At 42.0% G+C, this 576716-nt stretch overlaps 2 protein-coding genes and 1 long non-coding RNA gene across 6 annotated transcripts; all 3 read left to right on the top strand.

The window, feature by feature from the left end:
• The first annotated feature begins 46100 nt into the window (after nucleotides 1-46100).
• Nucleotides 46101-65064, top strand: LOC140906224 (uncharacterized). Its single transcript, XR_012157047.1, has 4 exons — nucleotides 46101-46189; nucleotides 54785-54949; nucleotides 59302-59436; nucleotides 64897-65064. It is a non-coding gene; the product is annotated as an uncharacterized lncRNA (long non-coding RNA).
• Nucleotides 65065-136953: 71889 nt separating this feature from the next.
• PDE3A (phosphodiesterase 3A) lies at nucleotides 136954-504196 on the top strand. 4 transcript variants are annotated; one of them, XM_073318613.1, is made up of 16 exons: nucleotides 136954-139064; nucleotides 376505-376555; nucleotides 445931-446191; nucleotides 449893-450047; nucleotides 453709-453824; nucleotides 460474-460687; nucleotides 465738-465823; nucleotides 468090-468259; nucleotides 469578-469715; nucleotides 481828-481939; nucleotides 484145-484258; nucleotides 486445-486644; nucleotides 487090-487293; nucleotides 490436-490591; nucleotides 496187-496427; nucleotides 501807-504196. In XM_073318613.1, the coding sequence occupies exons 1-16, from the start codon at nucleotides 138078-138080 to the stop codon at nucleotides 502049-502051; spliced, it is 3450 nt and encodes a 1149-aa protein (XP_073174714.1). In that variant the 5' UTR covers nucleotides 136954-138077; the 3' UTR covers nucleotides 502052-504196. The 4 variants fall into 4 exon arrangements, with proteins under 4 accessions (XP_073174714.1, XP_073174723.1, XP_073174740.1 ...); XM_073318622.1 differs by lacking the exon at nucleotides 136954-139064 and adding an exon at nucleotides 235355-235530; XM_073318639.1 differs by lacking the exon at nucleotides 136954-139064 and adding an exon at nucleotides 339770-339805.
• A 19288-nt stretch (nucleotides 504197-523484) lies between these two features.
• On the top strand, nucleotides 523485-570508 carry SLCO1C1 (solute carrier organic anion transporter family member 1C1). The gene is made up of 15 exons (XM_073329749.1): nucleotides 523485-523574; nucleotides 531691-531841; nucleotides 535780-535921; nucleotides 537484-537616; nucleotides 538311-538432; nucleotides 544686-544832; nucleotides 546007-546105; nucleotides 547517-547762; nucleotides 551145-551309; nucleotides 560840-561035; nucleotides 562463-562628; nucleotides 563182-563366; nucleotides 568642-568706; nucleotides 568840-568957; nucleotides 570227-570508. Exons 2-15 carry the CDS (start codon nucleotides 531713-531715, stop codon nucleotides 570447-570449), a joined length of 2136 nt encoding a protein of 711 aa, XP_073185850.1. The 5' UTR covers nucleotides 523485-523574; nucleotides 531691-531712; the 3' UTR covers nucleotides 570450-570508.
• The last annotated feature ends 6208 nt before the right edge of the window (nucleotides 570509-576716 follow it).

Genomic DNA, 576716 nt, shown 5'->3' with positions numbered 1-576716 from the left:
GACAGTTTGGACATGCCATACTTTCTCATTCCCCAGCATTCTGCACTATGAAGTAGCTTTGAACATATGAAGCTCTTAGAAAACTTGAGTTTGGTTTTGGTGTTTCTTTTGATGATTTCCAGACTGTATTTAAGCTCCTAAAGATGTTCCTGGCTTGATTGATTGATTATGTTCCAGATGTCCTGGCTTGTTCCACCATCCTGGCTGATGGTGCTGCCCAAGTATGTGAATGTTTCTACATTGGTGAGAACATAATCCTCTATCTGTACTGGTGATGGTTAGGCAGTATTAAAAGTCATGATATCTGTCTTATTGCAGTTGATTTTCAGTCCAATTTGCTGTCTGAATGTGTTGAGTTGAGTTGTTTTTTCTTGTATAGGGTGTTGGGTATATAATAGGAGAACAACATCATCTGCAAAGTCCAGGTCTTCAGGGGATGAGAAGAGAGTCCATTTAATGCCTCTCGGCATGTCTTCTGTTGTACACTGCATTACCCAGTCGATGACAATGTTGAAGAGGATTGCTGACATGACACACCCCTGATGTACTCCTGTTTTGACTTCAAAAACGAGCTCACTGTGATCAACGCTGCATGTGAAGTTGAAATAGAAGCTTTTGATGACGTTGATTATACGGAAAGGAATTCCATATGCCTCCAGAATGCGCCATAGGCTGGTCCTGTGAATGTTATCAAAAGCCTTCTCAAAGTCTATGAAATTTGTGTAGAGTTGCTGTTGCCATTCTAAGCACTGTTCTAGTATGTTTCGTAGAGTGAAGCTCTGATCTGTGCATCCACGTCCTTTCTGAAAACCAGCTGCTCTTTTCTGAGAATGCTATCAACTGCCTCTGATATACGCTGGACTATGATTTTACACAATACTTTGCTTGGCACAGATAAAAGTGTGATACCATGCTAGTTATTACAATCACTGAGAGTTCCTTTCTTTGGGGGTATCTTCACTATAACCCCATTGGTCCACTCATCTGGCACTTTTTCCCTTTCCCAGACTGATGTAAATAAAGGGGCAAGGATAGATGCTGCTAATTTAGGATTCACCTTGAACAATTCTGCATTCAAGTTATCCTTGCCAGGAGCTTTCCCATTTTTTAAGGATTTGATGGCTTGAATGATCTCTTCCTTAGTTGGGGTGTCTGTGTTGATATCAAGATCTTTTGCCTCCTAGATGTTTGCTTCCTCTTTAGGTGGCTCCCTGTTCAGTACTGGTAGAACTACTAAAAACTTTCAAACTGATAGAAACTTTTAAGTGCATCCACTGTAATACTTGCATGTGTGTACAGACTTATATACACAAATACAACCTGTACCAACATTAATTTATAACACTGGAACCACAGAGAACGTAGTATTTCCCTTTGTAAATCCTGTGCATCAAATATTAGAAATGAGTAACTATTGATAAATGTTGACTTTATTAGTGTGTACACACACACACACTGATTACATTGGGCCAAATCTCTTCCCCCAGTAAAACCCATTGAAAAAGTATAGAGCCCAAAAATACACAAACCCAAGGCAATGGGGAAAAAAAGTGATTGTGTAATTATAATTTTTATCACAATGAATATTCACCGGGGGGGGGGGGGGGCTGAATTAAGGCTGTCTGGTCAATGTTCATTTTGGCATTTCCTAACCTTTGAATGCCTGACTTTCCAACCTTCATAACGTTCCTTCAATGTAGTTTTTTTGGATGCCATTTATATTATGGGGAAAGTTGAGTGCTAGTTGAGCACTCTCACACGAGGATTCCAAGCTAATTGGTGAGTGAGCAAGCTGCTCTTTTTATGTTCAGCATTCCCACCTCCTGCCTCACATCTTTGCTGTGCTGCTTAAATGGCTGATCAACAAAAGGCTTCTGCCTCTCTGTGGATGTCTTGCCCACCAAGCTTAGCTACAGACAATGATTTATGGTATCAGCGTGTTGTCAGAAGTGGAGGGTTGGATTTAAGGTATTTTGACAAAAATATAAAGACTAAATTAGGTTAGAGCCTCATACTTACTCAGGGGGCCAGGTTGGAAGCTCCATTGGGTTGGACTCTCCAGTCAGATGAGCAAAATACAAACCCTCTTTCAGGTAGTAATCAATCCACCACTAGTTGGAAACGCCCATTGAGTGCTTTTTCATTTTTAACCTATCAAATTATGGTCATTTGGGGCCATAATTTCTTTATGGAGGGTTAATTGTAGTTGTTTCAGACTAGCAAAGCAGCAAAATATACACAGGAATGTGTACATATATGATATAGCCAGCCCATGTCATGGTGATTTTCTGAGGTTGATTTAAAGTGAGTTGAGATCTTTGGCTATAGATGCTGTGTACATGCAAAAAGTGTATGTGCACACATTTGCTTTGTATGCCTTTCTCTTAGTGTTGTATTTTTAATCCTGATTCCATATCTGGCAGTACATATTTTAAAACCTTCCAGGGATGATTTTTTTTCTTTCTTTTGCAGTTCAACAGGTGCCAAAATGAAATATGTCTCAATCAGATTATAAGTTTATCCATGGAGATACTGGGGAAAAATGTTCATAAATGCCTAAAGCCTATTTTGAACTGTGTAATTCTCATTGACAGTCAATGGGATTTGGGCTGTGTAAATCATGTTTAAAAACAGGGCTTAGGTTCCTAAGTCACTTAGGTGCTTTTGAAGATTTGATTCCTTATATGTTTGTATTAAACCTGTATAATCCAATGAGACCTGTGTCTTGTCTAGAGTCTTCAGATGCTTCTGCAATACATATAATAATAATAATTAATAATCCATCACTATATCTAAAGTTTTCCATGGGCATCAGGCCTAAATTATTTTTAGTGCCCCTGGCTTATTTAAAATTTGTGATCATTGTTCTTCATCCTCCATTTAGAAGCATATTCCTGGACAGTTGCCAGAAATCACAGGAGCTGAAAGCAAACCGCTATGCACTACCAATTGCTGTAGCAGTTATACCCCATGCACTCTAGTCCTATGACATTCCTGCAGTTGAGAGAAACCCATTCCTGTGCTTGCCTTGCTGCTTTAACCGCTTAAAGTAAAAATTTTGAAGTAACCACCCCTCAATAGATCATTGCCAAAAATTACAGTAATAACCACTTTCTTAATGGTCAAAGCATGACGCCAAAAACAACAAACCAGTTCGCTGTGGTAAATTTTGAAAGCATTGATATAAACCATAAAAACATATCAATTATTTTCTTAAGATGTTTTTTTTTGTAAGTTGCAGGCAGAATGGTGGCCTATTACAGCTATAAATGAGAGAGAGTATCCTTAGCACTAACTGAATTTGAACCATAGGACTCACTGAGACTGCATTGGGTCAAATCCTATAGCCCTTACTTAGTGCTGGAGCAAATCTCCCCCAGTAAAACCCACAGAAATAGGACGGAGAGCCCAGAAAACGCCATTAAATTAATATTCTGATGTTTTCTGTGAATGGTCCAATTGGGATGAAATGTTTGTTGGGCTATGAAGGAGGCAGTGGGGCATCCTTCCTTGCCTGTGAGCTCCATGAGTCCACAGGGAAAGGAGGCTGCCGCAGTGCAGAAAGTCAGAGACTCTGCATTGACAGCTATCTAACTTCTCAATATGGCTCCTGTTAGTTCCTCTCTGCTTGCACATATCTCCACTCTCTTATGTGGGTGCAGATGTGAATGTCTGCCAGGCTCAAAGGGGAGCCTGCTGCGGAATTCTGCTGCTGCTCTGGCTCCCCTCTTACTCCATCAGATGCCCTTGAAGGTCTGTGGAGCCAGGGCAGAACTTCTGCAGCACTGGTGGGAAGGGAAGAGTGGATAATGACATGGGGCAAATGCTCCACCATTTATGTGCCCTCGCTCACTTTGCCCCCAATGTGTTCCTTTGGTCCTGCGTTTCATTCACGTTACTGAAGGAAGCACTTGGGCCCAAGTTCATGCTCATATGAAACTCAAGAGTAAAGACTAAAGAATGCACAATCTGGCCCACTAAAATGTGGCACATTGGAAAAAGTCAGACGCACCAATGGCATTAATCCCAGGATCCCCTGGGAGAATAACATGAGGGGTAAAGGAGTCCAGGAGAGCTGGCTGTATTTTAAAGAATACTTATTGAGGTTACAGGGACAAACCATCCTGATGTGTAGAAAGAATAGTAAATATGGCAGGCGACCAGCTTGGCTTAACAGTAAAATCCTTGTTGATCTTAAACACAAAAAAGAAGCTTACAAGAAGTGGAAGATTGGACAAATGACCAGGGAAGAGCATAAAAATATTGCTCAGGCATGCAGGAGTGAAATCAGGAAGGCCAAATCACACCTGGAGTTGCGGCTAGCAAGAGATGTTAAGAGTAACAAGAAGGGTTTCTTCAGGTATGTTAGCAACAAGAAGAAAGTCAAGGAAAGTGTGGGCCCCTTACTGAATGAGGGAGGCAACCTAATGACAGAGGATGTGGAAAAAGCTAATGTACTATGTGCTTTTTTTGCCTCTGTCTTCACGAACAAGGTCAGCTCCCAGACTACTGCACTGGGCAGCACAGCATGGGGAGGAGGTGACCAGCCCTCTGTGGAGAAAGAAGCGGTTTGGGACTATTTAGAAAAGCTGGTCAAGCACAAGTCCATGGGACCGGATGCGCTGCATCCGAGTGCTAAAGGAGTTGGTGGCTGTGATTGCAGAGCCACTGGCCATTATCTTTGAAAACTCATGGTGATCAGGGGAGGTTCTGGATGACTGGAAAAAGGCTAATGTAGTGCCCATCTTTAAAAAAGGGAAGAAGGAGGATCCTGGGAACTACAAGCCAGTCAGCCTCACCTCAGTCCCTGGAAAAATCATGGAGCAGGTCCTCAAAGAATCAATTCAGAAGCACTTAGAGGAAAGTGATCAGGAAAAGTCAGCATGGATTCAGCAAGGGCAAGTCATGCCTGACTAATCTAATTGCCTTCTATGACGAGATAACTGGCTCTGTGGATGAGGGGAAAGTGGTGGACGTGTTGTTTCTTGACTTTAGCAAAGCTTTTGACACTGTCTCCCACTGTATTCTTGCCAGCAAGTTAAAGAGGTAGGGGCTGGATGAATGGACTATAAGGTGGATAGAAAGTTGTCTAGATTGTCGGGCTCAACGGGTAGTGATCAATGGCTCCATGTCTAGTTGGCAGACGGTATCAAGTGGAGTGTCCCAAGGGTCAGTCCTCAAGCCGGTTTTGTTCAATATCTTCATAAATGATCTGGAGGATGGTGTGGATTGCACTCTCAGCAAGTTTGCAGATGACACTAAAGTGGGAGGAGAGGTAGATACGCTGGAGGGTAGGGATAGGATACAGAGGGCCCTAGACAAATTAGAGGACTGGGCCAAAAGAAATCTGATGAGGTTCAACAAGGACAAGTGCAGAGTCCTGCACTTAGGATGGAAGAATCCCATGCACTGCTACAGACTAGGGACCGAATGGCTCGGCAGCAGTTCTGCAGAAAAGGACCTAGGGGTTACAGTGGATGAGAAGCTGGATATGAGTCAACAGAGTGCCCTTGTTGCCAAGAAGGCCAATGGCATTTTGGGATGCATATGTAGGGGCATTGCCAGCAGATCGAGGGATATGATCATTCCCCTCTATTCGACATTGGTGAGGCCTCATCTGGAGTACTGTGTCCAGTTTTGGGCCCCACACTACAAGAAGGATGTGGAAAAATTGGAAAGAAGGCAACAAAAATGATTAGGGGACTGGACTGGACATGACTTATGAGGAGAGGCTGAGGGAACTGGGATTGTTTAGTCTGCGGAAGGGAAGAATGAGGGGGGATTTGATAGCAGCTTTCAACTACCTGAAAGGGGGTTCCAAAGAGGATGGATCTAGCCTGTTCTCAGTGGTAGCAGATGACAGAACAAGGAGTAATGGTCTCAAGTTGCAGTGGGGGAGGTTTAGGTTGGATATTAGGAAAAACTTTTTCACTAGCAGGGTGGTGAAACACTGGAATGCGTTACCTAAGGAGGTGGTGGAATCTCCTTCCTTAGATATTTTTAAGGTCAGGCTTGACAAAGCCCTGGCTGGGATGGTTTAGTTGGGGATTGGTCCTGCTTTGAGCAGGGGGTTGGACTAGATGACCTCCTGAGGTCCCTTCCAACCCTGATATTCTATGATTCTATGAATCTGTCTATTTAGGAGGTGATTCATATTTAGATAGTCTCTCACTTTTTGTGTTTGTATGGTGCCTAAACACAATGGGCGACTTGATCGTGGTTGGGGTCCCAAAGTGCTATTTTTATCAGAATGGTACAATTACTTCACACTGGTATAAATGACTACACGAGATATAGGGCAATGATGAATCAGGCCTCCAGCATAGGCAGAATCTCCCATTGAAGTCAGCAGTAGTTTTTTAGCTGTGTGGGGATTGTAGGAAAAGGTAAGTGTTTCTCATCCCATCATACCAGAGCTTATAATGTTGCTTAGCTCAATATTAACATGACTGACTGTTTCAGTTAGTTCTTCATCAGAGTGACTAACTGCGGTAGAATATATTCTGTCATACATAAAGAAAAATCTGAGTTATCGAAGCATATGCTTAATATATTGAATTAATTTGATTACCATCAGTCAGCTCTCCTTATGCTCCACTTATTCCCCATTTGGCTGTATAAAAAAAATTAAACATTTTAAATCCTTTCTAACAAGGTTTGACTTTTTTTAATTCCAATGGAATGATTTCTGAACTATCTTATTAACAAGCTAACATTGTAAGTTTGCAACTGGAGATTTTTTTTTCTCTTTTGTTTCCAGAGTAGTGAGATGAGCTAATTTTTCAAGACCCAACAGAAAAGTTACTTTTAAACATATGGTTCTGGGGATGGAAAACAACTTGTAAAACACCATAAATTGTGGGGTAAAACATTTCCTCAGTTACACCCTCTATCCTACTGACTTCACCCACAGGCTTCATTGCAGGGTTTGCCAGGGTGTGCAAAGGAGTGCAGCTTGGTCCTAGACTTGTTTACCCTGCTGCTTCAGAACTCCTTTAGAAATGAATCCTTACATTCTTGCTTTCCAGAGAACAGTGATGGGCTTGTTCACAACAGCTTTACTACCTTTCACTTATGTTTCTTTTTTCTCAATTGCTTCAAGGAGGGGGGGAAAATCATATGAATCAACATTTTGTTCAGATGGATAGTATATGCTGGTTTAACCCTCAGTACTCCAGGGCTGTTTATCTTGGCATCCTTCCAGACACACCATCTGATATGCATAGGACGCACTTTGTCTACATTTTAGTTATGAAAAACTTGTAATTCCAGATTTTATTCCTATATCATCTGTTTGCTCCCTAGTCCTAGAAGACTATATTTATCTAATCTACATTTCAAAACTAAGCTGCCTAAGTCTTCCTGCCACTGGAAATATTCAGACTTAATGTGCACAGAAAAAAAGTGTGTGTTTGTTTATCACTTGAACTCATTTAACAGGAAAGGCTGTTTACCAATGATTTCCACCTCCATCCTTTAATGAATATCTATTATAACAACAGAAGGAATGACTCTATTGAAATGGGTCAGAACTCCAAGGTTGAGATACAGACCTGAACCTCCCCACCCCTTGAGATATTCAGATCTCATATTTTTGTTCAGACTCCTCACAAATTTTTTTTTTGCTAAGGGTTATAGGACCACGTAAATATAAGCTTGAAATGAGTTTCACTGCTATCTTGAAATCTTGTTGATAAATAGCAGCTGGAGGACACACACAGTTGTACTACTCAAGCAGAAACTTTTAAATATTCCAATATTTTAAATGAATAGTTATTCCTGTACAAATGGATGGTTGCTTCCTTAGCTTTGTGGCACTGTACAACATGGTTTATGGACATTTTAAAGTATCAGCAATGGCCTATGTTATGCAGGAAGTCAGACTAGATAAGGGGATCTCAAACTGGGCGGTTGGGACCCACAGGGGGTCATGAGATTATTACATGAGGGGCCATGAGCTGTCAGCCTCCACCCCTGACTCCGCTTTGCCTCCAGCATTTATAATGATATTAAATACAGAAGTGTTTTTAATTTATAAGGGGGGTCACATAGCAAGCTTGCTATATGAAAGGAGTTGGTCAGAAATTTTCCAACAGAATGCGTCTAGTAGGAAAATGCTATTTTGTTGAAAGATAAATGTTTCACGGAAACATGGATTTGGACAAAATTTCATTCTGGTAAATTCCAGAGCAGAACCTTCCAAAGCATTCTGTTTCAACCTTTATGTAACAGAATGTTTAAATTTTATCTTTGAAAGCAACCTTGTTTCAATTATTTTAAATATTTTATAATACAAAATTTTTTTTAAGAATCAGAATGAAATGTTGAAATTTTAATGAAACCACACCTTTTGATCAATCCATGAGGATTTTTTTATTTTAATTCATGAGAACTTTCAAATTATTTTGTTTTTTTTCTTCCATTTTGATATAGGAAAAACGTTCAGAATCATGACATTTCCCATCTAACTCTAATAATTGAATTTCCCACCCAAAACCAGTTCCCACCCAACTCTAATAATTGCATAGTTTTCTAGGTGCATTATAATGTGGGTTGTACATCTTCCTCTGCAGTATTTGTTGGCTAATGCTAGAGTCAGGATACAGGAGTATTGTCCACTTGCCTTTGATCTGGTTCTTAATAGCTATATCCCTAAATCTATCTTAGATTTTCGCTAGTACCTATCACACTGGTACCTAAATGATCCAATTAATTGTTTACAGTATGAAGTAAACAACTAATTGTGAATCTGTAAAGCTTCACAATTTTAATATCTATTTAAAATTAGATTGTAACAGGCTGATAGCTTTAAACACCCTACTGTGTTAGTAGGTGGTGGTCCTGCTGGTTAAGGGTTAAAAGTGCTCCGCTAACTCACTGAGGCAGGCCATTTGTCCTCTCACCTGGATATAAGGACAATGGGAGTGGTTCTTTGGGACACAGGATATTTAGGGTGTGGACTAAGCAGTCTTGAAGGAGGAAGCCTAGGAATACCTAAGCCGTGGAGAAGATTTTTAGCTAATCTTTTTTTATTCTATTTTTATCTTTGGTAATAAAATCAAACTCCAGGAAGCCTGGTGCACTTGGACTTTAAAAAATATTTGGACTTTGACTCCAATCCAAAGACCATTGAAGCCAATAGAAAGATTTCAATGGCTTATGGATCAGAATGCTTGGGTTTGTACAGCAGGTTAGAAAGGGCTTACAAATTTAAACAAACAACAAAACAGGATATATTTATGAAAAAGATGACAGACTCAAAATAAATATAATTGGAAATGCACTGATAGATATTGAGCTGCAGTTTGCCAGCCAGATGCTGAAAGACTGATTTTTTTAAAAAAAAAATATTTATTTATTTATTTACAAAATTTAGAAAAAAAAAAATGTAACAGCACATTTACTGCACTAACAGCAGTGAATTAAAAAGTGCCAGGCTGCATAGTGTTTTATGCAAGAGGAATCCATTAAGAAATACACAGCTTCCTCTTGTGCTAAAACATTTGCTTTGGTTCAAGCCTTTAGATTACAGAACATCTAGTTTTATGTTCCTAAAGCCTAGGGATGTCTGGTATAGTTGGATGTCGGAGAAAATGATGCCAGCAGAGAATAGATGTCATGAAGAGGCAGTTGGAGAGTTTTCACTTTTAGTTTAACTTTTAAAGATTGTTGAAGAAGCGTGTGTGTGTGTGTGTATATACGTAAGCGTGCTAGAGTCTGAATCTGAAAGGAAGCTTTCTGTGTGGGAGAGCTGACTCTCTCCAGTTTCCCTTTGGGAAGGAACTCTGGCAATTTTTGCCTAGTTTTGTAATGTATATTTCCTTGTTTTACTTAATGTTTTTTTTTAGTGTAATATGTCACAGCAAGACACTTCCATGGTATAATCCTTTTTGCTCCTACTGCCAGGAAGCAAAAGCATGATGACAAGCTTCAAAGGCACCATGGGCCTAAGGAGCTGTTGTTTTTGCCTCAGCTGAGGCTTCTGAGGGCAGGATTGAAGACTACTTTCTATTGCTGTCAAATTCAGGGTGTGGTCACAACAGAACCATTGTCCTATTGCAGCGTTTCTCAAACTGGGGTCCGCAAGCCTAAGCTTCCTGCATGCCGGGGAACAGCTGTTCCCCAGCCTGCTGGAGGCACTGGGAGGGGAGCGGAGGAGTCGGGGACAGGGTGGCACTTAGGGGAGGGGGCAAAAAGAGGTGGGGAAGAGGAGGGGTAGGGGTGGAGTGGGCGCGGGAAGAGGTGGGCGGGGTGGGGCCTTATGGGAAGGGCCTGGGGCTGAGTGACGGGGCTTGGAGGTCTGTGAAAATTTTTAAATCAAAATGGGGGTCCTTGGATTGTTAAAGTTTTGAGAACCGCTGTCATATTGGAAGTTGTGTGGGGGACTGACAGGACGCCATTAGTATTTATTTTGCTGCGGTAGCACCCAGGAGTGGTGTTTTACGGACACTTTGAAAGAAACAGTTCCTACTCTGAAGAGCCTTCTAATAGTCAAAGACAAGACCAAGGGTGTGTGCAGCCTTCAAGCAGAGTGGTCAGGAAGATGACAAGGGCACATACATAAAGTTAGTGTTGCTGTGGTGGAGCCCAAAAATATTATAAAAACAGAAAAAGAGGTAGAGAGCCTATGGGCCTAGCTAGCCCTGCTACACCTGCAGTCAATGCCAGGCCTGGAGGGGGAAGAAAAGGGGAGAGCCTGGCTCAGTTCAGGGCTGACTGGCTGCAGGAGCTAGTTCTGCCTTTCTATAGGAAGGGAGATTCATTGCAAACCTGACAGGCAGGACAGCCAATGGGAAAGAAGCACTGTGTCCCTGACCAAAGGAGACACTGCTGGGGAGCCCCCGGCAGAGAGTGAACTTTACTATTTGACTGTAAGGGCATTGTGGGGGTAGGCCCCTCCAACCTTACATCTGCCCTGAGGGACCTGAGGCCATGGCAGGATACTGCAAAAGGTCCACAAAAGGGCGCTACTCCAGGCGAGCCACTATAGACCATTTGGACAATCAGGGCTGTGCCCCAAACTGAAGGGATTTAGGTAAGACGTAGTTCAGGGCTGGGACTGAGTAGACTCTGCCAAGAGGACCCTGATGGTGTTGCTTCATGCAGGGCCTTGGGCTGGGAGCCGGTGGACAGTGAGGCCCGAGTCCCACTATTGCACCCTCTTAAGGGCTGAGATCCAGATGCAAGTGGAGGCCAGAAGATTCCTGGCCTAAGGTCAAATGTTTCTGCCACCCGGTCAGGGAAGTTAGGGTCCACACATCAGGTGCAGAAACCACTAGGCTGCCCGGTCCTTCAAGCATCCTATTAGAGCCCCCTTTTGTTTTTATTTGTATAGACTATGCCCAGATGTTCTTCCTCCAAGTGACTGGGTTGATGCCAACATGGTTATAATATTGGTCACAATTTGATCTATTTGGGGGGGCCTGTAGGCAATATAATAATACAATTAATAACTTCAAATTATGGTCCATAATTTATGGTGAAAGGGAGAAGTGCCTACTGGTCGACCTCTAACTAAGACGGCTGGTTAAATTTGAAAGGGGGATGTGTGTCTTGCTAATCGTGAGAACTTACTGTAGCTTTGATCCTACTGCTGACTGAAGGGGAAGGGAAGACAGAGGCAGGGATTTGGGAAGAAGCTCTACCTCTGATCCTGGATTTTCTACTGTGAGTTGATAATTGGGCTTTTCAACTATAAAACAAAGAAACAAACGGGTGGTGTAAAGGGAACTGTTAAGCATCAGTGCAGCAGATACTTTAATGGTCTGAGGTAAGGTTGGAGACCCTTCCCTCCAAAGACCGCGCTGGGAAAAGACTCCACAGTTCCCATTCTCCTCTTGAAAAATCACTACTTTACTTCCTAGTGACATTTATGGGGGTTTCTGAAGTGACCTGTAATCTGCCTTCCCACCACTGACAAAGGAATAATAAGTGTTAAAGAATATTGGTTTCCTTTTCTGTTTGAATGTTAGCTGCTTATCTATTTATTTCAATTTTTACTTTAGGTGTTGTCAGCTTCACTTACGCAAGAGCATAAAACTATATCTGCAAGCAGATTTATGCTAACAAATACATAAATCTTAAAGACACGTGATCATTTTCCCAAAACGAAATTTTTCATTTGTCATTAATACGATCACCATGCACACATATACACGTATGCATGTGTCTGTCTGTATAGGTAGATACATTTGTTTAGAGTTGTTGAGGAGAAGGGGATAAAGACAAAGATCTTTGAAACCATCTTATACAATTATAGAAACCAGCTTTTAAAATTAATGTTTTTTTAATGATCAGGAAAAAAGGAGAAGTTAAGACCATAGAAGTATGGGTGAGTGTTGAAAAATATAAAACCCTGATCTTAGAATTCAAATAGGATTTAGAATAAGAAGATTAAGGGGAAAACTAAAAACCAAAAGATGTCACAAGTAGATTGAAAGAAAGCATTAATGAGTAATACAGCAGAGATTAGTCCCTTGAAATACTAAAACTATCTCTTGTAGTGGGACAACTTCTTAAAAAAGAGCAGTGCTGCTGGAGACATCAGTCTGATAAAAGAGAGAGCAGAAATGTACTAAAGTGAGAGCCTGGTGCAGTCATCAGCCAGAACCATTTAATTATGATCACCATTCGGTCTACTTGGTGTTACCAAACAGGAGACAGAATATTAATGTTGTTGGTAAGAAGCTAAACTAAACTGTAAGTGAAGTGGCTGGAGGAGTATGAAATAACACACAAAGTAGTCCTGGTAATCTGCAGTATCAATTTTATGAGCCTGGTAGGTATAAAGGAAACCAAAATTCAACATAGAAAGTTACATACTGAAACCATGGAGAATAAGGAATGGTTGTTAATTTCTTCCAGCACAGTTTCAAGGTGCCTCTGATATCAAATGAACCACTAGCTAGTCTTTGATTATAACAGAAGCAGTAAGGTCCAATATATTGTAATCTAGACTGTTTTCTCTCATCCTTCAGAAAATCACATATAATTCAGTACTAGAGGGAAAAAAACAGAGGAATAGGTAAGACAAAGAACCTAGCACGGCTTAGAAAGAACGAGGAAGGCATTCAAAACAGACTTAGAAAAAGCTTCCACTGACAAAGCTTTGCTGTTACATTTTGTTTCTCATTTCCCATTCAATGTTGTTGTAAATCATTTAACTTAATTATCCTTGTGAACCTTAAACTAACAAAACTCAGCCTTTATTTTTACCATTTAGCAATTTTCCCATCATTTGACACCTTAGTCCGTCATACATGTCATCCTAAATGATTTTATTAATATAACCTTTATTTTTTTTAATCAAATAGGAAAGGTATGGGGAACACTTTCTTCTTCTGTTGGCATATTCTTATCTTTTCCAAACATGGGCTTTTAGGGGAATTTTGCTCGCAGGTTAGCAATTATGCTACTAAATCATTTTTTATTTACCTCGAGAGAGCCTTGTCAGCAATTTTGCCTCTTGCACTTTGAGATGCTTAGTCAGTTATGGCCTAGGGGCTTCACTTTTCCTTAACAGGCCTTCTGTGGGAGCGTTTCTCCATTCAGGAATGGCTTGCTGCATGTTTTCTTTACTTTTTGCAGTTTTCTTTAATAGAGTTAGCAATTTTTAACTGCCTATTTGGTGGTCTGTGGTATGGTGATTGATGTGATATGTTTAATACTCATTCCCAAGTAAATTACACCAACTCACTGCAACTAAACTGGATTCTGTTGTCTGAAATGACATAGTTTAGGATATCATGCCTGCTGAAACGCTTCATTGCTTTGTCTGTGATGGTCACTGTGGTCATGTTTTACAGTTCATCTAGTTCCTAGAAGTCTGAATAGCAGTCTACAGTAACTGGGTACTTTGTGTGGTTTGTGGTGAAAAGGTCCGTTCCTATTTTGCTCCAATGTTTGTTAGGGATGCTGTGTATTTTCACGGTCTCTCTTTACTGCTTGGCCTGTGTTTCTCCCTGATTATACCAAATGCTCAGCAGGTCTTAAATATCTTTACTCATGTTCAGGCAGAGGCAACATCTCTGGCTTTTCGGATACAGGCTTCGATTCCAGAATAGCTCTGTTATATTCTTGAGAATATTTTTCTGTTATCAATGATCTGAGTATTATGATTCAACTGCCTTTATATATGATGCTATCTCATATGCTCACCTCGTCTCAAGAGGCTACTCGCCTGGTGTCTGGCCATTCTGACAGAAATGATGGAAACAAGCACTTGAATATAAGAATGGCCATACTGAATCAGACGAATGGTCCATCTAGCCCAATATCCTGTCTTCCACACTGGCCAGTGGTTTACAATCTGGTAAAGCAGACAAAACTTGGTAATTTTAGCCGAATTTCACTTTGAATGTTTCAGTTCTTTGAAATGAGAAAAATCCTGGATTGTGACAATGTGAACCCATTTGGTCTGATGCAGCTCTAGCCCTATTTTAACCATTAGAGCAACACTGCTTGGCCAAAGCAAAAACCAAACAAATTGACTAAAAAAACCTCTCTGCCATAAGGTGAAGTTTTGCTTTGTTTTGGGTGGGATTGTTTTGTTTCTGTTTTTTAATTAACATACCTTTTTTTAGGCCAACATTAAGCCTGATCCTGCACCTACTGACTGCTGTTAGGAGCTGATTGTGCCTCATGTATTGGTAATTTCAGCAGAATATATGGCTAAAGGTCTGTTGTAAGAAACATCTTCAAAGTATTCTACAAGATCTGTATTGTGTTTGTAGAAATATAAATACATAAAAGATAAAGCATGCATACAATTAAGTAACCAGTGCCACCTAAAAGCCAAACAACCATTGCCAAGGAAATCTCCCGTAAGCCCAGCAATTTCAAAGCACAATAAATGATGACTAAGTATACACAATAGATTTAGAATTTGTCTACTCTTATCCCTTTACGTGGCACTGACAACCAGACATCCAGGAAAGCTAAGTACTGCGCACTTGCATGGAAGTAGCCGATGACTTTACAAGATGAGGAAACGTGTTTGAGGGGTTGATTGATTCTGTGACTATTTGGGAATGGGGTGAGCTATGTGAATTAACTGGATCCCAGGATGGAAAGGAAAAGGGTAAAATGCATGAGTGGTTTTTATTCGGTTTGGTGTTTTGGGATGAAGTGATAAGAGCCATCTTTGTGTACTTGCTCGCATCCCGCACTGAGTGCAGCTCAGCTACACCTGAGTACGGGAACCCATGACACAGTCTAGGTTCTGGAACTAGGTGCTTCCTGGCTGATGAAGACAGAAAAGGTAATACTCAGCCTATGTTTAATGGAGACTGGCAATGCCTCCCTTTTAAGGAGTGCAATGTCCCAGCTTCCCTTTTACTATTATTATTTTATTATTATTTATATTACCAAAGTAGCTGGGATCTCTAATTATGGACCAGGGTCCCATTGTACTAGGTACTGTACAAACAGCAAAAAAGGCAGTTCCTGCCTCAGGAAAGCAATGATATAGTCATTGCGCAAGAAACTATCACTTTATGTTGGCACTCTGGTCAACTATCATCCTGTTCATAATCTTTTGTGGTTAAAGTTATTGGAAAAAGTGTGGGTGGAGCTCTCATGGTATCTAGTTGTTTCATGTTTTTTTGAGCCTTGTCAATCTGCATGCCACACAGACACTGAGCTGATTGTGTTTGATTTATGATCCCTTGGTAGTGCAGGAACTCTCATGACCATGACAGTATTAGTACAACTGTCATCTGCCTTTGATACTATTGACTTCAAGCTGGTGGTGACTTACTTCTCAGCCTTAGAGGGAGTGGGCAGGGTTGTCCTCAAGTGCCTTCATTCTTCTCAGAGTGATCTCCGAGGGTCATGTTTGACAGGTTTTTGCTTCTACCTTAAGGATGCTCTTGGTTCTGCAGGGCTTCAGCTTGTCCTAGGTATATAAGACGGAGAGGCATGTTAGTGAGGAGGAATGGCTTGTGGTGTCTTCCTGAGGCTGGTCACTCTCTCAGCTTTCTGTTTCTCTCTTTTCTGACTCAGATGATACTCAGCAGCTTAGCTCAGCACCTTATCCAGCATCCAGCTGGGGAAAGCAAATGGAAGCACAGGGGAAGTTTTATATCTGCCCATCTAACTGATGGTGTGTGTCTGCCCTTTACTTCTATTCACAACTTGGGAAGCCAAGCCAGGCTCCTAACTATTTTCAGGTGATATGGTTCCAGCACTGGCCAGGATGGCTTTCTGTTGTTTGCATTTGGCCATAAAGCTGTGGCCTTTTCTTTTGGCAGCAGATCCCCATGTGTGATTAATGTCTTCTGTCATCTCAGGATTAGACTATGTCAATACCTTTCTACTTGGAGCTACATCTTTAAATACATTTGGAAGCTGATTTTCACTATTTAACTGAGGATGTTGCCACAGGGTCCACTTGAAAACCCATATTTAGCCAAAGATATTGGTTTTGACCCATAAGACCATATATAGCCTGGGAACTGCCTGATTCAGAGATCGAAACTTCCTGTGTCATGCTGCTGCAGTTTGAGATCAGCGAAGGCACTCAGTTTGGAACAACTTAAATTTAAAAGGGCCTGTGAGGATCTGTTGACTTTGGAAATCAATCCCCCACTTAAGTTGTCTGGATTTGTTGGCTTCTGGTGGCTTCTAGCAGTGCAGTGGAGTTTACTGCTGGGTTGGTCTTGATGTTATGATTTGTGGTTTTAATGGAATGCTATGGGTGCCTACAGCTTGGGATAGCCCCTTTTTTATGGTCTTATAAATCCACAGAAATGAAATTTAAAAGTAATAAACGAAGATGCACAACTGAAACTGAGCTTTTTAAAATGCTTCTTGGAGCACAGACAATGCTCAAAGGAGCATTTTAAAACTGAAACCAAGCTAAAAACTGAGCCACAAGATAACACTCACTCTGTGCAGAGTGTCCAATATGGATTAGGGTGGCTAAGTGTCTGGTTTTCGACCGGACTTTCTGATCAAAAAGGGGACCTGACAGTGTCTGGTCAGCTCTACTGACCAAGCACCCGAAGTCCATCACTGTGGGTGGGGGAGGCACCAGGGCCACTTCCTGTCTGCATCGGGTGGCTGCAGCTTCCAGCTTTGCCAAAGCAGGTGAGTCTCTCCCTACCCTGGCAACTAACATCTCTAGACTTTTGATTAAGTTCAGATCTCTGTCTGATCCAAAGTTTGCAGCTGATCTCCGCCTATATAATAGGCTGAAACAAAATATGAACCTTAATATGAACCACCCAAGACTTTGGCTGTTTGGATCTGGATCTTAACTTTGCAGCTTTGGCACATCTCAAAATACAAATAAAGGACCCAATCCTGCAACAGGATCCACTCAGTCAGACCCAGGCAAAAGTCAGTGCCGCTCTTGATTGTCAGGGCAGCTCTGATTGCAGAACTAGGGCCAAAGTGTTGGGTTTAGTTGGGTTTTTTGTGTGTGGGGTTTTTGTTTTTTTTTATAAAGTCTTACTGGTGTGCGTTTCCCACTACCTCTGTGTGTTTTAGAACTTAGTTGGGTTCCTTCTTTCTTTGCAGCTGGGATGCAGGTATTTCATGAGGACCTCTATTCTGGTTTTTCACTTAATTTCACAATGTTCTGAGGCTACCCTGCATACTTTGTGCAGCTTCCAACTAGTGTCATGACATCAGCAATCTTAAAAATCTGCCCAGTCCAACTCTTTGTTAAACTTTCCTAAAACAAAATATTAAATACTATTGTTATCAGGAACGTAATTTGTTTCCTTTAAAGTTTTGGAGCTTTGTTAAATAAGTTTTTAAAACAAGGAGGAAAAGGAGAATTCCATACCTTGGTTACACATTTTTATGAATCATCTTTAACAATTCAAGGAAACATTTGGAGGAGGGGGGAAGGAGAAGAAAGGAAGAGATAAAATGAACTAATATTAAACTCACTGAGTCTGAGTCTTCTCTCACAATGGGCCATAATCTAGCCGAGATTGTGATCTGAGTTCTATTTAGAAGAGATGGGGAGTTGGGTGCCTCCTCAGAACTGCCCCTTGTAGGTTGGGGTCTATGTACTGGAAGGGTTTAGGTCGAGGGATGGACCTGGGACTGGTCTGATGGGAGGAAATGCACCTCATGTCCCCCTTTGGATCTGTGAAGGCTATCTCAACAGTCAATATAGCTTCAGGTTGCTGGAGCCACTCAAGCCAGAAATGAGGCTCTGGTAGCTCATGACTCTATACCAGGAAGGTGGACAGGGAGGGGCTGCTGAGGGCTAGAGCTGCCTGAGAACTGTAGCTAAAATGAACTATTTTGAGAACAGGATAACTAGCTTTTCACCAGTGTGTTCTGAGATTTCTGAGCTTGTGACATCCTCCACCACTAACCCATTAGAATTACTCATAATTTAAAAGAAATATTCTCTTAACGTTTAGCAAAAGATATGAATAATGTCCCGAATTCTGCTCTCAATTACTTCAGTGGACTTACTCCAGATTTTCACTGGTGTAACTGAAAACAAAATTTTACAGTGACTAGTTTAAAAAACAACAACAACCACCAACAAATACTTACTGGGGCCAGACTTTAGCTGAGGGAACGGATGCAAGTGTGCATGGTCCTGTGTTTTGGAAGGGTCTGTGCTTTCATCCCCCAGAACCAGAGAATGTTTCCCACATCCCACAGATCTTGGGAGACAGGCCAGTCCTTGCTTACAGACAGCCCCCAGACCTGAAGCAAATACTCACCAGCAACCACACAACAGAACCACTAACCCAGGAACCTATCCTTGCAACAAAGCCCGTTGCCAACTGTGTCCACATATCTATTCAGGGGACACCATCATAGGGCCTAATCGCATCAACCACACTATCAGAGGCTCGTTCACCTGCACATCTACCAATGTGATATATGTCATCATGTGCCAGCAGTGCCCCTCTGCCATGTACATTGGCCAAACTGGACAGTCTCTACGTAAAAGAATAAATGGACACAAATCAGACGTCAAGAATTATAACATTCAAAAGCCAGTTGGAGAACACTTCAATCTCTTTGGTCACTCAGTTACAGACCTAAAAGTTGCAATTCTTCAACAAAAAAACTTCTGTCATAAATATAAAGGGAAGGGTAAACCCCTTTGAAATCCCTCCTGGCCAGGGGAAAGCTCCTCTCACCTGTAAAGGGTTAAGAAGCTAAAGGTAACCTCGCTGGCACCTGACCAAAATGACCAATGAGGAGACAAGATACTTTCAAAAGCTGGGAGGAGGGAGAGAAACAAAGGGTCTGTGTCTGTCTGTATGCTGGTCTTTACCGGGGATAGACAAGGAATGGAGTCTTAGAACTTTTAGTAAGTAATCTAGCTAGGTATGTGTTAGATTATGATTTCTTTAAATGGCTGAGAAAAGAATTGTGCTGAATAGAATAACTATTTCTGTCTGTGTATCTTTTTTGTAACTTAAGGTTTTGCCTAGAGGGGTTCTCTATGTTTTTGAAGCTAATTACCCTGTAAGATATCTACCATCCTGATTTTACAGGGGGGATTTCTTTATTTCTATTTACTTCTATTTTTTATTAAAAGTCTTCTTGTAAAAAACTGAATGCTTTTTCATTGTTCTCAGATCCAAGGGTTTGGGTCTGTGGTCACCTATGCAAATTGGTGAGGCTTTTTATCCAACATTTCCCAGGAAAGGGGGGGTGCAAGTGTTGGGAGGATTGTTCATTGTTCTTAAGATCCAAGGGTCTGGGTCTGTAGTCACCTAGGCAAATTGGTGAGGCTTTTTACCAAACCTTGTCCAGGAAGTGGGGTGCAAGGTTTTGGGAAGTATTTTGGGGGGAAGGATGCATCCAAACAGCTCTTCCCCAGTAACCAGTATTAGTTTGGTGGTGGTAGCGGCCAGTCCAAGGACAACGGGTGGAATATTTTGTACCTTGGGGAAGTTTTGACCTAAGCTGGTAAAGATAAGCTTAGGAGGTTTTTCATGCAGGTCCCCACATCTGTACCCTAGAGTTCAGAGTGGGGGAGGAACCTTGACAACTTCAAAAACAGACTCCAAGGAGAGACTGCTGAATTGGAATTAATTTGCAAACTGGATACAATTAACTTAGGCTTGAATAGAGGCTGGGAGCGGATGGGTCATTACCCAAAGTAAAACTATTTCCCCATGTTTATTCCCCACTGTTCCTTAGATGTTCTTGTCAACTGCTGGAAATTGCCCATCTTGATTATCACTACAAAAGATTCCCGCCCCCCCCCCGCCCTTTCCTGCTGGTAATAGCTCACCTTAAGTGATCAGTCTCCTTACAGTGTGTATGGTAACACCCATTGTTTCATGTTTTCTACGTATGTAAATCTCCCCACTGTATTTTCCACTGAATGCATCCGATGAAGTGAGCTTATGCTCAAATAAATTTGTTAGTCTCTAAGGTGCCACAAGTCCTCCTTTTCTTTTTGCGAATATAGACTAACAAGGTTGCCAATCTGAAACTTTACACTATGTAAATCGATGGAGTTAATCCACTGAATTCACTGGAGATAAACCAGTATAAGTGAGAGGAGAATTGGACTCTCGCACTGCATCATAAATTCCCAGAAGTGCCACTTCTGACACAGCCAACAAAGGCTGATTTGCCTAACGATGAACAGTTTTTCTGGGCCACCAGACCTTTTGGGCAGAAACACAGGGGACAGAGTACATGTAGGCAGGAAGCAGGTGATGTTTAACACTTCCTGTGCAAAGCAGTTGTCTCTCTTTGATACTCTAATGCAGCGTTTCCCAAACTTTTTTGGCCAGGAACACCTGGTATATATTGTTTTGTAGTCATTTGGTTTTCAAATAAAAAATTGCGTTATTTATGCTAAAATATATTTTACTTTATAAAACAAAGCAAAAATACAAATTTAAAATATCTTGAATTAACAATTTCTAACTGGAAAGCGCTTATAAAGTAGTACAAAAATCAAGTGCAAGACCCCTTTTTTTAAATTACGATTCTTTCACGGAACATCTATTCACATCGTGCTGAACACCAGTGTTCCACAGAACACAGTTTGGGAAACGCTGCTCTAATGGGTTTCTGTTGTGTGCAGTCACTGCTGTTCAGAATCTATCAGCGAGAGCACAGATGGGTGGGCTTCTTATTTCTGATTGTACTACGGAGGGTTGTTGACAAACTGGAAAACGGTGGTGAGAGCAGCATTTTAATTTAAGAATTCTGGGATTGTTTTAAAGATCGGAGATAAAAGAGATGGGTGGGATAGAGACTGATGGAAAGTGTCAGAGGAGAAGTGGGTCTAGAGTCTGTTTCACCCCCTGTGAGGAGCTGCCTAAGGGGAGAAGCACAAAGGTCACTTTACACCACCTTGGCACCTCTCCTGGATTCTGGCCTGCTCCGAGGGTCAGGGTGGCCCATAGCATAAGTTATCACAGTCCCTATGCCAGCTCTACACTGCCTCTGCATGGGAAGTATTCCCAAAGGACCTGTTAAACTGGCTTTATTGCCTGTTAAAGTGGCCTTTATGGCAGCTGAGTTGGACTCAAGACCACAGTGCTGGGGGGAGGGTGATTGGCATGCTCTCTTTTCTTATCTATTTTAACCATCAGCAATGGGAAGTGAAGGTATGGTATAATCACCAGTAACATCCCTACCCTTACAGGCACACGCACACACAAATAGTGAGGATGTACAGTCCAAAGCAGCTCTCTTCAGAAAGAACCAAAAAAAGCTGATCTCCATTTATACTTAATATCCTCTCTGTAATCAATACTAGCCTCTTTCATGCTTGTTTTCCATGACTTTCTGCCAATTTCAATGTCTTTCAGGCTTCTTATGTACATCCTGCAGGGTCCTCACACGCAGTGTAGAACCAACAAAGGACTGTTAAATAAAATATACATACAGTAGATGACTCAGGTTGCTCTGGATATATGCTTTTAAATTATTTTTTTTCAGTTTCAAAGTTTAAATATTACTCTCCTGCTCTAAGCTATGAATAACAATAATGTAAAATACAGAAGCAAATCTGTCTGTACACAGTTGTCTACAGACCTGAGAATAAGCACGCTTCTTCTGAGTAGGTCTTTCTCTAAGGCCTGTGGGCTAAAGTTTTGCTGGTGGAAGTAGGTGTAGCTCTGTGGATTTCAATGGAGGGGTTTTGCCTTTTCGGTCCAACAGAGAATATGGCCCTGAGAGTATTTTAGATTTTCCAGATTTAAATCTGGGAATACAGAGGTCAAGTTTTTCTAAACAACTCCTGCTTCTGAGCTAAAGAAGGAAGCAATTCTTTCTTGTGTTTTGTTATTATTGTCACATGACAGCTACTAAAATAGGCATAATCACTCTTGGGAGGGCATCACATGTTCTCCCCACAAATTTTGTCCCTCAAGTACTGTACTGTTGCCCATCAGTGTCCAGCATTTGCTCATAATAATCTATAGCAGCAGCAATTGCTCACAATAACCCATGAACTGCGTAGGAATTGTGTTGTATCCCTTTAAATAGTGGTTGAGCCCTTTAGTAACGCTTTCTGTGTTTGGAATTGTACCAGAGTAGCAGTGTGGGTATGTAGCTAGACCTTGCCTGTTGTGTATAGTTCTTTGGACTCAACTGCGAGCATGGTTCATATTAGGTTTGTTGTAAATGGGTTAAAAAAAATCCACATAATTATTTCCAAAGCAACAGATTGTGATGTAATGAACACAGGCTTATGACATCAAGTTGCAGGGAATTCTGGTTTGTGAGGGAGAAGGCTTGCAATGAAAGGAAAATATAACCCACTGTAAAAAATGAAAGCAGAAAATTTCTGGCAATGTAAATTGTTGTCATGTGTTCTTCCAAGTCTACGTAAGCGTGAAAGTCCTTATTTAAGAACAAGGTTAGTGCATTTAATGGTATTCCAACTCTCAAGTGGCATGACCATGGTAAAATATTTGTTTTAAGTTAGTTGCTTAATATACTGTACAACCTACATAATTGTACAAAATATACTATGTGAGATAGTATTCCCATGAAATGGATGCTAATGAAAACACTTCTGAGTATTTCCAAAATCTCTGGTCCTGAGGAATACAAATATGAGGAGTATGTGTAACTTAGTTCTTATCAGCTTATAAAGATACATAAAACATAAAAGTGCAGATCTTTTATTGACTAATTCATTAACATTGGTCCTCATTACTAATTAACCCAACAAGTAATATTGAAGACAATTGCAAAAGTCATTTAGAGGTTCCACTTATCCTACTTGGCATTTAAAATATATGATGTGCAAATGTTTGGTTGTTTATTCTCAGGTCTTTTATTATTATTATGTTACTTTCCATTCATACTACCGCTGATTAAGGTAATGTGTAAATAAACCTGAGAAGACATGGAGTCTGTGTTAGGCTTTATAATCCACTATTAATTTATATTAATCAGTCAGCAACTGGTCTTTCATCCTTACTTTCATTTTTCTACATTTCTCCAAAGATCACAGACATCGCTTTTTCTTGGTTGCTTGTGTGAAAAGAGTAATGATCTCAGTCCAGTTCCAGGGGACAGGTGGCCACAGCACAAAACTCAGTGTCACAAGTGGGCACGCTTCTTGACAGTCTCAGCAGATGCCAAGCACTTGAATGAGCATGGAGAATAAAGGCAGTCCCTCCAGGGTCAAGTATGAAGGCACAGTGGTAGGGCAATTTTGAGAAGCTTGCATGTTCACTTCCTGTGCAATACTTATTCTAGAGCTATCAATCCAACGCCTTTTAGTAAGCATTAAATGTACTCCTCCTCCAGCATCCTACCCAATACGTACATATCACCACAAACATTCCCATCTCTTCTAGCATTTGCTTAGTGAATGAACTGGAAGGTGCACATAGTATTTAGATGCTGCTGGGTGTTACGACTATCTTTGTTGCTGCTGCTCTGAGACCACAGCAGAAAAGGTAGCTGTTAATGCTTACAGGCTTTTTCCTGCAAAAATGTCCAGATCAATATGTGGTATTGTGACATTCCCCAGGGTACAATTTGCACTGTTGAACAGCTCTGTCCCCTTAACTGTCTAGCCTGGGGTGCCTTTTATACTGCTTTATGGTCAGAACATCCAAACCTGGCCTGCTCACACAGCCTTCCACTTGAACTGCTTCTTGTACTGTCCCACACATTACTGAACAATGCAAGCTCATAGAAAGTCCATCCTTTCATCAAAGAAAATGATGTACACCAGCCTTGCTGTCCCAGATGGTGTGGCCCACGCACTTTAATCCAAACACACTAGTTAAAATAATAAAATAAGATACGTTTAACTACAGAAAGATAGATTTTTAAGTGATTACAAGTGACAATGAATAAAAGTCAGGATTGGTTATAAAAGAAAAGGTATTAGCTTGTGTATTACTCTAACTTGACAAGCTGAATGAACTTAAAAGCAAAGGTTTTGTCTCACCATACGCTGTTGTAAATTTCACAGTCTGCATCTCCTTTCACCCTGGGAATTACTCCCCCACTTAGTTCGGTCTTCGAGAGTTGTTGATGTCATGAGCAGACAGACGAGAGGTGAAGTAGAGACCACTGTGTCTCTCTTTTATACCACCCTCCCCTCTTTGAGGGTTACCCCCCCCCCGCCCCCCGAGGGTGCAGACAAATAGTCTCCTGTGTACGTGAGATTTGAACTACATTTCTGAGAGAAAATGTAAATTTCTTATTTACACATTCTCTCTCTCCTGTTGGTGAATAGCAGCTTAAGCAGGTAATAGCTTTTTAACACCTCCTGGCATGCCAGTGTGTCTTTTTCTCTGAGAAAATGTTTTGTGGGTATTACTCAGAATTACAACGTATTTCAGTAACAGTCAGAATAGGATCTTACAGCTTCACACAGTGTGTTGTTAAGATCTGTGTAACAGAACAAAGATATTCAGGAGATTGAGTTTTCAAATAATACCTCACAAGGCATACTTTGTACAAAATTTATCATAGTCTTGTAAAAGTGGTGACCATAATAGTGTAGACTGTCACACACATGTGTATATAAGACAAGATCATGCTATTAAAGCAACATGGTACGATTCATCATCGGAAAGCCAAGTGGGACGCAAACATTTCCTGTCATCAGATTTGGGGACTGTTTCAGAGACCTACTAGAACACCAGTAGAATGATTCTCGGTGATTCTGTCCACTTCATTCTAATGTGCTCTCCTTAAGCATTTGAAGAATATTGTGTCAGCTTCTCAGCTGGTGTTCCATCAACATTATTTCATCGACTTCAGCATAGTTCCATTGCTACTGGTTTAGAGCAACTGAGGATCTGGCCTACTGTTTATATTTGCCCAACACGGGATTTAGCAAAGGATTTTTCTCTTCATCTGCAGCAAAAAGTGTGGCACTGGTAATGACTTTGGAGCTAAGGTCTCTGAAAGATCATCTTTAGCCCATGCCCCAATTAATCCACTCCTACAATACTTTTCATATATTTTAATACAAGGTGTTTTATGGTACTTCCACAAAATCCTTGGGAATGGGATAATAGCCTTCCCCACTCCCCAACAGCCAAACCCTGCCTCAGGATTTAAGAGGTCTATTTAAAAAAAAAATCCAACTTGGGATTTCTGCAGTCCCTACCCACATTTAATGGACATATAATGTATGTTTTCTTAGCTACGTGCACTGCTGCTTATTGGCATGTTGTCCATTTATAAGTCGAGAGAACATTTACTGAGGAACAAAGGTGACTAGTGAATTGTAGGTTGTATTCACACTGCAAGTGTCATTCTTTTGGAATAAGATCCCTCTGCTGTGACAGCGTGAACCAATTCATTTTCACATAGCTGTTGGCACTTGATTGCACCCACTGATACTTTAAATGCATTACAAATTAAATAAGAGGCATGCAGCAAAAGACACAGAATATTAAAATTACATGCAGGCAAACATCTGAGGGCATATATTTGGGAATAATTTCCTCATTAAAATTGGCAGTCAGGCAGTTTACTGGGCTAATTGGATAAACAAAAGAATATTGAAGCTTTCAGGCATTTTATATACAAGGTCAACTCATGATATTCTTTGGATTGCAAAATAAAGTCCCTGATCCTGGATGCACTTACACACTGGAGTTACTTTAGAGATGAGTTAAATGGGACTACTCGTGCAAAATTCTGAGTAGTCCCAGACGAGTAAGAACATAAGAACGGCCATACTGGATCAGACCAAAGGTCCATCTAACCCAGTATCCTGTCTTCTGACAGTGTACAATGCCAGGTGCCCCACAGGAAATTAACAGAACAGGTAATTATCAAGTGATCCATTCCCAGCTTCTGGCAAACAGAGGCTAGGGACATCATCTCTGCCCATCCTGGCTAACAGCCATTGATGGACCTATCCTCCATGAACTTATCTAGTTCTTTTTTTGAACCCTGTTATAGATTTGGCCTTCACAGCATCCTCTGGCAAGGAGTTCCACAGGTTGACTGTGCGTTGTGTAAAAAAAGCTTCCTTTTTTTTTGTTTTAAACCTGCTCCCTATTTCATTTGGTGACCCCTAGTTCTTGTGTTATGGGAAGGAGTAAACAACACTTCATTATCTATTTTCTCCACACCAGTCATGACTTTATAGATCTCTCTCATATTCCCCCCTTAGTCATCTCTTTTCCAAGCTGAAAAATCCCAGTCTTATTAATCTCTCCTCTTATGGCAGCTGTTCCATACATCTAATAATTTTTGTTGCCCTTTTCTGAATCCTTTCCAATTCTAATGTATCTTTTTTGAGATGGGGCAACCACATCTGCACGCAGTATTCAAGATGTGGGCGTACCATGGATTTATATAGAGGCAATATGATATTTTCTGTCTTATCTATCCCTTTCTTAATGATTCCCAACATTGTTTGCTTTTTTGACTGCCTCTGCACATTGAGTGGGTGATTTCAGAGAACTATCCACAATGACTCCAAGATCTCTTTCTTGAGTGGTAACAGCTAACTGAGACCCCATCATTTTATATGTATAGTTGGGATTATGTTTTCCAGTGTGCATTACTTTGCATTTGTTTGGTAAAAGTATTCACGTGCTGAAAGTTAGTCATAGTTGTAAGCATTTTCAGGATTGGGACCTAAAGGCTCAACCTTGCAAACTTCATTCATGTGCATAGCCATATTAACTTCAAAGAAACCATACAGGTGAATATGAGTAAGATTTATAGGCTCAGGATCTTAGGCAAAATCTGATCATAGTTACAGCCATAAAATTCTAAAGTGAGACGTCAGCTGATATATATTCTGCAGTTTTCTATGAATTATACATTTTAGTCTGCATTGAGCATCTATAAATGTATTATCTCTTATTAAAATCAAACACCAAAGCTCTATTATATTTGAAAGAAATTTGTGGTGGTGGGATGAAATTGAGACACCAGATTAATGTAAGATCATGGAATGAAAATGAAAAAGATGTCAGGGATGCTAACTTGAAATTCTCTCTGTTCAAATATTTTCACTAACTATTTTAGGCAGCTAGGAAAGGGCTCAATGCAAAGCCCTCAATGGGAGTCTTTCCACTGACTTCAGTGGGCTTTGAATCTGGGCCAAATAGCATAAGTGAGACCAAAGAGCTAAAACTCTTGTCACTGAGGTTCATAACGCACAGGTGAATATCCTTCCCTACTATGTCTGGGTCTATCCTCTATATGCTTATCTGTAGGAATAAGTTGTTATACAAAATAAATTCCATAATGTGGAAATTCCATTAATTCCAGAGACACCTCAGGCCAACAAGATACATTGAAAGGCAGAGACTGATGAATTAAAATAGAACTGAGGATGGGGAAATGAATTACATTCTTGCCGTAGATAGAAAAAATTGCTACATATAATTGAGGAATGATTTCTCACACTGAAAGGAGATTGGTGTTACATTTACAAGATTATATTTGAAAATCATTTGCAGATTGTATTCATTCTCACTCTGGCTTATAACATTAATAAAAATGGACTGAATACATTAGGGGCTTGATTCTGACCTTGATTACACCCATTTAAATCCAGAATGATGCTAATGAAGTCCCTGAAATCAGATTGAGTCTTCTATGGTCTGATGTAGATTGGTTTAAGTTCTTGCCATAGAAGGTTTTATTTTGGGCTTTGTTTATTTTTTGTTTTGGTTTGGGTTTTTGCCTTAATTATGATTTAAAAAAATATTTTGAATTATATTAACTTGAGAAATGTTGTATGACAAAGTTCCTCCTCTGCCTTGCCTTGCCTTGCCCTGCGCTTATTGGTGGATTTTCTTGCCTCAGAGATTCATGGCAGCCCTCAGTTTGGCCACTTTTGCTAGTGGCTCAAACCTGCCATTCGCTCAGCTAACCTCATCACTGGCCAGCATGGGAAAAGGGAAAAAAGAAAGAGAACAGTCCCCACAGTCTCTGCTGATCCACCATGTGGGTCGGGGAACAGCCCAGAGACCTTCCCCTCTGGTGTAACCCACAGTCCAGGTCAACTCCTCCTGTGTCTGATCAGGAGTTGGGAGGTTTCGGGGGAACCCGGGCCCGTCCTCTATTCTGGGTTCCAGCCCAGGGCTCTGTGGATTGCAGCTGTCTAGAGTGCCTCCTGGAACAGCTGTGCGACAGCTACAATTCCCTGGGCTACTTCCCCATGGCCTCCTCCCAACACCTTCTTTATCCTCACCACAGGACCTTCCTCCTGGTGTCGGATAATGCTTGTACACCTCAGTCCTCCAGTAGTATGCCTTCTCACTCTCAGCTCCTAGTGCCTCTTGCTCGCAGCTCCTCACGCACACGGCACAAACTGAAGTGAGCTCCTTTTTAAACTCAGGTGCCCTGATTAGCCAGCCTGCCCTAATTGATTCCAGCAGCTTCTTAATTGGCTCCAGGTGTCTTAATTAGCCTGTCTGCCTGAATTTGTTCCAGCAAGTTCCTTCTTGCTCTGGAACTGCCCGTTACCTTACCCAGGGAAAATGGACCTGCTTAATCTGGGACTAATATATCCGCCTTCTAACACTCTCCTGTAGCTATCTGGCCGGACCCTGTCACAGTTGTTACTATTTGAATGTAAATGGTAAACAAATCCTGGGTCACCTCCTTAGCTGATGTAAATTAGCATAACTTCAACTTCAGTAGAGCTACACTGCTTTCCAACCGCTGAAGAGCTGGCTCATTAACTTCATAGTAATCCTTTGCATTTATATAGTTCCCTAAATTTTAGGATTTCAAAACATTCACTATTTTATTATTGTTGTTAGCTTTCACTTGAACAACTTTTATCCAACATGCAGAATGCATGTTACAGATATCATTTAGTTAACCCTCACAACACGGCTATGAAGTAGTCAAGTTTTATTATCCCTATCTTGCTGATTGGGAAAATGGGGCCCTTGTCTTGCCTGAGGTCATATAGTGATACAGTGTAATTAGGGTGACCAGATGTCCAGATTTTATAGGGATAGTCCTGATATTTGGGGCTTTTTCTTATATAGGTGCCTATTATCCCCCACCCCTTGTCCTGATTTTTCACACTTGCTATCTGGTCACTCTAAGGCTACGTCTTCACTACCCGCTGAATCGGCAGGTAGTGATCGATCTATTGGGGATCAATTTATCAAGTCTTCTCTAGATGCGATAAATCGATCCCCGAATAGATGCCTGTACTCCACCTTGGCAGGAGGAGTAAGTGGAGTTGACGGGGGAGTTGCCACGGTCAACTCGCCGCCATGAGGATGGCCAGGTAAGTCAACCCCCCTTCCCCCCCCACCCCGTGTAGCCCAGGCCCAAGTGTAATAGTGGATGTTGGGAATCTAGAGAGCCAGTTCTGCCCTAACATCTATAGGTGTCACTCCCGTTGACTTCCCTTAGCGTTGGAAATCTATGAACAAGAACAGCATTGGGTCCCATGGATTTTAACTACCATACTTCATGCCCTGCTTTAATCACAAGATTAAAACTGGATTGAAAATTTACAAAGACAGAATAAGAGGCAGCATGGATCTTGTCCCCGGTTTTAAATCATGATCTAGTTCCTGCTTCCCCAAGTGGGAAGTAATTGGCATGAACCAGTCTTTGGTTGATGCAGTTTACTTTATCTTGTGACACTGGCAGACCAGCTTTTGCCAAGGCTGTAGGCATCAGCTATTCACTGATAAATTCATTGCTGGAAGCCAGACCAACTCACCTATATATTATTATTGCTCGAGATAGGTGTTAGACATCTAAGAACGTGTTCTATGTTTAGACTCTGTCAAATGCTTGTAAGTTTCTTCATGCATTAATCTTAGTTGTCATGTCTATATCCCATGCTACAAAGGTGTAAATTATGTTTGATTTGTAACTGTAAAAGTACCTGCTCTGAACTTGTGAACCTCGGCAGGAAGAGTGGTTTTCCTACCCATCAAGAAGGACCATCAAAACTAAATGGGCCATTGTAGGAGAAAAACTTTGTTGATTGCCCCGTTCACCCATGAAGAAGTTATGTTCAGGAGCGCTTGTCCCATTGGTTTGAACTTGGGGGAAGGGCATATAAAGATGCTCACAGGGAGAAATAGTGATCTCTTTGCTGTTTGGACTCTCACAAGGGCTAGAGTTAAGAAACAAAAGTAGAGATACCCCAGAGTCAACCTGGGTTAGCTCTAAAAGATATTCAGTAGACCATCTACTACATCTGTCATATTTTGAAATGATGGACTGTAACCCATTTGTGTATATATGTTGCAGGCATTAACCTGTAAATAATTCTCTCATTTCTTTGTTAGATACTTTACTATACGATTGGCCACCAGCATTGTCTTTGGTGTGAGATCTAAAGTACAAACTGATCTGGGGTAAATGATTGGTCTCTTGGGACAGGGAGCAACCTGAACATTTTGTGATCTTTGGTGTGACCATTTATCACCAAGGCCAGCTTGTCTGGGTGGCAAGATAGCCTGGAGAGTCTAAGGGGACTGTCTCTGACTCCATGGTAAGACTCTTATAGTGCTTCAGGAGTTCACATTTGTTACTGGGTTAGTAAAATCTCATTATAGAATATTCTGCCAGTTTGGGGTGTCTGCCATGCTTTTGACCGTCTGCTGTGAGGTTGGCATTCATGGTAGTGAACCACCCCAGACAGCGTGACAACCCTATCTGTGCTGTCCCAGCTGTGACAGCTATCGTGCTCCACCTAAGCCTTGTCATCCACTCCCTGCCTCCTAAAGGGAGAGGAATAGTTGACCTTCGGTGGCTTCTTTCTCTCCTTCCCCAGACTCTGGCATTGCATATGGTCCATACTGGGGAGTAATAGGGCTCCTTATGACTCCATAATCCCTTCACAAGCCTACAGCTGGATTCACAACTGAGCCCTAAACTATTAATTTCCTTTTCCTGGCTTAATCCAGAAACATAAGGGAGCTTTTGAGAGTTAAGTTGCAAACTCAGACAAACACATCCCTCAAAGTTTATGAGCTGTCTTTGGCCAAGTGTAACGGGGCAGGCTCCCCTCCTGTCTTGTGATCCCACACAAGCTGTCTTGTATGCCTCTTGGTTGTTAACACCTCTGAGTAATTTATTAATATTACCACCACTGTCAAAATCCCGAGCAGTAGCTCTAGTTACAGCATTCCTCAGGCATCAGTCCTTTCTTGAAGGAAAGATCTCATCCCCCTGAGATCCCTTTTCCCTCAGCTCTGCTAGCCTTTCTGCCCCTCCTGCTGCACTTTCTTCCTGTGCTTTTTAACTACACTCCCAACTGATGGGACAATTAGCTCCTTAGCTCCCCAGATTAGATAACTAAGCACTCCATTCCTCAATCAAGTCTTCTCTGGGGAAGTGACCAGAGTGCTGGGACAGCTGTTAGCGCTCAACCACATGAAGAGTCTGCTCTTCAGCTCAAATCTGAATGACCCCATTAAACTTCTGCTAGACAGCAAAGAATGATCCTAAATGTAGCTTTGTGTGTTTGAAAAGCAAAGTCCTTCTAGCTTGAATCTAACTCATTTCTCGATGATATTTGTGTAATGCCATCTAGGAATTAACTAGAGACATGGAAAAACTTCCACAAGAAGAGAGATTAAAAGATTAGGGGCAGATTTACAAAGATAATAAGGCACCTCAGGATGCAGATAGGTGCCTAGTCAGATTTACAAAGATGTCTAAGCAGGTAGGCACCAAACTGACCCTACATCTATGTAGTTTAGAACAGAGACAATCAACTGGGGACATTGCAGATTTTTGATAAAATAATGAACAGTATAGAGTAAGTAGTTCAGTCAAAAATCTTGGTTACCCTTTCATTAATTGCTAGAACCAGGCTAATGCAAAACTAGAACTGACAGAAGTTTAAAGGAGACCATTTTAAAATGGGTAAAGAGGAGTATTTTATTTATTTATTTATTTATTTATTGCAGAACACACGAGACTAGTGAAAGTCACTGCCAGTAGACACAACTGAGGACAAGAGATTAGCAGGATTAAAACAAAAAGAAGTAAACGTTTGTAAGGACAATGAGCATCCACAGTTACATTAGATAGGAGAAACTTTTAGAAGGGATATATATAAATCCTCATGCTTCAGGGAACAAGGTGTGAGGATTAACCTTCACATACGGAGAGGTTATTCCAACATTCTCCATTATATTTCTTACACCTTCCACAAAAGCATCCGGTAATGGCTGATGTCAGAGACAGCATGCTGGGATAGATGAACCACTGATCTAGTCTGGCTTGGTAATTGCTAAAGTCATTACTGACAACTTGGTAATATAGATGATATTTCTTCTGAGTTGGGATTGTTGTATTATTTTTGGTGGAATATATGGGCCCAAAGAGCCAAAGGTGTTAACATGAGCCTGTCACTGTTCAACATTTAAGCAGTTTTAAATAAGGTTCAGGATTTGGGAAACAGAGACTTCAGCCTGCTTAGTATCATGGCAAAACCGCACTATTAAAATATTTTGAACCTTTTATGAAAGAGGAAAAGAAAAAAGAAGAACAGTTAAAGCATTTGAAATGTTTTGTGTTAAGTAAGGTGTTCATTTTAACAGCATTCCTTGTTCCCGTTCTCTTTTGCCGGAGAGAGTTTTGAAAAGGAAAGCCCCCCTTTGATAGTAAGTGATAGTAAGTGTCTCTTTTGGAGAAAAGTGGAAAAGTTAGTTGAGATGGGCTGCAGTTATTGAAGTCCAATCCCATTTCCTAAGAAGACAAAACAAGACACACACAAAGGGGAGAAAAAAGAATAGCAAAGGTAGAAATTTCAGTTTCTGTCTCTTATGTTGACGCTCACTTGCAACTTCACTGTTCGAAAACCTAGGCATGGTCTTGTTAGCCATTCCTAGTCTTGGCAACTTTTACCAGCATCAGGCTATTGAGGGCATTGCTTGTAGCAGCTTCTTTGGTCACAGGTTTACAGCTGTGTGGCAAAGTCTTCTGTGACTAAGTCAAAAAGAGAGAAATAGGGAAGAGATGAAATAAGGTAGGGAAGGAAAGGACACATGGGGCGGCAGGGGGAGAGATAAAGTCTCATATCCCAGTTTACATTCAGGATCGTGCTGGTGGAGGTGGCAATTGTCATCTGGGTTCCTTTCTTTGGCTGAGTCTGATCAGGACATCTTTAGGAATAAGGATGATGAAGACCCAGTGGTGTCATGGTACATCTTGAGGTCCCAGGAGATGGTGGAGAGTGGCAGCCATGGTGATGAAACTTTTGTCTTCTTTTCTGTCTCCAAGCCAGCAGTTGTCAGACAGCTTCTTGATTTCTCCCCAAAATGGAGTGATGGGTGGAATAGTGATGGGTGAAAAATCATTATTTTTTTCACAAATTAGGCCTAATTTTGACACACCAATTTTGGTCCTTTGATTTCTGGACCTGCACTTTTCTTGTTCACCAGGCATGATCTTAACACAGTCCTTGAATTACATTAGTAAGCTTTTTTGTTTGGACTAATTCAGTCTTTCTGTCTTTCCTTTGCATCTTTTTCACCAGCATTTATTGATATAGTTCATTTTTACATTTTATGAACTTCTACTCCGCACAATTGAGCTTACAATTAGGGTAAATTTATATGCACTGTTACTATAACGGGATGTGTCAAAAGGCTGTTGACTGTTTGCCATTTAGCAGTTTTCAGTGGTGTTGTAGTCATATTGATCCCAGGATATGAGAGAGACAAGACAGGTGATATCTTTTATTGGGCTAACATCTGTTGGTGGAAGGGGCAAGCTTTTGAGCTACACAGAGCTCCTCCTCAGATTTGGAGAAGGTAATCAGAGTGTCTGAGTTAAATACAAGGTGGAACAGATTGTTAAGAATAAGGAGTTCACATGTACTATAGGAGACCACTTAAAATGAAGTGGGTAATTAAGCATTAGCAGGCAGTAGAGTGCATTACAAATTGCTGTAATGAGTTATAAAACTAGTGTGTCTGCTAAGTCCAGGGTCTTTAGTGTCCTGCAGAGTTATGAATTTAAGTTTCCAGGCTTGTCTTTTGCAGGAACTGGGCAGGTTTCCTCTGAGTACAAGAACTGAGAAGTCAGATGTGGAGTGATTGCTTTGTGAAAAGTGTTTGCCCACAGATGAGAGCATGTTTTTGTTGTTTATCATTTTGCTCTGAGTTCGCTTGAGAGCATAGCGATTGGTTTCAACCACACAATTGTTGGGACATGTGATTCATGGTGAAGTACATACGCCACATGTTGTGATAGTCATATGTAGGATCGGCCATTTAGCAGAAATTTTGGGGTTTTCCATTGCACGGCTAATTAACCACAATGGAAGCAAATACACGATTTTTCCACTAACAGTGGTACAGTCTCTCTCTCTCTCTCTCTTTTTTTTTTTTTAATCACAGGCATAAACTGAAGAATTTTAGTGAGTGTTTTAACTAAACCCCCAGAATCTTGAAAAAGTTTGAAAGCCATAGATTTGAATATCTGAACCTCTTGCAGCTGCTCTAATTTAAGGGTCTGGAAAAAAAAAGATATGATCTGTCAAGATCTGTGCTTCTAACCCTGGGGGATACAAATCAATCTGTATTTCATCATCATACTCACCTAAGAGAACATCACCATAGAGTTATAGTTCTGTTTCTGCATTATTATGTCATAATAGCTGACAATCCTGTATTCTGTCCTATGGTGTGGTAAACTAAAACAAATATTTTAACTATGGCCCCAGTTTAACAAAGCACTTAAGCACAAGCTTAAAGTTAAGCATGTGTTTAAGTGTTTTGCTAAATCTGTGCCTTTATGAGGAGAATCGTGGAATAGATTATAAGGCCAGAAGGGACTGTTAACTCACTAGTCTGATCTCTTTTATAACACAGGTCATAAAATTTCCTCCAGTTACCCCAATATTGAGCATGTACCACAGGACTGCATGAAAATTTCACAGTTTTATATAGTAATGAGTATATTGTTGTTTGTCACCTGAATATGAGCAAACATTTAGTGACAAAATAACAGTATTTGGTTCTTCTCTAGCATGTTACATCTAAGGATTTCAAAATGATGGACAAACAAATTATTTCTCATGGTACACCTGTGACATTCAAGCTGTATTAGCACAAATACAAAAAGTTGTATTTTTCAGCACTACTGCTCAATCATTGGTGGCAAGTGAATTTTGAATTGAATATACAAATGTAAATTCACAATTCACCATTTGTTCCATGATTGTTATTTACATAAATAATCCAGGCAAAGAAAGAAAAATGCTGTTGTATGACTTAGTTAACTAACTGCCAGGCATGATCTGCCTATCATTAATTAATATTTGGTAAAGCATAATTTGGAATAAAGAATAAATTCGAGGCACTTGTGATCTGTGTGAGAAAAACATCATGAACAAAAATTTGTCAAATAAATTGTTTGTTACAAATGATTTACTTGGCTCTACTGAGCAGAGATCAACAAAGCCAGAGAGCAGCTATTTTGTGTCTCTTCTATGTTGGTGAAGGAAAAATGCTGGAAAGTTAACTTGTACGTACCATTTCCAAATTCCTTGTAAACATTGATGCAGAAAATGTACCATAAGCGATTCAACAAATGTGCCCTAATTTATTGTAATGAAGTTACAGAGAATTCCCATTCCTCTGACAATAACACGATCACATCAATGTTTGCACAGCTACAGAATATTTATGGGAAAACAAGAAAGTTGAAACTGCACATTGTAAACTCAGTGGCTGTAAATTTGGATCTTGCTACAGTAATATGCTGAGCTCATGCCATTTCAACACTAAACTATTTATTAGCTCTGTCGTTGTTTGAGTTACACATGTGTTTTGAAGCCTGAGATATTTATTTAGCTTTATTTAGTCTAATAATGTGCTTGCTACAATAATGTGAAACCAGGCAACATAAAAGGATGTGGTATTCACAATGAAAAGAAAGTGTCTGTCATCATTTTTGCTTTTCAAATTTGGAAAGTCAGAAATCCTACCCATTCCTAGTTTTGCAAAATGAAAAGTTGATTCATTGAAATCTGTTCAAGAATGTAGTTAAAAATACAAATTTCTCTAACAGTGGAACATAGCTTTATTAGTCACTCTCTTGGACCAACTCTAATTAACATGTCAAAGTAAATATGGAAGTAATTTCTTTCTTGTATTTTTAATACAAGCTGTCCTGGAGTCCATACTGTACCAGTGTCCCATCAACCTGCTTGCTAGAGTTGACCTATTTTGGATGAGAGAAAGAACTGAGGTCCTGACTACTTCCGGTCATTAAACATGCCAACACACTTTTTGCATAGAAAGGGATGCTGATCCTGGTGCACTGACAAAATTCCAGCTTGGGTAATTACATTTTGCCTCCCTAATTTCCAGCTGTATTTTCAATTAGGTACACTAATCTTCTTCTCTTCCAGCCTGATGCTTGTGTGTCGTATTTATAGGAGTTGTTGAACAGTTGCTGTGCTGAATCCCAGAAGTGGCTGTATTTTATTCAAAGGTGAAGTAATTTGTGTATATATATAACCATCGTATTTTTTACTGGAAGATATCAAAGTACTTTACACATATTAAAAAAGCCTCAACATCCCTTTTGAGATAAGTAAAGATCCTTTACATAGGGTCCTTTTTCTTCATCTCTGGGAACCTACCTCCAAAGGAATACTGAGGCTTATTTAATGCATACAGAAGATTGCACATCTATCAGAAAATCTCAGAGTATTATTATTGTTTGTTTGTGCGGTACGGAAATTGTAGGGCATATCTCTATAAAATTAGGCATTTTGGCTGACCTACAGAAAGTGTAACTAGGTTATGTAGAATTGAAGCTATGTGCTCTGTACAAGTCTGTGCTCATTATTACAGCCTGACCTAGCTTTGACTGTGCATAGCCAATTAAAGGAAGAGTTAAATCAAGTGAAAGAGGTTATATCTGTACATGCAGAAACTACCCAATTCACTAGCATGTGTAATGTTACATACATACAAAAAAGCTATATTTAAGGAACAGTATTAAGGTTGCAAAGGTAAGCATTCAAAAGTTAGGAAATGCCAGAATTAAGGTTGCCTGTGCAATGTTAACTTGGCCCCTTTGTGCAAATGCACCGTGATACGGTCTTTAATTACATGATCACATACTATTTTTTCCCAGAGGACCCATGCCTCAGTCAGTACAAAGGATGGACAGCACTCACTTAATGAGCACCTATTCAGTAATTTCGTTTTATCCACATTGTTGAATGTGTGGCCCTAGGCCATGTTTACTGCAGATTATTCAAGTCCTGCTTTGAAGACAGAATCATCTGTTTCCTCATGTGCTTTTCTAAGGCCTGGTGCTCACCACTAGCGTATCCAAGAGCTTCACAAACATTCATGAATCTAGCCTCACAACTCTTCTGTGAGGCAGGGAAGCTTCCACTTATTTAGGGTGCCATATTTGAGATGCCTAGGACCTGATATTTCAGAGCACTTAGCATTCTATAGCACTTCATATATTCAAAGCACAGCTCCCATTGACTGCACTTGCAGCTGTGAGCGCTCAGCACTTTTTCAGAGCAGACCCTACAGTCTCAAGTTGGCCACCCAGAAAATGAGGAACACACAATTAGTGGCCACCTGTGAAAAGTTTTGATTAAGTATCTTGCCCAGCCTCACATAGGAAACGTGTGTCAGATGCAGGGAGAGAAACCAGTTCCCTAGAGCAGTATACAACTGTCGTAACCATAAGAGACCATCTTTTCTCTTTCTGCAGTCCCCTGCCTTATCCACTACTAGAGGTGGTGGGGAAGTGGAATTTCAGTTCTATATTTTCACCCAAAAAATGTGTGTGTTCAGGAAATGTTTTTGTCCTGAATCACAGAGCTGAAATTCCACAATATTTTGTTTTTGAAACACCAATATATTCTTGCTGTGGAAACATTTCAGTATTTCTGAACTAAAATAGGCTTCCCGGGATCCCTGGGTGCTTGCCTGGTGGACTACAGCAGAGCCAGGAACCTGGACACCCTGGGATCAGTGAATCCACAGCAGCCTGTCTGGCAGGCTACTGCATAGCTGGAAAGCCTGAAAGTCTTGAAATCCTGGACTCCCCAGCAGCCCACCTGGTGAGCTGCTAAGAACCAGGGGAGCTGGAGAGTTGGGAACTTTCCTACAGAAAATCAACATTTTCTTGTCAAATTTAAATTTTCCCACGGAAAATTTCGGTTTTGTGGAAAGTGAATTTTTCATTGGTATATTTGTGAAAATATATTTTTGAAAATCCTGACCCAGGTGACCTGGATTCCAGACTGCCAGTAACTCGTTCTGTGACCTTGAGCCAGTCATTTAACCTTCTTGTGCCTCAGTTCCCTCATTTGTAAAATGGTGATGATAATGCTACTGGTTGCCCACTTTTGTAAAAGCACTTACAAATCTAGATGAAAAGCAATGGTAATAATGGTAGATATTATTAATTATTATGTAGCAAACCTGGATTCTATAAAGATATACTGTTATAAATAACTTTGAGATCTTTGGATGAAAGGCACTATGTACAGTTAGTGCAAAATGTCACTATTAACACAGTAAACATGTCTTACTCTTTCTCTTGTGATACAATGGACATTTTCATAGCTATAGTTTTGCTGATATTCAACAGGTGTTGGAACATCATTTGGGCCTTGATATTTTTCACCGTTCCTTCCTGATATCTTTTGTTTATGAACCAAAAAGAAAAAATGAACCTAATGTCACTGAGAAGAATTGCATTTATCGTATAAATTGGTGGAACTTTAGATGACCATAGAACAACATTTTGAAATTACTTCCTTGTAGATGGTGACAGATTTCATGGCTTAACAATGAATACAACTTGTACAGCTCACTTTCTAATGTTGCAATCACCTCCACAATAATAGACTGATTATTCTTTTCTTTTCCATTTAAAGGTCCTTAGCCTAAATCTGAGGGATGCTGAACACCCACCTCTTCCAAGGAAGTCACTGGAAGCTGCAAGTGCTCAATACCTCTCAAAATATGTATGTAGAGCACAAGGCACTGTGCTATAGTTGTGGTTCTGTTGTAAGTTACAGTAGTGAGTATGCTGCATTGCCATAAGTGTGTTTTTTAAATTAAGACAGTCTGAGCTATCTTTTCCACTGAATGCATCCGATGAAGTGAGCTGTAGCTCACGAAAGCTTATGCTCAAATAAATTTGTTAGTCTGTAAGGTGCCACAAGTACTCCTTTTCTTTTTGTGAATACAGACTAACATGGCTGCTACTCTGAAACCTGAGCTATCTTTATGACTCTTGATCCCATGCATTCTGCCTATTTGTTTCTGTATCTGCCAGCTGCTGGCCAAACACTAGAGCAAAATAGCAGTGGGTGAAGACCTCAGGAGGAGGCTTAACTCACTGGTTCAAATTCAGAGCTGATGCAAGCAAGTGTAATCCCACTGCATTGGGCCCACCATATGTGGGTTGGACTAGATGATCTCCTGAGGTCTCTTCCAACCCTAATCTTCTGTGATTCTGTGATCTTCTATGATTCTATATCTTTGCATTATAGCTGGGTGACCATCTGTAAAATGGGTGAATAGTGCTTCCTTATCTTAGCACGGTGTTGCAGGGATAAATACATGATCGATATTGAGGTGCTCAGACACGATGGTATTGGGGCTGTATAAGTACCAAAGATAGAATTTCCCAAAATTCATGGACATTCAGATCCAAGGTTTTGATCTGATCCATTATGGAAACACAGCCTGAAGCAAAGTTTAGCTTTGGATCTGAACTTCTCTGATAGTCAGGAGCTCTGGGATCCAGAAATTTGGTTCAAGCTCATCCCTACTTTTGACAAACTTGGTCTGAGTTTTGGGGTTAGAAGAAAAGATGAAATCAGGTGAGTTGTGTGTGGTTTCAGGTTTCACTACAAACGTTTCTCACAGCTCTTGCTATGGCCTGCATACATTACTACAGTTGAGATGTGTTTCCACAGTACCTGTGGAAACCACAAGATGAACAAATTGTTCTCACAACTCTTAAGTTTCTTTCTGGATAACACCGACATAAATGAAGATACAAGGAAAATATAGTATAAAAATTGTCCCTTTTTATTTTGTGTATAACTGGAGATAATATTGTTTTGGAGTTTATCATAAATTTTCCATTAGCATTGTCTGTCCAGCCTATCCACACATTCTAAAGATCCTTGTACCACACACTGAGGCTATATAGGGCTGAAAGGGCAAACTGTGCTCCGTTTTTTCTCAACCACCTCGGCCTGAAACAGAGCCCTAGTACATCCACCTTGAGCATACTTCAGCTAACTCCTTGTTTATAGTTTAATATTAGTTAGTTAGATAGATAGTAGATAAGTAGTGAGAGGATTAACTTTGTTCATTTTCCTCCCACCAGGGAGTCTGGCTTTCTTACTGATGGGATATCCCAGTCAGCGACTGCTGCTTTAAGTGTGTCCTCTAACTTGGAGAGTAACACATTTCGTAGAAGTGCAACTTCTGCCTGGGACTTAAATTCAGGGCAAAGAAGAACTAGGAGATAAAATTGAGACTCCTGCTAATGGAGCGATCCCTTTGACCTGCTTCAGAGTCAGGTCAGGAGGCCTCCACCCCGGACATCAGTTTCTAGGCAGATCTAGTGCCCCTTTGAACATGATGCAGATCTCCCTTAAGAAGGGGAAGATTCTTGAGTCGTCTGTGAAGGCTCCTAACAAAAGGAGCGCTGACTCCCATCATAAGGAGGTTGCTCCCAAAAGACGTTGGTCCGTGGTATCAGAAGCCTCGACCTCTCGTCTAGGTACTGTAGAGGTGAAAGACTCCTCTTCTGGCACTGGTGGGGCTGGGAAGTCCCAGAGCTCCAAAGAGAAACATGGCTCCAACAGAGCCCCACTACCATCTACAAGGAACAAGGAGGGCAAAGATAAGCACTCCTCCAGACGGGTACCATCAAACATGGCTCCGCCATCGGTACTTCCCCAGTCAGGACTTGCATTACCATGCAAACTGAAATGTCAGAAACCATTGGTGCCGACTTCAGTATGCTTTAAATCTATGGTGCCATTTGCATCAATTGCCCAGCATACTCTGCCATTGGTACTGATCCTCCACTCAGTCCCACAGAAATTCAGGTACTCAAAGGACATGTCAGTGGGAGATGAATCAGAATCTTCACTGCTCATGCTTACTGAATGCCTCTTGGTACTGTGATCCTGGTTTCTGGATGACCATCGCTCTCTGGTATGACCAGACTCTCCTCCCTTTTCTGCTGGTGCCCCATGCCCATTGGAGGATTCCAAAGAGAAGGAGGAAGATTTCCCTTATGTCTCATGCGTCTCCGTGCAGGGTTCTCTTACCCATTCATACAGGAACCCATTCTTTGACATAATTAGGGAAGACCCTTGTCCTCAACACCAAGACTGGTGGGACCAACTCTGGATGCTACCCCCCTTCCATATTGGCCCCCTTCAGTGGCCATACTGCAATACCTGGGTTCTGTACTGACAGCAATTTGCCAGACCACCGACTCCAACACATTGGGAGGCTAGAGATGGTCAATCTTCTCCCCAGCTTGGGTCCTCAGGACAAGGAGAAGTTTGAGGTACAGGAAGCTAGGGCAGATAAAGAAGTCACCCCTCAAACTCCTATCTCTTCATTGCCTCCAAATGAGGCGCTCCGCCAGGGACCAGAGCAGCAAGGACCAGCTGCTGGCCTGCACTGTGACTAACTTTGCTGATAGGCAACCAATTGAGCCCAGCTGCATTGCCTTGGAACTGACAGAATGGCCACAGCCCCCGATTGGCTGCTGGTTTAGCAGCCCTTCTTATAGGACTGGCCCCCTACAGCAGATCAATGGCTGCTCAGTGTATGCTGTGCCCACAGCTGTGTTTGCCCTTGTTCCAGTCCCTGCTCCTGCTGTCCTCTGGCTTCAATCCCCGACTCTGCCTGTGGCTTATGACGCCACTTGACCCTCCAGTTCTGGAATTCAGCTTCTGTCTCTCTGGTATAGACCCTGGGGCTAGTTTCTTGGACTCTGCCCAGCCTGGACCCAGTTCTAAGCAGTAGGCTGAACTCTCACATCCACCATGAGGCCTGACCACCCATGTCCCAGTCAGCTACTTGGTCATGCCTCCACCACCAGCCATGGCCAATTATTTCTGGCAATTTCAAGACTGTTTAAAGTAGCTAGCAGACACTTCAAACAACACTGAAAGATTACAGGGTCACACTAAGATCTCTGGATTTATATACTCCTATGAATTAAAGAAGATTTAGTAGATCATGAACTATCCAGAGACCTCATCTGACTCAATTCTCTGGGTTTCCAGATCCACTGAACCACCTAGGAAGAAACATAAGTTCCAGAAAAAGAGGGCTCCCCATCCTCCTTCCACAAGTAGCCAGGCATCATCACAACAACAGTTTTGACAGTTGATTGAGGGTTTGAATCCTGCCCTGCCTCTAGTTCAGAAACTGCAAATCTTTGCCTACCCTCTCCCCTTTTGGAGGTCACCTTCCTATTTCCAACATGGTTGGAGCTGAATCACTACAGACAAGTGGTGTTAGTCATAACATCGGGCTACACTAGGGGACGGCAACCTTTCAGAAGGGGTGTGCTGAGTCTTCATTTATTCACTTTCATTTAAGGTTTCGCGTGCCAGTAATACATTAACGTTTTTTAGAAGGTCTCTCTCTATAAGTCTGTATATTATATAACTAAACTATTGTGGTATGTAAAGGAGACAAGGTTTTCAAAATGTTTAAGAAGCTTCATTTAAATTTAAATTAAAATGCTGATCTCACGCCGCTGCTGGCCCACTGCCAGCCTGAGGTTCCGTTCACCTAGGTCAGCAGCAGGTTGAGCGGGGCCTGCGGCCGGGACCCCGGCTGGCAAGAGGCTGGCAGCCAGAACCCCAGACCGGCAGCGGGCTGAGTGGGGCCAGTGACCGGGACCAGCAGTGGGCTGAGTGGCTCAGCCCACTGCCAGTCTGGGGTTCTGTCCGTTGGCTCCTGCCAGCTAGGGTCCCGGCTGCCAGCCCCACTCAGCCCGCTGCCAGTCTGGGATCCCAGCCCTGCCCACACAGAGTGAGTACTTACCTTCTCCCTGGTTCAAGCCCATTCTCTTCCCACCCAAAAGGAGATAGAACATTCTATCAGATCACAAGCAATGTCTACGTCATTACTCAAAAACATTTCAGGAACTGCGAGATATAGGACCACTACATGGGCTTCAAGGTGTACATTTTCTAAACGCTATGCCTTGATATATGCCTCGGTTTCAGATGCGCCATTTGGAAATGTGGTCCTGTCTTCAGTTCTGGACTCAGTTCTGCAGTTCCCTCCTTCCTGTGGGGCTGCTACTGGGTAGTCACCTGAAGCGGAGCACCCATATGGACATACATCTTGAAGAACCACAGTTACTGCACAGGATGAGTAACCTCTTCTTGTGTTGGACATAAATGGGCATGAACCTAGAGCTGGTACCTCAGGATTTACTCTAATTTTTAAGCAGCAAAATGTATGGTCTAACACAGAACCAGGATTTGGCATAAGATGTCAGAAGTCTTGTCAGACTGCTGATCTCCAAGGACTCTTGCCATTTGCTTTTGCTAGTTTTTTAGATTTTGATACCTTTGAAACTGAATTATAGCCCTACTTTTGCCTCAAACCCAAGTCCTATTTTAAATGTAATCTGGATCCTGATCCAAACACCACCACTTTGGCTCATCTGTAATTTTCAACAGAGACCACTCTGGCTCCCCTATCTAACAAATACTTTTTTCTTGCACTGAACCATTTCTTCCTTTAACTGTGGAGAGAAAAATGGCAACACTTTGAAAAATTGAGATAAGGCAGGAAAAGCGATGGCTCCACTTTTCCATCTCAAGTTGCTTCTGCCTTCATACTCCATATGAAAACTCCTCTGACAAAGACAGAATTCCACCCCTTTTGGGCAGAAAGTAGCTACGGTAAAGGCTAGCCGATATAGTCTAGCCATACCCACAATTTCTTTTATGGAATAAGTTCAAACAGTACTACCAGTTAGTGTCCTGTTACCCTACATAATTAAGTAGTGAGCCTTCCTCTAACTGAGCCTATAAGAGCTGCACTTAACTCAATCTTAGCTGGAGACAGATATTTTCACATTACGTGTTACTAAAATGCAAATGGACATAGTTCATATTTTATGCATTTTGAAACCTTTTAGTGCTGTAATGACTTCACATACAGAGAATGAACATGGGTGTAGTTCTAAGTGTATCTGGAGTTGAACAGGTTCAGCTTAACTAGTACATTCTTCAGTTTTCATTTTGCTCACTTTAGAAAACTCATTTCACTGCTTTCAGTCCTCAACAATAGACCATGCCTCTTGCAAAATCACTTGCTCAGAGTGCTGGATGAACTGCACTTGCTGTAACTTGCTGCTCAATTGATCTGAACTCGTTCAGTTGAATCACAAGGCTGCAGATTGCATGATACTGTTGCATCAGCCTGTCTATGTGGTTGTGGGGAGGAGCAAGGGAGTTCATTCCTGTTGCAGCATCATGATAATACAACAAGACTATTATTTCTTGCTTGATAAATACAAAAAGATGGCAGCTCCAATTCTGATTTCCCCACTGCATCTGCCATATGATTGGTTTCCCAGGTTAAAATTTGTTACAGCAGCCCCAGCACCACAGCCAGTAGCTATTTAGCTCATTAGTGTATATATGTACAAAATAACAGCAAAATCCGTTAATGTGTGTCAAGGTTCCTCCCCCATTCTGAACTCTAGGGTACAGATGTGGGGACCTGCATGAAAAACCTCCTAAGCTTATCTTTACCAGCTTAGGTCAAAACTTCCCCAAGGTACAAAATATTCCACCCGTTGTCCTTGGACTGGCCGCTACCACCACCAAACTAATACTGGTTACTGGGGAAGAGCTGTTTGGATGCATCCTTCCCCCCAAAATACTTCCCAAAACCTTGCACCCCACTTCCTGGGCAAGGTTTGGTAAAAAGCCTCACCAATTTGCCTAGGTGACTACAGACCCAGACCCTTGGATCGTAAGAACAATGAACAATCCTCCCAACACTTGCACCCCTCCTTTCCTGGGAAATGTTGGATAAAAAGCCTCACCAATTTGCATAGGTGACCACAGACCCAAACCCTTGGATCTAAGAACAATGAAAAAGCATTCAGTTTCTTACAAGAAGACTTTTAATAAAATAGAAGTAAATAGAAATGAAGAAATCCCCCCTGTAAAATCAGGATGGTAGATATCTTACAGGGTAATTAGCTTCAAAAACATAGAGAACCCCTCTAGGCAAAACCTTAAGTTACAAAAAAGATACACAGACAGAAATAGTTATTCTATTCAGCACAATTCTTTTCTCAGCCATTTAAAGAAATCATAATCTAACACATACCTAGCTAGATTACTTACTAAAAGTTCTAAGACTCCATTCCTGGTCTATCCCCGGTAAAGACCAGCATATAGACAGACACACAGACCCTTTGTTTCTCTCCCTCCTCCCAGCTTTTGAAAGTATCTTGTCTCCTCATTGGTCATTTTGGTCAGGTGCCAGTGAGGTTACCTTTAGCTTCTTAACCCTTTACAGGTGAGAGGAGCTTTCCCCTGGCCAGGAAGGATTTCAAAGGGGTTTACTCTTCCCTTTATATTTATGACAATGTGCAATAACATTTTGAGCATTAGAATGGTGACTGTTGACTCTTTCATTGACGATTAACGTTTACTGTCACTTTGCAGACATACTAACCAAAAGATGTGAGTGCCAGCACAAGCCGTTGATTGTAATATAGAGCCTGCTGGATTGCTAGCTCTTCACACACTGAGAGCCAGGTTAGTTCTCTGTCACACTTTTCCCAGATACCAGGAAATGGCACCATCATGGCTTTCAGGAGCTGTGAATTGTCCTTTGCCAAATGACTGTTAGTTTGGTTTACCTTTCAAGATAAATCCACTCTTAATCTGTATGTGGTAAATACTAGCAATTTAATATTAAATCTGTAATATATTGTGATATTGAAATATTATTTCAAACTAAGGTGATGGTTCAGCTAAGAGCCAAAATTTCCCTTCAGTTAAACCTGAGCAATGCCTTGAAATCAGTGGAAGTGACTGAAGGAAGAATTAATGTTATATTCTTACACAAGAGGATTGTTATGAATTTCAAGTCCTTCAAAATATTCATGCCATCATCTGCCAGGTAAATAACGATGGTGGGGATGGGGAGGGTCATGATTGAGTCTTAATGAAAAAATGATGGACCAGATCCTGGAGTTCTCACAAAATGCACAGAGTGGAAGACTGGGGAGGGGTTATAAATTTACTTATTTGCAATGCCCCATCCCAGTTCACTCATTCATGCTGTCCACCATGCAGCTTGAAAGCTTATCTAAGATACCTGTTGTGTCCTTTGTTCTTTATCCAACGAATGTGCTATGCATCACATACTGGGCAGGCCTAGCCCTAGCTACAGCTACACACTGCTGCTCTCTCAGGGTTTTGGCAGCTTCTGAAACACAGAAGACCGTGAAGGCCACAACTATTTAAAGGGATACTACCCAATTCCTATACCCTACAATACCTTGGACTGTAACCACCAGATGGCTAGCTCAGGATTCAAAAGAGCAATTCCATCCAGATCATAGATCCTTTTTTGGTAACTGAATTCTCCTTCCTCACTGTGCTTACAGTAAAGGGGGTTTGTAGCATATGTGATCATATGCCATGTCAGGATCACGCTTGTACTGAGATGAATCTGCCTGGCAGTTTAGTAGATATTTGTGCCCACAGTCTGCTAGCATTGTAGTGCAAAATGGGCACAATACATCCAGGAATCAGGCTTTGTGCATTAGAAACTGAGACCACCATTTAGGGCCTGATCCAACATTCACAATCCGATAGCTTTTCCACTGACATCATTGGGCTTTGGATCAGCCCTGTAGTGATGATTCAACCAATTTCAGAATATCCGTAATCCAGTTAGTTAATTAAAATAAACTTGGTGCTATGACTGAGTAGGTTTCTTCATGGTTGTATTAGAGAAAACAGCAAGTTATAATATTTAATTATAATCTTATCATGTCAATTATTTATGTGCTAGATCCTACAACCTTTACTCATGACTGTGCTGTTGACTACAGTGACTGCATATCTTTTACATTCTGCCGACTGTGTTTTATATTTTAACACCAGTGAGCATTGCTGGTCATTGCCACATCACATCTCTTGCTGAAGACTAATTGTCTACTACGACACATTATAGGTGTGATTAATTCATAACTGAGACTTCTTCTTTGTTATATACTATAAATAGATTTCATGTGGTTCCTGATTAGTTGCCTTGTCAAAGAAGCCATGGCTTTGAAACATGTAGATCTCCCTGGGTTTTTTTCAGACTCAGACTTAAAAGAAATCCTTGTAACAATAAATAGGGCACATGAGTTACTTGTTTTTGTATATGCTGCTTTAGAGTGATTGTGCTTTGAGGCTCCTCCTTTGCCAGTTGGTTCCCTGGAAAACCTGCTGTAACACACTCCATTTCAACAAATATGTTTGATAAGATTTCATAACTTAAAATTTAGGCAAGAGTAGACTAGTCACTCATACTGTTCATCATTCTATTTCAGTAGCAAGATCTACAAACTACTGAAATATTGGATTGCACAGGAGTGTACTGCTGACTGCAAAATTACCTTCCTGACCCCCTCCAAAGTATGGTAGCACCAGGTACAGCACAGTACAATAGAGTACGTACAATAGAGAATTGTGAGTATGACCAATTCAGTTTCCAAGGAATGGTTACAAGATCTGCTCTTATTTGCTTTGAAATAAGGAATGCTTCAAGGTGATCTTATATAAGTTTTTTCTAAATTCTCATTCCTGTGCCCCTTTATGCACATTATTTCCATTGAAGTCAGTGGGAGTTCTGCCTTTGGTGGGAACTGCAGGATCAGGATCAGGGAATGGATAAAAGAGAGATTCCTAAAGGACTAAATTCATCTTTGGTGTTACTTCATTGGCTCTAGTGCATACTGATAATGAGGGATCATAATCTAAAAATTAGGAGGTATGAGACAAATAGAACAGAGCTACTTCCCAAAAGGTCATGCATACGATGAAGTGAGCTGTAGCTCACGAAAGCTTATGCTCAAATAAATTTGTTGGCCTCTAAGGTGCCGCAAGTCCTCCTTTTCTTTTTACTTCCCAAAAGGTACATACATTACTAGGAATGTTGATAGAAGCCTACAATATAAATGAGTTCTCAAGAATTACCTAGATTTGTTTCCAGAGAAGGGGAGAGGATTGAAGAGTTATGTGACAAAACAGGCAGGTGGGCATAAAATTGGGGGAAATAAATAACTTAAATAAAGCAAGTAAGTTCCACTGGCCATTTCCTGTTCATAACATTTCTTAGGTTGTATCTTACTACCACTGTTGCAACTACTTTTAGTTCCAGTATCGAATAAATCAAAGCTGAAATGGCTGGACTCTCCCATGACCGTTTCTGTTTCTCTAATGCAGAGATTTTCATTTCCTGACTTATCTTAATTAGCAGCGCTTGGAGCGGAAGCACTGTGAGCCCTTCCTACTCTCTGCCAGAAACTTCCTTAAAAGGAAAGGAAAGTATTTTCAGGCTCACCTGAGGAAGTGGCTGATGGTGGTGGATTCCAAAGGGAGCGAATGCTTACCCTGTGCATAACATGCAAGCTAAGTTTGAAAGACTAATTAAAAATTAGTTTTGTACTCAAATTATTGTAGGAGGGGCTGGTAGCACTGCTTTTATTTAAGTTGCCTGATGCTTCCCAATTATAAGAACCTGCTTTCAGTTGTTTATAACTTTGCCAAATTTAACCATTTTCCATGCCGGGTATCTTCCTCAGACTGAATTTTACTGGAAATTTTCAGCTATTTCCAAGATCAAGGCTAGAAGACAAGATGTTGTTTTGCCCATGTTAAAAAATTATGGCAACCTTTTCTTTGAATAGCTCTAATGCCCCCATACTTGGGAGCAGGGACTTGAAATTTGATACAGAGTGACCTTTATGTCAGGGATGTGCCTTTTGCCATTCCCTTTAAAATTGGCCAAGTTATAAGCTTTTGAAAAAGAGCAGTTTGCATATGCAAAGCAGAGACTTCAGCAGCTAAATTCCCTTGAGATTCCATCCACACTGGGCACGTGCCAACTGAAGGCTGAGGAGGTCTTTCTCTACAATTGCCACTCTAGGTTGCTCCAGGATGAGCAAGGTCTGGACACATGAACTGAGAGCAGGGGGCCTCTTTTTCTTTCAGTGACCCCTCTCTTGGGCTCAGGCACAATAGAGGAGGACGCTGCCTGATTTGAAAGCAGAGGCAATAAGAGCCCAGGAGAGAAGTATATTGGGATGAGGAGACTGATGAGTGGTGGCGGGAAAGAGAAATAAGAAATTGGGAAACTGGGACTGGCTAGGCAAGGAAACCAGTACTTGGAGCTGGGAAAGGAAATGGGGTCTGGGGATGAGTAGGTGGTGGGGAGACTGGGACAAGCAGCTAGGCCATAAAGGGACACACATTGAAAGAAAAGCTCAGGGAGGGAGATTGGGAATGAACCCAGTGGAGATGGGGAATGAAGTCTGGGTTTCTGACCAGGGTGGATGAGGTAGTCACATTAGATGAAGAGACTTGAGGGAGTGAGAGTAGAACTTGCTTGGCAAAGAAACTGGCATGGAGGAGAAGCCTGAAGAGTAGACACTGGGACTAGTTGGGTGAGGAGAATGGTATGGGATAAGGAGTGCTGGGAAGTGAAGAGACTGGACTAAGACAAGGACAGGTTGTAGCGGCATGGCAGAAGGGGTTATGGTCGGGGTCAATATTCAGAAGAGTCTGGCCCCACTACAGCACAGTCACCTCCAGAGTCTGGAATGGAACCCAGAATTCCTGAGGCTCACCATTCTTCTGCTGTCAGTAAAATTCTGCACTGCAACCTGTCCTGTTCCTCTCTAGAGCTGATCCACAGAAGAGGATGATAGCTTACTTTTAAGTGGCAGAGGTCTGTATGGCTGATCTAAGGGTTCCAACCTTGCTGATGCCATATAAAGGAATTTATTTTTTTCAGTTTGCTTTTTTAAAAACCTAAGACTGTGTATACACAAATCTATGTTGAACATCATTAAGGTTGTAAAGTCAAGTCAAAGTCAGGGTATGCCAGCATTAAGGTTGCCTCTTCAACCTTAATTCAGTCACCTTCTGCGTATGCATTATATAATCTCTAAATACCTGATCATATACTATTTTTCCATGATCCCTGCTTCATTCAATGCACAGGATGGACAGTGCTCACTGAATGAACAGCTATTCAGTATTTTATTGTCACCTTATTGTTAAGTGTGTGGCCTTTTACTGCACTATTCAAATCCTGATCTGCAGACAGAACTATGAATTTCCTCATAGAATTTTTTATGGTGCTCATCTCTAGAGTATCCAAGTGTTTCAAAAATATTCATGAACTTATTTCCCTCTCTTTCTCTTTGCACCTAAATCTTCCTAATGAAGGTTTCATGGAAACTGAAACATCTCCACAAAACTTTTCGGCTTCAACAAATCCCATACTTGCTGAAATTTCATTTTGACAAAAATGTTCTGACCAGCTCCTCGGATGACCAGCAACACACTACACCACCATAGGATGAGGGTAAATTTGTCCAAGGAAACCAGGAAAAATCTTCAATGAAATCTGAGAGTGAGATTTACTTTCTTGGGTTGCACTGGTCCTGGTTTTAGGCTCTTGGTGCTTCACTGAGAAGAGAACAGATAAGCACTGAATGGAAGTGTAGTAATGAAGGACACCTGTGAACAAAGATTCTCAGAGAGGTCCGTAACCATCCCAAAAGTTGGTCTTTCTGGCCCAGACTTGGCTAGCTGTGCTTTGCCCAGGTGGTTTCAGTTGAAAGGATTCTTGTGGATCCTCAAGCAAATTTTCAAGGAGCCCTTCCCCTGGAGTTAATACTCAGGCGCTAATTGGCTTCCCTTGTGCCCGCAGGTGTAAATGTGGCCTCATTTATTTACTTCTTGAAGAATAAATTATTGAATTGACTGTTGGGAGTTGAACTCATGTTTCCAGGATGGGAGGCTTCACACCTGTAGGTTGGGCCAATAATCCATCCCCTCTAGCTAAATAAAGACAATAATAGAACTTTCCTACTCCTTAGAGAGTATAATTTCAGTTACAACACTTTAACATGAATATAGGTTCTGTTAAAGGTTTACACATACATCTCTTCACTATTGGCATACCCTGCTGCTGTTGGTCCAGGGTTGGGAGTAGCAACATTCAGAGGAAATATCTTATTTATCATGAAAACAAGGAGTTATAACCCTTTCAGTTTGGGGAGACATCATTTTCTTCCTCTTAGTCTTCAGTAGTATTTTTATGTGAACATGGTGCCAAAGGGTGCTTCTGAAAGCTCTATCACCTCACAAAGGCAAACGCTACATGGGAAGGTGGGCATTAAAATGACAAAAAGTGGCCAGTGGGACATATGGAAAACAAAATAGCATTATGATATAAATCTAAAGGATTTACACAACAGGTGCTCTTCTCGTGACATGGTATTCACACATCATCTCTCCATGCTCATTACAGGCTCAGGTTTTATATGAGAGCTCTTCCTGCTCATCTTTCCTCTCAGGCTTTCCCATCCCTCTCTGAAATATTTGTTTTTTTACCACAATCTCACGTGGCTTGGCTACGTGCCATTTAGGACTACATTATCATAATGGGCCCAGTCACATTCTCACATAGCTAGATTACTTGGCAGCTTGGGCAGTGAGGACAGAAACCTGATGTGCATCTGTTGTCAACCCCCTTTTAGAATCCATTAAGTACATACTCGTAACGGTGTACTTGGCAAAGAGAAATTTCTGATTGCCATGTGAGTGGGCTTTAAATGATTCTTTAAATACCAGACATCATAAAAGAGCAGGGACCTCAAAGAACTTGAAATAGCATCACAACTGGATTTTATTTAATTTAAATTTTATTTATTTATTTATTTATTTTATGTACAAAGCTATAAAATGGCATAGAATAACACAACCTAGAAAAACACAAAGTCAAGCTAAAAAATATCCCAGAAACATCCGCAAGACCAACTCCTAAGTTTCTTATTCAATTTTGGCTCAGTTGTTATTCAGGCAAACTATTGAAGCCAATGAGGCCCTCAGGTTGTGGTCTTTACAGTGTAATTCGTCTCCTCTTCAAGACCCTCAGTGTATGTCTTCGCTACCGGCTGGATCGGCAGGCAGCGATCGATCCAGCGGGGATCGATTTATTGCATCAAGTCTAGACATGATAAATCGACCCCCGAGCGCTCTCCCATCCACTCCTGTACTCCAGCGCCGCGAGAGGCACAGGCAGAGTCGACGGGGGAGCGGCAGCAGTTGACTCACCTCGGTAAGTCGATCTAAGTATGTCGACTTCAGCTACGTTATTCACATAGCTGAAGTTGCGTAACTTATATCGACCCCCCCCGCAGTGTAGACCAGGGCTTATTGAGTTGATTTGGACTTATAGGGCTATTATTCCACCCTTACATTGAGTAGTATCTTACTCTGTAAGTAGCCCTATTAATGTATTCAGTTTTGCCCACCAAAAGACTGAAGGGTCCAGCCTTTTATATGCAACCCAGAATCCTGGTGTAAAATTACTTCTTAGAATACTCCACCACCATTTTTTTAAAGGTTTGTTTTAATAGCACAGAGGTTTACACAAAATAATGGAAAGTATGAGCATCAGTCTCAGTACACAAAAGATATTTGTAGATGGTGTTGGTTCCCAAGCAAAAGGCGACAAGTTAGGTATCACATGATCTGTCCTGTCTTTTTATTGTACCAAAAATAATTCATATAATCTTTACACACTAATATATCCAGAAGAAGGGACCATGTGGCCCCAAAGTTTGTGTATTCTAAATTATTCTTGTTCCAATAAAAAGTATTACATTATCTACCTTGTCTACTTAAACATGTTCAAAGTGATGAATTAATCTTTATTTTTAGTTCATTTTTAAAGTGTTATTAACTCATGTCTCATTTAACTTGTGCAAATATTTTCTGAGTTATAAACATGTGTGCTTTATATGCCAAATTGAAGTATGAGCCCTTTTCTCTGCTAGCTGGCCTGGACCACTCTGCGCTAAACCTGGTGCTTGGGCTTAATGCAGGGCACAGGATTTAGCCAATATGGGCACGCTTAATTGTCCTGGTGCTTACCCCAGTGACAGACAGACAGTTATATGAGAGAACATATAGAATTCCCTTCTTTTTTTTAACTGGTTGTTCTTCAATTAAGGGCAAGTTTTTTTCAAAAGAGTTGCCGTAAAGATTCCAGTGGTAAATTTTGCATCCATGTTTGAATTGTGGTAAAAATATGATGATGATTATTGATAATAGCACCCAAAATGGCTAAGTGCAGTGTAAGCATATTGGAAGCTCCTGCTCTGAAATATTTGCAAACTAAAAAGAGTGCAAATGGCTGAAGGATGTGGGGAAATGGATACTGTAAGTAAAGTGACCAGGGTGATGATTGGCTCCGCTATCTTGTTATTTCTGTGTTGTGTGTATATAAAAATTACAGAATATTTCTGTTATATGACAGAAAAACTTAGTTTGGGTTTTTTGGAGGATGGGAATGGGGCGGGGGGGAAAGGGTATTGGTGTAAGGGTGGGGCATTTGTAAAGCAAGGGGAAACTGTGGGAAAGGTAGAAATGGGAGACAAGGAGAAAGAGAAACATAATGTGCAGAGAGAGTTGGCAACTAAAGGGTTGTTGTGGTAGGAGAGAGGTGGAATGCATGAGAAGAACAACCAATGGCAATACAGAAAATGTGGGAGTGATTCAAAGTTCTTGTTTCTGAGCTGAGTGGATATTTCTGTCAGGAGTTGTGAAGGTTCCTCATAATTGCTGCTGGTGTTCCATGTGATTTAGAGAGTGGAAGAGAGGGCTGTTGTGAACATGTTTCAGGTAGATCCCTCAGAGTCCAGTGGAGGGTGGAAAGGGCTAGAAGGTCCTAATTTACGCCTGTCTGGCCTAACCTGCTGTTGCAACTGGCTGTTGTTTGGAAAAGCCTGGCAAATCAGATCATTAGAAGTACACTTACTCAGTTTTGCTCCCACAGTTCATTTGGTGGATGCAAATTTTACTGCAGCAAATTGAACCTATAGAAAGGGAACCCGAGCTAAAAAATATAGGCAGCTATGTGTTGAAATTAGAACTGAAGATCAATGTTCACCACTGGGGTTAAGACTGATGAATAGACATAAACAAAATGGCTGATCTGATCTTGTTTGTATTATCCCCGCAAGCAAGCTCACCTTGGTCTATGATGCTGACTATAGGAACCATTTTGTTGAGATATCTGCAATAAAGGACATGCATGTTATACATTTTTTTCAGATGAAGAAACTGAAGCGTAGAAAGGTTAAAGAGATTTGCCTGTTGTCACATGACAGGTCAATGGCCAAGCCCAGAACAGAATCCAGAATTCCCGTGTCCACTCCCCTGCTCTAAGCACTAGATACGCTGCCTCCTGAAGCTCCATCTGAAAATTGCAGCATTATGGTACAATCTTTATTACTGTTTGTTGTGTATGGGTTTGGTTTGGTTTTATATATTAGAGTCAGAGCATTTTGTAATTAGCATATCAAAGAAATAATAATAATAATAAGAAAAAAGACGTTAATAAGAAAAAATACTAGCTAGCCATAGCGAACCACAGTGCAATTACTGCCTTACCATCAGGAAAGCTGTTCTACTCTAGTCATGTACTTATTGTGGACTGAAAAGGAGTACTTGTGGCACATTAGAGACTAACCAATTTATTTGAGCATAAGCTTTTGTGAGCTACAGCTCACTTCATCGGATGCATACTGTGGAAAATACAGAAGATGTTTTTATACACACAGACCATGAAAAAATGGGTGCTTATCACTACAAAAGGTTTTCTCTTCCCCCACCCCACTCTAGCTTATCTAAAGTGATCACTCTCCTTACAATGTGTATGATAATCAAGGTGGGCCATTTCCAGCACAAATCCAGGTTATCATACACATTGTAAGGAGAGTGATCACTTTAAATAAGCTATTACCAGCAGGAGAGTGGGGTGGGGGGAGAGAAAGAAAACCTTTTTAAGTGATAAACACCCATTTTTTCATGGTCTGTGTATATAAAAATATCCTCACTGCATTTTCCACTTTTATGCATCCGATGAAGAGAGCAGTAGCTCACGAAAGCTTATGCTCAAATAAATTGGTTAGTCTCTAAGGTGCCACAAGTACTCCTTTTCTTTTTGTGAATACAGACTAACACGGTTGCTACTCTGAAACTTATTGTGGACTGTAACTATGCTGGTTCTGGTAGGACCCAACTGAGAGAGCCAATTCAGGACAAATTGCTTAAAGCAGGGCAGTTAGAGGTTTCTATGCACATCAAGGCAAACCAAACCAACCAACCAGAGAAGACTTTGGTTTTACCCCACTGGTTAACCACAAGTCACACAAGCAATTCCCTTAGACACTCCAGTTTCCCAATATCACCACCAGTGCCACTCGTTATGGGGACAGATGGTTATGAAAAGCAGTACTCCAGTAAAAGAAAAAAGGTTCTCTCGATCCCAAAGGACCAAGCCCCAGACCCAGGTCAATATACAAGTTAGATCTTACCCACAAATCACGCTGTTGCCAATCCTTTCGAATCTAAAATCTAAAGGTTTATTCATAAAAGGAAAAAGATATAGATGAGAGCTAGAATTGGTTCAATGGAATCAATTACATACAGTAATGGCAAAGTTCTTGGTTCAGGCTTGCAGCAGTGATAGAATAAACTGCAGGTTCAAATCAAGTCTCTGGAGTACATCTGCAGCTGGGATGGGTCATTCAGTGTAGCAAAGTCCCTCCAGAGGTCAGAAGCAGGATTGAAGACAAGATGGAGGAGCTGCAGCAGCTTTTTATATTCTCATGCCATGTGGTCTGTCTTTCTTTATTCCAAAGACAAGCTGTCCATCACATGGTCTGGAAAAACCTCAGAGTTCTGTCCATAGGCATGTCCCTGCATACCTTGCTGAGTCACAAGGTGTCTCTGCCTTCTCTCAATGGGTCAGTTGTATAGCTGATGGTCCTTAAAGGGCCATCAAGCAGGCTAGGCAGAGCTGACACGAACTTGTCTGGGGTGTCACTGAGAAGCATAGCATAAGTTTGAAATACAGACCGTATAGAGCCAATATTCATAACTTTATCTACAAAAATGGTACACACATATAGACAGCATAATCATAACCAGCAAACCATAACCTTGTCTTAGACACCTTATTTGACCCCTTTATACAAGATTTGGTGGCACTACAGGACTTTGGTTGCAACATGATCTATACGGTCCCAGCTTATGTCAATAACGTCACAAAGACTAAATAAATAAATGTCTCTAAATTACTAGTAGTCATGAGGGCAGCAAGATACAGGCAGAGTTGAAGTTTGTGGTGTGACTAGGATTGAATATTTCCAAAACTTCCTTTTCATTCCTTTTCAAAGGAACTTTAACTTTGGATTCCTCGTGTTTCCAAACTGTAGCTTCATTTTAAACTGTAATCGTTTAAAGAGACAAGGCGGTCTTTTATTGGGCCAACTTCTGTTAGTGAAAGAAACAAGCTTTTGAGCTACACAAAGCTCTTCTTCAGCTCTGGGAAAGTGAGTCACAGCTAAATACCAGGTAGAACAGATTGTTTCCTGTTGGTAGTTAACACATATTGTAAGAGACCATTCAAGGTGAAGTTGCCTGTGAACAACTCTGCAGTCATAGAACAAGAAAAGGGGGTTAGTGGGTTGAGTCAAGAAAAAGATATTACCTCACCCACCTTCTCTCTAATATCGTGGGACAAACACAAACATTGCAAACATTTTATTTTAAAACATTTCCTACAAAATTTATTTTTGTTTTTTTCACCTGGTAATTTCCTTACATTTTGAAAAATGTTTAAGAAATGCCCGGTGATAGTAGCCCAGATGACCCCGCAAGCTGAGTAGGGATGGACTCCATTCTTTACAGTAGTTCTGCTGTCCACCCCCACATAGCTTTCTCCCTCCCCTTCCTGATACCAGGGAAATGTCCTCTTTATGGCTTTCCCTCTTCCATTCCTCCCAGATTGGACACACTGGAACCCTAAATCCTGTTCCCTTAATCAGGGCCATTGAGAATTTAGTGGGCATCTGGCCAGGAACACATTACAAAATGCTATTGGGGGGTCCTCACACTTTGTGAAATCTGTAGTGGATGGATGCCACTATTATGTGTTTAAAAAAAAAGAGTACTTGTGGCACCTTAGAGACTAACAAATATATTTGAGCATAAGCTTTCGTGAGCTACAGCTCACTTCATCGGATGCATGCAGTGGAAAATACAGTGGGGAGATTTATATACGCAGATTGTTCTCTCTGTGTATAAATCTCCTCACTGTATTTTTACTGAATGCATCCGATGAAGTGAGCTGTAGCTCACGAAAGCTTATGCTCAAATATATTTGTTAGCCTCTAAGGTGCCACAAGTACTCCTTTTCTTTTTGCTGATACAGACTAACATGGCTGCTACTCTGAAAACTATTATGTGTGCATCTACCTTGATGTGTATTTGTAATGTATGCATCAGCCACAAAGACATTATGTAAATGAAAAGCACACTTAATACCTAGGTAGCGCTACACCCAGCTTCCCCCTCAAAATCAGTATAAAAACACCACTCTTCAGGAAAACTAACAGAATAAACAAATTTGGCCAAGCCATTCTGGAGCTGGGATGAGACAAGAATAGATGGAAAATCTTCAGAAAGTGAAAGAGCACTAATTTTTTTTTAATTCCCTATCTCCCAAATGTCCTATCAGATTTGCCTCCAAACTTTTCAGAAAATTTCTAACCTTGGCTAAGCTCTGACATGAAATGTCAAATGGAATTCATTGTTGTGGGCAAAGTTAGGGCACGAATGATGCTGGGAAGCTACTTTCACTGTTAACTAGTCTGTCCCTAATGCTCTCCTTTTTTTTTTTTTTTTTTTTTAATGGTTATACCATACATGTCGATGGAGAAGGACCTCTTCATGTGAAATGCAGAGTTAGTGTTAAAATTCAGGCCCAGTTTTGCCTACACGTATGCCTAGGCCATCTTACTGAAGTCATCAGAGTTATATCAGGTATGAATTTGACCCACTGAATTCAAATTCATAAGATTAAGCGAGGGCCACTTTTGTCTCTAGGCCTGTTTCTTTTGGTGGCTGCCAAAAGGAAAATCTCTTTTCATATTTCTGATCTGCAGCTGGGTAAGTATTTCTAATCATTCTTGTGTTCCACTGTATGCTCTGAGAAGGGTCTCCATTCTGAATACAGTGCAGCTAAGGCACTTGTGCCGCAAAAAGGGGATGTGTTGGAAAGAAAGAATATGTAAACAAGAAGACACATGCTTGCATACAAAATTCAAATACTTCCATTTAGAATCTACAATTGTAGCCACCAAATCTAAAGACTTAATCATATACTACCACATAGCGTTTCATGCCAGAGTTTAAAACGATTCCTCTTCAGATTACAAAAAGCTGCAATAAATGGGGGGGAAACAGCCCTCTAAGATATCGTAACATAATACAGAGAGACAAACTAATGAATTCTGCCAAAACCACTTTTTGTTATGTAGAAATGAATTTAATTGCTTTAAATTTACATAACAGATTTATGAAGGAAACTAAACTTACTAAAACATTTTTTTAAAACTAGAACAATGAGATCTTGGGAAAACCCAGCTGGAAGGATGTTTTCATTTATTTTTTATGTAAAACTTTCCAATCTCTCTTGCTGCTGCTGTTCTTTATGACTTTTAATGCTTGTAGAAGGTGCCGGATTGACAGCTGTGGAAGTTACCGTCTTCTTTTTATAACAGCACAACTATAGTTGGGAGATTAGAAGCTTTCCCATGCTGTCCTGCTAGTGTGTATCTACTTTGCCGGAGAAGGACGCTGTCTGGAAATAAATGATCACTCTAGCTCCATGACTGCCTGTGCTGCAAAAATGTATGGTGTGTATTTACCTCACAGGAGTGTTGTTAGGTTTAATGAAGTAATCTTTATAAAATACTTTGAATTGGGTGAGCGGGGTCCAGAGTTAAGGCCATTATTTGAATTCATGAACACAGCCAAAGTAAAAACTACTCTAGTTTTGAATGTTGTCTAGTGCAAAAATGAGTGCTCATAGATCCAAAAGGTCTATAGAGCATGAATTTTGAGAAGTACATTGGGAAAATATTCTGCATATTCTCTGTGTGTTGTAACTTTCTGTGTTGTTTTTCCCGAGGAAAGAAAAGTAATGTCAAAAAGTAGGACATTTTGGCTATCCAACCTTAGGGGAGACAGAAAGCAGAATGCTTTGCTAAAAAGTAGGGCAATCCTTCCAAAAGTAGGACAACTGGCTACCTACGAGTACCTTTGCAGGATCATCTTTGGATCATGCATAGTATATTCTGCTGACTTTATGCATACATTTAGCACCCATGACTTCAAAATGGGACTTCTTGAAGGAACAGTTGAGCAGGATTTGCTCCATAAGGTAATGCTGTTGTGAATCATATCCTATGAAACCCATGCAGACTCTGAACACATTTTCATTATGAAAAGAACACAGAAATCAGATAGAAACCATTTAGTTCAGTTATAGAAAAATACTGTGACCAGTCCTTTATAAAAACCTGTGTCACCGATTAGAAGCCTGAATTAAATTGATATTAGATGTGATTACACAGACCTATTCTAGCAGCTACACTTAATCTCTTAATAAGTACATAGGTACCTATGGGTTTTATCTCTTTTAGTATAACTATTAAGGACCAGATGGTGTCTGTCATTATGTGGGGGGTACAAAGGGGGACTAGAACAAGGAAATTTGATAATCCTGAACCTTTGTATGGGGAGCAAGACAAAATCCCAATTTCTGGCCTGTACTGAATGTCTAAGAGGGACTCGTTTGATGCATAGACATTATGCTGGGCCTCTACAAAGGGTTGAATTTTACCTAATGAGCACAAAGGCTTTTCCAGGCTATTGCTGCCTTAGCTAGGCAATGCCCACCCCTTCCACTGATCTGCAGTATTTATCCTACACAAAGTGGGTAATCCGATTCTGTAAGGTCAAGTGGTTAAATTGTTAGCCTGGTCCATGGGAGACTCACGTTCAATTGCCTGTTCCACCACAGGCTTCCTGTGTGACTCTGTGTCTCCATTCCCCGTCTATAAAATGGGCATAATAGCACTTCCCTACCATGCAGAAGTGTTGTGAGGCAAGCTATGAAGATTGTGAGGTAATCAGATGCTGCAGTGATGGGGGCCACAGATAAATGTAATACACTACACTCTGACCTGTGCTGTCCATGCCTCGGACACATGGCCTCCAGGAGCTCTAGCTAGGGTGGTGCCTCTTTACACACCCTTCTGGACTGCACAATCCAGCTCAAACTATATTGTACATTGCTTTTAACAAAAAAGAAAAAGACACTGCTATTACCCACATTGTTTTGAAACAAAACATAACAAGCTTCTTCTAAAAACAAAATAAGCAGGGCTATCAATTAATTGCAGTTAACTCACGCGATTAACTCAAAAAAAGTAATCGTGATTAAAAAAATTATTCATGATTAATCACACTGTTAAACAGAATACCAATTGCAATTTATTAAATATTTTGGATTTTTTTACATTTTCAAAAATATTGATTTCAATTACAACACGAAATACAAAGTGTACAGTGCTCACTTTGTATTACTTTTATTACAAATATTTTGTGCTGTAAAAATGATAAAAGAAATAGTATTTTATATTTTTAGTTCACCTCATGCAAGTACTGTAGTGCAATCTCTTTATCATGAAAGCGCAACTTACAAATATAGATTATTTTTTTGATATGTAACTGCAGTCAAAAACAAGACAATGTAAAATGTTAAACCCTACAAATCCACTCAGTCCTACTTCTTTGCAGCCAATCGCTAAAAGAAACAAGTTTCAGAGTAGCAGCCATGTTAGTCTGTATTCGCAAAAAGAAAAGGAGTACCTGTGGCACCTTAGAGACTAACAAATTTATTTGAGCATAAGCTTTCGTGAGCTACAACTCACTTCATCGGATGCATTCAGTGGAAAATACAGTGGGGAGATTTATATACATAGAGAACATGGAACAAAGGGTGTTACCATACACACTGTAATGAGCGTGATCACTTAAGGTGAGCTATTACCAGCAGGGGAAGGAAACCTTTTGTAGTGATAATCAAGGTGGGCCATTTCCAGCAGTTGACAAGAACGCCTGAGGAACAGTGGAGCGTGGGAAATAAACATGGGAAATAGTTTTACTTTGTGTAATGACCCATCCACTCCCAGTCTCTATTCAAGCCTAAGTTAATTGTATCCAGTTTGCATATTAATTCCAATTCAGCAGTCCTGGCCCGGCCCGCCCCGCTCTCCTTCTCCTACAGTGTGTATGGTAACACCTATTGTTTCATGTTCTCTGTGTATATAAATCTCCCCACTGTATTTTCCACTGAATGCATCCGATGAAGTGAGCTGTAGCTCACGAAAGCTTATGCTCAAATAAATTTGTTAGTCTCTAAGGTGGTGCCACAAGTACTCCTTTTCTTCTTTTTTTTTTTTTTTTTTTTTTTTTTTTTTTTAAAGAAACAAGTTTGTTTACATTTACAGGAGATAATGCTGCCCACTTCTTATTTACAAAGTCACCTGAAAGTGAGAACAGACATTCGGTGGGACTTTTGTAGCCAGCATTGCAAGGTATTGACATGCCAGATATGCTAAACGTTCGTATTCCCCTTCATGATTTCGCCACCATTCCAGAGGACATGCTTCTGTGCTGATGATGCTAGTTAAAAAATAATGCGTTAATTATATTTGTGACTGAACTCCTTGGGGGGAAAATAGTATGTCTCCTGTTCTGTGTTTTACCCGCATTCAGCCATATATTTCATTTTATAGTAGTTTTGGATGATGACCCAGCATGTTATTCGTTTTAAGAACGCTTTCATTGCAGATTTGACAAAACAAAAAGAAGGTACCAATGTGAGATTTCTAAAGATAGTTACAGCACTCAACCCAAGATTTAAGAATCTAAGTGCCTTCCAAAATACGAGAGGGATGGGTTGCAGGGCCGTCCTTAGGCATACGCAGCTGTGTAGGGCACCTGAAAATTTGGGGCACCCCTGAGTCTTAGTGTCCACCATCCCGCTTCTTCCTATCCCTGTTCTCACCCCTCCTGCAGGCACCCACCACAACTGGCAGCTGAAGCCTGGTGAGTCTTCCTCCAGAGGGGATCTAATACTTAAAAGTGAACAAGCCTTCCAGTCTGCCAGACCTATTAGCACAACACTGAAGGTGTTAAAAAGCCATAAAAGTGGTAATGAAGCCATTTAACAGGTATTTGCCAACCCCAAGGTATAAACTGTCAGTTTTTGAATTTACTGAAAAAAAAAACAGTTGTGCATTACTGTAATATGTACTCAGAACATGTTAGGCTACAGGACCTTAGTTTAAAATTTGCTTTAAAAAATATTTCATTAGTGTGTTGCTGAAGATGATAAAATCACATCTCTAAAAAATCCTTGCATAGATTTTTAGATTCACAATCTGATTATTCATCGTTAACCTTAAATGCTTGGATCTTCAAGCATATCATTTTTTAAATAAATCCTTCAAAAGCGCACTCTTATCTAAAATACATATGCAAGCCTGGGCTGCCCTCGGGCATAGGGGCACCAGTTTAATAATACCGAATATGGCCCTGTCAAGGTTCCTTCCCCACTCTCAACTCTAGGCTACAGATGTGAGGACCTGCATGAAAGACCCCCTAAGCTTATTCTTACCAGCTTAGGTTAAAAACTTCCCCAAGGTACAAACTTTCCCTTGTCCTTGAACCCTATACTGCCACCACCAAGCGTGTTAAACAAAGAACAGGGAAAGAGCCCACTTGGAGAAGTCTTCCCCCAAAATATCCCCCCAAGCCCTACACCCCCTTTCCTGGGGAAGGCTTGACAAAAATCCTCACCAATTTGTACAGGTGAACACAGACCCAAACCCTTGGATCTTAAGAACAATGAAAAATCAATCAGGTTCTTAAAAGAAGAATTTTAATTAAAGAAAAGGTAAGAGAATCACCTCTGTAAAATCAGGATGGTAAATACCTTACAGGGTAATCAGATTCAAAACATAGAGAATCCCTCTAGGCAAATCCTTAACCTACAAAAAGACACAAAAACAGGAATATACATTCCATCCAGCACAGCTTATTTTACCAGCCATTAAACAAAAGGAAATCTAATGCATTTCTAGCTAATTTACTTTACAGAAGTTCTGAGTCTGCATTCCTGATCTGTTCCTGGCAAAAGCATCACACAGACAGACAGACCCTTTGTGTCCCCCAGCTCCCGATTTGAAAGTATCTTGTCTCCTCATTGGTCATTTTGGTCAGGTGCCAGCGAGATTATCTTAGCTTCTTAACCCTTTACAGGTGAAAGGATTTTGCCTCTGGCCAGGAGCGATTTTATAGTTCTGTATACAGAAAGGTGGCTACCCTTCCCTTTATTTTTATGACAGGCCCCATAAATCCTAAGGATGGCCCTGATGGGCTGTGGAGTATGCTTTCAGAAGTCTTAAAAGAGCAACACTCCAATGAAGAGACTACAGAACCTGAACCACCAAAAAAGAAAATCAACCTTCTCCTGGTAGCATCTGACTCATGATGATGAAAATGAACATGCGTTGGTCTGCACTCCTTTGGATTGTTATTGAGCAGAACCCATCATCAGCATAGACGCATGTCCTTGGGAATGGTGGTTGAAGCATGAAAGGAGATATTAATCTTTAGTGCATCTAGCACATAAATATCTTGCGATGCCGGCCACAACACTGCCAAACGAATCTGTGTTCTCACTTTCAGGTGACATTGTAAAGAAGAGGGCAGCATTATCTCCTGCAAAGGTAAACAAACTTGTTTGTCTGCACGATTGGCTGAACAAGAAGTAGGACAGAGTGGACTTATAGGCTCAAAAGTTTTACATTGTTTTATTTTTGAATGCAGTTATTTTTGTACATAACTCTATATTTGTAAGTTCAACTTTCATGATAAAGAGATTGCACTACAGCACTGGTGTTAAGTGAATTGAAAAATACCATTTCTGTTAGTTTACAGTGCAAATATCTATAATAAAAATAAATATAAAGTGAGCACTGTACAATTTTTGTATTCTGTGTTGTATTCAAATCAATATCTTTGAAAATGTGGAAAATATCCAAAAATATTTATATAAATGGTGTTCTATTATTGTTTAATGGTGTGATTAATCGCGATTAATTTTTTTAGTCGCTTGACAGCCCTAAAAATAACCTTTCTATATTCTGTACAACTTTAACTCAATTCTTTACCTTGTCAGCTGAGCTACACTCATGCCAAGCTATCATATCAGCCCTTAATATTTATTTTTCTCTTCTCAGCCCACTAAGACTAGAAGCCAAGCTAGAAATTTAGCACGATATGGAGACTGTTTCCTGGCACATCTTCTTGACCATCTCAGCCGAATCAATTAAAAAATAATTTACGCAGACATTCTGTGACTTTGGGAGCTGTGCTGAAATATGAATCGAATGTGCAGAAGTATGTCGGAGAATGTAGGTGAGAGTACATTAGCATGCAAAAATTTAATGCAACCCCAGTGAACCATTCCCTTCTTTCCAAAGCAAATGCCCATATTGTCAAGCAGGTGTTTGCTTTGCCTACCTATCTAATCCAACGATTTTATTTTGTATGTCTGTTGTACTAAAATGATGTCCTGTTGGGAGAGTGGAGGAACCAGAGCTCCTTTACAAGTCTATACTTATATATGAAGCAAGGGAAATTTCCCTTGCACTCTTTCCCATACTAACAATATTATTTCAGGAAGGGAAACTGTGTTTTCACTCTATTTGAATCTAAGTCAAAATTATTTAAACTACCAAATCAGTGCAGACAGCTAGTGATTGGAGGAAGAGTTCCTTATTTTTAGGATGAGGAAGTTGATAGGTCTGAACGATGACTTGTATTTGGGAAGATGTATCATTGAAAATAAATATCCAGGCGCAAAAAGAAGCCCAACATGGTGAGGAAGAGGCTTAGCTTCTTTTTGGAAGAGCCTTGACTGATCCAGAAAAATCCCAGAATCAGACCTAGCATGACCATAGGTTAAGGGTTTGATGGGGGAAAACAAGCCATGATCAGCTGAGTGAGGCAAATGTTGGCTACAGTGGATACAAGACCTTTATTTTTAATACGGGGGAGAAAAGGCTAAGTGGAAGTTCTCCATTTACAATGGAAACTTGAACAAGATGGCTCAAAAACTACAATGTGTTGTTATGCAGACATCTTCAAAAGTCATTAAATGACAAACCTCACAACACTCCTGAGAGAGATAAGTAGAACCATCTATATTTCACAGGTAGGAAGGTGGAACAGAAAGGTTGTGACTTGCCAAGACCACAGAAAGAAAAGGAGTACTTGTGGCACCTTAGAGACTAACCTATTTATTTGAGCATAAGCTTTCGTGAGCTACAGCTCACTTCATCGGATGCATACTGTGGGAAGTGTAGAAGATCTTTTTATATACACACAAAGCATGAAAAAATACCTCCTCCCACCCCACTCTCCTGCTGGTAACAGCTTATCTAAAGTGATCACTCTCCTTACAATGTGTATGATAATCAAGTTGGGCCATTTCCAGCACAAATCCAGGTTTTCTCACCCCACCCCCCGACACACACACACAAACCCACTCTCCTGCACCACAGCGTGAATCAGAACCTGGATTAGAACTCAGGACTTCCTGGTAACTGGTCCTGTGCTCAAGCCATTACCTCATTTCCTTGTCTATAATAAATATGGTGGTGGTTATGTTTAAATTTTCTTTTAATGTTTCAGCTCTAATCGCTGCTAATAATTGAAAACACTTCATCTCACAACAGCTGTCTCAAGAGTTTCCATGATAACCATGTGACTGTGTAATGAGAATATGAGTTAATTTTGTCAAGGTGAAGTTGGTACTTTTGAGGGATAAGGAAATAAGAATTCAATTACTTTCCATTAAGTGGGTTGGTTGCTATAATTGCTTGTTAGTCTAACAGGTTTCCCCATTTTGATGTCTACTATTTTGTTAACCTGAACAGAAAATAAGCCTAAACCTAATATATGCCCAGGTGGGACTCAATAAAATATTTTGAGCCATAAAATCATCATGTCATATACTAATCAATAATATAGATTTTTTTTAAAAAAAAGAGTTGTTAATTTAACAGAAGTTTAACTATTCTTCATAAACAATTTTTAAAAATAGAATTTCTCTGTACCTTTTGACAGGTTTCAGAGTAACAGCCATGTTAGTCTGTATTCGCAAAAAAGACAAGGAGTACTTGTGGCACCTTAGAGACTAACCAATTTATTTGAGCATGAGCTTTCGTGAGCTACAGCTCACTTCATCGGATGCATACCGTGGAAACTGCAGCAGACTTTATATACACACAGAGAATATGAAACAATACCTCCTCCCACCCCACTGTCCTGCTGGTAATAGCTTATCTAAAGTGATCATCAGGTTGGGCCATTTCCAGCACAAATCCAGGTTTTCTCACCCTCCACCCCCCCACACAAATTCACTCTCCTGCTGGTGATAGCCCATCCAAAGTGACAAGTCTTTACACAATGTGCATGATAATCAAGTTGGGCCATTTCCTGCACAAATCCAGGTTCTCTCACCCCCTCACCCCCCTCCCAAAAACCATTGAGAATGGTCACTTTGGATGAGCTATTACCAGCAGGATAGTGAGTTTGTGTGTGTGGTTTTTGGAAGGGAGGTGAGGGGGTGAGAGAACCTGGATTTGTGCTGGAAATGGCCCAACCTGATGATCACTTTAGATAAGCTATTACCAGCAGGACAGTGGGGTGGGAGGAGGTATTGTTTCATATTCTCTGTGTGTATATAAAGTCTGCTGCAGTTTCCACGGTATGCATCCGATGAAGTGAGCTGTAGTTCACGAAAGCTCATGCTCAAATAAATTGGTTAGTCTCTAAGGTGCCACAAGTACTCCTTTTCTTCTGTACCTTTTGAAAACTTTTACGTTTCTCTTCATTCCAACAGTGAGCTCATTTGCTGTGTCCTAATCTACGTAGTTAGACTGGCAAGATGGTCAGTCCATGTATATATTATTCATTTATATTTAAGACACCATCTTTGTTTAGCACCAGGGCTTGCCTAGGTGTAACTGAAGATAGAATTTAGCCTGAAGTGTTTAATCTACTTTGTAGTTAGCTGCAATGATAAGAAAAACGTATAAAACACCACACATTTTTCTTTAATGAATTCCTCTCGTGCTGACGCTATATCTGTCTAGTTATATTGGATTACTTAGGCACCAATTCTGCAAATGGATCCACACAGACAGATCCCTGTACCCACAGAAAAACCCATTGACTTTGTTGTGTGTGCAAGTTCATTGCTGAAGTGTTGGAGGCTGGTGTGTAAGGATCTGACAGCTTGCAGTTGCTGTAACATCAGGGTTGATATCTGGTGGCTTCCATTATAGCCCTATTAATTTGTTTATTTGTTTTACATACTTTGAACTTTTCAGAACGTTGATCTTTTGGGCTGAAATTTTCTGTCTTCTCTGCCCAAAGGGTGAGTGTTTTTGAAAAGTGCAAATAAAATCCTCCCAGCTATGTTTGAGTTCGGCAAGAATGAAGGGGGTGGGGGAAGGAAAGAAAAAAAAATCTGTTTTAAAAAAAAATTAGGGCTGCCAATTAATCGCAGCTAACTCACGTGATTAACTCAAAAAAATTAATTGCAATTTAAAAAATTAATTTTGATTAATCGCACTGTTAAACAATAGAATACCAATTGAAATGTATTAAATATTTTTGGATGTTTTTGTACATTTTCAATTGTATTTATTTCTATTACAGCACAGAATACAAAGTGTACAGTGCTCACTTTGTTGTTTTTATTACAAATATTTGCACTGTAAAAATGATAAAAGAAATAGTATATTTCAATTCGCCTCATACTTTATTTTTACAGTGCAAATATTTGCAATCAAAAATAAATATAAAGTGAGCACTGTACACTTTGTATTCTGTGTTGTAATTGAAATCGATACATTTGAAAATGTAGAAAACATCCAAAAATATTTAAATAAATGGTATTCTATTATTGTTAAAAAGTGCGATCAATCGTGATTCATTTTTTTAATTGCTTGACAGCCCTAAAAAAATTATTTGAAGACCACTAGTTTGTTTAGAAAGGACTGTAACAACATGTGCTGAGCTTTTAAACTCCGCACCGCCATAATTGCATTTGTTTGGTTTGAGCAAAAACAAACCAAACCAACCTCAACCACACCCAAGAACCCTGTTTCATTTAGTGAAGATAAAAGGTTTGAAATTTGTGTACAGAACATGTGTAAGAGAGAATTTCTATAAGTCTGCAGCTGCCTACTTAACTAAGCCCCTATATGTATAGTTAAGTACACAGGAAATTGGTTTAAAGGAAATTGGCTTCAATTTAAGCCAGAAGGTTTTGTAAAGCATGCAGTCTGATGGCTTCCAAATTTCCTGGTGTGTTTAATCTAAACAAGAGTTAGATATTAACTTTAAAAAAAAAAAACCACTATAAAACGTTTGCTGATACAATGTTAACGTCGCAAGATCAAGCACTCAAAAGTCAAGAAATACCAAACATTAAATTTGATCTAGCAACATTAATTCAGGCAGATTGAACATATGTAGTGTTGTTATGCTGAAAGGTGCTAATGGCTGCCAGCAGGGGAGTCTTATTGGATTCAGAGACAATAACAGACCTCATTAAAGCCAATGGGTGTGCCCAGCACTTCCAGGGTATGTCTACATTGCAAGAAAAGACCCACAGCAGTGAATCTCAAAGCCTGGCTCAGCTGACTCGGGCTCATGCTGTGGGGCTCAAAATAGCAGTGTAGATGTTCAGGCTCAGGCTGGAGGCCCCCCCACACACACACACAAACACAAACACACTGGGTTTCAGAGCCCAGGCTCCACCCTGAGCCTCAATGTCTGTGCTGCTATTTTTAGCCCAGTATCTCAAGCCCATGTCAGTTGATCTGGGCTGTAATACTCACTGCTGTGGGTCTTTTTTTGCAGCGTAAACATACCCTTGCAGGCTTAACAGAAGGAGCAGCCAAGCCCCCTTGTTTGTATTGAAAGCAACTGCGTACTGTGGGGCTACCACTACCAAGGCATTGACTAGGTCACCTGGCAGGTCAGAGCTAAACCTGAGGCACAAAGGGCTTAGGCTATCAGTTGCAGGCTATGTGGGTTAGAGACAGAAAGCCAGGAGGAGGAGTAAGTAGGGCTCTGAAAGGAAGCAAAGAGACAGGGCTTCTGGGCCACAATTGGGGATTGCTGGGCAGGGTAACTGCCTGCTGCTCTTTGTTTCTACTGTGTTCATGGAAACAGGACTTTGTGTACATATTTTGTCAATAAACAAGATTACACCGAGAATAAGCTTGATTCAGATGACTGATTTCTCATCCCAGCAGAAACAATCCTGCAAGGCCCTGAATTTTGGCTAACCTCTCAGACCAAAAGTATTTTCTATTTCTCTAATTACCATTTTTTCCACAGTATTTAAAATTAGTTAAAATACAGGATCTCTGGCATGGCCCAGTTAACAACGCCAGGGCACCTTTTATTTCTGGAATTTTTTGACTAGTGAGTTCTTGATCTTGCAACTTTGATATTGTATTTATGCTGCAATTTTTTTATTGCATTTAATAATACACATTTCTGAAGATAATTAAAAAGCATACTGTAAATATGGACACAAGACTTTGTAAAAATAGAAATGAACCTTAAGTGCTCCTGTTTCAAGAAACCTTCACAAAATATTGGGAGGTGGTGGGTAGAGGGACAGGGTGGAAGTGACAGTTTTATGTCAACTGTCTTCCAGAAGGACAAAGACAAAGTGGGCAGCCGGAGCCTCTCCAATTTAAAGGGAGACATTTCTCAGCTATCGCAAGGAGAAATCTTGAAATATTTTAGGGAGTGTGATTAAGATCAACTCTGTATTAGCATTCCCACCACTCCCATAGGGATAGAAGATGAGAACTGCTCAAGGAAAATGATATGATCAAATCCCTCCACAATGGAGAGGGATGAGGGGTCCAAAAGTGACAGAATCCTGGACAAAGTTTGTATAAAAATAATGAAACATTTTTCCTGCTCTAATGCTCTGGCTGCTGAGATATTAGAGCAATTTGATTTGCTTAGGAGAACTCCAACCTGTCCACATAGCATATCATAGTCTATAGCATTTCTGATTACACGGTTGTGCTGTCATCAGAAATACCCTCCCACAAAATCTATTTAAAAATAGGGGATTTTCTTGTGCTTCTTTTATATTTTTATTTATCATTTCTTAAAAATAAAATGTTTCTGCAATCTTCCATTTTCTGGTATAGACTTAATGTAGGAAAACACCTCATAGGTCACATAGGCCATCCCCACAGCACGGACAAGATTATTTACTGCATTATTTTCAACTTCTACGACCAGGCTGCATTTCAATTGCCCAATTTATGGACCTCCAACCGTTCTCATACAGATGCTCTTTCACAGCTTAGGTGTAACTGTTAAGTAATTTATCCCGATATTCAGCCTAGATGTTCTGTTACTTAAATTCATCCCATTTCTCCTCGTTATATCTCTGTGTACAAAGGTAAGCAGTGGTCTTCACTCCTTGGTCCTTTCAACCATCTAATATGAGTGCATTTATCATATTTTGCTTAGCTGTCATTTGCTTCAGCTGTAGATATTTAGGAGGGTATAAGTTGGAGATGTCAATTCTGCATCCCCATGCCATTATACCTCTTTTACACCAGTGTAAAAGCTTTGAAATTTCCTGTGATTCAGATGAAAAATGCAAAAGTAAAACTTTTTTTTTATAATATCATAAATTAAAATAAATAGGGAGCATTCTTCCTTCCCCCCCCCACCCCAAAAATCTCTATATATATTGTGATAGACCCAGGCCAGCTGGGTACAGCAGAGTAGCCTTATTGGGATCCAGGAAGTGGGTGGGCTTTTCCCACTGCTAAAGGATCCCCCCCAGCCTAAGGGGGGGTCCACAGGACGTGGAAAACCAATTTATTATGGGGGACAACTAATGAACAACAGGGACAGGAGTGCAGTCAAAGGGTTAAATGAAGGGAACCTGATGGGGACATTGAGCAGAGAACCCTGGACAGCGCCCACACTCCTCAAAGGTGTCAAGGGAGTCAGTGGACGCTGCCCAGAGGAACTCTGCCCGGAGGTGTGAATGGACAGAGGATCGGAAATAGGCCCCACAGTCGCAGGAGTCTCCATCGGCCAACCTCCTCACCCTGGTTTTATAGATGGCCTCTTTAGCCAGGGCCAGGAGGAGGTTGAGCAGGAGATCCCGCGACTTACTGGGGCCATGGACAGAGAATGCATAGATAAGGAGGTGAGGGGAAAAGTGCAACCAAAACCTTAACAAAATATTCGTGAGGAACCGGAATAGGGGCTGCACCCTGGCACACTCCAGATAGACATGCGCCAGGGTTTCCCTCACACCACAAAAGGGGCAGGTGTCCGGGATTGGGGTGAACCGTGCCAAGAACATGCCCGTGCTCACAGCCCCATGAAGGAGCCGCCAACTGATATCCCTGGTGGGCCTCGGGCCTAAGGTGGAATATAGGCTGGCCCACCGGGGCTCCTCACCCTCTAGAGGTGGCAGGAGGTCCCGCCACTTTGTGTCAGGGCGGCGGGTGAGGACATGAAAGGTGTGGAGCACGAGCATGTAGAGATGTTGTTTTGGCGTGGTCTGGAACTGGACCGGCTGCAGCCGGCTCACGGTGAAGGGGCGGGGGGGTCGGTCGGGTCCACGGCGCAGGGGCCCGATGAAAAGGCCCGGAGGACCTGGGGTGGAGGGTGGGCGGGGCGCGCCCTCTCGCAGGACCCGGTTGAGGTAAAATCCAAGCAGCGGGCGGCAAAGCGGCCCTTACCTCCTGAAGTACGCGCAAGGCAGTACAAGGTGTGGAGAGCCCCATGAGCTGAGCGAGCATCAGGGGATCCAGCCAGTCTCCCCGGTCGTAGTCTAGGAGGTCTCCGACTCTGGTGACTTCTGCCAGGACTAACCTCTGGCGCACCGAGGGGGACTCCGCCACCTGCACACGGAGCTGGGGGTTGTGTAGCAGGGGCTCCGCGAGGAGATCTTCCGCCACACTGGCCGCCACGGACCTGGTCCCTGCGAACAGTTTCCAGGTCCGGAGGAGGTCCTGGTAGAAGACCGGGAGCCCAGAGAGTCTTGCAGAAGACCCCTCGGATGGAGATAAAGGAGCTGCCGGTCATATCTGAGCCCTCGGAGACGGCGCAGGAAGGTGTGCGCCAATATGCTCCATGCCGGACTACCTGCACCATAAAGGAGCCTCTGCAGGGCCTGGAGGCGGAAGACATGGACCTGAGTGCGGAGACACTTCAGGCCCTGCCCTCCCTCCTCCAGGGGTAGATGGAGAACCCCTGCAGAGACCCAGTGCAGTCCTGACCAGAAGAACTCCAGAATCAACTTCCGGAGGTTGGCCAGGAAATCCAGGGCCGGAACCAGGGTGTTGAGCCGGTACCAGAGCATGGACAGGACTAGTTGATTGACACCAGTGCCCGCCCTCGAAGGGACAGACACCAGAGTAGTCCTGTCCATTTCCGGAGCCGCTCTATCACCCTGCCCTCTAAACCATGCCAGTTCTCCAGCGGAGACAAATGCGTGGCAGAAAGATAAACGCCGAGATAGAGCAGCGGACCCGTGCTCCACCGGATCGCTTAAAGCGTAGGTGAGAGGGAGCTCGCCTGCCGCCAGTCCCCTACCACCAAGCCAGAGCTCTTGACCCAGTTGACCCGGGCGGAGGAGGCTGCCGAATACACAGCCTGGCAAGCCTCCACCCACGCCAAGTCACTCGGGTCCTGGACCACGAGGAGTACATCGTCGGTGTATGCCGACAGGACCAGCCGCAGCTCCGGCTCCCATAGCGCCAAACCTGTCAACCTCCTGCGGAGGAAACAGAGGAAGGGCTCGATCGCCAGAGCGTACAGCTGGCCCGAGAGGGGCACCCCTGCCGTACTCCTTGCCCGAAGCTGACCGGTTCGGTCAGGGTCCAGTTGAGCCTGATCAGACATTCTGCGGAGGTGTACAGCACCTGGAGAAAACCCACAAACTGGGGTCCGAAGCCAAACGGTCGCAGAGTGCTAAGGAGATACCCGTGATCCACCCTGTCGAATGCCTTCTCCTGATCCAGGGACAGGAGGGCGAACGACAGACCGTCCCTACACCCGAGTTTCAAGAGGTCCCGGACCAGATACAGATTGTCTAAGATGGTGCGGCCCGGGACAGTGTAGGTCTGGTCTGGGTGGATCACGTCCGCCAGCACGGACCCTAGCCACAGCGAGATGGCTTTCGCTACGACCTTGTAGTCCGTGCTGAGGAGCGAGACGCGATGCCAGTTTCGTAAATCGCAGAGGTCCCCCTCCTTTGGCAATAAGGCGAGCACAGCTCGCCTGCACGAAAGAGGGAGGACCCCGCTCTGCAAAGACTCGGCCCAGACGGTGACTAGGTCTGGGCCGAGGACGTCCCAGAACACGCGGTAGAACTCCACGGTCAGCCCGTCCATGCCCGGAGATTTATTGATGGGCATGCGGCAGAGGGCTTCCGAGAACTCGGCCAGAGTGAGAGGCAGTTCTAGCTGGTCTCGGTCGCCCGCGCTGACGGTCAGGAGTTCGTCCCAGAGCACTCTGCAAACATTAGGATCGGTCGGATCCGGGGAGAAAAGGCCTGCGTAGAAGGCCCTGGCCCTCCCGCACATCTCCGCCGGATCCATGAGGGGGGTGCCGTCCTCTGCGAGGATGCAGGTGACATGCTTCTTGGCCCCCCTCTTTTTCTCCAGGGCGTAGAAGAAGCGGGAGCCGCAATCCATCTCCCGAAGGAAGCGGATGCGGGATCGAACAAAAGCACCCCGGGCCTGATGGTCCTTGAGGGCCCGGAGCTCCTCCCACTTCTCCCGGCACGCCCCGCAGAGGGATGGATCCTCGGGGTTGGTGGCCAGACGCCTCTCCAGCTCTAAGACCTCCCGTTCCAACTGCCCTATCGCCGCATCCCTCCGTCGGCTGGCGCCCCGGGTGTAGTCACGGCAGAAGAGCTGGGCGTGCACCTTCCCGAGGTCCCACCACCACCGCGCCGAGGGAAAGGCACGCCACTGCCCTCGCCAGGCCAACCAGAACTCCCGGAAGGATGCCACGAAGCCCATGTCCTCCAACAAGCTGTTATTAAAATGCCAATAGGCCGGCCCTGGCCTCTCTGCACAGAGAGAGACCGTCACGGTGGCCAAGTGATGATCGGAGAATGGGGCCGGCCGGATGCTGGAGGAGTGGGCCTGTGAAAGATGGAAACGTGATAAATAGATGCGGTCCAACCGGGAGTGGCGCGACCGACGGGCCTCCACCTGGACAAAAGTGAACGTCGAGACGTCGTCCGGGTGGTGGTCGCGCCAGACGTCCACCAGGGAGTGATGGTCGACTATCTCCCGGAGGACATCCGCAGCAGCCGGGCACTGCTCGGGTCCCAAGCTGTCCCACTCCACAAGGGTCGTATTAAAGTCCCCGCCCAGGACCAGGCACTCGTGAGGATCCAAAGTGCTGAGGAAGGCGGACGCCTGCTGAAAGAACCGCAGCCACTCCGGGCCTGATGTCGGGGCATAAACGTTGACAAGATTGACCACGAGCCCCTCCAAATGGACCCGGAGGTGCAGCAGGCGGCCCGGCACAGCCTCGGCGACCCCCAGCACCTCGGGCCGTAGGTCGAGGGAGAACAGGGTCGCCACTCCAGCCGTACGAACTGTGAGATGGCTAAAGTAGACCCTGTCCCCCCATTCTAGCCTCCAGCTAGCTTCGGCGGCCGGATCCGTATGGGTCTTCTGCAGGAAAATCAGAGTACCCCCCTCCCGAAGGAAGGAGAGCACCTGGCACCTGCGGAGACCCATCCAACAGCCCCGGGTGTTTAACGTGATGATGGTAAGAGGTGCCATGAGGAGGGCTGGGCGGGATCCTCGCCGGCAGGGATGCTCGCGGTTCCCAGTGGGCTGCGCAACAATCCGTGACCTACCCCGTAGGTAATTAGGGAGTCACGGAAGAGGCGGACCCGCTGGTAAGTCGTGGCAGCCTGCTTCCCGGTCCTTTTACCCTCCCCCATAAGGGCCCTCGCGGCCCAGAGGATGAGATGGAAATCCCCCCATCGCTGCAGGGCGAGCTGCACCTTATTACGGGAGCCCCGGACGTCCTCAAGGAACTCCCGCAGCTCCTCCTGCAGCATATGGGGGGCCAGGGCCACTAGCCCCCGGCTGCCCTCTGGAGGGACTACTGACACAGCCCCGTGGCCCTCCGAAACGGGCAGGCAAGGGGCAGACCCCCGATGTGGCACCGGATAGGGGCTATCCTCTAGGAGTGAGGAGATGACGGCCCCAGGGGCGGCAATGATAGCATGGGAAGTGGGGGGGACAGGGGCGGGGTTGACATCAGGGGCAGGGCAGGGATCTAGGGTAAGGACAAGGCAGGGGTTGGGTGCAGAGCCAGGGAGAGGGGCAAAGATGGGATCCTGGGCCCCAGGAGCCAAGCCGTTGGAAAATGGCCCCTCTCGATCAGGCTTTGGGAGATGGGGGTGGGGCAGGGGGCCCTCTATGATGCTGGGCTCTGGCACCATGGCCGGCATAGTAGTCACAGCACCGTCAGTGGGGTCCCCGCCCGGGAAGGAGGTCAGTCACCCCATGCCCTCGAGGGGCAACCCGTGGGGCTCGGGTCCCAGTCACAGCGCACCAGCAGTCGCCTCGGTGGACTTGGCGGCTAACAGCGGGGTGCCACCCATGGCCGGGCAGATGGAGGAGCCCTGGGAACCCTCGGAGGTGGGAGCAAAGGTAGCGGTTAGGGGAAGGGGACATGGGACAGGCGGGGCCGGGGTGAGGTCGCTCAGATCGAGGCCCGCTAGCAGAGGGTCGTACTCCCCCTGGGTAACTGGGGTCAGACCCAGGGCCTCGATCTCCTCATAAATGGAGGGGAGCTCTCCTTCCGCCACCCCGGAGGTCTCCCCGCTAGTGCCCGAAGCGACACTTGCCCCGAGGCTCACGGGGGCTCTGGATGGTAACGGGGCAGGTGGGGCTACATCGGGGTCCTTGGAGGGAAGGGACTCCAAGGGAGGGACGGTACTGCCCTCCCGTGCTGCCACGTTTTCCCCAGCCGGCACCAGGGGACGGTATGCACCCGCGGGCAAGGCAGAGGGCTCGGCATTGGCGCCCCCCTTCTGGTCTTCCGGGGGGCTTCTGCATCGGTGGAAAGGAGTGGAGCTCGAGCCTTCCGTTTGCCCCGCTTCCCCTGGACTAGGGCCCAGCCTCCGTGGCATCATTGCGGGGGCCGGGTAACAGGGGTCGGGTCAGGGGGCAAGACCGATGGTTCAGGAACCGTGGGAGGCAGCGGTGGGGCGGAATAAGGGAGAGAAGAGTCCCCCTGGGGCAGGCCCTCTCCCACGCTTGGCGATATCCCTGCCGCACCCTCCTCTAGGGGCCCCGCCAAATTGTAGGCAGCAGAGGCACGGCTCTCCCGCTCGTCTGGGTGTGCTGGGGGGAGCGACCCTTGGGCCTGAGCGGGAACAGTGATGGACTGAGTGGGAGGAGGGGCGGCTTCGGGCACCGGGCAGCCAGGGGCGCCGGCGATGACAGGGCCAGCGCCCTGCCGCGGCTCGGGGGTCCCGGATGCCTCTCCTTGCCGGGCCAAGGGGCAGTCCCTCCAGACGTGCCCCATTGCCCGGCAGAGGTAGCACCGGGCCTCCCCCGTGGAATAATGCACCCGGTAGTGGGCCCCCTGGTAGGGGATCAAAAAGGACCCCTCAAGCACCTCTCTGTCACGCGCCGCTGGCAGCAGTTGCAGCTGCATTTGCCGGCGGAATGAGAGGATGTGACGGAGGGCAGGGTCCTTGCAGCCCAAGGAGAGAGTGCTCAAAACAGAGATGGGCTTCCCCAGGGTAGAGAGGGCAGGTAACAGGGCGGCATTGGGAAGGAAGGGAGGGACGGAAGTCAGGACCAGGCGGACGCCCAGGTCATCCAGCGGCTCAAGGGGGACAAACACGCCCCCCACCGCCAGGCCCTTCTCCACCGCCTCCTGGGCGGCGGCCTCCGATGCCAGGAAGAAGACCACTTTCCCATACATTTTTGGAGGCTGCCACAATGGCCATGGGCCCCACCGCCCTCGCCAATGCCCGCACGTAGGTCTCCTCGTGGGGCGAGGCGGGCACCAGGAGGCAACGGACGCTGTGCTTCCTGGTCATGGTGGGAAAGGGGTCCCGGCCAGTATAGCTGGTAGCAGAGGTGACGGGTGGGAAAGATGACGTAACGGTAGGCGGGGGAGCTGCCGCCACCTGGGCGTACGCCTTGGGGGCAGGGGGAGGGACACCCGCAGAGCTGGTGGAAGGAGCAGCGGGGTGGGAGGCCGCGGCCGGTGGCGGGGCCATGGCAGTGAGGGCAGTCCCTGCCATGGAGGGTCTGGACTTTTTGGCGGGGCCCTTCCCCTTCTTCCTACCCTGGCCCTTCCCGCCGGCTGGGGGTGCTCCCCCAGAATCTAAGGGGAGGGAGACGTGGCAGCAATGGAGGTCACCCCGGTGCCCGCCGCTGCCGGCGCCCCAGTGGGGGTGGTGACAGGTGGTTTGGCAGCGGCGGCTGAGGTGGAGGCCGGGGGGGTGATGGAGGGGCAGGCGGGGGAGGGGTATCTAGGGCTGCTGGAGGGGCCCCACCCATCGTATCCCCCGCCATAATGATCAGGGAGGGAGGGAAGGACACCAGAAAGAGGAGGGGAAAGGGGAGGCAGGTCAACCACTCCTCCCCGCTAGGCTGCAGGCAGGGGAGGAGGGCGCCAAAGGGGATGGGCTGGACAGGGGGGCTTTCGAGTGCTTGTGGGGGACAGTCACCGACACAAAGTAGAAAACCGGCTCCTCTATCTGTACTAGGGGAGGGGGGGTCATAACAACATTCGGGGAGTGCAGTGAGATTGGGGCAAACTCAAACAGGGGAAGGGCAGAAGCGCATGGGAGGGGGGCATGGGCGCACTGAATAAGGGGCCAATCAGGGCAGGGCTATCACATGGGGAGGGGGGAGAACCAGGCTGGAGGCAGGACACGGAACCTAGGGGCTGACTTCAGAGGCAAGGGCGGGGCAAACAAGCAAGGGCTGCAGACGGAGAAGGGCGGGGCAGGCAAACAAACTGAAGCCAGCGAGGTGCTGGGGTAAAGGGGAGGGCAAAAAGGCTGCAAGGGGCAAAATGGGGCAGGGAGCCAGGGACAAAGCTGGGGGTTGTTGAAGGGGGTCAGTCCAGAATGGGGCAAGGGGGGGGCACGTGCGCCCACGGGTGCTTGCAAAAGAGTCAGTGCGGCCTGGCTGCTGCTGCAGGCCCCAAAGGTGGTGAAAGGGGGCAGCAGGCCAAGCGAGCAGTGGAGTCCCAGAAGCAGGAGCTTGAGGCAGATGGTAAGTGTCCACTAGGGGTGGTGGAGGGGGCAGCTCCGGTGGTGGTGGTTGGGGGGGGGGGACTGATGGATTAGGGGGCAGGCTCCATGCCACACCCCCTGTGTCCCCACAAACAGTCAGGACCCCCACCACAAGAGCACAGTCCAAAAGTTACTCAGCTTTCAAGCCCCCTCCACAGTGGTCTACAGAGTCCGTGTGCGCTCCCCCAGCAGCAGATGGCCTCGTCCCCTCCCCCTTCGGGGTCCGGCAGCTCTCAGGCAGCAGCAAAGGCAGCAGCAGCAGCTCCAGGCAGCAGCCCGGTGGCCAGGCAGGCAGAGAGGACCCCTCACAGGTGGTGTTGATGGTGTCCACAGCAGCGGTAGCGGCAACGGCTGGGGTAGGGGTACCTCATTCCCCCCCTTTGGGGAGCGGCCCAGCAGCCCCCCCCAAGGGGCTGCAGTTGGAAGAGTAGCAGCAGCACCCAAAGGTGGGTGGGTGGGTGGGGGAGTCCAGCAGCTAGCCAGCAACCAGGTACTGGAGAAGGGGGGTGGGTGGATAGCGTCTGGCCCGGCCAGGGGAGCAGCTGGAGCAGGGGCAGTGGCGGCAGCAGCAAGGGCCCACAGTCCAGCAACAGGAGCAGCAGTCTCCCTCCTCCCTCCAGGCCAGTCGGGTTCAGCAAAGGAGCCAAAGGCGAGTCTACTGGCCACTGGATGAACAGTTTTCTGTTCCCTGACTGACCAGAGCAGGGGCTGCTCCAGGCTAATGAGAACACCTGACTCCAGTTAACCTGCAAAGAGTCAGGTGAGGCCATTAAGCTAATGTGACCACCTGACTCTAATTAAGGCCCCTCTGATACTATAAAAGGGCTCACTCCAGTCAGGCAGAGGGGAGTTAGAGGAGAAGTGCAGCGGAAGGGCTGGTTAATGAAGGCACCCTCAAGTCATTGGTAAGGGATCCCTAAGGGAAGTAGCCCAGGGAATGTAACAACTCTGGCAGTGAAAGATTGGCTGCCAACAGCTACTACCATTAGGGTCACTGGGCCGCCTGGAGTAGAGGGCGGGCCTGGGTTTCAGCCCCCCTAACCTGCTACTACAGAAACACCTCCTGGGAGGGGAAAACAGGCCCCTGTCAGGACAGGAGGCTAAACTGTTTTGGTATAAGGCCGTAGGAGCAACAGAGACTGTGGGAATTCTCTTACCAACCTCCTTGCTGGCTTATGATGAAAAGGGCTCGGTAGACTGTATCCCTGGCCCTAGAGAGAGAAGCGCTACGTGAAGGGTTGCAGTGAGCCTCTGAAGCTAGCATAAACCTCCTGGAAGCATGGGACCCATGGGGACAAGGTTGGAGCTCTGCCACAACTGGTGTCAGGAGTGGGATTTGTGATTGTTCACAGCGTGGTGTAACAAAGAGGTTAAAACAAAAGTGCACTATGTTTTTGGCTCTTGGTTTTTGTTTGTACCACAATGGAAGAGGTGGTCAGAGCACTGGTGCAAGCCACGGCGGCCTAGCAGGAGGCAACCTGGGCTCAGGCGATGGCGCATGAGGCTACAGCAGGAATCCAACCAATTATTAATGAGCCAGGTGACCCAAGATCGAGCCCTCCTGCGCAAGATAATGGACCAGCTGAAGATCCTCACCACTCAGTCCTGGGGGTCAGATGGGACCCGAACCCTGAGGGCCACCGGTTGTCTGCCAAAGATGACAGCAGAGGATGATGTAGAGGCATATCTCCTCTCATCTGAAAGGTCTGCTCAGCGTGAGGCCTGGTCCCAGGAGCAGTGGGCCAGCATTCTTGCCCCTTTTTTGTGCGGAGAGGCCCAGAAGGCTGACTTTCATCTGCCCACCGAGGGCGCCGCTGACTATTCCTGCCTGAGAGCAGAGATCCTAGCATGATCTGGGGTGACAGCAGCGGTACGGGCCCAGAGGTTCCAGGAGTGGAAATACAGGGAGAATAAACCTCCAAGGTCCCAACTATTCGACCTCATACACTTCAGTCGGAAGTGGCTACGGCCTGAGGCATGCAGCCCGGATGAGATTTTGGAAACTGTGGTAATGGACCATTACATGCGGGGACTGCCACCAGATCTCTGCAAATGGGTATGCCAGAATGATCCGTCCACCTACGACGAAATGATCACATTTGTGGAAAGACAGGTGACAGCCAGGGAATTGACTCAAGTCCCCAAGGAAGGCCCCTCATGAAGCAAACACTCGACCCTGACCCTGGAGGGTCGGGCGTCCAAATCCCCAGGGAGTCCTAGGTGGAAGAAGAGGGGGATTGAAAACCAGCCGGGAACCAAGATGGAAGGAAAAGGCCTGAGTGGGGGGGACCCTGGGACTAAACCTCCTAACCCACATGATAGGGGAGTAACTAGAAGTAATTATAAGTGTTACGGGTGCGGGGAATGAGGCACATAGCAACCCAGTGCCCCAATGTCATAGAGCCCATGCAGTGTAACCCTGGGGGATGGGGCAGACCTGTGCAGCCTACTCAATATTGTAGGGGTTGCAGTCACCCCACATAAATATACAAGGCAGGTAAAGTTGAATGGGGTAGAAACCATGGCACTCATAGACTCGGGGAGTGCTAGCACCCTAATTTCGGGTAAATTAGTGAAGCACAGCCAGTTAATGCAGGCTAAGCATACGGGGGGTAACCTGTGTCCATGGGACTGTTAGTTACTACCCCATCATACCAGTGAAAATTGAAATTCAGGGAAATGTCACCGGGGTGAAAGCAGGGGTCCCAAACCTCCCATACCCCGTGCTCATAGGTAGAGATTTCTGTGGGTTTGGAAACTTGCTCCCACTGGAGGAATTGGAGGGAGAGGAGCTCCCTGAACTTCAGGAGGCTTCCGCGGCAGAATGTCACCTCCCATTTTTCACGGAAATGTCCCAGGAGCTTTCCCCTGTCCCGGGGAAAGGCAGGAAGACCAAGAGAGAAAGAAGTGTTATACCAATAAAATAAAAGCCAGCAGGATCTTATTAAAGGGGAAAAGGCAAAATGCCACATTTATTGTGAATACAGAAAGAATCGTAGTAAGCAGTTAGTTATAGCTATAACATTCCTTCATATTTATTCACACATTCATTTATACACACACAGGTTCTGCATTTGTTATCATAGTTACCAGCCTTAGAGTTGCTCATGCCAAGCCACTGGCCAGGTGGCCTGGACATGAGGAGGGAGCAGGCCTTGTCAGATGCTCAACTGATGCTCCTGGAAGTTGGTTTGCAGAATCAGACCCCAAAGTTCTCACTTTCTAGAGTCCATTTTTATAGGAATTTCTTCCTATGCCAGTCTATGGGAATTGCTTCATCATGCTGTTGCTGAATCAATCAGCAGATGGCACATTCCTGATGGCTCCATGCTGCCAAATGTTATCTTGTTCTTTGGTTCTCCCATTCTTGAGGCTGTTGGGTGGATTTCAGTCTGCCCTCCAGGGGTCCTCTGGTTATTTCCACTTGACGCCTTCTTCAGCTGATGGACACTGGATTCTTAGGCTGGCACCTCCCTGATCATTCAGTTATTATCCACACCAGGCATCCATCTACATACGTCCTCTATCTCTATGTTAATCACAATTGTTAACAAAGCGAGATGAATACAACAAAAGGGCGGGGAGTCTCTGGGTGCTGTTTCTGTTGTTACAGAGTATTGCTTTGAGTCTCTCTCTGTGTGAGTAGTTGTTACAAAGAATTGCTTTGAGAACAGACTCTGTCTTAGAATGTACTAACACAATTAGCAGCTTGCAAGTTTCACACACAGAGGGAGAGAAACAGTACCTAAAACCAAGAGACCTCTTAATTAGTAATACCCTGGAATTTAAACTATGGGGAATCAAACTCATTTGTGATTTTCATACAGAACTTCTTTAATATGATCCAACAGAAGGGCGGCCACGGCCTTGGGTACCTGAATCCTGATACAAGGACAAAGGGCTGCCCGTGTAGGCAAACGTACATGGGCAACCAAAGGGGAGGGCCCTGAAACAGAGGAGGGGTCAGAGACCCCTTCCAACCCCAACCTCACAGAGCCAGCCGAGAGGCAGAGACAGATCCCTCAGAGTTCAGGCTGATAAGCCCCGGGAGAGAGACTTTTGGACGGGACCAGGTGGGAGACACAAGGCACGAGAACGCCAGGAAGGAGGTGGCTGAGATAGATGGGGTACCTATAGAGGGAAAGGCTCCGGGGGCCAGGGCCTTATTTTGTGATCAAGAGGAATCTTCTATACCGGGTCGTGCAAACACAGGAGCAAGAGGTACACCAGCTCCTAATACCCCGGAAACACCAGAAGGCAATATTAAGCCTTGCTCACAGTCTCCTTTTTGGAGGGCACCTGGGAGTGGAGAAAACCCAGGCTCGAATCTTACACAGTTTCTTCTGGCCGGGAGTACATGAAGACATCCGGCGGTACTGTGCCTCTTGCCCAGAATGGCAACTGCACAGCCCTCGTCCACATCTAAAAGCTCCTCTGGTACCCCTGCCGATCGTCAAAGTTCTGTTCAAGTGGATCGCCATGGATCTTGTGGGGCGGCTAGAGAAAATGATCCGAGGCCACCAGTATGTGCTTGTCATCCTAGACTGTGCAACCAGGTACCCAGAAGCTGTTCCCTTACAAAACACAGCTTCCAAGAGCATTGGCAAAGAATTAGTGGCAATCTTTGCCCAGGTAGTGCTACCAAAAGAAATCCTCACAGACCAGGGAACACCATTCATGTCCAAGTTGATGAAGGACCTGTGTTCCCTGCTCTATGTCCAGACCCTGCGGACCTCGGTTTACCATCCACAAACTGATGGTCTGGCGGAAAGATTTAACCGGACCCTCAAGGCCATGAAAAGAAAGGTGGAAAGATTGGGACAATCTACTACCGTACTTCATGTTTGCCATCCGTGAGGTCCCCCAAGCTTCCACTGGATTCTCCCACTTTGAGCTGTTGTATGGACACAACCCCCGAGGCATCCTGGACATAGCCAAGGAAATTTGGGAGGAGGAACCCAGGGAGGGGAAGAACGTAATCGATCATGTGCTGTGGATGAGGGAGCGGATAGCCTGCGTCACTCCCATAGTGAGGGAGCACCTAGAGAAGGCCCAGAGAACCTACTACAACCGTCAAGTCAAGGTTTGTCACTTTCAGCCATGGGTACCAGTACTATTACTTGGTCACCGGGTTGAAACTAAGCTGTTGGCCCATTGGCAAGGGCCCTACGAAATAGTCGAACCCATAGGGGAATTAAATTACAAGGTGTGACAACCGGGATGTCGAAAACTAGAGCAGATATACCACATCAACCTTCTGAAACCCTGGCATGTGCGAGAGGCATGCACAGTGGCTCAAGAAGAGCTGCACCCAGGGAACAAAAATCCAGAACAGGTGAGGGTGTCTCCTGATCTAATGACAGCCCAGAAGGAAGAGGTAACTCAGATGATTGCCCAATATCAGGATGTATTCTCGACAAAGCCGGGTTGCACAACCGGGACATATCACCACATCATCACGAACCCTGGAGCCAGAGTAACTATGAGGCCCTACCGGGTGCCAGCAGCCAAAAGGGAGGAAAAAAAAGTGGAAGTCAGGAAAATGCTGGAGATGGGGATCATCGAAGAATCCCACAGTCAGTGGTCCAGCCCAATAGCGTTGGTGCCCAAACCTGCTGGCATCAAGAGGTTCTGCAATGACTTCCGCATAGATGAACTAGTGGACCGTCTGGGGAACGCCTGGTACTTGACAACCCTACACTTGACAAAGGGGTACTGGCAGATTCCCCTAGCCAAAGATAGTGTTTTCTACACCATAGGGTCTCTTCCAATATACGGTCCTCCCTTTTGGACTATATGGAGCCCCAGCTACCTTTCAGCGTCTCATGGACAAGTTATTACGCCCCCATGCCAGTTATGCTGCGGCCTACTTGGATGACATGGTGATTCATACCCCAGACTGGAAAAAGTGGGGGCAGTCCTTGATACCTTCATGCAAGCTGGTCTTACGTCAAACCCTGTTAAGTGTGCCGTACGGTTCACAGAGGCCAAATATCTTGGCTACGTAGTAGGAAAAGGTCTGGTGAATAAGTTACAGGCCATCCAAAATTGGCCACAGCCAAGTCGTAAGAAGCAGGTCTGAGCATTCCTAGGGGTGGTGGGGTATTACCGGCATTTCATCCCCCATTTTGCCACAAGGGCAAGTCCCCAACGGACTTAGTGAAGGTCCATGGTCCTGATCCAGTCAAATGGTCCGATGCAGCAGAGAGGGCATTCGCGGACCTATGGACTGCCGTCTGCAGTGACCCTGTATTTGATAGCCGCGGATTTCACCATTCTACAGACAGATGCATCTGAGGTGGGGTTAGGGACTGTCCTGTGGCAGATGATTGGGGAAGAGGAACACCCAATTCTCTACCTCAGTAGGAAACTCCTTCCGCGGGAACAAAAATATGCAGTGGTAGAGAGAGAGTGCCTCGCTGTAAAATGGGCCATGAAACGTTGCGTTATTACCTGCTGGGTCGCATATTTATCCTTGTGACCGACCATGCCCCTGTTCAATGATGCAACGGAACACGGAAAAGAACACAAGGGTAACCAGGTGGTTCTTATCCCTCCAACCTTTCCAGTTCTGCATACAGCACAGAGCAGGGAGTCGCAATGGCAACACTGATGGCTTATCACGTGTACACTGTCTGGTGTCCCAAGCTGCCCAACCCCTTGGTGTTGAGCAGGGGGGAGGGATATGTGTTAGACCCAGGCCTATTGGGTACAGCAGAGTAGCAGAAGGCAGATATACTGGCCACTGGATTAACAGTTTTCTGTTCCCTGACTGACCAGAGCAGGGGCTGCTCCAGGCTAATAAGAACACCTGACTCCAATTAACCTGCAAAGAGTCAGGTGAGGCCATTAGGTGGTCACATTAGCTTGACTGTAATAAAGGCCCCTCTGATACTATAAAAGGGTTCGCTCCAGTCAGGCAGAGGGGAGCCAGAGGAGAGGAAGTTGCTGGTTAATGAGAAGGGCTGGTTAATGAAGGCACCCTCAAGTCATTGGTAAGGGATCCCTAAGCTAAGGGTGAAGAAGGGAGAAGCAGGAGACCTGTGGGGAAGTGGCCCAGGGAAATGTAGCAACTCTGGCAGTGAAAGATTGGCTGCCAACAGCTACTACCATTAGGGTCCCTAGGCCAGAGTAGAGGGTGGGCCTGGGACTCTGGGAATTCTCTCACCAACCTCCTTGCTGGCTTATGATGAAAAGGGCTCAGTAGACTGTATCCCTGGCCCTAGAGAGAGAAGCGCTATGTGGAGGAGTGCAGTGAGCTTCTGAAGCTAGCATAAACCGTCTGGAAATGTGGAACCCACGGGGGACAAGGTCGGAGCTCTGCCACAATATTTATGCACATATTATGTAAATAATATACCCTTTATATATTAATTCCCTTTTAGCATTGCTAATAGGATTACTAATTATTTCTCACTAGTGTGGTTGTAGCTTAAATATGTTGTAAAATGAGTTTACGCTAGTGTGTACCTGGTGTAATGCAGTGGAGTATCAGAATCTTGAGGTTTAGTAGAGTTTTTTGCGGGGGGAAAGAGATGGGGTCTATTAATTGCAGAACTCTGTGACTGGCTATCTGATGAATTTTTGAATTAGAAATTATTAAAGTGTTTGGAGGGGAGGGGATAAACAATGTGAGTTGCTAAGAGCTGAAAATAGGTGCCAGGTTGGTACAAATACATTAATATTTAGGCCCAAAGTGTTCAGTCCTTAATCAGACAAAACCTCTCATTGAAGCCATTGTGAGTTTTGCTTGATTAAAAACCACAGAATTTGTGGGTTTTTTTTAATCTTTCTACATTAGTGGATCCCTCCAGATGCTTATTAATTGTTGTTCTTCTCTGAATTTCCTCATTTATGTGGTCATTTCTGGTACTGAAAACTCAGAAGTGACTGCAGTATTTTAGTTGCAGTCTTACCAGTACCAGCTGACCTGGCATATTTTCTGTTTTAACTAACTGAGCGACCTGTCCTTTCAGGAAGAAGACAAATATGTTGATGACTGTGAATGATAGCCAGTCTTCTACGCCTGTTGGGGAAGTTACTGAAGCCCTGAGAATCTATGCAATAATTTCCCCCGTGACCTTTGAGCCATCCTTCAGAAGGTCCTTTCGTCAATTAGGGCTGCACACGAGAGGCTTCCCCTGCTAGCCCACCCACACTACTCTTTACATCTGTTGAGAGAATACAGAAGATCATATAGTACGAGTCAATATGCATCTTTCACTTGCTTCCTCCTCACTTTGCCTTTGCAGTGCTTTGGTGGCCCCTTGCAAGTGGCAAACAGCAATGGTTTCCAAACTTTTTCGTTGCGTGGCCCACTTTGCAAGAGGGAGATAGTCTCACAGATCTGCTTCCTTTCCCAATCCCCTGGCCCCCAGTGTTTGTTTCCTGAAATGTTTCATTCTTGGAGTTCCTGTCCCTATGTGTATTACATGCACCTGAAACTGAAGATTTGTAGCAAGTAGTTTCCGGTGATCAACACCTACACATTTAATCTCTTCGTGCTCTGATCTGAAGGTATGACGGACGGTGCAGAACTACACCTTTCCAGTTCCTTCTCCCCTGAGTCAGAATCCTCTGAGTCTAAAGATAGCTCTGTGTTTATTCTTCAGGACCTGTAAACATATCATAAATAGTTTATTATTCTTAGTGTTCATCTAGTTTGTGTCGTTTAGGTCTCTCTGCCTCGAGGAGTCTCTCCCTGTGCACCAGGACGATGCCTAGAATCTCAGAATTTAAGAACTGCATTTTCTGCCCCCACTCCTTTTCTGTGAGTGATGAGCACCTGTGTGGCCTTGACAGCCTTGAGGAAGCTCTCATTTCTGTTAAGTGCAACACTTGTCACTCTTCTCTCCCTGAATCTGCGCGGGACAAGAGCGCTGACTAAAGGCACTGGTGTTGCTTGTAAACCAAGTGCCAGCTCTGGCCGAAGGCGTTAGCTAAGAACTGACAAACTCATAGCTAGAAACCAAGCCAGTTCCCCATGTGTTAGTTTTGTTCAAAGGTATTACTCTTATAAGAATATGTTTAGTCTCTATGGAATGTAAGTTGCTGCATGCATTAATCTCACTGGCAATATCTGTATTCCATGCTACATGGCAAATTATGTTTGTTTTATAATTGTAAAAATGCCTGCTCTGAACTTGTGAACTCAGACAGGAAGAGTGGTCCCCCCCACCCACCAAGAAGGATGATCAAGACTTAATGAATCATCTAGGATAATAAGCTTTGTTGATTGCCCCATCCACCCATGAAGAAGTTACATGCAGGAACCCTCGTTCCATCTGTCTGAGCTCTGGGGGAAGGTCATATTAAAATGCTCACAAGAAGAAATAGTTATCTCTTTTCTGTTTGAACTCTCACAGGACGGGAGAAACTAAACCTAGGCAGAGATCCACATGGTTACCCCTGTGTCTGCCTAGAAACACATTTTGAATTGACAGATTACAATATCTCTGTCATATTTATGAACTACAGATGGCAACTCATTTGTATGTATACGCTTGCTTGTTTTAACCTGTAAATAACTCTCTCATTTCTTTTTCCTAGTTAATAAACCTTTAGATAGTTTATTACAGGATTGGGTACAGGCATTGTCTTTGGTGTAAGAGCTAGGGCACCGATTGGTTTCTTGGGACTGAAAGCAACCTGAATATTTTGTGATTTTTGATGTAAGTGACCATTTATGACAAAATCCAGCTTTTCTGGATGGCAAGATGGACTGGAGAGCCCAAGGGGACTGTCTATGGTTAGACTAATACAGTGATCCAGAAGTTCATGTTTGTTACTGAGTTGGTAAAATCTAATTATAGAACACACCAACAGTTTGAGGTATCTGCCCGGTTTTTGACAGTCTGCCCTGAGGCACTCACAGTTGAGAGACAGCGTGACAAATGCATATCATGAAGAAGGCTGTGAGATCTCAGTCGGGCCCAGCCTGAGGAGATCCCATTGTACAGAGACCTCAGACAGTGGGTAGTGCCCCTCCAAGCACTAGCTCAGGAGCCAAAGGGTGGAGCTGTTATGCCCAAAGGATTATTACCAAGGGCTTGTCCCTAGGGGAAGGGGCACTCTCACAAACACGAGGACAGATCTTCTTCCAAATCTGCTCCAAGGCTATGTCTACGCTACAGACCTTACAGCAGCACAGCTGTACCACTGCAGCTGTAAGGTCTCCTGTGTAGCCATTCGGTGCTGGTGGGAGACAGCTCTCCCACTGGCATAATTAAACCACCCCCAACAAGTGGCAGTAGCAGCCTCTCCCGCCGTCATAGCGCTTTCCACACTGGCACTTTTGTCAGTGAAACGTATGTCAGTCCGGGGGGGGGGGTTCCCACCCCTGACTGACAAAAGTGCTAGTGTAGACATAGTCCTAGATGAAAAGATTCCTCTACAACTCCATCCAAGTTGGGTGTGTCCTCACATCCATATCATAAGGATTTAGGTCTGCTCACACCTCCTGAACATGAAGGTACGGTTCAAAGGACTAAGGATCTGTTGGCACAAACTTCAGTTCCAACACATAAGAACTAGGATTGGCATGCACCGACACCATCTTGAAGTTCCAGGCTATACTCTGCTCTGGTACCAGCTCACTCCTGCAAAGAACCACCATTTCCCATAACCAGTGCCAGATCCATCAGTCCCAACCACCAGAACACCCCCAGACTCTGAGGTGGAACAAAACCTCCCCAGAGGACATCTTTACCTTAACCAAAATCGCCTTTTCTTTTTGGTCTGACCCTACTCAGAGAAATACTGACATTGGAGGAAGAAACTACTTTGAGAAGACAGGAAAGCTTGCCTATCCCATCCAACCAGAGCATTCATCCAGTGGTACCAATGGCTCTGCCAGTTGAACTGGACCCCACCTTCTCTTTGGCTGAGTCAGAGACTCACCACAAAACATTATCTCCACATAGGGAGGCTACCCAGACAGAGACTCTCAAAAATCTGGGATTCCTCCTGCACCCAGATATGACTGTCCAGGGAACTGGTGGTACCCAGTGCCATAGAGTCCTCCATGACTGGTCAACCCTTCATAATGGCATTATTTGGGGTCCATGGCATACCTATGCTAGAAACCTGGATCCGTGCATAAATCCCACCTACCCTCTCCTAGCCAACACCAGCCCGCTCCATCGGGGTTTGAGAAATCTTAGAAATGTAAGGCTGGAAGGGACCTGGAGAAGTCATCAAGTCTAGCACCCTGTGCTGTGCCAGAACCAGGAAGAAGACATTAAAGTCAGATCTGCTGGGACTGACTGTTCCAATGGGTGTATCCTGCTCCTTGTCAGATGAGGCAGTTGCCTGATCTTTGCCCACCTACCTGATGACCACAGGCAGTATCAAGAGCTCCTGTACGCCATATCCAACTTGAGGTGGTCCAGGGTACTCAGTGTAGGCTCCTGGACATACTTTGGCCTTCTCGTCCTAGCCATGTAGCCGTTCCAGTGTACAAGGCCATTATGTAACCAATCTGGGTAGTTTGATATATTCATGCTTCCTGGCCCCCCACTCTAAAAAAGGGTTGAGAGATTTTATTGAGTACTAGCAAGGAGAGCAGAGTTCCTGTTTACACACACAGCACCCAACTCCCTCTTAGTGAAGCAGCTACTGAGATTTAGACTACAGCATCCCCAGGCAACACCCATGGACAATGGTGCTAAACACCTTAACCTCGTAGGGAAGAAGGTATTTTCTTTCACCAACGTTCAGTTTCAAATTGCTAGCTACCAGACCATGTTAGCAAAGTATGATTTCACCAACTACTCCAAATTTTTGAAGTTTAAGAACAAATTCCCTCTGAGGACAGGGCCCAATTCCAAGCCCTCATTGTTGTGAGCAGGCTACAATCTCTCTTCAGGCTGCAGTGGATGCTGCTGATACTGTTTCCAGAGGGATAGCTACAGCAATGGTCATGAGATGCAAGCCTTGGCTCCACCCCTTGGGGTTTCCTGTGGAGGTACAAAGGCTAACTTGTGCAATGAAAAAACTGACAGACTCCAGAACATCTCTTGATTCCCTGGGTATGTATACTCGAGCTCCAAAGAAGAAATACCACAAACAGGTCCAAAACTGCCCACTCAATTGTTCTACCACCAGCACCCTTAGAACCTACTGAACAAATGCCAGAGGTACAAAGATCTAAGTACGTACCTTCCTCCAACTCTACTGCTGCTGCTCAAACCCACCCACCACCTATGGGTTCTTTGTTGAGATGTTAGAGAATTATGTTCCTCTATTGATGCCATCCTACCCCACCCTCCAAACTTTTGGTAGTCCCCTTAACCCTTTCACTAACAACTAGAGGGCAATAACAGTGGACAAGTGGGTGCCACATGATCAAGTTTGTCTGACGGCCCCCGTAACAGACTCTCTTCCTGGCCCCTTTTCAGGGACCACTCCCACAAGAAAATCATATGTCAGGAAGTCAACTCTCTTCTTCAGTGAAGGGCTATAGAGCAAGTGCTACCTCAATATCATGGGAAAGGATTTTACTCATATTTCTTAGTTCCCAAGAAAAACAGGACGGAGTCCAATTCTCAATCTATACCAACTGAATGTCTTTATTCACAAATCAAAATTCCACATGGTCGCATTAGAATCAAATTTTCCCTCTTGCGAACTGTGTGCCCTCCTCAGCTCTTGGAATGCAAAACACTTACTTTCATGTAGACATTCATCCACCCCACAAAAGTTTCCTCAGATTCATGGTAGGACAGAAGAATGACCAGTTTAGAGTACTCCCATTTGGACTGGCTCCATCGGTGAGGGTCTTCCAAAAGGTCTTCTCAGTAGTGGTGGCCCAGATAAGAGAAAATGTCTATATTGTCTTTCTGTATCTGGACAACTGGCTCCTAACTGGCATATCCTAATTGCATAGAAAGAATAGTAAATATGGCAGGCGACCAGCTTGGCTTAACGGTGAAATCCTTGCTGATCTTAAACACAAAAAAGAAGCTTACAAGAAGTGGAAGATTGGACAAATGACCAGGGAAGAGCATAAAAATATTGCTCAGGCATGCAGGAGTGAAATCAGGAAGGCCAAATCACACCTGGAGTTGCAGCCAACAAGAGATGTTAAGAGTAACAAGAAGGGTTTCTTCAGGTATGTTAGCAACAAGAAGAAAGTCAAGGAAAGTGTGGGCCCCTTACTGAATGAGGGAGGCAACCTAGTGACAGAGGATGTGGAAAAAGCTAATGTACTATGTGCTTTTTTTGCCTCTGTCTTCACGAACAAGGTCAGCTCCCAGACTACTGCACTGGGCAGCACAGCATGGGGAGGAGGTGATCTGCCCTCTGTGGAGAAAGAAGCGGTTCGGGACTATTTAGAACGCTGGACGAGCACAAGTCCATGGGGCCAGATGCGCTGCATCCGAGAGTGCTAAAGGAGTTGGCGGATGTGATTGCAGAGCCATTGGCCAATATCTTTGAAAACTCATGGCGATCGGGGGAAGTCCCGGAGAACTGGAAAAAGGCTAATGTAGTGCCCATCTTTAAAAAAGGGAAGGAGGAGGATCCTGGGAACTACAGGCCAGTCAGCCTCACTTCAGTCCCTGGAAAAATCATGGAGCAGGTCCTCAAGGAATCAATTCTGAAGCACTTAAAGGAGAGGAAAGTGATCAGGAACAGTCAGCATTGATTCACCAAGGGCAAGTCCATGCCTGACTAATCTAATTGCCTTCTATGATGAGATAACTGGCTCTGTGGATGAGGGGAAAGATGTGGATGTGTTTGTTCCTTGACTTTAGCAAAGCTTTTGACACGATCTCCCACAGTATTCTTGCCAGCAAGTTAAAGAAATATGGGCTGGATGAATGGACTATAAGGTAGATAGAAAGTTGGCTAGATTGTCGGTCTCAACAGGTAGTGATCAATGGCTCCATGTCTAGTTGGCAGGAGGTATCAAGTGGAGTGCCCCCAGGGTCAGTCCTCGGGCCGGTTTTGTTCAATATCTTCATAAATGATCTGGAGGATGGTGTGGATTGCACTCTCAGCAAGTTTGCAGATGACACTAAACTGGGAGGAGAGGTAGATATGCTGGCGGGTAGGGATAGGATACAGAGGGCCCTAGACAAATTAGAGAATTGGGCCACAAGAAATCTGATGAGGTTCAACGAGGACAAGTGCAGAGTCCTGCACTTAGGATGGAAGAATCCCATGCACTGCTACAGACTAGGGACCAAATGGCTTGGCAGCAGTTCTGCAGAAAAGGACCTAGAGGTTACAGTGGATGAGAAGCTGGATATGAGTCAACAGTGTGCCCTTGTTGCCAAGAAGGCCAATGGCTTTTTGGGATGTATAAGTAGAGGCATTGCCAGCAGATCGAGGGACGTGATCATTCCCCTCTGTTCGACATTGGTGAGGCCTCATCTGGAGTACTGTGCCCAGTGTTGGGCCCCACACTATAAGAAGGATGTGGAAAAATTGGAAAGAGTCCAGCGGAGGGCAACAAAAATGATTAGGGGACTGGACTGGACATGACTTATGAGGAGAGGCTGAGGGAACTGGGATTGTTTAGTCTGTGGAAGAGAAGAATGAGGGGGGATTTGATAGCTGCTTTCAACTACCTGAAAGGGGGTTCCAAAGAGGATGGATCTAGCCTGTTCTCAGTGGTAGCAGATGACAGAACAAGGAGTAATGGTCTCAAGTTGCAGTGGGGGAGGTTTAGGTTGGATATTAGGAAAAACTTTCACTAGGAGGGTGGTGAAACACTGGAATGTGTTATCTAGGGAGGTGGTGGAATCTCCTTCCTTAGAAGTTTTAAGGTCAGGCTTGACAAAGCCCTAGCTGGGATGATTTAGTTGGGGATTGGCCCTGCTTTGAGCAGGGGTTTGGACTAGATGACCTCCTGAGATCCCTTCCAGCCCTGATATTCTATGATCCTATGATATCCAGAGAGGAGGTCTACTTGGCGACCCTATTCCTGCTCCATCCACAAGCTTCCTTGGGGAATCTGTGGCCTTATGTACTTATGAAACACCATTTGCCAGGCTCCACCTCCATTACCTACCAGCCTGGCTCCAGTCCATTTACTTATCAGACGGGGACAACATGAAGCCTAGGGTAACGATTCCCACCAAGGTGACAGCATCTCTTGCCTAGTGGATGAACCCAGAACAAGGTCGTCTGGGGGGTCCCTTTCATTACACCCACACCCAACACAACCATTAGCATGGACACACCCCTCACAGCATGGGGAGCCCACATGGGCAGTCATACTGCACAATGCTCCTGAACCTTTCAAGAAGCCAGGCTGCCTATCAGTCTACTAGAATTGAAAGCAGACTGTCTATCTTGCAATGACTTTCTTCTACTTATTCAGTCTTGCCATATCCAGATAATATCAGACAATAGGTTGGCTGTAGTTTACCTACACAGGGTAGAGCAAAATCTCTTTCTCTGTGTGTAGAGGCAGACAACTTATGGAACTGGTGCTCAGGAATGACATAGCACTTTCAGGGACATATGTACCAGGTGCATAGAGTTTTCTGGTGGACATCTCAGCAGGTATTTCTCCAGACTGTGAATGGGAGATACACAATTCTGTGCTGAGGGAGATTTTCGCTCATTGGGGATGCCATCTTGGGACCTGTTTGCCTACTAGACAAACAAGAAACTCTCACTATATTGCTCCAAAACAGCTCTGGGCTGGGACTCCCAGGGTGATGCCCTTCTACTGTCCGGGACAGACCATCTCAGATGTGCCTTTCCTCCCATTCCACTACTACCACAGGCCCTGAAAAAGCTTTGCCACCACAAAGCTCAAGTCATTCTCATTGCATCCAACTGGCCCAGGTAATTCTGGTTCCCAGACCTTCAGCAAATGTCAATCCATCCTACTGTCAGCATCTGACCCTTCCTGGATCTATTAACTCAGGTGAACAGGAAGGCCAGACACCCAATATAGACTCCTTCCACCTCACAGCCTGGTATTTGGATGGACATCAGACCTAGAGCATTCATGTTCAGACACCATTCAATCCCTTCTCAGTCAAAGCAAAAAGGATCCCACCAGAGAACACTATCTGGTTAAATGGAGATGTTTCTCCACAGAACCATTTGCCTTCAGTGTCTGTAGGTATTCAGTCTATTCTAAACTATATCTTTAACCTTAAGAAGTTGGGCCTTTCTATTAGCTAGCAGCAATCAGCACCTTCTGTCATCCAGTTGAAGTCTATACTATCTTTTTCTCAGCCAATAACAGTCAGATTCCTGAAAGACCTCATTAGAGCCTTCCTGCCGATAATGAAATCAATACCACAATGGACCTTAATCTTGTACTTTCCATGCTTACTAGACCTCCCTTTGAAATACTGGCCACCTGTTCCATGTCTTGTCTCTCCAAGAAGGTTGTCTTCCTAGTTGCCATAACTATAAAGGTGAGCTAACTGGAAGCTCTTATGGCAGATCCATGCGCCATATTTCCTCGGGAGGTTACCCTTCACTTCCATTTGAAATCCCTGAGGTTATTTCTGAATTTCATATGAACCAATTTATTCACTTACCGTTATTTCCTAACTCTCATGCGTTAGAGGAAGAGAGGAGACATCTTTACCATCTTGCATCTGATGAAGTGAGCTGTAGCTCATGAAAGCTTATGCTCAAATAAATTGGTTAGTCTCTAAGGTGCCACAAGTACTCCTTTTCTTTTTGCGAATACAGACTAACACGGCTGCTACTCTGAAACCTTTACCATCTGAATCTTTACACTTCTATCTGAATACTTCTTACCAATCACCCACATGTGGAATACAAACAGGGATCAGCACTCGAAGAAGAAATGGATGTTACTTACTTGTAATTGGCAGGTTTTTTGAAATGTGTGGTCCCTATCTATATTCCACTATTCGCCCTCCTTCCTCTCTGTTGTGGATCATGACTGGATTCGTGGTATGAACAGGAACTGGAGAGGTGTCGGTTTGTACCGCATCTTACACCCTCGGATCAGAACACAAGAAGATCAACTGCACAGACGCAGACCAACAGATTCCACTTGCTATAAATCTAGTCTCTGGTGCATAGAGCACATGCATACCCAGGTGTGGAATACAGATAGGAATCACACATCTTGAAGAACCTCCAGTTATAGATAAGCAACCTCCATTTCTGTAGATCACAAGGAAAAGCGTTGTAGGTAGCTGAATGAGAACTACTACCATAAAGGTTGGTACCAGGGGGTCACATTCTTCCCCACGGGCTGGCGGGGGTCCAGTCTAGATGGAATGAAGGTGGGCCCAGTATTTAAAAGGGTGGTCATGGTACAGGAAAAGTTGAAACCCACTGTCAGTCTACAATTCATACTCCATCGATCTCCCCTTGAATTTGCCTTGTTCCTTTTCCTTTTCTCTCCCAATCCCCTCACCTCCACATGACCCCTTTTAAAGATTTTACTTGCAAATAAATGCTTGGCACTTATATACAGGGACGCAAGCAAATATCCAAAGGGGATTTTGCCTAAGTACATGAATACTCCTATTCAAAATTCTGTAGCTAGATAAATGGATATATGACAACACTGCTGAATAAATAGTGGCTGGGACTGCCAAAAACCCAACATTAGAAAGCATAAACAAAGCAATACTGAAAGCAGATGGATTCATTTTAAGTCTTATCCTTTTTCAGTTAAGAGATGCTAATGAGGCAGCTTCACTCTGTACCATGACCCTGTCACATTGTGTGCTAACACCAGTGAGCAGCAGTAAGTGACAAGGGGTCTGAGTGCCAGCACACAGCTGCTTTTCCGCAGGAGTAAGTAATTATTACGGTAACTACAAACAGCATGAATTCTCCTGCTGCACATTAATAGAATTAAGTAGCAACAGGATATTTTGTAGCTGGCACCAGTGTCGTACAAAACTAGCAATTTTTGGTTTGTAAGTAATTTAGGTTGAGGTGTGAAACTTCCCCATTTCTGACAGTAAATGCAGTTTGTTTTTTATAGTGAATTTACTCTGGGTGGGATTTTAGAAACAGGAATGCACCTCCTCTCAAACTATGGCAACAGCCACTGTCAGATGCCAGACATGCAGTACATCCAATCCAGCGTCCTGTCTCTGACAGTAGCCATTGCCAGAAGTTTCAGAGAAAGGTGCAAGAAACACTGCGATAGGCAGTTATGGGATAACCTGCTCCCAGGGAAAGGTGTTTTTGTTTGTTTGTTTCTTAACCCCCATGAATTTGACTTATGCAGCTTTCAAAGTAAAAACAGCTTTTCATCTTGAAATGCTGTGTATCCAGCAAAAGGTTCAAGGCAAGAACAAGAAAACTTTGGTTTTAAAAATATGTGGCATAGGGATTGTAGAGTTGTACATTACCAAACTGGTAAACATGACAGCTAAATAATAACTAGAGATAGACTTGAACTAAAATCCCAGACTGGAATATCCGCTGACTTTGGAAAGTTCTGATTCAAATACATATCCGAACTTTGTGACTGGTCTGTATCTCTGTATGGCCTGAACTAAAACCTGAGATGGAACATCCCTGAACATTGGAACACCTGGATCCAGGTACTAATTGAACACATTTCTAGTAATAAAATGTAAGAAAAACAAGGCTTACATCACGACAACCATTTATTCTTAAGCTTTTGTACCCGTGGTTCCATGGGGAGCTTTGTCTGTAGAAAGAAAAGGAGTACTTGTGGCACCTTAGAGACTAACAAATTTATTTGAGCATAAGCTTCCAATGAAGTGAGCTGTAGCTCACAAAAGCTTATGCTCAAATAAATTTGTTAGTCTCTGAGGTGCCACAAGTACTCCTTTTTTCTTTTTGCGAATACAGACTAACACGGCTGCTACTCTGAAATTTGTCTGTAGAGTTCATCCAATCTGCAAAATTACCCATGTAACAGGTCATTGTTTTGCATTTTGTCTCTTCACAAACTCAGTGATTCCTTCTTTCCCTTTTCTCCCAGGTATGAGAATAATTGCCCCCATCCCCATCTCTAGCTGGTACACGACAAACTCAGGAGCTTTTTTGTGTATGCAGCACCTGTAGGGCCAGATTTTATCCTCCGTTCATGTATGTAACCCCATTTACTTCAATAAGGATGTATGTTTAGAATGGAGGTAGAATTTGGCTCCCAGTATGTTGGAATGAATGACACATGTGTCATTCATTGTTAGTTGTAATGTGGTCATTATTGTAGCTTAGCTCTTGGCACGGTCTCCTATAAACAAGCGTCTGTCTCCACGCAAAAATGTGTTGCATTGTACCCTGTAAGTACAATATATACAGAAGTGATGTACTTAAGCTGTGCTTTTACCTGTCAAAATTCCTTCAGATAAAGCTGTGTAAAAATAAATAAAAAAATCAGTTTTCATCCAATCCCTCTTCACAACCATTGTAAAAATGACTTGTGACCGTAGTCCTATGCTGAAATGATCTCATGTAGCCTGGGTACAATTAAAGTATGTGGAACCAAGGCAGGCAATACGATTGTCTGAATGCATTATTATTTTTTATTTTATTTTATTTTATTTTTTTACCATTAATTGATGGAGCTGGACAAATAATGGATTTTTCGGTTTGATGGCTGAACCAAAAAAATCTGATTCTCTTCCCTTTCTCCCCCCCCCCCCCCCCCCAACCCCCATTTTGGGTCAACCTGAAATGACAATTTATTGGCTGTTCTCACAGAAAGGAAAAAAAAAGTTTCTGGGCATACAAAACATTTCAACTTCTACAGATTTTTCTGCCCATTTTTTTTTTTCATCCAAAGCTACTTGCCAAATTCAACCTGAATTCCGAAAATGTTTCAGCTGACCCAAAACTGCTTCCGCAAATCAACTATTCACTGCGTGGGGGCGAAATTGCACAGCTCTACTAGTTGGTACATTTTTCTCACCTGCTGAAAATAAATGTTATAACTGTACGAGAGAACCTGGCAATGGACAGAACAATGGAAGGCCAGATTCTCTCTTTAAGAGGACACCGAGCTTGTGAGTTCTCAGACCACGGGGAAATCAAACCTATAAAACAAACGTGTTTGAACACAAAGCATACAGAGCTGACTTCCTTCTTCCCCCAAAGGGTGTGGTGTACTCTTGGAAGTGCCCTTGTAATTTTCACGCGGTGCATCTCCCCTTTAATATACCCAGCTCGCTTACAAGGGCATCACAGACTATACACATACACATTTAAAAAAAATGTTTCCTTATAATTAATCTTTTAAGTATCCATTGTTTACTGTTCAATGGGATGAATAATGAGTGGGATGCATCTAATGGTTTTCCAGACCCTTTTCCTGTTCTTGGCTCATATAATTCCATAATAAGAGCATACTAACCTATGTTGCTGCTCTTTGTTCTCATTTCATGGAATGTCTTTTCCATAGCCTCAGTGGTCTGAAGGCCTGGATCTGTGTCTAATGAATATGTTCCTCTAGAACCAAGGATGCTCCTCTTGTGTCATATCAATTTCCTTGTCCTACTGAGGCAACGTGTGGGTATGTTGGCATTTCAAATTCCCTTTGCTCATCATTTTCTATTCCCCCATCAATACTAGCATATTTCCTACCTAAATAGAATATGATGTTGACTGTGTAATTTGTTAATCTAACTCATTCATATAAAAAGATTGAGAAAGATCCTTATACCACTCTCATTACCATGACAGCTGAGAAGCCCTCTTGGCTCCCACTGTGATTAGTAGAATTAATGTAGTTCACAAAAGCTCATGCTCTAATAAATTTGTTAGTCTCTAAGGTGCCACAAGTCCTCCTTTTTTTTTTTTTTTTTTTTGCGAATACGGACTAACACAGCTGCTACTCTGAAACCAGTAGAATTAAGGTGGTTTAATAGGTTTCTATCAGTAAAAGGACTGTAATAATAGCATAAACCAAATAACTATTGAATTTTGTGGTGACAGTCCTACCATCCAAATTTAAAGGAGTGTCAGTGTTTCTTTCTAACCTTTCAAACCTTGACTAACAAATGCAATTACACATTCAATTCCTTGTTGTTCTTGTGCAAGGACTGTGCATAATCCTTGAATTACTGGCATCCGTACATCATTTGAATGGTAAATTACAGCTGGGTTATGCTAACACCGGAGTGTGTGAGAGAATTATTAACTGATTAGAAGCTTGTTGGCACTTGTTGTTGGTTCCAGTGGTTAGCTTAGCTTTCATCCCTTTTTGATAGTTTATGTAATAGTTGTGCTATTTTAACAAAATTGGTAGAGCTGGTAGAAATATTTCTGTCCTCTCCTTCCCCCCAAATTTTTTTTGACAGAAAATTGGATTTTCAACTGAATGGAAGTATTTCATTCATAAATGAATGAATCTGGAGGATGGTGTGGATTGCACTCTCAGCAAATTTGCGGATGATACTAAACTGGGAGGAGTGGTAGATACGCTGGAGGGGAGGGATAGGATACAGAAGGACCTAGACCAATTGGAAGATTGGGCCAAAAGGAATCTGATGAGGTTCAATAAGGATAAGTGCAGGGTCCTGCACTTAGGACGGAAGAACCGAATGCACAGCTACAGACTAGGGACCGAATGGCTAGGCAGCAGTTCTGCAGAAAAGGACCTAGGGGTGACAGTGGACGAGAAGCTGGATATGAGTCAGCAGTGTGCCCTTGTTGCCAAGAAGGCCAATGGCATTTTGGGATGTATAAGTAGGGGCATAGCGAGCAGATCGAGGGACGTGATCGTTCCCCTCTATTCGACATTGGTGAGGCCTCATCTGGAGTACTGTGTGCAGTTTTGGGCCCCACACTTCAAGAAGGATGTGGATAAATTGGAGAGAGTCCAGCGAAGGGCAACAAAAATGATTAGGGGTCTGGAACACATGAGTTATGAGGAGAGGCTGAGGGAGCTGGGATTGTTTAGCCTGCAGAAGAGAAGAATGAGGGGGGATTTGATAGCTGCTTTCAACTACCTGAAAGGGGGTTCCAAAGAGGATGGCTCTAGACTGTTCTCAATGGTAGCAGATGACAGAACGAGGAGTAATGGTCTCAAGTTGCAGTGGGGGAGGTTTAGATTGGATATTAGGAAAAACTTTTTCACTAAGAGGGTGGTGAAACACTGGAATGCGTTACCTAGGGAGGTGGTAGAATCTCCTTCCTTAGAGGTTTTTAAGGTCAGGCTTGACAAAGCCCTGGCTGGGATGATTTAACTGGGAATTGGTCCTGCTTTGAGCAGGGGGTTGGACTAGATGACCTTCTGGGGTCCCTTCCAACCCTGATATTCTATGATTCTATGATTCTATGATTTATGGGAAAATGTCAATTTTTGTCAAACCCCCAAAAATTCTATGAAAAAATGTAAACACATAAATAATTTCATTTTTAAAAGCTGTTTATTAAGGCAAAGTTACAATAAAATGTCAATGTACCACATTATAATTTACTTATTTGTTATTCAGGGTCAGGTTAATAGTCAAAGACCCTGGCTAGATTCTGGCTTGCTGGCTGGGAAGCACTCCTCCCCCGAGTACATAAAAAAAGGGTGACCAATTTATAAATATTTATCCTCTTTATGGCACTTATCTTGTAGATACACTTGGTGTGAAAGCTTTTCCATTACAAGGACCATCCATATTTTACTGTACCACAATCCCATTGGAGAGGAAGTTATATTTTTCCAATAATGGGCAATACAAAGTCTTTCTGCTAACAATAAAACAGAGTGTGTTCATTTTTGTTAAAATTTTTCATGAGGGAAAAATAATTTCCTACCAGCTGTAAACATCAGTTGTGTTTTACCAAAATGATTTGTAACTACTGTTGTGATCAGCTTGGAGATATTTAGATCTTTAACCAACAATAACAACAATAATTATAAGCATTAGCATATAATCTAATTTTAGACATCTTGTGCCCAATTTCTATAATAGTTTTTTTCCCCTCGAAGTGCTATTGGTAATGACTCCATTACTACTGACTTTAGCAAAAGACAGGTTTCAGAGTAACAGCCGTGTTAGTCTGTACTCACAAAAAGAAAAGGAGTACTTGTGGCACCTTAGAGACTAACCAATTTATTTGAGCATAAGCTTTCGTGAGCTACAGCATCCGATGAAGTGAGCTGTAGCTCACGAAAACTTATGCTCAAATAAATTGGTTAGTCTCTAAGGTGCCACAAGTACTCCTTTTCTATTAGCAAAAGAGTCAAGCATAACCATTTTGTTTAGATTCTTTCATATAAAGAAAAGGTAATGGTGTAACTCAGAGCAGAATTTGGCATCACCTCTCTGAATCACTGTTATATGAGGATAAAATATCTGTCTACGTCTGAGACCAGAACTATATTTCTCTAAAATAATATTAATAAAATGCACTTCATCCTTTTCAAAGATTTTTGGCATCATGGGAGGTGGACATGGATTCTACTTCATATCTTGATTATCCCATGCCGTATCATAAATATCGTCATATGCCTGTTGCTTGTACATGTTGTCTGACTGATAAATGCCTGTTAAAATTAGAGTCCTATATTTAAGCAATTGGCTAAAGTTTTCAGTAGTATTTTATCAACTGCACTGAGAAAGAAAACTGGCCAGTGATTGCCATGTTTCGTGATGCTCTTTATTTTGAATACCAATGAAATGACTGTTTTGCTCACTATTGGAGAGAGTATTCCAGTCTTAAAAGTGTGTCACCATTGTTGGAGTTAGGGGACCATATTCAGGCCTAGTATAAATGGATGACATTTCCATTTACTTCAGTAGGAATTTCACATGCCTAATTTGAGCTACCATCTCCCTAAAATTCAATAGAACTTTCCTGGATTGCCATAGTTCCTTAAAGACTTCTCAGTTCTAAGCTTCCCAAACTTTCTCAACAAATGCCATTTTCTAGGTGTGTTTTAGGACTAATATTTAGGGGATTGTGATAGGGTGTATAAACCCTATACCATGACAAAGAGTTTAAAGAACTGCTGCGGGCAAAGCTGGCCCTGCCCCTCCAGCCCCGTCAGTCATGTTGGGGTGGAAAAAGTTTTGGGCAGCTCTGACAGAAGACAGTAGCTCTACAGCTTCCAAGAGGAACTCCTGCCGAACTTCAGAGAAACTACGCTCAAGAAGTTCATGCACCAATTTCCCATGCCTACTAGCAAACCCTGGAATACTGTCTGGGCCGGAAAGATTCACCCGGGGGCTCTGCTGAGCTGTTAAAAGTTCTGTGCTGCAACACTTCACCCTTCCCAGGGGTAACGAATCAGGGACTATACTGAAAAGACTTGGAGAGTGGTAAGCCAGTAATCCCCATCTCCTTCACATACAGACAGACTGTTGGGCTTAATTTAGTATTGACAAGACTGCTGTTTATGTGGGCAGGGTTGCCCTGTGGATTTAGCAGCACTCAGGCTGCAGTAGGCACCCCTCAGTGACCCAAGGAGTGTGATAAGGTTAAGATGTTATAAGGCTGTCCTTACTGGAAGCTGCTGATTACATCTCTTCATGTATAAATGATATATCAAGCCCATGTATCATAAAAAATGTATCCATTTCTGAAGGCTACAGTGACATATATTGATAAACTGCCAAGCTGGATATCAGTTGTTAGGCAGGCAATAGCCAGCTTTTATTCTTCCAGGGTCTCAATATAGTTTTTTAACCAGTAGTTGTTTTTTCTTTCTTACGGCACTTACTTGGTTTAATTATCCATTCTTCATTGACTTAATGTCTTAGTTTAGCCCCTTTAGTTTTTCTCATATTTTGTTCATTGATTTTTAATAAAAATCAGTATTGCAAGAGACTATTACAGGAAACACAGATACAAATAATCTTTGTAGACTAATGGAAAAACCTGGGTGACACAGCAATGACCACTACAAAAAACAAAGTAAATTATAAAGTGTAATCTATCTATCTATCTATATATATATATATATATATGTATGTTTTGTGAACAGTGTATTTTTCATGTAATTCAATTCTATTTTTCATATTTTCTTCCTACTTCCTAATATTAATTTCAAAAGTCCTAATTCAGCAAAGCACTTAAACATGCATAACTTAAAGCACATGAGCAATCCCATCCTTATTCAGCAAAAGCATTTAGCACATGCTTCAGACACATATTAATGAAGGGCTTGGTTATTCAACATATACCTGTTTACCAGACATAAGCCTGAATCAAACCCTAGGTCCGAAGAGCTGTGAAGTTTTGGTATGGTGTATCTGAATCTGAACATTGCTGCTTGAGCCTCTCTCTGCTGGCTATATTATACATGTACTTCTGCTATTCTTTAACATTGTCATAACTCTGCTCTTTACTTTGCATCTTCTTGTTTTCACATCAGTTCTTGGCCACTCTCTGAGAAGGAATAGCCAAAAACATCCTGTGAAGTTACCAAGGGAACAGCTCTTTCCCAGGGTTGTTATGGTTAAACTAGCCCCTCCCTATAAACAAATATAAAATCAACAGTTGGACTCTTGATCACGGTTGGGAACCCTCCTCACCCCCATATCCAACTGAAGTATTGAGGGGAAGCATAATTAATTAGCATTTCCTCCTTTGGATACCAAAAAGATGAAATTACTCTTGAGAAACTCCTGCAAATTGAGTTCTGTCTGTAAAAGCTCAGACTATCAAAGAAACAACTGAAGAAATTAAAGCTTAATAGAAAGGAGCAGAACTTGATAATGTCCCCACAGAATTTTATTTAATTTAGAAGGAAACTCTAGTGCCCAATTTGTTAGGCATTTTGAAGACATGATTGAAGTATAAATCTAATCATATCTTCAAAACGGACTTTGGGAACCTTTAATTAAACACTTCATGCTGATCAAAAAGTAAAACATATAACAGCTGACTGTGGAATGACAGGCCAACACTACTGATAACGTATGATTGTAAGATATTATATAGGCAAAAGTATTTGGCCAGATTGGAGTCAGTAATTCATTTAGGGTGACAGGATAAGATGTGTAAAAAATCAGGACGGGGTGGGGAGTAATAGGTGCCTATATAAGAAAAAGCCCCCAAAACCAGGACTGTCCCTTTAAAATCGGGACATCTGGTAACCCTAAATTCATTCATTCTAGCCAAGTTTGATTTCTAAAGCAGAGCTAGTGTACTAATAATGTAAGTCTTCAATGCAATTCAGTCCATTTGGTTAAAAATATAGTCTGGCCACTACTTTTTCACACAGTGCCTAATCCAGCACTCTCTGACCTCAGTGGAAAGACTCTTATTAATTGTAATGGGAAATGGATTGGGCCGTTCGATCCCAATTCTTCAAACACCTCCACACATGCTTAATTTTACTCACATGTGTAGTCCTGTTCAGTTCAATGTGCCTATCCACGTTGTGTAAAGTTACTGACTTATGTGAGTGTTGCCAGGATCAGGGGCTTAATGTTGAAAATATTTGACAGGCTGAAATGGGTATAGATTATTTTTGTTTTGAACTGGTTTGTTTTTTGGTCAATAGCTGAACTGGTTTATTTGTGTACAAATACCCAACAGCTATATCATGTTTCCCCATATCTCATTTTATTTTGGAAACCAATATTCAAAATAATCAGACTGGTTAATGTCAAAGATATTATAAATGGGCAGACACAATTTTACGTTATGTGTTGTGTGACATACATACATTTTTCCTTTGATATGGACTCCCGTGTGTAAATTATTTTGGGACTTGGATTACTGGTTAAATTGGAAAAAAAAATCTGTAACACTCCTTTAAAACTTATTTGCATTCTTCGTCATGTAGCAGAGTGATGATAACAAAATTTAAGGATATTACCGTATATTACCAAGCAACTGGTGCTACAGTTGGTATCAATTTGATAAAGTTAAGGATATTTGGTTACAGCATTTTATAAAATTATATAATATACCGTTCAGGTATAAATTTATACCAAATATATTTGCCCTTAATCCACCAACTCTTTCTCTGCATCAAGAGATTTTTAGAACCTTGACCTTTTTATTAACTTATTTTTGGGGGGGAATTTTTATATGTCGATTCAGTATTGTATAAAAATTCCATCCCATTATGAACACTCTCAATAAGGTAAGTGTAGTGAGCAGTCTGATTGATTAAAAAGTGTATGGAATCATCTGGTAGGCTACATTCCAGACAGTGCTTAATTTTTGCTAGGGCTTACCAGGGCCGAGCCCCGGCACCTCTAGGCTTGGCAAAACATAGCCCCAGCACTTTGGGCTTGCTGCATCAGTTATGAATGTTAAAAAAAAATTGCTTGTGTCCTGGCACGTCTTTCATTATAAATTAAGCACTGGTACCAGAGACTATACAAAAGATGTTCTGGAGAGCAGGAGATAATGACCTCTAGCTTCAGCCACAGTTGTATCACCTGAGAGTGGGAGATTCTTGCAAAGCCATCCCTCTCTAATTGGATGAGCAGGGTACAGCAGTACCCAGTCTTTCTTTTGTGATATCATTATGTTCTCTTAAGGAAACTTGAAAATCTTTTGTGCTGTTTTATGTGGAGGCGAATTCTTTTTCTCTCGTAAGCTGATTTTTGTGCTTTGGGTAAGAGAATTAGTAAGAGATTTGGGTAAGAGGCCAGGCAGCTCCAAATAATTAATGGAGATATATTGTTAATCGCTCAGGAGGTCTTGTCTGGTGATATACCCTCAACAGGGGCAAGTCTCAGTCACATTTAGCCACCATGGCCTACACTGAGTACTACCTTATTTTACGAATGGGCTCATTGCCTTTCTCTGTATCTTCAGCTCACATCTCTAGAGAGGCCATCTGGTTTTGAAGTAGTTTCAGCGTTGCCTCTGCCAATGTCTGAGCTGGCTCTCTGTTTGTAACTCCTTTTGCATCCCTTGCCTCTGATCTTGAAAGCCATCCACCCTGATACTCCATTGATGTGGAAAATTTAGCTTACATAATTCTTGTTAAATTCAGAGTAAATTCTTGTATTATTCTGGTAACCATGTCAGAGATTTTTTTCCCCCCTGCTTTCTTGACTGTCTTCCAGGACCTACCGTGCTTTTCTGGAGCTCTGTGTTTTCACCTTCAATTTTGTAGAGATCTTTTATTTTTGTTTTTGTTTTTTTTTTTAACTGGAAAGGGATTTCTGGGATATTTTCACAGCTTAGTATGTAACTGATCTGCAGGAAAATCCACTGTTTCAGTGCCAAAATTAAGTGGTTTTGACGTGTCAGCTGGAAGCCCACAGCGGTGCGCTCTCGCCCACATGCTCTGTCATTAGACCACCTATAAGAATGTTTGAGAGAGATTTGCTGTGACCTCACCTCTAGATGATGATGTCCTGGTACGTCAGCATTGTGTTTTGAGGCACCAGGCCAGAGAAAAGAACAAAACCATTTAAATTGCGGCACTGTGCCTTTATTAAAAAAAAAAAAAAGGCAGGAGAGGAGGAGGGAACAGAATATAGAGAACCTTGACAAGTTCCTGGCACAGTCTGCTGCTGCAGCTGGGGTCAATTCTGAGCTTCTGTTTGCAGGAAGGTGGAATAAGAGTGAAGAGGAAGATGGCAGAATCCTCTCCCGGCTGCTACTGAGGCTAGCCATTGAGAGATTTTTTGATTGCTAGAAAGGACTCTCTAGGATGAACCTTTTAGATGAACCTTTTGTGGTCAGCCAGAAACGTCTCTGTGTTTTCATTTTTTCATCTCAAACAAAATAAATTCTGTTTTAATACCTCTATTCTCCCAACCTGCAGTCTATTAAGAATGTAATGAACTGTTAACTAATTTCCTGTGGAAGAAAAAACTCACTTAACTGGATAGAAAAAGACTCTTTGAAAGGATTTGCAGGAATGGGTGAAATTTTCTGGTTTTCAAAAATACTATTGAGTGCTTGTTCTGAGACTGGGGATAAAATGTTCAAAATTTTGTCATTTAAAGTCAATGTGGCTCCTAAGTGTCTGAAGTACTTTTAAATTTTTACCCAAAGTCCTTTTGGTTTAAGGCTTTTCTAAAGTATGTAATGGCAGATTGGCTATCCCCAGGTGCAAACCTGGCAGCCTCTTTTAATTTAAGCGTATTCATTGTGTGGAAAAAATGGCCTGTTATAACTTTTACATGCTCTGCTCTATTGGCACGCCATCAGATGTCTATGAACAAAATAACACAGACCAAATCTGTTTCTGTTTGGCATAACACTCATTTCAGGACAGATAAAATATTCATCTAACTGAAGGACCTGGGGATTCATTGAAACTGAACAACTCCAATGGGTCACTGATAAGATTCAATCTCACTGTTTTCTAGTTTTTGTGATATGTGCAGCTTCAGAACTGCATAAGGCACATCAAGCCACTCTTGGTTCGTGACCTGCTGTCTGATCCTATCTGTTTCCCAATAGATATGTATAAAAGAACAAGCTGTGTCAGTGTTTTATGCAGGCTCCAAATCTGGCGTTAACAATATTTGCTCAGGCACTGAGAAGGTCTGGGAATTTGATCTTGGCAAATATTTTGAACCAGAAAAATAGAACAGTATATGGGCACATAAAAGATCTGGCACAAATTCGTCTGTTATCCCAACTGTCGTTCCTGAGCATTCTCAGGGCTGTTTAGACTCCTGTTAGACTTAATCAGGCCAGTATATCTGAATCTACATGCCATGTATATCTGAATCTAATGTGCTGGACCATGGCTCAACAAAACATATTAAATAATTAGGAAAATGTTTTTCTGATATCTTTTGCAGACTGATTTAGCTGAATGTCTTTTATTTATTAAAAAAAAAAGAGAGAGAGAGAGAGAAAGTTGTTGCTTTAAGAGGTGAAATAATGATGCTCTTTAAAAATAATGTGGAGGTCACTTACTGATTTATTCTTCAGTCCTGCAAAAATATTCCACACAAGCTGGTCCTTCTAGCAGATGGATCCCTTTGCAGTTTTCCCCATATGTAAAGTAGGAAATAAATGTGATGATAATGTGGTATCATTTGGTGCAAGCTGACCTTTAATGGGCAACTATTGTAACATTTTATCAAGTGGCTTTAAAGTTAATATCCACAGCTGTAGAAGCCCTGTCTGAACTGGCTAACTGTAGTCTTCATTTTAAGTGCTCTTTCACTCTTGAAACTTAACAGGTAAAAATTGAAATACCAATCTGTTCCTGAAAGGCTGTTTAGATCTGTGCCAGTTGCTATTCTGAAATTTGCCTGGTTTCAGATTTCAACAAAAGTTGAAACAACCTAAATTAAATTGAGAGCTTAGTTTAAAAACCCCTGAGTCAATTTATGGTTGTCCATTAAACCTATGCATGCCTCATGCTTGCAACGTGAAAGCACAAGGTCTGAAAGGCATTTAACTTTGGCTTTAGGCCTGCTTGAGACCCACAGCTCAATGGAGAGGGGAGATTATGAGCCCCATGCAAAGGTTTGTTCAACCTCCTGAAAACCAAAACCGTTGATTTTTTTTCACTCATCTCTTCTGCTTCTATGGCACCTTTGAATGTGTATATTTGCTAGTGGTAGCAACATACCATTGAAAATGTTGCTTTTCCTGCTACTCGGTACCCTGTTTTAATAGAAAGCTCATCTATAATTATTCTTATTTGTACTGTGGTATCACCTAAAGCCCCCTTTCAAATATGGATCTCATTGCCATAGGCATTGTAAAAAGGCACAATGTAAGAAGACACTGTCACAACGCTGCCGTGAAGTGATTACAATCTAAAGAGAAAAAACGTGGAAATGATGAGAAGAAAGGAACAAAACGTAATGGCCAAGTTCTTTGAATGCTGGTTCTTATATGTACGCATGGGCTCCATGTACCTGAGACTGGAGATTTCTAGCAAGTATTGTCTGTGGTGCTGGCAGAACAGGTGCCAGCTCATGCCAAAGCCCTGAGGCCTCACTGAAGACTGACAAATGCATAGCTGGAAACCTCTGTTGTTAAAATAGCTACTAGATTTATAAAAATGTGTTTAGTGTTTAGACTTTTTGAAATGGTTGTAAATTGCTTCACTCACTAATCTCATTTATAATATCTGTATCCCATGCTATAAGGTAATATTTAAGTGTTTGCTTTATAACAGGGCTCTGAAACCTTCGGCACGAGGCCCATCAGGATAATCCGCTTGTGGGCCACGAGACATTTTGTTTACCTTGACTGTCCGCAGGCACGACTCCCTCCGCAGCTCCCTCAGTGGCTGCAGTTCACTGTTCCCGGCCAATGGGAGCCACAGGAAGCGGTGGCCCACTCACTGTTGTAGTGCCTGAGGAGTTCACACTTGATATTTGACATATAAATATAGAACACACAACCGGTTCAGGGTTTGTGCCCTGCTTCTTAACAGTCTGCTCTGAGGTTGGCACTCATGGTCGTGAGCCAATCCAGATAGCTTGACAGCATCCATTGGTCTGCAAATGCCCAGTTGTTCTCCTTGTACTGAGGGTATAAAGGACAGTGTGGACCGAGGCCACTCCAGTTCCTTCTTACTGCCACGTGACCTGTGTCAGAATTCACTGAGTCTAAACAGTCTTCATCTATCTTCTAATCTGTAAAACTATGTACATTATATATAGATTTAGTATTTTAGTGTTCTTAATGTTTTTAGACTTTTAGTGTTGATAGTTAGTTTAACTGCCTTAGGGAGTTTCTTGCCATGGAAAAAGACTATGTCCAGAGTCCCAGGGTTCAAGAATTGTATTTCTTACCCCTGCTCTTTCTCCATTAGTGCCAGATACCAGCACTGCCTTGGGGAGGCTCAGATTGCCACCCAGTGCAGTATTTGTCACTTCTTCCCTCCCCTTGAACCTGCAATGGATGAGAGCTCCACCTGTGGAAACATTTCATAGGGAGGACTACAGGACCCCAGTTAGGCCCAGCCCAGGGACACCCCCCCTCCTGCACTGTACAGGGGCCTTAGATGGTGAGCAGCACCCCTCTGATCACAAACTCTGGACCAGAGACCAAAACTATTAAGTCTAAGAAACCCTCTCAAGAATAGGGACATGAACATATGCATGACAGATCCCTGGTCAAATCTGCCTCTCAGAAAAAAGTTGGTCAAAGTCAGGTGAGTCCTTGTGTGGACCCTAAAGAATTAGGTCCACATAAATCTTCCAGTCACAAAGCAAAGATGTGGAGGATGACAGATCTGTTAGTACTGGCCCCCGCTCCAACTCTTAGGCAGAAATACTGGCATCCATCAGTTCCAACTTCAGTACCCAGAAAGATAATGGAGCAAATAATCAAACATCAATTTGTAAGCACCTACAAGATAATAAAGTGATAAGTAACAGACAACATGAATTTGGCAAGAACAAATCATGTCAAACTAACCTAATAATGTTCTTTGACTGGGTAACAAGCCTTGTAGATAAGATAGATGTGGGATAGTAGATGTGATGATATCTCAACTTTAGTTAGGCTTTTGTTACTGTCTCAGATGACTGTCTCATAAGCAAACCATGGAAATATAGCCTAGACAAACCTACTATAAAGCAGGTGAGCAACTGGTTGGCAAACTGTACTCAGAGGGTAGTTATCAAGGGTTCATAGTCAAGTCTCACAAGGATCTGTTCTGGGTCTGGTTCTGTTCAATATCTTCATGAATAGTTTGGATAATGGTATAAAGACTATGCTTATAAAGTTTGCAGATGGTACCAACCTGGAAAGAGTTGAAAGTGCTTTGGAGGACAGGATGAGAGTTCAAAATAAACTTGACAAACTGGAGAAATGGTCTGAAATAACTGGGATAAAATTAATTAAGGAGAAATGCTGACTACAATACTTAGTAAGGAATAATTGACTGCACAAATGCAAAATGGGAAATGACTGACAAGGAAGGAGTACTGCAGAAAAGGATCTGGGGGTCATAGTGGAACACAAACGAAATATGAATCAATAATGTAATACTGTTGCAAAAAAAGGGAACATCCTTCTGGGATGTATTAGCAGGAGTGATGTAAGCAAGACATGAGAACTAATTTTTCCACTTAACTCAGCACTGATAAGGCCTCAACTGGAGCACTGTATCCAGTTCTGGGCACCACACTTCGGGAAACATATGGACAAATTGGAGAAAGTCCAGAGGAGAGCAACAAAAATGATTAAAGGTCTAGAAACCATGACCTATGAGGAAAGATTGAAAAAATTGTGTTTGTTTTGTCTGTAGAAGAGAAGACTGAGGGTGAAACGATAACAGTCCAAGTATGTAAAATGTTGTTCTAAAGAGGAGGGTGATAAATTGTTCTCCTTAATCACTGAGAACAGGACAAGAAGCAATGGGCTTAAATTGAAGCAAGGGAGATTTAGGTTAGACATTAGGAAAATCTTCCTAACTGTAAGGGTAGTTAAGCAATGGAACAAATTACTTAGGGAGGTTGTGGAATCTCTGTCACTAGAGGTTCTTAAGAGCAGGTTAGACAAACCCCTCTCAGGGATGGTCTAGATAATACTCAGCCCTGCCTCAGTGCAAGCAGCTAGATTAGATGATTAATTGCGGTCCCTTCCAGTCCTACATTTCTAGGATTTTTAATGACTGCAAGTGATCTGGACCTTGGTTTTAGGTTTCATCCAGCCTCTAACACAGAGGTGGGTGAACTATGGCCCACGGGCCACATCCGGCCTGTGGGACCGTCCTGCCCAGCCCCTGAGCTCCTGGCTCGGGAGGCTAGCCCCCAGCCCCTCTCCTACTGTTCCCCCTCCCCCGCAGCCGCAGCTCACTGTGCTGCCAGGTAAGCGGGCAGGAAGCAGGGGGGGTTGGATAGAGGGCAAGGGTTTGGATAGGGGTCGGGGTGCTCATAGGGTGGGGAACAGGGGGGTTGAATGGAGGCAGGGGTCCCAGGGTGGCAGTCAGGAAGGAGACAGGGGGTTGGATGGGGCAGGCAGGGGTTCTGGGGGCGGTCAGGGAGAAGGGGTAGTTGGATGGGGCAGGGGTTCTGGGGCGGGCAGTCAGGAATGAGAGGAGGGGTTGGATGGGGCAGCAGGGGGCAGTCAGGGGTGGGGGATCTGGGGGACAGGGAAGGGTGGATGGGGTAGGGGTCCTGGGGGGGCCCCTCAGGGAATAGGGGGGTCGGATGGGGGATGTGGGCCAGGCCTGGCTTTTTTGGGAGGCACAGCCTCCCCTAACCAGCCCTCCATACAATTTCGGAAACCCGATGTGGCACTCAGGCCAAAAAGTTTGCTCACCCCTGCTCTAACACCGTGCTGAGGCATTGGTTCAGTACCAACGCAGAGGGAAGAGGGTCATCTACTGCATCACCAGTACCAATCTATTTCCAGCTAATCCATATGCTTATTGAAAAGTAAAATCAACAGATATATTGAAACACTTTACCAAGAACCAACTGTCTCCTTTATTAGTTAAGATGGCAATCAAATCTTTGATAGTAGAAGGATCCCTTACTTGCATTCCATTTTGCACTGTATTTATGAAGTAGGAATTCTTCTTCACTTAGCCCTGGTCTACACTAGGACTTTAGGTCGAATTTAGCAGCGTTAAATCGATGTAAACCTGCACCCGTCCACACAATGAAGCCCTTTATTTCGACTTAAAGGGCTCTTAAAATCGATTTCCTTACTCCACCCCTGACAAGTGGATTAGCGCTTAAATCGACGTTGCCGGCTCGAATTTGGGGTACTGTGGACACAATTCGATGGTATTGGCCTCCGGGAGCTATCCCAGAGTGCTCCATTATGACCGCTCTGGACAGCACTCTCAACTCAGATGCACTGGCCAGGTAGACAGGAAAAGAACCGCGAACTTTTGAATCTCATTTCCTGTTTGGCCAGCGTGGCAAGCTGCAGGTGACCATGATGGAGTCCCAGAATCGCAAAAGAGCTCCAGCATGGACCGAACGGGAGGTACGGGATCTGATCGCTGTTTGGGGAGAGGAATCCGTGCTATCAGAACTCCGTTCCAGTTTTCGAAATGCCAAAACCTTTGTGGAAAATCTCCCAGGGCATGAAGGACAGAGGCCATAACAGGGACCCGAAGCAGTGCCGCGTGAAACTGAAGGAGCTGAGGCAAGCCTACCAGAAAACCAGAGAGGCGAACAGCCGCTCTGGGTCAGAGCCCCAAACATGCCACTTCTATGATGAGCTGCATGCCATTTTAGGGGGTTCAGCCACCACTACCCCAGCCGTGTTGTTTGACTCCTTCAATGGAGATGGAGGCAGTACGGAAGTAGGTTTTGGGGACGAAGAAGATGATAATGAGGAGGAGGTTGTAGATAGCTCACATCAAGCAAGCGGAGAAACCGGTTTTCCTGACAGCCAGGAACTGTTTCTCACCCTAGACCTGGAGCCAGTACCCCCCGAACCCACCCAAGGCTGCCTCCTGGACCCAGCAGGCGGAGAAGGGACCTCTGGTGAGTGTACCTTTTAAAATACTATACATGGTTTAAAAGCAAGCATGTGAAAGGATTACTTTCCCCTGGCATTTGCGGTTCTCCTAGATGTAGTCCTAAAGCCTTTGCAAAAGGTTTCTGGGGAGGGCAGCCTTATTGCGTCCTTCATGATAGGACACTTCACCACTCCAGGCCAGTAACACGTACTCGTGAATCATTGTAGAACAAAGTATTGCAGTGTATGTTTGCTGGCATTCAAACAACATCCGTTCTTTATCTCTCTGTGTTATCCTCAGGAGAGTGAGATATAATTCATGGTCACCTGGTTGAAATAGAGTGCTTTTCTTCAGGGGACACTCAGAGGAGCCCATTCCTGCTGGGCTGTTTGCCTGTGGCTAAACAGAAATGTTCCCCACTGTTAGCCACAGGGAGCGGGGAAGATTGAGGGGGTAGTCACACGGTGGGAGGAGGCAAAATGCGACCTTGTAACGAAAGCACATATGCTATGTATGTAATGTTAACAGCAAGGTTTACCCTGAAAGAGTGTAGCCACTGTTTTATAAAATGTGTCTTTTTAAATACCGCTGTCCCTTTTTTTTTCTCCACCAGCTGCATGTGTTTCAATGATCACAGGATCTTCTCCTTCCCAGAGGCTAGTGAAGCTTAGAAAGAAAAAAAAACGCACTCGCGATGAAATGTTCTCCGAGCTCATGCTGTCCTCCCACACTGACAGAGCACAGACGAATGCGTGGAGGCAAATAATGTCAGAGTGCAGGAAAGCACAAAATGACCGGGAGGAGAGGTGGCGGGCTGAAGAGAGTAAGTGGCGGGCTGAAGACAGGGCTGAAGCTCAAATGTGGCGGCAGCGTGATGAGAGGAGGCAGGATTCAATGCTGAGGCTGCTGCAGGACCAAACCAGTATGCTCCAGTGTATGGTTGAGCTGCAGCAAAGGCAGCTGGAGCACAGACTGCCACTGCAGCCCCTCTGTAACCAACCGCCCTCCTCCCCAAGTTCCATAGCCTCCACACCCAGATGCCCAAGAACATGGTGGGGGGGCCTCCGGCCAACCAGCCACTCCACCACAGAGGATTGCCCCCCCCAAAAAAAGAAGGCTGTCATTCAATAAATTTTAAAGTTGTAAACTTTTAAAGTGCTGTGCTTAAAGTGCTGTGTGGCATTTTCCTTCCCTCCTCCACCACCCCTCCTGGGCTACCTTGGTAGTCATCCCCCTATTTGTGTGATGAATGAATAAAGAATGCATGAATGTGAAGCAACAATGACTTTATTGCCTCTGCAAGCAGTGATTGAAGGGAGGAGGGGCGGGTGGTTAGCTTACAGGGAAGTAGAGTGAACCAAGGGGCGGGGGGTTTCATCAAGGAGAAACAAACAGAACTTTCACACCGTAGCCTGGCCAGTCATGAAACTGGTTTTCAAAGCTTCTCTGATGCGTACCGCGCCCTCCTGTGCTCTTCTAACCGCCCTGGTGTCTGGCTGCGCGTAACCAGCAGCCAGGCGATTTGCCTCAACCTCCCACCCTGCCATAAACGTCTCCCCCTTACTCTCACAGATATTGTGGAGCACACAGCAAGCAGTAATAACAGTGGGAATATTGGTTTCGCTGAGGTCTAAGCGAGTCAGTAAACTGCGCCAGCGCGCCTTTAAACGTCCAAATGCACATTCTACCACCATTCTGCACTTGCTCAGCCTGTAGTTCAACAGCTCCTGACTACTGTCCAGGCTGCCTATGTACGGCTTCATGAGCCATGGCATTAAGGGGTAGGCTGGGTCCCCAAGGATACATATAGGCATTTCAACATCCCCAACAGTTATTTTCTGGTCTGGAAATAAAGTCCCTTCCTGCAGCTTTTGAAACAGACCAGAGTTCCTGAAGATGCGAGCATCATGCACCTTTCCCGGCCATCCCACGTTGATGTTGGTGAAACGTCCCTTGTGATCCACCAGAGCTTGCAGCACTATCGAAAAGTACCCCTTGCGGTTTATGTACTCGGCGGCTTGGTGCTCCGGTGCCAAGATAGGGATATGGGTTCCGTCTATAGCCCCACCACAGTTAGGGAATCCCATTGCAGCAAAGCCATCCACTATGACCTGCACATTTCCCAGGGTCACTACCCTTCATATCAGCAGATCTTTGATTGCGTGGGCTACTTGCATCACAGCAGCCCCCACAGTAGATTTGCCCACTCCAAATTGATTCCCAACTGACCGGTAGCTGTCTGGCGTTGCAAGCTTCCACAGGGCTATCGCCACTCGCTTCTCAACTGTGAGGGCTGCTCTCATCTTGGTATTCATGCGCCTCAGGGCAGGGGAAAGCAAGTCACAAAGTTCCATGAAAGTGCCCTTACGCATGCGAAAGTTTCGCAGCCACTGGGAATCGTCCCAGACCTGCAACACTATGCGGTCCCACCAGTCTGTGCTTGTTTGCCGAGCCCAGAATCGGCGTTCCACAGCATGAACCTGCCCCATTAGCACCATGATGCATGCATTGGCAGGGCCCATGCTTTCAGAGAAATCTGTGTCCATGTCCTGATCACTCACGTGACCACGCTGACGTCGCCACCTCGCCCGGTATCGCTTTGCCAGGTTCTGGTGCTGCATATGCTGCTGGATAATGCGTGTGGTGTTTAATGTGCTCCTAGTTGCCAAAGTGAGCTGAGCGGCCTCCATGCTTGCCTTGGTATGGCGTCCGCACAGAAAAAAGGCCCGGAACGATTGTCTGCCATTGCTCTGACGGAGGGAGGGGCGACTGACGACACGGCTTACAGGGTTAGCTTCAGGGAGCTAAAATCAACAAAGGGGGTGTCTTTACATCAAGGAGTATTTCAGGCAGGACTTCACAGAGTGTTCCAATAAGAAATGGTGCACCTAAGTTATCATTCTTATTGGAACAAGGAGGTTCGCCTGGCCTCTGATTGATACATGGCTAGATTTACCTCGCTGCACCTTCTCTGTGAGTGACTGCAGTGTGACCTAGAGGAATGAGTCCCCTAGACAGGGGAGGAGGCAAATGAGTACAAAACAAATCTGGTCTATTTCTTGTTTTGACCCACTCCATCTATCTTTTACATCTTTGGCTGGCAGCAGACGGTGCAGAAGGACTGCATGCCATCCACATCTCATGGCTGCTCGGCAGAAGATGGTACAGTACGACTGCTAGCCATCCTCATCTCTTGCCTGCCTGGCAGAAGATGGTACAGTACGACTGCTAGCAGTCCGTATCGCCTGCCCGCTCACCATAAGACGGTTCAATAGGACTGACTGCAGGACTAAAGAGAATGACCTGGTCAAGTCACTCCAAATTTAGTCCCTGCGCCCATGTCTGCCCAGGCGCTCCCAGCCGACGTGGCCAGGAGCACCTCGGACACGACGAGGACGACTACAAGTCGTATTGCACCGTCTGCTGCCAGAAGGCAATGGGTTGCTGCTACTGTTTAGCAATGCCGTACCGCATCTGCCAGCACCCAGGAGACATAGGTTGACGGTTACCTGAGCGGGCTCCATGCTTGCCGTGGTATGGCGTCTGCACAGGTAACTCAGGAAAAAAGGCGCGAAATGATTGTCTGCCCTTGCTTTCATGGAGGGAGGGAGGGAACGGGGGCCTGACGATACGTACCCAGAACCACCCGCGACAATGTTTTAGCCCCATCAGAGTGCTCCATTGTGACTGCTCTGGACAGCATTCTCAGATGCCCGATTGTTTGCCGTTGCTCTGATGCCGGGAGGGGCGACTGAGGACACGGCTTACAGGGTTGGCTTCAGGGAGCTAAAATCAACAAAGGGGGTGGCTTTACATCAAGGAGTATTTCAGGCAGGACTTCACGGAGGGTTCCAATAAGAAATGGTGCACCTAAGTTATCGTTCTTATTGGAACAAGAAGGTTAGCCTGGCCTCTGATTGATACATGGCTAGATTTACCTCTCTGCACCTTCTCTGTGAGTGACTGCATTGTGACCTAGAAGAATGAGTCCCCTAGACAGGGGAGGGGGGGAAGCAAATGAGTACAAAACAAATCTGGTCTATTTCTTGTTTTGATCCACTCCATCTATCTTTTACATCTTTGGCTGGCAGCAGACGGTGCAGAAGGACTGCATGCCATCCACATCTCATGGCTGCTCAGCAGAAGATGGTGCAATAGGACTGCTAGCAGTCCGTATCGCCTGCCCGCTCACCATAAGACGGTTCAATAGGACTGACTGCAGGACTAAAGAGAATGACCTGGTCAAGTCACTCCAAATTTAGTCCCTGCGCCCATGTCTGCCCAGGCGCTCCTGATCGACCTCACAGAGGCGACCAGGAGCACCTCGGACATGACGATGATTGCTACCAGTCGTACTGTACCGTCTGCTACCACAAGGCAAGGGGTTGCTGCTACTGTGTAGCAATGCCGTACCGCGTCTGCCAGCACCCAGGAGACATAGGGTGACGGTTACCTGAGCGGGCTCCATGCTTGCCGTGGTATGGCGTCTGCACAGGTAACTCAGGAAAAAAGGCGCAAAACGATTGTCTGCCCTTGCTTTCAGGGAGGGAGGCAGGGAACGGGGGCCTGACGATATGTACCCAGAACCACCCGCGACAATGTTTTAGCCCCATCAGGCATTGGGATCTCAACCCAGAATTCCAATGGGCAGCGGAGACTGCGGGAACTGTGGGATAGCCACCCACAGTGCAACGCTCCGGAAGTCGACTCTAGCCTCGGTACTGTGGAAGCGCTCCGCCGAGTTAATGCACTTAATGCACTTAGAGCATTTTCTGTGGGGACACACACACTCGAATATATAAAACCGATTTCTAAAAAACCGACTTCTATAAATTCGACCTTATTCCGTAGTGTAGACATACCCTTATTTTAAATTCTGCTTCTCCTGTTGCATTGTTCACTCACTATTCCCTCCTTTTTTGTGCCACGCTTTCCTAAGTTCTCCTCTCTTCATTTCTCTCTTGTTGCCTCCTGTGGTTTGAATTCCCTAACACATCTGCTTCTTTCCATCTTCTCTTGCTCTCCACTCCACTTCTGGCTACTTTCAGAAGCTATTCCAGTCCTCCAAAAGATGGGTACGGTTTTCCCAAAATGCCAGTTCAGTCGTAAGGAGACTGGATGGCCTGGCATCAGTCTCAATACCTACTTTAACACTGAGCCTCATAAAGCCAAAAATGGACTGAAATTCAGAGGTGCACTGTGCAGGAGTGGCTAGAACTGCTGCTCACACTGTACCAAATCCAAAGAAATTTAAAACAGTTAACAAGGGAAAAAAACATTATTCAGAGTCTTATTTTAAAGGTACATGTAAGTAGGGGAAAGATCTGGCTATTGTGAGGACTGGGAACTTTTCTGGCTTATATATCACCCCGGTGAAATGGGCTAACGAAAGGATCTGAGTCCTTGCTCCCACTTCCTTTAGCCAGAGGGCTGCCTGACCTCGAGGGCTCACCTTCCACTCCACTGTGTGGCAGAGTCCTCGTAACCCCAATAAGACTGGGCCCAGGGATTCCTGGGGGGCTTGACCCCCAACCTTGTCGTGGTCACTTAGAACAGGGGCTGGGGTGTCCCTGCTCCCGGGTGGTTTCTCTGCACCACATAGGTGCTGACTCCATGGGTGCTTCGGGACTGAAACACCCATGGGGAAAAAATAGGCTCCTATGAGCACATCCCCCTCCCCTCAGCATCTCCTGCCCACCGGTGGGCCCTGCCAATCAGAGGTTCCCCCTTCCTCCCCATGCCTTCCGCCTGCCGCAATCAGCTGTTTTGCGGTGTGCAGGAGGCTGGGGGGAGGAAGGAGGAGTGAGCGGAATGGGGTGGGAAGAGGTGGGGCGCAGATGGAGGGAGGGGCAGGAATAGGCGGGGCAGGGTGGTGGCCTTGGAGGAAGGGGGGGGTCTAGGGCAGAGCTAGGGGTCAAGCACACCCCGGCACAATGGAAAGTCAGTGCCTGTGATACACTGGATGCTTCTCTTACCCCTCTGGCTCTGGTTGCTGCAGTTCTCTTCCTAGCACAGGTCTGCTCCCTGGGCTGCTTCTGTGGTTTTTGTTGCTGCATTCCCTGCTTTTGGCATGTATCTCCTCCCTGGACTGCTTCTCTGGTTCTCTCTGGTGGGTGCAGCCCCGCTCCCCAGCTCAGCTCGGGCCCCTGATCTCTCCTTTGCTCGGCCCCACTCTGTTCCAGGCAATTCCAGTTCACAGGGAAGCTGAGATCCTCCTGACTCCCTCATTAGCCTGCTCGTCCTGTAAATCAGGCTGACCTGGAGCATTGGCCTCTCCCCATTGCTCCTGGGAATGATCATTCTCAGGTCCTGATTTCCCATCGACCCTTCTCTTGTCTTTTGGTACTGGGAGTTAGCCAACCAAAAAAAAAAACAAAAACCCTACTGAGTTTTAGTAAGGGGCCAACAGTCCCCTTACATATAGATGGGCTAATTAGTGGAATTTTACACAAGCTAGAACTAAATAACATGTTATGTGAAGTTAAAGTTGGCAAAACATTTGTGAATCTCAGGAAACCTAGCTCAAGTGCTGAGTTTCTGAGAAACTGGGTTTCAACCCACCTAGTTCTGGGTTTTATTATACAGGGTTGGCACAACTCTAGTCAGCATCATAGGCCCAATTCTGAATGTGCCAATATTGCCACTGAAGTCATTGGGAGTTTTATGCATGGATAATTTGAAAGACAGAACCCCAATTTGTGTCTGTTTAACTCTCAGTTTAGTTACAGCTATTAATATGCAAATATCTGGGGTATCTGCAAAAAAGGAGGTATAGCAGAGCTCCTTCTGGCTCAGTCATCAGAGAAGCTTCCTTTCTGATACTGTTCCTGTTTGTGAACCACCAGAGTGTGCGTTAGTCTCACAACCTGTGCGCTGCCACAGTATGAGGACTTAAGCTGATTGACTCATCTTTTCAGAGTTCCTGGCTGTCAGCTAGTAGATGAAACGTGTAGCCATCTTTTAATTAGCTGATGTGTGTTCAAATCTCTTTAAAATCTTTTTGAGTCTGAAGTTCTATAGCTCTGTGTTCTTCAGAGGGAGAGCTGCCGGTGAAGGTAAAATTAACCACCTGAAAGAGAGAGAGAGAGAGAGAGTGTGTGTGTGTAAAACAAGGTAAATGGATCTACACAGTGAGAACACTTTAATGCCTTTTTAAAATCTTCCATAGCGGCTATGAGAATAATAACAAATTAGAGAAACGTGAGAGAGGATCTGAAAATAATTTACACACCTTAACCAAGGTCAGATTGTCCCCTCCAGTTATTTCAGAAGGAAGGGATTAAAACAGTCCTAAAAAGTTTTGACCCAAACTACCTCAGAGGGAGAGGGATTGAACTTATGTGGCATCCTCCTCCAGAACCTCACGCCCTTAACATGATGGAAGAAGCCCTTTCCATGCACTTGGGGTTTTGTAGGGGGTGAAGAGTTAGGTGAGGATGGCCTCTTTCTTTAGTGTCATCAGATCCTTCCAAACCCATAGCATGTCTTCCCACTAGTGCTCCTCTGAACATAACCAGCCTTCCCAGAATGGGGGAGTTTGGACTTAGCTTTTGGTGGGGAGGCATTAGTGACTGATCTGGTCAGAGGACTGGAGCTGCAAAAAAGAGGTCTTAGAATCCCCATATTGGGCTGTGTCATAAATATAAAGGGAAGGGTAAACCCCTTTGAAATCCCTCCTGGCCAGGGGAAAGCTCCTCTCACCTGTAAAGGGTTAAGAAGCTAAAGGTAACCTCGCTGGCACCTGACCAAAATGACCAATGAGGAGACAAGATACTTTCAAAAGCTGGGAGGAGGGAGAGAAACAAAGGGTCTGGGTCTGTCTGTATGGTGGTCTTGCCAGGGACAGAACAGGAATGGAGTCTTAGAACTTTTAGTAAGTAATCTAGCTAGGTATGTGTTAGATTATGATTTCTTTAAATGGCTGAGAAAAGAATTGTGCTGAATAGAATAACTATTTCTGTCTGTGTATCTTTTTTGTAACTTAAGGTTTTGCCTAGAGGGGTTCTCTATGTTTTTGAATCTAATTACCCTGTAAGATATCTACCATCCTGATTTTACAGGGGGGATTTCTTTATTTCTATTTACTTCTATTTTTTATTAAAAGTCTTCTTGTAAAAAACTGAATGCTTTTTCATTGTTCTCAGATCCAAGGGTTTGGGTCTGTGGTCACCTATGCAAATTGGTGAGGCTTTTTATCCAACATTTCCCAGGAAAGGGGGGGTGCAAGTGTTGGGAGGATTGTTCATTGTTCTTAAGATCCAAGGGTCTGGGTCTGTAGTCACCTAGGCAAATTGGTGAGGCTTTTTACCAAACCTTGTCCAGGAAGTGGGGTGCAAGGTTTTGGGAAGTATTTTGGGGGGAAGGACGCGCCCAAACAGCTCTTTCCCAGTAACCAGTATTAGTTTGGTGGCGGTAGCGGCCAGTCCAAGGTTAACGGGTGTAATATTTTGTACCTTGGGGAAGTTTTGACCTAAGCTGGTAAAGATAAGCTTAGGAGGTTTTTCATGCAGGTCCCCACATCTGTACCCTAGAGTTCAGAGTCGGGGAGGAACCTTGACAGGCTGTGAGAGGATTCCTCTGCTGCAGGCTCTGTGGAAGTCAGCTGTAAGGCTGTCCTCTAAGGGCTCCCTCACAAGCCTAGTGTAGGTGGCGTGCTAGGAGTGAAGAGGTGTGTTGTGGAGCGGGGCTGCAGCCGGGGGACATTCAAGGCACCACTTCAGCCTGTAAAGCAGCCCCAGGAGACAGCTGTAATTTAGGCCCCATAACTAAATTATGGTAGGGGCCTCTCTCCATCCCCCAGAGTAGATAAAGATCAGGAGGACACACAGATGGCTTAAAGCTGCCTTAGTGCCCCCCTCATCCCACACTTCCCACTGCTATTTGAGTTTGGTGTGACACTGAACCTCACGCCTAATATTTGTCAAATGATTTCACATCCTGACATGGAAAGCACTATAGGAGTATAAAGTATAATGTAGTTTTAGTGGCGCAAATCCTGAAGGTGTTACACAGTGTAAATACTTAAATACTACAGGATTAAGCCCAATTGTTACAATAAAGATAAGTAAATATTATTGAACTTGTACTGTAATCACTAGACAAAGGAAAAGGAAACAGAGTTTTCTTCTATGTAGGAGCCTGAGCTTTTCAAATCTGGAATGAAACAATTTGAAGAAAAGAAAAAAATCTACAAAATCACACATTCAGTTAAAATAATCTAATTCCTCCCCCTCTTTATGAGTGGTTTTACTCCTACCCCCAGGCAGGTATGCTAACTTGCGTTCTACATGTTGCTGGACACACATCTAACGGCTTTCAGTGTGAATGGAGGAGGGGCCAAAAACCTGCAGCACACCCCAAGTAAATCCGGAAGTGAAGACATACCTTTTGTCACCACTGCATGAGGTATGCACGCGCACGTGTGCACACACACACACGCACAAGCTCATTCTGAACACTTACTATTTTAATCTTAAAATGCCTTTCTGTGCAATAAAGGTAAAAGGAAGCACTGTTTTCAGTCACACATCTTTCTCCCTCAGTCCTTTCTGAACTCATACGCTACAGTCTGCTGACATGTTGACAGTTCTGCATGAATTAATGAAAGAGGGATCAGAAGTGGCTGACATGGTTTGTTTGTTTATTTTTACTATTATTAAACTGACTTGTGTATCCAAGTTACTGCTGTGAGAAAAAAGTAAGTAAAGGGAGAGCTGGCAAAAATCTTTAAAATATATCAATAAAATATAGAAAATCCCTTGATTTTTAAGAGCAAGGCTGTTGTCTTGTGGCAGCAAATTCTTGCTCTAAATCATAAATGCAGCTGTCTTACTGGCATTGCATTATATATAGAGAGGAAATGAAAAGTGATGTTTCCAACACTGAAGAAAATAAGCCCAAGCTTTGATCACTTCATAAACAGAACACTATCTTTATTTAGTTCTGTTTGCTTAAAAGGAAACATGTTAATCCTATTTTTTAAAAAATCTTCTGGATGGTGTTCTTACAATATTTTTGTACATGTAAATCAGTTTTAAATGTTATTTTTGTAAAAATGTATAATGCATAAGAAAAGTCTGACCAACCAAACTTAGAAGCTCCACCCATTTCTTCCCCCAAAGCAATGATTTGCAGAATCTAGGCATCAAGGCAATACGTTATATAAAATCCAGTGTAGTTGTAGCTGTGTCAGTCCCAGGATATTAGAGAGACAAGGTGGGTGAGGTAATATCTTTTATTAGACCTGCTTCTGTTGGGGCTGAGAGAGAGAGACAAGCTTTTGAGCCACACAGAGTTCTTCTGTGATTCTCTCTCTCACTAACAGAAGCTGGTCCAATAAAAGATATTACCTCACCCACCTTGTCTCTCTAATATAAAATTCAGTCTTTATTGATTTGTACACATGCCTTTTTGATCTCACATTTCCCTTAATATGCTTTAGCTTTCCCCATGCATTCTTTATTTGACCATGTACTTGGTTGGCCTGTGGTAGTAACCACAGACAAACTGCACAACTGCTGCAGGCTTCCAACAACAGGGGCCTGGCACGTACTGGACAAGGATTGCATTGCATATGCCAGCTCAAACAGGGACATTTCCTCTTTCTGTTTTCCTGCTCCCAGAAGCCAACCAATCAAAGATGAAATTTCTCCATTCTTGGCACATCTATTTTAGAAAATCAGTCATAATAATTATGCTTCCATTCCAACCTCACTGCAGGTGCTGGAAAATGAGCTGTAGTCTCTCCAAGAACACAGGACTGTAGTGGATATATTCACCTGGGTATCTTAAAAAATGTTTAACACATGTTTTATAATATATATCAATTTATACTGACAAAGTACCTTATCTGTAAAATGGTAATACTACTTGTGCACCTCAGAGGGGTGAGGCTAAGGACAAAGATTGCAAATGTGGGAAACTAAAATTATACACCTAAATCCTTACTGAGGCAGACCTCAATGAGAGCTTTGGCTATTCAGTATGTCTGAAAATCAAGCCACTAATTTAGTTGCATTCATACAAAATCAGTGTAGTCCATGTTAAATGGGTTAAAAACTGGCTAACCGATGGATCTCAACAAGTAATTATAAATGGAGAATGGTCATCCAATGAGGTTCTGTTTATTAGGGTTAGTCAAAACTCAGAATTTCCATTATGCAGAAAACGCCAAAACGTTTAAAAATAAAAACCTAAAAAGATTACCATTCAGAAAGAAAATATAAATTTCAAAATTTCCCAAAAAAGGGAAATTCAGGAAAAAAAATAATTGCAAAAAACCTAAATGTTTCATTTTGAAAATGATCCCAGACCTTCCAGGCTGCCTGATTTGTGGTACAGCTGAGTCTCCAGTCTGCCCAATTCCCAAGGCCTCATTGACTCCTGGGGCAGCTGACTCCCAGAGCTACCCTGGTTAACTGGCTCCCTGGACTCTGCAGTTCCCACTGCAACCAGTTTCCCCACTTCCTAGAGCAACTGACTCCCTGGGCTGCCAGCTCCTAGGGCAACTTGCTTTCTGGGCCCCCAACTCCCTGAGGCAGCCAGATCACTGGGCTGCCCAACTCTGGGTTTTGCACAGGAGCATTTTAAATACTTTCCCAGAGAATTTTTGTAACCATACCATTAAAAACAGGAAATCAATCAACAAGTTGTATATTAATGGTAGTTGAACATTAATGGTAATAAATTATATGTTACACTCACATAAGTCTGCTATGTAAACGGAATTAAATTTTGTACGGCACCATCACTAAGATTACAGCCTCTGCTCCATTCTTAGCTCTCTAGGTCATGCCTGACTAATGCAGCTCATAAATTACAAAATATCACAATACATTGGCACACCAAAATGTGTTAAGAATGGAGTGGATGCATCTGTGTCATCTGTTCTGTTTGTATAATCTATCTAAAGTGCCCATAACCATAACTGAATTGTATTTTATTTCTGTGATCTTAAATCAAATTTTATTCATTTCCTATATGGAATAATCTTTAATTTTTAACTGATGGATCTGTTTATAAAATTATTTTGAATAATCAAAATGCTTCTGTCCATAATTCTGGTGAACAAAGGCTGATTCTACCACCAAATCTGTGAACAGACCATGAATGCCCATTCTTTTGATGGCCCAGCTGTCTACAATCCGAATCCAAACTGGAGCAATGCTTAACAGACTCCACGGAGAGTGCTGATAATATCTCATGGCTCATCCTGAGTAACAGGATGGTTCCTAGCAATACAGGTAATGAAGGGGTAGATGGGTTTCTAAACACAAAGTCAAAGTCCTCTTTCCCCAACTTTGAACTGCTTCCTTTCTGCACCCTGACTGTTTTACACCCACCCCAAAATGTCAATCCTAATCCACACTTTACCATTCCTCAACTATCCCTAGTTTCTCAGCCACTCACTTTACCTTTCCCCCCTGATCCTCCGTCACCAGCCAACCACCTTTGTCCCCCTACCGCTAACATGACAACCCCAGAGAAATCATCTTATGAACATTCTACACCTTCCTTGGATAATTAGTGACCTCAATCAGCATAAATGCCCCTTCTCTGCACAGGGCTTCTGAGATTACAGTCACCCAGGCTTGTGAAGGCTGCTCCCATTTCCTGTACTTTTCAAGGATGCCTAAATGTGCAGATGTGACCCACCAGTGAATATATATTGCAGGTTCCCCTTTTGCTGATTCACAGAGATATGAGCTGCTACAGTCCTCAACAACAGAGCCTTGGCTCAAGCAGTAGCAGGTCTTGCTGTCATACTGGAAATGTCACACTAGCATGTACAAAGCTTCCTGTGCCACCTCCCACATGGATGCTGTATGAAACTAGGAAGCGAATAGGGAGTGAATTACAGTAGACAGCATGAACAGGTAGGGAATTAAAGTTAAAAATTCCTGTGTCCATGGAGCCACATGAATGGCTGTATGAGCCAAATTCAAATGGGATGTATTGCAGCTGACTTTAATGGAATCTCACCCGCTTGCACCAGGTCTGAATTTGGCTGCATATGGGCTTGATTCTGCAAGAAGCTGAGCATTCCTGTGAGTTGCTGGATACCCAAAACTCCCATTACAGTCATTAATAATTGCAGGAGGTCAGCACCTCATAGATAGGAGTGAGCCCGACAATTTTGATATGACCTCTGTGAATATTATAATAAAATGTGTTACTACTACAGGAATATTAATATATTATATAACATCTACTTTGGATCAAATTTACATTTGAAAACATATCTAGAGTGGAAGCTGTCAATGTAACATGCTTGTTTTTTGAAAAGTTATAATGCTATTCAAATCTGTGAAATATTTGATATTAAAATAAATGTGTCTAGAATCGGTGTCAAGGAAAATTAGACTATCAATAAGACCAACTTAGATACATGTATATATTCTCTGCGTATAAGAGCCTGATTAAAAACATCAGGAAGTGTAAGACTTACAAAACTTAGAGTAAAATTTTCAAAATCACCACAGTCTCATTTACAAAAGTGACTTTCAGTGAGATTTAGGCTAAGGGCTGGATTTTCAAAGGTATTAGCTGCCCAAAAATGCAGTCATTGGTGAGTTTGTAATGTTGATTTTGTGCATCATGGACCAAGTGAAGAGTTATTGCAGTAGGATGAATCAGTCATTTGCAGATTCAGTGAGCAGTTTGTTCACTTGTAGCACAGCTTTATTTGGAGACATTTGGTAATGTATGTTGGCCTTCTCAGTGCTGGAACCATGCTACTTCAAGCTGTTTCCTTCAGCCTGCATTCACACTCCTCGTTAACCACCATGTATTTTATTGGAATTACTAGAAACAGGTACCTTGAAATGTACATTTCATTCCCAAGGGGGTCCTGGCGGTAGACTGCAAATGTTTATAAATAACTGTACCCAGCAAGCTAATTATAAAACCCAATGTACATATGCAAATATTTAAAAATAATCACCGTTGTCTGATAACATTTCTTTCAAGAGTGATCTTCATAACACATGATAAGATGAAACTGGCATAGAATACCATACCACATGTTAGTAAACATCACATGGTTTTTCAGGGTCATCTCTCAGTGCTGTCACGCAACAGGTTTATGTTAAAGAAGCAGTTTGAGCCTTAGCTTTGAATTTCCTGCATTGATGGGTTTGTGACCTTCCAATTGTTTACATGAACTATTTTATTTTAAGTGTTATAAAACTGTTTGCAGAGGGACTGGATCAGTAACATAAGTATCTGACAAAGGTAGGGTAGTTAAAATTGATTCTTTGAGTGGAGTTGAATTCCACATGAACTCTGGCCCCATTCGGTAGATGTGTGTATAACTTTACTCACATGAGTAGAGCATTGACTTAAAGTTATGCATGTGCATGTTTACAGGATTGGGCCTTTAGTGATCTGTTAATTTCAGGTTTCAGAGTAGCAGCCGTGTTGGTCTGTATTCGCAAAAAGAAAAGGAGTACTTGTGGCACCTCAGAGACAACAAATTTATTTGAGCATAAGCTTTCGTGAGCTACAGCTCACTTTTCTTTTTGTTAATTTCAGTGGTTTTGAACACTGGGTATATTAAATATTCATAAAAATACAACCTAGGTGCATAAGTGGTCATCCCTAGCCCAGATATATGATAAAACAATTGTCAAATTTATTTTGAAATACCTCAGTTTTTTTATTTGAACAAAAAATATCAAAGTAATTTAAAAGTATGTATTTATTACCAAAAAATTACACCTCTGGAGTGATTTGAACATTTTTCTCCAAAAATAATTGAATAATACACACTAACCACAACTTTAAGGATTCATACTTTTCAAAGATCTATAGTACAAGTGTCCATGCTTTGTTATTCTTTCTGAACTAGTGTGTGTAATGTGTATTTCTGGCGTAATTAGCCAATGCTAATTTTGCATTAGTAAATCAGATTTTCTGGGTCAGTCTTTCAAATATTAATAATTTAGGTTGGCAGGTAAAAACAGAATGCCATGATTTTTAAGTATTGTATTTACCTGAGTATCCAGTGTTGTTTCTACACTGAAAACACAAAAAATCAAATATTAACAACAATAAATTTCTAAGGATTTAAAAATTCACCCTACTTGTAATAATGTTTGCTACAGAGACAGTCCCTATCTGCCAAATTCAGCTAATTGATTTCAATGGAGTTGCATTTTATACCAGGGCTGAATTTGGCCCTATGTGGGTAGCTTCTTCTTGAAGTGTTTATAACATCTCCTGTTTTATGCTTCTTAATTCTTCACAGCTCTCCTTGCACCATGACTAGGAATTCCTTTGCAAGTCAAGAGGAAAAGTAGAACAAGTCCCGTCTCTGGAGGAATATATTTCTTAGATGCCATAAACAGGAGCTGATAATCATTTTCCATACAACTGGTAACCCAGAATATGGTAGCCTGACATAAAGGCTGACCTCCCAGTGAAAAGCCATCCAATTGTGACCTCTCTATTGCATTAGAACTAGCTGCCCTTTAATAGATAGTGTTAAATAATCACATTCTATAAAAGATTGCATTTTAATCGTTTTACAATTATACATTAATTACAAAGGTTTTATAGCTGCCCCATAGTTAAAATTACATAAAGATTTGCATTTAAACTAGGGAATAATCCGATGTGTTTTATGTGAATATAGTAACCCTGATCCTGCAAGCTGCTCCTTCTGGGTGGGCCTCCATTAACTTTGTTGGGGATCTGCCTGAGCACAGGGATCCCTAAACATTTTGATCATTACAGGACCACACCCATATCATGGCTTCCCCAAATTTACCAAACTTAGTCTTGGGTTACAGAATGACTTTTCTAAGAATTTACAAATCAATCTGTTACTTAATTTATTAAATATAAGCATTTTGAAATGGTGAGTGTATACTTTCTTGAAATTCCTCTAGAAAATATATTTTGGATTTTTGGAGATTGGAAAACTAACTCACTTGGAGATTTTAGCAAAAACTGATGCACAGTCTATTTTAAGGTTTATTAACATGTAGCTTTTTTAAATTAATATACGAATTATAATGTTTTCTATCTACTTCACAATGAAAGTCAATGGATATTTTCATTACTGAATTAATTTGATGGACGTATTTGTCATCAAATGGCTGCATCACAAGCCAGGATTTAATTTTTTTTTTAAATTATGTACCTAGCCCTCATGTTTGTGAAGAAAACCTTGAAAATGTGAACCAAATGAAACTTATGCAGTGGGGATACCCTGAGTCTGCAGACAGCCTGAAATAATGTTATTTACTGGTAATGAATGAAATGGTGCAATAATAATGTCAATACTGGTAATTATTTCACTGCTGAAAATGTTAGAAACACTGAATTAATGTGACAGCTGCATTTGATGCGGTGCTCATTGTGAAATATCAATAAAGTCAATGAGACTACTCCCGTGCTTAAGTGCTTTGCTGGATCATGACCTTAATGTCCAATGACTTATATGACAAATGTTTCATCTAAACTTTGACAATTAAATTATATTTCATGTGTTATTCATAGTGAAATGTCACGAAAGTCAATGGGACACTTGTGCTTAAAGTTACACATGTGCTTAACCAAACCCCTGAATGACATAGGTATGCTGACCTAAGTCCCCATGTAGATAGTATTAGGTGAATGGAAAAATTCTCCTGTTGACCTAGCTATTGCCTCTCATGGAGATGGATTACTGATACTATTGGGAGAATCCCCTCCCGCTGGTGTAGCTAGCGTCTACCCTGAAGTGCTACAGCCATAAACAGGGGCATTGTAAGAGTTATTCATATATGTTTGTAAAACACTTTGAGGTTCTCACATGGACAGTGCTATAGAAATCCTGAGCAGTATCATCCTTAATACTCTATAAATAGACTGCTGTCAGAAGGTAAGCAAATGTTATCTTAATTAACAAATTCCTGCAGATCCAGTTGTTATAAAATCACAGTCACATTTTGTTTCCCAGCTCACAACAAATATTTGACCAAAGTCATAAGAAGGTGAAAAAATTTTAATTAAAAAGAAAGCAAAGTACAAAAATGCACAAGTAATCATCTCAGACATAGTTCCTAAGTGTCATGGGTGTTCTTGCTATAATTGGAGTAAAGAGTGGTAAAACAGAAGAATTCTCTGTTGTCCCTCTGTCCCATTCTAATCTCCAAAACCATTTGGCTTGGAATTTTTTCAGCTTGCCTGATGTCTCTGCTGTAGAGTCTTCTCCCATCTCAGACTGATCGTAGCAATCAGCAACAAGCAATTTCTCCACAATCTGAATCCTTACTTTTACTGTATTACTATGATGATGGAAACTTCTGTCACTTATTATGTTAAAAGAGACAGGAGGAATTCCTTTGGGACATGTGGACATTTTATTTACTCACCTGGTTCCCCAGAGGTGGGAAATATAAACCACCACCAGTAGAGGAATGAGCCTGGGCTATGTAGCTGTGGGTTTTAACTTGGTGGCATGTTTAAGCTTTGAGTTGTGGAATCTTGACAACTATTCTGTTGAGAATTAGCTAAAGGACTCCACTACTTTGGTGGTTGGTCAAAAACTCCATTGTGTTGGTGGGTCTAGTTCTCACTGGGGTGTTGTGGCCAAGAATGCACACAATACTGCTCTTACTACAAAATTCACTATTTAATTACGTAAATCTTAGGCTGTCTACACCTAAACCACTTGCGGCATAACTCAGCGCTGCAGCTGTGCTGCTGTAGTGCTTCAGTGCAGACATTTACTTCAGCAAAGAGAGGGGTTTTCCCATTGCTGTAGTTAATCCACCTCCCTGAGAAGTGGTAGCTAAATTGATGGAAAAATTTGACAGAAGATTTTTTCCATCAACCTAGCACTGTCTACACTGGCAGTTAGGTCGGCTTAAATACATTACTCAAGAGGTATGGATTTTTGACACCCCCCACCCCAAGCGATGTAGCTGGGCTAACTTTTTAGTGTAGACCTGGCCTTAGTCATTGTCTTTACTGGGGGAAAATGTGTATTATCTAGTGGACAAATTTTCTCCTTATTTAACTAGTAAGGGGAAAGGAACTCTGATGTGGAGAATCATTGCAGACATGTCTCTAGTAGTGGAAGATAGCATCATTCCACAGCTTCTTTATATGTAAGCTTTTGATCTGTCAGCTCTAGAACGAATATTTTTTTCAGCTGAAAATCCTTTACACTTAGCTTTGCTTGACCACTATCTGTGCTTTGTTTCATATCCTCCTCTTATGTTACCCATGAGACTTCCTGTACCAGTTTTTTCATAAACTGAGAACTCTGAATTTCCTACATGGAAGATTACTCTCTAGTTCTTATTTGAAATAGGTTGATATGTTACTTTAACCATCACCTTCTCCCATGTGTTAACTTGTTAAATCAATGGCTGATGTTGCTCCTGCACATTTGTAACTTGAAATACCAGTTCTCCATTTGGTTGACCAATTAATATCAGTTTATTTGCTAACTGGATCATTTATTGTCTTTTTCAGGTTCCTAAAGTGTTTTACCTTTGTTTATATCTAGATATTATACTGCTAATAAAACCTTTTCAAGATTGCTTTATTTATCTTGGCAGATTCCTCTAGCAATGGTTCCCTAGTTAATAATATCCAAGGGAGCAGCTTTTCCTGAGACTGTTGCAGAGCATCTTCTCCCATCTCAGGGGTTTTTAAACTGTAACCCAGGACCACAGTCCTCCCTTACGTTTTCTGTTTAATACATTATAATAGCATTTCCCTGTTCATCCTATTTTAAAAGGAACAAATAATAGTTTTGATCTATCATTTGAATCACAAGAGGAAAAAGGAGAGTTCTTCAGAATTCAACTACTCACTCGAGATTTTTTTTTTTTTTGCTATGATAACCTCAGCTACAGTCGATGATTTCCTCTTCCTTTGGTCACTATTGATGCGTGTTGATGCTGAGGAGCTAATTCTGGAAGGTGCTGAGCTTCTTCAATTCTCACTTACTTTAATGGGATCTGAGGATGCTCAGCACCACGCAGGATTGGGTTCTAGCTTCCTGGAATTTCTCCATCCATTATCAGGAATTCTGGTCTTTCAGCAGCTTCTTCCAGCACATGTCATAACAGTCACAACTCTATCTACCAATGGAACCAGGAGAACATTAATTCCTGGCTAAAGACTGCTCTGGTTGGCCTCTTGTGTAAGCCAGTGAGATGAAGTGCACTAATAGAAATGCCGACATGATAAGTAGTCCAAAGGAATCGTATGCATCTTATTCCTCTAAGATTTTAATCTGATTTACATACAGCCTGATTCTTGATGTGCTGAGTATCCCTGCATCTCATTGATTTCACTGGGAGCTGCAGGTGCTCAGAGTCTCTGGAAATCACACTAATATTGACTTTCACTCAAAAGCCCTTTACAAACCGAATAGAAAAACACACCTTAAATGTATCCTTCTGTGGAGAAATGAGTAGTAAACATCCAGTTTACTATGGAACAATGGAGAGGAAATACTTTTGACCAAAGACAGCCTACTATTAAAACAAGTGTCACAATGTGCAGACAAGCCCACAATTCTCAATGTCTCATCTAAAAGACACCCCGCACCAAGAGTAAAATGCATGCAATTCAATTTATCTATGGTATCTTGGATGGCTGATGGTTTGAGCTTACTACTCTGATTCTGAGCTGTGGTTCTAGGAAGTCTAGGTATTTTCACACCCAAAGCTTAGAGTATTATTAATAGCTCTCTCTGTCATCAAGAAGGCCCTGAAGTGGAAATTAACCTACCAAGACAAAGTAATCAGAGGCTACATTAGGTTTCTGCACACTCTTCATAACAGAAGCTGACAGGGTTAGTTTTGCAGTGGTCTAGTTTTGCTTCACATAATACTGCAAAAAAGTCATCTTTGATTATATAGTTTCCTTCTTCAGTGATGCCCATTTAACTGTTAGGGCTTCATGCAGGTTCAGGGTCCCACCGTTGCAGAGCTCAGTGTGGTCAAGGATTTAGTGTGTTTAAAACTGCCCTAAAACAAAATGAACCAGAAACCATGCTACTGGAAACAAAACCATTGCAATAGGACGTGTTATTAAAAAGCACCAGGAGTATTATCCATAGAGGTATTTAGGTGCCTAAGTCACTTTGTTAGACACCACTGCAATCTATAAAACTCCTGCTCAGCTGCTAACTCTATAGGCATCTAAATCCATTCTGCACCTCAATTTTTTCCTCTGGGCACACGCTCACTGCAGCTTCATTCTAGGTGTATGGGTGCCTATCCTGCCTGAACATGTGTACTACCGCCTTGTAATAGACATCTGGATGCCTATTTCTGGCTTAAAACCCAGAGCAATTCACAAAATGGGAAAGATAGGTGTTTGGCTGTCTAAATTGCATGCTGGATGGGGGGGGGCAATCTGGGGATTATGCTCAGAGGCCACCCACTGGACTCCTCAGGGAGGTTCACAAAAAACAGTGGGGAGTGGGTGGGAAAGGGACCTCCCTTATAATCTTTAGGCAAAGGGATAGACTATTCATCCAGGATGTGGGAGACACACACACACACACAGTTCAAGTCCTGCCTTCACCAGAGAAGGAGAAGGGAATTGAAGTGGGATCTCAGGAGTGTAATCTAACCACTAAGCTACGTAATACTCTGAGATGATCTCCTCAAGCTCTGTTGAAGTTGTTCCAGTTTAATTAAACAACAGAATATTTAAATATTATTTGGGCCACCCCAAGAATTAGAATGATTCTGTAGCCTAGGGGTTAGGGCAGTGACTTTAGAGATAGCAGAGCCTGATTCAAATCCCTTTCTTCCCCCTCGAGAGAATGGGGGTCTCCCACAGCCTGGGTGAGCATACTAGGCCAAAGGGAGGGCTCCCTCATTCCACCTGGGACTGTTTTGCTTTGGCCCGCACATGCAACTTAGGCAGCTGAGCACCCATCTTCCCCCAGTTCGTAGGTAGCCTGGATTGAGGTACATAACTTTCAGAGAGGGGCAGGGTTTACCAGCTCCCTGCCTAGCCTACTGGCGTTGGTGGATTGCAATCTTAGGTGTCTATCTCTCCCCGTTCATTGTATAGGTGTTCTTAAGGTACTTAACTCAGCTTGGTAGATCACAGTGTTATTCCTGTGATTTTCGAGGCACCTAAATGTTAGGCACCACAATGCTCAGCGTTGCAACACCTAAGGCCCTTCGTGGATTCCAGTGCAATTCCCTTAAATATTAAACCTACGTTTGTCCAACTAGAGAGTACCATTACTTTTCAAATAACCTGAATTATCTGTGTATCGGGGAAAGTAGTATTAAGGATATATGCTTTCGCCAATGTATGCAACAGATGTTTAAATAGGGTATACAACAAAAATTAGCTGTAGAGAAGTTTGAAAATAAATTTACTACAGGTTTTTTTTAATAATTCTATTTACTGTCAACCTTTCTGATATTAAGAGGCCTATCGCTTTTAAATGAGTAGAGATGAAAGGCATATAGGCCCCTATGGGTGGATGTTCATGCCTGGTGTGGAGCCCAGTGGTATTTTCAGCAGGGCTTTACATAGATGTAAGACTCCCTGCTCCCCTGACAGCCCTTGTCAACAATACATTGCAAACCTTGTCAGCTATTCAGAGTTTGGACTCCTAACCATAAAATAAACAAACAAAAGCAACAAAACCCCCATGAGATTCCTTATAACCAACCTAACCCTCAAAACCAAACTTTACTGAAAATATTCAGGTTTCTTTCTGACCAAACTTCAAACACACAAAACACAAAAATGACAAATCCAGATTACATATTATATAGCCTGGAAAACTATTATTTAAAACCAACCTCAATTCATATGTCATGTTTCTGGTCATAGAAAACACATTACACTGGAGCTACCATTTCAACCCATTAAACTCAGGCATTATGGTGATAGACATGGTATTAAAAACCCAGATATATCCTCAAATAAATACATCACTGTGAATCTGTTTTACATCTTAAATCATTATTTGCTGGGGGAGGAGTAGGGAAATTCTTTTCTCTTATCTGTTCATTTCCTGGCTCTAAATGTTTCCCTGCTGAACGTTTCTCTGCGGTTTGTTTTATTGTGTGCAGTGTACTAAATATATTATTACTATATGCAATGTACCTGGTCCTGTGGCTTTGAGAGCTAGGGCCCTGATCTTGCAAAGATTTAAACCTGTGTGTAACTTTACTCATCAGGCCAATTAAGTATGCTCCCAATTAAGTCTTTGTAGGATCTGGGCCTGACTGTTTCAGCCCCCTCAGAACTGCAGCAAATGCTCTCCCAGAGGGGCACATTCTATTGGCATGGTTCCACTAGTTTAATTGAAGGTGCAGTCAGTTTGGAAAGAGGATTTAGGCTATTGGACCCACAGTGAAGGAAACTGCATTGCGGTAAGACAAAGATGGGACCAGCCTCTCAAAGCCTGACTGGATCTCATGTTCTGGGTCGGCTCAGATAAAAGGGGATGCGAGTGGCACAACCCGGCTCTTGGGGCTGAACTTCCCCAAGGCAGTTAGCTCTGGTGGGCCAGGCTGGGCTTGTCTCTACAAACTGAAGTAAAAATTAATCTCGCTAAACGATTGTGACTTTTTTACTGCCGTGTAATTGCCTCCTCTCTGTCACTCAGATTTATGCCTTTATTGCTCACAGCCGGTGGCAGCCAATTCTCTACTGGTTGGCACGTCCAGCGCCTCAGCTTCTGCAAAGCCGCCAGGCGGGTTGGTGCGACGCGCTCCCGCCCCGGCGCGGCAGCGAGGAGGCAGCAGCCCGCGCGGCTCGTCTGACCCCGCGTTCCCGGGGCTGAGGAGCAAGGGGCTCGCTCCGCGCGGCGGCGGCTGCCGCGTCCGCGCTCTGCTCGCTGCGTGGCCCTGGGCTGGGGTGCTGCCCGCAGCAGCGCCTCCTCCGGGAGGAGGGGGAGCAGAGGGAGCGGAGCAGCGTTTGCCGGGCAGTTGTACAAGCTGAACTGCAAACCCGGCAGCCGCCTCCTGCTTGTTTATTCTCTCTCTCCCCCCCTTCTTCTCCTCCTCGCTTCTTTAATGAGGGGGACTCGCCTCACTTGAAGTTGGGGGGCAAAAATCGGAGAGCGCCCCAAGAGCCTTTAAACAGGGGCAAAGCTGTTCCGAGCAGCTTCCCTCCTGCGGAGCTGCGTCTCTTCCCGGCAGAACTTCACAACTTCTTCATCTCCCCACCGCTTGCCTTTTATTTTTGTGTCTCTCTTCCCCCCGCCCCTTCCCCTCCCAAGATCTGCAATGAACAGGACTCTTCCTCCCCCCAGCCATGGGGAATGGCGAGCCACGGCTTCTGGCAGAGCCGGGGAGGATCGCCCGAGGAGAAGGGAAGAGTGTATGTGAGCGCGCGAGAGAGCAGCAGGAAGAAGAAGCAAGCGGGCAGAAAGTCCCTGCTGCCGCTGCCCGCACGCAGCTCCATCCCGCTCCCCCCCCCCCGCACCTCCTTCCAGAGCAGCAGGAGTGCGGGGGAGCAATGATGGCCTAGGAATGAACCAGCGCTGCTGACTTTGTCCAGCGGCTTCTTTCTGTTCTTCCACCCCTTCCGACAACCCCGTGGATTTTTTTTTTTTAAACCTGCAGCGATCTCGGAGGGAGAGCCTATAAAGAGGGCGACAGGCTCTTTGAACAGGGGACAGGAGAGGGAGGCTGATCTCCCTGCAAAATGCGAGGCTTTAACTTTGCCGACTCTTCCTAGCCTTGCCCCTCTTGCGCTTCTCCGTTTGCACCCAGTGATAGATACTAAATTTTCGCAACCTCTGGAGGAACTTGCGAGGAATTTTTCTCGCTCTCTCCCTGCTGGGGAAGGGAGGGGGTTGCCTCGTTTTGTATGTGGGGGGAAGAGGGGAGGCTGAAACTATGGCTCTGACCAGCGACTCTGCCCGTGTCCGGGGCAAATCCAGCCGGAGCATTGGCGAGGAGAAAAGCCCAGCAGCAGGAGTAGGATCCGATTGCAATGGGTATTGTTGTTCTGATGGGAAACAGCAGCAGCCGGGGCAAAAGGAAGACTCAACCTGCCAGCTCTGCTGGGGAGACCTGGTGCTGCAGAAAATCTGGAGCTCCCGGAAACTTTCCTCGGCTCTCTGCGCCGGGTCCCTGTCCTTCTTGCTGGCTCTGGTGGTCAGGTTGGTCCGGGGGGAGATCGGCTGCAATCTGGAGGAGAAGGAAGTAGTGGCGGCGGCGGAGGAAGCAGCAGCCGCAACAGCTGGAGGAGGAGAAGCGAGTGGTTTGCCGTTGCCCCCAGCAGGGCTCCCCAGCAGCAGCTTCCAGCTGACTCCTTGGCTGCATCCCATCGCTTTGCTCTTCAGCCTCATGTGTGTCTTCTTCTGGATGGGCTTGTACTTACTGCGCTCCGGGGTCCGCCTGCACACAGCCGCCTTGCTCCTGGCCGCCTGCTGCGGGGGGGAAGCGATTGTCCAGATTGGGTTTGCGGTAGGGGAGGATCACTTGCTTTCCTTCACCGCCACGGGGGTGGTGCTGAGCTGCCTGGCCACTGTGACATGGCTGGTGCTGAAGCTGAGGCAGGGCGTCCTCATGATCGCCTTGACTAGCGCGGTCAGGACCACGTCCCTCGTCTCCTTAGAGAGGATCAAGGTAGCCTGGAGACCCTACCTGGCTTACTTGTTCGGGCTACTGGGTATCCTGCTGGCCAGGTTCGCGGATCAGCTCTTGCCCCATTGCGGGGCGGCGCAGCCTAGAGAGGTCTCTGGTGCCCAGCTGGCCAAGGAAGAGGTCCCGGTGTTTAAGAGGAGGAGGAGGTCCAGCTCCATGATCTCTCCCGAGATGTCCAGCTGCAGCAACAAGTCTCATCGGAGGACCTCCCTGCCCTGCATACCTAGGGAGCAGGTAAGGAGCGCGACAGATCTTCACAATCCCAGGGGGAATCCAGGAGTCCGGGGACTGAGGAGGAAGGAAAACCAAGCAGTCAGGGTACAGCAAACTTGCGGGGGATTTTTATTTATTGGTTGGTTGAGCAGACACTAGAAAAGGAGTCGTAAGACATAGAGTGAAGCATTGCGAGTTGCTACAAACTTTTTGCTCGGTCCTCTGGATGTATATCAGGGCGGCTGAATGTTTCCCACAAATTAGGGAAGTGGAAACTGTACGTGAAATTCGAAGAGTTCCGTAGCCCCTACCCAAATTCCAATTTTCTTCCTCCTTATTTTTATGCTTGAAATATCACTTTAATCTGCCTTAGTAACACTTTAGTTTTCAGCACTCTGGTCGGCTTTATTTATTTCTGCTCAGTAGAAGGGAGATAGAATTAGAGGAGTCTTTAGAGCAAGGGAAGGCTTGTTTCAAAGTTTCACTATATTAATGTAAAATCTTGAGGTTTTTACGCTGAAGTTTTATTTTTTATTTTTAACTTGGCCAACAGTATAGCTAGCTGTTGCTGGGCTGGCTCTAAATACTGCGGTGGGGTGTGTGTGTGTCTTGTTGTTTGTTTAAAGTATAGGTTAGCCCAAACTGGAGAGGCATCTAGCATCAATTATAAACAGTGATTTCTGAACTTTTTTTGGTTTGTTGAAAGAGGGCATTAATCGTATTAAACTTTCACTGGTCCGTAAAAGGAGTTCATCTTTTTGAAATTAGCATATTTTTAGTTTTGTTTGGTATAGCAAAAAGCCTCTTGCCTAATGTATTGAGTGTGTTTTTTAAGAAGGGGCCTGCAGTAGTTAAGTTGTCATCTTAGCTTTTCGCTTCTTGGCTACTACGCTGAGCGATCAAGAAGTTTTATATCCCAGTTCTTCTGTCCTTTGACACTAGATGTGTAGTTTTTTATTTAGTTTAACTTTATTTTGTAAAAACTGGTATTTGAATAAGAATGGATGTGTGTTTTTGTCTAGAAAAGTTTTTCTCCATAAGCTTCGAAAAGGGAAAAAAATACATCTAAGGATGTGAACAGAATTAATATGAACATCTTTATAGCATAAACAATAAGGGATTCCAGATAGACCCATTAAAACTTAATTTTGCACTTGAAATTGTTTTGAGTTTTTGAGACTTAACCTTACACAGCAGAAGACTATTTTTTGGTGGACTGAGTGTAATTGAGCATATTTGGAGTAAGTATGACACTTGCCCAGTGGTAAAAAGGGAAACCTAGGTGGAAATAAGTGGCAAATGATGTTATATTTCCTTTTCTGTTAGTATTAAAAATGACTTGGTGAACTGTGGCCAGCTAAAGCTTATTCCGTTATACCAAAGGCTTTCTTTCAGGTCCCTTGCTGGATAAGCAGTTAGGTATTTTCTAAGTAATGGCATCTAACCATATGGTGTGGGTGGCTAGTTTGTTTCTAGAAATGGTTTGATTACATCTTTGTGGCAGTTCATAGCATTTGCTGGAAGAATCCCTGACAGCCTATATCCTTGAGGCATATTTTACAACAAATGTACTTATTTATTTGATCTAAACAAAAATGTTAAATAAATATTTACCACAGTCTCCAACAGTGTGGAAAAAATAGAAAACTGACTCAGTTTTGACTCTGTTTTATTATGAATTACGCGAGAGCAATTAGGGTGTAAGAACCATTTGTAAATACAATAACTTTATTTTTCTCTCTTAGATGTTTACTTCATTTGATAACTTTTCCAGAGGCTTCTTGCACTAATCATGTGTAACATCTAAAATATTTTTTCACTTGCTGTGGCACTTTAAATAAATGCAGCTTTCTAGCAGACAAGTTTAAATGTAATCACTTTGATATGGTCTATTAAGCCCTACTATAGTTATCTTCTTTTGCTTATGAATAGAACACAAATCATCTTTATTATATACAGTATTATTAAATCCACTATAGCAAACAGATTACTTTCTCTGTTTGTCTTAATGTTTTCACTTCGGAGCACAGGTTTAATTATGTCTTGTTTTCACCCCAATAGACTGTACAGTGGAGACAACTGACAACTATATAGTTTACTATTTTCAGGGATTTAGCCACATTTCTACTTTAATATTACTCAATAGAAGGATCATGGATTGCTTATGCCATTGCTTATACAAAAATGGATGATTATCTCCAAGTTTGTTTTTAGAAGCAAATTGTCACTTTGAGTGTGTGTTTAATTTCTCTTCACACTCTCTTTTCCTACAGCAACCCTTTTAAAATAACAAAGATAGTAACAAGAAATACTGTGAGGCTCTCAGAAAGCGTCCCTTTTGGCTGACGGCAAAACAGAGTTTGTTTTTTATAAGGAAAATTGGCTCCTGGTAACTTTGAAGAAGCCGTAGGTAAATGTTTCTCCTTAGGACAGCTTTTAAATATAACATGTTTAAAATAAAATACTTTAAAAACAACTGCTCAATAACCCCAAAACAAAGTTATAAAAAAACCCCCAACTTTGAATAGAATGTTGCAAGTCAGAGAGAGTTTTTTGTATGCTGTTTTAGAGATGTGAAAGCTCACATCAGGAAATAGACTCACAATATTGCTTTAATGGGCTGAAAAACCTGCTTGAATTGTGTAGCAGATAATGTAAGAAGCAAAGATCTTGTGAACTTCTTACAGAGCTATTGCCCATTATCTCTTGTATGATATGTTTACATTGCTGAGTAATCTTATTAAGCTTTCATTTGGCCAGAGTAATACTGTTTCAATTCTAATTGTGTGTAGTAATGTGGGTTCTTTCTAAAGCTTATGGACAGTGCGGGGACGGGTGTGTGTGTGGGGGGGAGGGGGGGAATGGAGATTTGCTGCTTGTTGTGGGTTTTTTTTTTAAACCCCCCGCCCCAAGAGCTACAGTGGTGGTCATGATGATGTGGTAAGTAATGATGTCTTAAACAGTCATAAACTGACTTTTTGCCACTGAAATATAAATCCAGGACATTTTAATCTATTTGGCCTTGCACTATCAAAGTCAAGTGTTTGGAATTGTTAGGTAAATTTCAGTTATACAATATTGGTGTTAGCCTAGTTATCATTAAGTGCTTTTACTTTAAACCCCTGGTGTCAGTAGCTGAATACTTCCTCTGTGTCCCTAAATTATCTCTGGTGGAAACATCTTATCTTTTTCTCAGCCCCAAAATGAACTTTAAAAATAATAAACAATGAAAATCCATTTAGCCACTCTTTTTGGGAAATTGTTCACATTTTTATTTACTGTTGGGTTTTTTTTTGTATGAGCAAAACAGATAGCTGGATTGTAGGGCTCCCACTTGGCATGTGTGTAGTTGTCAGTGAGAAGGGAGTGATTTGATGGTGGTCTGTTTCCGTGAGGTACCTGTGACAATCAACAGCATAGCATCAAGGCACCCCAAAGTAACAGAACTCCTTACTGGTCTGCGTGATTACCCCCCCCACACCCCCCCAAACATCAGAGTACCAAATACCTTCAGCTTTCATCAGAAGCAGTTGAGGATGCTTGGTTCCTTGAGGGGTCAGGCGTCCAGTTTCTTTCGGGGGAAGAAAACCTGGTGAGAGAGATAATGAATGAATTTATATTTTCCTCACTGATGTAAATGTGCATGGTGTTTTGGGTAGCTGCACATAGGTGACACTACTCTTGATGGCCAAATCTTTACATCTTGTCAAGCCATCTTTACTCCTCTTGCTAAAGCTGGTGACAGAAGAGGCCCAGCAGATCTAGTAGCCTTTTTGTTGTGCTCTGGTGTTTCCAGTGTGAAAAACTACGTGCTGGAGTATAATACGTTCCGGAGATAACTGTCTAGGAGCCTGTGCAGGCCAGGATGGTAGTCTGTTTTGATTTGAACGTGCAATTGCATGTAAGCATCCAGATGTAAGTATGGTGACCAGACAGCAAGTGTGAAAAATTGGGACAGGGGGTGGGGGGTAATAGGAGCCTTTATAAACAAATAAACAACAAAAACAAACAAACAAAAAACATTAAAAAAAAAACCCACCCCCAAATATCGGGACTATCCCTTTAAAATCGGGACATCTGGTCATCCAAGAGGCAAGATTTGGCCCTAAGATGTTAAAGACAATGTTACTATACTGCATATGCATAGGTGGGCCAAGTTGTATTCTATGCATAGATTTTTGTTGTTGTTGTATGCATTTAATATGAATTTGTTAAAGCAAGTTTTGCCAGTTGAAGTAGCTTAAAGCAGTTCAGTTTGTTGTATTTATTATATTACTTTCAGGGATGCACTTTAGCTATCAGTCGCTGAACTGAAGACCGTATCACAGGGCTTGAAATATCTTCTAGTTTGAAAAACAGGCTTACTAACCACTGGCTAATGCACATACAGATAGGGGACTCACAAGGCTAAACGCTGCCTGGTAAGAAACCTACGTCCAGTTGCTGGGAAATGAGCTAACACTGGAGTTCCTACCAGGGTGCTGACCCTGCTCCAAGGTTCCATCTTTTGGTCAGCTTCTGCCTAGTAGTTGCCTGATGAGTTTGAAGTGTCTTTTCCACCACACTCTCTCCTATGGTTGCTGTAAAGGAGAAGAAGGATCTTTCATTTCTCTTTGCTCCTCTTCTGCTCAGTAGTCTCCTGATTGCTTTAGGGAGGAGAGAGGACTTTCATTTGGGTGCTGGAATGGTGGGAGATAGTGTCTTCACTGTTGCAACTCTCCGCTATTGAGAGGGGGAATTGAGGATTTGTCTCCACTATCATACCCTTCCCCATGACTATTTTTTTTCCCCCAAATCCTCTTTATCCCATGAGTGGTTTCAGTGTCTGCCTCTCCTAGCTTTCCCAGACAGCAGCAGAGTGAAATTGGGATGTATCTTGTGAATTTCACCAGTGCTCTTGGGGTTTTTGAATAGTTCTGTGGAAATGACCTTGAGGGCTTGTCTACACTACCTGCTGGATTGGTGGGCAGTGATGGATCCAGCAGGGGTCGATTTATCACGTCTAGTATAGATGCGATAAATCGACTGCTGAGTGCTCTCCTGTCGACTCCGGTACTCCACCAGAATGAGGAGCGCAAGTGGAGTCGACAGGAGAGCATCAGCTGTTGACTTACTGCAGTGAAGACACCGCAGTAAGTAGATCTAAGTACATCGACTTCAGCTACGCTATTTATGGAGCTGAAGTAGCATATCTTAGATCGACCCCCGTGCAGTAGTGTAGACAAACCAATTTGTTTTGCCAATTTCACTCTGCTGCTTGGGAAAGCTATGAGCAGTGTCAGGCATTAGGGCTGGCTGCAGACTCAAAAAGACAGCACTGCCTCAGTTCACATTTGGAAAATTATCTTTTCAGCCGTAAGTTCTAGTGGTTGTTTTTTTTTCTCTCTCTACAGAAATTGGCTTGAGCTTTTCATGTGTTGGAGACAAGTGGATTTTTTTAAGTCCTCTAGTATACTGCCTTTAAAACAGGAATAATATTAATTTTAATCCGCAACTGTCAGCGTGGTATGGAAGCTGTAAAATTCATACCATCTCCCTAAGAATGGAAGAGATCTGAATTAAAGGTACTAGATAGGATATAGATTTTAAATTTAAAAAAAATCCATATATATTTAGGTAAATAAGTTAATATTTAGATAATGTCCTCTGGTGACTTGCTGAAATGTGGTTACTTAATATATGTCAGACTCCTGAAAAATCATACATAGAGTCCAGATGTAATTCTGTTAAGCATGACTTAATGTAAGTAAACTGCCTTTACTTAGATTTCATTTTTAACTCTCAGAAATTGAAAAGGTGTTGGGAAAACTGTCACAATTGACAAAAATGGACCATAAACCAATCTGTTAAATAAAGAATTTTTTTTTGTCTGCTGTTGATGGGTGAGTAAAATACAGTAGTGACTTTCTGCTTTTTCTGAACTGAGTGTAAAGTGTGAAAATGCAAAGCTGTGGAACTGAAAGAAATCCTATGTATGCTGGGTTGTCATGTTAATTAAACAAACAACCAAAACAGTGACCCTGTGTATAAAATATGTTTTGAGAAGCCTGAAAAACAAACAGTGACACATGTTTTGGACATTAATTGTGACATCTGTGAGACTCTATCCTGTTCTGACATTACTGTGCTCATTCTCTGAATCTTTTTTGCAGGAAGCTGACACACAATCTGTATTTTGTAAAAATAAGGAATATATTGATCTTTGAAGCTGTAGGAGAGGCATAGCTGTAATGGCCGTTAACCACAGGGATTGAAATGGACATCCTAAGTGGTTTAAAAAATAAAACACCCACTGAAATTAAAATATTCATCTGATTCCTAAAAACTTGTTACTTCTCGTATTTTCCCCAAATGTATGTTAGAGCCTTTTTTATTCAATTAGACATGCTAAGTAATGTTGGTTGTTGAGTGGGATTCAAATAGTAAATAAAGTAAAAACTTTTTTCCTCTCATCAGAGTGGATTTCAGAAAGTTACTGCTGAGAGCATTGTTCTTAACCTTACTGCAGCCTGCACCCCTTTAAGTCTCAAAATATCTTCTCACACCCCTTATCAAAAATCGTTGAAGTAAGTCAGTTCTTTAAACCTAGAAATATTTTTTGTTTGTATATTACAATAATCGTTAAATGTATAATGTTAATAAATATGTAGGTTTGATGAAATAAAGTAGTCGTACTTATGTACCTGTGCTTAATTTGTGTTTTTGAGGATTTGCCTTCTAAAATAATCTGGCATGTCTCGCACCCCCAGAAAGGGCATCTTGCACCCCAGGTTAAGAACCACTGGCCTAGAGAATCAGAGAATAGATTATTAAACCATCACCTAAACTGGTAATATTTTACACAATATATCATTCAGAAATAAGTGTATATGAAGTATGCTGGTATAGTACTCATTTTTGTTCTGGACAGTTCTGCTACTGATACAGTATATTAGATAACCTGTTGCCCGTGGAGTTGCAATGCTATATGGACTTCTCTGCGTCAGAGTAGTGATTTGTTTGAGTAATAGCAAAAAAAAAAGTCTGTTTTTTCAATTTTTAACCTTTGCTTCTGGAGAACATTAGCTGTTTTATATGCTGAGTTTTACTTGAGGAGTAAGTTTGGAGTATAGGAGTCTGGGGAAGAACTGTGATTTATTGTTCAAAAACTTGATGGTGAGCCTTACAGTTTAACAGTTGCTTTCCTGCATGTGTATTTGTAACTCCCACTCGGTGTTATTCCAGAAATGGTCTCTGTCTAGCACTCTGTCTTGCAAACACCTGTTCATGTGAGTAGTCCCATCTGAAATCAGTGACACTATTCATGTGAGGTAAAAAACGGATTGGGCCCTTAAAGGGCATCAGAGATCCTACTCCGATTTGCACTATGACTTGCAAACAAGTATATCAGATGATAAATTCAAAAATATAATGGGCAAAATCCATCCTTGCTACTTCATTGATGTCAGTGGAATTATATCAGGAATAAATGCCTCTCCATCTTTATTATCTATATATAAGAAAATATATATCTATATATCAGCCAGTTAATGTGTTTTATAATGGAGAAATTTTTTGCTCTCTGATTTTTTGTAAAATTATTTTCAGTTGTCTGTGTCAGCTCAAATTTGGTTGATTATTTCACCTGATGATTAAATATAAGAGTGGTTAAACATCTGGGTGAATGTGATTAGGATAGGGCCAAATCTAAAGGACTAGAAAACATGCCTTATGATGATTCACTCAAGGAGCTCAATCTGTTTAGCTGAACACCGGGGTTAAAAAGTGACCTTAATCACAGTTTATAAGTACCTACACAGGGAACAAATATTTGATAATGGCTCTTCAGTCTAGTAAAGAAAGGTGTAAGGTATGACAATCCAACAGCTGGAAGTTGAATCTAGAGAAATTCAGAGTGGAAATAAGGTGTAAATTTTAAACAATGAGGGTAATTAATTAACTATTGGAATAATTATAGTGGATTCTCCATCACTGACAGTTTTTTCAATCAAGATTGGATGTTTTTCTAAAACATCTGCTCTAGAAATTATTTTGGGGAGGTTCTATGGCCTGTGTTATACAGGAGATTAGCTTAGATAATCACAATTGTTCTTTCTGGCTGTGGGATCTATGAAAACCAGCACAGTTGCTGTATAGGAAAATCATGCCTCTGTAATCTGTTAGAATTCTTTGAGCAATTAACAAAATAGTGGATAAAGGAAAATGTCTACTAACAGTAGAATTTGTTTGGACCTTCTTAACAGAGCTTTGACACAGGCCCTCCCAAGAAACTACCAAGATAACTAAATAATCATGAGGTAAAAGGTAATGTTTTGTCAAGGATTAGAAACTGGACAAGAGTTGGAAAACAAAGAGTAGGCCAATTTTTCAGTGTAGTGAAAGATTAATAATATTCCCTGTTCTGTATTTGCATTGGTGATGTTTCATATGTTAATTATTTGAAAAACTAGGTGGACAGTAAAGTGGCAAAATGTGCATTGAGACACAATTATGTAGGTAAGTCAATATTAGAGAAGACTTCAGAATGACCTAACAAAGTTAACTGAATGGGCATCATGATGGCAAATTCAACAATGACAAAAAATGAAAGGAAACCTAGCAAAAAGACTGATTGAAACTACTCCTATGCATTGATATGTTTTAAAGTAACTGTGTAATGTGACCACTCAGGAAAAAGGGTTAGGTGTCAGTTAAAAACATGTTTGTTGTGCAATTTCCATCAAAGAGCCAATCAGAAGGATAGCTATAGAGATGATGGGACAGACAGTAATGCTGAAAATGTTGTTATAAAGCCATTATTTACATGAATAGTAGGCTCTTGCCTGGGCTGTTTGATTTTTGGTCACCCTTTCTCTAAAATGGTATATTGGTAATAAAGAGAGTTCAGAGATGGATGACAATTTATTAGGGGCTTGTAGAACTTTCATGTGAAGAGAGACTGAAAAGCTTGTAAGTACCTGTAGTTTAAATAAATTAATAAGTAGAAAGATGATAGATGAATACAAAATATGAATTGTGTTTAAGAGTAAGGGGGAATTCAATTAAGCTAATTTTAAACTGAGATTTTTTTTCAGACAACTCATCATGAACCCGTGGAACTCTGTCATCGAGTTATATCATCGAGGGCAAGCACTTAGTAGGATTCTTTTTAAAAGCGTTCTTTTTATTATGGATAGGTTAAATGAATACTTTTCTGTATTTCAAACTCTCATGTTTAAGGGGATAAGGAATATGCTAACTGATAATAGGAAGAAACTTCCCCTGTTGACATGTTAGTCTATTATTGCCTGCTACCAGTGATGAGCTGCCAAAATCTTAATAACCGGTTTCCCCCTCACCCCACAAGGGGGTTGTGGCCCACCCCCGCCCCTGGGACTCCTGCCCCATCCAACCCCCGCGTTCCTCGACTGTATCCCTCTCCCCTGACTGCCCCCAGAACTGGGCAGGAGGGTCTCGTGGGCCACTGTAGTGGGTGCCCACCCTGCCCCAAAGAGCCAGAGGGACCTGCCAGTGGGCGAGGTGGGGAGTCCTGGCGGTGCTTACCTGGGGCAGCCCCGGGAAGCATCCGGCAGGTCCCTCTGGCTCCTAGGGGCGGGGGAGCATAGCTAGGGAGGAGCAGGGGGAGCGGCCGCTCTCCCCACTGATCACATCAAAAGTGGCACCTTAGGTACCGACTCCGTGGGTGCGCCGGGGCTGGAGCCTCCATGGGGAAAATTTGGTGGGTGCAGAGCACCCACCGGCAGCTCCCCGCCCCGCGCCTGGCCCCAGCTCAGCTCAGCTCACCTCCACTCTGCCTCCTCCCCTGAACGCACCGCACCACTCTGCTTCTCCCCCCCACAGGCTTCCTGCGAATCAGCTGTTCGCATAGGAAGCCTGGGAGGGCTGAGAAGCAGGTGGCAGCTTCGCACTTAGGCCCAGGGAGGCAGAGGTGAGTTGGGGCAGGGAGCGGTTCCCCTGCGCGGTCTCTCCGGGTTACCTGCTGCGGCGCGGGCGGCCATCCTCGGCCCCCCCCCGCCCCCGGCCTGCGCTCCACCTCTGCCTCCCTGGGCCTGAGCGCGAAGCTGCTGCCTGCTTCTCAGCCCTTCCAGGCTTCCTGTGCAAACAGCTGATTTGCGGGAAGCCGGGGGGGCGGGGGCGGAGAAGCAGAGTGGGGTGGTGCATTCGGGGAGGAGGCAGAGCGGAGGTGAGGTGAGCTGGAGTGGACAGTGGTACCCCTGCGCCCCTCCCCCCCGGGTTACCTGCTGTGGTGCAGGCGGTCCTCCTCGCGCCCCCCCAGCTCACCTCCACTCCACCTCTGCCTCCCTGGGCCTGAGCGCGAAGCTGCTGCCTGCTTCTCAGCCCTCCCAGGCTTCCCATGCGAACAGCTGATTCGCGGGAAGCCGGGGGGTAGGGGGTGGCGCGGAGAAGCAGAGCGGGGCAGTGCGTTCAGGGGCAGAGGCGAGCTGGGGCCAGGCGCGGGGCGGGGAGCTGCCGGTGGGTGCTATGCACCCACCAAATTTTCCCCGTGGGGGCTCCAGCCCCGGAGCACCCATGGAGTCGGTGCCTAAGGCACCACTTTTGTCCGGTGGATAAATTTAGAAGCCCTTTTAGAACCGGTTCTCCCTCGCAGGACAACTGGTTCTAAAAGGGCTTCTAAATTTAACAGCCGGTTCTAGCGAACCGGTGCAAACCAGCTCCAGCTCACCACTGCCTGCTACAGGATTCTTACTCTTGCCTCTGAAGCATCTGCTACTGGTCACTCACACAGACAGAACACTGAGTTAAATGGACCACTGGTCTAATCTACTGTGGCATTTCCGATATTCCTAACACAGTCAAGTACTCAAAATTGTTAGGGATAATGCTGCCAACAAGGATCGGTTAGACAAATGCAGCAAAGCCTAATGTTTTCTCTCATGGCCAGTGTAACGGCTGGGAAAATGTAAACCTCTGTGTGTCAAAAATAACCTTTGCTATTGATGTGCTGCTCTCTCCCTATCTAATGTCCCCACCTTCTACAACAGTGTGTTCCAGATTAACATAATTTATTTGCATGCACTCAATATTCTGTTGCTGCCATGTTTTGTCTTGTTTTATAGATAGAATTGAAGTTTAGGGTTGAATTTTAAAATAAAGGAAAAATGTTTCATGCATCAGTAAAATCCTCACAGTATGTTGCCTCTTTAACTCTCCATAGGAAGTCTGTGTGCAAGAGACACACAGGATATTTGCTGACAATTGCTGAGTGAAGCATTAATTGCAATTGAAAAAGTAACAGTTCAACAGAGTCCTGTTAGAATTAGAACTCACTTTATCCCTACTAACGGATCTACAAAATACATCAATCCTAGCTATACTGATTCTAGGAAAATTATGTTGAGCCACTGTAAGGTTCTGCTGTTGAGACTCTGATGGTAACTCTAATCAGACCAAATTGATAATCTGTTTCATCCTTGCTTAAAGACTGATGCCCATAGTTTTAATTTGATTATCAGAATTGTCACAGTATCTGGTTTACAGGATCGTGTTGTACTATGACCAGGAGTTAACCTCCTTTGGATTGCCTGATTTATTTATTTATTTTAAACCATTGGAACTACGGTGTTTGGAAGATCATCCTTTGAGTTTAATGGGTAATTGGGGTAGTGGTGGGGAAATGATTAGACTAATATATTCTCTGAAAAGTTCAAAATATTTGATGAATAAGTGCGAAATATTCCCCCAGCTTTATAAACTGAAAATTGCTGAAATAATTTTTGAGCAGTATCATTACATTCTTTTAATATGCTATTCTAGCATTTGAGTAGCTTGATCCATAACCACAGTTGTGTCTGACCAGCAATGAAAGAAGGCATTTTGAAAGAGCTATAAAATCTGAACTGCTTAGGAATCTGCACCTGAGCAATATTTCCCTTTTAATTATTCTAATAAACAGCAGATTTTCTAGGTTTGTTCTCCCATGCTTTCAGCTGTAGGTGCCTTAGGAATAAGCGCTTGTGTGACCTAAAGGTGTATGCATTTCCTTAACATCTTAATTAAAGTGACACGTTTAAGAATGTGTAGCCTTTATTGTGCAGCTGTGTGGATTGGGAGGGGAGGGTTGCACAACCTTTTATTATGCACTATGCTGAAATTAAATATTTCAACCATAGCAAAGCGCTGAATGAAATAATAGCCTTTTTGTGTGGAGGGTGGGAGAGAAGGAGGGTATCCTGTTAGAAGTCATATACTAACCAAATCTAATTTGATTTTCATTGCACACCCAGCTTTGCCAGTTTGTTTTGGCTTTGATGTACAGACAATGCTTTTGGATGGATGACACTCAAACCTATTCCATGATACAATACAATATAGTAGCTAATAATCATTCAAATAGGTATGTGACAAAATGCCAGATGATCCTAAAGCTCTCTAATTGGTGGGGATAATGACTGGTTATTGCTGAAAAGATCCAGTCACACTGATTTTTTTTTTAATACATAACCTGTCAGTTAAAATGGAATGATATGCAAGTTAAATATATAAAACATTTTTAAATATGGCTTGGATTTTACTTAAGCTTGCAAGTCTGGTTGGTGCAGGAGTATCTTTTGCTCGGATGCAGACATGGGGCCTGAACTTGTGAGGCACTGAGCACGTTCAGTTCTCACTAAAGTCACTGGACAACATCTTAAAACCTAGGTTATGCAAGGTAAAGTACTAAATAAAAGTGGTCTGATTTTTTTTCAAGGGCTACTGACCATCCCGTTTCCATTGTCATCAGTGGGAATTAGAGAGGTTCAGTATCCAGATGTAAAAAGGGGCACTCACCTTCTGAATGCCTCCTATCAGATGCATGTGGTGCTGCAGTTTCTCCTCCCCCACCCCACCCCCCGCTTGTGGTGCCCCCCTGTAGGTTGCTGACCTTGCTAGACAGGTCTTCAGTGGCTCAGGCCCCTGGCTCCAATAAAAGGAACTGCAAGGCCTGACAGGCTGCTTCTGTACAGCCTTTCTAGGCAGGCCTGGAGGACCCACCTTCACCGCTCCTTTCTGGGGCAAGGTATAGTAGTACCTTAAGGCCTTCAGCAGAAGTCCACAAAGGGCCAGATACACCCTGCACCCCGTCACTAAGTAGTAGGGTAATCTTTCTTTTCTGCAACAGCAGCCCTAGTGCAGAAGAGAGGGCACCTTTCCACTATGGATCTGCAACTAGCAATAGCATCCAATTATGGGAAACTGACCACTATTAAGAAACAGATTTCAGAAGGGTTTGTTTGGTTGCAAGATAACTCCCACCTTCTATGTGTTTCAGTGCTGAAAATAGTAGCACCCAGTGGCTTTGTTTGATAATCACAAACAGACAGGTGAAGATGTTCATGCTTATGAACATAGTGGAATATGAATAGGTGATTTTATTCTCATTGAAGATGGTAATTCAAAGCTAGTATTGGCTGAATTGCTCACATAGTTACCGGAGTTCTTGTGCAATACCTTTTTTAATCTCAAAAACTCAAATTAGTAATTTGGAGACCATGCTTCATTATCTCTCCACTCCACCCCCAAAAAGCAGCTATTGAAATTGTAGCTTGAAGGGATAGAATTCTTAGTTGAGTTCTTAGAACACAGTTTCTGAGTGAAGAAACATAGTGTGGCATTGTACGTTCTGGACAGCTATGGTTGTTTTCTAACATGTCTGCAGGCACTGGTATGTATCTTGTGCAGGCTTGTAGTTTTGTGTCAGCCTCTGTAACCATTTCTTGACTTTTTGTCTTAATGTATTTTTCATCACTCCTTAATTTTTAAATTTTATTTGGGATCTAATTAATTTCTCTATAAATTACACTTTTTAAAAATTTAATCTGGACTTTAAATTACTCTTAAATTTTGCTAGAATTCTCCCAATTTTTTATTTTATAATTTTACTAATTTACCAGGAATTTGGGATGTGTGTGTGTGTGTGAGCGCATTTGTGCATGGGTGTATTATGATATCTAATATATAAATCAAATGTAGAGGCTATTCCTGCGCTGGAAATAAAAGTTCTTGCTGGTCAGGTTCTCAGTCACTTGGGTACCCAGAGTGATTGTCTTGCCACTAGCCTCAGCTGTGACCTGGAGTGCAAAAGTGTTTAGACGTGAGAATCTGATAAGTTCCGAGTACAGCTTGGGCCAGCACTGTTCTCATAGATACAGAATGAAAACAATGCCAAAGTGAGCCAGGAGATGTGTGGAGGCTTTTGTAGCATGGAATTCTGCTTTGGTAAGGAATGAGATAAGACTAGTTAAAATAAATGGTTGACTGAGATAAATTTCCCAGGTGTATGAATGATGTGCTTTATCCATTAAAACTTACTGCTTAGTAGTATAACAGGTTTACTTCTGCCCTGGTATACCCATGTTCAAGGAAGTGGCAAACCGGTCAGTGTTTATATTGTTTATTAGAGTGCTTATGGAAATGAGTAGCAGGAGCACTACTTCCAAAGTATTCATTGATTAATGATTTTTCACATAGTTCAACTGGCATTTCTGTTTAATTCAAATCTTTCTGTTTGCCTTTAACTCTGAAATGCTGCGAGTATAATTCATATTCAAGTACTGATTTAAGACCATTTTTAGACCAATTTTAATCATCTGCAATTAAAATTCTTAAATGCATTCTTTATTATCAACTGATTACACTGAACTGCAAATGAATAAACATATCTCTATTAATGGGATTAGTGTTATACTTACCCTGTGCTTTGTGATGGGCTAAACCGTGAGAAGGGACTAGACTAGGTTTTTGGAAGCTACTATCATGGGTGGACTTTTAAAAAATGCTTTTGATCATCAGAAGATTGAGCACTTGCAGTTCCCGCTGACCTCTTAGGATGGCCTTTAATGAACTTGCTGGCTAGTTTAACTTCAGATGGCATTAGCAATTTACTCACCTGGCTAATGGGTTGTAATGTATCATTTCTTGACAAACAGACTTGTGGCCTCCTGTTGTTTGTTTCTTATTATAAAGCGCATTTACACTGTGTTTTCAAAGATGAAATTGTGACTTTTATATTGTAGGAACAGTTACTTTTCTATCTTAAAAGCCTGCTGTATTCTTGGCATGGGCAGTGTAATATAATAACATAGGATCATAGTAAACAAAATATGTGATTGGGTAATATGATTTATAGGTTTCAGAGTAGCAGCCATGTTAGTCTGTACTCGCAAAAAGAAAAGGAGTACTTGTGGCACCTTAGAGACTAACAAATTTATTTGAGCATAAGCTTTCGTGAGCTACAGCTCACTTCATTGGATGCATCCGATGAAGTGAGCTGTAGCTCACGAAAGCTTATGCTCAAATAAATTTGTTAGCCTCTATGATTTATAGGCACTCTCTGTGTATGTGAATAGCACATGTATTTCTCCACACTACAACACAAGAAAACAATGTTCCTTGGAAGGCAAACATTTTCAGTTATAATAGAAGATTATTGGAAAGCATATATTTATCATTTACCTTTAAACCTATTAAATTTTTACTTCAGCTTCCTATTGTGTTGTATGTTGTGTACAAACTTGCTTAGCTGATATTTAAGGCTCTCCATCCATCTGGTCCCCAAACTGAGTGACTTCTTGACTCCATATTTACTGATATGGGACCATTCTCATGGTTAGCAATGACTACTAGATACGTGTTCCAAACCTTTCTTTATATTTTAGCTGTGGCACACCTTGGACCTGTAACCCTCTTTTAATCTGCATAGTTGAGATAATTTTTGGCTTTCCTAAATGCCTCAGACCAGGATGTCCTACATACAATAAGAGTAAATTTGCATAGAAAAAGCAGATTTTTTTTATTTATTTTCTTGTCTTCATATCTGGAAACTGTCTCTTGTTGTTTAGATCTTCAGATTTTGTTACTCTCTTGGGAACTTCTACAAAGCTGTGATCAGAAGTGATAAAGTGCTTGGCTATGAATTGGTCCAGCTTCTTAATGGACGAGAACTTGAGTTCCAAAACATGTACTTACATCATATTCTGGTTTTAGCTGTGTATTGTTTATTCCCAGCTGAATGTGGAGACAGTACAATAAAGAATAATATAGATTTGCCAGTGAGACTGATGTATCACAAACTACGGTACCTTTAAATGCTCTTAAAAAGTTGTAGGACTGGATCCTCAGCTGCTATGAGAAACTCAGTTAAACTACTGTCATTTACACTAGCTGAAAACCTGGCCAATGTTGCATGCAGTGAATCAAACTAATTGAGTTCTGACAATTTTTTTTGTCTTTTGAGGTGGTAGAAATCTAGAAGCTCACTGTTCAGAGGGAGGGAACAGGGTATGCCATGATCTTTATTGTGCTAAGGTCTGCAGATCATTACAATGGATGCTTGGAAGGCAGAACTAGGCTTGTCGCTCTTTGGCAGCAAAGGAATGCCCTGTTGCCTGAAATTCCCACTGGTTTATCCACCCCCACCCCCAATGGCAGGCAGCTCAGCCAGCCCTCCTTGCGCAGAGCTCTTCTGAGGAAAATTCAAAAATCTATTTAAAAGTTGTGACTAAAAGTTGGGTATAATAATGTACCTGTGTAATTCCTAGCTCTGTCTGAAGGCTAAATATGATTGATTTTTTAGGAGACTATCCCCTGAGCTTTGCTTCCTTGTTTGAGGCCTTTGCAGTGGCTAGTACCCCTGCAGACTTCAGGGACGGAGTGGCTGAAGAACACCAGAGGCAAAAGGAAGGGCCTGTCTCTCTTGCTTTACCTCTTATCAGATGTCTTGTTAGGGAGCTCAGATGGCTCTGTTGGTAGGATGCTGTTTTCCCCCCACAATTTCAGCCCACTCCAGGCAGGATCTCCCCTGAGCACGTGAGAAGCCAGGAAGAACAGAAAAACTGGTGCCAGGGTAAGCAGTTCTCTCTCCCTCTTCTCCATGAGGGCAGTGTGCCAGTTAAAACATCACACTTGTAGCCCACACCAGCAGATATGCTGCAACTGTGAAGCCCAGCTGTCTCCTTCCTGTCATCTTGGGCCATGGATGGAGGGTACTGGACACAGCATGGGCAGTGCCAAGAGAGTGCGGTAAGTGGCCTTCAGGCTAAGCTCCCTCCCCTGCTGCCACCGATGTAACAGAGCTCCTAGGGTGCCCTTCTGATATCCTAGGCTGGGGCCTCCTGTGGAAATTAAGACCCTTCTGGCCTATGTGGAGCTTATGCCAGAGTTGGAAGGGTAGATCCTTTGGGGAGTCCATTCTTGAACATCAGTTCAGTACCTTCCTTGAGAGACCCAGAGGGGTTTGTGGGGATCGGGAATGGGAAGAGACAGTAGGTATCTTTGAGGATGGAGATGGCTAGTCACTTGAAATATTTTTGGAGCAGTATCTGAGCCCAATTTCTCTCCCCTCTGTGAAACAAAGGATTGTAGGATCCTTCTTGAATTGTAGATACCAGAACTGGACATGGTATTGTCATAGCAGTTGCTCCGTTCAAATGCAGAGGTGATATAACCTTGCTGCTTGAGATTCCCCTATTTATCTATCCAAGGACTGCATTAGCCCTTTTGGACACAGGGAGCTCGTGTTTAGCTGATTATCCACTGTCACTCCCAGGTCTTTTTCAGAATCACTGTTTCCCAGGACAGTCTCTCCAACCCTGTAATTGTGGCCTAAATTCTTTGTTGTTTGAGTGCTGGTTCCTATGTGTATTCCACTGTGGGTCTGTGTGGGCTCCACATGCCGAGACTGGGAATTCTTGCAAGCAGTGACTGTTGGTGCATGTCTGCAAACCTACTCTCCTTGTGTTCTGCATAGCTCTGTCCCACTCTGGAGAGGAATGGATCATCTAGAATAGAGACAGAAATTGACATGCAAAGATTGGTTTATTTCATTAGGGTCAATTTTTTCCATCCTCCGCAGAAGAAGAAATTGTTCTTTTCCCTCAAAATATATTTAATCCAATCAGTAATTTAGAAAGGTAGAATTGATTTGTCTTGACTGTGGAAGCTGTGTCAAATGGTGGGAATGTCAGAGGGTGGGGCATTCCTCTGCTGCCAGTGACTGACCTGGTTCGGTCCACATGCTGCAAGCAGGCTGAAGTACTCATTGTAAAGGATCTGTGGACCCTATTACTCAAAGAGAGGACATTTTTCAGATAAAGAAAAATGCTCCTTTTCTCCTGTGAAATCCACATTTTTTTTTCAAAGAAAATCTACATTAGCTGAGAAGTTCTTGTTTTGTTCCTTTTTAAAAAATGCATTTCAAAATTGGTGTTAGCTGATTATTGACCTTATTTTATCTATCTTCTTGGAGGCTCTTATTTTTAATGCTTCAACTTTTTATCTTCAGCTTCCAAGATACTGTAGTGGCCCTTTACTCCCTTTAGGCTTTATGTCCTGAGTGATACTTGGAAATCTGTGTATCTTGTGACATCATAAATGTTTTTGTTGGCAATCCACACAAATGAAGTAGGACTGTAAAAGCAAAGTTTAACAGTGGTGAGGATGACTAAATTTGAGAGGGCTTTATGTTAAAATCTTATTAATACCCATAAAAGAGAGAAATTTGGCCTCAAATAACAAATGGAAGCATTTGGCAAAGATACACCTTGCATTTAGTGAGACTCTTTTCTCTGGTCTAATTTTGAAGAAATTGTTATCAGCTGGGTGAAATCTTGTTACGGGATTGAGACTGATAGGTGTGAACTGCCATTTAATTTAACTAAGCAGAAGCCCCACCTCAGACAAAAGAAATGTGTGAATTTTCCCAGGATCTCTTGCAGAGTATTGTCTTGTGTAGGAGTTTGTGTGAGAAGGCAGAACTCAAAGAAACCAGGGAGAGACAAGAGAGCCTGGGGGTGGCAGGAGAGAGAAAGAAGACTACCTAAAGAGCCTCTGAAAGCACACTGGGTGACCTTGAAAGAAACCTGGGGAGAGGTTTCTGGGTGAGAGGTGCAGGTAGAAAAGAGAGTGCTCTTGCTGCTTTGAGCAAAAAAAGCAGTTTCTTGCTATATGATTCCTTCGGCGGTCAGAGACACTGGACTTTGTACATTCTTTGTAAATAAACAAAACTGCATCAAAGAAATACTGGACTACCACCAACTTCTGCTCCCAACTGGAATACCCAGATGGCCCCAAACTTTAACTAGCTGCACTGGTCGTCAAAAGGTGCAACAGTGCTGTTTAAAATTAGTGAGAACTTCTGTTCTTCCCCTGCCTTCTCCCTGAAAGATATACAGTAGATTTGAGCTAATTTTCACTTTTTGGTAATTCATTAATCAGATTCATTATTGCAAAATGCAATGCAAAACGGATGTCTTGCTCTGTTTCTCAGCAAAGACCTAATAGTGTTTGCAGAGAGATTTTGGTTTACTACTTTTATCTTTTTAAATTTCATATGGAGCTTTTCATCCATAGATGTCAGAGAGAAAACTCTTTTTTTCAAATTATGCAGCTGAGGGACAAGAAGGTAGGGAGGAAAAAAGTACCTGACATCAGAGATGGGCTGAACCAAAACTGTGGACCTCCAAAATGCTCGAATTTTGAAAAAGTTGAGATATGGTCTCAGGTCCATCTTTCCTTTGTTTTAAGTTTCATGGTAAGAGATTATAATTGACAATCACTTATCTTTATGATTTAATAGACATGTTCAGATTCATGAAAATGGAAATCTGGTGACTCAGTGTCAGTGTTTTATTAACTGATATATAGCTATAAAATACACCCCGGTCAGCAGGCTGCGACAAATCTCCCTTTGTTAATGCTAAGATTCTGAGTAAACAGTACCCTATTTGGCATACACAATACCTAAATTTTCAATTTAATGTTGGCAGCAAGTTTCTCTATAGCATGACATTGGAAAAAGAAGCTCCTTCAGTCCTGGTTTAATTAGATCCAGAAGGAGATAGTCATGAAGAAATTCAAGCAGCCATAAAGAGATACAAGTTTGACAGCTATCTCAACATTTGGTTAACTCAGAAGTTGTCAGAAAACATTCACTTACAGTCAAAAGGAAGCTTCTACATTTCTGTTTTGAATACTGGCATTGGGCAGAGTGCTAGTTACACTGTGTATATGCTTGATTATCTTAGTATATTTTTGTGCCCCCGAAAGCTTTTCTCGTAGAAAATACATACTATTTTTTGTTGCACTGTACAGTATGAAACTCAAGTAAATATTTCTACAAAGCAGTCTTCAACTGGTCTCTACATACCAGTAGACAACATTTGTTATGGGAATGCTTTGCTGCATACAGAATTTTACTGTTTCTTCCCTTCTCTTCTGATGTAATAGAAACTATCAGAATAATTCTTGCTTTTCTTTGAATCAGTTATTACTACAGTGACCTAGGTAGCTTGTTAATCAGGAGATAATCCACAATTAGGTTGATGATCATAACTATATCACATTTCTCTAACAAGTGTCTACATCAGTGCTATCTTGTAGCTTCTTCTCTACATTTTTCAGCAAGAGAGAGGTCCAAATTCAGCCCTAATATGAGTGCATCTCGACTGAAGTCAAAAGTGTTGGACTGTCTTATTCTAGGGATGAATTTGGGCTAGATACTATAAGCAAGATTTCCTGATGTAAACATTTATTTTATTTTTGTTTGTTGAAGCATTCTTAATGATACCATTAGCACTGGCATCAGGATGCCTCAAAAAATAGCCCCCCCAATCAAAAACCCAGAAAATACACTAAACACACACGAATGGGTCAATAGAACCATTGTGGATCTTTAACTTTAGTTATGCAAAAAACCTTATCCACTAAATATATAACTTGTGAAACTGGAGAATGAGTTACTCGTATTGACTAATCATGGCGTATTGGCCAGTGAGTGGAATCATCTCATATTAAAAGTCCCAAGATTGCAAACTTGCAACCATAATATTTGCTGTGCAGTGCAAATGTTTAAGATAGTGTAGTAGTGCTTTTATTAATCCTTGGTAAAATTTCAGAACAGTCTTATTTCCTTCCTCCTCTATTTCTGTACCAACATATGATGCTGGAAAGCAGTAGCACTGTGAAAGTAGCCACTTGGACATGGTATGTGAGTAAACTCATCTGGACAGTGAATTTTATTAAATCACTATGCCAGCTGCTCCCAAAGAGAGCTGCAAGTATAAAATCTGTTGTTACTTTGACCATATATCGATGATGTTAACATACCAGATGGCGAATTGATGACCCCTACAGTAATAACACTTGGCATTCTATCACACTTTTCATCTCTAAAGCACCCTACAGATATTTGGCTCGATATGATGAGGTGCTTAGTGTCTTCAACTCCCATTGAGGTCCATGGGAAATGAGGGCCATTTGCATCTCACAAGAATGGGCACATTCACTGATTCATTCCTTGTTAACGCCAACTGTGGTGTGTTTTTGTTTTGTTGAAGAGCTCTAGAAATTGCGTTGTTGGTTCTTGCTTACCCCAATGACCTGGGTTAGAGGTGTTTGTCAAAATCACTGGCTTTTTCCCCCTAAGGCCCCAATCCCATGCAGTGCCAAATGTCCTTGAGTCCAATTGAAGTTTATGGAAGTTGTGGGAGTCACAGTAGGTGACCTAGGAAAAACTGATTGAGGAAGTTAATTACTCAGATTTTCACTTATCTGTTTTCTTCTGTACATTGGCCAATCTTGGTTGCTTTACTTGCATAAGTAGGACTATTTACTTGAATGGGGTGAGGAATAATCTCCCTGTATTATCTAATCTTTCCTTCATAGAAACTCAAATTCAGCACTTGTTTTTTTAGAAAATTCAGAGTATTCCTCCTGTCTACTTCCTTCTTTCTCAAGCTCTCATAATCCCCCTCCTTCCCCCGAGGCTATCCCGCCTGTAATGCTCCCAGTCCTAGCTGGATGAAGAGTCAGATGCCAAAAGTTGCCTCTGAACTCAGTTTTCTCACTTCAGTGTCCTACTCGTCAAGAACTTCTGTTTTTGCATCTGAACAGTATTTTATATTGATTTACCAAATGTCAACTTACTTTGCACTGTAAATACATACATTAAAAAACCCTTGATGGAGTTTGGTGGTGTGTTTTGGCCATAGATGTTTCTGTAGTTGCTCTTCCCTTAAGCGAAGTTCTTGTTGATTTATCGAGACAATCTTTTGGGCTATTAAACATTGCTTGCATGTGAAAAGTGAGATGAAGCATCCACGAGTTGTTGGCATTTGTGCATTGGATGGTTGTTCCTTAGCAGCCTGATTTGAAAGCACAGCATAATTGGCATATAAAGGCCGGATTCCTCCGTCTTTACTCATGTGAGTTAATGCTGTCTAAGTCAATGGGGGCCACTTACATGAATAAGAGCTGCAGGATGTGAGCATAAAAAAGCTGTACATTCCACACTCTATTTAACTTTAGTTGTGTTTTTAAAAACATAAATCTTTTTGTCACTTGAGTTGTAGCTAACTGAATGGTTTTCAGACGGCTGTTAAAACCCAGGCCTGTCAAGTATGAAATTGTCCAGTCGATAAATGAACTTCATGAAATAATCCTTCCCCTGGGGGCATTTTAAGGTTTTGAATCTCTGTAGGAATGGGTTGGGTACCTTCAGGTAACGTGCTGGTGCAAAGAGCCTTCTTGTTGTTTTGAGAATACTGCAATTCTGTTGCTGTGTGTGTTTAGCAAACCATGGAGTAGTCTAGTTTCAACAATTATGTGTGTCTGCCTTTCTAACATTCAAGCCCCACTTTTTAAATATGAATTGAGCCCAGTTTCAAAAAACCCAAACATTTTGGTTTGGTGGCAGGTGACGGCCAACTTTTTTGTTTTGTTTTTTTAAATGGGGGGCTGTTCTAATCCTTATCTGTACTATGCTTGTTTAATTAAGGTAATTTTGGTATGTGACCCTGGGTGGTCCACTGTGATTTCCAGGCTATTCCATGAATTTCTGATGCCCTGCTCCTTCTACTCCCCAGTAATCCCATGGTCACATGCTTTTTTGGAGCTGTCATTACTCTAGTTGAGTGCCTCCTCTTGGCTACTGACCAGACTGCTGAGAAGGGAGCCAGCTGCTACGTCACCAGGTGTTTTAAGCCTGCAGAATCTGAATGGAGTCCAGACACCTGGAAACCTTTTACAAATCAAAGTGTGTTTAAAATTAGAGAGACTCAGTTTTCAGTGACCACACAGAGGATTGTAATATCATTGCTCTTTACTTAATCACATGAGAAGTACACAGATCTATGCAAAATAATAAACCCTACATGCATTTCCCTGCCTCAGTATCCTCACCACACTAGGTCAGATTTTAGGTTGGGGGTTCAAAGTTGTCTGGGGCTGTCTAGAGTCCTTCTGCTGGAGTTCATGGCTTGTGTTTTGAAACATGGAACCTTTCCACTTCCCTGACCTTGGCTGGTCTGTCACCTTCATCTCTCTTGCTCCATGCTTCCTCTGTGTCTCCCTTCACACAGAAGGGAGACAGTAGGGTTTCTCCGGAGGCAGTGCCATGATGAGAGATTCTGAGAGTCAAGTAAATTTCTTATGACTCTGTATATATGCATGGCTATTAGTAGGAGAGTGCGAGCACATCTTCCCTGATGAGTGTGCGCAGCATTTTACATTTTGGGTTAAGAATCACATTGCAGTTGTGTTCTAAAATCATGCTACAGACTTCTGAAGGAGTTTGCCAGCAGCAGTCTGGCTAGCATGGTTCTGGGAAGCAAATCTAAGACTCCAGCGCTCAGGGTAACCTTGGTGTAGAACCTACATGGTTTAGACTTCAGTGCAGCCTGGGTGCTTCTTCCTTTGAGGAAGAACTGTACCTACCCATACCCAGATTTCAGTTAAACAAGACTACATACCTCTAAGATTGTTGCATGGTGTTTGGTTTACAGTAGAGTCTTATACAGATGGTAAAATAATTAAAGGAGTGCTCTGATGGGGGGCGGGGGGGAGAACCTACAGAAAAATACATTATTATGCTTCTCTCCCTTCCCCCTCCAATTTAAGTGAAATGTTTTTGGCTTTTTGTGTGTGTTGATAAGCTTTACTTCCTGTATGGGAAACGCTTCTGCCCAAATCAAGGGAGTAGAAGGCACTGAAAACAGTGGTACCATTGCAATTTGCCTGCAGAAAGGTACAGGGCTGGCCGGTGATTGAGTGATGCTTATTTATGACTTTGAACTGCTGGCTAAAATCACCTGCAGGGACGGACAGCTGTAGCCTTGAAATTGCAATTGTGGCTCTAAATTACAGCAGAGTCTCTTCCCTTGCCCCTCAAAAGTCGTTTTATATATTTGTATTACCATAGCGTGGAGGTTGGTAATCTTTATCTTGATTATGATGTTTCTTTAATTATGAAAGTGTATCATTTGCATAATTATTGGCTGACCTCTCTTTTGCACTGAATCTTGAAAATACATGTGTATATGCATGCTGTTGTAGACTTATACAAATATGTCCAAGTAGGGATCTGTACAGGTACAACAGGCTGTGTGCAAATTACACGTTGCAGGATCAGGGGGCCATAGCACATGATACTGTATAAATCAGGGGTCGGCAACCTTTCAGAAGTGGTGTGCTGAGTCTTCATTTATTCACTCTAATTTAAGGTTTTGCGTGCCGGTAGTGCATTTTAATGTTTTTAGGAGGTCTCTCGATAAGTCTACATTATATAACTAAACTGTTGTATGTAAAGTAAACAAGGTTTTCAAAATGTTTAAGAAGCTTCATTTAAAATTAATCTTATCAGTTTAGTGCAGTGGTTCTTAACCTGGGGTGCACGCACCCCCCTCTGGGTGCGAGATGCCCTTTCTGGGGGTGCGAGACAAGCGAGATTTTTTTTTAGAAGGTAAATCATCAAAAACACTAAGCACAGGCACATAAGTACAACTACTTTGTTTCATCAAACCTATGTATTTGTTAACATTATACATTTTTAAACAATTACTGTAATATACAAAGTTTTTAAGTTTTTTTTTCCCCAAGTTTTTAAGCTAATTGTAGTGTAATTGTTTTTATAAGGTCTGCAGAGTGCTGAGCCCAGGCTGGCAGCGGGCTGAGCAGGGCCAGTGACCGGGACCCTGGCTGGCAGCAGTATGCCAGTAAAAATCGGCTTGCGTGCCACCTTTGGCATACATGCTGCAGGTTGCTGACCCCTGGTATAAAGTGTGTGTGTTTAGAAACTGTAGATATATTTGTTATGGGGGTACCAACATGCCTATTTGTAGATAAAGATAGTGGGGGAGGAGAGGAAATCCAGCACCACTGCAGTGATTTATCAAGATTGACATGAAAACCAATATTATTCTAGTTAGCAGAGGAAATTCTTTGTAAAGCATGTACAAGAAAGGTATTTAACCCACCTCAATGATTTCCTGCCCAGCTGTATCCAAATAAAATCAGACAGATTTTTTTTTTTTTTTCTGAATAGGGTCATTTTTAAAGAACTCTCGGAACAGAGAAGTATCAACATTTTCTCCCCTCCCCCATTTCAGTTCATGGTTTTTCTTGTCAAAAGCTTCTAAAATGGTTTTAATCTTGTATTTAAAATTAAATCTGTGAAAGTCCGATTGTGGGGCAGTGGTGAAAAAACTATTTGGTTCAGCATTTAATGCACTGAGGAAAGAGCCTCCTTGCTTTGGGTTGCTGTGTGTCTGGATGGCAGGACGTGTAACTGCAGTTTTCAGTGTGTCCTGACAGCCCTTTGCTGATATTGCCTGTGCTTAAGGCCATAAAACTGAGCAACTGTGTGTGTGTGTCATGTATGCTCTATTTAGCAACTGCGGAAAACCGCATATACTGTATTTTAGATCTTAATTTTTTTCCAGAGTTTGAACATGTCATAACTGGTTGGCACAGAGTACTACAGCTTTTGTACAATTGATTTAATGGATTAAAACTCCCTTGTGCAACTTAACTACTTGAAAATATTAAACCAGTAGTCACATAGCTCTGGGCTGGAAAATTTACCAGACACCATACATAGCCAGAGGCATAGACAGTAAGTGACTTGACCCAAGTTTCACAGGAAGTAACTCAAGACCATCTTTTTCCTACTCTCCCTATACTCTGCCTGTTTTTTTGCCTGCTCTCTCCCTGAGAGTGCTGCAAGAAACTGTTTCTGCTGCTGTTTTCTTGGAAGCAGCAGGTTGAAATTGGCATGGTTCTTGTCAATCTTCACTGTTCCCTAGAGTTTTTTAAATAGCTCTGAAATGGACCAGCGTCATCTCAAGTTCTTTTTGCAATTGCTTTTGGCGAAGTTATGAACTGCATGGGAGGCACTGGAGCCATTTGTAGATTAATGAAGGAAAATCAAAACTCTACAGAAATGGGTGCTGTATGTTTCCTCACTCACTAGTGGAAGCTTAGCACTTGCCATTGGCAAGTAGATTTTTTTCATATTCTTGCCTAGTTTATAAAAAAAAAAGTATCCTTCTCCCTTACAGTACACTGAGAGATCACAAACTTAACGGCCAACTACAGGAAAATTATTTTTAAAAAACTTAGATGCAACAGTTTTACTGATTAGTATCATGCATGGTGTGAGGGCTAAACACTTAATGCAAATAAATTTCCCTTCAGTGTTTTTGTTGTTGTTGTTGTGCAATTATTTCAAATGCCATTTCTAAATGAAACTGTAGATCATGTAGTGGTTGAGAGACAGCAATATTTGTCAATATGTGCTAATATTTAAAAAGGATGATCCAAGTAATTATAGGCCTGTCAGTCTGACATTGATTCTGGGCAACAAAATGGAGCAGCTGCTCAGGGATTCAATTAATAAAGAATTAAAGGAGGATAATGCAATTAATGCCAATCAACGTGGGCTTATGGAAAATAGATCCTGTCAAACTAACATTGTCTTTTTTCGTTACGAGAATACTAGTGTTCATATCATATGTTTTTAGGGCTTGCCTACATGAAAGTTTAGTTTGTGGCAAGCTGGTGAGTGACTGTACCGCCAGGCACAGTCACTGTACTGCCAGGCACTAACTGTTCATATGGACCTTGCTGACCTGAATTAATGGACTAGATCAAAATGCATTAACAAAGTGTTAATGGACATCGGTAGAGTCTACATGTACAGTTAGTCTATGGCAGGCTAATGTGGGGTAGATTCACATCCCAGCTTGCCACAAACTAAACTTTCGTGTAGGCAAGCCCTTAGATTCCAGTAAGGTGTTTGACTTGGTACCGCACAAGATTTTGATTAAAAACAAAAACCAAGAATGATATAAACTTAACATGACACACACTAAGTGAATTAAAAGTTGGATACTTGGTAGGTCTCAAAATGTAATTGTAAATGGGGAACCATCATTGAGCTGATGTGTTTTCTATTGGGATCGCTTCTTGGCCGTATGGTATTTAATAATTTTATCAATGACCTGGAAGAAACGTAGAATTGCCACTGATAAAGTTTGCAGATGCGGGAATGGTAAGTAATGAAGAGTACAGGTCACTGATCCATAGTAACCTGGATCACTTGGTAAACTGTGTGCAAGTAAAAAGTATGCATTTTAATATGGCTAAATGTAAAGGTATACAATTAGAAACAGACTGTAAACCATACTTAACTGCGTGGGGGAGACTATCCTTGGAAGCAATGATTCTGAAAAAGATTTGGGGGTCATCGTGGATAATCAGCTGAACGTGAGCTTCCATTGTGATGCTGTGGCAAAAAAGGCTACTGCAGTGTTGGCTGGCTAAACAGATGAATCTCGAGTAGGAGTAGCAAAGTTATTTTACCTCCATATTTGGCGTGACTGCTGCTGGCATACCATGTCAATTTCTGGTGTCCACGATTCAAGAAGGATGTTTATAAATTGGAGAGCGTTCTTAGAAGAGCCATGAGAATGATCAAAAGAATAGAAAATATGCCTTGTAGTGATAAACTCAAGGAAATCAATTATTTATCTTAACACAGAAAGGTTAAGGTTAAGATTACAGTCTATTAAACCGTAATAAAACTAAAGTACCAGCATTGAGAACTAATACTTGATGATGGGCCTTTCAGTCTAGCAAAGAAAGGTGTAACTGGAAGTTGAAGCTAGACAAATTCAGACTTAAAATAAGGCATGCATTTTTAACAATGAGGATAATTAACCATTGGAACAAATTATCAGGGGTCATGGTGGATTCTCCATCACTACAATTTTTCAAAGACTGGATGTCTTTCTAAAAGATCTGTTCTAGGAATTATTTTGGGGAATTTCTAGGGCCTGTGTTATACAGATCAGCCTAGAGGATCACAAAGATCCCTTCTGGCCTTGAAATCTGAGTCTATGGGGAGAAGAAGCTTGGAAAAAGTATAACCTAAACTCATGGCTATTCTTATAAACAAAATGTACATTTTGAAAAAAAGAGTAGCCTTATACTAATCAAGGGACTGCACCCAAAATTGTTTTTCCTTTTTCTTAAAGTTTTTAATTATGCAAACTTGAAATTGAAGTGTTTTATGTTGCAAATACTCTAAGAAAAGTGAGCTAGTTTTCTGCGGCAGACTAAAACTGGTCCAGTGATTTCTTTCCCCACCCTCTCCCCATGTTCTGTATTCATCACTTCTCTTCACTATTAGATGGAGAAGGTGATTAGGTTTAAATATTAAGGGAAAGACTATACCTAATAAAGAAATTCAGGGTTAAAGGGAAAACTCTTACTCATCAACATTTGTTTGAGTTCATGTGCTTGTTACCTTGTGTAAACATATATGCTGTGATGCCTCTGTAATATATATATAAAATATACTGTTGGTTACTCTAGAAAACAAGTAATTTTAACACGATCTCAAAATAATTTGAGTCATTATTTAAACCTCTCAATGCTCTTGTCAGGTAAGTTAGTTGTATTTTCCCTCATTTTCAAAACTGATGCATCAACTGGGATGCCATTAAGTCTGAAAGTTCTTGATTTGAGTGGTTTTAAGCTTGAGTTGTTGTTGCTCAAATAACATTAATGTTGTGGTTGAGTTTTCCTTTTATTAGGATAGTTGTATCTTTTTAAAACAGGTGTAATTTATGATATTTGAGATGATTAGATTTGTGCTGGATCAGTCTGGAGTCATTATGGCATTTTCATACGAGCCTGACCAGATGTTGGTATTTGGTATTTGAATTTGTATGTGGCCAAGGGGAAAAGGGCTTGAAGGACATATTGGAGGAGGAGTAAAAATGAATTGCAGCCCACATCCTTTGCCCAGGACACCAATATACTAGTCCTGTGTGTCCTGTTTTGCATAGTGGGCCACCTGTGACAGTTGCATCCTGAATCCTTTTCTATGGCACATGATTGACCACTGTTGCTTTAAAGGGAAAGACGGGAAGAGCAATCACTTAGTGTTTACTTAATTCAATCCTTGCGCTCTAATTCCAACAAACAGACAATCCACAGCATGCTAGGCTTGTGGTTTTTAAAACTTCTAGACTTGCAGACTGCTTCTTAAGATAGTATTTCTTATGGACAGCCTTCCTGTTCTGATCCAGCACTTACCCTGTGGAGCTGGAGTTTGATTATATGAAGATGAAATATTAAGACTATGTTTAGGATACAGGATAAAAAGAACTTGGCTGTATCCCACCATTTTCTCTCTTGTGTACCCTCTTCCTGGATGTAGGCATTAATTTTTATTACCAAAAGGTCTCTTTTCATGGCCTTAAACTCTCACCACTCTAATCTCTTCAGTTCCCTTTGCCATTTGGGTTTGCTACCCTGCCAATATGATCAGAATTGAATGTGCACCAAAGTGAACCATGGCTGTGGTACCCAAGATACAGAGCGGTGATTGTGATTTAAATGGTCAAACAAACTTCCGGAAACCCCAGGAGGCATGGTCTGAGCTAGGACTAGGAGGAAGCTTGAAAACAGCGGGATGCCTTGTGACTGAAGCAATTCTGCAGAGCATAGTATCAGAGCCACCCTCCCTGTCCCCAGACCACCATGGAGAGGTTGATTATACACTAGATATACTCGTAGTACTTTCAAAGATGGACTACTCTCAGGCTAAAACCTTCTCTGCGTGTTCAGATGGGCGTTGCTTAGTTGACACAGGCAGTAAGCTAAGGTGTGTACCTACTTCCTGGACTGCCTGGATTCACACCCATGCATATGGGTCTTATTTTAGATGGACAGGCACTACATTTTGGTATAGCAGTTGCCTGAAGACAGTCACCAAAATGATGATGATCGTGCGCTAGCGGCAGGACCCAGGGAGGCCTTTATAACTCTCCATACATGGGTGGTTATGTGGATAGAGACAAATTAATAATGCTAGTTTTGATCATAGTTTTCGGAGCCTGGCAGTAACTGGGGAACTGTGGGAGGGAGATGAACGGGGAAAAGAGCACTCTGCAACCCACTCAGTCACTTGTCTGTGTAGGAGTGAGATTGAGCACGAAGAAGAGGAAATTATTCCTGACATAAGAATGGGCCTGGAAATTGCAGTCACAAGTTGAATGCCTTCTGAGACTTAAAGAAATGTCAGTATGGTATTAACTTCAGTATGTAGAGGCAAGATGGTCATGTGGTTAAGCATTGGTTTAGGAGTCCGCAGATGAACGCCTGCCTTTTCTTGTGTGGCCTTGGGCAAGTCACTTTAAACTCTTTTTGGGCTCTCCTCAATAAAATGGGGATAATACTTCCTTTCTCTAACCCTTTGTCTGTCCTGGCTATTAAGATGGTAAGCTCTTCAAGGCAGAGACCCTCTCTTACTCTGCGCTTGTACAGTGCCTAGCACAGTGGGGGCTCACTCTCATTTAGATCCTCCATGTGCTACTGTAACACAAATTATACACCTCCCTGGAGTGACGACAGGCCATCTGGATATCATACACCATGCCAGTCTCAAATGAGACTACTTAATCTCTATCCAATTATATATTGGAATCAAGAAACAAAACAGAAAGCATTAACCAATCCAGCAGAAATTTCTTCCAACAAGAGATTATTCATGATGATCTTGGAACCTCATGTTAATAACCCTGTCTGTAAGAGCCCCCATCAAGGTGCTAATCATGTAAGATCTATTATTAGGAACCCACATGCCCCAAGAACCAAGGTAGCTTTAAGTATTTAGGCAGAGTTCCTGAGACAATATGTACCCTAGTAGGCTGCCTTAATTATACTAGGGCAAGCATAATTCCCTGGGACTTCAGAATGTGTAAAATTAAAAGGACACTTGATCAAGGAGAGACCAGAAAGGCGAGGTAATATGTTTTATTGGACATTCTGTTGGTGGGAAGGGTCCACTTCACCTTGAATGGTCCCTTGAAATGTGGGTTAACTACTTAGGCTAAACAATCTGTTCCATCTTGTATTTAGCTGTGACACTCTGAGTAAGCTTCCTAGACCTGAAAAAGAGGAGCTCTGGGTAAGCTGGAAAACTTGTCTGTCTCACAAACAGAAGTTGGTCCAATAAAACATATTACCTGACCCACCTTGTCTTGCTAATATCCAGGGACTGACATGGCTACGCCACCACTGCAGACAGCACTTGATCAAGGGACAGATTAAGTGTGTGTGTGTGCGAGTCAAGGAAGTAAGGGGCAAGGAAACCTACCTTTTTCAACATCCGACACTTGTACAAGGGGTAGCCCCAGTCCTCCCTCAGTACATGAGCATTACGGGGGCTTGCAGAAGTACCAGCTGTGCTAAGTGCCACCAAAGGGGTGAGGCCTGACCACTTCCACACAAGGTAGTACTTAAGGTTGGGGTTAGGGTGCAAACTCTCTGCACGTCTGTGAAGAAAAGGTAGGAGCTGCCTCCCTGTGACATCAGTATATTACACCATCTGGTGTTCTCTTGTAGGCTTCTTGGAGCTGCTGATGGTGCAGTGAGTCTCAATCCTGCCTTGAACCTCTAATAACTGTGACTGAAACTTACAAAGCCATGGTAGAACCTCTTTACCATATGATGTTCAGGTAGCCTACCATATTCAATGTAGTTAGGATAGGGCAAGGTGCCTAGGCTATGTAGCCCTGCAAGTGTTGGCCCCTTAGGTCTATGTTCCCCCTCTCCCCACACCTTTTGTTTCAGTTTTTCTCTCTACTGACTTTTAGCTTTTTATTTACATTTTCTGAACATGTCCCATTTCTCTCTCTCTCTCTCTCACACACACAGACACACACACACACTTTGCAGCTATGTGCTTCAGTGGAGATCTGGAGCAATTTTTGAAGGTCATGTACCAGCTGTGTGATTCTGGAGGCTTTTTTTGAGCTGCAGGCATAGTCTGTTTGAAATTTGTTAGCAATTGTTGTTGACTGGCAGGCATTGTTTTATTTCACTGTTTTGGTTGTCTTAATGAACTATGTACCTGCTTCACAATGTTTTGTTTTCTACGTATATTCAGACCCGTACAAGAACAGCTCTGTTACTCCTCATCAGACTAGGGATAAAATGGAAATTTCTGTGCCTGCATAGGTACTATAGTAGTTGCCATTTATAGTGCTGACAACATGTTTGCATTGTCCTACAAAAAAATAAATGCTTGGTTCATTTTTTTGATACTTTAAGGCAGCAGCACAGATAGGTGCTGGAGCCATTACTGTAGAATAAAACTCAATTTGTGCTTGGTACAGACTGTATTTCAAGAATACTTTACAGAATTAAATAACGTTGTTGCAACACTGAAATAAAATACAAAAGTGGGGAAGAGAAATTTAAGTAGCATTGGTAAGAGATGTTTTTGTATCACATTTGCATAATGCATGTCACATTCCTCTGTAGCGGCTGGTCTACATAGAGAACAACAGCCTACTACAGGTACGTTCTAATAGTTGCTCCTCCTTAGTTCAAGTGTTAGAGGTCTGTACCATGGATCCGACAGTCTTTGCTTCAGACTCCACTGATGGTGCTGGGAATCCTTACGGTTTCATAAAAGATTTGAAAAAGGAAAAGTGGATAAAATAGAGGTACAGGAACATACCTCTCAACTGCCACAGTACAGATGTGAGTTGTGATGTGTGACACAGCCAAGTGTGTGTGTGTGGGGGGGGTGAGGGGTGAGGGGAATGGAAAAATGTATTCATGCAGGAGGGATTCAATTATTTACTGTAAATAACTATTTTTTCAAGATCAGTTGCATGATTCTGCATTTGACATAAATAATATGCAACAGTAAAAGAGAAGGGGGAACAACATGTGTGTTGATCCTAGGTAATGGAGTAAAATGAGTGATGTCCCTCAAAATGAGGGACAGTTGAGAGGTTTGTTGAGGAAAGCTTTTCTGGATGGTAGGAGGTGCAGAGCTGAAGGTTCTTCCAGTATTCATGTAAGTAATAGAAAACAGACTATAGTTGGTAAGTATAGAGGGGAAAGAGATGAGGCTCATTAGACAGGTGGGAGCAAAGCTACAAGGCTTTTAAAAATGACAAATTTCTGTCCTTTTAAGGCCAAATTTACACTGAGCTCTTACTGAAAATTTCCCACCATCACAGTCACCTTGGCGTAACACCACTGGTGATAGTGATGGGGGGTTAGCCAGTGTAGACAAAGCCCATCACCAACATAGCTGTTGAATCCTGAAATCAATGAGGAGCATGTCAAAGTTATTAGTGGATGGAGGCAATGAGATGGTACATTTTTGTGTACATATGAGAAGGTGGCCAGTAGCATTCTGGAGGTCTGGAAAGATGGGGTTTGATAGGCTATGGGGAAGGGAATTGCAGGAGTCCAAGTGAAGTTAACTATGTGCCTTTGCTAAAGCTAATGCACATATTGTTTTCAGCTGAGACTTTTCCAGAGGTAGATCTATGTAATTTCTGCTAATACTGAGTGTGTTTCCTGGCAGGTTTGACTCTCCCCCCCCCCATCCCCCATGAAGGAGACAGCAATTTGTTATACAACTAGTTTTACACTTTTTTTCCTCATATTAAGGGCAATCTATATTTAAAAAAAAAAGTTTCAGCTCCACATATCTGTTGCGTAAAGTTTGAGAGGAAGTCATTTTTCATTAGAGTTGAACTCCCAAGGGAGAGGTGAAGCCTTCTTAGTTGTGAATTATACTCAACCCACTGCTTAACTCTGTTCAGAGTTAGAAAAGTGAAATGCAAAAGACTTAAGAAATGACAGTAATTACTTGTGTACTGTGAAAGCAGGCACACCTACACTGCTCTTTTTGATGTATGCAGCCTTTTACTCTTTGAAACTTACTTTTTGTAGCCTTTAAGTGTATGTTGGTACCATAATTCCTGTATAAAAGTGTTTACAATCTTTAATTTAAAGTAAACACCTTTTGAAATATTTAAAAACATTTTTAATTCACAATTTCCCCCCCATTTGCTGCAGGTTTAGTAGCAGCTCTGTAAGTTGTAGATTTCTAGGCTTCCCTAGCAATTCTTTGGTATTATCTAGGACCTAATATGATGTACAGTGAGTGGGAAAAGATTCTCCGGCAGTACTCGTCTGATAAACTTTCCTTGGGAAATACAAAAACCGAGTGGGATGGGGTAAAGGGAAGTGCTTGGTTCTCCTGCCACTCCCATGAGATTTCTGCTGTTCACTCACTGCTTCCCTATCTTTGCCAAGAGGCTCATCATCCTCACCCCTTCCATCGTCTCTCTCTATTTAAAAAAGAAAAACTTTTAATTTACTGCGGGAAAGGGAATGCTCTCATAAGACCATCTCTTATTTTGGAAGTGCAGAACATTTAGAATGTGTCAAACTCTATCATAACAAACCAGCCCACTGCTACAGTTAGAAAAGTGAAATGGAAAAAGACTTAAGAAATGAATGTAATTATTTGTCCATTTATACACCATGTTAACATATGACTGTGGTTTCAAAATAAAATTTTTGACACCTTTGTTATAAGACTACTTAAGGTTGGAAAATACATAAATTCATAGATTTGAAGGCCAGAAGAGATCTGTGATCATCTAGTCTTATCTGTATAATATAGGCAGCAGGACTTCCCCAAAATAATTCCTATTTGAACAACAGCATATCTTTTAGAAAATCATCCAGTCTTGATTGAAAAATTGCCAGTGATGGAGAATCCACCATGTCCCTTGGTAAATTGCTCCAATAGTTACATATTTATGCCTTATTTCCACTCTGAATTTGTCTAGTTTCAACTTCCAGCAACTAGATCATGTTACACCTTTTGTCTGCTGGATTGAAGAGCCCTTTATCAAATATTTGTTCTCAGCGTGTAGGTATTTATAGACAGTGTGATAAAGTCACGCCTTACCCTTCTCTTTGTTAAGCTAAATGGATTAAACTTCTTGAGTCTATCGCTATAAGGCATATTTTCCAATCTTGTAATCATTCTCATGGTTCTTTTCGGAACTGTCTCCAATTTATCAACATCCTTCTTGTATTGTTGATATCAAAACTGAACGCAGAATTTCAGCAGCGATCGCAGCAGTGCCAAATACAGAGGTCATGTAACTTGTCTACTCTTACTTGAATTTCTCCTGTTTTTACGTCCAAGGATCTCATTAGTCCTTTTGGTCAGGGTGTTGAACTGGGAGCTCATGTTCAGCTGATTATCCACCAGGACGCTCCTTTCCCCCCCCCCCCCCAAAGTCTCTGCTTCCCAAGATAAAGTAATTCAAAATATGACGAAGGACAAAAGTATACGTTTAATAAATATGTGCTCACATTGCTACTGCTAGTGTGTGACTCAACAGCAACATATAAGGGAGGAGAGAGGTCCTGGAGGCCAAATTTAGTCTGCTAGCTAGGTAAGAGATTAAAGTCCAGGATCTCCATGGCAGTACTTTCTGAAATACTCCTAGGTCCATGTGCAGAGCCGGTTACACAGGCAGAACTGCAGGGTCTCAATGTATGGATGAGATGATGGTGTTTGGAGGAGGGATTTAGGTTTATTAGGAACTGGGGAACATTTTTTGGGGGAAAAGAGCCTATAGAGGAAGGATGTGCTCCACCTAAATCAAAATGGAACAAGATTGCTGGCATGTAAAATTAAAAAGGCCGCAGAGGAATTTTTAAATTAAAGGCTGGCAGAAAGCTGACAAGTGTGCAGGAACACACAGTTCAGATAGATGCATTCCTTAGGGGGAGCATTTATTAAAGGAGATACTCAATGTCCTAGTAAAGAGAGAATAGAAGTTGATCAAGTGCAGGTAGGAACTGAAGAGAAACAGTCAAAAGAAAGAGTTGCATTCAGTTACATCGCATGAAGGCAGATAGCTAAATATTGACAAATTTTATAAGTGCTTGTATACAAATGAAAAAAGTCTGAATACTAAGATGGGTGAACTTGAGTGCCTGGTATTAAATGAGAATATTGATATAATAGGCATCGCAGAAGTTTAGTGGAATGATGGGACACGGTAATACCAGGGTACAAAATATATAGGAATAACGGAGTCGATTGCAGAGGTGGGGGAAAGGCACTATATGTGAAAGAAAGCATAGAGTCAAATATATTAAAAATCTCTAATGAAGAAAACATTACCATAGAATCTCTGTGACAGAAATTCCATGCCTGAATGCTAGGAGTATAGCAGTAGGAATATACTACCGACCACCTGACCGAGATGGTGACGATGACTGTGAAATACTCGGGGAGATTAGAGAGGCTACAAAACCAGAAAACCCTAAAATAATGAAGGATTTCATCTATACGCGTATTGACTGAGAAAACATCCAGGATGGAATGCAGAGATAAAATTTCTAGATAGCGTTAATGACTGCTTTTTGGAGCAGCTAGTCCTGGAATCCACAAGGGCAGAAGCAATTCTTGGTTTGACCTAAGTGGCATGCAGGGTCTGGTTCAAGAGGTGAATATAGCTGAACTGCTTGGTAATAGTGACCAGAATGTAATTAAATTTAATATCCGTGTAGGGGGGGAAATACCAAAGAAACCATAGCAGTAGCATTTAATTTCAAAAAGGGGGAGTTACACAAAAATGAGGAGGCTAATTAAGTGGAAATTAAAATAAATAGGTGGTAAAGAAGCACTCAAGGAAGACAAGGCCATTATGGAGAAGCTAAATGAATTCTTTGCATTGATCTTCACTGTAGAAGATGTGAGAGAGATTCCCACACCTGAGCCATTCTTTTTAGGAGACATCTGAGAAACCCTCCCAGACGGAGGTGTCAGTAGAGGAGGTTTTGAAACACCTGATAAATTAAACAGTAATAAGTCACCAGGACCAGATGGTAGTCACCCAAGAGTTCTGTGATTTTTTCCCCTCTCTTGGTATTCTACTGTTAATTGAATTGTCTTGTTAGACTGACCCCCGCCCCCCACCTGGTAAGTCAACTCCCATCTTTTCATGTACTATGTATAAATATACCTGCTACTGGATTCTCCACTTCATGTATCTGATGAAGTGGGTTCTAGCCCATGAAAGCTTATGCCCAAATAAATTTTAGTCTCTAAGGTGCCACAAGGGCTTCTCGTTGTTTTTGCTGATACAGACTAACACAGCTACCACTCTGAAACCTGTTTTATATAGTGTACTTGGACTTTCAGAAAGCCTTTGCCAACGTCCCTCACCAAACACTATTAAGCAAGTAAGCAGTTCTAGGATAAGACCGGAAGGTCCTCTCATGGATAAGTAACTGGCTGAAAGATAGGAAACAAAAGGTAGGAATAGAAGGTTAGTATTTATAGTGGAGAGAGAGTGGAGTTCCCCAGGGATCTGTATTGAGACCAGTTTGTTCAACATATCTGGAAAAGGGTGGGAAAAGTGAGGTGGCACAGTTTGCACACAATACAAAATTACCCAAGACAGTTAAGTCCACTGCTGGTGACAGTTAAGACCTCCCTGAGCAGGGTGACTAGGCAACAAAATTGCAGATGAAATTCAGTGTTGATAAATGCAAAGTAATGCACATTGGAAAACATAATCCTGACTATACATACAAAATGATGGGGGTCTAAATGAGCTGTTACCACTCAAGATAGAGACCTTGGAATCCTCGTGGATAGTTCTTTGAAAACACCAGTTCTAACAGAATGTTAGGAACCACTGGGAAAGGGATAGATAATAAGACAGAAAATAATCATAATGCCACTATACAAATCCATGGAACACTTACACCTTGAATACTGGGGGCAGTTCTGGTCACCCCATCTCAAGAAATATATATTAAATTGAAGTATAGTGAAGGGCAGCAAAAATGATGAGAGGTCTGGAACAGCTTCCATCTGAGGAGAGATTAAAAATACTGCGTCTGTTCAGATCAGAAAGGAGCTGACTAAGGGAGGATATGATGGAGGTCTATAAAATCACGAATGGTGTGAGAAAGTGAATAAGTAAGTGGTGTTTACCTCTTCACATAGCACAAGAACCTGGGGTCACCTCATGAAATTAAATAGGCAGCAGGTTTAAAACAAACATAAGGAAGTACTTCTTCACACAATGAATTGTCAACCAGTGGAACTCATTGCCGGAAATGTTGTGAAAGCAAAAACTGTAACTGGTTTCAAAAAAGAACGAGACAAGTTCATGGAGGATAGGTCCATCAATGCTTATTAACTAATATGGTCAGGAATGTAATCTGCTCTGCATGTCCTTAAGCTTTTGACTGTTTAAATGTGGGGACTGGACAACAGGGGATGGATCACTCAATAAATTCCCCTGTCCTGTTTGTTCCCTCTGAAGCATCTGGCACTGGCTACTGTTGGAAGATTGACCATTGGCCTGACCCATTATGGCCATTCTTTTGTTCTCTGAATGGAAAATTTGTTCCAGTAACTTAAATGTGCTGAATGTGTTTACCCTGAAACATTGAACAATTTCACTAACATTCACTTCAAGCAAAAGAACTACTTCGATAGTGTCTATACTTACTCAGCTTTTCTTTTCACTTCAAACATTCTGTACTGTACAGAACACTCATGCCATGGGACTGTTCCTGGGAAACACAGAACCAGTAACGTGTTTGGAAAATAACCATTTAGTAGTTTATATTTAAAAAACAACAACAACCCCAAACCATTTGATTGACTGATAAAATGAAAAATTAGCATATTTCATGTGTCTCAAAAGAAATTTCTGGGACATAATTTGGAAAACTGGGACCTTTCTGTTTAAAACTGGTCTAAATGATCACTACCCACAGTATTGGAAAACTAATTTTTGCAAAGTTTCAAGCTCCTATTGGCTATTTATATAATTTATGAACCTATCTTGACAGCAGCTTTTTTAACAATGTGTGAAGAAAAGGAGATGGGAACATTACAATGGAGAAGTAGAAGCGAAAGGGTGACACTATCTTAATGATTATTATTAAGGACTTGATCTCTCTAAGAATTTTTAAAATTCTGTTGGTCTGTCTCTTTTTTTTAAATTCACATAATTTGAAAAAGGACTTTTGGTTCAGATCCCTGATCGTTGTAAACTGGTATATGACACTGTTGACTTAAATAGAGCTATACTTATTGCAGCTGGGGATCTGGCCCTTTGTGATGCTCTCTAAGGATATGTCTACACTACGAAATCAGGTCGAATTTATAGAAGTCGGTTTTTTAGAAACCGGTTTTATATATTCGAGTGTGTGTGTCCCCACAGAAAATGCTCTAAGTGCATTAACTCGGCGGAGTGCTTCCACAGTACCGAGGCTAGCGTCGACTTCCGGAGTGTTGCACTGTGGGTGTCTATCCCACAGTTCCCGCAGTCTCTGCTGCCCATTGGAATTCTGGGTTGAGATCCCAATGCCTGATGGGGCTAAAACATTGTCGCGGGTGGTTCTGGGTACATATCGTCAGGCCCCCGTTCCCTCCCTCCCTCCATGAAAGCAAGGGCAGACAATCGTTTTGCGCCTTTTTTCCTGAGTTACCTGTGCAGACGCATACCACGACAAGCATGGAGCCCGCTCAGGTAACCGTCACCGTATGTCTCCTGGGTGCTGGCAGACGCGGTACTGCATTGCTACACAGTAGCAGCAACCCCTTGCCTTGTGGCAGCAGACGGTACAGTACGACTGGTAGCCGTCCTCGTCATGTCCGAGGTGCTCCTGGCCACGTTGGCCAGGAGCGTCTGGGCAGACATGGGCGCAGGGACTAAATTTGGAGTGACTCGACCAGGTCATTCTCTTTAGTCCTGCAGTCAGTCCTATTGAATAGTCTTATGGTGAGCAGGCAGGCGATATGGATTGCTAGCAGTCCTATTGCATCATCTTCTGCCGGACAGCCATGAGATGTGGATGGCATGCAGTCCTTCTGCACCGTCTGCTGCCAGCCAAAGATGTAAAAGATAGATGGAGTGGATCAAAACCAGAAATAGATCAGATTTGTTTTGTACTCATTTGCTTCTCTCCCCTCCCCCGTCTAGGGGACTCATTCCTCTAGGTCACACTGCAGTCACTCACAGAGAAGGTGCAGCAAGGTAAATCTAGCCATGTATCAATCAGAGGCCAGACTAACCTCATTGTTCCAATAAGAACAATAACTTAGGTGCACCATTTCTTATTGGAACCCTCCGTGAAGTCCTGCCTGAAATACTCCTTGATGTAAAGCCACCCCCTTTGTTGATTTTAGCTTCCTGAAGCCAACCCTGTAAGTCATGTCGTCAGTCGCCCCTCCCTCCGTCAGAGCAACGGCAGACATTCGTTCCGCGCCTTTTTTCTGTGCGGACGCCATACCAAGGCAAGCATGGAGGCCGCTCAGCTCACTTTGGCAATTAGGAGCGCATTAAATACCACACGCATTATCCAGCAGTATATGCAGCACCAGAACCTGGCAAAGTGATACCGGGCGAGGAGGCGACGTCAGCGCGGTCACGTGAGTGATCAGGACATGGATACAGATTTCTCTGAAAGCATGGGCCCTGCCAATGCATGCATCATGGTGCTAATGGGGCAGGTTCATGCTGTGGAACGCCGATTCTGGGCTCGGGAAACAAGCACAGACTGGTGGGACCGCATAGTATTGCAGATCTGGGATGATTACCAGTGGCTGCGAAACTTTCGCATGCGTAGGGCACTTTCATGGAACTTTGTGACTTGCTTTCCCCTGCCCTGAAGCGCATGAATACCAAGATGAGAGCAGCCCTCACAGTTGAGAAGCGAGTGGCGATAGCCCTGTGGAAGCTTGCAACGCCAGACAGCTACTGGTCAGTTGGGAATCAATTTGGAGTGGGCAAATCTACTGTGGGGGCTGCTGTGATGCAAGTAGCCCACGCAATCAAAGATCTGCTGATATCAAGGGTAGTGACCCTGGGAAATGTGCAGGTCATAGTGGATGGGTTTGCTGCAACGGGATTCCCTAACTGTGGTGGGGCCATAGACGGAACCCATATCCCTATCTTGGCACCGGAGCACCAAGTCACCGAGTACATAAACCGCAAGGGGTACTTTTCGATAGTGCTGCAAGCTCTGGTGGATCACAAGGGACGTTTCACCAACATCAACGTGGGATGGCCGGGAAAGGTACATGACGCTCGCATCTTCAGGAACTCTGGTCTGTTTCAAAAGCTGCAGGAAGGGACTTTATTCCCAGACCAGAAAATAACTGTTGGGGATGTTGAAATGCCTATATGTATCCTTGGGGACCCAGCCTACCCCTTAATGCCATGGCTCATGAAGCCGTACACAGGCAGCCTGGACAGTAGTTAGGAGCTGTTGAACTACAGGCTGAGCAAGTGCAGAATGGTGGTAGAATGTGCATTTGGATGTTTAAAGGCGTGCTGGCGCAGTTTACTGACTCGCTTAGACCTCAGTGAAACCAATATTTCCACTGTTATTACTGCTTGCTTTGTGCTCCACAATATCTGTGAGAGTAAGGGGGAGACGTTTATGGCAGGGTGGGAGGTTGAGACAAATCGCCTGGCTGCTGGTTACGCGCAGCCAGACACCAGGGCAGTTAGAAGAGCACAGGAGGGCGTGGTACGCATCAGAGAAGCTTTGAAAACCAGTTTCATGACTGGCCAGGCTACGGTATGAAAGTTCTGTTTGTTTCTCCTTGATGAAACCCCCCGCCCCTTGGTTCACTCTACTTCCCTGTAAGCTAACCACCCTCCCCTCCTCCCTTCAATCACCGCTTGCAGAGGCAATAAAGTCATTGTTGCTTCACATTCATGCATTCTTTATTCATTCATCACACAAATAGGGGGATGACTACCAAGGTAGCCCAGGAGAGGTGGTGGAGGAGGGGAAGGAAAATGCCACACAGCACTTTAAAAGTTTACAACTTTAAAATTTATTGAATGCCAGCCTTCTTTTTTTTTTTTGGGGGCAATCCTCTGTGGTGGAGTGGCTGGTTGGCCGGAGGCCCCCCCACCGCATTCTTGGGCGTCTGGGTGTGGAGGCTATGGAACTTGGGGAGGAGGGCAGTTGGTTACAGAGGGGCTGCAGTGGCAGTCTGTGCTCCAGCTGCCTTTGCTGCAGCTGAACCATACACTGGAGCATACTGGTTTGGTCCTGCAGCAGCCTCAGCATTGAATCCTGCCTCCTCTCATCACGCTGCTGCCACATTTGAGCTTCAGCGCTCTCTTCAGCCCACCACCTATCCTCCTGGTCATTTTGTGCTTTCCTGCACTCTGACATTATTTGCCTCCACACATTCGTCTGTGCTCTGTCAGTGTGGGAGGACAGCATGAGCTCGGAGAACATTTCATCGCGAGTGCGTTTTTTTTTCTTTCTAAGCTTCACTAGCCTCTGGGAAGGAGAAGATCCTGTGATCATTGAAACACATGCAGCTGGTGGAGAAAAAAAAAGGGACAGCGGTATTTAAAAAGACACATTTTATAAAACAGTGGCTACACTCTTTCAGGGTAAACCTTGCTGTTAACATTACATACATAGCACATGTGCTTTCATTACAAGGTCGCATTTTGCCTCCCCCTACTGCGTGGTTACCCCCTCAATCCTCCCCCCTCCCCGTGGCTAACAGCGGGGAACATTTCTGTTCAGCCACAGGTAAACAGCCCAGCAGGAACGGGCTCCTCTGAGCGTCCCCTGAAGAAAAGCACCCTATTTCAACCAGGTGACCATGAATGATATGTCACTCTCCTGAGGATAACACAGAGAGATAAAGAACGGATGTTGTTTGAATGCCAGCAAACGTACACTGCAATGCTTTGTTGTACAATGATTCCCGAGTACGTGTTACTGGCCTGGAGTGGTAAAGCGTCCTACCATGGAGGACGCAATAAGGCTGCCCTCCCCAGAAACCTTTTGCAAAGGCTTTGGGAATACATCCAGGAGAGTCGCGAATGCCAGGGGAAAGTAATCCTTTCACATGCTTGCTTTTAAACCATGTATAGCATTTTAAAAGGTACATTCACCGGAGGTCCCTTCTCCGCCTGCTGGGTCCAGGAAGCAGCCTTGGGTGGGTTCGGGGGGTACTGGCTCAAGGTCCAGGGTGAGAAACAGTTCCTGGCTGTCGGGAAAACCGGTTTCTCTGCTTGCTTGCTGTGAGCTATCTACAACCTCATCATCATATTCATCTTCTTCTTCGTTCCCAAAACCTGCTTCCGTATTGCCTCCATCTCCATTGAAGGAGTCAAACAACACGGCTGGGGTAGTGGTGGCTGAACCCCCTAAAATGGCGTGCAGCTCATCATAGAAGGCATGTTTGGGGCTCTGACCCGGAGCGGCCGTTCGCCTCTCTGGTTTTCTGGTAGGCTTGCCTCAGCTCCTTCAGTTTCACGCGGCACTGCTTCGGGTCCCTGTTATGGCCTCTGTCCTTCATGCCCTGGGAGATTTTGACACAGGTTTTGGCATTTCGAAAACTGGAACGGAGTTCTGATAGCACGGATTCCTCTTCCCCATACAGCGATCAGATCCCGTAACTCCCGTTCGGTCCATGCTGGAGCTCTTTTGCGATTCTGGGACTCCATCATGGTCACCTGCAGCTTGCCACGCTGGCCAAACAGGAAATGAGATTCAAAAGTTCGCGGTTCTTTTCCTGTCTACCTGGCCAGTGCATCTGAGTTGAGAGTGCTGTCCAGAGCGGTCACAATGGAGCACTCTGGGATAGCTCCTGGAGGCCAATACCGTCGAATTGTGTCCACAGTACCCCAAATTCGAGCCGGCAAGGCCGATTTAAGCGCTAATCCACTTGTCAGGGGTGGAGTAAGGAAATCGATTTTAAGAGCCCTTTAAGTCGAAATAAAGGGCTTCATTGTGTGGACGGGTGCAGGTTTACATCGATTTAACACTGCTAAATTCGACCTAAAGTCCTAGTGTAGACCAGGGCTAAGAAGAGCCTGGAGGAGAGAGGTACATTAGTTCTTTTCATGCCCAGAGTGTTATTTCTTTAAGGTTTTTATTTTATTTATAAGACTTCTTGTTTTAACTTGGTGGGTTTTTTTGCTGCTTTGTTCTGTGAATCTCTAGATTTCCCTTCCCCTCCCCATTTGCTCTATAAAATTAACATCTTAAGGAATGCTACTTGTTTGGACTATTGTTGGTCAGAGGGGTTTCATGGGACAATAGTGAGCAATGAGGGCTAGAAAGAGAAACAAATCAGATTCCCTTTCAGGTAATTTTGCTGCTGTTAAATCATGTTTATGGTTAGCCACATGGATTTCTGATAATTCATCCATCTTGCAGGTTTGAAGCATTTTTTCATTACATTTTTCCACTGAAATCTTAATTCCCAAGTCTGCAGAGCAGCTTGTAACTGTGCTATGAATAGCAATGTTGTTTAATTCTCATGGGGAAGGAACTGTCCACATCTTAAAACAACAACGAAGCCATCTATGAAGGCAACTTAAAAGAGCCTTGATGTGGTGTTTTGCATACTAGTATGTACATAGCTATAGTGCTCCATTTAATGTTTTTAAAAGCAATAAGTTTGCCATCATTATGTAAAAGCTCCCAAAGAGAAAAAGGATAATAAGCCAAACATAGTAGGTTGGTTTTCTGTTATCATACTAAAATCAGCATGCCCAGGTGTCTCCAGGGTCACTGATCTTGCAGCCTTTTATTTTTCTGTACTTCATTTTTCACAGATAAGACAGACACACATGTATTTCCTTGATTATTGCATTGCGATAAGAGAAGCTATAAGCAGTGCATGGAGGTAAGTCTCTGAAGAACCTAGAATAAAGATTGGTTTGTTTCTGAGCCTCATCCTGCTGCCACTGAAGTAAGTAGAAGTTTTTACCACTGACTTTCTCAGGAGCAAAATTGAGGCATTTGTCTTAGATTTTTTTGGTTGCAGTTGGCTTTGGGATAGGGAAGCCTTCTGTTGATATTTGCAGTGTATCAGCTCTTACACTGACCACATTTTGATGCTTTCTATTTATTATTTCAAATGTATATTGTGGCAGCACCTCAAGTAGGTCAGGACCCCATTGTGCTGAGCACTGTGCAAACCATTAGTCCCAGTTTAGGACAACAATGAACATGCTTGACGTCTGAGGCTGGAAGTGAAACTGTTGTCACAATTGGCTTATCCCTGTGTTAAGTATAGTCCCTTCATACAGGACATTGACTTTGATATATAGACATAGCAAAGTGTGTCCTCCGTCAGCTGCAGACAATTTGAGTGTCATCAATGCCAGTCTCTTCATTCACCTATGTATAGTTACTTTCCATCAGTCAGAATGTGATGCTCATTATGTATTTAGACATCCATATTGCTCAATCCATTCATGTCCAGTGTCTGTGACAGATACATTAATTAGGTTGCCACTATTTACTGACTATTTGATTATCACTACAAAAGGTCCCCCCCACTTCTTTGTGAGTGTTTCTCCCAGGTTTCGACTAGCTCTACTTAAATAATTAAAAGTGACCTGCAGATGTCTGAAGAACGGTATTTCACTGTAATGTTATGAAAGGGATACTTACCGTAGGAGGGTAGGTACACTGCAATAATTCTCCCCTTTTTCAGGTACTGTTGTATATTTAATTTTTTTGAGGTATTTGTATTGTATTATATTCATTTTTCTTTAACATGGTCTGGAAATAAACCACTCAGTCACCCTAAGGAATTTTCAGGTTAAAAGATTAAAGTCAAATCTGTCTATGGGAGTTCAGGCTTTTGGGGGTTGCTTAACAGCTGGGATAAGTTACTTGTTTCATTAAAACAGGCAACATTAACAAGTTTAAAGAAACTTTTGATCCTTTTATCTTAAGAACCCTCATATAATAAGGGTTATAATAACCTATAATAAGTTTAAATGGTGTACTCTCTTAGTGTAGATTAAGGCATCTTGTGTTGTATTGTTTTACATGATGCTGAATATGCTAGAATAAGATCTATTGCTGCTCTCCCCCCTAACAATCCCCCTAACAGAAACAGGATGTGCAGCTCACAAGACTCTCTCTCCCAGTAAGGAGAATTTTAAATTAAATGCATACATAAAGGTTTCTCAAATCCTCTGGTAAGTTTTATTTACTGATTGTATATTTTAGGATTGACTGCAAAAGCATATTGCTTGAAGAGGATGTTTGAGGTGAGGGAAGGGAACAGCTCTAAATTATTGAAGAGCGGGAGGGGGAAATAGGCCTGCACGATGTACTGCTTGGTGGGAGCAAAGTGTGCATTAGTGTGAAAGTAATGCAAGAGCCTGAAGGTTCACTTTATGCTTATGGGGTTTCATTGTGTGCAAATCTTGTGTTTGACATTCTGAACATTTACCCCAAGGTGGTGTTGGATTGTGAGCTAATTTTGGTCCTTGCAATGGCAGTGATCAGAATATTACTTGCCAAGAAGGTGTATGTGATTTCTAGATGAACTGCTATGTTGCTGGAATTTATTAGCTGGATACTTAAAATGTTACCCAAACATTTTAGAAAAATTTACTGATGCTTCTTTGTTTGCCAGTTTTTTTTTAATTAACTCTGTGTGTTAGGCATTGGGGAGTGTAAAATATAGGGATGTTTATAAATCCTTGTAAACAAAGTACACTGTGAGTACATGTAGATATTTTATACTGCATTTATATTTTGTGTATGTGTACATGTGCTCACACATGCATGGGTCTTTCTGATTGTTAGACACCTCCTTTGTCTTTCTTTGGTTAGCTGAGGTGGAAAGCAACATCATTAACTTTTAGCTTGAAGATATTTGGTAAAGGAACTTAAGAATGCTGAAAGGGAGAGGGGGAAATCCTGGTAAAACTGAAGACGTAAGCAGGGTGCTCTGTGCAAACTGCACTAGAAAACTCCTTCATTGTGCAAAAAATAAACAAGTGTTTGGCAGGACAAGCTAGAACTGTCAAACAAGTTATTTTGGGATTCTTTTCATCCACTTTTGTAGAAACCTTTGAATAATGAGGGTGTTTGAAGCCAGGAACTGGGGTTCACTGGCTTAGTTTTTGTTTCCTCCTGGATGGAGGTCCCAGTATCCTGATTTAGGGACCTACAATGTCATTGCTTTTTTTTGAAGTAGAATTCTAGTTTGTAGTCAGTAGGAAATTCCACCTGAACACTGATGATATGCCATAGCCCTTAATTGCTTGTTTTGTTGTTGTTTCTTAAACTCCAAGAACATGTCATAACTGTAGAAGACAGTGCTCATCACACTTGTTTTTAAAGTATGTGCTATGTTCCTATATGAATAAACTCAATCAAGATCTTGTTGTATTACAATAGTTCCCAAGAACCTCAACCAAGATCAAGGCTGCAATGTGCCCAGCGCTGTACAAATACATAATAGACAGTCCTTGCTCTCAAAATGTGTACAGCCCGACCAGACAAAGGGAGGAGGGGAAATGGAGGCACAGAGAGGGGAAATGACTTGCCTATGGTAAAGTGTAGAGACAAGACCTGGCTCCCAGTCTAATGCTCTGTCCACCAGATTATACTGCCTCTCATCTTTAATATGTTTTCTAGTCCCTAAGATTTATGTGTATTTAAGTGTATATAATTTAAATATGAAATATGTGCAATATGGAAGGAAGATGTGTATCTTGGATAGGTGGGTATTTAATTTTGTATTAGGTTTTTCCCTTTACCTGACTGCCAGTGTTTGAGTTCCTCCCCCAATGCTGTCATATATCTGTTAATGGCCATAGCCAGCAGCCTCACTGTTGGGTTGTCCACATCAGTGGCTTCTGTCTTTCTGAGTCATGGGAAGGCTAGCCTTTCTAATATTCTTCCAGTCCCGGTCCCCCACTGAGACAGGCAAACCAGGTCTCCATTTGACAGTAATTGTAGGAAGTTGCTCCTTTGGTTTTGAAACTGATTGAGCCTTAATGTGATGTGCTCAATTTTCTCCTAATCTGGAGAGTAAAAGTGTGTTTAGAAATCCCTTCTATCATTGATATCCCTACCTATATAGTCTCTGTTTGATAACGTTTTCTTTCTTAAACTGTGGAAGTGGGAACACAGAAGTTTCTGCTTCCAGCTGAAGATGCTGCAAACATTAGCTATTCCAGAGTATTGTTATAATAATGCAAATCTTTAGACCATGTTAAAAAAAAAAAAAAAAAAAAAAAAAAAAAAAACCACCCAGGAGATTAAATTATCTTTCTGGCAACTGGAAATCCATTTTAAAAAAAACCAAACCCCAGCCAGGCAGGTTAAATACCGGCCAGGTGGTAACCCTACCTCTAAACCAGTCCTTGGCCTTGATGTGCTCCTCTGTTGACAGGGTCCTGATACACCTGACTCCCTGGGTCCAAGCTTGGGCAGCTAACCTCAGCTGTTGCCAGTGCTACAAAGTCCACATAGCCATTTTCTAGCATGCGGACCTAGGTTGATATGCAACTCGCAGCTACAGTGTAGATATTCCCTTGAAGATCCACTGTTCTGGGGAGTTCCTCCAACGCTCCCAACGGAGGATTGTGTATGGCAGGAGGAGAAGAGATTGGTGGTCCTCTGGCCCTCTCATCCAAGCAGTACCTATTTCATAGGCAAGTATTGAGATGGCCCTGTATTGCCACCCTTGCATCCCTGTGCAGTGAAGAGACTGAGTCACCTGGTAGCAACATGGATACTTCAGGAACTGGGTTGCAAATGGTTTGCATGGGGGGAAAAAATTACAATCTTACCTTTAGCGTTGCTTTGGAGGGTTTCTAGTATCATGTTGAGAACACTGCGACATGCTAGGCCTTAATGTGAAGGGAAATGCTAGGCCAAACTCAACTTTGATGTTGTAGGCAATAAGGCCCATATTTTTAAAGCTATTGAAAGTGTTGCTGCACTCAGTCTCACAAGGCCTAAGTTTCATTTTGTAAACTGATTCAGGCACTCCAGATTTAGACTCTTGTTGACTGTCAATAGAGTTTAGACTTAAGTAGGGTGACCAGACTGCAAGTGTGAAAAATTGGGACGAGGGGTGGAGGGTCATAGGCTTCTATATAAGAAAAAGCCTCAAATATCGGGACTGTCCCTATAAAATCAGGACATCTGGTTACCCTAGACTTAAGTGCCTGAATCCCCTTTGAAAATGAGATAGGCATTGCAATGCTAAGTGCAGCGCCATCAAAAGGGCTTTAAAAATCTCAGCCTCACCCCATTTCTCTCCATGGCTTATGCTCCCACTTAAACCTGCACTGAATTTTCGGTATTGGTTAGCACACTTTCAGCACATAAAGTCCTTTGGTTTATATTCGCATGCTATGCTGTCAGTCAGAAGTGCCTTTTTCTTCTCCGTGGTGGTCCAGACATTACTGTCAATGGTATAAGCTGTTGTCTGTTCTTGCCCTGTTAGACAGTAGGGAGCTGTATGCTGTTCAAAGAGGTCTCTTCATTTGAACCACTTTTATTTTGAGAGAAGGTATACTGTGAACGTCTAGACAGAAGAGACAACGTGGTATTGATTGTCTAAATTGCTTACTAATGTTCCTTCCAGTACTCCTGAGAAAATCACTCCCCACCCCAATGGCTTTAAGTTAACCCCTCCTATAGGGGTTACACAATTCAATTCAGCAAATTTATTGGCGCCACATTTTTACTGCTTTTGCCACATGACTGTTTTTAGAATAGTTTCACATATACACACCTTAGCTGACCAAATGTGGAGAACAGATGTGTGGAGAACAGATTAATTCATCAAACAATCCAAAGTAGCACACTGTTTTCCTCCCCTTCCCTTACTGTATGGATGCTAATCTCTCATGTATCTGGGGCGGGGGGTGGGGGGGAGCAGGAACTACGAGGGGTGCAAAACAGATAGTCAGCAAGAAAACAGAGTGTTCCAATTTAACATTCTTGCTAACAAGATCAGCTTAATGTCCTTGGGTATTTCTGTTGTTTTGAACCAATTTAAGTGATGAAGATTGATGTGCAGTGGAGAATTTCTGAAAAATCTCAATAGCAATAGTGCGTGTTTTTTAAAAAAAAAAATACAATTCTCCCTTATTGGTGAAATGACCAGTGTTAGATATTGGTTTTGAATGTGGCTAGGCATGCGCGCGTCCCCAAAGGCTAATGGTTATGGTAGGAACAAACCAACCTCCCTTCACCAGAACATGCTCGCTCCAGGCTACATGTTTCATGACCTCTATTTTTACAGAAAACTGAATTATAGCATGTTGTTTGCTGGGCTGTGGAGGTTCCCCTTTTGCTTAACACACATTGTGCATTCCAGAGTATTAAAGAAGCCTGACAGACTTATTTGAGGAAAGGAAATGTGTATTCTGTCATGGCTCGTGTAAATACTTTATGGCATGTATCTAAGAATGGGTGTATAGTAGGGCAGGGCCATGGTTTCTTCAGTGGAGTAGCATACTGTGTGATCTGCGTATTTACAGACAATCAAATGGCACTTTTCCTTGGCTCTGAATCTTAACATTGCTTTGTCCATTTTTAATTGAGTGTTTCTGCTTATATGTATTGAATATAGTTAAAGATATTAAACATAGTTGGGTGGCATTATCCTCTTACTATCTGGTATAAAGAAGGTCACTGACAAAAAGCCTGCTTGAATTACAAAATTGTTTTGGGGCATATACATAGCACACTAGCATGTCACTCTCTCAAATTAAGCAGACAAGATATTTTCAGGCTCAGTTCAGTATCTCTCAAAAATTGGAGTAAAAGGCACAACAAATGACACTCAAAAACCTTGTGTGGCAGCTTCTGTTCTGATTAGTGGAAAAAATTAAGTAATTAAAATCCACACCTAAAAATCAAAATGAATCTCCTAAATATATGTGACTGGCCTCAGGACTGGCTCTAATCACATTAACGGCCAACTGATCAAAACTGCTTAGTAGGCATGAATCCAGAAAAACAAACTGACTCATTGGAACACTGTAGTGGTTACAGTTTTGGACCTTCCTGAATAATATGCATGACCAATATGATGTATTTGATCTAGCTAGGTTTGCTCAACATAGAGGAGAAAGATGTAATATAATGGCAAAAATTGCATATATAAATCGTTAAGTTATTGACTATCAGAAAATATTACAAATATCATTGTAAGAAGAACCAGTAACTATATTTATTTTTCTTTTTGATAATACAGTTTCAATAGCCACCCACATAATAATGTGAAAACAATGTATTCTATCAATTCTATGAGCTGCACACTGAATAAATATAGATAAATAGGTCAGTTTGAAAATGACAGTTATGCTAAGATAGGTGAAGGAGAACTATTTTCGTAAACATGAAATGAAGATATGATTGAAGATGCTATGCTGTAGATGAATGTGCAATATTCCTAAAATCAGTCATCCACAATAATGAATGTATGGGGTATATTTATATGTGAATGTGCAATATCATATTTGATGGCAAGCAATGGGATGTGTTAAATTTATGCCATAATGTTTGGATGATCACCCAAAATATAAATCTTAATTTTAAATCTGTATTCTAACTGGCTCTGATAAGAGATACAGTCTCTTGGCTTTGAGCAAATCACTTAAACTTTGGCCGAGATACCCAGAGGCTGCAAATCAGTGGAGTCCTATTGACTTTAGTGATGTTACTGTATTATACCCTTTGAGCATTTGGCCTCTGTCTGTTTTCTCTACCTGTAAAAGGGAAGAATAATAGTACCAAGACCGTTTTGCTGTGAGGATTAATTGGTTAATATTTGCAAAGTACTTTTGAAGTGCTGAGTATTACTATTGTATTAAAATATGGAGAATTTTTAAAAAGTGCATGTTTGTTGCTTGTAGGACTCTGCTAACATGAAGTTCCTGTGAATCTTCTGGAGATGTAGAGTGTGGTAGTGTGAAGTCTCCATTCCATTAGTATCTTTCATCTGAGGCAATTTATTTCCTGTAGAGAGTGGTTCTCGCTGGAAGGAGCCAGTCCAAGAGCTTGCAGTCCAAGGAGTGACGTTTAAACTAGTTTAACTGTGGGAAGTGAGGATGAATGTTCTCTCAAGAAACTAAATCATAGTTATTGCACAACAAGTTATCTGTGCAAAGCCGTTCTTAAACTGACTCCTACATAAAAATCTTGCTGATTCTTTTGCTTTGTCCCAGTTTATGAGAAAAAGCTGTGAGACTTTTTGAAAAGAAAATACAAAATTTCCCACCTATTTTTTTTTTTTGTATTTGGTTTCTTTGCCAGTGGCAGTCGGATGAGACTTGGATACTGGGACACTCCGTTCTGTTTCATTTGTGCTACTTCTGGCTATACTCCAGCTCATTCAAGAAAATGTTATTCTTTTATTCCTTCCTGAGGGTAAAAGTCCTTTCCTGGTCCATTTTAATTACTGTGGGGGGTTGTGATCAAAATTAGCACTACTGTAATTGTTGCCAGGAAGTGCAGTACAGTTTCTTAGGCCTGGTCTACATTTAAAAGTGTTGGCCACATAGCTGTGTCAGTCGGGTGTGAATCCCAGCTTCTCTCCCCCAACCCCCATCTGATATAGCTGCATGGCAAAAGCCTTAGGGCTTTTCTACATGGGAAATTCACAGGGAAGTTTGTATGAAATAGCTAGGGTATGAATTGAAAGTGTAATAGTTATTGTGCACTAACTCCCCATATGGAGTCTCTTAATCCACACTAAAAGTTATGTCGACGTAGCAATTGGGAGCATGCACTCCAGCGCAAGTTGACAGACACATGCTTGTTCTGCTGGAGCTAGCATGCTAAAAATAGCAATGTAGCTGAGTGTAGCACGGGCGCCAGCTTGGATGTGTTTGTGCTCAGGTGACTAGCCTGAGCCACTACCAGTGCTATCTCCAGCTGTATTGCTATTTTTAGCATGCCAGCTTTAGCAGACCTAGAGCATCTGTCTACCTGCTTTGGGAAGCAGGCTCCCAGCTGCAGTGTTGATAACCCTTTTTTTTTTTTGAGTGCCTTTGTGCAATTTAGGATAACCTACTTTCAAAGTGGATGAATCTAATGCACACAAAGACACTCTTTTTAGTGTGGAATAAGAGTCTACTCCTGGGGAGCTAGTGCTATTCTGCACTAGCTGTTCCAGGATTTTTCCCCAAGTAAAGAAGCCAATAGTGTAGATGCAGTTATACTGGTCAAAGAATGCTCTTGCTGGTACAGCTTTGTTTAAAGAACTGGTTTAAGCTTCAGCGGCCAAAGAATTATTTTGCCAGTCTAAGGGCTTGTCTACGCTACCGCGTGGGGTCGACTTAAGATAAGCAACTTAAGCTACATACTTAGATCTACTTACTGTGGTGTCTTCACTGCGGTAAGTCGACAGCTGATGGTCTCCCGTCGACTCTGCTTGCGTCTCGTTCTGGTGGAATACCGGAGTCGACGGGAGAGCGCTTCAGTGGTCAATTTATTGTGTCTATACTAGATGCGATAAATCAACCCCCGCTGGATCAGTCACTGCCCACTGATCTGGCGGGTATTGTAGACAAGCCCTAAGCTGCGTCTCCACTAGGGGGGTCTGCTGGTATACCAATATATCTATAGTGGCAAACACTGTCGGGTGTAGATGAGACCTTAAAGCAGCTGTCCAGTGCTTTAGTTCTGTTTGCTTTATAATCAACTGATCCAATGTCTGTTGTGAAACTCTGATCATTTTCCAGTTGAAAACATAACAAAACGAAGGGTAAAATACTCACCCCTGCTCTGGCCACTTCACACCAGGTAAAAGAGCCAGAGTGGCATCAAGGGCCTGTAAAAGTCCTGTAACTGGTCAGGGAAAGATTCCCCCAGCACAGACCATATGGAGGCAGCCTTACAGCTGTTTCCAGAGGATCCCCTTGTAAGCACTAGCAGAAGGGTTGAGGCTGGAAGTGGGAGGGGTTTGCCAAGGATGAGGCCATAGCGCACAGCACTATAGAGATTCCTGGGAGTATGATGGTGGCCCATCGAGAAACCTGTTGAGTTTACCATAACTTAGAAAGGTCCCCAGACTTGTCTAAGTCACACTGGGGGCCTCTCCAGTTTACAGGAGTGGGGGAGGCAAAACCTCGTCATAGAAAACTTACCCCAGGTGCTGTACCACATTTATAAGAAGTACCACATTTCCAGTTGGAATAAGGCCTACATGGTGGAAAGACTGAAAGTGAGTTAAGTGTCCAAGGCTTTGCATCACATAATTATTTGTTAAGAAAATATATATTTTTTTCTTATGAAAATAACTTCTAATTCACAGTCTGGCCTCCTGCTGTTGTTGAGAGTCTGAAAATGAAATCTAAAATCCAAGTATGCACAAACCATCCACTGTCATCAGAATCTCTGAAAATGTAAACTATTTGTGAAACTAGGAAACCATTTTAAATCTCCACCTGTGAATAGTTTCCTTCCTCCCAACATATTAACAAATTGTAACAAACCTGAACTGTGCTTTATCTTCACTTGTGGTAAAGCTTTGTTTAGTTTATTCTAAAGAGAACCTCATTACTGTATACACTGAAAAGAAATGTATTGAAAAAGAAGAGAACATTGCACAAGTGGTTTCCTGCTAACTTCTTAAATTGATAAAATATTAATTAGCAGAAAGCATTAGTAGTTACTATATCACTTTTAAATCTGGGCTCAAAATTTAGAAGTATCTGATCCTGGTAAAATGCTCAAATGAAAAGAAAATGACTTTAAGATTTAGCATTTCTAGTCTTTGTAGACCTTCTTTCAACAGATCCATAATAGTTGAAATCTGAGGAAGAGGATGATTCAGGCACTGTACTTAATTGGTAGCAATAAATGACCACAAAGGACATAGCATAGTGTGTTTGTATTTTTGTTGACTTTTCCAGACCCTTTGATTGTACCATGGTTTTCAGCAAAAAGAAAACTAGCAACACTAGTATTAGATCTGATTTATTTATGCTTTAATGAGAGAATTTATAGTCTCTTTAGTGGATTAATGTGAGGAATACATATAAGTATTTGTGGAATCCTAGAGGTCTGAGATGGAAAAGGCCTGCCAGGGCATCCGGTCTATCTCTCTGCCAACAGAAGATTACTTACATTCTCAAGTGTTTTTGTCCAGTCTAGTTCTGAAAGTTTCCACTGGGGCGGGGGGGCGGGGGGGAAGGGGAGGAGGGAGGGAGGATTTTCAATAGGACCTAAGGATGCTAAGAGGGAGTTGGATGCTGAGCTCCCTAAAAATTCCATTATGAAAATTCCATCTGGGCACAACCTGTAAACTCACTCTCAAGAAGTTTTTCTGAATCATTGTCTTAATTTTTTCCCATTCTTAATTTAATTCCATTACAACTGTTCATTCCATTACAACTATTACCTTTTTGTGTTACTCTAACAAAATGCCTCATACCTGCCCTTTGGTTCCCATGTTCAACACATGCATTCCTGGAGCAAAGACCTGAGGGGGTGGGAAACACACTTCTCCTTTAGCTTGCTTGTGCTTTGATACATTCCTTGTCAGCCACACCAAACTCTAGGAGCCCTGGAGATATTGCAATATGTATAGGGCCCTACCAAATTCACAGCCATGAAAAATGCATCATGAATCATGAAATCTGATCTCCCACTGTGAAATCTGGTCTTGTGTGCTTTTTACCCTATACGATACAGATTTCACGGAGGATACCAGCATTTCTCAAATTGGGGGTGCTGAGCAAAAAGGGAGTTGCGGCGGGGGGATGTAACAAGGTTATTTAAGGGGGGTCATGGTATTGCTACCTATACTTCTGCACTGACTTCACAGCTGGGAGTCTAGTCCGTGAAAGAAGCTTATTGGAACATCTCAGAGGGTGAGATTTACCTGCGTTTAGTTTCCTTCTGTTTTAGGCTTAGACTTGTGTGTTGTTTTTTTTTTTATTTATTTTGCTTGTAATTTATGTTTTGTCTGTTGTTACTTGGAACCACTTAAATCCTACTTTTTCTATTTAATAAAATCACTTTTTACTTATTAATTAACCCAGAGCAAGTAATTAATACCTGGGGGAGCAAACAGCTGTGCATATCTCTCTATCAGTGTTACAGAGGGTGAACAATTTGAGTTTATCCTGTATAAGCCTTATACTGAGTAAAATGGATTTATTTGGGGTTTGGACCCTATTGGGAACTGGGTATCTGGGTTCTGGAGACAGGAGCACTTCTTAAGCTGTTTTCAATTAAGTCTGCAGATTTGGGGGACGTGGTTCAGATCTGGGTCTGTATTTGCAGCAGGCTAGCATGTCTGGCTCAACAAGACAGGGTACTGAAGTCCCCAGCTGGCAGGGAAAACCGGCCCAGACATAGTCTCAGGTGGAAGTCCCAAGGGGGTCTCTGAGACCCAACCCGTGTCACATACCATGCCACCCTTACTTCTGTGCTGCTGCCTTTAAAGCTGGGTGGCTGGACAATGGTGGCTGCTGACTGAGGGCCCAGCTCTGCAGGCAACAGCACAAAAGTAAGGGTTGCAATACCATACCATGCCATCTTTACTTCTGCGCTGCTGCTGGTGGTGGCTGTGCCTTCAGAGCTGGGCTCCTGGCCAGCAGCTGCTGCTCTTCGGCTGCCTAGCTCTGAAGGCAGCGTCGCTGTGAGCAGCAATGCAAAAGTAAGGGTAGCAGTACTACAACCCCCCCCCCTACAAAATCCTACCCCCCACCTAAAACCTAACACCTTTTTCTCCAGGCAAATAGACAGAAAACCCCTCTAGTTGCTCTTCGGTTAAAAACAACTTCAGGTCTGTCAAGACTTGTGAATTTCCCTGCAGGAGGTTAACTACCCTGCCTTTAAGTAGAGAAAACTCCAGCTCACAAAAGACCATTCTATTTTGTCTCTGCTCTGGCCCCCAAGCAGAGAGAGAAAAAATCTCTAACTGCTTTCAGCTTAAAACCTGCTTTCCAGCAGCCCAAAGGAAAAAAATATTTCCTTTTAAAATCTGTGCTTCTGGTTCAAAAAATCTCAAATTTATCTCAGAATGATTTCAAGTTAATCCCACCACTCTGTCACCATGTCAAGGTTCCTTCCCTACTCTGAACTCTAGGGTACAGATGTAGGGACCTGCATGAAAACCCCCTAAGCTTATTTTTACCAGCTTAGGTTAAAACTTCCCCAAGGTACAAACTATTTTACCTTTTTGCCCTTAGATTTTATTGCTGCCACCACCAAGCATCTAACAAATATATAACAGGGAAAGAGCCCACTTGGAAACGTCTTTCCCCCCAAAATCCTCCCTAAACCCTACACCCCTTTCCTGGGGAAGGCTTGATAAAAATCCTCACCAATTTGCATAGGTGAGCACGAACCCAAACCCTTGGATCTTAAGATTAGTGAAAAAGCAATCAGGTTTTTTGTTTAAATCAGCCATTTAAACAAAACCGAATCTAATGTATATCTAGCTAGATTACTTACTAAGTTCTAAGACTCTATTCCTTTTCTGTTCCCGGCAAAAGCATCACACAGACAGAGAGAGCCTTTGTTTCTCCCCCCCTCCAGCTTTGAAAGTATCTTGTCCCCTCATTGGTCATTTTGGTCAGGTGTCAGCGAGGTTATCCTAGCTTCTTAACCCTTTACAGGTGAAAGGGTTTTTCCTCTGGCCAGGAGGGATTTTAAAGGTTTTTACCCTTCCCTTTAAATTTATGGCAGTGCCTAACCACAAGATGGTTCTTTTGCTCGCTAGATTGCTGTTAAAAGTGGCAAAGAGCCCTGTGACACCTTATAGACTAACAGACGTATTGGAGCATAAGCTTTCGTGAGTGAATACCCACTTCATTGGATGCACCCATGAAAGCTTATGCTCCAATACGTTTGTTCATCTATAAGGTGTCGCAGGACTCTTTGCCGCTTTTAGAGATCCAGACTAATACGGTTTCCCCTCTGATACTAGATCGCTGTTGTATTCTGATTTTCTACACTGTGCTTGCTGTTCTGTACCTCGGTATCTGGCTGCACTTCGATGCTTGGCAAAGTGATTCTTCTAAATGTGTAGGGCATGATCCTTCAGTCTTTAATAGAACAAAAACTCCATGAGTGTAAACATGTTTTTGTCTCAGTGGCAAGGTTAATAGTTTGCATAATCAATTATTAAACGTAAAGTCCTTTCGACGCCAATTGCAGAACAGAGCTGAATAAATGTAAGACTTCTGTAATTTTTTTGGTTTGTTATTGATAGAGTAACACTTGCTGGTGTGGCTTTTTGGACTCCTTCTCTTTTGCTGCTGATGAAATGTAGGCAAGAAGTAATTCCAGGGTGCAGTGTAAATATTGTGCCAGCTGCAATGTTGTGCATTGGGGAAAAACCAGTCTTCTCATTAATTATGTGGTCTCTGCCAGAGAGATAAATCTTATTCAGAGTTAGATCCTTATAAAAGGCCTGGAGGGTTTGGCTAGGGCTTAAGGAATTGAAACCACTCCAAAAAAATATTCAAGTCATGGTTTATTAGCTGCACAGCATATCATCATTGCTTTAACAAAATTAACTATACCATCTCATTAAGTAATAAATCTTTGGTAGAGAGGGTCTAGTTAAAATTAAATGACTTCATATTGGCAAGTTCGTGCCACTTCAGGAATGGCAGGATTCTGCCTTCTTCCTAGTTAAATGCCCCAGGGAAGGTGGTACTCAATCTGGGTACCTATTCTTGAAAAGTACCTAGCTAGTGCTTCATGTAATTCAGCCATTCTGTTTGACACTTGAGGATGAAGAGGCCTAGATAGGACACAAACAACAGGAAGAGGATGCAGTTTTCTTTCTTTGCTTAAAGAAAAGTTTATATTTCATGAGATTTTTCTGTTAGGAATGTTTGTTCAGGCCCGTATTTACCTTCACGCACTGAGAGTATGTAGAGTTCTGCAAGTGAATCACCCTCAGTTCTTTCTCTACAACTTGGACCTGAGACAGAGCTCTAGCATGTCCACCTTGTGCATGTCTCAGAGTCTTGCAACAGTTTTTTTTTTAGTTGTTTTAGTGTTTCTTGTTGGTATTGAAATTAAATAGTAGTGAGGTTTGGTTTATTATTCCTCCTCTCTTCCCCCATGCACCCGGGGGGATCTTATTTGACCTGGATAAACATTGCCAGGTTTCGCCAGTATCTGAGATATGCTGAGCTGCTTCATGGGCCTTAGTGCATACCTTTTCTAAACAGCGTGCCTTGGTCCACACTGCCCAATCTGATGGAGCACTTGGTTCTGCTGTACTGGCTTCAGTCTTGGACTCAGTTCAGAACTTTCCTCCTCCCGGGGGGGAGGGGAGGGAATACTGCTTGGGAGTCACCTGAAGTGGAACGCTCAAAGGGACATTACTTGAAGAGGAGGAGGTTACTTACTTTGTGCACTAACTGTGGTTCTTTGAGATGTATGTCCCTAGTGGTGCTCCACTACAGGTGGAGCCCTCTTTTCCTCTGCTTTGGACCGTTCTTTGTTGGACGTTCGGGTAGGGAAGGAATTGAGTGTTTTGCCCACGTAGCTCTGCATACCTTCAGTGTGTGGCACAAGGTTGAGTAGAGTACGTGCATGGGCCAAACGGTTGCTGCTAATGGAAAATCTCAGATCAAGAGCTCGAGAGGTGCACGCGCACCTGAAGTGGAGCACCAGTAGAGGTACATATCTTGAAGAACCACCATTCCTGCACAAGGTGAGTAACCTCTTCTTTTGCCTGTTTGCAGCATGTGGTAGTGGGACTGCAGCATTGTGAAATGTGTAAGGTAAGATGCATTTCGTTCACTGAATTTCTGGCAAGTGAGACTCAGCTCTGTCATTTCATGAGGAGAAGTAAGATGATGGCAGAGGGTTTTTCGTGATGACTTGTGAATCAAACTGCCCTCTAGAGCTGCACTCTCCAGGGTGTTGAGCATTCTAATCTTGAGTCAAGAAAGTATTTGAGAACACGCTTAACTTCAGGCATGTGAGCAGTCCCGTTGGAGTCCATGGGCTCAGATTGCTCACCTTCCACGATCAAATCCCCAACTAGGGCCAATCAGGAGGTATCTTAAAATTCTAAGTGGGGGTGGCAAGCAATCCTCCTCACTTCAAATGTTAAGCCCTCTATAACATTGGTTCCCAGAGCTCTCACTCTCTGCATGTAAATGTTTAAAAGAAAACTAAAATCTATTTTTATGTAAACATTTTCTAATCATGTTACTTTTTAAACATTTCTCCCTTCTCCCAATAACCTTTATTTTGGACTTAACCTACATATCATTTATTCTGCCTTTTTTGTTTGTTTTTTAAAGCCCTTAGTAGATGAAACAATGTGCCAGGCGAAACAAACAAAAAACAATTTTTTTAAGCATAGCCATTGCACTAGTGTAGGTCTGAGGACTAAAATAATTCTGCTGCCTTGAAAGGCGGGCATAGTTGGTATTGGCCAGATCAGTATATAAAATGCCTTGTCAGATATGTCGTCGTGTTTGAGAATGGTGTTAGTCTGAGCACAATGTGCAATGAAAGAGAAGATGAGGGAGAATGAAAAGTGCTTTTATTCCTTTTGAAAAGCCAGTATTTTATGAGGTGTGTTTTGGATGAGTGTAGACTTGGAGAAACCCAGCTATTTTGCTTGTCTGCCCGTTCAGATGACAAGTGTTTAGTGGACATGTTTGACAGCTTCAAGTAACTGACAATTATTCCACATGTACAGTGTTTATCTCAGCAGTATGCTATGTGACACTGGTGTTCAGTGTGAATTGGTCTGTACCTCTGATTAGCTATCATGGTAGCCTGCAGCATTTAAAAACTGTCATGTTTTTAAAATCCTAACAGAGGCTCTCTATTCTGAGTCACATTAGGTAGCTTTGTGCATTTCATTGCCCTTTTTGATTTTCCCAGGAGAATTGTGTGTAAAAATACACCAGAGAAGCTGGAGAAGTGGTTTTTTTATATTTAAAAATTCAAGCCAGTTCTCTTGGCTATAGCTGCTTCCATTTATTTTATATTTTTGGGTAGTTTAATTTTTTTTTGTTGGACAGTGGTGGGACTTCTCTAGTGATTTGCAAAATGTAAAAGGACTAACAGCACTGTTTTAAATCTGTGGACCGATATCATTTAAAATTCTCTACGTAGCTCTGTCAGTGCACCAGAGTCCTGACTAGATGACCCTCCTCCTGATTCCAAATATGGACTCCCATACCACTTGGTTGACTTGTACGTCAATGCTGACCTGAAATTGTTCTGAGCCTTTACTAAGAACATACTTACCAAGTGTGCTGAATCTTGTGATTAGTTCTTTATGCTCATATGGCTAAATAGCCTTATTTTAATGTGTGATCTGTTAGTCTTCATCTCAAGAGGTTAATCCGTGTGTCACGTAAACACTTCACTACAGTTAGAAGCTGGCTACAAGCTTAGTGAGAAGCCAGTGGCTGCTCATCATGAAAATGATTACTAATTAAAATACTGCAAAGGATCATGAAGTTAGTTTGTGGGAGGCGGGAGGGAATGCTTACCGCTGCAACAAATACAATTTAAGATTGTTTTAAACTGAAATGTTTAAAAATCAAAATGACCTTTCCCCTTTAAGGCTGTTTTGTACTGTTTTCAGTTCACCTAGTCAAACTAGACTGATGTGTTTTCTGGTCAGTTTCACTTCCTATTTCTCATGCCTTAGCATAGTGCTTGGATTGTAAATCCTATCATGCAATACTTTAATATGCAAAAGCTGTCTGTTTTCCCTTTAAAAAATTTCCTCTTAAGGTTTTAAACTTATCCACTTTTCTTACACAAACCTACAGTACATTTGACAGTGTTTCCTTAGTATTGTAACCTGCCTTATAGATTTAGTAATGCAACAATATTTGCCATCATAGCACCTTAATCTTTCTTTCTTTTACTTGCACAAAAAAGGAAAAAAATAATGTTGCCCGAATCCCATACTAGTTTACTAAGAGTTTTATTAAATGTAGCCCTTGCTTTCTAGATTTGTGGCGTGCTTTCGCTAGCAAATGTTTTTTTTTTTTTTTTTTTTTTTTTAGGTCTTCCCAGAAACAAGCTTATAAAAAGAGATTTGCAAGAAATCTATGACCCTTGAAATATTCTTGAAATATTGGGACTCATATTTTGTTAGATATAGACTTGTAGGTAGGACACAAAGCCACTAAGTCTTTTATTAGTAAGCCAGATGCCTAAGTTGACTCTGTGGGTTCAGCTTTTATATTTAGCATAATAAGGCCCCCCCCCCCTTTTTTTTTTGGTCTGAATTGGTTCAACCTCAGCCAAGAAGCTTTGAGAGATGTTACAGCTACTTAAGCTGAGAATTCATTTCTCTTCTATCTAGCAGCTGAGATTTATTTTTCTGTTTTAACTGGCTGGGTATTTTGTTCATGAGAATCCGCATATTGTGCCACGATGGTCAATGTCCAGTAGTGAATGCAAGCCTATACTGTAGTGTCATACCACAGAGTGCTGTGTGGATGAATATAGGATAGGGCAGCTAGTAGTCAATGGCAAATTTAGGCAGCCCACTGGGGCTTAGGGATATGTGACCTAGTGTTCTTTTTCCTATTGCAAAAATAAAACTTGGGCTACAGCCATATGTGAGCTGGACTGTGTCATGGTCCACTGGTGCTCTGGGGCACTCCAAACTGGTCATGGTGCTCTCCTGGAGTGCATGCTTCAACCCCCATTGTGTGCGACAATGGACAGAAACAGATGGCTTCAGGTTTAATTTATAAGATGGATTAGGCATGATTTAAAAACTGTGGCTGTTTAACCTCTACAGTTCATTTTTACTGTAGTATTTCCCATTCTGTGTACAGGGAATGCTCTGGGGAAATAAGAAAATATATATTTAATGGTGCATAGTCACTGTACTGTGATGTGAACAGAGGTTGGAATTTTTGTTAAACTGAATCCAACTGATTTATTAAAAAGCTTTGTTTGTTCATTTTAGTAATCTGAATCGAGGGAAATATAATTGTAAAGAGTATAGAAAAGTGTTGGTATCCTGAGAGAGAACTGCCTTGTGTTTTAGAAAGGAGGATTGAGATTTTGGGGGGCAAGGTTCTGTTCCCAGCCCTGACGCTGATTTGTTATGGTATGTTGAGTAGTTTTAGTCCTGGAAGAATTCTGTGCCAAAAATTAAAAATTCTGCAAAATTCTGCATATTTTATTTGTCAAAATAACACAATATAATCTCACCAGTTTCAGTTATTTTGGTAATTTATTTCAAAATACCTGTCAGCAAGTATGTCTGTAGCAATACTGACAACAAAATAGATTCAGGAAATGTTTTTTGACAAATAGATTCCTTACTAGACATAATAATACATAACTTAATAATAAGTTGTGTAATGAGTAATAGTTCATTTAAACTACAATATAGAAATGTATTTCTTGCACCCCTCAGAAGCAGTGCAAAGGCTTGGGGGAGTCAGGGATAATGGAGGAGCTGAGGGAGAGGGAGGTAAATGCTGAGGAGTATGGGAGTGAACTTGGAGGGGCTTGGGTGGGGGAAGTATGGAACGGTTGCTTTTTTAGGGGAGGAATGATTTTTTGGGAGTTGGGGAGCCTCCCACATGCAGACCCTGGCTGACCCCTAGCATCTCTTAGCCAGCCTCTTCACCTGCCCCATGTGGCCCTGCATCCTCACTCTTATTCAGCCCCTGGTTCAATGCTTTCCCCCCACTAGCTCCTGTGCCCCCACCCAGTCTGTCCCCTTACTAGCCCTTCTTAACCCCAGTCTATGTGAGCCCCCAGCAGCTCTGTGTGCTCTGCTCTGTATTCCTCCCCCCCTTATCTGCAGACAGAGCGCTGTGAGAAAAGCAGCCTCTCCTCCTCCATATTTGCAGCTGGCTGCTCTGGCCTGTGAGCCAGCTGCCTTCTGTTCTGGTGCCACATCAGCCCCTGGTGAGCAAAAGGTGTAATTGCAGTGCCTCTCCAGCAGAATCTATTTTCTGCAGAGGAAAAAATATCTGTGGGGACATGAATTCTGCATGTGTGCAGTGGCTCAGAATTCATCTAGGAGTACCTCATGTAGGGCCTGGCTTTGCATCTCTGAAAATCAGGCCCTCAACTTATCCTGCCTCAGTTTCTCCATCTGTATAATGGGTATAATACCACCTATCTCAGTGGTCTTCTTGCTATTTAATGTTTGTAAAGCACTGAGATATTTAGAAGAATTGGGCAGAATTTATTATGACAGTTTATCTATGCATGTGGTAGAATTTTAAGAGCCAGCAAAACTGAAGTTAGAATTGCTGACTCATAATTTTAGAAAAAGTTTATTCTTAATTTTCAGTGGGCTATTTTTTTCCATGCAGAAGTTTTTGGGAAGAAAGCAGTGGCTACAAGGATTAACAGTGGCTATCCCTGTACTAGGTCTCCTTGTGGTTGTTGAAAATACTGCATACTTTATTAACTGCAATAAACATAAAGCCTCCGTTTCATGGCTCACCCATCCAGCTTTCTCCATGTAAGTACAATTCAGCAAAATCTCATTTAGTGTTTTTTTGTTTTGTTTTTTTTTTTTTTTATCCAAGAGTGCTGAAAATAAAACAGATTCCATCCTCAGGAGAAGAATTTTAGCAATGCTGCCTTGGTGCTACCTAATACCCTGATGTCACTGATTTTTTCCAAAGGTTTTGTAATGAACCATAGAAAGCAAAATCATCTCTGCTTTACTGTACTTAAACTCCAGTTTTTTTCCCTTGAGAGTGGGAGGGAATAGGATCTCTTTGGCAAAGAAACAGGTACAGTTTGGCTGGTAAGTGGAAATGATTTAATTAAATCCCCTTCACAACCTCATAATGGCTTCATTCAAGAGGGAAATGGGGCAGGAATATGACTCTTGACTCTCTGTCCCTCCCCTCACCAATGAGGGTAGAGTGCCTTTGGAAACTGAATGTGTTTTTCTTCAACTTTGCTTGATGGTATACAACAGGAGCGCATTATTTTATTTTATATGCCTTGGGTCTAATTCTGATCCTAGTTACTACCTCACTCTCCATGTACATTTAAAATAATTGAATCCACTGCAGTTATTCTGGTTTTACTTTAGTGTAACTGCGATGAGAGTTTAGGTATTTAGTGTTAAAGATGGACAGGATCCAAATCCCTCAAACTTTGAGTCAGTTTACATTCAATCCCATACTTTATGGCTTGTCTCATCTCTGTTAGGTTATGTTTTAGTTCAGTAATTTTCAATCTTTTTTCATTTTTGGACCCCTAAAATTTTTTGAATGGAGTTATGGACCCCTGAGACTCCCAGGGGTCCGCAGACCACAGGCTGAAAAACCACTGTTTTAATCTTTTCAGCTTTCTTCTCAATTGAGGTCACTGTAATTGCTCTGTTGCACCAACAGGAGACTGATATTGGTATAAGCTATTGTCTTTTATGAATGTTCTCATCAAAGCTGTTGAATGTTCTCACTCGGTCTGAAATTATTGCTAGCATTATAGACTTAATTTTGTGCTACCAAAGCATTGTGGTTTCATGAAGTTGACATGTAAAGATGATATGACAGCTGGTTAGAACATTATTGGTGAAATTAAATTTTGTTGAAGCTGAAATGATTTGCAGAGACCCATTGGTTTGGCAAAGTTTTTGTTGGGAAGTTTGGAGAGAGATCAACTGTCATGCTCTATAGCCTACTAGTTAGGATAGTGGCCTGTGATGTGGGGAGACATAGGTTCAAGTCCCCACTTTGCCTGATACAGAATGATTTGGGGTGAAAAATTCTGCTTTAAATCAGGAAGAAAAGGGCATTGAACCTGGATCTTCCACTGCCCAGACTAGTGCCTCAGCTGCTACCACTGTCCCTTGACCAGCGCACAAACCTTCCCTAATTGAAAAGCTCCCATTTCAGTGTGAAAACAGCCAGAATGAAATGCAGAATGAAAACAAATGTTGAAACTTTGACTGTTGCCACAAAATGGAATTGTCATCCTCAGGTCAGCTGTAGAGGACACACACAAGATCTGATTTTGCAACACTTAATTAGTAGTCCTTATTCATGCAAATAGCACTATTTGTAGGGACTAAACACAGAAGTAATGATTACTCATGTGAGTTAGTATTACAGGACCATGTCCTTAGCAGGGTGTGTGTATTCAAGTTGGAAAACAGATGTCTCATACAATATATCAGCTGATTTATAAACCTGAATTAACTGTGACCTTCCAGATTTTGTTTGTAAGGAGTGGGGTGTATGTTGTAGTGGGGATGCCGATCATTGACAAGTCATTTGTCACCTATGATAGAACAAAAGCCATAATGGAGGATTTTAAAATATTTTTCCATTATTGAACTGGTTGCATATGCCATTTAATCAGATGAGAGGCAGGGAATGGAGTTTAAATGTATTGCTGTGGGCCAGGGTGGGACAAATCCATCTTTTTGCCAGCATGCCAAAAAGATAACTTGCCACTTAGTTTGCTGCCCCTTTGCCGTGAGAACATAGAGTGCTGTGCTGCATATAGATTGTTCAGAGTTCAATGGAAAATTACACCATGTGACTTACTGTGATCTAAACTGAACAACCCCATGGCCATGCTATTGCTGTACTCATTTGTACGCTGCAGTTCATCCATTTACTTTATGTTCGCTCCATTGCATGTCTCTCTCTCTCTCTCTCTCTCTCTCTCTCTTTTTTTAATGCCTACGTAATTGTTATTTAACTTGTTGTCTTAATATCTTTGTGCAGGAATGGATAGGTCAACAGATTTACACATCATGAAGTCATTGTACGTACAGAAAACTGATGAGGCACCCTGAGCAAAGTAGAACAGCCTATTCTCTCTTAGTTTCAGAATTGGGCTAGGGTAGCAATTTGCTTACCCACTTGTGGTTTGAAATAGATCTCTTCTAATCCACTTCATGGGTTCAGAGAGGCAGAATCTATGTGGCATGCTGAATGGGCGTTTGATACAGCAGGATTGAGTACAGGAATAAAAAAGATCCTCCCAATATAAACATCTGCCTGCACTTTGTTAGCTCATTTTCTTAGCATTAAGTTGTTTCGTTGTTCTCTGAACACAAAAAAAATTTATATCTCCTTTTGGGCAATTTTATACACAATTTGCGGTAGAGAATGGCCCTGACTAAACAAATAAGGAGATAGCTCCCCCCTACCCTCCTCATGCTTCGTGAAATAATTGTGCAGAGAAAGCCTAAACTTGGTTTGACTTGAGGTCTACTTTTCACACAACTAATTCAGGACTCTTGCTAACAAGCAACAGAATTGCTTGATTTAGTCACAAGAAATGGTGGCAGTACGTTAATTTTCTTGCAGATCCTTTAATGGACAGTTGAAAATTCTGCTACCTGAGCCAATGCTAAATTCCGGAGCTTTTTGACTTTTTGTATTTGGACTGCTCTACATGGAACAGTAAAATATGTCCTTAAATTGGTGGCTCTAGTGTTCATGTTAAGGAAGATTTCAACAGTGATGGTAGTTTATTTAAATTCTAGGATTCTTGGAAGAGACCTATTAAGTTTTGAGGAAAAAAGGATTTTTTGGGCTATAGCAGGCTACTGGTCTATCAAGTCCTGTATCCCATCTCCAGCTGTGGCCAGTATGTGAAGGAAAAATCTCCTACCAGCTCACTGAAAAATGCTTAAATTTTATTTGTCTTTGTAGTAGTTCTGTGAGCTGGCTGGATCAAGCTTAGCCTGTAGGTGGGCTTGGAACAATTAGATTTTTATCAGTAAATGTTGGTAATGCTGGTTTTACCATACACATACAAACAGATGAAAAAATATTTCCATCAGTGATGATGTAAATTTACAGATAGGCAAAGTAAGAAAAATGCTGCTTGAGAACTTCTTGGAGTCAAAAATTCAGTGAATTAGATTTTTGAATTTGGCTTTTTACGAATGGGCTAGCTAATAAATAGTGTAAAAAAAAAAGTATGATTTGATTTCAAGATATTTTACGTTGTATGTTTTGACATGTTATGTTAGCAGTTTGCCTTTTAAGAGTTTTTATAAAGCTGTATCTTCTTGAATCTCAATTTCTATTGTCATTAAATAATTCTGTCCCCTAGTAACTTCCTGCAACTGTGAAAATTTACATAGATAAAAACAGAAAAAATGCTGAAAAAAATCGATATTCTCCATTGAAATTATAAACAAAAATCAAATTCTGCCAGGCCTACTTGCAAGACCGAACAGTGGTTCACAGCTCAAGGTGGGATAGTTGCAAACATATCTGTTCTCACTTTGTCTTCTAATATTTAAACTGTTTTTTTTAAACTAGCACTGTTGTGCATTAATTTCCTTGTACCATTGTATGTGTGCACTCTGCTTTGCACAGCAAGCAGCGTGTTTTTTTTTTTTTAATCTAGCAGCTGGTTTATTGAGTGACGGCCGGCTGTATGGGGCAGGGAGCCTGCTGTGGGGTTCCTTGCAGCCTTGGGTTCCAGGTATGGACAGGGCCTATGATGCTGCACCTCTGCTGGTCTCCTCATTGAAACATTGCATGAAGGTGTCCCAGTGGGAGTTCAGCCAGCCATACAAGTCCTCAGCATAGGAGCTGAGCTTCTGGTGCAGGTCCCTGGCGTAAGCTGCCAGGCCATGCTGGAACTCCTTGGAAGGTATTTTTAATTAACTGTATGCAATCTAAATTACAATAATTGGATTTTTAGTGAAAAATTCATTGTGATTTGCCATATTTTATTTTTAAGTTATGTTGCTTTCAGGTGTCCGGGGTCTCAAACCTCAAGGCCCATGCAGTTGCCGTGCAGGAGCCTTACTCTTTGCACCCCTATGCTGCAAGGGCAGACATGGAATCTGCAGCTGACACCCCACAAACAAGCTACGGCCACGGACTCATCTGATTAGCAGCCAACTATGCATTGGTCACCTCCTATCATAAAGCTTCCTGTTCCTGCCTCACTAATTGTCTGAGCACTGCTTGCCTCCTTGCCTGATTTCCTTGCCTTGTTCCTTGTCCTGATCCTGATTACTGACTCTTGCCTCTGACACTGGTGTGGCTTCTAACTGACTCCGGCTTGACGTTTGGCATTACTCCTGACTATGACCCCGATGCTGCTCTGGGTTTTGACCGCTATGTCAGACTGTCCCCATGCAGGTCCTGACAGTGGCACGCAATGAATTTACACAGCCATGTCCCCAAAGAGCAAATTAGTTAAATTCTGTCCCTACTGACATGCATGCATTACTGTGGCCTTGATTGGGAGTTAGACACACATCTGAGGGCAGAATTTGTCCCATGAGTTTAGTTCTGGGGCTTCAGACATTTATTTTGTTCGTTTTACTTGTTACTTTTTTATGACAAGACTTGAGATAGCATCTTCAGCACTCTCTCCCCTCTCGCCACTGAATCAAGGTCTAAACCAATCTGTGGAATATACAAGAAAACTGTCAGATATTTTATCTGTGCTTTTAAAGACACCCTGATGTTTGAAAGGGACAATGTCTGTCAGAGCCTGACACTTAGCTGCTTTTCTTGTGTGCATCTGTATGTGAAAGTTTTTTGCAAAATGTTTTTCGTTACTTTTTTTTTAAGGGGACCTCTTTATTGAAAATTTTCAGAGATGCGAATGTACAAACACTGGGAAATCCTGGCCCTACTGAAGTCAGTGTGAGTTTGCCTATTTACTTCAATGGGCTCACATGTCACCCCTGAACTAGAATGCTGAAAAGGAAGAAAGATGAGGCCTGATTTTTCAGAGGTGCTGAGCATCTGCATCTCCTACAGAGGCTCAACCTCTGAAAATCAGGCCATTGGTTTAAAACTTAAGCAACTTCATATATCAGTGATCTCCTAATCTATACAGTTTTTTGTAGAACTATCTGTTTGAAATGTTGTTGCTATATCAAAAGATAAGGTGATTCACTTCAAGGCCCAGTCCTGCATTGGTATCTTATCTCCTACTTCCTGCATCTGTACAGAGTTCCATGGATTTCAGTGGGATTCCATCTTGGTATTGGTGGATCTCTGATGTAGGATTGGGGTCAAAGTGTACTACAGAGAGAACTATGCCATAATGCACCCTAAAGTATCTACTCTAATGGCTCGATCCTGTAAACACTTCCCTATTAGACATAGTTCAGCATTACCAAGCTCAAACATTTGGAAATCATGAGAACGGTCCCCAAAAATAATGAAATTAGCTTAAAAATCAAGAGATTGTTGGGGAAAAAATAGCAATTTGGGGGTGTTTTTGTCTTCAGCCTTTAGGATTTCACTCAGGTCACATTTTCAAGCTTTTCTCTACAACCATGAGGCCTAGAAACTTGCTTTATTTTTAAAAACAAAGCCTACATTCTTGTGCAGTCTCTTGATTGCAGTAGCTGGAGCTTTATGAAAAACACCAAATATCATGAAACCTGCGATTAAAATCATGAGCAACACTAATGGTGCTTACTCACTGCTATGGGTAATCCCATAGAAGCACACCACCTAGTAGAGTGTGTAGGGGTCATGCCTGAAGTCATTAGTAGGTACGCGCGCGCGGGCACACACCCTCCCCACCAAAAACAAAAGGTGTGGTGGGGAGGATGCAGAAATCAGGTAAGTGAAGCTTGCAAAAGATCTTTCTTCTTCTCTTTCTCCTTCGTGTTTGCTTTTTGCTTTTGCACCAGTAAAAATTGTTTTGTGCCTTTAGAATAAAAAACAAAAAATATTTCTCCTCTCTAAACTAATACTCATATCTGTGTGGAAAATTACAGCAATATTTAGCCTAAACAGGCCTGAGAGTCCCTATCCTTTGACATTCACTCCCCCTCTTGCAAAGCCTAGTTTGGAATGGCCCACGTGTGCTGACTTTCAGGGCTCACTGCAAGACATGTCCCTCCGGGAGAGTGGCTGAAGAAGCCATATTGTTGTGGGGTGATTTACCTGTGAGAAGCATCCTAGAGCATTCAGATAGTCCCCTCCTTGTTTAATAAATCTAAAGAATAAATAAAGAAATTTGAATAATTGGATTTTCAAGAAACAGTCTTTGGGCCTTCGTTATCTTATGGTCCTGGCTCAAACACTGGCACTTAATTTGTCTCTGCTGCCATAAGGGAATAACTTTTATGCAGGAAAATAGCCTAGGTTGTGCATCCTCTATAAATGACCAGCAGAGCAATAGTCTAACTTTTGTCTCTACTTACCAGACACTAATTAGCTAAAAAATGTTGGCCTAAGTGGCTGAATAGATGTGAGGTGACTTGCGGCAGCAGACTGAGTTTTTGGAGTTGTGAGGTACAGTTTGATTCATTAACACCTCTCTCTCTCTCCCTCCCTCCCTACAGTGTGTGTAGTCAGGCGATGGTGCATTAAATTATTCCTTTCCATTACACCTAGGTGTTTTGTAGAGGATGTATTTTGTGCACAGGACAGAAGTGACCTTTTTTTCTGGGGCCCTGAAGATCCCATCCTATCGAAGTCAGTAGGAGCTAGGAGTGCTCAGCATGTCTGAAAATCAGGCCATCCCAGAAAATGCTTTGTCTCTCCTGCATTGGAGCCACTGTTCTCGACAGAAGTAATAATTCATAAGTACTTCTGTCCATTCCCTGCTGAATGGTGGCAGAGCTCCCTCCTCGTGAACCTGAAAATGTATTCCTGTTGGCATGATTGATGAACATGTCCTCTCCACTCTGTCTCTGCTTACATAGAAAGTGAGCATCTGTTTCTTCCTCTGCTCTGTGGGAGATAGCCTTAGGCAAGGGATTATTTTCCCTTCTGGGACATGATTTTTCCCTTTTATCTTTACCAGGAATTTGATATTTTGGAATGGAGAGTCTTGCTCCCTTAAGATCTGACCTCTTATTCCCTTCTCACCAATGCAGTAGGGTTCAGGGGCTCCCCAGAGTTCTGTGACATTGGATGGAATAACATCAGCCCTCTTGTAGGAAGACTGCAAGCCTGCTGCCTGCTCATAAATGCACGTTTGTTTCCCCCCACCCCAAGGTCTTCTAGCTGAGACTTAAAAACAAAGATCCTCTGTCACCTGTGTAGTGACATGGATGATCTCTTGGCACTTTTTGGATGCAGAAAGGTTTCTTTAGGGAAAATTCTTCCTTTTCCCACCCTGTAATAGCCAAACACTCTACTGTTAAGTAAAATAAATGGAAATTGCTGAATCATCTATGGTTTGATTATCTCTGCCAATTCACGATGTCTATATACTGTAATTAAATGCAAAAAAAAATTACTATATTTTTGTCACCAGGAAATGTTACATGATTGAAGTTGATGACAATTTCCTAGGAATTGCGCTGTGCATCAGAGTTACGGGTTAATCAAATGCTGATTAGCAAATCTTGTTAACCCTGTTTTCTTCTCTGGACTTGGGAAATAAAACATTTTATGCCAGTAAAAGGCACATTGTGATGCTTGAAAATTTTAATCATCTAATTGCTCATCTTGTTTGCCCAATAGCAGGTGGTTGAAATCAAAATTGTGGCCAATATATGTAGTGGAGGACTGCCTGGTTCAAGTCGTATATTAACACCCTGACTCTTGCAGAACGTGTTGTGGGGTTCTTAACACACTGAAAATAATCGAAACCCTGTTACATATGTCTCCAAAGTGTGGGGGTGGAGAGAGAGAGAGAGAGGAGGGCTAGGACTTTTAAGAAAACACGACCATATTTAAATGTCATGTGTGTTGGCATGGTATAAGTGGTGATAGAGAACAGCCAGTCTGTGACTAACGATGTCTAGCAAGGCAGCTTCATGGCCCCTTTCTCTACCTCCCTTCAGGACAGGTCCTGTTGCTCTGTGTCTTTTGCTGGCCTTTTCTCTTCCCCGTGTCACAGCCCTGCAAGGAAAAGTGTGTGTGTGTGTCATATATATGATGCCAAATATATAAATTTTTCAGCCTGTTTGGTCTTGGAGGGATGTACTAGTGGTGTGACCAACTGTGGGGTTTTTTTTAAGACAGGAATGTTTTTAGTATTAAGTCCATACTAATTTATTTTTTCTAAAAATTACAAGATTAGTTTATTTTCCCCAATTTGTTGCCTTTTTAATAGCTTGTCCATTGATCTGTTGCAGCTGTTCTTTCTTCCATTATCTCCTCAGAATCCCCCTCGCCCCCCATCTAGCTCTTAGTTCTCTGCTCGCTGATTCTGACTCTTCTCAAGTAAAGTTCTTAAACTATGATACTAGTTTGATACCACACACATTGGTCAGGTGGGTTTTGCATCTCCTTCAGTCACGTGACCAGGCACATTAATATTGTAAAAGACCCTGTGTAGTACAATAAACTGCTAATCTCTGGCGCTGTAGAGATCTATATGTGCATGTTTGTTGTTTGTTTATATGCTTAATTCTAGCAAGACCTTGTAACAAACTCTTTGTTTGGGGCCCAGTCCTGAAAATTGTTGAGTACCTCCTGTGAAATGCTCAGCTCCTTGCAGAATCAGATTCTTGATCTTTTACTGCTTTTACTGCTGGACGCTCGGAGTTGAGGCAGTGTCTGACTCCTCCAGTAGCATTTCATTTCTTTTGAAAGAGATTAGTTTAGGAAAATTCCCTATGAACTGTCAGCGAACTTCTATGTTACCTTAATGTCAAATGATTTATGATGGTCTCGGCAGTATCCAGTTCCAGTGCAAACTGGTTACCTTTAGTGGCTGAAGCTTATGGTTGTGCTACACTACTTCGAGTTGCTTGCATGCTCTTGGTTTCAAGATAGTAGACAAGGTTCCTCCGTTTTTAAGGAGCAAAGAAACTTTGTTCTTTCCCACCTAAGCTGGGGTCATCAATGTGAATTCCTTTCTTTTCTATTAGAGAGGGCTTTCCATTGATGGGACAACTTTCAGTATACTTGATTTCTATACAAATCTTATACTCCATAATTTTCTGACCATGTTAATTAATGCAAACTGGACTGTGTGTGATCAAAGTTCTCTTCCCTTGCAGCCATCTCCTCCTGCTTGATTAATACTACAGAGAAGTCTGAATGTGACAATACAATGTCCATCAGAGATAGACCTGAGCTGCAATGTTTGGATCCAGATCCAAGCTTGTTCAAAGTTTATGTAAGGGTTGGGAGGTTTGGATCTTGGGCTCTTGTTCAGGCCCCTTAGTTACTTCCACTGCAACAAACTGTGAGCTATAAACACAGTATTATGATACCCCACTACCAGAAACAAGCTGGGCTAGGGTAGAGCACTAGTTAGAATATTGCAAAGCAGGAACCTAGGAATATAATGACTGATACACAAAGCAAAGAGAATTTTTGAGAAAGTCTTAAATGATCTGGAAAAAGGGGTAAACAGTGAGATGGAAAAATTTGCATATAATACGAAATTACTCAAGATAGTTAAGTCCCAGGCAGACTGTGAAAAGCTACAAAAGGATCCCTCAAAACTGGCAACAAAATGGCAGATGAAATTCAATGTTGATAAATGCAGAGTAATGGACATTGGAAAGCATAATCCTAACTATACATATAAAATGATGGGGTCTAACTTAGCTGTTACCATTAAAGAAAGAGATCTTGGAGTCATTGTGGGTAGTTCTCTGAAAACATCCACTCAATGTGCAGCGGCAGTCAAAAAAACAAACAGAATGTTGGGAATCATTAACAAAGGCATAGCTGATAAAACAGAAAATATCATACTGCTGCTATATAATTCCATGGTATGTTCACATCTTTAATGCTGCATGCAGATATGGTCGCCCCATCTCAGAAAAGATATATTGGAATTGGAAAAGGTTCAGAAAAGGGCAACAAAAATGATCAGGGGTATAGAACAGCTTTCGTATGAGGAGAGATTAATAAGACTGGGACTTTTCAGCTTGGAAAAGATTTGACTAAGGGGAGATATAATGGAGATGTATAAAATCATGACTGATGGGGAGAAAGTAAATCAGGAAGTGTTAGTTACTCCTTCTCATAACGCAATAACTAGGGGTCACCAAATGAAATTAAAAGGCAGCAGGCTTAAAACAAACAAAAGGAAGTATTTCTTCACACAACACAAAGTCCACTTGTGGAACTCCTTGCCAGGGAATGTTGTGAAGGCCAAGACTATAAGAGTGTTCAAAGAAGAACTAGATAAATTCATGGACGATAGGTCCATTACTGGCTATTAGCCAGGATGGGCATGGATGGTGTTTCTAGCCTCTGTTTTCCAGAAGCTGGGAATGGGCGACAAGGGATGGATTACTTGATGGTTACCTGTTCTGTTCATTCCCTGTGGGGCACCTGGCATTGGCTACTGTCAGAAGACAGGATACTGGGCTAGATGGACCTTTGGTCTGACCCAGTATGGCTGTTCTTACGTCCTTCCCTTTTGAAGGGAAACTGAGTTGCCTACTTGCATAAAGCCATCAAGATACTAACCTGAGGCAGTGCTTGATATCTAAGATCAGAACTGGCTTCTGCATATGTAGACTGGACAAATCCACATTGTGTGTCAATGAATTCCGGGCATCTGTTGTGCCAGTGATGTTCTTTGAAACTACCGTTGGCACAAATGTCCAGCCAAAAACTGTAAATTGGAGCAAGCTTTCAGAGTAGTCACTCTGTGGGATGAACAAATCTTTTTCTGCCAGATGTCCTCTTCATTGGTGCTATCCTGGTTTTGCTCCAAATGTTGGCAACATTGTCTGTAGGTCATAGGGAGCCTTTTTTAGTCCCCATTCCAGATCTTGGTAAGGAGGGCTCCGGCTGGGGGTGTGGGCTCTGGGGCGGGGTTAGGGATGAGGGGTTTGGAGGGCAGGAGGGGGATCAGGGCAGAGGGTTGAGGTACGGGGCAGAGGTATGAGGGCTCCGGCTGGGGGTGTGGGCTCTGGGGTGGGGCTGGGGATGAGCGGTTTGGGGTTCAGGAGGGTGCTCCAGGCTGGGACCAATGGGTTCAGAGGGCGGGGGGGACCAGGGATGGGGCAGGCTGTTGGGGCATGGGGGTGTGCGGGCTCTGGGGTGGGGCCGGGCATGAGGGGTTTGGGGTATAAGAGGGGGACTTCAAGGGGTTTGGAGAGCGGAAGGGGATCAGGACTGTGGCAGGGGATTGGGGCTGGGGGTTGCAGGCTCTGGGCTGCGCTTAACGCAAGCAGCTCCCAGAAGCATGTCCCCTCTCCGGCTTCTACGCGGAGGCGTGGCCAGGCAGCTCTGCACACCGCCCCGTCTGCAGGCGCCACTCCTGCAGCTTCCATTGTCTGGGAACCGCGACCAATGGGAGCTGTGGGGGTGGTGTCTGTGGACAGGGCAGCGCACAGAACCGTGTGGCCACGTCTCCACGTACTACATAGGAGCTGGAGGGGGGTCATGCTGGCTGCTTCCTGAGAGCCATGCAGAGCGGGGCAAGCTCCCAACCTGCTCCCTGGCCGGAGCTGAGGGCTCGATTAAAAGGTTTGACAGGTCGCATGTGGCCTTTGGGCAGTAGTTTGCCCACCCCTGCTCTAGATAGAGATTAAGGTTGAGAGCAAACTCTCTTTTTGCTTGCCACAGCTTCCTCAAAGATTCTTCATCATAAGATTAACAACTATGTATTTCTTACAAGACTATCAACTTGCCTGCTAGAAAAAAGATCTTGTAAGCTTTGTGTAATAGCACTTGACCCTCTACCAAGACAAACTCATCTATGCTGCAGAGTGGAAGTAATCTTGAGTAAGGCAATATTTTACACTGGAGACTAAAGTGTTTGATGGCCAGGTTAGAGAGAGCTTCGCTGGTGTAAAGCCACAATTTGCTTGAAAACAAGGTAAGCTGTACTGATACAAATTGCAGCTTATACAGTAGCAGCTTTTCCTGTATGGTTATTACGTGGCTACACACCAGTGGCTGAAGTCACAGTAAGTCCTTAGAGTCAACAGGGTCCAAATCAATGACTTCCTTATTTTATGATATGCTCTTTTCTCCCTGACTCTCGTTTAATATGTGGATGGTGAGTTCAAAGACTGAAAGATGCTTTCTTCAGTGTTGGTCTTTTCCAAAAGAGACGACATTGCATAGTTTAAAAAAGAAAAATGAGATCAAGGTAGCACAATTGTTTCGTCTCCTACATTGTGTGTGCCCTTCTGTGTAGAACATCATGCTGTATTGCGGTAATTTACACTGGGAGAAAGTGTTCAGAAGCCTTATTTTGGGTAAATGTTTAACTTTTGATAAATGCCATATTGTTCTACCAAGACTGCAGTACAAACATGTCACCATTAGGAAACACTTCAACTTGTACTTCTTGTTCCTCTGTGATGCTTGTGCTAGATTTGAATGAAATGAAGGTACATTAGGTACCCTTTTGAAAGGAAAGACAGAAGCAGAATTCAGTTCTACCAGGACAAATTAATCTCAGGTATAATTGCTTTGTTACCAGTACATTCGTCCTAGTAAATTCCTTTCTTGTTAGTGGAGTTAGGTCAGGGATGAATTTGGCCCATTTTAATCATTTACGTGAAAGCTGGGCATTCAGGCTAGAACAGAAATTATTGCCCATGCATCTGGGACAACTTGAAGTGCTATCAGAGCAAACTGTCATGTTTCATGTCCATTGAATAAAGACGACAAGCTGGGGGAAGGCTGAGTGACCCTAAACACAGCATTGCTGAACTGACGGGAGGCGGGGCAAGGTGGCTAGAGGGGCTGAGTGGGAGTGGAATAAAGAGAGCTGAGCTGCCTCAGGAGTAAGGGGGAAGAGGTTTGGTTGAGCAGAACAACAGAACTGAGCTGCCGGTCAGAGGGAAGGGATGGAATGAAGAGAGGCTTTGGCTACACTAGAGACCTTACAGCGGTTCAGCACCACTGGAAGCTTTATAGTGTAGCCGCTCTAAGCTGATGGGAAGAACTCTTCCATTGATTTATCTACCGTCGCTCATTGGGGGTGGATTAATTATGTCGGCGAGAGAAGCTCTCCCACCAACATAGCGCTGTCCACACCGGCGCTTGGGCCGGTGTAACTTATGTTGCACAGGGGTGGCTTATTCACACCCCTGAGCAACATAAGTTATAAAGACATAAGTGGTAGTGTAGGCATAGCCTTACAGAGCCATAGAACTCATCGGATAATTGGAAGGGGAAAAGTCAGTTGTTGCATAAAATTTGTTTTGGATTTAAACATAATTGTAAAAGCAAGTGTCAGGCCTCTTACTTTTCTGGATATTTTGCTCTAGATAGAAATATTGTTGTCCTCAAAGTAGTAAAATATGGATCTTACACATTGAATTTAATCAAATCAAGCCTACAAATATGAACTCCAAAGTACCCTCCAGTTCTGGTTGCAGATATGAGTGAATAGCTCAATTATAGATGCTTTCTAGCCCCATCAGGCTATGTATTCTCTATTAGCTGGATGGGGAATTAGGAACAATATCTGTCCAGACACGCTGTCACACTGAGCTCTCAGCAGCAGGCAACAATAACAAAGGGCTAGGCTCATGCTATTCTATATGATCAGATCTTGATTGCAAGCTAGATAGACACTATCCATAATATTATTTAGGTATTTGAATTTTTACTTGGTTGTGAAATAGATCATTACGTAGTTTCTATTCTGACAGTCTGAGACTGGTGGTGGAAGTGGCTTTTTGGCATATACTATAGCAAGGACAGAGTTAAACAGAAGTAAGTGAGAATCAGATGCTTTGAAAACAAGAGAATAAAAACGAGAATCCTGGCACAGTCAGCCAAAACAGAATAAACAGAAGGTAGAGAAATCAGCATTAGACCATCACAGCAACAAGAATATTTCATTTAATTTACTCAAGAGGGTGAGACCAAAGCCAGAAAATTGGGAAGACCATGCTTTCTTCACTAATCAGAATTTTTCTTTCCTTAGCCTGGCACTTATTACACACACAGCTATGATAGAATAATGTTAACAGTCTATCTTGAAGTCCTGCAAAATTGACTCACAAGGCCCTGATACCTTAAGGCAATTAGTATAGTAGAAAAAGATCATGTGTGTTTAACCTCTGGCATAAACAGACATACTTTGTTTAAAGTCACTAGAATAGGATCTGCTTTTATGAGGGTACAGTTTGGTCCATAGTGTTGTACTTGCAACTGCATATTGTGTGTAACCTCATACAGTTCAGTTTGCATCCGTCTTAGACAATTATCATATAAATACCCTTAGAAAATGCTGTAGAGTTTTGTTTTTGTAAATGTAATCTTGTTATCCTGGTACAAAATTCTAAAGCAATAGCTCTTTTATACAAGTTGAGTTACTCTCAACAAAGCATTTTTTTAAACTAGCTATATAATCAGCCAGCTTGCCAAGCAAAGGACCTGTTCAGAGTAATCTTATGCACTTGCACATATTGTGGCATATTTTATTTGTGGGTAAGTGTAATTTTACACTCTGGAGGTGGTATAGTCTTCCTTTCCTGACTATTCAACTTATGTCTATCTAGACTTCTGAGAGAACATAAATATTGTTTTTTAAAGGAAAATGAGGAACGTAATGAGTGTTCAGTGTTTTAGTTTTCAAGCAAATACAATAATGGCCTTGTCCCCAAAGGTAAAATAAGGGAATTGAAATAATACATTGTGTTATGCACGATTTGTATTTTAAAACTAAAACAAGTACTCAGTGCTAATATATGAAAAGGGAATCAAATGGTGTTTTTGTAAAACGCAAAGTTGAGAAGCATCAAAACAGGTTAAAATAAGATTACAGAATTTGCTGGAAGAGGTTTACCTGTTACTGAAGATGTCAAGGATGGGCAAAGCAATTTATCTCTCATAATTTACTCTGGGTCTTGTGATCTTTCAGGGTGTGTCAAGTGAATAATCTGTGTTACTAATCGAAACACAACACCTGTGGACCACTATAAATATAACTTAAAAAACGCATTAGCTTTTGAAACAAAATACTTTTTTTTTCTCTTTGACAGATCATGAAAACAAGGCTGCAATCTGCTGTTTTTATTATTAACCAGCAGTAATAAATGTGGGTAAATGGCTTCAGGTTAATGACAGTACAATTTTCAAATGGCTAAGAACATGGTCATTTCTAAAATAGTTGAGATCCACATAAGGGATGGATAAAAGGATTCAGCTAAGTTTTGCATGATAGTCCTTCACCAAACAGTATGTAATGTACAATGTTGGCTTTACTCTTGTGCCACGTACCCAGTCTGAATCCATTTCGCTGTTGTATCTGAAATTGTCTAGTGACAGTTGAAGGCTTGATTAACTGTAAACTTTCTTTCTAGTGTACTAAGCCAGCAAGTCACTTATGGCTCTAACAGAGGGTTCTCTCTTTCTTATAGTATTTTTGGAAGCTTCTCACACCACCTCTTCCCTTACACAGGCAATATCTGGAAATATTGCACATGAAAATCCAGTGTGGAGATGCTTGCTTGGTGGACCCTGTGTTTATTCCTAAGAAGAAAACTTTCTCCCCTCCCCCCCCCAAATATTGATATGTATCCCTTTCACTGTGGGGTTGTTGTATTGGTGGTTGTATTTTTTGTTGGGGGAGGAGTTATTTTGGCTAAGACATTTCTTAGCTGCAAAGGTTTCCATTGAACCATCACTAAGGGTGTGATTCGTTTGGGACAATTTATATATAAAACAAAATTATAATGGACACTTTCTTTTAGGCTGGCATTTTCAAGAGGGCCTGTTGGGCAGTTAGGTACCCAACTCCCATTAAAAGTTAGTAGGGGTTAATGCACAACTCCCATTTATGCCTTTGAAAATCCCAGCTGTATTGCACAGCTAGGTTAGGCTCAAAATACAGCCCTGTGCTGCATGATGTCTTCTTTAAATTATTTAACTCAAATAGTAGAAAATGGTTCCTTAGAGCCTTCTTGGCAAATAGAAAAATAGTCCAAACATCATGGAAAACTCCTAACAGTATTTTATATATATGTGTGTGTGTGTGTATACTGTCTACTCTAAACCTAGATGGGTCAGATTCTTTGCTGATGTAAATTGTTGTACAGCCATGTTTTTTTCTGCTTCTCAATATTTTAAACTTCTTGAATTTATTGAGAAGCAAAAGATTTGTGTATATATGTTGTTGGTCATATGTTCCTCATATTTTTCTACTAAGCTGCTTTATATAATAGTATACCCAAACATTTTAATGCGCAAACCTAGCTCTTATTTCATTATTAGATACCAAAGTGCTTTACAATGAAGGTAAGTATCATTATCCTCATTTCATAGAAACAGGAAACTGAGGCATAGAGAGGTGAAGTGACTTGTCCAAGCTGTGTCAGCCATCCAGTGGCAGAGCTGGAAATAGAATTCTGGTCTGCTGAGTTTCATCCATTCTCCTACCCACTGGACCTTTAAAGGTGAGTTATGGAATGTTCTCATCAAAATTAGACAAACTCAATCAACAATCCCTTTCACTAATAAGGAGCAGGGCAACTTTGCCTGTCATGTGGAGGCTTTGATCACCTTTTTATGCTGAATACATGCAGAATAGCACCTTTTATTGTTGTAAAAGTCTTTAGAGTATTGCTTTGTTTCCCTAAGTTTGGCCTGTGGGTCTCTGGTGGTGCATATAGCTGTCTGCTTGTGTGTTGTAGGCTTTCGTCCTCTTTTCAGCTCCAAATTTCATTAAAAGCTTTCAAAAAATCCCTTGGTGTTTTCTGAATATTCTATTTCCAGGTCAGAAATTGTTGTAATTGTCACAAGGTTGCTATAAGATCATGAATTGGGCGGGGAGGTTGTCAGCACAACTGCAATGGAAGGTTGTTAGCCTTTATTGATGGCTACTACAATTAGAGAGTGGCCTGCCCTATGAAAAGATTTGTGAACACTGGCTTTATTGTGTGACTAACCTTAAAAATGTGAACCAATCCATTGCTCTTTTCCTGCAACTGCTCACAGAGCCTGGGACAAAAGAGGTGTGAACTTCCTAAGGATGCAGAGCAGAGAGCGTCACAGAATCAGCTCTTAGCACATGAAGCTGTCTCTCTGTTCATCTCACTGGGGTGGCGGAAACCTGTCTGCCTGTTTGCCTCCCCTGACTTCTTTCTCTCTTTTTAGTTTTCTCTTGACTACATGAGAGAGTCCATTTAATAGAAATTTAAGCAAGAGAAAACATTTCTGCACCATCCTAAGTTGCCAGCTCAGACAGTGGAGTAATGTAACATTGTACCCCAAGCATAGCTTTGTGATACCAAATTACTCTAAAGAAATTTGTACTGGCTGAACATACCGTTTCACTTCCTGTCTTCCAGCAGAGTGAGGCTTCTGTGTGGCTCAGAGAGGGTTGTTGTTTTTTTTAAATCCTCTGTCTCTGTAAACTGTTTTTTACTGTCACAATCAGTTTACCTAAGGGCTCTCAGTGGTAGAGTTTGCCAGCCTGTGGAATCAAACAGGCAATTCTGAGCTATTTAAAACATTTTTTTTCTTTTACAGTATGTTGTCTTTGAAAGTGCTTCAGAGTTTGAACTTACGGTATGGTACACATGTTCTTAGACAAGTAAAACAGAGCCTTTAATCACTTGCCTAGATAGAAAGGCAATAAGGAAACAAAACTGCATAGCTTCATGTATGTGATACCCTTGGTCTCCACAGTGCAGCTGCTCTACTTTTTGTCTCGGTGACGCAAGTCAAAGAGGATCAGTGATATTGCCTGAGGGGAAAGGCAGAGAGCTACTTGGGTGCTCACTATGCTTATAACTAAGCAGAGAGGTGCGAAGGAATGGCCAGACAAAGTTCAAATGCAGAAGCAGAGTATTTTAAATAAGAAAATATGAGAGTACCTTTTGTGTAACAAAAAGAAAATAAAACCTACTGAATGACAAAAGAAATAAACAGTCACTGAAGGAAATATATAGGAGCTCTGTCGGATCTCAAATATATACAGTACTCTGTTAGTTTGTGTAATGCATATATAATTGTATATATAAACAACATTAAAAACATCATTAATAGGTCCCTACAAATTTCACGGCTGTGAAAAATACGACGCAGACCAAACCGTGAAATAAGCCCTTCCTCCTGAAATCCGATGTCCCATTGCTCCTAGGAGTGCCCCAGCAAAGGGGGCTCCTAGCTCTGGCTGGGTTGGGGTGGGACAGGACTTGTCCTCCCCTACACAGCTGCTCTTGGAGGGGGAGACCAGACCCACCTCTGGTGCCTCCCCCTTTTGCAGGGTGCTCTGGGACTGGGCAGCAGCCCCAGAGGTTCCTGCAGCTGGAAGAAGCTTGTGGATGTGGATCCAATCTCTCCTTGTTCCTAGGAGTGCCCCACCAAAGGGGGCTCCTAGGCCCAGCTAGGCTGGAGAGGGACAGGACTTGTCCATCCCCTGCATAGCTGCTCAGAGTTGTGGGGGCGGGGGGACCAGACCCACCTCCGGGTGCCTCCCTCTGCAGCAGGACGCTGTGGGACTGGGCAGCAGCCCCAGCGGTTCCTGCAGCTGGAGGAGGCTTGTGGAGTTGGATCCGATCCACCCCAGCAGGAGGCTCCTAGCTGCTAGTCCAGGCAGGGCTGGCGCAGGACAGGACTTGCTCCTTCCTTACAGGGCTGCTCTTGAGTATCTCTCCTGGCTGCAGATAGCTCGGCACTCTCTCATCCTCACTCTGTCCGGCTCTGAAGGCAGCACAGAAGTGAGGGTGGCAATCCCATGACCACCTTACAACAGGTTTGCAACCCCCACCTACAATCTCCTTTTGGGTCGGGACCCCCACAGTTACAACACTATGAAATTTCAGATTTAAATATCTGAAAACATGACATTTACCAATTTCCAATCCTATGGCCATGAAATTGACCGTAATGGACTGTGAATTTGGTAGGGCCCTAATTATTAAGTAAGCAAAGACAATTTCCTTTGCCACCTTGATTCTGCCCTGTTGTATGTTTGCATTATGATAGTCTTTAATTATATTACAATATTCAGCACTCTTGTATATAGTCCTTTTTATTTGTAGATCTCAAAGTGCATTATAAAAGGAGATCACAGTTATCCCCATTTTACAGAGGGGGGAACTGAGGCACAAGGCAGCGAAGTGACTTGCTCAAGATCACCCTGGAGGCCAGTGGCAGAGCGAGGAATGGGATGCTTTAGCAGTGGATTTCACAGATATTTGCTGACAGCAGAGAAATGGTGAAACCCAGGAATCTTGCATTCTATTCCAAGTTTGGACAAATTTGGGTGAAATATCATGGGGTCTGAAAAGGCACATCCCAGAAACAAAGGTCACTGCTCTGCCAAATTTCAAATTGCTGCTCCAAAGCATGGGAGCGCTAGAGTTGTTCAACGAAAAAGGTGGCCAGAATTTTTAAACATGAACAAAATGTATTTTTCCTTAGCCTCTGATTCAGAAATAGCTGAACTGTTTGACTAAAATTAAAAATAAAATAAAATTTCAACTGAGGCAGACATCTGGCATGCAAGATTTCAGCCAAAAAAGATTAGTTTGACAAAGTTATATAAGCAATTCAAAATGGGTTCTTATAATGGGAAGTGTCAGACAGTCTTAATAATAGATAGTGCTACCAAACCCACCTATAATAAAGTTGTCTATGGACCAGATTCTGATTTGTAATAAAAACTTCAGGATTTGGCACTAACATCTGCTTTTGTCATGAAGGAAGAAAATGCTTTATATCTGTAGTTTTCAACTTTTTTTTTTTCATTTGCAGGCCCCTAAAATTTTTTGAATGGAAGTTTGGACCTGTTTGGAAATCTTAGACATAGTTTGCAGACCCTGAGGGGTCCGCAGACCACAGGTTGAAAACCACTGCAGTATATAATAGAAAACAAATCTTCCCCACTCTCTAAGCTAGGATTTAAGAGTGTGCTCTTTAGATCCAGGTTTATTGCTTCAGTTACAGCTAAAATAATTTGTAAGATTGAACAGTTAGCATCAATCTTACCAGTTTACAGCATTTGGCTAAAATAAGTCGAAATGTTTTCATTTGTGTGCTACTAACAGTTCTATTTGTAATAAAAAGACTTGTTGGCTCTTCAGCTAGGAACTGAATTTGCTCCCAGCTACGGTTAGAAGTTGGGGCTGGGAGAGTAGCCTGACTCGGAAGCCTTGTAATTGCACTTCATACCCAGTTCACTTGCTGTCCTAAACTGCTCTGAACATTATTACCCTCTCCCATTGAAACGACAGTGAAAAATAAAGAGAGGAATCATGTAAAAATATTTCAGCTTTTTTTCCCTTCTTGAATAAGCTTTTTAGAAATGTACAATACGTTACATTTTTCCTTTTCAACATTTGTTTCCGTTCAGTTTCCTTGTCCTTGAACCACTACAATACTGAATACCTGTTAACCTTCCACAGCAAATAAATAACAAAACCTCTAAAGTAATGGAGAAGCTCTATTGTGAAAGTGCAGTAATCTCAGCATGAATAGCAATAATAAAATCTTATGACACCTGTTACAGTTGCTGATACTCCAGAAAGCTTTACTGAAGCGATATCTGGATTGGATGCACACAACACCAATCTGATTAATAAAGTTTCAAATTTCTGCTGTTGTTTATACTTGGAGAAACTAATTGGGCATTGCAGGCTTTCCAGTGAATCTGAGGGTATGTCTGCATTACAGGCAGTACAGCTACAGTACTATAGCTATGCAGCTGTAGTGTAGACACTTGCAATAGTGACCAAAGAGGATTTTTTCTGTCGCAGTAGTAAATGTACCCCCTCAAGAGGTGTGGTAGCTAGGTGGATGGAATAATTCTTCTATTGACTTAGCGGTGTCTGCACTGGGGCATAGATTGACTTTAGGTCTCTGAGGGGGGGTGAATTTTTCACACCTCTGAGTGACCTAGCTAGGTTGACCTGTGTGTGTGTGTGAGTCCTGATGCTTACTCTCCTCCTTCACTACTTCGTGTTTTCAGTCCCTCTTGGACAGGTTGGGGAGCACATCTGAGACACACATCAGGTATTTCACCTCAGAACACCTTGCTGTTGTTCGTAGGCATTTGGGTGGTCTAATGCTGTTAGATTGGGAAGAAAGCTTCCCCCCCCCCAGTTCTTTGTGCAGTTAGCATAGCACTCTTATAAGATGCAGTTGAATGTAGTGTCTTGAGAGGACACACACTGGAAGCCCCCTTCCTCCCCTTTTTTCTCCTCAGTGAGTACACCAGATTGAATATTGTCTGTAATGAATTGTATATGGTCAATCAGAAATTTAACTTTTTTGGCTGAAGGCACCTTCCACATGCAGCAGCTTCATTCCAAATATATATATATATATTTTCTAGATGTTGAGAGATGTTTGTTGAAAGAAATCAAAGAATAAACTTGAGGACATTGTGGTGTGTTAACAGGTTGTCCATGTGAACGAGGAGGTGCAATTCACCAAAGTCTGTTAATGCTCAGGTGTTAAATGCTCTTCACATCCCTCCACCCCCACCCCTCAAAAAAGTGAACATACTCCCTTTTTGAGTGGGAAACCGCTTCCTAATACCCTTGTATGGAACTCTGTATAATCACCACTTAAGTTCCTAACGAACATATTTTGAAAGATATTTAGGCACCTACCTACTATTCATTTCAGTGGGAGGGAGGGAGGGAAATAATTTTTAAAATCTAGCTGTAAGTTACTTAGATACTTTTTGAAAATGGGACTTGGGATCCTAAGTCACTTAAGTTATTTTTAAAATTCTACACCTAATCAAGTGTTTAGTCTTTTAATGGGAGAAATTAACAGTTCAGGCTATTGATCTGGATACAGAAACATGCTTGCTCTCCCTCCAGACTGTATTATTGTGATCAGGGTCCCTGAATCCGTTATAACTGTAGTGGAGACTTGAGACTGGGAGAGGAAATGTTGTTATATTTACATTTCTTAGCTATGTTTCAGGCTTCTTCTCAACAAATACAAAGAGGCTTTTTAATTTTATTTTGACACAATAAAATAAGGTCAGATGTGTGATGAAATCTGTGATTATTGATGTTTTAAAATAGACTTCAGTGGATTAATAGTGATCTTTATCTACTCAGTGTTTCCTCAACATCCTACTGTATTCACATTATCCAGAAACAGTAAATATATTAAAGTTCTTTCCTGTAACTTTCAAAGTGGTGGATGATTTCCTTGTTGGCTCATTTCATTTGTTTATTTTAACACACATCAGCTTAATTTGTACATATTAGACAGTCTAATGTAAAGATAAATATTGGTAATGCTGTCTTTCAGTAATACACAGCAAATGTATGGTCAGGTAAACAACTTAGTGATGTGACAGTTATGTCTCTCTTCTAACTAATGTAAAATGTGAGCTACTGTGAGATGCTCTCTTCAATTGGAGATGATGGCTATAGAGAAGAAAAAAATGCAAGGGACAATGTTATTAGAACCTACTGGTTATGCCAAGGGACTAGAAGTCAGGACTTTCCTTAGATTCTTTCCCCAGCTTTGCCACTAACATCCCACATGACCTCGGGCAACTTACCAAACTTCTCTGTCCATAAATATAATTGTGGTTTGTAGTAGAGTGGGATGAGAAATCACATTCAGGGATCTATAGTGTTGGTAAACAATTAATTAAAAAAAAAGTGAAAAGAAATCTGCATCTACCACAAGGAAGACCTGGTGCATAGATTTGAAAAATGACTTATGCCCAATTATTAAGGGAAGCAGTTGAGATCAATGGGTCCTTCAGTAGTCAAAGTTTCTAATTGCGTTAATTTTAGATGTCCATTCTGGGCAATTAAGTACAGTGGAGTAAATAGTGAAATTCTTGTAAATAAATCCGCATTTTGCTCTGTATGAAAAGCATTTGTATATTCATACTTTTTTATTTTTCCTGGGTTTGTATGGTAATTAAACATAATGCATGTTCCACATACCACTAAATAGTGCAGATTGTTTCACATCGGCGTTTCCCATCAGCATGGCTCTGGTGCTGCAAGGTGTTGAGCAGGACTTCAACTTCCAATACTTTGGATGGGGAATGGAAGACCTTCTGCACCTTGCATGAGTGCTCTGTTCTTCTCAACACTGTCTTTTCTCCCCCATTTTAGGAAGGCATTTATGCACGTTCCTAACTTTAAGAATGTAAGTGGCTTCATTGACTCCAACAACCTTTTGATGTGTCTACTCACATCAACTTAGACTGCTCAAATTTGTATTCTGTAAATATGTTCGTTAATGGGGGCCTTTAACACCCAATATCTTCTGTCTGACTTCAGTCTGATAACGAACAGGAGAAATCATTGTCTGAAATGCTTTTTCCAAAAAAATTTTGGGTATGTTTTCAAAATAATTTCTCATTATTTTTCTCTGTTTTTATGTGAACTGCAGTTAAACCCTGTTTTTTCCATTACTTTCAGTGTATGGTATTTAACTATTTGCTGGTATTACTTCCTAGAATAAACTCATAGGCAATAACTTACAGTTCCTCTCTCTTGCTCTCTCTTCTTTGTAACTGTTGTGAAATGATCTTCAATCAGGGTGGCTGTAACAAATGCAAAAAAATTCCCACTCATCACTTAACTTTGGAGTTGTTATATACCCTACTTCCTCCCTCTTTTGTAGTGCATGGGCACTCAATAAATTTGTTATGGCAGGACTGTTCATGAGTACTGGGCTTCTGATGTGGTGGTTGTTTGGTTTTTTTTTGCTGGGGTGGAAGAAAAGATGTTATAGGACATATCAAGAATTAAATAAACACTGAAAATGAAGAACTGATGGAAAAAATATACAGAGGGATTTCCAGTGCTGTACTTTAAAGGCCCAATTGAATGTTCTCCTAGGTATGAAAGATAATGAGCTTGACTCTCCCCTGCCTTGCACTTTGTGTAGTCAGTTGCACCTGAGCAAAGTGTACCTAAAGTCCTAGCACATCAGAAGAGTAGCATCCTGGACCCTCTCCTTGCTTACTTTGTACAGGTGAAAGTGACTGCAGGAGATATAAGGCAATGGAGACTCAAGGCAAATAGCTGCAGATTCGGGGATACCTTCTATTAGTATAGGTACCAGTCACCTGTACATGGGGGAGAGGGGGCAGTTCTACCCTCAGATATGCTCACACAATTCCTGTTGATTTCAGAGGGAGTTACATGGATGTGCCTGAGGCCTGAAATAGGCCGAGGACCTTCCCAGAGGGCACAAAGATATTCTCTCCCTCCTACACCGTCATATCGGATATTTTGTTCATGTTGTAATAAACCTGGCATTCCATTAATTCCCAGTCTCTGATCCTCTCTTCCTCCCCACCTCCTCCATTATTTGATTTCTTGTCCCCAGGGCGGATAGCCTTCCTTGCCAGTTGTGACCATCCTATATAAGGGTGTCATCAGCTGCTTGTTTAAGGACTTCTAAGATTGGCCATGTGCCATTTTACTGCATGACTTGAACTGATTCTGTGGTCAGTAATTTATTGTACTGCTTCTATTTAAGTGCAGCACAAAGGAAAACAAGAGTGGAAATGATCCTTAAAAGATGGGGAATAAGATAAACATTGAATACAAACACTGCCTACTGAGTGACCATACTATACCAAGCACACTGGATTATTACCACAAGCTTTTCTTGTTGCATATTTTTAGTATGTAGCAACCAAAATGTTTGTCACATATGCCTGTCCTCAATGTGTTCAAAGCTGGGAGGAGAGGATGCTATTGAGTTCAGATTTTTTTTTTTGCCATAAGTATTCATTTGAATTCATTCATAAAGATGGCTATGATTTATTCACAGTCCCTCATAATTATGTCAGATGATCTCTACATGTGAACAGACAATAGTAATCAGACAATCAATTATTCAATAGCCCTCCTGCTTGCATTTACATTTATTTCCATTTAGAACAGTAGGAGAGCTCTCTGAGAGGGTTTTATTTTAAAGACACAAGGATTTAATTCAGCTGTTGTCATTGCCTTGATGGAGTCTTTTTTAGCTTTGATATCAAATGTAGGGTAAGAGAAGAGCATGGTCTGCAGTTTTCTGTATTAATAATTTGTGTAAAACCAGAGAGCACAGAGTACAGTAAAACACCCAGGATGTAAAAAGCTTTGGTGCACATTGACAGATACACTAACTAGCCCTTACACTTTCAAAGTAGTGGCTTGCTGGCTTCTCCTGAAACGGTCGTTAACTGAGGTGATTGAATACACATGGCTTTTTATAATACAATGATGAATTGGTGGGACAGTGAGACCATGATGGCTTCAGGAGTTATGTGCTCACCACCAGTGCCCAGAGGCCATTTATGTTCTGTGTCAGTGGTGTATCTGAATACCATATGTCATAAAACTAATGTTCCCAGCAGTTCCTTCTAATGGGAAAGGCAGACAGCACGTTCTTGGAAATTTCCGTGCCTGTCTCTGAGATAAACAGTAACAGGGCCAGTTAATTGTGAGTGTGGTTAGCTGCAGTGCAGCTCAGTTGTGAGGATCTCTTTCAAATAATGAAAATGATGATTTAAAAAAATTCGTACTTGAAAGAGGCTCAAAGCTAAGAAGAAGAAGGGTTATCGTTAGGCTGAGCTGATTGCTCTGCTGATGCTGCTTGTCTTGGGAGTAGAGATGGAGAAAAATGGTATGCATTCCATAATCTTGTCAGTACTAGCTGAGGTTACTTTGGGCACTTGATTAGAGAGGCCAGTTCAAGAACAGGCTTGAGGGAGAAAGGAGTGAAATCCCAAAGTGTTCAAAATGTGTAATCAAATACAACAGTTGGTGTAAATCCTTACTTGGCAAGAGGCCAAATCACGAGTTTTAGGCTGAACACAAAGGATCCTGAGGTAGAACACTAAGCAAAATGTTATGGAATGAGATGGCAGCATGTAGACAACATCTTTTTTTATATATATAATATTTTTTACTTATATATGTGTGCTTTTATAGTATAAGCAATAGCACTGGCCTTTTGGCCTCCTTTCTGTTTTAGACCTGAGACAGAAGCAATACCCCTTACCTTGTTTTTCCTTCTCCTATAATCTCACTCCCTTCCCCTCCACAGAATAGAATCAGGTTACAAAGGAACCTGCTTTGCTTTAATTAATACATACTTTTTAGCCAGTTGTGATATTAATGAATTTTAAAAAACTATAGAAAAAGAGCTAGCATGTAAATTAATGGCACCTAAAGTGACTGTCCTCTTCTAATCATGGTTTAAAGTAAGGGGGCTGTGTAATAATTACTGGTTTCAGAGTAGCAGCCGTGTTAGTCTGTAGTCACAAAAAGAAAAGGAGTACTTGTGGCACCTTAGAGACTAACAAATTTATTTGCGCATAAGCTTTCGTGAGCTACAGCTCACTTCATCGGATGCATTCAGTGGAAAATACAGTGGGGAGATTTATATACACAGAGAACATGAAACAATGGGTGTTATCATACACACTGTAAGGAGAGTGATCACTTAAGATGAGCTAATACCAGCAGGAGAGCGGGGGCGGAGGGGAAGGGAGGAGAGAAAACCTTTTGTAGTGATAATCAAGGTGGGCCATTTCCAGCAGTTGACAAGAACTTCTGAAGAACAGTGGAGGGGGAGGGGGGGAGTAAACATGGGGAAATAGTTTTACTTTGTGTAATGACCTATCCACTCCCAGTCGCTATTCAAGCCTAAGTTAATTGTATCCAGTTTGCTAATTAATTCCAATTCAGCAGTCTCTTGTTGGAGTCTGTTTTTGAAGTTTTTTTGTTGAAGAATTGCAACTTTTAGGTCTGTAATCATAGATATTTATAGATATTTAGGCCAGAAGGGACCATTATGATCATCTAGTCTGACCTCCTAATCAAGTGACCAGAGAGATTGAAGTGTTCTCCAACTGGTTTATGAATGTTATAATTTTTGACGTCTGATTTGTGTCCACTTATTCTTTTACGTAGAGACTGTCCAGTTTGACCAATGTGCATGGCAGGGAGGCATTGCTGACGCATGATGGAATATATCACATTGGTAGATGTGCAGGTGAACGAGCCTCTGATAGTGTGGCTGATCTGATTAGGCCCTATGATGGTGTCCCCTGAATAGATATGTGGACACAGTTGGCAACGGGCTTTGTTGCAAGGATTGGTTCCTGGGTTAGTGGTTCTGTTGTGTGGTATGTGGTTGCTGGTGAGTATTTGCTTCAGGTTGGGGGGCTGTCTGTAAGCAAGGACTGGCCTGTCTCCCAAGATCTGTGAGAGTGATGGGTCGTCCTTCAGGATAGGTTGTAGATCCTTGATGATGCGTTGGAGAGGTTTTAGTTGGGGGCTGAAGGTGATGGCTAGTGGTGGTCTGTTGTTTTCTTTGTTGGGCCTGTCCTGTAGTAGGTGACTTCTGGGTACTCTTCTGTCTCTGTCAGTCTGTTTCTTCACTTCAGCAGGTGGGTATTCTTGTTGTAAGAATGCTTGATAGAGATCTTGTAGGTGTTTGTCTCTGTCTGAGGGGTTGGAGCAAATGCAGTTGTATCGTAGAGCTTGGTTATAGACAACGGACCATGTGATGTGATCTGGGTGAAAGCTGGAGGCCTGTAGATAGAGAGTTTGAGAACTCTTGGGAAATTGTCATTAATTTCATATAAATATGCACTAATCCACCTTCTTGACCACAGAGAGAAACAGAAAAGGAGATGGGAAAAGAGATTGAGGGGAATTATGGAATGGTGGAAGAGAGGGCACTAGAGCGGCAGAGAAGTCCCCCCACAAATATTGCTTGAATCCCCAGAAATATACAGCTAGGTCTGGGTACTAGAACTGCCATCTTGCTCCTTCTGTCAGCGATTTGGTCCAATGAACAATGTGCCAAGAATCGGCAAATGTCACAGCAGTACAAAGAATAAAAATATACTTTTTTTTTAAACAATCTTGTCTTTAACTCTGAAGTTATTTTAATAGATTTTCCCTGTTTGTAACATTGCTTTCCTAACTGGAAAGTTTTTTTCACAAAAGGGGTAATAATATGGTAACAACTACAACCATGACTTTCTTCTCTGACGTGCTTAGCTGCCAGAATGACAGGCGGGGGGATAGAACATACACTCAATTACATTCATTATTCCCCTCAAATATGGGGGGAAGGATGGTTATAAGATGGAGGATAATAGTTTGCTCTTTAAACAGAGAAGCAAAAAAATGGGGAGGCCAGGATATTATCCTAGGAAATGGAAAGAACAGAAACAAAATAAAGATGTCACTTTCACTTTAAAACCAGGTAAAATGTATAAAAGTTCATATTACATATTCATATGTATTTTTGTCTCTGTGCTAAACCATTCAATATTTTCATGATATATTTGGCTTGTGGAGCAGAGGTTCCCATGGTGAGTACCTGTGTTTACTGAATACTTGAGCAAATAGTCACAAGGAATGAGCTGAAATGGCGAACATGTACATATTAGAACAGCTAAAATTCACACACCAGTGCATATGAAATATTTTGAAGCACCATGTTACAAATATATATTTATAATTATACTTGGCACTTCTGTAGCAATTTTCTCCCTTGGATTTAAAGTGCTACACAGACACTAATGAATTGAACTTTACAACATCCCAGTAGTGTATGTATAATCTGTTGGAAATTCAGTCAGTTACTTCTAGTGCCTGGCAAGTCACTAGTTCTAACTTTCACCTTCCCTTATTCTGAAAGGTAAAATGTTTTATTATATACTGAATGATGAGCTACCATGCTTTTATACTTCGTAGTTTATACTATTAGTGGCTTACAAGTACTTCAGAGCAAATTACCAGTCTTAATTATATCTTTTCAGGCCTCAGAAGAGGGAGATATTCTCCCCATTTTACAAATGAGTAAAGTGAGGCACAGAGAGGTTAAATGACTTGCTCTGGCCATGCAATGACTCTGTGTTAGAGCTGTGGATAGAATAAAGAATACTTCCTGGCCATCTCTTCTAACCACTAGATAACATTTCCCTTCAAGAATGTTGTCCTGTTAAAGCAAGTATTACAGAAAGGTCAGCTAAGTATTTCTAAAAGCCAGCATTGCTAGTATTGCTAATTATTACTTTAGCACCTGGGATCCTGTTCCATGGCTAGGACTCCTATTCTGCTAATAGTAATCCATTAGACCTTCACTTGGGAAATTGGGGAACGGAGAGGTTATGTAACTTGCCCAAAGTGTCTCAGTCAGCTGGGGCATAGAATCATAGTCCAGTCCCGTGCACTCAAGGCAGGACTAAGTATTATTACTGGAGATAAAAGCCTCTAGTCTTGACTGCCAGTCCCCTCTAATTGTTGGGAAAGAAAAAGTTTGCAGTGTGTGTTGGACATGGGACAGAAGGCGTGCAGTGGGGTGCTGATACTGGATCCACTGTGGAAGGTGCATTCCTGTCTCTTCTGAGTGGACTATCAATTTATATCAAATTTTACCCAGTTTGAGCAATGAAGATTGCTGAACTGTAATCACTGAATTGATCTCAACATTTCATGCCTCATGATGCTTCAGGTTGAAATTATTATTGTCTGAAATATTATAGTGCCTACTTGTAATGAAATTTTTTTAGAGCAAGTTAATTTTGTTTCCTTGATTCACTCTAATCCTGCTTCCTGTGATAAATGGCTTTTCATGTAATGGGTGCACTGATTACTTCATGGTACACATCTGCTAAAGGATGCCTTTGAAAGTCAGGCTAATTTGTTGAATAAGTGGCAGATTTCTGATTGCAATCTCCTTTCAGTACAGTAAAGTCTAACTCGAGCTGTTTTATCCTGCTTGTGTTTCTCATGCTTTTGTTTCTCCATCTCTCCCCCACACCCCATTTCCTAATCTTTCCTGTACGCCAGCCACACTATGGTTTATAACTCTTTTTAAAGAATCATCAAAAATGATTATTGCCTAGCATGCTCACCACACAGTTTGCATGCACATCTAACACAAATTATAAACTTACAGAAGCTGTGTTATATGAACCAAGGGGTTTCTGTGGTATGGTTTGAGCTAGTCATGTCTCTAAACAAACAAACACAAACAAACAAACAAACAAAAATCCTTGAACATGGAAAATGGTGGTTAAAAAATTTCTAGCGGATGTTTAAATTATTACTAACACAGTTCATGCACATGGGTATATGTGTCTCTGTCAGACATATGGACCTGGGGAAAACATTTTCCCCCTCTCATATTACTAGGGTACTCCAATGAATGTGGTTCTGGGTTCATCTCCAGATTACTTAATGCATTAGAGTGACCAAGGCATCTTTTATAAAAATAATTAACTCATAAGCCAGATCTACACTAAAAGCTTTTGCCGTATAATAATGTCAGTCAAGGGTATGATTCCCCCACACCCCCACATTTCTATAAAAAGCTCTATTGTAGACTTAATTATATAGACAGTACAAGTGCTTTTTGTGGTACAGCTCATTTCTCTTGGGGAACAAGTATAAGTTATACTGGTCTAAGCTACATCTACTTAGGAGGGTTTGCCAGCAGAGCACTACTGGCAAACCTGTTCTGGTATTGACCTGGCCTTATATAGAATTTTTCATGCACAGACCTCAAAGTGCTTTATGAAGAAGGGTAAATAGCATAATTTCCATTGTATAGATGGGGAAACTGAGACCCAGAGACCTGAAGTGATTTACTCCAGGTCACACAACAGATCAATTTGAAAGCTGGGAATGGTACCTAGGTCTGGCCCAGTGCTCTATTCACTAGACCACACAGCCTCCCTTTCCTTATAGATTATAGTTGTTCCTATAAGGACTTGCTTGACTAAGCGAACCTGTTGCAGCTTGTACTTAGAGAGGAATTATAGGATTTATAATAAAATGAGAACAATGGAAGAAAAACAAGATATGAACGGCCTTGTTTCTGCAATTCTACCGTGGTTGTGTCAACACTTGCAACCTCTTTGGTCTGATTCTGTAAGTGTTCTGCATGTGGAAAACCAGTTGATTTCCAAAGGAATTGTATGCATAGATGATTTGAGTGGTTGTGCTCTCTATTTTTAGGGCTGTATACTGTAGTTAAAAATATTCTTTGGGGCTGATATGTGGCATCCTGGGGAAGAACAATTCTGTCTCTGAAATAGGAACAAAGCATGGTTAGCGGTTTTTATTTTGCTTAATAGAGCAGCTACAGTTGGGGAAAATATTCATCGGTTCAGCAGTTTCTACTTTCTGTCGTCTAACAATACCAAAAACTGGCTGATTATTTAGACAGTTTGTCCACTACCTGAACTGTGGCTTTTCTAGAAATAATTTTAATGCTTTTCTTCCTTTGCCATGAAGTGTGTGTGTGTGTGTGTGTGTGCACGCGTGTGCAGAATGAGGTAGCGGAGTTAATGACTGTCTCATCTGACTTTCTAAAATAGTGTAATGCACTGAGTCACTTCATGCCACTAATAAGTTGCGTCATTTTGCCAGGATCAGAATGTTCCCGTCTCAAAGCAAATACTTTTTAACAGTGAAAACCAGTTGTTACCATGTAAACATCCTCTAAGGTGTCTCCCTGTCCTACGTCAGTGCTCCTTGCTACTGCTTGGGGGGGGAAGAAACTCAGTGGTCAGAGCACAGGGTGGTCAACTGCTCCTGCTACCCCCCATGATGCAGTTTATGTTTTTGTACCAAAGGAAACATAAAACAGACATGTTAAAACTGAGATCCTGTCGTGCAGAGGTTCTCAAACTGTGGTCCACAAGCTCTATTCAGGTGGTCCGTGGATAGTTCCCTCTAAGATGTGCGCCTGGGCGGCCGCACACAAGAGAGTGAAGAACCACCCATCTCATTAGTGGAGCCGGACGGGTGTGGCTCCTCTAATAGGTACCTGGACCCTGGAGAAGACGCACATGTAAGGTGAGGTGGTGGCCCTGGGGGAAAGAGGGGGTAAGTTGGAGGGGGCAGTGGGGTGAGAAGAGGGGGTGGCTGGAATTTGGGACGTGCAGGGCTGCGGCGGCCAGAGAAAGAAGCGACTTTCCCCAGCTCCAGGGCTGTGGCTGCCAGGGAGACACAGCCCTCCTTCCCAGCCTCAGCTCAAGGGCTGCTGCGGCAGGGAAGAGACCCCACTCCCTCCTTCGCAGTCCTAGCTCAGGGTCTGCTGTGGTGGGGGGGGGGGAGGGAGAGACCCTCCCCCGCCCCCGTTCCCAGCCCCAGCTTGAAGGCTGCTGCGGCGGGGGAGAGAGGGCACATCCATTCCGTTAGAAAGGTAAGACTACTGATATTAAAATATGAGTTGTGTGCTTTTATTTGTAGAACAAAAAATTAATTATTACTTTTTTATATAGCGCTTTTATCCAAAGCACTTTACAATAGTTAGCTAACAGCGCAAACAACATTTAGAAAGATCATTAGGTGGCCTGCCGAGATCATAAGGTGGTCTGTTGGTGGGGGTGGGGGGGGGGAGACATTTGAGAACCATTGCTTTAGTGATACTACAATTTGTAAGTGTGAATGGAGGAAAATGCTGAGAACTTTGAGATATATAAATATTTTTTTAAAAAAAAAAAAAAGAGGGAAAACCTAGAGCACAGATTGTGGCACTTAATTTTTTTCTCTTGCGTTATTGGGTGGATCTTCCTCTTTTGTATCCATAAAGCTGGTGGATGAAATTGTCTGTCAAAATTTTGTAATGGGATTCACAAACTTAAAGCCGAATCCAACAAACAGCACCATATGTGTGGCCTCTTTACTTAACTCGTGGTTATGTGCAGAAATGTTTGCAGTTTGGAGTCTTTGATATATTGTTTTTACAACTTCCGTCAAAGGGAAAGAAAAAAGGAGGAAGGGAAATGTTTTTGAAAATTGAGGTAGCTTTATATCGCATGTATCTGTCACAGATTCCCTTTGGTCTCCCAGCATACCTGGTCAGGTTTGATGTCAGGATTTTTCACCAGGCTGCAGAAGCAGTGGACATTTTTCTTCTTTTTGTATGTGAACTTAATGTTTGACGGCCCTGTAGGCTAAAATTTCCTCTCTACAGAAAAGGCAGAATATGGAAAGTAGCAATACTAGCTTCTCCTGGGCCTGAGACCCACACTTGAGGAATCCCCTCTAGAGTTTAAGGGCTCTGTAACTCATTACACTGAGGCACTGATTACCCAGAAATACTTTTCTCCAAAGCTTTTGCAGTGCTGACATCAGCCTTATTATAAATTTAATTGGCTCATTATGGAGCAGAATTGATTCAGGGAAATGGGCCTGTGTGCTTAATGGGAAGGATAGTGAGTGGGGCACTGGAAGGCTTAGGCGTTTGGTGGGAAATTCAGTTGCCAGTTCAAATCCATTTTATCAGCTGTTGGGGTAATGTGTATTTTGACATGGGATTTCGTTATTATTGCAGTAACAGGAAGGACTCAAATAGTTATCATATCAATGTGTCTGATTTGAGGGGTGACTGAGGTAAAACTAATGGGACGAGGTTATGGGGCACAGAGATGGTGAGTTCTGAGGGCAGTTATTAGGCCAGAGTGCACCGATTTACATACATTATGGTTACTGAAAGCCACATAATGCTGAGACAATTCCATTTCTAGCACTGACAAACTCAGCAGCTGTCACTGTACATTTACTACTTACAGATGTTCATTTAGAGAATTGGCAGCTGACCTGTACAGGAGGATCATGGTATTGTGGTTGAAAGCTGGTTTCCTGTAGAAGCCCTATATAAATGCTGGGTCTCAAAGCTGCCTAGTGTGGCTGAATACAGTGGTAACTAGCACAGAGATTTACATTGAAAAGAGAAAGAAAGACTCCATTTTTTCCTTGGTAATGCCATAAAATGAAAATAGAGGTTTGCTAGTTAAATATCTCTCAGTTTAGAGGACAAATTTAATTTGTAATGTAATTCCATAGCCACATGAATGGGTATATGAACCAAAGTATGAATCAAGTGATAATGTGTATTGATCAACACAAAATAATGTTGTCACACTCGCCCCTCCCCATTTACAGTTAGATTGGTATTTGATTGGTACTTGAACTATGTGCCTGTGCAGAGACAAATGAACTCTCAGTCCATGCTGGGCTGTAATCTGGGTGTAGTGTCCAGGCAAGCAGGAGCTTCCACTGTGCTGACTAGTGTGGCTGAGCTGGCAGGGAGAGAGTGGTAATTTGCTTCTGACATAGGCCAGCAGAAAAATGTTGCATCTCTGGAGCAAGGTTGGGAGCGGAGAAAGAAATTTGGGTCTCTGAGGCACAAGGCCTCCTGAGTAGAGATGGGTGGAAATTTTTGGTTGAACCTTTTTTGAGGGCGAAAGAATGCAATTTCACCAACACTAAAAAGAAGAAAAATTCTGAAAAGCTAAACATTTCATTTTGATATTTTAGAAACAAAATGTTGTTTGGTTGGAAATGACTTCGTCTAAACATGAAGGAAATTTCTATACTTTTAAAAAAGTAAACATCTTGAAATCTAAATGGAATATTTCCCTTTGTGTCAAAGAAAATGTTTTGTTCTGAGAAAAAAAAAAACCCAAAAAACTTTTTGGATTGAATTGCCAGCAAGCTGAACACTCTGTTAGTTACACAGTTGTACTCCTGAGGCTACTTTTGGTTTGTTGGAGCTTATGCATTTGACCTTGTTGCTTAGGGCTTTGCCTAAAGGCACCATGAGTCCTTTAAGTAGTAAGAAAAGATCTTGAGGAAAATCAAATAAAGTTCTCACTTACTGGTAGTATGAAGAACCTCCAAAGACTTGGTGCACAGATTCAGTTCAGATACGCATGCAGACTTCTTCATGGTTATCTGAGGCATAGCCCAACCTCTTGAGTCTGCAAAACAGGACTACAGATCTCAAAACAATAGCCTGCTTCGTTTTTTTCAGTAAATTTCTTTTCCAGCTCCAGAAATTTCTTTTTCTTTTTATTATTATTATTATTTTTTTAAAAGGCAGGGTTCTTTTTAATATATTTTCCTACTGGTTTTTTGAGCCATTAGAGTTAACTTTTTTTTAAGCCTTTCTCTCCACACCATAAGGACTGTAAACTTTTTCTTTTAAAATGAATGTTCTCACACAGCGCACACAAGTCTGCACTGCAGCTGGGAGGTATAATTCCTCGCTTGGGTAGACTTGCATGCACTAGCGCTGCTTGATGCTAGCACGCTAAAAACGTGGTCCTGGCAGCTCGGGCTAGCGCTCACCTAGGGTCTTGGACAGGGTTCTACTCAAGTGGCTTGCTCATCCAGCCATGGCCATACTATTATTTTTAACATGCTAGCTTGAGCAGAGGTAGCATGTCTGTCTACTTGAGCTGGGAATTACATCTCCTAGCTGCTGTGTAGACGTTGTCTTAATTACCTCACTCCAGGAGCTGGGGCTTTAAGAAAAACAGAAAATATTGTGAAACTTGCAGTAAAATCCTGGGATAGTTGGCAGTGCTACCAGTGGTTCCAGCCAAAAATGAGAAGCAAAAAAGGTGCTTCTCTGAACACCTTGGGAGCCTCAGAAAAGATGTAAAAATAGGAATTCTGCGATGACCAGTTTTGTGAGCCTTATTTGTCTTGAGTATTTTAACTATCCTTACATATGGTAAGGTACTGTACTGGTACTGTAACCTTTCCAGGGCAGGCATCTTTTTGTTCATTTGCAGTGCTATATGAACTTACTGACTAACAATATTAAACAGTCACGTCTGTTTGGTGTTCCATGCTTTTTTATGTCCTGCATGTGAAAACTGGTTGCCATTTGCCTATTTGGTGCAGCATTTTAATTTTATTGGGATGGAGGGAGCTGCTGCTTTTGTATTTATGAATAAAATGGTTGAAATTGCATGTGCTGAAACTGTATAATTGGAGGTAGAAAATTGGGGCCTGATCTTGAAAGAGATGTGTGCGCACACACAGAGACTCTGGAGTGCCATTGAAATCCACTATGGTGGTTTTTGAACTAACAGGAAGCTCTCATGTTGTGGTCATTTATCATGAACAGAAGTCGATTTTTTATATCCTTTAAAATACTTCTGTATATACCAAAATTATCTGTTGTTTTCAGCATGCATCCTTGCAATGTGTTTGTCACAAAATACAGGAAGTTAGTTATTGTACAGCTGTTTTAATGTAAAACATTTAGAGGATAATGGGACAACTCTTTCCCTTCACTTTCTTTGAATCCCACCTTCCATCCAAGAGCCACATTCTCCATGACTGAGTTACAGTTTGAACATCAGGATGTTGTGTAAGCCTAACTGGACGAAATGTGACCAAGCAGCAAATGGCCGACATCTGCCCAGAAAGGCTATTTATTGCAGCAGCACATAGTGTTACCGATGAGAAACACTAGAAAAAACTAGTCTGTGAAGTGTGTTTTAATTAGATGGCATATGGATCTGGAGTGAGATCTGGATTCTAATCCTGATTTTGTGAGAGGCTATCTGCGTGACCTTGGACAAGCGGTAACCGCACCCTTTGTCCATTTCTCCATCTGTAAAACAGGACTAATAATGCTTACTCACCTCAATAAAGCACTGGATCTATGCACCTATGGATAATAAAGTGCTTTAGATACACAATGTAGTAGTATTTATTTCTGCTTTGTGTGTGAATGAATGTAATGTTTTATATTATTAAATGACCATTAAGAGAATCAGAATGTTTTTAGGGCTAACCTATTGGGCAGCTCTGCAAATTACAAAGGTGACATATTTAATGGGTGAGTTATCGTCACTATCTCATATCAAGCATCACCCTAGACACTAGAAAAAAAATTAAATCTTGCAAGCTTACGTAACTACTGCTTAAGTCCTGAGTTGCATTCCTGCACACAAAATTTCCATTGAAGTGAGCTGGAGTTTTGAGTGCTTAATAAATGCAGGAACTTGGTCCCCTATCCTGCAATAACTTAAGTCCCCGCTTAACTTGAAGTCAGTGAGTTTACTCATTTGAATCAAGTTAAGCATGTCGTGTTTGTAGGGTTGAGGCTTAAGTTTGTGAAGTATTTTTATGAATTATTGTTCTGGTTATATATAGCAATCATAGAATATCAGGGTTGGAAGGGACCCCAGAAGGTCATCTAGTCCAACCCCCTGCTCGAAGCAGGACCAATTCCCAGTTAAATCATCCCAGCCAGGGCTTTGTCAAGCCTGACCTTAAAAACCTCTAAGGAAGGAGATTCTACCACCTCCCTAGGTAACGCATTCCAGTGTTTCACCACCCTCTTAGTGAAAAAGTTTTTCCTAATATCCAATCTAAACCTCCCCCACTGCAACTTGAGACCATTACTCCTCGTTCTGTCATCTGCTACCATTGAGAACAGTCTAGAGCCATCCTCTTTGGAACCCCCTTTCAGGTAGTTGAAAGCAGCTATCAAATCCCCCCTCATTCTTCTCTTCTGCAGGCTAAACAATCCCAGCTCCCTCAGCCTCTCCTCATAAGTCATGTGTTCCAGACCCCTAATCATTTTTGTTGCCCTTCGCTGGACTCTCTCCAATTTATCCACATCCTTCTTGAAGTGTGGGGCCCAAAACTGGACACAGTACTCCAGATGAGGCCTCACCAATGTCGAATAGAGGGGAACGATCACGTCCCTTGATCTGCTGGCTATGCCCCTACTTATACATCCCAAAATGCCATTGGCCTTCTTGGCAACAAGGGCACACTGCTGACTCATATCCAGCTTCTCGTCCACTGTCACCCCTAGGTCCTTTTCCGCAGAACTGCTGCCTAGCCATTCGGTCCCTAGTCTGTAGCTGTGCATTGGGTTCTTCCGTCCTAAGTGCAGGACCCTGCACTTATCCTTATTGAACCTCATCAGATTTCTTTTGGCCCAATCCTCCAATTTGTCTAGGTCCTTCTGTATCCTATCCCTCCCCTCCAGCGTATCTACCACTCCTCCCAGTTTAGTATCATCCGCAAATTTGCTGAGAGTGCAATCCACACCATCCTCCAGATCATTTATGAAGATATTGAACAAGACCGGCCCCAGGACCGACCCTTGGGGCACTCCACTTGACACCGGCTGCCAACTAGACATGGAGCCATTGATCACTACCCGTTGAGCCCAACAATCTAGCCAACTTTCTACCCACCTTATAGTGCATTCATCCAGCCCATACTTCCTTAACTTGCTGACAAGAATACTGTGGGAGACGGTGTCAAAAGCTTTGCTAAAGTCAAGAAACAATACATCCGCTGCTTTCCCTTCACCCACAGAACCAGTAATCTCATCATAGAAGGCGATTAGATTAGTCAGGCATGACCTTCCCTTGGTGAATCCATGCTGGCTGTTCCTGATCACTTTCCTCTCATGCAAGTGCTTCAGAATTGATTCTTTGAGGACCTGCTCCATAATTTTTCCAGGGACTGAGGTGAGGCTGACTGGCCTGTAGTTCCCAGGATCCTCCTCCTTCCCTTTTTTAAAGATTGGCACTACATTAGCCTTTTTCCAGTCATCCGGGACTTCCCCGGTTCGCCACGAGTTTTCAAAGATAATGGCCAATGGCTCTGCAATCACAGCCGCCAATTCCTTCAGCACTCTTGGATGCAACTCGTCCGGCCCCATGGACTTATGCACGTCCAGCTTTTCTAAATAGTCCCTAACCACCTCTATCTCCACAGAGGGCTGGCCATCTCTTCCCCATTTTGTGATGCCCAGCGCAGCAGTCTGGGAGCTGACCTTGTTAGTGAAAACAGAGGCAAAAAAAGCATTAAGTACATTAGCTTTTTCCACATCCTCTGTCACTAGGTTGCCTCCCTCATTCAGTAAGGGGCCCACACTTTCCTTGGCTTTCTTCTTGTTGCCAACATACCTGAAGAAACCCTTCTTGTTACTCTTAACATCTCTGGCTAGCTGCAGCTCCAGGTGCGATTTGGCCCTCCTGATATCATTCCTACATGCCCGAGCAATATTTTTATACTCTTCCCTGGTCATATGTCCAACCTTCCACTTCTTGTAAGCTTCTTTTTTATGTTTAAGATCCGCTAGGATTTCACCATTAAGCCAAGCTGGTCGCCTGCCATATTTACTATTCTTTCGACTCATCGGGATGGTTTGTCCCTGTAACCTCAACAGGGATTCCTTGAAATACAGCCAGCTCTCCTGGACTCCTTTCCCCTTCAAGTTAGTCCCCCAGGGGATCCTGGCCATCCGTTCCCTGAGGGAGTCGAAGTCTGCTTTCCTGAAGTCCAGGGTCCGTATCCTGCTGCTTACCTTTCTTCCCTGCGTCAGGATCCTGAACTCAACCAACTCATGGTCACTGCTTCCCAGATTCCCATCCACTTTTGCTTCCCCCACTAATTCTACCCGGTTTGTGAGCAGCAGGTCAAGAAAAGCGCCCCCTCAGTTGGCTTCTCTAGCACTTGTGCCAGGAAATTGTCCCCTACGCTTTCCAAAAACTTCCTGGATTGTCTATGCACCGCTGTATTGCTCTCCCAGCAGATATCAGGAAAATTAAAGTCACCCATGAGAATCAGGGCATGCGATCTAGTAGCTTCCGTGAGCTGCCGGAAGAAAGCCTCATCTACCTCATCCCCCTGGTCCGGCGGTCTATAGCAGACTACCACCACGACATCACTCTTCTTGCACATGCTTCTAAACTTAATCCAGAGACACTCAGGTTTTTCTGCAGTTTCGTACCGGAGCTCTGAGCAGTCATACTGCTCCCTTACATACAGTGCTACTCCCCCACCTTTTCTGCCCTGCCTGTCCTTCCTGAACAGTTTATAACCATCCATGACAGTACTCCAGTCATGTGAGTTATCCCACCAAGTCTCTGTTATTCCGATCACGTCATAGTTCCTTGACATCACCAGGACCTCCAGTTCTTCCTGCTTGTTTCCAAGGCTTTGTGCATTTGTATATAAGCACTTGAGATAACCTGCTGATCGCCCCTCATTCCCACTATGAGGCAGGAGCCCTCCCCTCACAGACATTCCTGCCTGTGCTTCCTCCCGGTATCTCGCTTTCCCACTTACCTCAGGGCTTTGGTCTCCTTCCCCCGGTGAACCTAGTTTAAAGCCCTCCTCACTAGGTTAGCCAGCCTGTTGGCAAAGATGCTCTTCCCTCTCTTCGTAAGATGGAGCCCGTCTCTGCCCAGCACTCCTCCTTCATGGAACACCATCCCATGGTCAAAGAATCCAAAGCCTTCTCTCCGACACCACCTGCGTAGCCATTCGTTGACTTCCACGATTCGACGGTCCCTACCTAGGCCTTTTCCTTCCACGGGGAGGATGGACGAGAACACCACTTGCGCCTCCAACTCCTTTATCCTTCTTCCTAGAGCCACATAGTCCGCAGTGATCCGCTCAAGGTCATTCTTGGCAGTATCATTGGTGCCCACGTGGAGAAGCAGGAAGGGGTAGCGATCCGAGGGCTTGATGAGTCTCGGCAGTCTCTCTGTCACATCGCGAATCTTAGCCCCTGGCAAGCAGCAGACTTCTCGGTTTTCCCGGTCAGGGCGGCAGATAGATGACTCAGTATCCCCGGAGGAGAGAGTCCCCGACCACCACCACCCGCCTTCTCCTCTTGGGAGTGGTGGTCGTGGAACCCCCAACCTCAGGACATCGCATCTCATGCCTTCCAACCAGCGGAGTCTCCTTCTGCTTTCTCGCCCCAGACATATCATCTGGTCCACTCTCCGCAACGATACCTGTGGAGAGAACATGAAAGCGGTTAGTTACCTGTGTCTGTGTTACTGGAACCCGGACATTCTGCTTACCTCTTCTGGAGGTCACATGTTGCCAAGCTTCTTCACTGGCCTCTTGGCTCCTCTGTGCAACCTGCTCTATATCTTTAGAGCTTTGTGCCCCTAGAAGCATATCCTTAGTTTTGTCCAGAAAATCCTCAGTTTCTCGTATGCAACGCAGGGTTGTTATCTGTTGCTCCAGACCTTCAATCTTCTCTTCCAATATGGAGACCAGCTTGCACTTTGTACAGACAAAGTCGCTTCTGTCCTGTGGAAGAAAGACAAACATGGCACATCCACTGCAGGTCACAACAGCTGAACCCCCCCCCCCTTCCATATCACCTTCCTACTACGAGTTTCCTCAGAGCAGTTTGCAAGACGTTTCTCCTTCTGTTGAAATGTAGCCACCTGAGTGGGTTTGTCTACGCCAGTGGTCACCAACCGGTCAATCGAGATGAACTGGTTGATCATAGAGACTCTCCCAGTCGATCGCTATCTCCGGCGGCACAGTGTGGCTGCCGTTAAGACACACTCCCTGCCTACTGCAGCCCCACGCTGCTCCCAGAAGTGGCCAGCGCAGCCCTGCAGCCCTGGGGGTGGAGGTGCAGGGGTGTCCCTCTGTGTGCTGCTCCTGCCTGCAAGCACTGCCCCCGCAACTCCCATTGGCCGGGAGAGCTGCAGGGGCGGTGCTTGCAGAGTGGGGCAGTGTGCAGAGCCACGTGCTTCCAGCTCACCCCTCCACAGGGGCGCGTTGGCCTCTTCCGGGAGTGGTGCTGGGCTGAGGTAGGCAGGGAGACTGCCTTAACCTCAATGCGCCCACCGGTAGATGCCGGAGGTAAGTGCTGCCCAGCAGGAAGCTGCACCCCAACCCCCATTCCTGTACCCCAATCCCCTGCCCCAGCCCTGACCCTCCTCCCAGAGCCAGCACCCTGCCCCCCAACATTCTGCCCCACCCCAGAGCCCCCTCCTGCACCTAATCTCCCTCCTAGAGCTTGCACCCTTGCTTGACCGGTCAGGGCTGTGGGGTAGAGGTGGGGCCTCAGGGAAGGGGTGGGGTAGATCTGGGTTGCCCTTAGATTCAAAAAGTTATCTTGGGCATAAAAAGGTTGGAGACCACTGGTCTATGCAATGTGGCAATGTGCACCAGAGGGGGTGTAAACTGTAGAGAACTCTCAAGTGTTGCATGCAAGCTGCCCTGTGTAGGCCCTGCTTATGTGCTCTAAAAGGTACCTAGTGCATGTTGATGTATTCTTGTTTGAAACAGTTCTATGTTAATGCACTCTAGCAACCTTTTAGAGCACATCAGCAGGGTCTACGTGGGGCAGCTAGAGCGCAACACTTTAGAGCGCTTTACAGTTTATACCCCTCAGGTACTCATTGTGGTGCTGTTGACCAGCCCTCAGATAGCTGTTTAATATCACACAGCAGCACACAGCCAGTTAGGATAGGAGTGAAGAACACTGCCTCACATTGAAGCTGCAGAGGGAATTCAGAAAAGTGGAACACATTTACCTGAGTTGGAGTTTGCCAGATCACTGCGATTGTCACCCCTACTCTTACAAAAAAAGAGCACTGAATCTTTAATGACCACAAATGGTCAGTTTTACCTCTCCCCCATAATAATGGATAGCAGTTTAAAGCAAAGAATCAGCCAAAGGGGTGTGGGTGTGTGTGTGTGTGTTTTCCTATTAACCCATCATGAATATGGAGCTAGCACTGTGTTCTAGTGGTGGTGCATTGTTCTAACAAGAGTGTAGTAGGGAAAGGACATTGAAGTTTAAGTAGTAAAATCTGATCCTTGACCAGCAGGAACTGTCATCACGGTGGTAGACAGGCGAGAACGGCTTTGCTTTCATTCATACTCACGGTCTTCCTCATTCTTGCCTGTTTGCCCACTGTATCCTTTATAACCTTCAAAAAAAAAAAAACAGAACAAAAAAACCCCCACAGCAGTGATTAAGCTCTGCTTGAGAGGCTCATTCCCTTTCAAGTGTAAATGAGGGACAGCTGTTGCCAATAAGCTCTTGCGCCTACACAACACTTACACCACGATGTAAAATCATGTCTTTTGAGTCAGTGCAGACAGTGAAATATCAACAGACACTTCATTCATTTTGTGCCTAAGGTCAGGAGGGACAACAGTGTTTTGACCATCAGTGTCTGTTTGGAGTCTTATTTTGTGTTGGCCCACTGAAGAATGCCAATTAACAAATTGTGGGAGATTGCGTCTTCCGTTTTGAGAGGCAGGCAGATGAAACAAGACTGTGACTAAATATCCCTCCTTGAGAGGGAGAGAGCTGTGATCTGGTTACGCACAGTTCATGAACAGCAGTAATCCTGAGACAGTTTGATTTGCTGAACAAACCTGTCCCTGAACTCTGCTATTGATAAGTCTTATCTGAAAAATCACCTTCCTGCTTTATAGCCCAGATAAAACCAGCGAGGACTCTCTTGCTTCAGTCCTTATCCCAAGGGTTGAACTTCATGGAATTTGCTCAGTGGGTTACCCTCTTGCCTTTGATACTTGCTGGCTGCTCCCTCTAGTGGTATGTGAGAATCTGGGGTTGATGGACTTGAGGGCACAGTTTAAAATTCTTATTTGGTTAAGCTTTTGCTTAATATCCAGCATCACAAGGGCAATCTGGCAGCAGTAACTTCCTTGGCTGTGGCAGTGTTTGGTAATCTCACTTTTGTGGTTCGGTCTATGCTAAGATTTTCAAAACTGACAAGTCTTTAAGTGCCTCAGTTTTTGGGTACTCGTCTCAAAACTAGATGTCTCAAGTTATCTGATATTTCAGAGTGCCCAATCTTTCATAATCAGGCATCCTTACGTCATTTTTGTAACTAGCTACTCATGTTAATGCAGTATGTGCTTTAAAGCACAAGTTAAATAACAATAAAATGTCTACTAATGTATATTTCTTCAAATTTCTAAAATGTAACTATAGGTGTCCATTTATTGGTCTGAGTGCCTGTCCAATACATTAAAAATTATAATACAAGTTAAAGGGACCACAAGCTAAACAGCCATTGCTATTCATAGAGCTGTTTTCTGTATTTTTTTTGTCCAGACTTTGAAAACAGAAATTCTGAGGAAAATTGAATTCTTTTAATTTGTCATGAGTTGGAAATCGTAGATTTCATGCAAAGTTGTTCAAAATCAAGTCAGGCCTCCTAAAATCATGAGCTTGTCTTTAAAATCATGTGATAATTATATTTGCTTTCAATTTTTTAAAAAAATCTTTAGTGTTCCTGTTTTTCAAGCTTTTTTCCACAATATGGAGGGCTAGAAACTTACTTTTCCCCCAGATAAAAACAGGGATTCTCACATAATTATGTGACTCCAGATGCTGGGTATTTTTAAGAAAAACACCAAATATTTTGAAACTTATGATGGAATCACAAGAGTTGGCCATACTGAAAATCCAAGAAAAAGGGGGCGTCTTTCACTCTACCTGCAAATGTCCCGTAAGGCTGACAAGATCAGTGCAAATGAGCTGCACCAAGCTGTCCTTGGATCCTTTTGGGACCTGACTGCATCCTTTAATTAGATATAAGTAGGGCCCTACCAAATTCACAGCCATGAAAAATGCATCACGGCCTGTGAAATCTGGTCTCTCCCGTGAAATCTGCTCTCTTGTGTACTTTTACCCTATACTAAACAACATTTTGCAAACTGGGCTTCCTGACCCAAAAGGGGTCAAGGCTATTGCAGGGGAGTTGTGGTATTGCCGTCTTTACTTCTGCACTGCCTTCAGAGCTGGGTGGCTAGAGAGCAGAAGGCAGCGCTGCCGCCAGCAGTAGCGCAGAAGTACGGGTAGCATGATATTCGGAGGGGTCATAACTTTTCGGGGTGGGAGGTGTCATGGGCTTTTCATGTTTATATTTTACCATTTTAAAATACATATTCGTACTCTTACAACACCGTGACAGTTAAGATTTAAATATCTGAAACCATTAAGTTCAAGATTTTTAAAATGCAATGGCCGTGAAATTAACGAAAATGAATTGTGAATTTTGTTGGGCCATGGATATAAGGTGCAAGCTACTTGTCTTCAGTTGAGACGAAGATAGAAAAGCTTTTTATTCAAACTGGAAAATTTAGATAAACGTGCAAAATGTATGTGATGAGATAACAATTCAGAGACAAAAAGTCTGCTGAAAACATGTAAGTATAAGCTTTTAAAAATAAAATCTCTATTTAGGCACCAACCAGATTTTCAAAAGTGCAGACCGCCCAATCTCTCCTGTTGTGATCAATGGAAGTTGGTGGGTGTTTGCAGTTCTGAAAAATATGTAGTGATTAGCTGTCAGAGCACTCATCTTTCCTATTGCCGTATCTGTTCCAATATGGTTGTGTCTATACTCTTTAGGTCTGGATTTGTAGGAGAAACATCCAAGATTCTGTCTATGTTGCAAATTTAACAGCATTATGATATTTCTCCAGTCTCCTTTAATCCTCCCCTGCCTATTAGGGTTGCCAGGCACCTGGTTTTTTACTGGAACACCTGGTTGAAAAGGGGCCCTGGCAGTTCCGGTCAGCATCGCTGATCGAGCCGTTAAAAGTCTGGTTGGCAGTGCAGTAGGGTAAGACAGGCTCCCTGGTCCCCGCAGCTTCCGGAAGTGGTGGTATGTCCCCCCTCTGGCTCCTAGGTCCAGGGGCGGCCAGGGGGCTCCGCGCGCTACCCCCGCCCCAAGCACCGCCTCTGCAATTTCCATTGGCTGGGAACCGCGGCCCAGTCCACTGAAAATGAGCAAGTGAGTGAGGGTGGGGGAGAGTGAGCAACAGAGGGAGAACGGATGGAGGGAGAGGGGGGTGGAGTCTCAAAGAGGGGGAGGGGGCAGGGCAAGGGTGTTCAGTTTTCTGCTATCAGACAGTTGGCAACCCTGCTGCCTGTGTGTGTGCCCATAAAATCCACATGAATTTAGACTTTCTCAAATCTGTAATTAGAACACCTAAAAGCATGCTGGATGTGTGCCATGTGCTTCACAGACCTAAAAAAAAGATGGTCTGTGCCTCAAAGAGCTTACAATCTAAGTAGACAAAAGGGAGTAATAGAAAGTGATCCGATTACCAATAGTCATACTTTTTATTACACTCATTGTCAATCCCAGCTGTTCAAAAACCATAGCTCAGGCTCCAAAAAATCATTAATTGGCTTTGAAAAATTAGTGGATCTTTAGGGTGTTTTTTAAATAATAAATGGGGGGAACTTTTTTGGAGCCAGGAAAGGTAAATTGTGAAGTCTTGCTAGAGCTCAGGCACAGCTTCTGTATTACCATCTGTCTTTGTGCTACTGGGCCTTTTTCTGGTCCTTCTCTCCCAAATGGCCTTTATGCTTTGTCTGAGTTTCACTAGTTCAAACAAAGTAGCTGGAAGCAGCAGAATAGTTTGATTTCATAGACAGGATTCATCCTTGGTATAACTAGGTTATCTTCAGTGGAGTCACACAAATGAATGAATTTGGCCCCTGTTGTTTTGAAACCCACACTTCTCACAGTGCAGGGGTTGTTCCTGTGTGTTCAGTCTGTACCAAGGTTACGCATTTCCTACTGATTCCCTAATAGCAGCTCTGGTTTTGGGGATTTCACTAACTACTAATATATTTAATTTCTGGAATTATAAACAGTATTGCCAGTGGACTTTACCTTTCATTACTGAGCCTTAAAGAATAAGTTATTCTGTTATAGCACATGCTAGTTGGACCATTAAATGTGGACTGCTCACATTTTAATAGTATATTATAGGAAAATGTCATTTATATAGTGTTAAGAAATAGCTGAGCTTTCTTATTCTAAGAATGGGTGGATTTGGAAATCTCTAGGATTTCAAATGGAATGGAAAAATCAAAGAAACAAAGAATACAGCAGGTTAGGTTGGAAAATGGCATTCAAATGAAGGGTGGAGCTACTTTAGTATTTTTAAATAAACTGAAGTTCAGTTTGGGTGGATCCCGCTACTTCAGTGGAAACAAGAAATTGTTAGTTGGTAACTTTTGGCTATTATAAATTATTACATGGCACTTTATCAGTTTCCTGAGAATCTCCCTTTTTCCCCATCGAGGCTTTCTGTAATGTAACTGATAGGCTTGCCATATTCTGATCTGTTAATTTCATAATATGTTCTCATTGTAATCTTACTTTTCTTGTTAGCACATTGATTTATTCCTTTCAAGAGCTAATGTATGGAGAAAGCAGTTCAGGAAATGAGCCTTGTTAGTTTTGTTGGTGGATTAAACCAGACCTATCATAAACAGAGTACGATGTGGCTCCTGGGAATTCTTTTTATCATCTCTCTTTGGCTTGGATACTTGAGCTCGAAGGAATGAACTGTGGACTTGTAAAGTGGTTTAGTTTTGCTCACATTTACTGGATTGGTTGAGTTATGGGTAGCATGAGGAAAATACAAAATGTCCCAATTGTAAAACATCATTTTCCATGAGAACGCAAAGGTATTAAATAAAAAATGCAAAGAGAATGAGAATTTGAGAGAAGTGTGAATTATTTAGTGAAGAATTGGTGATTTATCTAAGATTTCTGCTCAATATCCATTTGAAATCTTATATAATCTTGAGTTGGTGCTCTTCTGACTATATCAAATGTTTTTCAACATTCTTGGATCAACATATGTGTGTTGACATGATTCAGTGCATCAGGCAAGGCATTCCCTAGTAGGGATTCTGTTTTAGACTGGTCTGGCATGGATGTAAACAACAATTTCCATTGAAAAGTGTGACTTCTGAATTCAGTTTTAAGGTAAGAATATGACGTGAAGAACTTTTTCACTGATGTTGGAAGCATTGGAAATTGGGTGTTATCTAAGCAACCTGCTCTCTCCTGCTGTCAGTTTTGTGTTAATTTATACAGTTGTCTGAAATGATTTGTGATATTTCATCTCATTATCTCAACTGTTGTCAAATATGTTAATTATGTCGCTGGATTTTTGAAACACTATCATCTACTATAGAATCGTTGCTCTTTTTAAAATGCATGCACATAAACTGATCCCCCTTTCTATCTGAAGATAGAAAAGCATTTTACAGACATTAATTAAGCCTCAACACTGAAATAGGTAAGTGGTGTTATTTCTTTGTATCGGCAAGGTGAGGTGCACAGAAGTTACATGGCTTGCTGCAGGTTGCATAATGACTACCAGTGATAGAACCAGAAAGAGAACTCAGGGACCTGACTCCCAATTCTTTGCTCTAATCACTAAACTTATTGCTCTGTGCCCATATTGCACCTGGATTATGTCAGCTCTGGCTGGCATAGCTGTATTTCAAAAGACACTGAAGGGTCTGTTTTCTCTAGTGCATATACTTAATACTTATCAATATTAATGGCAGTTGCAGTAGTGCATTGAGAGAATACATTCCTGTCATATAGAACCAAAAGTAGGAGAGGACAGTGGCATATTGCTAGGTAAAGTCACACTAATGTGTGAAATCCATGGAAGCTTACATATTTATGACAATGCAGGAAAATCCTTTAGAGGAAGAAAATATTTTGAGGACTAGCCTGCAGTTTTGCTACTGCTGCCTGTCAGTAGCAAACACAAAAGGAAGAAATTCAGAGTAAAAACAGATAAGAAAGCTGTAGCTAAACAAAGCAGGCAAAAGGTTTCTGATTACTACAGATATAGAAAACAAGCTTTTGGGTTTTTCCATGACTGAATACTGTCTCTCAGGGCTGTTGTGAAAATAGACACAATATGAGAGAATCTGCAAACTACATCTGTTAGATCCAGGGGCTCCAAAAGGCAATGCTCGTAACTGGTTCTGCATGTGCTTTTATTTTTATTGGAAAGCAGGGCTGAAATAGCTCCCTTAGCTCCTTGTATGTAGGTTAAATGTGTTTGAGTGGTTCCCTTGGCTCTTTTGTACTTGCCAGTGCTCTTGCAGAACATTATGAAAGCAGAGAGGCAACTGTATGAATTAAAGCTTAAATGAATAACTGTGATAAGACAGGTTTCAGAGTAGCAGCTGTGTTAGTCTGTATTCGCAAAAAGAAAAGGAGGACTTGTGGCACCTTGGAGACGAACAAATTTATTTGAGCATAAGCTTTCGTGAGCTACAGCTCACTTCATCGGATGCATTCAGTGGAAAATACAGTGGGGAGATTTATATACAAAGAGAACATGAAACAATGGGTGTTACCATACACACTGTAACCAGAGCGATCACTTAAGGTAAGCTATTACCAGCAGGAGAGTGGGGGGGAGGGGACCTTTTGTAGTGATAATCAAGGTGGGCCATTTCCAGCAGTTGACAAGAACTGAGGAACAGTGCGGGGGGGAAATAAACATGGGGAAATAGTTTTACTTTGTGTAATGACCCATCCACTCCCAGTCTCTGTTCAAGCCTAAGTTAATTGTATCCAGTTTGCAAATTAATTCCAATTCAGCAGTCTCTCATTGGAGTCTGTTTTTAAAGTTTTTTTGTTGAAGTATTGCCACTTTTAGGTCTGTAATCGAGTGACCAGAGAGATTGAAGTGTTCTCCAACTGGTTTTTGAATGTTATAATTCTTGATGTCTGATTTGTGTCCATTTATCCTTTTACTGTCCAGTTTGACCAATGTACATGGCAGAGGGGCATTGCTGGGTTAGTGCTGACAGCCCCCAACCTGAAGCAAATACTCACCAGCAACCACACACCACACAACAGAACCACTAACCCAGGAACCTATCCTTGCAACAACGCCCTTTGCCAACTGTGTCCACATATCTATTCAGGGGACACCATCATAGGGCCTAATCACATCAGCTACAGTATCAGAGGCTCATTCACCTGCACATCTACCAATGTAATATATGCCATCATGTGCCAGCAATGCCCCTCTCCCATGCTGAGTAGGCAGGAGCTGTATCAGGAAAAACAAGTCTTGGGGCGTAAGAAGGTGTAAGATGAAACAGAGAAAGCTCTAATTTACTCTCCGCTGAATGCATCCGATGAAGTGAGCTGTAGCTCATGAAAGCTTATGCTCAAATAAATTTGTTAGTTTCTAAGGTGCCACAGGTACTCCTTTTCTCACTCGTTGGTGACTTTTCTTCCTACATCCCCATCCTTCCTTCCACTCAACGTCTGATTTAGTCACTTAAGACCAGTTGTGTGTAACCTACCTCACAGCTGACATCTCCCCTGAATTTGGCTCTAAATTGGTACTATTGAGGCTGTCACGGTTCCTCCCCCACTCTGAACTCTAGGGTACAGATGTGGGGACCTGCATGAAAAACCTCCTAAGCTTATCTTTACCAGCTTAGGTCAAAACTTCCCCAAGGTACAAAATATTACACCTTGGACAGGCCGCTACCACCACCAAACTAATACTGGTTACTGGGGAAGAGCTGTTTGGACGCGTCCTTCCCCCCAAAATACTTCCCAAAACCTTGCACCCCACTTCCTGGACAAGGTTTGGTAAAAAGCCTCACCAATTTGCCTAGGTGACTACAGACCCAGACCCTTGGATCTTAAGAACAATGAACAATCCTCCCAACACTTGCACCCCCCCTTTCCTGGGAAATGTTGGATAAAAAGCCTCACCAATTTGCATAGGTGACCACAGACCCAAACCCTTGGATCTGAGAACAATGAAAAAGCATTCAGTGTTTTACAAGAAGACTTTTAATAAAAAATAGAAGTAAATAGAAATAAAGAAATCCCCCCTGTAAAATCAGGATGGTAGATATCTTACAGGGTAATTAGATTCAAAAACATAGAGAACCCCTCTAGGCAAAACCTTAAGTTACAAAAAAGATACACAGACAGAAATAGTTATTCTATTCAGCACAATTCTTTTCTCAGCCATTTAAAGAAATCATAATCTAACACATACCTAGCTAGATTACTTACTAAAAGTTCTAAGACTCCATTCCTGTTCTGTCCCTGGCCAAGACGACTACAGACAGACCCAGACCCTTTGTTTCTCTCCCTCCTCCCAGCTTTTGAAAGTATCTTGTCTCCTCATTGGTCATTTTGGTCAGGTGCCAGCGAGGTTACCTTTAGCTTCTTAACCCTTTACAGGTGAGAGGAGCTTTCCCCTGGCCAGGAGGGATTTCAAAGGGGTTTACCCTTCCCTTTATATTTATGACAGAGGCATATAAGAAATAAAATAGCCGCTTTGCATGCATAAGCCTACAGTTATGTTGGCTAGCTGTTAACTTATGATATATTTGACCTACATGATATGACTGGGACATTTGATTAGTTCAGTATATAAGTGCCCATATCATGAAAAGAGCTTCCTAAATAATTGACACTGAACTGCCATTATTGTTGGCAGACTAAGCAGAGATTGGATTAAATGTACTTGGGGAGTAATCTGGAGGCTGTAGTTCAAGCATAAGTATCTAGGCTTGATTTTGTTCACTTATGTAGTAGGAAAGACTAGTTCCTTCCACTGCAGGAATTATTGGGTGAAATCTATGGCTTGTGTGATGCACAAGGTCAGACTAGATGGTCATAGTGGTCTCCCTTGGCCTTAAAATCTCTGAACTGGCTAGAGCTTTCAACCCAACACACATTACTAGCATGTATTCTCACACTTACACACCATGGGAAAAGAATTAATGTGCTCGTATTAGAAAAGAAAAACAATTAATTATTTTAAATTGTCCAGTTATTAGAAACGATGTTAAAACCTCTAAATGTACTTGTGGAGAAGAGGGGGACAAGTGTAATTTATTATAAATATCATATGCCCCTCAGGTTATCTGTTTGATCCTAACCTATCTGAATACAAGGTGTTAAATCAGAGGAGAGTGTAAAGGGAGAAAAAAGTAAACAAAACAATGGCAGTGATAAGGCCTCTGGAGGAAGCAATGCTGGGAAGATATGAGTTAGGGAATACCCCCGGACTGCTCCATCCAAACTGGAGAGGTTTACTTTTTCTTAAGGCTGAGCTTAGGATCAAAGGGGATTCTAAACCTCAAAGATGCTAGAAAAAGGAGGGGTGAAGCGAGTGGCCAGAGGCTACCTAGGATGTGGCAGTGAAAGCTGACAAACTGAGACACAGAGCCTGCTACAGCAGGGCAGGCTGTTTCTCCCTGCCAGAGATGGAGTTAGCTGGGCTGAGGGGAATTTACAATAGCTGGCAAGGAAAGTCAAAGGTGTAAGTAGGACCCATGCATGTAGGCCTTTTGTTGTTGGTACCCTTTGCACTTTGTACCTTTTGAGGAATAAATAAGTAATGCTTTGTTTTGAAGACACTGTTTCTGTGTGGTTTCAGAGTAACAGCCGTGTTAGTCTGTATTCGCAAAAAGAAAAGGAGTACTTGTGGCACCTTAGAGACTAACCAATTTATTTGAGCATGAGCTTTCGTGAGCTACAGCTCACTTCATCGGATGCATGCCGTGGAAACTGCAGCAGACTTTATTTATACACAGAGAATTATTAAGGATCTACAACCTATCCTGAAGGATGACCCAACACTCTCACAAATCTTGGGAGACAGGCCAGTCCTTGCCTACAGACAGCCCCGCAACCTGAAGCAAATACTCACCAACAACCACATACCACACAACAGAACCACTAACCCAGGAACTTATCCTTGCAACAAAGCCCGTTGCCAATTGTGCCCACATATCTATTCAGGGGACACCATCACAGGGCCTAATAACATCAGCCACACTATCAGAGGCTCGTTCACCTGCACATCCACCAATGTGATATATGCCATCATGTGCCAGCAATGCCCCTCTGCCATGTACATTGGTCAAACTGGACAGTCTCTACGTAAAAGAATAAATGGACACAAATCAGATGTCAAGAATTATAACATTCATAAACCAGTCGGAGAACACTTCAATCTCTCTGGTCACGCAATCACAGACATGAAGGTCGCTATCTTAAAACAAAAAAACTTCAAATCCAGACTCCAGCGAGAAATTGCTGAATTGGAATTCATTTGCAAATTGGATACTATTAATTTAGGCTTAAATAGAGACTGGGAGTGGCTAAGTCATTATGCAAGGTAGCCTATTTCCTCTTGTTTTTTCCTACCCCCCACCCCAGATGTTCTGGTTTAACTTGGATTTAAACTTGGAGAGTGTTCAGTTTGGATGAGCTATTACCAGCAGGAGAGTGAGTTTGTGTGTGTATGGGGGTGGGGGGGGGGGGGGGGGGGATGTGAGAAAACCTGGATTTGTGCTGGAAATGGCCCACCTTAATTATGCACATTGTAGGGAGAATGGTCACTTTGGATGAGCTATTACCAGCAGGATAGTGAGTTTGTGTGTGTGGTTTTTGGGAGGGGGGTGAGGGGGAGAGAGAACCTGGATTTGTGCAGGAAATGGCCCAACTTTATTATCATGCACATTATGTAAAGAGTTGTCACTTTGGATGGGCTATCACCAGCAGGAGAGTGAATTTGTGTGAGGGGGTGGAGGGTGAGAAAACCTGGATTTGTGCTGGAAATGGCCCACCTGATGATCACTTTAGATAAGCTATTACCAGCAGAACAGTGGGGTGGGAGGAGGTATTTTTTCATATTCTCTGTGTATAAATAAAGTCTGCTGCAGTTTCCACAGCATGTTTCTGTGTGTCACTGCAAACTTATAATGTCACAGACTCCGAAAGGGAAACAATTACAGGTGCCAGAACCAAATTGGGCTGGTATCATTAGGATGGTTGGGAACCAGGAGGGTTGCAGCCCGGAGAACCAGTGTAAGAGTGGTTGAACCATGTGGTCCTACCCAGACTGAGGTTCAGAAAGCCTGGCCTGTCTCCTAAGGGGTGCACGCGAGAGACTAATGGGGTCTAAGGTGCAGTTCACCCTGTAGACGTGACAGTACTTGACCGTGTTAATGTAAACCATTGGAACAATTTACCAAGGGTCATGGTGGGTTCTATGTTGTTGACATTTTTTATATCAACATTGGATGTTTTTCTAAAAGATCTGCTCTAGGAATTATTTTGAAGAAGTTCTATGGCCTGTGTTGTACATGAGGTCAGATGAGGATGATCACAGCAGTCCCTTCTGGCCTTGAAATCTGTGAAAAAAGGATCTATTAAAAACTATGAAACTCCAGTGGAAATCCCAGTTGACATTTTTCATTTGCTTCCAGTTGTCCAGCTAGGTTTTGGAACAGAGAAGCAGGTGTATTGATTCCTGGGGCTTCTTGTTCTCCAGCTGAAACCACTGAGTCCCGCAGAAATTATCAGAATCCCAATATAGCCTGTTGGAATTTCCACTAGGGATGTACTAAAACAATGTGAGACTATTCTCCTAGAGTACTTTCTTACAAAATAGTTTTCAATATAAGTGGCTTCATGTGTACTGCACTTTGAGAGCTGATGCATGCTTTCTGTAGACAGATTGATAATGCATGTGTGGAGTAAGTGCATGCTATATGTTGCTAATTATTTGAGTTCCAGGCATTATTCAGTGCTATAGAAACATATAACAGTCTATGCTCCAAGAAGCCTATACTGACATTCAAATTCCTGGGTCAGATCTTCCAGTGGTGTAAATAGGAGTTCGCTGGAACAAGTGGATTAGCATCTGTGGAGAAACTGGGAGATTGAGGTAGTGGTGGGACTTTGCAGGAGTCATAACACTGTTGTTCTCAGAATATGCATGCCATCATTTAAAATGTTTTAAGATGAAAGTTAGGGCATAAAACACACACTTTTTTTTTTATGCTACACCTCTCTTTTTGTGAGGTAATTAAGTAGGAAACTACTCATGCTTTTATAAGTATAAGAAAGTACCTCGACATACCATCCTCTGTTTTCTCTCAAAAGCCACTTTCATTTACTTGCTGTCCTCTTCTTTTTTTTTTTTTTTTAAGTAGCTGGATTTTTCTCCTATGCAAGCTGCAGGAGAAAGTACAGGTAACTAAATTTAATTGTGGCTTCTAAACAGATATATGCTTTTTTTTTTTTTTTTTTTTTTTGAGAGAGTGGTCAGAAGTAACAGAACAAAAGGCAGCTGTGCTGATACTTTGTATGTATGTTTGTATTTAAAGATAATATCATTCCTGACCCCCTTTCCCCCCCCCCCCCAAAAAAAATGGTTAGCTGGATACTTCACTGTTTTTTTTTTTTTTTCATGTGAACATTTTCAACATTCAATTTAAAAAAAAGTGAGCTTTGGTGTCTCTGATGTTACTGTTTTAGTGCACATTAATGCAAGTTAACATTGGGCCAGATAAGAGGGAAGCTGTTCTGAAAAGTAGGGTCTCCGCATACAAAAATGGTAGTGATGTAAAAAGCCCCAGGCTGCATATTCTCCACCTAAACGCTAGCTACAGTGGTCACCATTAAAATGAGAGCATTTTCTACACAGGGCTCTCATCCTGCAAAGACCTCTGCATGGGTCATGCACCCATAAAGAGCTCTGTTTACTGAAGTTCTGCCTATGGGGAGCTCATAGCAGGATCAGGGTTCAAGGACTTATTTTATGATCCTTGAGTCAATAGCACAGCTCCCATTTATTTAATAGTGCAGGATTGTAATCTAAGAGCATAATTTTGACCTTTCTCCTTATACTTAGAAAAAGGAAATCAGTGTGGTAACCTGTTGGCAATACTAACTTCATGGTAGTCAGTGAAGGATTTGCATGATTTGTGCCAACCTGTAGAATCCCACAAGCCAGCCTGTCCTATGCAGCTGTCATGATTCTGATACTAATTGCTGATGACTCACTTCTGTTTCTGCTCTTACTGCTTCTCCCCGGCCATTTCTTGCATGCAAGGTAGGAGCATCTACTGGTCCACTGTTTCTGCAGCTATGTCTTGCTCTCTTAGAACTTTATCTAGTTCCAGCCATCTGCACTTCTGGGTCCAAAGATGAAATCTGATCCCTCTCTGTTTCCACTCTATGGATGTAGTGGCTGAATTGCTATACTGGGGGTAACTCAGGAAATTATCAAACAGTACAGATCACTGTTTTGTTGTGGTGCAAACCTGCTGGCTTACATTTTTATTTAAGAAGTACTAAATGTTTGATCAACATTTTTGAGGGCGTGCACAACAGTGACAAAATGCTATTAGACCCACTTCTTTCTTGTCCACTTCTTTCTTGCATAGAGACAGACTGTGATATTACTGTCTATAGTACAATGTTTTCCAAACATTTTTATTGGACTGGGATGATCAACAACTTGAGAAGTGTGTTTATGAAATAAGCATTTGATGCTTCATTGGGTTATTTGGATGCCGTTCTTGGGAGTTTGCGCATACAGATGACTCAAGCCACGGTATGATCCTGGCCACGCATTTTCATAAAGTTTATTTTGAATCACAAGAATTGTAACACTAACTAGTTTCAGCTGATCCTACAATCTTAATTCTTTGCAATAAGTACAATAACTAGATGCACGTAAACTTAGCAGAGTTGGGCTTTTAAAAATGGTTTCTGACGTGATCATATGTTTTTTCTCTGAAACACTAGTCCCTGTAAGTATATAATAGGTTAGGTTTTTTTATTACTTTTATTTTAACTTTCTGCTGTCAGTAGCAATTTTTTCACATGCCGATTTTTTGACATAGAAATCCTTGTTAGAGAGATTAAGAAAATATGCTAGGCTATCAGTATGTGGCAGTCTTGGGAGGTGTGGTGTTGTGGGGTTTTTTGCTTTTTTTCCTGTGGGGTTGTTTTTTTTTGGGGGGGGAGGTCCTGAAGTAAAGTTGGAGGAAGGATTATTTGTTAAATGTTTTGTTCATCCATGTTGAGTTATGTAGCCAAAAAAAATCCTATTCTCTGCCTCATTTGGAAATCCTTTGGCTGCCCATTTATTTGTCTCTCCCAACAGAAATCTTTGTATTTAGCAAACTGGATTTCACAATCCTAGGCTCCATTTTCCAGATGTTCATGTGTATGCAGTAAAGACAATCCACTTTGTAGACTCTTTTATACCCACTTTTGTGATGTAGTGGGAAAAAAGAAACTAGATAATCCAAGGCACCCAATATTAAACAGCATCTGGTTTTGTATGAATAAACTAGAGTGCTGTGATGGCATTAGAAACAGATAGACAGAAATGCATGTTTTTGTTTTAATTAAACATAACCACATTCTTCTCTGTCTCCTCCCCAAAACGACGAAGCTGTTAAAGTTTTGGGAATCCTCTGTATCAGCAGTATTACACTTATATGCAGTTTGGAGAACATAGTTGTAATGATTTTTTACTCGAGCTGAGGTAAATCTTATTTAACTGTACATGGTTTCAGTTCTGGATTTTTTTTTCTTATTCAATTGACTAAAGAAAGTTTGCATGATTTGGTGAAAGCAGGAAATTAGTATAAAATTCTTCTAGGATTCTGAGGGTTCTTAAGTAGAATATTAATGTCATGTTGCAGGGAAGAAGGAAACCTTTTTTGCAGCACATTTATTGAAACAAGGGCATGTTGTTTCCTGCAACTAGATAGAGAAAGGATTCTGCCCCCTTTCTTCCTCCCTCCCCCCAAATACTGGGACTATGAACTTGTTCTCCATTGTCCCAATAGTTTTCTTAGCTCTAAAAAGAGGAAACAGCTTTGCACAGTTTAGGCACATTAGTCTTCCTATACAAAATGCTGATCTGTAGAGTATTCAGACATGAAGGTAAACAAGATGGAGACCGTGTTGTGAGCAATATGGGAGCATATGATTTGACTTATTGGATCAGCTCATTTATACATCGTCTGGTATCTTTCCTTTTGCTGTTTTCTGTGCATTTCTGAAACCTGATGTTTTCCAGGTGGATAGGGGTGGGGGAGATCCCATAATAAACCTAGCCAATGTAGCTTTTGTTGAAGAAATTGAACTTGACCAACTTTTTGTGTGTGGGATGCTAAAATGGTCAGTTTTCAATAATATAGCTTTGGTAATGGATTAAGGATAATATTTGTAACACATAGAATATGAGTATCTTTTTTGTCTGTGTCTTATGTAAACTTAAATTAAACTTGTAGCAGTGCTCTGAATAAACCATGTATTTGAACCTTGTATGGGAGACACTGGATAACTACGAAGTATTGTTGTTGTTTTATTTCAGGGATTATGGTGTGTTCTCTTTCATTTCTTGTTTCTAGCATGTATTTGTTTTATGTACGTACTTTTACTGTGGCATAGAAAAATGTTGACTAAACTTGGACTTTTCTTTATTGCCAAGGTTTATGACTAAAGTCAATTCCTAATCAGCAATGAATATATTTTTATTTTTTTGCTAGAGAATTATAGTTTAGCACTTAAATGGCAATCAAGAGCATGTACTAAGAGAGAACACATACTGAGCAGTGCAAGAAGAGATGGTGTCTTTCACCATTTAGTGCACTATAGAGAGTGCTTGAGAATTGATTTGTTAAACTGGCAATGTCACGGGTCAATTACTCCACTGGAATGTGGCCCAGTGTGCAGAAAGTTCTGTTTTGTGCTGTTTGCTTCCATTTTAGCAAGACCTAGTGCTTTTTCTTGATCTCACCACTATGTTTTAAGGATGATGGCCAATAGAAAATGAGCTTTGTTTGTCTGATTACTAAAAGTACAGGATATTTATAGCATTGCATAAAAGGTGGGAACCTCTATTTCTGCTGTGGCCAAGGTGACCCTTCCCAGGGAATGTCAGCCTAAACAGGGCTTTGGGACAGATTCTTGTACTCCCAGCCGGCAGTCGGTGAGATCCTTGCCAAGTCAAAAGAGTAAGTGGAAGCAGCTGTGCTCATCAAATGGGCCCCTGTTCTACCAACCACAACTGCCTATCAACTTAGCTGCGACAAGCAGTAAACCTTTCACACAAGACCTTGAGTGCAGGGAGGAATGCAAAACAGGGGAAAGTAATCCCGTCTTTACTCTCACTGCTATAGATGGGTCCCAGCATTTGCGAATGGAGTCCCACTTGGAAAAAATTAGTTAGCTCTCCTCCTCCCGGAGAAGGCAAGTGGACTTTGTAACAATTCCTACTTCTTCCCTTCAGTAGGCCATCATTCATCCCCTTTTGTGTACTCTTCCATTGGTTTACCTTTCAGTGGGAAGAAATATTTGCTGCGTCTTTCCAGCCAGTGCCTTCAAAAGATTAGGATTTCCACCCAGATCCTTATCAGCTGTTATCCCCTTGAAATCCTTATTTAAATATAAGTCTTGGATCCTGACCCCTAGGGAAAGGCTAAAATAAGGTTGGGTGTGTCCTTAAGTGACCCCAAAGAGAGAAATGGAAATGTTAATGTTCATTAAAAGAATAGATTCATTGACTCAAGTCAAGATTGAGCTCCTACAATGATCAAAACAAAAAACAAACAAACTAGTCCTGCTGCTCAACTTTTATCCACACAAAAAGGTTCTGAAATTTCATCCTCATCCTCTGGAGGTCCCCAAAACCATGATTTAGTGTTAGTGTTTAGTGTTTGTAAACAAACAACTCTGAATATTCAGCAAGACCCTACAGCACATATGCGCGTACACATGCACAAAAAGTTAGATAGGAAAGAAAACCTGATCCTTCGAGCTCAAAGAATGGTGAATTTTGCTTTTTTTCATTATTTAATTCCAAGCTCATCGCCCTACACATGGAAATTGTGTCCTCCCCACGTGAGCCAATAAACCTTTTTTTTTTTTTTTTTTTGAGGCTTTCACTTAAGCACATGCATTAAGTGACTGGATAAGCCTCAAACAAATAAGTAAGACTGGAGCCTGCACAATTTACAAAGAAATTTGGTGGTCTAGTTCCAGATGTTTTGCCTCGCTGTTTTTGTAAGACAGGGAAATGAACTATAGCAGCTGATGCCCAATCTCACCCTGGACCAAAGAGCTCCTTTTATTTATTGGTTCCTCTGCTATTCAGAGAGAGAAACATCAATAATTTTAAGGCTTCTCAGCCAAGATATAAGACCTTGGTTCTCAATGTTCAGTAACCATATCTGCATCCTATTTCTGCTCAGCCAATCTTCTTGAAATACTTCCTAATTTATGGCCTCATTCTTCTGCCACACCTCAGGAAACTGTTTAGCCATTCAAATGCTTTAAGGAAACAACTACAGAAAAAGGAGTGTGTCACAAACATAAGTTGATGTTTGTTTAAAAGTTCAAGAGATGGTGCAGTTAGAAAAATCAAAGTGAAATCCCTCAGATTATCCACAAGCTGGGCATCCTCCAAGATGGCTTGTCCTTGGGGCACAAGGTATGTACCTAAGAAAGTTTGGTTAGTGTCCTGGGGTGAACGTCCCATGTTGGTTAGTGTCCTAGGGGTGAATTGGTCCCACCTGAATTTCCTTTTGGCCTCACTTTAAGTGATCCCATAAAGAAGCAGCCTTTTTAAATTCTCAAGAAGACACAGTTCCAGCCTGGATGCTTAATTTGGTTTTAGCTGTTTTGACAAAGTCATGGCTAGCACCACTTCGCTCGGTATCACTGTACGGAGGTTCCAAAACACGGAGGTTACCTTCCTTGTGGTAGTCATTATGCCTGGAGATCCTTCTAGCAATAGGTTGCCAGTGGGGTACCATCCACATGGATACATTTTCTCTTAGTTTGGACCCCATCCATCCATCCATCCGAAATGCACTAACTGATCACGAGAGATGGTCTGTGACTCATTGTGACTGAACTTCTAGGAAAAAATGGCACAACCATGTCATTTAGAAAATGTAGCATGAGTCTCTTTTTTTTGTTTGTTTGTCTTCTGGTAGTTTAAGGGAAAAGGTATCCAAATCTTGATTAAATTATGCCAAAACCTATGTATTTCTGGTGCATTCAAGGAAGAAGACTGATTACAGTCCATTCCATCCAGTTCCATGTCTTGCTTCTAAGAATCATTTGAATTTCTGTATAAAGAAATGTGTAACGTGACCATCTAATCATCAGAATATACTTTTCCCAGGGCTCTACAAAATCAAACATGCAATCTTAAGCTGATGTTGCTTTTGACAGAAGTGTAGTGCACAATGCTGTATCTTAATAGCGGAGTTTAAATTTTAAAAAGAAGACAATTCACTATATATATAAAGTTCATAATGAACATCATTTATGGAACCTCTCTTTGTGGTTTCACTATTGTTATAAATCTATCTTCAAGCTCAATGAACAATTTCATAATATGGAGAATTTTTGTGTTTGTTAATTTTCTATTTTCTGAATAACCAGATCCATTATGAAGTTTCAAGTGGTGTTTTCTTTCAAATACAAGCAGTCTTAAGACTTATTTTCTATTATGCTCTGCAAGACATAGTTTAAAAAAACCCAAATCCTTCTTAATGCTCTAGCTATATGTTCACATTTTCATAGGCACCAATTGTGTGCTCAAGTTAGTAGTATAGCTCTGGAAGCATTCTGCCAGTCAGTCCTCCTTCCCACAAATGGAATATGGTAAGCTCCTAGCTTGCAACTGAGCTCCATCTGGAGCTCCAATAAAATGCAAAACCACGATTGGCTAATGTGGCTATTTAAAAGAAAAGAAATGAACAGGTGAGAGCAAATATTTCTTTCTCAGTATGACATAGTCCCCTCTTCTCTTGCATTAGGGAAAGATATGCCTAAAAGCTATTAGTTGTTGATGTCTAAAGAGATGAAACATCATTGTTGAGCACAAATGTTGGACCTGACTGGCAGAGCTAGGAACTGTTCTAGTCACCTGCAGTGGATAGCTGGAACTAATTAGGCTTCAGTTATGTTACTTTATGCATTTCTAAGATGATGGAACTGGAATGATCTAAATGTGTATGTGAAAATGAAAAGAAAATATCTGGGAAAGAGAAACAAACTTGAAAAGTTGCAATTAATTCTTAAATGAGAAAATGCTCATGACTGTGAACTACTGGAATCTGACTGAACGCCTTCATTTGTATTTTATGGAGGGTATTCATATATTGTATGTCTTTATAGCTAGCTAGCTAGAGATATCATTACAGTTAAATGTGTGTGAAAACATATGTAACTATGGGCATGTAATATTTCTATACCTTGCTTTTTTCAAAAGGTGCTTATAGACGTTATTATAAAATAGATTTACTATTGTATTAGAGATGCCATGACTGAGGCAAAGCCAAAATCCAAATCACATGAAGATTATTACTTATTATTGGCTGTTGATCAGATTAGAAGCTCATCTATTTAAAAAACAAAACAAGAAATTTTGAATAGCAAGAAGGGTGTGTCTGTCTAATTGTTATCACATTGTACATTTACTCCATTTATCACTTCTGTCAGTGGACAAGTTGGGTTAGTACTCTCACTGATTTTTAGTTTGTTTTGGATAAGTTTAGTTTGTCTGTTAAAACATATATATATTTTAGGATTTGATCGTGCTTCTTTCAAGTCAATAGGTTTTTCCATTGACTTGAATGAAATTAGAAACAAACCCAGAATCTGTTGATTGTATGTTGAGAAATCACTTATAACCCACTCCATCTTCAAAATAAACATTTTCTGAGTCATATACCATAGCTGGTCAGTTATTGGCTCTGCTGGATTGCAGTAATGCTACAGACCCTTTGTTATTTTCTCGGTGCTGCTATTTACACATGGTAAATTTGTTATAGACTGCTTCTTGTGGTGTTCTTCTGTCTTCTATAACCTATATAAGCTTCGCAGACAGAATGAGGATTGAATTCTCGTCTTGACTGGAGAGGAAATTCCTCTGAGCTATTGATGCCTATTGGCAAGGGACCTTTTTACAAGCTTAAGTGCATTGCAAGTTAAAATCTCAGAGGGAATTACAGAGTATTGGTTTTTGGTGGTTTTTTTTTTTTAAAGATGCACTAAATGAAACTGAGGACTCCGCTAAAGTGATTGACCATTAAGTAAAGACCTGAATCAATATTAAGATTTGCATTTAAATCACCAAAGTTGTGCTTAAGTGAACTGTAAGTGGGAGCAGGGCATGCAGAATCTTCTTCCCATGTCTGGAGAGTTAATCTCAAGTAATTTAGAGTAAGTCCAACCCAGTTATGGATACTGATAACTTAAGGGTGAAGGAGGGCAGTACTTTTTATTGCCGCTATCCTTCTGTCAGTTTTTTTGTTCTTTGAATACTTCCTATGCATCTTAGTAATTGAAGTCAAGATTCGGGTTTTAACTTTAAGGCTAGCAACCAACTGGCCCTACCTGTCATTGTACAATGGAAGTGGGGCTATTGGCCTCAAGTTCATATAAGCAAAATAGTGCTTTCTGTATAAGTGCCTCTGTAGTCCAGTAACTGTGGAACACACTCCCCATCTGACCACAGAATTAGTCAGGTTTTTTTAAAATAAAAAGCTTTAAAATCCTTAAATATAAAGGCCTTTGGCATAGCACATTGACTTTATTTGTGATTTTGCACTGGCTTTGAAATATTGTGGTTTTTTTTTATTGTTGTGGTTCTAGTCATCCATCTTCTATTTGTTCTACTGAAAAGTGAGTACAAGACTTCAGAGGAAAGGTACATAATATAGGAAAACCTTAATGTTTTCTCTTTTGCTAAATCAATGAACAATAATATCTGCTTTTCGTTCCCCTCCTTTAATCCTGCAATCCCTTATGTCTTCGACCCCGTAACCTAAAATGTTTAAAGTGTGTAGCTTTCTATTTTTTTTTCAATTGTATTTATAATTTTCAGTTACCATCAATAAATCCTTACTGATTTAACAATAAATAGTAAACACAAAATTCAAAGGAAACATTTTTAAAACAAGTGTAGGTCATCAGATCACTTTGAACCCTCTAACAGAAAAACTACAAAATAAAATAATAAGATAATATAAGAATTACTGTAGAGCAGTGGTTCCCAAACTTGTTCCGCCGCTTGTGCAGGGAAAGCCCCTGGCGGGCCGGGCCGGTTTGTTTACCTGGGGGGCCTTTCCCTGCACAAGCGGCGGAACAAGTTTGGGAACCACTGCTGTAGAGGAAGGCTAGGAGATGCATTCATATTATATAATGAAATACCAGAGCATATCAAAACAGAATTTACTGAAAATGAGGAATGATAGTCTCTGCCATCAAATTGTCTTCAGATCTCAACTGCAGGCTGTAGAATTTCATTGCTCCTTTTTTGTTATGAGAAATGTCTGAACTGTTTTGAAGCTCTGCAGATTTCCAAACTTTCGTTTTCTTATTGACTGTGACATTTTAGATCCCAATCCTGCACAGATTTACACATGTACTTAAACCTTCTTGCTCTATATGTGGTCTCACTGAAATCAACATGTGTATCTATTTCTCTGCATCACCCTTTGAATGAACAGTGGCCAGTGTACTGAACAGTGAACAGTGTACGGTGTTTGTTGTACTAAATTATGTCAGAAAGTAATTTTCATAAATGTGATTTCTGACCTTGTAAGTGGAGATGTCCAGAAATGAACATGTCTAGGCTGAGCAAGTTGTCTGTTACTTAGAGTAGGGGATCTGGGAATTGGGATTCCTGAGTTCTGTTCCTAATTTTGCCACTGATTCATTGTGTGATTGTGGGTAAGTCACTTAACAGAAGTAACGTGGATAAATAATACCTGACTCGCAGGGCTGTTTTGAGACTGATTATTTGTTCCTGATTTCAAAATATAGTTAAAAATCAAAGTTGATTTTTGGGGGGTATTTTTATAGCTATATGAACATAGTTTTCAAAATTTCTATGCAGGACAAGGGGAGAAAATTGTGGAAGTGCTTAGAAGGGATATGTTCAAAGCAAACACTGCACCATGTACTCTAGTTACTTATTTTAATGGAAATATTTCAGCAATTACAGAGGCCTCAGCATTGCATAATAATAATGATATATTGCACTAATGTAGTGACTTTAACAAAGGATCTCCAAAGCACTTTACATTCAGTAATTAGCTAGGACCAACAACCTTCCTGTGTGGTATTACTCTCTGCAGATTGTTACCTGGAGGCACAGAGAAATACCACTCAGATCAGAAAGCCTTTTACTTACTGTTGCTACAAAGTATTATATAAGGAGACTGTAAGTGAATGGAATTAAAGAAAAACCATGATTTTTTTTCAATTTCTGTCAGACGTTTGACTTAATTTGGGGGGGCAAATCCTGCCCCCCCCCCCCCGCAGTGACACAAAGAGCACAGGGTACTTCCCTGGCAGGGTAGAAGGAGATTCCTGTATTGTTGAGGGAATTCCAGGGTGCTGTCATGCTCAGCACCAGTCTCTCTGCTCATCCCTCGCCACCTCAGTGCAGGCCTAAGGGCATTGTTGGTTGGGCCCCAGGGTACAGGCTGGGGCAGGGGAGAATACTTGTTGTGCCACGTGATCCCTGGCTGGCAGAGTGATTGCCAGGGCAGGCAGAACTTTGAAATGCTGACTTAAGTTACACTAGGGGCTTGATCAGCCTTTGGTCAGGGCTAGGATCAGGAGAGCAAAAAGTTCGCAAGCCATCTTTCCTCCTCAATCCTGAGGTCCTATGCTGTGTGCAGCTTGGCCAGAACTGTGGATCTGGCTCTCTGTATATAGCAGAGTTGGTTGAAAAATGGGATTTTTGCGGGTAGAAGGTGGTGGGAAGTCTAAGGAAACTGTTGCTTTTGTAGTAGAAATTTGAATACCAAAAAGTTTTGGCTGAAATCTGAAATATTTTAACTTGGAAATGCTGCTGTGGTGCCTTCTGGGACTTGTAGTTCAGGTGCTTCATGCTCCTGTCTTCTCTATAGGCTGGACTCTCTGGTTAGACTACATCCTGTAGGATGCACCACAGTCTCCCTCTTGGAGAGGGGAAGTGGTGCATCATGGGAGTTTCTGGCCATGATGAATCATGGGGGATGTAGTCTGGCTGGGGAGTGTCGGTCTATAGAGGAGAATAAGAACATGAAGCAGCCAAACTACAGTTGCCATTTCCACATCAAAAATACTTCCAGTTGGGGGCTTTGTAAAACTTTTATGAAAAGTTTAAAATGTTTGCAGAATGCTGACCCTTTTTGTGAAAATGTCATTTTCTCGGAAAACAAACATTTCTATCAAAACCGTTTAGTTGGAAATTTTTCAACCAGCCCTAGTGTATAGTCACTTTCAGTGTTTTCTGCAGTGTGTAGTCAGCCAGTGAATGTCTTAGTTTGTGCTGGTCTTTCACACAACAGCAGAGGGAGAGAAAGAGACATGCACATATATTTAAAAAAAAAAGGAAATTGTGACTGTAAAATCTGATGGAAGTTTTATCCAGTTGCAGGCAGGCTTGCCCATGACCTGGCAAAAAGAACAGAATAGAGACGGTCTTAAGCCACCTCATGGTGGGTTTTTTTGCTTTCTTGTGGTATTACTTCAAAGCAATGCATTGAGGAAATTGAAAGCAAGGCATTTGCAGAGCTAAATCTCTCCTGCACGTCATTATGTAGCTCCACATTCAAAGAGCAGTGTGTCCCTTGAACTGCTGAGTTTTAGAATAAACACTTTGCATGTCAGGATATGGAAGTGCAAAAGATCATCAGAGGTCCCAGAGGCTGGTTTTGCTGACAAGTTCTTTTCTCTCTCCAACAGTTGCACAATTTTAAAATAAACAATGTTGTTACTAGTTTACGAAAACCATGAAACATAGGTGCAGCCACTGGAGGGAAAGAGGGAACCATAAACCCCTTCTCCTCCCAACAGCTATCCAGCTGTTGTCTCACTCATCTGGCTGCAGGTCTCATATCTACTTCCTTTGCAAATTTTATAAAGCTTAATATTGTGTAATTAACTAAAGTGCCTGGGTCTCTCTGAATGTCACAGGGGCTACACCACAAACATTAACACTGTATAGCAACAAGCAAAACCAATGAAGTTCTCATTTTCCTCTCTTCATTGAGGACAGCTGGTTCTCTTGAAATTTTGTATCGTCCTTTATGGGATAGGTCTAAAGGAATGTTCCAGTTGAGGAAGCCAGTGCAATAATACTGCAAATTAATGTGCCAAACTGATTCCTTCATTTCTCAGAAGACCCCCCCCCACCCCCTTTATCTGAGCCCTCAGATAAAACAAGGGATTCTGATTTAAACTGAATAAAAGTGTTGTTCCTGGGGGTACTAAAGGAGGAGTCAGTGGATTAAGTCCGCAGGTTTAAAACCTGTCTCTTTCTTTCTTCCCATTTTTATTTTCCCCTTTCTTCTCTAAAGCTTTTTTCAAAGTATGTTTTCCCAAATTCTGTCCAAACAGTCCCTATGAACTCCCAGTCCCACCCTTTTGTCCGGTACTGAGCCCGATGCAGTTACGCAACACATCTTGTGCAAACTGCTTGCATTCCATTTCCTAACAGCCATCATCCTAGAAGTGAAAAACTCAAGGAAATGTTACTTCCACATTGTTGTTGCTTGTAATCTGTGAATTACAAACAAATTCCTTGAAAATGGCCTCTTGCGTTGGGGTACAAGGGGGGTTTTGTCAGAAAGCAGTAAGGCTTTTCCTTCTTTGATAACTGGCAAGCGTAATGATAGGCTTTTAATAACAAACACCTTTCTTTCAGTAGGCTAATACAAAATAGACATGTTTATCTGAGCCCACCCCACCCCCTCTTTTTTTTTATTAATATAAAGTAAAGTAGCTCTTAGTATGTAACTAGCCCAGTGCACTGGCAAATGAACCTATCACACCTGAATCAGAATAGCTGAATATGGTGTAAGTATCTTTCTGCATATGCATATAAATCAGATGGCAATAATGTAGCTCATATTTGGATCTGCAGTAGCAAGACTTTGAAACCACTAGTTAAAATCTAAGCAGGGTAGATGCAGCCTTTCAGCTGTCCAAGGTAGAAATATTTAGTTCCCTGTAGTTTTTTTTCTGTGTGTGAGAAGGGGCGTGTCTTTTGGATGAGACCTTAAGAAACAACTGAGCCTTAAAGATTCCCTGGCTTGAGGGCTAGCCCTCATTCCCTTTGCCACCATTTCCCCCGCACTCACTATTGTGCACTGATTGGCTGCTGCCTTCTACCCTAGACATATCCAAATTGTAGTGGTGCTACATGTGTCTAGTTTGTTAAATACTTCTGACCTTTTGCATGAAAGGTGCTGTGAAATATGTAAAATATTATTCTCTTGCATTGCAATATTAATTTCTTTTAGCCTCCTTTGTACAAATTCTGTTCTGGATTATTGTGTAACTGTCTCATTTAATAGCAGGAGACAGAAAGTTAGCGTGGGCAAGGGCAAAAGAGAGATTTCAGATGAGACTTGAAAAGAGGTTGAGGTTTAGCAAAGTAGAGAGAGATACAGGGAGGCTGTTCAAACTCTTTTATTAATATTCCAGATGGTGTAATATGGGTTCAAATTCTGAAGCCAGTTTATGCACCAATAACAAGGAGGAGCCTCTTTGAGCCCATTTTAAAGTGTTTTCCTCCCATCTTGTTGAATGTGGAATAGTATTTGTGAATCCCTTCCCTTCCCCTTTCTGGACTGCAGTAGGGTTTTTGAATTTCAGGTCATTCTGAAACATCGATTTTATTTATTTATTTGTTTTGCTGTATTGAGGGAGGAAGAAAAGAATGTGCAAAATGCTAGATAGCAGTCAGATGGTCCACTCAGGACTACAGGGACATTAACCCAAGCCAGCAGAAAATTATGTTAAAAATAGTATTTATTAAATTAGTGACAAGCAGAAGTCACCACTTTAACCTTCAAATGCTGATTTTTTTTTTTTTAATCAGGCTCCAATGAATTTTGCTGTGGACTACAAGGGAGGCCCTAGATCAGGCCTGAATCTGTGCTGGGGGTGTGACCTTGGAAAAGTTAGTTACTTATTTTGCAGCCTCAGCACCACATCTTAAAAATGGTTATGCAAATGCATTCTTTCTCTCCCTTTTTGTCTATCTGGTCTGTTGTCTGTCTGGTCTATTTAGATTCTAAGATCCTTGGGGTAGGAACTGTTTCTTACTATGTTTGTATAGCACTTAGCATGAGAGAGCTTAGATCTCAGTATTAGAGACAAATGAAATACAAATGATAGTAATAAAGCCCAAATTCTACTAGCCCTCCAGCATCGTTTATGCTGTATTTCTGAGTGGAATTGTTAAATTTTGTTTCCTGGAAAGACAGTTGGTCATTATTATTATTATTATTTATTTATATTATTTTAGTGCTTAGGAACCCCAGTCAAGGAGCAGGACTCCTTTGTTTGTACAGCAAGGAGCACAAAGAACAAAAAAACAGTCCCTGCCCCAGACAGATTACAATCTAAATATAAGACAGGAGACAACAGATGGATACTGACAGATGGGGGGAGTACAAGGAAACAGTGATTGAGGTAATGCGTGTCGTAAAGAGATGCATATCATTCTGGCAAGATTGAAAAACATAAGGGTTATCTTTTTAAATTGCAAAGAAAGTATGAATGGATGGATCATAGCTGTATTTAGATGCAGGAAAGTTACTTCTGGGTACAGTATAGGTGTAGGAATGAATTAAAGAAAGATCAAGTGAATTACCAGTCAGTGCAATTTGAATTGATTATAGCCTTTGGTTACCGAGAACAAAAGTAATTATAGCAGCAGGAGACACCTCTGTGATCCATAGGGTTGTTGTGGAGTGTGTTTTAAAAATATCATAATTATATGGAGCACAGTGGAATTCTTCAGTGCATAATGAATAATACATGCGCCTTTCATCTCTGGGATTTTGATCTGAAGGGCATAAGTGAAATACATTTTAGTGTCTCAGATCCATCCTTAGGCGTTCACATCATAAAATCATTGTGTATAATTTAGCACATGAATTGGGTGTCTCTGGCTTGTGATGATTTGTCTAGAATTGGATCACACTCTACCCTGGAGACACTGAGTTTCCTCCATGTCAAGACTGAAGTAATTGGGAGAGTCACATAAGGGATGCTTCCAATGGAGTTTGATATTTTTTATTTGTTTTTAATGACCTTTACAAATGACCTTTACAAAAACAGCAGAGCCACAGTGTTCTCTCCTGCTCTTTCTCTCTCAAGTGGCAGTTCTTTAATTTTCTAGAAGAAAAATATTTATATTAAAAATAACTCCCATGCACACGTGTGCGCGCGCACACCCGCCCCCACCACCACCATTCTGGCTTTTCCTGAAAGCTTTTCAGCTTCAGCATATTCATGTTGCTTGAATTTTAGTGGTTCGAGTACAGGCCTGGAACTCAGGAGATCTGGTTCAGTTTCCAGCCTTGTTAGAAATTCAGTCTGAACTTGGGCAAGTCATTTAGTCTCTCCATGACCAAATTTAGTTCCCCTCCCCGCCCCTCTATGCTTGTCTACCTCCAAGAGGTGCTGTGAGGCTTATTATGTTTCTAGGGCACTTTCAGATCCTTGGATGAAAGGATGTGTATAAGGACTAAGTATTGTTATTATTGATTTAATTATTATTTTTAACTCTGTACATTCTTTTCCTAGAAGCCTCCCTCTACTTTGAAATAGGGATTTTAACCCTTAATATTCTCTAGCTGTTCTAGTCATTTATCTCTTTTCCACACCCACTAGGAACTCTCCCTCCTTCCCTCTTTTTCTACCAAGAGAGGCCCCACCAACTTCCCTAATCCCCCTTGCCAAATGCCTGAGGAAGCCTTTCCCATTGAAGCTTGGATAAGAGCTTCATGTTGCCTGGCCTCATGCTTACACTGCTCCCATGCTTACCGCCCCACTGCTGATCATGGGCAGCAGTTATAAATAGGCTGGGAGAGACTAAGCCTCCCCAAACCGAGGCCGTGGCTCCTCCCTCGCTCCCCTTCTCCCCTGGAGATGGTGGGGTTTCAGCTCGGGCCGGAGGCCTGGAGCTCAGGGCTTGGTGGGCTGGCTGCTTGGGCTGGCCAGTGAGTCTTTTCTGGGGTGAAAGAGGAAGAATTGTGCTGGTGGAAGGAAAAAAAAAAGTGGTTCTTCATCCCATCCTATATTCTTTCAGAAGCTAGGGTCTGAGAATAGTCAGTTTAATATCTAAAGGTTTGCTTTTTTTTTTAAAGCACTTCTGAATCCATTAAAAATCAGTGCTGTAGCTTGACTTGCCATCTTTTTTTTTTTTTTTATTGGCCCAACTTCTGTTAGTGAAAGAGGCATCCACAGAACTCTTCTTTAGGTCTGCAAACCATTTTTATTTTGTAATTCAGTACACGTAGATCCACTTCTGCCTGACCTATGAAATATTTACAACTGCAGCCTCCGAGTTCGGTGCTGAATTCAAAACACTGTTGATTTGTTGTTTCTTAAAAAAATCACTTAGCATGGTAAAGTTACCTGAAGCTTTTGGAACATAAAGTGAGACTCTTTTCTTGCCCAAGGGGGCTTAAAGCAGTCTGACTGAAAGCACACCAAAATTTTGTGTTTGGGGGAGAAATGGAAGAGGGAACAAGAAGTGGACAAATAGCAACTGTGAAAGAAAGAGAAAACCTATCAGATTCCATGTTATGGGGCTCGTTGGCTCAGTTCCACCAAAGACTGTAGGTGACGTAGGTTGCTGTGACATCCTCATGTTATCTACAGAGTTACTTTTTTCCAAAAAAAAAAATCAATAATAATAATAACAAACACATCTTATTCAGAGACTTGCAAACCATTTTACAAACATTAATTAGGCCTCCCAATACCATTTTGACAGAGGTATTATATTGTTTACAGATGGGTCATCTGAAACATAGAGTAAGTGACTTGCCCAAGATCACACAGTGAAGCAGAGCCAGAACATAGGAATCCTGGCTTCCAGTTCTGTGCTTTGAACAATTGAATGCTTTTTCTCTTTCATCTTACCCCTCCCTTTCCTATCTTAAACAAGCAATTAACCATACAGCAAATCATGGTGTATGTATGTGGATTGAATTACATCTGGTTAACTTTGGCTTCATATACTGCTCATAGAGATCCATTTTTTGTTGGTTGGGAACTTTTGAATGAATCCCTTTTTCTGATGCAGACAAGGAACGTGAACGTGGATCTCCCACCCTGGTTGCGTGCCCTAACCATTTGCCTCTTGGCTGTTCTGATGCGTAAAGGGGAGGGTCTCTCTTGATTTTTGTTGGAAGGTCTCAGTTTTGTCCCAGTGCAGGATGGGATAAATTTTTGTGTGATGAGAAAACTGTTTCCCACCCAGCTCTACTGATCAGTGGTTTCTCCTTCTGAAAGTTGCTGCCAATTTTGGAGAAACCTTTAGTGAAAGCTGTTCCTTCTGAATGCTACTTTCCTCAAGTGGCTGATATTTAATAATAGTGAAATAATGTTTTTATTTACTCTAGTAGAAAGCTTTAGATGATGGCAAGTGTTTAATTTAGTAGTGCATAAGTGAGTGATAGAGCACTTTAAAGTCTCTTATAAGGCTTGCTTTCCAGTTTTGCAGGTGTGGACTTATTACTAGTCGTCATTTATCATTTATCTCTAAATTGCTGCATACACTTTTGCTGATTTCTGTCTGCCTGATTTAATTAAAACACTGGAATGTTTGCTCGGTAGATCAGAAGATTTTTAGGGGCTGTTTAAATTAATGGGCACTCTACTTATTGTAACTAAGTGTCTTGTTTTTTCCCTCTTCTCAAACATCTAGTGGTAGTGTACAGCAGTAGTTCTCTAACAGAGGCCGCCGCTGGTTCAGGGAAAGCCCCTGGCGGGCCAGGCCAGTTTGTTTACCTGCCGCGTCCGCAGGTTCAGCCGATTGCGGCTCCCACTGGCCGCGGTTCGCCACTCCAAGCCAATGGGGGCTGCAGGAAGGGCGGCCAGCACATCCCGTGGCCCGCGCCGCTTCCCGCAGCCCCCATTGGCCTATAGTGGCGAACCGCGGCCAGTTGGAGCCGTGATCAGCTGAACCTGCGGACGCGTCAGGTAAACAAACTGGGCCGGCCCGCCAGGGGCTTTCCCTGAACAAGCGCCGGCCCTAGTTTGAGAACCACTGGTCTAAAATAATTGCATCATGTGCAGCTGAGAGTAAAGCATGTGGCCGAACTTTAAGCCATCTCATCTGGTCGGTTTTGAAGGTGTTTTTTTTTTTTTTTTTTAACATTCATAATTAAAAACATTTTTGGTTGTAGCTATTTTCTTTCCATTTGACAGGTAGTTTTCATTGTATACATATTTTAAATAGTTGCCTATAACTATCCCCGCACCCTTCTGCTTGCTTCTCCTTTTCCCTTTTTTTACCAGTGCCCCCAGTGACACCTGATGGTGATAACATGTAGATGCCATACTTAACACTAGCCACTCTGATTAGTTTGTGCTTGCACCACTTCACTGGTCCAGACTGGTTTGAGAGATCCCAATCCAGTAGGGTGTGGAGTGTTTAGAGCTCTCTGAAAGCTGATAGGTAATCTTGACTTACACTTGTCCCCCCCGATCTCACCAGTAGATAGCTTCTCGCACGCCAGACTTCTGGCACGCCTAGCCTGGAAGCCTAGGTTTTCCCAGTAGCCCACCAGACAGGCTGTAACAGAGCTAGATGAGTGAACTGGTAGAAAACTAGGCAGGCTTCCATCGGAACTCTGCCTTGAGTTCTGGTGCAACTTTGTCAAAATGGAGCAGTCTCTCTGAAACGTTCACATTTCAATTAATTAGTAGTCTGGGACAGAAAAACATTCTGTCAGAGAATTTCTGAATAGTTCTAGGTAAGACCACTACCTATCATGCTGACCCATATTGTCTCATTATTTCCTGTCTGTCTGTTGTCGTATACGTAGATTGTAATCTCTTTGAGGGGGATCATCTTTTTGTTCCGAGTTTGTACAGCACCTAGCATAATGGGTCCATGACTGGGATTCCTAGGCACTACCACATATATAATATCATGCAATAAAGATTTATTTATGGGGTTCCAGAAAGCTGAGTCCTGGGCAATAATTAGTGTATACTTTTCATTTAAAAAACAATTGCAAATTCCTACATGAGACTACAACATGAAGTGAGAATGTACAGCCACTAAACCATAATATCCTAGGCCAATAATTACTTCTTAGTGTCCCTAAAGAGTGAATTGTGTATAGGGTCTAATACACCCTTTATTACAAACCAAAACCTTTGAAGGATGCTAGCCATTGCGGGGCGTGGGAGACCGTAGGGAGAGGGAGAGGGGAAGAGAATTTTCAGATTCGTTACGCACCTAATTCCAATTGAGAGTCAATGAAAGTTAGGCACTTTACTGTCATTTGTTCCTTTGAATACCTCCCCCAATGGAAGATTTCATTATATTAATCATCTCCTCCTACCCATATTTTTCTAGTGCTATGAATGGTGTGGAACATCATGAATGTGGTTAGGCCTGTCCATATTCATATTCTCATTCTCTGGTGAGCTAATTCTCCCTCTTACCCCTGCCTTTAATTGCCTTCTGGTTACTCATGTCTTTTCAAACAAGTAAACCTATCATAGGTAGTAGCTTCTGTATTTTTTGTGACTTGTGTCCAGATCCAAAATTACACTCTCTGAACATCTGTCTTTTAAAAATCTAATAAATAAAATTAGTGAATACAATGATCAAGACAAGTGTCAAAATGACAGCTCTGGAGACATTAGTCCTCTATCCACAGCATGGCTATCTCATGAGCGGTAACGTTGCAAGCTGGTCTTCACTGCATGGCTAATGTAGCTCAGCTCTGACCACAGGGACAAGAGTTAAGCACTAGTTCTGCAAACACTTTCGCAGATGCGTAGCCATATATACCCAAGCATGGGACTGTTTGTGGTAGTATAGTTAAGCATATGCATAAATGTTCAGAAGATTGGGATCTTAGTGTGTGGCTCACTCTGCATGCTCATTCAGTGTTTTGTGCTTCTCCAGAGAATCCAGCTACATGCCAGTTGTAACAAAAAGACTTAAATGCTAGGAACTGGGTTAATACTACTTGCTAATTTCATATAGACTATTAAAATGAGATAATAATCAGAGCAGGCCAAATCATAGTCATTAAATGTTTTAAAATTATTTTTGTAATATTTTCCAAACAATTATGTGATAAACATTTTTGCATTATTCACAAATAACTATATTTATTAATATAATATAAATGAATTTAGTGAATATGATATACTTCTGTGATTTTTTTTTTAAATATCAAATATTTAGTGAGAATCTGTTTCCATTATCCAGCCAGTTTTAGTAACATCAGCCTCACCTGGGCAGGATTTAATCTATCACCCTAGAGGTTAAAGGTTCAGTGTTCCACTCACACTCAGCATAAGCTATCCAGTTACACAGCCCTTAATTATTCAACTACTATTATTGAATGTGTTTGGCTCTCCACATGAATTTCATTTCAAGTATAAAAAATAAAAGCTGATGTTCCACTCTCTCTCTCAACTTTAATTGAGAGAAACTTGGTTTGGAAAGACTCTGTAGGTGCCATAAAGTGACCCTTTGTGTCAAGAAGTTAATAGGCTTATTGAAATCCCTGCTGCTTGCAAAATATGCTGGGGCTGGTGACCAAATACACACAGCTCTCATCTTTCATTTCATGCACAGTAGTCTTGAGTAAGCCAGAGGCTACAACTGAAGTGCTTAGGTGAATCTTGAGAATTCCAGTCTCATTCATAAAATTCCACCAATCTTAATTTGGCGGCTTGTCTAAGATAGTTCAAAATATAGAGTTGTTTTTTGGGGGGAGGGGAGGAGGTGGAATGTATTTTTATTATTATAGACTTCCTATTGAGAGCTGAATATTTTGTATTAACCACAACACAAGGAAAGTATATGTCTGTTTCATGGTGTGAATGGAAGGGACTGATGGCTCTCCCATTCATTCTTTATCTCTCTTTGAATTATGTCATACAGTGGCTAGGTTTTGTTTGCCTCTCCTTCCCCTTTCCCCAGCACCTCAACTCTACGTTTGCTGCCTTTTTAGTTGTGCGTTCTGCATCATACTAAGAGAACTTAGTTTTGCAAAATTAAGCATTAAGTCAGGAAATGACAAAGTTATGGTTGGACATACAACCTTAACTCTGCCCCCTTGTTTCATCATGCCCATGCAATCCTAAAAGAAAAAAACACACTATTCTCAGATAATACAATATGCAGTTTATCCATCCAACATGGATGCACTTGTGTGTATCAAACTGTGGTAAGGGTGATCTTGTGCATTTACACTATTTTCCTTCTCATGGTGTGGCATCGTTTTAGTGACTTAGAATATTAATATTTTAAGTTCTGCTTGCTAACGTATGTATTTTAATAGGCTGGTCAGTGTTTATGTAGTATACATTCTCTTTTCTACCACTAACACAGTCTTCCTTAGAAATAAATCAGGAAATGAGGTGGAAAACAACTTTGTTTGTTTGTATACAGTTGAAGAGATTGAAGTAGTTAACTATGAAAGTCACTTACCCATAAATTTAGGTCACCTATAGACACCAGCTAACTATCACTGTTACACTGTTTTTACAGTAAGGGTACATTTACATTTCAAGCTGGAAGTGTAAATTCCTGCTTGAGGAGACCTACTGGGTGTAGCTCTGATTGAGCTAGTATGCTAAAAATAGAGTGTAGCCATAGCAATGTGAGCGGCATGGGGGTTTAGTCACCTCAACTATTTACCTAGTGTCTTGGAAAAGTATACACATGGGGTGGCTAGTCCCTCCCACTGCCATAGCTATGTTAGCTCTGATCATGCTAGTCCACTAAAGTTATCACGGGTATGTCTCCTTGAGCTAGGAAGCACTCCCCCAGGTTGATGTGTAGACAAATCTTAAATCTGCGTACATCGTGTAAGTAGTATTTAATGTGTACCGTTGTGTGACCTTGTGGTCTCCTTGGTGGGTTAGCACAAGCAGGCAGAGTCCCTGGAATGAGACAGGTACAAGCTCAGTAGCAACAGAGCATGTATTTATTACTGGAAGAGGGAACAAAGGCAGCTCTACTCCACCCGTTGTTGGTGCTGCTGACTCCAAAACCCTTTTGCTGTTTCCAGGCAGGAAACATCCCTTCCCCTGACCTTTTGGACCCAGGGATCCCTTGGTGCCAAATGGAAGAGAGATACCTTAAGTCTAATATCTGCATAATAGTTCACCATAGGGTGGCATATGAGAGTCAGTAGCCCACTGGTTGTCATAATCATTGTGAAATGTACACATGGATAATATTGAAGGAGTTATGTATCTATACTGAAAATTATGTTCCTAAGGTCTTGGAGCCAAGGAAGCTCACGGGGGGTAACTGACACCTATATTCCTGTTTGGCCATTTGTATATGGTATTCCACACGCTGTATTTGCTGGTTTATTTACATATTGAGCCAGCTGCAAATTAAGAAATTGTGAAGCCTAGAAGAGGAAATCTACAGAATGAAACAAACAGGAGGTGTCCTATATGTCAATAAAGACAAAGGATTGGTCTGGTATGCAAAGAAACACATTGAATCATTTATGTAGGAGACGAAAGTGACAGCTTGCTTGTCTCATGGAAAGGAGGGTCATTGCAGCATTTTTTAACCTAGCTAGCTAGGATTTTGGGCGAACAGTACTTGAGAAGACATAAGCATATGTGTTAGGGGGTTTATTCCTTCACACGCTTACTTCCCTGGTCCTTCTTGCATGAACAGAGAGCAACAATACCCAAAGTCCAAAGGTGCAAACAATTCAATGTTTATTGGGGTGAACTTCCAGCAAGCATGATTCCAGTTTCCTTCTTTAGTGTCCCCCTTCCCAGCTCTGACACCACAGAGCCTTACCTGTGTCCCTGTTCCCATTCCCCCCCTTTAGCAAAACATGATTCCAATTCCCCATCCCATTCCATGTTCCCATTTCCCCACCTTAGCAAAACATGATTCCAGTTCCCCACCCCATTCCCTGTACATTCCCCCCCCCTTACTTCCTGATTGACTACAGACTATATAGTAAAACTTGAGTTCTGCTTAGCTATACCTTAACCAATCATTTTACTGAAATTTAGCTAACCAGTCCTAACATATTGTAACATGATTTAACCAATTATATCCCACCACCTTATTAGTTTACACCCAGCAAAATTAATTATACAGCAGACAGAAACAATCACAGAACCAGACAGAGATTATACAGACAAACAATAGGGAAATGGGGACTACAATGATAGAACAACACAGAAATGAGGATTTCACAACTGCATCTATAAAGACATAAGGGTTTCCCAGCTGTGTCTATTGATAAGTGAGTTCTTGCCAGACAGGATGCTATCAAACTAAGTTTCCTTGTACATTTTCTAGGCACTTCTCTTTTTCTGGAGGTGATGGGCATTATCAGGACAGGACTGTATTCCTAACAGCCCAATAGCACCTTATTTCAGTGTGACTAGTTTGGAATGTGAGGATGTGACCGGTCGCTTCCCAGCTTATGGCTGCCTCTGCTGCTTAGCCAAAGGCCTTAGCCTAAGAACAGGGCCTCAGACTGTCACAGTGAGAAAAGGCCTTATGTAGTATGACAGTGATTTTGATTCTCTCTTTTATACCTCTATAACTAGCGAAGTGATAAAAATACACCTAAATTAGAGTATAGGCCTTTACAGACAGGCCTGAATATCTATATCCTAACAATATGTTAATTAAGTCTAGGCTCTAGAATGTGTGTTATGATTTTATTTTGTATGTAGCCCTTTGTTTCCAGTACTTATACTGCAGGTGTCCAGTAGAACAGGGCTGAATGCTCTATGGAGATGCTTCAGGGGCTCAAGGGTTGGAGTGTGCCATTTGCTGACCTGTAGAGAGACAGCGGGGCCTGTGAGGCCTAGAGGGGAGTGCTTGTATTGTCTGTGTCCCGTGGACTTGGGGAGCTGACCCATGGCAGGCACAGAAAAGGCCTCCTCGTGCTAAGGACATGTGGTTGTGAGGTGCTTCACAACCCTTGGTACCCTGGGAAGTCACCTTTCTCTAAGGGTTAATTCCTTGGTTAGGGGTTCATTGTCTCTGGGAGGAGCCACACCCTTTAGGGGCTGTTGCTGGACATGCAACACACACAGACCCAACCAGCACGAAACTCAGTTACAGTACTTCTCTTATGAATAGTTCCTGTGGCACCGTTTGGCATACACAGAATAGTACGCAGTTCTACAAGATGTTACGTGTTATCTTAACATGGTTTCTTATTAAATTAGTTGTCTTTTTTTTAAATAAAAATATGAAAATGGAAGCTTCACTCTTCTGGACTTCAAAGCTCTCAAAAATTAGCATTGTTATGTCAATTATGTAATCTGGGAACTGTTTAGCTAGGCATGACTAAACCATACTTCTTGCTAGGAGACCTGCTGTGCTTTTTCTGTCTCTCTGAATTTAACTGGTTTAATTTTTCTGCAGTAATGTGTGTCAAAACTACATAAAGGTTAGATGGTGTCATTTCATTTAATACACATGGTAATTAGATTTTATGGTGACAGAAGCAGCATGGTCCAGAGAACAGGGTACTGGACTTGAGGGGTCAGTAGACCTGGGAAGATCCCAGCTCCTCCCACTCACCTACCTTGTTACCATGGATAAATCACATCACCCCTCTCTGCCTCTGTTTCCCTTCCCATCCTTTATTTGTTTACAACCTTAATAGGTGTCTTATACCATGTGTGTGTACATTGCCTAGTAATGAAGAGCCTTCATCTTGGTTGTGGCTCCTAAGCTCCACTGTAATACAAATAAATAACAATAATTGTTCACCATAATAATGGGCAGGCCTACTGCAAGGCTTTTGCTTACAGAGAATGGCAGCAATTTAGAGTGTAATCGATTACCTTGACCTAGTTCTGAATAATTTGATTGTAGATGTTCCTGTAATCCAATGTCTTTTGTGTGGGTTTATAATGTAGTGGCTCGAGTACTACATAGCTATTTATCAGTCTGATACAGTGGACTTAGTGACATAATGGTTTTGGAGGGCTTGCTCCTGTATTTTCCCTTGAGGGCCCCTTGCTCCCATTCCTGGCACACAAGCATAGGGAACAGAATTGAATTCCATTCACAGATAATCACAAATCTTTTGGTTTGCTTCCAGAGCTCAGGCATTCTTGCTGTTTTAAAGTACAGTTAATTTGTACGGCTCTCTCCCTTTCCCCCATACTCTTTTTATATTGAGTGGGGTGTGTGTGTGTGTGTGTGTGGAAAGGGCCCCAGTGGTAGTCCTGGAGAATGAATTCCCGTTGATGTAAAAACCAGCTGTACCAGGTAGGAGTGAAACCTTTCCATGCGCTACCCTGCCACTGTGCCTCTATTGTGACCAAAGGAACTATTTATTACTAACGGTCAGATTGTAGAAAACTCTCCTCTCCATAACCCATTTAATCCTTGGTCTCTTTGCTGAGATGTCCAACAAGATTTTCAAGGAACACAGACTTCGGTGGTGTGGAGTGGAGGGCGAAGGGGTATGTAATGTGACAAATCTATTGCTTACCAAATAGATCAGGAAGGCACTGTGGCTCCATATCAATTGTCATCAAGTAACTTCTTATCTTCAGAACACTGTTGATATTTCAAGTAATGCATCTATCTCATTGAAGTTTTTGCAAGGCTTTCTGAATGGGGAATGCCTGCCTTGTCATCTTGTTCGCAATGTCTGAGAATTAACACCGCATAAAACACTGCTGTCAGGCATCTGGCAAGCCTGTCTTTCAGCTGCCTCACTCCTGAGTCTCCCATTCTGACTCTCAGATGCATTCACTCTTTTATCCCTGTATTTTTTCTATTCAAACATCTTTTTTTTAAAGAACCGCTATGTACCTTGTGTAATACAACTTCATGTTTGTAGTGACCTTATTTTCATTGAGTCTGCTGCATAAACCTTATCCCCAAATCACTTCACAAGATCATACTATTATGAAGTTATATAACGAGAGGAGAAGAAGAAGATGATTGAACAGTTGTAGAGATACAGGAAGGTTATTCCAGATAACAAGAACTGCAGATGTGGTTATCTGGAAAATAGAGAAGGAAGCCAGCATTAGGTGAGTGGAGATTAGAACAAGAGGAATAGAAAGAGAGCAGGCCATGAAGTGTGCTTGGTCTACTCCATGGAGAGCTTTATAATCAGGAAGGATGTTACTTATGCAAGGTAAAGTTTCTTTCCTCACAGATGTTACATTAACTGTTGTATTTTCATTGTCTTGGACCTTTTCCATCTGATTAATGCTGTACACATTCAGTTCTTATATTTTTCTGTCATACTCAAATGTTGAGTACAAAATTTTGGGGGGAAAAAAAGGAATGTTTCCATTGGCTACTCGTTCTTCCATATCAAAAAAACAAAGCCCTGCTTACTGTACTAAATTTTTAAAAGCAGTAAAAATGTACTTAAAAATAATAGTGGCGGTTTATTACTGGGGAGCGAACATGCTTTTTTGTTGCAAAACAAAGCTGCTTGTGCCTCTTTCCATTCCAAGGACAGAACCTTACAAAGTAAATTGGTGGTTATTACATTCTATGATGGGAGTTTGTAAAGTCATCTTGGAACATCTCCTGATATTTGCCAACAAATAGCAACCTTTAACCATGAGGTTGATTACTCTCCTTCCATGGCCACATTTTCTCTTGAACACAAGTTGATTCATTTCATGCTAACATAGCATGTGACTTTCAGCCATCAGCTGTGAAACAGAATTGCACTGTTACGTTGCTGCTTTCTTTTGAATCCATTGCTTGCTCAGTCCTATTCAGTGTGTTCAGTCCTTGTGTTTCTCTCTCTCTCTCTCTCTCTCTCTCTCCTTTTCCTCCCAGCAGGCAAGTTAGTTGGGAAGCAGTTTTCTGTTGCTGTGTGTGATATTTAGATGACATCCGTTCAGTGCCATAATCAAAATTGACTTAGCTTGATAGGCCAGAGGAGTCGCAAGCATATGTTGATGTCCGCATGGAATCAAACCAAAGCCTTGAGGTTTGGGCAAAGAGTCTTTCCACAAGAGCAAAGATCTGTCAACAAAATTATAGCCTATACTAAATTCCTACAAATCTGTGGGCAGAAAGTGCCAGTAGTTATTAAACTATATATTGAAAATCATTGAGCATATAATTTCTGAGAATCTTCCATTCATAGTTGCCACTAGCAATGAATTAGCTCTTGGGTTTTTGTTCTTGAATTTTCAGTAAAGTGTAAACCCAGCGCCATGTGATAATTAATAAGGGGCTAAGAATAAATTATTTCTCTCCCTGCCATTGTTCCCCTTTCTGACTATTTTATTTTCCAGAATATCCACATTTCATGGCTGCTGGATTTGTGCCATGTAGTACTATATAGCAGAATTACCATGTAGAATTATATTAACAAATACATGTGTTTAAAAACATTTCAGGGTTAAATACTGCAAATGGATTTACCCAGGCACATCCAGATGTGGAATCTAGCAGTGTGGGTGCACAATAAAGCACTCAAAAGTCAAGAAATGCCAACATTCTGTTCACTGTCAAGTTTACTGTCTATATATATATATATCTATGTCTATATGTATGTGTGTGTGTGTTTTGCTAGTCTTTAATTACATGATCACATACTATTTCTCACATAATATAATAGGATATCGCATAATTTCTTCTGCAGCCTTATAAATGTATGTGAAATATTTTGTAATTTCAAATTTTAAAACTTATACTATTTTCCTTGTGTCTCTCACTTTTTCTGTTTCTTTATCCTAGCTGGCTAGAAAATGGTTATTTTCCCCCCAGGAAAAATACGGACCTTTCTGATGAAAAATTAAGGACTGATTCTGAAATGCTGCCAAGTATCAGGGGGTAGCCGTGTTAGTCTGTATCCACAAAAACAACAAGGAGTCCGGTGGCACCTTAAAGACTAACAGATTTATTTGAGCATAAGCTTTCGTGGGTAAAAGCCCCACTTCGTCAGATGCATAGAGTGAAAATTACAGATGCAGACATAAATATACTGACACATGAAGAGAAGGGAGTTACCTCACAAGTGGAGAACCAGTGCTGACAGGGCCAATTCGATCCGGGTGGATGTAGTCCACTCCCAACAATAGATGAGAGGAAAGTGATCAGGAACAGTCAGCATGGATTCACCAAGGGAAGATCATGCCTGACTAATCTAATCGCCTTCTATGATGAGATTACTGGTTCTGTGGATGAAGGGAAAGCAGTGGATGTATTGTATCTTGACTTTAGCAAAGCTTTTGACACTGTCTCCCAGAGTATTCTTGTCACCAAGTTAAGGAAGTATGGGCTGGATGAATGCACTATAAGGTGGGTAGAAAGTTGGCTAGATTGTCGGGCTCAATGGGTAGTGATCAATGGCTCCATGTCTAGTTGGCAGCCGGTGTCAAGTGGAGTGCCCCAGGGGTCGGTCCTAGGGCTGGTTTTGTTCAATATCTTCATAAATGATCTGGAGGATGGTGTGGATTGCACTCTCAGCAAATTTGCAGATGATACTAAACTGGGAGGAGTGTTAGATACGCTGGAGGGCAGGGATAGGATACAGAGGGACCTAGACAAATTGGAGGATTGGGCCAAAAGAAATCTGATGAGGTTCAATAAGGATAAGTGCAGGGTCCTGCACTTAGGACGGAAGAACCCAATGCACGGCTACAGACTAGGGACCGAATGGCTCGGCAGCAGTTCTGCGGAAAAGGACCTAGGGGTGACAGTGGACGAGAAGCTGGATATGAGTCAGCAGTGTGCCCTTGTTGCCAAGAAGGCCAATGGCATTTTGGGATGTATAAGTAGGGGCATAGCGAGTAGATCGAGGGACGTGATCGTCCCCCTCTATTCGACATTGGTGAGGCCTCATCTGGAGTACTGTGTCCAGTTTTGGGCCCCACACTACAAGAAGGATGTGGATAAATTGGAGAGAGTCCAGTGAAGGGCAACAAAAATGATTAGGGGTCTGGAACACATGACTTATGAGGAGAGGCTGAGGGAACTGGGATTGTTTAGTCTGCAGAAGAGAAGAATGAGGGGGGATTTGATATCTGCTTTCAACTACCTGAGAGGTAGTTCCAGAGAGGATGGTTCTAGACTATTCTCAGTGGTGGAAGAGGACAGAACGAGGAGTAATGGTCTCAAGTTGCAGTGGGGGAAGTTTAGGTTGGATATTAGGAAAAACTTTTTCACTAGGAGGGTGGTGAAACACTGGAATGCGTTGCCTAGGGAGGTGGTGGAATCTCCTTCCTTAGAAGTTTTTAAGGTCAGGCTTGACAAAGCCCTGGCTGGGATGATTTAATTGGGTATGGGTCCTGCTTTTGAGCAGGGAGTTGGACTAGATGACCTCCTGAGGTCCCTTCCAACCCTGATATTCTATGATTCTATGAGGAGGTGTCAATTCAAGGAGAGGCAAAGCTGCTTCTGTAATGAGCCAGCCACTCCCAGTCCCTATTCAAGCCCAAATTAATGGTGTTAAATTTGCAAATGAATTTTAGTTCTGCTGTTTCTCTTTGAAGTCTGTGTCTGAAGTTTTTTTTTTTCAAGTATAGCCACTTTCAAATCTGTTATAGAATGTCCAGGAAGATTGAAGTATTTCCCTCCTGGCTTTTGTACATTACCATTCCTGATGTCCATTTATTCTTTTACATAGGGGCTGTCCGGTTTGTACGTTGGACACAAATCAGACATCAGGAATGGTAATGTACAAAAGCCAGGAGGGAAATATTTCAATCTTCCTGGACAGTCATTTCCCTCCTGGCTTTTGTACATTACCATTCCTGATGTCCGATTTGTGTCCAATGTACAAACCGGACAGTCCCTATGTAAAAGAATAAATGGACACAAATCGGACATCAGGAATGGTAACACTCTTGATTTGTTTGCCGCTTATCTGAATAAGAAATGTCCACACTACTGCTCCAGAGCAGGGATAGGACAGCACTCCCTGGGCGACGCTCTCCTCGTCACCTGACGTAGGGACCTTTCTTTTGCCTTTCCTCCTTTTCCTCTACTGTTGAAAGTCCTATTGAAAATGAAAAGAGAAGGAGCATGAATCATACTGATCGCTTGCACTTGGCCGAGACAGACCTGATACCCTTACATGTCACAGCGTGCAACATGCCTGCCAATCCACTCTGTACCTCTTCCCACAGAGCAGAGGACGGACCCTATGTCCCAACCTGGGGATTCTTTGCCTCAAGGTGTGGCTCCCTCATGGTTCTGACACTAGAGAACTGTTTGAAGGAGGTACAAGAGGTATTACTACACAGTAGAAAATCCTCAACATGCTGCACTTACTTCCAAAAATGGTCCAGGTTCCATATTTGGTGTACCTCCCAACAGATCTCCCCAACATGTGCGACTCTCCCACAGACCTTATATTATGTACTGACCCTAAAAAAATCAGGACCATCTCTCAGATCTCTGTGTCCGCCTGGCTGCTATAACAGCCTGCACTAGCTAGAAGAGGGATACTCAGTGCCATCATGCCCAACCACTAAAAGATTCCTCAGGTGTATAGTAAATCTTTTCCCACAACCCCAACTCCCTAGCCCTAGGCTTTACCCGGACAGGATGAAAGTCTTCAGAAGTCCTCTAGGCTTTTCCTCTCCATTGCGGATAGATTCAAGGGCTCAGCAATATCAGCCCAAAGACTTTCCAAGTGTGTCTTGAACCGTATCAGACAACGTTACCAAGTTTGCAGTATGACCCCTCCAGATCCTATTCAGATACAATCTTGTGAAGTGATCTCATCCATTGCCTTCTTCAGTAATGTCCCTATCTCAGAGATCTGTGAGTCAGTCCACACTTCAACAGAACATTATGTGATCACTGGGGACTCCGCATCCGATGTCATCTTCAGCTCCACAGTACTGTGACTACTCACTTGCTTAAAGTTCATCACGTGCTCAAGTGTGTTGCTGAATAGGGTTCAAAGAACGCAGTACATTCCTGGATTGAGGCCTAACATGGTGAACATCGATCTCTGGCATCCTTAAAGGGGAGACTGAGAAATAGTTTCCTTTGTCAATTTGTGTTTTGTGGATTTGTAAATTGTATTTATTTAGAATGGGCTTAAGCCAAAAAATGTATCAGACTTTTGAAGCATCTTTACTCCATTCCTGCTAGGAGTTCGGGGATGTTCATCTCCAGGTCCTGACTCATCTCTAGACTTTCTTGATTCTTTGTAAAGGGAGATAGTGTGGCTCACTGAGTAGAGATTGGACTGGGTGGAGGGAGGCATGACTCTTCAGTTTACTCACTATATGAACTTGGGTAGGCCCTTAGGCCCAGATTTTTAAAGCTATTTAGAGGTTGCTGCACTCAGTATCACAATGCCTAACTGATTTAGGAGCCTTTTTTCAAGAGATTTAGGCACCTAGGAACCTAAATCCCATCAACTGTTGATTTGAATTTAGACTCTTAAGTACCTAAATCATTTTTGAAGATGGCATTTAGGCTCCTAAATGAGTTAGGCATTGTCATGCTGAGTCCAGCAACCTCTAAATAGCGTTAAAATCTGCATCTTAGCCTTTTTGTGCCTCGGTTTTCCAATTTGTAAAACGGAGATGATCATGGTTATTCTCCTTTTTAAATCAACTAATGAAAAGTACTGTATTAGTGCTATGTAGCATTATTATTTATACAGCTTCAGTTTAATTATAGGGCCATGTTCCCTTTTGAAATCCTTTTTCTTTAGTTTCTTTGTGCAGCACTCTGCTGCCTGCGGATTACAGCACTTAAGAAATAAAAAGTATTATTTATTTTGGAACAGAAGACAACCTGTCTTTCATTCACTTCCTCTTGTTTGGGCACCAGCCTCATATGTAGTGTCAGCGCAGCTCTGGAAATGCAATTTTTTCGAAACTCATGCCATCTTAGTTGGTTTCATAGAGCTAGGCGTGGGTAAGTATTACTCCAAAATATAGTCAGTGGACTAGATCCTAGCCCCCGTGATCCATTTGATTTGCACTGTTCCATAGTTGTGCTGGTCAAAATAACAAATGACTAAGAGCTTATTAAATCCACCTGTGACTCAAGAGATCCATTTCTAATATGTTATAACCCTAGCATATGCTACAGCATGGCTAACCACCAAAAATGACACAGTAGTTGCTATGCAATATACTAAATATAAATGTAAACTTACAAGTTCTAAATACGTACTTAAACCATATAATCAGGGCACTTCAGAACACTAAACAGATCAGTCATTCATAAAAAATATCCTTCTACTCTATCAACAAATTGCCCTTTCAGAAATTCTAGACCTCTGACATACCTTAATGTATCCTGGGATGGTATTCCATTTGAAATCTTTACTGTGCATTTAATAAAATATACATTGTTCTTTTGATGGAATGGAAATTGGGTGGGTGGAGTCTGATAGGGTGGTTGAGAGGCCTGTGAGTAGCTGGCTGGATCAGTTAGCTTTTCATTTTTAGCCATTCTGACATTTAGGTTTTTGAAGAGGTGTTGAATTTTTTAAAGAGAGTGTAATATTGTTTTTGGGTTAGCTGAACTTCACAGAAACCCACTTTTTAAACTTAGCTCTACTTTAACAAAGTTTTTTTTTTTTTTTTTTTTTGTCTGTGAAGATAGTTCATTCTTTGGCGAGAAGTAGTCATTTCATCAGGCTGTGTGCTAAATTCCACTAATTTGTTTTATGCCAACATAAATTACTAGGGTTGTGTCTGTCCGTTATTATTTCTGAGTAATTGCTTTTTTTAAAATGCCTGTTTTATGTTCATTCCATTCCGAGTCCAGTGGAAAGAATGTCTTAGGAAAAGGGGGAAAACATGTCAAATAGCAGGAATAATGGAGTACACATTCTATGAACTGGTGACAATGGTGGTCTTAAACATGATGCATGCTGTTTGTTTTCAATTTGGTAAAAACAGGAAAAAATCAATCTAATTTTTAAAAGACCATTTTAAAAAATGGAGGTTGACTGGATTGTCCTTCTAGTCCTTTAACAGGCTGATGCCTCTGTCCTCACAATGAAAGTGCTTCTCTCTCCCTTCCTTTCCAGCTGAGTCTCTGCCAGACTTCTCGGAGTCTCTGGAGTGTGCTAGCCTGGAAGAATTAATTTAAACAAAAACAAAACAAACAAATAAATTAATGAAAGCCTGAAAATCTTCCCTAAGAGTTTTCAAATGGCTCACATCCTGGTCCAAACATGCTGTCAACATGATTCTGTTGGAACTGGGATTGTAATGACTGCTTGAAAAATATATGAATTGGCGAAAGAGTATTCAAGTTAAAGGTTCACAGCATTTACACTTTGCTAGAGATGATTGTTCCTGACTAGAATTAAGATGTAGAAACAGATTATTTTTAATAGACTTTTTTTTCTTTTTTTGACGTAGTGGAAAGAGGGCCCTTGAAAGAGTATTGTGCCTCGAGGTTCATGTACAAAGACTAAAAATCACATGTAATCTGCTGATTACAACAATGGGTTGGTACCATTGTCTAACCAGACAACTAAGTAGGACTGAATGCATTTGCTCTTTGGAGAATATGGACACAGTATACATATTTTTTCTCCTACACTTTGTTTTATCTGTTTAGATTGTGAGCATTTTGGGGGCAAGGACCGTCTCTTAGGGTGTGTCCCTGGAGTCCCTAGCCAATGGACTTCAGTCTCAACTGGGGACTCTCGGCAATACTGGTACTACTAATAATACATTTACCATCCTAAACATTCCTTTAGCAGCAGTATGTGGAGAACCGGTATTTTGTGGGGTAATTCAATTTAACTGAAGTACCTTGGGGTGTCTGTTGATCCAAGGGCAATCTACGAACCCCTTTGAAGAATTATTCCAATTAGCAGTCCTTTCTGTCCGTTGTGCTGTTTGTGTGAGTTCAACTTAGAATCATAGAATATCAGGGTTGGAAGGGACCTCAGGAGGTCATCTAGTCCAACCCCCTGCTCAAAGCAGGACCAATCCCCAACTAAATCATCCCAGCCAGGGCTTTGTCAAGCCTGACCTTAAAAATATCTAAGGAAGGAGAGTCCACCACCTCCTTAGGTAACGCATTCCAGTGTTTCACCACCCTCCTTGTGAAAAAGTTTTTCCTAATATCCCACCTAAACCTCCCCCACTACAACTTGAGACAATTACTCCTTGTTCTGTCATCTGCTACCACTGAGAACAGTCTAGATCCATCCTCTTTGGAACCCCCTTTCAGGTAGTTGAAAGCAGCTATCAAATCTCCCCTCATTCTTCTCTTCCACAGACTAAACAATCCCAATTCCCTTAGCCTCTCCTCATAAGTCATGTGTTCCAGTCCCCTAATAATTTTTGTTGCCCTCCGCTGGATGTTTTCCAATTTTTCCACATCCTTCTTGTAGTGTGGGGCCCAAAACTGGACACAGTACTCCAGATGAGGCCTCACCAATGTCGAATAGAAGGGAACGATCATGTCCCTCGATCTGCTGGCAATGCCCCTACGTATACATCCCAAAAAGCCATTGGCCTTCTTGGCAACAAGGGCACACTGTTGACTGATATCCAGCTTCTCATTCACTGTAACCCCTAGGTCTTTTCTGCAGAACTGCTGCCGAGCCATTCGGTCCCTAGTCTGTAGCGGTGCATGGGATTCTTCCATCCTAAGTGCAGGACTCTGCACTTGTCCTTGTTGAACCTCATCAGATTTCTTTTGGCCCAATCCTCTAATTTGTCTAGGGCCTTCTGTATCCTATCCCTACCCTGCAGCATATCTACCTCTCCTCCCAGTTGAGTGTCATCTGCAAACTTGCTGACGGTGCAATTCATGCTATCCTCCAGCTCATTAATGAAGATGTTGAACAAAACCGGCCCGAGGACCGACCCTTTGGGGCACTTCACTTGATACCACCTGCCAACTAGACATGGAGCCATTGATCACTACCCGTTGAGCCCGACAATCTAGCCAACTTTGTATCCACCTTATAGTCCATTCATCCAGCCCATACTTCTTTAACTTGCTGGCAAGAATACTGTAGGAGACCATGTCAAAAGCTTTGCTAAAGTCAAGGAACAAACACGTCCACTGCTTTCCCCTCATCCACAGAGCCAGTTATCTCATCATAGAAGGCAATTAGATTAGTGAGGCATGACTTTCCCTTGGTGAATCCGTGCTGACTGTTCCTGATCACTCTCCTTTCATCTAAGTGCTTCTGAATTGATTCCTTGAGGACCTGCTCCATGATTTTTCCAGGGACTGAGGTGAGGCTGACTGGCCTGTAGTTCCCAGGATCCTTCTTCTTCTCTTTTTTAAAGATGGGCACTAAATTAGCCTTTTTCCAGTCGTCCGGGACTTCCCCGATCGCCATGAGTTTTCAGAGATAATGGCCAATGGCTCTGCAATCACATCCGCCAACTCCTTTAGCACTCTCGGATGCAGCACATCCGGCCCCATGGACTTGTGCTTGTCAAGCTTTTCTAAATAGTCCCAAACCACTTCTTTCTCCACAGAGGGCTGGTCACCTCCTCCCCGTGCTGTGCTGCCCAGTGCAGTAGTCTGGGAGCTGACCTTGTTTGTGAACACAGAGGCAAAAAAAGCATTGAGTACATTAGCTTTTTCCACATCCTCTGTCACTAGATTGCCTCCCTCATTCAGTAAGGGGCCCACACTTTCCTTGACTTTCTTCTTGTTGCTAACATACCTGTAGAAACCCTTCTTGCTACTCTTAACATCTCTTGCTAGCTGCAACTCCAGGTGTGATTTGGCCTTCCTGATTTCACTCCTGCATGCCCGAGCAATATTTTTATACTCTTCCCTGGTCATTTGTCCAATCTTCCACTTCTTGTAAGCTTCTTTTTTTGTGATTAAGATCAGCAAGGATTTCACTTTTGACTGGCTGGTCGCCTGCCATATTTACTATTCTTTCTACACATTGGGATGGTTTGTCCCTGTAACCTCAATAAGGATTCTTTAAAATACAGCCAGCTCTCCTGGACTCCTTTCCCCCTCATGGTATTCTCCCAGGGGATCCTGCCTATCAGTTCCCTGAGGGAGTCAAAGCCTGCTTTTCTGAAGTCCAGGGTCCGTATTCTGCTGCTCTCCTTTCTTTCTTGTGTCAGGATCCTTAACTCGACCATCTCATGGTCACTGCCTCCCAGGTTCCCATCCACTTTTTTTCCCCTACTAGTTCTTTTCAGTTTGTGAGCAGCTCTGCCCCTAGTTGGTTCCTCCAGCACTTGCACCAGGAAATTGTCCCCTACACTTTCCAAAAACTTCCTGGATTGTCTGTGCACCGCTGTATTGCTCTCCCAGCAAATATCAGGGTGATTGAAGTCTCCCATGAGAACCAGGGCCTGCGATCTAGTAACTTCCATTAGTTGCCAGAAGAAAGCCTCACCCACCTCATCCCCCTGGTCCGGTGGTCTACAGCAGACTCCCACCACGACATCACCCTTGTTGCTCACACTTCTAAACTTAATCCAGAGACTCTCAGGTTTTTCTGCAGTTTAATACCGGAGCTCTGAGCAGTCATACTGCTCCTTTACATACAATGCAACTCCCCCACCTTTTCTGCCTTGCCTGTCCATCCTGAACAGTTTATATCCATCCAAGACAGTACTCCAGTCATCTGAGTTATCCCACCAAGTCTCTGTTATTCCAGTCACATCATAATTCCTTGACTGTGCCAGGACTTCCAGTTCTCCCTGCTTGTTTCCCAGGCTTCTTGCATTTGTGTATAGGCACTTGAGATAACTCGCTGATAGTTCTCCTTTCTCAGTATAAGGCAGGAGCCCTCCCCACTTGCACGCTCCTGCTCATGCTTCCTCCCGGTATCCCACTTCCCCACTTACCTCAGGGCTTTGGTCTCCTTCCCCCGGTGAACCTAGTTTAAAGCCCTCCTCACTAGGTTAGCCAGCCTGCTTGCGAAGATGCTCTTCCCTCTCTTCGTTAGGTGGAGCCCACCTCTGCCTAGCACTCCTCCTTCTTGGAACACCATCCCATGGTCAAAGAATCCAAAGTCTTCTCTCCGACACCACCTGCGTAGCCATTTGTTGACTTCCACGATTCGACGGTCTCTACCGAGACCTTTTCCTTCCACGGGGAGGATGGACGAGAAGACCACTTGCACCTCAAACTCCTTTATCCTTCTTCCCAGAGCCACGTAGTCTGCAGTGATCCGCTCAAGGTCATTCTTGGCAGTATCATTGGTGCCCATGTGGAGAAGCAGGAGGGGGTAGCTATCCGAGGGCTTGATGAGTCTCGGCAGTCTCTCCGTCACATCGTGAATCCTAGCTCCTGCCAAGCAGCAGACTTCTCAGTTTTCCCGGTCAGGGCGGCAGATAGATGACTCAGTCCCCCTGAGGAGAGAGTGCCCGACCACCACTATCCGCCTCCTTCTCTTGGGAACGGTGGTCATGGAACTCCCAACCCTAGGACAGTGCATCTCATGCCTTCCAATCGGCGGAGTCTCCTTCTGTTCCCTTCCCTCAGAATTATCATCTAGTCCACTCTCCGCATTAGTACCTGTGGAGAGAACATGAAAACGGTTACTTACCTGTATCTGCGTTGCTGGTACATGGACTCTCCCCTTTCTTCTTCTGGAGGTCACATGCTGCCAAATTTCTTCACCGTCCTCCTGTCCCCGCAGTGGAACCTGCTCTGAATCTTCAGAATGTTGTGTCTGTAGAAGCATATCCTGACGTCTCTCCAGGAAATCTTCAGTTTCTCTTATGCAACACAGGGTTGATACCTGTTGTTCCAGACCTTGAACCTTCTCTTCCCATATGGAGACCAGCTTGCACTTTTACAGGCAAAGTCGCTTCTGTCCTGTGGAAGAAAGACAAACATGGCACATCCTGTGCAGGTCACAACAGCTGAACACTCCCCTTCCATATTATCCTTCCTTCTACGAACTTCCTCAGGAGTTGTAGTAACTACTCAGAGAAGCCAGCAAGATGAACTTACATAATTTCATTGCATATCTTGTTGTTTTTCCACAATTAGACTTTTAGGGGTTTGCAAAAGGTGACTCAATTGCAGTAGGGCTGTATGTTTGAAAGATTCTCCTGGTTCCAATGATATTCCTTAGGTCTATATGGGTAACTCTCTTAGATGCAGTATTATCTTTCAAACCAGTGACCATTTTTATTGGCAGCTGCTGTAGGTATAGTTTTTCAGGGCCTTTGGGATACTTGAGGATGAATGGTGCTGTATAAGTGTAAAATATTATTTTTCCCATTAATTTATTATGACACTTGTGTCATTACAATGTGCTTTCCAAAATGAGGAAGAGGGACCGGGGGAACCCATTGCTGAGCTCTGTAGAGAAAAATTTGGGGGCTTGTTGAATCAGGTACATTCTCTTCCCACAATCCAAAACAGACCCATGTGAAATGAACGGCCCTGGGCAGTGATACTTAGTGGGTAAAGGAGGGAGGGTATGCATACACCCATTCAGTACTAAAGGGTGTGGGTATTACTGTGCTTAAGTCAGTCCTTCCCCTGCCTGGTACATTTGACCATGGATCTTCTAAAGTCAGCTACTGTTCCTTTTGTGTGCAAATGCAGTAGCGTATTTTACCCAAGGATGTGTGCCTCCTACATACTGGAGAACAACACTGAGGTCAGGCTTGGTATTTAGCCCTGATATAGTCACTATTCATTTTTTCCCACTCCTCTCTCTCTCTCCTCCAGACGCATTACCCATTTGTGAGGTGGGGGATGGGAGAGGAGGTATTCTGCTTTACTCTGTTACTGCTTGGTCACTTGCTATTTGGTGCATTATGTGCCTCTTTCCGTGGTCCTGGGTAAAATATTAAAAGAAACCCTTCTGCTCTGATGTTTATCTGAAGGTTTGGGGGAAAGGGGTTATATTTGAGAAGCATATTTACGGCTCCTCATCATGATGTCTAAATAATAATTTCTAGCCCTTTGAATTTGTGTCCAAATGTGAGCACATCTTATATTTATTTTTGGCTAGCAGGGCAAAGAATGTGGTTGGAAAGTGATTCAAATTACACAGAGGCCACTTGGACCAGTGGCTTCAGCAGATGGAACTGCTTAACAGATACTCACCACTGCTCTATGTTCCCTCCTTAAAGAGCTTTTTACCTATTAATGACAAGCCATAGATATCAATATCCTAAATCACTTGTGTAACATTTAGAATAGATACTGTGTAAACTCCCCTTCCAAAAAATAATGCTGATTATAAATCCAAAAGCTATTCATTGAAGAAAATCTTTCTCAGGCAGGGTTCAGTCCATTTCCTGAGCCATCTATAGCACTAGAGAATACTTTTTTGTTTGTTTTTTTTCTTCTCTCAGGAACAATTTCTTCTTTTGGTCATCTGTGTCCTATTCTCCATATGTTGTCACTGGATGATCTCCAGGAAAAAAACCCAAAATAACACTACTCTAGAATCTGTCCTTAGATCCATACACAGCTCCCATTGACTTCAAAGAGAGCCCCATGCACATGCCTTTAATTCTGTAGTCCTTAAGCAAAGCTCCCATTGACCTCAGTGGGTTGAAAGGGAGGCTTGCTTGATTAAGGACCACAGACTTGGTATATATCATTAGCTTACAAGCTTGAAATAGACAAGATAAATGAGGGAATATTTTTTTATTGGACCAACTTCTGTTGGCAAAAGGTACCAACTTTCAAGCTACACAGAGCTCTTTTGCAGGTATCGGGAAGGAAGCGAAGTGTCTGAAATACATCTTTTAGGACCAAACAATACCTGTTCAATCAACTGTGAAATTTATTTAAACAAAATGATTTTTTAACACAATTAACAATAACTTGCTTTTGGCTTCTATAGTTCCTTTCTTATGATGATTGCAAAGCACTTTCCAAACATTAAAAAAGCCTTAGTTAAGTACACTCATGATCAGTGTACTTGTAAGGGACCTACTCTGAAGACACAGGTTCGAATACATTTCTGGCACAGTTTAAATCTTTGCATAGTTTTATGCAAAGCTGGTATTCATGGAACTGGATACTCACATTGCTCCTCTGTACAATGGGATAGTCAACTTGGAACCTGAGAAAGAGGGGTTGGAGGAATGACTCCAAGTTCAGAAACATCAGAGCACTCTGAGAAACTGCATATCTCACAAACAAGCAATCGAGAAAAAATGAACACTCTTGTTTGCAAAATCCAGATGCTTATATTAAAACTGTCCTTCGAAACAATGTTGTGTTAGGCCCTGATTCTACAAAGTGAGATCAGTGGGGGCTTCTTGTGGGCATAAGGGTTCAGTCCATGAGGAACACCTTGCATTTTGTAAGCATTTGGAGCAGGGACTGTTCTTTGCTGTGTATGTGGTCAGTGCTTAGGACATTAAAATCCTACCAGAATAAAAGCAATAATAAATCTGACAAAAGCAGCTGCTCAGGGAGGTCTTGACAGTCACAAGAATGAGTAACTGTGCGTGGGGAAGATGAGGAGGAGCACTTAGAGCCAATAATAAATATTAATTTAGTAAGATTTGTCACTTAGGTTTCTGAAAGTTTTGTGGTTTGTTGAAGAGAATGTTCTATTTCTTGAACAGCTGCTCTGTTAAATGGGTGCAGCTGTAGTAAAGAGTTCATTGGCACCAATGGCTGAATGTGTTAGTATGTTGGTTCTAGGGTACGAAGTGTGGTCAAGTAAAAAGAATGCTTTTCATTGGACAGTGAGGAAGATCTATGAAGCAGAAAATTTAGCCTTGTTTATCACTCTTTAACAGTCACAGCTACTGGATGTCTGCAGCGCTTCCATTGTATACAGTGCTCTGGAGTAGTATCTAGATTGGCCAAAGAGGTTCTGTTAGCTGAAACACTGGAGCTATGTCAGTTTGCCCTGGCTGAGGATATGGCCCATTGCATGTAAGGTTTCAGCCTGGAAGCAATTGAAACGTGTTTCCATCGTATTAGCAACACTGCAGTTATGATTGAAGAAGCTCTTTTGTCAGTCTCCCCTGTTTTCAGATGTTTATAATGGAGACAATTGTTGGCTGAAATTCCACTTTATTCTCACAGCAAAGGTCATTTGTTTAGAAAGCTTAGTGGAATGTTGTTTAGCCACGTTTTTGGAGTGGGGAGGGGAAGGAGGATGAGAGAGAGAGAGAGAATTTGTAACCATTCCATCATAACTATAAATTTCCTAAATTCACAGGATTGTGTGCAAGGAGGTCTGATCCTGGCTCTGCAAGTGATTTGCTGCATGTCCTTCAGAAAGTCACTTCATCTTTCTGTTGTGAGGATAAATTAGGTAACATCTGCATTGTGCTTTAAACATAAATGCTAACTATCCGTGTCTGTGGGATATTGGTTGCTATGGTGCACTAACATAATTCTGGGGTTTTAACACTTGCCTATTTAAAAATTCTGGTTGAGATAAATTTTAAGAACTCTTGTGGAAGAGTGAAATATAGCAGGGCATTGCTACTGCTCAGCCTTTTGGTAAAAATCAGTTTAATATCTTTTACATCCTCCTGTTGAGGACAATAGGCTGCAACTGCAGGAAGATCACTAACTTCTCTAATCGTATTTATAGTGCTGTGTGGAAATCATTTTATGCACTTTTTTAAACAACATATTTGCTTAGTAAACCACAAATGTTAAGTTGCATCACTTCAGATAAATCCATGCTATTACACCATCTTCCACGGTTCCTGTTGGAAAGAGAGAACTTCAGGATGCCCAGATCTTTCTTAGTGAATTCACAAAGCTTATATCCCAAGGCTGGAAGACTGTTTTGGCTTCTGGCCTGCTGATGAGCACACCCAGTAATACGTCATACTTCAGAACTTCTGTGCCTAAGAATGCTACAACCTGTAGCTGGGAATTCTGAAGCAGAATGGAACATACGGTCGTGGGGTGAGGAATTTGCATTATTCAAGTGAGTTCAGGACAGGTTGCAAGTCCTGTGTGTCGACTAGTTCCCTTGGGGTTTTTTTTTGGTCCCAGACATATCCCGAAAGTTGTTTCCTCTACCTGTGCGTATGTGTGATGCAATCTATTTATTGAATGAAAGCATAAACCACATTATAGCCTTTCTTTACCTCCTTCATTCTCAGTTAAATTTCTCCATTCAGAAATATTTTTTAACTCTTCTAATCCTACCTTTGTAAACTTTTGTTGTAAAGGGTGACTCAGACAGACAGTATCACTTACAGTTACTTTTACTGGGGCCTCAGAGAGGCTTTTGAGATCCCACTGCATAGCAGCAACCAGAGATCTAACCTCACCAATGCTTTCAAAAGCTGACCATTCATCTTGAATCTGGTTACATTTCCTGTCACTAATTAATGGATTTTAGAGCTGGAAAACCCTAATCAAAACATTTACAGAGCTTCAGGATTGTTCCCTCCTTTTACTAATGCTTTGGTCGTTAAGTCATCCACCACTTCTCATAGGTCTACTATACCTCAATTTGGGGAAGTTTTTCCTAATATGCAGCCTAAAGGCTCTTTATATTATTTGATTCCTGTTTGAGAAAGATTTAGTAAAGCTTTTTCCACTAATATCAGAAAATGAGTAGCCTGGTTAGTGATCAGCTATGGGCTAGCTGATCACTGTGTGGTTAATATGGATATTGGAGAGAAATTCAGCCCTGGTTTAAGCATTGACTTCAAGGGGAATTGTGCTTACTTATGGCAGGGCTGATTTTGGGTCTTAGAGCTCTAATGGTAAGAAAACCAAAATAATCATCATTCTAAAAATAGAGGGCTTCTGCTTTCAGCAATTACTCCTTGACTTAAGCAGTTGTCTTAAATGGATGCCAAGGAACCAAAATTACTAAATGGGGTGGTTTGATTCTATTATTATGCTAAACATTATCAAACCTAGCAGTTGGAGATTTTAGGACTGGGTTTGTCTGTCATCCACTTCCAGAAAAGGTGGGGGGGGGAATTGTGTGAACATTTTTTGTCACCCAGCTATTAACATAATTCAGTGTACACTGGACTCGGTGTAATACATAATTTGTTGCATTTACTATATAATGCCACTCATAAAATACTAATCAACAGTAGGGAAATGTTTCCATTTCTTCATCCACAACACTTACACCTTCTACCCTGTGTGGTCCCACTGCTCTCCAACAACAGGATGGAATTTTTCAAAAATTCTAAAATTTGACAAAATTTTTGATACTTTCAATTACAAAAAATGTTCAACATTTTTGATGAATTCTGTATTTTATGTACAACTTTCAGTGAATTAAAATGTCATTTACAGTGCCTCAGACATTCAGGAACCCAGTGCTTGCTTTTTTTAATAATTGATGTGCATATTCCTAAAATTTCTGTGTGTTCTGTTAACATATCAGTGAACATCACTGTATGACACTGGTGGTGATGGTCTTAAATCCTTCATTGGTTTATTTTTCTAAAGTTACCTCAGTCAGAACTTACTTACGGATATGCTGTATCTGGACATGTCAGACGTGGCACAGAGTATAAATGACACACAGTACTACTGTAAGGTCCTGAGATCTAAAGGTTAAGTGTAAATATACATATATATAATTTCAGTAATGTGAATGGCCATTATTTATGCTGTATTTTCTGCAGTGGCTTTACAGTACAAAGATATGTAGCTTCAAATTATATGTATTTCGTGGTCCCCATATTACTGGAAATTTCAAATCAGTGTTTCCCAAGAGTGTTTGCATGGCATTTGTTTGTAGTATTTCTGAAATCTTTTGTCAAATCTCTTGAGTCTTAACGTACGTCTTCACTACCCGCCAGATCGGTGGGTAGTGATCGATCTATCAGGGATTGATTTATCGCGTCTCATCTAGACGCGATAAATCGATCCCCGAATCGACACCTGTATTCCACCTCGGCAGGAGGAGTAAGCAGAGTCGACGGGGGAGCCGCCACGGTTGACTCACAGCCATGAGGACAGTCAGGTAAGTTGAACTAAGGTACTTCAACTTCAGCTATGCAAATAGCATAGCTGAATTTGCGTATCTTAGCTCGAAACCCCCACCACCACCACAGTGTAGCCCAGGCCTTATTTAAGATCATAACTGCTTTAGCATAATGGTGGTGAAGATATTCCAGCCCGCATGCCAAATCTAAGCAGGTGGTTGCTGCCAGGACTTCCAAGTAATCTACTTTTTAATTTGGACAAGACTATCATCCAGTTTCTCCAGTTTGTGTTAATATGCAGGAGTTCCTTGCTCCCTGTTCTGTGTTTCTGCTGTTCTGTGAACTATATCAGCATTCCGAAGCCACTCCACCTAAACCTTGTTCTTCTCTTAGCCCATTTTCTTGCTTTGGAACAGTAGCCATCATTTGGCCCAAGCAGATGTGATCCTTTGCAACTTGTTGTGGGTTTTTTTTGCAGCCAGTGTGGTTTTTTGTTCTTCCACATTTCTCTTAATTGTAATTTTGGTCTTCTGAATATTTATCCTGATTATTCATTTTTCGTTATGTCCCAGCGTTTCAAGTCCGCATTGGGTTTCTTTAGAGGCAACAATATCTGAAAATTGTTCATAGTTGATGATGATGATGCATTTTAAGATGTTTCTATGTAGGTTTTTCACTTCATATGTCAAGCTGTGGCACACAGCATTCAACACAGGCTATGTCCTTTAAGAGAGCATTGATTTTGCTCATTGACAGTGTAGATGTAACCCCTTTAAAACTTTTACGTGTGGGTTGTATCAGTCTTTATCACTGAAGGAGGGATTTCAAGTGGATACCAGCTGCTACATAGAAATACTTTTCTGTGTTAACAACTAACGTTTATGCACACGGAGAAAGTGTCCAGCTCATTATATTTAAAATAATTCTTTTTGCCAGTCTCTGGTATCAAATTTTGGGCTAGTTTATGTACTTTGTGGTGCAGCTGGATGCCACTTGTTTCTTCTGTTCTTGGATCTATTTCAGTACATTCTGTTTCCCAGTGTGTGAGAAGTTGTGCTTTGTTATCCCTCAAGGAAAACTAGGAAGGCTCCAAAGTTTTCAGGTATGGCATATTAAAAGAAATTTTCTCTTTGCTGTCAAGTCAGGCCAAGGTCATACTCAAAAATGCAAATGTCCAGTTTAAAAAAAATTCACAACATTTGCATTTTATTCTGTACAGCAACAATAATTTAAAGTATCCCTAATGTTTAATTCACTGAGCAGGGTGCAGATCATGTCAATTGCTGGTAAGCTTGCTGACTATATGATGTATCTTGTATTACCTTTTCTGGTAAAGGTTACTTAATTGTGTGCGTTAAAAACCTATACTACTTCCAGATGTGGCCACAGATACATATGCTTTTATAATTAATTTTATTTTAATCAAAAAGCTATATAAAGAATTTTCCAGTTTAGAGGGGGAAGTTGGTCAGAGTATCAAGGAAGCACAGCTGTGCCAAATGTCTGTGGGATTTTGTTGTTGTTGTTATGAGATTATACCCCCACATATCTGTTTATTTCTAATGGCTCTTTTAAATGACAGCTTTATAAACTGAAGTATCCCAAACAAGGGCCATAAAGTTTACTTTGGCCATCTCTAGTAAATTCCCCCTAATCTAAACATCATCATTGCCTCTCATAAATCACCCCAATGACGTCACCTTTTCAGTTAACAAAGTTGTTATGTGCGCTCTGGCTTAAAGAGCTTTCTGACCCGTTAATGTCTGAAAGCTTCATACTGTCCCGGAGTTTATACCAACTAGTTTCGAGTAGGGGTGCTGGAAGTGCTAGTGTGAACACATTTATCTATAAGTGGCAGTATGAAGATCAGATCACGGACAACAATTACCTGTAGACTTTAATTTATTTTTGTTTACTACGTAAAAATATTCTCTCTAGTTTTTAATGTCCTTAATATCTTGTACTTCTATGTGTTTGCAGACACACACACAGAAGTGGGGAAATGTCTGCATTTTTCAGAAGGGGATAGTGACAAAAAGAGAAACAGTGATTTCCCAAAAGTCTCTCGAGGAATTCATGGTAGAGTCTGAAGCAGATCACAAGTCACTAGTGTCTGAGTGTTTTAGCTCCTACATAGCTCTGTCTCGCACAATTTATTTGAATTTAATTTAGAGGCTATTTGTAAGTGATTCAGATTCCATATTCCTCCCTCCTTTTTATGGAAGTTTGTAAGAGGTTGAAATTACCTGCATTGTGTAGGCTTGAGAATATTTAGATTATGAAGTGTCTTGATAACTAACTGAGAGTATTTGTGTTGCATCCCTCAAAAACAAAACATGAATCCATTTTGACAAAGGTTTTGACAAAGGACACTTTCTGCAAAGAAATAGACAAGAAAAGCAAAGCAATATTTTTTCTCTTACACACACATCTGCCTTTCCCTATGTGGAAATAACATTAAGTGCTGATGTCAGCTGAGAGAAGCCAGGAAATTTAGAAATGAGATTTAAATCCTGTCCTTAAGTCACCCTAGCAATGTTCTTAGGCATTGCAACACAGATGCTGCACTGTTTCTCCCACTGTTTGGAGACGCTTGCAATTCTGGAGTTTCAGCCATGACTCTGAATTCCCTGAAAGGAGAACAAAAATACTCCTTAACAAACTGTTATATATAACAAACAGAGATCCCAAATTATCAACTGGCTACATGATGACTTTAAAATTATGAAAATATTAAACAAAACAAAACTGTTAAGTCACTTCCTCTTTCACTGTCTTGGGAGAAGACGACCTGAGTTTAATATTTTTATTCATGATCTTGGCACAAAAAATAAGCATGCACTAATGAAATTTGCTGATAAAGTTGGGAGGTATTGGCAATACAGAGAAGGATCAGAATATTATACAGGCAGAGCTAGATGACATTGAAGACTGGAATATCAGAAATTGATGAAATTCAGTAGTACAAAGTGTGTGGTCATGCACCAAGGCTCCAATAAGAATTTCTTCTACAAGCTGGGGGAAGTGCCAGAGGAGGAGGGAAACCTTGGTGTGTTGGTTGCTTACAGGATGACTATGAGTACCAATGTGATGCAGCTACGAAAAATGCGATCCCATGGTGATTTAGGCAAGGCATTTCCAGTAGAGATAGAAAAGTATGAATGCCACTGTACAAGGCATTGGTAAGACCTCATTTGGAATACTGTGTATCATTCTGGTCACCCATGTTTAAGAAATATGAATTTAAACTGGTTCAGGTGCTGCAAAGAGCTACTAGGATGATCAGGGGAATGGAGGGCTTATTTTATGAGTGAAGCCTGGAAGAGTGTGGGTTGTTTAGGCTTACAAAAAGGAGGTCGTGAGGGGATATGATTGCACTCTATAAATACATTCAGGGGGTGAAGAGCTAATTAAGCTAATGGCTATTGTTGGCACAAGAACAAATGGATATAAACTAGCCATGAACAAATTTAGGATGGAAATTAGAAAAAGGTTTCTAACTGTCAGAGGGGTGAGGTTCTGGAAAGTCTCCCAGTAGGAGTTGTGTAGGGTTACCGTACGTCTGTATTTTCCTGGACATATCTGGCTTTTTGGTTCTTAAATCTCCGTCCGGGAGGAATTTTTAAATATCTAAAAACATCTGGGATTTTGCCATTATTATTTTTCCCCAAAGAAGAGTTGATCATTCAAGAAAGAGAGTGAATGTTGATCACTCGAGAGAGTGCCCGCTTTTCCCCCCTAGCTCCCAGCGCTTGCGCCGCAAAACAGCTGTTTCACGTGGCTGGGAGGAGGGGTAACACGGCGCGCTCAGAGGAGGAGGTGGGGCCGGGGCGGGGATTTGGGGAAGAGGTCCAATGGGGCAGGGAGGGGGTGGAGTTGGGGCAGGGACTTTGGGGAAGGGGTTGGAATGGGGGTGGGGAAGGGGTGGAGTTGGGGCAGGGCTGGGGCCAGGAAGGCATGAGCAAATACCACCTCCGTGGAGTGTCCTCTTTTTTGAATGTTCAAATATGGTAACCCTAGAGTTGTGGGAGCAAACAGTTATTTTTAAGAGAGAAATGGACAAATTGATGAGCGCGGTTGTATGATGGGCTTCCTTGTGTTGGTGGGGGATAAGGTTCAACAGAAAGGGGCTCACTTCTGGTCTATGTCTTCATGTTCTGAAAGCTCATGCTTCAGTGTTGTCAGCTGGCCACCAGCAGGGATCAGAAAGGGATTCCCCACCCCAGTGTATTCTAAAAGTTCTTTTATCGCCTTCTGAAGGATCAGGAATGGCCATGGCTGGAAATAGGACATAGGGAGGATGGCAGGGCTCTGAGATGGCACTGAGTGTTCTCTCTCTCAGGTGCACATATGCTCAGGGTCTAACTGATCACCATATGTGGGGTTAGAAAGTAATTTCCCCCTACGTCAGATTGGCAGTGACTTTGGGTTTTTTTCACCTTCCTCTACAGCATATGGGTAACTCGCCAGGATTATTTGAGTATATATCATTTAATCATTTCCCTGCTATTGCAGAGGCTTCAAGCACTGGTGTACTTCAGTGCGCCCCCCCGCCCATCTCTGCCTGTTGCACATAATAGTCTAGTCTCCTGGGGGTTTCATTTACTTTTGACTCTTGTCCATTGTTGGGTTTAGTGTGTGAGGTAGGGTGGTATTGGTGGTCTGTGATATACAGGAGGTCAATCTAGGTGATGTAGTGGTCCCTTCTGGCCTTAAACTCTTTCTGTAAAAGTTTTTAAGTGCTCTAGATTCTGTTTCCTTTCCTAGACTTTGTACACACTAAAGTCCTTTAGCAGAATTTTTCCACCATTGTGAACACCACTACAGATCAGGCCAGTTGTAGCAATGATGGGATCTCTAATGTAGAGAAAATTCTTTTGGCCATAGACAGGTTTATTTTGGACTTTTTATACAATGTTAATGCCATTGGTTGCAGAAGACTTGCATATTCTAGTACTCCCACTAGTAGAATTGCAAATATGGGACATTTTTTTCTAAAAAGGCTAGTGTAGAGACAGTCCTAGAGTTAATAAGCACCTGGATATGAGCTTTTAGGCTTCTGTTTCAATAGCAGATTCTCTATGAGACACGAAGGGTCTTGGATACTCTTATTTCTCACTCATTGTTATGACTTGCTTATTTAAGGGCTAGACTATGACTTGGACCTCAGACCTGTACAAGGTTGAAAAACTTCCCCTCTACACCTATATGGGGGCTTCTTGGCTCCAGGCCGATAAGAGTAAAATTGACTACTCGTCTGCTTATTCCTTCCCCAAAGCAAGTGGGCAAGAAATAAGTGGAGCCTTGGCTCCATCTCCCTTACACACTGGCCAAAGCAGCTGAGCCAGTGTTGGGTGCATAGTAATTTATATTGTAAATAGTATTATCTCCAACGTTATTTGAATGACCTACCATATACCAAGTCTCGCAAGTTTGTTTATGCAGCCAACATATGCCTCGGCACTAAGTCACACTCCTTTAACATACTTGAGTGTTCTGAACGCAGATAAGGTGGTTATGGCCAATTATTGTTGTCTACGGAGCCTGATACCAAGTGGAAGTAAGACTGTGTTGAGTGGCTTCCACTTACGTCACACACAAGTGGGCACAGAGCTGAACATAGTTTTCAATGGTCAGCGAATAAAGCATGATTCACACCTGGTCTATCTAGGCATCACATTGGACAGAACTCTTATATTTTAACATCTTACAAAGACGGTGACTAAGGTCAAAACATGCAAAAATCTGCTTGGAAAACTGCCCAGAATGACATGGGGCACCCACACCCAAAGGTTACATATACACTTCAGCCTTGGCACTCTGTTTATCAGAGGCAGAGTGTTGTGCTCCAGTATGGACTCGCTCATCTCACAGAAAGATGATCAATGTACAACTTAATTCCATCATGCATATTATTTCAGGCACACTTAAATTTACTCCTCTACCTTCTCTGCAATATTGCTCTGTTCAGTATGCAGATAAGACACCATAGCAAAGATCTTCAAAATTGCGTGATATGCCACATCTACTGCTAGTTAATCCACCACATGGCAGTGTGCCGTGACGGCGCTTGGTGTGGATAAGTTTACCAGGTGAGGGATTAATGGGAGAGGATACGTGGCATTCTTTTTGGTCTGCAGAGAAAGTGAGAAATAATTATTTTGTCCCTTAACCTCAGCCTGGGTTTGATTTACTGCTAAGGCAATGGAGCCTTTTGAACCGGTTTTGTACCAGGCACGGAATTTGTGCTACAGTGCAATTTCGGTGGCATTTTAGAGACAGTCCTATATGTCAATATGGGCAGCCACAAACCATGACATATATTGTTGAGGACTGCAAAATGACTCAACTTCCGGAAGGTCTTTGGCCTTGAACATCGTTGACAATATGCCAGATAAATAAATAGTAATTTACTGAGATGTAGCTAAAGAAGGGAAGTATGCAGAGAAACTGTGACCCACAGTCATGTCTCTTAGTCACATTGTCTCCCAGTACTACTGTGGGGTTGGTTTCAGGGTAGCAGCCGTGTTAGTCTGTATTTGCAAAAAGAAAAGGAGTACTTGTGGCACCTTAGAGACTAACCAATTTATTTGAGCATAAGCTTTCGTGAGCTACAGCTTACTTCATCGGATGCATCCGATGAAGTGAGCTGTAGCTCACGAAAGCTTATGCTCAAATAAATTGGTTAGTCTCTAAGGTGCCACAAGTACTCCTTTTCTTTCTGGGGTTGGTGTAACTTAACTCATGCTCAGGGTTGTGCTTAAAGTCACAATCTAGCCCTAAGTGTTTTTCTAGTTTAATTTTTTTTACCACCATTGTTAAGTGAGGGTAATTTGCATTATGCCTTGTTTTTGTTTTGGGAAGGGATGCGGATTGAAAACATATCTGGTTTTGTATCCTTCCTTGGTGCAATATGCAAACAAACCAAAGCTTTTTTTATGACTACATGGTCATCGGAGAACTATGAAAATTCTACTACAGTTCAGCCCAGGTGGATACTAATGGCCATCCCAGAAAATATTATTTTGACGGGTTGGATCACAGAAACCCCCTTGGGGCTGCCAACTGATGTGCCAAGACTACTTCTGCCCCTGCTTTCCCTGGCCTGGCAGCTTGGGACTTCAGTGCCCTTCCTGGTTTGAGCCAGACCCGCTAGCCTGCTGCAAACCCAGACCCAGGTCTGAACCACATCCCCTAACAGCTGTAGGCTTAATTGAAAGCAGCTTAAGAAGTGTTCCTGTCTTTAACACTCAGATGCTCAACTCCCAATGGGGTCCAAACCCCAAATAAATCTGTTTTACCCTGTATAAAGTTTATACAGGGTAAACTCATAAATTGTTCACCCTCTATAACACTGATAGAGAGATATGCACAGCTGTTTGCCCCCCTCTCCCCCGATATTAATACATACTCTGGGTTGATTAATATGTAAAAAGTGATTTTATTAAATACAGAAAGTAGGATTTAAGTGGTTCCAAATAGTAACAGACAGAACAAAGTGAATTACCAAGCAAAATAAAATAGAACATGCAAGTCTATGCCTAATACAGTAAGAAAACTGAATACAGATAAAACCTCACCCTCAGAGATGTTTCAATAAGTTCCTTTCACAGACTGGATGCCTTCCTAGTCTGGGCACAGTCCTTTCCCCTGGTACAGCCCTTGTTCCAGCTCAAGTGGTAGCTTGGGGATTTCTCGTGATTGCAGCCTCTTTGTTCTGTTCCACCCACTTATATATCTTTTGCATAAGGCGGGAATCCTTTGTCCCTCTCTGGGTTCCCACCCCTCCTTCTAAATGGAAAAACACCAGGTTAAAGATGGATTCCAGTTCAGGTGACATGATCACATGTCACTGGAAGACTTCATTACCCACTTGCCAGCACACATGTATACAGGAAGACTTACAAGTAAAACAGAGCCATCTACAGACAATTGTCCTGACTAATGGGAGCCATCAAGATTCCAAACCACCATTAATGGCCCACACTTTGCATAACTACAATAGGACCTCAGAGTCATATTTCATATTTTTAGTTTCAGTTACAAGAGTGATACATTTATACAAATAGGGTGACCATACTCAGTAGATTATAAGATTTGTAATGATACCTTACAAGACACCTTTTGCATGAAGCGTATTCCAGTAACATTATATTCACTCATTAGCATATTTTCATAAAATCCTATAGAGTGCAACGTCACAATTATATCTCAAGAACCAAGATTTATATCTTGGAATTTCAACCATCCCACTGAGACATGAAGAAGATACTAGTACTTAATCTTAGTGATCTTTAGATCTTTAGTAAGTTTTAGGTCACAGGTCATCTTGGTGAAGAGTGCTCATATTAAGCACAGTTGGGTTATGCTTATTCTTCTAAAATTTTGAGAGCTGGATTGTATATAGAGCTGGTTGAAACTCTTAATTTCCATTTTTCTGGAAGTTTTGAAATTTGTTTTGGTTCCAATTTAGAATGAAACCTAATATTTCCAAAATTTCCTGTGAAGTGGAATTTCAAAAAAATTCTGGTTCTGGTACATTTTTCATTTTGGAACTTGGAAATTTCACTTGTATTTTATTTCATGGGATTATTCATTTTTATGCCTTTATTTTTTATATTATTTTGTATTATGCACTACTACTACTACAGTAATTAAGGGCATTGCTTAGTGCTGATTGAAACATCAGTAAGTAGTAGCTTCATTTAATTATTTTAAAAGAAGATAGTTTGTTTCAGCTATTACATTGCCCACTACTACTGACATGTCCTAATATGACATTCTGTGGGAATTTTCATTGAAATTGACACATTTTGCAAAATAAGGGCCTTGTTCGTCAAAAAATTTTCAACAAATATATTTCGAGCAATTGTATACTAATTGCGCACTCTGTGTAGAGGACATGTTGAGAACAGAAGTGGTGTTTGTTGACTGGATATTGATGGCAGGTGAGTGTCAAGGATAATAGCCATGGAGACATTCATTGTTCATATTTATGCTCCCCTAAAGAAGAACCTTGATTTCTTCCATATGATTGCTCAAAATTACATGGCTATAGAGACATTAAAGTTGTCCTGGGAGGAGGCCAGTGATGGAGCATCCGCCGACAATCTAATATTAATAAATCAGTGCCCAAAGTCCATTAGGTATTCCAACAATTGGAAAGAGATATAGATTGAGTGACATCTGGAGTTTGATACATCCCAGTGAATAGAGTCTGTACATTTTTCTTAGGAGGCTTAAAGCATCTTCAAGGCTGTATCTGTTTGTTACTCATTAAGTGCTATAGATATAGTTGGTGAATCAGTCACTGGTATTGTGGTATCTGTCTGACCATGCCCTGATCTCTACAGTGCCATAATTTTGGGGAGAAATACCTTAAATCTTATAGACTAGGATTTATTCTTTGTTTAGATATGCCAAAAAAAAAGTTTTATTCTCTCATTTTTGTCTCTGCGTGCTCCAAGACTACCACTTGGGAAAATAGAAGGGCAAATAGGGTTTGCTTCATACAAGAAAGTTTTCTTGGATTTTTTTTTCTCTCTTTAGAGGCCAAGATTAGGGCATTCTAAGGGACATCTCTACAAGATAAATCATAGAATTTTGAAGTGTGGATACAAAAGAAAATTTGGGCTTAAGCTGATAACATGGAATTTGCTTTGGAATTCGCTGAAGCAAAATTATTTGAGTCATGGGCAAAGTGGATGACTCACCAACATACAGGTGAAATAAACAGGCTGAAACAATCACATTCCAACAAAATAGGAAAAGTTGGCCTTCTGCTTGTAAAAACAAAACTAAATGAGCTTTTCACGTTGTTCTCTGGATCTTTCCTCACTTGTGTTGGACAATGGGAAATTCTTGTTATTTGGACATGGTGCTGCTCTCCTACTATTATTGAGGATGCACTGGATCTAGTTACTCTCATTATTTTAAAGGAGCTAAAACGTGCTGCTACCTGTGGGGAAACCTAGACTCTTATGGGATTTCCTTTTAGATTCTATGAACTCCTGCCAGACCTTACTGCTGTGATCTTGAGATGAAGCCAAGCAAGAAGGTAGCTTACTGGAGATTGTGGGCCTGATCCTGAAGCCTTAACCCATGTAGCCCGTTGAAGGCTCTAGCATTAAAATATGATGCAAGAACAAGCAAGGACTGCAGGATAGAGCCTTTGGAGAACAATCCTGATAATTTTACTGCACAAAGCAGTCAGTCCATGCATGTGTGCATTGGGATGGAGCGGAAGAGGATGATCCACAAAGGTACTAAAGCTGTAGTAGTTAGTGTGTAGTAACACGCTCAGAGACTATAATGAGAATGAGACACATCTTTCTCTCTGCTTTGTATGAGCCTTCCTGGCTAAGAAGTTATTGCTTGATCTGAGCCAGGAAGCTGACTGAGGAGGAAGGGAGCGGGTTACCCTTCCTTTATCACTAGGCTGTTTTATAAATTTAATTAAATATGGATTTTTGAACAGTGTAATTTTACCAGATCTAATCATGTAAACACCCCCGGTCAAATTAAACTCTGATGTAACTGCTGATTTCAAGCAGTTGCTCCAGGGATGAATTTGATTGTGTGGGTATCTGCTCGCTTTGTAAATCTTAGAAAATCTAGAGTTTTCTAGATGTTCTAAGCATTTTTTTGGCATATCGATTTTATTTATCATTTTAAAGTCTCGAAGTCAGACTTACGGCACAGCTGATGTCATAAACAATCTCCAGGGATCAAGGTGCTAATGCAGCAAAATACTTAAGAATGTGCTTAACATTAAGCATGGGAGTACTCCCTGTTACGGTTGCAGGGTTAGCTGTCCTGATCTCTCTCTGAAGGGTATATCTACATTGCAGTTAAGACATCTGTTGCTGGCCTGTGCCAGCTGACTCGGACTCTCAGGGTTTGGGCTGCAGGGCTGTTTCATTGCAGTGTAGACTTCCCAACTTGGGCTAAAGCCTGGGTTTTGTGACCCTCCCACATTGCAGGGACCTAGACTGTGGGCTCTATCCTGAGTCTGGAAGTCTACTCTTGAACGAAACAGCCTTGCAGCCCAAACCCTGTGAGCCTGGCATGGGACAGCTGCAGGTGTCTAATTGCAGTGTAGACACACCCTATGTTCCCAGAGGTGTCTTTACCCTGAATGCATCCTCACTCGTGCCTTTTTCTTTCAATGCAATCCTCACACTCTTAGACCGGGCCCTGGGCTGCAGTACCCTGTGTACCAGTCATGCTTACCCAGCAGGTCTGACTGGGTACAGTTCCTTTGGTATTTTGTTAAAATCATAGATTGAGAAGTTGTGTCCTTGGCAGTTTGGGTATGGCATTTCAGAAGATCTGTCCTACTGCAAATTGCAGTATATATAAATTAGATATATAGCCTCCATGATAAATAAATTATTATAAGAAGATTCTTGCTACAATGTACGTATGGTCATTGTAGCTCAAAAGAAAAATAATTTCTCCCCATTCACCTCTTTTCCCCCCTTCAGAGGAGATAATACAGCTGTCTATTATCAGTGAAGATGTTTTGTTGTGGGAGGCAAATATTGAATTATGCAAAGAGCTAATCATTCCAAAGTGCTATATAATAGCTCTCTATCTAAAATGATAAATGCTGTCAACTTACTCATGCAGCAGTAGAAGTAGCTATATCAATACCTTTTTGAGTTTACTGCAGTATACTGATATTTTTCCATTCTTGGATTTAAATTAAATCAGTCAGCCATATTTAGGTTACCGTAACATTAAGATGACTGGAATCTCCTGTTTGCATTGGGAATAGTGTAGTCAATATATCAGTTCAGGCAGGATTTCTCTTTTCAGATACATGTACATAATTCCCTTTGACATTGTGCATACCTTTTAAGGGAAGAGTAGGGCCTATAGGCTCAGGAGACACCTATAAAACAAATTCAGCTACTTCTGGTGAAAAACACAACAAATTTAAAATTGTGCTTAAAGTGATACATATATTTAGGTCAAGAAGAGAAGAATAATTCATCCACTTGAAATTATAGCAATGAGCAAAATTGTCTTGGTCAAGTTGTAGATGGCATAAACACCTCTGCTCTTGCGGAAAAACTTTGGGATCTTTAATGATCAGAAAAGATAAGTACCCCATTTTTTATGTCTTCCAAAGGACAGCACAAAGTCCCTTACCATAATTTAGGTTTAGTGCTAACCCAGAGACAAGACTTTTACCTGCTTCATTTGTTAGATCTCATCTGGTTGCAGTATGCAGCCACAGGGGTGTGGGCTAGAAATGAGCCCCAATTTGTGCTGATACATAAAAATGTGCAAATGATCCTTTTGTGCCCACAAATAGGTCAGAAGCAGCATTGTGTACACAAGGGCCAATTTGCATAATGAATTTAATTATTTTTCTTGATTAAGAAAAATATAGTCGCATTGGTGCATAAATAGATAAGAGTTTTCTCTTATGTGGCTGAGGATATGTATTTAATTCTTTTTATTCATGCTGCTGTTGCATGGAAATCCTCTCAAATCTCCTGATATTTAGCCAACTCATTCATTCTATAGGTCAGCTGTGATCAAAGGATATCACGTCCATGCATACAAACCAGTCCTTAAGTGTGGGAGGAAGCAGAGTTTTGCCAACTTCATTGTAAATATTCTTACATATGAATGCTGCCTTTTTATTTCCTGTTCTTTTTTTATCACAGTGATTTACCATCAGGAAGATACATTTGTAATGTATCAGTATGGAGAAAAGGTGGGCCCATCATATTCCTGTAAAGATTTTATCTCGGATAAATCCTTGTGTGGTTACAGTTCCAATGAGTTGCTTGTTTTTAAGCAAGTTGGGCAGCAGGCCATATCCATCAATATTTTTTTACACCTTTGGACCCATTTTCCTTTTCCTTACTCTCTGCTTTCGACCCAACTTGAGTCTGCCTTTCCACAGAATCAGTGCTACTTCAGAAACTTCACCAGGAACAGAATTTTCTCTCTGTCAGTGCAAAAAGCATGCTCGGAAGCAGTTTAGGCATCAGATAACTTTTAAGCATGCTGTATCTCTACAGTAGCATTTTGTAGTCCTGGGATATTCATAGTCCAAATTTGTTTTCGCTCATTTTAAAGATGGGAGGCATTTGCAAAATGCATATCTGGATATGAATTTCATAACATGCCTATAGTTCAGTTGCGTTGGGATTCTGGATTTTGTTTTGGGTGCTTCCATGATTAACTGTTTACTATTCCTTCTGCTGAACAATTTGACTAGTACTGGTCAGATATCATACAGCACATTGAAACATTACAGGGCTACACATTCCCTGAAATCTGGGAATCCAGGTCTCCTAGGGCATATTTTTGAGGTAAGGTATTGCCAGAAGGTAAAAGCTGCTTATTTAATCATAACTATCGCAGTGCGTGTCCTCTGCCCTGGGCACAGAACGATAATTGTGTGGACATTTAAATGAAAGCAGCAGTCCAAAATGGCCATCAATGAAATCCCCCACCTCATTAAAATGAACTTTCCTACCTTTCCTCTTTCCTAACTTCTAACCGTGTTCAATCCACATCCTCTGGGAAAACAGATACGCCCTACAGCCTGGCCTGAAGAGCTTGACTCTGGAGGGTCAAGGAGAGGAGGTGCATTCCTCACCAAGAACATACTGGCAGCAGGTCTCTCTTTTTTAAATCACAGTACCATAAACTCAAGTGCCTAGACTGCAGCTTTTTTGATATTGCATTTTGGGATAGTACATTAGGTGGTCAAAATCTGTCATCTGGGGCATTACCCAGGATGTGCTCACCCTTTTTCATACATTACAGGCCTGTATTTGTAAGAGAAGTTGTAGACTATTGAACAGTTTTTGTATGAGACTTTCTGAGCTGCATTCCATGCTGCTCTAAATATTTTTTCTCAAGTAATGAATGGCCCCCACCCATGCAGATGAATTTAGAATGTATCTAGATAACTAATGATTTATTTGGGCTGGAAGCTATGGGGAAACATGAGCATTATTAAACTCAGTGATCGAGATCTCTGAAATGGCTGCAAAAGAGACTAGCATGGGCAGTAGGTCTTAATCTTGCTGTGTGGGAGGGTTTTTTAATTTATAATCTAATTTCTCAAGCATTCATAACAATCTATTTATGCACAATTTGGAGGTCTGTCAGATCTCTAAAATTACCCTATTAAATTATCGCTGCTAACTTTTAGTGCAGGTCGTAATTAGCTACTATTACCAGTGGGGAATTAAAGTCAAGCAGTTAGCCTGTACATCTTCCTTTAAGAACAAAAAGCTGTAGGTAATTATTTCTTCAGTGTGGGACTACAGACTGATTCATAATGCAGAAAGGGGGCCATTTGGAGCATAAACTCTTAGGAGGAAAAATGCATGTTGCATCCATGTTGTGAATTTAACAGCAAATGATGATGCTTTCCCAGTTTGGAATTACAAAGCTAATCATCTTTCGGGTCATGGAAATTGTATTGATATCTGTGCAGTTATTAAAAATTGCATACTCCATTTCTAAACCAGATGAATAGCTAGGAGTGAGAAACGTACGCGATGATGATAATTTTTTATGAGTATGTAGTATTTTCCTACCCAACACAGTAAGGTATGGTACAGTATAATATAAACTAAATTTATAGGGAAAGAACGGCCATGACACATACCCAGAGAAATAGGAGCACGGACAATTTGGAAGCTTGATGCTTTTCCAGTTAAATATACTGGGCTTTACACTGGAAAGCTAATTTCTGGCTTTTCAGCGTAATGTACTAGTTTCCCAGATCTCAGAGATGCAAATGTCAACCAAATGCTAAACAGCTGTAGATAATTGGGCTTGTGCACTAGGCTTTATAATCAGGCAAACAGTGGAAGCAGAGATTGTCATTGGAGTGTACTGGAGTGTCAGAATCACATTAGTATTTTATCCTTAGTGTCACTTCCCCCTCTAACGTGTTCGTTCTTTCTTTCTCTCCACCTTTAGCTTTTTCCATTTTTCTATCACACCATTATCTTTAGTTCCAAATCCAGGTGACGGCTTCAATCTGCAGTCAGGTATCTCATTTCAGTTGGCAAAGTTGAGCCTAAACAAATTCTGTTATAGAAAAGATCTGATCTCTTGCTTGATAGAGCTTTTGCATGAAGAATGGGAAGGGCATCATATTTTTCTCATGAAATTATTCCTCTCATGTTTCTTTGATCAGCTGTAGCCTCGTGGTTACCACTGCCCTCTGGGCTCTTGTGTTGAGATCTAGGGATTTTGCAGGGCAGTCTCTGCATTTCTTTGGGGAAGGGTTCAGATATCCAAATCAAGGCTAATTCAGAAAAAACATTTTCATGTGCAGGAGTGTTAAGGTTGCAAACTTTCTAATTCCAGAAAACCGAACACCCCTTCCCTGCCCTTTCCCTGAGGCCCCGCCCCCCACTCACTCCATCCCTCCTCCCTCCATCGCTTGCTCCCCCCCCCCCCCCCGATCACATGCTCATTTTCACTGCAAGGACCAAACAGGCACCAGGAGAGGGCCAGGAGCTTCAACAGTTTGAATGTGGGAGTTGGAATGTGGGATTAAGAGACCCTTCACCTCACCAGGGAGAGATTTTAAACACTACTGGAAAATTAAACTTTTTAAACTTCTGAAGTGTAAAGAAGATACAAACAATATAAAACAAAAACAGTTTTAATGAGTGCCCATTGAAACTACTTAATTTTATACTTCTGTTCTTTTTTTGCCCCATCATGTATGTATTGAGTCCAATAACTTGTTAAATAGCTTATGTTTGGCTAAAGCATATCTTCCAGAAGTGCACCTAGTCTTGATTTAAAGATCTTATGAGATGGAGAACCCACCACTTCCCATTGTAATTTGTTCCAATTGTTAATCACACTCTCCGATAAACATGTGTGCCTTATTTCTAATTTGAATTTTTTCTGGCTTCAGCTTCGACATTTTTTTTATACCTTCCTCTCCTAAATTAAGGAGCCCTGTAGTATCTGATATTATTTCCCCATGATGATACTTCTACACTGTAATCAAGTCGCCTCTGTCTTCTTTTTGATAAATTGAGCTCTTTAAGCCTCTCACAGGAAAGCATTTTCTTTAGTCCTCAAATTATGTTTGTGGCTCTCTTGTACACCCTCTCCAATTTTTCAACATCCTATTTAAAATGTAGACACCAGAAACAGATACAGTATTCCAGTATTTTTTTTTTTTTACCAATTCGATATACTCCTACATGCTGGTGTTTCTCTCCAAAATGTATGAATGATAAAAGAGTGAATAGGTCAAAGTGAATTTAAGCTTCAAATGCAGGTGAGTAAGGCAGCTAGTAAGAATATAACTTGTAAAACAGAAATTGGGGATCAATTTTACTTTCTCGGGGGATAATGGGTAATCCACCCTTAGCTCTGTTTTCTTAATAACTTGTCAGATATTGCTCTTTACAAGTACAAAACATGATTTGTTCATGTCCCATCATCCATATAAATGTTTTGTATAATGCAACATTGGTGCAACAATGCTAGTCCATCTATGAGAAAGTGGACTACAGTTCATATTTGTCAATGGGGTACCTTGTGGAAATGAAAAACCAATAAATATATTTTTATTTCATAAATGCCTATGTGGTAATTTTATGTGTGGAATTAGGACCACACATTATCACAGCTGCAATGGGTCCATTAAAGACCAGTGGGTCCTGAAGCCCAAATACAAATCCATAGAGCACAACCACAGAAATGCACACCTGTCCAGATACCTATAAAAATAAATCTGTAGAAACTGACTCCCACCCCTACATGCAGATACACACGTGTATTCATATGTACACTTCTAGCATGCACTAACACACATACTTCCACATCATTTATTATTACAATTGTTGTTTAGTGCCTAGAGACCCCAACTAAGATCAGGGCTCCAGGGTGACATGTGCTGGACACACACCTAAAAAGAGAGAGACTGCAATAAAGAGTTTATAATGTAGCTAGACAAAGGTGGGGATACATTGGCTTTTCTGCATTTACTAGTCAACAACATAAACTTTTTAAGAAATAAGACATTTCTTTTAGAGTTCCATTCTCTTTTAAAAACTTGTTATGAAATGAATGCACACATATTTTATATCATCATTTTTTTGTGCACAAGCCAGCAAAAGGAATAAAAGTCAGAGTTAAGCTGCAAATTATATTCACACAGGTATACACACATGCAGCAATACACACGCCTCCCTACACAGAGAGACAGTCTTTTACACATACACAATGCATGCATGCACACATTTGCCTACACAGAGACATTTTTTCGTACACTTTTCTAGGGGCTGCCTAAATCACCCAGCCAGGAAGGGAGGAGGGTGGGCTGGAGGGGAAAAGATGATGGAGGTGGAGGAGAGAGGATGGGGAGGGAAAGCGGCCAAGGACGAGAGCAGGGTGAGGTTGGGAGGGGGCAGTGAAGGAGAGAGGTAGAGGGTGTGGGGACGATGGGGATGCAGGGGGAGACAGAAGGCTACAAGTGCATGAGAATGTGGAGGTGCAGCAGTGTATGGAGATGAATGGGGTGCAGGGGTGAGGGACATAGGGGTGGTAGCTCTGGGAGGTGGAGAGGATGGGTGGAAGAGCACTGTAAGGAGTATAAGGCTGGGATGGGTAGGTATGGGGGGGGCAGGATGGGGGTGGGACAGGGGAGGGATTCAGTGAGGGGAATGGAGGTGCGGGGGGGTTGGGACAGGGAGGGATGCAGTGAGAGGCACGGGAGTGCAGCCCCATTCCCAGCACTCGGATCTGGGGATACACACACCTCCAACTCCTGGGTACCGGCGATGGGGCAACAGACCATGGTTTGCCGCAGCTCGAGCCCAGCCACATGAGGATTGTGAGGAGAGGAGGGCTGGGCAACAGTGGGAGAGGCGCGTGCCATGTGACCTCTCAACAGCAGCTTGCTGAACACTCTCACGAGCGGCACTACTTCCTCCCTTTTGCTGACCCAGTCAATGGGAGCTGCGCCTGAGAGCTGGGGGCAGGGCAGCACTCTTCAATTTCATGACATTCTTTTCTTCCTTTCAACATATTCTTAATACACAGTTATGAGTGACTCATAATTTGACCATTGTAGTTTACTTTAGGATGAAATTTGCCACAAAAGTACACTTAAGCGGTATCTTTGTTTTCTTGCTTTCCAAAGCTTAAATCAGATTAATCTTTTTTCATTTTAATTGGAGCACAGAACAGGGAAACATCCTTTTTGCCATGAAGAGTAAAGGAAAAAAATAGTGGTGAAATTTGAGAGAGAGGTTGTTATTGAACCTTCTGGAACAACTGGAGCAAAATAGAGTAGAACAGGAATACTCTTGGTATATCTAGGAGTCCTGTTGATAACCATCAAACCCTAAGTTTCCTGTCTGACCCTTTTGAGCCATCTTTCTTTTCATGTGGTTTTATTTCTTTTACTTTATTTGCATAGCTATGCCTGACCTTTAGCCACATGCACATTTTCATGTGAATACAAATCTGATACTGTGAACACACAATTGGTTACTGCATTTAGTAAAAGGTCTGTCTTTGGTCCAGGTGTTGTACATATGGGATTTAAGTGATAACTGGATACTTTACAAATATTTGTGTGATTCAGTTAAAAAAAACAACCCATAATATATGGATACAGAAATTCATTCTGCAGGAATAATAAAGGGTTCTTTAAAATTTACATTCAAACAAAGCAATGTATTTAGTCTTGGCAATAGACTGTCTGTATACACTAGTTTGACTACTTCTGTCCTCATCATTTGAACTAAGGTTATTTATAGAACTGGCGTTTAACTCTGAGCAACACATCAGAGCTGAGTTTTTAAATGGCACAAATTTATGATGCCTATTACAGGTTTTCATCTTGATCTTTGTTGTTTAAAAAAGTGTCACCAGTGCATAAAGTTAGCACCTGTTGTGTTTCTTTAGCTATTCAATAGACGGCATTTTTCTCTTTTTATGCTTCAGTAATTTTCAGTTGGTTGGGGTGGTTTAGTGAAGTTTCTTTTTGAGGATAGGTCAGGATTCCTGGGTTCCATTTCCGATTCTCCCATGGATATGTTCAGAATATAGTTTTTCTTAACACTTGTACTTTCTGCAGAATGGATATAATGCCTATCTCACAGGGATTTTGCTTAGGGTAAAACTTTCAAAACCGTCCTAATTCCCATTTTCAAAAGTGACATAGGCTTCTAAAGGACTTAGGTGGTTTTGTAAATTTTACCCGTAATTAATAGTTGCAAAGAGTTTTGAGATTCTTTGAAAGGTGCTACATATTGTGTGTATAAATTATTATTACTAATTTAAGAAATTAAAATAATAACTTGTCTTTGCATGCTAATTATTTATTTTCCTGGGGAGTAAGTGACCTCTTCCACATCACACTGAATGCAGAGTAAGCAGCTAAGAGTGTAAAATATCCAGCAGCTCTGTGCCAGTGCATCGTGCTAACACTGACTTGTAAGGACCAGCTGTTTCACAGCTGAAAGTTTTGCATTCATTTCCTCTTTGTCTCTTTCATGTTTACTCTGTTACAGATTTAGCCTTGATGTATTTTAGTGTGTCCAACTATACAAGACAGAATGTTACATTCAATCCAGCATTATTATTTGGTCAGATGAAGGGTGCTAGTTATTGACAATATAATTGAAGTGATGGCTTTTAATAATGCTGGAGTCCTTTCTGTTAGAAACTATACTGAGACCATTGGCTTATTTCACATAGGCCACCAACCAGCTATTGGAAATAATAATGATTTGTGGCCACTACTGACCTATGTTGGATTTGAACTGGCATCTGAAAGTGTAAAAGCTCTATAGTCCATTTCCAAAGCTTTTATTTTCTTTTGGGTACAGCATAATTTTTATGGATTATTTGATTATTGAGGCAATGTCTAACTTCTTTACTCAGTGACAAGCCTCATGGGACTTGTAGGGTTTAAGGTTCTTGACTGGTACAACGTTTCAGGATAGCTGTTTCTTCTGGATATTTAATTTCTGGGAGATCTCCTTTTATTGAATTTAATAAGTAAAGAAAAGCAAATTGCCATTGAACTGAATACCTTAGAAATGAATTCTGTTTTAGTGGGAAAACTTCCAAACTGTCTGTGCTTATATTCTGCTTAGAATGTGGGTCCTTCCAGATATTGTACTATATTTGTTTTTGAATTTATTTGCAGCGGTGTCATAGAGACCAATACAGCCATGAAGATTGCTTTTCTTTACATAAACATCTGCTACTATTAGGACACGCTTGCGCATCAAACCCTCTAATTATCCAGTTGTGTGTAATAAGATCAGTGAAATCCCAATGGCATATCCTTATATTCCAGACTCTCTTCCATCCTTATACTGGTAGCTGATTTCCTGGCAGTGACCTGTAGTTGTTCAAATGAATGCAATATTTGAAGATAAGTCTCTTGTAGTTAATCACATTTTATTCATCCAAGGAACCTTAGATACATAAAGTTGCTGGAGCAATAGACCAGTAATTAAAATGTAAGAAATGGGCAATGTTTTGGTTTCTGCCCATATAAGGGCAGATTTTTTAAAAAATATATATATCAGTTAATTTAATTGTGAGGTCTTGGTGTGCTGTCTAGACGCACAACTCTTGGAGTCAAGCATGCTGAGTCTGTATTCTCCCACCCTGAAATATGAGTAACTACCACTGTTTCATTCAGTGTTGGCACTAGTGTGGTCCTCTTCATTATAGAATTGTTCTTTCTTTGCAAATTGCAAGTTCTACATACTTCCTCAAATAATACTTCAGTAAATGAATAGCCAGAATGTTAAGTAAGTAAACCCTTGAACACAAAGCAAAAAATGTGATATGGTGTAGAAAGGAAATAGCGTGTGTGGCACATGTATGCCAAATGACTAGTGATGGGAACCTGCAACTCTGTCACCATAAGACCCCTCACTTTTAGAGTCCCACACGGATCCATACTTTCTCTGGTCTCATTCAACATCTACATGAAGCCACTAGGTGATCTGATCAGATGATGTGGACTCAAATGCTAGCAATATGCAGGTGACACACACCTCTGCTTATCCTTCACCACATATGACCAAGCCACTGCCACAAAGATCACCCAGTGCTTGGATGAGATTAGCTCATGGAGAAAGAACAGCTGGTTGAAGTTGAATGTGAGCAACACATAAGTGATGCTGGTGAGCAGAAGAAAGCATTTTGAAGTGTTTGCAGCCATGGCACAGTCTCCTTTGGTTGAAGACACCTGTCTATAATTGATAAATGTAGTCCATAGTTTGGGAATGCTCCTGGATTCTTCATTGACGCTAAGCTCTCCTGTAATTGCTTCTGTGGATAAAGCTTTCTACTGTCTCTAGTTGGCTAGGAGGCTCCGCCTCATCCTAAAGAAGATGACAAGTTATTCATGCTTCCATCACTTCTCAGCTGGAGTACAGTATTGCAGTATACCTGGGCAAGAAGCCTTCAGTGCTTAGGAAACTTCTCCTACTGCTACAGAACGCTGCAGCATGTCTTCTCATCAATACGGACTACGAAGCTCACATCAAACCTGTTTTCCACTCCCTGCACTGGCCTCCCCCTTAGGCTATCCAATCGAGTTTTAGGACTCGGTCCTTATCGTCAAGGTACTCTATGTCCTGAGTTTAGGATATCTAACCAGATTGCCTAAAGCTCTGGGATGAAGACCATGGTCAGTAACTTTGCTCCTTTGGCACAGTGGAATTTTCTCCAATCAGGGCAAAGTGGGTCTGTGGGGGAGACAGAATTTTTGCGTGGGCTGGCCCGAGACTGAGGCGTGAACTCCCTTTGGTAACTGAGGATGAAAGCAAATCTCACCACCTTTCTCTCGAAGTACAAGGTGCATGTCTTTGAGTTTTCTCTTAAAATGAGGACCAAGCTAAACACGTAAGCCCAAATGAAAGTCAGACTAAAAACCAAGCGAATAGCAGTGCAAGCGCTATTCTTTTCACGTTCCAATACCTGCCTTCTCTGTGATACCCGAGAGCATGTTCCTGAAGACCAAAGCGGAACAAGCTGAACACCAAGAAATGCCTTTAGACAGTTATAACAGCAACAGCTATTATTTCCGTTGACTTGGAAGAATGAGACATGGGGACATTCTTGTCAGGCAACCAATTTTTAAGTCTTAGCTGCCTGTGTAATTCAGAAGCTTTTTTTTAACCCACTTAGGAATGTTTATTTAAATAATTACCTACCTACATTGGGGTGGACATGGGGAGGGGTATTTGAGTCATAACTAACAGTTATGTCATAGTGGGGCTTGAGATCCTTTGAAAAGGGCTATAGAAATGCAAAGTATTAATAATTGTTACTACTTAATAATTAATAATATGGTTAAATTTGGAAGTCTTAGTGGCTACATCTGTGCCATGATGATGGTTCTCTGATGTTTTTTTTAACTCCATTTTTTACACCATCAAATTTCAGCCCTGCTTTGTAACTAGTTTATCTGCCTTTACTGAAAACACAGAATCCAGAAGGAAATGTAAGTTTCAGATTGGCTTTGAAAAATCTTTGATATCTCATGATGACAGTAGTGGTCTAAGTCTATTCTTGTACCTGTTGTTTTGTTAATGGCCTGGTTAGATGTTAATTGGGAAGTAGCTCTACCTCCATAAGGCCCAGAGAGTGGTACGTTAGGAAGGCTGTTGAGTGTCATCAGATTTTGCAAATGAAAGATTCAGGCAGGCTGTGTTTTCTTTTGAGACCTCTATGCTAGGCCATTTGGGCTCTGTAAGCACGCGTTGCTAAGCAAGCTCAAAAGGTCACAAAGGTATTATACAGTGGAACAGATAAAGCACCAGATGACGTGGGGCTTGAGTGGTCCCTTTCTGTGGGAAACTCTGATAATGACTTGAAAAACATGAGCAAAGCTGATAATAGCCTCAAGGGTTGTATTGTTAGAGAAACTGTAGAGAGCTTTCATCATGCAAGTGTCTCAGGTAATACTACTACATGATAAGGAATGGGAGAAGAGAAACACTACTTCACTTGTAAGTGTACTTCATTTGCTCAGCAGTATTGCTTTTTCCTCTGTCAGGGCAAGATTGTGTTTATTTATGGGTGTGTCTTTCCTCCTCCAAGCTATTTCTTAATATTTTCCAAGGGTATGTGTAATTTAGTTAAAGATTCCCACCAGAATCTCTCAAAAGTTCCCTGGAATGCAGGAGAGAGGGACTCAGGGAGCTTAGAGAGTAGTATACTGCACCTTCCACTAAAGAGTGATTCTTTGTGGGGATGTTGTAGCCTGAGATGCACTATACCCAGTAGGACACAGTCCACATTGCATTTACACGGGTTGCTGTTAAAAGCACTCTGGCGCCATTCTAAAGAAGGAACAGCTGTGGATACAAATGCCTTCTAGTTTATTATGCAAACTGAGGAGGTTTGGGAACAGAGGCAGGCTGATGTGGTTATGATGCTGGCAGATTGGACACTTGGCTTGTTTCTCAAATATAATTGAATCTGCCTTTCAAATGAAAGTACTTCATGCTGATTCATGTTATGATGAATCCAGAAGTGTGATCAAGTGCAGAGTTGGAGGCTAAAGTGCTTTATACAGAGGACATACATGGTCCAGGTGTCTTGGTGGATGATTAGTTGCCAAGGTTTTTGTTCCGGTTTTTGTTTGGCTTTGCAATAAAAATAAACTCTTTTTAATTGTAAACTGAAAGGACAACTTCCATGGGGAATAAAGAGCTACAGTCCTCTGTCAAGGCTGCCTGATCTCTTAACCAATATTTTTTTTGTTCAGTGTGAAACTGAACTAACAGTACTGACATCATTACACCCTCGCTGCTATTTTTTATTTTTCTTATAAAACAGTGACCTAGCATTATCAGCAAAATGTTGTTGATGGTGATCTGGTTAGGAGTTGATGCTGCTTAAAACGGCATTTTCTCTCACTGGGTTCCCTGAATGGTGCGGGTGAAGGGGGGGAGGAGGAAGAGCAGTAGCAGCCATTATCGCTCAAGGCATTACTCTTTTTATTAGTCCTGTTGAAGTGAAGAAGAGGCCATATAGCAGCAGAGTGGCCCTTCCTCACTGCAGACCCTCTGCTATCACAAGCATATACTCAATCCCTTTTAATTAGGTAATAAGTTAACAAGATCTGTGAGGTCGGGAAGCTGCACTCACTATCCCTCTCCACATACCACAAGTTCTCCAAGCCTCACATCTCATGTTGTTCCTCAGCCCCTCTGGCCACAGTGTAAATTCTCCGTGGGAAGAGGCAAACTAGCCCATAGAAATCTAAATACGTAGTGCCTGGATAGGAAAATATTGCATATCTTTATAATGTTTCAGGCTCAGTGAGGTATCACAAGGATTTGAAAGTGCTTTATGAGCTATTGAAATATGTTAAATAGAGACTTCTGTTTGTGCACAAGGAAGGGAATTAGCCTTTCATGGGTTTGAGGCTGCTTTTTGCACCACAGGGGAGGGATCTTGCCTGGTTCCTAATGCTGTGCTTTCCTCTGCCCTTGCATTTGTTGGAATGAATTGGATCTGTATTTCTCAAACTGTGAGGTTCGCCTCCCCCAAGAGGAGGTTCAAACTCTTCCAGGAGGAGGCTCAAGCATGTCAATGGAAAAATGGGGGGTTGGGGGAGATAATATTTTTTCGTTTTGCTTAATCGTTTTCACTGATGAAGTCTGCTGAAACAGAGCAGGCTAGCACATGTGCAATATGCAGGAATGGCTCTTTGCTTTCTGAGGTCATTGTGGAAATGGGCCAGCTAAAAAGCTGGAGAAGTTAACATTCTGCCCACATGTTTAGAGTGAACTGCTAAACTTTATCATGTGCCTCCCCCTACACACATGAGCTTTGCGGTGATTTCTCCCATCCTTGCCTTTAAAAAAAAATATTACCCTGAGGGAAGTAGAACATTATTTTTTGTACCTTAGGGGATGGGTGCTGGGTACAATGTTTGAATGAGAGATATGAATTTAAACTAGGAAACACTTAAATTTCTCCTGTATTGCTGAAACCTATTGGCTCCAGAAGCCCTTAGGAAAGTCCAAAAGAAACAGCATCCCCCTCCAGAGAGGTTTAGCTTGCATTAGGCCAGGCTCCTTTGCCTGTAGAATCATATCCAGTGATGTAATGAAAAAATACGGAAGTGGTGTTCTTCAAACCTCACTCCCGATCAACTCCAGTCCTGGACAAAGGACCTGAAGTGGTGTTTATAGCCCATATTCACCACTGTGCAGGTGAAAGCCAAAACGTTTAGCAATACCCTTGTGTATTGTACACTCTTGACAAGTTGTCCTTCCCCTCCCCCACATTGAGAGGGAGGGGCATATTGACTTTGGAAAGTATAAACTACTGAAATACTTCCTCTCAAACTTTTGTAAGTTGTGGTACCTCTTGATCTTATCCCTGCAAAGTGTATTCCTGTGAGAGTTCTTGACATTTTTTCAATAGCACAGGCAGTTTATTGGGGAAGGTTACAGCGTTTTTTAATTATCGCTCGAGCAACGCTGCATTGCAAATGTCTACAGCAATCTCTCTACTGTTAAGTGCTTGTTTGACATAGGAAAACAAACTGTTTTTCAGCAGAGAAGTTTTGTAGAAACCTTAACAGAAGACTGTAGCGATTCTTCTCCTCTGGAAATTTTTCACGTTTCTCCCAAGAATTTTTGGCTGTAGGGAGGTGGATCCTTATTTGTCTTATAAACAGGTTATTTATTATTGCCCCCAGTAAATAAATACTTCAGAGTTGCCTTTCTTGGCTAAGTTAGCTGATTCTCAGGCCTTTCCACAACTGGGGGTGATCCTGGTCATCAGCCTGCTCAAGACCTTCATCTAGTTGTTTTTATCTCTCTGGACTGAGCTCTGTCAGAGTCTCTGTCCTCAGGTATAGGCTCCTTTCTTCACTCCAGTCAGTCATTCCTCATCTTTTGAACCAATTTGTGGTGCAGGTGCAAATGATCCCATGGGCCACCTGCACCATCAGCCCCTACAGTTATTTATTTTATTTTATCTGTTCCCTTTATGGAACTTTCCATACTATCCTCCAGGTTCTGTTAGCATTTCTGTCTGCTATTGCAAAACCACATCTTGGGCCAGTGCAACAACCAGTCTGTGGTCACATAGGTCATCTGATAGAAATGAACTTACAGTCCTCTCCTTCTTTAAGACTCTCTGCCCTGCGTTGCATACGAGAAACGAAGGATTTTCTGGACAAAAGTCAGGATATGCTTCTACGGGCACAAAGCTCTAAAGATTTAGAGCAGGTTGCACAGCGGAGCCAAGAGGCCAGTGAAGAAGCTTGGCAACATGTGACCTCCAGAAGAAGGGGGAATGTCCGGGTTCCAGCAACCAGGACACAGGTAACTAACCGCTTTCATGTTCTCTCCACAGGTACCATTGCGGAGAGTGGACCAGATGATATGTCTGCGGGGAGAAAGCAGAAGGAGACTCCGCTGGTTGGAAGGCATGAGATGCGCTGTCCTGAGATGGGGGGTTCCACGACCACCACTCCCAAGAGAAGGAGGCGGGTGGTGGTGGTCGGGGACTCTCTCCTCTGGGGGACTGAGTCATCTATCTGCTGCCCTGACCGGGAAAACCGAGAAGTCTGCTGCTTGCCGGGGGCTAAGATTCGCGATGTGACGGAGAGACTGCCGAGACTCATCAAGCCCTCTGATCACTACCCCTTCCTGCTTCTCCACATGGGCACCAATGATACTGCCAAGAATGACCTTGAGCGGATCACTGCGGACTACGTGGCTCTGGGAAGAAGGATAAAGGAGTTTGAGGCGCAAGTGGTGTTCTCGTCCATCCTCCCCGTGGAAGGAAAAGGCCTGGGTAGGGACCGTCGAATCGTCGAAGTCAACGAATGGCTACGCAGGTGGTGTCGGAGAGAAGGCTTTGGATTCTTTGACCATGGGATGGTGTTCCATGAAGGAGGAGTGCTGGGCAGAGACGGGCTCCACCTTACGAAGAGAGGGAAGAGCATCTTTGCCAACAGGCTGGCTAACCTAGTGAGGAGGGCTTTAAACTAGGTTCACCGGGGGAAGGAGACCAAAGCCCTGAGGTAAGTGGGAAAGCGAGATACCGGGAGGAAGCACAGGCAGGAATGTCTGTGAGGGGAGGGCTCCTGCCTCATACTGAGAATGAGGGGCGATCAGCAGGTTATCTCAAGTGCTTATATATGAATGCACAAAGCCTTGGAAACAAGTAGGGAGAACTGGAGGTCCTGGTGATGTCAAGGAATTATGAAGTGATTGGAATAACAGAGACTTGGTGGGATAGCTCACATGACTGGAGTACTGTCATGGATGGTTATAAACTGTTCAGGAAGGACAGGCAGGGCAGAAAAGGTGGGGGAGTAGCACTGTATGTAAGGGAGCAGTATGACTGCTCAGAGCTCCGGTACGAAACTGCAGAAAAACCTGAGTGTCTCTGGATTAAGTTTAGAAGTGTGAGCAACAAGAGTGATGTAGTGGTGGGAGTCTGCTATAGACCGCCGGACCAGGGGGATGAGGTGGATGAGGCTTTCTTCCGGCAGCTCGCGGAAGCTACTAGATTGCATGCCCTGGTTCTCATGGGTGACTTTAATTTTCCTGATATCTGCTGGGAGAGCAATACAGCGGTGCATAGACAATCCAGGAAGTTTTTGGAAAGCGTAGGGGACAATTTCCTGGTGCAAGTGCTAGAGGAGCCAACTAGGGGGGAGCATTTCTTGACCTGCTGCTCACAAACCGGGAAGAATTAGTAGGGGAAGCAAAAGTGGATGGGAATCTGGGAGGCAGTGACCATGAGTTGGTTGAGTTCAGGATCCTGACACAGGGAAGGAAGGTAAGTAGCAGGATACGGACCCTGGACTTCAGGAAAGCAGACTTCGACTCCCTCAGGGAACGGATGGGTAGGATCCCCTGGGGGACTAACATGAAGGGGAAAGGAGTCCAGGAGAGCTGGCTGTATTTCAAGGAATCCCTGTTGAAGTTACAGGGACAAACCATCCCGATGTGTCGAAAGAATAGTAAATATGGCAGGCGACCAGCTTGGCTTAATGGTGAAATCCTAGCGGATTTTAAACATAAAAAAGAAGCTTACAAGAAGTGGAAGGTTGGACATATGACCAGGGAAGAGTAAAAAAATATTGCTCGGGCATGTAGGAATGAAATCAGGAGGGCCAAATCGCACCTGGAGCTGCAGCTAGCCAGAGATGTCAAGAGTAACAAGAAGGGTTTCTTCAGGTATGTTGGCAACAAGAAGAAAGCCAAGGAAAGTGTGGGCCCCTTGATGAATGAGGAAGGCAACCTAGTGACAGAGGATGTGGAAAAAGCTAATGTGCTCAATGCTTTTTTTGCCTCTGTCTTCATGAACAAGGTCAGCTCCCAGACTTCTGCGCTGGGCATCACAAAATGGGGAATAGATGGCCAGCCCTCTATGGAGAAAGAGGTGGTTAGGGACTATTTAGAAAAGCTGGACGTGCACAAGTCCGTGGGGCCGGACGAGTTGCATCCAAGAGTGCTAAAGGAATTGGCGGCTGTGATTGCAGAGCCATTGGCCATTATCTTTGAAAACTCGTGGCGAACGGGGGAAGTCCCGGATGACTGGAAAAAGGCTAATGTAGTGCCAATCTTTAAAAAAGGGAAGAAGGAGGATCCTGGGAACTACAGTCCAGTCAGCCTCACCTCAGTCCCCGGAAAAATCATGGAGCAGGTCCTCAAAAAAATCAATCCTGAAGCACTTACATGAAAGGAAAGTGATCAGGAACAGTCAGCATGGATTCACCAAGGGAAGGTCATGCCTGACTAATCTAATCGCCTTCTATGATGAGATTACTGGTTCTGTGGATGAAGGGAAAGCAGTGGATGTATTGTTTCTTGACTTTAGCAAAGCTTTTGACACTGTCTCCCACAGTATTCTTGTCAGCAAGTTAAAGAAGTATGGGCTGGATGAATGCACTATAAGGTGGGTAGAAAGTTGGCTAGATTGTCGGGCTCAACAGGTAGTGATCAATGGCTCCATGTCTAGTTGGCAGCCAGTGTCAAGTGGAGTGCCCCAGGGGTCGGTCCTGGGGCCGGTTTTGTTCAATATCTTCATAAATGATCTGGAGGATGGTGTGGATTGCACTCTCAGCAAATTTGCGGATGATACTAAACTGGGAGGAGTGTTAGATACGCTGGAGGGCAGGGATAGGATACAGAGGGGCCTAGACAAATTGGAGGATTGGGCCAAAAGAAATCTGATGAGGTTCAATAAGGATAAGTGCAGAGTCCTGCACTTAGGACGGAAGAACCTAACGCACAGCTACAGACTAGGGACCGAATGGCTAGGCGGCAGTTCTGCGGAAAAAGACCTAGGGGTGACAGTGGACGAGAAGCTGGATATGAGTCAGCAGTGTGCCCTTGTTGCCAAGAAGGCCAATGGCATTTGGGATGTATAAGTAGGGGCATAGCGAGCAGATTGAGGGACGTGATCGTCCCCCTCTATTCGACATTGGTGAGGCCTCATTTGGAGTACTGTGTCCAGTTTTGGGCCCCACACTACAAGAAGGATTTGGATAAATTGGAGAGAGTCCAGCGAAGGGCAACAAAAATGATTAGGGGTCTGGAACACATGACTTATGAGGAGAGGCTGAGGGAACTGGGATTGTTTAGTCTGCAGAAGAGAAGAATGAGGGGGGATTTGATAGCTGCTTTCAACTACCTGAGAGGTGGTTCCAGGAAGGATGGTTCTAGACTATTCTCAGTGGTAGAAGAGGACAGGACAAGGAGTAATGGTCTCAAGTTGCAGTGGGGGAGGTTTAGGTTGGATATTAGGAAACACTTTTTCACTAGGAGGGTGGTGAAACACTGGAATGCGTTACCTAGGGAGGTGGTAGAATCTCCTTCCTTAAAAGTTTTTAAGGTCAGGCTTGACAAATCCCTGGCTGGGATGATTTAATTGGGGATTGGTCCTGCTTTGAGCAGGGGGTTGGACTAGATGACCTCCTGAGGTCCCTTCCAACCCTGTTATTCTGTGATTCTATGAAATGCCACCTTTTGTGATTCTGGGAACTCTGAATTCAAGGAAAAGCAACACTATTGCAGATTGGTTCTGCTAACTCCTGGCTAATAGAACTATATTTCCCTGATGTTGCAATAAATATGCTTAATCCTGCAAGCACCAGTAATAAAATGGTTTTCTCCATAGAGACCATTTGATACTAAATCTGGTATCTGTCCAGTATTCTCAGTTATTGGAAGAACACTGTAGCTTTGTCAGTTATGTAGAATTGGTATCAAGTTGTGTTAAGAAGCTGTATATTTTTTCCTTCCTGTGCTCTGTAGTAAGATGTTCTATTGCTTTGTAACAGGAAAGGAAAAGTAGAAGGAAACAGGAGGACAAGAGGCCCTTGAAGTGTTCACTAGCAGCATTAAGGGAAAGTTGTACTGAAAGTTGTCAGAAAATGACTGTATACAAAAAAAGGCTAGACATTTTAGAGGAGAAGATATTATTGGGTAGAGCTATTGGCTAGGCCTGGCAGCAGGTGGGAATGGGTTTACAAGGTTTCATGTGTGCTTTCTGGTACACAATTTCCTATCCATTGGACATATATTTGGAGTAACAGTTAAGGCATCTACAGAAGTGCAAGAATAGCATCGTTGTTTGTCCAACGAGAATAGAAAAGCCCAGAGAATATGTAGCAAAAATAAAGGAGGTGGGACGAATATTCTGGTTTAATCATTGGGTCAATCATGTACTCATTGGCTGACTCGGCAAACCTATGCCACAGCCTGACTGCATATTGAAAAGTCCATACCTGTGAGTGTCAGGTAACTTAGCACATGGCCACTTGGCTGTAATTTGATAGTGAGAATTTCTGACCTGAACTGCCCCAGAATTGAATCACAATAATATTCCCATTTTTATGTACTCCAACAAATAATATTTTTTGGATAGGAATCAAAATACCAAAAGAACAGCTTTGGGAACATTGTATCTAAAATTAGGTGTTCACTGTATTATTAGGAAGGCTTTACAGATCTTTTTTAACATTGGTTCCCTATTTTAAAATTGAAATGAATACTTATATTTTAAACTGGCTTAGCAATGTTGTATTTTTTGCATTTTCTGTTAAATAGACTGGCTTTGTTTTTATAATCAATGGCAAATGTTTCTGGTGTCCAGAGGTGGCGAGTGGGTTTCCTTTTCTGGCCTAATTTAACATTTTTAAAAAAATCCCAGTATTCTTTCATCTGTTCTTTCACCACATTTTAAAGAATTATTGTCAAATGAAAATCTGTGAATTTTAACTAAGCTCTTTCATGGTTCTCTCCTTAGATGAAAACTAGTCACATTGATACCTCTATGTGTACTATTCTTTTTTCAGAGTCTGACCCAAATTTGGGTCCTTTTATACTTTAATTTCTTTTTATGGGTATTTGTTCCTGAATTCTGTGTCAGAGATTGGAGAGGAGTGTTTACTTAAAAACATTCTGGGCAGACCTCCAAACTGAAAGGGAGGGTCATACAGTACCCCTGGTTTGATGATGCACTTCATATGAAGTGTTTGCATAAATAAGGACACATTTGAATAGTATATAAATCAGGGGATTTTAGAACCTTTGCTGAATTGCAACACTTGTAACTGTGGCAATAACAGAAGCTAGGGATATAAAATATTAACCGGTTTACCAGTTAACCGATAAGTATTAGTCTTAGCGCTAACCATCCCCTGTTTGCCCACCACCTTCTGGGTGATGATCGGCTGGTAGAAGTCCTTGCTCGGGGCTGGGACCTGTGTGCGGGTCTCGAATAGGTTCTCCTGCAGCGGAGGCGCTGTTTTGGGATGCTGGCAAGAGGTGACCTTGGCAACCAGGAAGGGGCGGGCATCACGAGACGTCACTGGAAGCTCAGCCCCCTCTTAAAAGGGCCGGGTCAATATTAACACTCTAGCCAAGCAGCGTCTTTTCTCCAGCAGTGAGGAGAGTCCTGTACACCCTTAGTTGTCTCTCCAGCCCCGCTGACCTGAGGGGGAAATACTTGCACGGACCCAAGGGTGATAATCCTGGTGGAAGGATACCGCTCACTAGGAAGAGGGACGAGCAAACCGCCGGTCCGGGGCCTTTGCAGGGGGAAGCTAGCTGGGCAGGGGGAGTACATGTAGGCGGAGTTGGGGGATGGGCAGGCGCTGCAGGCCCTGTCGGGGGTGTAAAGTAATCCCCAGCCTCCCTCTATGCCACTGGAAGGGGTTCGGCTGTGGAGGCGGACAGCACGCTGGTTGGTGGTGCTGATAATTGAAGGGAAGGGAAGCTGCTGCTGGGGTGGCATGGAGCATCTGAGGAGGCTGCACTGGGACAAACTAAGTACCTGGGCGCCCTCTCCTTTTCCTGGGTACTGAGGATGTAAAGGGGCTGCTGGGCGCCATCAACTGCCCCAAGCTCTCCTGGCTAGGCCTATTGTGTCACCCTGGTATGAGCTCAGCTGCCTTTCCCCATCTGTTCTAGGCATTTTGAGGCCAGAATCAGTTAACTGATTAAATGGTTATCTAATATAATTTTAATAGTTTAAATGGGTACTTTAAAAATATTTACATCCCTAATGGAAGTATCACATTCTTTCATGATAGAGGCTCAGTTACATGAGCTAAGGTGAGGTATTTCTAAGTTAATCATAACTATTATGTAGTAGTTGATTCCTGTAGAATGGCCTAAGCGCTGCACAAACACACAGGAAGGTGTGCCCAGAAGAGCATGCATTCTTAATTTATCGGCAATCTCAGTAGATTCCTAGAAGGGGTCCTTCCACATAAGAATTAAGGCAGATTGACAGAACAGGGTGGGGAAGTTTTTCACTGCTGACATATTGGAGCAGATAAACTGAAGTCTTTCACCAGCACTAAATGCTGAAGGAATATGGTGATATTACATGTAAAAACCTGTGAATGCAACATTGTGATTGAGATTTTTACAAATGTACAAAAATGTCGGAGTCTATGAAATGTAACTGTCTTGTTGCAAATTTGTAGTATGTTAAATATTGTATATTATCATAATTAATAACTCAGCATGTGCTAAAATTGGGGTTTGAGCAAATACTTTCTTATACTTAGAATAGTAGAGACCTATAATAAACTATATGCTTTCTTGGCCAATGTTGACTTTTGAATTGTGTTAGCAATTCCTGGCCCAGAGAGCATACAGTCTAAATACCATACAAGTTATGGTTGTTATTATGGGACCCATAACACTATTTGAATTCCCTTTCATTCCAAGAATCAATTACTCTTTAATCATGGGATCTGTCTCTTCCTTTCTGTATTTCCTTATTATTAACTTGGCTTATTTTTTTACCTAAAATTTCTTCCTCTTCTGTGTTTTCCGTGGAAGAGGTTGAGTTGGTCCATAACTTCGGCATTTCTGTATGTAAAAATTTGACCATACCATTAAAATAATATATTGTTTAATTTAAACTATTTCATTACCTTATTGCCTTTAATTTTTTTAAAAAGTGGGCCACAACATTTATTGCAACATGAGGTTGAAACATACAAGCATAGATATTTGTGTGCACCATAGTATGGCTATCCAAAACTCCATGACTGTACTTTATTGAAAGGAACTTACTCTGGAAACATTTATTTATTCCAGCGTATGCTGCTAATTAAATGTATTTTCACATGTATATGTAATCAGCCTTTGAAACAATGTGCAGAGTACAAGACAGTTTGAACTGCACACCTCAGTACCATATGTTGTTAAAATGAATGGAAAGTCACACCCTGGATCTACTTTAAATACTAAGAAGTTTATTCATTCTAAACCAGATTTCTTCATATTTGTCAAAGGCATTTGGCTGCAATAAGCATTAAGTGTGTTGCGGGGAATTTGAAGTGTCAAAATGAATCTGTTCTTATGATTAATAATTTGAATATTTTTCACTTTGCAGTGCATTTCCTCTTAGGATCTCAAAACTTTTAAACATTGAATTCAGGCTTAAAGCCCATTTTGATGTAGAGAAGTATAATTAACTCTACTTAATATTTGAGGAAAGTGAAGTCAAAGAAACTAGGCCACTTCTTTGAGGGGTTAAAAGAAAAAAAAATCACAATAATTTTTAAAGAGAGAGAGTGAGAGCAAGACTCTTTTTTTTTTCATGCTCTTACATTTCCAAAAAACCCAGCTAAATTTTACCATACTTAATAGACACACACACTCATTCTTTCTCTCTCTCCTGGCCTTAGCACAATCATCAGTAAATTTCAACCCAAAGGATATCTGAGTCAGAAAGTTAGAAATGCTGGGGGAGGAAAGGGCAGTCAGTGGTGTCTACAATGAAAGTGCCTGCTCATCTATAACTCGGTCTCCATTACAGTATCATAAGTAGTGTTTTTATTCCAAGAATGAAAAGTTAATTACATAGAAGTAATAACCAAAATCACAGTGCATATAATTAAAACTTTCTAGGAGAACATTCCTGAAAGATGAAGTTTACAAACTATAAAGTCATTGAGAAAGATCTGAAGAATAGGTTGTTAGCATAACAATATTGCTGTTAAACTGAGAAGTAGATTTAGAAGTGAAGAGGTTTTCAAATTTTTTAAACCAGTTTGTGAATATAGGAGCTAGTGGTAAAGGGCTAATTTCTGCCGTTAGTCAAATATGTATAATTCAATTGAATCAAGTAAGCAGGAGCAATATTTTTGTAAGTGAAAAATAATTTGGGCAAAACTTTGTTCTGCTATAATTTAACTAGGCCTGTATTCTGACTCCAGATCTCTATGCATAACTCTTGTGGCTAAATAATGCAATTGAGACCTCTTTTCAAATATTTATGGAACTGGACATCAAAGTAGGGTTTAACTCTCTGAAGCCATATAATACATATAAATAAATTACACACTAAAATCTGCATTAAAAGAATATTATTAAGGTTACAAAGTCAAGCACTGAAAAGTTAGGAAATTTCCAGAATTAAGATTGCCTGTGCAATCTTAATTCAGTCCCCTTGTTTATATATATTATGATAGTCTTTAATTATATGATCACATACTGTTTTTTTTCCACGGGGAAATGTTGGGTTTTTAACATAGTTGTTGTGTGAGTAATTTCCTAGGTTTTCAAATAAGCAAACTGAAAAACAGAAATCGCATCATATGGCATCCCGTGAACATCCACTTGGTGGGTCATCGTAAGGCTAGAATCTTCAGGTCTACCACAGCGATCTGTCATTTGAACTAATGGCGTAACTAACAGCAGTAGTAGGTTGTCATCTTCTGTGTGGACCAGTACTACAGGGGGATGAAAGACCCCTTTGCCAGTGGGTTTCACAGATATTTGCTGACAGGAGAAGAATGATGCTAGATGCTAAATAAACACACAACAAAAAGACAGTGTCTGTGCAAAGGATATAGCATGAAATCTGGAGTTAGAACATAAGGCTTCATTTTCCTGGAGGTGCTACTGATTCACTGTGACGTTGGGCAAGTAATTTAACCTCTCTGCCTCAGTTTCCCCAATTGTTAAATGAGGGTAAGGATATTTATCCACCTTCGAAAATTATTTTCAGATTTATGGGTGAAAGATTCTGTATGCACTGTAAGCCCTAAGCATTCCTGTTGGTGAATAAAAGGCCAACTTCTTAAAACATGGAGTTAGGATGGAATTAGAACACCAACCTGAATTTCAGAAGAGATGGCAGTCTGTCTCCAACGTCCAGACCATTTTCCAGAACATTAAGATCTAGCCAACACTTTCCAAATTATCTTAATATTGAACATAACTCCAGAGGGAAAGTGATGGCCTTTAAGGGAAAACAAATCCTAACTAGAACTGGCCCAAGAGTGTGGAAATCATGGAGTCCCCAGTCCAAGGCAGTATGCATAGCGGGGGAAAAACAGACCCTGGGAACCAGGTAACTGTGAAATTGACATTCTTATCACTTTCATCATTGCTAAAAGGTGTCAAGATCATAGGTCAGAATGAAACCAAATTTCAAAATAGCAAAATTTCCCACAAACGGGAAATCCCACTTTTCGGCCGGTCTTACCTTAGCCGTTGTGGTATTTAATCAAACCCTTGTTTGATGATTTTCCCAGTGTTTGTGTTCTGTGTAGTAAAATTCAGAACTGCGTATTCTGAACTCCTCAAAACATGTGTATGCTTCTGTCTGTGTTTTTCAGTTTGTTACAGCCACAAATGATATATGCCCTTTCCACTGAGTGATACGTAGCAGTGTAAAAACTTGTGAATCATAAAATCAGGATAGTATTTGTTTTGGACAGTCTTCAATGGGGGTATTACATACTGTACCATACTTATTTGGGGATGCTACCTACAACATTTGAGGCTAGTCTTCCTGTAATTTGGCTACTGTGGTTACTGTGAGAAAAAGATCTTGTGGCTGAAGCTGCAGTTACTACATTTTAAAGGGTTCATTTGAAAGCTATGCCTTTTAAATTGGAATGTTGGCAAGGGTGTAAGACACCTAGCGAAAGTTACAAATCTTTTGGTTCTGCAGCAGAAGTTCTTCAGAAGACCTTCTGAATATGCATGTATTACTTGTGCACCTGAGTAGCAAGAAGGTGGCACAGGAGGACATCGGGGTCCAGTGATACCGTTAGTGCAGCACATGCAACTTCGTTTGATTTCTGTAACTTTCTGCATTGAAAGTAATTTCTGCTGTGCATTCTGTCTTGCTATGTATTTTATATATTTGAAACTTTGTGTATGAATGTAAATCAATCAGTTACATGACTCCACGATTTCACATGGCTATCACCACCATGTATATAGTGTTTATGTGTGTGCATAGAATGTATTTGAAAGTGCATATCTGAACTGGTTCTTCTGGTTAATTATTTAACCTTTTCACTGTAAGGGTTAACAACTTCAAGAGTAAACTCTAGCATACAGTTCCCAAGGGTCTATTTTTAGTTTCTCTTATGGGAACAATGTCAAAAAATAGTCTGGCACATGTGACTTTGGATTTAGTGCACATAACATTTATGAGTTGGTTGACACTGCGTACATGTACCACCATGCTTACATTTAATGCATGTAATACATTTCCTTGTGCATTCATTAACCAGGTTCCAGGACAGAGCTACTGTTGTCACAGTATTCATGATACCAGTCTTAAGCTGCTGCTACAATCTGTTCGGATTCTAATGTATTTGCAGACTTCCTTATGGCTTACTGATATGAAAGAAGTTTTGGGTCTGTGCTTCTCCAATGAAGGGTTTAGTGAATTCATAAGCATATTTTAGGGCTCACCCAGCTTGGTTCCTTCATTGACCAATAACTGGCCTTCCACAGACCCACCTCAGAGCTCTCTAATTTTCCTTTTGGGTCAGGTCTGCAACCCAGCTCACTTTTAAATCTTGACTTCTTTCCTTGTTCAGCTGAATCTTTTGTGTGGTTTGGTGGAAGTTGTGAAAATGTCGTGTATAGAACATGAAGAATACTTTCCTCCTCCATCTAACATATAAAATTCACAACCATCCATTTTAATTAAATTTCCCCCTCCAAAGAAACAGTGATTGGGAGTTATGTCTGTCTATCTTCTTCATTTTGTTTCAGTGCCATTATGTCCACTGAGGGTCAGTTGCTGGTTTACAACAATGGGTCTGGTTAGTCTTTCTGATTAAATATGGTGTCTCTAACTCTATCTAAAACAAAATAAATCCAACTTCTAAGATGGACAGCAAGTAACACCGCTTGAGCTAGTTAGGCCAAAATTACATTGCACTCCGTCTGTCCTGGGCCAACAAAACAGCCCCATGGACCATTGGAACAAATAGCCTCAGGGGTCTGCTCAGAATTTGGAAGGTTAAAAAAAACAAATTCAGGCTTAAGTCTGTGTTATGCCTGCTGCATTGTGTTACTTAGGAAGTGTAGCTCAGAACTGGGGCCAAGGCTTCAGAGAAATCAGTTGTATACTAATGTAATCACATCACTCTCATGCTCTGCTCTGCTCTGGAGAAATTCACATGCACGCTCTCTACTCCAGGCCTTGTAATAGAGGTGGTTTACTAGTAACACAGCAGCAGAGCTCTGTTTTAGGAGCCAGACTGATAAAATCTCTGCTCCTAAATCTCCATACCTTGGGCAAGGGCAGAGAATCTCTCTGCAGACTAGAGATATGTGCCTTAGAGTTGACAGGTTAGAGTATTTTATTTCTTCTTCTTTTTTCCTTCTTTCGCTCTCCCTTTCATGTTAGCTATGCTTATTGCTTGGGCCTCACTTGTATAGGCCAGTTGTCATGGCTGTACAGGAGAGTGTTTAAAATTATTGGTAAACATTTATGAATTGGCCTGCTGCTGGCCTGAGAGAGAGAATAGTGGAATCATGAAGGGGCTGGGAGACAGAGAAGCATGAGGAGACCAGGAGTCTAGGAAGGGGACATGGAGGGCACAGACAGAAGGGCAGCATGCTGTTGTGTTCATTGGCCTGAGAATGGGAAGGAGCCTCGGAGAGATAGGAAGGAAGGGTGGGGGATAAAAAGGGTTCAGAGGACTAGGCAAGGTGCTGGGGTGGAGTTTAGGAGACCAGATGAGCAGACAGGAGCGCAGTGCTGCCAACCCCCAGTGTTCAAAACTCATGAGACAGGTTCTGAAAAATGGGGAGATGGGTTTAAAAATGAGATTTAAAAATAATTGATTTTGGATTCTCTATTTGCCTTCTTGTTTTCAAGCTTGTAGGGTTTACACTTTCAAACTTTGCTCCCCAAGCTTCAGAGCTACAAAGTTGCCTTTTTCCAAAAATGAAAACTGAGATTATCTCGTAATCACTTGACTGCACAATCTGGGTCTTCAAGAAAAAACACCAACTATTGTGAGACTTGTGTTAAAATTTCAGCTGGCATCACTGGAAGTGTTGCATGGGACCATGTGAGAGACAGACTGGGACAAGGAAAGGTGAAGGTTTTTTTATCCACATAAAAGAACTTCGGGTGCTCAAAACGTTCATGAGCCAAATCTCTATGCCTCCTGCACTGTGTTACTTAGGAAGCGTAGCTCAGAACTGGGGCCAAGGCTTCAGAGAAATCAGTTTTATACTAATGTAATGACATTCTCACCTGCCATCTTCCATTACACTGATACTAAAATTTACAACATGCAACCCTATAGACTTTCTAGAGGCCATGTCTACACTAGACAGCTTACAGTGGCACAGCCGCACTGATGCAGCTGTGCTGCTGTAAGATCTCTTGTGTAGCCGCTCTATGCTGACAGGAGAGAGCTCTCCTGTTGACATAATTAAACCCCTCCCAACAAGTGCTGGTAGCTATGTTGACCGGAGAAGCTTTCCCACCAACATAGTGCTGTCCACACTGGTGCTTCTGTTGGTGAAACTTATGTCACTCAGGGGAGTGGTTGTTTTTTTTTCACACCCCTGAGTGACATAAGTTATACCGACATAAATGATTGTGTAGACGTAGCCTAAAGTCTGATGCAATTTGATGGATTTTGGAGCCTATGCTCCCACATGATTTGAACCTTTGGCACTCATTTAAATAAGGAAAGACTAACTATCATCACAACACGCCCCCACCCCAAACAAACAGACAAAAAGGCCCAACATTGTGTAAAGAACTGGGGGGTGAAAGTTTTTCAATAGAATCCAACTAACACAATGCCAAATTGCATTTCCTTTACAGGGATTCTACACTTCAAAGGAAAAAAAACCCTGAACCCTGAAGTTTCGAAATGAACAGTTAAGGAATCCTGCTAGTTTTTCCACCATTATCGTCATAACCCTTTATCACTCACTGGGACTGTACATAGTAGTCATTCCTGTCTGTATTGCGTGGATTCATTACAACAACTCTCAATTTAATGTGCAGAGCTTTTAAATTCAAAGATCCCTTAATCTAGTGATTTGCAATTAAGTCAAAAAGTTGTTCTGGCAGCTGCATGAACAGACTTCTACCTTCTCCTCCTCCTTCCTCTCACCTCAGACATTCTATATTTAAAAAAAGAAATCCCAAACATATTGCCACATGGAGGGGACGTACAGGTAAGTCTAGCCACAACTCCTAATGCGCTCTTATTTCTCTAAAAGACTTTTCTGTCTTGGCTCCTCCCTCACCCTTGTCCCCCAGATTCCTCTACTAAAACAATGTAAGTATTTTGGGAGCCACTTTTTCCACCAATCAGCTCATATTGATCAAAATCAATAAATAAGCTAGGACGATGCATTAAGAATCTGTAATCTGTGAGCCTGGGCAACTGTGCTGCTTTTAGCAAAACTGTTTTCACTGGACCACGTGTTTTTTTTCAGAAACTCATGGAGGTGCGTGTACCCTCTGTTTAATATGCTCAGTATGTATATAATTTGCATTCTATAGACAGTGCTTGATTAGGGTTGCCAACTTTCTGATTGCACAAAACCGAACACCCTTGCCCCACCTTCTACCCCACCCCTTCTCTGAGACCCTACCCTTCCCCCATCCCTTCTCCGAAGTCCTGACCTCAGCTCACTCTCCCCCACCCTCACTCACTTTCCCTGGGCTGGGGAAGGAAGTTGGTGTGTGGGCTCCGGGTGGGGCCGGAAATGTGTGATTCAGGGTGCGGGAGGGGGCAAGAGGTTGGGGTGTGGGAGAGGGATCCAGGTTGGGGTGTGGGCTCTTGGGTGGGGCCAGGAATGAGGGGTTTGGGCTGTAGAAGGGGGCTCAGGGCTAGGGCAGAGGGTTGGGGTGCAGGAGAGGGTGGAGGGTGCAGGCTCTGGGAGGGAGTTTGGCTGTGGGAGGGGGCTTAGGGCTGGGTAGGGAGTAGGTGTGTGGGAGGGAGTTTGGGGTGCAATCTCCACCCAGGGGGCTCTTACCTCAAGCGGCTCCCAGAAGCGGCCGACATATACGTCTCCTAGGTGGAGAGACCAGGGGGCTCTGCTCATTGCCAACGCGCGCAGGCACCACCCCCGCAGCTTCCATTGGCTGCGGTTCCCAACCAATGGGAGCTGCGGAGTTGGTGCTTGGGGTGGGAGCAATACACAGAGCTTCCGTGGTCGCCCCTGCATCTAGTAGCCGAGCATGCCAGCTACTTCTGGGAGCCACGTGGAGCTAGGGCAGGCAGGAAGCCTGCCTGAGCCCCCCTGCATCCCCAACCAGACTTTTAATGGTCCCGTCAGCAGTGTTGACCAAAGCCGCCAGGGTCCCTTTTCAACTGGGAATTCAGGTTGGGGCACCTATCCTGAAGGACGACCCATCACTCTCACAGATCTTGGGAGACAGGCCAGTCCTTGCTTACAGACAGCCCCCCAACCTGAGTCAAATACTCACCAGCAACCACACAACAGAACCACTAACCCAGGAACCTATCCTTGCAACAAAGCCCATTGCCAACTATGTCCACATATCTATTCAGGAGACACTCTCATAGGGCCTAATCACATCAGTCACACTATCAGAGGCTCGTTCACCTGCACATCTACCAATGTGATATATGCCATCATGTGTCAGCAATGCCCCTCTGCCATGTACATTGGCCAAACTGGACAGTCTCTTCATAAAAGAATAAATGGACACAAATCAGACGTCAAGAATTATAACATTCAAAAACCAGTTGGAGAACACTTCAATCTCTCTGGTCACTCGATTACAGACCTAAAAGTTGCAATTCTTCAACAAAAAAACTTCAAAAACAGACTTCAACGAGAGACTGCTGAATTGGAATTAATTTGCCAACTGGATACAATTAATTTGGGATTGAATAGAGACTGGGAGTGGATGGGTCATTACACAAAGTAAAACTATTTCCCCTTGTTTATTCTCTCCCCACCCCCACTGTTCCTCAGATGTTCTTGTCAACTGCTGGAAATGGCCCACCTTGATTATCACTACAAAAGTTTCCCTCCCCCCCACTCTCCTGCTGGTAATAGGTCACCTTAAGTGATCACTCTCATTACAGTGTGTATGGTAACACCCATTGTTTTCTAGGTATATAAATCTCCCCACTGTATTTTCCACTGAATGCATCCGATGAAGTGAGCTGTAGCTCACGAAAGCTTATGCTCAAATAAATTTGTTAGTCTTCCAGGTGCCACAAGTACTCCTTTTCTTTTTGTTAATATTAGAAACAGAAGACTTTCAACAGTTTTTTTTTATATCAGTAGCTAAATTTTTTTCTCCTCTTCCCCCAACTGTAATGAGCATCCTCCCCTCCCCCCAGCTTTTAGGGTTAATGGTGAGGCAAGGAAATAGCAAAGCTTTGAGTCTGATGCACTCTTTCCTTTTTTCTTCTCCCTCCCCCCACACATCCCCCTTCAACCAACCTACATTTCTTGGCTCCGTTCAGCTATTAGTCTGTTCAAGTTGTGACGTAAATGACTCACAGCAAGTGACCCCTGTGGCAAACCTGTAAAACATTATACAGCATGAATAAGAACTTTCTTATTAGAGCTGCAGCTGGCTAGATGCAGACATATGGCAGTGAAGATGTTTTGGAAGAAAGGCATGGCTTGACAAAGAACCCAGTCTCTTGAATAAAGGTTTATACTGGCACTTCACTGTGTTTATAATACCATATGCCAGGGGCAGGACTTTTTTTTTTATCATATTGTTATTTACGTTTTTATACCTAAGCAGCTCTTATATTGAGGCGACTGAGAAGGGGAAACTATTTATTTTTTTCCCCTTGGGTTTCTCAGACTTAGGTTATCCTACTGTAAGTACATGAGGCTTTGGAGGCCTAGACTCAAATGTCTTTCATATCTAAAGCAAAGTAGGACCCATTGTCAGGACCCATTGTGTCTACTACAGGTAGGGTTTTCTTTATATTTCAGAACATTTTGCAGAACAGACTCAGTGTGACTGGATTTTTGTGTGTTGATGTTTGTGGGATTTTTTTTTAGGTTGTTTGCTTGTTGTAACTGGACTCACATAGGCTGCAGATGTTGTTGTAGAGAGCTAGTACATATATCATACTTGAAAAATCTACCTTTTTCCTCCCACCCCCATTCTACAGCATTATGTAAGCCAATGATAGTCAATCCATGATTTTCTGTTGTTCTTCTCTGGTTTGTGCCAAGGTTCTGCGTGACCACAATGTGGATCTTCTGCTAGGATAAAAACTATCACTGTCAGACTCTCCCTTCATCTGATGCTCAAACTGATGGAGTAAATACTTATTAGTACTAGTAGCCAGCTGAGAAGATGGAAACATTTGGCTCCAGGTGTAACTTTTTATTTAATTGTTTTGAGGAATGTGTTAACTATGACTTGTTAAATAAAGCCCCATCGTGTGTGGCACTCAACACCTTGCAGTGTCAGGTCCTTATATTTTATGAAATGGGGTTTTGTATTCTAAATACGTTCAGTCATTTTTGTAGTTCTCAGTAACTCCGTCCAATAACAAAGCGGCTCTTTGGTTGCTGATGGCTGAGTTGCTAGACTGTGGCCTGTGAGGGCCATTAAACTGCTCAGCTCCAGCAGCACAGCATGGTCAGTTCAGCACAAGACTCTAGCCCTAGAGTTTTCTTGGAAACACACTTTCAATCTGAGAGAGAACTGAGAAAAAAAAAGTTCACAGAGTAAGAGTGATACTAGTAGAAACAAAAGCTGGCAAGAGCTGAGTAGGAATCTGAGCTAATTCTTTTGTTTTCTTTTAATGACTCAATAAAAGGGTATAAATGATCTGGAAACAAATTTGTTTCCATGTCCCAGCTCACCCTCCCCGCTCCCTTACAGTTCAGGGTTATAATCATGGCCCCATAGTTAGAGCTGCAGCCAGGCTTCCATTATGTATGCTATTTTTCCTTACAGAAAATAACTCCTTTCAGGCCATAGGAGAATTTCTTTGGAACGTTGAGGAAAAATTGTCCAGTCATTTCTGATTTGATCTTTGAGTTCATCTGCCTTAAAATGGGAACTGCCTGCACTTTGACAAATGGACTGGAAAGTTGCGTAGTTGCTTTAAAACATTGTAAAATGCCTCTGTATCTGATGATAAAATTGCTGAGTTATTACGATTATTTACTACTAATTTCAAATCTTATTAAATCACAAGAGATCTTTTCACTGCTTACATGCACGACACTTTTTATCCTCCTCCATTAGTATTAAAGATTTGGACTCTATTAATAAATGTAGGAAAATCCAGAGTAAAACTAGGAGTGCATTGGCTTCCAAATAACGGGTGATGTTTGTTACATCCTATGAGCCACACAACCTCTACACAATGGAACCACTGAACATTAAGATTTGGTTTAAAAGTTATCCTTTCTGTATCTGACAGACTGAGAAGCTGTTATGGTTATCATGTTAGTTTGTAGTTATCAGGCCCTTGGGAGAAGTATAATCTGGTGGTTTTAGCCAAAGACTAGGAACAAAGAATTCACAAATTATTTCTAGCCTTGACACTACTAGTTCTGTGGACTAAGGAAAGACTTTGTTTCCCCATCTGGAACATGGGGCCATTATTTACTCATCTACTTCGCTGGGGCTTTGCACCTAACTCCTTTGAAAATTTGCCCCTTAATGTTTGTCAAGTGTATGTTGTGCTGCTTCTTAATTCGGATGGATTTTTTCATTCAGTAGGTAGAGGCTCTGCCAGGCTTTGAGACAGAACAGAAATCATTCCTCTATTCAGTGAATACGCCTCCTTTCTGGCCATGTATTTCAGGAGAGCAAGGAGTGAATCATGTGCACTGCTTCCACATCACCCAGTCAGAAGGTAGCTGTAAAGTCTATTGTACAGATGCCCAAATACTCAGAAAAATGCATGAACAGAGTTCTGCAACTCCATGAATAGAAATGGCACTTGAAGAATTTCTTTAGAACTTACTTTCTTGGGGAGAAGTAGAAGGAAGCCAGTGCCTTCATATTTTTGAGTTTGTATGGAACTAAATAGCTTTTGAGTAGAAGTGGACCTCAACAACTTTGGGAGTGTTCAAAATCCAAAGCTGGCTCTGAATTTTGCAAGTGACTCCTTCTTTTTATAATTAGCTAAACCTATCTCCAGATCTGAATGCCTCTGAACTTTGAGGGGCTTGAACTCTGAATCCAAAAGATTCAGTTGTAGTCGTGTCTTGGTATTGCAAGAAAGTGAGCCGCCTTTTTGATATTCAAAATAAATGCAACACAGACACCTAATTTGTCTACCTATTAAGTTTGTTGGCTTCCCTATACAAAGCTTAGTTCCAAACTCCTTAGGAGCAAGAACACCAGAATAACCATGTCTGATTACATACATAGGAAGCTGTCATCCATAATGAAATCTTTGTGATTCAGGTGTAACCAGGGCTCTTCACAGGTCATTGTTCCTTGGTAGATGTCACTTTCTACTGTCATGGAGACTCCCACCTTTGTACTTAGATACAGCTTGAAGTCTGTAAGGTGTTACTTTTTCTCCTGCTGATAATAGCTCATCTTAATTAATTAGCCTCTTACAGTTTGTATGGCAACTTCCACCTTTTCTGTGTGTGTGTGTGTGTGTATAATATATATATATATATATATATCTTCTTACTATATGTTCTATTCTATGCATCCGATGAAGTGGGCTGTAGCCCACGAAAGCTTATGGTCTAATAAATTTGTTAGTCTCTAAGGTGCCACAAGTACTCCTGTTCTTTTTCTGGGTACAGACTAACATGGCTGCTACTCTGAAACTATTTCACCTGTAGTCCCCAGAAATAGTTTGAGAGTTCAGGTGCTTTAATTCCAGTACCTTCTTAATAAAGGATGTGCAGAAGTAGCAGAAGGATGTCAGGGCCACAAGCCAGCATGCTGTGCTCCAAATATGCTTCCTTCTCAGTGAAGCCGCACACCCCCTCCCACCGCCACACACATCCAACCCAATGACCCCAGCCTTCCTTCTTATATCCAAACAGAAATACAGTCCATTTGCCAGACAAGCCGCCTCATCTATCTGGCAATCTTCTTGTATATTTGCCTAGTTTTGCACAATCACTGAGCCCAATCACGCAAAAACGAAAAAAGTGGGGGCAGGTAATTTACTAGACAAGGAGGAGTTTCTTTGAGAATCATGAGTACACAGGGTCAGTCCATCTCAGCCATATGAGCTACACAGGGCATGTTTGGCTCAAAGTCAATTATAAAAGCAATGTTAAAAGGCTTTCTGCTGATTATCTGTACAAGTGAGATTCCTCCCTGGCATGAAATGCTAGACGTATGACTCCCACACACAGCAAAATAAAAACAGCCATCTGCTTGCCATGTTCTTTGTACATTTTTGGGTTCCCCCCTCCCCTCCAAGAAAGTTGACATCCTACTCCCAACCACCTCCTACTAGAAAATTAACTTAGTTGACAACCAAAATTAAAGACCTTTTCTGGACTTCCGCTTCTATGTTCTGCCTCATACCAGCTGGGGAGGACTGAGAAGGATCCTTTAGGATTTGAGTCCCAGTGCAGAGGTGAATCAGTGGGCAGCAGAGAGCCTGGTACATTCCTGGCCAGCCACCTGCCTCCACGATAGATTCTCTCCAGGAAGAGGATGTGTCCACACACTCCAACTTCTGAAGAAAGAAGGAACAGGCAGGCATCATTCGTGTCTGTCACTGGTGCATGGCATACACTTGGAAGCTATCTGTGACTTGAAAGAGGTTTGAGACTGGGTTCAGTACAGTTTCAATTCACCTCACCAGTCCAGCCTGCTTTCCAACTTACATTACCTCTCAGCTTAGTGAGTTTTCTTGCACGAGAACAAATTGAGGATTCCAAGATACTCAGCATGTCCCAAGATTCTAGCAAATGGTTGGTGCATGTTTCTGCAGGTATAGAGCATATTGTAGTCATTGCTTTGGAAATCAGACTGCTGTTCTCATTCTGTCCACTGCTCTCCAACATTTGCACCTCCATGCTGTGACCCTGAAGCTGGTCATTTGCCCTTGTGTCTCTGCAAGCCAGTCTTCACTATTCTATGTAGAATAGGCCATTTCTGCTATGTAAGCTAGGTAACTTGCTTCCCAAACCTTAGATTGTATGGATGATGGAAGTTCTGTCCACAAAGGATTTCGAGATCTCCAGATTTGACCTAATTCCAAATTTGAAAAAAACCCCAAAATTTCTGAATTCTTCACAAAAGGGAATTCTGGGGGGGAATCAGTTCAGGTGAACCAAAAACATTTCATTTTGACAAAATTGAAATGTTTCAATTTTACTTTTTGAAAATGTGTACAATATTTTAATATATAATATGATACAAAATAAAATTAAGTCATTTCGAAACACAAAATTGAAATAGGCTGTTTTGGCATTATTGGGATTTTTTTCCATTTGCTTTCAAAACAAAATTCTAGGGTAATCGACTCAATTTTACAAAGTATTTTGATTTCAGCTGACCTGCATGTTCCAGTGGAACATGGTTCCATCAAAGTTTCTCGAACCAGCTCTGTCTCGTGTTTTCTGCAGGCCAGGTGTTGGCTGCTTTCACTGGTTATGAGGGAGCAAGCTGTTTCTCTCTCAGCTGTTCTATATTGGCCTGATTGTGTAATTGGTAAGAAGAGCACCCTAACTGCTATTCAGAAGCTCATTTCACTGGCAAACCCCCAGGCTACTAAACTAAAACTAGACATAAGATTAATGTATTTTCTGTGTAATACATTTTAACGCGCTCTCTCTCTCTCTCTCATATATACACATGAAACACAGACCCGTTTTTGCATCACGAGGCCTGCAGTAGATTGGGAGGATTTTTCCACAGTAATCTGTACAATTACAGAAGCAGATATTTGAAAAGTGGAAAAGCTATTGGACAAGTTACACGTGCTTTCTGACCTTTATGACTCTCACACTGCATGTAGTCTTCTCAAGTAGCTACTGAGATAATTTGGCCCCTGAGATAGAGTTTGCTAAAAATAACTCTCTTACTTTTGTTCTTTCATTGTGTTGAGGGGTCTGTTTGTTTGTTTTTAGTTTTTACCATACCTACCAGTCTGGCGATAAAAGGACTGAGGTTATCCCATTGAATACTAGCCAGTGCGGTCTGGCTTTATTCCCAAGGGATTGTTGACTCCATTCAGCAATTATAAGTCAGGCTCCCCAAAATTGTGAAATTGGCTTAAAAATCATGAGCTTAAAAATAACGAGTTGGGGTTCTTTCTGTTTGCCCTCTGGTTTCGGAACCTTTCAGATTCACATTTTTGATTTTTTTTCTCTATGCCCTAATGTTTAGGAGCTTACTTTTACTTTTAAATGAAAGCTGAGATATTTTACAGTCACATAGCTCCAGGACCTGGGATTTTAAGAAAAACACCTAATATTGTGAGATTTGAGATACAACTGTAAGAAACAGCAACACTGCTACTACCATCCTCATTCCTGAAAAATTATGTGGATATTCTGGCTAATTTAACTTGAGACTTGAAAGTATTATTGGAAGCTTGAAAAACATCTTGGAAGTGCCTTTCATTTGTGTGTCTGCAGAACAACTTTATTTTCACCCTGTGTTTTTGTGCTCTTCTGAGAGTTATGGGTTAGTAAAAGAGGCTGACTTCCCAGCCACGAAGTCTGAAGTCCTCTATTTATTCACAGATCAAATACAGCATGGATTGCAGCATTGGAGGCTTTCTTACAGTGCATTGCCAGTTACCCCTAACCTTGAGAACAGTTCAGGCTTCGTGCCCATTTAATTCATGGATTCACTCCATAAAATGCCAACAAGATTGTGGTTTACTGTCCATTGTGAACAGTAGCTTTGGGACAAAGACGTGCTCCATAGGAACTATATTTGATACCGTCAGACTCATTTCACATAGGTCACCAAACAGCAGTCATGTTTTGTGTCATGGTTGACTTGAGCGTAATTTGGGTTGACAGCTGATATTTTGTTATCCCATACACATCCAGACCTGTAATAACTTTATTAATTTCTCTTTAAAAAAGATTTTTTAAAATTTTTTAACTTCATTAAAAAAACAAGTGACAGTTCTAGGGCAAATGAGATGATGACTAAGTAAAACCATATTTAAGCTACAAATAAGAGATAGGGATGAGGCAGGAATTTTCCATTTGTTCTTCCAAATATTCTCAGTTCACAGAGCAGTTGTCTCCCAGTACTGCAGAGATTGATGGCAACAGATCCTCTTATAATGAAGCACTGTTACTACAAAGGATATGTCTACACTGCAGTTAAAATCCTGTGGTTGGCATGTGCCAGCTGACTCAGGCTAGGGCTCTGTTTAATTGCGGTGTAGACGTTCAGACTCTCATTGACAGCTTGAAAAGTCTCTTGATTTTTGCAAAATTGGGCTGGAAATCTCTTAAGAAAAACCTTTCTCACAGTATTTTGGCTCCTCTGCTCAGAACAAAACCCAGACAAATGACCAGTAATTGAACAGCTTAAGTTGGCTGAACTTTTTTAAAAATCTCAAAAAAGGTTCAGTTTGGGTGGAGCTGTTTGGTTTTTATTTTGCCCGAACCAGTTGTCCCTAATTAAGTCCTTCTAACAGAGGAATGAGGGTGGCAGCACATCAGAATGTTTAGCGGCTGGGAGTGGGGGAAACTTTCAATGTTTGTGCTGGCTGTGGAGACTCGTGAAGATTTCCACCTTGCTTGCATCATTTCCCTGCTCTTTCTCAAAGGCAGATAATTGGTGTTCAGAGCCTTCCCTTTCTCTGACATTTATTGCAGAACAGTAGCATTTTGGGAAGAGAGATAAGATCACCCAATAGCTGAAAAGAGAGGATATTTCTGCACCTTCAGGAATGCTCTTCAGACCCTAGGAAAGGGTTTTAATCTATGACAAAGATTGTGGACCTAGATGTTCAGTGAACCAGGGAGAATGTTTAGATGAGTGAGCTTGGGGCTGAGAGCCATGATCGCCTAAGTTCTAATCTCAGCTGAGACACTGTCTCTGTCTCTGGTTAGCTATCTGTGCCTCAATTTCTCTATCTGTAAAATGGAGATAATAGTTCTAAACTCTCTTCTGAGACTTCCTAATTTTTGGACAGAGCTTTGAGACTAGAATGCTAAATAACTGATTATTAGGATCCTGCATATGTTGATTGGGCCTAGAGAAGCCAAACAGGGCTCAAACTAATGTACATGGAGTCAGAATAATTGTAATTATCCAGGTGTCTTCAGTCTCAGGGGCAAGGACACATCTGGTGTCCAGGCACCAGGAAAAATCAAAGGGTGAAGAGTTTTTGACCTTTGCTTCATTGGGACCAGGATTTCATCCATGTAGTTGTCTTGTCCCCAGCCAGGGGACCTAGTCACTAGGATTAAGTGATATGCATTAACTTCTACTGAGGCAGGCCTTCATTGGTTGGAATACAAAAGTAAAATAATATCTCTAGCCAAACCCTTGTATAAGAGGACAAAAAGTACATATTTTGGGACACACAGTAATAGGGGAAAGTAGAAACTGAAATTACTTTGGCAACAGTGAGGAGGAGGCCTCAGGGGCCCATAATGGGACTGAGTAAGGAGGAATATCCTCTTTTAGCTGGTGTCTTACATAGATTCTTCCATAAAGTAAGCAGAGAAAACATTGTTTTCTTGATCGGTTGCTAGTCCAGTTAAGTGATGTATTTGAGCAATGTGCAATATAGATGAATATTAGATTGTACAGGTTTTATTATAATGAAAGTTGTTTAGGGCAGTAGTTCTCCATCTCTTCTATACTGTGACCCCATGTGACAATACAAGACTTATGGACCCACTCTCCCTGCATGTAGCCCTAAAAAATAAAAGGTGTGGGGGGGAATAAACTGAATCTGCTGGAACCTGTTCCCAACCCCCAGGTTGAAAACCTGTATCTTGGGCAATTTATATTTGTTAGATGTTAGTATGTGAAATGTAATTATCCTGGCCTTTTCCCTCCCATTTTACCTGTACTCTAGGATGATGTTGGACGTATATGTTTGGGACTACAGCACTTCAGAAATAATGTATACAACATGTATCATTTGGTGCTTTATGTATAAATAATATGATTGAAACTGTTCCGTTTATGTGGAAAGTTTCTGGTTTTATTAGGAGCAAAATGGTAATTGTATGAGAAATACATTATTACTGAGGACAACATGAGATTAAATATGGGCAAACAAATGTGCCAGGTGTAAGGTATAGGGGACACTTTCTTTTGATGATGCCCATCTGAGGTAATATGTATTTGTGAATATAGCTCATTAAACATAAATCAACAAAAAATACAGTAGCTAAACCAGTGCATCCAAATTCACTGAATAACCCGGGCATCTCACACTGAGAAATTCTTTGGGAATTATTTAGAAAAAATGCACTCACGTAATATATTTAAAAAGGGGGGGGGAACAAAAATAACAAAACCTTAGAGACCTGTCCTCTGAATTATATTAAAATGTGGATGGTATACAGTGAGTTTAATAAGATATTGTAGAAGTTGGAACAAAATGACAATTTACTACTATCTCGCTTCCGTTGAAAGTTATTAAAAATTGTTTTTTGGTACTATTTAAAACAAAAAGGAAGGAAGGGAAGAGTGGTCAATAGGCAGTTCATAGAAGGCATGACACTTTTTGGATTTACAAGATGTGTGAAAAGTTATAAAACCCATATGCAGTGAAAAAAAGAAAGTATGGTCTCAACACAGGACTGGGAGCCAGGAATTCATGACTTCTGTTTCTCCTTCTGACACTGATTCCATCAGTAGCTTTGAGGTACAAGTTTTCTAAACTGTCCCCTTAGTTTTTTCATGCCCAATTTCAGATACCTTGGGCCTCAGCAATCACAACTCAGTTGTGAGCAAACAACACTTCTGAAACTTGGACCCAACATGTCTCAGTTTAGGCATCCAAAAACAGTCAATCAAAACTTGTGGTCACTTTTTAAATTGTTTTCCCTAATCTCGCTATTCAAGCAACATGTAACCCTTTCTAAGGCTGCCAGTGTCCTCCTTCCGTTATACCATTCATCTTGCTTTGACTAGATTGTGTAGTGTAGTGTAGTGTGAGGAGGCACTGGAAGTTGCAATGATCTGCCCTTGTGCTCGAGGACTGACTACATTTGTAGTCCTTGTACCCGCCTGATCACAAGGGCTGTGTGAGGGTAAGTAGCACTAGCCACACCAGGGTAAGTGGAGCAATGGTCCCCACCACATCAGACAGGGGCTCTGACAAGCAGGAGAAAGAGTGACCACGCTAGGTAGCTCTGGGAGCATATTGCTTGCCTCCTAGAGATTGTACTGAGGTGGTTCAGCTTTTCACTGCAGGGAATTCCTATTGTTCAAAATCTGGCCCCTGATCTTTAGAGACTTTTTGTTTGTAGATTTTAGAACCTATGAAATAATCCTGAAAACAAAGTTTTAAAATTCATAATAGTTCAAAAGGCAGGGTTTAAAATTGTGTTAGTATTTTAGACCATGTTTTAAAAGAATTTATTTTTTAATTTGACCTGTAGATATCTCTACTTAACCTCTTCCTATTTAGAGGAGGATACTGATCACCAGGTCTTGGTGTTTTGTTTTGTTTTTCCACCTAATTTGAGCCCTGTATTCATGCCCCTGACTTTTGCCTGTTTATATACAGCATCTATGCATTCCAGATGGAGTGAAGCACATGTGACAGGAATGTATGTGTTTTGGAGCAGGAGTTGGGTGTGAATGAGAAACAGTTGTCTGTTTAGACACCTACTTAGAGATTACTCAGAATCCTGCCTCTTTGCATTACTGTTTGTTGCTCTCTAGGTTTATCTCAAAGGATGCTGTCAAGGCTGGTAAGCCTAAAATTTGACCTAGCTTGACAGTGATCCCATATTCAGTACCTTTCACTGCCAATACAAGTTAGTGATGTCTGTTCCCTTTACTGAGTCATTGACTGCTTTTTAAATGTTCCTGTAGGGAGAAAAGGGGGAATGAGAGAAACTTACCAAGGGCGAAGCAATTGGACTCAATGACTTTTGTGTTTTTTGTTGTCTGAACAGGCCTTCCACTTCCATCTCCTTATCCTATTGGAACATTTGTTTTCTTTTCTGTTGCTGTTGTGAGTTTGTCGCATATAGTGAAGGCTGTTGAAAAGTGAAATCCTCTGGAAGGCTAGGGCTTTGTACAAGGTTCTGTAGGAAATCTAGGAAGCTTGAGTTTACAAGACTTGCCATGGTTCCTTACACAAAAGGCATCTCTTGTGCGTTGGTTGAGGACTGCCTTTTCAGGGATCACTGTACAATGGGATTGTTTATATTAGAATTTATTTGTGGTAGACAAATCATATTTTTGTTAAATTTGGAGCATCACTTTGTATTTATCATAACTAATTGCTAATAAGACTCTGATGATTGTTTTGTTTGTTTACTGTTCCACTTTTCTCTTCATATGCTGTCAGGTTGAGTTGCTGATGCAGAATAACTGTACTTTTTGAGATTATCACTACGTAAGCCTACAATTTGTTAAATTTCCAAACTCTGAACTTCACACTTGTGAACAGGAAAAGAATCCAGGAATTTTGGTTCCTACAACATGACCTACAACATTACCTTTAGTAACGTGCGGGTTTATAGCACATGTAAATTAAGGGAAAAGTAATCTCATGCACAGTTGAGCAGGTCTGTCGCTTCATGTTTGTTGTACAGTGATGTACATCTACACGTAGGTCCCAATCCTACTCGACTTGAAGCGATGTGCTTAATTTTGCTGACTGTGAATAATCCCACCAAAATAAATGGGATTAAACATTTGCATGAGTCTTTGCAGAAAGGGGGGTTATAGCCGCTACACATTTTGTCCCAGCAATACCTGGCTATTGGTGGTGATACAAAGGTCAAAATTAGCCCTCTATTCCCCTGAAAACCAACATCCCTGTTGACACCCGTGCTGACAGACTCAACACATAAACCATGGACTGAATTGAGGTAAAGTGAGCACCACCCTTTCACCCTTAGATATATAGTTGTACCAGATCAGGGTTGAGGTCTGAGGGTGGGGTAGTATGGGCAAAACATTGAGCTGCTGCTGCTGTCTGGGCTGGGCTTGTTTGTTGGCTAAATAGAGAACTTAAATCTCCAAGCCGGCCTAAAACCTTTCACAAGCCTAAATTCACCAACATTTAAAACCTAAATTCACATGGAGGGGGAAATCCCAGTGCTGTCCAGCTGTTACACAAACAAGATGGCCAGGATTTTCTCTGTGTATATTTCGACAGGAAACCAACAAGGTGGTTTTTCTGTCCACATAGGGATAAATATGAAGTGTGTCTAGATTGCGGCTCAGTATACATCCTCTTGGTTCCCAAAAAGTGCTTTGCCCGGGACAGTTGGTGGAGGTGGGGGCTCATGGAGGAGAGGGTGTCTGTGAAATGTGTCACGCTGGAGGAAGATCGCTGAACTGATTTAATTAGTTCTATTTCAGCAGCTTCTTTCATCCAGTAGTGAGCTGGAGCTGTTTCGCACAGGTTCGCTAGAACCGGGACAACCGGTTCTAAAAGGGCTTCTAAATTTAACAACTGGTCAAAAGTGGCGCCTTAGGCGCTGACTCCTTGGGTCCTCAGGGGCTAGAGCACCCACAGGGAAAATTTGGTGGGTGCAGAGCACCCACAGGCAGCACCCCACCCTGCGCCCGGCCCCAGCTCACCTCCGCTCCGCCTCCCACTCCTCCCCTGAACGCTCCGCCCCGCTCTGCTTCTCCACCCCCCCACCCGGCTTTCCGCGAATCAGCTGTTTGCTCGGGAAGCTGGGGGGGCTGAGAAGCAGGTGGCGGCTTCACACTCAGGCCCAGGGAGGCGGAGGCAGAGTGGAGGTGAGCTGGGGCAGGGGGACAGGAGGAGGGCCGCCTGCGCCACAGCAGGTAACCCGGGGGGCATGCAGGGGAACTGCTCCCCACCCCAGCTCACCTCCGCCTCCCTGGGCCTGAGCACGAAGCCGCCGCTGGCTTCCTGCGCGAACAGCTGATTTGCGGGAAGCTGGGGGAGGGGGCGGAGAAGCAGAGCGGGGCACCGCGTTCAGGGGAGGAGGTGGAGCGGAGGTGAGGTGACCTGGGGCGGGGAGCTGCCAGTGTGTGCTCTGCACCCACCAAATTTTCACTGTGGGTGCTCTAGCCCCGGAGCACCCACGGAGTCAGCGCCTAAGGTGCCACTTTTGATGTGACCAGTGGGGGGAGCAGCTGCACCCCCTGTTCCCCCCTAGCTATGCTCCCCCGCCCCTAGGAGCCAGAGGGACCTGCCGGATGCTTCCTGGGAGCTGCCCCAGATAAGCACCGCCGGGACTCCCCACCTGGCCCCCCGACAGGTCCCTCTGGCTCTTAGAGGCGGGGTGGGCACCCACTACAGTGGCCCACGAGACCCTCCTGCCCAGTTATCAGGAAAGTTAGGGGATGGGGGTGGATGGGGCAGGGGTCTGGGGGAGGCGTCAAGGAACGCGGGGGGTTGGATGGGGCAGGAGTCCCCGGGGGGCGGGGGTGGGCCACGACCCCCTTGTGGGGTGAGGAGGGAACCGGTTGTTAAGATTTTGGCAGCTCATCACTGCATTCATCCACTTGCGTTCCCCCCCCCCCGCAATAGACAAATGCATGGTGATAATTAATGTGGCAGGTTGGTTGAGATTGGGTCGCAGAGAGGCAAGTTTTCCTGGAAGAATGATGAAGCATTGCTGGTTGAATTTAAAGTGCATAGATTGAAATAGAAAGTAGTTAGTATAAAATCTCCCACTCCCCCAAGGGTGTGTTTAAACAGAATGTACTTTGGGTTTTGACACTGAGCTTTCATAGTAAGCTATCAGATGATAGTGTCATTCTAGGACTTTCAGTAGCTGGGATCTATCACCTGAAACTCAAGGCCAGCTTTGTGTATTGTGAAGACACAAGATCTGGGGTGTGGGGTCTAATGACAGAGCCTGCTTTTTTAATTCTTTCTGTGTCAGGGTGAAATGATCGCTGACATGGTGAGACTGCTTCCCTCTAGAAGCCACGCTTAGACAATCATTTAATTTTTACAAGTTTGGGCCTCATTGCCCTGATTTCTCTTTTTGGAAATGGAGCATGACCTATTAGTGAATAGTCAGAGGATTAGCTTTAGCCTTTAATGCTGAGAGTCCTTAGATGCATTGGAGTTTGCAACTAGTTCAGCCACCCCTGTCTGATTAAACATGCCACTGGGACCTATGTGCTCTTTTTCATTTTGTTTTGTTGCTCCCATCCTCCTCACCACCTACAATTTCCTACTGGGGTGGTATGCTTAGACTAGCCAACGCCCCCATTTACTTGGCAATTTTGATTAATAGGCTCATTTTAAAGATGCAAGTAAATCCTCCACACCAGAAGCCCATAGCTAAATGTACAGTACATAATTGAGTAGTGTGATAGAGAGTCTAGATTCTTGTGTGTTAAATTTTGCTTCATTAAATCACAAACATTCCTTTGGGTGCTGACATTTAACATAATACAGCACAAGAAAGCACAATTGTGTCCATTGAACCAATGAGAAATTATGCTTCTGTTTTGGACTCGCCATTGTATTGCTCTGCTGTATTTCAACCCCACTTCTGAAAGCTTGGGGAAACATTAATCCTGAAGCTAGCTGTTCCCATAATCCAAGGGTTTTACATATCACATCAATCAGACATCAAATTGCCCTTTTTAAAAATGTCTAGGTAGTTTTTCTTTTTATTTATTTTACTTTTTCATTTGATCACTTCCTGACAAGTGCACACAGTACTGGAAAATACCTGCTCTGTTAAACACCCAGAAATTTGTTTATTATGAAACTTTCCTTTTATATGGGGTTAATCTACTGGTATGTGTTGGAAAGACTTGAAAATTGCAGTACAACATGGTTGATTTTTCTGAACAAATTTTTGTTTTCCTCTCCTTCTCCACCTAAGGAAATGTTAGATCCAGTGAAAATTGCTGGATTGACAACCCTGGACAATAAAGTCCTGTGTTTATGCACAGAGGAAGTACAACACAGACTAAGGCAGGGCACACTCCTTTGCACTCTCCTTTGCTGTCCTGTCAGTGTGGCTCAGTCTGTTCATAGAGGAACCGCTTCTAAAGGTTAAAAGGAAAATGTAACCTTCAGCCCATTCAGTCCTAAACTTTTCTTCTAGGCCAAATTCTGGAATACTTTAAATTGCCCTTAATGTGAGCTTTCATTTTCTGGGTTAGTAGTGCAGGTGGATCAGCCAGACTGCTTGGGTCTTGATCCAAAGTCCATTGAAAGTCTTTTCATAGACTTCAGTGAGCTTCAGATCAGGCTGTCCATTAATATCCAGTAAAGGCAATATTTGGTTTTCAAAATAGCTGGTTCATATAAGGCATATAGACCCTTCCAAGTGACACTGGAAAATATAATGACAGGTTTCAGAGTAACAGCCGTGTTAGTCTATATTCGCAAAAAGAAAAGGAGTACTTGTGGCACCTTAGAGACTAGCCAATTTAGTGAGCTGTAGCTCACGAAAGCTCATGCTCAAATAAATTGGTTAGTCTCTAAGGTGCCACAAGTACTCCTTTTCTTTTTGGAAAATATAAGCATCTTAAGAGAACATTGCTGTTTGGGATGAGTGTTAAATAATGGACTGCAAAACGCTGTGTTCCGAGTGGGGATCGCTTGCATGCTGGAGAGAGAACCATTACGACAGTTGCAGTATTTGCAGCACAAAAAGCAGAACAGATTTCTTGTATGAGAAAAGTGTTTAGATTCATTGCTACATTAAATTGCTGAATATTCTTGTGTACAGTATGTTGTGATTTGCTGTCTACTGCAGCAGACTGCTAATTGGTCAGTTCAGTACTCTGACTAGTCTGTGGTGCTGTTAGTATGTAGTTAATGATTCCCCATGGAAAAGCAAACAGATATAAATAAGCTTATATGATTCTTGTCTCTTTCTAGGAAGCTAATTGCCCAAAAATGGACTTGAATGTGTACATTTGAACTGCAGTGACTGAATACATCTACTTTGAATAGTAACCAGGGTTCTGAAATACAGTAGATGCTTGTTTGCAGCCTCACCTTGTCAGAGCAACTGTGGCTTACGAGTAACATTTCCCCAGGAACACTTTCCCTACCACGAATTGTCCACTCGATAACAGCAACATAGCAGCAGCGTAAGAGCAGCATTTGTGACATTGTGATGTGATGTCATATCTGGGGCAGAGATTGGGGAGAGCCATGTAGGGGCACTGCCCTCCTAAACAGCAGAGCCTGTGTGCAGAGCATGTGTAGGGAGGAGTTTGGTGGGTGGGTCTAGAAGGCGGGCGGTGGGGGGGGAGCTAGGGTTGGGGGAGTAGGGGAGGCACAGCTGGAAGATTTTCTCCTCCCATCCTCAGCATCTGGCTTGCCGGCGGCCGGGGTGTATGTTTTTGCTATTTTGCAGTGGGGACTATTACACCCTTCTCTCCCATGCACTGAGCTTCCCCTCCAACTTGGTTGCCGGCGGGAGGGTGTGGGTGTGCTGTTTTGCAGTGGGGGGTTCCACTGCAAAACAGCTGTCCCCTTCCCCCCTCCTGTCTCCGTTGTCCATGATAGGAGCCTCTCCCCATCTCCATTGTAGGCTGTGCACTGTGGCCTCCCCAGCCATCCATCCCTCACCAGGGTAGAGCATGAAGCTGCCAGTGGGAGCATCCTCAGCCTGTTCCTAGCAGCTGAGCTCTCTCAGCCATTTTGCCGACTAGGGGTCCTCTGCCAAACCCAGGGTTCCCTTCCCTCTTTCCCCACAACTCCCACCCCAACATAGCTGCCCCTTTCCTTCCAAAACACTCTTTGCTCTTCATACACCGTTGGTCAGATAACACTCCCATAACAGCAACTTAGGAGCAGCGAGCATCTACTCTAGTATTTGTTTTCCTGTCTTCCGTTCTACTTTTGCATCTTTACCAGCTCATTATCATGCGTTCTTTCGTTCAGTTCTGAGCTATGACATGGCTTCACTGATATCGTCTTCCACTACAGATAAGCCTTCCCAGTGTCAGTTCCCCTCAGTGCACTACACTCCCACCACAACAGGAAAGCTTGCTCTCAATCCCTTCATCTTGGCCCAGCCAACATGGACTTTTTCCCCATAGTGTGGTCTCAACAGCCATGCATAGCATGGAATGGTGGAGAGTGCAATCTTTAGCTGAATGCTTTGATTAAAAAAAAAAATGTTGAAAACCTATCCACTGGAAATCAGTTTAAGGGATTTGGAAACCATCTAGCAATGCCCTATTACATATTCCACATCTGCAAATGTCTTTGACTCTATATCCCTGGGAACACTAAGAATTAAGTGTGGCTTTCAAAAATGTAATTTATAGTAGTTGCAGTACAGTATATTTTTCCGGGGGTATTCTCCCCCGAAGCTTGTGTGTTCAAAAGTAACACCTGACATATAAACCGATTACTTGGAGAAGTGAGAAATTCAGTGGCATTACTGAAAACATTAGCAATTTAATTTTCTTGGTAATATTATCAACATGGAACAAATTGTTTGTGGCAGGATATAACTCATCCTGGTAAGGGGATGAGGGTAGGTGGATGCTTCACCAAAAATCAGTTTCCTTAAGTTTTTCTAATGCAACCTATTTACTGTAGAAAGTTAAAGATGCTCATTTCAAGTCAATGTATTGATCGATGGGTGCATAATTGTTCCTGTATAAACTACACTGTTGTCAGTTCCAATTTGCCTCACTATATATCCAGGTTCCTCTTGTCCCCATGCAGTGAAGCCAGGATTTCTACAGAAGTTTGTCTGGAAATATTATCAAAGGTCATATGCTACCATGAGAGAAGTCCTCAAAAATGTAATCTTTTTTTGATTCCTCTTCCAGAACCAGATATGATCTCATTCCTATTATTCTTTTGGAATGGAGTCTGTGGATTGTGTGCTTAAGACAGCTTCTTCACCATTTTGTTATTTCCTTTTATGTTCTCATGTGCTGCAGCACCAACTAGCATCTCCTTTATTATTTTACTTGTTGAGAGTTTTACTTTCCATGTTCTGACTGTTTTAAGACTTCTTATATTTTGCTCTACTTTGCACACTGTCTTGTGTTAATATGGTTAGTTGTTTGACTATGGCATACCCATGATCCAGACCATGACAGTCAGCTAACAACCCCATAGAATCTGACTGAGTTGCTTCCAGTTTCATTACGATACCAGCATCATAGTGCTCATTTAGCTAGATAGCCATTCAGCATTTGTTCTACAAGGAAAAAGCTCCATGCAGTCACTCTCAAGGCTGATACCATGGCCTTACAGCCCCTGCCAATTAAACCTTAAACATGGGATAGTGCTGTGTTTCTCAGACTAACTCAAACCATTTCAAGCCTCTTTCCATTTTAAAAATTGCCTCCATCTCCAGCTGTCATCCAGCAAGCCTTGAACTTTTGAAGAATCCTTTTTGGACCAAGAAGCAGCTAAAAGGCATCTCTTCTTGCAGTTCTCAAAAGAAGAAGCTGATCTTTGTGATTTCTAGGACTCCAAGCTGTTGGGAGAGAGTGGATGCAAAAGTTGTCATCCCTGTTGTCCCACTGCCAAAGGGCTAAATCAGACAAGCATGTGAGATGCAAGCCTGTACAAATCCCCAAATAGTTTGTTGTCTTTTCTTGTCCTTTAAAGCTGGCCGTGCTTAGAACCTGGGCGTTTGAGTGGTTATTTGAAAAGGTTTGTTTTCCATATGTTGGAGCATTCCATTATAAGGAGGCATTTTTCTTTACAATAAAGAAACTATGATATAAACAACAGCACACATAATACTCTGTTAGTAAAATGATTATCTGTATCAAATTAATACACCATAGTGGGCAGCACTCATTGTGCACTTTATTATGTTGTATAAAAATACTTTTTATATCTTCGTATCTTCTGAGCAAAGGCTGGTGGGAAGTCTTGTCCTTATTTTACAGATGGGGAAACACAGATATGTTAAGGCTATTGGTTGGTCAAGATCAAAACGTGGGGCTTCTTCCCACGTGTAGTGGTTACATCCCCATATCCAGACATGTTGGTGGCTACTACCCAAACTAGAGAGTGCTCAAATTGTGAACTACGCCTACAACCACCAGCCGTTTGCCAGCCTAAAATCATAAGAATTTTGTAGCTGCTAGTTGTTGCTAGATGCGCCGTTACTTTCTTCTGGGTTTTAAAAAATAAATAAAGCACTTCCAACCATTCCCAAATCACATATACAGATTCTCAAAAGTTCAGGACATATTATCCACAGGGGGAAATAATCTATGGGAGAACACAGAAGGCAGGAGATTAATTGAGCATTTGGCTCGCATTTACAGAATACTCTGAGAGGCTGTTCTACAGCATTTCAGCTTTTCATTTATACTTACTTTTCATTTATTTGTTAGGGGACAACAATAATCTGATTTATGCCTAATGTGGTGGAAATGTAAGAGTCCAATTTTGATCTACGTTCTCTTATCCAAAGGAAGAAAATGATATACTTTCTATGTAGCCTAAGTAATTGTATTAAGATTATATCCTCTCTCTCTCGCTCTCTGAATCCTGGACTTGATCCTAAGCCCACCAAATAGACAGACACTTATTTAGTTCAGTGGGCTTTGGATTATTTTACTGTTCTTCTCATCTGTGCCTGTTTTATGTGTAATTTTGACTATCCATCCACACTTATAATATACTAAATAAAAAGGCCAGAATAATAGATTGCTGTGGGCTAGATGTAGAAACTATGAAAAGAACCTACCTGTTAAAAAGAGAGGTTTCTAGGCACTAAAATCCTACCTTTAGCCTCCTTTTTTTGTCATTTAAAATCCTACTTCCACGCTATAGATTGATTTACAGTCTTTCATGAAACACTAAACTTTACTACTCTTTATTGGTGTTCAGAAGTACTTAAACAAAGCAATTCCGCATTTCCTCTGATAAAGCTCCATCAGGATGTAACATTTGCTGCTTAAATAAACCAGCTTGCACTTTGAAAATGCAGCATTATACCATTTCCTAAAAACATAAGTGAACCCATGTTACACAGATCTTCATAATATGAGTACTCCTGTTTTTTCATGCTTTGGTCAACAGTGACATAGTCAACAATATTCATAGTATTGCCTGTCCCAAGTGTTCAAAAATCGTCAGGCCTAAAAAAATCATGACTTTTGAATAAAATTAACGTAGTCACCTTTACAAGCTTTTCTCTACCCTCATAAGGACTAGAAATGTGGAGTGTGTTTTTTAATAAAAGCTGAGAGTCTCACCCTATCATATCTCTCAGGAAACTGAGGATTTGAGAAAAACATCAAATATCCCAAAACTCGCATTAATATTGTGAATGTTGGTAATGCTGTATTCACATTTAAATTTTCATTATGCTTGAGTGTTAACATCCTTTAAGATGAATCGAGGCAGTTGATGCTGTTCTATGAGGATTTTTGCAGACTTTGACAAGCATCACTTCATTGGTTTACATCTGGTTAACATTTTGAACATTTTCTTCACAACCGTGAGTGTTAGAGGCATAATTCATTTCAACAATGAAAGGTCAAATTCTAGAGAACAAGATAGCAGTCTTTATAAAAGACTTCATAAAAGAAGTACCACCCTACAGTCTCACTGTGGCTTGCCCAGTTTTACCTATACTTCTACATTTCTCTCTCCTTTTAATTTTTTTACCTTTATTTAGTTTGTTAAGGAGATTTACTCACCTTTTGGTATTAAAGTTAATAAACTTGCATCCTGCCAATTAAAATCCATTCTCATCTCTGTCTTCTTTCTCATGCATGTCCTGATCCAGTAAAGCTGTGCTTCCTTCACTCATTATAATTTCCAAAGATTGAGAATAGACTCATCTGGACTTTGTGTCTTTCTGACTGTGCTATTTTAAGAACTATTTACTTTTCTTCATCTCCTGATTTTTGTTAAACTTGTAGAAATAGTGAGTTTGGAAGAGCATTAGTCTGGCATAAGTGCTTTGCTAGTGTTCTGTGTGTTGTGTTCTGGCGCTCACTGATTACCCATTGAAAGGAAATCTTTTCAAGCTTTGGAACTTCTCTAACAAAGCGTGGCATGCAGAGGTAAACAATGCGGTAACTAGTAAATTGGCCCATTATAGAAAAACGTGTTGTGCTTGTGAAGGTTATGTGGCAGGTGTGACAGCTACTGAATTTGTGTGTTCTTATAAAACCCAAAGCTCTGGAACAAGAGTGATTTTTTTCCCCCTTCTTTCATATGCTGTGGGCCACTGCAGATGTGAACAAGAATGTTATAGCTTGACAGGGGAAAAAAGTCGTTATTCCGTATTTTGATTAACTAAACTTTAATGCAAACCAGATTTCTGTAGGTTATAAAAGAAGAAATGTTGATTCTGTAGGCACAACTTCTAAGAATATAAGTTTATTGCTGTGCTTGAAAATAGTCTGGAATTGTAGAAGTCTCTCCTTGTCCTGGAACTTTTATTTCATGTCAGCAGGTTACACCACAGTGTTAATTCAGTAAAATGTGCTAATATAATACATGCTCAGGGTGCAGTGTGAGAACAATGTTTGCTAAGTTTGCCTTGCATTAGGGAGCCTATCGTGGCAGCAGCAAAAAAGAAACATGCCAGATTTCATGAAGACACATTTGTCGAGAAATGAAATGAAAAGCATATGGGTTCTGTAGTTTGCTACCAGGAGCTATGGTAGTTTGCTAACAAAATTGGTGCCAAACCATTGCTGTCATAAGCAGGAGTAATTCCAGTGTTTTCAGTGAACTCATGACTACTTACTCCACTGATGAATTTGGCCTCCCTTCAGTAAACAACTTTAATAGTTATATTGTGAGAGAGTAAAAAAAACAAACCTAGCTATTGTAATAAAGCATCTGGGTCCTTACTCGGCACAGTGTAATCTCCAAATAGCAAAGGACACTCTAATTCAGTGGTTCTCAAATTTTTGTACTGGTGACCCCTTTCACATACCAAGCCTCTGATTGCGACCCCCCACCCCCTTATAAATGAAAAACACCTTTTAAAATGTATTTAACACCATTACAAATGCTGGAGGCACAGCGGGGTTTGAGGTAGAGGCTGACAGCTCACGACCCCCCATGTAATAACCTTGTGACCCCCTCAGGGGTCCCAACCCCCAGTTTGAGAACCCCTGCTCTAATCCCTCCAGCACATGAAAAGGAATAATACCAGAGATCATGGGGGGACTTGGCTCAGTAGGAACCAGGAGGCTTCCTATGAGCAGGAGTAGCAAGCCAATAAGGAAAATAAGGCTGCAGAAATAAGGCAAACAGTTTAGGAGCTGGGACTGAAGTGCTGAGAGTTAGGCCAGTGGTTCCTGGCAAGGGAGCCAGTGGTAGCAATGGCTGATGGATAGTCAGAAGTGGCTGTATGGACAGGCCTGAAAAAAGGTGCTGGACAAAACAACTGGACTCAGGACGGGGGTTCTGCAGACCAGTGCATGCTTGCCTGTGGGAGAGGAGTGGCCCGGACTAAGTATCCTTAGCACTAGGTCAGAAGAGTGCCACTTTTGTATTCTGGCACTGAGCTGTCCATAGGGTGTGGATTGGGAACTGGTGTGTGTTGTGTTTCTCTCTTTTCATTTGGAAATGTTAAAAGCAGTTGTTCCTAGGGCAATTGCACTGTTCATTTTTGACAGACCTAGTAAAGCAATCCTTTAATTATTCATCAGGCTCTGAATATTTATGGGAACCCACCTGGGACTAGAGGCTGAAGGGCCTAACTCTGGGAGTGCCAACAGCACGTGCCTCTGAACTATGGTATGCTCCCGAACATCTAGGGAACTAGTGTACATAGCACTTTTTTGCCACTCGATGTATTTGGATCAGTTATACTGGGTTATTTTTTCTTATACATACAAAAATATTTATTTTTCTCTTAAAGTTTTTTGATAGGGGTGGCAGATAAAGGAACCTCTGGACATATTTTTGGCAACAAATGCCAGACCTCCACTCTATTTCCAGTTGCATCATCCACGTAAACTTTTTGAAGCCCCAGTCCTGCAAAGACTTATGCACCTGTTTAACTTTAGGTACTAGAAGTGCAGCTCAGTTGTCTTCAGTGAGACTATTCACAGTATCTAAAGTTAAGCAAAGGCATAAGTCTTTGCAGGATTGAGACACTAAATACTTTATAGCATTTAAAATAAGCAGCGAAAAGGGAGAAAAACTAACAGGTGTCGAAAAGGTGTGGTTTCAGATGAGATTTAAAAATGGATGAACCATGGACGAGGAAAAGAGACTCAGGAAGGTTGCTCTAGACACAAGGAGCTGCAGTGGAGACAGTTCTTGCACCACCAGCTGCAAAATTGTGAGATGGGACAAAGAAGAAACCAGGATGAAAGAGGCCAATATGAGGAAAGTGGAGGGAACAGGAGGGAGGTGTGGAGAGAACAGGTTCTATGCAGTACAAACATTTTAAAATAAGTTGAAACCAAAAGCGCAGTTTCCTAGAGGAACATGAAAAAAATGGGGAGCCATTGGAAATTTTTGAGGACAAGGATAAATGGACAAATTTCTTGTCCATTTCAGAAAGCAGGCAGCTTCTTTGCATAAGTGCTAGAGTCTGGGGACTCAAGGCAGTACAGTAGGGAGTTGAAGGTATAGATGAGGGCTTCACTGGAAGCAGAGTTGAGGAACAATATGCTTGGGCAGATAACCTCTTCGTAGCTTTTTTAAAATATCAGTTATCCATTGAGATATCAGTATCCGGGCTCTATTTAATACAGTAATAAACAAGCGTAACAATAAGGAGCAACAAATGGTGAAAACTGGCACAGCAATCATTTTCAGTAACAAAGTAAGTGGAACAGAAAAGTATTTTCAATAAAACTAGGGAGTCAGCAGAAAGGCTATCAGTTCTAATTTCCCTCTCACTATGCAAGTGGGTGTTGTCTGAATTGCAACCCAGAATGTGACCAGTGAGAGGTTGTCACTGTTGACCTGTAACCCTGAATCCCTTAAAATGCTTGGTTGCTGTAGCTTCCTGTCTGAACACTCCCAGCCATCATAGAAGCATTCTCTGAGTGATTGCTCCCATCTATTCCAATTAGGTGTGTGCGTGCCGTGTGCAGTTTGCCAGAAGGTTTTTCCCCTAGCAGCACCCGTCAGGTCTGCTCTGGAGCCCCCTGGAGCCGCACCTGCATGGCGCCGCATATAGGACCCTGCCGACCCATCGCCTCTCCAGTTCCTTCTTACCGTCAGTGACGGTCATCGGAGCGTTTCATCTCTCGTCTTCAATGAGTGATCCTCTAGTGTATTTTTCTGTAAATAGTTAAAGATAGTTTAAAAAATTGGTGTACTTAGTTAGACATTTGGACTTGGGATGCTGGGGGGTGTTTCACTCCTCCGTTTCCCCATCCCTCTCCCGGGCCCGGGGCATGCCTCAGACCCAGGGGTTTAAACCGTGCGGGGTTTGCCGAGGAAGAACTCTGAGGACAGAGACTTTAGGCACCAGTATTCGCCGGTGACAAGCATGACACAGGATCAATCTCGGCACCCCTCTCTGTCTCCTGTCCTGAAGAAGCACAGGAAGCCTGATAGAGGGTGCTCCCCTTCCCGTGCAAGGGAATGGGAACCATCCAAGGGAGGGTAACTAGTGCAAGACCGCATCTCCCTTCCAACTCAACAGCTGGCACCGTCGACTCTGGGCCCTCGGGAGGGACCGTTGAGTCCAGTGTCACCGGAGGAGACCCAGGTGGAGGATTTGGACCTCCCTTCCACACCCAAGATTTATGAGGCAGCACAGGACCTGATAACACTGCAATCCCCCGACCACAGTGTCACAGCACTGGTCCCAAGGCCCCAAATAACTCAGAGGCCAACAGTGCAGTCCAGGGGCAAGCTGGCTATGACTCGGCAATGATGTACATCACCCTGGCACCGATCCCCAGCACCGACGGGCACAGCTCCATCATGGTCCCTGCATGTAGACTCGTCAGAGTCTACATCAGACACTGACTCATAAGTGTCCCAGAGCAGTTGATCCTGTAACCGCCGGCACTCCCAGACAGCGGGGATGACCCAAAGTTTCCCCCAGTACTGTGGCCACCACAATGGCAGGTGCTGGCTCAGATGCCAAACCAGTGGCCCTTCTGGACCCCATGGGCTTACCACCAGTCCCAGGGGTCTGCCTTGTTACGATATTTTTTGGTCGCGTCTGAGAGAAGGACTGCTTCCAGGGCCAGGGATTTCCTCTAGGCATCATCCACTGCTACTACTGCCGGCGCCACAATCGGTACTGGGTCCGGCACCAACAACAGACCCAGCACGGGCACCATACCTGGCACCGCGGCTACACTCAGTTCCGTGGCTACACTCAGTACCATGGCCAGTACCGGAGCCGGCACCAAAGGGGACTCCGACTTCAGGGAAGAGCTGTAGCCTTTTGAGGAGCCGGATGGGCAGGAGGGGCCCTCCCATATTCCAGGCTCCTCCTCATCGTCTCCAGATGAGGCAATGGCAGGAACATCCTTGGGGCCTCCCTTTCCCAACAGCCGAACCCACCTTGAACTTCTGAGATGGGTCACTCAGAACCTCGGGATACAGATGGAGGAGGTCTCTGAGGTGTCTGACCCAATGGTGGACATTTATCCCTAGAAGGACCCACCAGGGTGGCCCTTCCCCTGATAAAGACCATTCAGGAGAACACACAAACTCTGTGGCAAATGCCATCCTCTCTGGGTCCTACAGATAAGGAAGTTGAGAGAAAGTACTTTGTGCCCTCCGAGGGCTATGAATACCTGTTTACCCATTCCACGCCGGACTTGTTGGTAGTGGTGGCTGTTAACGCAAGGGTGAGGCAAGGGCCTACTCCTCGAGCTAAGGACGCAAAGAAGCTGGACCTCTTTGGAAGGAAGATATACTCCACTGGAGGGCTACAGCTTCATATCGCAAACCAGCAAGCAGTCCTTAGCCGTTATAACTTCAAGTCATGGGACTCAATGTCCAAATTCTCAGACCTTGTCCCACAAGCCGGAATTCTCGGCTCTCATGGATGAGGGCAAAAGAGTCGCCAGAACGTCTCTGCAAGTGGCATTAGACTCAGTGGACTCTGAAACACGGACGATGTCTCCGGGCATCGCAGTGCGCCGTTGCTCATGGCTGCAGGTCTTGGGCCTCTACGGCGTGGTCCAACAGACAGTTCAGGACCTACCGTTTGAGGGGGCCACGTTATTTTTGGAGAAAACGGACTCGAGACACCACAGTTTGAAATACTCCAAAGCCACTTTAAGATCATTGGGGGTCTGAGTCATCCAGGCAGCCACCAGGCCTTAGGCAGACCTTTTGAGGATGTGCCCAAGGGCGTTATACCAGCCTCTCCACTGGATCCTTCTTTCCCGCTTTCAGAACATCTGTCCCATTTCTACCAAGCATGGTCCCAAAACACCTCAGACCATTGGGTCCTCCGCACAATAGAGATGAGATATTCTCTCCAATTTTCCTCGCCCCCACTCATTCCCCCTCCCTCTTCAGGGACCCTTCTCATGAGCAACTTCTCATCCAGGAGATATCCTATCAGCGGAGGCTGTGGAGGAGGTTCTGGTGGAGCTCAGGGGAAAGGGGTTTTACTCCCGGTATTACCTAATACTGAAAGCAAAAGGGGGCCTCAGACCCATCTTGGACCTGCGCGACCTCAACATGTTCATGAAGAAACTAAAGTTTCGAATGTTCTCTTTGGCCACTATCGTCCCGTCCCTGGATCCAGGAGATTGGTATCCACCCTCGACTTGAAGGACGCATACTTCCACGTTTCCATAATTCCGCCCCACAGGTGGTGCTTAAGGTTTACAGTCAGGAATTCCCACTACCAATTCACAGTGCTACCGTTTGGCCTATCATCGACACCTCTGGTGTTTACCAAATGTATATCAGTCATGGCCACTTTTCTGCAGAAAAGTCAGGTTCAGGTATTTCCTTACCTAGACTACTGGCTAGTCAAGGGCTGGTCCAGAACACAAGTGGATCAACATGTCTCCCTCATAAAATCCATCTTCAATGCGTTGGGCCTCCTCCTAAACACTCAAAAGTCAACACTCATCCCTACTCAGAGAATAGAGTTAATAGGGGCAGTGCTACATAGGGGCAACACAGGCCAGAGCGTTCTTGCACCAATCCCGCTTCCAGGCCATTCATGACATCAGGATCTCAAACGAATCCCTTGTGAGGAGTTGCTTAAAACTCCTAGGTCACATGGCATCTTGCACATATGTAGCGCAACATATGAGGCTCAGACTTTGACCTCTCGAAGCTTGGTTGGCTTGGTGTACCGACCAAGCAGGCACAGTCTAGACATGGTGGTTACCCTTCCAGTGGAGGTTCTCAAGTCTCTTCACTGGTGGCTCGACCCTCACTTGCTGTGCACAGGGGTCACGTTTTCCAAATCCCCGTCCATCCCTATGTCTGACCACTGACGCCTTGGTCATGGGGTGGGGCCGCACACCTTGGGGAACACAGAACTCAGGGCCTCTGGTCTCAGGAGGAACTGATGCTTCACATCAATGTAAGGGAGCTCAGGGAAGTCCGGCTGGCATGTCAGGCCTTTCAGCCTCTCCTGGAGGGCAAGTGTATATCGGTCCTGACAGACAATACAACAGCATTGTTTTATATCAACAGATGGGGGGAGCATGCTCCTCTCCCCTGTGTCAGGAAGCCCTCATGCTCTGGAGTTCTACATAGCACACTCCATACTTTTGGAAGTGTCCTAGCTTCCAGGGTCGCAGAAGGAACTAGCAGACCACCTCAGCAGGTCTTTTCACAACCACGAGTGGTCTGTCCACTCGGATGTAATAAACAATATCTTCCAGCAGTAGAGAGTTCCCCAGATCTATCTGTTCACCACAAGGGCTAACAGGAAGTGCCTAATTCTGCTCCTTCAGTAACGACAGCCCGAATTCAGTTGGCAGACATGTTTCTGCTTCCATGGAAGGACTTCCTGTTCTAGGTGTTTGCTCCTATACCGCTGATTCACAAGGTCCTCCTCAAAATCCGGAGATTTTACAGAACCTCAGTGATCCTGGTGGCACCGGCCTGGCCATGTCAGCATTGGTACACCAGGCTACTGGAGCTATCGGTGGATACTCCAATCACTCTATTGCTAATTCCGGACCTCATCACTCAGCATTACAGAAGGCTTCAGCACCCCCAATCTCGAGTGTCCTCCACCTCACAGCTTGGAAGCTAAGTGGTTGAACCCACTAGAGCTCACATGCTTAGACCCTGTTAGGGAGGTTCTTCTGGGTAGCAGAAAATTTTCGACCAGAGCAACTTACCTAGCCAAGTGGAAGACATTCACAATTTTGGTGCTCACAGAGCCGTATCCCTCCAACAAAATCGTCGGTCCTCTTTATATTGGACTACCTCCGAAGTTGAAACAGCAGGGCTTGTCTCACTCCTCGATAAAGGTTCACTTGGCTGCCATCTCAGCTTTTCACCCAGGAGAGCATGGACGCACCATCTTCACTAACGAAATAGTGCGACGGTTCCTCAAGGGGTTGAACGGATTATATCTTCATATTCGGCGGCCCACCCCCACTTAGGACCTTAACTTGGTATTTTCTAGGCTGATGGGGCCCCCATTTGAACCCCTGGCAATGTGCTCACTTCTCTACCTTTCCTATATGGTGGTCTTTTTGGTTGCAATAACATCAGCCAGAAGGATGTCTGAACTCAAGGGTCTCACATCCGACTCTTTTCTTTTCTATAAAGATAAGGTGCAACTGCGACCCCACTCTGCATTCCTCCTGAAGGTGGTCTCAAATTTCCATGCCAATTGAGCTATTTCTTCCGGTCTTTTTCCCGAAACCTCTTGCAAATAGCTGTCAGCACAGATTCCATTCCCTGGATGTGTGGCATGCATTGGCTTTTTATATTGAATGAACTAAGCGGTTCTGTAAGTCGAACCAGATGTTTGTTGCTGTGGCAGACAGGATGAAATGCCTCCCAGTGTCCCCGCAAAGGATATTGTCATGGATCACATCCTGTATCGGGGTTTGTTACGACCTTGCTAAGATCCCTGCCCCCGCTCTGACTGCACACTCCACTAGAGCTCAGGTGTCTTTGGTGGTTTTCCTGGCCCAGGTACTGATCCAGGAGATCTGCAGAGTGGCTACATGGTCTTCGGTTCACACCTTCACTTCACATTATGCCATCACCCAGGACAACGGGGTGATGCAGTGTTCGGCAGGGCTGTGCTTCAGTCAGCAATTCCATAAACTCTGACCCCACATCCTAGGTAAGGCTTGGGAGTCACCTAAGTGGAGTCGTTATGAGCAAGCACTCGAAGAAGACAAAACAGTTACTCACCTTCTCATAACTGTTGTTCTTTTAGATGTGTTGCTCATATCCATTCCAAACCCATCCACCTTCCCCTCTTTCGGAGTATCTGGCAAGAAGGAACTGGAGAGGTGGCAGGTCAGCAAGGCCCTATATGCGGCGCCATGAAGGCACGACTCTAGGGGGCTCCAGAGCCGACCCGATGGGTGCTGTTAGGGGAAAAACCTTCCAGCGAACTCTGTGCACGGTGCATGCACACACCTAATTGGAATCGACATGAGCAACACATCTCGAAAAACAACAATTACGAGAAAGTGAGTAATCATTTTATTGTCTGTGTGATAAGCAGCCCTGGTTCAGCAATTCTGACTCCAGCAGCCTACTTGTTTACATTCTGGTCTCCACCAGCCTTGGTTACTACTATCCAAGTGACCCCAATGCACCTCCCAGTCCTGAATTTCTCCCAAACAGTCTTCCCTGAGATGCCCAGCCCTCTGCTTGAACATTCCGAGGAGTAATAAGATTAACTGCTCCTTTAAAGAGAGAAAAGCCAGCAGCTTTTTGCTTTAACTAGCATTAATAATCACTTCAAATCAAACACAGCACTGGACTAATATAAAATAAAACTAAAACTAGATTATTTAATCAGAGAGGTTTTAAGTGAGTTTTTTAAGTATAAGGAATAAAGTCAGAAATGGTTACAAACACATAAAAGTGGAAAATGTTTTCTAGTGACTAAAACTCAACAAAACTACAGGCTTGTTCAAGGTAAGATTCTTACCACATCTCCTTCCAGTAAGATGGCTGACCACCTCCTTGGTCAGGATTTCTTACAAAGTGTCAAGCGAAAGGTAACTTAGGGTATTGTCCCTCTCTTTTATCGTTTGCTGAACTTTTGAAATTTGTTCTTCTCAAAGTTCCGTGCTCCTACTGTGAGAAAAGGTGCCATGGAATCTGATGGAGAAGGTTCCATGCTGGTTCTCTCCCCATTGGTACTCTTTACAACATAAATTGAACTGTCCCTGCAGCCTCAGATATGATAATAAATGGCCACTTGACTGAGGTTGCCAATTCCGCTCTACTCCGCGCTGATATGGCCTCAGCTGGAGTACTATGTTCAGTTCTGGGCACCACATTTCAGGAAATATGTGGACAACAAAATGATTAAAGGTTCAGAAAACATGACCTATGAGGGAAGATTGAAAAAATTGGGTTCGTTTAGTCTGGAGAAGAGAAGTCTGAGAGGGGACGTAACGGTTTTCAAATTTCAAAAAGCAACAGTTTTGCTACAAGGAGGAGGGAGAAAAATTGTCCTTAACCTCTGAGGATAGGACAAGAAGCTGTGGGCTTAAATTGCAACAACAGCAGTTTAGGTTGGACATTAGGAAAAACTTCCTGTCAGGGTGGTTAAGCACTGGAATAAATTGCCTAGGGAGGCTGTGGAAACTCCATCATTGGAGATTTTTAAGAGCAAGTTAGACAAACACCTGTCCAGGATGGTCTAGATAATTCTTAGTACAGGCATGAGTGCAGGGAAATGGACTAGAGGACCTTTTGAGGTCACTCCTAGTCCTATGATTTTGTGATTGAACCTGATGGGGCATTGACCTTTCCTTTGACTGGAAAAAAAAACCTGTTTACCCACTCCACAGACTTTTCTGCTTCAAATACGTTCGAAATCTCATACAGAGAGAATTCATAACTTCACATATAAAGTGAACCTGTATTTTACAATTATATTAATAACCAAAGTGGTGTTAGCTTTCCTATGATACCTCAATACTTATATTGTACAAATGTCACTGCAATAGTATGTCAGGTGTGAATAAAGGAGTTCCTAGGGTCACAGAGTTTGTACCTTTCTACCTTTTCTTAACCTATATATGCTATCTATTATTTATTAGATGGCTGTTCAAAATACTAGGTGCTGTACAATTAGAGAGGAAGCCAGAAGAGATATAGGCTAAATCATATAAATAGAAGAGGGGAAAGGGATGCAACCTACAAACAAAATGATCTTTTTTTTAACATATATATTCTGTTTCCTCCTGTTTTTTTCTTCCTCCCCAGTTGCCCTTAGACCTAGTCATTGCTAGTTGTTTTTTATTTTATTTTTATGTATTTATTTCAAGATTTTATGTATTCCATATATAAACCGCCCTTCTTAGCTACCTAGCCTGCACGTCTTCCCAGCAATCATGGAACTCTTGCCACACCCCTGTTCTCCAGGGGAATGCCTTCAAAGAACGCTTTCTCTGTCCCAGTCAGCATCATCAAGTAACTAGATTCTAGTTTTAACAAAAAGGGTCAAGTTGAGTCAGACCTTGCAATTTGCATTGCTTCTGATTATCGAGCAGTCATCTGTATGAATGTTTTATCTCAAACTGGGAGGGGAAGTAATTATAAAAGAACTACATATGATGGGGGCCCATGAAGGAAATGACAGGAAGGAACAATTGGAACAGATAAGAATTTTTGTGTATGTGTGTGTGGTTTTTCCCTTCTTTTAAAAAAACAGCTTTAATGCTTTTTATCTTGTGATCAGAGTTTCCAGTGCACATATAGCAAGAAGCATGGACTGTAAAATTTAGTTGTATTAGTGCTGAACCAATTATGTGCATTCTGGTTGTCCCATCCTTTCCTTTGGGAAGGCACATGGAGAGAGGGAGAAATTGGGAAGTGAAGACAATAGCAAGGAAAGGAATTTGGGATAATGAGTAATGAGTTCACTCACTTTATATTCATTCTCGTATGTTCACGTTGTTGTTTGTATATTTGAATAAAGTTATGCTTGTATGAATAGCAAAGACTAATTGCTCTTGGTTTCTCTGTCTTTGCCCATTTTATGCCTGTAGACAGTACACAAGGCAACCCATAAGGAATGGTCTACTAAGTGTCCCTTATTGTTAGGCTAACAATTTAGAAGTCTGTTGCCATCTTCAGGGGTGATGCAACACAACATATAAAATATCAACTTTCTTATTTAAACCCTGCGTGTGTGTTTTGTGTGTCAAGGTAGAAGCCCAAAATTCTAAAGTCAGCCAGAGAAAATGCAGAACGCCAAATGCTACTCTTAGGGATGCTCATACAACCCCACAGAACTCAATGCAATCCCATGTTTGGTGGCTGTACCTACATCAGTGCAATCTCATGAAGAGTAATTTGCTTGTATAACTGAGGGTAGAGTTTGGCCCACAGAAAACAAATTAAGCATGAACAATGTTACTTTAGCAGTTGTATACTCTTAGTTTCAATGAGAGATTATATTTAGAAAACACTGAGCTCATCTCATCTGTTTCACAAATGACTTTGCCTTTTTTTCCCAACATAGTGGAGTGATTTTAACTTTACACCTGATGTAAGATGTACTTTGGCATATTGTCAACAGTTAACTCCCCTTGATAACGCAGTTGTTAACATATAGTAATATCCCTCTTGCCAACGCCATATTGAACTCCTGGCCAAATCTTTATCAATGTGAGTGGGAATTTTACCTACACAAGCACAATCTGTTTTGCTTGTAGAGGAGCAGATGTGATCTGGCCCCAACAATTTTACACATGCAAAATTAAAGTAATAAGCATAGATACCTTTTTAAAAAAATGGTATACTGGCTAAAATGTATATTTTAATTAAACAGGAAAAATAAGCAAACATGTTTTAAAAGAAAAACTATACAGAATATCAAAGAACATGACTCTTCTGTTTATAGCAAATCAGCATAACCTATTGCTTACCATAAACTTTGTTTTCTTCTCTTTTTTAGCTCATGGGGCATTCTGAATGGGATCACAAACGGGGGTCCAGAGGATCACAGGTCAGTTACAGCTGGATTTTTCACTTGCTGTTCTCTTGTAATTTGTGGTTGGGTGCTTGTTTTTCTGGAATATGTTACTTTGTCTGCTGAGGTTGTCCTGGAAAGGCCAGAATTTAAGAAAATCAGTAACAATATATGTTGCTGTTGAGTATTGAAAGGGTAAATTAAGGGCTAAATCCTATAAACAAGCATATTTGAATAGATCTAGTCAAGCAAGTGGGGCTATTCACATAAGTAAATTTAGTCACATGCATGTTTGCAGGAGAGGGCCAAAAAGAGTTTAAAATGGTGACAACTTTGATTTAATAGCAGTCAAGTTCAACCTGCAACAGTCAGATAACATTCTTGCATTGGCAGGAGGATGGATTAGATGTGTTGGCATGTCTTTTCTAACTCCATTGTCTATCTAAATCAGAATATTAAGTTTGTAACTCTGCATTTTCAAATATTGTAGATAATTATATTTTTTCTGTTTACATATGAAATACCATCTATAAAGCTCTGCGGTACTCCCCTACAGTACAAGGATAAACAGAATTGATGGTAACATAGAATTTTATGGGAATTGTTCGTAGCCACTTATACCTTGACTCATCCTAAAATCAAAGAAATAACAACAGTTTTGATAATAGTATCATGCTGATAAATAAAAATACATCTATAGAAAGCAAATCATAGGGTTGTGCTTCAGAGGAGACATAGCTACCAGTCTGATGATCAAGAGATTTCCTGTAGGGGCAAAGAACTCTAGTGTTGAAATTATTTGAGTCAATAACTAAAACCCCCAAACTTTAGATCTTCTTTTCATCATTCTGTTATATCAAGGATCGTTATACAAATACTAAGATCTAAGCCTAAACCCGCTTCATAGAAGTTTCTGCCCCTAAGAAAGTGCCTGCTACTTATTATCTTTACTGGTTCGTGGCAGTTGGTGTAGTGAACAGGGTTGTCAAACCTTTTGTCCCTCTTCCAAAAATCGCAGAAACATCAGCCTTTTAAATGAGAAATAGACACTTCTGTATGGTCATATATATATCAATTTTTACAGGGTTCACTACTTTCAATTTGGAAAATCATGTTGTAAAGTTTGTCATTACTTCTGTTGGTTGTCCAGATTAAAAAAATATCTAAAAACTTTACCTACAAATTCCAATTAAACCCAATCCTCATAGAAATGCAACAGAATTTAAAATTCATTCCAAAATCTGTTTTGCACGGCTGTGTTAAGCCTATAAATATGTAATATTTTATAAAACTCTGCTCAAATACATGAAGAGTTAAAGTTTACCTCTTGGGTCTTCCCAGCGGATCGGGATTTTAATTATCTGCTCTGTCTAAATTGGCAGAAAATTTAGATCCACTGAGTGAATCAAGCAGGCAAATCTTATTCTAACATAGTAACGCAAAGAAATATAAGCCAAGAAAGTCAAAGTTATGATATTCTGGCCTAAGCCTGCACTATGGCCTACATTTTCAAAAGTGTCTAGTGATATATGCAAAAATTTTTGCGGATACAGATTAACACGGCTGCTACTCTGAAACCTAGTGATTTATGGTGTTTCAATATTTCAGTCCCAAACATGAGACACTTTAAATGGGCCTGATGTTCAGGAAACAGAGTTCTGTGGGTTTTTTTGAAAACCAGTCCCCTTTAAAGATGTCTCAAGTTCAAGTTTGGAAACCAAAACTTGGCACACTTAAAATCACTAGACTCTCTTGAAAATTTAGGGATATATGTTTATAGTGTTAAGTTCTTCAATCCTAGCAGAAAAGGCCATTGCTTAAAGCAGCAAAAGGTTTAGTGTCTCTTTAATGAGTATCTGCAGGATTGGGTGCAGATTAAAAGTCTGTATTTGGCAGTGCAGTGGAGGCTAAATGGATTTCAAAAAGAAGGAGAGGCAGAGGACAGACTGAGCAGTAAACAGACGTCTTGTTGCAGAAAATCAGTAGTAATTCTAGTATCTAGAGCTCTTGGAGTTTTGGTGTGTTTTTTTTAAATACTGTTCTTTCAGCATAGAGAAGGGGTGAAATATTGGCCCTTTACAAGTCAATGGGAATTTTGCCATTGACTTCAATAAGACACAATTTCTCCCAGGCAGAAAGGTTGAGAAAGGACTTACTAAGTCATCTGGGTTTTCCATGTTTGTTCTTCCCGAGGACAGGACGGTTTCCATGGCTTGGCCTAATTTCAGATAGGGAGGACTCCTTGGTGTTGAGTCAGGTTCAAGAAATATCCATTGTGTGAAGACCAGGTGAAACCTTTCCTTTTGAGTACTCTTATCAAATGTTGCTAAACAGGGTGAAACTGTTGCTAAAAAGATTTTGACAAAGTTGTTCAGGTTGCATAATGAAGGAAGCAGAGAGGGATTTGTGAGCAGTTATGAGTTATAGGTAAGAGGTTATACGTTTTTACCACCCCACTGAACTCAGTACTGGACCTTATTCTGTGTAGAAGTCTAACTGGAGCAACACTGTTCCTTTTTTCATCTTGAATGACGTTTCAGACAGGCTTCCCTTTTAAAAAGAAAAGTTCTAGGGGGTTCTGTGGTACCGCAACCCTGTAGCTTATAATAATGATGCTGCAGTGCTTTTGTGTAGTATTGTAGAATTCTGTGTATTTTAAAATAAAGGTTTATTCCAGGAGTCCCTGTTTCAGGTACTCAGATACATAATATAGAAAACTCTTGTCCATTATTTAATTCCTAATACAAAAGAGTCTATTTTTGAGATTTCTGTTTATTTATTTGGATCAGAGTAATTGTAATAACTTGAATCCTAGCTGGTCAACATGTAGCTCAGCATGGCGGGCTTTAAAACAACAAGATCACAAAACTCATGCCGGTAGAATAATCTCCCATTGTCTGTTAATTCTCCTGGAATAAAGAAGAGAAAGCACTGAACTGGATTTTAGAGCCTTCTTTCTTCAGTGAGCACTCTCAAGGTGCCTTGGGGGAGAAAGAAGTGGAACAATTTGCTTGCTATAAAATAAAGTCTCAGACTCGCTCCTTCAACCAGGATGTTTCTTCTATTAATAAGCAGGTTGTCTCTGGTTTGTGTCTGAAGCCTGCAGAAACTATCCAGTAGTGCACTGTACATTTTCTAATAACCCACTTGGAAAATGTGTTCATTTTGTGCTTTCTGATTATGGGGGTTAAACAAAGGGTGAAGGTCTAACTTGAAGTAGTGCAGGATGTCCCAAAAATGCCTCTATGCTTCTGGGAATTCCTCACTCTGAAGAGAGTTTTATCTCCTTACGTGCCACTGTGGTTGACTGGAATTTAAATGTGTCAAGTACAAGGCTAAACTTCTATATCACTTAACCTGCTGCTAACTTCCATAGCAAGATCTCCTTCCTTTTTCTATTTATTTAATGTATTTATTTATTCTAAAAGTCCTTCATTCTTTTGATTGTGATACTGACAAGCTTTACCAATCCCCTAGATTTTCTAGTCCCCATTATTGAAATCTGTATCTCCTGCACTAGAGCACATGGAGCTCATCTAGTTAGAACGGATTATAATTTGCTTCGTAGAGAGCAGACAGATTGTTATTATAAGAATCATTTGATTTTGATCTTTGAAGGTAACACCTAATGTTAGAAGTATTTATTGTAAAACCCTTATTAAATCTCTCTGGAATCAAAGACAGTGCTGCAGAAGTAGTTTATTTTTCTCATCCTGTGGTGGTATCTTGCAAACACCAGAAAATACTGTAAGCTTTTATTTATTAAATACTGAGCGCAAAAAAATTCAGTGCAACTTTAGAGATCTTACATATATGCATGCATGCACACAAAATTGAGAAATTCAAAGTTACCCTTTCATGTTATAAAAATTCCTAGTTATGTATCCTGCATTTGCTGTAGAGGTCACAAATATTAAGGTACATCCTATCTGTCATGTCTTCCACTGGATCATGCTGTCTCATTCATATCTTATATAGATACTCCTGAGGACATTTTGTGCCAAAAAAATAAAAATTCTACTCCAAAAAAATAAAAGTTCTGTACACAATATTTTAAAATTCTACCAAAATTCTGCCAATTTTATTTGTCAAATAAATGTAGAAGCTCCAGCATGGCATTGGGGAACACAGGCCACTGGCTGCATGGAGGTGGGAGATCACTGTGCAGTTCCCTGCCTCAGTACACAGACTCAGCGGATCCAAGTCTGAAGGTGCTTAGTGTGGGGAGATTCAGGTGTGGGTAGAGAGGGTTCTGTGTGGGGCAATCTGGGTGCAGGCAGCTCAGTGGGGGATCCAGGTGTCGGGGGAGCTGGATGCAATGATTGTAGGTCTCTGTAGTGGGGGGTCCAGGTGAAGGTGGTTGGGGCTCAGCAGGGGGTCTGCATGTGGAGGGATCAGTGGGGGGAGGGTCCAGATGCTTGGGTAGTGTGGCTCAGTAGGGTGGGGATCCGGGTGCGGGTGGCTCATCGGGATGGTCCTGGTGCAGGGGGAGTGGGGCTCGTCAGGGGGGTGGTGAGTCTTGGCGGGAGGGCCTGGATATGAGGGGGCCAGGATGGACTGAGATTGGTAGGCCGATGGGGGAGCAGCTCCCTGTACAGTGATTCTCCCCCTCCCGCCGCAGCTCAGCATCGATGGTGCAGGACACAGTGGGGGGGTGGGAAGCGGGGAGCAGGGAGGAGTTAGCAGAACTTCCTACAGCTGGGGGAGAAATCTGGATGCTGTGGGGGAAGAGGAAGTTCAGTCTTCCCCAGCCCAGCCGGGACTAGTAGCTGAGCCTGGTGCATGGTAGGAGCCATCAGCTGGGTCTTCACCAGTCCTAACCCCTGCCCCACAGTGATTTACCTCTCTGCTGGCTGTCCTGGGCATCCGCAACTTGCTGCTGGAGAGGGTCACATGACCGCTTTTCTGTCTTCCCTTTGCTTCCCCATCAGAAAGTCATTTTTCTGCGTGGAAGCAAAGAAATCATCAGGGGACCTAAATTCTGCACATGTGCAGTGGCTCAGAATTGCCCCAGGAGTAATAAGAGAATATACCGTATATACTCGTTCATTTATAAGCCGACCCCCCAAGATGGATAGGTAAAAATAGTAAAAACTGCATGACCCTTTCATAAGCCGACTCTATATTTCAGGGGTTTTCAAACTTTGGCTCCCGGCCCGTCAGGGTAAGACTCTGGTGGGTCGGGACCTTTTGTTTACCTGGAGCGTCTGCAGGCAAGGAGTCCCTCAGTTCCCTGTGGCTGTGGTTCGCCGTTCCCAGCCAATGGGAGCTGCGGGAAGTGGCGTGCCACTTCTCCCAGCTCCCATTGGCTGGGAACGGCGAACCGCAGCCACAGGGAACTGAGGGGATCCATGCCTGCAGACGCTCCAGGTAAAATATGGCAATGTATTAGATATTCAATTCAACGATTTCATAGAGTTTAAAATCATCAAATTTTGGTGTAGACCCGTTTATAATCCGACCCCTGCTCTTTGATTCGTCACTATTTTACAAAAAAATATTCGGCTTATGAATGAGTATATACGGTATATAATATGAGAAATTGTGGCCTAATGGAATTAATCTTTGTCATTATCTCCCTCTTAAGTTCAAAGTGTGAATCATCCATTAATTATTACCAGCTAAAAAAATTGATTGTAATACTTGGCACTTCTAATACCTTTAGAAGTGCCAAGCACTTTATATACATACATCATTTTAAGGCCATCACATGGATGAGATTTATTTGTTGCTGTCATCAAGCCAGGTTTGGCTTGTTGAATGGGTGGGCATAATCCCAGGACTCTATGGAACCAAGTGGTCCTTCCTTTTTTAATCTTGTAAAATGATGGTAATATAGAGAAAAACACAAAAGTCCAGTGTTTTTAATTCACTTTAAATGTAAAAGCTCTCAATTATATATAGCTGAGGTGCTGCATTTTACCCTTCCAGTTCCTAAGCAACAGCTATTTTCAGATTGAGTGCGTCTGGTGTTGTCTACCTACTTCATGCTTCTGTGAGGTAATTCGTCAGTGGATGCTGGGCTTTCTCGCTATCTCTCCCTATTCTCTTTGTCATGGGACTGTAAGGAGACAGAAAGCTTATAAAACGGGAAATAGCTTGGGCAAAACCAGTATCAACCTTGCAGCTTGCAAAACGTGTATACCTCTAGGAGCTCTGCAGTCTACAGCAATGAAACAAAAGAATCAGAAATAAGGTTCTTGCCATTGGTTTCAAATTCTTAAGAGGGAATCCTCTAAAGCACACTCAAAACCATGAGCCGGAAATCCTTGTTCTTACTGAAGCGTAGATGGGAGTCCATTCCCGTTACTGATCAGGTACCGTGTACTGGTGCATCTGTTGTGTAATTGTGTCCCCTGGCAATATCACTGTTGATTTGATTATAATGAAGTAATTGTAACTGATATTTCTTCTTAAACAATGACATTCAGTTGTCCATTGCCTGTAGTTTCCATAATGAGTAGTGCATCCTAGCATAAGTGTTTATAAAGCTGATTTTACAAGATCATGTGCATGTTCTTATGAATGTATAAGTATGATCATACAGCAATCGTATCTATTGTATTATGAAGAACAATTTTAAGGAATCAACAGAAATCAGTTGTCTAGCAAAGGTGAGTCTTTAACTAAAGATCTAACGGAAATGTATATACTAAAAAGACGGGGGATACTGTGAACTGGTCATTGATGAAAACATTGCCTATTGCAGATGGGGTCCTTAGTGCATGTGTTATATTATTTTATTTGCTGTATCCACTGATTAGACGTAGTGAATTAGAAAAAATTTGGTTTTGTTCAATAACCTCTTTGCTTGATGTATTATTTCAAAGTTGTTAAAAGGAAGAAAAGTATCTGTGTCTTTAAAATATATAGATCAGAATTTAATGTAGAAATAGTAGGATGCACTCTAGTGCTTGTATCACCATAGATCAGGACTGAACATGGGAGTAAGGTAAGTCTGTTTCGCAATTTCCTACTCCTGATATTCAATGGTTCTGTAATATTTTAATACTCTTATTTGAGATGTAAGGACATAAAAAAGAAGGGCCTTAGAAATAATGCTGAAGGCAGGGGTGGTGACAATAGTCTTACACCATACCTCCTTGCAGGCATGGGTTATAGTGGTGCTGACAGCAAAGTGCATTGTGGGACATCTTTAGGAATGGGAAACCAGTACTTTGGGAAAAATTCCTGCTTCTTGGGCCTAAGGAACAATGTAGTAAGTAAATACTGAAGCATAAGTGTTGTGAAATGCCCCCTTACCCTGTGTGCTTGGGTATTCTACAGTTGAATAGTTGAACTGGTGTAATAGTTGAACTACAGTGAACTTGAAGAGTTTGGGTTTTGATCTGGTCCTAGATTATTTTCCTCCTTGACAATTGTAACCCACAATGGCATCACTGCATAGAGATGCATTTAAAACACTATTATAGATGTATAAGCTGGAGTCTGTGAGGTGCTTAGCATTTCTTATAAGATGTTTGAGTATCCTCTGCTCCCTTAACTTCAACTCTAAGGTTCGGCCTTAAACCACTGGAGGAGACCTTAATTTGGAATGACAGCATTTAGGATCAGGCAGAATCTTCACACTTCAGTCCACAATGTAAAATTTTTGTTATGGGATCATCCCTCATTGTTGGCTATGAATTTAAAAGCAGGAACTGATTTTACATGGTGCCATAAAAGCTAAATAAGCCAATAATTGATATAGATGTTTATATAGCTATAAACCATTCAAAGTGATGTACTGTAGAGGTAAGTAAAATAATCAATAATATTTCCTTAGCTAGAAATGTTCTTTTATAGCAGTATAAACAGCAGTAATACCTTCTGTGCTGTTAAATCACTAGCTGAAAGTTTGATGGGTTTATGTCAACGTAAGTGAGGCGTCTCTCTTACCAGCAAGGATTTAGTGTACAGACACACTAACGGCAGCATGCACATGAAGTTCAGTTCCCAATTCTATACATAGTGTAGCAGATATAAGCAGGTCCCACAGCTTGACCCTCATGCCACACCCCCCATCCCAAACATTTTGACAGCAAATACATTTTTTTAAAGATTGTGAATATATCCCCTCATTTGTATCTCTTGACAAAGCATATCAATTGTAGACAATTTTCTTCAAATATAAAGCTGGTGTTTAATTCACTGTTAATTACTATTAATTATTAATTTAGGAAATACTGCCTCATAGTTATAAAAATCTGTATACCTCTGAAGAGATGTGGCTGCAACAAGGGAATGAGTCAGGATTCCTGGTTTCTGTTTCTGTCTTTAATGTTGGCTTGCTGCAACCATGAGCAATTCGCTTTGACCTCTCTCCCTTTGTGTCATCTTTTTCTCGTTTATAAAATGGGGAAAATATCTCATTCTTAAACTCATTTAACTAACATTAGTTGAAGCAGTTGAAATCACTGGTTGAAAGGGGCTATGGCAAAGTATTATTTGGTCTGATCTTCCAGCCTTAAATCACTCAAGTCTTCGTTCTTGTCAGTAGTACCATTGACTTAATTTTTTATTTTGTTAGGACTTGCTGTGTGAGGAGAGGGACTATTCATGTAAGGGCTCCAGGATTGGGCTCACTGTTGTTAAAGTAACATCTGGTTCTTTCCCTGCACTTAAAAAAAATTAACATAGCTTTTTAGGACCTGATAATCCTATTAAAGTCAATAGAAGGATTACCATTGTCTTCAATGAGCTCTGGATCAGGCATTTGTTGAATGCTTACTATGGAAGAGGAAGAGGGCAAACAAACTACAGAGTTCACAGTGAGTAACATTATGACATATAGTTTCTTCCTTGTGATGTAGCTGACATCGATGGTGAAACATTTAGCTCATGAACAGAAAAATAAATAAAAAAATAAAATTTTAAACAAATAATGTAACATGTAACAGTCTTTCCCATGTATGAGAGAAATAATTTTCTACCAGTTCCCATCTCATGCTTCTCCAATAACACACAGTTTTCACATTGCAATTTGTTCTGAGACTTCATCACATGTTTGGCCTTCATAGGTCAAAAGGTAAAATGTAGAAAACAACCTCTGCCACAAGTTATGGCCCAACACAACATACAGCATGCGTAATGGCAAGGCTAACAGAAATCACAATGGAGAATGCTTAGGGATTTTTTTTTTTTTACACATTATAACAAGCTATGGACTCTGTAAAGTTGATTGACAACCAGTTGTTACTAAGCAGGTTGCATCCAATGAAGTGAGCTGTAGCTAATGAAAGCTAATGCTCAAATAAATTTGTTAGTCTCTAAGGTGCCACAAGTACTCCTTTTCTTTTTGCGAATACGGACTAACACGGCTACTACTCTTAAAACTAAGCAGAGAATGATCTTCCCTGGTGCCATATTGGTTTCTGTACTCTGTAATTAAGAGGGAAACTGTTCTAGTTAAGTAAAGTTGCAGCAGCATATGGAATCTCTCTATATCATTTCACCTCATAACATTTTGATAAAATCATCTTTAATGTCAAAGGAGCCTAAATTTCTAAGGTGAAGCTGCTCCAAGAGTGAAGGGTGACCATCTAAAATACGGTATATAAGTGGGAGATTAACATTTGTAACCAAACACCTGGGACAAAACCCTCCTCTTATTAATAAATGCCATGAGATCTTTTATTTTCACATAGTGCAGTGGGCTGTGGTTTTAAAATTCATTTCATTTCACAAAAAGAATAATGTGGCTCTACTTTTGAAAGATTAAGGGCTAAAGCACTTAAATAATTGCCTGATATTTCAAAAGTGCTAAATGCCCATCATCTTGTGAAATAAGTGCACTTTGGGGAGAGAGTTGAAGGAGGTCAGAGTAGAAGCATGTCAGGAAGAGAGTGCCAGGTGTACTGTAGTGGCTGTGTGAGAGAACCACCAGAGACAAGAGTGAGGTGAAAAAGTGATGAAGGGATAGTTACTTTGTGGCTTAGACCTGGGACACAGGTAGAAAAGTGGTGTGCGTGCCTCTTGTGGAAAACTTCTAGACAACTTAATAGAAAAATGTTTTTCTTTTTTTTTCCTTTGACCTTACAGAATTTAATAGAGAATCATACCTCTGATATAGAATTCTATACGCTGGTTGAAACACACACATACACAGCTATATAGAGAGATTACTTTCTATTCCATTCTAAAGATTTTCTGCAGAAAATCTGTTACATTTCTATAGAAATCTCTTAGCATTATCACTATTAAATTCTGTAAGACTTTTTGGTATGGATGAAAGGGAGACGAAAGCAGGAGAGATAAGAGGGGCTGATCAATCAAAAGTTAACTTAGTGCCAATCCTGCCATCTAACTCCAGCAAAACTCCCACTGAAGCCATTGGGAGTCCTACCTTAGTAGGGTCCTGGCCTGTAGTTAACAAAGAAGAGGAAGACCAGGGAACTGTTTTTCCTGAGGTACCACAGGAAATGTTGAAACACACTATCTGGTTTGGTGAGTTTAGTGTTTTGAGAATTAGTAAATCTAGTGTGTGATATATTTTTTGAATGTTATCTTAGAAATGGAAGCTCACTCTCTCTTGTGTGGCATCATAAGTATATATTCATTGTGGCAATTGAGACTGGTGGAGCACTGTTGATTCTCCCCAGTTAGAGTGTAGAAAGTGTCTAATGTAAACCATGGAGTGCCTGGAATGCAGTTCCCCTCACTGTTTGCTATGCTACATCCTAGGCACTGCTCAAGATGTTCTGTTTGTAATGTTGTTTTGTTTGGTTGGTGAGTTCTTTTTTTCTGCTCTTAGACTCACATGAGCTCATTTGTGATTAATTGTGTTTGGTTATTTTTGCCATTGGGCACTGGCATCTAAAAATTAAAATGTATGTTTGCGTGCACTTTTTGGGTGCAGAATGCTGATGTATAATATATTTATAGCATGCACTAGGTATAAGATATGCAAGTGAAGGATGGTTCTTAAGAACATAAGAATGGCCCTATTGGGTCAGACCAAAGGTCCATCTAGCCCAGTATCCTGTCTTTCGAGAGTGGCCAGAGCCCATGCCCCAGAGGGAATGAACAGAACAGGTAATCATCAAGTGATCCATCCCCTGTTGCTCATTCCCAGCTTCTGGCAAACAGAGGCTAGGGGCACCATTCCTGCCCATCCTGGCTAATAGCCATCGATAGCCATTATACTATTACATTTCTCAATGTATATCTTATAGTTCTGAGTTCCTAGCTGTATGTTTCAAAAATTATATATTAGCCATAAATATTAATTATTCATATGATCAGAAGTATCAGCTATATACATGATTATTTCTTGAACAACAGTAGTGTACTTTATGCTATATGAAACACAAAGTCAATGGGAGTTAGTCACCTAACTGTTCTCTATGCCTTTGAAAATCTCCAGCAAATATATATGGTCCCTGCCTTAAGGACCTTGCAGTCTGTGGCTCCAGTTCTGATACTAGAGCCACAAAAATGGTCAGTCCCCTGTGTTTATGTGGCTCCCCATCAACTGAAATTGATGAGTGCATGGCCTCACACACACAAATCTGATTGCAGTATTTGGGCCTATAATACATTATAGGAGGGGCTGCCTGGTAGCGCTGCCTGTGATTAAGATTACCTGACACTTCCCATTATAAGACCATGTCTTCAGTTGTTTACAACTTTGCCAAACTTTAACTGTTTGGGCTAAAGTTTATCATGCTGGCTGTCTGCTTCAGCCTGAATTTTTGGAGGGAAAATTCAGCTAAACAGGTTCAGCCATTTCTGAGAATGATGCTAGGAAAAAGTTTTTCATTTTTATTTATTTATTTATTTATTTCATGTCTTTTGGAAAGCTAGCTTTTGAGTCCTTGTCTTTGCAACCTTAATGTTCTTTTGAGGTAGCTTGTTTTTTTTCCCCTGTGTCGTTTCCTAGGCTTTTTAAAAAAGCAAAAAATAGAAATTCCATCATGCGGCATTATATGGACACCCACATGCATCATCAGCCATGCTGGAATATCTAGATCCACCACATAGATCTGTGCCACTTGATCTAATGGTGTAACTGATATCAATAGTAGGTTATTATTCTCTAAGTTGGTCAGCAATAGAGGGGAAGGTGGGTCACTTTGTCAGTGGGTTTCATAGTTATTTGCTGTGGGATGATGAGACTCTGGAATCTTGGGTTCTATTCCAGGATCTAGAGGGAAATGTGCTCTACTGGGCACAGATGTTTCTGCCCGTTCCCTCCCCAAGCTTGACCCCTTCTGCTCCATCCCCTCCAAACTATCTTTGCTCCTGTCTTGTCTCTTTCACAGTCATGTTGTTGTCCTCTTCTACCCAGTCCCAGTATCCACTTATCAGGTTTTTCATCCCAGTCACCTTTCCTAGCAAGTCCTAGTCTCAACCCTCTGTACTCTCCAGTCCAGTCCCCATCTCCACTCCCAGTCTTCTCGCTCAGCTATTCTCAGCTCCCATGCGGCTCCTTGTTCCCAGTCTCCTTGCCAACCAGTCTCAATTTTCCTTCAACACGTCAGCTCCTTGTAAGATCTATCTCCCCTGCCCTTTCACGCAGCGGTCTGCATCTCCTTTCCGGGAGCATAAGAGCCGCTTGGCACTCACTAGCACGACCAGTGAAAGTTGCCAGTGAATCTGGTGCCTGCCCCAGTGGGCAAGGCTGGGGGTGGTACAACCATACCAGAGGAGCTGCCCAGGCTGGATGCTGGCTCCTGCGAGCAGTGGCCCTACATGCTGCTGCTTTAGCCACTGAGGTTCCTGGTAGACTCCTGCAGCTCCATGGATATCTGCATCCGCTGATATAAATTTTTTATCTGCGCAGCACACTACCAATAGGAATTTGGGGACAAACAACTTAATTAGTTTTAAGAGAGGAGACTGGACAAGTTTGAGTCAGATTGTATGAGGGGGTTGCTTATGGCAGAGATCAACAGCTCAGAGGTCCCTTTCAGTTTATGTATTATGTTCCTAAAAGCTTGTGCTTCTGGGATTCGGCCAATCACCTGCGGAGGTCAGGAAGGGATTTTTCTCTCCCCACCCCCCCTCCTAATTTCCTCTCCCCCTGCAATGTATTGTGGTGGTGGTTGTTTGGGAGGTTTTTGTCTTTTTCTTCTGAAGCATCAGAGATGTTCATGGCTGGAGATGGGATGTTGCGTCAGGGCCGAGATGGCACTAAGCATTTTCTCTCTGTCACATCTTTAGCTGACTGGTTCTTGCTCGCATGCTCCAGGTCTAACTGGTTGCTCTATGTGGAGTCAGGAAGAAATTTCCCCCGAGATCAGATTGCCAATGACATTGGGGGGGGGGAGGGTTGCCTTCCAGTGCAGCATGGGATATGAGACACTTGCGGGGGTTACCTGGGTATATCTCAATCACTTTCCTGCAATTGCGAGGGCCTTGGGAATTAGTTCACTTCAGTCCTTCCTTTCTCTGTCTGTGGCACATAATAGTTTAGTGTCCTGTGAGCTGTAATGTTCCGGTCTAATTTTAGTTGTTTGGTTTAATGTGTGGGTGGTATTGGTGGCCTGTGATATACAGAAGGTCAGACTAGGTAATCTGGGGCTTCCTTCTGGCCTTATAGAATCATAGAATATCAGGGTTGGAAGGGACCTCAGGAGGTCATCTAGTCCAACCCCCTGCTCAAAGCAGGACTAATCCCCAATTTTTGCCCCAGATCTCCAGATGGCCCCCTCAAGGATTGAACTCACAACCCTTGGTTTAGCAGGCCAATGCTCAAACCACTGAGCTATCCCTCCCCCCATGACTCTATGACCTGGCTTATAATTCTGACCTGGCAGAGCTGCTGTTGCCAAGGAAGTCCTGCTCAGACATAGGCTGGAGCATGTCTGTGCAGATGGAATCTTCAGAGAATTTAGCTGCTAAATTCTCTGAAGACTCAATTGAGCATGTGCAAATTGCAGGTTTTCAGAGGCATACAACTTGGCCAGATTTCTACTAGGGTAGCAAAAAATACATACCTGACAGAAAGCCAGCTCCAGTTCCAAATTTTAAGTCCCTCTTCTAAAGCATGGTGACACTACAGTGTCTCAGACAAGGTTGCCAGAATTTTTTGTAACACGAGCAAAACAAAATATTTTCTATAGGCTTGTTCTCAAAAATGGTTGAACAGTTTCAGCTGAAATTTTCCAGAAAATAAAAATCAGGTGCGCACACTCAGCAAGGGAAATTTCAGACCAAATTGTTAAAATCTGGCAAAGTTATGAGCCACTGAAAACGGGCTTCTAATGAGAAGTGTTGGGCAATCTTAATATTAGGTACTGCCACCAGCCCTATGTGTAATAAAATTCTGCAATATAAAATCATTTACAGGTTGAGCCTTTCAGATGATGAAAAGACAGATTTCAACTTCTCCCTTCTTAGAATTAAGAGTTGAGGGTTATGGCACATGTCATTCTTTACATTTTTAGTAACATCTTGTATTTGACTTATTACCTCAATGTCTTAAATGTATTAATAGACTTCCTTGAGGTAATATTCAGCCAGACACATGACCATTGTGAATTTGCTAGAATGGTATTTACAAAGATGAACTCAGCAGAACTCAATTAAGTTCTTTAATTTTAACTTAATAGTGAGTAGACCAATACCTCAGCTGGGAAGCTCCACTGATGTGTTAATAATAATGCAGCTAACGGATGTAACCTCTATGGCAGAGTTCATTGCAGTCTCTGTAATATCACAGTCACATAGCTGTAGGAAGATGTCTTCAATAACAAGGTTTTAAAATCACAGTAAACTGCTTGATTTCACTCTAAAATGGAAACTTGAGTTAAAAGCATTTCATTAGAATTATTTTTTTTTCCATTTCTTGTGTCCATACTGTGGAAGACATATCTGTCGTAACTGCTGCTCGCTGAGATAGTTTTAAAATAAATATGTGAAAGTATTTCCCATTGTTCCCTCCTCATGGGAACACAGGCTGAAGTCTCTAGTAGCTCATTTTATGAGTTGCCCAGTGGAAAAGCTCACAGCTGATCAGCTCTGTTCTCAGCACCAGATGTTCTCTTTCTACTTTACTTTACTTTAGAAATGAGCCATAATTTTTTTTCTGAGTCTGATGGATCAGTGTTCAAAATTTCAAAATGAATTATTGGAACAGGCTCATGGAGATTTTTGAGTAAGCCAGCGCTGGAGTAAATCTTAAAGTAAAGTCATAAAACAGAATTTCATGGTGGGTTGGGTTTTCCAGATCAAAGGTTCATTGTGTAATAGGCTAGCATTGCTCAATTTCCAATTCCTGAACAACCTTGAGCGTTAAAGGAGCAGAGTCAGTTCCTGTAGTCTGTACAGGAAATCTGGAGATTATCAGACCCGAATTTAGAGTAGTTGTTCACTGAAATGTTGGTCCTTAAAGGCTTGAAAAATCCACTTGCTAGTAGTGAATGAGTGGAAAATTCTCCAGAGGGAAGATAGAGGTATCAGCCGCCAAACTCTGCACAATGTAAGCATTCCTTTAATAACAAAAACAACACAAATTGTGTATCTGATTGTGATGGTAATTTTTCATGATGCTGTGTTGTCTTCCTGGGTCTTCAGGAAGCTTTCAGTTCCAGTGCTTTTGTTGCTGCTTGGAGTTTTGCCAAAGAGCTGCAATGCTGCTTTTTGAGAAAGCCACAGAAATAACACAGAGACAACATTAGATTTATTCATTGCAGCGCCCAGAAGGCTGGGGAAGGGATACAGTAGTGGAGTTCCTACCTCCCCTCTCAGCAACCTATAGCTCTAGGCGAGGGGTACAATAGTAGAGACTGCCATCTCCCCTTCCATTCCCGTCAAGCCACCAGAACACCCTGGGGAGGTATGGAATAACAAATATTTCCTTTCTCCCTTCTAGCTCGCTTCCTCTCTTGAAGAGCAAATAGAAAGCTGTCGAGGAAGAAGTGGAGACAGAAAGTCTCTTCCCCTTTGTAGTCATTAGCGTGGAACTTCACATCTATCAGAAACCAACCAACCACAGGGTGACTGAAAAGATGGAAGCCCTATGCAGGATCCAGGGAGAGCACTCTAGTAGAAATCCCTGAAATCTCTCCCATCCCAGCAGCTTTGCTTCTGGAATTTGTAGATGAGCCCCTTCTCCCAAACTTATCTTTCATATCTACCACTGGCTACTAGGTTTAGTCCTCCATCTAGTAGCTGACTGGTAAATATTCCAAGTACTGCCTTGGAATGAGGTGCCACGGATCAAATACTGCCTGCAGAGCTATGCATATAGTGGCTGCCATTGACTGTAGTGCAAGCAACAACCATCAACACTGTGAGACGCAAGATGTGGAACGTCTGTGGGTGCACATCCTGCCAGGATTGACCAATTGTTAATGTTTTTAATTAACAAGTGACAGGTTCTAATGACTTTTAGTGGGCTTTTTAAAAATCAGTTTGCTGAGTTTTCATCTCTGTGAGGGAGAAACTTTTAAGTGAATAGTTAAGGGGAAAAACAGTTTGGTAACAAGTTGTTTATTAAAATAGAAAGGAGGGATAGGCGATGAGTTTTTTAGGAAGCTGCCCTCTGTGTGCTGTGTTTTCTGTACCTCTCAGGGAATTGAGGATGCTCAGAACCCTGAGGAGTAGTTCAGTATCTTGCAGGACCAAGTATTTTGTGGGGAAAACTCAAAATAGTTTAGGAAGGAGACTGCAGCTGGGTTTTTGCTGTGGATCTGTTCTCCTTTAATGAGCCCAGACCAGAAGCAGTTCGGGCCATATGATATGACATATTTTTGCCTGAATAGGAAGCAATAAAAGCTTAAGATTTTATAAGCAGATTTCTCTTTTTAGTGTCCTTTTCCTGCTTCATAGAAAGTCACTGCTCTTTCTTACTAGAACTGTTACTAGTATATTTATTTATGTAGCATAGCACCTCTCTGCAACAGTAACCTGATTATTTTACAGCAAAGCAATTAAGGAAAGAAAAAAGAAGCTATAAACATCAAATAAAAATTGGTGTAAAACAATAAAAGAAATTGGCATGGCCTCCCCAAGACATTTTTTCTATGGGTAGCACTGTGATCTTTCTCAGACAACACGGGATGTCGTCATAGCTCTGAGGCTACAGAGGCAAATAAGGCAGCATTCTTCCTTCCCCTGTTCTCTTGGACTCTGGTGTTTCCCATCCCCGTGAATGTTGAGGGTTGCAGTGGGAGCAAGAAGCTCAGAAAGTTGTGGCTACATGTAAGTGAAGGAGCTGGATCTCTGATTGGCCTATGGATTCTCAAGATGCCCGTGATGCCAGGGATGTTCTATTTTTAGTGCTGCAGGCATTATAAAAGATGTACTTCCAGCATTTTGTTTAGGAATTATTTCTGTGGAAAATTTGAAGCATTCAAGTCCAGGAATTTTTCGCAAGTTGTCACTATGGGACCAGAAAAGAAACAACTTCAGGATTTTTTTTTATGTGGCACTTACATACATACTGTTGTCGGAGGGAAGGTGCTCCCACATGCATGTTAGAATAAAGGTGATTGCATTGACTTACATAAAGTGAGTTGATGGTCTCAATCCTGTTTCTAATGGACAGCTATCTCCATCACAGAAACCACTAGGACACTTGGTACAGACTAATCTCAAGATCATTTCAGAAGTCTCTAAGGTCATTTTTTGCTATTGTCAAAAGAATGTAAGGGGATCTCTTCCCAACGACTCCCTAAGTGGGTTTCCTTTATTACCATCCTACGGAAACCTCTCCTCAGATTGTCAGGGGCCACTCACGTAGAGCCCAAGCAGTCTCAGTGGCTTCTCAGAAATATGTAGTGCAGCAATATGGGGCTTTGTTCATACCTTCATCAGACATTATGCACTGATTCAAGCTTCAGCTGAAGCGTCCTTCAGTTCTATGATCCGGAAGCCTGTGGTGCAGAACACTTCCTTGCACCCTGTTCCTCAATGAGTATTTCTTGGCAGTCGCCCACAGTGAATATTCATAGGGACCAGAACTTGAAGAAAAAAGGTAGTTTACTTACCTAGTAACTGGAGTTATTCTTCCAGGTGTGTGGTCCCTTTGGGTCTTCCTCTCCCTCTGCTTAGATCCTCACGTGATGCATGGTAGAATAGGAACTGGAGAAGAGGTTGGTCTGTGCTGCCCCTTATGCCCTCTGTTGGGAGAACAAGGGGCATGGGCATGGACATTGCTGTTAAAGAATTTCTGGTCCTGCGTGCACAGAGTGCATGCACACCCACAATAAATACCTACGGGGCCATACGTCTTGAAGACTTCCAGTTGCTAGAAGGTTAAGTAACCTTCCTTTACCTATTCTAATTTTTAAGTTTCTTGCATTGGTTTAAGACATTTATAGTGTGTGTGTTTTTGTCTGCATGCCTAGTTTTATTTAACTCTTTAGTCTGACACCCTATTACTGGTACGTTCCCAGATTTTAACTCGGGGATGTTAGCTTGGCCCTCTTCCAGTTCATCTGTAACTTCTGTCCTGTCCTTTATTAGTTATGTTTTCATCTGGCCTGAGTGGACCTTTCCCTCAAGTCCAAATTTCAACACTTCCACCCAAACTATATTAATTTTTTTCATTAGCGTTCTGGAAACAATTTGGAGCCCCATACCTTTTGCATTGGTTCTAGCTCCCTTGAAAATTTCCCCAGTGCCTGATAAACTTAAATGCCTCATCTTTTTGCCATTTCCTCAGGCATGCATTGTGAACTTACTGTAGAGGCCTCAGACATAAATACATAATAGCTTCTAGGATCGCACGCGTACCTCCTGTACATCATTGGTACCAATATCACGGTCATGGATTCCTACCCAGCACTAACTAAAAGTTAGTCCCCTTGCCATTAATAGGGATTGTGATTAGAGAGCTCTGCCTTCCCACAGATAGCAGGGACTTAGTGCCAGGACTGGGAGCTGCCACAGCTGCTATAACACAGCCTGGACCTGCCCCCCATCACCAACAGGGATTGAGATTGAGGAGCTCTCCCTATAGCAAGAACTCTTCCCAGAAAGCAGAGACTCAGTGTTGGGCTAGGAACACCCTCATACCTTGGTGAGGGGGTTTCAGTCGTGTCTATCTGTCACTCACTCATGGCTGATGGCTGTCACTACACGCCTCTTCTGAGTCATTGCATCTGTCATCATCCTCCTTCCTCCTTTTCCCTCTCTTCCACTCACTGACTTAATTTCCTTTTTCTGGTTACCCCCACCCCTCTACAGTTCTCATCACCTCTAGATACTCCTTATTCGCTCTCCTCTCCTTAGCACAAGTCTAGGTCCCATATCTGTATCCTCATGACTTCTGGTGATAATGGCCCTCATCCTACCTCCGCCTTTACTCCCTGTCCCCAACATTACTTCCACCCATCTCATGCCATTATTCCTAACCTCATCTCCGTTTCCCTCCCTGGTCCCTTTCTCATGCTGCCTCTGAAATGCCCACTCTGTGTAAAAAGAATATCGCCATCCATGACCCTCTTCATATCTCTCTCCTCCAGTTCCTGGCTCTCACAGTGACATGAATCCCTTCGTCTTGCACTGGCTCTGCAACTATCCTCTTACAGAGGCCTCTTCTTCTCTCACACTCCCCATCCTCATAAGACTATGCTGGAGGGGTGCTGGGCTTCACCTCTCCCATTCCTGCTGCTTCCAGTCCATCCCTCTTCCCCCTTCCCACTCTTTCTCCTCTTGAACAGCACCACATCTAACTCTTCTCCTTTCCCCTCCATGTTCCTGTCATCTACCATCCACCCAACTCCTCTCCATCAGCCTTCCTCTCTGATTTTATTCCTGGCGCTCTCTTCCCCCCTCCCCTTTCCTCACAATCTCCCACATTCATCCTTGGTGACTTCAACTTCCATGTCAATGAGCTTTCCCACCCTTTAGCTCCACATAGCCTCACCCCCACCTTTTCATTTGACCTGCAGCTCTGATTCAACTCTCCCATTCACCAATGTCACTGGATTTGGTCTTCACCAAGTCTTCAGTTGGTCTCCATCTGTTATCTCTTGTCTTAGATTGTAAGCTCTTTAGGATGGGGACCATCTTTCTGTTCTGTATTTATGCAGCGGCAAGCACAGTGGGGGTCCTGGTCTGTGACTGGGGCTCATATATACTAGGGTATTACCAAAAATAATAATGCAGTCTGAGCCCTCCCACCCAAGGGCCAAGTCACAAAACAGTTGTCATGGTCACCATATACCAAGCTATAAGAATGTCTAAAAGTCCAATCCACAAGGACCACAGCCTGTCTATACCTCCCAACTGTCACCCCATTTCTAAACTGCACCCACTGTTGTGACAAATGTCTTTTATTATGCAGACACCTTACAGCGAACTTCCTAAAATCTGAGAAAGCACATTTGTTTCCCAAAGTTCCTTTATACTTAGCCATATTTCTGCAGATGTTTGTTGTGGTTTCTCTTCGGAGAATGACCTTTTCACATTCGATGAAGTGAGCTATAGCTCACGAAAGCTTATGCTCAAATAAATTTGTTAGTCTCTAAGGTGCCACAAGTACTCCTTTTTTTTTTTTGCCGATACAGACTAACACGGCTGCTACTCTGAAACTTTTCTTTTTTGCTACTCATACTTCGTATTCTAAATCCTGTGATCTGTACTAAGTTATAACACTCATTAACTTCAGTCGGAGTATTGACAGAGTGTGGACTGCAGAATTTGGCATTCTCAGTGTTACAAGCAAGTTTGTCTCAAGTAGCAGAAAAAAATTCAAAACTGCATCAGTATTTTTATAGAAACCTCATGACACATTATGTGACCATGTTTTTCACTGTTTTCTGCTATTTTTTGGCTTTCCACCAATGGAACAAAGTGAATTTGGCATTGATATTTTTGATCATAAAAACAACCAAAAACATATACTTTGTCTGTTTCATATGGTTTGATCGTATCATTCTAGCTGTTTGCATATTAAAACCAAATAATATTTGGATTTTAAACATTTCATTTTGTAAGTGTGGAAGTACTATGCAGAAATTGCTAAATTCACAACAGTGCTTTATTTTTTAAGAAGACTAACAATAAAAAACAGTATCAGGTGATAGAATTGCAAACTAAGAGCAGGTTATCAAACCTGTGATGATGCAAGAAAGGACTGTCAGGATATCTGGGATGATACAATGTAATACTCTGCATATTGTATACTGTGGATACTTTACTGTGGTGTAACCTGGTTCTTCTAGCTAGGTGGTGTGGCAGAAGTGTTGTTAGTTGGGAGGGTCATATCAGGCTCAGTTGTGTATGAGCTTTTGAAGGTGGTGTATCCACTCTGTATAAGATTTGTGTACATTCACATTCTGCTTCCCACACTAAGGACTAGGTCTCACCTGCCCCTTCTGTCAACATTCGTGTATTTTAGGACATTAGGCTTGATGTATATCTAACCCTAATGCTGCCTATTTCAGATCTCCTCCTCTCTCTGCATTTTCTAAGTGCAGCATGTGTTGTGTGGGGTGAGTGGCACAGAGTGTGGATGTTGCCCAGAGTAAGGTCCTCTGAGCTCTTGCTGCATGTTCGGATTTGAAAATGGAAGTCGGCACACAACATTTTTGTCCTCTTCTACTGATTTAATCTCTTCAGCTGCTATTGCTTTGTACAGATCCACATGAGACTCAGTAACTGTCAGAAAATCATTTCTCAATTATTTGTTAAACTCCAATATGGATATTGATGACTGAGCTTTGAGGTCCTGCCCCTCAACCTTTGCCTCATGGTGGCTCAAGAACTTGAGTTTTAAGCCCACACATTTCTCTGCCCTGCTAATTTTCCCCTTGAGGGACACAGGGTTTAGCATTCTCATAATGCTCTGTGTTCGGTGCAGTTTAGGAGGGGTGGGGGGTTGCTTTACAGGTAAGATGGGAGGGTGAATAGGTGCTTGGTGTTATCCCTTCCCATGTTACACCAGCCCTCAGATAATGCTCTGCCAACTTATGTCAATTAAATGCAGATACGTCTTTTACACATGCACCATCTAACACCAATCTCATGCTTATGCCAACATGCCAGTTCTAAATCCCATGCATGTGCATTTTACCCTTCACCTCCCTACACACCACCTTTTATGTCATACACCAGCTGTTCCCAGTTACAGCATCTAAGAATTTGGCCTCTGATGTCTAATCCTAGAAGCTCAATAATATACATCATATGCTGATAATGTTTCTATTGTGTTGAATGCTAGCAGCAGTTCCCACTGGGCCATCATGTCATGCTGTCCAAGTGAAAACATTTTTTGTCTAGATTTGCAGGTTTTGTGAAGAATGCTGAAATAGGTACCTTCCGTAAGAACACACATATGTCCAGATGTAATTCTATGTAGACATGCTATATTTTTATACGTTAACTTTAAAAAGTCAGATGAAATAATGCAAAATCCATTTTCTAAAATAAATTCAGCCTGTAAGTCAAGCCTTAATGAACAAAAAGTAGAATTATTTTGACAATGATTTGGATCTGTTATTTGTGACAAGTTAATGGACAGTATCAGTTGCCTCTTCTGTGCTCATTCTGCCATGATGTTTGGTTCCTGCGTATGACAGAAGCAGCATTTGTACTAACTGAAAGGGAATCAAGATATTTGGCTTCTGTTTTCACCTCTGGCAACGACTTCCTGTGTGACCTTGGGCAAACCACTTTGGGTATGTCTCCCCTGTAATTAGCCCAGGCTCTTATTTGTGTGTTGCCCCATCGATGCACACAAACTTCTTACCTGAGGTAAGAGGTGTTTTCAACCCAGGCTAGCTGGCATAGCTGTGGGGGTAGGTTAGAATTTGGGCTGGTAATCTGCCCACTTTGAAGTGAGGATGCAGGCTAAATCACTTGAGTGCAAATAGTCCTCCAACGCCCTTCCCACTTTGTGACCAGATGTGAACAGACAAATTGTCCAGCAATTCACTGTGAAAGATTCATAAAGCAGCTCTGATTGCTTCAGCCCAAAGAGCCATGGGATATGCCCCCAGAAGTCCTAATGACACACTGGTGAGTGTAGCACCAGTGAGGACACAACTTTGCAGTATGGATGCTTACACTGAAGACAAGGCTAACCTCTAGTGCTCACAGTCAGGTGCCAGTCCTCTTGGGCTAACTCTGAGGTGAAGACATACCTTTCATCTATGTGCCTCAGTTTCACTGTTTCTGAAAGACAGGCCATGTTTTCTTCATTCGCAGACGTTTTCAGAGGATTACCTTATTATAGTTTGTAAGGTGCTTCTAGATCCCTTCATGGAAGGAGCAATCTAAGTGGGAATAATAATAATTGTTATATCATTATCTGTTAGAAGGATGGGCACGGTTATTAGCCCAAGTAAGAACAACTGCTTCTTTTCAAGAATGTTTTAATATTGATAAGGGTTAGGAGTTAAGGTAGAAATTTGGCCTACCCCTGAAAGATTACATTAGAGATGTTTGATGTTGGGACTTAATCTGAAAAATACTCTATTTTTTCACAGGAAGGGGAACAGTGAGATATGTCCCATACATTAGGGTGTTTTAAATCTCATCACTTATTTGCAAGAAAGCTTGATAGTGACCAGAGGATTTCTTTCCAGTCCATATAATTTTTTAGTCATTGTACATCAGGGTTTGTTAACATATAAAGGAAAGTACAGTAGCTCCAAAAGAGCTTATCAGATGCAGGTTAGCACACATCTATAATTGTTATTGTCCTGATTATTTCCCTGTCTGAGAATAAAATGAGTAACGCACTCAGCAGCACTTGTATAAAATGCACAGGAGAGGGAACAGGATGATCGTTCTTTTAAAACAACTATTGCACTTCGCGGCAGGAGGACAATGGAAAGAATACACCTTTTAATTTTACTTTTCAGACTGGCATGTGGTCATTAGTTACTGCCATAGCAAATGAAAATTTCCTGTGACAGTCCTACTGAAATCAAATCACTGTCCCTCTTGGTGTTTTCTGATCAAATTAGCACAATTGCATTAATGCTAAAGGCTATTTAAAAAGAACAAAAAGGGCATGTTACTATGGACTGGGATGCACGGTAACAAACCAGATTTTCAGACCAGTGCAATCTTTGGTGCTGCATAATTGGCAATAAACTCCATATGTCTCCAGACATTTAGAAATATTTTGGCTTTGTCAGATGAAGTGGAAAGCTTCATTTTCAAAATGTTTTTTATTGAAGTGTAGTAGGGTTAAATTCCTGATACTAATATTCAGTAATAAATCCAAGTTTTAAAACCTGTTGTTTTCAGCGTTTGTGGGTTTAGGGTTTGAAAAAGGTGCTAGATTATTAGCCCATAAGACTGAAATCTTCTGTTATTCACAGAATAGATAAAGCATGGAGCGGAGGAATGCAGTGTTCCCCCACGCTACCTTGGCATTGTGTCTCAAGCTTGAGCCTATCACCTGTAAGGTATTTAAGTCTGTCTCTAGATAGCCAGGTCCATTCATTCCCCGGTTTCTCTTTAGAGACTTCCAACAAGGCTGCTGATTAGTGTAAATTCAGGTGGTGGTTTAGTATAGTTAGTAGGAACTGGACTGAGATGAGAGACTCATTACCCAGAAGCCACCAAACGATTATGAGATGTTAGTGACTTTTGGTCACTAGTGGCCTAAGTTGGCTTCAGACTAGCAATGGAAAGATAAGGAACTATATAACCTGCTACAAATTCCCTATACGGTTCAGTCCCCATAAAAACTATTTCTTCAAAATAATTGTAGGCCTAAATTCTCCCGTAGGATGAAAAAGGTAAATGACTTCTGAAGCTGAAGCAATAGGAATTCACAGACACCAGAAAGGAGATCAGCAGATGGTGGTATTCTGATTCATTTGAAGAATGAGGCCAGTTAAAGATCTTTTTTTAAAGGAAAAAAAAAAGCAATTGTTTGTTTATAATTCCACCTAATCTTCACTGTGTTGGCCACCCACCCAGTCAGCCAACGTTAAGGTTTTAAATGGCACCCTCTCCACAGGAATTTAGTTCCTCAGCTTTATGCACTAGGGATACTGGGATGCATTTGTACAATAGAGCTTCAATTTCCCTAGGCAACTTCAATGGCCTTTTTAATCATGTCTTGAGATATTTGGAGAAAAAATAACTCAAACCACAGCTATTTCATGAGAGGGAGACATTAGGAAAATCATGAAGTTGAAGCAACAGGAATGTGCAGACACCAAAAAGGCGATCAGAAGTGGACCATGGCGTGACAGGAATACCTGCCTCAATTTCCCTCCTTCAGATGCCAGCTGGCCATCCCCTCTTACTGTTCTCCTGCCTTCAGCTTTTTCTCGGGAGCCACCACTTGCTTCCTTCCAGGATTCCTCGGTTCCCTGGTCTCTGGCAGCTCTCACCTCCCCTTCCTGACTAAAGCAGTCTGCTCTGACTTACTGGGACTCCTTCTCCCGGGGTTTCTCCCGCATCCTTTAGAGTCTCCAGGTGCTGCCCCGTCCTCTTAATTGGCCAAATGAGAGCCCCTGCTTCATTTACTGGGCCCAGCCACGCTGTGACGTGCAATATAAGAAAGTGGGTGTGCGTGTGTGTGTGAGAGAGAGAGACTCATTCAAACCCCAAAGGAGATGATCAGTGCTGCAATACATGTCTCACAAGGCACAGCTCCAGCTGGACGCACAAGCACTTTTGTGCATATGATTCACATTTACAAGTGAAACAGACTTCTAAAGTAAAACATCATTTTCCTCACCTTGTTGTTTTTCACATTACCATAGGAGGAAAAATGCCAAGGTCTATGCATGTGTTTGTGAGTGAGTGAATGAATGAGCGAATGAATGCATGCTTTATTTATATTGTGGTTTTCAGATTGGGGTTATTGGAGCACTTTACAAACACTGTATTTCTGAATCTATGTGGGACTGCTGAAGTACAGTGGTGTCTGGTGTCAAAGCATTTTGTGCAAACAGACCACGCTGTAGTTTCCAGTTATTGCTGTAATCCATTTTATTTCTTTATACAGTAGAGCAGACTGCTTTTGTCCCCCTCTAAGAAGGTGAATGGGGCAGAAAACAATCTAGGAGGAGTTCGTACTGAGACCACGTAAACCCTGTTTCACATAGAAGCATAGAAGATGCAGATGGAGAAGACCTGTGACATCATCACATTCCACCTTCCTGACGATTCAGGATTAATCTGTATAGCTTTTCCCAGGCCAGTATAAAATGAAAGTGCCAGAGAACTTGAAAAAAGGAGTACTCTGCCCTGTGCACCACCTACTCATTCTGTTAGTTTGAATTTAAATATGTTTAATCCATTTAAAAAACTTTAGTTTGATTCTAACTGGAAATCCTTAATTTGATTCCAGGCCTGGATGTAAATTCTTAAAACTCCAAGTAACTGAGGTTAAAATTTTAGATCGTTGTTTACGCCAACAATTTATGCAAGTGCAGGAAATAAACCTCTTCTGAACAGCTTTTCTAAAAGAAAGTGTGACTTAAGCCAACAGAAATGTGCAAATATATATCTTACTGCCAAATCTGGTTTACATGAATTAGATTTATTACACACTGGACATAAAGAAATTCAAACATCCAGTGCAATCTCCTCATTCTGTACTAAATTGAAGTATGAGGGAGTGGACTCTATGGAAAACCAACTAATTGAGAAATTAAACTTTGGAAGCCCCCCCGCCATTCCCCACAAATGACATTTTCTACAATCTAACTCACATGATCATCCACACTATGGTGACAACAGAACTTCCTGAACTATGTCTAACTCTGTTTTATGTCAAAACTGCAGTGTGTGTCAGGTTTTTAACAAAATAAACCCTCCAACCGGAAATCATTTCCCTTTGAAGTTCCAAAACTTGTTCTAGGCTTGGTTTTAAATCAATTCATATATGTCAAAAGTTATTTCAGGTTCCTTTTGTTAGATAGTGTACTTTTGGTCTAGCCACTGACGTATTGCAAATGAATTCATTGTGTTCCCAATCTTTTCATTGCATCATTTTAGCCATGGATTGCTCCCTCGCTTTTCTCTTTAAAAGTGTTGGGAAAGATTTGTACATTGCCCTAAACTAACAATCTTAACATAGGAATAAACTAAAAGCTCCTTACAATGAGATACATGGTTAGATTTCTTATTTGCTAGGGCCCTGATTCAGCAAGATACTTAAGCATGTGCTTAACTTCAGATACTTGCATAGACCTATTGAAGTCAATGAGATGGATTCTCATTTATGCCAAGCACCCTATCTGTGCTAGGGCAGTGAAAAGAGGCCTCAAAGTGGGTGTAAATTACACAATAAATTTATCTCTAAAATGGCATTGATCAGACAGACCAAAAGTACATTATCTTCAAAAGTTACATTTACACCCTCCCCTCTGAGGCCCTTTAATTTTGCCATAGTGGTGTAGAGGGGCCTTATTGTAAATGAGAATCAGACCCAATAACTTAATTGGGAATCCTCTCAGTAATAAACTTTGACACACACTTAAATAGCTTGCTGACTCAGGACTTCTGTTAATATTTTTTCTGGGCATTTAAGGTGTGCTGCGGGTGGGGAGAGGGATATGACCTCCAGAGATAAAAATCCACCATTGTGGATGCTTATCAAATGATCTATCTAGTCAGACATTGTGTCATCTTTTCTGCACCAGTGGATGTTCCCAAATGTTCTCATCCAGGGGATCCCAACCTGAGGGTCTCAACCACCTAGACCTTCCCATGTTGCTAAACGGAAGGAGAGTCTTTCAGAGGGGGATTCCCAGTTTGGTCATGGTTGAGAACCACTACTCCAGTCCAGTACTTTATCACTGATGGAAGATAAGGAATTCTCCGTGACCCCAGCTGGTGGTTAGTTTTTGTCCTGTGCCTGACGATTTAATAGCCTTTGTCATTTTTATTCTAGTTAATGTAACGGAATTTTTTCACTTTTGGTCTGGTGGAAGTTTAGTTTGATTGCTTATGGCCTTTTAAAATATGAGCAGAGCACTTGCATAGTAAATCTGTCTAGATGAGCTGAGCTTCTCTATATGATTTATATTGGTATCATAAAATATTATGTGAAACTGTTTTCAGATGAGAATGCACAACCTATGGGGGAAGTAAATGAAGATTCTGTGGGATACCATTATAGTCACATGATAAGAATGATGTCTTTTGTTAATGAGTGTGATAAAGTTAACAAAAGATGAACTCAGTGGCATTTTACCTGCCAGAACTCAAGGTCAGTGTTGCCATATTTCTCCTGCAACCACTGTTGTCATAAAGGCCTATAGCTGACTAGCGGCTGCATTCCTTCCACTGCTAGAGATGTTTGTGATGCTGTTACCTGCAACACGGGAAACAAAGAACTCTCAACATAGGCTTTGGCAGTGAATAAAGAGAGAAATTATTTGAACTGCTGGTTTAAACGTTCTTGATTTAATGTCAATCAGTTAGTCTATGCTCCTATTTGCAATTCAACAGGGTGGTTGTTTATTTTTTTTAAGCATCTCAGTTCACTTTAAAGGAAACCTGATTTATAAGAATCAGATGAGTTTTTGGACATCTGCTAAATGACTGTCAAAATAACACTTCTCACTTCTATACCACCTTTCATCAGAGGATCCCAAACTATGTCAGCATAGGAAGGTGCATATTCGGTGCTCATCCCCTGTTCCCACGCAGCTATGGAAGGCCTCCTCGTTGGCTGAAGCACTGCCTCCCTCCAGGAAGTTTGTGAGGCGATAAGGGGCCACTTAAGGAAGTCTGCAACCTTTTTTTTTGCTACACAGAAACATGCCAAGGAATTATGAGTCTGTTGAGGAGATGGAGGGAGTTGGGGCCTTTACGTGCTGACACTGAACAGCTCCACTGACCCAAAATCTTGGATGAAGGGGAACAGTGAGCTGCATTCACTTCTTTCTGCTCACTCAATCTGACCAGCAGGGAAGTTGAGGATCCAGTTCCACAGCTCCTGAGGTTTTGTGTAGAAGAGAAGTTTCTTTAGGCAGGCTTTGTTCAAAGCAACAGGATTTTGCCCTAAATAATTAAGTCTGTTGATCTCTGAAGTAGATAAGTACAGTATTATCACCCTCATTTTCTGATGGGGAAACCCAGGGACAGAGAAGCTAGGTGACATACAAAGGGTCACAATGAATCAGTGAGGCAGTTGAGAATAAAGCCTCTGGGTCCTGACATCTGCTCTCCTATCTAAATGCTTAGATCATGTTCCCATCCCATACCAGTAGCATTGTTCTGAGCTTGTTACAGATGCAAAATGGATATTTTTAAGTATGGGTTAAATACAAAGTAATGGAAGCAATTAATGTAAAATGGGGTCTACATTTGCCTGCAATTATCAACAGATCAAAGGATTTAATACTCACAGGGCCCACTGGCTCCTAGAAATCCTTCAGGTTAGCTGGTCACCTGTCAGTCTGCACTGCTGGATTTATTCCATTAATTATGGGGCTGAAATTGCCTGGCCAACATTAGGCCTTTTAAGTGGATTTTAACTTGCTCAAATCTAATGTCAGAACTGAATACATTCACAAGAGGAAAACATCTAAAAGAGAGAGTGATTTCCACCAAAAAGCAATGCAATAAAGGATTCCAGGAGGAGTTAGTTGAGGCTTGAATATTTATTTTGTTTGTAGAGTCCACGAAGTCCGAGTGCTGCAGGAAATGGAACAGCTGATGAATTGGCTTAAGGAAAGTTTCAAATATGCCTAGTAGGATGAAGGTATAGAAGCTAATTAAAAACAGAGATGAGTTGCTTGGCAGTCAGAGCAGGATAACTGGAAAACAGGAAATAGCCATTGGCTATGGCTTGCATAATTTAAAATGGGATTAATCCTCTGGTAATAAACAAAAAAGAGGAATTGATTCTTTCAAGATCAAAAATAGACCATTGTCATTTTAAAAATGGAATCCTTTATGGGGTTAAGATAAAATAGTTATCTGTCTTTTCTCAATAGTGTGTTGTTATAGTGATATAAATTTGTCAGCCCAAACAACATGCATACATTAATCACCACAGTTGTTGCTGATGGAGAGTGGGGGAAAAAGCCAGATTATGACCAAGCCATTTCTGTTTCACTATTAGCAAATTATGTCCTTTTGCTATTGTGGTTACCACTTAGAGCATGTCTACACTGCAATTAAACACCTGCAGCTGGCCCATGCCAGCTGACTTAGGCTCGCGGGGCTCGGGCTAAGGGGATGTTTAGTTGTGGTGTAGACGTGTGGGTACAGGTTGGAGCATGGCCTCTAAGACCCTGGGAGGTGGGAGGTTTCAGGGTTTCAGAGCCCCATGAGCCTGAGTCAGCTGGCACTGGCCAGCCGTGGGTGTCCAATTGCAGTATAGACATATCCTTAGTGGCAGTGTGTAAAAAAACTCTGTATATAAGGAGCTCCAAGTTCTCTAGCGTTAAAAAATTAAGCTGAACAAAATGACTTTGGCTGGTATAATAAGGGGTAATTTCTCTGTTTTGTAGTTGGGTAAAGGGAGTTTGACAACATTTGCAACCATTGTCTGTGTCAGCCACCATCTGGTCCCACACACCTGGGATTGAACCAGGGACCTCCAAAGCCAAAAGCCTAAGTGTCTATGGCTGAACAGCCAGGCTGTCAAACTGACTGCTGTGATAGATCCATATCCTCTGTGGATTGTTCATGTTGACCAGTGTGTTGCATCTTCTGGACAGAGGAAACTCATCCCACACCAGTTAAAATTCCAGACAAGCCCCCAAATATCTTTGCCAGCACAGCAGGGGTGTCATAGCTGAAAGCAAATGAGCCACACTCTGTAGCTGGGGGCTGAAAGAGACTCTTCTCCTCTGTGGATTGGCCACAAAGGAAGCGTAACACAGAGCTCATTTTGGTTGTCTGAGTCTGTGGGTGCCCAACTTTAAACACCTAACGCTTGCTTTTCAGAAGTGTTGAGCGCCCACAAATCCAGCTGAAGACAATGGATCCTTAGAAACTCTGAAATACCAAGCCTTATGTGTCTCAAGTTTGGCCTCCAAATGTTGATCTACCCCAAAATGGGGGGTTTTTTTTGAAAAAATTGCCTTAAGTGATTTATATGAGGTTACACAATGAATCAGGGAGAGAACCAGGAATAGAAACCCAGGAGCCTGTCATCATCCTGTACCCTGCTGATGGCACTAGAACTTGCTAAGGGCTTGTCTAGACAAACAGTTAATGTACAGCAAGCTGGGGTGTAAATCTGCAGTGCACTAGCATGCCACACATGAACTGTCCCTGTGAACCTTGGTTTCAAAACAGCAGTAGATCAGAGCTCACAAGGGAACTTACAGTGTCCAGTACTAGAGTCCACATGGATTGTTAGTGTGAAACACACTTGTATGCTGTAGATTTACACCCCAGCTTGCCATGCACTAACTGTCTAGATGAGCCCTAAGTGTAGAGGGGAGCAGAAAAGTTGGTAAATGCCTAGCAGTATAGTACAGAAATCACCATATACAAGTTATTTGTAGAAGTGTCTGCAAGTGACATAAATTGCCTCCAACACCACCTTCTGAACTCAAAATGAAGTGTTCCCTTTTAGACAAGTTAGGTCTGAGGTATGTTTATTACAGTGAATTTCAATTGCAAATAGGGATGGGTAATCCTCACAAGAGGAAATCAGGTTTGATTAAGAATCCAAAAGTGTGGAGGCTTATCTTAACCAAGTGTTTGTGCATAATGGGCCTGAAAAGCTGGATAGAATGAAATATCTTGTGATATTCCTATGATCTTACAGTCCCAGCTGGAAGTGCCCCAAGAACAGCCTGTTTTGTGATAATTTGGCAGCCCCAGTCCCAGTAAGAAACCAAAACTGATAATGCACATATCCACCAATTTCAGAACCCCAAGATTTGGCTTGGTTCAGGTTTTCAATGATAGATTCAGCTACATGTGGAGGGGTCTCTGTCAAGCTTTCTTACAACTACAATACCCACCTGCAGAAGTAAAGAAACAGATTGATAGAGCCAGAAGAGTTCCCAGAAGTTACCTACTACAGGACAGGCCTAACAAAGAAAATAACAGAACGCCACTAGCCGTCACCTTCAGCCCCCAACTAAAACCCCTCCAACGCATTATTAAGGATCTACAACCTATCCTAAAGGATGACCCAACACTCTCACAAGTCTTGGGAGACAGGCCAGTCCTTGCCTACAGACAGCCCCGCAACCTGAAGCAAATACTCACCAACAACCACATACCACACAACAGAACCACTAACCCAGGAACTTATCCTTGCAACAAAGCCCGTTGCCAATTGTGCCCACATATCTATTCAGGGGACACCATCACAGGGCCTAATAACATCAGCCACACTATCAGAGGCTCGTTCACCTGCACATCCACCAATGTGATCTATGCCATCATGTGCCAGCAATGCCCCTCTGCCATGTACATTGGTCAAACTGGACAGTCTCTACGTAAAAGAATAAATGGACACAAATCAGATGTCAAGAATTATAACATTCATAAACCAGTCGGAGAACACTTCAATCTCTCTGGTCACGCAATCACAGACATGAAGGTCGCTATCTTAAAACAAAAAAACTTCAAATCCAGACTCCAGCGAGAAACTGCTGAATTGGAATTCATTTGCAAATTGGATACTATTAATTTAGGCTTAAATAGAGACTGGGAGTGGCTAAGTCATTATGCAAGGTAGCCTGTTTCCTCTTGTTTTTTCCTACCCCCCCCCCCCCGATGTTCTGGTTTAACTTGGATTTAAACCTGGAGAATGGTCAGTTTAGATGAGCTATTACCAGCAGGAGAGTGAGTTTGTGTGTGTATGGGGGTGGGGGGGATGTGAGAAAACCTTGATCTATGCAGGAAATAGCCCGACTTGATTATGTAAAGAGTTGTCACTTTGGATGGGCTAGCACCAGCAGGAGAGTGAATTTGTGTGGGGGGGTGGAGGGTGAGAAAACCTGGATTTGTGCTGGAAATGGCCCACCTGTTGATCACTTTAGATAAGCTATTACCAGCAGGACAGTGGGGTGGGAGGAGGTATTGTTTCATGATTTCTGTGTGTATATAAAGTCTGCTGCAGTTTCCACGGTAAACATCTGATGAAGTGAGCTGTAGCTCACGAAAGCTCATGCTCAAATAAATTGGTTAGTCTCTAAGGTGCCACAAGTACTCCTTTTCTTTATGTGGAGGGGTATGACTTCATTTGAATCTGTTCGTGCAGTGCATTAATTTAAACATGAGTTTTGGGGCTGGGGTTGTATTTCTAAGGTTTTCAGTGAAATACTATACTGGGATCAAAGATCCGGTGAAGAGATGTATGCAAACCTAGGAGTTCTGATTTACTGCTGAGCTCAGGTCCCCACCACATCACTATAAGGTGGCCTCATAACTGTACACCTGCAGTACCCCTTGTGCTATTGAGATGTATACAGAAAATTGAACATCGCTGGTGAGAAAGAGGGGGAAATATACAATCTGTCTCTCAAATTGAATGGTAAGCCGCTCTACCTCATTTCTTCTCACCCTCTGTAAGTTCTCTGTAAGTAAGCTGCAAGTTTGCCCTTCCAAGCATCAAGTAGAGATTTGACACCCAAATAGAACACTACAAGATGCTCTTTTGTTAAGTCAATGACCTCTGAGTTTTTTTTTTTAAATCTGAAATGGCAATGGGGACATAATTGTCTCCCTCCTCCCTCCTCTAACTCATTCCCACATTAGAATTTACTCCTAACCCAATTAAACACACACTTCCCCAGATGCTGCCCAAATGCCGGCATACTACAGCCAATAAGGTTTTTTCTCTTCATTTTTGAATTGGGCATGTAGTACACATGGCCACTTGTGAGCGTAAGGTCTATAGAGAGACTGTGGAACACCAGTAAATTTTCTTAATTGAATTGAGCCCTTAAGAAGGAGCTTGAAAACTTTCCAGTTTGCAAACAGACTGTCTAGTTGAACTTATTTACACAGTGCTGCTATAACTTGTTTAAAAAAAAAAGTTTACACCAAGGCAGAGTTTAAGAATTCAAAGAGTTGTTTCATTTTGTAGGCAAAAATGACTAAACTTCATTTAGTGACAGCAGAGGTGGGGGAAAGAGGAATCGCCTCTTACAAGCAAGAGAGGGACGTACTCCAGGCAGTTTTACATGTACAGGTCACTATGGCCCCAATCCCGCAAAGATTTATGTATATGTTTAACTTCATGCACTGTAAGAAGTCCCGTTGTGGAACTACTCCTAGTGCAATTAAGCATGTGTGCAGACTTTTGCAGGCTGGGGGCCCTAACTTTCAGTTCAGTTCTCTGTCCTGGCTTGGTGTGTTCTTGTCATCACCATGGCTTGGAAAGGCAGCTGTCGGACTTAAAATAGTACTTTGGACGGTTGCTGTTGTTTTTTTTTTTAAAAAAAAGCCACTATAAAATTCATCAGCAGTTACTAAAATATCCTATAGGCTTTTCATTTTAAATTTTAAATCTGGCCCAGGTCTGCAGTGAGCAAAAAGCTGTTAGCTTTATCTTATGATAGTCTATGTGAAATGAGTTGATGGGCCCAGTGCTGTTCCCAATATGACTTGGAATGCACACAGGGCACAGATTAAAATAGATCCTAGATACATAAATAATAATGAATTAGTAAAACTTATGTAGCACTTTTCATATTCAAATTGCTTTGCAGACGTTAAACCTCAAAAGATCCCTTGTGAGGTAGGCTAGAGTTGTTTTCTCCTTTTTTACAGATAGGGAAAGAGGCACCAGAGACTGGTAAAGTGATTTCTCCAAGGCCCCAGGGGGAATCCGATATGGTGCCAAACCTCTTCCCAGTTAAACTCCCATTAGCTTCAATGGGAGGAGGATCATACCTTCTATGAGTAAAATAGCGACATAGTCATGCTGATGACCTTAGCTACACTTTCAGGGGAGTTGTTAATGGAGGTGGGTGATGATCCAGATGCCTTGTTCTAAAAGGTTCCTTTGAAATCCTATGTGTGATAATCTGATCTATTCAGTACCTCCAAAAAACCATGGTTTAGACGCCGCAGAAATGCTGATCATGTGCAACCCAGCACAGAACAGGGAACCATTGTAAGAGGTAATATTAGGAAATAAGATTTGTACAATGAGTTTTTTTTATGCTGACATTTTGGTGCATCTGTTGCCAGTAGCAGGTAATATGTTGTGATAATATAGTGCCTCTCTTATTAAATACAATAGGAAATTAATCTACAGACGATGGGAATGTCACGCAGCGCTTGAGGGCATTAATGTACAGCATTTTGGGTCATTGCCTTCCTGTTACTGTAGAATATTTTGTTTTTTTAAATATAAAGGGCTTGTTTCTTCTCTGCACAGCAGAACACAAAACAAACTTCACATACTGGAAAATCTGGCCCAAAGAACTCCAAGACAGCAGTGCTGCTTCTTGTGCCTAGCTGTTCACCAAAGATATATATTGGTTTTAGATGGAAGTATTATAGATGTCCCCCAAATCTGCATTGAGACATTTGTTTAGCAGAATGATAATCATGAAACCTAGGAGTGGATGTGGTAAATTCATGTCACTTATTGCTATACACAAGTCCCTCAACCCATGGTGCCAGAGAACTGTTGGCTGCTTGATGGTATAAAATGGAGTGATTGTGAGCATTGACTTTTGTCTCCTCTTTGAGACTTGTTAATGTAGAGTGGGGATTGCTTATGTGAGAGGATCAAAGCCCAATTTGTGTTGAATCAGAAGTTAGAATAAAAGTGTTCCTCATCACCTCTGTGATCCCAACAATCCTTTCGTTTTAAAGCATACAAAGGTTCTATTGAGAAGAATGAAATAATTTATTTTGGAAACCATTAATGCATTAAGGATCAAAGGGGGCCTAATTCTCGTAGGGGGGAAGGTAAGTTGAGTTAAGCGCATGAGAGATAATGTACTTGCCCTGAACTGCTTCCTACAGAATTTCTAGTCTCTTGGCTGATAGCACTGCAGGTTTTTTTAGTAATATAAGCATAAAGTGAACACACCATAAAAGGCTGTATTTTTTCCCCCGACTGAAAGCTTTGGCTTTTGGGGGCGGGGGGGAGGGGGAAGAGGATTGTTGTTTTTCTGCGTCTGCTGACGTCAACAAAATCGCCAGATGGCATTTCAATGCTTTGCAAAGAGACAGCAGCCTTTTATTACAGCTGTCACGTGGGCCCTATTCATTTGCATTCCCAGAAGTGGTCTAAAGCTTTTCCTAACTGTACAGACAATGAGTGCTCTGCACCTTCCAGAGACCCAGAGGGCCTTTTGTAGTATATTGTTACCTTAAGTGGATCTGATAAGATGCACGCACGGATGAAGATTTTTCTTCCTATCCGACTACCAAACATTGAAAGCTGCCAGACTGTTTTGCCTTTGAAGGGAAAATTTAATTTAAAAAAAAAAATGAACACAAGGATCCTTTTGAAAACTGCGAACAGTAAACAGATATAGGGCTTAGCTTTAAGAGAGCTAGATACTTTCTAAAAGTCAGGTGGCTGAGAAGCTTATAGAACAAAAATACAAATCTCTCTATTTACCCTAGGAGACCTAGAAGAATTATTTGCTCTTGTACATGGAGACTGCCAGGCTCCAATATTAGGGCTAGATTCTGACTTGGTCTGTATACCCAATCAGACTCCTATCCCATATTCCCCCATAAACATTACTCAGACCATGGTCCCAGATGCACAGGAATAAGCAGGACTATTCTGCTGCTTACCCTGTCCCTGGAACAGGTGGGCAGGGAATTGGCAGAGTCTTTATTTCACACTATTCCTTTCCCCACTATTCATTGGCTAGAGTAGCTAAGTCAGTGCAAAGGGCTAATTATTATTACTTATTGTATTACTGTGGTGCCTAAGAGCCCTAGTTATGGACCAGGACCCCATCATGCTAGTTGCTGGACAAACACAGAACTGAAAATAATGGTCCTTCCCCAGACAGCTTACAATCTAAATATAAGACGAGAGACGCTGGATGCACAGGTGCAGGAGTATAGGAAACAGTGAGACAATATTGTCTAAATAGACAAGACAGACAGGATGGGGGAAGGGTTAGAATAGCCCTAATATATATAGTAGATCTATAACTCTCTTGGCTGGTATAATCCAGATCTAAATTACCAGCCTTTGGGAGCAAAGAGGAGTCAAGGAAGAATTGTGACTTGAAGTATTCTGGAGCCACAGTGCCTCTTAGAGCTGTTCAGAGTTTGGTTCAGCTTATGGGCCATCCGCTATTCAGTGCTGTGCCTAAAATCACAACTAGTCCTTAGATGAGAAACCCAGGTGAATGCTTGGAGCCCAACTATAACCAACAATCTCTTACTGCTGAGTCAACTCAGTACGTCTACACAGTAAAGAAAACCCTGTGGCTGGCCCATGCCAGCTGACTCAGGCTCATGGGCCTCGGGCTGCGGGGCTGTTTCATTGCACTGTAGACTTCCTGTCTCAGGCTATAGCCTAGGCTCTAGGAGCTCGGGTGACCACCTTCTTCAAAAGGCAAAAGTAGGATATGTGCAGGAGCCCCGCCTTCCACCGTCCTTCACAGAAAATGCCCTACAACAAGCCCCCCCTTGCACACCCAGGAAGTCTTAGCTGGAGTGCTCTGCTAATCACAGTTGTGGTGAGGATGTAGGGGGAGAGAAACCATGTCCTGTGTAGCCAGGTCCCAACAATCGAGAACTTTAGAGGTTAAAACTAACACTCCTGTAAATCAATTGCCAGCTAGGACAGACTCCAGAGCTGTCCAAGTAATAGTCTCAATGCACAAACCACCGCTTAATAAATGGACAACAGAATTTTGTACTAACTTCAGCTTCCAAATGGCCTCTCAGTGCAGTCCTATGCAGAGCGCCTTGCAGTAGCATAGGTGACAGAGACGTGGATAACTAGTAAGGGCTGTGTTTGAAAGAAAAAAACCATCTACCTACTATAGCCCTAAAGCCCTACTGTGAATGTATTGTAGCCTAACAAAGTGCAGTTGAAAGGCATGAAACAAGCAGTATCACATACCCTACTGCAGCATTTAAGTAGTAGTGTCTTGTTAATATCTCTCACCCTAGTCTTGCCTTAACAGTTTTCCAGCCATATTACATACACTGATCCCTGGTGATTTATTGCAGTATCCTGTGTACATTAAACATTGCTTCATTTCACAGGGAGTTAAGCAGTTGCAGAAGGACACATAGATAAGCATCATGAATTATTTGATTCTTTTTTGTAAATATGGTACCATTATATTCAGAGCTGGGAAGTGAAGAAATTATTTTTAAACTGGCTCACAGGCTGACTGGTTGACGTTATTCAGTACATGTAATATTAACCAACTTGCCCCTGCCTTAATAACTCCATTCTCCAGCCAGAGGAAGGGAGCACACAGTTTCTTAAAGGTGGGCGTCTTAGAGGAGCTTATTGTTCATGCTGTGCTCTGATATCTAATTTAATGTCACAGGGGAGCTGTAATGGAGTTTGCATCCCAGCTGACAGATCATTGCACAGGAATCAGACTGCCAGCTTCAGGGGATCTCAAAGGGAAGAAAGTTGCTTAGAGAACAACAAAAATATGGTTTGGGAGGAAATTACCGGTAATCTCTTTAGCTCAGTTGGCAAATTTGAAGTCTGGTGCAACTCCAACTGATGTCAGTGGAGTTGTTCGGGAGATGAATTTGCTGAGTGAGTTATCAGAGCTCAGAGCTTTAGTAAGGGAGTTGAGAGGAGATGAATTCTTAAATGGATAATGTCATAAAAATAAAGGGAAGGGTAACCACCTTTCTGTATACAGCGCTATAAAATCCCTCCTGGCCAGAGGCAAAACCCTTTCACCTGTAAAGGGTTAAGAAGCTAAGAGAACCTCGCTGGCACCTGACCCAAAATGACCAATGAGGGGACAAAATACTTTCAAATCTGGAGGGGGGGGGGAACAAAGGGTTTGTCTGTCTGTCTGTGTGATGCTTTTGCTGGGAACAGATCAGGAATGCAGACTTACAACTCCTGTTAAGTTAGTAAGTAATCTAGCTAGAAATGCATTAGATTTCATTTTGTTTAATGGCTGGTAAAATAAGCTGTGCTGGATGGAATGTATATTCCTGTTTTTGTGGCTTTTTGTAGGTTAAGGTTTTGCCTAGAGGGATTCTCTGGGTTTTTGTAGGTTAAGGTTTTGCCTAGAGGGATTCTCTGGGTTTTGAATCTGATTACCCTGTAAGGTATTTACCATTCTGATTTTACAGAGGTGATTCTTTTACCTTTTCTTTAATTAAAATTCTTCTTTTAAGAACCTGATTGATTTTTCATTGTTTTTAAAATCCAAGAGTTTGTGTCTGTGTTCACCTGTACAAATTGGTGAGGATTCTTATCAAGTCTTCCCCAGGAAAGGAGGTGTAGGGCTTGGGGGGATATTTTGGGGGAAGACGTCTCCAAGTGGTCTTGTTTCCTGTTTGTTTAAAATGCTTGGTGGTGGCAGCATACTGTTCAAGGACAAGGAAAAGTTTGTACCTTGGGGAAGTTTTTAACCTAAGCTGGTAAGAAAAGTTTAGGGGGGGTTTTCATGCAAGTCCCCACATCTGTACCCTAGAGTTCAGAGTGGGGAAGGAACCTTGACAGATAACAAAACACCATTCTTTATATCCAAGGCACTTATTTGGTTTCATTAAAATTTAAGACCTTTAAAAGCTGTGTGAAGGTGTCTCTTCTGCATCCTAATCCTGCTTCAGATTTTGTGCTAGATTCAGCCCCATTGGTGCAGGAAGTATTCACATTACCAGCAGGAGAATCTGCAACATATGGAAAATACTTTTAACTGTTTTGAGAATCTCAGCCAGTACTTATATATTCTTATAAACCTGTAGTGCTTTTTGAGTGGGAAGGGGGATAAATAATAATTTCATGAGTTATTTCATTATTATAATATACCAAATTCTGCTGCAACACTTCATTGTACCCCTTTCATGCTTTTTTTCTCTGTGCAACTATTAGATGCAGAGCAGTTATTTATTTATTTTATTATAAATAAATCCCTAAGTGAAGTGAGGGAGCCCCATTATGCTAGACACTGCATACACACAGTAAGAGATAAGGACTCTGCCCCAAACAGCTTATAGTCTAAATCGCCAAGACCGGGGAAGAGGGGCACAGAGATGCGATGTGATTTTTTTTCCCGCAAGCTCATAGAGTACATCCGTGGCAGAGCCAGGAACAGAAACCACTTCTCCAAACTCCCTGTCCACTGGACCACACTGGCTTTCAAACCTATCAATGCTATTGTACTGTTTTGAAGCAACATTGCACAATAGAACTAAAGATTTCACCCATAAGGAAGCACAAACAGGCAGTAGAAATTTTTCTCCTCCTGTAAACATGATTTATAATACCCTTGGAAAGATCCCTTCTGTGTAACTGACAAGGACTTTGGAACAAGTGAAGTATAGAAGCTTCTGATTAATCTGTCCTAGGCTTTACACAAGAGCGAATGCATGCTGGAACAGGTCAATTAGGGAGCTTGTTAGTTTTGTGTAGACATCCAGCTTGAAATGATGTTTTTATTTGATAAAGCTGCTAGTTGTTCACCTTAATACTGAATCCTAGTGTATTGATTCAGAGCTCCTAGTAACCTGGAAAAACAATATCTGAGGCTTCAGAGGTTCCTTTTCTTGGCTACTCTCGTGATAAAGGTTGAGATTAGTTAGATTAGGTTGAGAGTAGTGAGATGTTTGAGACAACTCCCATTAATGTCAATAGGAGTTGTGTTGTTAAATCCCCTGGCTAGCTTTGAAAACCTTACCAAAATGCCGCGTCTTAGCCTCATACAGTAAAACCAGTTAATATATTCCTTGTATAACAGGCCCCTGTGAATCCCAGAAAATAGCCTTATGGTGAAGGGGAATATGTATATTTTTTAACAGTGTTTAGTATCCTTATGTGCTGGCTCAGATGGCAGATAATGTATCTTTCCTCCCAGTAGATGGAGATAGAAGGGTAGAGAACTTTTGTTGTCTACTTCTATATAATAGGTTTGCTGGCTGCCAGGCTCCAGTTCTTCCTATCTCCAGCTGGTGGCTGTTCTCATGTCGGCTGGAATGCTTTTTTTTCCCTCCCCTTCATTCTGACATGACTTTAATTTTCTTTCTGGATCTCTTCTTCTGGAGAAAGGGTTCAGGAGACTAGCTCTGCTAGTCACTGGTCCCTACTTCTTACCTGCCCTGTTCACCCTGTTTTGGCCCAGCTCCTTCACTGGCCACTTGGCTATTGTCTAAAACCAGTGCTGTGTATTTGCATACATTTATGGCCAAATTCTACCACCCTTACTTACGTTAAGTCGTTGTTGTTGTGTGTTACAGTAGCACCTCTCGTGCCCCAACAGAAGCTTGATACTGTACAATCATGCAGTGAGAAATACAGCTCCTGCCTCAGACAACTTACTCTCTAAATAGACAAGACAGACAAAAAGCGGAGGCTCAGAAAGGTGGAGTGACTAGCCCCAGGCCACATAGGAGGTCAGTGCCAGGAATAGCACCATGGTCTCCTGGGTCCCAGTCTAATGCCCTATCTAATAAATTTAAATAGAACTCTTACTCTTGCTTGTAGTTTCATTGAAATCAATGAGACTGTTAAAATTTTTGCACTACTGGGTGGCAAAAACTAGCTCTTGTTTTATTCCAGTTTCAAGAGAATACAGATTTATGTAGAACATTTTAACATCTCCTTTTCTATGGAAGTTTCTTCTCACTGTGGAGACTTTCTGAAGTGAAGGCCTAATTGCACTTTTATGAAAGAAAGAGATATGAAAAAGTCAAATATGTAATGTTGTTATGCTTCAGTCTTGGTTAGAGGGGCTCACCCCTTAGGGGAAATCTGAGAATTTCCTAGTGTTAGTCTAATTGACAAAAAATGTATTAGGTTCATGTTTCTTCGCAAAAAAATGCCTCAAGGCTGCTCCTGATACACAACATCTTAGCGTACAGGCCAGTTAAAAATGTTCTGAGATTTATTTTTTTCCAAGGTTATAGTAATTTCTCTGTTTGTTTAAGATTCTCAAGGTTGTTAGAAAAATAAATGGCAGCAGTGAGAGACTAGTTAACTAAAGTATAAAAACATGGATGGAGACCTAGTTCCTTTTGAATCAGTAGGAGTTCATGTACTCAGCATATTGACACAGTTACAATATGTTCTGAAGGCAGAACATTGCCACCTGGTGTCTACTAAGACAGGTCAGACAACAAAAATCATTAATAGTATGCTATTTTAAGGGTTTCTACTTTGATCTAAACATATTCTTAAAGTATCTATCACTGTGATTTCTGAGGCCCTGAATCAAAAAATAAAATAAAAAAAAAATGTTCCAAACGTTAAGCACCTAAATAGACCTATTGACTTCAGTGGAACTGCTGACATGTTTAAACTCAGACATATACTTAGGTGCCTATGCTCTAATTTAATTTCACCTCCAATCAGAAAAGTGACTCTCTATTATGGCATTGTGGGTTTCCTTGTTTATTCTCTCTGTGATTCCATGTCAAATTTACTTAGTTGAAAAACAAAAAGATAATTTTCCTAACTGCTGCCACTGCAAACATAACCTCTGATCTTCCCTCTCATTTCATTATCACCAATAACAAAGATATCGCAGTTGGAACTTCATTGATAATGTTTGAGCCTGCTCTGAGGAGGTACAGGAAGTGTTACTACACAGTAGGAAATCAGCTACCCATTGAAATTACCTGCAAAAGTGGACTAGGTTTCAGGTTTGAAGTAATTCCAGGCAAATTTCCCCAACATCTGCCTTGAGTCATAGACTATGTACTGACTATCAAAAAATCAGGACTATCTCTTAGTTCACTCAAAGTACATCTACCGACCATAGCAGCCTTCCATCGACAAATAGAGGGATACTCATTGTACTCGCACCCAACTACAAAGTGATGCCTCAAGGACACAGTAAACCTTTTTACCTCCCTCAGATACCAATCAATGAACAATTTAATAAATCAGTTCAGAAAGAGCCCAGAGACCTCAGTTCATTCATGTCTCCCCCTTCAGGGTAACATGGCATCCTGTACCTCTGTGACATCTTCTGCAAAGCTGTCTTCACTGCCTACAAGCCTGGCTCCAGATGGTTAAGTGCCAAGAAGACAACAATATGGACAAGTTAGTCACATTTTCCCCCACCACCCAAGTGCAGGATTCTCTACCTCGGTGGCAGAACAGGGAGCAGGTGTGTGGAGGAGTCCTCTTCTCACAGTCTCCATCCCAGAAAACACTGATCACAGATGCTCCCTGTTAGGATAAGGCACCCATCTGAGCGAACATATAGCACCAGGAACGTGGACTACTTGGGAGTCCAGGATACACACACATCTCCTGGAGCTGAGAGCTGTTCAGGAGGCCTGCAAACAGTTTTTATCGCTCATACAAACAATCCCAGCACATCCAAGTAGACCTATAGATTCCAAGGCCGGAAGGAACCACTCTGATCATCTAGTCTGACCTCTTGTATAAGACAGGCCAGAGAACTTCCCCAAACTAATTTCTAAAGCAGATCTTTTAGAAAAACTTCCAATCTTGATTTTAAAATGGTCAGTGATGGAGAATCCAGTGTGACCTTTGCTAAATTGTTCCAATGTTTAATTACTCTCACTGCTAAAAATGTATGCCTTATTTCCAGTCTGAATTTATCTAGCTTCAACTTTCAGCCATTAAATCATGTTATATCTTTCTCTGCTAGATTGAAGAGTTCATAATTAAATATTTGTTCCCCATATAGGTAATTATAGATTGTAATCAAGTCACCCCTTAACCTTCTCTTTGTTAAGCTAAATAGATGAGCTCCTTGAGTCTCTCACTACAAGGCATGTTTTCTAATCTTTTAATTATTCTTGTGACTATTCTCTGAACCCTCTCCAATTTATCAACATCCTTCTTGAATTGTGGACAACAGAACTGGAAACAATATTCTAGCAGCAGTCACACCAGTTCCAAATACAGAGATAAAATAACCTCTCTACTCCTACTTGAGATTACTCTGTTTATGCATCCAAGGATCATGTTGACCCTTTTGGCCAAAGCATCAACTGGGAGTTCATGTTCTGGTGATTATCCACTACCACCCCCAAAACTTTTTCAGAGTCACTGCTTCTTGGGACAGAGAGCACATTGTGCAAAGTATGGCCTACATTCTTTGTAGTAATGTTGGACAATGTGAGAGCAGTATCATATATCAGCAAGCAAGGAGGAGCAAGATCTACTCCTTGTTGCCTACAGGCAGCCAATATGTGGAACTGGTGTATTTAATACCTAATCACCCTATCAGCAGTATACTCCCGGAAATGCACAATACATGAGTGGACATCCTCAACAGACATTTCCCCAGCTATGACAAATGGGAACTTCCATGGTGAAGAGCATATTCAGACAATGAGGATCTCTGTTCTGGGATCCGTTTGCATCTCAACAAAATAGGAAATGCGAGATATACTGCTCCAGGGAAGCTCATGGTCAAGACTCCAGGGAAGATGCCCTCCAAAATTTGTGGCCAGGTCACCTGGGATCTGCTTTCCCTCCCCAATTTCATTCTTACCTTGAGTTCTTGACAAGATCCAGCAAGACAGGGTGGTGATCATCTTCTCTGTTCCCAGATAGCCCAGACAGTTTTGGTTTCCTAGACTTTTCTAGCTGTCAGCCCATGCATCCCTCAGTATCCAGTCCTTCCCAGGCCTCTTGACACAGAACACTGGCAAGATTAGACATCCTAACCCAGAATTCCTCCACCTCACAGCATGGTATTTGGATGGATATCGAACCTAGAACAGACATGTTTGGTAGCTGTTAAGCCATCCTTAACAATAGCAGGAAGGAATCCACCAGAAAGTGCAACTTAGCTAAGTGGAAGAGATTTTATATTTGGGTGCAATATCATTAGATGTCCCCAGAAGAATCAGATATTTCCCACCTTTTTAGACTAACTGCTTGCCTTGAAGACTTCAGAACTTTCCCCTAGCTCTATTTGAGTACACTTAGTGGTGATTAGCATTTGTCACCCTTCAACTGACAACCACTCCATTTTCACCCATCCCGTCACCAAATGTTTCCTAAAAGACCTAGTCAGGCACTTGTCTCCCATAACTAAACCTGCTTCCTCATGGGATCTTAACTTGGTACTTTTGGTATGAACTGAGTCTCTCTCTGAACCATTACTGACCTGCTTACTGTCCCATTTATCTATGAAAGTAACCTTTCTAGTGGCCATCACTTCGGCCAGAAGGTAGGAGTCCTAGGAGCCCTTATGGCTGATTCATCACACGCAATATTTCCCAACTATAAGGTTTCATTAAGACTGTACCCAAGATTCACCCCCAAAGTAACCTGAGACTTTCACCTAAATCAAACAATACACTTATCTGTTTTTTTTTCCAGAGCCAATGCTACCTTTGAGGATAGGAGACTCCACTCCGTAAACATATGCCGGGTGTTGGCATTTTATCTACAGAAAACAATATAATTTAGAAAAATAATCTAGACTGTGAGCTTCTCCCATCATCCATTCTGTCAACGGAGCTATCTCCTCTCAGAGACTTTCTTAGTGGGTTTCAGACTGTATTCTGCTCTGATACGAGTTAGCAGATACCTTTTTTCCACAAGCTGTGAGGGCTCACTCTACCAGGGCCAAGGCAACTTTGGTAGCCTCACTTCAAGAAGTTACACTTCATTGACATCTGCAAAGTGGGAACATGGGGTTCTGTCCATACCTTCACAAGACATGCCCTAATGTGAGCTTTCACAGCTGATGCATCCTCTGGTTCAATGGTTCTTCAATTATCTATACCACAAAGGTCCTTGCACCCTCCTTCTCAATTAATACTGCTTGTCAGTCACACATAGTAGAATATATATAGGAACCAGCACTCAAAAAGAAAGAGAGGTTATTTACCTTGCATAGTAACTGTAGTTCCTTGAGATGTGGTGTCCCTATCTGTATTCCACTCATCACCTTCCTTCCCCTCTGCTTTGGATCCTTTACTCATGATTCATTATAGAGCAGGAGAGATGGTTGGTTCACGCTGCCACTTATATCCTCAGTCCGGAGCATGAGAAGAGGAAGAGTGCAGGCGTGTATGAACAAACGGTGCAAGCAGAAATCTTTTCGTCTCAGGCACCTGGAGCACATGAATACACAAGGTGGAATACAGATAGGGCCCACGCATCTCGAAGAATTTCAGTTATTATACAAGGTAAGTTATCTCCCTCTTTTTGACAACCAACATTAACTTTGTTTTGCCTCTTGGAAATATAGGTCATTGTTTATATTAAGAATACATTATAGATTATAAAGCATTAATAAATGACTAATAGATAAGTGTTTTACAAGCCTGAGTAGTATTTGTTATAGGTGGTAATAAGCACATCAGAGGAAAGTATTATAGATGGTTTATAAGTACCTGTTAGACTCTATAACAATCCATAACAGCATTTATTGACACAGCTATTAATCATTCGTTTTTGGAAAAAACATAAGGATCAGATAGGTAGAATATTAAGGCAACATTTTTACCAGATTACTTTTCTGATTACTAATGGAATGTAAATCCACACAAATCAGGAATTCAGAGTTAAATGTAAAATCCTATCTGTAACTCGTGTTGTTGTACCTAAATACTATAGCTTATATGGTACTCTCTAAAGGTCATACAGTCTTCAAAGACACCTTTTGATTTACATAGCTTCCTCTGTCAGAAAGTCCAACACAAACTGATTTGCCTTCCTTTCTCCCAACTCTCAATTAATTATAATCAAGATATGGTATCATAAGGGTGAATTAAATTTAATAATTGCCTTTTCCCCTTCATTAAGTTGAAATATTGCTAAATTTGAGATTGGAGCAGATTATTGTGTCTTGTTATAAAGTTCTGTTAACTAGCATATTCAATTTTATTATTTATATTATCATAGCCATTGGGAACTCCAGTCATGAACGAGGTCCCTATTGTGCTAGACCGGGGTGGGCAAACTTTTTGGCCTGAGGGCCACATCTGGGTATGGAAATTGTATGGCAGGCCATGAATGCTCATGAAATTGGGGGTAGGGGTGCAGGAGGGGGTGAGGGCTCTGGCTGGAGGTGCGGGATCTGTGGTGGGGCCAGGGATGAGGGGTTTGGGGTGCAAGAGGGGGCTGTGGGCTGGGGGTGGAGCAGAGGGGTTCAGAGTATGGGAGGGGGCCCTGGGCTGAGTCAGAGGGTTGGGGTATGGGAGGGAGTATGGGCTCTGGACTGAGGGTGTGGGTTCCAGGGTGGAGCCAGAAATGAGGGGTTCAGGGTGCGGGAGGGGGCTCTGGGTTGGAGCTGAGGGTTTGGAGGGAAGGAAGCGGATCAGGGCTGGGGCAGGGGATTGGGCATGGGAGGAGGTCAGGGGTGCAGGCTCTGGGCAGTGCTTACCTCAAGCAGCTCCCGGAAGCAGCGGCATGTCCCCCCTCCAGTTCCTACATAGAAGTGGGGCCAGGCAGCTCTGCGCACTGCCCTGTCCTCAGGCGCCGCCCCTGCAGCTCCCATTGGCTGCGGTTCCCAGCCAATGGGAGCTGCAGAGCCGGCGCTAGAGGTGGGGGCAGTGTACGGAGTCCCCTGGCTGCCCCTACATGTAGGAGCTGGAGGGGGGTCATGCTGCAGTTTCTGGGAGTTGCGCGGAGCCATGGCACACGCGGAGCAGGGCAAGAGCCTGACCCTGCTCCCCGGTGGGAGCTCAAGGTCCTGATTAAAATGTCTGATGGGCCAGACATGGCCCACGGGCCATAGTTTGCCCACCCCTGTGCGAGATGAACGATTCTCAACGTGTGAACCAGCTGTATGCTAAACACCACCAGGCTGCGCAGCAGGGTCCAGATTCCCAGCTGCCGAATGGCCCCGCAGGGTCCGGAGCCCACGGCTGCCAGCTGGCTGTCCAGGGTCTAGGGCTGCCAGCCGGCCCTTTGGGTCTGCGGTCGGGGCTGCTGCTTGGCCGCCTGGCCCTGTGCAGTGGGGTCCATCAGGTCGGGGCTGCCGCCTGCCCCCCCCACACACACAGCCAGGGTGGTTCTCCTGGCCACACTCTCTGGAGGGGTCTCTGAGTGGGAGGCACTGGGCATAAGGGTCTGTGGGGAGGGAGGTTTGGGAGAGGGTGAACTGTGGTTCTCAACCTGCAACCCAGGTAACACACATGCATCCCACAATGATAAATAGGTTGAGAACCACTGTGCTGGACACTGTACAAACACAAAACAAAAAGACAGTCCCTGCCCCCAAACAGTTTATAATCTAAGTAGTGTATATATATTGATACATAAAATTATTTGTGACTTGAAGAGGTATTTGTTTGCAGGTCGTGGGCTTCCCAAGGACTAAATGCAGCCTTCAGTGTGCTAAAATGTATCTTAAAATGCAATCCCATAATGTTGTCCTCTTCCTGTAATTGGTGCATGAGGATAAAGCGGTGCTATAGTGAGTTTTTATTGCTGGGAACTCAAGCAACAAACACTTTTTCTATTCCTCTATCAAAGAATATGTAAGCACAAGCAAATATTGTGGCTATGTGTTTATTTTTGATAAAGGTTACGTATATATATTGCAGAATGCTTTGTCTTTACTCTGCAGAGCAACCTTTGCCTGCAATAAAAAACCAAGGGAAAATGTATGTCTAAACTTACATGCAAATTGTATGGCAACTTTCACCTTCTCTGTATGTATATATATATCTTCTTACTATATGTTCCATTCTGTGCATCCGATGAAGTGGGCTGTAGCCCATGAAAGCTTATGCTCTAATAAATTTGTTAGTCTCTAAAGGGCCACAAGTACTCCTGTTCTTTATGCAAATTAGGGGCAGCCTGCACACTCTTGGTAAATTGCCAATGTCTTGCAAAGTCAGTGCATCACTGATAGGTACTTTCTGTTCTCCTGACACTGCAAAAGGTTCATTGCCTTAGCACTTTGCTAGGATCCAAAACAATAATTAAAGGACAAATATTTTAACTGAGCCCTTTCTTCTTTCTTTAAAGGCCTGTTCCCTTGGAAACACTCCCATAGATTGCAATAGGAGCAGGATTGGGATATACATAGAAGATATTATTTTATTTGAATTGGGGTTGTAGGTTGGGAGTTACCTTAAATATTTCACTTTGAATTAAAAAAAAAAAGTAATACAACAGTAATTCAAGTAGATGCAGCCATGTATTGTATGTGAGTGTGCACCCCCTGCACACTGGAGCTAGAAAACTTTGCCTAGCAGTACCCACAGAGGCGGCACTCATGCCCTGTGGCTTTAGCCCCTCACCTGGCCATGTAAGGGTGGCACTAGCCTGATCCCCTCAGTTCCTTTTCACTACTTGTGGCCTAGAGTTGGAGCTCTGTGTGGTGCCTTTACCTCACACTTTCATCTCAGTTTCTGATAACCCTGTCTCTATAAAGTAATGGTACCACCTTAGGGTTAGTTAAGTATTAGTTGAGTGTAAGCTAGAGTAGTTGGCTGTCATGTAGGGGAGCCATCCCCAACAGCACCCTCCACGCAAGGTGCTTGTTGTGTCTCGACGAGGGACAAATTACAGACAGGTGCTCCACCTGCAGGTTGCTCACAAAGAGGACCCAGGCGGCATCCGACCTGCTTTGCATCTCAATCTCAGACAATCTACTGGTTCAGGAGGTCTCTGGTGCTATGACATATACTATCTCATCCTCTGTTGTGTCCTTGGCACCTTCTGGCCATGTGATGGAGCTGCCAGGTCTGTCGGCACTGCAGCTTGCACTGCCTGAGCTGCAGACTATGGAGTCAAGTTTAGATCCAGCACCAAAAGCCCCTTCAGTGTTGTGGCATCCTTCGGCACCATCATTTTCTTGGCAGCAAAACTACTAATCAAGTTCGGTACCAGCCTTGGTGCTGAAAACTCCCCCTGTACCGGGTGGGAATGTGACTCATTCAGTGCTGCAGATATCGATTTCCTATTCCTCTCTGGCATTGGTGCCCTACTCCTCTCTCAGGATAAGTCAGACCGATTATTTGTCCCATCAGGGCTGGCTCCCCCATTCCCATTGCAGAACCCCTGGGATTCTTCAAGATCCAGGTCGGCATCATCGTTGGCCTCCTCACCAAATAGGCACCAGAGATCACCCTCTGATCACTGTTGGGACAGCGGCTCTTGGTGCGGGGCCTGCTAGCCACCTGTGCCTTATCCATATGCCCAGTAGCCTCCTTGGAATTCCTGGGATGTTCCCTGGTCCCAAAGGTCCCTCTTTTCGATCCGCTCTGATGAAGTGAGCTGTAGCTCACGAAAGCTCATGCTCAAATAAATTGGTTAGTCTCTAAGGTGCCACAAGTCCTCCTTTTCTTTTTGCGAATACAGACTAACACGGCTGTTCCTCTGAAACCTGTCCCAACAGTGGCTCTCGTAACCAATAAGTCTGTTCCCTCTGGTCCTACAGAGCTCCTTCAACCGGATACTGTGGTACAAGAACAGGATCTGTTGTTGATGGAGCAGCCAACATCCTTATCCTCCCTGGATGATTCTACCATGCCAGAAGCTTCCTCTCCCTAGGTGCCCGAGAACTTTAAGATGTATCAGGACCTCCTGAGGCATATGAATGCCTCCTTGAGTATCCGGGCAGGATTCCTGCAGAAGAATATGTATAAGCTCGTAGGTATTCTGGATCTGATGGCTGGAGAGCATCATTTATTGGATGGGCTACTCAATGATGCTCTCCTGGAGCCTACAAAGGCCTTCTGGAGTACCCCAGCTTCTTTTGCCCACTACAGTAAAGCATTTGGAGAAATGATACTTTGTTCCCACAAATGGTTTGAGGGTTTCTATTCCCACCTGGCCCCTAATTCCCTGGTGGTGACTACAGCAAATGACAGGGCTCGACAGGGAAGATACAAATCTACACCCAAGAAGAGAGTCCAAGAGGATAGACTTGAGGGGGAAAAGATGTATACCTCCTCTTCCTTGCAAAGGCACATCACAAACCAGTAGGTGTTGCTCTCCAAATTAATTCTATGTCTAAGTTCATGGACAAGTTGCCAGAATTCTCCAGGAAAAAGTACAAAGCATTCATTTTGGAAGGCTATCTGGTGCCAAAATTTTGTTTCAGGCAGCCATGGACATGGCAGATGCCTCAGCCAGGATTACAGCATCAGCTGTAACCATGAGAAAGGCTTCATGGCTTCAGAACTTGGGCATTGCACCTGATGTCCAGCAGACCACTGAGGATTTACCATTTGATAGCTGGGTTTTGTTTTCAGAAAAGACTGATGAAAACTTGCACTCATTTAAAGACTCCCATGCTACTTTGTTTGCTTTGGGAGTACCTACTTCAGCCATGAGGGGATGCTACCATAGAGGTCAGCAGCCACAACAATATCACTCTCAGCGTTTTTTCCAGACAGTCCTCTCTTCCTGAGCAGCAGCAGGATTACTCCAGAAAGAGCTACATATCCCAGAGGAGAAGATTGGTTACTGAGAAGCGAGTCCAGAGAGCATGTCCTCTGTCATGTCCAGTTCATACTATGACAACTCAATCATCTGGGTCTCATTATAAACAGTGGGATGTCAACATTAGTTCTAACTCAAAGAGTTTAGTTCACTGGGGCCATGATAGACTCTACAAACTTGAGAGCATTTCTGCCAACTGAGCGATTCTAGGCAATTCATCGCTTATGTCTGGAGTTGCAGTCCCCACCCGCACCTGCAGCCCATGTATGCTTGAGGTTGCTAGGCCATATTGCTTCATGCATATAGGCTGTACCCTCACCCTTTTCAAATATGGCTGATGTTGGTCTATCATCCGTACCATCATCCCTTGGCCAGACTGATTTGTCTTCCGCCACCAATCCTGGATTCCTTACAGTGGTGGACAGTTCAGGACAAACGTGCCAGGGCATTCCCTTCACTCGTTCTCCACCGACGAGAACTATTGTCACCGATGCCTCCTTCATAGGTTGGGAAGTACATCTGGAGATACTGAAGGTTCAAGGCCTGTAGTCAGAATGGGAAGCTTCTCTACATATCGATGTCCTGGAGCTTCATGCCATCTATAGCGTCTGTCAACCTTTCAAGATCACATCAGGGGCTTAGCAATTCTCATACTCGCCAACAATATCACCACAATGTATTATGTGAACAGGCTGTGGGGGAGGGATACTCCAGTGTGCTCTGTCTGTAGGCAATTGAGTTCTGGCAGTTTTGCATCAAGCAGAGCATTCCCCCCCCCATTGGCCGATCACTTTCCTGGGATCCACAATCACCTGGTGGATCACCTCAGCACGAATTTCTCCTTGAATCATGACTGGTCTCTGAAGCCCTGTGTCCTGTGGTCCATCTTTGTAGTCTGGGACATCCAGACAATGAGCCTGTTCACCATAAGAGAAAACAAGAAATGCCAGTTGTTTTGCTCCCAAGGGAGACTCAGTCTGGGCTTCTTCACTGATGCTTTTCACTTGAGCTGGGACTCAGCACTCTAGTATGCCTTTCCACCAATTTCAATCATCCTGCGGGTCATTCTCAAGGTGAAATTGGACCATGCCAGGCTCATTCTCATTGTTCTAAAAAGGCCAAGATGATGATGGTTCTCAGCCTCTGCACATTATTGGTACAGCCTCCCATATCCATTCCTCTTCACCTGACGTCCTGACTCAATATCATGTTAAGGTTTTGCATCCAGCACTTAGAGCAATGCATCTCACAGCTGCATGGTTAGATGAGAAAGAAGAATGATGACCAGAGGAAGTCTGGCAGGGCTTGTTTAACAATAGGAAGACCTCCACCAGGACAGCCTGTTTGGCAAAATGGAAGTGGTTCTCGGTATGGTGGTTGGTCTGATGAGAGCAACCAACACAGGCTTGTTTTCAGGGTATCTTGGAGTACCTGTTACAGCTTCAGTTGTTTGGCCTTGGTCTTAGATCATAGAGTCCACCTGGAGGCTATTTCAGCATTTCATCCACCTGTCCATGGGAAGTTGGTGTTTTCAAACCCCATGACAGTGAGGCTCTTGAAAGGAATTGCTCATTTTCACGTGCTGGTTAAAGAACCGGTTCCCTTGTGGGACCTTAATGCTGTTTTAGCAGCTCTTATGGGACCTCAGTTCAAGCTTCTGGCAACTTCTTCTTTCTCCCTTCTGTGTCAGAAAACTGCCTTCCTTCCGCAAGAAGTGTGTGCGAGTTACAGGTGTTGAGGGCAGAGACTTGTTACATACAGTTTTCCAAAGACAATGACCCTGTGGCTCCATCCAAAGTTTTTATCTAAGATGTTGTCCCTGTTTCATTTAAACCAAATTATGTATCTACCAGTGTTCTTCCCTAAACCACATTTAACCCCAGAAGAGCAGCCTCTCCATAATTTGAATGTCAGTTGACACCTTCCATTTTATCCTTTCCTTTCCGTTCCTGACCACATCTGTTTGTTTCATGTGCGGACCAAATGAAAGTTCAAGCAGCCTGTTCGCAGACATTGTCCGTAACTTCCTGTGTCATGACAGCATACAAAGTAGTCCAGGCTACACCTCTTGAAAGGGTGTGAGCTCATTCCATAAGAGCGTAGGTGATGTCAACAGCATTTTTAAATAACATTCCTATAGTGGACATTTGTTGGGTGACTACTGGGTCCACTCTGCACACTTTTTGCAAACCACTGTGCCATTACAGCTGCAGCCCGATCAGATGTAACCTTTTGGGAAGGCAATCCTGCAGTCCCTCTTTAAATAGAATCTGAGCCCAACCTCCTACAAGTACAGCCTGCAAGTCACCCAACGTGGAACACACAGATGCATCTACTCAAACAAAAAAAGTTACCTACCTGTAACTGTTGTTGTTTGTGATATGATGCTGACGTGTGTTCCATGACCTGCCCTGTGTCCTCTCTTCACCAAAGTCTCCACTTCTGATATTGGGAGCAAAGGAACTGAGAGGGTCAGGGTGGCGCCGCCCTTATATGGCCAGGGGAGTAGCTATGGGCCACAGGGAGCTCCTTAAATCAAAACACCAATACTCCATATTTAAGGCTGTAAGAAAATGGCAGGCCCAAATTTTGTTACAGAAACAGCGTCTTTAACACACACTACAACTTTTTAAAGTTGTCACAAATTTAAATGTTGTTGTGAAACCGTGCGCCAGATTGCAGTGCCACTCTTTGGTTTGGCCCAGCCGCCCCTCTGTCATGACCCAGCAGGAATGGTGGCCAAGGAGGAGGATGGGGCCGTGGACCCATGCAGTGGGCTTGCCCTGCTTGCTGCCCCAGCTCTGTGCCAAGTGTTGCTGCCTGAACTTCACTCTGCTGGAGCTAGTTTTTTCCTTTGCCCAGGTGTAGTTCTGCCTCCTCCACATCGTGCAGGCCAGGCCTACTGAGCAACAGCAGCTTGTGCAGGAACCTCAGGATCTTGCCTTCCTCAGCTTCCCGCTGCTCCAGGGGATCTTCTCTGGGAGGCCCCAGTGAGTGGGGCTGGGCTGAGGCTGGGATTTGTGCCTTGCACAGGGCACCAAGCTGAGACCAGGGAGTCCTGAACTGGGGCTGGCTCTAGAGCGCAGGGGCTCCGGTCCTTCCATCCCGCCATGGGGACTAGAGGTATGGGGGAGGGGATACCCAGCTCCTGTTGGAGGATAAAGGACCTTGCTCCCAACTCAATATCTAGTCAATTACTGAATAAGAGTTTATGTCCTGTTTCGCGTGTGTGTGTGCGTGTGTTACAACCTTATTCATATGAAAGTAGCTTTAATGCAGTTAGCTGTTTCGACAATTAAAGAAGGGGTGGATGCTAAAATTGCTTTCAAATTTTGCTATTTAAAATCAGTAACAGCCTCCTCTTAGCTAATTTGTACATCTGGTTGTTTTTGTACATAACTTCTCTTAATTAATCATGTGCATTGTAACACATTGTGTAATATTGACCCTAATTGCTGTGTCAATCATTTTTGCACTTGAAGGAACAGAATGTTTTAGTTCTCTAGGCACAGCGCACACACACAAAAGGTACATTATTACTTGTCTTAAAAGTAATAAATGTCACAGCTACAAGTAACTTATTAGCTGTTGCACAATGCTGTTTATTTGTATAAATTCTGTGGCCGCACTGGTCTTTGTAGTGATCCGATAGCACTTGCTCTTGCAGCCTGTGATTCATAGCTGTCACCATCAGTAGAACTTCGGACCCTCTGCCCAAAAAAAGCACAGGATCCTAACTGTGCGTGCACGCACATGCACGCACACATCAGTGTGTCACTGCAGTAGTCTTGACTAAAATGGCTTTAGTATATTTATGTGCTAAGAAAAAAAGTGACCTGATTTGAAATTAGAAGATGGAGACTCTGCTTGCTAATTTTCTGTTAAGCGCTGGATCTCAGTGTTACCCCCAGGATTCAGCGATTGGTTCTATTTTATAGGAACCTGAGTTTCAACCTCAGTGCTTTTATTCTCCTCCCCAGTTCAAATACACAAATTCAATGGATTTACCACCCATGCAGCCACCCATGCCATACTGCTACATGTAGTAATAGTAAAGGCCACTTTTTATGCTGCATATTTCTATCAGACCAGCACTCGAACCTTTATCAGTAGCAGTAGTTAAAGGTGGGGGGTGGCACAAGAGGTCACAGACCAGGGGCACACTTAAAGACAGATGCCCCCCGTCCCTTACACACACACACACACACACACACACACATCCCCTGATCACTTTAAGCACTGATCAGTCATACAGCCAACTCAGCCAAAGAAATCAGAGAGAACCACAGAATAATCTAATAATAATTTAAATACTCAAATGTGTGTAACCACTACTTTCTTATACCTTCATCTAAGCAGAGAAATAAACATTACCATATGAGAAGAAATCTTCACTTAAATTTACTGACAGCATAAATGCAGATACCATATACCTCCTCTGAGTGTGTCTGTTTTCTGGTCTCTATGACTATGTCATCATTGGTAAATTAGAGGTACATTTTGTTAAATTTAGATTTGAATCTGGCTTCAGATTTTCCCAGTGCTCAGAGGAGTTTGGTTTTAGCCACAAAATACAGATCTTCAGCCAAATTCCCAATATGGTGGGATGGTTGTGATCCAGGACTTCAGTTTGGATTGATCTTTAATTAGAATTCAGAGGCAGTCACCATATCACAGTCAGGGCATTGCTTGAGCCCTCACTCTTACACGAAAGGAGACTGCATTGAGGTTAGGGGCCACAAGTTGAGCACAACAGCTCTAAGAAATGAAAGTTGTTCAGATACATAAAATTAGGGACACAAGTTTAATGAAGGAAATAGACAGTTACTGAGATTAATAATAGATTTTTGGAGCCTTTCACCTCTAATTCATTGTTTGCAGCCTAGTGACTGAAAATTATCATCTCCTCGCTGATCAGTGACCTACATGGTCTTAATCCAGTTACTGGGAACAGCTGTGCACATTACAGAAAAATACCTTGGCAAGTGAGCATTTGCTTCATCAGTGAAGGCAAGGACTAAAGGCCTAGAACCTAACCTAAACTCCTCTCTCTTATGCGGGGTGATCCTTGCAGGTTAAGGTTGAGGCATACTGGGAAGTCATGCCTTTCCTGTCTTCTATGGATATATAGGGGGACTTCATTTGGGGCCACCAGTCTCTCTCCTTTAGTCTGTGCTAAGTGAATGAAAGAAAATGTCTTGAACACAATAGAAGACCTGTAGAGCAAGCTGGTTGCTTTTCTCTTGTGCGTGAATTAGTGCCTCTAAGCTGATCTTAACTAAAGTGTCTGCATACCTATGATCCAGTAAAACTCAGAGATTTGTCACATTTTATATGAACACACTTAAAGTGTTTCAAATTGTGAGATGCTGCAAGGTCAAGCAAAATGCAGCTTGCACTGTAGTGAAATCGTAGCTCTCCTGGGTTCACATTGGAAACAGGTCTTGTCAATTTCACTGAGTGAAAACAAATGAAAGAACCAGAAATTACTGTAAAGGAGAATAAGAACTGTACATTTCACAGAGCTGGTCATTAGCAAAAGGTCAATCGTGGAAATTTAAAGATGAAAACAAATAGTGTAGCTAGATAGAAGAAACATCTACAGAAGAATAGGAACCCAACAGTGAGGATTATGATGACATGACTGGCAGGGGCTAGTGAGGGAACAATATTGTGAGCCGACTGATTTCATTGCAGTAAAGTAGTCACAAATGTCATAAACTTGGGCTTCTAAGTTCATGTGTTGTCCTCCCAGAACATATTTACTGCTGACCTGATTTTAAAAGGTCTGTTGCCTACAGAAAACTTCACAACGCTAGGCCACTGATGTACTGAGACTACTGCCTGTGGCATACTGAACAATATTGGCTTACTGTTTCCTTGTATTCCCCCATTGGTCTGTCTGTATCCATCTGATGTCTTATACTTAGATTGTTAGCTCTCTGGGGCAGGAGCAGTCTTTTTGTTCTGTGTTTGTGCAGAGCCTAAACACAGTGGCACCTTGTTCCATGAGTGGGGCTCTTTAGCACTACAGTAATATAAATGATGATGATAGAAGTGCTGAACATCAGCACTTGCCATTGACTTCAGTGAGATCTGGGGTTGCTCAGCACCTTCTGAAAATCAGGCGATACATGTAATTATTTAAATGTTTTTGCTTACTAGGAGAGTCTCATGTTACAACCATATATGCAAAACTTCTGCGGGAGCAAGCTTTAGGGGTATGTCTAACTGCAGTAAAAGACCCACAGCATGATCGTGGCTGGCCCAGGTCAGCTGACTCAGGCTGGCAAGGCTCAGGCTGCAGGCTTAAAGCTAGTAGTGTAGACATTCAGGCTGGAGCCTAGGCTCTGAGACCCCCCTAGACCAGTGGTTCTCAAACTAGGGACAGCACTTGTTCAGGAAAAGCCGCTGGCGGGCCAGGCCAGTTTGTTTACCTGCTCCGTCTGCAGGTTCGGCCGATCGTAGCTCCCACTGGCCACAGTTCGCCGCTCCAGGCCACCTGGGGCTGCAGGAAGGGTGACCAGCACATCCGTCGGCCTGCGCTGCTTTCTGCAGCCCTCATTGGCCTGGAGCGGCTAACCGCGGCCAGTGGGAGCTGCGATCGGCCAAACCTGCGGACGTGGCAGGTAAATTGGCCCAGCCCGCCAGGGGCTTTCCCTGAACAAGCGGCGCCCCTACTTTGGGAACCACTGCTCTAGACCGAACCCGAATGTCTACACTTCAATTTTTAGCCCTGCAGCCCAAGCCCTGTGAGACGGAGTCAAATGACCTGGCTCTGACACTTTGTGCTGCAGGTTTTTTATTGCAATGTGGACGTACCCAGAGAGCTTGTTCCCACTGAAGTGTATGGGAGCAGTAACTTCAGTGGGAGCAGTATTTTTGCAATTAACGTTACATTGACATTCACTTTTTTAGTTTCTGGGGATAAAAACTTCAGAAAAGGGATAAAAACTTCCTTAAAAGTTTACTAAATGAAGCCATTCTTTTTTTGGCTTTTGTTTATAGCAGCCCTCTACAAACTACTTGAAATACATTTGACACTCCTGGTAGTAATTTTTACTACAAACACAGAATCATTTATTTTATATTAAAGCCTGCATTTATTTAGATCATATTGTCTGTGATATTTAATGATGCTGCACTGCTTAAAATTGTAAAACAATTTATAGTGGAGAAAACTGACGTATATAATTTTTAAAATAAATATGAAAATGATTGATTATCGTGTCTCCTTACCATCCCACTAATAGCGCAATCTCTAACTAAGCCACTTTTCAAGTTGTATGCTAAATGAGGTGTTGAATGATTTATAGATTTGGGGTTTGTTTTCTTTTTAATGATAGGGGTATGTAAATTCTTTGGTTCAATTTTAACTGCATTACAGAGCCTTAAATGTTAGTTTGAAAAATGTAGAAGGATTTGTGTGTGGGTGCATGGGAGGGAGAATGGTGATTTTTAATTGAATGTTTTTTAAGCTCATAGTGTATGCGTAGCTGCTCTAAATTGGAGCTTGATAGAATCAGAACAGCTTACTGTGGTAAACAGTCAGACATTCTGAGTAGCAGGGTTGATACGTGGACTGTATGAGACCACCTGATTGACTAGTAAGCGGCACGTCCCCAACATCATGTGCAGCCTCATGTTCCTCCTCCTCTTCCCTCTCCAAAGATCACAGCTGGCGTTAATGCAATTCAAGTTTCGACTGAAGGCAGTTCTCATTATTTCCTTTGCATTAACATTATCAGCTTCAAGTTACCAATTTATAACCATCTGGATGTACACATTAAAGAACTATGATAAGACAGTTGAGGCCAGACTTTCAAATAGGGAATTGTACTGATCTTTGTGTATAATTTAAAGCTAAATAGAGCCCCATTTGGGATTTAATTCTTTGCATCTGCCACATTTTAAATAAAAGCAAAAGAAAAAACCTTCTAAATTTAACTTCACTGATCTTTAACTTTTTGTGTAACAAACGCTATTTATGACTGATTCTTCTATTCATCCCCTTGTTGTTGAATAGTCTCTTAGGCTGGGATTTTCATAACAGCCCAAAGGTATTGGCACTCAAATCCCATTAAAAGTAAATGGGAATTTGGTGCCTAACTCCCTTAGCTTCCATAGAAGGTATCAGCCATAATTATATGTCAGCATTTCCAATAGTGTTGAGAGGATCTCAGTTATAGAGTTCATCTCATGCTGTTTCTTCATCTCAGGAGTTCCTTTCCCTAAATTCCTTTCCCCACGTGTCTTCTTCTAGGAGTCACTGTCTCTGTCTAGTGGATTCTCAAGCAGGTCTGCATTGAGAGGACATGAGAAACAGTCACCCTCGTCTCAGTTCTAGCCGTCAGCAGCTGCTCATTCCCTGCAGTCTTCGGCTGAAGCCTGCTCAGTTGTTCTGTGGTGATGGCATATATCTAAGCCCTTTCATTTTCAGTTTAAACTGATTTTTACCAAAAAATCACGGGTTTTACAAAAAGTATTTTTTTTTCTGATTTTCAGCCTACTTTTATATCTTTCAAATATACAAAAAATAAAGTTGTTCTATTAGGAAAATACAATACAATGCATGACATATACATATTACAATAATACATTAGTCTGTGTGAATATGCAAAGCAGCCTGTTGAAGTAAGGCTATGTATTAGTCTAGAAAATACACACAATAAACAAACAGGCATGCACGTAAGCTCTGAAATACTGTGCGCATATGAACATGCTAATGAATCTTTTGCGCACCACGTACACATGTCAAGCTGTTAGCCGATAGCGGTTTAAAGATCCAACACACTAAAATGGGAAGAAAATGAAAATCAGTATCAGAAGACATTTCAAAACACAAGGGAGTCTTCAAAAGTTTTAAAGAAACAAAACCAGGAGAAAAGGATGAAGTTGAGTGTATGCGCTGCAAATGGTGTGGCCCAATTATGAAATGTAAACATTTATAGGCTAACTGTTCTAAGTCTACAACAGTAAACTGTTTATTCAAATGAAAAGTTTTATTTGGGAATTAGAGACGTATTGTTTTCTTAAACTCAGAGGTGGCATTGTGTTTTGAGTTCTGTTTTAGTTCTGCAGCAAACCATATTGAATTCCATTCACCAAAGCATTAATCTGCTTACCGTCCTTCCATCCACCAAAATAAACCCCGATATTTACCTAGAAAAATCATTAATAGATTTTTCCACCAATTTTCATCTGTTTTTGTGTGGTAGTAATAAACACCAATCAATTCCTGGGAAAAATAAAAAAATAAAAAACCAAAAACGAAGGGCCATACATGTAGGCAATTTAGTTGGCCAAGGGGATGGAGCATGCTCAGTGCAGACAGACTCTTCAGAGAATTTAACTGCCCCCCTCTAATAACCCTCCAATGAACATGTGTGCATTTCAATTTTTCAGATGCTTATAACTTGGCTAAGTTTGGGTGGATTTTCACAAGGACAGAAAAAGGCCCATCCTAACAATAGAGTAATGCCCCTGCCAAACTTAAGTTCCTTCTCCAAAGCATAAAGGCATTAGTGTGCTAAGAAATTCTTAACATGAGCAAAATCTGTTTTTCCTAACCTTGTTCTGGAACACAGCTGAACAATTTTTGCTGAAACTTGAAAACTATTACGGCCTAAAGGATGCACCTGACATGGAAGATTTCAGCCTGACAGTTAGTTTTGAGAAAGTTAAAAGCAAGTGAAAAATAGGCTCATATAATAGAAAGTGTTAGGCAGCCTTATACAGAGCCATTGTTAACAGTGTCACCTATGGTATAAATGCAAAAAGTAAAAAATTTGTTCATCGCAACTGCGCAGTTAAGATTGCTTTAAGTGGTGGCACATTCCATTAATTTTTATAAAAAAATGAAATATTTCCTTCCAGAATTCATACTACTTTCTAAAGGGCTCCAGATTTAATATTTGCAAAAGTTGTGATTACTTTGAATAGGTTAAAAGTTACAGCCACTTAATAATTGCCCCATTCTTAAAATTTCCACTGGTTGTATAGTCTTTCTTTGGTTTCTCTAGTTTAGTACTGTCAAAATTTCAAAATCACAAACCTACAATATGTATAGATATTGACCATATCTCCTCTAAAGGGTATAGTTGTTTTGTTGGATTTAATTGTTAATTAATTATAGTTGTTGGATTTAATTGTTACCCAAGAAAAAATATTTCTGTTTTTGGGAAAGGACTGGCACAATAGTAAAACCACCTCAAAATGCAAGTATCCAGTCTCAGCCTTGATTTTCATGGCTTAAGACAAGATGCAGAGTGTTGTATTTATATGTACAGTGCAGTGGTTTCTCAGATAGTCCCTTGTGTCTAAAATCTTTTCCAATGTTCACATGATTCTAGGTGGTCTAAAAAAAGTCAGCAGCAAAATCTGTTTCATAAGCAATTGGATTGGGAGGATTCTGTTAGCATCAGCACCACATGCATAGTTCATTTCAACACGTGTCTGGTGCATTGTGAATATACCCATCTAGACAGAGCTCTGTGGAAAGTTTTCTGTGAAATCTTCATGATGATGCAAAGAGTTTTGCAGCACTCTGATCACAGAAGTGTGCTCAACTCTGTCTTATAGAGCTTGGGTTAGGTCCACCTACTGGGTAGAGGAACTTAGCTCTACTTCATTAAGGCATAGAAAAGGATACTCTCTGATTCATTACCTGCCCAGAGGGAAGGGAAAATACTAAGTCCATATGTTAGTGCAAAAGAACAGTCAGAAATCATATTTCCAGGTAAAACGGCAATTTTCCCTCCTTAAAAAGCAGAAGAATTAAATGCCAAACAATTGTATGCCGACATTTTTCTTTCCTCTTTAGTCCTTTGGTAAAAGCTCGTAATTGAACTTTGGAGGTGGCTTTAATAATAATCTATTATTTCCAGTTCATGTTTATATTTCAAATCACTCTGTGGATATTTTAAAAACAAAGCAAAACTGGAGAGTTGTTTTCTTTTAATTTGGTTTTCAGACAGCTTGGTCTGAGAGTTCATGATGTGACTTGGAAACCATATCAAATCATGATTTATTTCTTGGCCTGTGATTGTATGGCGACAGAAAACCTACCTGACACTGCTGTCTTTTTCTTTTTCTTCTCACTAACTAAGTGTATCTGAAAGTAACATAGTTGAAAGACAACAGCTTTGCTTTGCCTATTTTTCTGTTTCTTCTTCATTTGCTGTGGCTTGTGAGAATTTGAGCATTATGCTGCAAGGAATGGATAGTGTTGTTGCAATAATTGGGGCCAGTTGCAAGCCGAACTATGGAAAAGTAAATGAAAGTTTATTATGTGGTCCAGTTACCTGTAATAGCAAATGGGGATGGCTGGTAACCAGACTCCAACTCAGCCTGTTACCTAACATTATTTATGAAAATCTGTAAAAGTGAAAAACAGATTAAGTTAGTCTAAACAGAAAGGTGTTTACTGATACAGCTCCAGGACCATATCTGGTAAACAAGAAAGCTTGTTAATAGAAAGAAAAGTTAATAGAACGCGTCATGCCATGTCATGTTGGAAGTTAGGCCTAATTGGGGAACAATATAATGAGAGGATAGACTATGCTGCCACCCCTTTCTTTTGTTTGGAGGCCCTTAAAAAGAGACTTTGGGGTGGGAACAGATGGATCACCTGAGGTGTTCCTGGAGGATGAGGAAAGCCATCAGGCTTCCACTCCACTTCAGACACTTTGTCCTTCACCTGTGGATCCCAAAGGTAATCACACCATCAAAAAGCCAAGACCTCAGCACAGTAGCAGAGATGTATGCCCATCACTGCTGCACCAGTGAAGACTTCAGGCAGAGACACGTGAGATCCTGCTCTGTCTCCCCTTCGCTTGTGTGTTCCTTTCTGCCCCACTATTCTTCCTCTTGTCCTGTTTCTCTATTGGCTTTCGATTTTATCCTGAGGTTAACTGTGCTATGCAGCACCATCACAAAACAGTCCATCCAGCTCTGTCCAGCCTGAGAGAGGCCAGGGGGTGAACCAGACCAGTCAATGACATCCTAGACCTGGGGCAACTGCTGTCCTGGATGACCTGAAAACCCAGAGCATCCATGTGACTGACCTGCTGCCCAGATTCATGAGAATATCAACAAAAGCCACTTTTCCCGTATGTTTTACTAACCTGTCTCTTCTCACTGTTGTGAGTGTCCGTTTGCAAAGGCAGGGAAAGTGACGATCCTTCACATCTTGGAGCTGAGTAATAAAATTGACCTTTTCCTGCCACCAAGAATGGTTATCCCACATAATAAGACTCTGATATCTTCTCTTTTGAAAGGGGCTGGCATGTGTTTGTTCTATGTAATCATTTCAATTTTAAAGTGGTTTTTAACTTGTTTTAGCTTTCTTTTTATGTGTGCTAACAGATAAATCTCTAAACTTTACCATGAATTTCTTGTGTGCTTGGTATAGAACTAAGCATGCTAAGGTGTCTGTATACCAAGCCCTGAAACAGTTTCAGGGTCGTGTTAACTCTTTGGGCCCATATATTCTATCTAAATTAATACCACAGTGGTTTGCATTTAATAGTTGTGCATTTTTTTTCTTATTTATCTAAGGTATGATTGCTTTGTGGATTGACATTAGTCATCTCTTTTTTTGTGGTTCAGTTAGTGTGGTTTAGTGATATGGTAATCAGACATGGAATGCCTGATGTTAGTAGTTCTGGGGACAAAGTTTTATTTGCAGTGAGGGGAACACTTGGCGGTAAGGATACCAGATCTGCTTCTTGGGTGAACGAGTCCATTATTATTATTGTTGCCCAAGAATGTCTTGTAAACTGAATTAGTTGATAAGGGTTTATGGGTGCAGGAAACCTTTGTTCCTATGTTTCCTTGATGTGTTTGTCCTACAGATATAGTTTTGTCTAATGTTTTCCCATTCATTAAAGAAACAGTCTCAGATTTTTATGGAAAAAATCCTATAGAATTTAGTAAGATAAAACAAAAACGATAATTGAAAAGTTATTCTAAAAACCTACAGAATTTAACAGATACATTTTTCAAACCTTCTTGTAGAATTCTGTAGGAAGGATACAATTCTTTTAAATTCTATACAACTGTGAAAAACAAACAAAAAACATCTATCGAAAGGTAACTTTCCTAGAAGGAATGAAGGTTGGTTTTGTGGCTAAAGCACTGGAAATCAGAGTGAAGTTTCCAGATCCTCCCACAGACTGCCTATATGACATTGGACAAGTCTCTTTGTCTCCTGTCCTGAAAACACTATGCATGTGCTTATATTTATGCTGTGAGGTAGTTCCTTTAACTTCATTGAAAATACTATGTGCATAAAGTTAACCACATAGATAATTGTTTACATAATGGTTCCATAATCTGTCTGCCTGAATATGCCATCTATTAAATGGAATAATACTTACTGTCTCTCTTGCTCTATCTACCTTTTCTTCTCAGGTGCTAAGGTCTTCAGGGCATACACTCTTTCTTACTACATGTATCTACAGGCCTAACGCAATCAGGCCCGGATCTTGGTTAGGGCCTTCAGGTGCTACTGTACTGTAAATAATAATAGTAATGATGAATGCTGAATTTTAAAAAAACTTCCCAGCATATATGCTTATTTTTTATACCTCATTCAGCTATGTGAACAAACATAGGTTAGTCAGTTAGCTTGCTTTCACTTTTCTTTCTAGTAAGCTTCACTTTCTAATTCTCATGCCCATGCACCCCATTGCACTGTTCGAGTTGGAAACATTGCACAAGTATGTTTGTTTAAATCAGAGTTGGACTGAATGCACAAAGTTCAGATCAACATAAAAACTTCAAAATTTCAAGGAAGGGGTCAAATCCAAGGTTTTGCAGCATAGGCTAATAGATGAGTGCTGGCCCAGCAATAGCACTAAAAGCAAAATTCACCTTCCAAAATCAGTTTATCTGGCATTTTGCTTAGTTGATTACAAGTGTGTTATTTCATGTCTGTGTTTCCAAATGTCCAGACTTTGGGCTTGAGATGAGTAAAGTGGGTAAACTGGTTCGCAACAAATCCAGGAGAGTTCATATATGCAAAATGTAGCATTGATAGTGTGTATATTTAATATATTTCCCCTGTTATCTGACAGTATATATAAAATGACAGAAATCCAAAAATCATCAGTAGTTGTCTGTCTTGCATCAATCTTCATTGTTTTCATTTTCCCCATATGTAGTTTGTCAAAAATAAATTCCAAATTTCCTTTTTTAAGGAGGCAATCCATGTTAGGTTATATTGTTGAATAATGTTTTTTAATCATACTGTTTATATTTAATGTTTTTGTTATAATTTGGGGACTCTGAAAAGTATAGCATAGTTCTTCAGAGCTGTGTAGTGTAATTGTTTTATAAAAGGATTTGTTGTGTTTTATAGCCAAGACATCAATAGTGTTCTCAGGATGCATTTTGATAGATTCAATTCAAATTATTTGTATGAGGATTTATTTTAGCTACAGAAGATATTTGAAGTCAATCTATGACATGTAAGCTATTTATATTCAATGTGCATTGTTTTACCTCACTGAACCTAATTTATTACAGCAAAATTTCTCCTACATTTCTTTCTTCACTGTATCCTGTTGAATTGGTACTTGGCTACATCTAGTTTTAGATTTTTTATGTATATATTTAATTATAAGAATTGCACAATTTTTAGGCCTTACAATTTTTTTAAAAAGTTTTTTGCATTTGTAATATATAGTAATTGCCAAATTTATTTGAGCATAAGCTTTTGTGAGTTACAGCTCACTTCATTGGATGAAAGCTTATGCTCAAATAAATTTGTTAGTCTCTAAGGTGCCACAAGTACTCCTTTTCTTTTTGTGATACATATGTCATATAGAACAGATTGTTGACATTTTAATGGTGACCGTTGCTGTGATCTTGTCAGATAATGTACCATAAGCAGATTATAGGCCTAGTTAGAACTTCAGTGGGAGATGCTGTTGACTTTTCTGGGTTGGCACCAAGTCAGACAATGGAGCACTATACATTACGTAGTTGGCTCACCGGAAGTGGGGATGACAACTCCCTCCTGCCTGAATAGGCCCTCACCAAGACATATGATTCCTTGGTGATTTGTTTTCACTCCAAGACCATAAGAACATAATTTTCAGGAGAGTTACGTTATTCCTTAAATATTACCCATAGATGCACCTCACAATGAGTGAGTATTTATAAGTTATAAGCTTTCAGTAGGGACCTCAGACACTACCATTTACGGATAAATACCAGGAAAATAGTGTGTTATGTGTTGTGAGTTTGTCTAGAGAAGTACAAGGTAGCCTCTGCACTGGGCTACTGTAGAGGATCTGTGCCAAAATTTGACAAGACAGGTTGTGACACACAGAAGCCTCTACAGTAGCCCAGTGCAAAGGCTACATTGTACTTCCCTAGATGGCTTCTGTAAATTACATTGCCTGCTAATGCACCAAAGGCAGCCTGGGATTGCCAAGTCACGGGGAAGGCCCAGCCATGGTCTGTATGTCAGCTCTATGCCACTAGAGAACTCTTTTTGCTCAGCTGCTACTCTCAGGGATGGCAGTGCTGGCTTAACGGCCGCTCTGCAAAATGTCAGCATCACAGTATAGAATATCGGCTTTTATCTTAGTCCTGCTGAAGTCAGACCTATTTCCTTAATTGAAGTATTAATGTATTTTCTCATCTCTCGCTCCGATAATCAGGTCACCGATTTCAGACTCCAGGTTGAATAGGATTTCAAATTCTAAATAGTGCTGTTTTGCTGAAAATATCAGACCTAGTTTTATTTCCTCTTCTATAACGCTTTGCTTTATATCTTTGAATTTTTTCCTTTTGGCCTGTTTTGCTGGGCTGAGATAAGGAAAGACAAATTACTCCTCTCACCCCAAACCCTGCCTTATAATTTAAAATTGATGCTTTATTTAGCCACTGCCAGATTTGTTCATGGTGCAAACCCAGCTCAGGAGATGTGGACTTGCGGTTCAAGTTTTTTCTGTAATCTTGGAGGAGACCCCTTGTTGGTTGAGAAGAGGTATGGTATGTAATGAATGAAACCTTATCTTGGGAGCACTAGGAAACCCTTCCATAACCCGTGAAGGGAACTATGTCAGGAGTTGCTGTCTCTGCGCACCTATATGGGTTTGGGATTCTGCAATTGGTCACTCTGAGTCTGTTTACCACTCGGTGATTGGGTTCTCTTTGGCAGGTGTAGTGCAGGGTGGGTGGTGAAGGTGTCTAGTGGATGAAATGCATTCTGCTATAGCGAAGGAAAGATCAGAACTCTCTGTACCAATCCATCGGGCTCTAGTTCCTTCTCCGGAGAGAGGGAGGGCAAGTGAGCAGATTCCTTCCCTTCCTCTCCCTACGCTGCTGAGTTTCCGTCACAAAGGTATGTGTGTGGAGGGTGGACTTGTTGTGGACGAGGTAAGCAATGAGTCCTGGGGGATTCTGGTTGTTGTAACATGGCTGTATGTGGGCTGGAAGGGTGTTGGTGTGAGATCCCTGTTCTAGCTGTGGATAAGGGGACTGTAAAAGAAAGAATAAATTGATCCATTAAATTGACGTCAGCCCTTTGTTTCTCATTGGGATTGGATAGCATTTTTGTATACAAAGTAAGTCACCTTCCATGTTTAGTAAGACATATACTAGGAAGTGCAGAAGCATGTGTGGTCCTGTGACCCAAGTACAGCACTGGGTATTAGGAGACTGGAGTTTTACTCCTGGCTGGCCACGGAATCACTATGTGACCTTGGCCAAATCACTCTCTCTTTTTGTGCCTCAGTTTGCCAGAGTGTAAAATTCAGACAATTCCTCAGAAGTGTTTTATTTCAGTATTGCTTGCAAAGGGTTTTGTGAGCCTGAAGAAGTTCAAAGCATTACTAAGGATCGCTATTGTTTTATGTATTATGAGTTCCATAAATGCTGTAGTGACTGTGATTCTTCTCCTGCTTGTGTTATGACCCTTCTCCTGTTATAAGAGCATGCTTGGTTCTCCAACCTATCAATGTCTCAACCCAGAAAAATATTATGCTCTGTCACAGTGGCAATTCTATCACTTGGGGGGTTATCCTACTTAAAAAAAGGTGAATATCTATCAGAGTAAAACAGATGTTTCTTCATCTCAGAGTTACGCATCCTTCGCATCTGATAGGCTGACAAAATAGATCTTCCAGGAATGGCTGTGGGGACATTTGTTCCAGTGCCCCAGATATATACATTGCATCTGTGCCCAAGAGGGCGCTCCAAAGCAGTAACAGCCTAGCAGTCACTTTCAAGAGTGCCTTTAATAGATGACCACATGTGGCACAACAGTGATTTATAGTGCTTCCACTAAACTTTTGACCTAGAAATGTCACTGCTTTGTCAATAATTTAGAAGTGATGGAAGACGCACTTTCTGCCTCAGTTCCTGTCTATTCTGCACCTTAATTTAAGCCTCCAGTTTTTATTCATATAGTTTATTCCATCAGACATTACAGTTCCTTAATCTTTTCTTTAAGGCTATGCCATTAGTTATTACTTGCAAATTATAGATCATTCCTCTGCATATGTTGCCATTACTTAAAGTGCTACTTTTCTTTTTATTTAATAATCTTTCTTTTTTAATTATGTTCCCGTTATTATTTCATAAACTGATAAACTTTCAAGGCTGTTATGATCATCTAGTCTGGCGTCCTGTGTATAATTTCACTCTGGCACTCCTGTATGGAGATCAATAACTTGCATCTCAAGTAGAGTGTATCACTTAGAATGACATCCAATCTTGATTTCAATATTCAAGTTTCAATATTGTTGCCCAGCGGACGCTTACTTGGCAGAGACTTTTTGTCATGATCGTTGTCTGCTTTCTGGCTGCTCTAAAAACTCGTATCTGGGTTGTGACCATTTTAAAAATCGAAATAAACTATATGCAATCAATTTGCAAACTTGTTTACAGAGAAAGACATCAACCAAATGGTTGATCTAGTCAGAATGTTCGGAATAAATCACATTGTTTTAAGTTGTTAATCTCTTTTAATCTTTTCCTAGCTATCCACAACAAATTGAATAAAAGATGCTGGTAACTGTCCCTGAAAAGATGTTGGGTTTGATGTCACATGCTTTAGTTTGACATGTGGGACACAGCCATAGCCTTACATGTCCTTCTTTGTTTTTCCCTTTCAGTCTTCAGGTACCAGTATTACCGTTGATATCGCTGTTATGGGAGAAGCTCATGGGCTCATTACCGACCTTCTGGCAGATCCTTCGTTGCCACCTAATGTGTGTACTTCCCTGAGAGCAGTGAGCAACCTGCTGAACACGCAGTTAACCTTCCAGGCTATTCATAAGCCAAGGGTTAACCCTTTGGTGTCCTTCAGTGAGAACTACACCTGCTCTGACTCAGAGGAATGTCCAGAAAAAGGAGAAAAGCTGGCTATTCCCAAGGTACGTGCTAGTCCACATGTTGGCTATCACAGTGAATTTACTCCAGCTACTAAAACTTGATTCCCCCCTTTTGGTATAGTATTGCATGGTTGGGTGTGTTAATGAAGATTTTTTTCCTCATCTTTTGAAGCATTAATCATTTACGTCTATAAGAAGCAAAATTAAATGGACTATTTGTGTCTTGTGGTAAGACAGTTCCTATTCCTTCAATGCTCACACAGTTCAAACCTGATCCTTCATGCAACTTTAGAAGTAGGCATTCAACACAGGATAATTTCCATACTTGCTATTCCTGTTTCTTAGTAGGTGTTTGACGGAGTTGGAGTAAGGGGGAGTGGGAAGAGCATAGCTCTCTCTATGCTATCATAGACTCATAGACTTTAAGGTCAGAAGGGACCATTATGATCATCTAGTCTGACCTCCTGTACAACGCAGGCCATAGAACTTCACCCACCGACTCCTGCAATAAACCTCTCGCCTATGTCTGAACTATTGAAGTCCTCAAACCATGGTTTAAAGACTTCAAGGTGCTGAGAATCCTCCAGCAAGTGACCCGAGCCCCATGCTGCAGGGGAAGGCAAAAACCCCCCAGGGCCTCTGCCAATCTGCCGTGGAGGAAAATTCCTTCCCAACCCCAAATATGGCGGTCAGCTGAACCCTAACCATGTGGGCAAGACTCACCAGCTAGCTACCCAGGAAACAATTCTCTGTAGTAATTCAGAACCCACCCCATCTAACATCCCATCACAGGCCATTGGGCCTATTTACCGCTAATAGTCAAAGATCAATTAATTGCCAAAATCATGTTATCCCATCATACCATCTCCTCCATAAACTTATCGAGCTTAATCTTGAAGCCAGATAGGTCTTTTGCCCCCACTGCTTCCCTTGGAAGGCTGTTCCAGAACTTCAGTCCTCTGATGGTTAGAAACCTTCATCTAATTTCAAGTCTAAACTTCCTGATGGCCAGTTTATATCCATTTGTTCTTGTGACCACATTGGTACTGAGCTTAAATAATTCCTCTCCCTCCCTAGTATTTATCCCTCTGATATATTTATAGAGAGCAATCATGTCTCCCCTCAGCCTTCTTTTGATTAGGCTAAACAAGCCAAGCTCCTTGAGTCTCCTTTCATAAGACAGGTTTTCCATTCCTCGGATCATCCTAGTAACCTTTCTCTGTACCTGTTCCAGTTTGAATTCATCCTTCTTAAACATGGGAGACCAGAACTGCACACAGTATTCCAGATGAGGTCTCACCAGTGCCTTGTATGACGGTACGAACACCTCCTTATCTCTACTGGAAATACCCCACCTGATGCATTCCAAGACCACATTAGCTTTTTTCACGGCCATATCACATTGGCGGCTCATAGTCATCCTGTGGTCAACCAATACTCCACGGTCCTTCTCCTCCTCTGTTACTTCCAATCAGAAGTAGAGGGGAGCTCCTCCTAATCTCTCTGACTTGAGGGAACTCATCTCTGCTTTCTCCTTTTACTTTAGTGTTGATAACTGCCCCTCCCCTTTCAACTTTGACCACTGAGTGTAGGTAGCGAGTGATGTCATTAAGGATCATTAAGAAGGAGGGAATGAAATGGTGAGATCAGTGCACTCTTCAGTTCTCAAGATCAGAATTCAAATCTTAATCAGAGTTACAGGTGAAATGAGTTTGATGTTCTTGTCTTCATCCCTTAGCACCTGATCCAAAACCCATGGAAGTCGGAGGGTATCTTTTTTTCATTGACCTCAATGTGCTTTGGGTCATGCCACAAATGACCATTGTCCACTTGAAAAAACCACCACACAGTTCCATACAGTGGACAACATTTGCTCAAGAAAGGTCCATTGCTGGAGATAACAAGATTTAGTAAGGACTGAGTTGCAGTGGCAGAGCTATGTATGTAAAGACAAGGTATTAACACATCTAAACTGCTTTTTTTTTTTTTTTTGGTACACTAGCTCTAGCAGAGCTAGCATGTGCTTGTGTACCCAGGCTGGGATGCTCACTCCCAGATGCAGTGTAGACATACCCATAGAGAACTAACCAATGCTATGAATTCCTGGTTTCTATATATACATGTTAGCAACATTCACTAGATAGAGAGAAACCTCTTATCAGCTTGGAGGTCATTTAAATTGCCAGGTCATCCACTCTGACATATAAAAATGTAGTAATATTGCCATTAGCAGCGAGGCTTATATTTTACTTTGGGAACTAAGTAAAACAATTCTATGTTGTTTTGTTCTTATCCTGTACAAATAGTTTCTACTGCCTAAAGTTATGGAGGCAACTGATCATCATTTTTTTATATTTTATAGGACTTTTAATATGCCTCTTTCATTTTTATAGAGCTTATATTTCCTTTAATTGAAGAAAAATTAGTCCCACTGAGCACTTTTGCTGTATATACTCTATATAATGTAATAGCTCCTATTGAAAACTCAATATTCATTGGCCCAGATGATTGCAGTAATGGTGATATTTCTATATGCATAAAATAGTACATATTAAGATTTCAGTGTGGATTGACAAGTGCTGAATTTCTTGGGAGGCTCTCTGTAACAAGGTAAATTAGATGCAAACTAACATATTTAGATAGTTTTGAAAAAACAACTTATACAGAAAAACAATCATGTATTACAGGCAGGGCTGAAGGACTGCTTATTCTTAAGGTTGCCTGACACTTCCCATTATGAGACCCTGATTTCAATTGCTTATGACTTTGCGAAACTTTAACCATTTGGGCTGAAATTTACCATTCACAGTGTCTGCCTCAGACTGAATCTTTTGACCCAATGGCACAATAAGCCAATGACATCCACTGTAGATCCTTATAAATGTGTATATATTTTATTTTTTTAGTACTTCTCAAACTGAAAATTCGTCACGATAATGAAAAGGCAACAAATAATTAATATAAAAATTCAACATCTGCAACATACTGATGGGACCACTCGTATATCTGCAATAAAACTGATCCCACAAATAACAGTAACCCCCTAATCAACTCCACCCATTCCCTCAACCTGCCTCCTCGCCAGACACCTGGGAAAAGCCCCATCAACAAGAATCAGGTAGAGAGACGTAAGGAGCACGCAAGACAATCAGATAAGTCAGGAAAACCCTGCTGCAAGCAATCCAAAATAATTTATCCCCACCCCCTTTGCCCTACCATGAAAGATTTTTACTGGTAATTTTTCTTCCTTTTTGTAAAAGCATTGTGGAAGATTTAGTGTCCCATCACTTAAATGTTTGAATTTCATGGATTGTCTTCAATTTGGCTGGATAGAGCAGAGAAAGCTGCAGGGGGTTTGGGGGGTTTTTTTGGGGGGGAGGGTGGACAGTGGGATTGTTTTGTTGTTTTGTTTCCTTTCCTGCTTCCTATCTCTGATGTCAACGAATGTGTGGCTGCTATTTCCAACTCTTTAAGCAACTTGCTGGGTGACTTTGGCCAAGTCACTTAGGCTTGTTTCTCAAAGGTGCTGAGGTCTTTAACGTTGACTTCAATGGGATCTCTGAGTGCTAAGCATTTCTGACAATCAGTCCCTTGACCTTTCTTTGCCTCAATTTCCCCATCTGTAAAATAGGGCTTTGACACTTACCCACCTCACAGGGTATGTCAGGCTCAATTCATGAATTGACATTTGAGATTCCTGATGAAAGGTGATATATATAATGGCAAAGCATTATCTGCTCTAGCGCCTACGGAAGAGTCTGCCTCCAGGTCTGCTCAGGCGAGTGTCATCAACTTGGACCACAACAACATCTGCCACAGGTTTACCGACCTTGGAGCCTGCACCAGTGAGAAGAGACCGCAGTGGCAGCATCAAACCTCATGAATCTTCTTCATCCAGGTAAGAAAACCTCTCTTTGTATCTTTAGGAGAACTTCTTTGGTTTTCTGTGGACACGTAGGTGTGTAATAATGTCTTCTCTTGGGAAACTGTAGGTCAGAAATTTGAAAGAATTCCCATTCTAGGGTTTGTGTTTTTTTTGTTTGGTTGGTTTTTTTAAGAGAATTAAAGCCTTTATATTAGGCCAGATTATTACAAACACAAATTCGGCAAGGTTTAGAAGCCAAAAGGTTCAATGAGTTGCAAAACCATAACTTAAAAAGATTATGTAAAAGAAAAATTGTCTATTAAAGGTCTTTGCTACATTCTTCTTCTATATCCCTATACTCTTTCCTCTGCATTTTCTGAGCAGATAGTTCTGATGATTGATTATAAATATTTTTAAATGAAATGTACAATTTCAGCCATCTGACAATAAGAGCAAGAAATTTCAAGGTGTGTTTTAGTGGTTCCATTAATATTACTATTTCAAGAACACCACAAGTGTTCAAGGGGCTCTACAGATATAAAAGAAGATAAGTTCTCAACCCTGATTAGCTTTCAAGCTAACTGATTCAAATGTAATGCAAACAGTAAAAAGTCATTTCCAAAAGTGTAAGCAGACAACACCACAGAGGAGTGTAATTTTGGAAGGCAAGGCCAAAGAAGTGGGTTTGAAAGAGGAAAAGGAGAGTGTTGAAAGAGAGTGTTCCAAGCATTAAAAAAGTACAATATAAGAACTATGACACAAAGGGAGGAATTAGGAAGGAGAACATTGATTGCATAGTGCACAAAGCAGGCATGATAGAATTTGAAACCAGAGACGTGGGTGGGGGCAGAGCTGTGTAGAACCATTCCTTACAGAACATTTTCTAGCACTGTATCCAGGCTAGTTTTCAACATTCCCAGGGAGTGCTGCTCACCAGGTACACCATACAATTTTATGTGGGAATTGGCAAATTCTTATTACAAAGTTTATAGTTCTGGTATAGAAACAAAATAAAGAGCTAAACTTTCTGTTCATGTATGTATTGAGGCTTCCAAGCTTCCTTGTGCTATCAACATACAATCCTTCCAAATTCCCTCAGTCCTTTTTGTCTCATCTTATTAAAGGGCTTGTCCTATAAAGGTCTTCCTTTCCATTTGATGCTACAGGAACAGGGTCACAGCAAGTGTTTTATGGGGATGGAAATTGTGAGGCCCATGTTATTTGAAGATGCCTGAAGTTTCAGGCCTTCTAGAGGAGGCTGCCACTAGGGGAGACCTGAAGAGTTCCAGCTGCAAATAGGATAATTAATAAGGTCATGGCCCTGGCTGTGGTAAAAGCTGTAGAGAGGGGGAGAGGGGAGAGATGATGATCATATTTTATAGCCCTGGAACCGGCCACAGAGGCATCCTTGAAAATATCTGGGGGCTGCAGGATATCTTAGAAACCAAGTGAACCAGTAAAGTGAAATATAAACAAGATAGCACCATGTGGAAATCTTTTTCAGCCACTGTTTTCCTGTGATTCATACGGCTTTCTTGATTTATGTTGTCGATTCCAGACTCTCACGTACTATGTAAGCTTCCTAAGAAGGGAATCTGAAGCAAGGGGGAGGGGAGCGATTAAATATTGCTGGTGGTGTTCTTCTACAGTTATGTAATTCTTTCCGATGAGCCAGTTAAACAGGTGATCAGTTCTTCCTAAGTGTAGTGTCACCAATTGCATAATGATAGCTCTGTCAAGCCTCCCAGCCTCCTCTTTGCAACTCTTCCATTGTAGGAGCAGAAGCCATTCATATTCCGGAAGAGGAGAGCGAGGCCTGTATGTCTAGACTAACTTAGCAGGACAGATACAGATGGGGGCATTTTACATCAATAAAACACTTAAGAAAAAGGTCTTGACTAGGAAAAAACATCTATTTAATGGCTTATTATTTCCCTTGCACTTTATCTGTGTTTGGCAAAGTGAGGCTGGAGGGCGAGGGAAAGGAATGTGCATCAGTCCATTATCCCCAAAGCCACAAAGAGGCAATGGAGCCATTCTGTGGCAGCTGTTACAACCACAGGATCTGCAGCTTTTGTGCCCCACAACCCCTCTGAGCAGGAGGTAGCCTATGTATCTCCATAATTGTGGGCTCCCCTGCTTTGCCCAGACTGCTGCATAGGTTCCAGAATCCTGCACAGACACGCCCCTCTGTGCAGAAGTGGTGAGGCAAGGTCCTTGCATCGCTTCAAAGGAAAGTAACTTCATGAAAGTAACATCTTAGGGTTCCATATTCGCTTACTTCCTTAACAAGTTAAAAGATTTTCCTAGCTCCCAGCATTTCATTCTCATCCTAGGATCCAAAAACTGGATTCATTCTGCCTTTTGCTTCATGACAGATAACTATTCTGCCATCTGAAGGTAGCTAAGCCATGAGAGAGAACAGAACCTCGCTTGCTCTTCCACAGCCATAAGATTTCTGTGGTGCTAACAAGTGAAACAAAAAAATTGCCTTGAGATATAAAAAATTCCTCTTAATATAAAATCCCTTAAGTTAGTATTGGACCCAGCTTACTTTGAGGGACCATCTGCTGCCCTATATCCTATGTCAGTGTTTAAAATGAGAAGGACTGGGACCTGTTCATCATCTTGTGTTAGAATCTTGAAGCACAGCAGAGTTGGGTCATGACAAGACATTTGAAGGATTAGAGGGCAAAGGCCTTATGGATCTGTGCCCTCATTGTGGAAGAACGCACTGAGGCATCTGTGCAAGCAGGTGGCATGTGGTCGTTCCTTTATTAAATTACAGTGATAAATGCAGCTTTTCCACCTTACAAAATCACCTGGCATCAGCACATAAGAGATACAAAAGTGTCAAGCCTGCCATTCTCATTTTCCCTTTTTTTTTTTCTTTTTTATGGTGCTTTTCAATGATTTTCTCCTAGATCAGTGAGCAGATATCTAGATTTTCAAGAATCTCTTAGTAGGGATTTTTTTTCAAAAGCTGCATGTGATGTATCTGAAAGGTGCTGGATTGAAAGCCTTGGAAACTAGAGGGCTCTATTTATTCACAAAGCAGACACTCCACAGGCAGCAGTACTGCAAGCTTCCCCCCAGTGTGATTCAATCCTGCTATGGAAGCTGCATCACTACAGATTGCATTAAGTGGCACCTTTGCTGGCAATCTGAGGAGAAAAATGCAATGGGCCTGATTTTCATGGACACCAAGGCCCTTTTATACTGCTTCAGGTATGTAAAGAGACCTTAACAAGGTGTAAATTTAATCGAAGCCCACTTTTAGACTGCTTCCACACCCTCAGCATAGCATAAAGGAATTTTAGTATAAATTAAATGAAAAGGCCTGGGCACTGAAGTCACGCCTAGTGGCAGTCTCACTAGCACCAAAGCATGTTGAGGTAAATTGGAAAGCCACCTTGGAAGAATCTTACCATACCCATGTTGTAACTGTGTTTGGCTTAAATCAAGGACTTAAATGTCTGGAGTTGTCAGTCCAGCACCTTTTGGCAATACTGAATTCACTAAAAACAATCATTCAAATAGTTGATAACGCAGCCCTCCACAGTAGAGTTTTTTGTTCTTACATGTGGAGTGCTGTGACAATTAACTTCTCTCAGAACTCTGTCACCAAGATCTTTACAGGCCTGCAATGCTTACGTAATAATAGTTTTGTGTGTTTGTACTCTTGATCTCACAGCATCGACCCTTGGAACAGCTCAATTCTGATGGCCATCACAAAAAGTAGGTCCTTCTCGGCCTCCTATGCGATGTCTGCTACAAACCATCTGAATTCCAAAAGGCAAAGCCGACAAGGTGAACAGCTATTTCTGGTTTGACATTTATTTTATTTAGTCAAGCTTGCTTTCCCTAAAGCTGCAATGTACTCTGGGAAATCTGGTGATTGACACACACACAGAGCATTTTTTGTTTTCCCTCTACTCTTTCTCCTCACATTCCCATAAATTAGACTTCAGTTATTTCCATCATTTAAAAACACAGTGATCTAAAATGCTACAGCTTATAGTAGTGTTGCTGTAGTGTTTTGATCTTTCCATTATAAAAGTTGTTAGTTTCTGTTCTATTACTTCAGTGATCTATGTGCTAAATTCTGCCTTCATTTACCTCTAGGCAATCCCATTGACTTCAGTAGGGTTGAAGACCATTGTATCTCATAACATGCTCGTTAAACTGACTGTATATTTTCCATTGTCTTCATTAAGTTTGCCTGGTTATAATAAAACACAGAATTTGTCTTTGTGGGAGATAGGCATAAGCATCTAATTGTCCTTATCATCCAATTATATCCAAATGACAAGCACATTTTAACCTATATGCCTTTCCATCTGTCATGGAAAAAGTCTAAAAGGCCTTTATTGATGGTCAGATCAAATAAAATTCACATCTGCCAATTTGTGAAGCACAGTTCTTAGACAAGGTTTAAAAAAAAGTTAACAGTAACCAATGAATAAAAGGATCCAACTAGTTTCAAAAGGTTCTTTTTTAAAAAAAGAATAAACCTAGAAATTCTTTTTCTGTCATTGTAGTGACAAGTGATGTTAGTTAACATCTTCACTCAGTACTGGGAGACTTCAAAGGAATACCAGATAATGTTTTAGCCAGAAAAAAAGTTAGGGAAGATAACTTCTTAACTGATCATAACATTTACAGTAGAACAGTTTTTTGAAATCATCAGTGGTCTATAGATGGCTATCTAACCTGACTTGTATTGCAGTCCAGGAGAATGTTTCCCCATGCTCTCAAGCACCAAATAAAGATGGTTACCATGGCTTCTCTTTCTAAATCAGCACATATGAGCTGAAATTTTCAAAAGCAGCCATTGATTTTGGTGATCAGTTTGAAACAACTTGAGGCTGTTTTTCAGAAGTGCTGAAAATCCACTGATCAAAGGAAAGTACGTGGGACCTGTCTTCCTGGCCTAATGTTGGGCCCCAAGGAATCCAAAATTAGAGACCATTTTGAAAATACATCTGCATGTTTATTAGATCACTGTCAGCCATGTTTGCTAGAAGAAATTGTTTTTCAACTTCAAGCCTGGAGCAAACTTTGATAACTCCCCTGAGATGGGTGACATCTCAGCCAATTGAAGTCAATAAGAGTTTTACCATAGACATGAATAGGGTCAGGATTTCACCCGTATGATCAAAGAAAGTTTATAATGGAAATGTTGGCATGATCCTGACCCTACTGTCTAGAAAAATCTGCCACAAATATAAAATCCACACACAATTTAAAGCTGTAGGAGATTTGTGCCTCTTTATCTTTCTTATTTTTCTTCCATCTATCCCCTCCTTATAAAAATTTATAAACAAACCTTTTCCCATTCTGAAAGAGGGAAAATATTTTCATTTTAGAAAGATTCTCTTCATTACTTTTTTTTAACTCTTTCACTGCTGTTTTTTTCACTGCACCTGTTATGCTGCTGATGTCTCTAATGGCATGCTTGGTACAGGATTGTGTTACAGCAGCATAGCAGATGCATTCTGGGTAGAAGTAAAATATCTCAAAAATTTGGCAACCACCCAGCTGTCAGGTTAATTACACATCTGAATGTAATGCCGTGATATTGCTTATGTACAACACAGGATTTCTAATAGAATTTGTTTAATGCAGAGCTATTTGCTTCACTTCTTTGTGAGGAGCAGCAAATATGCTGCAAGGGATATGGCCCTTTGGATAAAGTGCAAAGCCAAGATCCTTCACCCCTAAGCAGTGATGAGCTGCCAAAATCTTAACCATCGGTTCCCTATAAAAAGTTCTGATTTAAGGGATGTGCCCCAGTATGTATTTTTTGTGCCAACAGGGTTACCATATGTCCGTATTTTCTGCATCCTGGATGGCGATTTAAGAACCAAAACGCCTGACCTGTCCGGGAAAATACGGGTGTGTGTTAACCCTGCCTTTTTTAAAAAGGTGGGCCTGAACTAGAAATGAGCTCCGTTTCACATGTGTGGGTCCCCGCCACTCCCTGGGGGTATGCCAGGGTGATCTCGGGACAGTCCCAATTTGGGGGTCTTTTTCTTATATAGGCTCCTATTACCCCCCACCCCCATCCTGATTTTTCACACTTGCTGTCTGGTCACCCTAGGGTGTGCACATGTGTGGGTCCCAGCTGCTCCCTGTCCCCCTCATTGAAGCAGGTGTGCAGGGTTACTGTCCTGGGAACTGCAGGGCACCAGTGGATGTGGAGCCAGCTGCAGACAGGGGTGTGGGGCAGGGCTAGCTGGAGGCAGGGGTTGCGGGGCTGGCTACGGGCAGGGCAGGGGGTGCAGAGCTGGCCGCAGACAGGAGGATGCGGGGTTGTCTGGAGGCAAGGGGGTGTGGGGCTGGCTGGAGGCAGGGCAGGGGCTGGCTGGAGGTAGGGGCTGGCTGCAGGCAGGGTAGGGGGTGTGGCAGGGGCTGGCTGCGGGCAGGAGGTGCGGGGTGGCTGGAGACAGGGGCTGGCTGCGGGGAGGGCAGGGGCTGGCTGCGGGCAGGTGGTGTGGGGGGTGGCTGGAGACGGGCTGGCTGCGGGCAGGGCAGGGCAGGGGGTGCGGCAGGGGCTGGCTGGAGGCAGGGGGTGCGGGGCTGGCTGTGGGCAGGGGCTGGCTGCGGGCAGGGGGTGCAGGGGTGGCTGGAGACGGGCTGGCTGGATACAGGGCAGGGGGTGCATGCGGCAGGGGCTGGCTGCGGGCAGGGGGTGCAGGGCTGGCTGGAGGCATGGCAGGGGGTGCGGCAGGGACTGGCTGCGGGCAAGGGGTGCAGGGGGTGGCTGGAGACAGGGGCTGGCTGCTGGCAGGGGGTGCGAGGCTGGCTGCGGGCAGGGGCTGGCTGCGGGCAGGGGGTGCAGGGGTGGCTGGAGACGGGCTGGCTGGATACAGGGCAGGGGGTGCGTGCGGCAGGGGCTGGCTGCGGGCAGGGGGTGCGGGGCTGGCTGGAGGCATGGCAGGGGGTGCGGCAGGGGCTGGCTGCAGGCAATGGGTGCGGGGGGTGGCTGGAGACGGGCTGGCTGCGGGCAGGGCAGGGGGTGTGGCAGGGGCTGGCTGCGGGCAGGGGGTGTGGGGCTGGCTGGAGGCAGGGCAGGGGGTGCGGCAGGGGCTGGCTGCAGGCAGGGGGGTGGCTGGAGACGGGCTGGCTGCGGGCAAGGCAGGGGGTGCGGCAGGGGCTGGCTGCGGGCAGGGGGTGCGGGGCTGGCTGGAGGCAGGGCAGGGGGTGCGGCAGGGGCTGGCTGCAGGCAGGGGGGTGGCTGGAGACAGGGGCTGGCAGCGGGCAAGGCAGGGGGTGCGGCAGGGGCTGGCTGCGGGCAGGGGGTGCAAGGCTGGCTGGAGGCAGGGCAGGGGGTGCGGCAGGGGCTGGAGGCAGGGCAGGGGGTGCGGGGCTGGCTGGAGGCAGGGCAGGGGGTGCAGGGCTGGCTGGAGACGGGCTGGCTGCGGGCAGGGCAGGGGGTGCAGGGCTGGCTGGAGGCAGGGCAGGGGGTGCAGGGCTGGCTGGAGACAGGGGCTGGCTGCGGGCAGGGCAGGGGGTGCGGCAGGGGCTGGCTGCAGGCAGGGGGTGCAGGGCTGGCTGGAGGCAGGGCAGGGGGTGCGGCAGAGGCTGGCTGCAGGCAGGGGTGCGGGGGGTGGCTGGAGACGGGCTGGCTGCGGGCAGGGCAGGGGTGCGGCAGGGGCTGGCTGCGGGCAGGGGGTGCAGGGGTGGCTGGAGACGGGCTGGCTGGATACAGAGCAGGGGGTGCGTGTGGCAGGGGCTGGCTGGAGGCAAGGGGTGCAGGGCTGGCTGGAGGCAGGGGCTGGCTGCGGGCAGGGTGGTGGGAACTCACGGGGAGAGCGGCTCGGAGAAGCCAGAGCAGCCGGGGACCCACCAGGCAGCAGCGGGAGCCCCAGGGCCAGGGGTTGGGGGAACAGCAGCAGCAACAGGGCTCATGCCCAGGGCCAGGCGGCAGCCCACATGGCTCCCGCCGCACAGCGCCCCCGGCGGCTGGAGGAGGAATTACATCACTTCCCGGCCGGAGCCCATCAAAACCTCAGCGCCCCCTGCAGGGAAGCGGGTTAACAACCGGTTCTAAAACTGCTTCAAAATTTAACAGGTTCGTGCAAACTGGTGCGAACCGGCTCCAGCTCACCACTGCCCCTAAGAGCATTAAAGATCCTGGCACTTTTTGCAGGAGTTGGGGGTGTTAGCTCTACTGTTGTGACCAAACTGCTGTTTGGCTAATTACAGACTACATACTGCTTGCCGAAAATTCCCTTTGCAGCATTGGATGCAGCCTTCTGCTTTACTTCCTGACCTAAGCTGTTATATAGCTGCTGTGCACTACTATGTCATTCCTCAGAGGTGGCTGCATTTCCATACTGGGCAAAGAGATTTCTGTGTAGACCACATGTATACAATATATAAAGAACCTGAGGGTCCTTTGGGCAGAGAAGTGCTCAGATACCACAGTGATGAGTTAGAAGTAGAAGTAGATAGATATCACAATAACAGAGTAGCAGTTATAAACAAAGGAATAAAGCCAAGATGAGAACCTAAGAGATTAAAATAATGGATATGTAATTTTGAGCTCCCTAGAGAAGGAATGTGCTTCTACCCTGGTACAGAGAAAAATGGTGGTATCTCAAATGTTACTGTGTGATAACTGTCAGCAAATTGTCAAGTATCAGAGGGATAGCCGTGTTAGTCTGGATCTGTAAAAGCAGCAAAGAGTCCTTAGCCACCTTATAGACTAACAGACATATTGGAGCATAAGCTTTCGTGGGTGAATGCCCACTTTGTCAGATGCATTTGTGTCAGAAAATTTTGACTTTTGAATGGTCACCATTAAATAAGGTTCCATATTTTTCCTCCTTTAAAGTAATAGAGGACATCAGAAAGACATATTGAGGATATGTGGATTTCTAGAAAGATGCAAACATCAAAAGCCTTTACTATTATGGTTAATGCTTCATTATCTTAAATCAACATTATTATCTTATTCAGAGATTACTGTTTTACCCAAAATACATTTAGTTAGTTTGCCACAACACAAACTTTCAAACAAGTAAAGATAACATTTTCTGTAGACCTAAAATAAAAATGAAAATAAACATGATAAAAGAACTGGGTGGCTGAGCATGAGAAATATGGCTTAGTAGATCTGAAAGTGCAACATTCCCTGTAACCTCAGGTACAATTTCCAGCCGGGTTGACTCAGCCCTTCATCTTTCTAAAATACACACATTTATGTCCTTGCAGTTTATTGTTCATGAGTCTTTTGTATGAGACTTTAAGGTCTTTTCTGCTATGGGTGCATCATGAAGAGTGGGGGTTTGCCCCAATGGTCTTGGCTCAGAATGTCTTGTAATGGGGGACTGGGTGTAATATTGCAGTGTTTTCTTCGTTGCTGGCTGACCATGGTGGGTCTTGCATGCTTTGGTCCTCCAGCCAAATCAAAAAGTCCAAACGAACCCATTCCAGGGTTTACACCACTCTGCCTATGACAGATAGGGAAGCCTAGGCCCACCCACTATGAGTTCCAGACCAGGGATCGTATAAATAGCATCTTCACACTGCTTGATTCCAGTTTGTTGCTGCTTCTTAGGTCCTCTCTCTCCCTGCAAATCCAGTTTAAGCAAATCAAATAGGAACTGACCTGATAAGGCCTTGCATCTCCTTTTATCTGAGTCTGCTGGGCTCTGATTGACTGCTTCCTTAAGGTCTCGCTAGACAGGCCTAAAGGACCCACCTTCACTGCTTCTTTCCAGTCACTTTGCTGCTTCTTGGGGTGGGATGTAGGAGGACCGCAGGGCCAGGTGTTGGGAGCCACAAAGGCCACATGAACCTGGTCACATCCCACCTGTGCACTGGGTTGGGTGCTGCACTTCATCCCAGAGATGCTCCCCTTTGAGCTACAACTGAGGCAACTCTATCTCAGTGGTGCTTGAGCATGTGTCTTCTCTAGTTCCTAAAAATTTTGGAACCCTTCAAGATGAAAGGATAATATATTATCCTTATTTTAAAATATTACTGTTTGGCTTATTGCTTACCTACTCATATGTAGAAGTCTGGGTTCATTACAAAGGCGGGTAAGCATTTTTGTCTCTATAGATGGGGAAATTGAAACACAAAGATATTAAGTGGTTTGCCCAAAATCAGTGAGGCAGAACCTGGAATAAAACCCAAGTTTCCTGACTCCCAGTCTGATACCATATAGTCTGGACCATGCTGCCTTCCCATATTTTCCTACCATGTTCTTTCACTTGTGTATACTGCTTGTATGACCTTATCAATGGGGAATATGCCCTAAATGTGTAAAGCTAGTAGAAGTTGGCATAGCTCTATTGAAGTCAATGAAGTTTTGCCGATTTATGCTACTGGAGTCCTGGCCCTGTGTTGTTCTGTGTATTTCAGAAGTAATTCTCTCTGCATACAGTGAATTGATGTATCTGTATATTGACTTTTTTGAATTGAAGAAAGTGTTTTTTCTTGCTAGGTATCCCGCCAAACATTTCACCTCTCACCTCCCCATGCCATTCACCTATTCAGGGAACCCCAGCCACCAGTCCCACTGGCAAAACCTCTTCTGTACAATTTCCGGACCCTACTGACACCAAGCAAACCCTGAAACCACCCAAGGTTTTAACTTCTACTCAGAGCACACCTGATCTTTCAGAGCAGATTGTGGGGCCCCCTGTCATCTGTAGCAGGTAAGATGTTAATTTGATAGACATCTGCTTGTTTTTCCCTTTTTCTTATCCATATTCTTGATTTATTTCAGCACAGTATATTGATATAATTTTCCCCACATTAAAGTAGTTCACTGTATGCCAGTAATGGTTTAGTTCAATGCTAAACAGTATTTTTAAAGTTCAAAACAATTAACTGCAATTAAAAGCTTTTACTTATGTTGAGTATGTAGTCTGATTTATAGAAAATTGATCTGTGATTTTTTAATCTCAATTTTCATGTTAATGAAATGTGTTTTTCTTGCCACACTCAAGTCACAATAACACAGACTTCAGGGTCATGTTCCAGTTTTTCAATATACAAACCTTATTCCAGAGATGACAGTCAGCCACCTAGGATTTGGAAAAGTACAGACCAAAGATCCACAGTGGGTCAGTTTTTCTGATGCAGGCAAAAGCTTAAATGTTCCAGATAAACTATTGTACTTGAAATTCAAATGGACTGTTTCAAATTCATCCTCCTCTCCCCTATCCCAGGTACATTATATACTTATGCCCAATGTATTTATGCCACGCTAGCTTTTTGCCTTTAGCATTTTCAAAATGCACAGTTTCTCCTAAGTTATACAGTACCTGTAACTAGCACAATACTATATATAATTAAACTAAATCTGCATTGCAGTGGGCTTTGCCTCAAAATGGACTGAATGGATTACATCCTTCCAGAGGTGGAGACAAATACACAGAATAGTAATAGTAGTGAATATTTTAAAAAAGCAATTGGAATGAAGAAGTCTATTGCTACTGCCAAATATTACAAAATGATGTAGTCATACCATACTCTAAGTGACTCTTAGTTGCTCTAAGAGAACACAGCTTCTAACTTGGGTGGTCACCACCTGGAAGTACTGTTGTTTCATGTCTCCAAAAAGATTCAGTTGAAGTGAAACCTGAATAATGGACTCGGCAATGTGTGTCCAATGCAACATTGAGAAATTTCAGTATCATGGTGTGAAGTGTGTCAACTTCACAGGGAGACAGATTGGGTTATCCCACAAGAAAATGTCACAGCGAGTTGATTGCATGAGTAGTGATAATAACTTTTCTCAAGGCTGGATATTCAGAATGTAAGCTATTATGTTTTCGAGGTATATGAGGTAAAAACAATGAAGGAAAGAATACATAATTCTACATTAAACACAAACAAAAAACTTACAAGAGTTAGTAGCTCTGCTCTCTCTCTCACTGCCCAGCAGTTATAAGGCTGCTGCTCATTGGAGACTGGATCCACAGTCAGATGAAGTCAATTAAAAGACTTCCCTTGTCTTCAGTGTGCTCCAGGCCCAGGAGATTAGTGGCATATATTCAGCCCTTGGTTTTGGCTCTTCTTGTCTTATACTCCACACCTGAGTGAAGTGTGGCAGGCTAATTGGCAATTAAACTGTCTAGCCAGCTTTCCTAAATGCTGTAGCAGCACAAATCAATAAGTCATTCAACATCATCCACATTGTCCAATTTTGTGGCCCAAAATTGCTTTGATAAGCACTTTTAAATGGGATAAAACCAATAACATACATAGGATCTCTGTTTTTTTAACGTAGAGCTTGTCTACACTTACCGTGGATCGATGCTGCGGTGATAGATCCACCAGGGGTTGATTTAGTGGGTCTAGTGAAGATATAGGTTGGATATTAGGAAAAACTTTTTCACTAGGAGGGGGTAAAACACTGGAATGCGTTGCCTAGGGAGGTGGTGGAATCTCCTTCCTTAGAAGTTTTTAAGGTCAGGCTTGACAAAGCCCTGGCTGGGATGATTTAATTGGGTATGGGTCCTGCTTTTGAGCAGGGGGTTGGACTAGATGACCTCCTGAGGTCCCTTCCAACCCTGATATTCTATGATTCTATGACCGTCGATCGCTCTCCCATCGACTCCACCGGAACTAGAAGCATAAGGTAAGTTGATGGGAGAGTTTCTCACGTCAGTCCAGCATGGTATAGACACCACAATAAGTCAACCTAAGCTACGTCGACTCCAGCTACATTATTCTTGTAGTTGGAGTTGTGTAACTTAGGTCGATTTAATCCCCTAGTGTAGACCTGCCCTTAGATTGTTAAAATTGCTCCTTCTTTAAGGTATCAAATCCCAGGCAGGCTAAGAACATTAGCAGGATGTTCAGGTACTGTGGTGATCATCATATGGTAAAAACATAACTAGACAGAGCACAACCTTAACATTGAATTCATAGGAGAGTGAAGCTTCAATCCTCATACTGCAGATTCCGAAGTAACAGGATGAGATGGTGACTAAAGGTAGAGATGAACTTCTGGGGGTGGGGTGTGTGTGTGGGTGTGAGAGAGAACGCAAGCACACACAACATAAATACATACATACACTCTCACTCATAACATCATGAAGGTCTGATGGCATCACTAAACACCAAAAGGTAAGGCTTGGATTTCAATCAGTTCCTCTCCAGTGCAATAGAACCTGCACAAAAGTTTTTTCTTTATGCAATTTTTAATCATGTTAAACAACCAATCTAAATAATGTTATAATTGTGCTCTTGCAAAAATAGCCTTTAGTTTTGTAAGCAAGGTTACAAAATTCTGCCAGTGTAAGAGTCACTAACGGTCTCATCCAAAGCCCCTTGAAATCATGAAAAGAGTTCCCACTTTTGCAATCATTAAAAGATTTCCTTTGCCTCCAAGGACTTTGGATCAGGCCCCAAGTTTCCTACAGGCTGTCTTAACAGTGTGCTCACTTTTGCCGTCCTTTGCGCTCTGTTTTCACTTGATATCCCTGAATTCAGTGCTTAATTTGTGCCAGGGCTGACCCCTGACACCTCTAAGACTGGCAGTTCATAGTCTCTACACCTCGGGGCTTGCTTGCCATGTTAGGAAAGAAAAAAAAATTGCTTGAGCTCCGGCATCTCTTTCATTGCAAATTATACAGTGCCTGAATTGTTTGGATTTTGCAACTCCAGGCATTCCAAATAGCTTCTGAATTCCCATTTAGCCCTTTGAAAGTGGGATCATTTTAGCCAAAAAACCTTCTTACACACAGCATGTACCCTATGTAGAGTTAACCTGGCAGTATAGAACCACAAACACCCTAAGGCATTTTGTGTTTGGAACTGTTGATAACAACTCTGATGCCTTTTCTCTCCCATATATTATTTTTATTTATTGGTATTTTGGTTCCTCCTAAAGATCCCAACCAGGGTTGAGACCACACTGTGCTAGGCACCATACACACACAGCATCGACCAAGCTCTTCCACAGCTTCCAATATAAAAGACAAGACAGATATTCTGATATAGAAAAACAACAAAAAAGCAGATATAAATTCAGAATATAGTTCTAAAGCTTTATCAATTTTTTATAGCAAAGAATATTAGGAATTATTACCATAGCTAACTGGGGGCATGGGTGGGGAGTCATAATCAGTCCAAAGCTCACTCCTAACTCTCGGAAACGAAACTGATACCCTCTAACAGATCCTTTTTGTACTGGAAAACCTGCAGCTTTGTTCTTAAAGCAACCATCCAGTTCAAAGCAAAAGAGTGGTTTGTTACAAATTTCCTGATCTTTCCATTCTCTGCAATATAAAAGTGTTTGTGTATTTATTAAAAAGATAGTTTGTCTAGGAGGAGGAGAGGATAACCAGTTGAGCACTGTTGAGCTGTACTCTCAGATAAATGAAGATTCCTGGGAGAAAACTTGTTTTGAATCATTTACTCCTAAAGAGGAAGTCATTTTTGTGGCAAATTAGTTCTGCATGTTGCCACTATAGGTGGTTCTGCTGCTTGGCTGCTAAATCATAAATGTTCTGCTCCCAACAAAAGATGGGGCAAGAAGAGATTTGTGAACAAGTACTGTATGTATCCATCTGAAGAAAATTAGTTACTTTAATTTATTTAAAATGTGCCTCACTCAAGCATCAAATGAGGAAGATTGCTCTTGTGGCTAAGGAACTAACCTGGGAATCAAGAGAGCTGATTCAGTTCCTGGCTTTTCTGCCACAGGCCTCCTGTGTGATCTTGGACAGGTCACTTACTTTCTCTTTGAGCCTCAGCTCCATCTGAAAAATGCAGATAATGATATTTCCCTATCATACAGGGTCTTTCAGCTCTATTAATTGGTGTTTGTGATGGTACTACAGTTATGGTAGCCTAGGTAACTAGGTAGATTTTTGTATTAGGCTAATGGGCTCAGAACTCAATACCCAAACGATGTTTTAAAAAATATGATTACGCATAGATTGTAGTGCATCCCAATAGACCTTTAGAGGCAAATATTTCAGATGACCTGCCTGGTGCCTGTGGGTATGTGTGGGTGGGTGTTTTTGTTTTGCTTTGTTTTGTTTTCCTAAAACATTTTTCCATTTCCTAGGAATTGGTGAGTGTGTCTACTTGTCATCTATCATGCTTATTAACTATTTGAGTGCCAGCTCATTTACCTGACACATTGGTCAAAACATCCCTCTAGTGCTACTATACTTGATATGTTCTCACTGAAGTCCAACAACATTGCCTTACTTTCATATTACGTATGATGATATATGTGTTTCTAAGCATGCATATGATAGGAGGGGGAACCTGCTAAAAATGTCTCTGTTCTACTTGAATCACTTAAGACTGAGCTGGGTCCTGGTGAATTTTCCTCTTGTTCATTCTTTATTCTTTTTTTTTTTATAGTGTAATTGTGTTATATTTTCAATTTGCTCTTTTGTACTTGTAAACTTAGAAAATAATAAACATCTTTTAAAAAATCATATTGGGGTGGGATCCACTGATACGATGTGCCTCCTTTGCACCACTCTGGCAATGGCAAGCAGCTCTAAGCCCAGCTTAGCTGGCTGGTTAAGCCGCATTTATGGCTGCCTTTTGCAGTAGTGGCAGCCATCAAAAAATGAGAGCATTCCTGTGAATTTGTCCTTTGACTGTGCAAAGGACTGTAGATTATATGGTAGGGCATAATCCTGTACTAGGATCAAGAAAAGATCTAGATGACTTTTCCTCTGTAATTTACATGATTCTTTAATGTTCATGTTCCTTGATATTGTGTTCCAGCTGTGGCAGACCATACAGCCAAATAGGTTCTGGCACTGGTGCGCTGGATAGAGGTGATGGAACAACACATGCTCTGACCAGAACAGGTAATTTGCTGGCTGTAAAATCAAAAAAGTTGTTCCTCTAAAATGTGGTTGTTGAGGGAGTGTGTAGACACTCCTGTCTTTTTTTTTTTCTTTTTTTTTTTTAATACAGAGATTATACATGGGTGAGATCACAGGAATGACGTTTGTATTTCCTTTCCTTTGGAACAGTAACAGTCCTAGGCCAAGGCCATCCCCTTAAGACACTCTCCATGCAACGGGTGGTTGTGAGTGTCCAGAGGTGTCAACTGTTATTTCAGCAGCCTCCTCAAGTCCAGGGATCTGCAACAGAGAAGAGGATGGGTGGAGATATATCCCTGGCCCTGACAATTCTGTGGGCAACCTGCAGAAGGGTTAATGCAGCATAGGCCATATTCATGTTACCACGGAGACCCTTCTGTGCTAGGAAATCCCTTTCAAGGCATGGTGACTCTGGCAGCCTCCATTGAAGCCATGTTACAGCTATGTCTACACTGCACACCACTGGCAGTGGTGTGTAGGATATGTGTAGCTACAAGCTACACATATCCTACAGTGAAAAGCAGGCTTTTACTCACACTGCATTATGTAGCTACATGCGTCAGTGAAAGGCTCTGGCAGGAGGGAGGCAGTGGGGAAAGGCTCTGGGAGCTCCACACTGCCACAGCCTTTAACTGTGGCAAGGAAAGGCTCTGGCAGAGAGGAAGCAGTGTGGAAAGGCTCAGCAGCAGGGAGCTGCCAGAGCCTTTTTCTGCTGCTGGAGTATTTCCTTGCAGCAGGGAAAGGCTCCTGCAATGGGGAAATTCTCCAGAAACAGGGAGCTGCCAGAGTCTTTCCCCACTGCAGGAGCATTTCACTTCTGAAGTCGCAGTGTAGATGTGAGAGGCACTGCTTGGGTGTGTAGAGGTCGTGTTGGGTACATACCCAGGTTCATATCCACAGGTTTAAGCCGTGTCTTTATTCTACTCACCTAAGCAGTGCCTTACTGTCTACACTGCTATTTATGCCCATCTAGGGGGGCATATAGTCTATGTACTGTACATGCTGCTGAAAGGAGTGTGCAGTGTGGACATACCCTAGAAGTGAGCTAGGGATGGGGACAGCCATGTTTCTGGCCTGGGAGCTAGACATGCGGCCTCCACAATTTTGTAACAGTGAGAGTAATTAACCGTTGGAACCATTTATCTAGGGTTGTGGTGGATTCTCCATCACTGACCATTTTTACATCAAGAGTGGGTATTTTTCTACAAGATCTATTCTAGGAATTACTTTGGGGAAGTTCTGTGGCCTGTGTTATACAGGAGGTCAGACTAGATGATCACAATGGTCCCTTCTAGCCTTGAAATCTATGAATATAGCAAAAGTTAATGCCTCAGTAAGGTAATCGTATGTTGATTTCCTCTCCATATTAGATATCCAGAAGCTGCACATTATGTAGCATTTAGTGTGTGAGTGTTTACTCACTAATTTTAAGTGTAAATTATTCAGTAATATATAGACCCTGGAAGTTGCTTTTCAGGTTATCACATCATCGTATGTGGTAATGTTGTTTTGAAGGATACAGCCAGCACATCAGTATTTTATGCTATCACTTTTAATTTTACAAGAGTTGGAATAAAATAGGCTTTTGGAAATCCTATAACTTTTTTCTATCCAGAAAAATTTTCTTTCTAAAATTTTAATACTTTCTTCCATTGCAGACTTTTCTGTCAGCAGCTATTCTTTCTGACAGCTTCTTTTCTCCGTGTAATTTACACATGGAACTGTAACTCTTGCTTAGGAACTAGGAAGTAGAATATCTGTATATTTATATCTAGTCATGAAGCTAAATTCAGCCTTCAGATGTAGGTGCTTGGGGTTTTCACTAACTTCAGGGAAAGTCATATTCATCCCAGGGCAGCACTTAGTCCATATACTGTAAAAATAATTGTGTATGTTAAAAATATACCATGTGTGGCACAAAGTATTTATAAAGAGGAATCTGAATAAGCTCTACATTAACTCAGTTTTAGAGGGTTAAAAATGTGCAATAAATGTGATCTCACTCTTTCACCTAATTTGGCCCACCCTAAAAATAGTCCTCAGAGTTTCCTCATTCTGTGGTCCCAGTTTTCAGGCCCTGCAGGGGTACTTATTTCAGTGCAGTTGAATAGACTGTCAGATTTCAGCCCTAGCCAAGCAGCATGTATGTATGCGAGTCAGAGATCATGTTGTTATTACTCAAATGGTCAGAGAGAATGCCTTTTAGTAGGGTCTTACAGCTCTCAAAACACTCCTCTTTGCGTTGTAGATGATCCAGCTCAAGCCACCTCTGACTATGAAACCAACAACAGTGACAGCAGTGATATTGTACAAAATGACGACGAGACAGATTGCTCTAAAGAACAGATGCAGAAGGGATCTGTCTGCAGAATGTACACGCCTGAGACTATCATGTTGCACCCTTTAATACCACCCGAGGTAGTTCACAATTGCTTTAAATAATGCTTTCACACTGTATTTGAATACACCTCGAGATACTGGGGAAAGAATGATGCAGTCTAAAGACCCTGGACAAGATTTTCAAAAATAATTGCATAAATTAGGGTCATGTCCACATTTATGTATCTTTTAATAGGAGATCTGATTTTCTAAAGCACAAGCACCCATTCAAATCAGTGGGAGCTGTTGAGTGCTTAGCATTTTTGAAAATTAAGCCACCTATTTTGATTAGGATTCTAACTTTAAGCACACATTTTTGAAAACTTTGCTTCTAAGGTATGGAAATAATATTGTGTATATTACCAGTACAATGTGTACAGTCTTTCTGATTAGCCATGTAAATGCTTTAATGGCCTAGTAAACCTTGTAATGTTGTTTAGGATATTCAGTGGTCACCATTAAAGAAATTAACATTTGCCAAACATTTGCCAAACACAATTATGGTTATTTCCTGTACTAAATATAGGAAAGACATTTGTACCACATATACCATATACTCTGAGACTAATGCTGGCATATGCTGACGTTTTCATATGACCACTGTAGTGAGTTGTAAGTTTTGTTCAAACAAGCAAGCAAAGGTTTAGTCAAAATTTTAAAGCCCCTTAAATCTGTGCAATTAGACTAAAAAACTCTCACGAGAACAACATTTCTAGCAATCTCTGCTTCTGGTCAGAGCTGGATATGCCAGGAGAAAAGATTTTTCTAGAGGTATTTTGACCCTTTTATTTCCACGTCTGGTCATTACTTGAAAATGAAGAGCTGTGAGAGAGTAAAGAGTAGGAGGCAGGGAAAGGATGAGACTTCTTTCAGATTTCAAAAAAGGTTTCTTTTCAGTGTCTCAGAGTGGAACAAGAGAGGCATTCTTATTTTATTTTATCTGAATGTTACTTACACATTCCTATTCACTGTAAGACTAGCTTGGAATTTGTTGCCTGAATCCAGTTGTTAGTCTCTCGCAGTCCACTATATGGAAGTAACAAATGAATATGTTTTCTTCTGCTCAAGACAAGTTTTACAATAAAAGTGAATGACCTCTCTACAGCTGTAATTATCAGACACTGATCTTTCATTTCCAGGATTACCTATCAATTCCAGCTTAATAAAAGTTATGAAGTAGAAGGCCTAAATTAAGGTATGGTGGAAACAAGCATACCTCCACTGTATTCAATGAGATAGCACCTGCTTATGCCAGTGGTTAATTTTGGCCCAAGGTTTATAGCACTTTTACCTCTTTAGTTTGACTTTTCATAAGTCTGTGATCTATCAGATTCCTCTCTTTTGATTCTTGGTGCAGAACAAACCTATCCTTGCCCCAGAGCCTCTTGTCATGGACAACTTGGACTCCCTTATGGATCAGCTAAACAATTGGAACTTCCCAGTCTTTGATTTGGTGGAAAAAATAGGAAAGAAATGTGGTCGGATCCTCAGCCAGGTAAGAAGCATGTTTTGTACAGGCAGGTTGGATGTGCAGTCCCGGTATACTGTGTGTACGTAGACAGATACAGACTAAAATAGAGCTTTCAAAATGTGATGGGTCCTGTAAGTTATAGCTGCATAGGAACCAGGAAATCCTGCCATACAGTTCCATGATAGCAGCAGCTGAGCTAATTCCACAAATCCATTACCATTAAAAAGTCTCGTTCTACTTCATAGAATATCAGGGTTGGAAGGGACCTCAGGGGGTCATCTAGTCCAACCCCCTGCTCAAAGCAGGACCAGTCCCCAACTAAATCATCCCAGCCAGGGCTTTGTCAAGCCTGACCTTAAAAACTTCTAAGGAAGGAAATTCCACCACCTCCCTAGGTAACGCATTCCAGTGTTTCACCACCCTCCTAGTGAAAAAGTTTTTCCTAATATCCAACCTAAACTTCCCCCCCTGCAACTTGAGACCATTACTCCTCGTTCTATCATCTGCTACCACTGAGAACAGTCTAGATCCATCCTCTTTGGAGCCCCCTTTCAGGTAGTTGAAAGCAGCTATCAAATCCCCCCTCATTCTTCTCTTCTGCAGACTAAACAATCCCATTTCCCTCAGCCTCTCCTCATAAGTCATGTGTTCCAGTCCCCTAATCATTTTTGTTGCCCTCCGCTGGACGTTTTCCAATTTTTCCACATCCTTCTTGTAGTGTGGGGCCCAAAACTGGACACAGTACTCCAGATGAGGCCTCACCAATGTCGAATAGAGGGGAATGATCACGTCCCTCGATCTGCTGGCAATGCCCCTACTTATACATCCCAAAAAGCCATTGGCCTTCTTGGCAACAAGGGCACACTGTTGACTCATATCCAGCATTTCGTCCACTGTAACCCCTAGGTCCTTTTCTGCAGAACTGCTGCTTAGCCATTCGGTCCCTAGTCTGTAGCGGTGCGTGGGATTCTTCCATCCTAAGTGCAGGACTCTACACTTGTCCTTGTTGAACCTCATCAGATTTCTTTTGGCCCAATCCTCTAATTTGTCTAGGGCCCTCTGTATCCTATCCCTACCCTCCAGCGTATCTACCTCTCCTCCCACTTTAGTGTCATTTGCAAACTTGCTGAGGGTGCAATCCACAACATCCTCCAGATCATTTATGAAGATATTGAACAAAACCGACCCTTGGGGCACTCCACTTGATACTGGCTGCCAACTAGACATGAAGCCATTGATCACTACCCGTTGAGCCCGACAATCTAGCCAGCTTTCTGTCCACCTTATAGTCCATTCATCCAGCCCATGCTTCTTTAACTTGCTGGCAAGAATACTGTGGGAGACCCTGTCAAAAGCTTTGCTAAAGTCAAGGAACAACTTTCCTCTCATCCACAGAGCCAGTTATCTCGTGATAGAAGGCAATTAGATTAGTCAGGCATGACTTGCCCTCGGTGAATCCATGCTGACTGTTCCTGATCACTCTCCTCTCATCTAAGTGCTTCAGAATTGATTCCTTGAGGATCTGCTCCATGATTTTTCTGGGGACTGAGGTGAGGCTGACTGGCCTGTAGTTCCCAGGATCCTCCTTCTTCCCTTTTTTAAAGATGGGCACTACATTAGCCTTTTTCCAGTCGTCTGGGACCTCCCCCGATCGCCATGAGCTTTCAAAGATAATGGCCAATGGCTCTGCAATCACATCCGCCAACTCCTTTAGCACTCTCGGATGCAGCGCATCCGGGCTCATGGACTTGTGCTCATCCAGCTTTTCTAAATAGTCCCGAACTGCTTCTTTCTCCACAGAGTGCTGGTCACCTCCTCCCCATGCTGTGCTGCCCAGTGCAGTAGTCTGGGAGCTGACCTTGTTCGTGAAGACAGAGGCAAAAAAAGCATTGAGTACATTAGCTTTTTCCACATCCTCTATCACTAGATTGCCTCCCTCATTCAGTAAGGGGCCCACACTTTCCTTGGCTTTCTTCTTGTTGCTAACATACCTGAAGAAACACTTCTTGCTGCTCTTAACATCTCTTGCTAGCTGCAACTCCAGGTGTGATTTGGCCTTCTTGATTTCACTCCTGCATGCCCGAGCAATATTTTTATGCATCTTCCCTGGTCATTTGTTCAATCTTCCACTTCTAGTAAGCTTCTTTTTTGTGTTTAAGATCAGCAAGGATTTCACTGTTAAGCCACTGCCATATTTACTATTCTTTCTACACATCTACAGGTTTGTCCCTGTAACCTCAATAAGGATTCTTTAAAATACAGCCAGCTCTCCTGGACTCCTTTCCCACTCATGTTATTCTCCCAGGGGATCCTGCCCATCAGTTCCATGAGGGAGTCAAAGTCTGCTTTTCTGAAATCCAGGGTCCGTATTCTGCTGCTCTCCTTTCTTCCTTGTGTCAGGATCCTGAACTCGACCATCTCATGGTCACTGCCTCCCAGGTTCCCATCCACTTTTGCTTCCCCTACTAATTCTTCCAGGTTTGTGAGCAGCAGGTCAAGAAGAGCTCTGCCCCTAGTTGGTTCCTTCAGCACTTGCACCAGGAAATTGTCCCCTACACTTTCCAAAAACTTCCTGGATTGTCTGTGCTGTATTGCTCTCCCAGCAAATATCAGGGTGATTGAAGTCTCCCATGAGAACCAGGGCCTGCGATCTAGTAACTTCCATTAGTTGCCGGAAGAAAGCCTCATCCACCTCATCCCCCTGGTCCGGTGGTCTACAGCAGACCTCCACCACGACATCACCCTTGTTGCTCACACTTCTAAACTTAATCCAGAGATTCTCAGGTTTTTCTGCAGTTTCATACCAGAGCTCTGAACAGCCATACTGCTCCCTTACCTACAATGCAACTCCCCCACCTTTTCTGCCTTGCCTGTCCTTCCTGAACAGTTTATATCCATCCAAGACAGTACTCCACCAAGTCTCTGTTATTCCAATCACATCATAATTCCTTGACTGTGCCAGGACTTCCAGTTCTCCCTGCTTGTTTCCCAGGCTTCTTGCATTTGTGTATAGGCACTTGAGATAACTTGCTGTTTGTCCTGCTTTCTTAGTATGAGGCAGGAGCCCTCCCCTCTCACACGCTCCTGCTCATGCTTCCTCCCAGTATCCCACGTCTCCACTTACCTCAGGGCTTTGGTCTCCTTCCCCCGGTGAACCTAGTTTAGAGCCCTCCTCACTAGGTTAGCCAGCCTGCTTGCGAAGATGCTTTTCCCTCTCTTCGTTACGTGGAGCCCATCTCTGCCTAGCACTCCTCCTTCTTGGAACACCATCCCATGGTCAAAGAATCCAAAGCCTTCTCTCTAACACCACCTAGACTTTGTTCACTTCCAGGATTCGACGGTCTCTACCCAGGCCTTTTCCTTCCACGGGGAGGATAGACAAAAAGACCACTTGCACCTCAGACTCCTTCTTCCCAGAGCCACGTAGTCTGCAGTGATCCCTCAAGGTCATTCTTGGCAGTATCAGTGGTGCCCATGTGGAGAAGCAGGAAGGGATAGCAATCCGAGGACTTGATGAGTCTTGGCAGTCTCTCCGTCACATTGTGAATCCTAGCTCCTGGCAAGCAGCACACTTCTCGTTTTTCCCAGTCGGGGCAGCAGATAGATGACTCAGTCCCCCTGAGGAGAGAGTCCCCGACCACCACCACCCGCTTCCTTCTCTTGAGAACAGTGGTCGTGGAATCCCCCATCTCTTGGACAGTGCATCTCATGCCTTCCTTCTCCCCCAGTCATCTATCTTAAAAGAATTGTAAATGCATATTGGCTCACTGTACCTTCAGCTATGACTCAAAAAGCTGCTGCTGATGCTTCCACTGTCTTCGGTTCACTGTCTTGTGGGATTTTGCATTGAGTCTATCATTGCATTTGCATTGAGATATAAAGGGCCACAAAGAGACAGCTGACCCAAAAGAATAGGTATGGTCTTCTCTTACATTGCAAATCCTAGTCAAGCCATACATGAGACCAAGATTCATGGAAAAAATCTGATCCTACTGTCTTGCCCCTGTACCTCACTTTTAAAGAGTCAACACGTTGGCAGTTAATACTTCTGCTCCACCTAATAAAGATCTTAATCAGGTGGTGATAACCTGCTAAGGTTCCATTTTAACTGCCAACTTTTCATTTGTTCTTCCAAGTAGAATGAAGGTGCTGATACAACCTTTATTTACACAGTACGATCGACACCCCTATAATCATCACCACTTTCTTGGCCAGGCTTTCTTCTCTGTCATTCACCTCTTGATGGCACAGAGACAAACTGGCCATTTTTTCTTGTAGTTGGATAATGGTTTTGTCAACAGGGGAAGTGTATAATGTATATTCAGGACACAAACCCAAAACCAAATTGGGTTTTAGAGTATCTCTTTACAAAGCAGTATGTGCAGGAGGCTAGTGGAAAGCAGTGAACGTGTTAATCAAGTTTAACTGTCTCACATTATACATGCAGAGGTTAAGGTGCTAACCAGCCCTCAGTGCAATAAACTCCAATTAATGCTAAATCAAGTCCTGGTCCCTTGGCTATTGATGATTATTCAGCTGCATACAGCTAATTCAAAAGCCAACGAGGAAAGATGATTGATTAAATTCAGAGTGACATGAGGATTTACTCTGTGAGCTGTTTCCTTGTCAGCAACCCCAGTCTGTACTTCAGCATGTAACAGCTGTGCAAAACTAGCTTGCCAATATTCCGGGTTCCTTCTAGGGTAAGAGGAAAGCCTAGGCTGTGTATAGCACTTCTTATCAGAGAGAGTGTGAAAAGACACGCTTCCCCCAGCTGTTTTCCTCTGTTGTCCCCACTTCCCAGCAACCTCTACCCTCCACCACTGCCATTTTTGTTTTTCCCCCTTCTGCTTCTACCTGCAAACTTGTGTGTTCAGAAAACCTGCTTAAAGATGTAATCACTGTCCACACCCTGAGTGAATTGTCGCCTGCCAAAGCCCAAATAATGGGGCATGATGAGGGGCAGAGATGGAAAATGAGGGATGTGAAAAAATCAATCTGAGGTGCTTCAAAAAATTGGGATTCATTTATTTAACATAAACAACAATTGTATTCTCAACTTCAGGCTTCAACATTTCGGATATCAATAATTTACATTGACATTAATGTAAATGGGATGACCCAAGATTAAATTTGGGTTTAAAAATGAAGATGTCCCCCACTAATAAGGAAGCAAGGTGGCTGAATGAAATGAGCTTTTTTTTTAAACCAGGGAACAGGTTGACTTTCTGATGTGTAATTTATATCACAGTATGTCTTTAAAGTGGAATGGACAAAGGCAAACAAACACATCAGTGATTTATTCTCTGCTTTCCGCAGTTAAATAGTCTCATCTTTAAAAAAAAAATAGAAAGAAAGAAAATTAACAAGAGGAATTAACTATGCATGCCCCACAATCCAAAATTTATGAGGTGGAACAAAGAGGAGTTGACATGTTCCCCCAGGCGGGTGTTCCATTTAGAAAGCAAATGCTGGCCTAGCATTTTTAAGGCTACTTGAGATGTCTCTTTCTTATTTGTGGAATGTTAAATTGATTTAGCCACTTTATTAAAAAAGACCCCACACAACTCTGACGATAAAAGCATTCTTACTATGTACAATGGAAAGCACTTAAATGCAGCACAGGCAAACCTGTAAACAAAGGGATAGAAAGACCTTCACAGAAAAAAATTTCACTTCAGAATGGAACAGCAAAACACTCCAATTGAAATAGCAGCTTCACAACAAGCCACAGAGATCCATAACGCCTTAATTTATGCTTATTGCTCTTCTCATCGTAATTCCTGAACGGAAGAAACCAGTTTGCTTTAGAAAGAAAGGTGAGCTTGGAAAAAAATGTACAGCTTGAAATGGAAGCATCTCTCCTCTGACCATTACCAAACTGCAAGTTGATTAAAATGATAGGCCAGGGCTCAGATTCTAGGAAAATCTATACAGTGTCAAGGTTCTGATTCTGTACCTGTAAATAAGGCCCATTGGAAGTGTTTCACAGCTACCTGGGGCTGGGGGCTATTGGTCACATTATCATCATCTGTATATTTCTGCACAAAGAAATTAAACAGCCCTATAAAAAGAATGGCATGGGAAGTCTCTTCATGGGGAATGTTGTTCGTCATAAGATGGCTTTTGAATGAAAATTAAAAATCACCCATGAATGGAAACATTGGGGGGTTTGGAGTCAGGGCATTATTAGTGGCAGACTCTAATCTGTGGAATTCATTACTGCCAGAAACCCTGAACATAACTATCTTCAGAAAGCATTGTAGCACCTGCCTGGTTGGCCAGATGTTTGCATAAGTACTTATTCAGTTTCCCATATCTTCTTGTCTCTGATTTATTTTGTCTTGATGTCGATGGGAACCCAGGCTTCTAGGTTCCTATACAGGGGAATGTATTTACTTACTTATTTAGCTGTACACAGCATGCACAACTACTGTTGTGGTGGGCACTATCCATGTGCTTGTAATAAGTAATACATAGAAGATGGTTATACTAAGCACCATGTGAATAATGAGTTCCCTCTTTGAAAGAAACGTCCATTAAAAATCATTTCACTGGAAGCATTTGTTTTAGTTTTAACAGATGCCAGAAGCATTAGATTTATAAATTATGCATGTAAGCACTACGTTTTTCATAGACGGGGGGAAAAAGGGCAGAAGGGAGGGGAGAGGGAAGTAACACTACTTACCAAACAAAGGGTATGTGTTGAAATTTATGTATTCCTAAGAATAAAAAGTGTACTGAGCACATTGGTAGTATGGCATATACAGCTGTTTTCTAACTAGGAAGCCATATGCAGTAGGGACCAATGGTTATGATAATGTGTGATCCATAGCGCTAAGCCAAACCACAAGAATCTGACCTGACTTTCAGCTACCTACCCCAAACACAAGCAGAAGAGAGGAAGAAAGGAGAAGGTGTTGCTTAGTAAGCCAGGGTGTGATTGTCCATCAGGTGATGTATACTCCTGAGATATGGCAACATTTGCCATGGGAGGAAAAAAGTCAAAAATAAGTTGTTAATAAAGAGTACATAACAACTAAAACAGCAATACTTATTTTGCCAAAGTGTCCAGATTTTCTGACGTCCAAGAAGCTATAAGTACCAGAAAATAAATATCCCTTTTCCTCGTTCTTTCATTCTTTCTTGTGTCTGAATGCCTTGCTTGGCTGCTTATCCTTCTTGGTGACTGGAAGAGCAGACCATTTCTCTCCAAATAAGCTGCTGGGAACTGGATACCATTCACTTCCACCCCTTGCCAGTCCAGTCAACTTCTTCAGAATTATTTTGAAACCTTCCCCTCTGACCTAAATCAATGCTGGAAATTCAGAGGGGGAAAAATAACCTTCTTATATGGCATGCAGTTTTTAAAAATACCTGCCTAACAGTTGTATGAATCAATAAGATTAAAATCTGCAGAATAATATTCTACCATTCCTCTTTTCTCACAGGGGTATATTCCAGGGAAATAAGATACAATGAACTAGATAGACAGTCACAACTAGTGTCTTTTCTTTCCTGTTTTTTGTTCCTCTCACCTTCCATGGTGCACTGATCTAAGACTAAGGTTTGAAATACCACCTTTCCTTGTAGCTGCAAGTTTGAATCCTGGCTGGGTCAACTCAGCCATGATCCAAGAGAGGCAAATTGAGTTCCATGCTGTGTTTGGAAATCCTGGGCCCTGCTGGTCAGGCTGCCTCCACAGCTCAGGTCTGGCTGCTACCATAGAGCATAGAGAGACCATGTGGATGAGGTAATATCTTTTATTGGACCAACTTCTATTGGTGAGAGAGACAAAATTCTGAGCTACATAGAGCTCTTCTTCAGGTCTGGGAAAGGTACTATGAGTGTCACAGTTAAATTCAAGGATGAACAGATAGTTTAGCATAAGTAGTTAGCACAATTCCCAGACCTGAAGAAGAGCTCTGTGTAATTTGAAAGCTTGCCTCTCACCAACAGTTGATCCAATAAAAGCTATTACCTCACCCACATTGTCCCTTTAATATCTTGGGACCAACAGAGCTAAAACAACACTGCCTACCATGGGGCATAGGTAGAGATAGTGAATATAGCCTGTTGCTCCCCCTTGTAAGGTTTTGCCAGCTAATTTATGCAATGCATAGACCCACTGGCTATGCATCTGGCCTAACCAGAATCCTCCTCTCTTTAGAGAGCTGCAGATGCCTGTCCTGAGCAATGTTCCCTCTAATTTTTTCCATCCATGTGTGGAATAAATTATGTGCACCGAGGTAATGTGCAGATGTGCGCCTCCAGTAGAAACAAAAATCCTAGATATAGAACTGGAAGGGACCTCGAGAGGTCATCTAGTCCAGTCCCCTGCACTTGTGGCATGACTAATTTTCTAGACCATCCCTGACAGGTGTTTGTCTAACCTGCTCTTAAAAAATCTCCAATATTGGAGATTCCACAACCTCCCGAGGCAATTTATTCCAGTGCTTAACCACCCTGACAGTTAGGAAGTTTTTCCTAATGTCCAACCTAAACCTCCCTTGCTGCAATTTAAGCCCATTGCTTCTTGTCCTATCCTCAGAGGTTAAGAAAAACAAATTTTCTTCCTCTTCCTCGTAACAACCGTTTACATACTTGAAAACTGTTATCATGTCCCCCCTCCATCTTCTCTTTTCCAGACTAAACAAAGCCAATTTTTTCAGTCTTCCCACATAAGAAATCATGTTTTCATCATCTTTGTTGCTCTTCTCTGAACTCTCTCTAGTTTGTCCACATTCTTCCAGAAATGTGGTGCCCAGAACTGGACACAATACTCCAGTTGAGGCCTAATCAGAGCAGAGTAGAGCGGAAGAATTACTTCTCGTGTCTTGCTTACAACATCCCTGTTAATTCATCCCAGAATGATATTTGCTTTTGTTCCCCTGTATCCCATTTCTGCAGAGATTGAATATGTGGGCACGGGGGGAAGGGGAGAGACAGACAGAGAGAGAGAGTGTGTGTGTGTGTGTGTGAGAGAGAGAGAGAGAGAGAGAGAGAGAGAGTGTGAGCTGGCTGCTGGGGAAGTCTCCGAGAGACCATGCGCTGTCTGTTTAAGGCACTCACTCACTGCTCCGTCAGACCTCAGACCACAGCAGCTCTCTCCTGCTCCGAGTCCTGAGCCCTCTCCCCTGCTCAGTGGAGTTGGGGTATGGGGGGGATACCCAGACATCAGCACTCCCCTCACACACACCCCATTCTGCACAGCCAGCAGGAGGGTCCTGGGAGCAGCTGCTGGAGCAACGTGGCTGCAAAGCAGTGGGGGGAGGGGCACCTGAACAGATGCTGTCGGATGTGCGCAGCTCTGCTAGTCAGGTACATGGCACTTGAATCATTCCTGGGCAACCGCGCAGCTTAGCGCAAACACAGGTCCTGAGTAATTTCTTTGGAGAGCGCACAGAGCTGGAGAAACTTCCTGTGTCAGTTTTCGTTGCTGCTGACCCCAGGGCAGCTTTCTATATTTAAGATGCTCTGGGGCCTTTTCTGCGTACATAAGCCTCATGGGATTTTGGCAATTTTTTTGTAAAGCACTTGGGTTTCCTTAAGGATTAAATGCACAGGGTAAAATTTTCTAAAGTGAAAGTGAATGGGCCTAAGGCCCTTCAGTGCATAAGTCACTTTTGAAAATAGGCTCAGGTTCCTAAATCACTTAGGTGCTGTTGAAATGTTTACTCAGAGAATACATGTAAAATGTCATCCTCTCTTTCCAGTTCCATTCTCTTTCTTATGGCTGCACCACAGAGGAGGCAGATGTTGAGGGAAATAAAAGTGAGGAGGCATTAGCTCTGGGGTAGGTAGAAGAAAACTAAGGAGCGATCAACAGGGTAGAGAACTAGAGAACAACAGAACATACAGAAAGGTGAGAGAGAGCAATATCGGTAAAGAGGGGGTTGAATAATTAATGACCTATCACCAGACTAGCTTCTTAGTGTGACTTTCTTACGTTGTCAGGTTAGAGAATGAGGGGTTCATTCCTTCCGCAATGTAGAAAAGAGTGATCTCTTTTGTCGCCTTTCTCTTCCTGTCCCCAGTGGCAATCTGAGATTTTAAGAAGCATGTTTTCTGTTCAGAGCAGACATGCCTAATCCTGACAGACACCTGGAACTCTTGCACTAACACTTGCCCTGAGCCCTCACGTCACCCACACTCCTACTGCCTACAGTTAGCCTCCAGAACTGAGATGCATAGGGATTTTCTATTACCAATCTCCGGTTGCCATTGAAGCTTGAGCTACAGAAATGGCTAAGAGTTTCTCTAGGAGCGCTCTTTTCCATATTTGGTGCCCTCAGGTTTTTAAATATCCTATCATTGAAGAAAGACTTTTCTCCCTCTTTTGATGGTTCTGCTATATATTTATGTCTTGTTTGGACTCTGAGTTCTAAGAGGGATAGTCCAATACTTAAAAGTACTGGTCTCTGCACTGGAATAGCTCTATTTCAAGCAGCTTTGATGTGTCCTTCACAGCAGTACTGCTATCAGCTTCTGTGGCTTTGGCTTTCATTGGCCTTACCATGTCAACACTGACCAGCATTACCACCACCTTTCTGGGTACTAATATTGAACATGGTACTGTTGGCACCCTGTGCCATTCAAGTAAGTAGCAGCTGGTCAGTGCACAGGTGCCAGCACCAGAAGCACAAGTGGCAGACACTTGATAACAGACAGATCCCTTGTATGTGGAGTCAGAAACTACATTTGTGCACTCTCAGCTGCACCCTTCTACTGCATCATCCTTTCTCATTTTTGCTAGAATCGTTCATAATTAGTTCACACAGAAATTCTGCTTGATAAGAAATCCCTAGTAAAAAAAAACTTGAAGATAGCTCAGATTATAAATTCATATCAGTTACTTTAAAATAATTGTAATTCTCTATGAAGGCCAGATATTCAGTTTCCGTTTGTTAAAACTTGGATTCACTACACCCATCAGCACAGATTATGGATCCCAATTCATACACACAATATGCTGAAAGACGCAGTAGTTGATAGCAGCTTAATTTAGGTTCAGTTGTGCTATGTTGAAACAAAGGCCAGTATGATTTTGAGACTGTATATGCAGAGTGTAGTATATGGTGGAACTGGGAGACAGTGGGCTCCCCTTGATACAGCTCTGGTGAGACCACACAAAGCATACAGTATTTGGTTCTGGGCACCTCATGATGAGAATAATTAATGAAGTGCTGGAGAGGCTAAATTCAAAAGGAAAGTTGGAAGAACTTAACATAGTCATTTCATTAGGTCCCATTGCACTGTGTATAAATTTGTTGTTGCTTTCAAGCCCCTACATCGTGTGATAGCTGCTGTCTACATTGCTGACCTGGTCTCCTATTATATTCCCCCATCAACTTCTTCACTCCACCACTGCTACCAGCCTGAATACCCTGCTTGACTCCTCTTCCAAAATTCTCTGTAACCTTCTTCCATGCTTGAATGCTCTCTGGATGTCTTCCCTGCTGAAAATTCCTTCCCTTCAGTCATATCCCTCCTGAAAACTAACTTCTGTCATTTCACGTACAAGGTTTAAAAAAAAAAAAGTGACATTTATTAGGCTGACCTGTTATTTGACACCCTTGGCTGCTTCTTTTCCTCCTCCCTTCATCTGTTTAAATGATTAGGCAAAGAGCACAACAATTGTCATTGCAGACTCTTTGGGACAGGATATATGGGGGAGATTTGCAGAGATGCTAATTCCTATCAGTACTTTGTAAATCTCCGCTTCTTTGTGTTTTGTTATGTTTTTTTGTGAGGCACTAGCCCATTTTGGGGCATTTAAATCTGATGATAATATCTAGGCTTGCTAAATGTCACCTGATAGGAATATAACTAGGTACAAGTATTGGAAGAGGGTAACCATCAGAGAAGAAAAAAGGTTGCTTAGAACAATCAGAGAATACAAAGAAGAGGAACATTTTGGTGAACAATTTCTGAACAACCTGTTTGTTTGACTGTGTAACTGTGTCTCAGCAGAAGTACTGAGTACCCCACCTGAACTAGACCAGATGATCACGTGGGAAAATGCCATAGGGAACAATCCTGTATTGAATAGGGATATACCAGGTGACTTTATAGGATCAGCTTTTATGATGTCTTTTTTGGTCTACTTAGCAGCGTGGTTGTTTTCCTTTTCCAGGTATCATACAGGCTTTTTGAAGACATGGGGCTGTTTGAAGCCTTTAAAATTCCAGAGAGGGAGTTCATGAATTACTTTCATGCCTTGGAGTGTGGATACAGAGAGATACCTTGTAAGTAAAGCTACAGGTCAAATAAGAGTCTCTTGCTCAGATCTCATTGACTTTTGACATGTTCAGTAAATATTTTTATACATTCTTTCCTCTCCCTGGTCACCACAGCTATTTCTTCTTTCAAGGGCTGCATTTTGTCGCCTGCCTCTTGACTAAATGCGTAAGAGTAGTATTCCTCTTTTGGTGTGCTGTACACAAAACTTTGTGCAGTGTGAAAAGAGTACTCCACAGTTTTGTCAATATATGCAACACTGCTAAGCTAATTGCCTCCTACGCAGAGGCTCTTCCTGAACTCTGCCATCACATTTCTGTCTGTTTGACATTTAGGGCTTTTTCTTTTTCTTTTGTTTTTTAAATTTTACTTCATAGAGAACTTTGTGTAAATCTCGGGTAGTAAGATGGCTCCTATTTTGAGAGTTTATAGGTATCAAGGACTGTTCTATCTAGCCATGTTTTTTATTGGTTGGTGGTATTGTCAGTCTTATCTGGATTTTGTTGGAATGGTTGCACACACACACACACCCCCGCGTGATATGCTTCCACACCAGAGATGCTATAGAACAGTGATTTCTAGAAATCTAGAAACCTGTGGTCCTGGCATAACTTTTAGCAGACATCCCCGCTATTCTATGCTAGCTAGCTATGGCTTCAGAAGCAAGTATACACCCATATATAGATATACGATTTACAGTAGATACATATTATATAGAAAATGCTGGATGTTATTGGGGTACATTTACTGGGTATATCTGTATAGAAATATATAATCTATATTTTTCAGATTCCTAGGATTCTGTCCCAGAATTATATTATCTTTGCCAAAGAAATATAACATTTAAGTTCCCCCGGATTTGAAGGGCCTTTTATCTACGTGCTGCATTGTTGGAGATTGATAACAGAGCTGAATAAAATCTATATAAGGACTTGTGTTTGTTGTGGTGTTAGCTCAAGATGTAACTCTAGTGTTGTCCTTAGTCTGACTCCCATCCCCCTCTCCCCCCACCCCATCTCTAGCTCAACTTAAATGGTACGTTACTTTAAACTTGAGCTAGCTGGCCTGTCGGGGGGGGGGGGGTGTGCACGCGTGTGTGTGTATTGAAGCTCAAGGGCTGCTGATGCTCAAACTAGGGATGCAGTGGGGATAGAGCTACATGCAACAACTTGAGTTAACACAGCTGGTCAGATGCTAATCCAATCACCATATAGCCTGAGTGTTATTTCCAGATGTTGCTGCCCTCACTCAAGATAGGCTAGTGGAATAACTCAAGCTAATCGTTGCAGTGAAGACAAGCTCTTTTTGTTAGAAACTGGGAGAAATCCTGCCCACAGTGACATGAATGGGAGTCTTTCCACTGATTTTAGAGGAGCCAGTATTTTACCCTTTTTATTGACCAGATGATACTTGCATAACAAAAGGCCAGGGAAGTAGAAGGGAGCACGGCTCTCACTCCTATGCTAAAAGCTCCCTCTCTTCTCTCGTGTGTGGGGGAGTAGCAGGCTGGTGCAACCACTAGGCGAACTAGGCGGTCGCCTAGGGCGCCAAGTGGTGGGGGGCGGCGGTGGAGCAGAGGTAAGCTCGGGCAGGGGGGCGCAGGGAGGGCCGCCTGCAGCAAGTAACGGGGGGTGAGGGGGGGCGGCGGCGCACAGGGGAACTGCTCCCTGCCCGAGCTCACCTCTGCTCCGCCTCCTCCCCTGAGCACCACCCCGCTCTGCTTCTCTCCTCCCAGACTTGCGCGCCAAACAGCTGCACGCGGCTCCCCGGGCCAAGAGGAGGGAGGGAGCAAGCTGTTGCAGGGGGAGCTGCCCAGGCCGAGGGGAGGGAGGGAAGGAGGGGGCGGCGGCGGCGGGGAGCTGCCGCGAGGGGGGGGCGGCGCAAGGTGGAAGTTTCGCCTAGGGCGTGAAACCTCCTTGCACCAGCCCTGGGGAGTAGTGCTTCCCCATGGCTTCCCCTCTTCATGTCTGGTGTATAAAAGCTCCCCCTCCAGTAGCAACCTAGTAGTAAAAGGAAAGCTGAAAACTTACAGAATTGTAAAATAAGCCAGAGTCCTCATATCTTGTAATGGCTGTTGTTTTTTTGCTGTTCCTTGAACTAAAACTCCCTAGAAGTTCCCCATTGTATCCAGTAGATGGTGCTGTGCGCCCTCTGATAGAAAGAGTCTGCATGTTTAATAATAGTGTCATCGGTTGCCTTGATTTGTATCATAGATCACAACAGAATTCATGCGACTGATGTGCTACATGCTGTTTGGTACCTTACTACTCAACCTATCCCAGGACTCCCAACAGTGATTAATGACCATGGGTCAGCAAGTGATTCAGGTATTCTTTTTAATATACTGTTCTTTTAAGACATGGGTTGCGGAATACTATACATTTCATTTGCTGGAGAAAAATCACCAAATGAGGAGGCTGCATAGGAAGGACTTTCAAACCATTTCAGCAATCAATATTAGATATTTAATGTGTCCTAGAATATTTATTTGTGTGTTGCAACTGTGGTCGACCAATTCTTTCCAATAGATTTCCATCAACTATACTTAGGGCCCTACCAAATTCATGGCTGTGAGAAACGCCTCACAGGCTGTGAAATCTGGCTTTTGTAGGCGTCTCAGGGTATTGCCACCCTTACTTCTGCACTACCTTCAGGCTGGGCAGATGGAGAGCAGAAGCAACTGCTGACCGGGCCCCCCACTCTGAGGGCAGAGACACCAACAGCAGCAGCACAGAAGTGAGGATGGTCAGAAAAGGCACCATGGCGTCTCTGTCTCTGACACACTCACACTCACTCTCTCTCTCTCTCTCTGAGCATTCGGCCTGGAGTCAGGGTCGAGCAGCGGTGGGGTTGGGGATGCTCCAGCTACTAGGCTGCGCTGATGAGGGACGGCACTTTCTTTTCCCCTGCAAAGGCCGTTCCCGGGACTGAATCAGACCCACCTCCGGGAATCTCCCCAGCTGCAGAAAGCTCCATGGCTGCTGGCTGAAAACCTAGGTCTGAAGGCAGCGCCGCTGCCACCAGCAGCGCAGAAAGAAGGGTGGCAATACTGCGACTCCCCTACAATAGCCTTGCAATCCCCCCATGACTGCCTTTTGGGTCAGGACACCTATGGTTACAACACTGTGAAATTTCAGATTTCAATATCTGAATCTATGACATTTAAGACACTTAAAATCCTATGACTGTGAAATATACCAAAATGAACCACCATGAATTTGGTAGGGTCCTAACTATGCTATAGAAGCACAGTATTTTACACTTAAAAATATGTGAATTCAAATCTTTTGTAAGCTTTGTAGAACCATCTTACTTTTTCATGTTCTTTTTAAGCCCTTTCTTTCTACAAGCCACTTAAGTGATGTCTGCAAGTTAGCGGAGCTAGTGTGTATTGTTTAATAAACACTTGGGATCTTTTGGGTAGAAAGATGTTTTACAAAAAACATTTTTGAAAGACATTCACTCAAAAGAATCACCATAGCAGAATAGGCCAGGTGTCTGGCTAGTCCAGTATCTGCCTATGAAAGTGATCTGTTCCAGAAGTCTCAGAAGATGACTTCTGGGTGGGTTAGCAGCAGCAGAGTTTGGACCTAGAGCCTCTGAGTCTCAAAGCATGCACCTCCACTGCTTGAGCTTAAAGACCCAAATCTATTAGCTCAAAGACTATAAATGACTCTAATCTTCTACGTGGTCCAGCCATTGGAGGGAAACAGAGAGTCATGCAATGTAAACATGGGTTAGCTAAGACATGCTGGGCTGCTCATTGATTAATGCCTCACAATTAATTAATTAATTAATTAACTAATTAAATAGCACATAAATTTACAGTGTTACAATTAGGCTTGGAAGGTTTGATTTTTACTGGTAAATGTTGGTGAACGTTGATTTCACCATACACACGCAAACTAACGAAAAAATATTTTCATTTATATTAATCAAAATTACAGTTCGGCAAAGTAAGAAAAATGCTGCTTGAGAAATTGAGAGTTTGATTTAAGGATATGTACTTTGTATATTTTGACATATGATGATGACAGTTTGTGTTTAACAGTTTTATACCGCTTTAACTTTTTGAATCCAAACATCTACTGTCACTAAATAATTATTGTCTGACTCCCCCATTATGTCCTGCAAAATTTACATACATAGAAAGAGGAGGAAAATGCCTAAAACCCGGAATTTTGCACAACTGAGAAAATTTAAATAAAAATAGGAAAAAAAGCTTAAAAATAAACATTGATATTATCCATCAGAATTATAAAAAAATAAACATACCATTGTGCCAATTCTAGTTAGGGTAACAGTCATTTTTGAGTTGCTGGAACATACACAAAATATCAGAAATCATCAAGTTCAGTATTTCTGCATTAGGTTATGAGACCCGATCTGAGATGATTGGTTTTGGTGAAATGTTTTGGGGGGTTTTTTGTAACACACAGGCCCACAATTTTGCTCATGGTCTATATTTTCAATAAGTAATTAAACCTCAGTAAGGAACTCTGTTTCTGCTCAGATTCTGATAGTGGAATCACTCATGGCCATATGGGATATGTGTTTTCGAAGACATACACACCTGCAGATGAGAGTTATGGTTGCCTCGCTGGCAGCATCCCTGCCCTAGAATTGATGGCGCTTTACGTCGCTGCAGCCATGCATGATTATGATCATCCAGGAAGGACCAATGCCTTTTTGGTTGCAACCAGCGCACCTCAGGTAAGTCTTGGGCCACATTTTTAAAGTCTACATAATTGTTAAGCCTCCAAAGACTTCTGAGCACAGTTTTCATTGCTTTTCACTACCATATGATGAATTTATCTGCTCTCTGCCAGTGCATTAATGGCTAATATAAAACACCAGATTAACTCATCACAGCACTGATTAACTAGAAATGGGAGATTGTCTGGAGTGTAAGAGCAGGATCTTCCAAATCAGTCTTAATCACCACTAGGAAACAGATATTCAGCTGCTGTTACTGCTGTCAGAAATTAACACTCCTTAAAATCTCTGCAAAATTTTTTTTAAAGACCTGATCCTTTCCCTCATTTCTCCCATCATCAGAAGTCATTTCATTATTCCAATAGTCATTCTTATTTCCTGTTTTTCTGTTTCAGACATTAGGAGGATTCTTAATTCTTAAATCAGTGTATTGTTTCCACAGGCCGTGCTGTATAACGACCGCTCTGTTTTGGAGAATCATCACGCAGCTGCTGCATGGAATCTTTTCATGTCCAGGCCAGAATATAACTTCTTAGTCAACCTTGATCATGTGGAATTCAAGCATTTCCGCTTCCTGGTAATTGAGGCCATTTTGGCCACTGACCTGAAGAAACACTTCGATTTTGTAGCCAGATTCAATGCCAAGGTAATAAGAAATTCTAATTTGCAATGCTTTCTAAAGGGAAAGAGGATTCTTCTTGCCCTTCTGCACATCATATGGGTTACCGGCTGGGAAAGATCACTAAAAAGGCAGCCCCACAGATAGCGAAACACATCTCCATTCAGTGAATAGTGATACTGAAACAGTAACAGGTATTCCTAAAAACATGTTCTGAACTATTTTTCATAATATTCATTTAGCTATCTAAGGTATTGAAAATTACCAGAAATTAATTAGTTTAACTGGATATTAAGCTGCATCACTCAGCAACACGGCATTGCCTCTCTCTCTGTGGATACACTGATGAAGGAACCACACATGCAGAAAGCTTGGAACCTAGGAACGTGTGATCAGTTTTGTTTTCCATTTCTCCGTAATCATTCTTTCTCTTTTATAGGCTTTAAATGGCTGAAAATAAGCATCTTATGCACTGTGTTAACAACTTAGTCCAAACATTTCAGTTAGGCAGCTAAATCCATAGTAAGGTACCTACATAAGTGAACTGATTTTTCAGAGGTGCTGAGAACTCTCAACCCCACTAAAATCAGACAGATCGGTGGGTTCTCAGCATCTCTGCAAAACAGGTCAGATAGGGTCAAATCCAAAGCCCACTGCAGTCAATGGAAGGACTCCCGTTAATGTCAGTGGTGACTGAATTTGATGCCTAGATCACTGATTTTGGTGCCTTAATTTAGACACCTGGATTTAATAACTTTGTCCTAAATTTTCATTTTTGTGAGGTTAAATAGCCAGAGAAAATGGATGAGTTAAAGCCAGAGGTATTATAGCTCTAGATCCAGCAACAAAACATGACTGCCAGACATAACTTGGAGGTGCTCAACATTAAACATGTCACATGTGAAGGTGATATTTGCTCTCTCTCAGAAGAGGAAATCAGATGCATGGCTTGATGTGGCATGTCATAGAATCATAGAATATCAGGGTTGGAAGGGACCCCAGAAGGTCATCTAGTCCAACCCCCTGCTCAAAGCAGGACCAATTCCCAGTTAAATCATCCCAGCCAGGGCTTTGTCAAGCCTGACCTTAAAAACCTCTAAGGAAGGAGATTCTACCACCTCCCTAGGTAACGCATTCCAGTGTTTCACCACCCTCTTAGTGAAAAAGTTTTTCCTAATATCCAATCTAAACCTCCCCCACTGCAACTTGAGACCATTACTCCTCGTTCTGTCATCTGCTACCATTGAGAACAGTCTAGAGCCATCCTCTTTGGAACCCCCTTTCAGGTAGTTGAAAGCAGCTATCAAATCCCCCCCTCATTCTTCTCTTCTGCAGGCTAAACAATCCCAGCTCCCTCAGCCTCTCCTCATAAGTCATGTGTTCCAGTCCCCTAATAATTTTTGTTGCCCTTCGCTGGACTCTCTCCAATTTATCCACATCCTTCTTGAAGTGTGGGGCCCAAAACTGGACACAGTACTCCAGATGAGGCCTCACCAATGTCGAATAGAGGGGAACGATCACGTCCCTCGATCTGCTCGCTATGCCCCTACTTATACATCCCAAAATGCCATTGGCCTTCTTGGCAACAAGGGCACACTGCTGACTCATATCCAGCTTCTCGTCCACTGTCACCCCTAGGTCCTTTTCTGCAGAACTGCTGCCTAGCCATTCGGTCCCTAGTCTGTAGCTGTGCATTGGGTTCTTCTGTCCTAAGTGCTGTTGTCCTATGTCCTGTTGACTGACTATGGATTTGTAAGGTCAGTTGGCAACTGTCCCCCTATGTTGGGTCCTTGGATAGTATGAGTGGTTACACAATAAAAACAAGTGGGAGGAATTAGCTGAAAACATTAACCAAATAAAGCTTTCTTTGCTAAATATGTCTCTGCCTTAAAGGAAATTATCTATGATTATTAGTGATTTAATCACTCATTTATATTGCAGAAGTGCCTACAGGCCCCAGTCAGAGATCAGGTCCTATTTATGCTGGGCTGCAGGCAGCATAAATACATGTAACAGTCCCTGCCCCAAAAAGCTTGCAGTGTAACATATGCAATGGACAATAAGTGGATATAACAAACAAGTAGGGGGAAGACCGGATAACACTGAGAAAATCATGTATGATGTCATAAGGAGTGGTCTTAGCATTACCAGCTTCCATTGTCATGTGTTTTGTAGACATTGAGACAGGTGAGTTCTAAGGAGAGATTTGAATGAAGACAATGACACAGATATTAATGGGGAGCTTCTCCGATGCATAAAGGGTGGTGTAGGAGAAAGGGTTAAGGTGCTTTAGGGAAAATTGAACTAATGGGCAATGAAGGCTGATATCATTGGCAGAGTGGAGGTAGGATACATAGTCACATCATTAAAATACTGGAGAGAGAAACCGCTCTGGTAGAAATGTGAAGCCCTTGATTTCCCTGTGCCTTACCGCTGCCTATTAGATCTTGTATTGAGAGGCTAAAGCTGCTTCATTATTTAAATTATAGCTGTGGTCACTTTAGATCACAAGAGAACCCTTTTGTTTTAAAAGGGGCAGAATAATATGTGTCAGCTGCTGCTGCTGTTTTTGTTTTTTGTGGGGGAACTCTTGCAAACACATTTAGCCCAAATAGAAAAGTAACATAGGCCTTGTCTGTCTATAGATCACAAGAGAACCCTTTTGTTTTAAAAGGGGCAGAATAATATGTGTCAGCTGCTGCTGCTGCTGCTGTTGTTTTTTGTGGGGGAACTCTTTCAAACACATTTAGCCCAAATAGAAAAGAAACGTAGGCCTTGTCTGTCTACACACAAGCTTGCACCAGTTTAACTAAAATTAGTTTTAGAACACACCTCTGGTTAAATTGGTGCAACCTTGTGTATAGATAAGGCCATCGTTTCTTAGAAAATTTTGTAGGTCTGTCTTCTGCTAGTAATGCTTTAGAGCCAGAGTATTAATTGCTAAATAATTATATGATTCCTAATTATCTATCGCAAAACTTAATTATTGGCACTTATTCTTCTTTTTCATGCTCGATCTACACTCCTAAATTACAAACCAGGGCAAACCCATCTACTTAGGTTTGTAGTTTGCATTCAGTAGCTGAGCATGTTTTAGCACATCACAGGACAAGATTTTCCTCTTACCATAGGCTCTTGTAATGGTTTTCTTCCCTTTTGTATCTTCCAGGTGAACGATGATGTTGCAATTGACTGGACTAATGAAAATGACCGCTTGCTGGTTTGCCAAATGTGCATCAAACTAGCTGACGTCAATGGGCCTGCCAAATGCAAAGACTTGCATCTGCAGTGGACAGAGGGCATTGTTAATGAATTTTATGAACAGGTAAATGTGTGTCCAAAGCAGAAATGACTAGCTTTACTTTCTGTCCTAAATTATTCTGTAGTGTGGTTGTGTTTGAGCCTGGAGTTGATTGCATTTCAGTGTTGGGTGAAATTACTTTTTATTTTTAAAGAAAGTTTGAGGAATACGCTTTCTGTTTTTGCATGAACTATGCCAGGTTCAAAGTTCATGATGGCATTCAAGAACAGAACACCGGAGCTTGGTTTGCAAAGCAACCCCCTAGTATTCCCTTGGAAGTTTGAGTTCTGAGGGAGCCCTGATCTTAATCTTTTCCAGTTAGAATTAGAGAACACCTATGTTGCCTGTTTAGCACTGCCTGTATTCAGGGCACCTACCCCACTGCATCCAGGGTTAGCTGCCCACCCTGAGTTTTCTGGGCTCTGGATAATGGCACCACATATCTTATGTCATCAGGAATGGGCCAGCAAGTTGAACCACTGCCCCCCAAAACTCAAGAATCTTCTGGGAAGGCCTGGACAGTGACCCACAGGTTTCATGCTAAGCACTGCAGGGTGCTGACTGCCCCTAGTTTTAGCGTATTAGCGACTGCATTGGGAAAGGGCTGGCTTCCCTCTGCTCCCTAGTCGAATATGTAGGGGGAGTCAGGGGAAGAAAAATTCAAGCATTTATCTGGACTCTTCGTTTAAAGCACCTGAGGATGCAAGAGGACACTTGCCACTGCATAAATATAAGACTAATTATTAAAAATAAATCCTACTGCAGGAGTTCTGCCATAATCTCCTAGATTTGTCTCCAGGACTGTGTTCTTATTATTTGTTTGCTGCATCTCATTGTAGCTCACATAAAGAGATGCAGTCATTTAAACTCCACTGCATACCAATCAAATATAAAAATTTGGCTCACGTTGGTGCCATCACAGCTGATGGCATGCACAGTGCGTGTTCTGGTACACTAACGGCAGCAATGTCATAAAAGCGGTTGACAACGAACCCTAAAACAAGATCAGCAAAAGCATGATGATGTTGTGTGTTTTACAGTAGATTCATTCCATCTGCATACTCTGATTAAGGTGTTATCTTTGTTGCCCTTGCCCTCAGTCTTCCTTTTAGGATGGGCATTATATAGTACCGTTTGATTCTTGGCTTCAAAGTGGTTTCCAACATGGCTGATAGCCAGAAACATTCTATTAAATTGTTAGAGATTTTTGATCAATGCACTTTGTGCCTGAAAAAATCGATGCTTCTGAGTGCTTTATGCAATGTGCTTTCCATTGTGTCCTTTGAATGACATTAGTTGCCATACCAACATGATGTATAGTAGCAATTTTCCTCGAGAACCTGCTGCAGGTATTAAAGACAATGGGCTCATATGTATCAGCTGATTTATTCTAGCTGAGGATCTGGCCCAGTGGCTCTTTTATAGTCTGTTACTAGCCAACACCCTATCACCTTTCCCAGTCCCTGAAACAACTGTCTGTTTTGTGGAAAACACCCAGTTTCTCATTTTTGAAAAAAGAAAAGGAGGACTTTTGGCACCTTGGAGACTAACGAATTTATTTGAGCATAAGCTTTCGTGAGCTACAGCTCACTTCATCGGATGCATTCAGTGGAAAATACAGTGGGGAGATTTATATACATAGAGAACATGAAACCATGGGTGTTACCATACACACTGTAACGAGAGTGATCACTTAATGTGAGCTATTACCAGCAGGAGAGTGGGGTGGGGGGAACCTTTTGTATTGATAATCAAAGTGGGCCATTTCCAGCAGTTGACAAGACCATCTGAGGAACGGTGGGGGTGGGGAAAGAATAAACAAGAGGAAATAGTTTTACTTTATGTAATGACCATCCACTCCCAATCTCTATTCAATCCCAAGTTAATTGTATCCAGTTTGCAAATTAATTGCAATTCATCAGTCTCTCATTGGAGTCTGTTTTTGAAGTTTTTTTGTTGAAGAATTGCCACCTTTAGGTCTGTAATCGAGAGACCAAAGAGTTTGAAGTGTTCTCCAACTGGTTTTTGAATGTTATAATTCTTGACATCGGATTTGTGTCCATTTATTCTTTTATGTAGAGACTGTTCAGTTTGGCCAATGTACATGGCAGAGGGGCATTGCTGGCACATGATGGCATATATCACATTGGTAGATGTGCAGGTGAACGAACCTCTGATATTGTGGCTGATGTGATTAGGCCCTATGACAGTGTCCCCTGAATAGATATGTAGACACAGTTGGCAATGGGCTTTGTTGCAAGGATAGGTTCCTGGGTTAGTGGTTCTGTTGTTTGGTGTGTGGGTGCTGGTGAGTATTTGCTTCAGGTTGGGGGGCTGTCTGTGAGCAAGGACTGGCCTGTCTCCCAAGATCTGTGAGAGGGATGGGTCGTCCTTCAGGATAGGTTGTAGATCCTTGATGATGCGCTGGAGAGGTTTCAGTTGTGGGCTGAAGGTGATGGCTAGTGGTGTTCTGTTATTTTCTTTGTTGGGCCTGTCCTGTAGTAGGTGACTTCTGGGTACTCTTCTGGCTCTGTCAGTCTGTTTCTTCACTTCAGCTGGTGGGTATTGTAGTTGTAAGAATGCTTGAATGAGATCTTGTAGGTGTTTGTCTCTGTCTGAGGGGTTGGAGCAAATGTGGTTGTATCGTAGAGCTTGGCTATATACAATGAATCGTATGGTGTTGTCTGGATGAAAGCTGGAGTCATGTAGGTAGGAATAGTGGTCAGTAGGTTTCCGGTATAGGGTGGTGTTTATGTGACCATCGCTTATTAGCACCGTAGTGTCCAGGAAGTGGATCTCTTGTGTGGACTGGTCCAGGCTGAGGTTGATGGTGGGATGGAAATTATTGAAATCATGGTGGAATTCCTCAAGGGCTTCTTTTCCATGGGTCCAGATGATGAAGATGTTATCAATGTAGTGCAAGTAGAGTAGGGGAATTAGGGGACGAGAGCTGAGGAAGGATCTACAACCTATCCTGAAGGACGACCAATCACTCTCACAGATCTTGGGAGACAGGCCAGTCCTTGCTTACAGACAGCCCCCCAACCTGAAGCAAATACTCACCAGCAACCACACAACAGAACCACTAACCCAGGAACCTATCCTTGCAACAAAGCCCGTTGCCAACTGTGTCCACATATCTATTCAGGGGACATCCTCATAGGGCCTAATCACATCAGCCACACTATCAGAGGCTCGTTCACCTGCACATCTACCAATGTGATATATGCCATCATGTGCCAGCAATGCCCCTCTGCCATGTACATTGGTCAAACTGGACAGTCTCTACATAAAAGAATAAATGGACACAAATCAGACATCAAGAACTATAACATGCAAAAACCAGTCGGAGAACACTTCAATCTCTCTGGTCACTCGATTACAGACCTAAAAGTTGCAATTCTTCAACAAAAAGACTTCAAAAACAGACTCCAATGAGAGACTGCTGAATTGGAATTAATTTGCAAACTAGATACAATTAACTTAGGCTTGAATAGAGACTGGGAGTGGATGGGTCATTACACAAAGTAAAACTATTTCCCCATGTTTATTCCCCATCCCCCACTGTTCCTCAGGCGTTCTTGTCAACTGCTGGAAATGGCCCACCTTGATTATCACTGCAAAAGGTTCCTGCCCCCCCACTCTCCTGCTGGTAATAGCTCACCTTAAGTGATCGCTCTCGTTGCACTATGTATGGTAACACCCATTGTTTCATGTTCTCTATGTACATAAATCTCCCCACTGTATTTTCCACTGAATGCATCCGATGAAGTGAGCTGTAGCTCACGAAAGCTCATGCTCAAATAAACTGGTTAGTCTCTAAGGTGCCACAAGTCCTCCTTTTCTTTTTGCGAATACAGACTAACATGGCTACTACTCTGAAACCTGTCATTTTTGAAAAGAAGAATTATAAGGGAAACACCAGTCTCCCCAAAGTAGGTTTGCTAGAAAAATGGATTGCAAATGTACAATGTAGTTCCGCATATGCCATGAAAATTGGGAGCCATTCTTGACAGCACTCCTCTCCATTAAAAAATAGAAGTGTCCCAGGTTTTGAAGAATTACAACTCTGTACAAATTCTAAGTGTCATCAAAAAGTAATTGTATTTAAATTTAGAAAAACACACACAATATGGTTGCAGTATGTTTAATAGGTTTTCTCCATGTGCTCAATGTTGATATTTAAAGAAAGGCCAGTTAGACATGTGTGGTGTTTCCAGCTGTAAATCAAGCTCATAATCAAGCTTGAAAGAATTACACGTTAAACTTTGCATCAGTTGACTTTCTTCCCACCATTGACAACTTCTTCACATGAAATCTGAGATGTCGTGCTGTGAAGGAGAGAGAACTGCCATCTCTGGTTAATCCACTTGTTATCTCAGGAATGTGCACACACCTTGGTTTTGAGATAACGATGGGAGTGGGGAGATCAAATATTTGATAGCTGAGCACTGAACTATGTGTACCTTGTTAGGAAATGCAGAGAAGCTGGAAGTGAGGCATTCATCAAAGTTTAACTGTTTACTCTTTGTGTTTCCCTTTTCTCAAAAGGGAGATGATTCAGTTAACCATATCTTGGATTCTCAGAGAAACTAGGCACCTGGAAACAAATTCAACATGGATATAACGTCTTAGAAATTGACTGTGGATCTTCAGTAATGTTCATGAACTGATTATTTCTCAAATGTAGGTCTCCGCTGTCTAGTCACATCAGTGTGCATAACAAGTCGCATGCATTATCAATTATTCTTTTATTATAGGACCAAATCCTATAGTAAAGGAATTTTGCTGCACTTGGGATGACTGAAAAAGAACTTGAGTGTTTGGCTCATACAATGGATCTTGCTAGAAAACTAACTCTTCCATCAGAGCACCGGGGGGGGCCTCCTCTCTTTCTCTCCCCCCCCCCTTCGCTCCCCCAAAAGAAATGTAGCAAAGGGACATGTGCGGAGGATCTTGCATTTTTGAACGACCCTACATTGACACATTCATTACAACATTCCCAACGAAATGAGTGACTATGGCCTGAAGCTCGGCAGGTCAAAGAAACACAAAAGTAGAGTCGCCCAGCTTATTTATAATGAAAGAAAGGCAAAATTCATAAGAAAATTAGTTTGACAAGCCAACCCTTGCTCTGAAAAGGTAAATCCTGTCCCCTTGTATAAGGTGGCTAGTTGCTAACAAGCTAATGATGATGATAAAAATCACAAATGATTTGCATACATGATGCGGGGGAAAAAACAGTATGGAAAAAGGTGATTTTATTTTCAAGCTTCCAAGATGGCAATGTAAACTACAGGACTGGAAGGTGGGCATTACTTTAGGAAGTCCTCATACAGCATGCTTTGTAAATTCAGGGTATTCTTTATAGCAGATTATTCTTGTGTTTGAGCTCCGGAATGGTGTATAGTAGTTTTTATATGAAGGCTGAATTGATGCCATGCTACCTTTTCGTGCTGGTCTGCTATAAAAAGTGAAATGGTGAAAGGAGATGGCTCCACAGTAGAATATTTTTCTTCTAATGTTTGCAGTTGCCTTTGATGCTTCCCTCCACTTTCTCCCCCCATATTCATGTAATTAATGTATCACACAGAAGTAACAAATTTTTGTCATCTCTAGGGTGATGAAGAGGCGAGCCTTGGCCTTCCTATAAGTCCTTTCATGGATCGCTCAGCACCCCAGTTGGCACACCTTCAGGAATCCTTCATTTCTCACATTGTGGGTCCACTATGTAATTCCTATGACTCAGCAGGACTGATGCCAGGGAAATGGGTGGAAGATAGCGATGAGTCAGGAGATACTGATGAGCAGGAAGAGGAAGAAATAGCAGAAATGGAAACGTGTGAAAATTCCGAGTCAAGTACGTTGTTTGCACTCTATATCTTTCAGTGGGGCTGATTTCATTTCATGGGCTACCCTTCAGCAAAAGTTAACAATCCCCTGTATGAAAGCTTAGAGTTTCTCCTGGTCAGCCATAACCTGAATTTCTCTGGAACTGGACTAGCTGAACTGTCCCCTCAGCGATTTAACAGGTAGCCACACATTTTGGGAGTGGCGAAGCTTCTAAAGACTTCACAGACAACGCTTCTAGTAGGTCGTTAGGTTGCCTGACCTGCATCTGCAATTTTTAGACTGTTTCATGGATGGTTTTTAAAGGACTATAATTTTTTCTCCAATGGAAGGTGTGGGTGTGACAAGATCTTCATCTTTTTGATATGTTTTTTGTACAGTGCCTGGTACGATAGGCCCCAGTTCCCTGATTGGGACCTGTAGATGCTACCACAATGTAAATATTTTTTTAATGGTGGAAATATTTGAGAACACATCTTCTTGTGGAAGGGGGTCCAGTTTGCTGTATTTGTGGTAGTGCTGTGCATTGCCACGTAAGAGATTTGGGTTTGTATCAGCTCCAAGGAATTTTTCGTGACCCTCAAACCTCTGGCCAATCCATAAGTAATACTGATAGACTCTGAAACCCATCCAGTCCTCTGCTGAAAGCATGATTGTAGCAGTGATTGGCCTGTTGGAAGGAAGCTTTGGTAGTCTACAAGGGGGTGTGCAGGACCCTGTGAAAAATGGTTTGAAGAGATATGTTAATTTGTAGCCTACGTCTCTTGGCAGTTTCCCTTTAAATTAATCCAGCATCTCAGCCCTTACCACCTTTAGCCTTCCTGCCTCTCTCAGGCTCAGGGCGCCCCCTCCAGAGGCATCAGGGAGTCGATAGGCCCACTGTACATATTGTCAGGTAGCCTGCCTTACGGCTGCACACTCACCCAAATAACAATTCAAACCTCTGAAAGAGGATTGAGCCAACTACCAGTCAGCTGGGAGCCCAGGCTTCCTGGCAGGAGTGAACAGCAATATTCTGTGGCTCAAACCCTGTGAGTGCGAGCAGAGCAATTAACAGTCTATGGCTTCAGCCTCCTGGCTGGGGCAAGTAGCAACCAACTAGATCTCAGCAATTGTAGATGAGCAATTAAACAGTCTCCATTGACTACTTTCTGGCCTAAAGGTTAGCGCACAACCAGTCCCGCGTATGGGGTTGGTGGCTAGGGGGACCCAGGTCCACCCTAGTCCACCAGGTTCCAGCCCAGGGCACTAGAAGTGGTGGGAGATCCTGCCACAGGGTATCAAAGAAACATGTGATCGCTGCCTTGCATCCGGCAGCACAGCCGTATCAAAGTCTTGTTTCCCTGGGCTACTTCCCACCAGTTCCTGCTGGTGCCGCTTTGTCACCGCTGGGATCTGGTTCTCAGTCTCGTGGTCAGGTGGCCCTTCCTCCAGTCTCTCCCTTGGCCTTCTGTCTCCTGGGGAAGTGGTTTGCCTTTTCTTTCTGCTCCCAGTCATGGGCTTGACTGAGGACTCAGCTCCCTGGGAGAGAGGTCTGCCTCCTTCCCTGGTCCAGCCCAACTGACCTGCAGGGCCCTGTTCTTATACTTCCTGCCCACCCCTGCACTTCCTGTGGAGGGGGGTGGGGTGGGGTTAGCTGCACCCACCAGGGGGACTTAACCCCCTCTGTACTGGAGGCAGACCACTCTGCCTCATTACACCACCTCTTTTCTGTTCCTCCCCGTTCTGCATTCTCTTTTCCCATTTTATTGGTGTTCCTTTCCCTTCTGTTTCGCTTCCCTTTTTGGCATCCAATCTGAGCCTTCCCCAGTTCTCCAACTCAACTTTTTACTAGGAAGGAGGACTGGATCTAGGAGAGGGAGAGGAAGCCATCAGAGTTCTAGTACAATATTAGTAATATTTACTACTTGTATAGGGCTTGTCACCTAAGAATCTCAAAGTTCTTCACAAAGCAGGGTCAGTATCATTCCCATTTTGTATATGCAGAACTTATGATGTGAGAGGTTTAGGGACTTATTTAAGATCAAAGAGAAAGAAAGTCAATATCAGAGCTCAGAATAGAACCAGGGTCTTCTGACTTCCAGTCCAGAATTCTATCTACTAAATCATACGGCCTCTTCAACCACACGAGTGATGCCGTAACTTGTAACTAGTAAACCACTGTTCTCATTCACTTTGAGTCCTTTTCATAAATGCATTATGTCCATATGAACATATAGGAATTGCCCTACTGGCCAGGCAGGTGGGCTGTGTAGTATAGTATCCTGTTTTAGTAGTGGTCAGTACCATGTGCTACAGCGAAGATTGTTTGCAGTATTGTTGTAGCTGTGTGTGTCCTAGGATATTAGAGAGAGACGGTGGGTGAGTAATATCTTTTTTGGACCAACTTCTGTTGGTGAGAAAAACTTTTGAGCATATACAGCCCTCTTCTTTTTCAGCAGAAGATTGACAGTTATGGAATTATCTGATGAGAGGGGAAGTTTCTTCAGTTAGTGATTCACTTATGCCCTAGAGCATTACACTTTATATCTGTTACATTTATTAAAAAATAATCCTAATTAATGTGACTGTGGGTATTGTCATTATCCATGAAATTGTCTAGACTTTTTTTGGAATTCTGTTTCTCTCTTGGCCTCAGTGACATCACATGGCAGTAAGTTACACAGGTTAATTATGTATTGTGTCTTAATGTATTATGTATTAATTTTGTTGTCTTTCACTTCCATTGAATATCACTTTGTTCTTTTATGAGAAGAGGTCAGTAGAGCAACTGATTCACATTCATCTGCTGTCATGCTTCCCATCCTGCTAGAATTGTTAGTTCTCTCTGAAGTTCCTCATTGTCTTCTGTACTCTTGATTATCGTTAATAATTTTGTGTCATCTGCAAATTGTCACATCCCTGTTTCACTCACTTTTTCAGATTACTAATAAATGTATTAAACAATACTGGTCCTGATACAAAATAATGGGATGCTGCTAATCTTTTGCCATATTGAAAAATACCCATTTATTCTTACTTTTTGTTTTCTCACTTAATTTCTATAACATGACAGTATTTTACCTCTCACCAGGTGGCTAGTTAGTTTCCTTTGTAGACTCTTGGGAGGAGCTATTCAAAGGCTTTTTGAAGGTACAAATAAATTCTTCCTACCAGTTTTCCTTTAGCCTCTATTTTGTTGGCATGCTTAAAAAACTATGACAGATTAAAGAGACACAATTTTACTTCATGAAGGCCATATTCATTTGCTATGTTCATCCAGGAGTTTTACAAGAATTCTGTTTTAATTATCATCTCATCCAGTTTTACTGACACTGAAATGATGCTTCATAGCCTGGGCCATTCAAAATGCCTTTTTAAAATAAAGATGTCTACTGCATCTGCTACCATTCCATCCTCTGGTGTAGTTGCTGATTTCAGTGACAGATTACATATTTTTTAACAGTAATTTTAAATTCCTTAAGCAATCTAAGGTGTTATACTGTCTGGGCCTGTAGCTTCAACATACCAGTTTGTTCTATCATCTCCTCTTTTGACACATCAGTCCCTCATCTTTAATCCCTGAAAAGTCTAAATCTAGGGTAGGTATCTCTTCAACATTGTCTACACTGATATATCCATTTACAAGATTACAAACATTGGTCAGGTATTTAGATCTGTTTTCAGTGTCATTTTGAATATTCCAGGCTCTTTCAGCACAACACAAAGGAGATCTCCTGTTATCAAAGGGATTTCTGCATCTGATTTGCCCATATATGTCAAATAATTAGAGAGAGAATTTTTTTTTACCACATTCAGGACAACTCTAAGTGAAATACCTTTGAGAAGATGGAAAGGGGAAATTATTGTAGAAGGCCTTTCATTGTAGTCAAGGTAATTCATTAGACTGTTTTAGATAATTGGTCTTTAATAAAATTAACTAGTGTATTGTCTGACCTGCAAACAATTGATGTAGCTTAAAAACAAGAAATATTTTGTTATATCTGAGCAGGTAACTACCAACAAGTCCCGTTGTGAATTTAAAAGTTAAACTGAATCAATCCTTATTGGGTTCAAACAAAATCTCAAGCCATAACAAATGCTTTATGATCTCTGCTGAGAGCTGCAAGATTTGGGGTCACAGGAAACCTGGGATAGAATGTTCTAATATGGTGTATTGGTGGTATAGAGGTTTCTTATTTTATTAAACCTGAAAGTTTCCTACAGGGAACCAAGAGCTTTTTAATGAAGGATTGAGCTGGATTTGGGCTGCGCTGCAGTGAAAAGCTCTTTGTTTCCACTTCAAAAGCTTCAAAGACTCAACATTTTGGCTCCCGACACAGACATGCTTTAGGCCACCTGCAAACTCTCATTTACGCAAATTTATTTGGTACAAAACATTCCTGTACGTCACTCTGTTTTTTTTTTCAGTAGAATTCCTGAAGTGGTTTATTATTTAAGTTCTATAGCTGCCACTGCCATTCTTCGTGATTGGTGGAAAACTTCAGGCTTTGTGTTGAACGGAATTTTATCTGTCACAACTCTATCACCATCAGACTACAGGACTGTCTACAATAATGGGCTGTCACCCAGGGCAGGAAAAAGTTTGTGGTGCAAGTGACTCTGATGATGGGAAGTGGCAAATATAGTTTGTAGTATAATAGCAGCTTGATGCCTCAAAACTAGAAAGAAGAAAACTCCAAGGCTATGATATTATTTGCCATAGGACTTCACTTCTCAACTGTCCAAACTCAATTGTCATAACTATAGCAACGCTGCACTATATTGTGTGAAACCTAGATTTGGATTTTTCACTTGCTGCGTCAGTGGAGCTCAAGCCCATTGCAATAGCAAGGTAACGGGTAGAGCAGATCTTTAAGAGGAAGGGATCATAGGTGCTATTTTGTTGACTAATGTATAGAACATTTATTACTTGCCTTCTCCCCTCCCATAGTTCCTGTCAGCGCATAGGTAATGTGTAAAGAAAAGAAAACAAATATTTCATAGCGTGGTGAAGGGTCTTAAATTGGTCAGCCTGAAGCTGGCCACATTTGCTGTCAAAAAGAGCACATAGTATGCCCAGATGAGTCAGGGGAGACGTGCACTTTGTAATATTTTTACTGGCAGTATATAATTGAGCCACTAGATGTCTTTGTGTGCTGTACAGTGTCCTGGACAGGGTGTGCTCCTTGGTAAACAAAGGACACAAAGCTGGGACTCAAACTGTGTGAAAGTTGCCTTGATTTTTTTTCCCTGTAGTTGTACTTTTTTAAAAAATAAACAACTTTTAATTAAGATGGACCCTTGATTGCATATATCATGACTCTTGCTCTGTCCATCCCACCCTCACCCCCTTCTCTCTCTTCCCTCCCAAGAAAACAATACAGTAATTCGGTCTAATATTTTACAGGAAAGAAAAAGTTCAAGCGGAGGAAAATCTACTGCCAGATTACTCAGCATCTGCTTCAGAACCATAAAATGTGGAAGAAAGTAATTGAAGATGAGGAAAGGATAGCTGGGACAGAAAAGCAAGGTCTAGAACAATCCACACTGCACCAATCCTCGGAACAAATTCAGGCCATCAGGGAAGAGGAGGAGGAGAAAGGGAAACCCAAAGGGGAGGAGGAGGACACAGCTATAGAACTGAACCAATGACAATATTTTCAACAGTATTTTAAGACAGATTGACTTGTGCACAGACTCCTTTTCAAGCCAGCACAACATTTAGACACAACACTGTAGAAATACGGGATAATGCGCCTACAGCAGTTTGATTTGTTTCTCTTTCCTTTGTATGGTGAGGTACATTGTTTAAACTCCTATGCTCAAGAAGCTTTCACACTGCAACACTGGCTTTTATAGACTTTCTTAAAGGGGCAAGGGGAGGGTGGAATTATATACATAGCTGGTCATTGCCTGCGCACTTCAGCAGAATACATGTAACGATATATTATGGTCACTGTGATATTACAGAAGAAAGTTGTCCAAGGAAATGCTGCTCCTAAAGCACATTTGCAGTTAACTGTAAGGTACCAGTTAAGTAGATTTTGCTCTTAAAGCTGAGGGATAAAAGTTCCAAAGCTTTCTCAGAATGTTAATACATCCTGCTAACATATATGTGGGGGAGAAGAGGGCGTGCGCGCTTGTGTGTATTTGACTGGATGTACTATAATGTAATGTAGTTTGAGTTTTTATCAGACTAGGTCTAGCACATGGCTTGTGAACAAACACAAGGCCCCAATCCTAGGAAATTTGGGTTGGTGTGGAAAGTGGAGCCCTTCGTAAGGAGCTCTGCATTTTCAGTGGCCAATGAAGCCTCCTTTTGCAGCCTGGTTGCACCACTGTCTTTCATCAGAAGCTTTGCAACTCTCACTGCTGACCTGGCACCACTTGGCAGCACCCTGTGACTGAACTCCTAACCACCTGCCACGTTGGCACTTTCCAGACTGCCAGTGAAAGGAATGTGCTTGGAATCCATCGTACCCAAAGTGCGGGTTATTATAGGGCACACTTTGTTACTCCTCGTTAAAGAAACTGTGCCTTTGAATGAGTTAGTGGTTTCAGGGAGCACTGTGTGCGTGAGAGAGAGAGACACCATGCATGCTTGGAAATTAATCACACACTGTCGCTTCCTCCCTCCCCCAGCCTTACGTTTCCGTGTGTCAGTGGCCAAACACATTGTGAAATGAAGCTAAATTGTCATCTTTCACGTGCAGCAGGAGGGGATATGTGAAGCCATGCAGTTCCTTGGGCTCAAAAGGCAATGTCTTTGTGATGCTCCCACAGAAGAGTGGGATGAGGAAACAGCTGTTTGTCCATGTTTGCTAGATGCTTGTATGCCTCAGCAGCCACCCACACCAGCTTCAGAGAGTGCCGTTTTTCAGCACAGGGTGCTGAATGGGAGCAGTTTGCAGCTGACATTCTGCTTAGATGCAGCGTACTCCATCCATACTACTTTATGTTTACGCTGGGGGGGAGGGGGAGATCAGGCCTGTAGTAGAGCAGATCATTTTTTGTTTGTTTCTCTGTCGTTTAAGCTGTGAGCCAAACGTCTATTTAAAAGGTTGATATTCACTTTCAATATTTTATTTCATGATATTATATTTGTCAATGATTAGTTATCTAGATGTAAATATGGAGAAATTTTTATGGGTTCCTGTAGATAATGAAATCTTTAAGAAAAAGGGGGGGAAAAGGGAAATGTTTTTGTAAAGGTAATTTTTTTAAAAACAAACCATTTTTATACAGTGTAGCCATTTCCAAGCCCATCAAATAAGGTCTTGAGTAGTTGAGTAGTTATGGGAAGCCACTGGTCTACAGGAGCAAGACACTGACATATTAATGTTTGTTGTTTTGGGCTGGTAGCCTCAGCCATTACCTTGGTAATTAAGGATTTACCAGAAATCTTTTGGTCTCCAAAAAAGAATCTGAGTTCATGATCTCCCAACAAAGGTGGACCAATGATGTATGCCATTGTAAAATCTGAGACTGCAGACCTTATTCTTCAACAGAGCTTGAGGAGGGCTGCTTGGATGAATAAGAAATACGTAAGTAAAGGTTTCAGTAACAGCCCCATTCTGTTTTAACTTAAGTCTCTGATCTCTCCATTGCTCACCCCCTTGTATTTACCACCTCTTCACAGTATTTTATTGACTCATTAGTACTTCTTGGGAAATAACAGAGAACATTCTGTTTCTAAACCAGTCTGCATGTGTGTTATCACTTCTGTATTTTTCTCCAATTCAGTCTGCAGTTCGGGTCTCTTTGTTTCTTGTGGGTTCATCTTCTCTTTATCTTTCCTTCCCCCTTCAAATAGTAGGAAGACACACTCCACTGTTAGTGACAGCATGATTATAGAGCATGACTTCAGGTGGGAACAGCAATAGAAAGAGTTGATTAATGCTAAAAAATCAAAGACCATGATTTAATTTTTTTTAAGTAAGGGAAATTCATAATTCAAAAGCATAATTCTTCCAAAACAAAATGGAATGCCTCTCAAAGTTTTCTCCGAAGCACCAGCAGGTCTCCAACAATTCAAACTTGCACTGTTTCGAAGTCCATTCAGTCACCTGTGTCTATCACTTAATATTTTTGCACCAATTATATACCAGGTTGAAGAGCTTTCTCACAGCATTTAACACGTCCTTTAATATTACTTAATAAAAATCAAACTCACAGACACTAGAATTTCACATCCCAACTGATGGTGAAAATCTATGGTTTTAAGTGCACAATGATCAGAGTTGGAATTTACTTTTTTAAAAATACCAATGATAAAAAAAAAAACACCTTGGTAAAAACAAAAGCCAGGCTTCAAAGGTGCTAATAAATTGTACAGCTGTTATAATAAAGAGGGGAGGCATTCCAAATACAAGCTTGAATTCTGCAAATCTTTTACTCCTGCACATAATCCTGTTGGATTCCTTGTATAAGTATGGGCTACTCACTCAAGCAAGAGTGCAGAACTGGGCCTCTGAAAAAGTGTTCTTTAAAATGTACCTAGAGGAGAACTTTAAGTTATATCCTGAATTGTCATCATTCTGGTTGCTACTCAGCAATATTAAAATCTGTTTCCAATTCATTGAGCTTACTTCCTGTAGTGCCAGTGAGGCTGTTACAAATTACTACATTACTACACAAGCCTATTTGTGGGTGCAATTAGACAAACTCAGGTCTTTTTAAATGAAGGAATTGCTGGCAGGCTTAGAACAGGAATGGTGAACATTATCCAAACTGTAGAGCAGGAGGCAGTACTAGTGAAAGCAAAAACAGCTGGGGCTGGTTAACCTGATAATTTGCTATCTGTGGTGATGTGCAGAATTCGTAGGTATTAGTAAAACACCAACTGCATCTAGTAACAAACCAGGTGACATTCTTGCATGCCACATTGCTACTAGCAGAACCCGACTTTAGTAGACAGCGTCCCACTTGTAAATCTTACCCATTGTCTTTGGAATTGTGTTTCCACCAAGAAATTGTTATCAGGAAACTTCCCAGGCATGTTTTACCAGTAAAAAGTAGGCTTGTATTAGTGTGTGCATACAGTTTTGCTTTCGTTTATAGTAGATAACAAAGCAAATAGTTGATTATCCAGGGATTTATGTCCTGGTCTTGGCCCAAAAGAGAGGGAAGAACCAAAACTTTCAACCAGAAGTTTCAGCAGCCCTTTCGAAGGCCAGGCCATTTTGATTTCCTACTTTCTACAGCCCTTTGGTGTTCTGAAATCCAGATAAACCACAGCCTGGGCAATAACTTTGAAACAAAACCAAGTAAATTGCATTGCATCAGCAGTGTTCAGTTTTCAGGTAGAATATCAATGAATGTTTAAAGTGTTGCTATGAGATTCCAGTATGCACAGTATACAAATTGTTTGTTTAATACTGAGGAAACCAAAGACCTTTTCAAGAATGTTTCTCAGTAGAAATAATAATTAAAAATTACATTCTTATGGAATTCCATACTTTGGGGGAGGCAGGCCATGTCTCAAGTTCTACATTCTTTTTAAAAAGAGAGTGAGAATAGGTTATGACTTCCAATATTAAATTAGAACCCTCATTCCCTTGTTAAATTTGTTTTCTCCATTGTAATCACTAACTGATTTAGCAGTCTGGGCAGCCACCATTGTGAAGAGAAGTACGCTGAATGGCCTTGTATGAATTACATGGCAAGCCTTTCTTTTCTCCATCTTCTGGTTATGCTATCCAGCCAGTTGCTGCTGGTTCATCCTTACTGATTTTAAATCTAGTTTGTGGGTCAGCAGACATGTATTTTGTATTCCTCCCCCAACACACAGAAAATAGAGATTAGATAAAAACCCAGAACTATTTATCTTTCCGTTTGAATGGTACCTACTCTGAAATCATCCCGACTTTGAACCAAAACCTTCCCATCTCTAGAAATAACCATTCTGATTGTGCCCAGATGATCGTAATCTAGGTCTAATCCTAGTGGGAACTTGACCACACACTAAAAGTTTTGATCCAAATGCAAAACACCTATTGCCACATCTCTTGGAAAATCAGCTCCTGCCCTTGATGCAAAACCAGTGTTAGATTTTTCAGGTGATGGAAATCCAGTGGCAATCAGGGATTCCAATGTGCTCTTGAAAAGAGTTCAAATCTCTCTTTTCTGTGGGTGAGATTCACTCTTTGCAGAAATATTTAGAAGTCTCTGTGCACCCCCAAAGCTCTCTTTTGAGCACTTAAGTGGAGTATAGGCATTGTGCTTGCCCTCTTAGGGGTGAATTTCATCTTCTGAGAATAGCTCGTTCCCAGTGAGGATATATTTTTTGTGACTGCATTTGTTAAAATATAAGGAATAAATGCTGTAGTCCTTACTCAGAAGAAATTCTCATGGTCATCAATGGACGAAATCCTGAGACTGCATCATTTCGGTGGTTCATCGGGAATTTTGCCCAACTAAGGGCTTAAGGTAGCAATTTTCAGAAGTGTCCAAGTGGCTTAGAAGCTTAATAGCCAGAATTTCAAAGGTATTTAGGCATCTAATAAGATTTTCAAAGGCACATAAGCAGGTTAGGTGCCGAACTCTCATCAATTTCAATGGAAAACAGGCATCTATCTCATTTAGGCTTTTTTGAAAATCCCACAAGATGCTTGTTTGCATCTTTGGGTGCCTAAATACCTTTGAAAACCTGACCCCAAAGCCCATTTTCAAAAGTGACTTAGGCGCTTATGTCCCATTCACTTTCAATGAGATTTACGCCCCTAAGTGTTTGTGGCTTCTGAAAATGGGGCTTCAGAACCTATGCCACATTAGTCAATTTTTAAAAATTTTTACCCTTATAAAAAAATTGAGTGAAGATTTTCAGTTTGCCCCAAAAATATGAATGAAGTCATTAATAGGTATAAATAGTAATTGCCTGCCCTGCCTTACTCTGAATAGGGCCTTAACCTGCACCACTGACGTCAATAAGAGCTTTGTTATTGACGTCAGTCGGCAAAGAATCAAGTCCATAGTGCCACTGATTTCCCCAGGACTGCTTGAGAAGTAAGATGCTAGTCAACATGAATGTAGTTGGCAGAATCGGGCTGTGAGTGAGTCAGTACCCAGATTAAAGTACAGGGCAGCTTGCCAACTCATACCACACTTTACGTTCTTGTAACAAAGTAAGATGCAAGCTGAGATGCAACTGTGCTTTGATTCATCCTAGATATTAACAATGAAATAGAAACTATGCAGTAAAGTTTGGTTTACACTCAGATAGAACAAAAAGACAGTTGGCAACTACTATGCTTCCTTCCCTCCAGTGAAGAAGAGACATTTGACAATTTTTTGGCATAAATTTGGTGGCTGGATATACTAGTATTTTTTTGCCCTGTGCATATTGGTGGGGTTGAGATGCACATATGTCCTGTAACCAAGCATAAAGGTTTCTGTTCAAGTGTGAGTGATGTGAGACAGGAATCACTTGAAAATTTTTATGATACATTGATGGAAAAATAAATTGGCTCCAAGGCATGCACATGGTTTTATCTACAGCCAAGCGTGGACCTTTTTGTTGCAGCAGAGAACAGTCTATACAGTGCAACTAGGGGCTGAGCACCAAGAGTCATTCAGTCTTTCCAGCCTTGGATTGGGATATTTGCCTGAAAACTTGGGTGTCCCCCAGCTGGCAGCATGGTGTTGACGTAATTAGTCCTAAAGTTGATGGGATTTTAAACATAGGTGGAGACTGTTAAATTGGCAACCCCAGGAAAGAAAGGAAACCTAGTCAAGTTCCAAATAGACTTTATACAATGCAGCTGGTTTTTACTTTTCATTCAAAACAGGGAGTAATCCTTTGGAGAGAATCAAGCATTGGGTTTCAAGTAGTACTGTTTGACAGTCAGTCAAACATCAACAAATGCGCTAGAGACGATTTTTCCCCCTCCCTCCCTCAAACTTAGAAGGAGTAATCCTCCTTTACATTTTTGTAATGAACCCACAAATGTAGGAGCCTTTTGACATCTGAGTTATCACTCTTTACAGATTTGCTGGCAGCATTTGTCAAAGAACCAGGCAATCTGAAGGAGACGGGGTTGGGGGGAAGAGGAGATATCATTTTTTGGTGTTTTTTGGACAGTATCCATCCCTCTGCAAGAAAATAAATTGAAATAATCATAGGCCTTGTACAGTAGTCAGCCTTAAAAATGTGCCAATTTATCTTCTATAAATAGAGATGGTTACCACTGTATTTGTGTTATTTCTTATACTTAAGCTTGGTGAAAATTGATGTTTGTTTATTTATAGTATTGATGTTTATTGTTAAGCATATTTTTAGATTTTTATCCATTTAAATTTTCTCAGTTTGTAAAGTTATAGGGGAAATCAAGCAATAATTATTTAATGACAGTAACACCGAGATTCAAAATGTTAAAGTATTATAACTGTTAAAACACAAATTAACATCATACGTCAAAATACATAAAGTAAATATCCTTAAATCAAACTTTAGTAAGTTCTCAAGCAGCATTTTTCTTACCTTTCCTATCTGTACATTTTTATTATCAATAGAAATATTTTCTCATCAGTTTGTGTGTGTACAGGTGAAAACAATGTTTGCCGACATTTACTGATAAAAATCAAATCCTTCCAAGCCTACTTATCTCTAGTATCTAAAATTGGCCAGTCTTAACGGTGACCATTATAGTTGCAATCAACCAACCTTGTCCATGGTCTCCTTGTCCACTTTTTACGAAGTAACTTAGAGACACTGGAACTAGGTATGTAAGTCTGTTGTCAAATAAGCCTTTACTCGCTATGAGGGGAGGAAAAAAAAATATATGGTGCCCATTTTAATCCATATTTTCAAACGGCTGCTCTGGGTAATTTATGTTTTCACAATTCCCAATGTATGCTTCACAAAGCAGTATGTTCATGGCGTGAAAATTGCACGGTAGGCTGTAGCTGTTGAACTGATTGCTGCCAAGCTACATGAGCAACCTGAAATGGTTCTTATGATATACAGTATGTGGGCATCAAGACCCGCATCTAGGTAATTGTGAAAATTTTGCTGCATACAAAGTATTGCATTTTTGCATTTAAAAAACAAACTGGGAGAAACAACAGCAGTTTTGTCTTAAAACTACGTCCAGATATAAAAGTAAACATGAAGCACTCTGTAATAGTCAAAGCTAAGGTGCATTTGTGAATGTAGTTGCCTTTTCGTTTCTTGGTTCAAAAAGTAAATCCAGCTGAGATCAAATAAGCAAAAAGTCCTTGTGTGGTCACAGTAAGCCATATGCATTAACTTCCACCTGTTTCAACTTCGAAAGGAAGCTATCATTGCACCTGGTAGCTGTAGGTGGTATGGGGCCAGAGGTTGGGGCTATGGACAAAAGAAATGATTTGAGGGATTTGGAAGAGGTAGGGTGTCTACACAGTAGTTGGAGAAATATCTCAGGATAGAACAGTCCAACTCTATGCCAACCTTAACTTGGTTTGTTCTTAGTATTGCTCTGAAGTAAATGGACTTAAATGTTCCATTCTTCAACAATGTCTTCCTTTACGACAATGAACACTCACAAACTATTACTTAATGTGAATTAACAGTTACAGTTTGCTTTTAAATATATATTGAAAATAGTTGAGTTTTTCCCCCAACTCTAATAGTTTTGTCCAACATGTGTAAACGAATCCATGTCTGGAATGTGAAAAACAATGAGAAAATGGTTAATGGTTTGCCATACTTGTACATAAAGTTTTAGGTTGAAAGTCCCATCCATCTATTAATGCTTTCCCTCCTCCTCCTTTCAAGATTTCTGTCGATCCTGAAGCATATAACTAAAATCTATATTACAGCAAAGGTTCAATTTTAAGTATTTATTAACATTAATACAGTACTACAGATTAGTATCTTAAAAGATCAAAGACAGCATTTGTAAATGTTATATAATGTCAGTGGTACTTTTATATTTTGATTTTTGTTAATATATATTTGGTCATTACTTCAAACACTCAACCTGTTTTTTTTTTAATCAATATAAAATGTTTGCATGAGGAAAAAAGAATCTTAGTTCACAGTCATATTTTTAAAATTGTAATTCATACTGTAGCTTTGTTTGCTTAACTGATAACATTTTCACTGATGGATGGCAGTTTATTTTTGATAGAAAAAATATCTAGTACTAATGTTCAAACAAATATAATTTTAAATTTTTGCATCACCAAAAATACTGGAAACTAGTATCATTCAAAATGACTTAAAGAGATCATTTTCCAATATGGTTTCATCACCTGGACTATAAATGAAATCCAGTGCTACCTCTGTATAATACACACACATGCAAACATGCCCTCCCAAACCACCCCATTCAAAATAAAATGTTCTTCAGAATTAGATGAATCTTGGTGAATGTACTTGTGAAATCAGCTCATCAAAGTCAAAATATTTTCTGAATGACAATTCTGGCGAGGATGATGTAGTTGAAATAGCTTGATCCTTGCTATGCTTGGGGCCAAATTCTACAAACCCTGGTACACCCAAATCTCACCTTGAAGTCAATGGAGTTATTTGGCTACAAAAAGAGTAAAAGTTTGGGGGGATGGTTAATAACTTTGGATCTTACCTTATGAGGTGCAGACCTCAGCATCTTGAAGAATCATTCATTTTTGATGTATAATCTAATCCCTAATCAATTCTGGCTGCAAGTTTTTCAGTGAATCACAACTGTGATTTTAAAGTAATCCATCCATAATGTTTTCACTTGACGGGGTAACCTATTTTTATAAGGTAATATTTGATATGTGTGTGTGTGTGTTATCTTGGGGATTCCTACGCAGCAATATTTTTAAAAAGAACTGCCAACCAAAGTGGCAATGCAGAAAAGTGCCATTTTGTGCAGGATTTGTACATGCCAACTTTTAACACAGTGTTCTTTTCACCAAGTACTACATGCATTAATTTATATTTATATATTGTCAATATTGTTGTAACCAAACTTCTCCTTTTTAAACACTTCAAGAACAAGGCCTTGTATTTTTAGGTGATGATCTTTCACAGACAGACTAATTCTTTTCCTTTTACTAGTATCTTGCACTCAAGACATGTAGCAATACTTAATATATTCCCTTCACAAGTATTTGTTAAGTGATTTAGTTAATGGCGGATAAATGTTTTGTACAAAATAGATTCTGTACAGGAAAAAAATCTTTTAGATAAACATTATTTATTTTTACTGTTTTGTAAGTTAGACACTATAATGAAGCTCCTTTTTGCCAGAATTACTGGAAGTGCCTCTTGGTAAAATGTATAATACAGTAAATATGTATTCAAAATTATTAGAAATACTTGTCACAAAATGAACAATGTGGATGTTGCAATGTGAAGACAAATGTACAACATAAATATAATTCTGTGGTATTAGACTTGTTGTGGTTCTTTTTCCTTGAACAGAGCTGAATTCAGCTACCCACCTTTCTCTGTAAGAACTGTCACACTGCAAGAGACCAATGCTCCCTCTAGGCTCTGATCCAAACCCACTGAAGTCAATGGAAAGGTTCCAATGGGTTTTGAATCAGGTCCTGAGTGACGTGTCTCATCTCCAACAGCAGCCAATGCCTCATGTTTCAGAGGAAGGTGTAACACCCCATACGTGTCTAACTAACAATACTATGCATTGGGGAAAGAGTTCTTCCTAGCCCCTTTCTTATCAATATATGCCTGTTAGCATTGACTTCTTCCATAGGATTATTCACATGCTTTTAAAGTTAAGCATGTACTTCAGCAGCTTGCTGAATAGGGGGCTTAATGCAGGTGCTGGGTTTTATTTTTATAGTGGATGTCAGCATTGACCTCTATAATTTTGGTTATTTTCATTTATTATTTTAGAGCTTTCAGCAAAGCTCTAGGTGGTTTTCAGTAGAGAGAGAAAGTCGCTACCCCAAAGAGTTCACATTATAAATCATTGACAAGGAGCAGGGAAGTGACAAACAGTTGGGAGGGAATGGGGAAAGGAGAAGCAAAGGTTACAGCAATAAGGTCACATGGATATTCAGTTTAGGCATGTGCCTGTGTTTCTGTCTCCAGACTTTGAATCATTCTTGTAGCTCTTCTCTGAACCCTCTCCAGTTTTTCAACAACTGTTTTAAAATGTGGACACTAGAACTGAAATCTCACCAGTGCTGTATACTAGGTAATATCACATCCCTTCTCTGACTTGATATTACCTAGTTTACATACCTAAGGATTGTGTTAGTCTTTTTAGCCACAGCATTGCACTAGAACTTATGTTCAGTTGGTTATCTACAATAGCCCCAAAATTCTATGTAGAGTCACTGTGTTCCCATCCTATGCTTGGTAGTATTAAAATATCAGTTTCCCCAACCAGTTCAGACTGCTGTGCATCAGTGACCTGGCCTCGTCAATTTTACCAGCCATGATTTTATACTTTCTTCCAGGTCAGTGAAAAAAAATATGTAATAGCTTTTGGCTAAGAAGCAATCTGTGCAGTTCCTCACCAGAAATATCCCTATTCAATGATTCTCCATTGAAAATTATATTTTGAGAACTATTAGTTTTAAATCCACTTAATAAGGACCATATTGATTTTTATATGCTACTTTTAATAAGAATGTTGTACAGAACTGAGCCAAATGCCTTACAAAAATTCAGGTACATTATTTCAACACTGTTACCTTTATAAACCACACATGTAATCTTGCCAAAGAATGATATCAAGTTTGTTTAACCTATTTGTTGAAACCAAATTGTTTGGCATCCTCTCATTCTTTTATTAATGGAATATGGTATCAATCATTCCATTATTTTTTCCAGGTTTTGTATCAGACTATAATTTCCTTGGTCACATATTTTATTTTTAATCTGTGTAACATTAATTTCTCTGTCATCTAAAATATTCCCATTTTTCCAAGATTATTAACAATTAACATCAAAGATCTAGAGAACTCTTCAGTCAACTCCTTTACAACTTATGGGCATAATTATGGGCATAAATTGCAGAATTTGGATCGAGTTTTTGAACTCCCTAAAGTTCTGGTATTTTTGGATCTGAAATTTTGGCCCAGCCCAGGGAAAGGAGGGAGGCTCACTTGCTAGTTTGGATCTGGATCCAGGTTTAGATTTTTGAACACCCCAAAAAGTTTAAAGATATTTGTTTCGGGTGGGGTCAGGGAGATGTTAGTCAAGTCCAATTTGAAAGATGAGTAAAAATCTATTCCAATACAAAGATAGCTAATGAATCCCTTTTCAGTCTATCCTCAACGTGTAACCAGTACGTTCCACTGCTTTGAGCACTGAGTGAATTGTGCAAAGTACACAACATGAGGGTATAAAAAAGCCTTTTAATTAAAAACTCTTCATCACAATGACTATGCTATCAGAATAAAAGCGCACTTCTTGTTTGAGATATTAAAACACTCTGGATCTCTTCACATAGCAAGAGGTTCTCATGAAAAGAGATGAGCAATAAAATATATAGAGAGGCAGCCAATCAGTTAGTGAGACCACACACGAACATGCTGCTTCTACTAACCTGGGAAAACAAATGAGGCCATGACGCACAGATAGCGCCAGCTCAATTAAATGTAGCAATTTCCAGAGTGTTCAGCTTACGCTCAATTACACAGGCAAATCCACTTGCCTGAAACCACTTAGATTTTTTTTCTTTTACTAAAAAAAGAACACCCAGCAAGCGGATGCTTTTAAAAAAAAAAGTTTTTTTAGTTTGGGCTATAATTTTATCAATACAGCACAAAACAGACATCGGAAACAAGATGGTAACAGTGCAAAAAGTGACTTTGAAGACTGCTAGTTCTGCTGCTGGGAAGCCTGGGATTTCTTCTTCATTTAGAAAATGATCAGCGGAAAATATAAATCCAATCCTACGTCACTGACAGCGATTATTTTAACAGAATAGCTCATCTCAATGAAGGAGGCCTCTGAAGACAGAAAGTCCATTATCCCAAACCAAATATTGTACATGTGAACATTGCTCTTGAGAGAACCAAAGCGGCAGTCAGCGCAGGACTTGATTGAGCAGCCAAATAACCACATCAGGGTACTTTTGAAGGTTCTCTTAATGAGTGAGCACATGAGCTCAAGTGAACTAGTGTCCCCCTTTTCCCCCCACCTTAAATTTAAACTGTTGGACCCATTATGTCCAACCTAAATTAATGACTGTATCCCCTAAATCTTCCAGGTTGAGCAAGCTTGTAAAATCTCAGAAGTTTGATTTCGATAAAGGTCTAGCTGATCAGCTGCTTATTTTGGGTCAAGAAATGCTGGGCAGAAAGGCCCCAGCTTTTAAAATATATTTAGACATTGCTGCACTCAGAGACTAAATGCCTTCAGAAAATGACACTTGGGCTCCAAAATCAGTTAGGGATTGCAATGCTGAGTGCAGCAAAGCCCAAATATTTTTACAAAGCTGGGCTCACGTGGCCTGGTTTTATACACATGCCTTCATCTGTCTAACTTGATTACAATATATTTTTTCTGTTAAGCTACCGCCTGTAGTTCTCTTTTGCTTGGTAGCTGTTTGTTATTGTGGCTGCCATAGGCATGGCATTCCACAGTTCAACACCGACTGAGTAATAAATTTTCCTTTTAAATTCTTGATCCATTTTCTTTCCATATTTTTAGACAAACATCATTGGGTTTAAAGCCAGTTCAAAACATTTATATGCATTACAAAAAGTCCAATGGGATTTTTTTCTAAGGTTAGGGTGTTAACCTCTGGTGTCCTGGCCAAATTCCAATTTGCATTTTTATATTTTGACACATTAACATTTTACCCATAGTTTCAACCGATAGACAATTCCTCCTGCTCTCAGCTATAGTGTTGCATTGCTGTGTTCTCTTAAACAGCCATTGCATTCCACCACAGCGGCAGCTGCATTTCGATCGTAAAGGGGTTCACTGAGATCCTTTGCAATATAATTGTGAGCTATTGCTCCCACTTGACTCTTTTTTTTTTAATCTTGACAATTTCAGTCAAACCGTCTCTCTAACTGTGATTTTTTTTTTCTTAGCCTTTCTTCTCAAGGAAAGCCTCCTTGCCCACTTACCATTCTGGTTGTCTCCTGTGCATCCCTTATCTAATTCCTCGCTGGAGTATGATGCTCAAAGCTGAATAGAGCAGGGGTTCTCAAACCGCATTGCATCACAACCCCCTTTCGACAATAAAAATTACTACATGACCCCAGGAGGGGGGACCGAAGCCTGAGCCAGCCCAAGCCACAGGTGGGGGCACCAAAGCCGAAGCTCAGTGGCTTCAGTCCCGGGCAGGGGGTCTGTAATCTGAGTCCCCGTCCCCAGGGCTAAAGCCCTCAGGCATCGGCCCCCAGGCGGTGGTGCTCGGGCTTCAGCTTCAGCCTCAGACCCTAGCAAGTCGAAGCCAGCCCTGGCGACCCCATTAACACGGGGTCATGACCCCCTTTGGGGTCCCAACCCCCAGTTTGAGAACTGCTGGAATAGAGGAACCCAATATGGTCTACAGCGCAAGAGTGCTGTATGTGCCATGCCCAGAATTCTCTTAGCTGCGCTAGACAGCACCCCTACTAGTAGTTTCATAAACCTTCGACTATCACTCAAATACCCTCCAAGATAATTCATTCAAATCCCTTGGGGAATTTATTACGAAGTCAGTGATGTGTCTAGGGTGTGGATCAGTTCTGCAGTTAATATTTAGTGCGTCCTGATCATTGTGTTTAGAACTCATTCTTAGTACTCCTGGAAGGCTATTAAAGATCTGAAAAGCTGGAATCAGTCTGATGTGGCGCTAACAATGATGGGAACATTTCTGTGGAAACCAAGCCAACAACCATCTCTTTTGGGCACCAAGACAATTGGAGTGACTTTATTGCATGTTCTTGTCTCCTTTCACCCATTGGTATTAAAGCTGCTGTTCCTAGGGGCTACATCCTTACTCAGGAAAAACTCCATCCTCAAAAGTAAAACACACCACAAAAGCAGGCCCTGAATCCCTCTATTCTTTAGCCACAGAGGCAAATTTGCTGCTTCTTATTTTTTGCTGCAGCAGTGAGGAGTTCACATGGACATTGTTTAAGGTATGTCACACTCGAAAGTCAGCGGGCTTTGTTTGTGTTTTAATTCTTGGAAATTGTTGGATTTACTTTCTTTAAGAATAGATTGCATTTTAATAAAAAGAAAAGAAAAATGGGTATTTAAAAAATAATAAATCCATAGAAATAGCAGAGACTCAGACTTTCCTGTGTGACCTTCAGCAAACCTCTTTGCCTCAATTCTCTATCCTTAAAATGGGGCTAATGCTTATTTTTTCCAACCCTTTGTTTTGCTTGTATACATAGGCCTTTGTCTTGTACTGAGCTCTGTGTAGGTCCAGGAGCTCACTGCAGTCTCAGGGCTTTGGACTACAAGCTCTTCAGTGCAGTGATAGTCTTTTATTATATGCATATGTGGTGCCTAGTACAACAGGTCCCTGACCTTGGGTGAAGCATTTAAGGCACTAGTGTAATACATAAAATAAGGGGGGATGGAACTATTTAGCTATGTGTTAAAGGCTAAGCCATTGAGGTCTTCATTGTACAGAATGATTTTTTTTCTTCATGTGGATTTTCTTTCCAAAGTAGTAATAAGAATCTGGAACACATTCTTCACCGGATTATAGCAATTTTAAAGTGGTCAAATTTTGAGGCTAAAAAGGTCAACAATGCTCCTGTTAACATTTATATTTTTAAAAAAATACCCATTCTGTTTTCCCCATTGAACAAAATCAACAATAGTTTTCCTTACAACTTTTTTGGTCTCTTTAGTAAGATTTGTCAGTGTTAAATTAATCTTTGCAAGCAAAGCCCTTATGCTTTATGTAACGCTATCACAATATGTTTTAACAAAATGCCTTTTATGTAGCCAACAGGCTTGGGCCAAGGTGTATTTATTCTGCAAAATCTTAGAAGAGGAGCAATGTTTAAAAGTTCAGCACTTGGGCCTTATGCAATAGGCTGGAAAAGGGAGCAGCCAGTTCACTGGAGCTTTGTCTCAGAGACTTGTTGTTGTTTGAGGTTTTTAGAGATTGACCCACAAAAAGGCTTTGCCATTAAAGCATTGAGAATTGTATGCAGCTAGATTATGCTTGTGGCTGTCAAATCACCAAAAAAAAAAAAAAGTTATTCATTGAGGCTAAATTAGTTTTAGTCAATGTAATTAATTTAACCCTTAGCTTTAGAAATAGAGGTGGTCTGGATTCTAATTTCCTGTGGCTAATACAAAGCAAGAATGTAAAGACATGGAAACCGAAGACCTCCAGTAACTAACTTTAGCCAGATGCTTTATTCTGCTTCCTTCTTAAATGCTTTGTTTCAATTATAGCCAGCAAATATATAAATAAGCCATTTCTTTTAGGATGGTTGGACCACAAAACCTTTTCTTAGAGTTAGTTAATTGTCTATCGAGTTTCCAGATGAGTTCACTTGGGTTGGCTTATTGGATAGTGCTGTAAGCTGTCATGTGGGAGATCCAGCTCCAAGAGAGGAGCTCAGGGCAGACCATTACCATGTCACCTCTGTTGGAGGAGGAGATTAATGTAGCATGTCTCAGAGGTGGGCCAGAATTTGTAGCCTTAGAGGTATTTGTTAATAATAATAAATAAATAAGTAATACTTGGCCTATTCTATAGCCTTCCAATGGAACATGTCAGCAAGAAGAGAGACAATATATTTTATTGGACCAACCTCTGTAGGTTCAAGAGACAAACTTTTGAGCTACACAGGGCTCTTCTTCAGGTCTGGGAAATGCAATCAAGGTGTCACAGCAAAACATGAGGTGGAACAGATTGTTTGGCATAAATAGTTAACACATATTTCAAGGGACTATTCAAGGTGAAATGGCGTGATAACAATTCTCTGCTCAATGGGGGGAGGGTTTAGTGGGTTATAGATTATTGTAATAAGCCATAAATCCAGTGTCTCTATTCAGCCATGGTTTTTTGTGTCTATCAAAGTTATGAATTTAAGCTCCTAGACTCCTTTTGAAGGTATTGGACGGGTTTCCTTTGAGAATGAGGGCTGAGGTCAAATATAGAGTGATCACTTTGTGAAAAGAGTTTTTGTCTTTTATCATTTTTCTGTGTGAGTTCATTTGAAAGTGTAGTGATTGTCTCGTTTCACCCACTTAGATGTTGTTGGGACATTTAGTGCACTGGATGAGGTACACCACATGTTGTGATGGGCATGTGAAGGACTCATGGATATTGAAAGATGTGTGATGGACAGTGTTGAGCATTGTAGCAGTGGATATATGTCTACAGGTTTTGCATTTGTTGTTCCGGAAGAGTCTGGTGCTGCTTTGAATTGGTGTATCCTGGTCGGTGGGGAGCTTGCTTCTGATGATGAAGTTGGAGAGGTTGTGGGGTTGTCTGATGGTCAAAAGAGGGGGTTCAGGACAGATTTTTTTTCAGGATTTGATCCCCATCAACTATGGGTTGTAACTGTTTAATGATATTCTGTATGGATGCCAGTATCAGGTGTGCTATCAGAGGGGGTTTATTTCTGTATAGAAGCAGGTTCTTTCAGGGTATTTGGGTGTTCCATTCCAGGATGTGATCTACTTTTATGGTGGATTATCCTTGTTAAGTGTAGTAAGATGTATATCCCAGACTTTCTCCTCAGAGCGTATTCTATTATATCTGAGTGCCTGCCATAGATAGCAGATTTCTTGGTGTGTTTGGGGTAGTTACTGGATCTGTGAAGATAGGTATAGTGATCCATGTGTTTCTTGAATATAGCAGTCTGTAGGATTTCATTGTTGTAGCTGATCATAGTGTTTGGATGTTGATGATAGTGTGGGTGTATTCTATAGAGACTTTAATGGATGGGGGACGGGGTTTGAAATTGTGGTGGAAATCTATGAGGGATAGGGTTTAGGTCATCTCACCAGAGGACAAAAATATGATTGCTTGTATCTCATTGGTTTATAATTGATTTTGTGGTATATTTGTCCAGAAATTCTTCTTCAAGGTTGTCCATAAAGAAGTCGGTATACTGGGGAGCCATCCTACTAACCATGGCTATTCCCATGGTTTAGACAAAGTGTGTTTTTGTTGAATATGAAAATGTGAGGGGTAAGGATGAAGTGGATGAGTCTGTGGATATATTTGGGGTGGATAGCTAAGGGTCATTCATTATCTTGTAAATATTTGTGGCAGGCAGTGAGTAATGCTGTCGTTGAGAGGGATGTTGGTGTATAGGGAGGTGACATCCATGGCGGCTAGGATGGAGTTCTGAGGGAGGTTGTTAATGTTGCAGAGTTTCTGGAGCAAGTCGGTTGTGTCCTGAAGGAAGCTGGCTCTTTGTGCGGATGGTTTCTGTTAGTCCTAATATTGCTTCTGTAAGAGTGTCGTGAGCAGATATGATGGGTCTGCCTGGATTCCCTTGCTTGTGTATCTCGAAAAGTGTATACAAGCTCCATAGGGTGGGGTTATGGAGGGAAGATGTTATAGAATTTCTCTTAGAGTTGTTTGGGGAAGGATTTAATGGTATCCTCATTTACCAAGGTAAATTGTGATGTGGTGTCTTCCTTTTTTTTTTGTTCTTTACAGTAGATGATGTTGGAGAGTTGTCAGTTGGTCTGGTTAATGTTGTCATTAGGGTTAAGGACCATGATGGCGCCCTTTTTGTCTGCTCATTGGATCACTATTTGTCAGTTCAGTTTCAGGGACTGTATAGCTGTCCTCTTAGCAGTGTAGAGACAGTGGTGGATGTGACATTTGTTAAGGATTTCACAGTCAATTCTTTTTCCTGAAGTAGTCAATGTAGTGATCAAGAATGTGGTTTCACCCACTGTGAGTGTACTGTCAGATGATTCTTTTTTTTTATGACTGGCTGCGAGGACATGGTAATTGTGGTGGTGTTGTCGTTGTCATTGTGAAAGAATTCTTTTCGACAAAGTCAGTGGAAGAATTCTTGTAGGTCGCCACATGTTGAGAGGTGTGCTGAGTTACCATACTAAGTTCTATGGGTCCTACACATGCCTATCACAACAAGTGGTGTATCTCATCCAGTACACTAAATGCCCCAATAACAACTATGCTCTCAAACGAACACGCAGAAATATGAGAAAAAACAAAAACACCAGTCACCTGTGGGTGAATCCTTTTCACAATGCAATCACTCTATACCTGACCTCTCAGTCCTCATCTTCAAAGGAAACCTGCACAACACTGTCAAAAGATGAGCCTAGGAAGTTAAATTCATAACTTTGCTAGATACTGAAAACTATGGACTGAATAGAGTAGAGACACTGGACTTATGGTTTATTACAATAATCTATAACACACTAGTCCCACGCCCCATGACTTGGGAGGTGTTAACGGGCCACTTCACCTTAAATGGTCTCTTGAAATACGTCCTAACTATTTATTCTAAACAACCTGTTCCACACTGTGTTTAGCTGTGATACTCTGAGTACATTTCCCAGATCCGAAGAAGAGCTCTGTGTAAACTTGAAAACTTGTCTTTCTCTCCAACAGGAATTGGTCCATTGAATAATAGTGAGGGTCTGAGTCTTGTTTACTCTTAGGCTCTGGCAGTATAAAGGGGCCTTAAAGTGGACATAGATGTAACTATTTCTCAAATAACATTACAATTGGCCTGTAATAGGGTGTGAGATTTTTCTACTGGAACCCTATTGGGAGATTTTGACTGATTCTTTAACCCTCTATATAAAGGGAGATGGGAGTGATTCTTTGGGTAGAGAGAACTAGGTCTTGGCAAGGAAATTCTAGGAAAAGCCAAGTTTAGGGAGAAATGTTCGACTGAGTTTTACATTTTTTGTTGTTTGAATTACTACTAAAGTCAAAACCCAGCAAAGAGGGTAAATATGGACCAAATACAGAAGGCCTGATTCTCTGTTATGTCATTCTGTGCTAATGTAACACTGACTTTTTTAATGCAGTTACAATGATGTAACAGTGGAGAACCAGGCCCAGTGTACGTAGGTTCTCTTCACAGTAGGCTGAGAGCTTTGTGTGTGTTCAGGGCCAAATTCTGATTGCCCTATACACAAGAGTGTCCAGCAGGATTTGGCCCATTGAACATGTCTTTTGTGTTATAATTGTTTAGCACTCTGAATTTGTTATGAGTAGCCACACATTTGGGGCCTGATTGAGAATGGGAGGAGAGAGGGAAATAAATACTAGTTTTTGTGCTTTTAGAAATTTGGAAATAAGGCATGTTGAGGTACAAAATGTGACCTGCATACAGTGTAATACTCCAATTGCATTATCAACACACAGTGGAGAAGTAATTGAGGAATGGATAACAACAATCATATAATGGCAGAGATCCGTACCGTCAAATGCCCATAACAACACTGTATGGTTTAATTCAAAGTGTTCCACAGGGTTATTACTGAGCTGGTATAGCCAGGTTAATTGCAGGTAAATGCATGGCTACTGCCAGTCCATGACTGGGCAATGTCCTGTCCTGACCTCAAGTCTGATTTTCAGCGTTCTATGTGCAGAGACTTTGTCCAAAAAGGGCCAGCTGGCAGTGATCAATGATGATTTCAGTCTTCTTGAGGTCAGTTCTCAATGGATAATAATTTGTACTAGATCTAGTCATGTAGAAATCTGCTGCAAGGCCCTGCATTTATCCCATGAGTAAGAGCTGCAAGATTAAGTCCTCAACCTTGTATTTGAGTATCCAAAACACAATAGGTGGGTAATTTTTGTATAACAGCTTGGTTTATTTCTCCTGTGGTATTTAAGTCAAATTAAATTAATATTGAGGTAAAACTGCCTAGCCTTAGGTGTTGAGAAGTGCTGAATACATTACGGATGGTGAGTCAAGAGATTTGTTGTGCAGGAATTGTTTGGTGATAATGATGTTATTATTTAACACTTCTAATGTGTTAGCGCTTAAGGTCCCATCAGTTTGGGGCCCCATTGTTCTAGGTTCTGAACAAGCATACAGCAAATGTCAGTGCCTGCCTGAAAGAGCTCAGAGTATAAAAGACAAGACATAAGAGGTTGATGAGTCAAGCCAGTGGGTCGAGGTGGGGGGTTGTGGAGATGACAGGGTAACAAAAAGAAAATGTTGGCAATTCATAGGGAATGAGGATCAGTAATCACAGCTTAGCACCTGCCTAGCTGTTGCCAGGCTGCAGTCTCCTGTTTGCATTATGGGAGCTTGGAGGAGTGACTCGACAGAGGATCAGGTGGTGGCTTAATGGATTTTGAATAGGAACTTCACCCACTCGATGGAGCAGCATGGGGGAGAGACTCAGGGGGCTGAGGTTTGCCTCATTGGAGTGAAGGTGCGAGTTGACCTTGTGATAAGGTTAAAGGTTGGATAGGCAGGGCAAGGCTCTGTTTCTCCAGACAGAAGGAGGAAACAGATTGTAGGCCTTTCTCGGAATGATCCTGATTCTCATAATAACTGATTCCGATGGACTTTTAGGCACCCTGAGACCACGCCGAAAAGGGAGGAGGAGATAGTTCTGAATTTCTAAAAACCACAAAACCAGAGCATAAAGCACGCCTCGGTACAAAATGTGATTTGTGCGTTGGCATAATAAAACTCCAACCAAATTAACAACTCAAAAATGGAGATATAATTAAGGAGCAGATAAAAATTCATATTAAATCAAATAAAGTAGAAATATGCTCCAAGGCCCTGTATTTGGCTCGGCACCAATTCCGGTGTCACTGAGGTTTTAGCTACCATAGCGACATACCCTTTTGGGGCAGGGGGGAGGAAGAAGAATTTACAGTAATACCTACCAATGTTCGTCTAATTAAATCTCACAAGTTAGTGGAACGTGCTGGATTTATAACCACTCACAATCTCAGTGGTTGCACTTGCAACTAATCACCCTCTTTAATATAACATGTTTGTATGAATTCATGCAGCCATTTAAACATCCAAAACCTAGAGATCCGTAAAATACAGGGCTGGAGCAGAGGGGAAGGTTTCAGAAGCTCCCGTGTTGAACAAGTTTCCTCACCTTTGGCAAAGGTCCACTGCCAGCTTTCAAAGTTTTAAGAAAGGGGGAGCTAGTATGAAATTAGTTTCTGTCACTTTAATGCATCCCTCCCTCCTGGTACATGTATGAGGGGACTCTGCTTCTGGAGAAGCAGGGCATATTTTAAAATTCTATGGTCTCAAAGGTTCAGATGCAAATCACCACCACCAAGAACTGCTGACATAAAAGAATCTCTGGATAGAAAGAGAAAGCTTTGTGAGTACCCTTTCTTCCCTACAGCCCCCACTCTCTCCTCTTTTGTCAAGTCGCCCCCCCCCCCCCCCAAAGTCTTTTATTTCTTGGGAACACGCAATTAAGAAGATCAGGACTAAATTTTAAAAAAAGTATTATCAATTTGCAAAGAAAAATATCCCAAGGGGATGGAGGGGGTTAACTGCTCTTCCAGGATTTGAGATCACAGCACCCATGGTCTTTGCTTTGGCAGTGTGATTAGTGTCCTGCAATCTATAGGAGGGAAGAAAGGGGGGGAAATGACAAGGTGGGGGATGGGGGCGGGGGAGACAAACACACAGATCCCTCAAGCAGAACAAAAGACAGCAGTTTACCCACCCACTATGTTTCTCACTCTCTCTACCTCCAGTGTAAGATCTACCTTCTCTGGGCTGAGTAGCTTGTAAGAGGAGGTTTTCCCTCAAACTTTTGCCATTTCCAGGCTGGGCTCTGTGTGTGTGTGTTTGTGTGTGTGTGGACTCACCTACTGTAAATTGGTAGACACCATCCTTTGGGATTGCTACTGCCAGGTAAGATATGGTTTTAATTCTCTTCTTTCTTGAGATCCATTTTTCACAGGCTGGTGGGCTCATATTTTAACTGCACAGTCCCTCCCCCTTTTTCCCCCCAGTCCAGTTAATGCTCTTCTGTGTTGGATGGTAATAAATCTGAGAGGGAGTTGATTACCAAATTAGATGCACCTTCAGGGATCCTGTGGGAGGGAAAGGCTTTGTCAAGGACTGGAGCTGGAAGGGTGAAATAAGTGTCTCTTCAGGGGTAGTTGGGGAAATGTCTGGTCTGCTCAACCCTCTCCACACATGTAAACACACACACACACACACTTTTTCAGACCATACAGCAGGGTGCAGCACTGTATCCCCACCAGCTGTGTGGGATATAGTGCTGAGTGTGAGGAAGCAGAAGTAATGCAAATGTTGTGTCATAAATTGGTGAGCAGGGGTGCTATTTCTCTGCTCTTCAGGAAGAAGGGTTCCAGCACCCTGGACAGCTGGAGGGAGAAATGTGAAAATAGGAGGGTGAGTGCTTTAACCTCCTCCCTCTTGGGGAGGGAAGCGAGATTGCTAGATACCATGGCCAGGAAATCCATTAAACAGAATATCAGTCATCTATGTATGTCTAAGACACAGCTGCCCTGCTGCTGAGCCAAGCTCAACAGGCTGTTTCAATCACAAAATGATTAATTAAAAGTGCAAGAGTTTTTTCACTTCAATCTATTCATCTATAGTCTTTTGTTTTCCTTCGAATATCTGAGAGGGCCACATTCCATCTGCTTTATTTATGTCAATAGTCCCACTGACGGCAATATTAAGGCAAAATGCCATTGGTTTGTGCTGTTCTTGATTTGCCATAACTGTGGCAAAAGATATGAAAGACCAACAACAACAACAAAACAAAAAAACCCACCATCTATCTCAGTAGAACCCAAAAGGTCTTAGTTTGGTGTCTTCTGTATTATTCCCAGAGCCTTCCCTGAGAGAGGCTCTTCCATTGTGGGGATAGTTGTTTAAAAATTGTCATTATTACATCATCAGAACCAGCCCCTGCTTTCCCTTATGCCCGTACCCCTTCCTTGAAGCTATTGGGTTGATCAGCTATACGTAAGAGAAGAATTTGGTAAAACAGAAAAAAAAAGAACACTATGTAGTTTTTGGTGCCCACTTCAATAGCTAGTTGATTTCTATTTCCTACCCTATTTCAGTCCCTAGTAAATGGCCCCCAAATGACTCAGAACTGCTAAAAAAAAAAAAAAAAAAAACAAATTCAAGGAAACGGCAGTGATTAATAGTTAATGTCTTTATGCCATTTGAAAGTTGTTAAAGTGCTATATAAATTCCAAGTGGCGCTGTTAATAGTAATTATGATTATGAAACATGATTCAGCCTCAGAGAAAGATAAATCAACACTAGTAAAAGTGCTTCTGAAGGCAGTCAGGTAGTCACACTTACTTGGTGTATATTTGGAGAACACTATCTACTGCCTACATCTCAGGGACCAAATACCTTAACTGTCACAGAATATACAAACAGTATTTTGGAAGATTGTAGGGGTAGTGTAAATAACTGGTAGGTAAGACTATGTATGGATTATATTCTATTGTTCCAGATAAGAGATCCACTTGAAAAAATGAAAATTCCATACAGAGATAATGAATACATGCATTGTATGTTTATCTAAGAAATATCAATGAGTGGGTTAGAAGGTAATTTCACCCATTTTAATGTGTGTCTTAATGTCAGAGGATTATATTTTACATATTAGATTATTTTCTTTCATAAAGAATAGTAAAATTCTACAAGTGTATGGTTGTACAAAGCTATGGCTATAAAATTGTGTGTATACCTATTTATCTCTGTTTTTATGATATACTGTAGTGTAGTTTTAATGATTCCACAGTTGAAACTTGTTGTTTTTGTCTTCTGCTAGAAGTCTAAGCAACTGTCAGTTACCATTAAAGAACTGTGTTGTATCAGATCACCCCAAATCAGTTTATGGTTCCCTAACCCACGCCATACAATGTTTTGTGATTTGTGTTGAAATATTAATATTTCAGGTTGCATAGTGCCTTAGTTTCAAGGTTTATATAGTCTTTTTGGTTTCAAAATGAAAACGTATTTTAATATTTGTACTGCAAATAATTGTTACTGCTATACAGTGGAAAGTGTTATGTTTTTGTAGCATGAAGATATGAGGGGTTGATCTTGCCTTATAGCCTGTTTTTTTTTTAAATCTTTGTACCTTTGAGTGTGTGTGTGTGTGTATATATATGTATATATATATATATATATATATACACGCATGCACATACATCTCCATTTTCCCTCATTCCTTATTCAGATAAACTTCCACTGACTGGAAATTTTGCCTGAATAAGTACTGAGGAAAACTAAGAACGATGTTGATGATGTTGCCCTCAGATGGACAGGAGATATCCTGCAAAATATATATCCATATGAAATACACAGGGCTTGAATTCAATGTTACATCAGGACCCAATATATTTCTAGAAGAAGGAGTTATTCAATGTAATGCTTAACTTCCCTTGCTTTGTACTTTTAAATGTAAAAATACCAGAAATAAAATGTACAACAAAATAGAATTTGATGTAGTTTTGCAGATCTAGACTGCTGCACACCGAGTTCTGAGTCATTGTCATCCAAAACAGTCATGTAATCAGGCCTCGGTCTGAGGTTGTTATTCAAGTGTTTGGGACTATACAGTAATGAAAAAGACAATGTAAATATCTTCCCACTAGTAATTTGTGTCATTACTGTTATCTTTTATTTTTAATGTGGGATTATTGTGATACTTCTAAAGCGAGGCAAGGATAGTACTGGCTGGAGAGAAACACAGCTTGGCAAGTTGTTGTGAAAGCTTCTCCAGGTGATATAGTTAATGGGCCTACACTGTTATTCCAGGCTTGGCCTTTCCTTACCAGAGACTGAAATTAAGGCCTAATGCTTTGATGGCTTTTCTGATCATTCACAAGCAAAATGCATTTGGTGTCTTATCATTACGTTACTGTTACACACATTGCTAAAGCACCCGTTGGCTTAGTATTTGGGCACTCTTACATACATTCACTCCCGTACAATAGGTGCCCTGTAACAGTGCTCACTGATGCCAGCGATACTCAGTTATTCCACAGATAATTTAGTCTTTAATTAGTCCATATCTTAACTCTTAAAATGAACATGACTTCTCTTTAATACCTATGTTCAGAGAATAACGCTCAGTTGTCTCATCTGGGAGCAGGTTCTTAGAAAATGTGCCTATCCCAAGAGATCAGACTATTATTGAAATTTCTCAGTGATTGTGTCTATCAGAATGCAGTCCCCTTCATGGTCCCTCTGGAACATAGGTTGCAGATCTTCTGTGCCTCTTGTAGCAGTGAGGAGGACTTCACCCTCTTTTATTTCTGTTCATTACCGCTTGCTTCCAGGAGAACATGGTAGAGCTGTAGCTCTCTGCAAGATCCCCTTCCAGACTGGGGGACTCAGGAGGCGTCATGTGCTCCAAAGGTTGTTTAGTTCCGACACCGTGTACTACAGGGGTGGGCAAACTTTTTGGCCTGAGGGCCACATCTGGGTATGGAAATTGTATGGTGGGCCATGAATGCTCATGAAATTGGGGGTTGGGGTGTGGGAGGGGGTGAGGGCTCCAGCTGGGGGGGGGCTCTGGGGTGGAGCCAGAAATTAGGGGTTCAGGGTGTGGGAGGAGGCTCTCAGCTGGGGGAGGGGGTTGGGGTGTGGAGGGGGGTTGTGGTCCAAATACAAGACAGCACAAAGCTTTAAGCAAGCAAGCAGGCTGGTCTGCCAACGGGCTGCTCCTGTCAGCTTTCCACCCTCTCCTTTATTCTTTCTCTCCCCCCGTGCATTACATTCTCCAAAAGATAAAAGGAATACACTGGCTTTGTTTAACATTCTTATTTACCAATTTCTATCTACCGCATTCCTTGCTCTCGGGCCTTGAGCCCAGTCCTGGGAGGCTTCCTACAGTTCATGTCATCTGGGCGAGATTCCAAGGTTCATGCCCTTGAGAGGAGCCGTGTGTGCACGGCTCCTACACAACACTCTGGGTGTGCCCTGAATGTTGCCAAGTGCATGAACCTTGTATGAATGCTACAGAGGGGGGTGGAGCTCCGGATGGGAGTGCGGGCTCCGGGGTGGGGCTAGGGATGAGAGGTTGGGGGTGCAGGAGGGTGCTCCGGGCTGGGACCAAGGGGTTCGGAGGGTGGGAGGGAGAGCATGGCTGGGGCAGGGGGTTGGAGCACAGGAGGGGGTCAGGCTCCAGTTGGTGCTTACCTCAAGCAGCTCCTGGAAGCAAGCACATGTCCCCACTCCAGCTTGTACATGGAGGCGTGGCCAGGAGGCTCCACACACTGCCTCCGCCCCAAGCACCGCCTCTACAGCTCCCATTGTCTGCAGTTCCCAGCCAATGGGAGCTGTGGAGGTGGTGCTTGGGGCGGAGGCAGCGTGTGGAGCCTCCTGGCTGCCCCTATGTGTAGGAGCTGGATGGGGGACATACTGCTGCTTCCAGGAGCTGTGCGGAGCCACAGCACTCTCAGAGCAGGGCAAGCCTCTGACCCCGCTTACTGACAGGAGTGCTGGAGCAGGACCCTGCTCCCCAACGGGAGCTCGAGGGCCGAATGCGGGCCCCGGGCTGTAGTTTGCCCACCCCTGGTGTACTATGTATCACATGTACTTATATGCCCCCCATCACCATAGTGCTTGAGCACCTCACTCTGTATAATGTTTCTCCTCACAACACCATGTGAGCTAGGGATGTGCTATTTTTCCTGTTACACAAAGAGGTTTAAGTCCATACCTAACATGTGGGCTGACAAAGCTACTGTGCTCAGGGGTATGAAAAATCCACACCCCATGAGCGTCGTAGATATGGCAAACTAACCCCTGGTGTAGATGGAGGTCGGTTGATGGAAGAAGGCCTCCATTGATGGGGGAGATAGATTTCCTATAGCAACAGGAAACCTATTCCATCAATGTAGGCTGTGTCTATGCTACAGGGTTATGCTGGCATAGCTACAGTGCCTATGTGTAGACATGGCCTGACTTGCCCAAAGTCACACAGTAAGTTTGTGGCAAAGCAGGAATTGAACCCAAGTTTCCAGAGTCCCAGGCTAGTGCCCTAATCACAGAACCAGCTTTCCTGTCTGATACACAGGAGTGCTGGCATGAAAATAAACTTCTTTTCCAAGCCCTACTCAGGCTTTGGTCAGGGTGACAAAGTTCAATACCCTGTCACGTGAACATAGGTAATCAGCTGTTATTTCCACGGGCATGATGGAATGCTCTCAATGGAAGTATACTACTTCTCATTCATGGCCTCCTTCTATCTGGTTGAGTCTCCAGATAGAGTGAAAGGCTCTATCCATTCATTAGGCAAATATTTGCATAAAGTTGTACTTCTAATTAAATATGGTTAAGACTAACACTACATCTGATTGGCACCTAAGTTTCCAGAGAGACAACCACTTATTCCACAGATGCCCTGGAAAGTTGTGACGATTTGTATCTTAAATCTACATCTCTACATCTACATATGGAACAAATTAATAATCAATCAGTTCATAAGCACCTAGAAGATAATAGGGTTATAAGGAATAGCCAGCATGGACTTGTCAAGAAAAAATCATGCCAAACCAACCAAATTTCCTTCTTTGACAGGGTTACTAGCCTAGTGAATTGAGGGGAGCAGTATGTGTAATTTTTCTTGGTAAAGCTTTTGACAGTCTCATAAACAAACTAGGAAAATGTGGGCCAGATTAAATTACTGTAAAGTAAGTGCTCAGCTGGTTGAAAGACTGTACTCAAAGAGTGGTTATCGATGGTTCGCTGTCAAACTGGGAAGGTATAGCTAGTGGAATCAGTTCTGGATCCGATAATATTCAATATTTTCATTGACAACTTGGATAATGGAGTGGAGAGCATGCTTATAAAATTTGCAGATGGCACGAAGCTGGGAGGGGCTGCATGCACTTTGGCAGACAGGATGAGAATTAAATGACCTTGACAAACTGGAAAATTGGTCTGAATTCAACAAGATTAAATTCAATATATACAAGTGCAAAGCACTTAACTTAGGAAGGAAAAATCAAATGCACAACTACAAAATGGGGAATAACTGGCTTGGTGGTAATACTGCTGAAAAGGTATAGGGATTATAGTGAATCACAAATTGAATATGAGTCAAAAATATGATGCAGCTGTGAAAAAGGCAACTATTGTGGGGGTACTTACAAGAGAAGCATCATATGTAAGACATGGAAGGTAATTGTCCTGCACAGCAAGGTAGAGGTGAGGCCTCAGCGGGCATACTGTGTCCAATTCTGAGCACCACACTTTAGGATAGGTGTGGACAGAGGAGATCAACAAAAAAGATAAACGCTTTTGAAAACCTGGCCTATAATGAAAGGCTAAAAAACTGGGCTTGTTTAGTCTTGAGAAAAGAAGCCTGGGGGGCACCTCAGAATAGTCTTCAAATATGTTAAGGGCTGTTCTAAATGGGATAGTGATCAGTTGTTCTCCAAGTCCCCTGAAGGTAGGACTGGGCTTCATCTTCGGTAAAACAGCTTTAGGTTAGATATTAAGAAAAAACTTCTAAGTATAAGGGTAGTTAAGCACTGGGATAGGCTTCCAAGGCAGGTTGTGAAATCCCCGTCATTGACGGTTTAAGAACAGGTTAGACAAACACCTGTCAGGAATGGTCTAGGTTTACTTGAACCTGCCATAATACTGTGGGTGGGACTCAATGACTTCTCAAGGTCCCTTCCAGCCCTACATGCCTATGATTCTATAAAACAATGGCAGCTTTAACATTTCCCTATTTTTGGCCAGTCTTTTTTGTTCTGTGAAACCCAGGGTTGCTTATATAGGTGAACACAAGAGACTGAAAATATTTCCTAAACCAATTCAGGGCCTGAAATGATTAACAAGGCACAGTGGTATGTAGGCATGGTTTTAAGAATTGCAGCTATATTAATATTTGAAAACAAAATATTTGGCTTTTAATCTACCTCCTTCTATTTACCTGCCAAGACACAAGGTCAGGCTTTTTTCCTGTAATCGTTGACAAGATCATCGAGACTTATGGTCCCATCTGAATTGGCAAAGGAGCTAACTTTATCATCGAGAATTAAAGCCACATTATTTTTCATGTTGCTCATTGACTGATATCAAGGGGGTAGAGCAAACTTGGTGGCACTTAAAACAATGAGCTTACCTATAAACCTTTAACTTCACATAGAAATCATTAGAGCAATATTTAGTCAACTAGCGATGCTTGGTCAAATGCCTAGCAAAATCAAAAATATGCAGCACTGATAGAGAATGAAAACACAGTTTGTTTGTGGTGTATGATAGTAATTTTATCTTACTTGTATAGGTAATCTGATTGCAAATTTCCATAAGTAAACTTCTAACTCCCCATTTCTGTTTTGATTATAAACTTCTAAGTGCTGTCTGCATAGGAAGCAGTTTTGCAGGTTTTAATGTTATGTGACATGAGCTTTCAGTGCTGAGCCCCTAGTTTACCCTTTTAAAATGTTCTTGTTGTCTTCTAGATTAGAGACAGGGAATATTATCATGGAGAATTCAGCAAAAGAAAATGCTCAGTTGTTCTCAAAAACCATAATCCTGCCAATTGACAGGTCTTCATCTAAATCTGAATCTTCTGCTTCCAAGGAGAAACAAACATGCTGTGGAGGTATAAAGGTAAGGAAGAGCTCTGAATTTTACAGCACAGACCATTGAATGGCTGAGGTTTTGTTGCTGGATGCGTTTTTCCCCCCGAGTATATTTCTCACTGGAATGTTACCCTTTTCCCGTTCAGTGTAAAAGTGGCATAGATGGATCTAATTTATGAAGTTCTGATGCTGATTCAAATTTCCTTAACTTTTGAGGATGTTCAGATCTGGGTCCATGGTTCAGACTCAAGTGTAATATGTGTTCACTAGTCACTATTCATGACCAATATTTACCCACAGTTACAAGCCCATAGTATTTCCCTGAGTTAACAATAGAATAGTACAGTGGTTTTCCACTCAGTAGGTGGGTGGCCCTTCATTCTCTCATGTGCGGCCACCCAGACCACCAGTGGTCTGTGGATCACAGTTTGAGAACCTCTGGAATAGTAAATGTCTGTAGTACCAGAGAGTGGGGTCAGTAAATGTCTTTTTTTTTTTTAATTGGCAGCCATGTTAACATAGGTTTCTGGAATTTGATAAATGATTCCTACTACTTTAGACACTTCACTGATTGAACAAACATGAATTTTGATTTGTGGTGCTATGAATGAGAGAGCCCTGAATGCCAACAGTAATGTGGGGGTTTTTTTGGTTCCCATCAAACTCTGAGCCCACCCAAAATTGCTGTGCTTGAATGAGAGCACTCTCTTGTGAGTTTAGCTTCAGCAGCCTCAGACTTGTGATGTAGGATGGCAGTGTGATAATGTCCCAACACATTCACATCACAACACCCTCCGAGAACAGAACTCCCTCTGGAAACCCAGCCCGGCACAAGCAGGCAGCAGAAGTGCAACCAGTCTTGTCTTGCAATCTGCAGTCCAGGGATAGGCTTCTGCTGTGGTGTGAGTTGAGCTCACTAAGGTATATGTGGTCACAGCCTGAATCAGAACATCTTTGGCTTTGCCTAATTCTTGCTCCCCTTTGCATTCTTTATTTCTTCTGGTTTTCCACTGTAACCAGTTACAGGCTGAGCCAATATCCATGGAAAGAGTCCCATTGATTTCAATGCGATTGGAGCCTGTAAATAACAGTCCGTAACAGATCATTTGCTCTGTGATACAATGATTCTGGTAATTTTGTACAGAATAAAATGACAACTTTGACAACATAAACTCCTGAATATTCCCATTGGTCTCCTCTACTACCGCAGGTATCCACTGATGGCTGAGAACTGGGCCACTGTTTTTGAGATATTAAAAACAAGTTGTATTAATTAAACATGCATTATAATAGCAATAAGATCATTGCCCCTCTGTTTGCTCAACAGTAATCGGATTCCCTCATTGAATAAACCTTCAGTCACAGTTCAGCCACTCAGGAATCAGCTTATTGCCTCCAAAATACACTAATATTATAGCTCAAACAATTAGTCCAGTTTGGAAATTTTGCTGCTATCATGCTTCCGGGCCTGGAAAGCTGGGGCAGTTAATCTCTAGAAAACTTGAATAATGTGGAAATTTGGCAAATTGGTTTTGTAAACGGCCAGCCTTTCACAAACTTTGCACTTAGGTTTACTTATTAAAAAAAGCACCGGGTGATTTACGGTGAGGTCAGTACCCAACTTTATCTCTGTTTGGCGGTGAGCTGGAGAAGGATGGAACATCCTGGACATTTTTACATTGCCAGTGTAACTCAGGAGGATTTTTGCTACCTACTGGTCAGGTTCCCTCTTAGGTATTTCCAAGATATTTAAGAAAACCGACATCAAAATATGTTTGAAAATGAAGAGGTTTGAAGTCCATCATCTACCCCTGAAAATCGTATTCATGTTTTTACATGACCATATAAAATCCAAAGTCATTAACGCACACATAAAGGAAAACGACAGTTACGCTTATTTGCTTGAAAAGCTTTCTGAAAGCCCTCTTAGTGGGAAATACTGTTCATACCATACAAAGTGGGGAAAGTTTTATTTAAATTATAGGAGGCACTTGGGAGATTTCCATGGGTAGCAGCCTGTGCTGGGAAGCAATGCAAGTGTGACACTGGGAAATTAAAAAACGCAATGCGAAAGTTTGCATTAAACTTTAAAACCAACTCTACAATCAGTAGACCAAATTATGTATTAGGAAGGAAGTGTTCCTATGGAGCTCTTGATTTACCCCAATTTGTGTAATTGCACTCAGGACAGTCAAAAATGCACAGCATTGGGAAAAGTGTGGCCCTCAGTGTGTGTTATACATTGTGACATGCATCATTGCTATGGGTTTTTCCCTACACAAAGAAAAGCCATATAAGTGCAGTCAGCACAGCCTTTGTTTGATAATGAGAAAACGACCTGTGACCTCCATTAGAAACCACACGGTGTTTGACACTATTCTGGAGCTGGTTGCATCCGAATGAAAATAACTAGCTCTGAAAAAAGAGATGTGGGGAGTCTCCATTTAACAGATACAGTACACAGAAATCTTGTCTGTGTTAGGGCTGGCCTTATTCATGGTACCATGTAATGGCTAGGTCCCAACTCTCCCCCATCGCTAGTGTCCCCAGCCCAGTTGTCACTCCAGCACAATGGTGGTATCTCTTCTGGCAGATAGTAACTCATCCCTCCTCCCAGGTCACTGTTGAAGTCCACCCCTTTCTGGGGTAACAGAGTCTAATAAAGTGTAAAAGTCCAACATCCTCCCAGAAAGTGTTTTTGGCCCAGCTCCAGGCCCCTGAAGACCTCACAACCTTACTTCAGGGCTTACAATGTCTTTATCTCTCTTACCTCAAGGAGGCAGAAGGGTTATGTCATCCTTGTTGCTGGTTGGTAGGGGAGCCTAGGCCCCCCTCTCTGCAGGGCTCTGACCCAGGGTTCTGTGAGAGGCAGTAATATCAAGCACCCAAGTATGCTCTGAGATTACTTCCCTGGACCACTTCCTGCCATTTACTTTCTCAGCTCAGTGCATGGTCACATTCTCACAAACAATCTGAAAAAAGCTAGAGTGCAGGGTTCTTTAATCCTTAAAGATCTTTAATCTGGTCCTCTTCTGCTGCCTTGGGTACTTGTTGCTTGCAGACCCCCCTTATCTGCAGCAACAGCTCCCACTGCACCCTTACTCAGGTGCTCTCAGATAGGTCTGCCACCACCTGCTATCCCTGTCCCCCTTTCTGAGCTGTCTGGCTTGGTTTTATACTCCTCCTCCTGCTGGAGCAGGCTCCGCAGGTGCAGTGGGATGGGACCCCTGGGGCCTAGAACTACTCCTTAACCCTCTTCTATCTCAGTGTGGGGTTTATATACCCCATCATGCAGACATAAGAGAAAAACATATATACGCTGTAGTTACTATATGACAGGAGGTTTGATGGGGGAAGGAACGTTCTACAAAGGACATTTTCATATGAAGGTTTGAGGATGGCTCTGGATCTTGATAAAGGGATGCAGCGCCTTTTGTCTCATGCTTATTGGTTAACATCCAGTCAAGGTTGGGGTTGTTTAAAAGCCCCTATTCTGCAAGTTGCTCCACAGTAGCAGATTCTCCAGTGACTTCAGTAAGAACAACTTTCAGGTTTTAAAGTTATTATCGTTGGATGGCTGGTCCCCTATGTGAAATGGGTTGCCACCGTCAGTCTATTCCCTAAGTGTCCATATGAAAAAAAACTCATCAAAATTGACACTAATTGCTTTTACAGGAGGCTGAATTATCCCCCTAGCCCTAGAGACAGGGTTTGCTTTGTCATTTTGTTGTCACCTGCTAGAGATAATAGCGGTGTTGTCGGACCAGACAGTGAAGGAAATTTGAACTGCTGCTGTCCATGAGCTATGGATAAACAGAAGATTGTCAATCCAGCACCTTTCACAGACACGAGGAAAAATCACTCATAATAATAATTAATAAAAGTATTTTTAAATCATTTAATTCAATTAATAAAACAAAATATTTGTTATAGTATAATCTTAATCACCATCGACTTCTCTCACAGATATTTCTTGGCGCATTATCCTTTGTTTACTTCGCTAAAGCATTGTCAGGAAGTTATCTAAAAAGTACCATCACCCAAATAGAAAGAAGATTTGATATCCCTTCTTCTTTGGTTGGTGTTATTGACGGCAGCTTTGAAATTGGTATGTGGTGCTTTCATTTTCAGACAAAACTAATGCCACCCGTCATTGTGGCAAATGATCGTACAAATCTCATAGGCCTATTGAAATTAAATACGATTCATCTGGCAAGAGCAAATGTGGCCTTTAATATGTGTTTACATTTGGTGTGACAGTGATGAGACTGCGCTTAACATGGCCCTGACCATGTAATGGTTGAAACTGTGGTGGTGACTGCTGCTTTAGAGATGGTTCTTGTTAGCACTGTTTTTCTGAACCAGCATGGACAGGGATTTTATTGTGAGAAATGTGATAGCCAGGGTATAGACTATTCCCCTAGATAACACAATGCAGAGCTCTGGCTGAGCCTGATTCATCCATAGTGTGGCCTGAGCTGCAGATGTTTTACTTATCCACATAATTCAACAGTGGTGCCCACAGTTGTATGCACAGTACACACTGAGTGTACTATTGGCAGTGGTGAGGAGTGGCAATGTTGGCAGCTGCCCCACTGCCAATTCAGGTTTGGTCCTGCACTCCCCCTGTCACGACGGAGGGGCTGCAGGGCCAAACCTGAGTGAGCACATTGGGCAGTGGGGAGGCCAGTGCTGCTCCGCCTTGTGGCTGCTGCAGGGTGAGGCAAGTCCTACCTCAGGACTTCCTGCAAGGAGCCTGCCCAGCCTCATCCTGTCCCCCTCCCAGGGATGGGGGTGTGATGCTGGGAGGCAGGAGCTGAGCCTGGCAAAGACCTGGGGAGTGGAAAGCTGTGGCCAGCGGCTCCACAGGGACTGATGGTGTGTACCATGGGGAAAAATTCCAGGGGGGCACCTCTGTAGTTAAGTGGTAAGTGAGCTGCATATATCAGACCATGTATTATTCTTTCCTTAGGCAAGCCCACCCAGAGACATGTACCATGGAGGTTATTGGTTACCTTGAAGCAGTGTTAAAAGGGTTTGGCACTGGTGTTAGCAATAGACAAAAGACAATAATTTTCATGTTCACTGTTCAGTCCTCTCTCCCCCGGCGTTGTCACTGTGAGATCCCCTCCTGTGTAATCCAGCCAGGATAGCTCTGTGATTTGGTAAATGGCAAGCATACAAAGGTCAAATCCTATATTGCCTCCATTGGTCAATGGATCAAGGATACTCCTGCACGGAGATCTCCAGCATGACATCATGTAAAGTTACCATCAAACCTTTGGATTTATGTCAAAATTCCTTCAGTTTTGTGTTTTGTGGAATCTTAGCACTCCTGGGAATATAATATTGGCTAAGGTACCCGAAGTCCTATTTCTTGGCTGCCTCATTCCCTCCCCCGCTTGACATTCCACTTCTCTTTCTAATGACTGGCATCTGGCTAGGTCCTCGTTTCCAGCTGTTTCTACAGGTGCCCATGTTCTTCCTAACTGATCCTGGACACTTGCACAAATATTTGGAAACAAGAAGGAGACCCACCACCATGTGAGCAGCCATCTTTCTGTGGACCCCCAACAAGTGTTATATAGGCCATGGTTTAGCATGTAGTTTACAAGTAGTTCACTTATGAATGTTTTGTAAATCCAAGTTACCTTTTTGTATTTTTCAAAGGAAATCTCCTAATCATAATTCTTGTAAGCTACTTTGGAGCGAAACTTCATAGGCCAAAGATAATTGGAGTTGGTTGCCTAATAATGTCAGCCGGAACATTTCTAATTGCGATGCCCCAATTCTTTATGGGACGGTAAGTGCAAAGCAATCTGTTCTTTCGGTTCAGAAAGAAATGCACTAGCACAGAACTTACCTTTTGCCCATGAACCTATTTAAACTACATAGACACTGATTGTGGAAGTGCTGATGGGAACAGAGAGTAATATGGTTACTACTATTAATTGTTTACTACAAATAGATTCTTTATTACTATAGTTGAGCAAATAATAGAAAAATATTCCATCAATATCTATTCAAATTTGAAATTTATTTCTGATTAGTGGACGTTTGTCAGCCCTCTCTGGGCGTGATTTGAAGCCCATTGGAGCCCTCTATGATAAAGTGATGAATAAAAACAGAAAATAGTGAGTAGGAAAGAAATATGTAGGACCCAGAGGACACTCCCACTATTTTGTATTCTACACTAGATCAGATTTGGGACTCTGAATACTGGGTGGGCTTCTGGAATGTGGCCACATGCACACTTCCTACAGTACAATGTTTTTACAACATACATTTACTTATCTAACCCCTCTCAATCATGTGTATATATAACCTGTAATCCATGCAGCTTGTTGGGATCCCCTTAATCAGATGCACTTCAAATGAGACTTCATTTAAGTGCTTTGGTACATGCCTATCTTCAATGAGGACGCAATGAATTTTATTTTATTTTTTTGTAATAGATTGTAACGGGGGGAAGAGTAAAGATGTTGATTTTTACACAGCTATAGGTATGAGATATTTTCTTCCTCCACCAATTCTACTGTCAGCATCTCCCCATGTCTACAGGATAAAAGTCAAATACCGCTCTCAGTCTTAGAAAGGTCTCAAGCCAAAATAAATGCAGGTAAGAATATTCCATTTTTTAAAAAATATATTGTGTATGTATGTAGGTGGGTCTGGTAGCTATGGCTATTAAGAAGGTTGCCCAATACCTCATATTATAAGACCCTGTTTTCAGTTGCCAAACTTTAACTATTTGGACTGAAATTTTCCGTGCTGGGTTTTCTGCCTCTGGCTGAATGTTTCTGGGGAAATTTTGGCCAAACGCGTTCAGCCGGTTCCAAGAACAAGCACAGCACAACTCCCATTGACTTCAGCTGGAGCTGTGAGCACTCAGTACTACTGCAGAGTTATCCTCAGGGTCTCAGATCAGGCACCCAGACAGTGAGGAACACACAATTTGTGACTACATATGAAAATTCTGGTTTAAGTGACTTGCCCAGCATCACATATACATTGCGAACTCGGTGGCAGAGGCAGGGATAGAATCCAGTTCTCCAGGGCAGCATTCAACTGTTGTGACAATAGGCCCTCTTCTCTTCTCTCACTGTGCATCCCCTGCCTCATTCACTATGCACCTTTCTGCTTCTGCAACAAGTGAAGCAGGGGGTCCCACAGACAACAGCCTCCTTCACTGCACAATCCTGACTCATGCCCAGAATGGCTCCATCTTGCCACACATTGAACAACAGGGAGAAAACAATATTAAATAGCTGCTCATTAAGTGAGCGCCATCTGTCTTTTGCACCCAGTGAGGCAGAGGCCCTATGTAAAAAAATAAATAGTACGTGATCATGTCATCAAAGACTGTATCATCATGCATAATGCTCTAGGGGGCCAAATTAAGGTTGCACAAGCAACCTTAATTCTGGCATTTCTTAACTTTTGAGCACTGACTTTGTCACCGTAGTAATGCTCTTTTAATATAGTTTTTCTGTGTTTATATCCCAAGCAACCATGTAAAGGCAATTATCTTCGTTTCATATCTGTGCTACTTTTTGCACTACAGGCTAGATACGTAGCTGAGCCTGCTTTAATGCCATCTTTTAATTCCCCCAAACCTGGGGCCAGCCAGAGGCTAGAAGAACCCCGGGCATAAATTAAAGCAGCCTGAGAAATGTTTATCTCCAGCTGCCTGTGGCCCAAAGGAGCTGTCCAACCAAGATAGGGATAGCTGGATCTTAGGAACACCCTGAGATACCCTCCATATAGAAGAATGGTAAGGATTGCAGGGGTGGAAGAGCTACACACCATCGGAGCATTCCCCCACAATTGTGAATTCTCAGTGGGATAGATCTGCTGGTTTTACAGCTGCTTGGTGCTGCAATGTACTAGATAAAGTATAGGAGCTTCAATTTCACAGGTGCCCTGCTAGGTGGGATGACGGCCATAAAGCCGTGTATGCAGGTTCTGCAGGGATCTCAAGAAACTCAAAAACCTCAGCATTCAATGAATAACGGAAATCTCCATGTTTCTTATTTCTGTTGAGGTTTGGTGCTGTGATTTATTTATTTTTGGGTATAGATGTACATTTATTGGTCCAAACCATAAAATAAAACCTGAACATAAAAACGGCCATACTGGGTCAGACCAAAGGTCCATCCACCCCAGTATCCTGTTTGATGACAGTGGCCAATGCCAGGTGCCCCAGAGGGAGTGAACAGAACAGGTAATCATCAGGTGATCTCTCTCCTGCCATCCGTCTTCACCATCTGACAAACAGAGGCTAGGGACACCATTCCTTACCCATCCTGGCTAGTACCCATTAATGGACTTAACCTCCACGAATTTATTCAGTTCTCTTTTAAACCCTGTTATAGTCCTAGCCTTCACAACCTCCTCAGGCAAGGAGTTCCACAGGTTGACTGTGTGCTGTGTGAAGAAGAACTTCCTTTTATTTGTTTTAAACCTGCTGCCCATTCATTTCATTTGGTGGCCCCTAGTTCTTATATTATGGGAACAAGTAAATAACTTTTCCTTATTCACTTTCTCCACACCACTCATGATTTTATATACCTCTATCATATCCCCCCTTAGTCTCCTCTTTTCCAAGCTGAAAAGTCCTACCCTCTTTAATCTCTCCTCAGATGGGACCCATTCCAAACCTCTAATCATTTTAGTTGCCCTTCTCTAAACCTTTTCCAATGCTAGTATATCTTTTTTGAGATGAGGAGACCACATCTGTACTCAGTATTCAAGATGTGGACATACCATGGATTTATATAAGGGCAATAAGATATTCTCAGTCTTATTCTCTATCCCCTTTTTAATGATTCCTAACATCCCGTTTGCTTTTTTGACTGCTGCTGTACACTGCATGGATGTCTTCAGAGAACTATCCACGATGACTCCAAGATCTTTTTCCTGATTGGATGTAGCTAAATTAGCCCCCATCATGTTAAATGTATAGTTGGGGTTATTTTTTCCAATGTGCATTACTTTACATTTATCCGCATTAAATTTCATTTGCCATTTTGTTGCCCAATCACTTAGGTTTTTGAGATCCTTTTGAAGTTCTTCACAGTCTGCTTTGGTCTTAACTATCTTGAGCAGTTTAGTATCATCTGCAAACTTTTCCATCTCACTGTTTACCCCTTTCTCCAGATCATTTATGAATAAGTTGAATAGGATTGGTCCTAGGACTGACCCTTGGGGAGCACCACTAGTTACCCCTCTCCATTCTGAAAATTTACCATTTATTCCTACCCTTTGTTCCCTGTCTTTCAACCAGTTCTCAATCCATGAAAGGATCTTCCCTCTTATCCCATGACAACTTAATTTACATAAGAGCCTTTGGTGAGAGACCTTGTCAAAGGCTTTCTGGAAATCTAAATACACTCTGTCCACTGGATCCCTCTTGTCCACATGTTTGTTGACCCCTTCAAAGAACTCTAATAGATTAGTAAGACATGATTTCCCTTTCCAGAAACCATGATGACTTTTGCCCAGCAATTTATGTTCTTCTATGTGTCTGACAATTTTATTCTTTATTATAGTTTCAAGTAATTTGACTGGTACGAACGTTAGACTTATCAGTCTGTAATTGCTGGGATCACCTCTAGAGCCCTTTTTAAATATTGGCGTTACATTAGCTATCTTCTGGTCACTGGGTAAAGAAGCTGATTTAACGGACAGGTTACAAACCATAGTTAATAGTTCCGCATTTTCACATTTGAGTTCTTTCAGAACCCTTGGGTGAATGTCGTCTGGTCCCGGTGACTTGTTACTGTTAAGTTTATCAATTAATTCCAAAACCACCTCTAGTGACACTTCAATCTGTGACAATTCCTCAGATTTGTCACCTACAAAAGATGGCTCAGGTTTGGGACTCTCCCTAACATCCTCAGCTATGAAGACTGAAGCAAAGAATTTGTTTAGTTTCTTTGCAATTACTTTATCATCTTTAAGTGCTCCTTTTGTATATCGATCATCCAGGGGCCCCACTGGTTGTTTAGCAGACTTTCTGCTTCTGATGTACTTAAAAAACATTTTGTTATTAATTTTGAGTTTTTGGCTAGCTGTTCTTCAAACTCCTTTTTGGCTTTTCTTATTACATTTTTATACTTAATTTGGCAATGTTTATGCTCCTTTCTATTTACCTCACTAGGATTTGACTTCCACTTTTTAAAAGATGTCTTTTTATCTCTCACTGCTTCTTTTACATGGTTGTTAAGCCACGGTGGCTCTTTTTTAGTTCTTTTACTGTGTTTTTTAATTTGGGGTATACATTTCAGTTGAGCCTCTATTATGGTGTCTTGGAAAAGTGTCCATGCAGCTTGCAGGGATTTCACTCTAGTCACTGTACCTTTTAATTTCTGTTTAACTAACCTCCTCACTTTTGCATAGTTCCCTTTTCTGAAATTAAATGCCACAGTGTTGGGCTGTTCAGAGTTCTTCCCACCACAGGAATGTTAAATGTTTTTATGTTACGGTCACTATTTCCAAGCGGTCCTGTTACATCTTGGACCAGATCCTGTGCTCCACTCAGGACTAAATCAAGAGTTGCCTCTCCCCTTGTGGGTTCCTGTACCAGCTGCTCCAAGAAGCAGTCATTTAAAGTACTGAGAAATTTTGTCTCTGCATTTCGTCCTGGGTGAGATGTACCCAGTCAATATAGGGATAATTGAAATCCCCCACTATTATTAAGTTTTTTATTTTGATAACCTCTAATCTCCCTTAGCATTTCTTTGTCACTATCACTGTCCTGGTCAGGTGGTCAATAATAGATCCGTACTGTTATATTCTTCTTATAGCATGGAATTACTATCCACAGAGATTCTATGGAACAGTGCATTCATTTAAGATTTTTATTTCATTTGATTCTACATTATCTTTCACATATAGTGCCACTCTCCCCCTCTCTCCCCCATGGCGCCACGTGACCTGTTCTGTCCTTCCGATATATTTTGTACCCTGGAATGATTGTGTCCCATTGATTGCCCTCACTCCACCGGGTTTCTGTGATGCCTATTATATCAATATTCTCCTTTAACACAAGGCAGTCTAGTTCACCCAACTTATTATTTAGACTTCTAGCACTTGTGTACAAGCACTTTAAAAACCTGTCACTGTTTATTTGTCTGCCCTTTTCTGATGTGTCAGATTCTTTTTTATGTGACTGTTTTTCATCTGATCTGGCCCATATTTTATCCTCTTCCATCCTCTCCTCCTGACTAAAACCTAGAGAATCTCTATCAATAGACTCTCCTCTAAGAGAAGTCTCTGTCCAATCCATGTGCTCCTCTGCAGCAATTGGCTTTCCCCCATCTCTTAGTCTAAAATCTGCTCTGCAACCTTTTTAATGTTAAGTGCCAGCAGTCTGGATCCACTTTGGTTTAGGTGGAGTCCATCCTTCTTGTATAGGCTCCCCCCACCCCAAAAGTTTCCCCAGTTCCTAATAAATCTAAACCCCTCCTCTCTACACCATTGTCTCATCCATACATTGAGACTCTGAAGCTCTGCCTGCCTACCTGGCCCTGAGCGTGGAACTGGTACCATTTCTGAGAATGCCACCATAGAGGTCCTGGATTTCAGTCTCTTTCCTAGCAGCCTAAATTTAGCTTCCAGGACGTCTCTCCTACCCTTCCCTATGTCATTGGTACCTACATGTACCACGACCACCAGCTCCTCCCCAGCACTACACATAAATCTATCTGGATGCCTCGAGAGATCCGCAACCTTCTCACCAGGCAGGCAAGTCACCTTACGGTTCTCCCGGTCATCACAAACCCAGCTATCTATGTTTCTAATGATCCAATCTCCCATTACTAACACCTGCCTCTTTCTAATGACTGGAGTTCCCTGCCCCGGAGAGGTAACCTCAGTGTGAGAGGATACCCCAACATCATCTGGAAGGAGGATCCCAACTATGGGAAGGTTTCCCTCTGTTCCTGTTGACTGCTCTCCTTCCCTGGGCCTTTCATCCTCCTGAACAGCACAGGGGCTGTCTGACCGGAGGTGGGACAAATCTACAGTGTCCCGGAACATACCTTTCTGCTTCCCTTAGCTCCTCCAGTTCCACCACTCTGGTCTCCAAAGCTCGTACATGGTCTCTGAGGGTCAGGAGCTCCTTGCACCGAATGCACACATACGCCACCCACCCACAGGGCAGGTAATCACATATGCTACACTGAGTGCAATAAACAGGATAGCCCCCACTCTGCTGCTGGGCTTCTGCCTGCATTCTCTCCTACAGCTACCTAGGTTAATGATAGGGTTTTTGTTTAAATCAAGAAGTCTTGATTATAGTTTAGTTTAAAAGTTTTAAAGAATGGAAAGTGTACCTCGCCCCCTTTCCATGCCCCTTCCAAACTCCCTCTCGAAACTCCCTGTTAGCGGCCTCTGTTTGCAAAAAATGGTCTTCGTCATTGCATTTGCACCATCCAGGAATTAAAATAACCTGTTACCTGTGTGGCAATGAGGAAAATATAGATTCCAAAGCCAATAGGGGCTCTACTGATGTTTGCCTGTATGACTTAAAGAAAACCAAAGCACCATTAGAGTCTCTTTCCCCTCTGCTCACAATACTACAGAATTTTAGCCATTTGAATGAAATGCATTAGGTGTGTGCTACAACACAGACACTGTATCTGGTGCATAAAACAGCACAGAAGTTGTTTAAAATTCCATTCCACTGACTGGCCTTGGGACTGTTGTTTTATCATTGCAATAAATCTGTGGGCTCAGTTCTTCCTCCCAATTACACAGGTGTCAACAGGAAAGGTACCTGTACATCTGAGGACAGAACTGAGTCCTGTGTGTTCAATGTCAAAATGTCACAAACAATGTCTTGTTTCTCTCTCTCCCTCTGTATCCAGGATGTGAAAAAGAAGTTGGATCGTCCATGTGGATCTATGTTTTGCTTGGGAATCTTTTGCGTGGGATAGGGGAGACTCCTATTCAGCCTTTGGGAATTACGTATATTGATGATTATACCAGTGAAGAGAGTGCTGCTTTCTACATTGGTAAAAGAATAAATCAAATTACTTTATCCTAATGTCTTATTTTTCACAAGAAGTAAATTGAGTTGTTTTCAGTAGCAGAATGAGTGACATTAAATTAACTTGTCCTGATTATTTTGCTTGCATGGTTAAAATGTTCAAGGTTTTATTTAAAAGCTGTGTGCATTTTAAGGGCCAAATTCCACTCTTGATTACACCAGTGCAATCCCATTATCTTAACTGAGAAGATAATTTGGCCTTGGGTTCCTGCTGCTACCTTAATCTTACTAAATCTTCTTCATTTGGATTACACACACACTTCTCTGGAGGGGATACAAATGTATATAGCATAGATTTATTTGGTGCTTAAAATGTAGCATGGAGTTTAAATTATGGACAGAAAAACTATTATGAACAGAATCAGAACTTGGAAGAATCTTCCCTCCAAACTGAATCAGAACCAGTCATATGTTGAGGGTCAAAATACTTGAGGACTTTTTCCCTATTGTGGGTCAGGTGTGACCATACATGTATGTGAAATACCATCTGGAAGGTTTTTACAACTAGAGGCTTTCTTTTTTTTTTTTTTTCTTTCTTTCAAGTATTTCTAGTCCGGTTAGAAGTGAGATCTCCCAGATATTTTATGCCAAAATTTGTTCTTGCAAGATTTCCAGATCAATTTTGAAAACTCAAAAGATGTGTGTGGGTTGGATAAGAGCCTAATAAAAAACATCTGAACTTAATCCAATGCGACGTGCTGAACCTTTTGGAGGTTTGTCCATCACTAATAACATTTGGTTACTGTACACACATTTTCTGACCACTTTATACATAATTTGCAACCCTGTTGGTGGCACTTCTGAATTTGGACCACAAACTTCCATAAAGTCACTTATCCCAGGCTGAATTTGGTCTGTTAATTGGGGGACAGCAAAAAAACAAAAGTGAAATGTTGATGCAATGAGCCAATTTTTGCTTTTTAATATAATGGTGCTAGTCTGGAGTAATTCCATTGTCTGGGAATAAGAATGAGATTATTTTCGATTTGCACCAATGTGTGTGAAGGCAGAATTTGGTCCTGCAGATTAAGATGCCGATCGCTTTTCACTGATACTGTACACAAGAACAGAGCATGACAATGTAACAAAACAGTCATTTAAGGCAGAAAAATGAGTTTCCTTGTGTTTTTTTTTTGCAGGGTGTGTACAGACAGTTGCAATTATAGGCCCAATATTTGGTTTTCTTTTGGGATCCCTCTGTGCCAAACTATATGTTGACATTGGCTTTGTAGACTTGGGTAAGTCAGAAAAATCATTTTTAAAAAATTGTTTACTCTATGTGTTGCATTGAAAAGTTCTAAATCCTTCAAAGTAAATGATATGGGTATTCTAAAAAGGCAGGTTAAATTAAAAGCTTGAGGATAGTTGGCTTTGGAAGATTTTAAACTGAAAAATTATTTCCAGCATAAGAAGAATTTTTTCCCATCATAATATTGCTTAAATTAAATGAAAGATGTTAAAATACAATCCCTTGAATTCAGGAAAACCTGTCAGTAAAAAAATGTGATCTATTCTGCATGCATATTTTCAAAAATAATGGGATTTTGGATTTTTTTTAAAGACTGAATGCCTAGAGTATAAGAAAGGAACTGAATGAGGTATACAGTACTTCTCAACATGAATAAGGATGTCAGAATCTGACCCCAAAATAGGTCATATAATTAAAGCTGGTTGGAAAATGTTTATTCCTCCCTCCCCAAAGGAAATTTTTGACTTTTCAGCAAAAAAAAGAAAACAGAAAAACTGAAAATTTTTGGTCAAAACCTTTTTTCTTTGACGATGACAATTTGCTTTTCTGACAATTTCTTTTTAATCAGTTTTTTTTTAAGGTAAACTGATTCTTTCCATGAATTTTTTTGTTTGTTCAAACTCCCCCTCCCCCCACCTCCACCCCAGTTTTCCATCCAAAAAAGTTTGGATGGAAATTTTTTGACCATCCTTAATAGACTCTTTTAGTGAATGTTTTGAATTCCTTGTCCTGACTGTACTGGGACAGGAGTGAAACAGCAATGCATAAATAACTATTATTTGTTGCTGTATTTTTGAAATCCATTCTAGTGATAAGATGATGTCCTATCAGTTGGACTGATCTTGTGAACTGCCGAACACTTGCCCCTTCGACTCTTATTGACTTAATCGGAAGTTGCTTAGCACCTGTCATGAACAGGATCAGAGTTTGAATATGAACACTGATAGAAACACATGGCACAATTATATATTTTTAAATCCTACCGGTAGATAAATTGTTTATTCGTGTCAGTGCTGGAGAAAATACAATTGGGATTTTTATGTGATATAAATTTTGATTACATTTATCCCAAAATCACAAATTATACAGAAATCTGAGAACTCAAAAGAAAAACTCCTAGTCTGCATGGGAGGTGTGGCAGCATTATGGTTATATGCCTCAATGGCAACCTTTCCGACCACTTAAGGAACAGTGTTGATAGTTTCTAAAGGGAGGTGTACTCCACAGCTGTCAGAAAAGTATTGGATGTGGGTGGGGATGGTGATTATGGAAAAAGAGATCTGGGGCTTTGTTGAAGAAATAAGAATCTCTACTGGGAGAGGTACCTTCCAAAATTTGCTTTACTCTTAAACTTTCACTAAATATGCAAATGTGTCCCTCTTTCCCCCCCTGTACCACAGACAATATAACAATTACTCACAATGATGCCAGATGGGTAGGAGCTTGGTGGCTTGGTTATTTAATAGCAGGTGTGTTAAGTGTTCTGGCTGCCATCCCATTCTGGTTCTTACCAAAGCACCTGCCAAGACCAGAAAGCAGAAAGGATTCCAGTACCTCCTCTGAGCAGTCAAAGTTCATTATTGAAGATAACAAGGAGCATCACAGATCTTATGAACAGCAAGTAAAGATACTTGAAATGGCGAAAGGCAAGTAAACACAGTTTGTTCTATAACTGTTTAGTTTTACTCCTTACCTTTCAGGCTTGACTTCTGTTTAAAGGCTTCAGAGTTGATATTGGCTTAATGGCACCATAGGATTAAAAATATGAACAAAAGGGGCCCTCTAGTTGCTTCCTAGCCCTCATCTCCTATGGCAGTTTCTCCAGCTGGGTTTGTAACCCTGAAGTGATCCTTGAGGCTGTTGGGGGAGAATTTGCAAAAAGGGTAGATCTTTCCCTGTAAAAGTTGTATGTTTAAACAAACCCAATAGAAAAGGGACCTATAACCCACCCACCTTCAAAAAATAGCCAACATTACAGAAAGTTTGCAAACCCCTGCTGTAAAATCTTGGAAACCCGTGCTGTAAAATCTTGAGGGTGAGTGCAAGCACCATGTTCAGAAAAACGAATGGGAAAATAATTGGCTTCTACTCACATGAGCACGCTCAGGCTGAACAAAATGCAGGAAAAGGCAAAGTTATGGCATCTGCTTGTATGGAAGCAGGACATACAAATATTTTATTTATAAAGACCAAACCACACCACTTCAGTTGAACCTAATGCCCTTCCCTCTAATTTCTAGGAATTTATGTCAGCAAGTTGGCAAGAGAATTCCCAGTTATTCACTAGCAACAACTGGGATTTTGGATCAAAGTGAAATAAACCTGGGGATGTTGCAGCATTTTGGCTACCTAATGATAGAAGAATTGTGGTTGTTCTTTATTTAGTGAATGCATGCAACACTCATGCGCTAGAATGAGTTCCACTCATTTACATTAAGGTTAGGAACAAGCCAAGGATATAATAAACTTTGGCTAAAGCCTGAATTAAATCCCTCTGTTTGTGACAGGGAGGGGAAAAAGGTGAGAGATGGAGAAATTAATGGGGGCCTGAAAGAGCTTAGTAAATATTCTCTCTTTTATTGTCATGCCTACCTTTTGCTAGAAATATAAAAATATTGAAAGAAAGGCTGCTTGTGTGCTTTTCCAACATGCCTCAAAAGAGGACATATGGTTCATCTAGCCCAGTATCCTGTCTTCTGACAGTGGCTAATGCCAGATGCTTCAGAGGGAATGAACAGAAGAGGCCATCATCGAATGATCCATTCCCTGTTGTCTACTCCCAGCTTCTGGCAAATAGAGGCAAGGGACACCGACAGCACGGGGTTGCATCCCTGACCATCTTGGCTAATAGCCGTTGAAGGACCTATCTTCTATGAGAATTTCTAGTTCTTTTTTGAACGCTGGTATAGTTTAGGCCCCTGGTAATGAGTTCTACAGGTTGACTGTGCGTTATTTGAAGAAGTATTTCCTTTTGTGTGCTTTAAACCTGCTGCCTATTAATTTCATTGGGTGACCCCTAGTTCCTGTGTTATGTGAAGGAGTAAATAACACTTCCTTATTTACTTTCTCCACGCCAGTCATGATTTTATAGACCTCTATCACATTCCCCCTTGGTTGTCTCGTTTCTAAGCTGAAAAGTCCCAGTCTTTTTAATCTCTCCTCATACAAAAGCTATTCCATATCCCTAATCATTTTTGTTGCCCTTCTCTGTACTTTTTCCAATTCTAATGTATCTTTTTTGAGATGGGGTGACCAGAACTGCATGTGGTATTCAAGGTGTGGGCAACCATGGATTTATATAGAGGTGTTACGATACTTTCTGTCTTACTATCTATCCTTTTCCTAATGGTTCCTAACATTCTGTTTGCTTTTGTGACTGCTGCTGCATACTGAACAGATGTTTTCAGAGAACTATCCACAATGACTCAAGATCTTGCTTGAGTGGTAACAGCTAATTCAGATCCCATCATTTTGTATTGGGTTTATACAATACAAAATGGGATTATATTTTCCAATGTGCATTACTTTGCATGTATGAAGATTGAATTTTCTCTGCCATTTTGTTGCTCAGTCACCCAGTTTTGCGAGATCCCTTTTTAATTCTTTGCTTTGGACTTAGCTATCTTGAGTAATTTTGTCTTGCGTGCAATTTTTGCCACTTCACTGTTTACCCCTTTTTTCCAGCTCATTTATGACTATGTTGAACAGCACTGGTTCCAGCACAGACCTCTGGGGGACACCACTATTTACCTCTCTCCATTCTGAAAACTGACCATTTTTTCCTACGCATAGTTTCCTGCCTTTTAATCAGTTACTGACCTGTGAGAGAACCTACCTTCCTTATCTCATGACTGTTTATTTAGCTTAAGAGCCTTTGGTGAGGGTTCTTGTCAAAGGCTTTCTGAAAGTCTAAGTACACTACATCCACCGAATCGCCCTTATTCTCATGCTTGTTGACCTCCTCAACAAATTCTAATAGATTGGTGAGGCATGATTTCCCTTTACAAAAGCCAAGTTGACTCTTCTCCAACAAATCGTGTTCATCTATGTGTCTGATAATTCTGTTCTTTACTATAGTTTCAACCAATTTGCCTGGTACTGAAGATAGGCTCACTGGCCTGTAATTGCTGGGATCACCTCAGGAGCCTTTTATAAAAAATGGTGTCACATTACCTATTGTCCAGTTATTGGGTACAGAAGCTGATTTAAATGATAGGTTACATACCACATTTAGTAGTTCTGCAATTTCACATTTGAGTTCCTTCAGAACTTTTGGGTGAATACCATTTGGTCCTGGTGACTTATTACTGTTTAAATTAACATTTAAATTTATCAGTGAGAACTGGAAATCAACGTATTGTGAAATCATCTGAAAATATTGCCTTCTGAGATCCCTGCTCTGGCATATGTGTGAGTCAAAGAGTGACAGTCTGTAGAAGCAGTTTCCACAGAAGCAGATTGAAACTTATCCAAACTTCTCTGCCCTTTAAGGTTCATCCATCTCTAAAATATATACCACAGCTGATCAAAGTAGGGATGGGGCACAGTCTAGTTAAAGCACTGGGTGGGGGAAATCACAAGATCTGGATTCTAATTCCAGCTATTCCACAGACTTGTTTTTTTGTTGGCCTTAGATTTCCAAAAGTGGTCTCTAGTTTTGGGTGCCTCAACAGTTGAATAAGACAACTTGACCCATATAGGGTCAAGCCAGTTGAAGCCAGTGGGAAGTGTGGGTGCTCAGCGCACCTGAAAAATCAGGTCCTTAGTTGTCTAAAGTTGAATACCAAAAAAAGTGAGGCACTCAAAACAAAATGCCATTTTTGAAAGTTTGTTACTCACTTCCCCCGCACCCCCATCTGTAAAATAGGGATCATACCCATCTACCAGCAATGCTGGGGAACTGACTTCATTAATCTTTATTAAGCCTTTTGTGGTCCTTGATGGGAAGGTGAATTACAAAATAGTATTCATATTAATTATTATTTTTCCAGTTTGCTTTTCACTAACCTAGAGCATTTTCGTTTGCAGATTTCCTGCCATCAGTGAAGAACCTCTTCGGAAATCCAGTTTACTTTCTATATTTGTGTGCAAGCATCATTCAGTTCAATTCTTTAATTGGCATGGTAACATATAAACCAAAATATATTGAGCAACAGTATGGGCAATCATCTTCAAAAACAAATTTTGTTATAGGTATGTTAAGTCAACTTCTTGGTGCCTTAAAAATGGATTGCCAACTGGTAGACAGAAATGGGCAAAAAATGCTTCTGAAGATTGTACTTTCTGCTTCCCTTGTAAAATTTTAAAAAAACAGATACTGAAGATGAATCTGTTTTACCATTGAGTTTAGCACTTAATTAATTCTGAGTTTAAGTGTATGCAAGAGCTGCTGCAAGGGATTGTTGACATTTCTGGTTTACTTATCCTTCTTCCAGAAAATATAAAAGAAAAATATCAGGCAATCACAAGAAAATAACGTAAATCAGGAATTAATTTTAAAATACTTTCCGTAAATATATATTTATAAGTATTGCTCACTTCCTGACTTCCCATTCCAACAAAATGTGCATAAGTTCAGAAAGTGGGGTAGGGAGTCACTCACCACACTGGCGCCTCCTGCTGTGTGTTTCAGGATTTAGCTCAGCCCCAGCAATTGCGCCCCAGGTGGTGGTGGCTCTCCTGTCCTCACCTCCAACTGCAGACCTGTTACTGCTCCTTTCTCTTGGTGTCGGCTTTCTGGCACGGCCCTCCCACCATGTCACCATCTGGTTTCCCCCTCTTCCGGGGGACTCCTCCGGCAAGAGTCCAGCCACTCCTCATGGTGGCTTGCCAGTCGACAGCCAGGCCTCTCTTTCAGCGGTTAGTGTGAGGGACCCAGGCCCACCCACTACTCTGGGTCCCAGCCCAGGGACCCTGCAAAAAACAGCATCCTGCTGCCTCCTCCTTCCAGCTCACTGTCTCTATTCCCTGAGCCACTTCCCCACAGCCTCTGTTCCTCCAGCTCCTTTGCCCTCTTCCCAGGGCCTCAAGCCTGTAAGTCCTGGCAGGAGCCCTCTAGGAAGCCAATCTTCTCCCTAGGACTCCCTGCAGCAGACTAACCTGCTCTGGTCAGCAGGTTTTATATGGTTGGTTTTATATGGTCCAGCTAGGCCCTAATTAAGTGGTCCAGCCACCGCCCTAATTGTCTGCAGCTGTCACCCTAACTGGGTGTTTCCCCTGCAGCCACTCCTTTGGCTGCCTGCTGCTCAGCCTCCCTAGACTGGTTTTAACCTTCTCAGGCCAGTGTGGGGCAGGTGTCCCATCACAGGACCCAATCACAGAGTAGCTATAACATCTCTAGAATTTAGTTAAATAATCTAAGCAATTAGTTAAATAATGTTATTCTCAATTAATGGACGGAGATAAAGAAAACCAGCTGGGCTTCGTATTTACCTCCTGTAAAATACCTACAAATTTTAGTTATTTGCATGTAAGAGAATGTTAAAAAGAAAAGAATAAGTGATGCTGAAGTGAGCCACAGTGACATGACTCAGCATCAGGCCAGTATGTCTCTCAGTTGTCCTACTTTGCTCTTATTGTAAGATACCTCTTCCTGCTGCCTTCCGGTTGGTCTGTGCTACGCTGCTTGTTCTCCAGTTCCAGATCACACCTTCCTACTGCTGACTTCATCTCCCCCCCACCATTTCCAGGTTGTATCAATGTTATAGTGCATTCTCCATGAGACTTAAGGAAGATAACACATGTTCCCACCCATAAACTATCGCTATGCCCTAGGCGGACCCTGGACCCTGCAGAGAGTCCTTGCTGGAGCTGGGGCAGCACTGTCCCTGTTCAGACAGAAAGGGGTAGATCCACCAGACAAGGTATCTTTCATACACAGGTGGAGTGGGGATAATCCCTGGTTATTTCATTTTATTTCACTTGTTACAGTGAGCCTGTCATGAAAAGAGTACACCAGTTGCAATGGCCTAGATATTCAGTGCTGTCCTTGTATAGACCTTGGAGGCACTTCTTCATGCACATTCTAAAGTTCATAATTGTGTTTAACATTTGCTTGGACTAGGAGTGCAATATGGTATAATATAAAAGTATGCCATTAATCATACTGAGTCATGGTTAAATTTGGCTGCACCTGGGATGCCCTCTGGGATATTCTCTGTAAAGCCATTACCATTCAAATTCCTGCTCAAGATCCACTTCTAGCACGATGTCTATAAGATTGTATCCACCTAATATTGCTTCGGTCAAAATCTACATTAAGGCATCTGCTGCTATGTGATTTCTCTTACTAGAGAGTCTGGAAGTTGACATGTTTGTTTTACATGGCTTTACATTCCTTCATTGAGCTGATGCATTCTGATGCATACTTAAGACAAACACATGATTGACTATAAAGCAGTCTGCAATTTTGGGGGACATGGCCTTTGCTATTATTTATAAGATATCTAGTTCAAATGGAGAAATAAAAAACAAAGGCCCTCATTTCTTGGCAATATCTTTAGGATGGTTTCAGAGTAGCAGCCGTGTTAGTCTGTATCCGCAAAAAGAAAAGGAGTACTTGTGGCACCTAAGAGACTAACCAATTTATTTGAGCATAAGCTTTCGTGAGCTACAGCTCACTTCATCGGATCTAATACAGAAAAAACTGTCTTCATTTCATGGACCTCAAGACAGCATTGGTTGCACAGCATATGTGGAAAAGCCACATTGATCCATTGTGCTATGTTAATTCCTTAAAGATAGAAGTTGGAATTTCCTGACATGAGACCCCTAGAAATGTAGATAAGTAAAGGTGATGGCCAGAAAAGCATTCAAAACAATTCATATAAGCAATACAGTAGTTTGCATTGTATATAAAGATTTTCCTAGTGCTAAGCTTTCAGCTATGTGTGAAATGATTTAGGTATAATACCCATCTAATTTCACAAAGTACTGGAACAATGCTTGGCAAAGGCTATGTGGCTCTGCCGTGTTTGAAAGAGTTCTAGCTGTATGGCCATCACTATAAGGCAGATCACTGAATTCCTCCCTGCCAAAAAGCGTGGTCCAGGTAGCCAACAATGACCTTCCTGAGGATCTCTGCCTGAATTCCTTTGATAAATATCAGGATTAGCAAAGGCTGTGAGAGGGCTGAAGTATAGCAACTTCAAAACAGTTGGAAGTGTTTAAATAGTTACAGTACAAAGGTGCACTGCAGTATTCCTATTCAGCCCAAGGGGCCTGATGCATTCTTTAGGCAAAGTCTTGCTACTTTTTAAGTATTGTTTGTACCACTCCCAAAGATGAGGCTCAAACACAACGCAGTTGGACATGGTCCCTGCTCCAGAGAGCTTACCCGCTAGGGTTTAGAGCTGCCACCACAAATGAGAGCCGGCACTTTTTGTAGAACTAACAAGGTGAGAGTAGTGGGATGACAGACCTATATAAATAAGATCATGGAGTGACTCTTTTAGCTCAGCATTCTAAACACTGCTTTTTAAAAATCTTAAAGTGGGATTTTTAGAAGCACTGAGTTGTCAAATTTCTATTGCCAGAGACGCCAATGGGAGTTTTATCTTTGACTTCAATGCCAGCAGAATTAGGCCCACACCAAACACTTTTGAAAATCCCACCCTTCATTAACTGTCTTCCTATAGGCTCTGGCAGAAATTAGCTTTATCTTGTTTTATACTTAACTGTTTATTACAAACTATTGATAGGCATGCTTACCTCCACTATGTTCATTTTCAAATCAGTGAATTCATACAGTTTCCTGTAAAGATGAATGTTTAAAGAAACATGCAATTCAAATATATCACAATGCTTTCTAATTCAGTGGCAAACATATAATTCGTACAAGCTATACAGTGAAGGTATTACTTGTATGTATGGAGTAAACCTCTGAGCAATATAGAGCTATGGAAAATATTGTCTTTCATATAATATATACCACTGTTTTCTACTGGATTGAATAAGATCTATTCTAATAATTAATGGGCCATCTAGTAGCTGTCTTCAAAGCCTGCTTTGTTTCTCATGTACAAATCAAACCAAAATATGTGAAAGAAAATGAATAAATAGGATTCTGACGTACTTAAAAGCAGATACATGGGGTTTAAAAGTTGTGAACCTTTTTTATTAAACAAATAATTTGAAATAGTTTTTTAAAAACCCCTAATGATCTCATCCCAAACATGAACTATTGTATGAATATATTTTTTAAAAAATTTGCTTCTGTTTGTAAAAACAGTTTCAGGTCAATATCACTAGATATCAGTGTTATGTAATGGCTGTAAAATAGACAACCCTTTAAAAAGAAAAAAGACTTGATATATGGTCGTTTAGATTAGAACCGAGAAAATAATTTGCAGTGAAAAATTTAGCCAGTGGATTTCACTTTTGTTTATGTATCCATGATCTCTTATGATGTTCTCTTTACATTTTTCTTGAATGTTTTTGAAAGTATTGAATAGCTCTTTGATCTTCCGGTTTGTCTGAGCGCCGCTTGACACAGGACCCAAGTAGGTGAGCGTCAAAGATGGTCCTGTGCCACCCTTACGTTCCCCTAGTCTTGAGGCTGCCTATCTGGCCCCTGGTGTAAATTAGAGTGACCTCAGAGCTCTTCTTACTTTCACCTTGTTGCAACAAGCCCCCTAAAGGATTGTTCTGGGAGCTGAGACTGTAGTCAAGTTCAGAGGTACTCCAGTCATGCTCTAACATACCATCTATACTAGGAACTACGAGGGCATGACTTAGGGCTGGCCCCATTCCACCCTGGGGATTTCCCAATAAACCAGTTCCACTGTTAAGCTGGAGCAGAAAATTGGGAGGATCTGGCCCTTTGTCTGTTGACCGTGTGCAATCCGTTTATTGTGGTTATTCAAAATTCAAATTATGTTTTTAAAGAGCTGGCTGAGGAGCTCACTGGACCATTAATGTTGATTTTCAATAAGTCTTGGAGCACTGGGGAAGTTCCAGAAGATCAGAAGAAAGATAATGTTGTGCCAGTTTTTAAAAAAGGGTAAATGGGACCACCTGGGTAATTATGGGCCTGTCAGTCAGACATCAATCCTGGGGTAAATAATGAGCTGGCTGATATGGGATTCAATAACTAACTAGAATTAAAGGAGGATAATGTAATTACTACAAGTAAATATGGATTTATGGAAAATAGATCCTGTCACACTCACTTTAACTTTTTTTGGATGAGATTACAAGTTTGGTTAATAAAAGTAATAGTGTTAACGTAATATACTTAGACTTCTATAAGTTATTTGACTTGGTACCGCGTGACAATTTGATTAAAAAACTAGGACAATATAAAATTAACATAGCACACATTAAATGGATTAAAAGCTAGCTAACTGATGGGTCTCAAAATAAAACTTTAAAAGGGGAACCGTCATTGAGTGTATCTGTTTCCAGTGGGGTCCTGAAAAGATCGGTTTTTGGCCCTACGACATTTAATATTTTTATCAGTAACCAGGAAGAAAACATAAAATCATCGCTGATGAAGTTTTCAGATGATACAAAAACTGGAGGGAGTGGTAAATAATGAAGAGGACAGGTCACTTAATACAGAGCAATCTGGATTGCTTGGTAAACTGGGTACGAGCAAACAGTGTGTGTTTTAATACAGCTAAATGTAAATGTTGGAACAAAGAATGTAGATCATACTTTCAGGATGGGAGACTCTATCCTGGGAAGCAGAGACTCTGAAGAGATTTGGGGGTTGTGGTGGATAATCAGCTCAACATGAGCTGAACAGTGTAACAATGTGGCCAAAAGAGCTAATGCCATCTTGGCATGCATAAACAGAGGATTTTTGAGTAGGAATAGAGAGGTTATTTTACCTCTGTATTTGGCACTGGTGTAACTACTGCTGGAATATTGTGTCCAGTTCTGCCCACAATTCAAGAAGATGCTGACAAATTGGAAAGGGTTTAGAGAAAAGACAGGAGACTGATTAAAGGATTAGAAATATGATACACTCAAGGAGCTCAATCTATTTAGCTTAAAAAAGAGAAGGTGAAGGTGTGCCTTGATTATAGTCTATAAGTACTTACATGGGGATAAATACTTAATGATGAGCTCTTCAATCTAACAGAGACATGTATAACATGATCCAATGGCTGGAAGTTGAAGCTAGACAAATTCAGACTGGAATTAGGGCGTAATTTTTAAGAATGAGAGTAATTAACCATTGGTACTGTTTAGAAAGATTCATGGTGGATTCTCCATTACTGACAATTTTTGAATTAAGATTGGAATTACTTTGGGGAAGTTCTATGGCTTGGGTAATACAGGAGGTCAGTGTCAATGATCATAATGGTCCCTTCTGGCCTTAGACTCTATGAATCTGGAGTATCCATTTAACCATACCTCCTTTTGTCACACTGCTGGGTTCCTATTATAGAAATCTCTGATATGCCATACAGAATAAGATACTGGATTTTTTTCCTTCTAAAACTAGGCAGTCCAAAATAAGCATGGACATCACAGTGATGTGTTTCTATAGTATACACCGGACCCTTGCTAGAACGCGCGTCTATATAACGCAAATTCAGATATAACGCAGTCGCGGCCATGGATCCCAAAATTAAGTATAGTACAATTTTTTTGAATTTTAAGTGACCTTGGTGTTCATTACCTTATCATTCATACAAGATCATTGGAGGAAAGACACATATACTGTATCACAGTCTGACAAGGAATTTGACTTAGAGGGATTTACAAAGGAGGAAGTTGGAAGAACAGACATGGAGTGGATGCAGGAGCTGTCCCAGCAACTGTCCGGGCTTGGGGTAACTGTTCTGCCACAAAATATTGAGTCCACGATTGTGTACGTTACTGAGTTAGCCTGCTAAAAAAGCATCAACGTCATATTTCTATAAGATTTTCCCCTGGGCAGAACTCCCCAAGGTATGTATGAGTTTTTTGTTCTACCATCATCGCCATGCATGTGTGTAGTTGCATCACTGAAATAATTTAGTCAAGTCCCTAAGACGATTGCTGTAGGCCTAGAACGCCATACAAATGTAATGTAATAAAAATGTATTTATCTTTAGAAAAATGTCGGGCAAAAGGAAGGCTTACTCAGTGAGGGAGAAATTGGACGCTATTGAATGTCTTAGAAATGGCGAAACCCAGGCAAAGATTAGCTACGATATTGGCATTAATGAGTCCACCTTTCGTGGATGGCTAAAGAATGCTGACAAGCTTGGAACTTACATGCATAACCTGGATGAAGAGCATGGCCTTTAAAGAAAACGAGCCCTTTTAGCGAATGATGCCGATCTTGATTCTGCGGTGTACATGTGGTTTGTGCAAGAACAGCAGAAAGGCATTCCAAATCTGGTCCGCTTATAGCCATGCAAGCGGAAAAATTTGACCAGGAACTTAATGGCAAATTTTAAGGGGAGTTTAGGTGGGCTATGGCAATTTCAGAAAAGACATGGAATCTCTCAGATTGCAGTTTCAGGAGAAAAACGCTCTGCTGACGCTGACGCCGTGCAATCGTATCCTGCGAAGCTAAGGGAAATTTTACAGGCAGAGGGTTACTCGGAGAAACAGGTTTACAATGCAGATGAAATAGGAATTTATTATAAAATGTTGCCCGATAAAACCCTGGATGTCAGAACAGATGAACATAAGAAAGAAGGATATAAACAGGCAAAAGATCGCCTTTCTTTATTGTTTTGTGTGAATGCAACAGGCAAGCATAAATTAAAACCATTGTGCATTGGAAAGTCTTGCATGCCTCAGTGCTTTCATCATGTAAATGTGAATTGCCTGCCATTTTCTTACAAGAACTCCAAATTTTCTTACAAGAATCCAAAAATTCCTGGATGACAAGTGAGATTTTTGAACAGTGGTTTTTCACCAAATTTCTCCCTTCAGTGCGAAAGCATTTGTGGGCAAAATGCTTAGAAGAAAAGACCATTCTTTTACTAGACAACTGTCCAGCGGATCCTCCAGCTGAAAGACTCAGAGCCTGTGACGGTAAAATACAGGTTGAATACTTAGCTAAAAACACAACTTCCAAAATCCAGCCGCTTGATCAAAGTGTTATCACCATTTTTAAGCAGCACTATCAACAGAACTTGGTATGACAAATGATAGAAAGCGAGTTGTCTGTCACTGATTTTCTGAAGAAGTTGACCATAAAAGGCTTCTTTTACATTGGTGGTGATTCCCAGAATTTATTACGCTTTGAAACAATAAACTGCTGTTGGATGGTGTGACTGAGAGAGTCATTTGGCCACCTGCTCCTGGAAGAAAATGAAGAAAGCAGATCACAGTCTGACGAGGAATTCGACTTCGAGGGATTTACAGAGGAGGAAGTTGGAAGAACAGACATGGAGTGGATGCAGGAGCTGTCCCAGCAACTGTCTGGGCTTGGGGTAGCTGTTCTGCCACAAAATATCGAGTCCTGGATAAGAAGCGACGATGAAGCAGAAGAATTTAATGGATGACCAAATGCTTCAGGCTGTACGACCAAACAACATTCCAGAAGCTGAAGAATTGGCCTTCGCCGAGGAAGAAGAAGAGGAAGATGAAGTGGACATCATTCCAACGTCAGCTGTGACCGTAGCCGGCTTAGAGACTGCTTTGAGATGGTTTGAGACGCAAGACGTTGAGCCTATAAAAATTATGCAGCTACGTAGTCTTTTGCAGTTTGCTAAGCGGAAGCAGCACAGCAGCAAGAAGCAAAAGCAACTCACCGACTTTTTAAAGAAAAACTAGACTAGTTTATTGTCATGTCTACTTTAAATCTCTAATAAAGCAACACTTTTTTTTCTCGTTTATTGTTTCCTTCAAGCATGAGTTTATTTTCTAAGGTTTTCTATACTTTATGGATGTGAAGGTAATTAGCGCTACAAAAATTTCTATATACATATTTATATATACAGTGTAAATAAATGTGTCTATGGCATTCCATATGCGAAGATAGATGTTTCTCTATGGCATTCCATACGCGAAGATGGAAGTTCATGGCACCTGAAAGCGGACAATCGAAACAAAGCACACAAAGCATTTAACTGAATTTATTAAAATCGCTTCCGTTTCAAAATGCAATTTCCACTGACGCCTGTGGTGAGTACTGTGTCTTGTAGACTCGTTTTTCACGACAGTTCCGAGTTTTGATGCTATCATTAGCCTGCTATAGCTTGCAAATACAAAACAACATATACCTGTACTGAAATTTCAGTCACAAAAATATAATTTCATTTTAATGCGGTCCCCGCTATAACACGGTACTTGGCATGGATCCCAAATCGCGTGTTCTAGTGAGAGTCTGGTGTATTTAGTTATCTGTTAAGGTGTCTTCTAGTAATGTCCTGTTATGAAGTTATCAAGTTTTACATTATACAAAGTTTAGCATGGACTGGGGTCCATATGCATTACAGAAACAGAAATATAATAATAATTAAATAACAAATAAATAAATAATAATAAATTAATAAATAATAAATAAATAATAAATTAATAAATAATAAATAAATAATAAATAATAACTAGTAGCCATCTAGCACTTTACATCAGATGGAATGTAAAAGCCTACTGAAACACTGATTTAACAGTCTGTGTTGCATTCCATTGGCATGTTGATTTTGCACCATAAATGAATCAATTTGCAAGAAAATAATAATCAGTGAGTAGCTGATGCCGTACAATTTTGATGTTAAAGGTCCTCCTACTTAAAGTTTATGTGTATACTAATTCTTCTCATTTGTTTGTAGGTCTCATCAACATTCCTGCTGTGGCCTTTGGGATATTCTCAGGAGGACTGATCATGAAAAAATTCAGGATTAATGTTTTGGGGGCTGCAAGGCTGTCCTTGGGATCATCCTTCTTTGGTTACCTCTTGCTACTTTCATTATTTGCAATGGGCTGTGAGAACTCAGACGTGGCAGGACTGACTGTGTCTTATGAAGGGTATGTTGGAAAGTGCAACGTTGAGTGCAAAGTTCCATTTTAAAGCAACCTGCTTCCTCAAGGTATTCACATTTTCTGTGAATATACTCACCCGGGATCTACTCCAAAGCAACCAAAGTCTTTCCATTGACTTCATTGGGATTTGGAGCAGAGCCCAGAATCCCTCTGTAATTGTTTTTAGCGCCCAAGCCCTTATTATTCTCGATGCAGGTTATTCCTGTGTAGATGTATCGAAATTCATGACATTTCCTGTGAATTCTCTGATTGGGGAATAGAGCTGTGCTGCTTCTCACAAAAAGCTAGGGGTCCCACCCCTTTTAATCCACAGATCCCTGGAGAGCTGAAGAGCAAAACGAGCCAAGAGGCATCTGTATCGGTGTTCCTTGCTTCTGTGTGCTGCGGAATACCCCTGGCCTCTGGACATGCCAGCTGTAGGGGTCCCCCAGCAGGACCACTGTAGAAATCCCTTCAAGGTGGAGATTTTAAACTGCGGAGGGTGAAATAGTGCAAGTTACTCGACACTCTGAGTGAAATCCTGACCTCACTGAAGTAAATGGAAGTTTTGTTACTGACTTCAATGGGGCCAAGATTTCACACTCTGTCTGCAATAATCTATACCAGTTTCCCCAACAGGTTTCGATAGACGAATCCAATTGAACTTGACTAGTTGTCACTCCCATCCTCCTTGAAACTCTACTGAGTCCCCACCTCTGAGAGCCCTCCATGGAGCAAAGATGGAAAGGGTCAGCACAGTACGTGGAAGTGGCTGCATTCCCACTTTTCACACCATTGCAGTTGAGATCTGCAGGCACAAGCTTCCTTATGCTTGTGGCAGCAGAGGTGACCACAGGGATTTTCTAGATGGGCTTTCTGTGCTGGCTTCTGCAGCCACTCCATGAGTGATGCTCCCATTGAGGTCAAAGGAAGGTCTGTAGATCGAGTGGCTGCAGGGTCAGGTCCTCAACTTAGATCAATCCATCTGTGATCACTTTCCCACCTCTTTTTCAATAGCTTTTCGGCAGGGATGATTTTCCCCCTTTGCCATCAGAGTGACCAATGTTCTGAGTGTTTGGGTCCAATTTTGTTTAATTGCATTGTGCCCCAGATGTATCAGATGAATATTTTAGAAAATAAAAATAATCTGTCAGGAGATACACATTGTTAAACACTTGTTAACAATGTCCCTTTACTAAAACATATGCTGTATTTTAATAGGCATGGCATATTGTAGAATACTGTTTGGTAGCAGAGAGAAAACATTTGTAAAGGGAAATGGAAAGAAAACATTTCAATAGACTAAAGATACAAGGCCACACTCAGGTGCATCTTCCTGAAAATATAACTCAGGGTTTGAAGACATTTCTGCTTAAAGCTGCTGAAAAACAGCATTTCATTTTGTTTCTGCGGTTTGTTTTGGTTTTTGTCAGAACGAAACAGGTCTCTAGCTATGAACAAACCCTCTTTTCTGAGTGCAATTCGGGATGCATATGTTCAAAAAGTGAATGGGATCCTATATGTGGGGAAAATGGAATCACCTATGTGTCGGCTTGTCTTGCTGGTTGCAAAACATCCAATGGAAGCGGAAAAACCACTGTAAGAAACTTTTCTATCATAATTTATGGTGCTTTGGTCTGTCTTAGCCTCGCTAGCTCTGTTATAGTAATTGAATTGCAATTCTTTTTAAAGTAGGTATCTATGAGTTTCCTTAAGTTTCTTGGGTTTCAGCAATGTGCTACAGAAGATTAGAACTTTCTAGGGTATGCTTTTGTGTTTTCGTGGAAAATGTTCTGCTTTTCATAAATTGAAAATGTAATCGTATTTGGGAAAAAAAATATTTTTGAGTTGTCAAAACCATTATCAGTTTGGGGGTTTTAAACAAAAACCTGAAATATTTTGTCAGTAACTGGACATTTCTTTGGAAATTTCTGTTTCAAGAAAAAAGACTTTTTTAAAGCAAAAACCATAACTTTTCAATGGAAGACTTTTGACTAACTCTAGTTTTGGACTGCACACAGATTTTGACTGTCCAAGGGTCTGGAAAAATACAGTGTACAATATCGTAACATTTTAGGTGGTCATTTTCCCTTACTCCTCTGCTATACTTAGCAATCTCAATAAACATACACTTCTACCTGCTATATTCCAGGTATTTTATAATTGCAGCTGTTTGGGAATTACAGCATCTCCATCAAGAAGCTCCTCAGCAGTGATGGGAGCATGTCAAAAAGGAAAGGAATGTCCAAAAATGTTTCTGTATTTTCTGGTAATATCAGTCATCACTTCATATACTTTGTCAATAGGTGGTACACCTGGATACATATTACTTCTAAGGTAAATAGAGATCATTTTTTTTCATATTGGCAAATGTTTTCAAGGTGATATTAAAATCCATTTTCTGTCTTCATTCATAATCTTGGGTGTCCTTTCTGACAAATCTTAAAGGTAGCGGAAAGAGCTTTCAGAATGTTTTTTAACCATTAAAAAGCATCCTGACAAAATTGTGTATAGCAATATAAATGCTACCAGCTAAGCTACATTGTGCTTCTGATTAGATTATACAAATAGCTTCATATTTAGGTTTATCATCAGAGTACATATGCTTACTTTGTTATTAATAAAATATAATACTCTGGGCTTGATTCTCATTTACACCAAGGCCACTTCTTATAGCTCTGGTCGTGGAAACTTACATAACTTTAAATGCCCTTTAAACTGCCAGAATGGTAGCAAATGACCTTAGTGTACATGAGACTCAAGCCTTGTGTGTATGCATAGTTAGTCAAATTTTCATAGGTACTGAATACCCACAAATGCCATTGATTTAAATGTGTGTGTGTATGTATTAAATAATTACAAAAGAACCTAGAACTAGGATCAAACTAGAAGCTGAAAATTCACTCAGATCCTCTCCTTAGGATTCATGACAAATGAGTAATTCCATATTATCAGTTAAAAATCTTTTAAGTAACATTACAAAAGTAGAATTTATCTGAATTTTTTTTAATTGTATCAATAACTGCCTTTCACAGAGACAGTCATATGTAATAGTGGGCCAGTGGCACCATGACTTATCCAGTACTGAATAGAGGCTTGCAAGCTAATTTTTAGAAAATATATGGGGGATATAATATGACTTGTGTATAATCTTGATTGGTTCAGTTTCAGTCTGCTCTCTCTGACTTCCAAGAACCTACATTTTAGGCATCAATCTCACTGCCTCTTGGAAAGCTTTCCTCTTCAGTTCCTTTGACCATACTCCCTTCAGCTTCCCTTGCCTAGCTTCCAAAATGCAAAAAAAATAACATCTAGGTAACAGAGTGCGGCGGGTGTCAGACTGTATTTCAAGTTGTCCCAACTTTTGAAACTCATCTGACATAGAGCCTTTGTCATTGCAAGAGTTTAAGTATCATCCTGGACAGACAGTGCTAAAGCTGGAAATACTCTGAATATCGGGCTTTATGCAAAAATGGTACCATGAGATACTGAAGTAACATAATTTCAAGTGTGATTCTAGCATAATCCCAGAAATACCAGTATTTTTCCAGTGGAATATTGGAGCTCACAAGAGAACTACTTCAAACCCAATGGTTTCTTTTGTTGCAGGAAATAACTTTGGCAAAGAACAATCTTATCAGAATATATTTGAGTTCTCCTTACTCATGCAAGTTGTCCCTCTTCAGTTAATGCAACCACTCACTTGAGTAATGACTGCCCATACAAGTGAGGGGTTTATGACTCATGCTTTTGCCTCAAATCTTGATGTATTGATGATTTCAGGTTCAATATCACTAAGACCCTGTCTATTCTTGTTTTGTTTGTTTGCACCAGTTTCGTTTCAAACCAGGGTGAGCTGCCTCAGTACAAACCCCTTCTTGCGGCAGGACAGCACATCTAAGAGGGGAGTTTGCATTTGTGTAGCAACACCAAGTGCAAAAAATTCCCAGTACAGAACGAGCACTGGTCATTGTTGGAATGAGTATAGGAAATGTAAAAGCTCAGCGTAATAAATTATTAAGCCACCATTTAAATTTTCAACTCAAAGGCATCTATATTTCTTATCTGAAGAAGATAGAACTCCCTGTGTTGAAGTCGGTTGAAGTTGCCTGGACTCCACACACCTAGAGATTTGCTACCATGTGATTTTTCCAATTTCAATTATCTATATGGAGCAGTTTTGAAATGCTTTCAGCAATAATTACAAGTTTTTTAAAAAAAACCTTTTCATTATATAAATCAAAAGATAAAACTTGATACACAAAACTTTGTTTGCATATAATTTGTAAACAGAAAAATGGATTATATTTATTTAAAAAAAATCAGTTAATTTAGTCAATTTATTGTGAGCCAGATTCTGATGCCCTCACTCTGTGAGTAATTCCATTGAAACCCATGGGACTAATTGCAAACTACTCAACATTGGTAAGGGCATCAGAATCTGGCCCCTAGAAAATTAACAAAATGAATGAATTTTAAAAAATAAATCAGTTCATTTGTCTGTTCACGAATCATTTCCAAACACATTTGAATTTTTATGAACTTGCTCATTACTGTGAAAATCATTCAATGATTGGCTTTCCAAGCAAATTTTTGTAAACAAAAATGAGCTTATGTTCACAGAATGCGAATATGTGCACTTTAGAAACAAAATTACTGCCCAAGTGAATCTGCAGTTTTCATTCAAGCAACCGTTTTGCCAATGATTTTTTTTTTTGGCATTTTCAGCCAACTCTAACATTAAAAGTTGGCTCTGGTACTTGGTACAAACTGGCAGAAATATGAAATGTGAGATCCAAATGTGCCATATGAATGCAGAAGCTAAATCCCTACAAGACTTTAAGATTTAGTGACATTTACTTCAAGGGTGTACAAGATTAAAATCAGTGAAATGTGCTTATGCCCAGTGACTGATTCATATATTGTAGTATTCCTTTAAAGGTATTAGGCTAATTAGGATTGCCAAAGGACTTTAGAAACTATTGAAGGTATGTGGCATTAATGAAATGCAAACGGGAGTAATTTAAGAAAAGGCATGCTATTAATAGAGGGTTATTAAGTGAAGAAGGGTCCCCTAAGTCATCTCTGAATGGACTGGCTTTCAGTACATGGGGAAATATAGCTTCTATTGAGGAGCTGATATACTAGTTAAACAAATGCTCTGATGAAATTTTCAGTCAAATTGGAGCAACTCCTTAGTATAAGGAATAATTTAAATAAAGGAGCAATTTAAATATAAAGACGCAGATTTCAGATACCAAATCTCTCTTTCTTGGTTTCCAGCATCTGAATGTATTAATTTTATTTGTAGATGGGGCTTGATTCACTATTTCTTTGAACCTTTGTGTCATCATTTACACCAGTGTAATGTGAGTGTAAAAATATGAGATTATTCTGATCTATTAATGTTACACCTACTTTTGTACTGGTGTAAATGACTGCACAAGGGCAGGGCATTTGAGAATCAGGCCTATAAATGTGGTTGCTAAGAAATTCTTTTGACTTTGGATACTTCTCAGTTATGTTTTTGATGCAGGCTTTTTGTGTACTTTTGAGCGTTAGTTAAATAGATGGAGGGCCAGGTTATCATTTACACTAAGGCTTCTTGACACTGCTGTGGCCGTCTAAAGGGGCCTGAAAGTAGTCAGTCAGAGCAGTGTAAATGATGGGTCGTAGTGTAAATGAGAATCTTCTGAAGAGGCTTTAAAATTCTTTTAAAATACCCATTGAAGGGACGACTTCCTGGAATGTCTTTTCAAGACACTAGGTGACTGTTTCTTGCGGTATGTCATTGCTGCCATCCTTAGATAATAGTCTGGAAATGGTTTTGAGGAAAATAATGAGTCTTCGTAGGTGACTTTGCCCATAGTTGTGGGGAAAGGGATTAATCCTACAAGGAGTTAAACAGTTCCTGAGTGGGTCTGAGCACCACAACCCTTGATTTCAGTGGAATTTGTGTGTTCTTCTTAGCTTTCAGGAGGCACCCAGTACCTTGTAGGATTAAACTCCAAAACATTATTTATCCACAGTACAGATTTAGCTTCAGCCTTCTTTTTGAGCTACATATGCTTAACAGGATGGCCAAGACATTAATAAATTGTATTATTAACTACCATTAACACGAGGAAGTGCATGTATCAGGTAGAGCAAAGCACTTTGACACATGCCTAATTTTAAGCACATCAATAGTCCTATTGATTTCAGTGGGACTATTCATATGCTTATGTCAAGGTTCCTCCCCCACTCTGAACTCTAGGGTACAGATGTGGGGACCTGCATGAAAAACCTCCTAAGCTTATCCTTACCAGCTTAGGTCAAAACTTCCCCAAGGTACAAAATATTACACCTTGGACAGGCCGCTACCACCACCAAACTAATACTGGTTACTGGGGAAGAGCTGTTTGGACGCGTCCTTCCCCCCAAAATACTTCCCAAAACCTTGCACCCCACTTCCTGGACAAGGTTTGGTAAAAAGCCTCACCAATTTGCCTAGGTGACTACAGACCCAGACCCTTGGATCTTAAGAACAATGAACAATCCTCCCAACACTTGCACCCCCCCTTTCCTGGGAAATGTTGGATAAAAAGCCTCACCAATTTGCATAGGTGACCACAAACCCAAACCCTTGGATCTGAGAACAATGAAAAAGCATTCAGTGTTTTACAAGAAGACTTTTAATAAAAAATAGAAGTAAATAGAAATAAAGAAATCCCCCCTGTAAAATCAGGATGGTATATATCTTACAGGGTAATTAGATTAAAAAACATAGAGAACCCCTCTAGGCAAAACCTTAAGTTACAAAAAAGATACACAGACAGAAATAGTTATTCTATTCAGCACAATTCTTTTCTCAGCCATTTAAAGAAATCATAATCTAACACGTACCTAGCTAGATTACTTACTAAAAGTTCTAAGACTCCATTCCTGTTCTGTCCCCGGCCAAGACGACTACAGACAGACCCAGACCCTTTGTTTCTCTCCCTCCTCCCAGCTTTTGAAAGTATCTTGTCTCCTCATTGGTCATTTTGGTCAGGTGCCAGCGAGGTTACCTTTAGCTTCTTAACCCTTTACAGGTGAGAGGAGCTTTCCCCTGGCCAGGAGGGATTTCAAAGGGGTTTACCCTTCCCTTTATATTTATGACAGTTTAAAGTTAAGCCTGTGCTTAAGGTCTTTGCGGGTTCCAGGTCAGAATGTTTGTTTGCTATGTATGTATGGGCATGACCCTGCAGTCCTTGTGACTGCAAAACTCATTTACTTACACCAGAGCTATGTCCATACTACTAGCCATCACAACGTTGAGTCAAAAGGCTTTTAAAATGCTTGGCTGTGTGTTTGCAGAGCTAATTTTCCCCACGCTGTGTGAGTAACTCCTAGAAGTTGTTTCAGTTTGAAGATGCACTGCTGTCTTCTTGAAATTTCCTGTTGAAGTTAGACGTTAGGAATTCCTAAGCCTGATTTTCATGCCATCCATTAAATTCATGCCTGTTGCAGTGTCAGTTAAATCAATGGCATTACCTCAAAGTAAAACTGTCATAACTGAGTGGAAAATCGAGGCCTTCCCCTTGTAATTAGTGCTTTATTTCACCTTAACAATCATTTCTTTTTTTTTAAGATGTATCAAACCACAACTCAAATCTTTTGCGCTAGGCATTTATACTTTGGCAATAAGAGTTCTTGGTAAGTTTGGTTCTACATTTCATCTCATTTGGGTACATTGTAGTACTGTATCATATTGTTAATAAATATATACAATTAATGATATTTTATGCAAAAGTCACGTTAATGCTCTTTGTTTGTTTAATACTTAAAGCAGGAGTCCCAGCCCCAGTATATTTTGGAGTGTCAATAGACACCACTTGCCTGAAATGGGGAAGCAAAAGGTGTGGGGGAAGAGGAGCGTGTAGACTATATGATTCTAATGCATTTAGGTAAGAGATCTGGTGAATTCATTCTTTCAGCTCACATATTTTAACTATGTTTACACACTGAGGGCTAGAGCTGGTAGAAAATTACCGGTCAAAACTTTTTTGGATGGACAGTTGGGTTTTTAATTAAACAAAAATTATCATGGAAGGTATCTGCTTTTCTCAAAAGCAAAACCCAAAAACCAGAAAAGTGTGTGTGTGTGTGTGGGGGGGGAAATGATGGAAAATCAAAAATCTTTTGGCTTGGGGCTATTTGGGGCTGAAACTTTTCAGTTTGGGGCACTTTGTGACTGGTATTTATTCAGTCCCCCCTCTTTTTTATAGAAAGTTTAAATTTTCTTCAGAAACATCTCTTTCTCTCCCTTCCCCCCCTCCCCAGTTTTTTTTCCTACTAGCTCTAGTGCAGACCAGACTCTGGTAGCTAATTGCTGCTGCACATTGGGATAATACAGAGCTGGATCACAACAAGGCATTATGACCAGGGAGCCACAAAAGCCTGTAACAAGGTGTGCTAGCTCTTTAAGGACCAGCCTAAGTTCAGTACAAGTACTGATTTCTTCCCAGGACGGTGACATTCTCAGAGATGTTCTATGGAACAACATCTAGGAGTTAGAGACTAGAACAGCAAGACATGCTGGGAAATGGGGTTGGCATATAATAGTCTCCTCCTTTCTGGTAAAAAGGAGACCTGGAGGAAACAGGGCTGCTGGTAGGTCTCACAACTGAGGAGACAAGAAGTTAGGTAAGGAGTAAGTCCTGTTTTGAATAGTCCTATGGAAAAAAAGAGAAAGATTAGGAAACTGGCTGGACTCCATTTTCATTTGGGGACTCCAGGTGTTTCTGTAAAACAGTAACAAATAATTATAATAGTTCATAATTATTCATAATAAATGCCTGCGTCACAGAAATGCCAGTCTTGTTGGTATCTCTGATGAAACTGCTAAGGCTTGAATTGGCTGCTGAAGAGTTGTAAACGTTCCTCTTGCCTTTAAAAATGGTCTCTCCAGAAACTTCCCTCGCTCTCTCCCACTGAAGGACATTGGTAGATTCAGTGTGTGGGAAGCTCATACTGCCACTGCCTATGCTGTACCTGATATATGGCTAAAACTCAGGGTGTTAAACAGCACCTTGTATGAACACCATATTCATTCAGTTTTACCAATTTTATCGGAATTATAAATGACTCCCTTTTGCAGAATTCTTTCAGATGTATCTGAGGCATTAATTGTGTATTACCTTTATGGAAGACTGATTGAGGTTCTTTTTTTATAGATACATATATTTGGGATTAACCATGGTGTTGGGCACCATGTCCATTTTTTTGAGTATTGCGGTCCTTTTCGTCTTAAAGAAAAGATACGTTCCACAAGATGAAAACATCATAGCCAATGGAGGGAGAGGAATGGTCTCGGTACAAACCAGGAAAGATAATTTTGTCAATAGCGACTATTTAATTCAGACAACCTACTGGCCAGAAAAGGAAACTCGACTTTAGGAAAATTGATTTTTTCCGGGGGATTTTGACCAGCAGGGGAGTTCCATATAGAAATCCATCCTAAGTGAACATGTTTGAGTGGGTGGATGTAATTGAACATCCATTTTGAAAATGTTCACCTTTATCCAAGTTTGACTGTAAAAAATCTTCTTAGAATGTGTATAGGTCTGAAAATACAGTTCAACATTTGTCTTAAAAATATGGGGTGAAATTCACTCTTCTCCACACAAAACCCAGGTAACGGACTCTTTGCAGGGAATTAAGTGGGTGTTCTGGAGATGCCGTTCACTTCTTAACCTGAAGACAGGCAGTATGGCTGCCGCAGAGATCCTCCTCAGCAACTCTTCTAGTTTTCAGTTGGAATGGGAATGCTGCCCCTTTGTATCTTAGTGATCTCTTCCACGTTGACCTATAAGGAGTGAGCGTAGAAATACCCTTCATGGTACACAAGGGACATAGAGACCCCTTCCATGGATGCTTGCCCATAAATGCCCCATACAACCAACCCAATTGAAACAGTTAAGTAGTGTCTTGGGCTTTCTGTGAGGCTCTCTACAGCAAAGTAAATTCCATCCATAATGTTTTGACTGTTCAGTGTTGTGGTTAGGAATTCCTTCTCAAATTTACTCATGCAACCTCTGTTAAATCATGGCATCAATAACAAAAAAGTTGTCACTAGTAAAACCACTACTTTGTGGTTTCATGTGACTCTGCCATAGGAAATTTGAATTAAGGATACAGCTATTCTATGTTTTAAATGGTTTCTTGCTGCTTGCTAACACTCAATGACTGTGTAATTCCATACCTTTTTTATACAATGTAATAAGCAAGATGATATAACATGATAAAACAATGATCCTTTGGGAATAATAAAATAAATCCTAAGAGCAGCAGTCTTTGTTTATTTCCTTTTATTTATGTGTTTTAATGTATTTAATTCATCAGGGCAGAAATGTGTCTAAGCATCATGATTTTTTTTCTTGGTTTTGGTTATATTTGTTCCTTGTTATGTTCGTGAATAGGGAGAACTGAATGAATGTTAATATCTGTGTTAAACGTGGAACAAGGTACTCTGAAGGGTTTACTGAAAATACCACTCCAGCCGATATCCTTTAATGGAATGAATGCCTTTAGAGTGCCCAGTGACAGATATTCTGTAGCTCTGGGTCATATTATTTGCAACATAAGATCACATCACATGACTGTAATCACATGGGAACTGAGTCTCAAGGGTGAGTCTGTTAGATTGGAGTGGTAATCTGGCTCATCAGACTCTATTCCTGAGGGCATTCTGCGCCAAAAAATAAAAAATTCTGCACACAATATTTTAAAATTCTTCAAAATCCTGCAAGTTTTATTTGTCAATAAATAAATGCAGAGGCTCCAGCATGGCGGAGGGAACCACTGGCTGTATGGAGGTGGGGATCACCCTGCAGCCTCCACACACTCCACCCCGGGGCACAGACTCAGTGGTGAAGCTGCACCCAACCGTGATACAGCACAAGGCCTGGGCCTACCCCAGAAACACCCTTGAGCCCTGCTGCTCCGCACCAGGTGTGGGACAGGCAGGCTCAACCAAGCAGGATCCAAGTGTAGAGGGGTTCAGTGTGGGGGGATTCAGGTGTGGGATGAGAGGATTCTGTGTGGGACTATCTAGGTGCAGGCAGCTCAGTGGGGGTCTAGGTGTGGGGGATCTGGATGCACAGAGGCTTATTGAGGTGGTTCTAGGTGCAGAGGCCATGGGACTCTGCAGGGGCTTCCAAGTGAAAGTGGTTGGGGTTCAGTGGAGGGGTCTGGGTGTGGGGTCCTCAGTGGGGGTGTCTGGGTGCTGGAGGAGTGGGGCTTGGTGGGGTGGGGGTCTGGGTGCAGCTAGGTGAAGGTCAGTTGTGTGGGGATCTGAGTGTGGAGGTTCCAGGGCTACAGAGGGATGGGGCTCATCAGGATGGGGCTTTGAGTGCAGGGAGCTCAGTGGGCAGTAGTCTGGGTGCAGGGAGGCTTCAGGTTCAGTGTGGTGGGGTGGGGTTCAGGTATGGAAGACTAGGGGGATTCTGGGTGTATGGGGTGAGGCTTGTTGTGAAAGTCTGGATATGGAAGGTCCAGATGCATGGGGGAGCAGCTTTCTCTACAGTGACCCCCTCAACTGCCACAGCTGAGGAGTGATGGGGGCAGGAAGCAAGGGAGGATGCTGAGCTTCCTGCAGCTGGGGGAGGTTTCTGGGAGTTAATCAGACTCAGCCCTGGCCACTTCTTGCAGGGGAAGAGGAAGTCCCATCCTCTCCTGCCTCCAGCCCAGCCAGGGTAGGAGCCATTGCCTGGGGTGTCTCCAGCTCTGCGGTGATTTACCTCTTTGCTGGCTGCTCTGGATGCCTGAAACAATGAACCTGCACAGCTAGGGACTGGCGTGTGATTGCTCTTGCAGATTCCCTTTGCCTCCCTGTCAGAAAGTCATTTTTCTGTGAGGAAGCAAAGACATCTGCAGGGGACATGAATTCTGCGCATGCACAGTGGCACAGAATTCCCCCAGGATTGTTGACTCCCCAGGCAAAATCATGGCAAAGTTGATACAGCATAATTAATACCAGCCACCATGATTTTATAAAAAATATGTCTTGTCTGATAAACTTGATATTGTTTTTTGATGATTTCAGAGTAACAGCCGTGTTAGTCTGTATTCGCAAAAAGAAAAGGAGTACTTGTGGCACCTTAGAGACTAACCAATTTATTTGAGCATAAGCTTTCGTGAGCTACAGCTCACTTCATCGGATGCATACTGTGGAAAGTGAAGAAGATCTTTTTATACACACAAAGCATGAAAAAATACCTCCCCCCACCCCACTCTCCTGCTGGTAATAGCTTATCTAAAGTGATCACTCACCTTATAATGTGTATGATAATCAAGTTGGGCCATTTCCAGCACAAATCCTGGTTTTCTCCCTCCCTCCTCCCCACACACAAACCCACTCTCCTGTTGGTAATAGCTTATCTAAAGTGATCACTCTCCTTACAATGTGTATGATAATCAAGGTGGGCCATTTCCAGCACAAATCCAGGGTTTAACAAGAACGTCTCGGGGCGGGGGAGGGGGTTAGGAAAAAAACAAGGGGAAATAGGTTACCTTGCATAATGACTTAGCCACTCTCAGTCTCTATTCAAGCCTAAGTTAATTGTATCCAATTTGCAAATGAATTCCAATTCAGCAGTCTCTCACTGGAGTCTGGTGTTGAAGTTTTTCTGTTGTAATATCGCAACTTTCATGTCTGTAATCGCGTGACCAGAGAGATTGAAGTGTTCTCCGACTGGTTTATGAATGTTATAATTCTTGACATCTGAGTTGTGTCCATTTATTCTTTTACGTAGAGACTGTCCAGTTTGACCAATGTACATGGCAGAGGAGCATTGCTGGCACATGATGGCATATATCACATTGGTGGATGTGCAGGTGAACGAGCCTCTGATAGTGTGGCTGATGTTATTAGGCCCTGTGATGGTGTCCCCTGAATAGATATGTGGGCACAGTTGGCAATGGGCTTTGTTGCAAGGATAGGTTCCTGGGTTAGTGGTTCTGTTGTGTGGTATGTGGTTGCTGGTGAGTATTTGCTTCAGGTTGGGGGCCTGTCTGTAGGCAAGGACTGGCCTATCTCCCAGGATTTGTGAGAGTGTTGGGTCATCCTTCAGGATAGGTTGTAGATCCTTAATAATGCGTTGGAGGGGTTTTAGTTGGGGGCTGAAGGTGATGGCTAGTGGCATTCTGTTATTTTCTTTGTTAGGCCTGTCCTGTAGTAGGTGACTTCTGGGAACTCTTCTGGCTCTATCAATCTGTTTCTTTGCTTCCGCAGGTGGGTATTGTAGTTGTAAGAATGCTTGATAGAGATCTTGTAGGTGTTTGTCTCTGTCTGAGGGGTTGGAGCAAATGCGGTTGTATCGCAGAGCTTGGGGGAGAGAAAACCTGGATTTGTGCTGGAAATGGCCCAACTTGATTATCATACATATTGTAAGGAGAGTGATCACTTTAGATAAGCTATTACCAGCAGGAGAGTGGGGTGCGGGGAGGTATTTTTTCATGCTTTGTGTGTATAAAAAGATCTTCTACACTTTCCACAGTATGCATCCGATGAAGTGAGCTGTAGCTCACGAAAGCTTATGCTCAAATAAATTGGTTCGTCTCTAAGGTGCCACAAGTACTCCTTTTCTTTTTTTGATGATGTTACACATATAGTTAGCAAAAGTAACTTTTCACATAATATACTTAGACTTCCGTAACACTTTTTCTTTAGTACTGCATGACAATGTGATTTAAAGAAACACTACACAAAATGGATCCAGCACATATTACATGGATTAAAATCTGACTGACTGAAGAATTTCAAAAAGTAATTGTAAACAGGGAATGATCATCTCATGGAGCATATCTAGTGGGGTCTTGCTGGAATCTGGTCTTGGGCCAGTGATATTCAATATGTTTTCTTCCAAATAATTGTTAAAGATAATTGCTGATAAAGTTTGTAGATGCCCTAAAAATTGGAGGAGCACTAAATAATTATAAAGACAGTTGAGTTCTATAGAGTGATCTGGGCTCACTTGAACAACACACATATTAACACAGCTAAAAGCAAGGGCTAGGAACCAAGAATGTAGGTCACGCTTATAGGATGGAGTGACTGTACTGTGGAAAACAGTGACTCAGAAAAGGATTCTGGTGTCATGGTGAATAATCAACTGACCATGATCTCACAGTGCGATGTGGTGACGTGGACAACAAATGCAACCCTTGGATGCAGAAATGGGGGACTATTGAGTAGAAATAAAAAGGTGGTATAACCACAGTATATGACAATAGTGAGACAATTACTGAAATACTGTGTCAACTTCTGGAGCGCATACCTTAAAAAGGATGTGTACAAATTGGAAATGGTTTAGGAAAGAGCTACAAGAATGATTCAAGGTCTAGAAAACTCTGCCCTACAGTGAGACACTCAAGAAGCTCAATCAAATTAGTTTATCAAAGAGAAGGTTAAAAGGCAACTTGATCATGACCTCTAAATACCTATGTGGGGAGAAAATTTCTGATGCTAGAGGGATATTTAATCCATCAGACAAAGGCATAGCAAGAGCCAGTGCCTGGAAGATGAGGCTGGACAAATACAAAATAGGAATCAGGCAAAATATTAAAAAATTAAGTAATTAATTTTATAGTGTGAGTAATTAAGCATTGGAATAACTGACTTAGGCATGTGGTGTATTCTCCATCACTTGATGTCTTTAAATCAAGATTGGATGTCTTTCTAAAAGATAACCTCGAGCTCAAACTGAAGTTATGGGCTTGATAGAGGAGTCAGTTAGTGAAAGTCTATGGCCTGTTTTATGCAAGAGATCAGACTAAATTATTATAATGGTCCCTCCAGACTTTTAAATCTCTGGATGACATCCTGGACCTTTTGAAGTCAATGGGAGTTTTGCCATTCACTTCAGCAGGGCCAGGAATTCACCCTCTGAATCTACTGTCCAGTGCTCAGAGTAACAGCCGTGTTAGTCTGTATTCGCAAAAAGAAAAGGAGTACTTGTGGCACCTTAGAGAATAACCAATTTATTTGAGCATAAGCTTTCGTGAGCTACAGCTCACTTCATCTGATGAAGTGAGCTGTAGCTCACAAAAGCTTATTCATCGGATGAAGTGAGCTGTAGCTCACAAAAGCTTATGCTCAAATAAATTAGTTATTCTCTAAGGTGCCACAAGTACTCCTTTTCTTTGTCCAGTGCTGTTATGCTCAGATGACAAGGCGTGAATTTAGGTCCTGATCCTAGAAAGTGCTCAGCACTTTTAACACCCAATAACTATATATATATATAATTTCTCTGTACTGAGATGCTGAGAGAGATTGGGTACAAAGAATGAGAATCGGGGTCTGTGCTGCTATGTAGGTGGGAAGTAGCTCCCACTACTGGCAACTCACTGTATTTTAAATAGGAGGCTGGAGACATCTATTTTATTAAGAACAATGTCTTGATGCCGCTTCCTCCTTCCCCCCATACAGATACATGATCAAGGCAATGAACCAAATTCGTCCCTAGTTTCACTCTGCTGACTGCCTAACAAGGCAGTCACTGGAATACGCTGTGTGGGAAATGCACCAAAATAACAGGAACACCAAACTGTTTCTGAAATGAACATATAATCAGCTTGTGAAGCTTTTTGAGAAGACTCTTAATTGTTTTATATTTTCTTCTATGTTATCCATTTTCTGAGTTTGTTTCTGACAGCCAGATTCTA

Source organism: Lepidochelys kempii, chromosome 1, assembly GCF_965140265.1.
Source record: "Lepidochelys kempii isolate rLepKem1 chromosome 1, rLepKem1.hap2, whole genome shotgun sequence".
Classification (NCBI taxonomy): Eukaryota; Metazoa; Chordata; order Testudines; family Cheloniidae; genus Lepidochelys; species Lepidochelys kempii.
This window is presented reverse-complemented; position numbering and strand designations above follow the sequence as displayed.

Excerpts from the sequence above, each read along its gene's own strand:
- PDE3A (XM_073318613.1), top strand. The coding sequence starts at position 138,078 with ATGGCTCTGACCAGCGACTCTGCCCGTGTCCGGGGCAAATCCAGCCGG. Across the intron at positions 481,940-484,144 it reads TGGATACAGAGAGATACCTT|ATCACAACAGAATTCATGCG; the intron begins GTAAGTAAAGCT and ends TTTGTATCATAG. Across the intron at positions 490,592-496,186 it reads TTAATGAATTTTATGAACAG|GGTGATGAAGAGGCGAGCCT; the intron begins GTAAATGTGTGT and ends TGTCATCTCTAG.
- SLCO1C1 (XM_073329749.1), top strand. The coding sequence starts at position 531,713 with ATGGAGAATTCAGCAAAAGAAAATGCTCAGTTGTTCTCAAAAACCATA. Across the intron at positions 537,617-538,310 it reads CCCCAATTCTTTATGGGACG|CTATAGGTATGAGATATTTT; the intron begins GTAAGTGCAAAG and ends ATTTTTACACAG. Across the intron at positions 562,629-563,181 it reads ATGGAAGCGGAAAAACCACT|GTATTTTATAATTGCAGCTG; the intron begins GTAAGAAACTTT and ends GCTATATTCCAG.